At 42.1% G+C, this 472360-nt stretch overlaps 2 protein-coding genes across 2 annotated transcripts; one reads left to right on the forward strand and one right to left on the reverse strand.

Annotated features, from left to right (window-relative positions):
* The first annotated feature begins 80266 nt into the window (after window positions 1-80266).
* Window positions 80267-134309, forward strand: LOC134354788 (laminin subunit gamma-1-like). The gene is made up of 23 exons (XM_063064046.1): window positions 80267-80522; window positions 97433-97618; window positions 99372-99492; window positions 100794-100892; window positions 103061-103197; window positions 105429-105551; window positions 106615-106804; window positions 107209-107321; window positions 109285-109506; window positions 110316-110486; window positions 112724-112957; window positions 114992-115167; window positions 117496-117652; window positions 118508-118713; window positions 120106-120182; window positions 120278-120415; window positions 121088-121232; window positions 122213-122362; window positions 123361-123475; window positions 127132-127331; window positions 128116-128274; window positions 130645-130744; window positions 131278-134309. Exons 1-23 carry the CDS (start codon window positions 80423-80425, stop codon window positions 131526-131528), a joined length of 3570 nt encoding a protein of 1189 aa, XP_062920116.1. The 5' UTR covers window positions 80267-80422; the 3' UTR covers window positions 131529-134309.
* A 19440-nt stretch (window positions 134310-153749) lies between these two features.
* On the reverse strand, window positions 153750-448035 carry nmnat2 (nicotinamide nucleotide adenylyltransferase 2). The gene is made up of 11 exons (XM_063064047.1): window positions 447871-448035; window positions 368716-368804; window positions 340894-340961; window positions 267869-267947; window positions 222408-222531; window positions 184454-184534; window positions 178813-178857; window positions 171151-171227; window positions 169927-170028; window positions 166461-166528; window positions 153750-157982 (listed from the first exon to the last, which is right to left on the reverse strand). The coding sequence occupies exons 1-11, from the start codon at window positions 447953-447955 to the stop codon at window positions 157880-157882; spliced, it is 921 nt and encodes a 306-aa protein (XP_062920117.1). The 5' UTR covers window positions 447956-448035; the 3' UTR covers window positions 153750-157879.
* Window positions 448036-472360: the final 24325 nt, after the last annotated feature.

The raw sequence follows: 472360 nt of genomic DNA on the forward strand, positions 1-472360 counted from the left end.
GTTAAGAGGAAAAGGATTGTAAGGGACAAAATTGGTCCCTTGGAAGATCAGTATGGTAATCCTTGTGTGGAACCAACAGTGATGGGGAGATCTTAAGTACAATTTTTGCATCTGCATTTACTCAGGAGATTGGCAGAGTAAATGAGGCAAAGTGGCATCAACTTCATGGACCCTATACAGTTTACAGAGGAGGAGGTTTTTGCTGTCCTGAGGCAAATTAGGGTTTATAAATTCCAAGGTCTGATTAGGTGTTCCCTCAGACCCTGCGAGAGGTAAGTGCAGATATTGCCAGAGCCCCAGAAGAGATATTTAAATCATCCTTAGCGACAGGTGAAGTACCCGAGGTATGGAGGATAGCCAATGTTGTTCTGCTGTTCAAGAAAGGCTCTAGAGATAAACCAGGAAATTATAGGCCAATGGGCCTGACATTTGTAGTGGGAAAGTTATTCGAATGTATTCCAAGGGGTGAGATATATAAGTGTTTGGATAGACATGGTCTGTTTAAGGATAATCAGCATGGCTTTGTGCATGGTAGGTCATGTCTACCCAATTTTACAGAGTTTTTTGAAGAAGTTACCAGGAACGTTGCTGAAGATAAGGCAGTGGATGTTTTCTACATGGACTTTAGCAAGGCATTTGACAAGGTCCTGCATAGGGGGTTGGTTAAGAAGGTTCAGTTGCTCAGCATTCATGATAAGATAGTAAGTTGGTTTAAGCATTGGTTTTGTGGAAGAAGCAGAGAGTGGTAGCAGATGGTTGCCTCTCTGACTGGAGACCTGTGATGAGTCGAGAGCCACAGGGGTTGCCTCTGGATTCGTTGTTGTTTGTCATCAGTATCAATGATCTGGATGATAATGTGGTTAACTGGATCAACAAGTTTGTGGATGACACCAAAATTAGTGGACAGCAAGGAAGACTATCAAGCTTGCAGCAGAATCTGGACAGCTGGAAAAATGGGGTGAAAAATGGCAGATGGAATTTAATCCAGACAAGCGTGAGGTGTTGCACTTAGATAGGACTAAACAGGATAGGTCTTACACAGTGAATGGTAGGACAGAGAGGAGTGTAGCAGAACAAAGGGATCTGGGAATACAGGTTCATAATTTATTGAAAGTGGTGTCACAGGTAGATAGGGTTGTAAAGAAAGCTTTTGGCACAAATGAATGTGTTGAGTACAGGAGATGGAATGTTATGTTGTACAAGACATTGGTGAGACCTAATTTGGAGTATTATGTGCAGTTTTGGTCACCTACCTATAGGAAAGATGTAAATAAGGTTGAAAGAGTACAGAGAAAATGTACAAAGGATGTTGCCAGGTCTGGAGGACCTGGGTTAAAAGGAAAGACTGAATAGGTTTGGACTTTATTCCTTGGAATGTAGAAGATTGAGAGGAGATTTGATAGAGGTATACAAAATTATCAGTGGTATAGGTAGGGTAAATGCAAGCAGGCTTTTTCCGCTGAGGTTGTGTGGGACTACAACCAGAGATCATGGATTAAGGGTGAAAGGTGAGAAGTTTAAGGGGAATATGAGGAGAAACTTCTTCATTGAGAGGGGTGTGATGTGGTGCATGAAAGCTCGATTTCAACGTTTAATAGAAGTTTGCATAGGTACATGGATGGTAGGAGTCTAGAGGACTTTGATCCCAGTGCAGGCTGATGGGAGTAGGCAGTTTAAATGGTTGATATGGTGTAGAGAAAAGAAGTCCTTGAGTGAATTTCTTTCCCTTGAGTGAAGTATTTTCAAGATGATTGTGTGGAACATAATTAACAGCCTGGTAGGCAAGTCCAGATTTGGGTGAGCACAGAAATACAAGTTTTAAGCGGAAATAGTGGGCCATAATAGGTTGTACCTGGAAGGTTACGGTGTTACGGTTGTGGTATTGGGAAGCCAGGTAGCTGTGAGTAACACACATGACAGCCAAAGTGGTAAGGAAAAAACGTGCTGCTATTCGTCTTACTCATAATCATTTACCCACAATGCCCTCTCACATTTCATTCAGTGCGTAACACAGGGGGAAGCTTGACAGCACCCCAAAAGGTCACAATATACTCGAAAATTTAACATACAGCACGACCAATAGGGCTTTAGAATGGTTTGAGGGGCATTGGAGTCCGGTTAAATTTGAGAGTTAAGTAAACAAAAGCTCTGTGGGCAGCCATGTTAAACCCATCCAGAGAAAGATATATCATCAGGAGCAAGAACCACAAAGTTGGCATGAACTTGAGTAATTCTGGGAATGTGAAATGACAAATGTGAGAGAAATGGCAATGAATTGTAAACATTTTATAATTTTATATCTCTACTTGAGCAGCCATAAACATCGTCCAGAAGCTGGAATCAGTTGTTTCTGGTGTTTTCTCTCCTCCTCATTGAAACTGCAGCCTCTCCTGTTAATCATGTACAATTTAAGATTTTTTAAAAGAAGATATTTTCCCTTAGAATACAGGTTTATTTTAGTGACAACATTCTGTGTGGAATCTTCACTACATTCCTTGGATACATTTTGTCTGACTTAAATGTCAAATAGGCTGTATAAAAGGAAGAGGATCTTGGCAATTGTAGCAAAAAGTGGAGGTTAGTGATTCTCCATATTTGGACTCTGATTTTGATGAAATTCATAAACGGACTGACAGTTAAATGTTTCAAAGGTACACTTAATATCAGGGAAATGTATACAGTATACATCCTGAAATTCTTTTTCTTCGCAAATATCCATGAAAACAGAGGAGTGCCTCAAAGAATGAATGACAGTTAAAGTTTAGAACCCCAAAGCCTCCCCCAGCTCCCTCCCCCACTCACAAGCAGCAGCAAACTAACCATCTCCCCCCTCCCCACCAGCAAAAAAGCATCAGTGCCCTCCCTCCCCCACCAAGCACTCACGCATGCAGCAAAGCATCAATAAAGACAAAGACTTGCAGTACCTCAAAGACTACTCATTCACCCGGTAATCTGATGTACCTAATAAGGGAAAAAGAGGTGCCCTGGTTCACAGTGAGAGGGGAGACATAACAAACAACTTGCTGATTTATGATCTTAAAAATCTGTTGTGTCACTTTTTCTGAGCTCTGTGCCCAGAGAGTTGGCCCCAAAAAGGCCCAGGTCTCTGGACACACAGCCCACGGCAGCTAACCCGCTGCTCCCGATGTTCTATGTTCTCCCACGGCGCCTCAGTCAGGATCTAGAATCAGTCCATCTCCAGAGACACGAAAATCCAGCACCTTGAAGGCGCACTGGTGTTCCAGGCCGTGTCCTTGGGATATCAAAAAGTGGCCAGTCATGAGGCCCTGAGAGCGGGCCCCATTCCCACAAAGAGCGGAAGTCGGAGTGTAACTCCAGGTCAGGGTCTTCAAAAGAACCTTGAAAAAGGAAAAAAAGAGATACCAAAGATAGAAATAGACCTGTTTCCAAAAATGCAAGCAGAGGAGTCGCAGTTTAGTGGCATCATAACTTCGCTCCGCCCCCCGATGTGAGGAGGATTTTTCCTCTGACTTCAAGAGACATGGTGTAAGAATAAATGAAGGCTATTTGGGACTCAGATGAGGAGAAGTGTCTTCATTCAGAGGCTGTTGAACATTTGGAATTCTCTACCAGCAGAGAGCTGTGGAGGCTCAATGAAAACAGAGATCGGTGAATTTCTTCACATTACGGGAATAAATGAATCATCATCATCATAATGCTCTATGTCTGGATGACTTGGGTAATCATGGTCGACATAACCATGGTTATTCTTGGCAAAGTTTTCTACGGAAGTGGCTTGCCAGTGCCTTCTTCTGGGCAGTGTCTTTACAAGACAGATGACCGCAGCCATTATCAAAGCTCTTCAGAGATCATAAACACAAAATGACGGAGGAACTCAGCAGGCCAGGCAGCATCTATAGGAACGATGTTTCAGGCTGAGACCCTTCGTCAGGTTGGCCTGCTGAATTCCTCCAGACTTTTGTATGTATCATTTTCTTTTCCAGCTTCTGCAGATTTTCCTCTGTTTGTGAGTCCTGATAAAGGGTCTTAGCCTGAAACTTCGACTGTTTACTCTTTTCCATAGATGCTGCCTGGCCTGCCGAGTTCCTCCAGCATTTTGTGTGTGTGGCTTCAGTTTCCAGAATCTGCAGATTTTCTCTTGATTTTACTCTTCAGAGATTGTCTGCCTGGCTTCAGTGGTGACATAACCAGGACTGAATGATATAACCAGGGTGATACGCACCAGCTGCTCATACGATCATCCACCATCTGCTCCCATAGTTACATATAACCGTGATCGGGGCTCTAAGCAGGTGCTACACTTTTCCCAAGGGTGACCTGCAGGCCAGTGGAGGGAAGGAGTGCCTGACATCTCCTTTGGTAGAAACACATCTTCACCCCACCACCCATCTTAAGGGATATAGGAGAGCATTGGAGAATGGTGCTCAGATCGAAGATAAGCTATGATCCCAATAAAAGGTGCAGCAGACTCCAAGGGCCAGATGGCTACTCCTGCTCCCTTTTTGTTAGATTTTTATTCACCAACTTGGGAAAAAATGCATATTCAGTAGTTCTTACCTGAAATAGCAATCATAAAGTAAGGTCTGCAGCCTTTTCCACCAAATGGTTTTGTTAGACCCTGTATTTTGTTTAGATTACATAGGATGTTTCAACAGGAATCTTTTCTGTTGCTCTTGCTGGTGGAGGGATTCAGGACCGACTTCACTTAGCATTTAAAGGCCATATTTCATAGTTCTAGAGAGATAACAGAATACTCTCACTTTGTAGAAGAGGGTGATTTTCTTCCATGTATCTAAACCTTAAACATATGGCTTTAAATTGCTTGTCCAGCATGCAGTCTTCCTGTAAATAAAAATGTTGTATTTTATTTCACAGACTCTGCGCTGCACAAAACTGCTTTCCCCGCAATGTGACATGAATAGCTTCTGTTCTCATAGGAACTGAAGCTACCACACATCTGCTGCAGTGGTTTATCCAGCTGTGCTTGGGAACTGGTTCTCTGATTTGGCTACTGCCAGGAAGTGACAAAATTCAGCATATCTGAATTTTTGTATTTGCTTCAACTGTTTCCTACTCTTTTTCAGAGAGATTAACATTTAGTTCATGACAATCTTGCTGTGCTCCTCTCCCCTATACATTGCACTGGAAACCCTGACACCGTCACACTTGCAATGTAAGGAAACTAACTGCAAACAATGACATTGTAAGCTTCCGTTCTCTCTGGATATTTGCTGTGCTCTTTATCGACCTCATGAGCAATACTCACAGGACACTGAGACCAAAGAACAGTCATAACTTTGGGAAGTGAAGGAAAAAATGCACAACTCAAAAACTGCCAAAATGTAAATATAAAAATCCCAGGTGAATACTCCCCTGATAAGTAAATACAGTAATCTCACAAGCAAGCCATAGATAAATATGAGCTAGATTTTGGTCAAGATTTAATTTGTGATTTAGATTATTAATCTCATTTACAACTACCCGCACGGTGCTCTTCTTGGGGGGATATGTCATTTGTGCATATGATACACAGGACTGGAAAGTAGCAGATTTTCCCAGATCCAACGTAAGCAGTCTTTTGCACACATGCGAAACAACTTCAATCGTATGTATCATAGTCCACATAAACATTAGGTTGGCATTGATTTCTAGACCTGGGGCTCTAACAACAGAAAATAAAGGAATCCTTTGTACATTTAGGTTCATACAAAAGAAAAAAAAATGACAGAACTCAGTGAAAAGGATAAAATGAGCTTGTGACTCTTTTCCAAATGGCCTTCACACTGAGTGCAGCAGACATGAAGTTTTATGCTTAGGCCAATAACTATATTACAGCTACATGCTGTCATTGGCACAGTTTACACAACTATTAGAGAATCTTTTTACTGGTTTGTTCTTACGATGCACCCCTTTTATGTGTTCACTTAAACAGCTCTTTAAGCTAGAAAAAAATAAGGCAGCAATGAACACCTTTTGTTTAACCCCAGGACTTCGAGAAATATAGGGAGTATAATAGGCAGTTAAAAGATACGCTTCATTCATCAGGACTGGGTGCAGGAGTTGTAACACTCCATGGGCTAACATATCAGGAGAGCACATGCAAGATAGTTTTAAGGCAGATAGTAAAGTGTAGTTAAAGTCTGGTTGCCGCTTGTGGAGTAGTGAGAGTGGGAAATAGAGCCAGATCCACAGGGATGATAGCGTGAGACACAGCTGGGAACATCCTTGGATAAAGTATGACTGAAGAGAATGCACATGGAGAATGTGAAGCAAATTCTCTGAGGGACAGAAACAGCAGAAGTTGGCAAAGAAAGCTTTTAAAAAATGTACTTGAAAGAGATCCAGATTAACTGAACCTTGTGACCATGAACCACGTTATCATTTATAGTTTCTCACTTTCCAGTTCACCCTTTTAGCCTGGCAAGTCTACGTTTTTAGCAGAAATGAAATAATATCCCCTTAGAATAAAATGGTTTGGATGGGGGAGGGGGTTCACAGGATATTTTGTTTTCCCATCTTGGCATTTTGTCTGTTCGTCTGTTCACCAGATAATCAAAAATCCAGGAGCAGGGTCCTGCTTACTGTAAGACCAGATGTAAACTATATCTTTGTTTGACAATTAAGATAACTCTTTGCATAATTTCAGGTTACACCACTTTCGTCCCCTTCCCCCACAACAAACAGCCTTTCCTGATTTTCATTTGTCTTTTCTCCATGCATCAAAGGGACTTGCTTCCTTCATGGGCTAAGGCACCAAGCAAGATGGTTAGACATCTGATCACCCAAAAGACAATCCAGGCAAGGCTGGTAGCATAATTCATCACAAAGCATATTCATAACATACACATACACACAAATGGTACAATGGTCTAGAAAAGAAACCTTATCCAATGCTGTTACATTGTGTTGCCTGTAATTTATTAAAGGGTAGACTGAGATAGTTCAGAATATATGGATGTGTAAAATGACAACTGCTTCCTTAAATTCAAGTCAAAGTCAACATTTAATCTTATGCACTCAGAAGATTATTTAATGCTGATTCAGAATATCTGAGCCTCTCCCAAAATCTATGTTCATCCAGAGATGTACAATTCAACGCACTTTTTACTGGTGTCTGAAATGGCCAAGCAAATCACAAACTATTACAGAAATGGAGAACATCTGAGATTGACTGAGGTTCTGAACTGGGACATGGATGGCAAAGTCATTCCCAACCCAGTGGACCTTGTGAACTTCTTCTTATACCTCTTGAAACTGGAGAGCTATCCGAAATGCCAGTCATGTAACAGCTTGACGTGGTTGTCCTCACAGAATCAGAACTGTGACTGGTCCTGCTTGGTGATGATTTGCTTGGCCATTTCAGAGTGTATGAATTTTATAGCTCTCTATAATCATACATTTTGGGGAAAGGTTAATATATTCTTAAAACATATTGGAATTGGTTTATTACTGTCACGTGAGAAACAGTGCAAAGCTTTTCTTGCATACCGTTCATCCAGATTAGATCATTTCACAGTGCATTGAGGTAGAACAATGTAAAACACTAGCAACAGAACAAAGCGTTCAGCTACAGACAGAGAACAGTTTAGGTAAATAATAAAGTGCAAGATCACAATGAGGTAGATTGAAAGGTCAAGAGTCCAACTTCTCGTACTAGGGAACTATTTAATAAAAGAAGCAGTCCTTGAGTTGCATAGTACAGGCACCCAGGCTTTTCTACCTTCTTCCTGACAGAATAATCTTCAGAGTATATAAGGTTAAATGTCAACATTGACTTGAATTTAAGAAAGTATTTGTTATTTTGCTACAACTGTATTCCAATGGCTGGAATCCTGTGGAAGTGGCTAACTCCACTACTCCAAAACCTTTCCCAACATCCATAAGCTACAATTCAGCAGTGCAATGAAATACCTTCTCTACCTTTTGATACCTCCACCCTACTTTCAGCTTCCCCATGCCCCTGGACCCCAAGTTGAGCTGCATCCTGACTTGGTACCAGATTGCTATTTATTCATCATCACTGAGTCAGAATTTCAACTCCAATTCCAACAGCACAGTGGGAGTACTGTCACCAGAATGACTGCAGTGGTTCAAGAAGATGACTGATCACCACCTTCTCAAAGGCATTTAGAGATGGACTATAAATACTGGCTTTGTCAGTGACAATGCCAAAAAGGTTAAAAATGAATCACTTTCTAAAAATGCTTCCAATTCAAATTACTTGGATTGGAAAGCTATTTTATTGACAAAAAGGAATCATGTTTAATTTTCATGAATAGACAGACTGCAATAAACCTAGCCAGGATTGTATTGCTGAAGATGAAATTTCACACTAGCCTGCAAGGGATGTTACACTTGAATCTTCAGCATTCCTGACTATTTCACGCCGCTGAAGCAGACCTTTTTCCTTTAGCTCTTTCCTCGTTTAACAGCACAAAGATTCCAGCACCAACGTAAAACAAAATCACCAACACCGTTCTGAGATGTAGTACTTGGGAATAATCTGAAACAGATGCATCACACGCAAAACACACTCTTCAAGTTAAGTGTAAAGCAGACTTCACTACGGTTGTAAATTATGTCAACACTTCTGTTAAATACAAACACACACAGATGTAAAACACTAACACCAGGGTAGAGGAGCAATTCCACTGCAAGTATGAACAACACACATTGACACATTATAAAACACAAGCATTGCTCATTTCTAAAATGTGGCGGCACCCAAAGGGTAAATGATAGAGGTCAGAATTGGGATAAAACACTGAATGTTTCACAAACTCTTTCTCTTGAGGGGCAAAAGAGCATGAGAATGTAAGGGGTTGTTGGACATGAAAAGCATAGTTGAGTGACCATATTTCCAATCTTCAGTATTTCATTAGCACATTGACATTGCTGAGTGGACATTGAACCCGTGAACACTACATCACTACTTTTTATTTAATTTTTTTATTTCTATCTTTGCACTACTTATTTAATTTAAAGATATATATATATATATATATACACACATACATATACACACACATACTTACTGCTATTCATGTTTTTTCTATTATTATATATTGCTTTGTACTGCTGCCTCAAAGACAACAAATTTCACAACACATGCCGGTGATATTAAACCTGATTCTAATTCTGATTCTGATACATTGAGAACAGGATACATACAAGTCCACTCCTCTGTGGGCCAATTTATCATGAAAGGTGAAACACTGGGGGAGAAGAACTCCTTTATTCCAAAAATAAATTGTGATTTTTGAATCTCTTCTTTTCTTCATATTTGCCCAGCATCTTGTCTAGCTGTCTCTGTTGGTTAAACAATGGGTATGAACTTTCAAACTCTTTTAATAATTAAATGAAGTATCATTTATTACAATGCAGGCACTTCATGAGTCTGTTAGGCCTAGTGGAACTGTGGTTTAGCTGTTAAATGATAACTAAACAACTTATGTAATGCTCTTCTACCACCTGTTTTCAATCTGACATAGTATCCTCCGCACTCATATTTTCTCACGATGCTTGCATGTTTCTGGGCAAGCTTTCACATTGCCTCTTCAAGCTTATTCAGAAATAATTGAAAAGGAAATGAAATTATTTACACAGAAATGCAGCAGTAATCATCACCTGCTGGCATTCTGCTTGATTCACATGAACTGATGTCCCATATCTTCTCCATCACCAATACCCCAATTCTACCTTCACAATGTCCTTAACCCATGTTATATACACCTTTGATTGCCATTGGATTAAACAGGACTCTTTTGGCTAGTATTTCACCCTGCAACCTACATAAACCTGAAGTTGTCTAAAACTGTGCTGCTTGTCTCTTCGCTAGCACTAATTCAACATTTCTGAAGTCACAATTCTACACTGACCAGTAGACCAGCAACAGAGCTTGTCCCATGCTCTGTCAAAGACCTTTGCCAGCTCCGCAGTTCTTAATGATCTCTCTAATCATTTAATTCATGCTTTATCTTTATTGCTCCACCACTGGGCACTTACAGTTATCTACAGCATTGGCCTTAAGCTTCCAAAACAAAATCTTTGCCCCTTTATTTTCCTTTTCTTTAATGTAATTAGTGATACAACATGGTAAAAGGCCCTTCTGGCCCAATAGGCCCACCCTGCCCAATTACATCCATGTGACCTATTAGTCTACTAAACCATACATTTTTGAAATGGGGTAAGAAACGGGAACAGCCAGAGGAAATCCAGATCGTCACAGGGAGAGCATACAAACTCCTTACAGTCAGCGTGGGATTGAACCAAGTCGATTACACTGTAATAGTGTTACACTAACTGCTACGTTCCCATGCAGCCCCTTTTGATTTTAAGTTAAATTTCAACAATCAAAAGGTAAGAATTATTGCAAACTTCTTTTTCGCTAATGGTCTTGAGAAGCAGTTTTGTATATTCTGTGTGTAATACGCTGAAAGGTTTCGCTGCTAATGTAATGGTTTCTCTGTAATGTTCCACTGCTGAGGTCATCGTCGTTGTGGCTATCACTCGAGGTCGAGGATGATGGTCTTCGTTCTGTTGATCTACTTATGGGCTCTCAAGTGGCTTATGTGTCCAATCTTGGCTTTGAAAGTTCTTCCGCATTCAGGACAGGTAGTTCCAGATGGCAGATCGGGCTTTGGTTGTTGCTGCCTCTCTTTCCATTTTCTTCTCCTTTCTTCTAATTCTGCACATCTGTTGGCTTTGAAAGTTGCTGTTCCTTCTTGGATGATGGCTTGCCAGAGTTTCCTGTCCTTGGCATTGGTTTCCCAATTGTTGATGTCGATGTTACATTTCTTCATGTTGGCTTTTGAGACGTCTTTGAGTCCCTTCTGTTGTCCGCCTCTTTTATGTTTGCCTTCTTTAAGCAGGGAGTAGAAGATTTGTTTCGGCAGATGTTCATCTTTCATCCGAATAACATGACCGCTCGGTAATGGTTTCTCTGTAGCAGCAATGTTTGGGTTATGACTAGAGATAACAGGGCATGTTAGCCAATGAGCAGGATGTTGTTCTTTCTTGTGTGTCTGGGAGCTGGGAATTTGTGGGTCTTTTGCTGGGGAGAGAGGCAGAGAGAAGACAAGAATGGAGAGAGTTGGTAGGCCACCAGACAGAGTGGACTTGGAGCGAGGGTCCGAAGGTCAGTGACAATCATAGTATTTGGATCCACGTTGGAAGAACATGAAGTGAGGCTGCTGAAGGTGCTGGGTCACCTGAAAGCTGAAGGGTTAAAACTTTCCCTGGACAAGTGCCAGTTCTGCCAAACAACTGTTAGCTATGTTGGGCACATAGTCTCACGGGATAGAGTACTTACAGATCAAGCTTAGATAGAGGCGGTTACCACTTGGCCAAGACCTCAGACTGTGAGCGTTCTGTGTTCGTTCCTTGGGTTATGTGGTTACCATCAGAGGTTCGTGAAGGGTTACATGAAAGTGAGTCACTAGTTGAATCAGCTTCTGTGCAGTTACCCTCCCTTGGAGAAGAAAGGGAGGGGTAAAAAGGACAGGAGGGTGGAGAGTATCTTAGCCCATTGGAGCCCTTTGGACCAAGGTGGGATAAAAAACGTGAGGAGGCCTTTCAGTCTCTGAAGAGGCTGCTGACTCAGGCATAGGTGCTGGCTTTTGCGGACCCTTGATTGCCGTATGTACTGCACATGGATGCCAGCCGAGAGGCTTTAGGAGGCATCCTGTATCAGATTCAGAGCACCGGGTTGAGGCCTGTTGCGTTTGTCAGCCGGAGTCTGTCATCCTCCGAGAAAAACTATCCCACGCACAAGTTGGAATTCCTGGCGTTGAAATGGGCGGTGGTGGACAAGCTGAGTGACTGTCTCTACGGGGCCAAGTTTGAGGTGAGGACGGACAACAACCCCCTAACTTATATCCTGACCTCGACGAAACTGGATGCCATAGGCCGTCGGTGGTTGGTGACATTGTCTGCCTATGATTTCAGCCTGAAGTACCGGCCGGGAAGCAGAAACATTGATGTTGATGCTTTGTCCCGACAGGCGCATAAGGGACTGGTCAGGGACGAGGACTGGGAGAGTGTTCCTGCCCCAGGGGTGAAGGCCATGTGTCAGTTTGCCATCACCGTGAAGGCAGAGGGAAAGGAAGGGCAGAATCGAGCGGTGAATCAATTGGGAGCTTCTGATGACGCCATTCCCCAAGTTTACTGTAACTTGACTGCTCTGAAGACAAATCAGCTGCCAGAATTGAGTTTGGGGGAGGTGGCAGCTGCTCAGCGAGGTGATCCGGGCAGCGATTGAAAAGCTTCAGGCAGAGAAGGTGAAACATACGTCGGTGCCTCCATTACTGTGAGAATGGCCTAGGTTGGAGTTGAGGAACCAGATCTTATACCAGGTCACGTCACCCCCAGACTGACCTTGGCATTGCCAGCTGGCTCGGCCCAAGAAGATTCGGAAGATTGCGTTGAAGTCACTTCGTGATGATTCTGGAAATTTGGGGGTAGAGAAGACCTTTGGATTACTCAGAGACTGGGTTTACTGGCCCCAGATGAATCGGAGGTCGAAGAATACTGCAAGCTGCATACGGACGAAGACACTGCCTACGCGGGCAGCTCCCTTGTCCCACTTGCAGAGGGTGGGGCCTCTGGATCTGGTGTGTATGGATTTCCCGTCAATAGAACCTGATGCCAGCAACATGGCGAATGTCTTAGTCATCACGGACCACTACACCAGATATGTTCAAGCTTTTCCTACCAAGGATCAGAGGGCGTCTACGGTGGCAAAAGTGTTATGGGAGAAGTACTTCATCTATCATGGCCTTCCCAGGTGGATACATAGTGATCAGGGACAGAATTCCGAGAGCAGACTCATCCATGAGGTACTGGCCATGCTTGGAGTCGAGAAGTCGAGAACATCACCCTATCACCCGCAGGGTGATACCCAGCCAGAGAAGCTTTAATCGGACCTTGCTAGACATTCTCGGGACCCTGGAGATCAGCAAGAAGAGCAAGTGGAGTCAACATATTGGGCACCTGGTTCATTGTTACAACTGTACCCAAAATGAAGCTACTGGGTACTCGCCATATTATCTGATGTTTGGGCGCGAGGTTGAGGTTGCCCAATGACCTTTGTTTTGGGACTGACAACAGTGACTTACCACCGAAGATTTATCTGAAGTATGTTTCTGATATGAGGAGAGAGCTGAAAAGGGCTTATGAATTAGCTGGGGTCGCGGCTGCCAGGCAGAATCAAGGAAATAAGAGGAGGTACGTACAAAAGGTGAGGTTTTTCCATCTCCTGCTGGGAGACCGAGTCCTCATAAGGAATTTGGGGCTACCTGGAAAGCACAAGTTGGCAGACCGTTGGGCAACTACGCCCTATGTGGTGTAGAGTCAGATGCCAAACCTGCCAGTTTTCCAGGTGAAACCAGAGGATGGGAATGGCCTTGTCAAGATTCTCCATTGGAACCACCTGCTGCCCCTGGGACAAGAGGTGCAGGTAGACCCAGAGCCCAACTTGGAGCCTACATCTAATAAGAGGACTCTGCAGACATGCGAAGTGACTTCAGGGCCCATAGCAGGCGAAGTTAGGCTGGCCCCCACCCTGAGAGGGATACTGATTCGGAGGATGAGGACCTGGATGTGTAGTATATGCCGCCTTTCACTAACTCCCCATTGATTGAGGAAGAGACTCCCACTGAGTCAGGTGAAGTGGGGTGAGGCTATCTGTGGGCAGGTTGGGTTCAGCAGGGAGGAAGCAGGGCTTGGCCACGGGACAGAGGGGTCCAAGTTGCAGGTGGGCACGAGTGATAGGTCGGGGGAGGCCTTGCCAGGTAGACCAGAAGTATCCTCAGTAGTGTCTGATCCTGAAGAATTAGGTGAGGGGATGTGGAGATCTCAGAGAATTCGGAGACCACCGGATAGGCTGGCTTACATAGCACCAGGGGAGCAGAGTGTGATTCCTACCGTTTTGGGGAGCTATGTCACTGCCTTGTGCACGTGGATTGGACTTTGTGTTTTGCAGGAAGGGTTGGTGAATTATCTCAGCATCATGAGGACATGACTAAATTTGGTGGGGGGAGAGTGTAACACGCTGTAAGGTTTCACTGCTAATGTAATGGCTTCTCTGTAATGTTCCACACTGAGGTAATGGTTTCTCTGTAGCAGCAATGTTTGGGTTATGACTAGAGATAACGGGTATGTTAGCCAATGAGCGAGATGTTGTTCTTTCTTGTATGTCTGGGAGCTGGGAATTCGCGGTTCTTTTGCTGAGGAGAGAAGACACAAATGGAGAGAGTTGGTAGACCACTGGACGGAGTGGACTTGGAGCGAGGGTCTGAAGGTCAGCGACTATCGGAGGAGGTCGATAGTGGACGAACGGCCTTATCAGTGAGCTCCAACCTTGAGCAATAGACTGTTTGATGAGAATGGGCCCTTTGTCTTTTTTTGTTTCCTTTACTAACCATATAATCAAATTAAGAATTATAAAGCTCAATTGTTTAATGACATATTGTGTACTGTTTGGTATTTCGTGGTACTGATTTGTAACAGGGGACACATCGCATAGCATCCATCCAAACGCGATTTCTTAAGTTTGGCCAGGCCGGAGGCTATCATCCCCTATATTAAGCCGCTAGCCAAAGCGAGAGTTGCATAGGCATCACTGAATCATGGCTAAAAGAAAATTATAGCTGGGAGCTTAATGTTCAAGGGTATACATTGTATCAAAGGGATAGGCAGGAAGACAGAGGATGGTGTAGCTCTGTTGGTAAAAAGTGAAATTATATCATTAGAAAGAGGTGTCATAGGGTCAGATGGTGTTGAATCATTGTGGATAAAGCTAAGGAACTGCAAGGGTAAAAAGATCCTGAAGGGAGTTATATACAGACCCCCAAAAAGTAGTAAGGATGTGGTCTACAGGTTACAACGGGAGATAGAAAATGCATGCTAAAAGGGCAATGTTACAACAGTCATGGGGAATTTCAATATGCAGGTAGATTGGGAAAATCAGGTTGCTGTGGGATTTCAAGAGGGGGAATTTCTAGAATGCCTGTGAGATGGATTTTTAGAACAGCTCTTGGTTGAACCAATAGGGGATCAGCTATTCTGGATTGGTGTTGTGCAATGAACCAGAATTGAATAGAGAGTTTAGGGTAAAAGAACCCTTGGGGCAAGCGATCATAATATTATAATAGCTATTGCTATTATAAAGGAAAAAGTGCTAGGCAAACATTTTAAGGTGGATAAGTCACCTGGACCAGATGGACTACATCCCAAAGTCCTGAGAGGAGTTGCTGAAGAGATAACAGATGCATTCGTCATGATCTGTCAAGAATCGTTTGATTTTGGCATGGTCCTGGAGGACTGGAAGATTGCAACTGTCACTCCACTCTTTAAGAAGGGAGGAGGGCAAAGGAAAGGAAATTATAGGTCAGTTAGCCTAGCCTTAGTGGTTGGGAAAGTGTTGGAGTCTATTGTTAAGGATGAGGTTTTGAGGTACTTGGAGACTAATGATAAAATGAGTCAAAGTCAGCATGGCTTCTGTATAAAGAAATCTTACCTGACAAATCTGTTAGAGTTCTTTGAGGAAGTAATAAGCAGGGTGGACAAAGGACAGGCAGCAGATATCATTTACTTGGATTTTCAGAAGGCATTTGATAAGGTGCCAAACATGAGACTGCTCAACAAGGTAAAATCCTATGACATGGATAGAGGATCAATAGGATCAATGAAAAACCACACACAACAAAGATGGACAAACAACTGGCGTGCAAAAGACAGTGAACTGCAAATACAAAAAATAACAAACAAAATAATAACAATAAATAAATAAGCAATAAATATTGAGAACGAGAGATGAAAAGTCCTTGAAAGTGATGATCGGCCAACAGCAGTGGTGTTATCAGCAAACTTAAATTTGGCATCAGAGCTGTACTTAGCCACACAATCACAGCTATTAAGTGAGTAAAGCATTCAGCCCTGTGGTGCATCTGTGCTGATGATAATTGTAAAGGAGATATTATTGCTAATCTGCATTGACTGGTGTTTGCAAGTGCAGATGCATAGGGAGGTATCAAGCCCATATCAGGGAGCTTAGTGATGAGTTGAGGGGTTAATAGTATTGAATGCTGATCTGTAGTCAATGAAGAGTACCCTGATGTATCCATCTTCATTGTTCAGGTATTCCAGAACTGAGTGAAGGGCAATGAAATGGCATCTGCTGTTGTCCTGTTGTGACAGTACACAAATTGGAGCACATCCAGGTCAGTCCTCGGGCAGACCAGCATCTTGAAGCATTTCACAGTGGACGTGAGCACTGCTGGGTGATAAGCCACTGAGGCAGGCTACCACGTTCTTTTTTTTACATTGGAATGATTGATAGACTGGACACCAGGCTGATTTACTTTTTCAGCCGCATTATCCAAGGTCGAGTAATTCTGTAGGGACTGAGGAATACACTAAAGTAGCAAACAGTATCAGTGGTCTAACCACTGAATAATAAGGAAAGCTCTATCAATTGACTTTCAGCAGAATAATAACCTCTATCAAATTCAACTCACTTCACACATTGCTGACGCTTCTCTCTGTGAAAACCTACTGAACATTTTATTCAAGCTATTTTATTAAGATCCTACATAAAGCAGGGATTTTACATTCTCCAGTTCAAAATTATTGGTACACTTTTAAAGTGGTGGCATCAAGCACTCAAATTATAACAAGCTCTATGTGAGTATAACAACTGCAAACCAAATTATGGATTTTAAACCCTTAATGACAGAAGGAGATTTCAAAGGACCTGGGTTGCACATATTCCTCTGTGTAAAATGAAATGTGAAGAGTCAGAAAGCAGTAACCATTTTAATTCCAATGTCGTTTTTGCAAAGTGTAATTGGTGAAAAATGAAAGGTCATCTGTTTCTCTTGGTTCAAAAAGATACAATTATCTCCCTGGTTGTAGTACATGGTATACAGTAATTCCAGAGACTGGAAGACTGGTTACACAAGAGGCTTCTTCAGTGGCAATAAAGCAGTCTATTGTCCACGTTACTCTGAATTGAACCCCCTGCACTCAGATGGTGGGAAGAACTTGCCAAAAGATCTGAAGGGTATCAATGAAAAACCCCACACAACAAAGACCAACACAATGTGTGAAAAAAGAACAAACCTTGCAAGCAATAAAAAAGTGTTACACTTTGTTACTCCAGAAACTAACTGAAAGAAAAACACAGGAGCTTCGGATAACTTGTCTACGTTGTTTTACTTTAGTGAGGCACTTACATATGACATGATGATATAATGACATATGCCATTCATGTACTTTTACGTATAACCCATCATGAATTATGTAAACAAAGAAGGCTTAATCAACCAATATATTCATAGCAAATATAACTGAATATAACTCAAATATAACTGAGATATTAAATACACAACATTCCTTTCTGCTTAACTATAAACTCCAACTCAATACAGAATACATTTCGACTCAAATATGTAACGTATTGCTCTTTAGTCATCATATATATTCACTTCTGGTGAAAGCCATATTGCTTATCTATTCTTAGTGTTTTACATTATAAATCTCAAGTCTACTCAGTCCAGTGTCACTATCATCATTATCAGATTTTTCATCAACAGCATGCAGATTAAAGTTTAAAAAGCTTCATTTGTTATCAAAGCATGTATCCATATACAATTCTGAAATTTTGTCTTCTCCAGATAGCCACGAAACAAAAAGCAACTTGAAAGTTGTTCAGAGAGAAAACCAAACTTACCTCCCACCCCGCCCACATACACATAAAAAAGAACATATGGTCATCAACCTCCAAATCCTCACTCCCCCTCCACAAAATATAATAGGAACTTCAAACCTGAAAAACAATGATTTTTTAAGTTGATTTAAGCCAGCACTTAAACAAAGCCTGTAGAGGTTTGGTGTATGATGTGATTGTGGAATATCAATCCTGCTAAGATTATTGTTCAATATAATGGCCTCTTAAACAAAGATAGTATCCAGCTTTCACCTCCTTCCTTCCATTTTGATGAAGACAGCAATTTATTGGCAGGTACATTTTGTCCTGAATTTTAGCCTCAAGATTGCAGCAGTGGGAAATTATATTTGGCATCTAAAGTCACAGTCATGTGCTTCCATACCAGATGTAATGTAGATTGCAATGCGAATTATGTTCTCTCTATACATATCAACAACAAGCTTTAAGGAGCAAAGCAGTGCACAAATCATTGCTTGTTGGCTCTTAGGGTGATGTGATTGAGTTTCCTTTCTCACAAGAATTCTGGACTCCGGCATACAATAAAAATATGAAACTGGCTTGTCTCCTCTAATCAGCCCCCAACTCGAACAGCTGCAAAGGTCTAAAACTATTTACTGAATTATCAAGACTTACATGGTGCATTAATATAAGGGAAGAAGATGACCAGAGTTTGTCGATAAATCTATAAGCATGCCTCGTGCAATCTCAACTGAAACATTTCATTTTCTCACTTCTTTGTTGCTTCTGCTATCAACAAATGGGAAAGCTAACAACTGAGGATAAAATCACTAGTCCAGGTAGTAGGAAGATAAACAGAATTTGCTTTTATAGGAAAACAAATATCTCCTCTGCTCAGAAAATTGAATCCCAAATGACAAATTCTTAGTTTAGAAATCTATGCAACAAACTGTTCAAGTGTAAGAAACAGAAGTTTAGCTTTTAAAACTAAGTTCAGATGGACATTTGGAGAGGCGTATGTAAACAGGATGTTCTTTAGAGCAGGTGCACATCTGGAAGGGGACTGCAGTTCTGGCACTGATCTTGTGTCTAACAAAGCTGGCTGTGCCAAGAACATGAACTGATCAGCCTAGTTTTCACATCTGCAGTCAATAGAATGTACAACAGATGGTCTGGAAAAAATGCATCCTACATTCTCCTGCAGATAGCCTGGTGCAGTACAGAACATCCAAGAGAGCACACATTTATCAGTTTAAGTTCATTATTTCAGTCATTTGTTCATTATTGTGAAATGTAAAAATTTTGCTATCAACAATCAGCAAGATCATAAAAATATCCCCATAGAAAGCGATTCAGCACACGGTGTGTGTCTTGGCACTTTGAAAGAGCTCTCTCATTGTTCCAATCCCCGACTTACTCCATATTAACCTTTTCTGAGAGCACCTTGTGAATTGCTTTGAATATCCATTCAGGCTGTCCATTCTCGATAGTAACAGCTCGAAACGTAAAATAACCCTCTTCTTCAAGCTCTTGTTACGGGACGGTTTACATCTGAACTGGAGGGGGACAAATATTCCTGTAGAAAGGTTTGTTAGAGAGGCTCCAGCGGATTTAAACTAGATACAAGGGGGGAGGGGAACCAGAGTGTAGGAACAGATGTAGGGGAGAAGGAAGAAAAAGAAAATAGTGAAGTTGTTTGCACCGTTAGTGATAAACAGAGAGCAAGAGGTGGGAAATTTCTTAAATGCATTTATTTTAATGCGTGGGGCATTATAAGAAAGGTGGATGAGCTTAGAGCATGGATTGATACCTGGAAGTCTGATGTGGTAGCTATTAGTGAAACATGGTTGCAAGGGGGGTGTGATTGGCAACTAAATTTTCCTGGATTTCATTGCTTCAGGTGTGATAGAATCGGAGGGACAAGAGGGGGAGGTGTTGCATTGCTAGTCAGAGAAAATATTACAACGGTGCTCTGGCAGGATAGATTAGAGGGCTCGTCTAGGGAGGCTATTTGGGTAGAATTGAGGAATGGGAAATGTGTAGTAACACCTATAGGGGTATATTATAGGCTATCTAATGGGGAGCGAGAAGTGGAGGAGCAAATTTGTAAGGAGATAGCAGATATTTGTAGTAAGCACAAGGTTGTGATTGTGGGAGGTTTTAATTTTCCACATGTAGACTGGGAAGCCCATACTGTAAAAAGGCCGGATGGTTTGGAGTTTGTAAAATGTGTGCAGGATAGTTTTTTTGCAGCAATACATAGAGGTGCCAACTGGAGAAGGGGCAGTGTTGGATCTTCTGTTAGGGAATGAGATAGGTCAAGTGACGGAGGTATATGTTGGGGAGCACTTCGGCTCCAGTGATCACAATGCCATTAGTTTCAATATAATTATGGCGAAAGATAGGACTGGACCCAGGGTTGAGATTTTTGATTGGAGAAAGGCTAACTTTGAGGAGATGCAAAAGGATTTAGAAGGAGTGGATTGGGACAAATTGTTTTATGGGAAGGATGTAATAGAAAAATGGAGGTCATTTAAAGGTGAAATTTTGGGGGTACAGAATCTTTATGTTCCTGTTAGGTTGAAAGGAAAGGTTAAAAGTTTGAGAGAGCCATGGTTTTCACGGGATATTGGAAACTTGGTTTGGAAAAAGAGAGGGATCTACAATAAATATAGGCAGCATGGCATAAATGAGGTGTTCAAGGAATATGAAGAATGTAAAAAGAACCTTAAGAAAGAAATTAGAAAAGCTAAAAGAAGATACGAGGTTGCTTTGGCAAGTAAGGTGAAAATAAATCCAAAGGGTTTCTACAGTTATATTAATAGCAAAATGATAGTGAGGGATAAAATTGGTCCCTTAGAGAATCAGAGTGGACAGCGATGTGTGGAACCAAAAGAGATGGGAGAGATTTTGAACAATTTCTTTTCTTTGGTATTCACTAAGGAGAAGGATATTGAATTGTGTAAGGTAAGGAAAACAGGTAGGGAAGTTATGGAAACTATGATGATTAAAGAAGAGGAAGTACTGGTGCTTTTAAGGAATATAAAAGTGGATAAGTCTCCCGGTCCTGATAGGATATTCCCTAGGACCTTGAGGGAAGTTAGTGTAGAAATAGCAGGGGCAATTTCTACACTAACAGAAATATTTCAACAGAAATATTTCTACACTAACAGAAATATTTCAAATTTCATTAGAAACAGGGATGGTGCCGGAGGATTGGCGTATTGCTCATGTTGTTTCATTGTTTAAAAAGGGTTCTAAGAGTAAACTCAGTAATTATTGGCCTGTGAGTTTGATGTCAGTGGTGGGTAAATTGATGGAAAGTATTCTTAGGGATGGTATATATAATCATCTGGATAGACAGTGTCTGATTAGGAACAGTCAACATGGATTTGTGCGTGGAAGGTCATGTTTGACAAATCTTACAGAATTTTTTGAAGAGGTTACTAGGAAAGTTGACGAGGGTAAAGCGGTGGATGTTATTTATATGGACTTCAGTAAGGCCTTTGACAAGGATCCACACGGAAGGTTAGTTAGGAAGGTTCAATCTTTAGGTATTAATATTGAAGTAGTAAAATGAATTCAGCAGTGGCTGGATGGGAGATGCCAGAGAGTAGTGGTGGATAACTGTTTGTTAGATTGGAGGCCAGTGACTAGTGGTGTGCCTCAGGGATCTGTACTGAGTCCAATGTTGTTTGACATATACATTAATGATCTGGATGATGTGGTGGTAAATTGGGTTAGTAAGTATACAGATGATACTAAGATAGGTGGCGTTGTGGATGATGAAGGTTTTCAAAGCTTGCAGAGAGATTTAGGTCAGTTAGAAGAGTGGGCTGAAAGATGGCAGATGGAGTTTAATGCTGATAAATGTGAGGTGCCACATTTTGGTTGGACTTATCAAAATAGGACATAAATGGTAAATGGTGGGGCATTGAAGAATGCAGTAGAACAGAGGGACCTAGGCATAATGGTGCATAGTTCCCTGAAGGTGGTATCTCATGTGGATAGGGTAGTGAAGAAAGCTTTTGGTATGCTGGCCTTTATAAATCAGAGCATTGAGTATAGGAGTTGGAATGTAATGATAAATGTGTACAAGGCATTGGTAAGGCCAAATTTGGAGTATTGTGTACAGTTCTGGTCACCGAATTATAGGAAAGATGTCAACAAAATAGAGAGAGTACAGAGAAGATTTACTAGAATGTTACCTGGATTTCAGCACCTAAGTTACAGAGAAAGGTTGAACAAGTTGGGTCTTTATTCCTTGGAGTGTAGAAGGTTGAGGGGGGACTTGATAGAGGTATTTAAAATTATGAGGGAGAGAGATAGAGTTGACGTGGATAGGCTTTTTCCTTTGAGATTAGGGGAGATTCAAACAAGAGGACAAGAGTTGAGAGGGGGCAAAAGTTTAGCGGTAACATGAGGGGGAACTTCTTTACTCTGAGAGTGATAGCTGTGTGGAACGAGCTTCCAGCAGAAGTGGTAGAGGCAGGTTCAATATTGTCATTTAAAGTAAAATCAGATAGCTATATGGACAGGAACGGATTGGAGGGTTATGGGCTGAGTGCAGGTCGGTGGGACTAGGTGAGAGTAAGCATTCGGCATGGACTAGAAGGGCCGAGATGGCCTGTTTCTGTGCTGTAATTGTTATATGGTTATGCAATTGTTGAAGCTTCTTCATACTGGAGGGAGGAGAAGATGGCGGTGTGACGCAGCTCTCAGTGGCCTCTCTGGTGGTGATGTCTGTTATTTGTCAAGTAGGGTGCCATGCACAATCCTGATTTGATGGAGATGGACGTGAGAGCACAGAGGAACATCTGGTGAAACTTCTGAAATGCCAGCTTCACTGCTGCTGCTACTGCGTGGTCCAGAATCTCCGGAGGGGAGGGCCCCGAGTCCTCGGCTTTGCTTGTTGCTCGGCAGTCGGGGTGGGGTCAAAGCGCTCGGCAGAGGGTGGTGCTTGGAGAGGCTGTGTCGGAGGCCTGAAGTTTTCGGACGGACTCAGAGTCCGCTGCGGTCAGGTGCTTCCAATGGTGCTGCATCAGCAAGTTGGCGGCACTTGGAGGTTCATGGCAAGGAGAGTTTTCTCCTGCGTGAGATGATGAGTCTATCGGGACTTTGAGACTTTTTTTTTACCGTGCCCATGGTCTTGCTCTTTATCAAATTATGGTATTGATTTGCACTGTTGTAACTATATATTATAATTATGTGGTTTTGTCAGTTTTAATCTTGGTTTGTCCTGTGTTTTCTTGTGATATCATTCTGGAGGAACGTTGTATCATTTTTTAATGCATGTATTTCTAAATGACAATAAACGAGGACTGAGTGTCCTCATAATCTAATACTGACTCTAATTGAGTTTGAACACTTCAGTTAAATCTTGTACCAACCTTCCCTGCTCCAAGAATAATCCCAGATCAGAATCAGAATTAGGGTTAATATCATTGGCATACTGTATGTCGAGAAATTTGTTGTTTTTCGGCAGCAATACATAATAATCATTGTCCATTCAGAAATATGATGGCAGAAGGAAAGAAGTTGCTCCTGAAATATTGAGTGTCCCTCTTCAGGCTTCTGTAGCTCTTCCTTGATAGTAGCAATGAGGAGAGGGCATTTCCTAGGTGATGGTGGTCCTTTATGATGGATACTACCTTTCTGAGGCATCGCCTTTGGATGGTGTCCTCAAAGCTGGGGAGACTAGTAACTATGATGGAGCCAGCTGAGATTACAACTTTCTGCAGCTTTTTCCAATCCTGTACAATGGCTCCAATCCTGTACAATCCTGGACTTTTTCCAATCCTGTACAACGGCTCCTACATACCAGATGATAATGCAACCAGTAAGAATGCTCTCCATGATACATTGTAGAAATTTACAAGGGTTTTTGATGATGTATCAAGTCTTCCCAAATTCCTAATGAAATATAGTTGCTATCATGCCTTCTTTGTAATTGCATTGATATGTTGGGTCAAGTATGAAAAAGAAACAAATTCTTATGTTTAATTCAACATTCAATTTATGATTGTCAATAAACAAGCATGGAGTTAATGAATCAACTCTGTCTTGCAAAAATTCTGAATTTTTATCCTATGTGGCCACTTAATAAGAATACAGGTACATTTCTCCAGAAGTATCTAGCTTGATAAATTTCAGAATTGATATATTTCCTATTCTCTAAAAATGATCACACTTCTAAAAGATTTCACCATTTTTAAACTTTTCTACCTCTAGTACAGTTTTGTAATGGAAGCACTGAGCAGCGCAGTGGTGCTGCTGGGGGAAGATGCTCTTCGGCAGTCTAAGGAAGTTAGCGCACAGCCACTGAGCTCTGAGTGTGATTTTAGCTTTAAGAATATTTTCACTTTAGTGATCAAAGTCTGAAGGAATCTGAATACTTCAGCAATGGATCCAAACTGCTGGCCTTCACACCTTACCTCCATGCTCTCAGGTAGTCATAGAGCAGTACAGGACAGAAACAGGCCCATTAGCCCTTCTAGTCTGTGCCAAACTATTATTCTGCCAAAATTCTGACTGTTGAAAGTCCAATCCATGCATTTGAATCTTCTAGATTTGGCTTCTATTGAGCCAATACAGTTTCTCCAGTCTTCAAATTCATGTAGTTTGATTTCTCGGAAGCTCTACACACCTATTACCCTGCTGCCACTTGGCCCACTCTCTCAATCTCCCTCCTCATTGTTCTTCTCTCTTTACCTTGAATACATTTCTCCACTCAGTTCCATTCTGTCACTTCTCCTGATTCATTCACCAAAGGTCAGCACATGTTCTTTCTCCCCTGCTCAAGGGAATGATTTAATGTTAAAGACATTGCACATGTACAAGGAGCTGGTGTTCATTCAACAGCTTTTTAAAATTACTCTCTTCCTGTAACTGGCACAGAATTTCTTAAGCACTGCCAAAAAGAAGTCTACCTTCCTTTCTGACTGAAGATAATTGTAGGATCCTGTGGTACATTTGTCTTTACCTGTTTGGTCTGCAGCTGAAAAAAATATTTAAAGCCTGTTAAAATCACGAGCTCGTATTAAACTGCAAAATAAAAGTGAGTTTTGGTTAATTGGCCATCAGTATTTCCTGTAGAGATCCCATATTTCATATTAATACTAGAAAAATAAAAGCTCAATTGAGATAGTCATTGAATTTTGCTATTCATTCTATCTTCCCATTGCAAACCAATCTAAACTGATACTTTATACTTTATTGTCGCCAAACAATTGATACTAGAACGTACAATCATCACAGCGATATTTGATTCTGCGCTTCCCACTCCCTGGATTACAAATATTAAATATATAAAATATTAAAAATAGTAAAAATTAGTAAATATTAAAAATTTAAATTATAAATCATAAATAGAAAATAGAAAAATGGAAAGTAAGGCTGTGCAAAAAAACCAAGAGGCAGGTCCGGATATTTGGAGGGTACAGCCCAGATCCGGGTCAGGATCCGTTCAGCAGTCTTATCACAGTTGGAAAGAAGCTGTTCCCGAATCTGGACGTACGAGTCTTCAAGCTCCTGAGCATTCTCCCGAAGGGAAGAGGGATGAAAAGTGTGTTTGGCTGGGTGGATCGTGTCCTTAACTATCCTGGCAGCACTGCTCCGACAGCGTGCGGTGTAAAGTGAGTCCAAGGACGGAAGGACGGAAGCATCAATACAGCACATGACACAAGAACAACACACATCACTTCAGTTGCTCACCTCTCAAAGTTACTTATCTTGTAGAGGAGCAGCTTAGTATCAGTTATTGGATAGAGTGGTGCCTGAATGATTATAGTGAAGGTCAATGCAGCTGTATTGTTAAACATTACCTTTCTTTCCCCACCCACATCCCCTGAAACCGGTTTCCCTTAACTTTCGTAAAGTTTTTCTTAGAGGGATTATAAGATAAGATTTTTAAAAAATCTAAAATCCGACTTTAGACAAAACATAGATGCAGCGTAACAAAGGAATAAGACAAAGAGAGAACTTAAGTAGGAAAAGTTCAAAAGGACGATGGAGTGAGGGCTGCAGGTTTGGAGCACACAGTCCAACACACTGACTATTTGTCATTGTCTTTGATCTACTCTTTCCAAAAAAAGCTTCCTGTCAGTATGTCCCACCTGCTGCACAGTAGGTCACTATACACACCACAACATGCTTCATTTCTATCAAGACAAACTTATGTTAATGTTGATTTTGATCTGTGCGAAGATAAATATACAGTGATTGATGTTTTCAGATTTAAGCATTCTTTGAAAAGGTGGAAGAATTATGAGGATCACCCAGAAAACTAGATGAAGTTATTCAGCCCCGAGAGATCTCAGAGGAAACACGTGACCTTGAACAGAATAGAAAAGAATGCTATGGAAACAAATGCCAAGACAAGAGGACAAGAGGGCAAAAGTTTATGAAAGGCAAATTACAGAAGAATGTCAGGAATGTTTCTTTGCACTGATACTCAACAAAATCTGGAAGATTGGATTTATTAGTGATTATTGAGTGGATGCAGTGGGTAATGTAGCATTAGCATTCCAGAATGATGGAATGAATTGGCTGGAAATCACCTTCATACTTTCCCATCATATAAAATATAATTTTGATATACTATGGTTGAGAATGTGGTTTGAAACTCCTGTGCTTTCTGAGTATTCAAAATTAAATTGTTTCCTGAAGCTGGATCCTTGACTCCTTTATTGGGAGACCAGAATCCATGCAGATCGGAATAACATCTCCTCCTCCTCCTCCTCACTGACAGTCAACAGGCACTCCTCAGAGGTGCATGCTTAACCCACCGCTCTACTTCTTTCTATACTCATGACCGTGTGGCTAGCACAGCTCAAACAGTGTCCATAAATTCATCAATGACAGCACAGTCATTGCCAGAATCTCAGATGGTGACAAGGAGGCACTTAGGAGTAAGATAGCCCAGCTGACTGAGCGGTGTAACAGCACCAAGCTCACACTCAATGTCAGCAAGACCAGGGAACTGATTGCAGACTTCACTAGACAGGGATGTTGGGAGAACACATACCAGTCCTCAGGAGGAAGGGCAAGCAGCTTCAAGTTCCTGGGCATCAACACCTCAGCGAATCTTCCTTTGGCCCAATTCACGGATTCAATCATGAAGAAGGCATACGAGTGGCTCTCCTTCATTAGAAGTTTGCAGAGATATGGAATGTCACTAAAGACTCTTGCATATTTCTATAGATGTACAGCGGAGACCATTCTGACTGTTTGTATTACAGCCTGTCATGGAATCTCCAACGCAGAGGATCATCAGTGGCTGCAGAGGGTTGTAGAGTTGGCCAGTTCCATCATAGGTACAACTCTTCCCAACATCAAGGAAATGTTCAAGAAGCATCAAAGATTAGGGATCCTTACCATTTGGGACATGCCCTTTTCGCATTACTACCATCAGGGAGAAGGTATAGGCATCTGAAGACCCAGAGTCAATGGTTTGGGAACAGCTACTTCCCCTCTGTCGTCAGAATTATAAAAGGACCTTGATGAACACTACCTCAGTTTTCACCTTTTGTACTATTTACAGCCTGCAGGTCACCCTTGGATAAGGTGTAGCACCTGCTTAGCCTCCCAACCCCCACCCAGATCCCGGATCAGGGGTATGTGAAGCCATGGGAGCAGATGGTGGATGGTCGTATGAGCAGCTGGTGCTTATCACAAGACCTGGTTATGTGACCACTGATGCCAGGCAGGCAATCTCTGAAGAGAATTGATAATGGCTGGGGTCACCCATCTTGTAAAGACTCTGCCCAGAAAAAGGCGATGGCAAACCACTTCTGTAGAAAAATTTGCCAAGGACAATCACAGTCATGGAAAGACCATGATCGCTCATGTCATACAACATGGCATGTAATGGAGGAACTATTTACAGTATTCATTTATGTAATTTACAGTAATTTTGTCCTGAACTGAAAAGCTGCAAAGAAACAAACTACAAGACATACATACAGTATACGAATTGTAAATAAGACAAGTTATTATGAGCCAACCATTTCACTATTTATTCAACTAAACGTTTTAAAATTCAGAGATTTTGTAGATTTTATAAAACAATTTATATATGAAGTAAAAAATGGACAGCTACCACAAAGTATCCAAAGGTTGTTTAATATGAGAGAAAGTCAACATGATTTGAGAGGAACTTGTATATTTCAAACACAAAGGATAAGAACAAATGTAAAAAATCATTGTATTTCAGTCAGAGGGGTGAATCTATGGAACAGTTGTAGTGAGAAATTAAAAACATGCACCACACTTAACAAGTTCAAAAAATTATTTAAAAATAATTTAATGAACAAATATAGAATACATGATTTAAAATGAATGGGAGTAATGTAAATAAATCATACTTGGAATTGGATTTTGTGTTAAAAGATTATGAAATTTTTTGTTTTGATGGGATGATTGACACCAAATATGTTGTTGTATAAGTAAGAGGGGTAGGCGTAATAAGCTGTAGCTTCAGCCGACACCCTTTCGGTCTGTTTTAAAGAATATCTATGTTTTTTGTTGTAATTTTGTCCTATGAAATCATCGTTATGAAGTCATTGTTGAAAATGATGCTTTTTTTATCTTTGTACTGACCGAAATAAATTTCATTCATTCATTCATATATCAGTGATAATAATCCTGATACTGATTCTGCCTCTTAGAGATTACAGAAAAAATTACAGAAAATGATGGAAATCCAAATTAAATTGAATGAAAATTCACATCTGGAATGCTAATCTGTTACAGTATCCTCAGCTGTTAACTGACCTGTTCAGAGCTTCCAACATTCTGTGCCAAGATACTTTAAAATAAATTAAACTTTAAACCCAGAATATGCAGATCGACATCCGAATTGTCGCTGAGTTAGAAAACAAATATGTACTAGGTAAAGCAGATTTACTGCAATCTCTCCATTCCAGCTTCTCAGACCTATTTGTAGCAGACTCACATTTGAATTGGAACATTGTGGGTTCATACCACTTCTGAAGATTTAAGCTGATAAACATTGCAGTATTAAGGGTGTGCTACGCTATGAGAGGTGCTGTTCTGCAGGTGAGTAATCATACAGCTGTCCTATTTGGCAATACAGGTGAAATCCCTCACCAGCATTGAGAACATGTACAAGGAGCACTGCCACAAGAAAGCAGCATCCATCATCAAGGACCCACACCATTCATTCCATGCTCTCTTCTCACTGTTGCCATCGGGAATGAGGTACAGGGGCCTCAGGACCCACACCACCAGGTTCGGGAACAGTTCAACTATCAAGCTCCTAAACCAGCATGGATAACTTCACTCACCTCAACACTCAATTGATTCCACAACCTATGGATCTACTTTCAAGGACTTAGCAAATCATATTCTCAGTATTATTTATTTACTATTTATGTATTATTATTTGTTTTATTATATTTACACACTTTGTCTTCTTTTGCATATTGGTTGTCAGTCTTTGTGTGTAATTTTTCATTAATTCTATTGTATTTCTTTGTGCTACTATGAATGCCCACAAGAAAATAAATCTCAGCATAGCATATGGTGACATATACATACCTGATAATAACGTTTCTTTGAACTTTGAAGATCCAGTTGTGGTATTTCAAAGTGCAGCAGAGTTCTCCTGCTACCAGGGTCAATGTACGTTCTGCTGCAAACATAATTGGAAATAGATTAACTGGCCTTGATCCTTTATCTGTGGGACTTTGCTCTGCATAAACAGCACATTTTTGCGGCAGTACTAAATCTCAAATTTGCTTTATTAACCAAAAGGAGCTTTGGAATACGGAAGGTGCAGGATCAATACAAGTTCTTTCTGTCACAGCAGGAGCTCCCTCATGCACTTTTGCTGTCCTGGTCTTGAGTTACCATGTTCTTCCAAAGTGCATCGATGTTAAGGATAAGGTTTCAGGGTACTTGGAGATGTAGGATAAAGTAGACTAAAGACAGCATGGTTTCCCTGAGGGGAAATCTGGCTTGACAAATCTGTTAGAATTCTTTGAGGAAATAACAGGCAGGATAGACAAAGGAGAGTCAGTGGATGTTGTTTACTTGGATGTTCAGAAGGACTTTGACAAAGTTCCTCATATGAGGCTGCTATACAAGATAAGCTATCTTACAGGAAAGATACTAGCATGGATAGAAGATTGGCAGACTGGCAGGAGGCAAAAATATTAAGAATAAAGGGAGACTTTACTGGTTGGCTGCCGGTGGCTAGTGATGTTTTGCAGCGGTTGGGATCGGGACAGCTTCTTTTCACGTTATATCTCAATGACTGGATGATGAAATTGATGGCTTTGTGGCTAGGTTTGAAGATGATGCAAAGATAGGTGGAGAGGCAAGAAGTTTTGAGGAAGCAGGGAGTCTGCAGATTGGGAGAAGTGGCATATGGGATATAGTGTAGAGAAGTGTATGGTCATTAGCTTGGATAGAAGATTGGCAGATTGGCAGACTGGCAGGAGGCAAAGAGTGGCAATAAAGGGTGTCTTTTCCACTTGGCTGTCAGTGACTAGTGGTGTTCCACAGGATCAGTGTTGGGACCGATTCTTTTCAAGTTATATATGAAAAATGTGAAAAATAAAGACATAAACTATTTTCTAAATAGGGAGAAAATTCACAAGAGATGCAAAGGGAATTGTGAGTGCTTATGCAGGGCTCCCTAAAGGTTAACCTGTGGGTTGAATCAGTGGTAAGGAAGCCAAATGCAATGTTAGCATTCATTTCAAGAGGACTACAATATAAAACAAGGATGTAATGCTGAGGCTTTAAAGGCATTGGTCAGGTCAGAGTATGGAGTATTATGAGCAGTTTTTGCCCCCTTATCAAAGAAGAAGTGTGCTGGCATTGGAGAGGATCTGGAGGAGGTTCATGAGAGTGATTCCGGGAATGAATGGGTTAATGTCTGAGGGGTATTTGATGGCTCTGGATCTATTCTCACTGGGTTTAGAAGAATGAGTGAGGTGGGGGGGGGGGATCTCGTTGAAAACTATTGAATATTGAAAGACCTAGATAGAGTGGAGATGGAGACGGTGTTTCCGATAGTGGGGGAGTCTTGAACCAGAGGACACAGCCTCAGAGTAGAGTGACATCCATTTACAACAAAGAGGAGGAGAAATTTCTTTACCCAAAGGGTGGTGAATCTATGGAATTCATTGCAACAGATGGCTGCGGAGGCCAAGTCATTGAGTATATTTAAAGCACGAGTTGATAGTTTCTTGATTTGTAAAGACATCAAAGGTTACAGGGAGAAAACAGGAGAATGGGGTTGAGCGGGGGGATAATAAATCAGCCATGATGGAATAGCAGAGCGGACTTAGCATAGACACATAGACATAGAAACCTAGAAAACATACAGCACAATACAGGCCCTTTAGCCCACATTTACTCACTTTAGAAATTACCTAGGGTTACCCATAGCTCTCTATTTTTTTAAGCTCCATGTACCTATCCAAGAAACTCTTAAAAGACCCTATTGTATCTGCCTCCACCACTGCAGCTGGCAGCCCATTCCACACACTCACCACTCTCTGCATTAAAAACTTACCCCTGACATCTCCTTCCAAGCACCTTAAAACTGTGCCCTCTTGAATTAGCCATTTCAGCCCTGGGAAAAAGCCTCTGACTATCCACATGATCAATGCCTCTCATCATCTTATACACCTCTATCAGGTCACCTCTCATCCTCCGTCACTCCAAGGAGAAAAGGCCAAGTTCACTCAATCTATTTTCATAAGACATGCTCCCCAATCCAGGCAACATCCTTGTAAATCTCCTCTGCACCCTTTCTACAGTATCCACATCATTCCTATAGTGAGGCAACCAGAACTGAATATAATGCTCCAAGTGGGGTCTGACCAAGGTCTTATATAGCTGTAATGTCCCCTCACGGGTACAAAGGCTGTTGAAAATCTAGTCAAGAAAAAAAGAAAAGCTTACGAAAGTTTCAAAAAACTAGGTAATAATATAGATCTAGAAAATTATAAGGCTAGCAGGAAGGAACTTAAGAATGAAATTAGAAGAGCCAGAAGGGGCCATGAGAAGACCTAGGCGAGCAGGATTAAGGAAAACCCCAAGGCATTCTACAAGTATGTGAAGAGCAAGAGGATAAGATGTGAGAGAATAGGACCAATCAAGTGTGACAGTGAAGAAATGTGTATGAAACCGGAGGAGATAGCAGAGGTACTTAATGAATACTTTTCAGTATTCACCATGGAAAAGGACCTTGGTAATTGTAGGGATGACTTACAGTGGATTGAAAAGCTTGAGCATATGGACATTAAGAAAGCTGATGTGCTGGAGCTTTTGGCCCCCACCTCTTTTGCCTCCCTCCCTGTCCTTTCTGAAACACCTAAGGCCAGGCACTCAAAGTAGCCATTCCTGTCCCTGAACCATCCAAGTCTCTGAAATAGCCACAACGTCAAAGGTCCAAGTATTGATACACGCTCTAAGCTCATGCACTTTGTTCATGATACTCCTCACATTAAAATAGACACATCTCAAACCATCGGTCTGAGCGCATCCCTTCTCTATCACCTGCCTATCCTCCCTCTCACACTGTCTCCAAGCTTTCTCTATTTGTGAGCCAACCACCTGCTTCCTTTGTCTCTTCTGTTCAGTTCCAACCCCGCAGCAATTCTAGTTCAAACTCTCCCCAATGGCCTTAGCAAACCTTCCTGCCAGGATATTGGTCCTCCTCGGATTCAAGTGCAACCTGTCCTTTTTGTACAGGTCCCACCTGCCCCAAAGGAGGTCCCAATGATCCAGAAATCAGAATCCCTGCCCCCTGCTCCAATTCCTCAGCTACTCATTTATCCTCCAACTCATTCTATTCCTATACTCACTGATACATGGCACAGGCAGTAATCCCAAGATTACTGTCTTTGAGGTCCTGCTTCTCAACTTCCTTCCTAACTCTCTGTAGTCTGTTTTCAGGACCTCCTCCTTTTTTCTACCTACGTTGTTGGTACCAATATGTACCACGACCTCTGGCTGTTCTCCTTCCCACTTCAGGATATTTTGGACGCGATCAGAAACATCCCAGACCCTGGCACCTGGGATGCAAACTTCCATCCGTGCTTGTTTCCTGCATCCACAGAATCAACTGCTTGACCTCCTAACTATAGAGTCCCCTATCACTGCTGCCATGCTCTTCCTTTCCCTACCCTTCTGAGCCATAGGGCCAGACTCTGTGCCAGAGGTTTGACCACTGTTGCTTCCCCCAAGCAGTTGCCCCCCCCCAACAGAGTACTTATTGTTAAGGGGGACAGCCACAGGGGTACCCTCTAATATCTGACTCTTGCCCTTCCCTCTCCTGACTGTATCCCACTTATCTGCGTCCCAAGGCCTCAGTGTGACTACTTGCCCATAGCTCCTCTCTATCACCTCCTCACTTCCCCCTCTTGATGGGCTGAATGGCTTAATTCTGCCCCTGTGCCTTATGGTCTTACACAAATTGTGATTTGATCCAGGAGCCAAAATGTTTAAAATCACATTGAACTGGTATTTTATGGAACTTTGGAAAAAATGGAAGCAACTGACAGCTATTCAGCCCTTTGTTCCTGTTCCACCCTTTAAGATCAAAGTGGATCCTCTTCCCCATTGTCACTTTCCGTCACTAATTCCATATCAACCAAAAAACTACTTGTCACTATATCGAATGAACCCAGTGATTGAATTGCCATAAATCTGATGGGTGGAGAATTCCAAAATTCATACTCTCCTCAGAGCGAAGAAACTTCTTCTAATCCTGAGTTCAAATGGCTGACCGTTTGCTCTGAGAATGGAGCACCCCAGCCTGGAGAAACATCATCCATGTGTCTGCCCTACAGAGCCCTAAGAGAATATCGTGCACTTCAAGGACATTGGCTACATTTAGCTGTTTTAACCAAGAGGTGGCAGGCTTGTGCACTGCACAATCACATCGAGGCAGTGGAAAGGTAACTGCACCTCCTGCGTAGAATGAGAACAAATTTGGGCTGCACATTCAAAAAGCATTACCTGAACTATCAGGTTTAGGTCTGGTGCTGAAACCTTGGAGTTTTGAGGTTTGAATTCACAACCTTCTGATTCAGAGGCTCGGGTGCCATTGTCCGAGCGTAAACTCCTGTGTTAATAATCATTCATGCCTTAGCGAACAAATCAGTAAGCACAGAACCAGACTCTTCTGTACCAAACATCCAGTTATATTAACACATTTCCCTCAACGTCCCTCAGATTGTATCAGCCACTCGCACACTTCTGACCATGGACAATCAGCTTACCAATGCACAAGTCTCTGGGGTGTGGAGGAAAACCAGAGCACCAAGAAGAAATCCACACACTCATCAGGAGAGCATGCGAACTCCTCGTAGACAGCCTGAGGTCAGGTTTGAACCCAGGTCCCTGAAGCTGTGTGTGATTGTGCCACACAGCTACGCCACATGTTACGAGTTTAATGAATAAACTGATTTGTCTTCGAGAAACAGAGTGGCTAATAGAGTTAGGCGTGGGATGCGAACATATGTACTGGCATTAGCCCTTATATGGTCAGTTACTGTGCTGGAAGGTCTACATAAGTTATATTAGTTGATGTGATTGTGACCTGGATTTCAATCCCAATCATGATGTTGCACAAGCTGGGGTCTCACAATTGATGTACTTTTCTGAGTAACATTTCCAATGTAAGCTTATGTCTGACAGTCCCTGAAATTGGGCACAAGGATTTTGAAGCCTCACTGCAACTGAGGGTCTCAGTTTAACCCGCAGGAACCGTTCTGATGACGTGACTAGTCCTGGTCCAGCAGAGAAGCCAATCTGCACTCGGAGCTGTGGCTGGGACAGGTGGTGGCAGCATCATAGATGACAAATAGCACATCAGATGAACAGTGAGCTCCACGATCTAAAGCTGTACTGGAAACCAAGGTAGAACAGGTGAAAATAGGTGCAAAAATGTGAAATTAACCTGTTTACAAATTCCCTCCGATATTTTCCCATTTGTTGTGAAACTGGGGCTCAGGACATCGCAAGTTGAAGTGGATCCTCCTTCCCTGCATTGGGTTCCGTCAAAGGTGAGGGAACTTCTAGTTCCATCACATGGTGGACTTGATGACCGCGAAGTACTATGACCAAAATGGTCTTGCCAGTTTGCATGTGGCCCAGACCACTGCATGGATATTGCCGGGACTTGAGGACCAGGGTTACAGAGAAAGGTTGAAGAGAGTGGGACTTTATTCCCTGAAGCACAAAAAAATGAGGGGAGATTTTATAGAGGCATACAAAATTATGAGGGGAGAGGTTGGGAAGATTAGAACTGGAGGTCACAGATTTAGGGTGAAAGGTAAAATATTTAAGGGGAATTTGAGGTGAAGTATTTAAGGGGAATCTACTTCACTTAGAGGGTGGTGCCAATGTTGAATAAGTTGCCAGTGGAAGTGGTAGATGCGGATTCAATTGTAACATTTGAGAGCTTGGATAGGTACATGAATGAGCGAGATATGAAGGGATATGCTCTGGGTGCAGGTAGCTGGGACTAGGCAAAAAACTGGGCTAGCATGGACTGGATGGGCTGAGGAGCCTGTTTTGTGCTGTAATACCTGTGACTCGATGACTAACTGGTACAGGAGAGGTGTGATCAGAGAACTTAATGCATTCTGTTATTGCTTTTCCCTTACACTGCTTCAATCTACTGATGCAATGAAACTGTCTGTATGAATGGCATGCAAAAGAAAGTTTTTCATTATACATCGTGTCTGATGAAGTCAAACTCATTTCTCCCATACTAATCTGGTAGTTAGGAGAAATGAGTCTAATTTCATCGGAAATGGTCACAATACTGGGGAACTGTTCTGTTGAATTGGGCTTTTCTTGAATTTGGCTGGTACCGTGTCTGAGTGAATCAAATAACCAGAGGTACTGGTATGGTTTTAAATTGAATACTGTGTTGGGGGAGGTAGGAGTAAGGAGTTTTATAAAATTAAGATTTTTTTGGATCCACAGGCAGAGGCAGTAGTGAAGGAATATTTCAGACCTGCTATTTGTTAGGTGAATTGACTACGGTAAAATGATTCCCTTTGTGGACGAGTGCCAGGAGAATCAGGGTGATGTGTGAGGGCAAACACAAGCAAATCTGCAGATGCTGGAAATTCAAGCAACACACACAAAATGCTGGTGAATGCAGCAGGTCAAGCAGCATCTATAGGAAGAGGTGCAGACGACGTTTTGGGCCGAGAACCTTCGTCAGGACTAATTGAAAGAAGAGATAGTAAGAGATTTGAAAGTGGCGGGGGGGGGGAGATCTGAAATGATAGGAGAAGACAGGAGGGGGAGGGATGGAGATAAGAGCTGGACAGGTGATTGGCAAAAGGGATACAAGGCTGGAGAAGGGAGAGAATCATGGGATGGGAGGCCTAGGGAGAGAGAAAGGGGGAGGGGAGCCCAGAGGAAGATGGGGAGCAGGCAAAGAGTTATAGTGAGAAGGACAGAGAGAGAAAAAAAGGGGGAAAAAATAATAATAAACAAATAAATAAGGGATGGGGTAAGAAGGGGAGGAGGGGCATTAACGGAGGTTAGAGAAGTCAATGTTCATGTTATCAGGTTGGAGGCTACCCAGATGGAATATAAGTTGGAATTGTTCCTCCAACCTGAATGTGGCTTCATCTTGACAGTAGAGGAGGCCGTGGATAGACATATCAGAATGGGAATGGGACGTGAAATTAAAATGTGTGGCCGCTGGGAGATCCTGCTTTCTCTGGCGGACAGAGCATAGGTGTTCAGCGAAACGGTCTACCAACCTGCGTCGGGTCTCGCCAATATATAAAAGGCCGCACCGGGAGCACTGGATGCAGTATATTACCCCAGCTGACTCACAGGTGAAGTGTCGCCTCACCTGGAAGGACTATCTGGGGCCCTGAATGGTGGTGTGGGAGGAAGTGTAAGGGCATGTGTAACACTTGTTCTGCTTACAAGGATAAGTGCCGGGAGGGAGGTCGGTGGGAATAGGTTACAGAGGGCACATGGCAGAGAATGAAAGATCTTGAGCTAGCATAGACTCGATGGACTAAATGGTCTCCTTCTCTGTTGTAATATATGAAAATTCCAAGAAATTGTCTAGAGTGTGGCTAAAAGAAAGCAGTAAATCTGAAGATTAAGGAAATATCAGTATTCAGCAAAGGAGGACCCAGGAATTGATAAGGGAATAAAAAGCAGAAGAAGATGGCAGACCCAAAGACCCTAGCGTAAGAGTTTTGCACAGTACTGTAGTTGACAAGCTTCCATGAACTAAACAACTTCGTTAAAGTTGCTTGTTTTAAAACAAGCCTTTACACTGCACCTCTTAAGCAGTAATAAACCAGGATTATAGATCAATCCTGAGGAAAGGGTTCGGCTCGAAACGGTGACTGTTTGTTCTTTTCCATTGATGCTGTCTGACCTGCTGAGTTCCTCCAGTACTTTGTGTCAGTTATAATAAACCAGGTATTGAGGGTTACATCCTACTCTACAGACAGAGCATCTGCTATCTACGGAGTCTTTATACAAAGCTGCACTATGGACAATACTTTGTTTTAACTTCAAACGTGATTACTGCTTGCCATTTACATTTTAAGAACTGAAGACTGGCTCCTGTTTATGACTAGGAGCTAAAAATGTCACTTGGAAATTTACTTCTGACCTTACAAGTGATGGCTGCTGTGTTTAGAAAGTGAACTTGGCAAAACATGAGGTCCCCTGGCCCTTTGCACTGGGATCTCATAAATTGAATAAATAACACCTGCATGACTCACTATCATTATAAATTTAAATCTGGCCCAATGGATTAAAGTCCAGAGCTGATTTCACCCTCGTCTACTGCATACTTCATTTGTAATGTAATACAAATTACAGACTGGGAACTTATCGGAAGTTACACAATGTCTGCGAATTTCCTTTCATGTAATCTATCTGCTGACATGCAAGTGGACAGAGACATGCTCTGCAGATGGCACTGTCACACATTGCAGAAGACAACCTACTTCACCAGGCCCTAGGCAGTGAAATTTCACGCTGGGAACTAAATCTCACTGGAGCTCCTGTAAATAATATACTCACATGCCTCACACTCAGAGCACACATTCCACTACTGTTCATGACCCTTACCCCTGCTGTCCCTAATATCCCCCACCTGACCATGCCCCTCTCCACCACCCATCTTTTGACCTACCAATCTGCCAACTCTGTCTCCTATAACAAGCACTTCATGGCTCCTGACAGCCAACATTCAACCAAATCTAACAGATCTCACCAACCTGCCTGTCTTTCTCCCAATGTATTACCAGATTCCTTTACCAAAAATCCTGGGCTCAAACCCACCACTCATTCCAAGTTTTTTACCTTAAGCCCTAGGAACTCTCTTTCCATCAAATCACTCCACTCCTGTTCTAGAGCTATCCAACTTGCCAATTTCTTTTGCCTGTTTGACTTGGTGAAGCACACAAAGGAAGGTTGAATGTCCTTTCCTAACACAAGACATGATCAACACCACATGATAAACTGCACCTTGTATATTAATAAAATTTATTAACAACTATTGATAACTATATGACTATTGACCGAAGCCCCACTATGCACTAACACTTTAATCACATCTAAACAGAGCAATTACATTTCTGGACAACTATTACCCTGCTTGCCAACTGTTGAAGATGCCAATGGATTTTAACACAAACCACTGAATGATCTTTACAATGTTTACAGATCAGACCTGTGTGACTTCAACCCAGAGCAAAAAGGAGCCACCTATGTTGTTCGTGTTATTTTAGAGTTCAACAGTTAAACTTCTCATGTTGAAACAAAATTGAGGTTGGTTTAAACCAACACGGCACTCCTTTCTGGACAGCTGTTCAAATAGAAGCTTTTGATCTTAGGAGAGTGCATTTTAGGGGCTGCAACTGAAACAGTGAGAGGATGACACAGCTAGTTAGCACTCACTGTTTCCTGTGAACAGCTTTTTAGTTGTGTTCTATTAGGTGACCTGAAGACGTTTTTAGAAAAGCAGATACTTTTAAGTAAGGCACCTCCCAATATTTACAGCTAACCTTGAAAAGATACATGTCATCTGCGTGGGCAAGTGACAGAAAATGGAAGTTTACTTCAGACAGAAAAAATAGAGAGAGTTCATCCAAGTTCTCAGTACCCCTACCAGCCCAGCCTGTCCATCACACGTGAAGATGACAGACTGAAGAATGATTCCAATCTGCAACAAAGCATATTTACCTCATGTTTACTGCTCAGCTCTTGTTAGAGTTCCTTCAAATATCATGTGGATTATTAAAACACTGGAAATAGTTAGGCAGATTATTTCAGCCCGCATATTATCATAACTTGTATTGTGTAGATACTGTTCTCAATCTTAGTACTTTGACCGGGGCTTGAGAATACACTCACTCAGTGGACTGCATTTTGGGAGGGTGAATCAGAGGTTTATCTTAATCAAAGCTGTCAATTAGTCATGCCAGAGTTATCTGTTGCAAGATTTTTGCACTATCTATTCTGTTTTATTTCTTACATCCTACACAAACATGAGGAGTAAAAATCTTTATGTTACATAGAAACATAGAAAAACGACAGCACAATACAGGCCCTCCATCCACAATTCTGTGCCGAACATGTACTTACTTTAGAAATTACCTAAGGTTACCCATAGCCCTCTGTTTTTCTGAGCTGCATGTACCTGTCCAGGAGTCTCTTAAAAGACCCTATCGTATCCACCTCCACCACCATTGCTGGCAGCCCATTCCATGCACTCACCACTCTCTGTGTAAAAAACTTACTCCTGACATCTCGCAAACACAAGGAATTCTGCAGATGCTGGAAATTCAAGCAACACACACGTTTCGGGCCAAGACCCTTCGTCATATCCTGACGAAGGGTCTCGGCCCAAAACGTCAACTGTACCTCTTCCTAGAGATGCTGCCTGGCCTGCTGCATTCACCAGCAACCTTGATGTGTGTCCCCTGACATCTCCTCTGTACCTACTTCCAAGCACCTTAAAACTGTGTCCTCCCTTGTTAGCCATTTCAGCCATGGGAAGAAGCCTCTGACTATCCACACGATCAATGCCTCAAATGTTACGTCTCCGTCTGAACGTGCAATGTTTAATTTATAGCAATTTGTAATAAATAGTATAGACAATAAGATATAAAACAGAACAGTCAATACAACTTAGAAATACAATTGTGTCAGCATGAATTAATCAGGGGTCCAGGAGCCTGTTGGTCCTGGCTTTAATGCTGTGGTACCGTGTTCTGGATGGTAGCAGCTGGAACAGTTTATAGTTGGGGTGACTCAGGTTGCCAATGATCCTTTGGGCCTTTTTATGCACCTGTCACTGTAAATGCTCTGAATAGTGGGAAGTTCACATCCACTGATGCGCTGGGCTGTCCACACCACTCTCTGCAGAGTCCTGTGATTGAGGGAAGTACAATTCTCATACCAGGCCGTGATGCAGCCAGTCAGGATGCTCTCAATTGTGCCCCTGTAGAAAGCCCTTGGGTTTTGGGGACTCATGCCAAACTTCTTCAACCATCTGAGGTGAAAGAGGTGCTGTTGTGCTTTTCTCACCACACAGTTGGTATGTACAGACCAAATGAGGTCCTCGGTGATGTGTATGCCGAGGAACTTAAAGCTGTTCACCCTCTCAACCCCAGATCCGTTGTTATCAGTAGGGATTAGCCTGTCTCCGTTCCTCCTGTAGTCCACAACCAGCTCCTTAGTTTTTGTGACGTTGAGTGAGAGGTTGTTTTCTTGACACCACCACTGTGTCAGGGTGAAGACTTCCTCTCTGTTGGCTGCCTCGTTATTATTGGAGATAAGGCCAATCAATGTAGTATCATCTGAAAATTTAATTAGTAGATTAATTAGTAAATTGTGTAGAAAGAAACAAAGCTAATGTTATTGGTCAATGACTTTTCATGAAAACTGAGAGAAGTTAAAAACCAAATATGTTTTAAGTTTCAGTAAACGGAGAGAGGATGCAGAGAAAAGTTTAGATTTGTTCTGAAAAGAGATATTGGGCTCATTGTTAAAATCAGAGCATCTATTGATAACATGGAGTTAGCCTATTTATTGAAGGTAAGACATAACCAGCTCAGTAAAATTGTCTAAGGTACTGCGAACAAAGCCAATCGGTTCAAAGTCAGAGAATCTTTTTGACGGCATTATTGTGGATAGCAATCGCAATAACTTCTTCCAATAAAATGAAGGTAATTAGTCCAGAAAAAGAATCTTCAGTATCCTTACCAACAAACTGTAATTAGTAAGGATTTGTGATAGCACTTCTGCCACAGTTACCCTCAACACCTGCTCCCTGCAAGTTTCAATTCTTGGCCTCTGTACACTCATGGCAGTGGCCCAATTCTGCACTTAAGTTTGCAGCTGACAACCCTATAGAGGGCTGGATCTGAAACAATGACAAGATGGAATATAGGAAGATAGAGAGGCCAGTGACATGGTGCCGTGACAACAACCTTTCTCTCAATGTCAGTAAAACAAAAGAGCTGGTCATTGACTTCAGGAAGTGGGAGGGAGTATATGTCCCTGTATCAGTGGTGCTGAGTTGGAGTTGGTTGTGCTTCAAGTTTGGAGGTTAACATATTGAGCCACATTGATGCTATGACCAAGAAAGCACATTAGTGCCTCTACTTCCTCAGAAGTTCAAAAAAATTCAGTATGTCCTCGATGACTCTTACCAAGTTTTACAGATGCCCCATGGAAAGCATCTTTCCTGGATGTATCACAGCTTAGTACGTCAACTGCTCTGTGCAAGACTGCAAGAAATTGCAGAGAGTAGTGAACACTGCCCACTACAACACACAAATCAGCCTCTCTTTCATCCCTTTGATTGACTCCATTTACTTCAGGAAAGAAACCAATATAATCAAGCACTCTTCCACCCCAGTGATTCTCTCTTCTTTCATCTCCTGTAGGGTGAAAGATTCAAGAGTTTGAAAGCGCATACCACCACGCTCAAAGAAAGCTCTTATTCCACTGTTATAAAATGCTTGAATAGACCTCTGATATGGTAGAGTTGATTTTTTGATCTTCCTATCTACCTCATTGAAGACCTTGCATTTTATTTATCTACCTGCACTGTACTTTCTCTGAAGATGTTATATTATTGGCATTCTGTTTCTTCTATTTTCGCAATGTACTTACGACTGGCATGATCTTCCAGACTGGCATGACAACAAATGTTTTCCACTGTATCTCAGTACATGTGACAGTAATAACAAAGCCAAACCAAAGGATTGTTACATACAAATAATTCTCTCTTATCGCACTAGGTCCGAGTGACCAGCAACTACTCAATCATCTCCAGCCTGCAGGGAATAACAGGGTCACAACGTACTGCCTATAAAACTATGTGGGTTGGTTATTTAGCAGTTTCATTCTTCCACCAGGAAATCCTGAAATATCACCCAGTCTAATATGGGATTGGAGACTGTCCAAGAGCATTTGGGGTCTGGGTCACAGTCATATGAAGTTGCTCTTGTTATTTTTCTCTGTTCAGTAAACAGAACAATCAAGAACAAATTTTTACCTCTTTAGCTTCTTGTATGTTTGTTTTATTTTTTGTCTGCCTGGTTATTTCCCCTTTTGTCTAGGATGCATCATGTCACGGCAGTTATATCATCTCCTGTTCACCACAGTACTTCAAAGGGCATTCTGTTCAGTTTCCTGTGCGTGGTGGTTGTATGTTTTATTTCCAGTCCTTCTCCCATTCCCCTTGCTCTGGTCCTTTTTAATTGTTGTTCATCTGCAAAATCTTCCTTTTCAGAGGAAGCTTTTGAAACCAGAAATGTTGACTTATGTTCCCTTGACAGATGATGTCTGACCTGCTGAATGACTGCAGCCCATTGTTCTTTTTGTTTTTAGAAAGTGGTTTGAGTTTCACTGATGAGGGACTGTTTAAAATATCACCTTTGACTGGCAAGATCGGGAAATCTTTACTCAGCTGTGCTGTTTAGCGTGTTTCTGTGAACTCCCCCTCAGCAGTATCAGGCAGGCAAATCTTTCCCTTACCACCAGTCTGTCTCAGAGACTTTCCCATGGGCTTTACTGCCTCCATTTCCCATAACTATTCTTGTAATGGAGTAGGAGGAAGAAGAAATAAGAGCATATTTTGGATAAGGAGTGGCCAAGAGTAGCAAATCAATCATTCCTTGAGGAAGATGACTCAGTATTGCACTGTGAAAAATGTCTCTGCATCCCATTACAAATTGATAGTAAAATGCTTCCTCAAATATGAAAAAATGTATCTTTTCATATTCCCAAAGAGGAAGCTGCTGACAGCCCGGATGAGCTACAGAGATCTTTGAATTTATATGGGGCCTGTCATGTTCTCTATCAGGAGATCCCAAATCACCATAGAGACAATTAATTATTTTTAAAAATGTAATCATTGAAGTGGTATTGGAATTATTAGAAATACAAATACAGGTTAATATGTGAACAACAAATCTACGTCTCCTACATTTCCTCTTCCTCCCAAATTGCTTACAGTTATGTACAACTTGTGATTAAATGCCCAAGAAATACTGATTAACAGCGAAAGAAAACAGGCCAACACATCTCATGTTGACATCGAAAGGACAAATCAAATTGTTCTGGTTATAAAATTAATCAACAGGTGAATATTCTTCAAGTTCATTTTATCTTTTCTTAACAATTTGCAATTATTTCCCTTCTTTTGCAACAATTTGATGTTGCCATTATATAATGACATCACTCTGAATGCTTACCCCTCCTTCAGCTACCACTGGTTCAATGTGTGAATTCAGAGTTGACGTTGCATTTGTCTCCAGCCCCTCTCCTCCATCATAGACAGGACATGGTGGTGTTGGGATAGCACATTAATCGGATTTACTATGACTAAAAGTCGGATACTCTGACATGGACAGGGTAAGGCAGAGATTAGAACATTGCAACGCTGGAACACTTGCTCACGTATGAAACTCTGTGTGTATATCTGTGGGACGAGCTAAGATGACACCAGTTTCTTCGATCTCATCTGCGAAACAGCTTAATTTCCTCTCTTGAGCGTCTTTTTTTCCAAGGTGGCTGGGCTTCTTTCAGTGTCTGTGGCCTGCAGCTGCACTGAAACAATGGTTTTCCACGGCGGATGAGACCCTGCTCAGCGACCGGCCGTTTTCCGACATTCTGTAGGGATGGCCTGGAAGACATGCACCTCTGGGGTAGGGCCCTGTGTGGCCCTGTGGGTGACCAATTGCATACTGCTGTCACTGACTGAGGCATCACGGAGAAGGAACATCAGAATTCCGCACTGGTGAATGCCACTGGCCACTGACAGAGGTCTCTGAATCAGATGCCCCCCCCCCCCAATGATGGGGAGCGTTCACTGCCGATTCTCGAGTTGGAGAATCTTGGAATGACAAGTGACGCAGCAGATCAAAATGTAACATCGTAACAGAGAATGCTTGTTAGTCTCCCCTCTCACTACGAAATGGTTGACACCTTCTGTCCCTTGTAAAGAGAGAGAGAGAGAGAGAGAGCCACAAGAATTCAGAATCAGCAGAAAACTCTCCCCATCACTAAGAGAAAGAGAGAGGGGGAGTGAGTACAGAGACTTCCGTCAGTGGCACGTTGAAGTGTTGGGTAAACAATAGTTCTTCTTGACTGCAGATCATGGTCTCTCTTTGGGGTTTTGCTCTTGCTTGGTGGTTGGTGGGCTCTGACTCTATCTGCTAAGATGGGTAAGTGGGGAAGGGGGAGGTTGATGTTTTGCTGTTGCTTGTGTGTGGGAGAGGGAGAGGCAGATTTGGGATTCCAACTTCTTTTGTTGTTCATTCTTTTGAGTTCCCTTCTGTTTTTGTGGAGGTCTGTGAAGAGGAAGAATTTCTGATTGTATAATACATACATTCCCTGATACTAAAATGGGACCATTTGAACCATTTGATATTTGAGATGAAACAGTTAAAAAGCAGCTCACTGGCTGTTTTTCCCCATGTTGTGCAGCTTCCAAGCAGAAAGTAAACCTTAGGTGGTGAAATCTAAAGATTGGATCAGATGGTTTTGTACTTTCCCAAGCATAGCTTTTTCCTCCATGAAGTTGCTGATTTTAAAAAGAACAATGAGCTTATAAAATATAAATAGGAAAACTGGTGACTGATCAGCATTTGCAATAGAAAGGTCAAATTGATGATTTGGTTCGGATCTTTCATCTCACATCTCCAGCCATTCTGCCAAAACGTTTGTAGATGTTTCTGCAATTAACTCTATGGAATTTATTCCTGACTTCTTAAACTAGTTCAGCATTTGCTCAATGCTGTAAAACTGATTTTCTAAGATAATATTTTAGGTAATCTTTTCTTACAATCTAAGCAAGATGGGTAGAATTTAGGAAGTTTTAATCTGCAGTCCAAATCTGCTAAATAGCAACAACACATGGACTATATCCACAAATATCTCCTTCTTCAGAGGCAGCCCTTAACTCTTAAACCACTCCTGGTTCAGCTCTCCTTACTTGAAATCCCAGCTCCTCTTACTTCCAATCTCCTATTCTTTAAAAGAGAATCACACGTTCAGCTTTAAGAGCTATTGTTATTACAGAGCCTCTTAAAAACAAGAACTAAATAATCAAGGGTTTGGGTTAGTTATAGGTTTGGGCCAAGGAAATTGAATGGCTAACAGCATGAATAGGACTCAAGTCTAGTAACAGGTCTGAGTCTCCTGGCTATTGCCTACATACTTGCATGTAATCGTACAGTTGCAGATGTATAAAATATAGAGATGAAAACTGCATGTAAGCTCAAAGAAATGCTTCTGATAACGGATTCATTATTCATTTACTGAGGGAAGTAAAATAGCTCATACCATATTCAGTGCAGTTTTCAAGAAAGGCTCTCGAAGATTCCTGGAATAGTCCAAACTCAATTTAGAGTAATGGATCTTGAATAGGTGTTGTAACTGTGAACAAAGTCAGTGGAGAGACATTGAAGCTGGTAGATATTGAAGTCTTGATTCAGCATTTGAGATACTCTTTGAAGAAGAGGCCTGCCTGCCCCAACATTACATGACATTTTTATATGCTAAAGATCAAACGTAACAGCAGGACAAGTTTATAGTTACACTGTATCTACAATGCTTCCTTTGAATAACATACATTTTCAAATACCTCTGTCTTCACATCTACACTCCAGGCATCCAAAATGAATGTTAATTCCTACCGACTCTGGGCTGCGTTTATGCATGTGCAGGCTTCTACGACCAAATGGCGTGTTTCTTAGTTTGCAATCAACCCTCAAAATGCAGCTCCAGGAAGATCATTGTCAGAGCTGCGGTTTAAATTCAATCAACAATTCTCGTTCATGTATTCATATAAACCATAACTCCAGAACAGGTGGCATAAGAATCTCTGAAAAGGTCAGTAACCGAAGTTGATTGGGACTGTCTATAGATACTTTCTATTTGAACATCCAATTGACATATGCTATCTTTCCACACAAAATTAAGAGAAAATTGCTAAAGAGAAGGATTTGAGTCTTCAGAGGTACCACAGCCAATGGGAAGTCTCTGATGAATAGTGTTTAAGAGGCTTAGACATCACAGCTGTGCAATTCAACAAAGAAGTTTTCAGCCACACCTCTGAGTTTGGACTACTCTCTGTATGGAGGTCAAGGTCATTTGTGCACCCCAAGATATTTTCAAGCAGTTGCAGCAGATCTCTGCTGCCCCTTCCAATGTGCTGCTTACTGCTATGCCATTCAGGATTGGGCAGTGGGAGCTTCCAGAGAATAAACAGCTATGTACTGCACTCAAATGCCCACAAAATATGGATTATTTTTCACATCCGGGGTGTCACATTAATAATGAAATTCACTATCACTTCTAGAGCACAACGTGATCAATTGATGAAAAATGAATTTGTAAAACAAAATCTCAGACCTGATACCAAACTCGTTTTCCCCCATCCTGTCCAGACTCATCCTGTATCTCAGGGAAAGTCGCTTTAGCCTGTAAACGCACTGCTCAGCAGAGACGTCTAGATTGGATATGGTGCCTTCGAAAACTTGCTGGGATGTTTATGGTTGATTATGCCATTGCCTCCTTCTCAGTGGCTGATCTATCAGGTTGCCATGGTTTATGCTTTCCTATGTGCTTCTGAGACCTTGACTACTTACAACAGGTACCTCAAGACACTTCAAAGATACCACCAACACAAAATTTGGTGAACAATAAACCAAATAATATTAGTTTCCTCTCCCAGGAAAACATCCCCGACATTAAGTTCCTAATTACATTCAGTTATCTCCAATGGGTGGATCACGTCACCCAAATGCCCCACACCAGACCTCCGGGACAGACAATCTATTCAGAAAGCTGTCACAGAAAGAGATTATTCAGAAAAAGAGAAGAATCAAGGATGTTCTTGAAGCCTCCTAGAAAGATGTGCAACATTCCCACTGACTCCTGGGAACTTTTGGCCCACTGTTGCTGAAAGTAGATAAGTAGAATTCATGATGCCATTGAGAATCGAGTCTTACTACAGCTTCCACATTTCCATCTCAATCTCTCCCTTGTCTCTGTCTACTCCATGGCAGCCATGATGTCTGGCGAAATCTGGAGCGTACTTTTAAGGGTGACAAATTTTGTTGGTTGCCACTCAAAGTATTGGGAGTTGCTTGGTTAAAGGAAGTCCCATCAGGAATCATGCAGGTCCACTCTCAAATGCTTGCTTCTGAAACATGTATAATTCTGCAGGAAGACCTTCAGCCATAGTGAAATCAGGAATGCTTTGTTTGCTTCTCTAGTGCAGCTTGTAAATTACCACAATGGTGCTTCCAACAAGATTTTGGCCAAGTCCAAAATCTTCCATGAGGAGGCTGTTCAGGCATCAGTCTCAAATGTTATTATGCAACAAAAAAGCCAAAATCTAATTGCTAGGAAAATTTGATTCACTAGTGTTAGTCGAGTGATTAAATATTGTCAGGTAAACTGAGGAGTTCTCTCCTATTCTTCATCAGGTCAAAGGGAAACAAGATATTACCAAAAAGAGAAAGGAAAGCATGATGAAACATTTGCTTGACCTCAAATAATTCTGTAGCTTTGAGATTTTGGGAAAGGAATGTGTTAAAGTAAGAATCTGAGCAATGATTTGAACAGATTGATGATGTGGAGAAAAGAACAAATTGGTATTAATATAGTACTCTGTAACCTTCACATTTTAGGAAAGTTTTGACAAGTAAGTTCTCTTCAATATGTTTAAAGGAAAAGAGAGGGTAACACAATATTACACACCCCCACACACAGCTGGTTCAGATAACTGGTATTCAGCGTGGATCATCTGGTTAATAAACCGTGGAGCTTGCTGAGAATCATTGTGGGCGTTTAGGAAATAAATTACTGGGGTCATGTTTATTTTCAATTTCCTTAACAATATAACTTCTTTTCCCCCTCAAAGTTCATCCATTCCCAGGGTCCAGCCATTTTGGTATTAAATAGGAGTTTGACTGGCGAATGGGTCCCGCCTCAGAACATGACAGCAGCAGGAAGAGGAGTAGGTGCCCAAACGAGCACTCAAGCCTGTTGCTATAAACAGGTTTGATGGCATAAATGAGCTGAGGACACCATCTGGGGCTATGTCAGAGAGCTACAGTGTCTCCTCTGCAGCCAGAGATCTAGTGCTCCAATCTACTACTACCGAGCAGATCTGACGTACAAAACAGCATCTCATTGGCATCGTCACTGCGTCAAGAAGAAGATCCCTTTCCTCATCACAGCTTACTCACATGAGAGCTCCTGATGTGGCTGGGACAAGCCCCAAGATTTGCGGTGCAAAGAAGGAATTGGAGGTTCATACCCTAAATGAAAGAAAAACGAAGATTCAAACCTATAGCTAAGTTGCTTAATTAAAGCATTCTTTCCCAGGCCAATTACTAGTAGTCAATCAATTGGAAGTGAGGTGAGACTGATGACTCCCAGTAAACTGTCATATAGCACACTAAGTAAATTTAACCTGTAAACAACTTAATCTATTTAACGTATGAACATATTTTAAAAATCAGACAAGACAAACAACAGAAACTTCTCCCAATAAAAAAATATTTCATTATGATTCGCTTAAATTAATGAAATCAATCTCAGACAGGTACAGCAGTTTATTTATCAAACATGTTTGAGAGGAGAGTTACTCAGTTATTTCCAATGTGCCTGGACTTATCATTGTCACCGTACACAGCCATCTTGGTTCCTTTAATGTGGAAGATGAAGCATGTTCAATGCTAGAGAGAGTCCACACTGATGGATGGTAACTGAGTCTGCTGTAATGACAAGTATTTGGGCAAGCAAGTTGACAGAGTTCTCTGATTGAAGACAATTTACAATTAATGTGATCAGTTCTACTCACTGAGGTAAAACAGAAAATAAATAAAACAAGATGATCGATATTGCATCATAAATCAGCTAGCAATTAGGTCTACATAGTTTATGGTTGTTACTGGAGTTTGAAGGTTAAATTACTATCTTGAATTCTCGGCAGCCTTGCACTTATTTTTATGCTCTATATTACATATTTAGTACTGATAGTTTTACAGTAATAGGATAGGATTGTGTGTTTCATCATATGCTGGCTCTGTCTGGTCACATATACACTGACAGTTCTCTCAAAGTCATTATGCCTAATATCATTCAACTTGTGTGAATAACTACTTATGATAGTACTAGGAGATAAGGCTTACAGAAAAATCATTCATGGAAATAATACAACCAGAACACGTCATGTTGCAATCATTCAATGACTGGTTGTTACCACCATGTAACATTCATCTCCTAGTCAGACGGTTTTGGTTTCAAGTCTTACTCTGAAGTTGCTTAATTAAGGCAACTTGGGATTTAAGACTTCAAACCAAAATACAGTTCCTATAAAAAGTATTCACCACCCCCCCCCGCCAAAGTTTTCATGTTTTATTGTTTTACAGTGGATTTAATTTAGCTTTTTGTGACATGATCAACAGAAAAAGACTTTTGTGTAAAAGTGAAGACAAATCTCTACAAAGTGATGTAGATTAACTACAAATATAAAACACAAAATAATTGATTGCATAAGTATTCATCCCCTTCATGTTGGTGTTTAGCAGATGCACCTTTGGCAGCAATTACAGCTTTGACTCTGTGTGGATAGGTCTCTATCAGCTTTGCACATCTGGACTCTGCAATTTTTCCCCATTCTTTTTTATAAAACTACTCATGCTCTGCCAGATTGCATGGGGATCATGAGGGAACAGCTCTGTCTAAATCCAGCCACAAATTCTCAGTTGGATTGAGGTCTGGACTCTGACTTGGCCACTCCAGGACATTAACTTTGTTGTTTTTAAGCCATTTCTGTGTAGCTTTAGCTTTATGCTTGAGCTCATTGTCTTGCTGCAAAACAAACCTTCTCCCAAGTCATCGTTCTCTTGCAGATTGCATTAGGTTTTCCTCCAGGATTTCCCTGTATTTTGCAGTGAAACATCCTCACAACATGATGCAGCCACAACCATGACGCACCTTAGGGATGGTGTGTTTTTGATGATGATGAGCAGTGTTTAGTCTGATGGCCAAAAAGCTCAATGTTGGCTTCATCAGACCATAGAACCTTCTTCCAGTTGACTTCAGAATCTCCTGCATGCTTTCTGGCAAACTTTTATTGAGATTACATGAAAGTTTTTTCCAACTGTGGGTTTCTCTTTGCCACTGTCCCATAAAGTTGTGACTGGTGAAGCACCCGGACAACAATTGTTGTTTGTGCAGTCTCTGCCATCTCAGCCACTGAAGCTTGTAACTCCTCCAGAGTTGTCATAGGTCTCTTGGTGGCCTCCCTCACTAGTCCCCTTCTTGCATGGTCGCTCAGGTTTTGAGGATGGCCTGCTCTAGGCAGATTTACAGCTGTGCCATATTCTTTCCATTTCTTGATGATTGACTTAACTGTACTCCAAGGGATATTCAGTGACTTGGAAATTTTCTTGTATCCATCTCCTATATCGTGCTTTTCAATAACCGTCTCATGGAGTTGCTTGGAGTGTTCTTTCGTCTAAATGATGTTGCTTTTGCAGGATACTGACTTACCAGCAGTTGGACCTTCCTGATACAGGTGTATTTTTACTACAATCAAATGTAACACCTTCACTGCACACAGATCTCCAAAAACAGATCTTTATTTAACTAATTATGTGATTTCTAAAACCAGCTGGCTGCACCAGTGATGATTTGGTACGTCACTTCAAAGGGGTGGGGTGGGGTTGAATACTTATGCAATCAATTATTTTGTGTTTTATATTTGTAATTAATTTAGATCACTTTGTAAAGATCTGTTTCAACGTTGACACAAAAGAGTCTATTCCTGTTGATCAGTGTCAAAGAAAGCCAAGTTAAATCGACTGTAATTCAATGTTGCAAAACAATAAAACATGAAAACTTCTAAGGAGGCTGAATACTTTTTATAGGCACTGTAACATGGCCAACACTCAGTGCACTATCAAAGCTCCATCTTTAGGTGCAAAATATCTCAGAGACACACTGTTGAAGAATAGAAGGCAAGTTATCCAGAGTGTCATAAATCCATCAGCCAATATCAACCACCCGACCAACTGGTTATTATCACTGCTGTTTGTAATGCTGGGTGCAGATAAGCTGTTGTATTTTCTACAACTGTGAAATTCCTACAAATTTCATGACCTCTGCTGGTGATATTAAACCTGATTTTGATTCTGAAAACTGTGACTTCAGAAGTACTTCACTTGCTGTAAGGAGCTATGAGAAGTCCCAAACCTGTGGAAAAAGCTACAGTATATAAATGGAAGTCTTTCTCTTCAGAGATTAGATATTGTAGAAAGCTCTATTAGTTCTTGATGACTTAATTTTAAATTAATATGGCTCACTCATACATCAAAGTCAAATTCAGAGTGCTGTAAAGAATGGAGCTCACACACAAACCAGAGTAGCTCACATCATCATAAAATCTCACTGACAAAAAGCACACAATTTCCCTCAAACCAGGAACAAGGTGTCTGGGTATAATGTGGCAAAACTCAAGGAACCTAATTCAGATATTAAAACTAATTTAGTATCTGAATTAGCTTCTTTGATTAGCATACCCAAACCGAAAGCTATGGATGAACCAGGAGATCTGTGGTCTGCTGAGGGCTAGGTTTGTAGTTTTCAAGACCAGTGATCCAGAACCACACAAGAGGTCTAGGTATGACCTACGGAAGGCTATTCTAAGAGTGAAGAAACAATTCTGATTGTATTTAGAGACAGAATTGGATGCAAGTTTGCTCTGGCAGGGTTTGCAGGCCATTACTTCCTACAAGACGAAACCTAACATCATGAATGGCTGTGTTGCTTCACTCCTAAATGGGTTCAATGCCTTTTACACATACTTTGATAGGGAGAATAAAACTACAGCTGTGTGAATCCCTGCAGCATCTGGTGACCCTGTCATCTCTGTCCTAGAGGCAGGTGTCAGAACATCTTTCAAGAGGATGAATGCCAGCAAGATGCCAGCCCTGGATGATGTACCTGGTAGGGCTCTGAAAACATACAGAAACCAACCGGCGCGAGTGTTCAAGGACATCTTCAGTCAATCACTACTGCAGTCAGAGGTTCCCAATTGCTTCAAAAGGGTGTTAATCATGCCAGTGCCCAAGAAAAGCAGGGTGAGCTGCCTCAAAGTTCAAAGTTCAATGTAAATTTATTATCAAAGTACGTAGATGTCACCACATACAACCCTGAGATTCATTTTCTTGCAGGCAATCACAGTAAATACAAGCAACACAATAGAATTATTGAAAGACAACAACCAACAGGGCAGACAACAACCAATGTGCAAAAATAAAACACTATGAAAATACAAAAAGAGAGAAAAAAAAATAATGTTAATAAATAAATAAGTAATAAATATGAAGAACATGATATGGAGAGCCCTTGAAAGTGAGTCCAATTCAGTGGGAACAGCTCAGTGATGGGGCGAGTGAAGTTATCCTCTCTGGTCCCAGCGCCAGATGATTGAGGGGTAATAGCTGTTACTGAACAAGGTAGTCTAGGTCCTGAGGCTCCTGTACCTTCATCCTGGTGGCAACAGTGAGAAGAGAGCATGGCCTGGATGGTGGGTGATGTGATTTTCCGTGACAGACTGGGCCATATCCATTACTTTTTAGGTATTTTTCATACCAGGCTGAGATCCAAACAGTCAGTTTACCCTCTATCGAATCTTGCAAACTTCTAAGAAAGTAGAGGTGGCGCTGTGCTTTCTTCATAATGGCACTTATGCGCTGGGCTCAGGACAGACCCTCTGAAACGAGAAAACCGAGGAATTTGAAGTTGCTGGCCCTCTCCACCTCTGATCCCCTGATGACTGATTGACTCATGGACCACTGGTTTCCTCCTGCTATAGACAATAATCAGCTGCTTGGTCTTACTGGCATGGAATGAGAGGGTGCTGTTGTGACAGCACTCAGCCAGATTTTCAATCTCTCTCCTATATGCTAATTCATCACCACCCTTGATTCAGCCTGTGGCAGTGGTGTCGATGATTATCACCCAGTTGTGCTGACATCTACTGCAATGAAGTGCGTTGAGAAATTGGTCATGGCCGGGATCAAGCCCTGCCTGAGCAAGGATCTGGACCCACTGCATTTGCCTAGCACCACTGTAGATCTACAGTGGATGCAACTTCACTGGTTTGCCCCTCGGCCTTGGACCACTTGAACAACATCGGGCTGCATTTTATTGATTATGGCTCAGCATACAGTTCTAATCAACAAACTTCAAAGCCTGGGCCTCTGTCACTCCTTTTGACTTCCTCATTGGAAGACCACAGTCAGTCCAGATCAGAAATACATCACCACCTTGCTGACAATCAATCCGGTGCACCTCCAGGATCTGTGCTTAGCCTACTGCCCATCTCGCTCTATAATCATGACTGTGTGGGCAGGCACAGCTCAAGTGCCATCCATAAATCTGCTGGCAAGACAACTATTGTTGGCAGAATTTCAGATGGTGATAAGGAAACGTACAGGAGTGAGATCGATCAGCTGGTTGAGTGATGTCGCAACAACAACCTTGCACTCAGTTTCAGTAAGACCAAGGAATTGATTGTGGACTTCAGGAAGTGGAAGTCAAGGGAACACACACCAGTCCTTATCGGGGGATTAACAGTGGAAGGGGTTTCAAATTCACAGCTTCAAGTTCCTGGGTGTCACATCTGAAGATCTATCCTGAGCCCAACATATTGATGCAATTACAAAGAAGGCACAACAGCTGCTCCTTTATACTTGGTTAGGAATTTGAGGAGATTTGGTATGTCACTAAAGACTCTAGCAATTTTTTTGCAGATGTATTGTGGAGAGCATCCTAACAGGTTGCATCACTGTCTGGTATGGAGGGCCAGCTGCACAGGATCTGAAAAAGCTGCAGAAGGTTCAAACTCAGCCAGCTTCATCATGGGCACTGTCCACGCCCCCCCACCCCCCAGTAACTAGGAAACCTTCAAAAGGCGATGCCTCAAAAGGGTGGAATCCATCATTACAGACCTCCATCACCCTAGACATGCCTTCTTCCTCACATTGCTACCATTAGGGAGGAGGTACAGGAGCCCGAAGACACACACTCAGCATTTAGGAACAGTTTTTTCCCTTCTGCCATCAGATTTCTGAATGGACAATGAACCAGCTCATGGACACTACCTCACTGTATGTAACCCAGCCTAAACATTTTCAGAAAAAATTTTTGCACATATTTTATACCTTTTTAAGTTAATTTTCTATCCAAATCAAACCTTGCTTTGGTTCAGATTTCCCTTGATCTGAATTGCTCCTTGCGCTTTCAACTTACACTATTCTGCAGCAATATAATGACTGCAGTCCCACAGGTTGAAAAATCCTCTGTGCTTCTCTGCTGCAGGGCAGAACAGGCAGCAAATGGGGATTAGACCTCAGGCAGTGGATCTCAAGACCCCACCTTTGGGCGATGACATTTACAAGTAATTCAAAAGGATTAAAATAATTAAACAAAAAAAACTTTATATGATAAACTTACATAAGAACAAGATTGTTATCTAAAACTTTTAGATTAAGGAAAATTAAATTAACAAAGAACTGACCTGTGCTCAATATTTTAATCATGGTAATGAACTCCATCAAATGCATGGGGCCATACTCCAAAAGCTAAGGGGCAGACTGTGAATGAAGTTTGCGCAATTCTATTCTCAGTTTTTTTTCCTGTTTATTTCTCAATCCTGCATTCTCATTGTTTAAGGAGACATAAATAATTTGTCTTTGGTTGCTGATACTATATGTGTTTTGTGAGAGCATTGACTACTGGTTGTCAAAGAGATGTGGAATTGTACAACATAGAAACAGCCCCTTTGGTCCAACTATGATGACGGCGATGCATATATATACTACTTGTACTTGCCCACGTTAGGCCCATATCCCTCTACGTCTTTCCTACCCAAGTAACTGTCCAGATGCCTTTTAAACATTGTAATTGTATCAATCTTTAATGTTTCCTCAGGCAGTGTAGTCCATATAAGCATATTTCTCTGCATAAAAAACTTGCCACTTGGTTCTGAGCCCCAAGCTTTCAGTTCCCCACTGAAATACATCAAATGGCACGGCCGTGTAGTGATTAGCATAAATCTTCACAGCACTGGCAATCAGAAGATTGGGGTTCATTCACGCTGCTGTGTATAAAGAGTTTGTATGTTCTCTCTGCAACTGTGTAGATTTCCTCCAGGTGCTCCAGTTTCCTCCCACTGTCCAGCAGGTTAATTGATGATATGGGATTTTTAAAAAAGTATTAATTCACCTCTGTCAGTGTAACATTGTGGGTTGAGGGGACTGTTCCTGTGCTGTACCATGTTCTACTGTCCATTCAGAACTGATCTCCAACGGTACACTTCTTACATTTTGTTAGCCTCAGCCCCATTTCCCTGCAGAACTTATCAGCAATTTTCTTAAACTTGTACTCTTGATTTTATAAAGCCACCCATGTTATGAGGTGGCGTGCATTCCTAGAAAATGCTTTATATCACAATTTTCCTTAAAGTAAAGCCCATTGTACTGAACATGCATAAATAAATGCAAGTTGAAAACAAATAAATTTTGTGTTACTTATTTGTTTTTTTTCCAATATTCCATGTGCCATGAGAGTGTATTTTATTCTGATTCTCAATTTTTTTGAATAGTGATTTGTGGGTTTGGTAAAGGTGAATTTCCATTATCCCAATGATGGAAACGCAGGAGTTGTCTGTACTGATTTAACAGGGCAAACAGCTCAAAGTTCCATGCCAACAAGAACTGCTCCTGGGGTTTTTAACTTCTTTACCAGTTTTAAGATTATGAGTCCTGCTTATCACAGCTGCAGAGCACCATTCTTTGTTGTTTCTTCTTTGTCTGCGGATGGCTGAATATTCTTACGGTGCACTGGGAATGCTCAAGGGACATACTCTATGGAAAAATTGAGGAAGTGAGAGTTGGTATCTTATTCCACCAGGAGAGGCCTCACAGAGCCTGCCTACTCACACCTTAAAACATTTTTCAACTGGATTATGATCAGAATTACTGGTTTAAATTTTCTGTGCAGTGAGGCTAACTTCTCTTACATTTACTGCAGTCCTGTCTAAGAAACTTGAATCAGTACCTTTTGGAGGACTGAACTGAATGGATAGTTGACGCAGTCTGTGCACACATCACTATAAATGTCAAAGAAATCAAATATAGCATGTAGAAAGATTCAGAAATAGCTCTTAAATTTACAGGTTAATGATACGACAGCTCTCTTCCATCTTTACTAGATTCTTCCGAATTTGGCAGGAAAATGCATATAGAAACATAGAAACATAGAAAATAGGTGCAGGAGTAGGCCATTCGGCCCTTCGAGCCTGCACCGCCATTTATTATGATCATGGCTGATCATCCAACTCAGAACCCAGCCTTCCCTCCATACCCCCTGACCCCTGTAGCCACAAGGGCCATATCTAACTCCCTCATATGTAAAATGGTAATGTTAAGTCTGATGTTGCCTCGGTAAGGAGAGAATTGAATCTGAACAAAGTACTTAGTTACAAGTCTCCACGTGTCTCCGTTCTGTGACGTGCTCTCACTCATTTCCGTTCTGTTTAAGTTCAAAGGAAGAACGGTCGTTTAACAAAGTTAGTCATTGTTTGTACTGTCGAACACCAGTGGCCAATCATGACAAATGATTGACTAGTCTGTGATGTGGCCATGGTTTGCCACTGTCTGGCTGATTCATTTTGAGACAGACTACAAACAACAGCTGATGCTGTATCATTTCGTGGAAGGTTAAAGCTATTTAAGGTTGTTTAATATCACTTCCAGTACACAAGTCTAAAGGAGAACAAAATAATTATTACTCTGGGTCTGATGCGGCACTAAAAATACACCATAAGTTAAGGAACATAATAACAAAAAGAGTAATAAAAACACAATAAATATCAATACATAAGATAGCTTATATACATATAGTAGAACAATAATATGCCTATAAAGTGCTGCTAGGCACAGGAGCGTCTGTACATACTTTATACTTTATTGTCGCCAAACAATTGATACTAGAACGTACAATCATCACAGTGATATTTGATGCTGTGCTTCCCACTCCCTGGATTACAAATATTAAGTATTAAAACTAGTAAAAATTAGTAAATATTAAAAATTTAAATTATAAATCATAAATAGAAAATAGAAAAATGGAAAGTAAGGTAGTGCAAAAAAACCAAGAGGCAGGTCCAGATATTTGGAGGGTACGGCCCAGATCCGGGTCAGGATCATTTCAGCAGTCTTATCACAGTTGGAAAGAAGCTGACCCCAAATCTGGCCGTATGAGTCTTCAAGCTCCTACTTTATCATTTCCTGTCAGTCATCTTGTGATCCACATAAGATGACTGACAGGAAATGATAAAGTATTGGTGGTGGGGGATGTGGATGAGAGGGGTGTGTGGAGATGTTGATCAGCCTTACTGCTCGGGGAAAGTATCCGTTCTTGTGTTTGGAGGTCCTGATGTAGATGGGGACCTTGCATTCTCAATGTTAATTGTATTCTGGGCCTAGATGGCATCGCTTGACACTGCACTGTGTGGATAACAGAAACAAGCCTGCATTGTATCACAAACAACAGGAATTCTGCAGATGCTGGAAATTCAAGCAACACACATAAAAGTTGCTGGTGAACGCAGCAGGCCAGGCAGCAACTCTAGGAAGAGGTGCAGTCGACGTTTCAGGCCGAGACTCTTCGTCAGGACCAACTCAGTTAGTCCTGACGAAGGGTCTCGGCCTGAAACGTCGACTGCACCTCTTCCTAGAGATGCTGCCTGGCCTGCTGCGTTTACGAGCATCAGTTAGTCCTGACGAAGGGTCTCGGCCTGAAACGTCGACTGCACCTCTTCCTAGAGATGCTGCCTGGCCTGCTGCGTTCACGAGCATCAGTTAGTCCTGACGAAGGGTCTCGGCCTGAAACGTCGACGGCACCTCTTCCTAGAGATGCTGCCTGGCCTGCTGCGTTCACCAGCAACTTTTATGTGTGTTGCATTGTATCACAAGCTCTTTTTAATGAGTAATTTCCTAAGCTACTCTCAATTGCAATAAAACACACCCCAGGGTTCAATATGCAGCATGCATTTCATTTCTATGTGTTTCACTTTTATGCTTTAACTAACCCATTTGAAAAAGGAAAGAAATCAAATGCATTTTCAGGACCTTGTAAGGTATCGCAATTGGTGGAAACGTACAAGATTTCTAACCACCGATATTGAGTTGGGGTTCACCGTAGGAGGATGGTCAGATCTGATAACGTATTACGTGAAGTTCTGTCACCGCGATTTTTGGAGCACAATAAATGAATTGTTACCGTTTTTCTTAAGCACAGAATGCCTCACATCGTTCTTTTTGCAAAAATCTACAACCTTAGCAAAGGTGTTTTCAAATAATGAAGCATCTCTCTATTCAACTACAACAGTGTCTAATGATACTAATGACAGACTGAAACTACAGACAAATCCATTCTCATTCTAATCTTTCTCTTCACCCCCACTTCTTCCTCAGTCCACAATCCCTCCTGATATACAAGCTGCAGGTGGTTTAAATACTGTTCCTGCCTCACCTCATCACAAACCAGTTGTGTGTTAGAGATACTTGAAAGTAAAGAATATTGGGATGACAGGTATCACTTGAAGACATTCTGTCACGCAATATAACATTCAGAGACTCGTTTCCATTGCTGATACTGTATAGAATTTAGAAATTTAGAAATTACATCACTTTGCAGAGCACCTGCAGTCAGTCCACAGGAGTGACCCAAAGCTTGTAGCTTGTAGTTGCTTGTCACTTTAATTCTTCTATTCGTGTATTTTTGCACGTTTTATTCCATATCCATACTTTAACCTTTAACTTTATTTTTATGTAACTCTTTATGAATGTTGAATGTTGTTTTTTGTTGCACGTCATGTCTTGAGGAATACACCACACCAAATTCCTGATCCATATATATGGCGAAAAAGTTTGATTCTTGATTCATCATCGCACTTGGAACTCTCTGTCTGTGATCTCCTGCACTGTTACAATGGAATCCAGTGAAAAAACTTGAAGAACAACAGCTCATCTCAGGACAGGGCACCCTGTAGCCTTCGGGACTCAATGACGATTCCTTCAACTAAAGTTAACAGTCTTTTTCCCCTGACTGTCATCATTTTGGCTCAGGTTTTCTTTTGTTTTCATTTGTATAGTCTGACCTGTTGTGCAAATCCCAGAACTGTGCCAAGAACAGCAAAGAAAAAGAAACTTAATCTGATCTTCAAAACAACATAACTGCCACTTTAAATCACCCGGTCTCCCTCTATCAGGAATATTTTCTATGTTCTACCCCTCCTTCTCCCATACCTTCTCTACTACTGAAAACTAACTTGTTCTCCCTCTTTCCCAGTCCGATGAGTGCCCCAATCCTGAAAGATTAACTCAGTTTCGCTTTCCACAGGTGCTGCCTGACCTGCTCCGTTCCCAGCATTTTCTGCTGTAGTTAGAAGTTAGCTCTCAGGCAGGGTCTGCGTGCACTCAGGCAATGGGGAGAAGTAGACTGCTGCCAGGACAAGAAATGGGCATCACAAATTTACTGCTTGTGAGGGGCAGTGTGTGCAGCTGTACGGTAAGGAAGTGGAGACACGAGAGACTACAGGTGCTGGGAATCTGGAGCAACACACACATAATGTTGGAGGAACTCAGCAGATCAAGTCAGTATCTCCAAAGGGAAATGAACGGTGGAGGTTTCAGACAAAAACCCTTCATAAGGACGGGAAAGGAAGGGGACAAAAGCCAGAATGAAAGGAAGTGGAGCACAAGCTGGTGGGGGTGAAAGGTGAATCCAGATGAGTGGTAAAGCAATAGGGTGGGGGAAGGAAATAATGTAAAAGCTGGGAGGTGATTGGTAGGAAAGGCAAAGAGCTGAAGAAGGGGGAATCTGATAGGAGGGGCCAGTAGATCTGGGAATACAGATGGTAGGGAACCAGAGGGAGGAAGGTGTAGGTGATAGGCAGGGAGTGGAAAGAAAAGGGGTAATGAGTCACAGGGATAAGGGAAAATAGGGGGTGGGGGGAGGTAAGAATAACAGAGGGGAGTGATTACCAGAAGTTGATATTAATGCCATGAGGTTGGAGACTATGAGGTGTTGCTCCTCTCTCTATATCCAGTCTTAATGCGGCAGTGTCACAATCGGGCGCTGGGAACGGACCCAAATGCAAGACACAGACACTGAAGCACAAGGAACAGGACTTAACTAGAGTAGGGACGTGACAGGATACAGACAAGGAGCAGGGACAAGAACACAGACTTGGGCTAGGGCATGGACAAGACAGGGGGTCTCAAGGCTCGGGATAAGTCAGGCCGTTCTGCAGTTGCCCTGTTGGGGGGGTCCTGTCTTGTCTTGTCCTCACCTCCGTGGGGGGAGTCAGACTGTTTTGCCATTGCCCTGCGGGAGGATCTGTCTTGGCTTGTCCTCACCTCTGTTGGGTAAGTCCAGCCATTCTGCCATTACCCAACAGGTGGATTTGTCCCACCTTGATGTGGAGGTAAAGTTGAGTCCCGGCTTGTCTATGGATGGGTCCTGGCTCTTTGTCTATGTACTGTCCTGTCTCATGTTGGTGTTGTGTTAAAGATGAGTCCCGGCTTTTCGAAGGATAGTCCCAGCTCTATGTTGTTGTACAGTTCCCAGTGTGTCTCCGAGCTCTAGCCTCCAAGTTATCAGCCTCCGCATTCCGGGCCTTGAGGCCCGAACAGCCTGACTTACCCCACAGAGGCAAGGACAAGAAGAGACAAACACCAAAGAAAAACAGACAGCTCCATCTCTGCTTCAGGGTTGCTCCAAGTCACAGTTACAGCCAGCAACCTCTGCTGGCTACAGAAACAGCTGGATCCCTACCTAGCTCAGAGTGGCTGACAGCCACTCAGCAGGCCCAGGAAACAGCCAAATCCATACCGCAAAGACAGCTCTGACTACCCACAGCAAGGCTCCATGAAGCAATGGTTCTCCAACGCAGCCTAAAGATGGCAAATGGCCACACTAGCCTTCCACTGGCAGGTTGCTCCCAGGGGATCTTGACAAGACAAACCAGCAGCCCACACACAACCCCAAGGCTACTTATATTCCAAGCCCCAAGATGGGAATCACCTTATATTCCGTCTGGGTAGCCTCCAACTTGATGGCATGAACATTGACTTCTCAAACTTCTGCTAATGCCCTACCTCCCCCTCGTACCCCATGCATTATTTATTTATATACACACATTCTTTTTCTCTCACTCTCCTTTTTCTCCCTCTGTCCCTCTCACTATACTCCTTGCCCATCCTCTGGGCTTACCCCCCTCCCCTTTTCTTTCTCCCTAGGCCTCCTGTCCCATGATCCTCTCATATCCCTTTTGCCAATCATCCGTCCAGCTCTTGGCTCCATCCCTCCCCCTCCCGTCTTCTCCTATCATTTCGGATCTCCCCCTCCCCTTCCCACTTTCAAATCTCTTACTAACTCTTCCTTCAGTTAGTCCTGATGAAGGGTCTCGGCCCAAAACGTTGACTGTACCTCTTCCTAGAGATGCTGCCTGGCCTGCTGCGTTCACCAGCAACTTTTATGTGTGTTCGCTTGGAAGGACTGTTTTGGACCCTGAATAGCGGTGAGGGAGTAGGTGTGGGGGAAGATGAAACATTTGGGGAAGTAGGATCTGATTTAATTGCAGTTTATGCCAGAAGTGGCCTGCGTTGCCTGCCAGGCAAATTGCTATCAGTGACATACAGCATTCCGAAAGCAGCAATCTACACAAAGACACTCACTTCTTATGCCTATTTTCCTTCAGAAGAGAGAGTGTTAGTGATCTTCACAATGCAACCAAGAACGGTAAACAGTAAGATGTCATGAATATAATCAGCTCCAACCTGATGCATAAATATGCATCGCAGTGGGTGAGGCAAAACCACCAGCAATGCTGCTCTTGTTCTTGCCTGGGATGGTCTTTAAGTGACAATGAGGAGATCTTTTCTGAATTACACATATTTCAGATGTTCTTACTGCTTGATTGTCGACAGGAGAAATGCTCCCTATCATAAATAGGGGAAATACGTCTCCTTTCAGAGAGCCCTGGCACCCTCTTCATTTTCCCTCTTCAAGCAGGCTGTCCTGTTCAGTTTGACCTCTGCCTCTCCCAGCTACAAAAGGTGTGTCTACAGCTACTACACTCAAGCCTGACAGCATCAGATTTGTGCAGAAGCTTCAAGTTAAGACAAACTTCTTCAGCATCTGGCACATTACTCACTGCACCAAATATTACTGGCGTCATGAAATCCGCCAGAGGGAATCAGTCAGCAACTGAAAGTTAAAGGTGCCTTTAAGTAATGGTGTGTGTATGTGTGTAGCAAGAATAAAGAAGCGAATTTGCTGGAGTGTTAAATTCTATCAAGTTGGAGTTTACTCATTAACACTCACGTTGATACTCCACAATTAGGGAGTTCAAGTGAGTTTTGTACCAGTTAGGTATCTAGACAAAAATGCACATGATAACTAACTGAAAGTTCTCAGCCATGGTTTGCTGGTAATCTTAGGAACCTAATAAAAATGTTTTGAGTCCAGACTTGCAAAACTGAGTGAAACCTGTTCTTCACACAATGATGTGGCTTCATCTGTTCTACATGAGGCTCAAATTATTATGTTGACATTTCAAAACTGGAAATTTTAAATATACTAGGAATTTTAAAAGATGCAGATATTAACTTGTCCACTTTGTCACTTTAGTAGAGTGACACTGACCCTGACAACTTTATGAATTCTCTTCCATTTAACAGCTAATATTAATTTGAGAAGAAGCAAAAGTCAGATGTCTCAGTATTACAGTGCAGTAAAGGGAATTAAAGAGGCATGAGAGAGGAGTTGGCCAAAACTGATTGGAAAAGAACACTGGCAAGAGTGTCGGCAAAGCAGCAATGGCTGGAATTTCTGGGAACAATTTGGAAGTTGCAGGATACATACATGCCAAAGAGAAATATGTATTTTAAAGGCAGGATGACACAACCTTGGCTGACAAGAAAAATGATAGGCAACATCAAAGCCAATGTGAGGGCATATAATAGAGCACAAGAAGTGGGAAGTTAGAGGATTGGGAAGCTTTTAAAAACCCAACAGATGGCAACTAAAAAGTCACAAAGTAGGAAATGATGGAATATGAAGGAAAGCTAGCCAATAATATTAAAGAGGATACCAAAAGTTTCTTCAGATATATAAAGAGTAAAAGAGAGGTGAGGGTAGATATACGACCATTGGAAAATGGTGCTGGCAAGGTAGTTATGGGGACCAGGGAAATGTTGATGAACTGAATAAATATTTTGCATCAGACTTCACTGTGGAAGACATTACCAATATGTCGGAAGTTCAAGATTGGCAGAGTGTGTGGTTGCCATTACTAGAGTGAAGGTTCTTGGGAAACTGAACAGTCTAAAGGTCGATAAGCACCTGTACCAGATGGTATACAGTCCAGGGTTCTGCAAGAGGTGGCTGAAGAGATCGTGGAGGCATTAGTAATGATCTTTAAGAACCAATTGATTCTGGCATGGTTACAGAGAAATGGAAAATTTCAAATGGCTCTGCACTCTTCAAGGAGGGAGAGAGGCAGAAGAAAGGAAATTATAGTCATAGTCATACTTTATTGATCTCGGGGGAAAATGGTTTTTGTTACAGTTGCACCATAAGTAATAAATAGTAATAAAACCATAAATAGTTAAATAGTAATATGTAAATTATGCCAGGAAATACGTCCAGGACCAGCCTGTTGGCTTAGGGTGTCTGACCCTCCAAGGGAGGAGTTGTAAAGTTTGATGGCCACAGGCAGGAATGACTTCCTATGACGCTCTGTGTTGCATCTCGGTGGACAGTTAGTCTAACTTCAGTGGTTGAGAAGATGTTGGAATTGACTGTTAAGGATATGGTTTTGGTGTACTTGGAGGCACATGATAAAATAGGCTGTAGTCAGCATGGTTTCCTTAAGAGAAAATCTTGCCTAACCAATCTACTGGAATTCTTTGAAGAAATAACAAGCAGGGTAGACAAAGAAGAGTAAGTGGATGTTGTTTATTTGGGTTTTCAGAAAGCCTTTGACAAGAAGCCTCACGAGTCGCTTAACAAGTTAAGAGCCAATATTATTACAGAAAAGATGGTAGCATGGATAGAGATTTGGCTGTTAAGCACAAGGCAAAGAATGGGAATAAAGGGAGCCTCTTCTGGTTGGCTGCCCATGACTAGTGGTGTTCTTCATGGGTCTGTGTTGGGAACACTTCTTTTTATTATATTTGTCAGTGATTTGGATGATGGAATTTGTGGTCAAGTTTGCGGATAATACGAAGATAGATGGAGGTACAGGTAGTTTAAAGGAAGTAGAGAGGCTACAGAAGGACTGGCAGATTAGGATAATGGACAAAGAAGTGGCAGATGGAATACAGTTTTGGGAAGTGCATGGTCATGCACTTCGGTAGAAGAAATAAATGCATTGACTGTTCTCTAAATGGACTTGGAAGTGCTCATACAGAATTCTCTAAAGGTTCATTTGCAGATTGAGTTGGTGATCAGGAAGGCAAATGCGATGATAGTATTTATTTCAAGAGGACTAGAATATAAATGCAAGGATGTAATACTGAGGCTTTATAAAGCACTGGTGAGGCCTCACTTGGAGTATTGTGAGCAGTTTTGGGCCCCTTATCTAAGAAAGGATGTGTTGACATTGGAGAGGGTTTCAAGGAGGTTCACAAAAATAATTCTGGGATTGAAAGGCTTGTCATAAAAGGATCATTTGATGGCTCTGGGCCTGTATTCGCTGGAATTCAGAAGAATGAAGGATGACCTCATTGAAACCTATTGGTACATGGGGCTTAGCAAAATAGAGGGCTATGCACTAGGGAAATTCTGGGCAGTTTCTAGAGTAGGTTACATGGTCAGCACAGCATTGTGGGCCGAAGGGCCTGTAATGTGCTGTAGATTTCTATGTTCTATGTTCTATGAATGTTGAAAGCCTTTGATAGAGTGGATGTGGAGTGGATGTTTCCTGTGGTGGGAGAGTCTAGGACCAGAGGACACAGCCTCAGAATACAAGGGTGTCCTTTTAGAATGGAGAAGAGGAGGAATTTTGTTAGCCAGAGAGTGGGAATCTGTGGAATTCATTGCTACAGGCTGCTGTGGAGGCCAACTAATTGGGTATACTTAAGGCAGAGGTTGATAGATTCTTGATTAGTCAGGGCATGAAGGAATATAAGGAGAAGCCAGGAGATTGGGGCTAAGAGGAGAAATGGATCAGCCATGATGAAATGGTGGAGCAGACTCTATGGGCCAACTGTCCTAATTCTACTCCTATACCTTATGGTCTAATATCTATAATTGCAGGTAATTGTGGAATAGGTTGTTGCATCCAAATATAGAATAAATATAATGAAGTGATGAAGTTCCTTACATGACAAATACAAACTACTTTACTTGGGTCATAGAGCTAGTGATCAGATGTTTGTGCACAGGATTTCAGCATGAGGGAGGACTGTGTCAGGTTTTAAATGATCCATGTGATAGAGATGCAATGACATCAGTTGTCAGGATTCAAGAAACAAGTTGGTACCTGTTAACTTTCTACTAATTCCACCTACATTCTTTTTAAAGCTTGCAGACGTAACCACTGCCAGATCAGCAGCAATGACTTGAGCAGATTAAAATGAACAAAAACCACAAATTCACTTGCAATTGCTTTGACTCCTTATCCACTTTTTACTTTGCCTTGAGATTCAGCAACTCATGCAGAGGTCTAAACAATAAAGATCGCAGACAATGCCCATAGAAGACGAAGGTTCTGAAGTAGATCTTAAATAATCTGAAATCGTTTGGTCAAGGTGTATCCAGCACTGCATTGAAGTTAGCAACTGGGTGGAGCCAAGTGGGAAGGTTGCTGAGATACCAGTGATGCATTATAGGAATCACAGATGCAGGACAGACAGATACTTGACACTTAAGTTTAATGGCTTGTTTTTTCAATGCAGTGTTATGCACAACTATAATGAAAACATCAGCCCTGAAGTGAGGTGTTCACTTTTTCAAATGGCATAGAGCCAACACACCCACCTCCACACTTGTTAACTCTCTGAATCTGTGCTTGGTTAACGATTAATTCCATTATTTGGTTAAGATCAATCACCTGCCCGAAAGTCTGTTTCTTCTCACTGAGCAGCCATCTTTGAGCATGCACAAACCAGCAACATCCCCTCTAACCTTGCACCTGCTTGCAGTGTTCGGTGTTACCTGCCTTCATTCAGTGACAAAGTTTGTTGTGGCTTTGCTTGAATGTTGATTCTATCTGTTATACTTGCATTGTTGAAGTTGAACCATAGAACCCGGGGCGGAATTGGAGTTACTCAGGTTGAACGACTAAGTTAATCAACTCTTCAGTAGGTCAGATAGCACCTATGAAGGGAATGGACAGTCAACATTTTGAGTGAAAATCCTTCACCTGGACTGGAAGGGTCCAGATCAGAGGTTCCCAACTTGGGGTTCATGGACCCCTTGTCATGGTCCGGTCCATGAAGTCTGCATTCCGGTTCACGGTCCAGTCCATCGACCTTTGTTCCGAGTTTTCCTGTTTTCTCCCTTGTTCTGTTGGGTGCTTTAATTGAGGCACCTGATTCACATTTCGGTCTGGCACATAAATACCTCTGCAAACCAGGGACTGTTCCCTTCCCTTCCCCTTCCTTCTGAAGCCTTGCCTGCGTCCTCACCTGTAACGCTGTCAGGATCAACCGCCAGCGCAAGAATGGGGCCTTGCATTTCAAGATAAGGAACTGTCTGTCGTTGTTTGGAATTGTCTCTTTGTGTCTTCACCTTCGCTAGGTAGACCTGGCTGTTTGCTGCTAACTTGAGTTGGAAACTGTCTCTCTGTGTCCTCGACTCTGCTGGGTAGGTCCGGCTGTTTGCTGCTACCCTGAGTGGAGAACTGTCTCTTTGTGTTCTGTGTATAGAAAGAGCCCCGGCCCTTGGTCCTGTTCCTAAGGAGGGGGTCCTGGCTCTGTGTGTTGTGTACGAGTCCCGGCCCTACATCCTGCTCCCAAGGAGGGGTCCCGGCTCTGTGTTCCATGTTCCTGAGTTCCAAGTCCAAGGCTCTGAGGTTCCCGTCTCCCAAGACCAAGACGAGGCTCGTGGTCTCGTCCTGTCCATGTGCCTCACCCAGCCCTGTGCTGGAATTCCCTCGTCATGCCCAGGAGTCTCACGTCCAGTCCTGTAGCCATGTCTTGTCCTAGCCTAAACCCGGATTCTGGTTCTGAGTCAAGACCCAGGTTCTGGGTCCTTGTCCAGGCTCTAGTTCCGGAGTCCCGTGTCTCTAGTCCAGGCTCCTTGTTCCTCGTTCCTTGTCTGGGTTCTGTGTTTCTTGTCCATGTCCTAGCCCAGGCCCTGCATCCTAGTCTCGTCCAGGGCCTGTGTCAATGTCCAGCGTCCTTTCTTCCACATTTCCTTGGCTTTCTTCCGAGACCTGTTCCTAGTACTTCAGTGTCTGTGTCTTGCATTTGGGTCTGGTCCCAACGCCCTCTATATGACACCCCTTGGTTAAAGGTAAGGCTGCATGGCATAAAAAAGGTTGGGAACCCCTGGTCTAGATGCAGGGCCTTGACACTAAATGTGACTGTCTATTTCCCTTCACAGATACTGCCTGACTCATTGAGTTCCTCCAGCAATTTGTCTTTGCTCCAGATTCCAGCACCTGCAGTTTCATATTCTTTCCTCCTCTGGCTGTCTCCATTGTGTTTTTTTTTAATCAATATATGTTTCATTTCCTACAATAGAGAGTGAAATGGATGACTTCCTTTCTCCAGGGTCACTTACAAAACAAAAATGTTTCCATCTTCCACATATTGAATCCATAATTCAATTGTACCACTTAAAGAAACTGAAGTACCAACTGCGGCCATCTTGATTTGACTTCCCACGATGATTGATGTAGGCACTAAAGGCTAAGTGAATGCAGTTCAGATCTGTTTCATTGAACCATACTGCTTCACAGGTTGAAGGAAGGACTTCCAAAATCTTATGAAAGCTTACTTCTGAAAGCATCCAGTCCATTCTTCAATCATTCTCAAGAACTATTACTACAAGGACAACATTTGAAGTATTCAACACTGAACAGCATAATTCAGCAATTCAAACTATGTTTTCCTTTGATAAATAAAATCAGTTTTTATTTGTGCATTCATCCAAAAGAGAACGCTGATAACAATAAGATCACAACACGATGTAAAGTCAGCTTTAGTTACCACAATATGCAAATTCCTCTTATTTTACACATTCACTTTTTGTTAAAATTTTTAAAATTTTTAAATGTGCTGTCTATTGTTACTCATAAATTCAAATGCTGCTAACAAGCAGGGGGAATATAAAAACTGAGGAAGAACTCCCACTACCCTGGCATCTTAGAATCAAAAGTATCATGAGGGAGCTTTAGTGTTCTACAGTCATACTCCTCTACACCCGAGTTTAACCTTGCCAAATGTGACGTGTTGCTCTTTGGGAGATCAAACCTAAAGAGGCAGTACACTTATTGGTAAGACCCTTATCAATGTTGCTGTGCAGAGGGATCTTGGGACACAAATCCACCCCTCCTGAAAGTAGCTACGCAGGTTGATTGAGTGGTAAAGAAGGCACATGACACGCTGGCCCTAATTAATTGAGAAAATGAGTCCAAGAGTAAGGAAGTTATTTTGCGGCTTTATAAAATTTTGTTAGGCCCCGTCTGGAGTATTGCATCCAGTTCCAGTCACTCTATTATAGGAAAGATATTGAAGCTTTGGAGAAGGATGCATTAGAGCAGGGGCTCCTAACCTTTTTGTATGCCATGGACCCCTACCATTAACTGAGGGTCTGTAGACCATAGATGCCTGGTTTCGAGAATATAAGGAGAGTTGGACAAACATGGCTTGTTTTCTCTGGAGCAGTGGAGGCTGAGGAGAAGTCTGATAGAAATTTATATGATTATGAGAGGGTTAGAGTAGCTGGCCAGGATCTTTTTCCCTTGATTTCCCTTGACTTCCCATCTGTATCAAAAATGGACCAATAAAAAGTGTTGTATCTACAGGTTCAAACAAACTCACATCCATTCACCCGCTGCAAGTAAATACAAAAAAAAATCCTTAACAGACAATATGGATCAGTTTCATCAAATACAGTCTTACACCGAAACTAAACAACTGAAAATGCTGGAATCACTCAACAAGTTAGGCATTATCTGTAAAGAGAGAAAGAGAGAAAGAGAGAGAGAGAGTGAGAGAGAGGTAGGTAATGTTTCAGGTCACAGCCCTTCATCGGAATTGGGAAGTAGAGAAGGAAAAGGTGGTTTTGTACTGCAGTAAGGGAGTGGGAGGGTAAACAAGACAACAGGGACAGAAGGAGTTCCCAGAGAGAAGCAGATTTTCTTCAAGTTTGGCATTCATAGAATGTAGACTAGTACAGTAGATGCCCTTCAGCTAATTAGTCCGTGAGCCAGTTGGGTTGGTCGGTACCATCTGAGGGGAATAATGCTCATAGTGATTTTTGGCAAGGTATACATCTCTAGAGTTAGAAAATACACCATTGCACCAGTGGTAGCTTTATTACTCCAAATAAGTAATCGCTTTTTGTATATATTCCATATTAACATCAGTACAGCAGAAAATATTACCCCACCCCCCAAAAGGTAAAAAACCTCATTTGGAACGATTTCTGGAGTTTTATCAATGTCGTGATATTTTCCATATTGTTGTATCAAATCAAAACAATCTTAAGCTTTTGTCATAGCATATAGAATTACAGTACAATAATTCAAATCTGGGGTTCCACACAGCCATAACCTAGGCCCTATTTGGTTGTAAAATGAAGGTATTTAATCAAAGACTGCTTTCCATATTTTGTTTTCCATACTTTCATAACTTATTAATAATCATAATAATTTTCCAAGTCTTCCACATCTTCATCTGAACTTTCCACACTCTCTGAGGTGGATGCCTGGTTCTCACAGTCTGCCAGTCTACATATGTCAATACACCTGAGGCCATTTGCAACACATGTACATCTTGGGAATGAACATTTTTTTTGGACAGTTACAGGCCAGTAGATCCAGGAGGGCATCGGGTGCTGACTGGCCTTCCATCCAGTGCACCACCAACTGTTCAGCTTCCTCTTCTCTCTCCATCTTCCATCCTCTGCCAACAGGGCTTGGCACTTGTGGGTCCTTCTCCAAACATCTTCTCCATATACCAGCCTGGTAGTTGGCTCGCTGTGCATGTTTTGTTAAGCAGTCCTTGCATGGTGGGAGTTGATGACTTTTGGGGCATACAGGAAACAAAGGATATCCTCCATATGTAGACTGCGCCCTTATGCCATCACTATGATGCGTACAAACAAAGACCTGTCTGCTTTCAAGATGATCGCCCTCTCATTTGATTTCACTTCTCTCTTCTTACACATATCACTGAATGTTTTCAGCTTGTTGGTTTTCATTGGGTCATGGAATTTCTTTGCTGGTGTGTCTTCCTCTAGTCTCTCATCCTTGAAGGTTGCATAGCATTGCTCACCAATGTCATATGCCTTCATCAGGTCGGAGGTAATGTCCTTGGGGGCTGTGTTTGCCGTAGAGATGCTAATGAGCTCCCACTTCTCTGCAAATGGGTGGACCCATTCATGTATGAAACTGCTTCCTCATCTTTCTGGATTCTTGGTCACTGTAGCTCTGCATGACAAAGTTCTGATTTGTTGCCTTGCACCATCTCCCTTAACTGTCCCAGGAATGCACTGTGGTGCTCAGCTGTTATGTAGTAACGCTTGATAGCTCCAGCATTCAGGCTGAACTGTGATGTGCCTCCAGGAGTCTGTGTGTCTTTGTTCACTGTGGCTTCAATAGCCTGGTCCACAGGGATCTGCTCAAGGGGGTTGTTACTTGACAGCTGCGCTGAGAATTGGCCTGTCTTGAAGGCCTCATACACAGAAGGATTCTTCTCTGGGAGGTTCATCATCTGAGCAAAGTAAGGGGACAGGTACCTGACATAATTCATCTTATAATAGGCAAAGCACCATGGGATCATGGTTCTTATAGCATGGAGGTACAACTCCCGGCCCCCTCACGAGAGGCGCGCAGAAGCCCGAGTATTATGTTCTTTACGTTCTCTGTCATGTCAATGTATGATATCCAGAATGCGAATCGCTCTCCATTGTTGTGACGGAGGTGTTCCAGAAAGTCTGTCCACAGGGTTATCAGCTCAGCTAAGAGTGGACTTTGCAGCAGATTGTTCAACTTCTGTTGGTTCAAGTCATTGGCCATGTCGTTCACATGGTCTAAGAATGATTTGATCATCTCATTCCTCTCTGGAACGTTGTCCTCAACCCATGGAGTGAACTCTGCCCATGCGAGTCTCATCAGTGCTTCATAGATGTACTTGTGGACCCTGACAGCACGACTGTAGTGTTTACCATCAAGGACTCCATTGATGGACCCCTCTGTGACAATTCCAGCCTCTATGCATACATCCTTTAGACCAGCATCCCGAAATCACTTTCCTAGGATGGCTAAGGCATTACATATGGTATGGAGTGTCCCCATCCTGAGAAGAATGTTGGAGAAGCGCTCTTTATGCTTCCAGGCAATTTCAGCGGCTTTTGCATAGAGTGCTTGATCCATGACTGCCACAATTGTTTCTAGATGAAGTTCCTTCCTGATTAGCTCTGATTGGTTCAGGATTTCAGATACTGTGGTCAACTCTGTGGCTGGTGAATTGATGGTTGTCAGATACCCAACAATATCTTGGAGATTGGTTCTTGGTTTGTGGTGCTGATATTAAAACCGGTCCAGCTTGGGATTGTCTAATTCTCTGGATCTGTTTGCCTTGCAAGTGTCCACACCAGGTTCTTCTTGCAGGCAAGAAAGCTACCACCGCTGCAATGCTATCACAATTTTTCTAGCACTAGGGGTGTATACCTTGCCAAAAATCACATTCAGAATTATTCCCCCCAGATGGTACCGGTGGCCCAAATTTGGGGTCCTGGCTCATGGACTAAATGATGTTTGGTCAACCCTTTAATCTACTCCAAGATCACCCTTCCCTCCCATATAGCCCTCCCTTTTTCTTTCATCCATGTGTCTATTCTTGGAAAAAGATGTTTCTCATGGTCTAGGACAAGAGGGCACAGTCTCAAAGGGCGCCCTTTCAAAACAGAGATGTGGAGAAATTTCTTTAGCCAAAAGGTGGTAAACTTGTGGAATTTGCTGCCACATGCAGCTGTGGAGGCCAGGTCGTTGGGTGTATTTAAGGCAGAGATTGATAGGTTCTTGATTGGACATGGCATCATAGGTTATGGGGAGAAGGCCGGGAACTGGGGTTGAGGAGGAGAAAAAAAATGGATCAGCAATGATTGAATGGTGGAGCAGACTCAGTTGGGCCAGATGGCCTAATTCTGCTCAATACCTCATGGTCTAAGTCTCATTTGCCTTGTACATCCTCAGTGAATTCTTATTCATGTCTCCCCCACACTTTCAGCACTTTAAGCTACCTCAGTTTAAATTAGTTCACTTGAAGGGTCCTTGGCTCTGTTTCTCTTTCCGCAGATGCTGCCCGGCCTGCTGAGTAATTCCAGCATGTTCCAATTTTATTTATAGTATCACAGCTGTAGCAAAGGAAGATAGCATGGATGGGTAATTTACTGAGTTAATGTGGGTTGAAGTCAGAAACAGGAAGGGAACAATTACTCTGTTGGGAGTATCTAAAGCCCACCCCCCACCCCAAATTTTGGAAAAGGCGTTAATATAACAGGGTTGTTGTCATGAGTGACTTCAACTTCCCTAATATTGGTTGGCACCTCTCTTAGTATGAGAAGTTTAAGTGGGGTAGCATTTGTGAGGTGTGTCCAGGAAGGATTCCTGACACAATATACGGACAGGCCGACCACAGGAGAAGCCATGCTGGATCTGGTACCAGGCAATGAACAAGGTCAGGTACAGATCTCTCAGTGGGCAATCAGTGCTAAGACAGCGACCACAAATCCCTGACCTTCAGCATAGCCTTGGACAAGGATAGAAATAGACAGCATGAAAAATATTTCTTGGGGGCGCTAATTTGGATGCTCTTAAGCAGGAACTTGGGAGCATGATTAGGAACAGATGTTCTCAGAGAAATACATAACATAAGTATAGAGATTGATTAGGAAACACTTGGTTGGGGTTCTGGATAGGTTTGTCCCATTGAGGCAGGGAAAGGATGGCAGGGTGAAGGAACCATGGTTGACAAGAGAAATGAAACACTTAGGTTTAACTTAAGGTTCAGGAAGCAAAGACCAGACAGGGCACTTGAAAGTTATAAGGTATCCAGGAGGGGCTTAAGAAGGTCTGTAATGAATACTTTGCTTCAACATTCACCAGTGAGAGGGACCTTGACGAATATGAGGTCAGCGTAGATATGCTGGAACATGTTGAGATTAAGAAACAGGATGTTCTGGAACATTGAAAAAATGCTAGGATAGATAAATCCTCAGGGACAGATGAGATATACTCCAAGTTATTACGAGAAGCGAAGAAAGAGATTGCTGCACCTTTGGCTCAGGAATGGTACCAGGAAACTGAAGGGTGGCAAAGGTTATTCCTTTGTTCAAAAAGGTAATAGGGATAATTCTGGGAATTATAGACCAATGAGTCTTACTGGGGTGCATTCTTAGAGACAGGATTTATAAACATTTGGAGAAGCATGGAATTTCTTGCCCACAGAAAGCAGAGGAAGGTTGTAGATGGAGTGTATTCTGCCTGGAGGTTGGTGACCAGTGATGTTCTGCAGGCATCCTCTTTGGAACTCCCGCTCTTAGTGATTCTTGTAAGTTAGTAGGATGAGAGAGGGGAAGGATGGGTTAGTAAGTTTGTAGACGACATGAAGGTTGGTGGAGTTGTACATAGTATGGAGGACTTTTGTAGGTTGGAGTGGGACATTGACAGGATGCAGAGCTAGTCTGAAAAGTGGCAAATCCCAAAAACTGATACACTTTGGAAGATTGTTTTGAAGGCAGAATACAGGGTTATGGCAGGATTCATAACAGTGTGGAGGAACAGAGGGCTTTGAGGGTCCATATTCATAAATATCTCAAAATTACCACACAAGTTGATAGTTGTTCAGAAGGTATATGATGTGCTGGCCTTCATTAATTGGGGAGTTGAGTTCAAGAGCCGTGAGGTAACGTTGCAGCTCTATTAAATCCTGGTTAGATCATAATAGTAGTTAGGCCACGTCAGGTAGTATTACATTCAGTTCAGGTTGCCATTATAGGAAGGATCTATGTGCTTTGGAGATCTGGAGGCCTTGGAGAAGGCACAGAAGAGGTTCACCAGGATGCTGCCTGGATTGGAGGACATATGCTATGAGGAGAGGTTGAACAATCTTGCATTGTTTTCTCAGGAACTGCAGAGGCTTGTTAGGAGTTCATAAAATAATGAGAGGTATAGATAGATAGATGACATCTTTTTCACAGCATCAAAATATCTAATACTGGAGGGCATGCATTTGTTAGAGGGAGAAAATCTGAAGGAGATGCATGGGGCAAGGTTTCTTCCTAATTTTTTCAGTACAATCCCTGGGCGTAAACAGGTAATGCAAAAGAATTATGTATCAACCAGACCACACATGTACAGAGGCATGCAAAAGTTTGAGCACCCCTGGTCAAAATTTCTGTTACTGTGAATAGTTAAGTGAGTAGAAGATGATCTCCAAAAGTCATAAAGTTAAAGAGGAAACATTCTTTTCAACATTTTAATCAAGATTAGTGTATTATTTTTGTTTTGTACAATTTTAGAATGAAAAAAAAGGAAGGAGCACCATGCAAAAATTTGGGCACTCCAAGAGATTTGAGCTCTCGGGTAACTTTTACCAAGGTCTTAGACCTTAATTAGCTTGTTAGGGTTATGGCTTGTTCACAATCGTTAGGAAAGGCCAGGTGATGCAAATTTCAAAGCTTTATAAATACCCCAACTCCTCAAACCTTGTCCCAACAATCAGCAGCCATGGGCTCCTCTAAGCAGCTGCCTAGCACTCTGAAAATTAAAATAAATGATGCTCACAAAGCAAGAGAAGGCTATAAGAAGATAGCAAAGTGTTTTCAGGTAGCTGTTTCCTCAGTTCATAATGTAATGAAGAAATGGCAGTTTATGGGAACGGTGGAGGTCAAGTTGAGGTCTGGAAGACCAAGCAAACTTTCCGAGAGAACTGCCTGTAGGATTGCTAGAAAGGCAAATCAAAACCCCTGTTTGACTACAAAAGACCTTCAGGAAGATTTAGCAGACTCTGCAGTGGTGGTGCTCTGTTCTACTGGGCAGTGACACCTGCACAAATATGACCTTCATGGAAGAGTCATCTGAAGAAAATCTTTCCTGCGTCCTCACCACAAAATTCAGCATCAGAAGTTTGCAAAGGAACATGTAAACAAGCCTGATGTGTTTTGGAAACAAGTCCTGTGGACTGATGAAGTTAAAATTGAACTTGTTGGCTGCAATGAGCAAAGGTATGTTTGGAGAAAAAAGGGTGCAAAATTTCATGAAAAGAACACCTCTCCAACTGTTAAGCACTGGGGTGGATCGATCATGCTTTGGGCTTGTGTTGCAGCCAGTGGCATGGGGAACATTTCACTGGTAGAGGGAAGAATGAATTCAATTAAATATCAGCAAATTCTGGAAGCAAACATCACACCGTCTGTAAAAGAGCCGAAGATGAAAAGAGGATGGCTTCTATTACAGGATAATGATCCTAAACACACCTCAAAATCCACAATGGACTACCTCAAGAGGTGCAAGCTGAAGGTTTTGCCATGGCCCTCACAGTCCCCCGACCTAAACATCATCAAAAATCTGTGGATAGACGTCAAAAGAGCAGTGCATGCAAGACGGCCCAAGAATCTCACAGAACTAGAAGCCTTTTGCGAGGAAGAAAGAGTGAAAATCTCCCAAACAAGAATTGAAAGACTCTTAGCTGGCTACAGAAAGCGTTTACAAGCTGTGATACTTGCCAAAGGGGGTGTTACTGAGTACTGACCATGCAGGGTGCCCAAACTTTTGCTTCAGGCCCTTTTCCTTTTTTATTATTTTGAAACTGTAAAAGATGGAAATAAAAAAGTAATTTTGCTTAAAATATTAAAGAAATGTGTCATCTTTAACTTTATGCCTTTTGGAAATCAGGTCATCTTTTACTCGCTTAGCTATTCCCAGTTACAGAAATTTTGACTGGGGTGCCCAAACTTTTGCATGCCACTATATATGAAAGACCTCTCTTCTGATAACCCGAATTCTACTGAATTGTGATGTTTTCTGGCAACCTGCTTTAAAAAAAACAAAATATGACACCCAGAGGCAGGACCTGAACGTCATTACCTCATTGTTGAGCTGTGATCAATTGTCATTGCTTGCAGCATAGACTGCACCTCACCAAGGTGTGTTCATATGTTTTGCATGACTAACAGATAGTCAGCCAGAATAACTGGACCCACCCATGATCATATGAGAAAAAATCATTTCCAGAGGGCCTCTAGTAAGACAGCTGTGTTGTGAAAATTAAGAAATTCAGATGTTTAAAATCTGAAATAGAATATAGAAAATTTGGCTCATGATTTTGTGCCAATCTTTTAACTTACTCCAAGGTTAATCTAACCCTACTCTCCCACTTAGCCCTCCATTTTTCTTACTTCCTTGTCTCTTAAATATCCCTAAAGTATCTGACTCTACCACCACTTCCAACAGTGTTTTCCATGCCCCAACCACCCTGTGTATATATAAAAACCTCTGACATCCTTCCTATACTTCCCTCCAATCATCTTAAAAGTATGTCATTTTGTATCAACCATTGCCGTCCTGAGAAAAGCGTGCTGGCTGTCCACTCTGTCTACGCCTCCTAACTTACTCACCTCTGTCAAATTGCCTCTCATCCTCCTTCACTGCAAAGACAAAAGCCCTAGCCCACTCTACCTTTCCTCACAAGACATGCTCTATAATTCAGATACTTTCCTGAGAAATCTCCTCTGAGCTCTCTCTAAACCTTCCAGATCCTTTCTATAATGGGGCAATTGGAAGTGAATGTAATCCTCAGCATGTGGCCTAACTAAAATTTTATAAAGCCGTAATATAACTTGCTGACCTTTAAACACAGTGCCTTGACCAATAAAGGCAAGCATGCCATATGCCTTCCTTACTACTCTATCAACTTGTGAGGCCACTTTCAGCCAGCTATGCACTTGGAATCCAAGATCCTTCTGTATGTTGAAAGCAGTAAGGATCCTGCCATTAACTGTGCTTTTCCTTTACATTTGATCTCCTAACATGCAAAACATCACACTTCCCTGGATTAAACTCCATCTGCCATTTCTCCAGCCATATCTGCACCTGACCTTTTGGCAATCTTTTGCACTATCCACAATGTCACCAATTTTGTTATTGTCTGCGAAATTACTAACCCATCAATGTTTTCATCGAAGTCATTTATATATGACAAACGGCAGAGGTCCGAGAGTATCGCTAGCCTCAGATCACCAAAACAGACTAAGACCCATGGACTACTACCCTTCATAATCTAGGGACAATTCTGAATCCAAACGCAACATCACCATGGATCTCATGGATCGTAACCTACTGATTGTCTCCTTTGAGGCACATTGCTGACTAGCTTTCCACAATCCATCCACCAGTCGCCTTTGCTACTTGTAAGAAATGACCTGCTCCACACAATCTCCCTAATCAGGCCAAACATACATAAATCCTCTCCAATAGTTCACTGATGCATGGCATAAATTTATCTGCCGGAGCATTTTAAAATTCTAGACTGTTGAGAATTAGAGGCTCCAGAAAACAAAATGGTGTATTTGAAAAGTTAAAATTTTAAAGTTTAAAGCCTTTTGGCTAGCAAAAAGACATCTCATGCACACTCACTGATGAGCTGTTCCTATTACTAAGCTGACAGTGTTATGAATACACCTATATCCTGTTATCCCAACATAAAGTGGACATGACAATGTAAGTAAATAATTTGTAAATAATTACAAATACAGAACACATGAAAGCTGAAGGAACTACTTAACACAACATTCCTCCTTATATATCTAACATTTTGTTCCTATATTCTGCTCACTTAATCAAAATTATATCCAGAACTTGCTAGTTAAGGGAAATATCACAATATTTAATTAAACATGCTTTTATTAAACCTGTTGATCTCTACTGATGACAAATTTGCTTTAATAAAGCTCTTTTACTCAGAAAATGTGGGGCACCTCTGCAGCATAGTATTTAGCGTGACGCTATTACAGCTCGGGACGTCAGAGTTCAGAGTTCAATTCCAGTGCCGTCTTTACGAAGCTTGTATGTTCTTCCCGTGAGCATGTGGGTTTCCTCTGGATGCTCTACTTTCCTCCCACAATTCAAAGATATACTGGTTAGTGGGTTAATTGGTCATTGTAAATTGGCCTGTGACTGGGCTAGGGTTAAATAGGCGGGTTGCTGGGCAACGTGGCTCCAAAGGCTGGATGAGCCTGTTCCACCCTGTATCTCTAAATAAAATAAAATAAACAAAAATGGGAGAGTAGGAAATAGAATTTTATTTCTTTATTTATTCATTGATGGGATGTAACTACTAACAGTGATGCAGACTTATCATCCCACCTAAATGCCCTTAAACTGCAATGGTACTGAAGAGTCAATCATGTGCAGGATGAGCGAATGTTACGCTGGAGCAGACTTTGAAGAAACTCTGCAAATTAGGAAGAGTCAGTCAGAGTTGACCTCCTGTGCCTACTCTGCCATTTAATGATAATGGCTGATCTGACTGTATTCTTGACTCTGCCCCGGTGATCTTTTACCTCCTTTTTTATATTTAATATTGATGGTGATGAGGAAACAGATTAGAGCAAGATAGATTAGTTGATTGCGAGGTGCTGCAATAACAACCTTGCTCTCAGGGTTAATAAGACAAAAAAAATGGTTTGCAGACTTCAGGAAGAACAGGAGACCACACACAGGAGGGATCAGCAATAGAAAGGGTGGACAGCTTCCAGTTCCCGGTCATCAGCATCTTAGAGGATCTATTCTGGGTCCCACATATTGATGCAATCATGAAGGCGGTCCAATAATTAAGAGGGTGCAGGTTCAAATTTTAACATAAATTTGGCATAATAATATAATAATAAAAAGTTTTACGTTTAAGAAATGCTAGAATAAAAGTGTCCATCTGGAGAAAATAATTCTTTAGCGCACACACTTTAGAAAGTAAATTGATATTCTTTCATCCTATTTGGCCTGTATGTGACCACAGTCTCATCTATCTTCTTCAAGACCAAGTAGCCCTCTCAGCTTTATTGCAATACAATTACTTACAATTTTTCACCTCCTCAGGGCACCTGGTGTTGGGCAATTAGAGCTAGCTTTGCCAACGATGCCCACTAAATAACAACTGAAAAATTACCTTGATACCACACTTTGGGGAAAATTCCAATTCCTGATTACTATCTGATTGTCTGATAGAGCGAGTTGAATCCAGTTGTGTTAGTCCCTCTCCAGGTTCATGTTCCTTTGCTGAAGTGTTTAGTTACTACGAAATCATATTGCAATATGAATCAGTGCACAGACGATGAGAATAAATACTAGCTTCCTGAATGTATAAAAGCTCTCCTTTGTACTGCTGGAATATATACTGAAAGAGCCAACTTAGCTTGTTTACCGCTTCAAAAAAGTGAAATGAACTGGTGGGTAACAAATGCATTTTTTTTAATTGAAGGATTACCCTGATCTATAGCAATTGCTTCTACTTCTCAAAGGAACAAGAATTCCAAACCTTAGCCAGCAGGCACAGTGTTGCAAATACACTGGAAGCATTTCACCTTCTCTCAACAGGTACTTTCCAAAGGCTTGGCACTATTCCAGAAGAAGTAGTCTGGGCAGGGCAGGGCAGGGTGTAATGTTTTGTAAGGGCTGAGTTCTGTTCTGAATGATAGAGCAAAGCCACACAATGACAGAGGGCTGGGCTCCTGTACATGTCTGAATCACATTGGGAGACTCTGATCACAATTTATTGCAGGAGATTCTGAGATGTGTCAGAATTAGTCAAGCAGCGAGGCAATATAAGTTCACTTGATGAACACCTTACTATACATTTCTTCTTCTACGATAGTCAACGCCAGTTAAGTTGTATGGACTGAACTCCTTGGTTGAAAATGAATGCACTCATCTTACTGGCACTGACTGCTTACAGCTTTCTTATTATGTTATCCCATGTATCTGGCACCTATGTTTGGACTGGTAGAAGATACGTAGGTAGGTGTCTACATTTATTTTTCCATTTGTAATTACACATTAACAAGGATTTCAAAGTCTGAGTGAACTGTGGATAGTTAACTTACAAAAGTTATAGAATATTATGATGTTTCAATGCTGAACTGGTTATATATTATTGAACATGCTTTGAGTGATTTTGTGTGCTGTTGAATAGGTAAATTATAAATTGTATTATTTTTATTACTGCTTGTTATTTTAAATAATATTAAGTCCTAATGCAAAATTTCAGCTTTTATTCACAAGAGAAATACAAAGCAAGGGAAAAATCTGAAAAATCTCTTCAATATAAAGAGATGAATGTTTGCTGTACTTTCTACTGTTAATGAAAAAGGTGCAGAATTTAAAATACCGGCTCTGAAATTAGTTCAATCCACTGGTTGGAAAGTGGCAATGGATATTCATTTGCTGTTTATGTATACATTATATGTTATGATTACTTGCCTGTCCCCAGTTTAACTGTATTTCAAGATGTTCTTAGATAGGCAGAGATTTTTTCTGAATATATGTAAGTTGAGGCCATGTATATCGAGAATGGAATTCCACGCCAAAAATTACAAGTCCCATCAATCCATCGCTGGATTTCCCAGTGCACAAAGCATCAGATCCCGTTTTTAATGACATATTTACCTGCAATTAATCGCAATATATTTCTAACTTATAATGTGTATCTCCCGTCTCAGTTTTATTGCTTTATTCACCTGAGGAAGCTCCTCCTACACATCCTGGGTGATGTTATTACTCTTCTGTAAGCTCTGTCAGCAAGTTGTTATGTCTCACTTGGACAGAGGAAGCAGCTGTGACAAATGGAGTATGGAAAGTGCAGACAGCTTCCTCAAGAGGCATCAGCCAATTTGCAGGCTTCGTGGATCAAAAGTCCCTCTCTTGAATCCAATTAGTTCGTTCTACAATACTGAATCATAAGGATAAAATCAAAGTCATGAGAACTCTTTGATAGTTACTGGCATGTTAGAGCAGAGATTCGGGAAACTAGAAACAACTGGCACTCTCCAGAATGAGTCTCCGGGAGAGTTTCCAGCATCCCAGCAGTGCATGGAATCCCACTCCGCAGCAACAGCAACGGAGCATTGGACAAACATGGGCAAGGGGAAGGAGAGGATAAGACAGGGTATAGGTTAACCATTTGGAAGACGGGACCAAGTGTAGCGTATCCAAATTGCTAATGGCACTAAATTGAGTGGGAACACATGCTTTTCAACTCATTTTACGTCATCAGCAAACTTAGACATGCTACACTTGGTCCCCTCTTCCAAATATGGAGAGTCTGCAAAGAGATACAGATCGTTTAAATGAGTGGGAAGGACTTGATAGATGGAGTACAGCACTGAAAAATTTGAAGTCATCCAATTTGGAAGGAAAAATAGAAGATCAGATTTTCATTTAAGTGGTGAAAGTTTGCACTATGCTGTTGAGCAGAGGAAATTGGGAATGCTTGTGCATGATTTGCAGAAGGTTGGTTTGCAGATGCAACGAGTTATCAAGAAGGAAAATGGAATTTTGGACTTCACTGCTAGAGAGATTGAATTTAAAAGCAGGGATGTTATGCTGCAACTGTACAGGGTTCTGGTGAGGTCACATCTGGAGTACTGCATGCATTTCTGATGCTTGCCGTGTTTTGTTTGTTTTTTTTTGATGATCATGATGGCTTTCTTTTCGTCTTGATTTCATGGCTACCCGGACAAGAAGAATTTCAGAGTTGTGTACTTTGAAAATAAACGAATCTTGGAACGTTTGATTCTGGAGATGAAGGGGTTAACTATTGAGGAGAGATTAAATTGCCTGGGACGACATTTGTTGGAGTTCAGAAGAATGAGAGGGGATCTTAAAGAAATATATAAAATTATGAAAGGGATAGATACGATAGAGGCAGGAAAATTGTTTCCACTTTTAAGTGAGACTAGAATTAGGGGACATAGGCTGAAAATTCTGGGGAATAGCTTTAGGACGGGCAGAGCACCAATCTTTTTGGAAGTTACGTATCTCACCTGTTACCTCAACACCACCTCTTTAGTCAAGAAAACACACTTCCTGAGGAGATTGAGGCGAGCATGGCTCCCCACCCCTATCCTAACCGCATTCCACCAGAGCATCATTGAGAGTCTCCCACCCAGCTGTACCTACACCGGTCATGAGAAGTGCAAGGCATTTGACTGCAAGACCCTGCAACCGATTGGGGTGACTACAGAGGGAATAATCAGAGTCTGTCTTCTCCCCATCCAGGATATATACCAGAAGCACTGTGAGGGCTCTCTCAGTGCATTGTCAAGGGCTCCCTTCCCATCCATCCCACAATCTCTTTGACTTCCTATTGTCAGGCAGATGAAACTGAAGTATAAAGAACAGGGACTGCTAGGCTGGGTAAAAGCTTCTTCCCCCAATGTCCAAGAGCTCTGAGCACCCTGATACCACCCAGTGCAAATTATTTATGACAGCGCCGGTAGCATTATACTGTTGTATATTTAATTATGTGCTGTATGTGCACTTTAGGTCAACTTGTACATGGAGAGAATATCTTTTATTGTCTGTTAATATTACTTTATGTGCTGCATATGTACTGCGTTTTGCACCTTGGTGCGAGAGGAACATTGTTTCGATTAGCTGTATACATGTGTACAGTTGAATGACAATAAACTTGAACTTGAACCTGCTTTTCCCAGAGACAAATTCTGCACCCAGGGAAGCAGTAGAGGCTACCACATTAAATATATTTAAGACACAGGTAGATGGATTTTTGCATAGCAGGGAAATTTAGGATTATGGACAATATTTTCCTTTACAGCTGCACGGGCCAACCATTCTCTGAGCAGGAATTTTTTTTTTTACACGGCCTGGAAACTGTGCAGCACTTTAATATAACATTATATAAAAGAAAGCTTCAGCTGTATGGTAACGGAGGCTATGTGCCTTCTTTTCTCATCTTCTTAAGGGTGCCTTCCAAATGTTCCACAGCAAGAGATGTGAGAGATCAGCTCTCTACTGCAGGATTCTGGTGGCCTGCTCGTTCCCCTGCGCTGATAACTTAAGCATACCTCCTCTGATCAACATTCCTGTTAACAGTCCTCAGTGCCCCCTTGCTTCCACCTTGGAGCCCCGCTGACAATGTGGGAGTGCAGCAAATGAGAAAAGATGCATGGGGGTGATAGCAACTGTGATAGTTGTCTATTTTAGACACTGATCTCAAAGGGATGGGTGATTCTGATCTGTGATGTTTGATGTCAATCATTTACGCAGAATGGGTCTGGGTCAAAACAGAATCTCCAAACCACCTGTCGGCTCATTTTAAATGCATGGCTGGTGACAATCAGATGAGCATTGTTAAAATTATGGACTGCAGCAGAATGGGGGGGGGGTTCTTATCTTGGGCATCAGTTGAACAACATGGCTGGCTGCGCTTTGGGCATTGTGGGAAAAGCTAAAGATACTATCTGTGTGCTGTAATCTTGCTGCAGCCAGCATGGCACCAGACCAAATTTCAGAGCAAATGTGCCTGATATTTTGTAGAATAATTAGGATGTCAATTTTATTTGGGATAACAGAGTGGCTGTTGTCTTCTAAACCAAACAGAAAGGCCATGATTCCTATCATTGCTTCCTCCCTATGGTGTGCTTCAGAGAGGGTCAGCTACAGTATTGATCTGATAGCCTTCCCCCATTCAACGAGTCCTTTGGACCCATTGAGATGAGAACCACACAGCGGAAAAGAATCAGAGAAAACCTTCCCTAGAAAAGTTTCAATTAAGGCAACTCCCAGCTTTGTAGCAGTAATGTAACCCTTCTTTACTGGTTGGAGAATCACAGAGCTCAAAATGACAGACTGATAGTGCATAATAGGCTAAAGGACAACATGTTGGGCCAGTATATCTAACCCACTCCTCAACAGCTTCATACTTAGCAGGAAGTGTTGTAATATGCACCACAGGATAAAACTCTGTCTACCCTACTGAATTCCTGCAAACCAGTCTCTCCCTCGATCAAAACCCACACTGTATATGATTCATTGGCAATGCCTGTGTTAATAATGCTGGCATTAAAGGTACACCCCATAAAATGTGTCTTTTTCCTAACTTGGTAAGCAACCCTGACATTCAAATTTCTTTTACTACGAAAGAATGTTTGGGAACAAAATTTTCCTCACTGCAAGTTTTGACTATTGTGCATTTTACAAATGCAGCGAAGAGATTTTGAAACTACATCGTGACTCTTAATGTCTAGAATGCTATTACACATTATCAAGCTCAGTAACTTATCTTCATCAAATCCTGATGCCTCGTATGAGATAAAATACTCTTTAGATTGAAAATCAACAAGTGTGGGAGTACAGTAGTCTTTTGGCTCCCAGAATGTGTCCTCCCAACAGGGCATGAGTGGAGAAATACATAAAGCAAATCTGGTTGCAACTGTCATGGAAGATTTTAATTTACATACTGATCAGATGAACCAAACTGGCTGGGATATCAGAGAAGACAAATTTGTGGTGTGAGATAAAGACAACTTCATTCAATAGTATGATACAGAACCTACTCAGAGATAGACAATTCAGATTCATCAATAAGGATTCATAAGGCATCTTAAGGTTATAGTTCCTCTCAGTGGTAATGACCACTATGTAGAATTCCAGATGCAGTTTGAGAAACAGCAATAAAAGATCTAAACCATTGTCTTCAACTTAAATAAGGACAATTCATGGTACGAAAGTGGACTGCACAAAGTGGACCTGGAATCTAAGCTAAGAGACAGGCCAGCAGATGAACAATGGTAGATATTCAATCCGCTTGTCCTTAACACTCAGCAGGAATTTATCCCAATTAGTAAGAGAGATTCATGATAAAGTGGAATATTCTTTGATTAACAAAGGAGGTCAAAAATAATATTAAATTCTAAGTAGGGCATACAAAATGACAAGGGCTAGTGGTAGGCCTGAGGGCTAGGAAGATTTTTAGGACCCAGCAGTGAAAGACCAAAAAGCTCATAAAAATATCTTAAGAGAAAACTTGTGGGCATAAGAAATAGTAGGAATTTCTAACAATATATAAAGAGTAAGACAACAGCATTCAGGCATTTGTGCCAAGATGCCAGGCAATGACCTTCACCTACAAGAAAAAGTCCAGTCAGCTACCCTTCATATTCAATGGTATTACCATCAAAGATTTTCCCCACCATTAAACTTCTGAGATTAACACTGATCTGAAACTCGACTGAATCAGCCACAGAGGTATAGTGGCTCCAACAACAGGTTAGAGCTGCACATCATTTGATGTCTTACTCACTCCCTAACATGACAAATCTCTTCCAGTCTTCAAAAGGAATGTAATGGAATATTCCCCATTTTCCCAAGTGAGTTGCATTCTAATAACATTTACAAAGTTCAGCACCATCCAGGACAAAACAGCATATTTTTTACAGTAGTATAGCAGTTAGCTTAACACTATTACAGTGCCAGTAACATGGATTCAATTCCCACCACTGTCTGTAAGGGGTTTGTACGTTCTCCCCCTGACCACGTGGGTTTCCTGTGGGTGCTCTGGTTTTCTCCCACATTGCAAAGACGTATGGGGCAGTAAGTTAATTGGTTACATGGGTGTAATTTGGCAAAGGTCCGTTTCTATGCTGTTTCTCTAAACTAAACTAGAACTATTTGACTGGCGTTTCATCAAATAACGTGAACATCTGTCCCCTCCATCACCAATGTACAAGGCTGTAATATTTACCATCTGCAAAATGCACTGCGGTTATTTACCCAGGGAATTTGTCCCATCCTACAACTTCTACACCCTGAGAGGCACAAGGGCAGCAGGTACATCCTGCCTTGCAAATACCATCCCTTCATCATTAGGTCTAAAACCTGGCACACTCTACCCAACAAAATTGTGATGGTACCTTCATTAGAAGGACTACAGCAGCTGAAGGAGGCAATCCACTACCTCTTTCCCAGTGGCACTCTGAGATTTACAAGCCTTATCAGTGACAACTGCATGTCAAATAAAATATTCTTGTGAGTATAAATGTGCATTCTTCTTCCTTTAGTAAATGGCTATTACTAATATTGCTGTGCTGAATATAGATGCCAATTTTAAAAGGCAATGTATTGTTTAGTAATTCCCATAACTACAAATCAACATATACCATGAGAGGCCAGAAACTTCACTGCAATTGCAAAACCCTTATCGCTCTTCCCTGTCTTCCTAAATCTGTTGTGTGTGGTGACAGGCATGATGATATAGGGATCAGGTATCCAATGCACAACAGCAATTCCAAACAAGTTCAGAAACCTATTTAGTGATTTGCAACTCAATAAACAACATTTCTTTTCATTTACCTCGGCTCTGGTTATAAACCACTGTATTAATCCCACCCAGGCACACATCAGCTGAATGCTGAAGATCGATCAGTGTTCAATTAACTATAGTCTACACCTAAAAGATGTTCCGGAAGCTATCTGTCCAGCACATCAGTGGCTTTAAGGAAGCAGATCTCAAGAAAAAACACAAGATGCTGTACTTAAGTACCAGTAAAGCTAAAAACTAAAAAGATTATTGTTGTTGTTTAAAATAATCCTTTAAATATCTCATTATTTGAAGACCTTCATTGTTCCTTCCTTTTTCAGCACTTGCATACAGCATCATAGTTCAGTCTTCTCTACTCATGGCCCAATGGCATATAGGGTGTAGAACTCAACCATTTGGATAGATGGAGTTAAGATCGGATACAATCCAACTGAATAATGGGACAGACTCAAGGGGCTGCGAATAGTCCATTTGCATTTACATAGCAACTATTACATTGACTTAAAGCACAACACATCTGAAGAAAAGTTGTTACATCTGCAGCAGAGAGCATAATTGATATGCCTCTATTACCTGGAAGTTGTCCATCTCCTTGGACATCACTTCTACTGAGCACATATGATTGGTTGCAGGAGAGGGCAATCTATTCACTTTACAGGGATAAGGAATAAAGAAGGTAATTAATAACTTGTTCAATGATTTAAGTGTCTTAATATGTTTTGATGAATTTTTAGTACAAAAGATATTTCCATCAATGTTAATCAATTTAAAACGTAAACCAAACTTCGACGGGCCCATCCTCACACATGCAACTTTGCCTTTGCCAAACCCTGTGAGGGGCACTGGAATTTGAGATAGGGATAGGGTTGGCTCTAAACATTGTACCACTCAAGGACTAGTTGCCATAAGATCTCACCAATCTAGTTGAAGAGGCAAAGGTTGGGCAAGATTGCTGAGTCCAAACAGGTGGGGTTATGGTATCGGGCTATCTCATCCAGTATGATCCAACTCAGTAATGCTTCAGCATTGATAATTTCAGATTTTGCTCTACACATTTAATGCCTTCTTTTTTACATCAACTGCATTAAGCAGTGACACTGTGTTGTGCTGTCTGTAGGATATATGCAATAAATGTTAGGATATTTACAATAAATGTCAGGATATATACAATAAATGTTAGGATATTTACAATAAATGTTAGGATACATGCAATAAATGTTAAGGCACTAATGAAAACTGATGGACAAAGAGAGCTTCTGGTTCAAACTCTGTTGTTCCCTGAAAGAGGAAAAATATGCTCAGTGGCCACTTTATTAGGTACAGGAGTAGAACCCGGTCTGGTCTTCTGCTGCTGTGAACCATCCACTTCAAGGTTTGACATGTTGTGTATTCAGAGATGCTCATCTGCACATGACTGTTGTAACGCATAGTTATTTGAGTTACTGTCGCCTGCCTGTCAGCTTGAACTAGTCTGGTGATTCTCCTCCGATCTTTCTCAATAACAAGGGGCTTTTGCCCACAAAGTTGCCGCTCACTGTATGTCTTTTATTTTCTTGTTCATCTCACCTTTCTCTGTAAGCTTAAGAGAATATTGTGTGTGAAAATCCCAGGATATGAGATACTCAAACCACATCAATCATCATTCCATGGTCAAAGTCACTCAGATCACATTTCTTTCCCATTCTGATGTTTGGTCTGAGCAACAAATGAACCTCTTGACCATGTCGGCATGCTTTTATGCATTGTGTTGCAGCCACGTGATTGGCTGGTTAGATATTTGCATTAATGAGCAGATGTACCTAATAAAGTGGCCACTGAGCATATATAGATAGGGAGTAGGCATACTTATTTTCATAGGTCAAGACATAGAATATAGAAATTGGGATGTTATATGGGAACTTTACAAAACATTGACCAGGACACACAGCAATTGTGTGTACTTCTGATGGCCTCACTATAGGAAGGATGTGGTTGCAGAGGAGTTCCACCAGGATACTGCCTGAAATAAAGGACTTTAGCCTTGGGGTAAGATTGAACTGACTGGACTTGTTCTCCCTGGAGTGAAGGAGACTGAATGGTGTCCTTTACACAATATTGTAAAAGGTATAGTTTCAGTGGATAGTCAGAATCTTTTTCCAGTGTTAGGGGCATCAAAAAAACCAGAAGCCATAGGACCAAGGCGAATGGAATGAATTTTAAAGGGGACGAGGAGAAAGGTTATTTCTTGCACAAAAACTGGTTAATATCTGGAACTTGTTGTCAGAGGAGATAATGGAATCAGATATAATCACAGTTTTTAAGAGACAGTTAGTTAGACACTTGAAGAAACAAGATATTAGAGGATATGGACACAATACAGGCAAATCGTATCATGTAAATGGGTAAAAAGGTTGACATGGACATGGGAGGCCATAGGGCCTATTTCTGTGCTGTATGAATTTATTATTCCCTTTTTCCCTTTAATACAGCAAGAGGCATCAAAGTAAAAATAAAGTTGTGTCCTCTATTTTCCACCTTTGAAATACATCTTCAAGCATAAATATGTATACCTGTACAATCAGAGTCAAAAATAGACAGACACACACTCCCTCTGTGGTTTGCAGGTAATGTCTAAGATTGATAATTAACTGGCTGTAACTCAGATGACTGGCTGTTGCTTTGTGCTCCTGAGTAACCACTTGAAGCAGGGTAGGGCCTCGATCCAGCAGTCATGGCAGTAACAGAGCTGCATGCCAAAACAAGCCCGGAGATCTCCTGGGTAAAGACAAAAGGAGTGCTTGTGTAATGCAGTAAGGCCTAGCTCCGACTTGCCTTTCCAAGTACTGAGTGCTGATTCAGAGTTCAGCTCTCATTAGTTCCTGAAGAAAACAGCTTTCAGGACGTTAAACAGCCCTTTCCTGTGAAGCAAGCTGTTTGCAGCTGTGCAAAGAAGGGACAGAGGAAGAGGTATAGTTTACTGCAAAATCACTGAAGTATTTAAATTAACTCAGAAAGAACTGGTGCTATTAATTGGTTGTTGAAAATTGAAATTACTCTTGAAAACCTATGGATGGCATTGTGTGATTTGATGTCTGCTCACCACTCACCGTGCAGGTCTAACCACGGTATGAACAGACATTGCCATCCTGAGAGCGCCGTGTACCAGCTCGGTGGCACACTCCATGCCAGTTGTGGATTATTAGCATGCGGGAAGGCACTTGTACATGTGCTGGAGACCTTATTTCCCTGGCTTGGGAAACCCTTGGTGATGTTTCTCGGCTGCATCTTTTCATGAGGAGGAGCGTGGCTTCAAACTTAGCCCCTTGTCCCAAACAAGAAGACACAATTGAAAAATGTCACCATGGTTGGCATCAGGGAAGAAGCAGCAATCTGAAACACTTAGGGATATTGGGGCAAATTTCGACATTCGTTTGATTATTTTCCTAGAACATCTCTGTCTTTGTTCTTGGGCTTTTGTTGTTTATATAATTCAGACCGTCCGATTTAGACCCAGAATAAGCCAGGAATCCTAGGAATGGGTCAGGACCTCACTGGGCTAGAGGCATTTCATCCACAGCACTTGTGGTGAAAAACGCCAGTGCAGCCTGTCACTGTATACGACCAGGGATAGGGCATGCTGAAGGATGAACTTTGCCAGCAAGCTGGCTCAATGTTCGGCAATTACTCTGCTGACCTGGCCGTCTTGTTGTTGAAATGCAATAGGTCTTGAAGATTTTATCATCTTTTTGGGGAGGGGGCACTGGAATTTGAAGAGCAATCCTAATCTCAGATTCTTATACTGTTTCCATGTACCTTCTCCACCAGCATAACCCATTTTTAAATATTAACGTTGATCTGACAGAGAGAACATGACTTGATCCTGTTCCAGATATGCACTACTTGGTAACCAACATGGTCCTGACAAAGGGTCTCGGCCCGAAACGTCGATTGTACCTCTTCCTATAGATGCTGCCTGGCCTGCTGCGTTCACCAGCAATTTTGATGTGTGTTGCTTGAATTTCCAGCATCTGCAGATTTCCTCGTGTTTGTGTTTTTAAAAACCAACATGGGGTGTTCACTTTTCGCAAAAAGCAACCAGGAGTGTTTCATCGGACAGTTAGTATAACTACTGCCTGCAGCTCAATCGATTCGAGTTCAGCCCTGATCTCCAGTCCTGTCTGTGCAGAGTCTGCCCATTCTCTCAGGGACTACACAAACTTTCCCAGCTGTTACGATTCCCTCCCACATCCGAAAGATGTGTGGTTTCTAGATTAACTGGCATTAGGGTATAGTTGAGCGGTAGTTGTTGAGAATGTGCCAAACAGTTTTTTCCCTATTGACAATTGATTTGAGTCTTACAGAATTTTATGATTATTATTATTATTTATTATTAGAGATACAGTGCAGTAATAGGCCCTTCCAGCCCAAAGAAAATGCGCAACCCAATTACACCCATGTGACCAATTAATCTACTATCCTGAATGTCTTTGGAATTTTATGAATTTAGTGGCATTATAAGAATCTCCACAGGCAGGAATGAAACTTTTATTTCATTTATCAGATTTGGATATGAATCATCTCTTTCGCTTCAGTCCTGCATTAGACACAATCACATTAAATGGGCAGAGAAGACTACACTAACTGCAGCGGACTGCTGTAAAGATCAAAAATAAGGGGATTTAGATGCTGAAAAGCACTGTAAAATAACTTAAAAGAAATGAGAACAAAAGATGGATGGAATGTGGTGTTATTTTTGTGTTTCTATTACAGTGAAATACTTGAAGTGCTTGCATGCACAAGAAATACATTGAACTTTACTGAAAGATAACTTCAGTTACAATTCCAATTATATCCCAAGCCATTTGTTTGCTGGGACACTTCTATCAGATTCTTAATCTTTCACAGAGTTCTTCTATCTGTTTATTTATCACTGCACCATGCAACAATTCCTAGTTTGTGGCAGCACTTCCCTGCACAATCCTTGTCTCCAATTTCCAGCAACTGGTACCTTGCCCATGACAATTTATCTGCATTTTCGATCACTCCATCACTGATTATTGCCCATCAGTTGCTTAGCTCCCAAAACCTGGAAGATGCCTTCTGAATTTTTGCATTCCAAAAAATGTTAAATGTCGGTAATGTGTTCTGTTGTAAACCTTCTCATCTAATGAATGAATATGTAGCAACACTGAAAACCAGGTGCTTGTCTCTCTGCTCTGTTTATCATCCTGCTAGGGAGACACTGCTAGGCATTGCTGGATGAAAGATTTGCAGATTTGCAAATCCACAAAATGATGCCTGCTTATTGCTGACTCCACAGGACTCTGCTAAGCAGCCCAATAATTTTACTCTGGCTTTGGATTAAACTGTCTCTAAATTGAAATTAGCCCTAAGACATAAACTTAACTCAAAACAAGAAATTTGTAGTGACTGAACAGTAATGTGGTAAAGGGTCCAAGGAAGACTGGTGAATTGGACTGCCCAGTTGTACACCTTCACTCTTTTTGTTACAAAAGGCAGGATCTCCTGGTGGCCAACCATTTCAATTTGACTTCCCATTCCAATTCCACATGTCAATCCATGGCCTCCTCTACTGCCACGATGAAGCCACACTCAGGTTGGAGGAGCAACACTTCATATTCTGTTTGGATAGCCTTCCACCTGACGGCATGAACATCAATTCCTCCAGCATCGGGTAATCTCTCCCCCTCCTTTCTCCTCTCTTTTTCTATTCTCTATTCTGATTACTCTTTCACTCCTTCACTTCTCCTGGCTGGCCCACTATCTCCCTCTAGTTCCCATCCTCCTTCCCTTTCTCCCATGGTCCACTGTCTTTTCCTATCAAATTCCTTCTTCTTCAACACTTTTATCTCTTCCACCTATCACCTCCCAGCCTCTCGCTTCATTGCCCCTCCCACCCACACACCTTCCCATTCACCTGGTCTCACCTATCATCTGCCAGCTTGTACTCCTTCTCTTCACCCCTTCCTTATTTTGACCTCTGCCCCCTTCCTTCCCAGTGCTGACAAAGGGTCTCAGCCCGAAACAAGGATTGTCCATTCCCCTCCATAGATGCTGCCTGACTTGCTGAATTCCTCCAACATTCTGTGTGTGCTGCTCAAGTTCCAGCTTTTCTTAACTAAACTGGTAATTTAGGGGAAATTTTAAGACACTGGTTTCTGAACAACTAGACTCAAATTCATTAAGTTTATAGCGAAGAGACATACTAGGAGTTACATTCTGCAAGTCTGGGTCAAACTGCATTACACTGTTTACATGCAGCTATATCTTGAATTCCAAATAAGCAGGCAATTTGCCCAAAATATAGGCATTAATAATCTATATATGTGAAGAGTGAAACTGATCAATTAGATCACCATGAGAAATGAACGTCATTTGTGAAGGAGTGTGTGTGTGTGCATTTGATGAACTGATTTACTCAATCATGAATTTGTACTATGTGATATGATGTCCTTGTCTCATGCCTCACTGAAATAATCAGTAATCTCTGCATGGCTGAACTTCAATGAAACCTTGGATCACTGACTACAAAACAGGTTACATTCAAGTCAGTTGAAATATGATAATGTTCAGTCACTGAGTTTTGAAGGAATAATAGTGATGAACTTGAAGAATATTCAAAGCGTGAGATACATTAATTCTGTTTTAGCATTATAACACAAAACAAAGGTAACTTCTTAAGTTTAAAACAGCGCTCTGCCTAGTGCTCTAGATTTAACTATTGGAGGAACCCAGATCTGTCAATTATTAACAGATGTACTTTTGGATGCACACATCAGAGGTATGGAAATACCACAATCTGCAAGTTTCCCACCAAATCACAATGCTTTCAGACCCTGAACAATGCAAGTACCCTCAGCACAAAGACTACAGCAGTTCAAGGCAATAGCTCCTCACCAGCTTCTCAATGGCGATTTGAGATGGGAAACAAATTCTGGCCCTGCTCAAGATGCCCACAACCAAAAAAAATTTGAATTAAGGAAATAGATATTACTTGTGAACAAGTAATGAAATGAAGTGGTTGTAAAACGGTTTGGTCCTGATACTGTTTAGGAAAGGAAGGAATGAGCTATTAATGGAAATTTCCTCCCCATCCCGACCTAGGAGCGTAGTAAATTACTCTTTGATGCCAGAGATGCAGTGAAGCGTTGTTCCATTTTAAGTCACTTGCACAGCTATAACACTGGTTAACAGTTAACTAGTTGGACTAAGAGGCCTATCTTAACTGTTAAGGAATCTTAGTCGAAAGTGTAAAAGAATGTTTCAAGGTGTAACTCTTTGCTGCCTCTGCAAAGTTAATTCTAATGATTCAGGGTGTGCTCTGGGTGTGTAAGGGAGAGCACTTCATAGTATTTCTCTCCTAATTCCATGATGTGGGTTTACTTTAAAAGCTGTATTTTTTACAGCAAGTCTAAATGGAGCTCTTTAACTGATAGTAGTTAATTGCAAAATAGTCTCTCAGAAGACAATATATTATCTGAGTTACAGCCATCCACTGCAATACTTTTTGGCATTCATCACTTATACTGCGTAATGGGACTGCGTCAAGTGTGCTTTTGTGCAGAGCACCAACAGCTGAAACTGATGGCTAGCATTTAAGTTTTGAGGTGGGATCGCATAGAGCAGTGGAACTTTCAACCCACACTATCAGTATTGGACATGCACAATATAGAGTTATTGGTTTCCACAGAATGTTTAGCAACTTGGAAGGTACCAGATTTCACCGCAGACCGACTGTGTTGAACCAACAGCTCACAACAATTTCCATTCATGCTGCACTTCCATGCTGCATTACAAAATCAGAGGAAGCCACGTGGCTTACCGAGAGAGCAATTCCATCAGACCCGTTCCCCGTTCCCCCAGGTATTTTCCTGGAAACTATGAGATTCTTCCCACCCACCAACACAAGGAATAATTTTAAGTAGCCAATTAGATTAGAACATGAGGACACGCAGTCCTCTTTTATTGTCATTTAGTAATGCACGCATTAAGAAATGATACAATGTTCCTCCAGAATGATATCACAGAAACACAAGACGAACCAAGGCTAAAAAAACTGACAAAAAACACATAATTATAACATATAGTTACAACAGTGCAAAGCAATACCGTAATTTGATAAAGAACAGACCATGGGCACGGTAAAAAAAAATTATCTTAGCAACAAGCACAACTTTGGGATATGGGAAGAAAGAAGAACACCTGATCACAGGGAGAATATCCAAACTCTGCAAGGAAAGTTCCAGAGGTCAGGGTCACTGTGTCACCCAATGACCCAACATAGAGCGTAGGGAACTTCACAGCAATGTTACCAGACAAAATTTCATCTCCATTCACACAGAGAGAAGAGACCAAAAGCTCAGTTAAAGGTTTTCAAAAGCATATGAAGGGCTGAAGGGAAAGACTGAAGGGCTGGGCCAGGTGTGTGTAACACAATAAAGTTCCGACTAGAGGGATGAAACCACAAACACGAGAAAATCTGCAGATGCTGGAAATTCAAGCAACACACATCAAAGTTACTGGTGAACGCAGCAGGCCAGGCAGCATCTGTAGGAAGAGGTACAGTTGACGTTTCGAGCTGAGACTCCTTGTCCTGATGAAGGGTCTTGGTCGACTGTACCTCTTCCTAGAGATGCTGCCTGGCCTGCTGTGTTCACCAGCAACTTTGATGTGTGTTGTTGGGATGAAACCACCTTGTGTTTCTCTTCCTGAATGCAGTGTGGGAATCCCTATTGACATTTAAACTAAAGGGAAAGGCCTTGTTAATAACCTGGGGACACTTGATCCAGGCTCACTGAGTAGTGCAGCGGAATTGCCTGCAGAGCCCTGTTCTTTGGGTGTTCCTTTTATTTGCTTGTCCTATTAGGAAGTGCTTCTCCTCACCCACATGGCAGTTCTAAGCAGGATCTTTACTCAAATGCGTTTATAGATGATGGAGCATGATGATAATGACTGGTGGTTCCTGAACGACATTGAAAGATGTGAACAATTTCATTCAGCTGGGACATAAGGTCTACCTGACCATGATGGGGGTAGTGGGTGTAAATATGGGGGCAGGAAGGAGAGGTCCTCTGCGGTCACTACCCAACCCTCTCTGATAAACATGCAGCACATTTGGGACATGTGAGTTTGTGTGTTGGTGCAGAATCTGTGCGAGTGTGATATTTTTGTCTCGCTTCAAACAGGATCTAATTTACATTCCTACATCTGTATCTAACAGTAGGTGTCTACATGCTGTTGGGAGAAGGGTGGTTTCACAGAATTGGGATGGAGTGGAAGATAGTGCAGATAATATACTTCATAGGGAGAGCAGAGGATTTACCTCCAAATGGAAAAGCGAAACAGAGCCACCTTGTGGCACTTCCTTCTTTGATGGGATCAGTGAAAGTATTTTGAATGCTGCTGATGTAAATTGTATTTTTAATAATCTGTGTTAAAGAGTCCTTAACCTGAAAGGTCAGGCTAACTCATCTCATTACATTTTGTAATGGAAGCCAGTTATTTCAGGAACAAAAATAGCCCAAAGCTCCATTGCAGATGTTGTACTACTGGTCTACTAGCAACAGGCACCAAGCAAGAATGTCTAGGTAATAACTGCTGAAGGATCAGAACTAAAGTGAGCCAGAAATCATTATACAAATGTTAATAAATTCAGCTTAAAAACCAAATCTATGTCCTTCTGTTAGACACCAGGTCCATGGACAAATGCTTGCATTTGTCTTGCACCTTATCACACAGCCTTAACATACTGAGTAACATGAAATTAATGTTCAATTGCATTTCTTATGCAGGCAGTTCATTAAAAACCTGATATAAAGTTATTTTACTTTCTTTTCATACGGACTTAAGGACAGTTTTCTATAAGGAAAATGCAGGGGGGTAGTGTAAAAGAAATGGTAATTTCTAAAATTAAATTCTCTTGGTTGCAATGTTTCTATTTTAATTTAGAAGTCACCTATCATAAATAGTTCCAAGTTTGTTAGTGAGTTCTGCGGTTATTTGAGGGTTATGATACGTGAAAGTCTGGCTGGTGTGTCGCCGAGCCATTCTGACTGTGTGAGCCGGCCCTCAGCGACAATACTAAATGCCCCCCAGGAGTTCTGTGGTCATGCTGTGTTTCCCTATTGATATAATCCGTTTAAATCCATTTCCCCTGTGAATCTTCTTTGCTTGTACTTTGTTACAATTTTAACATTCTTAAACATCATGCTAAATTAAACATACAACGTAATTATTTGTCCTGGATCATTTCACAGCACAGTGAGGTTAAGGGTCTAGACAGGCAGACTACTACAGCTGTTGCTTTGTGGAGTTAAATGACTAAAATGGAGTTTGATAGGGTTGACAAGCAATTAAAACAATAAAAGGAACAATGATTAAAACAAGCCAATGAAGTACGGAATGTTTTTAATCAATCAGGTGAATTGCATTGTTAATGCAGCTATGAGCAAGTACTACTGATCGGCAGACAATTTAATGAGTCAGTGCAGCATTAAATATGAGTGAAAAATAAATTGTTTTCGAATGGTGCTGCTGGTATTGACATTAATCGGCATCTTTGGTTAAGCTATATATTGTCTTTCCACAGCCTGCAACTGTAACCGTAGGGCCAGACAATGCGTGTGGGATCCTACACTCTATCATCAGACCGGAAGTGGTACACGCTGTGTAAACTGTGTTGGTAACTTTGAGGGAATACACTGCGAGAAATGTAAGGAGAATTACTACGCAACACGAGGCAGTCACTGTCAGCCCTGCCAATGCAATTTACTGGGTAAGTTTGTGGAGTTCTGGGAGAGAGTACAGTGAAATCATTTGCCTACAGCCCAATGGATTAAGGGTCGATATTAATCAGATCAAGATGGCACCTTGAGGCTTTTTTACTTTAGATTAAATGACCATTCCAATCTTGGGTGAGTGATCTCTGCAGTGGGCTTTCCTCTTTTCATATTTGATATCAATCTCCATGGATGATTGGTGAGAATCATCTGATATAATGAGCACAGATAAACAGCACCATTTAGAAAGCTTTCTCAGGAGACCTGATGACAGATTCATGGAGCCACTTTGCTGTGGTCTGCTGTCCCCTGCTTCCTTGTTGTATGTTCCAGAGTGAAAATAATAGAAAGAACTGGGAATTTACAGTCCTCTGTGCCACTTTGTTTTAAATTAAATCATTTTGTTTCTGTGCAAGAGAAAAAAGAAATATAATTAGTCCAAAGATTTGTTATTTAGTAAATCTAAAAGTGGTAAATGTGATCTAACTTTAAGCATCTACAAATTGAAGGCTGCGGAGAGCTACCATTTAATTTTGCACACATATAAGCCAATAACAACACCAGCATAAAGAATAAGCCATACTTGCCTTAAGTAGACTCCATCTAGGGGTTGAGTGTTCAGTCTATACATTATAGACCATGCAACACAACAAAAAGGAGACAATGTTTCAATTTCATGTCAAATCTTCACATGACAAGAAAAGTTTACAAAATTGAATGCAAAAATACTTGACAAAATTGTCAGTGACTAGCAGACACTATTGCACTGTTGCCATTTGACAACGTAGGGTCTGCAGACGCTGGCACCTAGCACACAAAACACACTGCTGGAGGAAGTCAGCAGATCAGGGAACATTTGTAGAGGGTAATGGACAGTTAACTTTTCAGGTCAAGACCAGATGAAGGACCAAGACTGTCCTTTCCCCTCTGCAGATGTTCTCCGACTCTCTAAATTCCCTGCTCTTTGTTTTTTGCGCATAGTTGACTTTCACTGAAACTACTTGTGACCCGAGTAGCAAAATTTTGAGAATCTGCGTAGAATGCCACAGCCCAACACTGATGCTTCTGAAGGCTGTAATCTTTCATTTGGTAGCAAGCAGCAGGAAAGGGAAATCAGTTCCTGTACAAAGTCGATAAAATTACCTCAAAGTATGTTTAAGTCTCAGTTGCCAATGACTAAACTCTTATTTTATCTTTCATAAAGAAAGAGTAATTGATCAGGGTGGGTTCAGTAATACAACGCAATAGTTTCTTCAAGTCATCGTCAAGGACAGAAGAGAGTTTGCAAAAAACCTGAAGAAAATGAATAGATAGTAAACAATTCATCGTTGTGTGTATATACTCATATACTTGGAACTATGGTAAAGGCTCTGCCTCACAGTGTTGAGACATCTGTTAATGCTTCACAATGTGCCACGTTTTGACATGTTGCATGGAAATGCAAAGGCATCTTGTAAGTGACCAAAATATCGATATTGGTTGATCAATTGTGAACTAACTACCTTTTCCATGCTTAAGTGATTATTAAATGTCTGCATTAATATACTATCTAGACAGCATCATTCCTGCTCATGTAGCACTCAGTTTGTCTGTATTATCGGGGATGAACACCCTTTGTTTTTTTAAAATCGTGGGATGGACTTTGAACCTGAATGCTTTTAATTAGAGTTAAAAGTGCACTCAACTGAGTGAAGTTAACAAGAACTTACTGTGAAGTGGTTTTGTTTCGATGTTTTCTGTTTCTCTCAGGCTCCACTGGTAGTAGCTGTGATGAGTACGGTCGCTGCAGGTGCAAAGCAGAAGGGGTGATTGGGGACAAGTGTGACAAGTGCCAGCCTGGGTTTTACTCATTATCCAGCACTGGTTGCAGGTAGGTGAACTGTTACCTCCTCCTGCATGGCATGTCTTTTGAACTATGATGTAGTACTGCACTTTTAATGCATAACAACAAAAATAAAACAGCGAACTTAATGTTTGTACAGGCCAAAGGCAAGCCATTGTTTTAGAGGTACACCACTTATTAGTTCTATAATTGAAATATAAATCTGCCTTTCCTCTGTTCAGAGGTAAATCAGGTCTGCTGTTCGTTGATATTGTTTTCTGCCTTTTGAACAATTTGCAACATCTGGTGTTTCTTATTATTTCATCTATTGCACTTTTAACTTTCTGCAGTATGCCAGATAACTAAACCAATCCACTTCTTGCGGCAAGGTTGATCAATGTCTTTGTAACTCTCGATTCACATCCTAATCTTTTTGAATTGCTCGCACTTCCATTCCTTTGATATTCTTCCTTTATAAGCAACTGTCTAGTTCCCTTTTAAAACAATTTATGGGCTTTGCTTAAACAAAGATTTGTGGTGGAAAATCCTACATTTTAACCATAGAGTGTGCAAAGAATGCTTTTTAGCCTTTCTTCTGGTTTTTGGTGATCTTTACTTTATGCCATCATATCATCAACTCATCAATCAGTGCACACAATCCTTCAGTATTTACCATTTCCAAACCCTGCACAATTGTGCAATCCTCCATTAGCTCATCCATTAACTATGCAACCTTGATGAGAAGATTTGAATCTCCCTTTGCAATGTGAATTTTTCATCTTAATGGGTTTAGGCAACAATCTTTTCATTGTTTTTATGCCCATTTTATAACAATGTTCTCCAGACTATACATCACACCACAGGCCGAAACACCAAATAGTTGATTAACAAGTACTATCAGTCAGATGGGAAGGGGAACATGTGGGTCAACATAAGTTACCTGGGTCAGCCGGGCAAGTTAAGAGCTACATTATCCACATATTTCCATGTAACTTATATGAGAGTGGCACATGGAGTCAAAAACATTCAGTACTCTCTGGTCAGTGACGTGATCTGCTATTACTTTAACAATATACTATTTTGTGAACTCATCAAAGACCTATATAAGAGAACACACTACATCACACTGTGCACAATCACTGTGTTACACCAGCCAGATTTCTTCACAATAATAAACTGCCAGCACCTCTCTACACAGAAATATAAAGGTTTTACCATTAGCTGAGAAATAGTGCTTCCAGAGCAGGGTGGGTGGAAAGTAGCAGGACAAAACTTAGTGTTCCATTTGAGTTAATCATTGCATGACACCCAATTCTCCCAGAATTAAAAAACTGTTGTTTTGATGGCAGGCGCTGTACTTGCAATATGGCGGGTGTTACAAGAATTTGTGATGCTGAAACAGGAGAATGCAACTGTAAATATAATGTTGAAGGGTCCAACTGTAATCGGTAAGTGGTTCAAATAACCTCACCATTAGGAAGAGTTCTCTCTCATATTTCTTCTATTTTTCAGATTTCTGCTCTCACCCCAGCTTCCTCCAGATGGAACAGTGCTAAAGTGCCCCTAGTGCTCACCTATCACCCTCCTAGCCTCCAAATCCAGCGCATCATCCTTTACCATTTCCACCACCTACAGTAAGATCCCACCACCAGCCATTTCTCCACTCATTTCCACCTTCTGTAGGAACCACTCCCTCCTCGACTCCGTGGCCCACTCATCTCTCCCTGATCTCTGAGGTAAACCCCTGCATCTACCAGAGGTGTAACACTTACTCTTGCAGCTCCTCTCTCACCACCATCCATAGACCTAGATAGTTCTTCCAAATGAGGCAAAGATTCATGTGCACCTCCTCCGACTTTGCCCACTGCATTCAGTGCTCCTGACATGGGTCCAAGGGCAGATGAGGAACCTGATTTAAAGACAAAGATTAGCTTTATTTGTTATTGAGATGCGTCGTTTTGTGTCAACGGCCAACACAGTTTGAGGATTGTGCTGGGTGCAGGCTACATGTTTTACCATGCTTCAGGTGCCAGCATAGCGTGCTCACAACTCAGTAGCCCTAACCGTATGTATTTGGAATGTGGGAGGAAACCAGAGCACCTGGAGAAAACCCATGCGGTCAAAGGGAGAGCACACAAGCTCCTTACAAGCAGTGGCGGGTGTCAAACCCTCATCAGCGATTGCTGGTATAGTAAAGCTATTGCGCTAACTGCCACGAACAATTCACCGAGCGTCCATGCTCTCTCTGCAAGGGCCATCCTAAGCTTCCGTCAAGTGCAGTTTCTGTTCCCCTTCCCATTCCCACACTGACCTGTCCTCAGCTTCACCCTCCATTGTCCTTCCTCATCCATTGCCAGAGTGAGGTCATATTCCACATGGGTGGTCATAGCCCAGCGATATGAATATTGATTATTCCAAATTCAGAATAGATTCTGCTATAGTGTGCTCCTCCCTCTCCCCCAACCCCCCCCATCTGATCCTCCAGTCCTCTTATTTTCATCTTCTTTCCCATGTGCCAGCCCCTCCAGCCTCCCCTCACCCATTTTCATAGTCCTCTCAGTTCCAACCTACTACCCATACATTTCTCCCTCTGCCTCTCATCGCCCAACCTCCTCCATCTTGTTCTGGTTTCATCAGCCTTTCATCTCTCTCTTAATACTTCTTCTTATCACTCTCCTGTTATCAGATACTGAATGTATGTTCCTGTTATCACCTTTTTGTAGCTAAAACCACATTTACCCTCCCCCCCACCAGGTTTTATCAGCCCTTTCAGTCTTGCCTCCATCTAACATCCATCTCCTGCTGACTCCCAGCTTCCATGCTACCCCTTCCCTACCTGACTCGATCTGTCCGTCATCCTTCAATCACCCCAGCCCTGGTCCATCCCTCATTAACCTGGTCCCTGTCTCATCACTCCCCTCACCTCTTTATACCGGCTATCTTCCCGTTCCACTTTCAGTCCATGCCCAAAACATCATCAATTTCTCTCCTTCCACCACCCCTCATGCCAAAACCAGCTTAACCTCCAAGTTTATCCAACAAATTGATTGTTGCTCCAGGTTCCAGCATCTGCAGTCCGCTGTGTCTCCATTAGAAAATGCACGTGCAACTACATATGTTTTTACACTATAATTATGTTTAACATTGGCAAGTATAACTGTCCTTAAGTCATACTGGTAAAGTAGCAAATCTAGCATTGTTAGTTACTTCATCGGCATAATTCTTTGACAATATCTTCTGACCCTCCCTCCCTACCTACCTATGGACCTATACCTGAAGCTAATAAAATATACAAATTGCACAAAATTTTATTAAACATATTAGTTAACCTTTATAGTTACTATTTTATTGCTATTTGATTAAAACTATTAGTCTTCCATTTTATTTTTCAACAAAATATTGAGCAAAAATGCATAGTAAAAATTAATCCCTGGTCTTGGATGTTATTTTACAACAAGGGTCATTTTGCATGAATTAGGTGGATCTTTCAGCATTTGATAGGTGTCTGCCTGATTTGGAAGTACTGTTGAGCAGTGCTATATCTCAAAGGAACACCAGTATCATGTAAATAAAGCAACAAGAAACATATTCCAAATGATTTTTTTCTTCCCCAAAGTTGCAAGTTTGGCTATTACAACCTTCATCCAGAAAACCCCATGGGCTGTTCAGCATGTTTCTGCTTTGGGCATTCATCAGACTGCAAAGTGGATGATGGTTACCAGGAGGCTGACATCACATCCACCTTTGATTCAGGTACTGTGGCACCTATTGTAATGAACTGAGCTGAGGTAGCGCTCAACAACTAATCATGGTAGAAATTTAGTTAGCATTAAGAATAAAGTGAGGTCACGAGCCAGAATTTTTGGCGGACTCAAATGTAAAATCAAGCCTGTGTATGGAATCAATGGTCGAGTAGTCAAAGTGAAAAGATTGTTTGAATGATTTGTGTATTGACATTTTGGAATATGTTACCCTAGTAAGCCAAAAGCTACCGGTTTGGAGAAGCCAGCCTGGGCTTCCGGTTTTGAGAGCTATGCATCTCATCTTCACTTTCCTCAGCTGGCCTACAAACATTCATTGTCCAAGAGCAGAGTTTCTGGAATGCAGCTAGTGTCTACAGAGTCATACATCAGCATTGAGGTGACAGGAGGAGTCAGGTTGGAATGTGTCCACCTTCGGGCTGTAGGGTTGGAGAATAACTATTGGAAGTTTTGTACAAACTAAACTCTTACTTGTAGTAGTGTGAGGAAATGCAAGACAGGTAACAGTAAGATCCTTTGATAAGAAATCACAGTACAGCAGGTGTTAAAGATAATGATCCAAGTGCCCATCTGAGCCATTTAAATTCTCACCTGAAACAAAAGTTGTTTTCCATTTCAGAGGAAGTGGATTCAAAAGCTAATCTAGTAATGTTATGGAAGTTGTCAATGTATTAACATTTCACTTTGTCATAACATTGAAATGCATGTTACTCCAGCTTGAAATATTTCAGAAAAGGAGTGCACCATTGTTACGTTATACCAAAAAATTTGTGCATCAGTTTGGTAAGGAAGAAAGACGCAAATTCCAATTATGTACTTAGAACTACAAAGCTTTGTCTATTAGGACAGAATAGCAAGCATTAAGATGCTTATCTGGGTGTTCACAGGCCCCTCTCACTGCCCGACCCGTGGCACCGTACACGACCAGCTCATTGGCGAGGCCCAAGCTGCAGTATATTTATACCCAGTCCACTGATATGAAATGCTGCAGTAGGTAGGTCAATACATTAGCACAATCTCAAACCACCAAACCAGGACCACTTATCATCACTATCAACACACTTCACAACCCACAACTGTTCACCTGATTTTCATGCTCACCTGGTTGTAGATTGCATTCTGAATGTTGTATTGTAGCTCCATGGTTGCTGTGTTGTATCTCCACAGTCATAATCTAAGCTCCTGCAGCCAGTTCACATACGCCCAAGGTCACAGTAGCGAAGACGTTTGATAAGCGTAAGGATTAACCCTTTACAATACAACCACGACAAGGGGTGATAAGATACCAAAAATAATTTCTTTTTGCAAGTGGTAAAGGTTGGAAATTACTAATTATCATGTTATGTAATGTGACTAGTGAGTATACACTGCACATTCTCCATTACATAACGGAAGAGAATGGCTCCTATTATACGTCCAATGATTGTACAGTGATTGCTTGCATAATTTCTTTGTGCAGTTTAATTTTGTGATGGCATCCATTAGTCTTGCGAGACCATTGATCTGCCCCTGGAAAGTCCGTCTGTGTTGTACCGTCGCAGTGAGGCGACGCTGGAGTGTCCTCTCCAGGGTGCAGGCCTGGACAAGGTTGTATGGAAGACTGGCAGTTGCCCATGCAGCAAGTCTCCCTTCTCTATGACACTGATGTTGTCCAAGGGAAGGACAACGGCCGATACAGCTTGGCACCAGTGTCGTCACAGGAATTGCCAGAACGAGGTTGAAGGCAATGTCAGACTGCCTTAGGGACTCCAGCTCTGGATTTGTCCTCAGGGTTTACTACTGAAGCCTTCCCCATGAGTGGGTATGGCCACAAGGCAGTGGAGGTTTGAAATCAGAGTTTTCCCTCTCCTAGATGGACTGCCTTCCCAGGCTGACAAGCTCCATCTACCCGAAGCACTGGTTTTAAGGCGCCAGGACCCGCCTTCGCCCCTTCTCCTGTCAGTAGAAACAGTTCCACGGGGCTTAGAGGCTAAGCCACACGAGAAGGCCAGGAGTTGGACTTGGTTGTCAGAGGCTATTTGAGGCGCATGCAGTGAGGAGCACCTTTAGGTAGTGGGAGCTTGTCCCCACTACCACTCCTCCGCTTGACAACCTTGGAACAGTTTAATATTAGTGTTTAATTTACTGATTTCAGCTAATCTGGGATATTGCTGAAAAAGACATAATTAATTGTCATTAAAATTACAAAGAGCTTGTAATTTACTAGCCTTGGTTTGTGCACAGGTACTGAAAACTGGAAAGCACAGCATCGCTGGGGTTCTGATCTCCCTCTCATGAGATCATCATCATCTCGTGACGTTATTCTTCAGGCTGAAGATGAATACCCGGTATACTTTGTTGCTCCAGGTGAGATGAGAGCAATTACAGGCACTGCGTGCAATTTGTTAATTCTGGTTCAATTATATGATGCATGCTTTGATAAACCGCCCATCTGAAATTGCATGCAATATCTCAGCATTTAGAATGCTCTTATCATTCAACTTTGTGTTCTCTTACTCAAACACTTTTACTATTTTGATTAATTTTGAGCTCGCTTCAAGAATCAGCAACTTTCAATTTTGCAGTCACAAGTGGATTGTCAGTAACTCTAATTGTCAGTACTTTACAAAACAGGTAGAGAGGGTGGATTTCCACTTTTGCTAGAATTGTAATGTTAATCAGTATTTTGACCATGACAACTGACACAATCATTTTTGATACTGATTTTGTTTCTTACATTCTTAGCTGAAGATAAGTAACATATCTATGTGAGATTTTTATGTTAAAGGGAATAATATAGAATTAAGTTTCAGAATATTGGCTTGTCCATTTAAGACAGAAAGGCAGAGGAATTCCCTCAGAGAATTATGAATCTCTCCAATTTTCTACCCCAGAAAGCTGAACATGGAGTTGCTGACTGCATATGAAGCTGAGTTAGACAAATTATTGTACTACTGGGGAATCATGGGTTGCAAGGAATGTGGAGTTGCTGAAATTGGCACAGACATGATTTTATTGATGGATAGAGCCAGTCTGAGTGGCCATATTGAGAATTCCTACCCCTATCTCTTAGATAGCTGTGGGCTGCTGCGCATTAGCAGTAGGATGCTGTGTAGGCCTTAACAATTAGGTGGGAGCTGGTCTCCCTTTGAAAGGCTGCCCTTTGGCCTTCACAGGTAAAAACAGCATTTTCCTGATGGTGCACAACCCAGTCGTGACTTCACCAGCTGGTAATCGAAAACAGTGATCAAGTGTGGGATGGCTTGCTGTTTCTCCTGCTTCACAATAAATGCTATAAGAAAAATCATTAAACAACTGAATTTGTTATAGCTATGAACTGAAAATAGAGCCAATTTTAAGGCCTGTTTCAGCTTGCTATTATGTAGGTTGTAAAGATCGTTTCTCATTTTCCACTTCTTTCCGTCTTTAGCCAAGTTCCTTGGAAATCAAATGTTGAGTTATGGGCAAAATCTCTCCTTCACATTCTACTTGGAAAGGGATGGTGCCTACCCATCAGTGGAAGACCTAATCCTGGAAGGAGCCAGTCAGACACTAACTGCACAAGTGAACGCACAAGGCAATCCAATGCCATCCACGAACAAGCAAACATACAATTACAGGTAGACAAAGCAGATGTTTGGATAGCAAGTATTTAAAAGTTCAGTTGATGAATAATTCTGATTGAACTGTGATTAAATAAAACCAACCAGATCACCTCCACCACATTGAGCACCAACTACAATTCCCGGTGAATACCCCTGTTGTGAACTAAGGCATAGTGCTTATTGGGATTGAGTGGGAACAACTATCATTAAGTCCACAGTATGTTACCAGAAGGTAGCTCTTACAATGGCCATATAATTAACTTTGTTGTAATCTTTAAAGAATTGATAGAATAAACCATTTACTGTTTATTTGTTATTAAGAGTCATGATTGTAAAATTTTTCTGTTGGTATTTTGTTTAGTAATCAAATGATGTAAGACTATCTGACTATCTTAGATAATTTCCTTTTGTTTCTGTAGGCTCCATGAGGCTCTGGAGTATGGATGGAAGCCATTTATAACCTCTTTTGAGTTCCAGCGGGTGCTCAGTAATCTCAGGGCCATCAAAATCCGTGGTACCTACACCCAACGGAGTAAGTCCGTGTAAAGCTCCCTTGAGCTGGGGTAAATTAAATGTAGGAAGCACAATATTGCAAAGCAAATCAATTCATCAGAGAACAACCAAAATATGTTCAAAGGTTTAGGTGAATATGTGAAGCAGATGTAAAAAAGTTTGAAGCATCAATCAATATTTGTGTTCATCTGTCAACAGATTAATACAGTATCACAGCTATTACATTCAGGCAGATGGTCCCAATCAATTGTTCCCGTGCAGATACTTGGACCGGTTTGGTTACTTTCGGTGGACACTTTCTCAGCTCCTAATTAACTTCAAGCAGATGTCAAAGATATTGGAAAAGCAAAAAAAGCACTAACACAAGCCAATGTTATAGGAATTTTAGTTTATTATTATTTTTAAGCCATAGAATCATAGTTGTTTAGGCCTGCTTCTCTGCAATAACCCTACTTTATTCGTCACCACTTTCAACACATCTACTCCCAGATTTTGCCACTCCCTTTTATACCAGGGGCAGTTTATAATGGCCCATTAATCTACCATCTGCACATTCTTGAGATGTGGGAGGAAACAAGAAAATCAGGTGAAAATCAGAAAGAACATGCAATCTCCACACAGACAACACTGGACATCAGGACTGAAAGTGGGCCACTGGAGGTCTCAGGCAACTATTTACTATTTGTGTCATATGTAAAAGGCTGCAGATGCCCTAAGTCTGAAATAAAGGCAGAAACTGCAGCTCAGACAGTATCTGCAGAGAGAGAAAAATAGTTCATGTACCAGATCAATGTCCTTTCATCAAAAATGGAAGTTGCTTGTCAGCATTTTTAGTGGTTTTTTTCATATAATTCTATTCTTTTTTCCCCCTGTTTTTCAGTTTATTTATTGTATAAGCTTAGCAATCAATGAAGATTGGAATCTTTGGGCAAACTGCAAAAGCTGACAACTTCTCTAACATAGAAAAACTTATATTTTCAATGGGAATGGCAATGTTGAAAGATGATAAAGTGCAATTTTGACATAAACGTGGTGCCTCTGATTCTGATATCCTTGCTGAGCAATCCATTGCCAGATTGTATGACTAGGAACCCTTACACTAGGTTTCTGCATTTCCAGGGCACATTAATTTCAGCTGTCGGCACAAATGGCACTCGCTTTGATCCAGATTAGAAGAAAACAAAATGAGCCAGCCATTCCTGCTACTGCTCAGTAACTGGTGATTCCTGGCTTTCCTCTTCAGTGAGCCCACAGCAATGAAGAATGAGCCATGATAACGGGCCTCTCCTTTTCTACGCCGATCCACGTACTTCCCCAATAAAGGCAGAGTTGCTTTGAGTCCTTCCATTTCCCCCAAAGTACTAATGGACGTTTCTTTAGAGGAATGGATGGACTTTTCATCCAGATCTACTTTATCTGATAGACATAGGGAAGATTCAGGAACCTTTAAGGAATCTAACAAGTATTGGATTCCATCTTTTGAGAGTTGCTTAAGATTTGCAGACGCCCTACTTTCTCCCTGAGAGTTGTGGATGGCAGCCAATGACTTTCAATGCTTCTAGACCCATAGCTGACATATCGTTGTCCGGCCTCTGTGAAGGGCTTGGACAAGGATTGGGTTTAAGCCAGGTCTCTGGAAAGTTGAAATATCAACATGTTCAGGTTGTGCAGGTAAACTGCACTTAAAGATCTAAGCTTAGGAACCAAGTGGCTCAGGCTAGAACATCAGTGTTGCTCCAGGGATTCTTATTCTTTGCCTTCCTCATTTCTATTTTGTAATGTTCAATGCAGAAGGGCATTTTAGATGTACTGCTTTAGGTTGCTCAGTAAGAGCACTATTAAAGCCTGACTGAATGCACTTACAAGCAGTCAACACATAGTTGAATATAAGCATAGTACTTTCTCAGTGTTATTAAACTACTGAAACATGTAATAGTTCAGCAATATGGTACTGAGAATAAACTGAATACTTTGTATTCTAGGTCCTGGCCACATTGATAATGTAGTCCTGCACACCGCCCGAATTGGCAATGGAAAACCAGCTCAGTGGGTAGAGAAGTGTACGTGTCCAACGGGTCATGAGGGGCGATTCTGTGAGAAATGTGCAAAAGGTTACACAAGGGAAAGTCGTCATCTCGGACACTTCAGCCGTTGTGTGCCATGTAACTGTCAAAGCCCCAGTGAGACCTGCGACCCAGAAACTGGTGAGTCTGCTGATAAACTGACTCTGGAATGGGAGACTCTTATCTACGTCTCTCCTCCTAATAAACACCTGTGGGACTCTTGGTGAAAGTAGAGTACTGGGAGAGAAATTCGTATGGAATGTTACGGAAATACACAAGGACAGAAACTCATTTCCGGTTGCTTGTACTAAATACATAATAATTGTTGTGACTGCATGCTGACCTCCACTTACAAAATTCAGCTCTATCCATCAACTTCAAATGTGCTAATGTCTTGATGTTCTTGGTTTTTCTTTTTATAAAGATTACACTTATAAAACAGTAGACATTAAATAAATCTAATGTTTACCTGCAATATACACTTTTTAATGCCTGATCAATATTCCATGATATTTGATGTCAGTTTGCTTTTACTTATTCCCATTGGTCAATTTGTCAAGGACGTCAATAGAACAACTGAGTAACACCAGGTATTAGTAAGTGCTGAGTTCAACATTGAGAATACCTTTGTCACTCTATCAGAAAAAGGATGGGAAGGATCTATCCAAGATGTTTCTAGCTCTTATAGAAATGAGTTGCCAGGAAAAGAGCAAATATCTAATTTTAGCCGGAATAAGTGGGGATACAGATCAATGAAAGACTGTGTGAAATTAATTAAATATTTAACACAAACAATGAGCACTGAAGTAGATGACAACAAGGGAAGGCAGCTGCCTTGGTGTCAGATGGTTGCCTTAAACAGAAATTTGTTCAGTTCATGTTGGAAAAAGGGAAAATGCCCATTTGTCCAGTTGACAAATTCTTGAATTTTTTTTCCTGTTGCATTCTAGGCTCCTGTTACACCAGTGATCAATCCAGAAACCAATGCCCACATGGTTACTACCTTAATCCTTCTGAACCAAGTGGGTGCAGTGTCTGCCCTTGTCCTGCAGGTACAGGTTGCACTGTGGCACCAGATGCAAGGGAGGTTATATGTGTGGGCTGTCCAGATAAAACAATGGGTAAGTGTTGGCTACATCTATCAACCTTAAATGTGTTAAAGTTGCTATTTTTAAGAGCACATGAAAGAAGCACGACAAAAAGTACTTCAAACAAAGGAAATACACTGTTATATACAACTCAGGTTAGAACCATTTATCATAAGTGGCACAGCCATATAACATTATCCACCTTGTATGTGAATGCCCTAAGAAAATCTACCCATTATGCCAGGCTGTGTTGTATAACATTCTTAAAACATCATCTATATGCAAACATTTCCAGATGTAAATCAAGATGGTTTCAAAGTCCCAGCTCTTAAGTCATTGTTAACTTGTCCAAATTGGGTCTTGGTCTAAACATCCATAAACAAAGATCATCTATCTGTCTGTCCCATTGCAGAGCACTGCCCTACCCAACTCCACCCCCATCACCCCCAACAATAAAGGTCCAGAACAAGACATTGGCAAATTAAGAACACAATTAGTGATTAAATATACCAAGACCTCCAATGAGCTGGCTGTCTGAATAAATATGTGTTAGATGATCATAATATCAAACCTGGCATGTGTACTGGACTACAGAGATCATGACATGGCACCAAGAAGAACTGCAGAGATACTACCAATGATCTCTTAAAGTATTTTTCAAATCTACTGGCTGGATGACACCAGACTCCCAAAGCAGACATTGTACTCCGAACTCCATCATAGCAGGAAATTATCTGGAAACAATAAAGGAACATTCTCTGAAAAAAATTGTAAAATCTTCACCAATTCCTGACCCTTGAGTGCTGAAAACAGTAAACATGCTGGAAACATTAATTCTTCATTGTAACTACGTAAAGGGCAAGTGAGTGTGGCAGATAGTACACAACATCCCCATCAAATGCTTCATCAAGCACCTCTACATCATCTGTGGCAGACTTCATTTAGCCCAGAGATCATGCAAGCTCCATCCTGAGGGACCGTTTGTGATGAGGAAGAATTGAGATAAAACCTTATTTAAAAGATACAGTAAATTACATTGAAATGTATTTCATCGCATCCAGAAGTGAATTAACCTATGTAATACTGCATTTATAACTGTTATTGTACCTGTTTTTATAGCATCAGGCATAGCAATACAGTACAAACTTAAACAAAAAATAAGATGCTCCATATAAACTGCATTTTGATTACACTTTGGAACTCCTTTAATATCTCCCAAAATGTTGTGGCATTAATATTTTTGTTTTGCCATCAATCTTGTTCCTGAGACATTATCGTTACGTGAAGCTAGTTATTACCGTAGATCGGTTTATGTATTGAATATACTAGATCTCACTGTTAGAACATCATCATCATCATCATCAGGTGCCATGCTCAGTTTGAGCTTTGACTGGAATGGCCCACACACTCCTGTTTCGGTTCAAGTGGATCAATTCATTGGTATTCATTTCCAGTTCTCTGGCTTCTGTCTCCATCATCATTTGCCTTTGTCTTCCTTTTGCTTTCTTCCCTTCAGTCTTTCTCATAATTACCGTACATTCTAACTCCTCTTTCTTAATCACATGTCCAATGAAGTTACGTTGCCTTTTCATGATCTCATAAATTATTTCTCTTTTTGTGTTTGCTCTGTTCATGACATCCTCATTAGATATCCTCATTATAACACTCAGTCAATAATTGCATCATTTATTCAAAGTACCTCCTGGTTTACCACAAGAGAGAACTACAATGAAGCAAATAATTTCACCATCACTACACCAAAATCATACCTAACAAATCCTTTCTTAGTCACTAAATTAACATAGAATTGTGATGAGCTTAACTTTTCCCATTCATAGTTCAGTATTCAGATTACAAATGGTTAACCACTCCGCATTGATAATTTAACATAACACAACATATCTACTGTATGTGAGAAGAACACATATTAAAGTCATTGGTTGTTTCGGGAAATGATGGTTCCAGGATAACATCCCATGCACCATCAGTTTATAGGCCATACCACTCAGGGACTCAGGCTATATTTTTTGTGACTGTATGTTTCTTTGCTATCATAACTACCTGTATATACTATATATGCAATGTGCTCTGTGTTGGCCCTGAATAAACGCTGCTTTGTTTGGCTCCATACATGTGTATGGTTGATTGACAATTAAACTTGTAGTTGAACTTGCTTTGGCTAAGAATGATTAGTGTTTAGTTAACACCAAAGTTCAAGTTTCAAACACAGGCAATCTTCATTCCTTGATCTAATTGCACCATTTTCCTAGGTAAACAGTGTGAAATGTGTGAAGAAGGGTACTTTGGAAACCCACGAGCAGGTAGACGCTGCAAACCTTGTGCATGCAACAATAATGTGGATCCCAATTCAATTGGGAACTGTGACCAGTGGACGGGGGAATGTCGGAATTGTCTCTACAATACTGCGGGACATCACTGCGAGAGGTGCAAACCTGGATTCTATGGAAACGCACTTGCCTCTAATCCATCAGAAAAGTGCAAACGTAAGAACTGCTTTTAAATTTTATATGTGCTTGTCTTTGTGCAATTAATTTCATGCACTGAATCTGCAAAACTTTAGGTTAGTTTTGCATTAAAGCAAACTGTAGCCACTTCATGTTCTCATTTGATTCAATTTTTTTCTAATCAAGTCACTACATTAAGGCTGCTAAGTTAGAAGTTCTTTTTACATTGCTGGATTGTGATCCACATATGGCAGATATCCAGTGAGACATCCATTCTTCTTTCTTTTCAAATCTTTTTATTGTTATGTTATACAGGAAAAATAACATGAGTACATTGAAGTAACAACACTTACAATGCCTCAAAAAAGACATTATCTTAAAGATTGAAAAAAATTTTGTGATAACAAAAAAAACCTACTAAGCAGAAAAGTGAGAGAAAAAAGAACCCATTAGGTGTACAATCCCAGAGTCATGCATCATACAAAAAGCTTCTAAAAATAAACATCAAACCGCCAACAAGAGAAGAAAATATACTCAAAAATTTACAATTAGATCGTGGAAAAATTATATCAATTAACTCAAATGATAATAACGAGCAAATGAGCCCCATCTTTTCTCAAAATCAAATAAAGGTTCAAAGGTTCAACTTTTAATTTTCTCCAAACTAAGACATAGCATCACTTGAGAGAACCACTGTGACAAAGTGGGAGCTGATGTATCCTTCCACTTCAACAATATGGCCCTCCTAGCTATCAATGTAACAAATGCAATAACATGTATTATTACAATGGGATAAGCATCCTTTATCTAAGATTAAACAGGATTGGGAAAAGGAACTTAATTTGACTTTTATGACGGAGGATTGGATGCGGATATTGAAGTTGGTTAACTCTTCTTCAATTTGTACTAGCCATTCATTGATTCAATTTAAAATTGTACATCGTTATCATTTGACAAAGGAGAGACTTTCTAAAATCTTTTCTAATGTTGATAGTCATTGTGATAGATGTAAAACTGAGATAGCTACACTGACACATATGTTTTGGTCTTGTTCTATATTAGAACAGTTCTGGAAGTCGGTTTTTTCAACAATTTCTGAAGCACTTAAAATTAATTTACAATCTAATAAATTAACTGTGCTTTTTGGAATAATTCCTCAAAATATTCATGGTATTTCTGTGTCTGAGACATCCATTCTTACTAGTTTGGAATGAGCTCAGTTTTTCAGCGGTTAGCCATTGTAAAGGGGATAACCATCTGCGGATTTGTTGACAAGGCACAGAACTAGTCTGAGACCAAGTGTTTAAGGACCTAAATAGAGGAAAAGTTGTCTCCCTCCACAGAGCTCCTCACAAACTGTATCATCAATTCCCGTTGCCTCCTGACAACTTTCAAATGGCAACTATCAAAACCATCTCCCCCTCCCCCTTTCAAATCCCTTACTCACTCTTCCTTCAGTTAGTCCTGACGAAGGGTCTCGGCCTGAAACGTCGACTGTACCTCTTCCTAGAGATGCTGCCTGGCCTGCTGCGTTCACCAGCAACTTTCATGTGTGTTGCTTGAATTTCCAGCATCTGCAGAATTCCTCGTGGTTTATGTATCAAAAGTGATAATCATATTCTTTTAAACACAATTAAATATATTCAATTGTGACAACGGCCAAGAATTGTTTAGTGGCAATCAACGTTAAAGAGTGGTGGGGATGGTAAGTAAGGCCACGAGTGGGTGAATGACTGGTGGGAAAAATAAGTCAAACTCAAGGTAATAACTTCACAAGCAAACTTTCCCACATTTTTGTGCTCTCCCTTGCAACATTAGGCAACGTATTGTATGAAATGCAAACTCTCTTCTCCCACGGTCAATGGATTTATTAAGGTGACTGAACAGGCTGCTTGAATGTAAGATTAACTGTTTCATTAATAAAATAGTTGTTTTACAATAAAGGAGTGAGACATTTGTTATGCTTTAGTTTCCATATTCCATTACTGCAGGTTTTCTCTAAACTTTTGAGAAGTATTGTATCAAAGAAAGTGAAGGAACAGACCTTAATTAAAAATAATGTTACTTTTGCAGCATGTAACTGTGACCCAAGAGGTTCTTGGTCCTTACAGTGCAGGGGTGATGGGACATGCAGTTGTAAGCCAGGAGTTTTTGGAGATCAATGCAACCAGTGTGCAGGAAACTCTTATTACAACAGCACCACAGGCTGTGAGGTTTGCCCTGACTGTTACCTATCAGTAAAAAACAAGGTAGGTGTCTGCTTTCAAGTTCCCAAGAGCTTGAAGATACTGTTTACTGTATATTCAATACCTTGATAGTGTTGACTAAGAGCAAGGCTTATGACAAAAGTTATTACTTTCTGAAAATGCCAGCCTACATGTTGATCTTACTGGCATGTCTGCTAATATGTTCTGCTGATAAAAAGAATGAGTAAAATAGGGAAACCAATATTGAAATTTGAGTCCAAAAATGGAAAGTAAAGATTAAAGGCATCAGCCTGCTTACAGTATACATACCACATGTATTGTAAAGGACCATTCTGTAAATCTTTCAAATTTTAATGTGATAAGATTTTATTTTAATTCAGAAATAAGATTAGATTAGCTTCATTTGTCACATGTACATCAAAACATCGAAGCATATAGTTATATGCACTGTTGTGTCAATGACCAACACAGTCTGAGGATGTGCTGGGGGCAGCAAGTAAGTGTCACCATGTTTCTGGTGCCAACATATCATGCTCACAACTTAGTAACCCATTCATCTTTAGAACGTGGGAGGAAAATACAAGTGGGAGGTACTAAGTTTTCATAATCTGACATATACAGTAGGCTATAATTAATATAGAACAAACAATTTTACCATAAAGAAGCTTGTAGGGTATGATAGATTCAAGACCACTATTTAAGTGATAGTATGATCTTGGAGCATATATTAACAATCATGCACATTGGCACTGTTCCCCTCAATGTTGCTATCATGGGTAGGTGTTGACTCAATGACACCTAGCCTGTTCCATTGAGGTCAATTATCAATGTTCAATGCAGTCATGAAAATCACTTCCAGGAAATGCATTTACTCTTTAGCCAGGTGATTATAGCAACTATTATTCTGCATGAAAGTAAATTTCAACAAACATCAGTTCACTCTGATAATTAGATTCACCATCTTGTAGTTTTGGAAACTGGTCAAAGGCAGGACCACATCAGTTTCTGATGTGTCATTTTATATAGTTAGATAGATACTTTAACATAAAAAACATAGAAAACCTACAGCACAATACACGCCCTTCGGCCCACTATGCTGTGCCAAACATGTGCTTACTTTAGAAATTACCTGGGGTTACCCATAGCCCTTTATGATTTATTGATCCCAAAGGAAATTACAGTGTCACACTAGCATTACAAGTGCACAGAAATACAAATATTAGAAGAAAATTAAAAAAGAATTTTAAAAAATTTACCTTAAAAATAAGATGTATAAGGTTTCCAAGTTCACACTGATAAGATGGTAGTGCAAGAATTACTGTAATTTTATACAGTAATGGATGTACATCCACACCGTCCAGATAAGTGATGGTGGCATTGCACAGTATTGTGCAAGGTGTCCAAGATATCAGGGTGTGGTAAACAGAGATAAACAGAAGTTAATAACAGTCTAACAGGAGAGGGTCATTACTTCCCCGGCTATAGGTTATAGCCTAATAGAGCCTAATGGCTGACTCCAACTCTTATGCACAGACTCTAACTTGGTGATTTGAGCAATATGTTTCCTTGGATGTCCTGTGCTCCTGAAATCATGTTCAATTCTACGCAGGAGAATAAAGGTGAAGATTGGGAGTGGATCAGGTAAACAGGATATCTTGCAAAATAAAATGAGGCGTAAACATTGCTAACAGAAAATGTGAGGCTTGCACAGCCAGAGGCACAGCAGGTGTTCTTCAAATGAATGGAGAGAGCTATTACTATCACCACCATTAAATAAGCCTCTACCCACCTCCCCAGCCCTTCGATGCCTAATCTTTCCACCATACTGCTTAATATTTGCATTCTAAACACAAACTTTGATTATTATACAATCCTGAAGCTACATTTAGATTATATTCCTGGTTAATCCTCATTGCTGGCAGAGAACAACGTGAAGTTAATTTGTATCTAAATCATTCAAATAAAAAGTTTAGTTTTGTGCAATGTTCTACCCATGCTCTTCAAATGCTTGCGTCGAATCTCTGTTAAACTAGTTAAAAATAGAAGTTTTGAAATAAGGCATGCAGACCACTCAGGATGCTTTAAATCTATGTTACTAGTCCACAGATCAGATAAAAAGATGCCTCTGATTTGCTTGCTGGGACTGCTATGCAAATACCTATTTCATCATTCCCAACTTCACCAGTGTGAGATATTTGTCTCTCTAATTGGTCTCTGACTTCGCCCAGTTATTATCCATTCACAGATAAGATAGGTAGATTTTGGATGATTCTCATTTCACAATGTGAGCTTTTAGATAAAACAAGTACTTGCAAATGGATTGTTGGAATTTTTGGATGAATTATTTTCCCTCTCTGTTCTATCCATCAGATACTGAAACACAAGAATGTCATCAGAGATCTGGAAATTGTCATCTCAAAACTGATAACAAATGGGAGGCCAGTGAATGACAAGGACCTTGAGGCAAGAATGAGAAAAGCATCAGAAGTCCTCCACAAAATGATGACCATGGCTAAAGAGATTGAAAGTAAATACCCATTTTGACTTTGATGCATCAAATTCCTCAAACTTTATTGATTGTATTGTATGTAACAGATTCATTTCTTCCTTTTGAACTGACTACCCTAAAGTATCTCATTCACTTGGCTGCACTTAATGGTTCATCAAATTAGTCAGCTATATAAACCATCTCAACCAACAAATCCTAGTCCCCATCTATTGTAGAGTCATCAAGCCATACAGCATAGAACAGGGCCCTTCAGACCAGCAATATCCATGCTGATCTTTTTGCCCATCTGCACTAATCACATTTGCCTGCATTGTTCATATCCTTCTGTGCCATGTAACATGTATGCTGGATTTCACCATCTCTTCTGTCAGCGAACTCCAGATATCAAGTTCTCTCTGTGTAAAGAGAGTTTTCTCTTCATATCCACTTTTAAAACTCTTTCCTCTCACCTTAAGCCTATGCTCTTTAGATTTTAACAATCTTACCTCTATCAAGTCATCCCTCAACCTACCAACCTATCAAATCTATTCCCATAACTAATGTCCTCCAATCCAGGCAACACCCTGGTGCAGCTCCTCTGCACTCTCTCTTGCCTATCTCTATTATAGAGATAAAAATGAGCTCCTCCCTATGCTGGCTGAGTTTTTGATCTGTTTAATCGTTCTGTATTTTTTTTAAAAATGACTAGTCAGGTGAGATCAAGTAACTTGACATGGATTGAACTTGAAATTTTCCTTGTTGTTGTAGTGCAGTATCATACCACAATGGTGCATTAATAGAGTAGAGTTGCCATATGTAGAAGCATTCAAGAGACATAAATTTAAGAAGGTAATGTATCTAGCCCTGGCAGTAAAGAGCCGATTCTTTCTACAGATGATGATGAAAGTAATCTCGATGAACTGAAAATCTTAAACAATAAGCTGGGCACCGAGACTTATCGCCTGAACAACATTGGGAAATCTGTTGATGAGATTAGAAGGTTGATTTTAAATTATGAAGATCGAGTCCAAAACACGGATCAGCTGCTAAGTAATGTCAGGACAAAAATCCGGCAAAGCCGGACGGAAATGGACCAAATGGTGAGTCCTCATGAGATTAAAAAGGCTAAAATTTTCATTATTTTAAAATAACATCCTGTCTGTTACAAAATGGTCATTGTTGGTATCCAAGTTAGGAATGCAAACAAGGCAGCCCTGGTGTTTCAAAACCCTAAGATTCCCCAAATGTAGTACCCTGACAAATGGGAAATACACTTACTATTTCAGTCCCTAGGTACAACTGTCACTTCTACTGCTGTAACAAAATCCCATGAAATATTATTAGTCATTTACCGTAACTCGGTCACTTGTTATTTTGCAATTCCCAGGTAGTACATATTCCCCCAGGTAGAACATAACCCTTTATAATGCCACAGCTTCATGTTTCACCATTGTTTCTAGTAATGCTGCAGTATCTTGCAAAGACACTTAGAGTAGCCTTGCTGTGAAATAATCATTATTATAGCTACATGTAATAACACTGCCTACTGCTATGACAGAGTTCTTCACCAATTCGCTATTATGTCATCAGTGTGTAAGAATTTGAAGCAGAACTGGCAAAATGACACTTTAAGCATTCATTACCTTTCAGTGAGAACACAGTCCATGCAATACCTCAAGTTTACTTTGCTGACTGTTTCTGCATTCTTTAATTCCCCCAATAGAAATAAAGTCACTTTCAGGCTTGAATATCTCAGTCAATATACTGAATGACTGAATATCCCTTTGAGATAGATAATTCCAAAACATTATCTTTTCTTGAAGGAAATTTCTTTTCTACATGCTCTTAGATGGCTAATCACTAATCCTGAGGCCGTATCTCAGAATTCAGCAGCTGGAAGAGTCAGTATCTACCTCGTGGGTTCCCAAACTGGGGTCCATGGAGCCCTAGTTTAATGGTATTATCCATAGCATTAAAAAGGTTGGGAATCCCTGATCTACCTTCAGTGTCATAACTCCTTTTAATGACCAAGCCCTCATTAAAAATTATGTGATATAGTTGAACCAAAGGGCATCTGGGTGAAAATAATGTTGAACAATATAACTGCTCAAAGATTAAAGAAAGGCAGAGCTTCTCAGTAACTCAGCTGACACAGATGATAGATCACATGTATTTGGACTCCGTCCCTGATCAGCTCACAGTTGCTGCAATTACTGCTGTTGAGCTACATTAACACTGAAGCATAAGATGAAAAATCTATCCTGTAATTGTGGCTACTGCTGAAAGGGATATTGATACCAATCCAGTCTTTTACTCAGACAACATTAGTTTCTCTCCCCTAATGAATAGGCACTTGGAGAGCAAAACAGCATTTGACAGCATCGACGGGAAGCAGGATTCAAAGTTTTGAGGATGGATTGTGATTAATGCTGTAAATTCTAATAATTGGGAAAATTAGATATTGTTGACAACTGTTACATTATTTCTTACAGCCATCTTTGCCAACAAATCCTAGTGGAGGCACTGTCCCAAGTGTTTTGGCAGATGAGGCTCGTAGACTGGCAGATAAGTATGTGGTCTATTTATAAGCATTCCATTGCCAAATTCATTTCATGCCTTCAAAGAGGAATACTAGGAAATTCGATTTTGTCGTCTTTTATTCAGGCATCAGAAAGATGCAGAGGACATTGAACAGTTCAGTGGAGCTGCCAACATGTCTGCTTTCGAAGCCCTTCAAATCATTACTCAAGCAATCAAAGAAGATCAGCGAACCTCAGAGGCCATTAAACTACTAATTCAGCAGTAAGTTGAAGCAAACTTCCATCAATGATATCTGAACGCTTACTTTACACTTTGTACTTTCGCACACCTCTATCCCTCACTGTACTGACTACAACATACGATGGAAAATAACAATTCTTCTCTTTCAATTGATGTTTAGCTGAAGTGCTTAAAATGTTAAAATGGTGCTGCAAATCCCAAAAAGCAAAATGTACTCAGGTCTTGTCATGATACCTGTAACACATATAAAGCAACCAAGGAACTGTTATCTGGATAGGTTTAGAATTAAGTCATAACTGATACTCATGACCAAAACAGCAGGCGCTTGTTGGACTGCAAAATAATTTATTTTTTTAATAAAATTCCATCAGATATATAGAAATTGTATTAACTGTTGAAGGTAACTATAAGTATTCTTTATCTACAAAATAACTGAAGAGTATCGTAGAGGCGGTCACAACCCCAGCAAGATCACTTGAAGATAGTTAAGTGCAGTTTTACACGATACCATGAATATGGGAATGAACATAATTACAATGTAAAGCAAGGAAAGGAAAGAAATTATACGTAATAAATCAGTGGACCACTGTCTCATACAATGAATTAAGCAACGACAACTTGCGTTTTGAGAGTGGTATCTCGACTATGTGGGGGTATTTTAAACATGATGCTAAGAGATTTCATTCTGCTTAGATCAAAACAGAAGAGTGACATGGCAGCATATCTAGAAGAACAAGCAAACAGAATAACTACAAAAGCACGGAGAGGCAGTGAGAGGGCCAAGAAGAACTATAATGAGCTGAACAATTTGCTTACAACTGATATATCATCCCTTGAGGTAGGTTATGTTTTTGAGTCTGTTGATCAAGGGAAGGGGAAAGGAAGAAAGATCCATACCACTGATGAATTTCATTGGTGAATGGAGATAATTCATGATGGAATCCATCAGTTTATCACAGGGTGGCTTTGGAAGCAGTGAAAACAGTAAACAAAAGGTGATGCATTTGATTTCAGACTTAATGGTAATTATTCATCAACTATCAATTACGGAGAAGCTATTCAAGCCTTTTTCCTTGCTTAAATGGGAAAAGAATTGCATTCTTGACCCTCTGTAATGGCTCCAAATGGGCCATTTAATCAATGCACCACCCTCATGTGACCAACGAGGAGAGTACAGGTGAGATCCTTTGCTGCTGGTGTGTTAACTGATTTCATCTGGGATTCAGAATTGACTTTAGTGCCCCATTCCTCAGGAGGATTAGTATTAGCATTCAGATCACTTTGTAATTAATAGGTTTTGATGTTTGATTATAAACAGAGTACCAAGCCTGAAGCATTGAATTAGTGGATAACTCACTGACTCATACTCATGATCTCATTTTAGGCAGGGAAAGGAAACTATTTTGTTAACAAAAAGATACTTTAGAAATGAATATCTCAAAGAACATAATATTTCTATTATCATCAATTACTTTCTTGTATTGATTCAGGATGATGAATCTTCTAATAATTTAACCTCCTCCTGCACCTACATAGGGCACCTTCTGAATAAGAAAAGATTGTGTTTCAGAGTTCAAAGATAATTTATTTCAAATTAACTGCAATAATAGGATCAAGAAGGTTCCTCCACTTTTCCCATCTCCGTTGTCTCAGAGAGAAACCCAGATAGACCAGACAGACTATGAAAGTGGGAATAAGGAGCAAGTAGGGATACAATCGTAATGTACAACAAAGTCATCCCATGAATATAGCTGGATATTTGAGAACTTAGGGTGATGAAATCAAAATGAAAATAAAATCTTTACTTTTCCTCATCAGAATGAAGCAAATCAACTGAAAGACAAAGAAGCTGCCATGGAATCTGAACTGAACAAAAAACTTGAACTGGTTGAAACTTTGAAAAATAGTGTCAGTGATTCCCAGAGAGAAATCGCGAGAATTTTAGAGAAAGGAGAAATAGACAAAATGGTAAGTATCTAACAACTGTGAATATGGTGAAGTGGTTGTTGAGTTTTCTTGAAGATTTGCTTTGATCCATATTAATATAAGAATTATGTCATTGTAAATTTTGGCATAACAACATAATTAATTTAGCCCATAGCATAATGTAAGTCTTCAGCCCTACAGCTATAATGTACAAAAGTAATGTTATGGCTCCATTCATGGTTCCTTCACAAAATCAAACCATCTACAGTTTTAGATGAACGCTGTGGGTTTACTTGATTAGAACAACAGCTATATTCTTTGCACTAAATGTTGCTTGTATACTTCTTGCTTTCAGATGCTGATAGATATTATGAAATTCAAAGTTAATTTATTATACATCACCATGTACAACCCTGAACTTTATTTTAAAATTGCACCACTGCTTAAGACTTGGCAAATGGGAATTGATAAATAGGAAACTGAATGTGTTGGACTCCTTGGGTTTTTTTCTCTGGGATGTATTCTCCATAGGAAGAAGAGATTGAATAGCAGTTTAATGCACTACCTTTATTTGCTTCTGAAAATATAGTTTGAATATTCATCTCCAAATCTGTCATTGTTGTATTACATTGGGTGTTTATGCTCTAATGAATATGCATTTTGGGTATGGTCAGAATGTTATGATTTTTAATACTCAACATAATGCAAAACCTTTTGCACTGATGTTTAGGTCTGAAATCTGAGTGAGCGTCTTATAGATAGCGTTCTGTGATGTCAGCACATATTTGTAAAATATGTCTGGAGACTGGAAACTAGTTAAGAGAGAAAGTACGGACACAGGAAATGAGAAGCAAAACAGAGAATACTCAAAATACCCAGCTTAAGAAAGGTCTTTGACATGAAATGTTAATTCCCGTTTCTCTCCACTGATGCTGCCTGACCTTCTGAGTATTTGCAGCATTTGTTTTTTGTTTTTATTTGACTTTTTACAGTTAAGGGTTTCATTTAGTTCCTGGGTCTGACTGTTTACCTCTCCATAGACAGCTGCAACACTGCAAGCCAGAGCGAAAGCCGCTAAGTATTTGGCTGAAGAGGCTGTCAGGAAAGGGTCATACACACTGGAGCAAGTTGATCGGATCATAAGCAACTTAAGAGGTATGCAACCAACCTTTGTGAATTCAAAAATAAATAGCAAACTATCAGTTTGCAGGCTCATTATCCTCAGCTGTATTTTTTAAAAATGAAATCTGATGTGTTTTGCTTTCTCATTTACACTGGGCCCTTGGCTCACCAGCATTTCATTGTTTTTTTTTATGTGTGCCTTCTTCTGTGAAGCACACACAAAGTATTTGTTTAATTCCTGTCTCTTTTCTTTAGTCCCCATCATGAAACTTGCTGTCTTTACCTCTGAGGTCTGCATTTGAAAGTATCTTTCTTTTTTACTTACTGATGGATGCTTTTACTGTCTCTTTTTGGTGCTTCTCAATCCTTTTTTTTTTGCCTTTTTTGATGTATTCTGAAACACTCTAATTTCTCATGCCTACTGCTTCTTTTCCCCTGGAAATTTTGTCTTTTCCTTAGATTTAATTTTTCTTGTCATCTGTAGTGAAGTGATTTTTCCTGAACTTTTCCTGAAGTGATTTTTGCCGAAAATGAAAGTATATTTGTTGTAAATCATGAAATTTTCTTTAAATGCTAACCATCATCTGTAGTTTCCCCAATCTACCACAGCCAACCTGCCTCTTGTACCTTATTAATTTCCTTAGATTAGTTTGAGAACTCTGGCTTCTGATTGAGATACATCACTTAAAAGTTAACTTGACACAATCTTCCTCTTCCAAGGGATCCTTTACAACATTATTAATTAACCTATTTTTTTTGCAAAATATCAGATTTTAAATAGCCAGCTACTTGTTTCTTCAACATACAGCATGTCTAGAAATGCATCATTTCATGATTTCAGCCCTTACATTGTTAGCGCCAACTGCGTCTTTCTTGAGTGCCGTATGATTTGTGTTATGTGGACCTCTAATTTTCTCATTTATACCATGCCCTCAGTGTGACTATTTTCTCACCAGTGTCCTCTGCCTACTAATTATTAGTTCCATCTGAGTGATACCATTACTTACCCCTGGCTGGCGGAGTGAAGATCCTTCCTAAAAACTATACTGTTCTCATCGCTCATTAACAGCAGTAACCCAGCTCCTTTCCATTTTTTGCCTGTGCTTCCTAAATGTCACATATCCTGGAATATTCAATTCATAGCTTTGGTCGTCCTGCAATCACTATTGGGTGAAGGCAATTATGTACACAATGCCAACGTGCAACTATTCATACCACTAATTCATCCATATTCCTGCAAATGCAGTGTGGATTTAGGTATAGTATTTTTAACTTGACCTTTTAACATTTGCTTCTGTACATGTTAATGTGGCACTGATATTATTACTTTTACAGATCCTGCTTTTTCATCTCTTACCTAGGATCAGCTAGCAGGGCATCATCCCTTCTTCTACCCAGACCAAAAACAATTTCTGGTCCTTCACCCTCTCCCTACAGATCCCTTCAGAGACGTTCTTGATCCTGGGATCGGGAAGGCAACCAACCAACCGGTTCAAATGACTACAATCAGGAATCAATGTTGCCCTCTCACGGTCCTTCCTCTCATAGTGTGAAGGTCAGCCACTCATGGTGGCACACTCCCACATACCTCCTGAGATCCATTATGCTCCCAAGCATCCAAAAAGGAAAATCTGTTAGTAAGTGCAGAGAAACTAAGGGTGCTTGGCAGTCTATGTCGGCAATGGTGTAAATGAGTTCTCTGTTTTGTGCACCACAGGGATTTCCGTTATTGTTGCTGTTCCAAAACTTGCAGCTCGTGCTGCACACACCCTTTCACAATTTGCCACATTACACAAGATGCATGTCCCACCTCAGACCCAGATCTATTTATTTATTCATCACATGTACAGCGAAACATAGGGTGAAATTTGCAGTAACAACCCGCATACGCAAGGATGTGGCCCACAGGTTTCATCACACATCCTGGCACTAACATAGTCTGCTGACAATGCTTGGCAGAAAAAGCACAGAACACAACAAGTCCGGTGGCTAGTGATGTGCCTCAGGGATCTGTACCAATGTTGTTTGTCATATATATTAATGCTCTGGATGATGGGGTGGTAAATTGGATTAGTAAGTATGCAGATGATACTAAGATAGGTGGAGTTGTGGATAATGAAGTAGGTTTTCAAAGCTTGCAGAGAGATTTAGGCCAGTTAGAAGAGTGGGCTGAAAGATGGCAGATGGAGTTTAATGCTGATAAATGTGAGGTGCTACACTTTGGTAGGACTAATCAAATTAGGACATACATGGTAAATGGTAGGGCATTGAAGAATGCAGTAGAACAGAAGAATCTAGGAATAATGGTGCATAGTTCCCTGAAGATGGAATCTAATGGGGATAGGGTGCTGAAGAAAGCTTTTGGTTTGCTGACCTTTATAAATCAGAGCATTGAGTATAGGAGTTGGGATGTAATGTTGAAATTGTACAAGGCATTGGCGAGGCCAAATTTGGAGTATTGTGTACAGTTTTGGTCACCAAATTATCGGAAAGATGTCAACAAAATAGAGAGAGTACAGAGAAGGTTTACTAGAATGTTACCTGGGTTTCATCACCTAAGTTACAGAGAAAGGTTGAACAAGTTGGGCCTTTATTCTTTGGAAAGTAGAAGGTTGAGGGGGAACTTGATAGAGGTATTTAAGATTATGAGGGGGATAGTTAGAGTTGACGTGGATAGGCTTTTTTCCATTGAGAGTGGGGGAGATTCAAACAAGAGGACATGAGTTGAGAGTTAAAGGGCAAAAGTTTAGGTGTAACATGAGGGGGAACTTCTTTACTCAGAGAGTGGTGGCTGTGTGGAACGAGCTTCCAGCAGAAGAGGTAGAGGCAGGTTTGATATTGTCATTTAAAGTTAAATTGGACAGCTATATGGACAGGAAAGGAATGGAGGGTTATGGGCTGAGTGCAGGTCGGTGGGACTAGGTGTGAGTAAGAGTTCGGTATGGACTAGAAGGGCTGAGATGGCCTGTTTCCGTGCTGTAATTTTTATATGGTTATATGGTTATAACAAAGGAGAACATACCAAGCCACTAAACAACAAAAACAGCCAAACAAGTTCCTTTCCTACCTCGCACTAAACCACATACACGGACATTCCTCCAGTCCAGGGTTCCATGCCTCCAGTGCCCAGGCTTTGACCTCGCTGAGACACCCTACTATGCTGTGCCTTTTCCAATAAATTGTGCTATAGAAATGTGCTATCAAATATACACCGTGCTTATCAATAATCTCACTTTTGCTGGAGTTTCTTTTCAATTGTAGTATCACACTTTCATTCCTACTTATCTTGCTCCCATCACCCCTGCTTTTTGAAGGCCTCTTACCAAAAGCCTAAACTTTGTTATCCAAGCAAGGCTATGTTCAAACCACTCTCTGCTTTGGAAGCTTCAGAAACAAAAGGGATTCTCTGAATGCTGGAAATTTTGTGCAACACACACAAAATGCAAGGACTCAGCAATTCAGGTTGAGGGTCTCGGCCTCTGATGTTGATCCTCTATACGTACTGCCAGACTTACTGAATTCCTTGGCCTGTAATGTCGATCCTCTATACCTACTGCCAGGCTTACTGAATTCCTCCAGCATTTTGTGTGTGTTGGAAGCTTCAGTATTAAACACCAAAATACCAGCAGCAGAGACAGCTGACTTCAATTGATAACATAAATTATACATGGTTTTCTTTGATATTACAGACTTCAACACACGTGTGGTCATCAATAAAACAGCTGCTGAAGATGCCTTGAATAAAATACCGAATATTAAAAGGACCATTGACAGGGCCAACACACTGACTGACCAGGCTGAGAATAAACTGGGGAATGCGTTAACAACGTCCAAAGATGCCATGGGAAAAACTGAAATGGCAGATGATACTGTCAATGATATGCAGGAGGTAATTATTTAGCTAATTTCCAACTCTGTAAAAGTCAGTGAAATTAAATCTTACAGCTTTTGCAATTAACACACATCAAAGTTGCTGGTGAACACAGCAGGCCAGGCAGCATCTCTAGGAAGAGGTACAGTCAACGTTTCAGGCCGGGACCCTTCGTCAGGACTAACTGAAAGAAGAGCTAGTAAAAGATTAGAGAGGGGGAGGGGAGATCCAAAATGATAGGAGAAGACAGGAGGGGGAGGGATGGAGCCAAGAGCTGGACAGGTGATTGGCAAAAGGGATACGAGAGGATCATGGGACAGGAGGCCCAGGGAGAAAGAAAAGGGGGAGGGGGGGAAACCCAGAGGATGGGCAAGGGGTATAGTGAGAGGGAGAAAAAGGAGAGAGAGAGAATGTGTGTATATAAATAAATAACTAAACAAAATCCAGAATAGTTGTGGTGCATGGACACAATTCCAAGATTAAAACAGAGCACATCATGTTCTGTAAAATATTTGATCAATTTTGTGAGCTACATGAAGTATGGCAGAATAATTTCTGCCATGTGTTTTTCCAGTCTTTGTTTTAGAAAAATGAGTCTACATCAGAAATATGACTGACATATTAAACAAATGTGACTGGGAAAATACTCCTGCACTATAATAATTCATCAATTTTTTTTTGTAGGATACATCTTTCACCTTAGTAATTGTCAATTGCTGCAAACAGAGTCATATTCTGTTGAAAGCCATTTCTATGTTTGTTAATAAATTTCAATGTGTTACTGTTTTAATCCCATTAACAGAGGGCACTTCAATCGCTACGTGATGCAGAACTTACATTAAATGATGCCATGCTATTGAATCAAGATGTGATGGATATAAGTGGACAACTCAAACAACTAGAGACTGAACTGGCAAACAAACAGAGAGCTGTGAATGAAGATGCATTGACGGCTGAGTTGGTAAGATTATTTTTCATGCCTTCTAACTGACATTCAATTTGGACTTGTAAATGTAATTATTGAGGTTAAATTCTTTCAGAGATTTCACTACTTCTTGCCTAAGAAGAGAAGTCTGTATTTCTGGGGAAGAAAATGCAATAAGCCTTAATAGTCTAGCAGTAAACTGTTGATAGGAGATAATGAGTCCTGAAGTGTTGTAAAGTTTGCAGAAAGTAGGTTCTTCACTAATGCTTTCAGTCTGTTAACCCACTAGATTGTCTCTGAAAGCTGCAGCTCAGCAAAAATACCTAGGCAGAGCAAGGAATACCATAATTACAAATATACACCAAGAATTACAGTGGATGGAAATAATCTTTTGTTCCCATCTCCCCTTCTCCAAAGGAAGGTCTTACATGGAAAGCCTGCAACAAAAGGATTAAAGGTTCCCTGATATTTTCTCTGGAGCAGCATAACTTCCTTCCTGTACGTTATACTGCAGTGCCATTCTGTAATTGATGACATTCCTTTCAACTTTATTCTTCATCTAAGTCCCTGACAGAAAAGCACTGATGGGATATTGAAAACTGAGTAGCGTCACAGAAGGGCTTGCCTGAGGTCCTCGGCAATTTTTCAGTCAGTTTCATTGGGCATTCACAAATTTGTCTGATCTCTTCAAGAATGTAACAAGTGGAGTCAATGGAGGGGAACATGTAGCTGTAATGTGTTGTAGGTTTTCAGAAGTCATTTGACAAGGTGCCACATGGAAGGCTGGAGCTCAGGATATAAGCTTATGGTAATAGAAATACAATATGTTTACATAAAGGTCTGTTACTGTGCAGAAAATAGAGGTCAGAATATGGGTCTTTTACAAACCAAGGTCAGATCTTGATCCTCAATTGTTTATAATTCAATGAATATAAACTACATAGTGGAGGGGAAAAGAGTAAGGGATCCAAGTTTACTAATAACATGCTGATAGGAAGGCAAACAGTATTTTGATTTTCTTTAGAAAAAAGTCTGGAATTTATAAGTAGGAAAGGAATATTACAATTATTAGGAACCACAGTAGCAAAGTGGTTAGCATGGCACTATTACAGCAAGTTTACAAATTGGACATTCCTTCCCATGTGTGCTCCGGTCTCCCCCAAAGATGTATCTGTTAATAGGCTGATTGGTCATTGTAAATAGTCCCGTGAATAGGCTGGGGTTAATCGGTGGGTTGCTGGGTGGTGCGGCTCGAAGGCCCAGTTCCATGCTGTATCTCCAAATAAAATTAAACAGATAAATGAAATGGACAGGATACTGGAGAGCCTACATCTGAAGTTCTGTGCATTTTGGGTCTATCATTGAAGAAAGGATATATTGGCATTTGGGCTGTTCCAAAGAGAAAAAAGAAGAGAAGAATAGCCCTTAACACGGCAGTGGCGTTATCGGGGCACCATCATGACAGTGTTTCCGTAGCAAGATATTCTTGTTTTTACAAGGCCAAGTCGCTAGCTCAACGCTCATCCCGACTTGGATTTGAACTCGGGAACCTTCGCTCCGGAGTCCGGTGCTGATATTATTGCGCCACCAAGCGGGACTGTTCCAGAGAGATTCAGGGTTAATTGCTGGAATGAAATGGTTAGGTTATACTAGCAGTTAAGTAAATTGGATCTATATTCTTTGGAGTTTAGGAAAATGAAGGGCAATTTTCTTTCTTGAAGCATCTTAGATCTTAGGGGGAACATTACAGGGTAATTGAAGGCAGATATTCCCTCTAGAATCTCAAACATGGGGACATAGCTACAAGTTTGGGATTAATAATTTAAAACCAAGGTCCATGGACTATTATAGGGTGCATATCTCTGAAATTCTCTATCCAGGAGGGATTGTCAATGCAAGGCCAATAGAGATGCTTAAGAGGAAGTTGATATATTTTGGAAAATGAAAATATTGAGGGCTATTTGGAAACAGGCACAGAAAAGGAGATGAAGTTTGGGGCAGAGTAGTTATGATTTTGAATGGCAGGGCAGGTGTGAGAAGCCAGGTGGCCAACTTCTGAACTATCTTCTGTTTTTATGACTCTGGGAAAGAAATCACTTCCTTTATTGATTCCATCTTGTCTGAGACTATCTGCACCATTTAGATGTGCAGCCTGGGCCACAGTTGAGATATTTAGAACCATAGAACGCTACAGCACAGAAAACAGGCCATTCAGCTCTTCTAGTCTGTGCTGAAACCTTACTCCGCTAGTCCCATTAACCTGCACCCAGTCCATAACCCTCCAGACCTCTCCCATCCATGTGTCTACCCAATTTATTCTTAAAATGGATTAAACTTGTAGCCTTTCTAATCTGTGAGCAGTTAAAATTTGAAACAGCGCATTTAACTATTTGTTTATTATTTCAGACTACAGACACTGTAAATGCAGCAATAAAGAATATAGCGAATGCAAAGGATTCTGTGAATGAAATGATGAAATTGATAAGTGATTTACTACTTTCAATGGGTAAGCATGACAACTTTATAAGAGAGTTAAACCTGTATCTTTATGAATCCTAAAAAGTTAATGAAAAATACTGTCAGAAAGATATCTCTGTTTTAAGTCTCAGAAACTCTACTAGAATTGCAGTATAGTAAGTCTACAATTAGGGACTGGAAGATAATAGTACGGTCTAATGTAGAAAAAAAAGCTGGTTTTTAGGTAGCTTGGAGAGTATGGAGAAGAACTATTCGCTTTGTGGGTTATCTCTAATAAGCCAAAAATAAGAAAGACCAATGTCCTTTGGGATTTAAGACATATGAGGCAAATAGGAATAAAATATATAATGTAAGCTATTCAGAAATAACATTTTGGAACACTGAGGTAAATGTGTGGGAACCAGATCTGAAATATCTTTTGTACTCTTGTTAACTTAAATATCTGTTGCTTTTCTGGTATATTTTCTCTCCAACTGGTATCCACTTCTCCATATATACCAACAAAATTTCCTGATTTCTCAAGGAAGTATTGCTTACTCAATAATTGTGCTTCATTTATAGATAACCCAGCCAAGATTGACACTATGAAGTTGGAACGTGTAGAGAATTCACTTGAAATCTTTAACACTCAATGGATTAATGAACTACAAATACTTCAACGGATGCAGGATGTTGCTGCTCAGTGGGAGTTCGAAGTTACAGTTTTTGACCAAGACATTGGTGGCATCCTTGCGGATATCAGAAATCTTCAGCAAATCAAAGACAGTTTACCCAAAGGGTGCTTTAACACAGCAGCCGTTGAAAGGCCGTAATTGCTTTCTCTACCAAAAGTTACATTAAATCATGGAAATTTCCTGTTTTCAGAAGAAAACATCAAGAAGATCTGATAATTTATGTAATGCCCCAACCACTTGAAAGACTGACAAATGGAAAACAGAGCAACAACCTCTACAACTTTATCAAAGCATGGTTAATTCTGATATTATCTTATTTAATCACTGTTGACAATTTGGATGCTTGTTCCCAACAACCTATCCCTAGAAACCCTGTCCCCAACTTCCAGCACAAATGGGCTAAAATTAAAGATTTTGCTTCTATGGTATTTTTACAAAATTGACATTGACCTTGAACTTGAAGAGCGTAGAATATTATTGTTTACTTTTCAAATTCATAAAATCATTCAGCATTTCAAGTTACAATTTACAGTTTTAAAGTTGTCATTACCCTAAAAATATATTAAAGAGATGCAAGCTGATTTATCAATAGATTTTTTTTCATTACCAAAATGTAGAATTGCTTCTGACACAATTATTAATATTGGAAACGTTTTCATCCTTCAATGACATAAAACCAATATCTCCCACAATCATTATGGGGTGGGTCTTTTGCACACCCTTTTACAATTTAACTGACTGTTCAGATATTGCTATACCTCTGTAAATTATTAGCGTATATAGTACTAAATAGCTGACAATCCATTTCTGATTGCTACTTATATAAGTTTTCCTATGGGCTGACAACCCTAAAGACAACTTGTCATGTGAGGAAGAACTGTTGCTGAATTAGTAGAAATCTATAGGTTTCTAGGAAGCAGGACCTAACCGAGATCCCACGCCTTTGGAAAAGAATAAGGTAACATGAGTGAGGACTGGAGAAATTGCCAATGAATATGTGAAAAGGGGAGCAATGTGGCTACTGGAATGAATCTAGGTGACTGTTCCTCATTGTCAATAGGAATTAAGTTTTTAAATCAGGAAAGTTGTCTAGAAGCTGAACACTTATTAAAGGCAATGCTCCAAACATGCAAAATTCAGCTGCTGTGTCAGCTCACATCTGTTTCTTCCTAATTCATTCTTTCTTTCCTGTGTGTAAACGTGGCAAAAAGATAAATGATCAGTTTTGATCTCTACTCCTTGCACAGAATTGTATGCTGCTGTAACACCAACTCACACTTGCATAGAGTTATCAAGAGTTAATCCTTAATTATAGTATTGAGGGGAAATTAAGGACATAGAAGTCTAACCTTTTCCTCCTAAACCAACTAAAGTCTCTTTTATTATCAGTAACTCAGATTTTTGAATTCTTGGTAGATTCTTAAATGTGTAGAAACAATATTGTTAATATTACTTATGGGCAAAGCACCAAAATCACCTCAAAATGAGTAATTTGAAGCCACTTCCTTTCTGCTGTCACGTGGAGTGTACCAGGTGAATCTATATGAAAACTTTATTTAGGGGAACTAGGTTCATGAACTTGAATGTTATTTATTTTCATGTAACACCATTTGCTGATACAAGAGCACAGCCTTTGATAGTATTAACATTTTTCACAGCAGTTCTCTCAGATCCCAGACTTCCCACAGCCTTGATCACTGGGGACAGTCCTGATGTACTGCTATCCCTCAATGGCTATGGTGCAAATAAATTTAAGAACATCAATAAATGATGCTGGAAAACTGAATGAATATGGAATAACTTGAAACTAGAATGATTTTGCCTCACAGACTGCATTTCTATGAAATTGTACAATTTGATAAAAAATATTTGGCATTTTTTAACTGTTCGTGCCTTTGAATGCCCAATTGTGCTTTACAATCTAAGACTATGAAGGCAAACAAAAGAGAAACTACTCCATGTATCATCTCGGCCTGAAATGTCGAGTGTTTATTCATTTCCATAGATGCTGCCTGACCTGCTGAGTTCCTCCAGCATTTTGCGTGTGTTGCTTTGGATCTCCAGCATTTGCAGACTTTCTCGTGTTTATTTATATACTTGTTGCTTACAGACCATCGACATATACTTTGGCCTGGGAAGACTGGATTTTTTTTTTGCACCAAGTACTTTTACTGTTGCAAGTTTTGTTTTAAGGGATAATGTGATTTATCCTAGTAGAATACTCGATATAGTATCTTTGCATATTTTTTATATATTTATACATTCATTTGGTTATGTGATGCTTAGTTATCACCCTTCTAGACTGTGATTTATCTGAAGAGCTGGACACTCTTCCACTGGTTCATTTATCTTACAACAGTGTGGCCTGGGCTTCCAGTATTGGTTGCCTGCAATAGAATTTCATTTGAATCAGTCTTTAGCTGGGAGTGCAAAGGATGGTCAATACAATGGCATCATTTAGTGACAATGACCAGAAACAATCTTCTACTCACATCCTTCAGAAAAAATGTTTGGCTTATGCAAAATCACATTTATGAAATCACCATGCCAATTAGTATAAAACATGCTACTGAACAATTTTTTGTGATGCCAATCTTATGAATATGGTCTTTCTCTATCCACAACGGCAGTCCCTCTATAAGTACTCTGAGATTTTCAGAACATAATGTTAAAACACACTGGCTGTAAAACAGGTCTTTGCTCTTTTTTTGTTATTGATAGGTCATATATAATACAACCAAGCACCTATATTTGCACTTGAGTCTAACTATGTTGTGTTTTCTGCATGAAGTTTATATATTCCTTATTTAAGTGTCTCAGTATTAAAGCTGTGCTTTGAAGACACTTTTGCCTTGAAGTATTTGAAGTCATTCATATGCAATGGACTGTTCTTCCTATGTTTTGTCTGTCAATTTCATTCTACCAGTCAAATAGAATTAATAAAAATAATTGTTTCTAAAAGGCATTCTGAATTTTGATTTCAATTCTGGAACATTGAAAAAATGCAGTGCAATTGGCTTATTAAAGCTAATGCGTGATTTGGTTAATTACTGAAGCAAAGGGTTCAGGAAGATCCTTAGTTTGAGCCATATTGACACCAATATATTTCAATACATATGATACTTAACTTTTCCAGTCTTGGCTGGAGTCTCCCAGGGCAACACTAGGGAAAATTAGCCGTCTCCACTGGTCACCAATAATTTCCCCAATGAAGTGTGTGTCTTGTGCCTTCACTCTCTGTTGGGGAAATTAAAAGTGCCCATGTTATTGGTGCCCAGTGGAGGGCCCACTGGCTTTGCTAGTGGTCTATCTGGGAGATTCCATCCTAGATTGAAAAGTTAAATAACAGGTGAACTGGCATATATTGATGTCAACGTGGCTCAGATTGGGGATATTCCTGACATCCTACTCCCTGACTGCTGAGAACAGTTAAGTTCCTAGTTCATAACAATGGACCTCCATTCCGCGTGTATGGCCGCAGCTCCCGCCAAACTAGAGACACCCTCACTTGTAACATTTGCCAAGGACAGAATTGCACTGTTAGATGCCATGTGACTGTAGGCCAACTGTCATGTGATCAGACTGAGCGGGTTGGGCAGCCACGGATTGTGATTGGCTGCACTGCAGCTGGGCAATAGGGTTGGCCAGTTACTGGTCACCACTGACTGGCTAAACCAGGTCATGGGGTGTGGCCACATGGGCAGGAGTACTCCCGTGAGTAAATCTTCTCATAAGTTGGCAGGTTCGAAGAAATAAGAAATTAATGAAAAATTGAGAGCCATCATGACCCCTGGCCAAGGAAAAGTTCATTCGTCTTTCTGTAAATCACCCTGATTTTTATGTTAATATACGCTATTAACTTAAGAACAATTCCCTCAAGTGTGGAGCCTCTTTACTTTATTTTTGTAAAAGTTAATGAGATTCAGGAACATTTTATAAAGCTCTTCAAAATGAAAATATCATGAGGTTATTTATGGCCTTAGGCATTTTTATATTCATTGCTGGATCTACTTCTGTTACCATTGCAGTATAAATTCCAAACTGTCACTTTCATGGATTGGGTTAGCACAATATTGCTTCATCTCCTTCAACAAATTTGTTCAACAGTGGTAGATATCAATATAGTTTTGAACTGCTGGATTTTCTCTTCCTCTTTTTTACTGAGTTGGGGAGCAGTTCCACACAAGCAACAATAAATAGTGTTACATTCAGGGCCCCAAACAGTTCTCCGAGGTGAAGCAACACTTCACCTGCAAATCCGCTGTGGTCATCTATTGTAGCTGGTGCTCCCGACGGAGCATCTTCTACACTGGTGCAACTTGTGATAAATTGGAAAAGCAGAATTTCCCAGTGGCCAATCATTCCACGTCAGTCTATAACCACCTCTTGCACCACTCTCAGGACACTCTCAATTGAGGCCACTCTCAAGGTGGAGGAGCAACACCTCATATTCTCTCTGGGTAGCATCCAACCTGATGGCATGAACATCGATTTCTCCTTCTGGTATTTTTTTCTTTCCTCCTTCCCTCTTCTTCTATTCCCCACTTTGGCCTCTTACATCTTATCACCTGCCTGTGAACCCCCCCCCCCCTGCCGTGCCCTTCCATCTCACCTTTCCCCTATGGTCTACCCTCCTCTCTTATCAGATTTCTTCCTCTGGCCCTTTACCTTTCCCACCCACCGAGCTTCACCTATCACCATCTGGCTATCCGCTCCCCTCCCCCAATCTTTGATATTCTGTTGTCCTCCTGATTCCTTTCCAGTCCAGAAGAAGGGTCCCAAAATGTGGACTACTTATTCGTTTCCATAGATGCTGCCTGACCTGCTGAGCTCCTCCAGCATTTTCTTGTGTTGCTTTGGATTTCCAGCACTTTCAGAAACTCTTGTGTTTATGTAAATAGACACACAAACATCCCTCTAAACCTTTCCTGTCCATATATCTGTCCAAGTGTCTTCTAAAAGTTGTTAATCAAGACTTTAGTTTTAAATACAAGACTTTAATTAAAAACTCTGTCATAAGTTTCTTGTTGATAGGTACTACTGAGATCCCAAAATATCTGACATCAAACATCTGCCCAGGTTTGGCTGGAACTGTACCACCTGCCACATTTGGTAAGAACAAATTAGAAGCATCCTTAACCCAGACCTGATGCTGCTGTTGACTCCTTTGTAAAGAGTAAGATTGCTAGATTAACATAATTTTTTTTGGCTTGGTATTAATGTAATGAATGTTTCTTCATGCTCCTTCATGTTTTTTTTCTGTCAATAACCCCCTGGTAAATAAATGATTGATTAACTATCCTACCACCAAGTGTTGAATTAACTGCAAATTCCTTTCTACTTAACATTAAAGGGCAATTTTCAGATCATGCTATTGGCAGGTATACTTGCTTGTTAGGAATGTTTTCTTTCCATTATTTTGGATCTGTGTGCAAAATATATTACAAGGTTAAAAAAATATGTTCTGTAGTAAATACAAAATAGCTACAAAAACCAAAGGTGAAAACATCAGTACTTGTGAAAAACCTTGTCCCATCCATATCAGGTGTAGATACTGGTGATGTTGAAATCTGAAGTAAAAACTCAACATATTAACAAATCAGACAGCATCTGTAGAGAGGGAAAAGAATAATGGTGGGCTTTTCATCTTGGGTACTAGCTACAAAGTACACAGAACATCTTCAAGGAGCGGTGTCTCAGAAAGGCTGCATCCATTATTAAGGACCCTCAGCACCCAGGGCATGCCCTTTCCTCACTGTTACCATCAGGTAGGAGGTACAGAAGCCTGAAGGCACACACTCAGTGATTCAGTAACAGCTTCTTCACCTCTGCCATCCAATTCCTAAATGGACAATTGAACCCTTGAACACTACCTCACTTTTTTAATATATATTACAGTATTCCTGTTTCTTGCATGATTTTTAATTTAATATACGTATACTGTAATTGATGTATTTATTTATTTTTATTATTATTTTATTTATTTTTTTCTTCTCTATTATGTATTGCACTGAACTGCTGCTGCTAAGTTAGCAAATTTCACGACACATGCCAGTGATAATAAACCTGATTGTGATTCTGATTCTGATTCAGATATTGCTGGCAATGGTCTATCATCCACTGTCCAGAGCCACCCCATATCTGGTTGCCTACCTTTCAGGCTTGGTGTAGTCCAAGTGGCATTAATCTCAAGAGTGCAATGAAGAAGTCCGCCTCCAGAACAGCCGTGTAATAAAGTTCCAACTACAATATTGTCAGCTATTAGAGGTACCAGGGTTTATTAAAATATAACATATATTCTAAACAACAAACTTGCCACCTGCTTACCTGTCTATCTCCTCACCATCTCCAGCCCTGCAATGTACAAAGGGTTTCCTAATCTGGCATTAGCCCTAAACTGATGTAGAATTGGAGAGACAATTTCTAAGCATAAACGTCACGGATTCACAGCAAGACCCATTGACTGCTGTAGTACAGTGTAGCAAAATGTTCCCCATTGACTTATGCCAGAAAAATTTGGAACTGTTGCCTTAACCACCAAAATCTGAAACAATATTTCTGATAAAAAGTCATCAGGCCAGAAACTTTACTCCGTTTCTCTTCTCAAAGGTGCTAATTGATCTGCACTTTAATATGAATTTAAGATAGATTGCTTTTGTCATCTCGAGGGTAATGTTAAATATAACTGCTGTCCAGTTCAGTAATGTTTGTGTAAAATGGCATGTTACATTTATTGTCTGCGTGATGGGGAGACTTTACTTTCTGTTGAAGCAAAAATAAATTTTGCTTGCAGTTCCATGATTTTGTTGCAGCAGAATTCGGAGTACATTTAATTGACATCATTTAAACAAGGATGCCAAAAGTTTTTTTTTCAGATACATAAAGAGAAAAAGAGAGATGTGAGAGGACATGAGACCACTGGAAAATGATATAGCAGTATACCAGAAATTCAATAGTGTTCGGGGGCAAAAGTGAGTATAGCTGCTATCACTAAAGTGAAGGTGCTTGGGAAGTGGAAAGGCCTGAAAGTAGGTAAGTTTCTTGGACAAGATGGACTACAGCTCAGGGTTCTGAAAGAGGTAGCTGACTAGATTGTGTTGGCATTGGTAATGATCTTTCAAGAAACAACAGATTCTGGAATGGCTCTGAAGGACTGTAAAATTGCAAATGTCACTCCACTGTTTAAGAAGGCAGGGAGGCAGAAAGAGGGAAATTATAAGCTTATTAGTCTGACTTCAGTGTTTAGGATGATGTTAGAGTCCATTATTTGGATCGGGACTACAGAGCGGCGTGGGAGCTGAATTCTGAAGGAAGGCAGTTTTTAAAAAAAACTTCTTTGAGTGCAAGAAGGATGAGACTGTGCAGGCACGTGACGTAACAGGACAGCACGGAGAGTTTAAAAAGGAGACCACCCTATACAGCGGGCAGCTGTCGGAGCGGGCAGCAGAGTGAGTGGTAGCAGAGTGTAGGGCTTTGGTTTCAACGGGCTTCGGCGGTAAATGGGAAGAGGCAAGAGCAAAGCGCCAACTCTTTTTTTTCTCCCCCTCCCCCCCTTTCGCAAATAGGCCCGGACAGACAGAAACAGCAGGGCTCTCACAGCTAACGGTATGAGTTAATGGTTTTAAAAGTTCATCTGTTTGGCGAGGTAAGTGGGTGAGTAGACTTATTTTTCCTGTTTCATTCCTGTAGAATTAGATAGCATGCCTGCAGGGTTAGTGCTTTGTTCAGGGTGTCAGATGTGGGAATCTTGGAAGACCTCCAGCCTCCCTGATGGCCACATCTGCGCCAGGTGCACCGAGATGCAGCTCCTCAGAGACCGTGTTAGGGATCTGGAGCTGCAGCTTGATGACCTACTGCTTATCAGGAAAAGTGAAGAGGTGATAGACAGGAGCTACAGAGAGGTAGTCATCCCTACGCTACAGGGGTCAAAAAACAGGGTCACTGTCAAGCGAGGGAAGGGAAATGCCAGGATAGTGGAGAGCACACCTGTGGCTGTCCCCCTCAGCAACAAATATCTTGTTCTGGATGCTGTTGAGGGGGATGACCTGACAGGGGACGCCCACGGTGACCAGGTCTCTGGCACTGAGCCTGGCGCTGTTGTGCAGGAGGGAAGGAGGGAGAAGAGGAATGCGGTAGTCATAGGGGATTCCATAGTCAGGGGAACGGACAGGAGATTCTGTGAGCCTGATAGAGATACCCGCATGGTGTGTTGCCTCCCAGGTGCCAGGGTACGGGATGTCTTGGATCGGGTCCAGAATATTCTGAAGGGGGAGGGTGAGCAGCCAGTTGTCTTGGTACATGTTGGTACCAATGACATAGATAGGACAACGGAGGAGGTCCTGAAGAGAGATTTCTGGGAGTTAGGAAGGAAGCTGAGAAGCAGGACCTCCAGGGTAGTAATCTCGGGATTGCTACCTGTGCCACGTGCTAGCAAGGGCAAGAATGGTAGGATCAGGCAGATGAATGTGTGGCTGAGAGACTGGTGCAGGGGGCAGGGCTTCAGATTCTTGGATAATTGGGATCTCTTCTGGGGGAAGTATGACCTGTTCAAAATGGACAGGTTACACCTGAACCCGAAGGGGACCAATATCCTGGTGGGAAAGTTTAATAGAGCTGTTAAACTAATTTGGCAGGGGGATGGGAACCAGAATGATAGAGTGGAAGAAGGAGAAAACAGAAATAAATCTAAGATAGTGAGCAGTAAAGATGTCAGGAAAGACAGGCAGGTGATGGGGCAAATTTGTAGCCATTGGGATGAGTTGCAGTGCAATAAAGTTGCAGTGAAATCAAAGCAAAATGTCCCAAATACTGGTCTTAAGGTGTTATACCTAAATGCACGCAGCATAAGGAATAAAGTGGATGATCTTGTTGTACAGCTACAGATTGGCAGGTATGATATTGTGGCCATTACTGAGACGTGGCTAAAGGATGCATGTCTCTGGGAGGTGAACGTCCAAGGATACACAGTGTATCTGAAAGATAGGAAGGTACCAGAGGGGGAAGTGTGGTTTTATTGGTAAGAAATGATATTAAATCATTAGAAAGAGGTGATATAGGATTGGAAGGTGCAGAATCTTTATGGGTTGAGCTAAGAAATTGCAGGGGTAAAAGGACCCTGATGGCAGTTATTTATAGGCCTCCAAACAGCTGCAGGGATGTGGACTACAAATTACAACAGGAAATAGAAAAGACTTGTCAGAAGGGCAGTGTTATGATAATCGTGGGGGATTTTAACATGCGAGTGGATTGGGAAAATCAGGTCGGCACTGGATCTCAAGAGAGAGAATTTGTAGAATGTCTGCGAGATGGCTTTTTAGAACAGCTTGTTGTTGAGCCCACTAGGGGATCGGCTGTACTGGATTGGGTATTGTGTAATGAACCGGAGGTGATTAGAGAGATTGAGGTGAAGGAACCCTTAGGAGGCAGTGATCATAACATGATTGAGTTCACTGTGAAATTTTAAAAAGAGAAGCCGTAATCTGATGTGTCGGTATTTCAGTGGAGTAAAGGAAATTACAGTGGCATGAGAGAGGAACTGGCCAAAGTTGACTGGAAAGGGACACTGGCGGGAAAGATGGCAGAGCAGCAGTGGCTGGAGTTTATGTGAGAAGTGAGGAAGGTGCAAGACAGGTATATTCCAAAAAAAAAGAAATTTTCGAATGGAAAAAGGATGCAACCGTGGCTGACAAGAGAAGTCAAAGCCAAAGTTAAAGCAAAGGAGAGGGCATACAAGGAAGCAAAAATTAGTGAGAAGACAGAGGATTAGGAAGTTTTTAAAAGCTTACAGAAGGAAACTAAGAAGGTCATTAAGAGGGAAAAGATTAACTATTAAAGGAAGCTAGCAAATAATATCAAAGAGGATACTAAAAGCTTTTCCAAGTATATAAAGAGTAAAAGACAGGTGAGAGTAGATATAGGACCGATAGAAAATGATGCTGGAGAAATTGTAATGGGAGATAAGGAGATGGCGGAGGAACTGAACGAGTATTTTGCATCAGTCTTCACTGAGGAAGACATCAGCAGTATACCGGACACTCAAGGGTGGCAGAGAAGAGAAGTGTGTGCAGTCACAATTACGACAGAGAAAGTACTCAGGAAGCTGAATAGTCTAAAGGTAGATAAATCTCCTGGACCAGATGGAATGCACCCTCATGTTCTGAAGGAAGTAGCTGTGGAGATTGCGGAGGCATTAGCGATGATCTTTCAAAAGTCGATAGATTCTGGCATGGTTCCGGAGGACTGGAAGATTGCAAATGTCACTCCGCTATTTAAGAAGGGGGCAAGGAAGCAAAAAGGAAATTATAGACCTGTTAGCTTGACATCGGTGGTTGGGAAGTTGTTGGAGTCGATTGTCAAGGATGAGGTTACAGAGTACCCAGAGGCATATGACAAGATAGGCAGAACTCAGCATGGATTCCTTAAAGGAAAATCCTGCCTGACAAACCTATTACAACTTTTTTGAGGAAATTACAAGTAGGCTAGACAAGGGAGATGCAGTGGATGTTGTATATTTGGATTTTCAGAAGGCCTTTGACAAGGTGCCACACATGAGGCTACTTAACAAGATAAGACCCTATGGAATTGCGGGAAAGTTACCTACATGGATAGAGTGTTGGCTGATTGGCAGGAAACAGAGAGTGGGAATAAAGGGATCCTGTTCTGGTTGGCTGCCAGCTTCCAGTGGTGTTCCACAGGGGTCCGTGTTGGGGCCACTTCTTTTTACATTGTACATGAATGATTTGGATTATGGAATAGATGGCTTTGTGGCTAAGTTTGCTGATGATATGAAGATAGGTGGAGGGGCCGGTAGTGCTGAGGAAACGGAGAGTCTGCAGAGAGACTTGGATAGATTGGAAGAATGGGCAGAGAAGTGGCAAATGAAATACAATGTTGGAAAATGTATGGTTATGCACTTTGGCAGAAGAAATAAACGGGCAGACTATATTTAAATGGGGAGAGAATTCAAAGTTCTGAGATGCAATGGGACTTGGGAGTCCTCGTACAGGATACCCTTAAAGTTAACCTCCAGGTTGAGTCGGTGGTGAAGAAGGTGAATGCAATATTGGCATTCATTTCTAGAGGAATAGAGTATAGGAGCAGGGATGTGATGTTGAGGCTCTATAAGGCACTGGTGAGACCTCACTTGGAGTACTGTGGGCAGTTTTGGTCTCCTTATTTAAGAAAGGATGTGCTGACGTTGGAGAAGGTACAGAGAAAATTCACTAGAATGATTCCGGGAATGAGAGGGTTAACATATGAGGAACATTTGTCTGCTCTTGGACTGTATTCCTTGGAGTTTAGAAGAATGAGGGGAGACCTCATAGAAATGTTTTGTATTTTGAAAGGCATGGACAGAGTGGATGTGGCAAAGTGTTTCCCATGATGGGGGAGTCTAGTATGAGAGGGCATGACTTAAGGATTGAAGGACGCCCATTCAGAACAGAAATGCTAAGAAATTTTTTTTAGTCAGAGGGTGGTGAATCTATGGAATTTGTTGCCACGGGCAGCAGTGGAGGCCAAGTCATTGGGTGTATTTAAGGCAGAGATTGATAGGTATCTGAATAGCCAGGGCATCAAAGGTTATGGTGAGAAGGCGGGGGAGTGGGACTAAATGGGAGAATGGATCAGCTCATGATAAAATGGTGAAGCAGACTCGATGGGCCGAATGGCCGACTTCTACTCCTTTGTCTTATGGTCTATTATTAAGGATGAGATTTCTGGATACTTGGAGGCACATGATAATTTAGGTTAAAAACAGCATTTGTTCCTTAAGGGGAAATCTTGCCAGACGAATCTGTTGGAATTCTTTGAGGAAATATGAGACAGGATAGACAAAGGAATGTCAGTGGATGTTGTTTATTTGGATTTTCAGAAGGCATTTGACAAGGTGCTGCACATGAGACCATTTAACAAGATAAGAGCCTGTGGTATTACAGGAAAGATACTGGCATGGGTAGAAGATTGATTGTCTGCCAGATGTCAAAGAGCAGGAATAAAATGGGCCTTTTCTGGATGGCTGTAAGTGACTGGCGGTGTTCTGCAGGGTTCAGTGTTGGGCCTGCTACTTATCACGTTATATGCTCATAGTCTGAGTGATTTACTGATGATACCAACACATGTGGAGGGGTAGGTAGTGTTGAGGAAGCAGGGAATCTGCAAAAGGACTTAGATTGATTGGGAACATAGAAGTGGCAGATGATATGCAGCGTAGGGAAGTGTGTCATCATGCATTTCGGTAGAAGGAATGAAGCCGTAAGCTGTTTTCTAAATGGGGATTGAATTTAGAAATCAGAGGTGCAAAGGGATTTGGGAGTCTAGTGCAGCATTCCCTAGAGGTGACCTTGCAGGCTGAGTCGGTAGTAAGGAAAGCAAATGCAATGTTAGCATTCATTTTGAGAGGACAAGAATACAATGCAAGGATGTATTGCTAAGGCTTTATAAAGCATTGGTCAGACCACGTTTGGAGCATTGTCAGCAGGTTTGGGCCCCATATCTAAGACAGGATGTGCTGCTATTGGAAAGGGTGCAGAAGAGGTTTATGAGGATGATCCTAGGAATGAAAGGTTTAACATATCAGGAGTGTTTTATGGCTCTGGGCTTGTACTCACCAGAGCTTAGAGGAATGAGGAAGGATCTCATTGAAACCTATCAAATATTGAAAGGCTTAAATAGAGTGGATGTAGAAAGGATGTTTCCAATAGTGGGGGAGTCTAAGACCAGAGGGCACAGCCTCAGAATAGAAGGACCTCTATTTAGATCAGAGTTGAGGAGGAATTTTTTAGCTGGATGGTGATGATTCTGTAAAATTCATTGCCAAAAATGGCTGTTGAGCCATGTCTTTGGGTGTATTTAAAGTGAAAGTTGATATATTCTTGATTAGTAAGAATGTCAAAGATTACAGAGAGAAGGCAGGAAACCATGAGACATAGAAGCAGAATCAGGCCATTCAGCCCATCATTTCTGCTCTGTCATTCAAGCATGGCTGATTTATTTTCCTTTTCAATCTCATTCTCCTTCCTTCACCCCTTAGCCAGACTCGAACTGAATTGCCTAATTCTTCTCCTGTGTCTTAAAATTATAGTGTATCCCTTCTCCAGCTAACAAGTAGTTTAATTATCTTTTGTTAAACAGTAAAATATTTCTCCCTCTAAAACTTTTGTTCATGTAATTTGTATGTGGACTAGTTTTGGACACAAATTTGCATATTTCCCAAAGGCTACTAAATGCAGCTGCTTTGAGTAATTGTAACCAATTTTGATCATAAAGCTGCAGATAGTACTAGAGGAAATACAGTCTGGATTAGCAATTGGAATTACCCTGTTGGCCTTTATCAATTTTTATCAATGTACCATAGAAAGCATTCTATTTGGATGCACAACTGCTTGGTATGGTAACTTGTGATTTATTTTGCTATCCCTCAAATTAAAGGCATCAAAATATCCATACATATTCCATTTTAATTATTATTTGGCTGCCCCTAATTTTCATAGGCTGTAAAGGAAGATAATATGGCCACACCATAATTTCCATCAACTCTTTCACAACTTACAGCTTTTAAGAATTCTCAGAAGTACCCTACATAAAGTCCACTCTATGGCATCCTCAGCAAAGATTTTCAAATGGTTTTCAATTTGTTCCAAATTATCCATGAATTTTGTCTGGACGTTCCTTTCTATTGAAAGTGAACATCGATGGAGAACTTGAGCTGACTCAGAGGAAGCATTACGTTACAAAGCTCAGGTTTTTGAGTTAGATGCCATCAAAGAGAGGGAATTAGGGTGAACACCCAGTGTCAGGCTAGTGACATCCATCCCCTGGACACCCAGTTATCACTTTAAAGGTGAACTTTAAGCATGTGTTTACCATATCCACTAAAAGGGGTGAAACTGAAATTCCTCTGTATTGAGGGGAAGCTTAATGAAGGAAGTGGTTATTAAGAGCTCGAGCATCTCCCAATCCTCGCTACAAGGTAGGAATCAGCACAATGGCACTAGATTGCAACACCACAGTTGGGGCCAGGTCTAAATTCTTCTTCATCAGATCTCCTGGTTTTGATTCATGCACATTCCTACCTGGTCAGTTTTCCCTTTCCCTTTTCTCCTTACGCATTTTATTTGAAAACATATGTTATACAGATACATTTAAATCTTAAATAAATTTAAACCCCATTAATGACCTCTGTCACCCAGGACATGGTCTCTTCTCATTGCTACCATAAAGGAGCCTGAAGATACACACTCAACATTTTAGGAACAACTTCTTCCCCTCCACCATCAGATTTCTGAATGGACAATGAATCTACAGTATGTACAGTACCTACCTCACTATTTTTTCTTTTTTTGCTCCCTTTTTGCATTAAAAAATATACTTCTTATCGTAATTTATAGTTTCTTTTATTATATGTATTGTAATGTACTGCTGCCACAAAACAACAAATTTCACAATATATGCCAATGATATTAAACCTGATTCTGATTATGACTTAAAGCCACAAAATTGAAGCATTACATAGATACACTAAAATTAACGGTTGCAGAACTTGTTTATAGCAATAAAAGTTCAATTATCACAAGTTTTTAATATCATGCAATTCCTTTAGCAGGGGATTCACAATGTTTACATTTCCCAACCAGCCAGACAAAATTGATTAAAAATACGCAAACTGTGGAAATGTACGTTACAAGACAGGCGAAATCTGTGGGTAATTGATTTTCAAGTTGAAAAGTGAATCTTAAACGTAAAAGCTCTTTGAATAATAATTGGCTTGAAGTTAATAGTCAGCAAATGTAATAATGAGTAAACTTAAAAGGGCAGCATTTTTGGCTGCATCACGTTGTAAGTAGCTGTGCTAGGGACATTTGCCCTGTTCATTGCTGACACTCTACTTAATGAAAATTCCCATTGTTAAATGGGGATCCAGTATCACACTCTGAACATCCATTCAGTCGGAACCAATTTGCAGTAAATTACAAATAGCCTTGTGGGACACTTATTAGAGCATAAACCATCAAGACTACTGGAATCAAAATTGACTTAAACATAATGAAGATTATCACCAAGGCTTAAATGTATACGGTCAAGTAGGAGTAGGTAGGTTTTTTTTATATGAAGGCAAACATTGTGGGGGTAGTATTTCCATCCATTAATATTTATATTTGGCTCCGGCAGTATCATTAGAGACACTGCTGCTGTGGAGAATTTCCAACAGTGAAAGTGAGAAGCAGTCTAGACAATTCCTGTGGCCCAAACGGAGAAAGCGAGGTACCCCCCCAAATCTTCTTCCCTTTGCCAGAGGTGGCCTGTCTTTGTTGCACGATCACCCTCCTCCCATACTAGCTTTGAAGATTATGTTTCTTCCTGCCACTTTTGCAGATATCACTTCCTTCACAGCCCTCTCCTCACCTGTCTGGATGGTATTTCTCTCTACCAGAATTTCTGACGTTTCCATCCTATCCTTCATCTTCCTGACCATTTCTTGCTGAATGGTCTGCTATTTGACTGCCACTTGGGTCGAAGGAAAACTGATTTAAACAAAAGATATAGGGTCTCTACCTTAAAGTTCAGCAGAATAACTGTACTTACAATCTTTTGGGGTTCATCAGCTGTATGCTCATCCAGCTGCATTCTCCCCAATCTCTCCATGAATATTGGTGTCCTTGCCTTCATGTCTTTTGCAACTATCAGTTACTATCATTTACCATTACGAGTCCTGAGCTTACAATGGCCTAAAGCTTTCCTCATCCATTCCTCCACAAACAGCTTGGACTCCTCTTTGTCTGTCTGTCTTTATTCCCAATCTTTTAGCTTTACCTAAAATGCAAGTCTGAGCAAGACTGGAATAGCTTGGAAGAGTAGTTTAACATCTCAGACATTTGGAATGGATACAAAAAAGCACTTACAGAATATTCTCTCTCCCTTTCTTTTATTTCTGTTGAACCCTTTATTCTCTGATGAAAAGATATTGACCTGAAAATGCTGTCTGACCTGTTGAGAATTTACAACATTTTCTGTTTGGATTTCAGATTTCCAGAATGTGCAATATTTTTATTTTGTACTGCCATTCATAGAGTTATACAGCAAGAAAATACTTCTTACCTCAGACCAAGTCTTCTTCAAGTATCAACTACCCATTTACACCAATACTACACAAATTCTATCTTTCTTTACTGCACCCCCATGTCCCTTAGATTGGACCACAAACCTACAGACTAATGTGATTCATGGTGGCCTTTTAATGTCTATTTGTAATCTATAACTTTAAGTCAGCTTTCTGTTTCCCTTCTTGAGAAACAAACAATGGCAATTATACAGAAGATTTGAAGGATACTGTGTGCTTTTTGTCCAGAGACAGCAACAGTCTAGCTCATGTGTACATTTTTCTAGCTCTAGCTCCTGATTCATGGCAGTCCAAAGACACCACCAGAGAGAACAAGAAAAAATGTGTATCTGTAGGAGGAGATCGTGCGATGAGCATTCATTTGCTTCTCTGTTCCTATACTTGGTAATCTGTTCCTGAAAATTATAGTCCATATTAGTTTCAGAAACATTTACAAGACTGTACAATAAATACTAATATTTTTCTAAGTATCTTAGTGCAATATTTGTAGTGGTGTGTGTCTTATAATATATTTGATTTCAGCCACAGTCCTTTGATTTCAGACTGAGTTATGAGCCACATCTCAAATAAAATACATCCAGTTACCGAGGCTTCCACTGTTTAAAATATGGGTCTGTTCTGGTTCCAAAAACACTTGGCTTACTTCTGCTTGATATGGTATAAATAGGCCCATTCATGCCAGATATTGATGAATAGAACTTGTTCAAATTCCTTCTTTTTTACTGAAGGAAATCATAGATCAAGTTATGTACTCTTGGGATTGCCTGAAACCATGCAAAACTCGGCTCAGCACTGGTTGGCGGGTTGAACTGCAGAAGACTGCAAATCTCGGCTTGCCATCCAGAACAGAATCCCATCTCGGAAATACCCATGTAACTATGAGGGCTTGCCTTCTTACCAATGGAGGTTTTAGGCAGATCGCTTGAGAATTTTGTAGACCTACAGTACTGTGCAAAAGCCTTAGGCACATCTACGTATATAGCTAGGGTGTTGTTGTCAGTACTGTTGTAATGATCAATAAACCGATTGATTGGAATCAAATGACCTTGCCTGGTGTCTCAGGGCTGGGTGTGTCTGTACTCACCCCCTCCCCCGACACTCCTCCTCTGCCACCTGTCCCACACCCTGCCCGCAGCACTCTGCCCTCATCATTCCCAGCATCCTTTGCTTCTACCAGATTTACAGGCTCACTCTCCGCTCCACGTTGACAAATACAGTACTGTGCAAAAATCGTAGGCACCCTAGCTATATATATAGAAACATAGAAACATAGAAAATAGGTGCAGGAGTAGGCCATTCGGCCCTTCGAGCCTGCACCGCCATTTATTATGATCATGGCTGATCATCCAACTCAGAACCCAGCCTTCCCTCCATACCCCCTGACCCCTGTAGCCACAAGGGCCATATCTAACTTCCTTTTAAACATAGCTAATGAACTGGCCTCAACAGTTTGCTGTGGCAGAGAATTCCACAGATTCACCACTCTCTCTGTGAAGAAGTTTTTCCTAATCTCGGTCCTAAAAGGCTTCCCCTCTATCCTCAAACTGTGACCCCTCGTTCTGGACCTCCCCAACATCGGGAACAATCTTCCCGCATCTAGCCTGTCCAATCCCTTTAGGATCTTATACGTTTCAATCAGATCCCCCCTCAATCTTCTAAATTCCAACGAGTACAAGCCCAGTTCATCCAGTCTTTCTTCATATGAAAGACCTGCCATCCCAGGAATCAATCTGGTGAACCTTCTTTGTACTCCCTCTATGGCAAAGATGTCTTTCCTCAGATTAGGGGACCAAAACTGCACACAATACTCCAGGTGTGGTCTCACCAAGGCCTTGTACAACTGCAGTAGTACCTCCCTGCTCCTGTACTCGAATCCTCTCGCTATAAATGCCAGCATACCGTTCGCCTTTTTCACCGCCTGCTGTACCTGCATGCCCACTTTCAATGACTGGTGTATAATGACACCCAGGTCTCGTTGCACCTCCCCTTTTCCTAATCGGCCACCATTCAGATAATAATCTGTTTTCCTATTTTTGCCACCAAAGTGGATAACTTCTCATTTATCCACATTAAATTGCATCTGCCATGAGTTTGCCCACTCACCCAACCTATCCAAGTCACCCTGCATCCTCTTAGCATCCTCCTCACTGCTAACACTGCCACCCAGCTTCGTGTCATCTGCAAACTTGGAGATGCTGCATTTAATTCCCTCATCCAAGTCATTAATATATATTGTAAACAACTGGGGTCCCAGCACTGAGCCTTGCGGTACCCCACTAGTCACCGCCTGCCATTCTGAAAAGGTCCCGTTTATTCCCACTCTTTGCTTCCTGTCTGCTAACCAATTCTCCACCCACACCAATACCTTACCCCCAATACCGTGTGCTTTAAGTTTGCACACTAATCTCCTGTGTGGGACCTTGTCAAAAGCCTTTTGAAAATCCAAATATACCACATCCACTGGTTCTCCCCTATCCACTCTACTAGTTACATCCTCAAAAAATTCTATGAGATTCGTCAGACATGATTTTCCTTTCACAAATCCATGCTGTATGTCCCTAAGACTTTTGTATCTTTCTAAAATCCGGCAGAATTCTTTCACATGCACCAGCTCATTGAGGGCAGGCTTAGTCTACAGTCTCAGGTGTTATGCAAAGAAAGGATATGGAAAATGTGAAAATTTGTTGCTAAATTGAAAGTCTTGCTAATGATATGCAACAAAATCAAATTAAGTGTATAATTCCTGAAACAAGTCAATGTATCTTTAAGAAAGCTCAACGTGGAAGTACAGGAATTGTAATTTGAATCTCACCTGGGATTTAGCTAATTTGATGACATTGCTTCTGGGCGAACACTGCAAAATTAAAAGAACGCTGTCCTGATCTTCACATGTAATCTTCAACCTGGGCTGAATAGTGTATCTGTAATTGGCAGTAAGGGTGGTGGCTTAATGCTATTTGAAAAAGCAAGTAGCTAGTGCACTCTTGATCCTGTAGAAAAAGCAAGGCAGATTCCTGGGAGTTTTTGTCAACTCCATTTCCCTTGAATACCACTGCCAATTCATGCACGTAATCACAAATAGCACACCAACTAAACACCCAGTGTATTTCAGGGTTAAATGGCCTGATGGGCATTATAGCCAAAAATTCTGATGCGTATCCTAGTATTCAGAAGCTTCATTAGTGAAACTTTTACATTGATTATTACTGATTGAATGTGATTAATCATTTCTAAATCAATTCTTTAAAAAAATTAATAAGCACAAATATGTTTATTGCGTCCATCATTCATGCTTGCCAATCCAATTTCAATCTCTTAACCATGTCCTCATAGAGATTTATCTGCTATTCCTTTGCCATCTGCTATTTCTCTCCCATCTGCTTAACAATCAAAGGCATCTGGGTAAACTGGCTGTTTTCTTCACAACAGAATCCCCAAAATGTCGAATGACCCTGTCAGCATTCTTGAATGTGTTCCATTTGAACATATTGCTGCATGAATATTCAGATCTTTATTTTCTCATTTACATTGTACTTTTTAATTATCATCCCCATCAGTTCAAATGTCACATTGACACCAGATGGTAGAATTTCACCGAGCAGTGAGAAACACATGGATTTGGTTCTCATATCATAGATTGAGCTTGCAATCTGTCCTTAAATTCACCTTTGATAGTTTTCCATGGATCAGTTTGGGTGAATTTTTACAGAGTGGTGGTAACGGGTTTGCTGTTCGCAAAGTTCGGAACTCAAACAAAAATCTCAAGCCCTATCTGATATAGATAGCGATGGGTACCCTCTCTAATTAGCCAAGATGAGTAACTTCAGTAGAATTTGGAGGTGGTACACACTACTGTCACTGGAAGTTGGCGTGCCAACCAATAGGCTGCTCTATTCTGGGCAAATGCAGTGTATGCAACCATACTCTGGACTCTGCCTTCCGAATAGTGAAAAGGGCTTTGGTGGATTGGGGGAGGTGCCTTACAACCTACACTTGATGCCAGGGCTTTTATATGTCTCATCCATTGTGTTATTTGTGCTTCTGGTCGGTGGTAATCCCAAGGATGATGATGATGAAAGGCTTGGTATTCATGTTGGCATTGAATGTCATGTGTAGATGTCTGGTCTGTTATTAGAGTCGGTCATTATTATCATTTTTATGGTGCAAATGACATTTGTTACTTACTAGTCCATGTATGAATATTATCTCCGCCTTGCTGCATGCAAGCAAGACTCCTCCATTTGCTGAGGAGTTGTGGTTGGAATTAAGTACTGTACAGTCATCACCGCAGAAGGAAGGTGATTAACGCAGCAGTTGAAGATCATAAGAGCTTAAGACATAGGAGCAGAATTGGGCTATTTGCCTCATTCCATCAAGGCTGATTTATTATCTCTTGTAACCCCATTCTCCTGCCTTCTTCCTGTAACCCTTGATTCCCTTACTAAGCAGGAAACTATCAACCTCCACTTTAAATATACCCAGTGACGTGACCTCTGCGGCTGTCTGTGACAATGAAATCCTCAGATTCACCACCCTCTGGCCAAAGAAGTTCCTCCTCATCTCTGCTTGAAAGGGGCATTCTACTATTCTGAGGCTGTGCCCTCTGGTCCTAGACTCCCCCACTATAGGAAACATCCTCTGCACAATGCTGTCTGATTTCATGGCTTTGGCACATTGTGCTCTCGGCTGGAATGAATGAACTTGGCTGAAGACCAGCTTCTCTGGAAATAAGGAATTTACAGAATAACATCTGGGGTTTAGGTATGCAAGCAACACCCATATCCCTGAGGGAAGAGGCAATGAGATGGGTTAGTAAGCCAGGAGTTTGATCATGTATGATGCTTACACAGAAAGGGTGGTCCTGGCAGTGACAGTTAAAGGGATACTTCATTTATTGAGGAATATGTGATCGCAATTACGGTTCAGGTCAAGTGTGCTCAATGCTGGAACGACAGAATGCAGGTCATTATTCAGACTTGATCTTTTCTTTTCAGGCACATACTGAGTGGATTCATTTTCTACGTGAGTGTCCAGCTCCTCCACCACAAATCCAAAGCAATTTTTTTTGAAAAGCAGAGTGCCCACTCCCAAGTCTGTCCTGCTACTTTTCTGAACAGTGTAACCCCAAGTTACATTAAACATTAACACCACAGGCAACTGCTTCAAGTCGTCCAGGTTTTAAAAGATCATAACAAACAGGGGCAGAGTTAGACCATTCAGCCCATCAAGTCTGCCCTGTCATTTGAGCATGGCTGATTTATTTTCCCTCTGAACCCCATTCTCCAGCCTTCTTCCCATAACCTTTGACACCCTTATTAAGGAAGAACATTTGTTAACATATGAGGAACATTTGATGGCACAGAACTTATAATCACTCATGTTTAGAAGAATGGGAGGGGTGGGGTAATACCATTAAAACCTACAGAAAATATTGAAAGACATAGAGAGAACATGTTTCCAATAGTGTGAAAGTCTAGGACTCAGGGCACAGCCTCAGAATAAAAGGAACAGGGTGGATTTTAGAACAGGAGGGATTTGTTTAACCAGAAGGTGGTGAATCTGTGGTATTCATTGCCTTGATCAGAGTAATTTTTGCTCTAATAGCATTGGAATAATATTCCATGCTCATAGGTTCACCACCCCATCCATCACAAAACCACTTTAGACTATATATATATATATCTGTCTGTCTGCCTGACTGTGTGATTGAATTTTGGTCCTAATATTCATGATGCATTGATTAATAGGCAAGAGTAGATAAACAATAAATTTGAGGGGGGATCTGATTGAAATGTATAAAATCCTAAAGGGATTGGACAGGCTAGATGTTGCCCGATGTTGGGGAAGTCCAGAACGAGGGGTCACAGTTTGAGGATAAAGGCGAAGCCTTTCTGGACTGAGATTAGGAAAAACTTCTTCACACAGAGAGTGGTGAGTCTGTGGAATTCTCTGCCACAGGAAACAGTTGAGGGCAGTTCATTGGCTATATTTAAGAGGGAGTTAGATATGGCCCTTGTGGCTACGGGGATCAGGGGGTATGGAGGGAAGGCTGGTGCAGGGTTCTGAGTTGGATGATCAGCCATGATCATAATAAATGGCGGTGCAGGCTCGAAGGGCCGAATGGCCTACTCCTGCACCTATTTTCTATGTTTTCTATGTTTTTCTAATTTTCTAATAATCTAATTTTCTGTCAATGCACCAAAGAACAATGTTTTAAAATGACCAATAATCAGTTCTTTCAGCAAGGAATTTTATTAGCAATTTAAGAAATAATTTGAAAGTTTATGATACACAAAACAGAATATTTGATTTCTGATTATTAAATCCATCATCACATCATCTTCAGTATCAATAATTAAAGATAATACACAGGAAATGTTCTATAATTAATCATATTTTAAGATATGTGAGATTACTAAGGGGTCACTTAGTGGTTAATGCATATCCTCTCACCAAAAACGTCTAGACAACAATGTGCAGACGACCCAATCGGTGATCAGACACAAGTAAGTGGCATGCTGTGAACAGTGCAAAATTTAATGGGTTCCACATCAAATAGGAAAGGAAAACAAAACACCAACTGTTTTAATTCAATTACAGCTCACCAGCTCAGCGCACAACCACACGCTTAATCATGTAGAATAAATACCACCCTCAGCTACTCCTGGCTTGTTTAGTTAAAGATATTACACCTACACAACAGTCTCAATCTTATATGCTTTGAGGCCATTACCATATCACTTTTGCCTGCCAACAATTTAAAGTGGGTCAGTGGATTTGCTTTCATAACAATGATAGAAGCAATAGTGAAATTCCTGAAGCAAAATGTCAGAGTGTGATGGACAGGTGAGAGCCAATAACCATGCCTTATTATGACAATGTGGCATATAACATAAAAGTTACAGATACAGCTGATTTGGCCCATCTTAATTCAAAAAGGTGTCCGAAGGTATCTCGCTCATTGAGCTCATTTTGTCAAACAAGCATCCTTTCTAAATGCTCTGAAACATTAAATAACAGTCAACAGCTTATTCCTATGCAGCATGCCCTTTTGTTTCTTGAATGCACTCTGCATAAAAGTTTATACACATCTGATTGCATTATGCATGCATTTGTGCCATCCAGAACCAGACCCAAGGAAACTGTTAGCTTTTAGCTAGTGAATACTGTATTCAAAAACTCCTTTAAATGTTGGAGTGATAGAGAAAGGTTGTTGTTAATTAAGAAATTTAATGATATATTGAATATTACACTGGATGCATTTTTTCCACATTGATTCACACCTACACATATTTCAATCAAGTCATTACATCAAGGAGAATGTCACAAATATCAGTAGCACAATAAAAATATGTTATCGACTAAATCTGACTCATTTGCACTGTATATTTAAAGAAAGGGGTAACTAATACAGATGTACACACTGACCTCTGAATGACCACCAGAACAGGGGAGGAGGTTGGGTTTACACGTGTGGTGGCTACAAGGGTTTTTTTGGAATCACTTAATTAATCTGTAGAAATTCCTTGATTCATTTTGCAGAACATCACTGGCTGAGTGTTGCCAAACAATATAGTTAAATTATCCCACGCCAGGGTGTAACAGCATCTCATTAGGTTATAATTTTACTTAACAAATTCCATTGTGCATTATTTACTAACAGCATACATTTTCCAGGTCCAAATAATACTGCTAATCATTCAAATTAGTTTAGTAAAAAGAATTCTAACTTCTAGATTATTATATCAGGCTTGTATAGAAAAAAAGATTATAAAAGTGGAGTCTGTTTTCTAAAACAGTGCAATTTAGAAACAGAAATACATTTCAAGCGCTTGGGAAAGAATTGCCATACATGAAACTATTTACTTTTTGTTTGCATTTCATTTGTGAACAAAGACTGTAATGTTGGTCAGGAGAAATGGTATTTTGATAACTTTTTACAGAAAAGTGTTATTACATTGAGATTTCAGATTGAGGAATTAGAATTTGTTTCTTAAAAGATATGGGATTCATATAGATCTCAGCCAGCATTATGCCAGCAAGAAACTATTTTGTTTAATTTTTTTCATAAAAATGGCATCTAGCTGGAGAATCTTGAAAGCATGCACTTGGATAATTTACAGCTCGTAAATTGAGCACACATCACTTTAGTATTATACTTGAATGACAGTAAAATGAAAGCATCATGGAAATGATATAGAATCCTTTCATTACATGTGCCTAGTATCTGAGCATCAGAGACAATCGTGCAACATTAAAGGTTAAACTACTAGTGGAGATGGACACTAGACAATGCTGAACGAGATCAGTCACACACACCGTACATTAAAGGATACATCTGACAGTTTTGTGCAATTATTAACAGAAGGTGGGTACTTTCGACAAGAATCTGCATCAATTCAAATCTGTAAAGTTTTTATAGCACGACATTTCAGAGACGACTGAATGAGCAGGCTCATTGCTAATGTAAGCTGATCCTGTAATAAAATGATAGGGTGTGTTTAACACAATGGTGGTCAGAATAATAAAAACATTTGTTAAAGAGGTTCTCCGTTGTCAGTTGAAGATATTGCTAAGATAAAATAATTAAATATAGCAAGATCCAGTAATCAGCTAGAGACACAAGAGACAGCAGATGCTGAAATCTGGAGCAACAGGCAATCTGCTGGAGGAACTCAGTAGGTCAAATAGCATCGGTGAGGAGGACAAGGAATTGTTGATGTTCCTTTCTTCCCACTGAAAGTGTTCAACTTACTGAGTATAATAACTCATTCTTGTATTATTTTAATTTTAATTTCAGTACTTTGTTCAAAATTTTTATCATAAGATTCACAACATCTTCAGAAGTGACACACTTCCAAAACTGATCATTGTTTCAAATTGGGCTAAACCTAGCCAAAATAAATTTGAACTAGAACCCGAGACGTTTACAGTCTTATAAAATCATAAAGAGCTTGGATCAAAAACAATTAAAAATTCCCTACAATACTAAGATGAACTGGTCTTAAAAAAAAATCACCTTTTGGATCTCTTGCAATATGCAATGCTCTGAGAATATCAGTTAACATGAATATGTCCACAGCAGAATTGGACAAAAGAGTAATAAAATAAATCTCAATTTACAATGACATTTTACAAAATTAAATTTATTACATGTTAAAGAGGCATTACATCTGAAAGATTTGGATCCAGGGAGTAAAGTAGATGTCAACTCTCAATGTTACTGATGTTGTATGTTTGGATTACTTAGGCAATGGAGGGAACCACAACAGCTGGAAGATAATCCTAACTCACTCATAAAGTAAGTAAATGAAATAAGTTAAGCAAAAAAGAACACAGACTTCTTTGCTTCAACTTCTAACTACCAAGGGTGAAAGTATTGCTGTGGCTTACCAGGCAGATAATTTTAATGATTATGATTCTATTCTCAAACTTTCTTGAACATTTTGTGTTCCAACATTATAGTAGTCAATTTATTTGTAAAAAAAATGTAGCTACTTCTTTGATCATCAGCTGTTAAGCAGTGCAGAACCTACAATTTCTGATTATTTTTCTGTGTTTTCTACTTCTACATAGAAACTTAAATACATACCTAAATCTTAGTGTGATCTTAATCACACTTATTTGAATTTTACCATTAATACCTGGCAAAGTTTACTGATAATAGACTGATGAAGCATGGACAAAGTATTGCTTTAATTTTGAATATTGAGGGAGGTTCTACTTATTTTGCTTTTATGCCTATTTTACCACAGCAACTAAAATATAATTCTGAGATGGAGACTAATATTATTGTCAATTTGTTTTTTCTCCAAACATTGATGGATTTTTTTTTAAGTTTTCCTTTTTGTGATATGAAGAATACCTGCAATATTGTCCAGGTAATTATTTTGTTCCAAAGGAAAACAATTGATTGCTTGAACATATAACATTTATTAAACACAGAAGCAGTTCTTTGAAATAGACATGCTACTAACTGCAAGTCCTTGATCACAAACCCAGAAGGCACACAACCAGGTTGCGTTGAAGTTGAAAACAGCACAGAGAGGGTAGGAACTTGCTGCAAAGAAACATACATAAATCTACTGTAGTGAAAAAAGAGGGAATAGTTATACTGATGTTTGGTAACCTGGAATAATAGGAAGATTAGCACAAGAATCAAAACTGGGCAGCACAGAGGAAGAGACACGGGTAGACATTGATAAGTCGTATGCAGTTCACACAGTGCATTCTGTCAATAGTGCTTCTACTTTGATTGTACAGTGGAAACGGCAGACACGAGAAGCTCTGTACATGTAAGCAGAAGAGCAGTGGTACAGTTTTACTGAGAGGGAGACTGTAAGCTGTGCTTTCTGGTCTTCACAGCAGAACTTTATCCAGATGTCTTGATGTAGAGCTGATTCTGCAGGATGTAATCAATAACTGGCTGGCTCAAATATTCCACCACATGTCCATCACCATGTTGCAAAGCAAGTCTATCAGATACAAATAAAAATAATTTAGTCATAATCTAATTTTGCAATCTAAGCATGTCCACCTACTTTACTGTTGTTTTTTTCCAGTTGTAATTGAGGGTAAAAGAAAGAAGGTTTGAAATGAAGTTACCATTAGCTATTCAATTGCAAACCTTTCCAGTTCAAGATTGGGGTTTTCATCCAGCATATGCAACAGATGATTGAGGTTCTAAATTGGCTATTCTGTTATTAGTTTGTTATTGTTATCACCACACGTACTGAGGTACAGTGAGAAACTTGTCTTGCATGCCATCCTTACAGATTTCTTCATTACAACAGTGCCTTGAGGTAGTACAAGCATAAAGTGTTGCAGAAAAGTTGCAGAAGAGTACAGAAAAAGTGTACAGCAAGTAAACAATAAAGTGGAAGGTCACAATGAGGTAGATTGTGAAGTCAAGAGTCCATCTTATTGCATTGGGGCAACATTAACTGGTTTTATAGTAGAGGGACAGAACCTATTCTTGAGACCAGCGGGACATGCTTTCATATCTTCTGCCCAATGTAATGCGGCAGAAGAGAAAGTATACAAGATTGGTGGGATCTTTGATAATGCTGGCTGCTTTACTGAGGCAGTGAAAAGTGTAGGCAGAATTGATGTGTGGGAGGCTAGTTTCCGTGATATGTTGAGCTGTGTCTACAACTTTCTGCAGTGCATTGCGGTCATGTGCAGACCAAGCCATGATGCGTCCGGATCGGATACTTTCTATGGTGCTTTGATGAAATTGTTGAAAGTCAAAGAGGTCATATCAAATTTCTTTAGTAGAGGTGCTGGTGAGCTTTCTTGACTGTGGCATCAAAGTGGTTGGCTAGGGCAGTTGATTGGTGATGTTCATTCCTGGGAATTTAAAACTCTCAAACCTCTGATGTCAGCAGTGTTGATGCAAACAGGAATGTGTGCATTGCCCCCACTTTCTGAAGAAAATTACCAGCTCTTTTGATTTGCTGACATCGAGGGAAAGGTTGTTGTGATGACACCATGTCACTAGGCTCTTATCTCCTTCCTGTACTCCGACACAATGTTCTTTGAGTTACAGCTCAAGGTTCAACGTTCATACTGATACTGTACCATAATGATATCAGCATAAAAGATTAGAAAATTCCACTGATATGCTTTATGAATAGCTTATCAGTGCTCTTATGACTCATTAGAAAGGGTGAGTCAAAACAAGGCAGGAAAAAGTGGAATGGCCATTCGTGGAGTGGCATTGTTGTAAGTGGGACAGTGTTGGAGTGGCTTTGGCTCACCAGGCTTGGGCGAAGTAAGTATCTGGTAAGTTTTACTTTTTCTTTCTTCTTTATTCTCTTTTCTTATCTGTTAGGGCACAATTAGTGCAGTGAGAATGGCTCCAGGGGCAGTGTTTTGTTCTGTGTGTGAGATGTGGGAATTCTGGGAGGCTTCCAGCCTCTTGGATAACCACATCTGCGCCACATGCACCAAGCTGCAGATGTTCAGAGAACACATTATGGAACTGGAACTGCAGCTTGATGACCTTCGGTGAGGAGTTACAGGGAGGTTGCTCAAGGCAGGTGACTGGGTGACTCTCAGGAGAAGGAAGGTAAATGGGAAGCCAGTGCAGAATGCCCCGTGGCCGTTTCCCTCAATAATAAGTATACCACTTGACAACTTACCAGGGCAGAGCCGCAGTGTCCAGGTCTCTGGCACTCACTGGCTCAGAAGAGAAGAGGGGTGAAGAGAACTGCAGTAGTGATAGGAGATTCCATAGTCAGAGGAACAGAGGAGACTCTGTGGGCACAATGGAGACAGGAGGATGGTATGTTGCCTCCCAGGTGCAGGGATCAGGGATGTCTCGGGTTGGGTACACAGCATTCGAAAGGAGGTGGGGAAGCAGTCAGATCTTGCTACATATCAGTACCAATGACACAGGCAGGAAAGCAGATGAGGGCCTGAAGAGAGATTTTAGGAAGCTAGGTGGAAAGCTAAAAGCATTACCTCTAAGGTAGTGATCTCCGGATTGCTGCTTGTGCCACGTGCCAGTGACGGTAAGAATAGGATAACTTGTCAGATGAATGCAGGGCTGAGGAACAGGGGTTAAGATTTATGGATCATTGGGATTTCTTCTGGGGGAAGAACAATGTATACAAAAGGGAAGGGAACCTAGGGGGACCAATACCCTTGCAGGTAGGTTTGCTAGAGCTGCTTGGGAGGGTTTAAACTAATTTGGCAGGGTGATAGGGCTGAGGATGGGGCAGTTGCTTTACAAACAGAGGCAGTGCATAGTGAGACTGCTAGCAAAGACAAGCCGATGACAGGGCACAAGTGCAGTCAACAGGATGAGCTGCAATGTAAAAGGGGGACAAAATCAGTAAGGGTGATGAATACAGTACTGAAGGTGTTATATTTGAATGCACACAGTATACGAAATAAGGTAGATGAACTTGCACAGTTAGAGATTGACATGTAAGATGTTGTGGGCATCAGTGAGTCGTGGCTGAAAGAAGATTATAGCTGGGAACTTAATGTCCAAGGAGGCATATTGTATTGAAAGGACAGGCAGGTAGTCAAGAGAGGGTGGGATGGCTCTGTTGTTAAAAAAATGAAATCAAATCATTAGAAGAAATAATGTAGGATTGGAAGGCGTAGAATAATTTTGGGTTGAGCTAAGAAACTGCAAAAGGTAAATAAACGTTGATAAGAGTGATATACAGACCTCCAAACTGTAGCAAAGATGTGGTTTACAAATTACAATGAGAGATAGAAAATGCATGTCAAAAGGATAACATTATGATAATCATGGGGGATTTCAACATGCAGGTAGATTGGGAAAATCAGGTTGGTGCTGGATCCCAAGACGGGGAATTTATAGAATGCCAATGAGATGTTTTTTTAGAGCAGCTTGTGGTAGAGCCTCAGCTATTCTGGATTGGCTATTGTGCAATGAAGCAGAATTGATTAGAGAGCTGAAGGTGAAGGAAGCATTAGGAGACAGTGATCATAATATAACAACAGGAATTCTGCAGCTGCTGGAAATTCAAGCAACATACATCAAAGTTGCTGGTGAACGCAGCAGGCCAAGTAGCATCTATGGGAAGAGGTGCAGTCGACGTTTCAGGCCGAGACCCTTCGTCAGGACTAACTGAAGGAAGAGTGAGTAAGGGATTTGAAAGCTGGAGGGGAAGGGGAGATGCAAAATGATAGGAGAAGACAGGAGGGGGAGGGATAGAGCCGAGAGCTGGACAGGTGATAGGCAAAAGGGGATACGAGAGGATCATGGGACAGGAGGTCCGGGAAGAAAGACAAGGGGGGGGCGGTGACCCAGAGGATGGGCAAGAGGTATATTCAGAGGGACAGAGGGAGAAAAATGAGAGTGAGAGAAAGAATGTGTGCATAAAAATGAGTAACAGATGGGGTACGAGGGGGAGGTGGGGCCTTAGCAGAAGTTAGAGAAGTCAATGTTCATGCCATCAGGTTGGAGGCTACCCAGACGGAATATAAGGTGTTGTTCCTCCAACCTGAGTGTGGCTTCATCTTTACAGTAGAGGAGGCCGTGGATAGACATGTCAGAATGGGAATGGGATGTGGAATTAAAATGTGTGGCCATTGGGAGATCCTGCTTTCTCTGGCGGACAGAGCGTAGATGTTCAGCAAAGCGGTCTCCCAGTCTGCGTCGGGTCTCACCAATATATAAAAGGCCACATCGGGAGCACTGGACGCAGTACATCACCCCAGTCGACTCACAGGTGAAGTGATGCCTCACCTGGAAGGACGGTTTGGGGCCCTGAATGGTGGTAAGGGAGGAAGTGTAAGGGCATGTGTAGCACTTGTTCCGCTTACACGGATAAGTGCCAGGAGGGAGATCAGTGGGGAGGGATGGGGGGGACAAATGGACAAGGGAGTTGTGTAGGGAGCGATCCCTGCGGAATGCAGAGAGGGGGGGAGGGAAAGATGTGCTTAGTGGTGGGATCCCGTTGGAGGTGGCGGAAGTTATGGAGAATAATATGTTGGACCCGGAGGCTGGTGAGGTGGTAGGTGAGGACCAGGGGAACCCTATTCCTAGTGGGGTGGTGGGAGGATGGAGTGAGAGCAGATGTACGTGAAATGAGGGAGATGCGTTTAAGAGCAGAGTTGATAGTGGAGGAAGGGAAGCCCCTTTCTTTAAAAAATGAAGACATCTCCCTCGTCCTAGAATGAAAAGCCTCATCCTGAGAGCAGATGCGGCTGAGATGGAGGAATTGCGAGAAGGGGATGGCATTTTTGCAAGAGACAGGGTGAGAAGAGGAATAGTCCAGATAGCTGTGAGAATCAGTAGGCTTATAGTAGACATCAGTGGATAAGCTGTCTCCAGAGACAGAGACAGAAAGATCTAGAAAGGGGAGGGAGGTGTCGGAAATGGACCAGGTAAACTTGAGGGCAGGGTGAAAGTTGGAGGCAAAGTTAATAAAGTCAACGAGTTCTGCATGCGTGCAGGAAGCAGCGCCAATGCAGTCGTCGATGTAGCGAAGGAAAAGTGGGGAACAGATACCAGAATAGGCACGGAACATAGATTGTGATCATAATATGATAGAATTCACCCCTCAATTTGAGAAGGAGAAGCTAAAGTCAGATGTATCAATATTACAATAGAGTAAAGAGAATTGCAGAGGTACGAGGGAGAAGCTGACCAAAACTGATTGGAAGAGAACCCTAGCACGGATGACAGCAGAGCAGCAATGGCTGTAATTTCTGGGAGCAATCGGAAGACACACAATAGATACATCCCAAATAAGAAGAGGTATTCTGACGGCAGGATGACTCAGCTGTGGCTGACAAGAGAAGTCAAATCCAACATAAAGCCAAAACGAGGGCAAATAACAGAGCAAAAATGAGTGGGAAGTTAGAGGATTGGGAGGCTTTTAAAAATCAGCAGAAGACGACTAAAGAGTCATAAAGAAGGAAAAGATGGAATATGAAGGAAAGCTGGCCAATAATATTAAAGAGGATACCAAAAGTCTCTTCAGATATATAAAGACTAAAAGAGAGGTGAGAGTAGATATTGGACGCTGGAAAGGTAGTAATAGGGGAAAAGGAAATTGCGGACGAACTGAATAAGTATTTTGCATCAGCCTTTACTGTAGAAGACACTTGCAGTACGACGGAGGTTCAAGAGTGTCGGGGGCAGAAGTGAGTGCAGTAGCCATTACTAGGGAGAAGGTACTTGAGAAACTGAAAGATCTGAAGATAGTTAAGTCACCTGGACCAAGATTTCTGAAAGAGGTGGCTAAAGAGATTGTGGAGGTATTATTAATGATCTTTCAAGAATCAGTAGATTCTGGCACAGTTCCAGAGGATTGGAGAATTGCAAATGACACTCCACTCTTCAAGAATGGAGACAGGCAGAAGAAAGGAAATTACAGGCCAGTTAGTCTGACCTCAGTGGTTGGAAAGATGTTTGAGTCGATTGATAAAGATGTGGTTTTAGGGTACTAGGAGTCACATGATAAAATAGGCCAAATTCAGCATGGTTTTCCTATAGGAAAATCTAGCATGACAAATCTGTTAGAATTATTTGAAGAAATAACAAGCAGGAGAATCGGATGTTGTGTACCTGGGTTTTCAGAAGGCCTTTGACAAGGTGCCACACGTAAGGCTGCTTAACAAGTTAAGCTATTACAGAAAAGATACTAGCATGGATAGTGCATTGGCTGATTGACAGGAGGCAAGGAGTGGGAATAAAGGGAGCCTTTTCTGGTTGGCTGCCAGTGACAAATGGTATTCACTTCTTTTTAGCAACACACATCAAAGTTGCTGGTGAACGCAGCAGGCCAGGCAGCATCGATAGGAAGAGGTACAGTCAACGTTTCGGGCTGAGACCCTTCATCAGGTTAGTCCTGACGAGGGGTCTCAGCCCGAAACGTCGACTGTACCTCTTCCTATCGATGCTGCCTGGCCTGCTGCGTTCACCAGCGTTTTTTGGTGTGTGTTGCTTGAATTCCCAGCATCTGCGGATTTCCTCGAGTACACTTCTTTTTACATTGTATGTCAAAGATTTGGATGAAGGAATAGATGGCTTTGTAGCCAACTTTGTGGATGATATGAAGATAGGTGGATGAGCAGGTAGTGTTGAGGATGCAGAGTGACTACCGAAGGACTTAGACAGATTAGGAGAATGGGCAAAGATGCGGCAGATGGAATACAGTGTCAGGAAGTGTATGGTTATGCACTTTGGTAGAAAAAATAAGCATAGACTATTTTCTAACTGGAGAGAGAATTCACAAATCTGAGGTGTAAAGGGACTTGGGAGTCCTCGTGCAGGATTTCCTAAAGGTTAATTTGCAGGTTGAGTCAATGGAGAGGAAGGCAAATGCAATGAAATGAAATGTACTCATTTCAAGAAGATTAGAATATAAATGCAATGCTAAGGCTTTATAATGCACTGGTGAAGCTTCATTTGGAGTATTATGAGTAGTTTTGGGCCCCTTATCTAAGGAAGGATGTGCTTACATTGAACAGTGTTCAAAGGAGGTTCATGAAAATGATTCTGGGATTGAAAGGCTTGTCATATGAGAAACTTTTGATGGTTCTGAGCCTGTACTCACTGGAATTCAGAAAAGTGAGGGGGGATCTCATTGAAAGCTATCGAATGTTGAAAGGCCTTGATAGAGTAAATTTGGAGAGGATGCTCCCTTTCGTAGGGGAGTCTAAGGCTAGAGCACACAGCCTCAGAATAGAGGGATGTCCATTTAGAAAGGTGATGAGAGGAATTTTTTTTAAGCTAGAGAGTGGTGAATCTGTCAAATTAGTTGCCACAGATGGCTGTGGAGGCCAAGTCATTGGGCTTATTTAATGCACAGGTTGACAAATTTTTATTAGTCAGGGCAAGAAGCGATACAGGGAGAAAGTGGAAGACTGGAGCTGAGAGGGAAATGGATCAGCCATGATGAAATAACGGAGCCAAGTGGTCAAATTCTGCTCCTATATCCTGTTGTCTTAAGGAATAAGACACCAGAACTAATTCAACCTGCTGATTTCTATCCCATCAGTCTACTGACAACTATCAAATCAATAGATGTTACTGCTATCATGTCAAATTTCCTTAAGACCATAAGAAGTAGGAGCAGAATTAGGCCATTCAGCCCATCAAGTCTGCTCTGCCATTTATCATGGCTGATCCTGGATCCCACTCAACCCCATTCACTTGCCTTCCCACTGTATCCTTTGATGCCCTGACCAAGCAGGAAACAATCAATTCCGCCTTAAATATACCCACGGACTTGACCTCCACCGCAGTCTGTGGCAGAACATTTCACAGACCCACTACTCTCTGGCTAAAAAAAAATTCCTTCTTACCTCTGTTCTAGAAGGTTTTGAGGCTGTGCCCTCTAGTCTTGGATACACCCACCACAGGAAACATCCTCTCCACATCCACCCTATCTAGTCCTTTCAACATTCGGTAGATTCCAATGAGATCACCATGCATTCTTCTAAATTCCAGTGAGTACAGGTTCAAAGCTGCCAAGCGCTCCTCGTATGTTGATCCTTTCATTCCCAGTGAACTTCCCCTGGACTCTCCAATTACAACACATCCTTTCTGAGATATGGGGCCCAAAACTGTTGACGTTACTCCAAATGCAGCCTGACTAGTGTCTTATAAAGGGTCACCATTCTTTCCTTGTTTTTATATTCGATTCCCCTTGAAATAAATGCCAACATTGCATTTGCCTCCTTTACCACAGACTCAACCTTTAAATTAACCTCCTGGGAGTCTTGCACAAGGACTCCCAAGTCCCTCTGCACCTCTCATGTTTGACCCTTCTCCCCATTTAGATAACAGTCTGCACTACTGTTCCTTTTACCAAAATGCATTATCATACATTTCCCAATATTGTATTCCATCTGCCACTTTTTTGCCCATTCTTCCAATTTGTCTGTCCTGCTGCAATCGCATTGCCTCCTCAGCACTATCTACACCCCACTTTTCTTCGTATCATCCACAAACTTTGCCACAAGGCCATCAATTCCATTATCAAAATCAATGACAAACAATGTGAAAAGTAGCGGTCCCAATACTGACCCCTGAGGAACACCACAAGATATCGGCAGCCAACTAGAAAAGGCCCCTTTTAAACCCAGTCGCTGTCTCCTGCCTGTCAGTCCATCCTCTATCCATGCCAGTATCCTTCCTGTAACGCCATAGGATTTTACCTTGTTAAGTAGCCTCATGGGTGCCACCTTATCAAATGCCTTCTGAAAATCCAAGTAAATGATGTTCTCCTCCCTTCCTCACTGGGCTATGTTTATATCAATACAATATGCTTGACCTTTATACTACAAACAGAATGGACAAACATGCTGCTCTAACCAATAATACTCACATCCTGACAAAAGTATAAATATAATAGCATCCTCATAGAAAATGCAGGTGATTTGAAAGATCCATTACATTTATTAAACCCACATTAAAATAGGCCAGTTGCTATCTAAATGTAAAGAATGTTGCATACCTGCTTTTGGTAGAACTCACAACAGACATTGGGTGATTAGTATCATCCTTTACTGCCAGTATATTATCCTGTTTAAGAACAGAAAAGATGAATGCTTTTTACCAGTACAGCATCTAATAAGAAGGTACAAATGCCATACAAATGTATAATCTAAGCAAAACTGCAAAACGAGTTTGTTACCACTATTACTAAAGATCATTGGGAATACAGAATTAACAGGCTTGTTCCCTCTCTCTCATCTCAAGGACCTGGATGTGAAGTGACTTTGTGTCCTTTTCTCTCAGTCTTTAAAGGCTTGGTAAGAATCTGCAATTGAATGTAACCCAGAAGCACTAAGCTCCTTTAGTTTGACTCTATTTTAACTCAGTATGATAAAAACTAATTGGAAAATGCAAAGGTTCATGTGATTCCATAGTCTAGACTCTTATGAAGTGTCAATTTATAGCACTTTGTTTAGACAAAGTAGCTGGAGCACAACATTTCCCCTTTCACTGAGTGATCTTTGCTGGCAAAATGTGTCCACCTACTTCACAGTTGCTTTGGTTTTTCTTGTGACTGGGGATAAAAGGGAAGGGAAAGGAAATGAGATGGTATCATCCTCAGGCATTTAATTGCCAACAATTCCATTGCAAGGCTGGGAATTTCTGCCAGCATGAACAGGTGATTGATCTCTCTGTGAAGGAGGGGAGGGTAGAATAACAAACCTTAGCTGGGCAACTTTCCTCCAATTTGGTATCCTGCTATTAAAGGGAGAGTGTTACAGCAATTTCCTGTACTAATCCTTAGAGATTTTGTGACTGTTATTTCTTTTGGGGAATACTTTTTACAACAAAATACTGTATCAATATAGAAGACACACAGAAACTGTAGAATTTAAGAGTTTTTACCGTTTATTCCTTGTAACTATACAAATTTGGTTCTGTTTCCCCTCAGCATCTATAACGGCTGTTGAAAACATACTATACTAAAAATTGTATTAAAAATTTTCCAGATGCCGTGTCCATAATGAGAGAACAGAGGAGTGATCCGTCTGAGACGTTATGTTCTACCTAACTTAGAACCCTGCATCAGATATTGACTGCTGGCAACAGATCCTGGACAGAGTTAGTTGATTTTTATTCCATTACACTATTGTTCATTGTATCTGGGTGTTGTGGTGCAGATGTAAATGTATAAAAAATTCTGATTAATTGGCATTGGTTAGCAGTGTATGATGCACGTATTGTGACTTTGGGACTGTTAATAGCACCAAACTGTTTGGGGAACATTCATGGCTATGCATTCACCTTAAATATTTCACCTGTTGCACAAATTAACATATGAAATAACAAAAGGCGCACGACCCCATCTGATCTGTTCAACAGTGCATCATATAACAGACACAGTTCAAAGTAAATTTTATTATCAAAGTACGTACTGTATATATCACTTTATACCAACCTAAGATTAATTTTCTTATGGCATACTCGAAAAATCTGTAAAATAATATTTATAACAGGATCAATGAAAGATCAACCAGTGCAGAAGACAGCAAACTGCGCAAGTATAAATAAATTGCAATAGATAACATGAACGTGAGATGACGAGTCCTTGAAAGTGAGTTCAATGGTTATGGGAACATTTCAATGATGGGACAAATGGAGTTGGGTGTAGTTATCTCCTTTTGTTCAAGCCAGATGGTTGAGGGGTGGCAACTGTTCTTGAACCTGGTGATGTGAGTCCTGAGGCTCTTGTACCTTCTACCTGATGGCAGCAGCAAGAAGAGAGCATGACCTGGGAGGTGAGGGTCTTTGATGATTGATGCTGCTTTCCTACGACAGCGTTGCATTTAGACGTGCTCAATGGTTGGGAGAGCTCTAACCATGATGTACTGGGCTAAATCCACTACTTTTTGTAGGATTTTTCATTCATAGGCATTGGTGTTTCCATACCAGGCCACGATGCATCCAGTCAATACAGTCTCCACTGCTGATCTATAGAAGCTTGTCAAAGTTTTCGGTGGCATGCTGAATCTCTGCAAATTCCTGAGGAGATAGAAGTGCTGCCGTGCTTTCTCTGCAATTGCACTAACGTGCTGGGCCCAGGACAGATCCTTTGAAATGGTAACACCTGGGAATTTAAAGCTGTTAACCGTCTCTACCTCTGATTCTCCAATGAGGACTGGCTCATGGACCTCTGGTTCCCTCTCCTGAAGCCTATAATGAGTTTCTTGGTCCTGCTGACATTGAGTGAGATCTCAGTGAGCACACCAGCCAGTTGGTCAGCACAGTTCTTTAGTATGTGGCCAGGTACCTCATCTGGTCCGTATAATCTCCATGGATTCACCTTACTGAAGTCAGACGACATTGTGCAGTGTTGTGAGCACTTGATTAGAGTTGGCTGTTGGTGGTATGTAAACTGTGGTTCAGATTATAGATGAGAACTCCAGAGACAGATAGAACAGGAAACCTTTGATCATTAGGTGCTCAAGTTTGGGGGAACCCGAGTTCATCAGAATTGCCATGTCAGAGCACCTACGAGAGTTAACCACAAAACACACACCTCCTCCTTTTGCCTTTCCCGAGTCAGCAGTTTGGTCCATTCTGTGAATGAAGAATCCTGGTTTGACTGCGACACCTGGTGTGCCCGGAAAAAGCCACGTTTCAATAATGCATACAATTGAGTCTCTGATACAGCAGTCTTGCCCTCAATTCCTCACTTTTGCTCTCCAGCGACTGCACATTTGCTGACAAGATGCTGGGTTGAGGAGGCCTCATCCTTCTGCATTTCAGCTTGCCTTAGAGTCCCCCTCTCCTTTCTCGCTTTCAGTCATGGTGATGAACCTTAGAGTGCCATGCCTGACTGGTCCGGGTTCTTCACTCCATCTTGAGATATGAAGATCAATGAGTTGATTTCAAAGTCCAATACTTGAACAGAAGTCATGTGCTGCAGAGTGCAGTGAAAGTAATCCAAAAGAAATATATTTAAGAGAAACTTTGGATCAATTTTCTGCAGCCCATAGAACGTCACCGAAGATCATTGACGTCATCTTGAAAGAGTGGAATTGTTGGATATTCATTAATTACTTATTGGAATTTCAGAGATTCACCTTATCTCTTAATGACCAGTTCATATTGTTGAGACATTGTTGGCAATGGTCTCCAAGTACACCAAATTACATCATTTGATAGGCTAATAAAGATTAAATATCCCAAGTTTAATAAATTATATAATCTTTGGACAAGCAAACAGAACCTGCTCACTGAAGCATTAACGGAGTTTCCCTTAGTTATTGTCTATTTCTAATTGGTTTGAACTCAATGCAACCAACAATGGTTTTGTCGTTTGAATATTTGTTATCAAAATAACAAGTCATACTACAAGTCATACAGTAGCACTTTATTGTAAAATCAATTTCTGCATCCAAACCAGCCGGGCAAATAATTTTAGGGGAAAAAACTCTCAGAATTAAATAGCTAAGACTTACCTTGTACTTGCGAAGTATTGAGGAATGATTGAGGATCCTGTCTGTGTCTACACTGTCACGTGGGACGACCACTATTCCAAAATCACCCACTATAACTTCCACCTAGGGAAGGAATTTTCAAGATACAATAGTAATCACAATGATATAGCCATGATTTGTGAATTCAGATGGATGATTTCTTTTCCCCAAGCTGCTATAATGTGTGAGTCACCTGTGTTAAGGACTGGATGCATGAGGAACAGAAGGAAGCTAATGGCCAAAATAATTCACAACTTTTAATGAATTCCCATTTTTTGTCTTGTACTTATATAAGTGGATAAACCCCAAATTAAACAAGTGCATCATGAAGAATCTCTGAATGAACTCAGTGACTGATGAAAGTAGCTTGAAAGAGAAGCGCAAAATGGGTTCTTACAGTTATATGAGACCTTGGTCGGACCCCACTTGGAGTACTGTGTTCAGTTCTGGTCACCTCACTACAGGAAGGATGTGGACTGTATAAAGAGAGTGCAGGGGAGATTCACAAGGATGTTGCCTGGATTGGGGAGCATGCCAAATGAGAATAGGTTGAGTGAACTTGGCCTTTTCTCCTTGGAGTGACAGAGGATGAGAGGTGATTTAATAGAGGTGTAGTAGATGATGAGAGGCAATGATAGTGTGGATAGCCAGAGGCTTTTTCCCAGGGCTGAAATGACTAACACAAGGGGGCATAGTTTTAAGGTGCTTGGAAGTAGGTACAGAGGGGATGTCTGTTTTTCACTCAGAGTGCTGGGTGCGTGGAATGCACTGCCGGCGACAGTGGTAGAGGTGGATACAATAGGGTCTTTTAAGAGACTCTTAAATAGGTACATGGAGCTTAGAAAAATAGAGGGCAATGCGGTAGGGAGATTCTAGGCAGTTTCTAGAGTAAATTACATGGTCAGCACAACATTGTGGGCCGAAGGGCCTGTAATGTGCTGCAGATTTCTATGTTCTATGTTCATACCTCAGATGCTTCTCATCTTGTCTCATCCAAGGAAAGCCAGACAACTTGCAGGCAGGAAGCATTTTTATACACTTCATTTTGTTTTCAGTACAATACTTACAGTTTTATTTCTAAACTCATTCTTTTAACATGAACTGCCAAAGTTATAAAAACATCTCTACAGTAAAGTCAACCATTATTAGCCGTGAACTCCGCAAATATAAACAGCAAAATAAGTTATAGCAGGAAGATATACTTACATCTTCCTCATTCCATAGGCCAGGGATACAAAAGGATTCCAGCAAATCACTGCCACACAGCAACAAGATCCGGAGCTCTGAATGGGTGGAAGATGAACAATATTTTACACTGAGAAAGGTGTCCTTCCAAACACAGGGGGTTTACATTGAATTAAGAACTATCACACAATATGTGGAGCAGAAGTTCTACTTGGGACAGAGAAGATAAAGGAATTTTAGCCAATACTTTCACTGAATACACAATATCCTTTCTGCCACATTTACTTCTCTTTCTCTTTTGTGCACTAAATGAAATTGGAGAACAGTGAAATGGCAGCTAACAATACAAAGAATATACTTGTTTCAACGATGAGACTATTGTTTTCTGTATGGCAAAGTGGAAGCTGGAATAGGCAAGGGTTAAAGATACACACATCAAAGTTGCTGGTGAACGCAGCAGGCCAAGCAGCATCTATAGGAAGAGGCGCAGTCGACGTTTCAGGCTGAGACCCTTCGTCAGGACTAACTGAAGGAAGAGTGAGTAAGGGATTTGAAAGCTGGAGGGGGAGGGGGAGATGCAAAATGATAGGAGAAGACAGGAGGGGGAGGGATAGAGCCGAGAGCTGGACAGGTGATAGGCAAAAGGGGATACGAGAGGATCATGGGACAGGAGGTCCGGGAAGAAAGACGGGGGCGGGGGGTGACCCAGAGGATGGGCAAGAGGTATATTCAGAGGGACAGAGGGAGAAAAATGAGAGTGAGAGAAAGAATGTGTGCATAAAAATGAGTAACAGATGGGGTACGAGGGGGAGGTGGGGCCTAGCGTTCTCGGCTCTATCCCTCCCCCTCCTGTCTTCTCCTATCATTTTGCATCTCCCCCTCCCCCTCCAGCTTTCAAATCCCTTACTCACTCTTCCTTCAGTTAGTCCTGACGAAGGGTCTCGGCCTGAAACGTCGACTGCGCCTCTTCCTATAGATGCTGCTTGGCCTGCTGCGTTCACCAGCAACTTTGATGTGTGTTGCTTGAATTTCCAGCATCTGCAGAATTCCTGTTGTAAGGGTTAAAGATATGCAGGCCAGATTGACTGTGGCAGTATGCAGTCAAACTCAGACAAGGGAGGTCATTGAAGGGAGACTGCCAGAGCCAATCTACTGCAGACAGACAGGTGAGAATCACTGGCAGTGTGTAATCAACCAGGAAGAACATAGCTTCCCATTGCACAGTAGGGGGTGCCGGAGACAGACAATATAGGAATACCGGAAGGGTGTGAACTACACCCAACAAGTAAGGGACAATTGATTCACAAACTTCAAAGTACCACCCGTTGTCAGCTTGTAGTTCCTTTTGAGTTTGAGCATCTCCATTGTGAAAGGCGGTTGATCTTGCAAGTAAGGAATTCAAACTACGCAATTTACCACATGGCCAACATCTGTAACTGATAAGCCAATTCCGTATAAAAACAACAGTTTTCTGTTCAGACTTCAGAACAGTGTGAGTGACAGGGGCCACGCTGTTCTCCTTGTGCACGAGGAAAATAAAGTGTGCGTGTTCAGGGCCCAGCTATTCTATTTTATTTTTGGCGATAACAGTTACTTGGGGGTTCTGTCAAGGTGCCTAACACTTGGCTCCATTATATGGCAGAAAGGAATTCAGCCCTGGTAACCGATCAGTCCTAAATCCTAGGCTGCTCATACTTGAGAAAGGGACTGAGTCTGCTGTTGGAATGCAAATTCCCTCCTGTGTGGAGTGGTCAAGGTATGCCGACACCTAGTCAGGGTCATTGACAAAGGACTCGCATTGTGTGGGAGTTGTGAGAGTGCCTGTGTTCTGGGCCCAGTTACTTTATATTATTATCCATCACAACATGACATTGAGTTCTTTAGTTAAGTTCATCATTGTCTAAACCAGCACTTGATGCTCCTCCTGCACGCCCTGATGCTTTACCAAATTGCTGCAGTCCTTGTGGTGTTTGTTTTGCCATTGGAAACGACACTAATGAATGGCATCCTTAACCATTTTAGAATCAAAGTTTTTAAAAGCAGCTTTAGTTTACAAACAAAAAAAAAATCATTACTCTCATTTTCTAGCCCTATCCTCCCTTACCTGGCATAAATGTAACTGTGAAGAGGGACAAACAGTCAGGTTGTTCAATCCAGGACCAAAATGCCACCATGGCTTAGCCCAAAGTAATTGGGCATGAAAATTTTCTGTGGATTTGGAATCACTTATTGACTGGACAAGCTGAGGGCATCAGAGTTTATCCCTAACTGACATAGATGAACTAGAACAACAAACAACAGGAATTCTGCAGATGCTGGAAATTCAAGCAACACACATCAAAGTTGCTGGTGAACGCAGCAGGCCAGGCAGCATCTCTAGGAAGAGGTACAGTCGACATTTCAGGCAGAGACCCTTCGTCCTGACTAAGGATCTCGGCCTGAAACGTCGACTGTACCTCTTCCTAGAGATGCTGCCTGGCCTGCTGCGTTCACAAGCAACTTTGATAGATGAACTAGATTGATTTTGATTTCCCATGGTCACAGCATAGGTAACAAATCTATATTTTAAAATTCTGGGATATTTAAATAACTAAATTTAAAATTATGTCTCCAGTTAGACCTGGACTTATCTATATAACCACAATCCTTAAACATAATACATTCAAGGCCATCTCCACTGCATTCATGATTAATGTTTAGAGGAGTCAAATACTTGTACAAAACTGAGTACAAAGTTTGTGTATATGCATGGCTGTTTAAATTTGATGGTTCAATCTCACTGGCTCTCCACATGGCTTTAGACCACCTGGACAACACAAACACCGATGTCAGGATGCTGTTCATCGACTATAGCTGAGTATTTAATACCGTCATTCCCACAATCCTGATTGAGAAGTTGCAGAACCTGGACCTCTGTACCTCCCTCTGCAATTGAATCCTCAACTTCCTAACCGGAAGACCACAATCTGTGCGGATTGGTGATAACATCTCCTCCTTGCTGACTATCAACACTGGCGCACCTCAGGGGTGTGTGCTTCGCCCACTGCTCTACTCTCCGTATACACATGACTGTGTGGCTAGGTATAGCTCAAATACCATCTATAAATTTGCTGATGATACATCCATTGTTGTCAGGTGGCGATGAGAGGGCGTACAGGAGTGAGACCTGCCAACTAGTGGAGTGGTGCCACAGCAGCAACCTGGCACTCAACGTCAGTAAGACGAAAGAACTGATTGTGGACTTCAGGAAGGGTAAGACAAAGGAACACATACCAATCCTCATAGAGGGATCAGAAGTGGAGAGAGTGTACAGTTTCAAGTTCCTGGGTGGCAAGATCTCTGAGGATCTAACCTGGTCCCAACATATCGATGAAGTTATAAAGAAGGCAAGACAGCGACTGTACTTAATTAGGAGTTTGAAGAGATATGGCATGTCAACAAATACACCCGAAAACCTCCATAGATGTATCGTGGAGAGCATTCTGATAGACTGCATCACTGTCTGGTATTGGGGGGGGGGCAGGGTGCGTACGCACAGGACTGAAAGGAGCTGCAGAGGGTTGTAAATCTAGTCAGTTCCATCTTGGGTACTAACCTACACTAACCTTCAGGGAGCGGTGTCTCAGAAAGGCAGCGCCCATTATTAAGGACTTCCAGCACCCAGGGCATGCCCTTTTCTCACTGTTACCATCAGGTAGGAGATACAGAAGCCTGAAGACACACACTCAGTGATTCAGGAACAGCTTCTTCCCCTCTGCCATCCGATTCCTAAATGCATTGAACCCTTAGACAGTACCTCACTTTTTTTTATATACAGTATTTCCGTTTTTTGCAAGTTTTTAATCAATTCAATATACATATACTGTAATTGGTTTACTTACAGTATTTATTTATTATTATTTTATTTTATTTTTTTCCTCTTCTCTATTATGTATTGCATTGAACTGCTGCTGCTGAGTTAACAAACTTCACGCCACATGCCGGTGATAATAAACCTGATTCTGATTCGCATTCGCATTCTCATTCAGCATGTTAACTGGGGTTCCATGCTCAGAGACCAAAGCTCGGCAGACCAAACTGCAATCAGCCCCAAATCATCCAACTCTCACTGAAGGCAACTTTCCTCTTGTTGCAGATGAAGGAATTAATCTTTTGAAATCAGTGAGAGCCAGGATCAACAAGCCACAAAGATGGTGATCTCGATGTGCAATTAATGTGTGCTTGTTTAACATGCTGATTACATTCAACGTTGTGATGTTCGCCAAGCCTGGCAATTAACTCGCAGGCATTTCATCATCAGTTGAGGTGACATTGATGCTGAAAGTGCCGCCCCCGCATTCTCCCTGACAACTGAATATCCTCTGTTAGGTTTTTTTAATGTAGCATTGCTGTCAACCTACAACTTTCCTATGCAGGTTGTTGTAAAGACCTCATCAGAAACCTCTGCGGGAGAATACCCGCACAATTTCTCCCTCTGGCAGTCTGGCAACACCCTGTCCTACTTGCAGGCCACATAGGCCCAATGTTTCTACATACATGGGGCCTATTTCTATGCTGTTCATTCCCTCACCATGTGCTCATGGTTGTGATGGTGAGAAAGAGAAATAGGTTTGAGATTTAGCTTCAGCCTCTCTACTGGCCACATCTGAGGTACCATCTTCTCCATGGAAATTGTATCTGCAGCTGTTCCTGCCCGTTATGGGCCAATATTTTGTCAGTAAGTTCCTGCAGTGTGTTGGGTGACATGGTTGTCAGGTGTGTGCAAATGATGGGATGAAGGCAAGGTGTTGTACATTGTTATGAATGAATGAGACCTAATTGAGATTGCTGATGGAGTATGGTACTGTCTCTATATTCAGCAAGAAGTTTGAGTGTGGCTGGTTGGATATGGCATTTGAAGATAGAGCTATCTGTGTGTAATGATGTGTGCTGACTTAAATTTAGTGGGTTGTCACTGTGTTACACAGCTATAGTTGCAAAACTGTACCAAGCCTGCTGATTGACTGAAGACCAACTGCTTCAAATAATTTTTTTGTGTGTACGTAATCTTCTCAGTCATGCTGACTTTGTCTGAATCATGAACACAGGGACCTCTTGAAGCATTATATCCAGGATGTTGCCTTGAAAGCTGGCATTGACATCCATAGCAACCAGCTCCTGTGTCAGTACAAAGCTTGTCTCCTCCCATGCATCTTCTCTTATAAGGGCTCAGGTGCTGTGTACATAAACCTTGCTGAATCCCATGTACTGTATAACATGATTACGCATTCCCCAGGGACTGTTAGCTACTGCTCCAATGACCTGCTCCTGGAAGAGATGTAGACTGATTTTAGGCGCTATAGACTAACTTAAGCCAAACACAAAAACTCTGTCATTGACCCCTTTGATGCATCCAATGATCACATTTCTCTCGTTGGCACTATCTAAATGCAGCAACCCTTGGCATGAACAAGCAAGGTGAGATCAGTTGGTGAATATTGGTAGCTAGGTTTGAGGCATTTGATGTTGCGGTGTTAACTACAGAACTGAGAGCCCACTCTTTCCTCTGTGGAAGTGGGGACCAAATCTCCTCTCAAACTGAGGACAGAGCAGTACTTAATGCTGTCATTACCATTCCAACAAAAGCAGCAGTTTCCCTGCTGTCTGGCTACTGCAGTACAAGTTCAGACAGTTGCCATCATGGATTACCGTGTGTGAAATAACATGCAGGGAATCAGAGAAATCCAGCCAACGTCTGAGGCTGAGCTGAGTCATCCTCCTGGCGAAGCATGAACTTGGTGCCCCTCCACAAGGCACTATTAACAGTCTACCAGAGGATTTGCTATTGCCAGCACAGACCTCTGCCGCCTGGCTAGACAATGTATAATCCACTGCTCATTCTTCCGGGCCTGCAGCAGCTTGATGTCATCCCTCGGGGCTATCAGCAGTCTGCTCTACCAGACATGCTCCAACCATACAAGGAGAATCACTGAGACAGGCAGAAGTGCATCGATTGTGTGATACTTTGACAGTGTACAGTGGAAAGAAATTTCATTTACCAACGTTGCTTAGGATATTGATTTTGTGTTTGTTTTTAAGTCCAAAAGTGATGAAGCAGATGCTATAAAAGGTCAATAACTCTGATAAGAAGTACTTAAACAAAAATAGTTCCCTTTGAATTGAGAGCTTCCATTACAGACAAGCAAGTGGCAAACACATAGGTGCTGAAGCATCTCCAGCTCCAGCATAGAAGGTGAAGCCACTTACATCATCTAGCAGACTTTAGGGATGCCTTCCTTACAAAAGTTATGCCACACATTGAGTTTCCTACCTGACGAACAATCTCTCAAATTCCTGGCCTTCAGGCTGAAGGCCTTCCTCCGTTTTGTGCCCAATGTGCCTTCTGCTCATGCTAGATTCCAAGGAGAATGAGGACTAATATATACAGGTGTGGTGCCAACAATCAAGTTGGCAATATGTGCATTTGCACCATTCACATATCACAGGATTGAAAGTTAAACCATTTCTAGAAAGTAGAAAATACTTGGGACTGTAGCAAATGCAAGCAGGAATGAAACAGCAGATAAATTATGAGTGATGGATCATCCCTTTAAGTAACACTGATATGAGGTTCTTCCTGCAGCTGAAACCATGTTGAGCCATTCGAAGAGGATTACAGTTGTCCCCCGCTTTCTGAACGTTCTCTTTACGACATTTCGCTTTTACGAAAGACCTACATTAGTACCTGTTTTCGTTAACCGAAAGAGGATTTCCGCTTTTACGAAAAAAGACGCTCGCTTTAAACTCGTGTTTACCCTGAGAAAGAGTACCATGACCATGAAGCCTTACGCAGGCAGGTGTGTGCACATGCATGACGTGCAAATGCGTGTACGTGTCAATTTTTTCAACAAATCGATTTTGGCTCAAATTTCCCGATTCTGTTAAGTGAATACTACACTGTACATACATTATTTCTGCTTTATATAGGCTGTGTTTATCATATCATTCCTGCTTTCACTATATGTTAGTGTTATTTTAGGTTTTATGTGCTATTTGGTATGATTTGGTAGGTTATTTTTTGGGTCCATATAAATTAATGGTAATTGCTTCTTCACTTTACGCCATTTTGGCTTACGAATGGTTTCATAGGAACGCTCTACATTCGCATAGCGGGGGAAACCTGTAGACATCAAAAATGGTGTTGTCTCAAATCATTGTTCCTCTTCTCTCTTCAGTATTAGATCCCTAATACCCTTCCCCATTACAACATCTGATTCATCCAAAAACATGAATTGGAACCTCTAAGTCTAGATGAAATGAAGTATCTAATCATTGGGCATTAGACACTCCAGAGTTCTGAGAGTTTGCAACTTATTTACTTAGTGGAAGTAGCTTTCTCAGCATTGGGGTCATTTAGAACGCAAGGCTTGACAAACTACATTAACAGCCTATGGCAAGCAGGTGTATGTTTTTTAATAATCATTCATTCTGCACATAGCCTGAACGTAGGACCTCAACAATATGTGAAACTGTTTCGTCCACAGTGCTATCTCGCAGTCTGAGGACATCCAATGGGAAATCATGTCGAGGATCCTGGTATTGAGTCAGTGTTTTTATAGACACCATTCTCATAATTACAATATTTCTTAAAAGTAAAATTGAGAAATTTAACACAAAAGGTCAGATGGAAATTATTACACTCACCAATCTCTTCATATCTCATTGCTGTACCCAGGTTCGCATTTTCATCTGAAGCAGAGATACAATCAATGAAAGACTGATTTGAAAGATTGTTTGCATTAAAAATAATGATCCTTCTGCAATCTATTGCCTATGGACAAATGCCTCAGATAATGTATGGGTAATGCAGATTTATCCATTCTTCTTGTACTCCCAACAAGAGAAATGTGTAGTAGGGAACTGGCCTCAGTGCTTTAAAGTTACATTCTCAAACAAGTGTTCATTGGTCTCAAGGGCTCACCCACCTATAGTCAGCTCCCTCTGTTTTTACTGATCACATACTTTTCCTCGCATCCCTTGGCTTCCCGGACTTCACTAATCTTGGTTCTCAGAGTTTAAACTCCTAATCCTCATTACTCACATACTGCTGATTTCAGACACAACTCCTGTCCATCTAGTTTTGAATCAAACTTTGCCAGCTTGGTTTTCAACTGCATTGATTATCGGCAGCTGGGTATGTGACTTCTTGATAAATTGGTGAATATTTTGAAAGCATGGTACTTTGTAAGGCAAGACTGAAATCAATCAAACCTCCGGTGCAGAATCAAATATGTAGGTAGGAGTTTCAGTAAACTTCTAGAAAGTTGTTTATAAGGCTTATTGGAGGAGGTGTGAATAAATAATATTGATTAAGTGCAAATCTACATAAGTACATCGGCTGCAGAAAGTAATAATGCAGGTGTAGGAAATGGTATGTTGGTTGTCGGAGAGATACTCTAGGTTGTAATTATGGAAGCAAGGATGACTTGCTATAATTATGCTGACCTTGGTGAAATCATGCCAGCAGAATTATCTGTAGATTTGGTCTCTAACAGTCGATACGGTGTACTTGCCTTAGACAGAATGTAACAAAGGTTCATCAGATTTATTTCCAGGATAACATCACCGTATGAGAAGCGATTATGGGATTAGGTTTGTATTCATTTGAGTTTAGAAGAATGAGAGGGGATCTAACTAAAATTTACAACATTCTGACAAGGCTGGACTGATGCAAGACAATTTTTCTCCTGACTGGAATGTCTAGAAGTGAGGGGGCAGGGGAAGAGTGTTAACTATCTCAGATTACCAGACATGAGATTTAGTACTCAGACCTGGAGGAAGTGATGAACCTATGGAATCCACTGTCACAGGGGGCAGTAGAGGCCAAGTAGTTGAATATATTTAAGGATACAGATAAATTTCCTTGGACCAAAAGGCATTAAGAAACATTGGGAAGTACGAGCAATGTGTTGAGGTTGACGATCAGCCTTGATTGTATTGAATGACCTCAACACCTCTTTCCTATCAGCTAAAATGAATGTCAGAGCAATTTCCCATTCTGCATTACTGGCAAATACTATTATAATACTGGCCATATTACTTGCCAAGGGAAATCTCGCATGCAATTGTGGTTGTTGTGTACATCCCTCCCTCTGCCAACCCGACGTCAGCGTGTAACATCATTTACACCATCATAGCCAGATTACAAACCCAGCACCCGAGTGTCCTCATTACCATCTCGGGTGACTTCAACCATGTTACCATGGTTAGAACACTGCCCAACTTCACGCAGTATGTGAGCTGTACAACCAGAGGGGGGAGGACTCTGGATTTGATGTACGCTAATGTTAAGGATGCATAAAGCTCCTCTCCCCTCCCCCCACTGGGAAGGTCAGATCACAACCTGGTGCATCTAAAACCCTGCTACGTGCCTCTGGTGAAGAGTAAACCTGCAACCTCGAGGACAGTGAGAAAATGGTCGGAGGAGGCTTATGAGGCGCTCCAGGGTTGCTTTGAGGTGACAGACTGGCAGGCACTCTGTGAGCCACATGGAGAGGATATTGATGGGCTCACAGAGTGCATCACCGATTACATCAACTTCTGTGTGGACTGCAATGTTCCGACAAGAACTGTCTTTTGTTATTCAAATAATAAGCCATGGGTGACAAAGGACATTAAGGACATCAAGGACATCCTGAACACCAAAAAGAGGGTGTTAAGAGATGGAAATAGGGAGGAGCTGAGGGCAATACAGAGGGAACTGAAAGCCAGGTTCAGGGAGGCTTGAGTGGAAACTCCAGCAGAACAACATGAGAGAGGTCTGGAGGGGGATGAGGACCATCACTGGGTTCCGGCAAACTAGCAACAGAGGAGCGGAAGGCAGTGTGGACAGGGCCAATGAACTTAACCTGTTCTTTAACAGATTTGACATTGAAGCCCCTGCCCATCGCCCACATGAGTCATCTGTTGTCGGCCCCCAACCAACACATATTCCACTCTCCCCTCCTACCCCTCCTCACAGTCCCTGACCCTGCTCTTATGACTATACCCCTTCCCCACACGAAACCACCATGGTGGGCTTCACAGCTGAACAGGTGAGAAGACAGCTGAAACGTCTCAACCCAAGCAAGGCTGCAGGACCGGATGGTGTCAGTACCAGGGTGCTCAAAGCCTGTGCCCCTCAGCTATGTGGAGTACTTCGCCATGTCTTCAACCTGAGCCTGAGGCTCCAGAGGGTTCCTGTGCTGTGGAAGACATCCTGCCTCGTCCCTGTGCCGAAGACGCCGCGCCCCAGCGGCCTCAATGACTACAGACCGGTGGCATTGACCTCCCACATCTTGAAGACCCTGGAGAGACTTGTTCTGGAGCTGCTCCGGCCTATTGTTAGGCCACACTTAGATCCCCTCCAGTTCGCCTACCAGCCCCGACTAGGAGTTGAGGATGCCATCGTCTACCTGCTGAACCGTGTCTATGCCCACCTGGACAAGCCAGCAAGCACTGTGAGGGTCATGTTTTTTGACTTCTCCAGTGCGTTCAACACCATCCGCCCTGCTCTGCTGCGGGAGAAGCTGACAGCGATGCAGGTGGATGCTTTCCTGGTGTCATGGATTCTTGATTACCTGACTGGCAGACCACAGTACGTGTGCTTGCAAGACTGTGTGTCCGACAGAGTGATCAGCAGCACTGGGGCTCCACAGGGGACTGTCTTGTCTCCCTTTTTCTTCACCATTTACATCTTGAACTTCAACTACTGCATAGAGTCTTGTCATCTTCAGAAGTTTTCGGATGACTCTGCCATAGCTGGATGCATCAGCAAGGGAGATGAGGCTGAGTACAGGGCTACGGTAGGAAACTTTGTCACATGGTCTGAGTAGAATTATCTGCAGCTTAATGTGAAAAAGACTAAGGAGCTGGTGGTAGACCTGAGGAGAGCTAAGGTACCAGTGACCCCTGTTTCCATCCAGGGGGTCAGGGTGGACATAGTGGAGGATTACAAATACCTGGGGATACAAATTGACAATAAACTGGACTGGTCAAAGAACACTGAGGCTGTCTACAAGAAGGGTCAGAGCCGTCTCTATTTCCTGAGGAGACTGAGGACCTTTAACATCCGCCGGACGATGCTGATGATGTTCTATGGGTCTGTGGTGGCCAGTGCTATCATGTTTGCTGTTGTGTGCTGGGGCAGCAGGCTGAGGGTAGCAGACACCAACAGAATCAACAAACTCATTCGTAAGGCCAGTGATGTTGTGGGGATGGAACTGGACTCTCTGATGGTGGTGTCTGAAAAGAGGATGCCGTCCAAGTTGCATGCCATCTTGGACAATGTCTCCCATCCACTACATAATGTACTGGCTGGGCACAGGAGTACATTCAGCCAGAGACTCATTCCACTGAGATGCAGCACAGAGCGTCATAGGAAGTCATTCCTGCCAGTGGCCATCAAACTTTACAACTCCTCCCTTGGAGGGTTAGACACCCTGAGCCAATAGGCTGGTCCTGGACTTATTTCCAGCATAAATAATTTACATATTACTACTTAACTATTTATGGTTTTATTACTACTTATTATTTATGGTGCAACTGTAATGAAAACCAATTTCCCCCGGGATCAATAAAGTATGACTATGACTACTAAAGCACAAAAACTCCCCGTTTATGTTTATGATAGAACAAAAGGGTGGTTTTGTTGTTATGATTATTATGAGATTTTTCAAATACTTTCTGATCCCTACATCCAGTGTGAAAATGAATATTGTAACTGAGTTTAGACATGGATATCACTGCAGCATCGTTTGACCTACACCACAGTTTTTCTTGTTACAGTTCAGTCTAATCTGTCAGTGTCTGTTGCATCAGAGGGAGAAAAGAATCTGCTCTGCTTCAGTATTGTGAGTGTGATGGGAAATTCATCACTTCTTATTAGACACGCTGGATCAAATCAGTTTTCTTCCTAGGTTCCAGAGCGCACATTTCGCAGCCAAACACAGCCTGTGCTTCAGCTGCTTCTGAACCTATTACACTTTTATCATCCAGTGTACCTTACAGGAGTGAACCTGATGTTTAACATCATTTCGCAGGACGGCTCCTGCAGCTCTCTGAGGTGTATTCCTATAGCTCGATAACATTTGTGAGAAATTTAAACTCTTACTATCAGGCTGCTAGAATTGGCCTTTAATTTGATAATGCTCCATTGTGACGTCACTGGGACTATGCTACAAATTCTAAAAATGCGAAAATAAACCACCCCCCAAAGGCCTGTCTTATAAAACTTGAACAAATCCAGAAATTTTACAATGGCATCAAATGATATCAAGATATAATTTTTATGATGCTTCTGTGAGCTTGACTTCCATAAAACCAGCAGCCAAAAGCTAATGCAATTTAATGCCCTGCTTTCAGTATTATATTAGACTGCAAAACCAAAACCAAAGCAATAAAAGGCTTTCCTTTGTTTGATAAATAGCATGGAAATGCTATTTAGGAATTTCACTTGGTGACCTAATCACAAGAAATCAGTACATTGATTGTGGATTGGCCAACTGCTTGCACTTTGGTTGAGATTTCAGTCAAAAGGCCGATAATATTTCTCTGAGGCTTATTGTCAGTCCTTAACTCACAACTGTCTGTTCTCCAAAATGCCTCCTTGTATATCACTGACTCGTCTCCATGGCAATAGTTAAGCAAATCAACAGCACACATTTCCTATTTTGTGTGGAATATTTTCTGAATATGTTGCTAATCTCAGTGGAATTGCTGAGTGAGTCAGAGGATGTGTTTCTTATATTAATAGGGACATTATGTTATGCTACTGCTTTCTCTTTCTCTGTTCTGGATATTCCTTCTACCTTGAGTTCTTATTGATTGTAGTTCTAAAAATGATAAATAAATTTAGACTGTTAAAATACAGAATTGGGGGAACAGCTGGGATCATTTGGCAGAGTTGGGTAGGGAGAGGCAGATTTGGAGCACTAGGAAAATTATGGTAGATTATCAGTGAACCATGAGCAGGTTAATAGTACCTGTTCTGGCAGAATTTAGTTCAACATTCTGCATGCCAACCATGCTCCAGGAAACTATTTATTTTCCTTTTCTAATTATCAAACCAATGATCTTTAACCATAATCACAAGACTTCATGTGCAATAAAATCTCAAGAGCTAATTAAAAACACAGACAGCTTGGCAAAACACATTTCAGAATGAGTTTTTCATGATCTTGGAACTTTCAACTTGGCTCTGATTGTGTTTGGTGTTACTAGCACTGTAAGGTAATTTTGCATGCTGAAGTGCATATATGTTTGTCTGATGAGGAGTGTGACTTTATGCCAAAAAAGATGCACATACCCACAAAGGTGAAGTGTTCAACGTGTGGGCGGACACAGCAGATTCTCCCAAGACTTTCGCTCACCTTCCCCAGGATTCGAACTGTAAAGCAAATCCAATAGAAAACCGGTAAGTGAAAGGCAACTATAGACGTAGCTCAGTGGCAAACACAACATAGAAACAACAGCTTCATAGAAGAATCAGAATCAGGTTTAATATCCCGGCATGTGTCGTCAAATTTGTTAACTTAGCAGCAGTTCAATGCAATACATTATATACAAAAAAGTAAAAATAAATTAGTAAATCAATTACAGTATATTATGTATATTGAACAGATTAAAATCGTGCAAAAACATAAATAATAAATATTAAGAAAGTTAAGTAGCATTCATGGGTTCAATGTCCATTTAGGAATTGGATGGCGGAGGGGAAGAAGCTGTTCCTGAATCGCTGAGTGTTTGCCTTCAGGCTTCTGTACCTCCTACCTGATGGTACCAGTGAGAAAAGGGCATGCTCTGGGTGCTGGAGGTCCTTAATAACGGAAAGGGAATTCCAGAGGCAGGAGAGAGGTACCGGTCAAAGATGATTGTAAGGGGACCCTAGCAGGGATGACATCAGAACAGCAATGGCTGATGCTTTAGGGAGCAGGTCATAAGACGCAGGAGAGGTACATCCCAAGGATGAAGGAGTATTCTAAAAGGAAGATGATGCAACTACAGCTGACAAGGGAAGTGAAGGACAGCATAAAAGCAAAAGAGAGGGCATATAATATGGCAAGATTAAGTGGGGAATTAGAGCATTAAGAAGCTTTTAAAAACCAACAGTTGGTAACTGCAACAGCCGTAAGGAGAGAAGAGGTGAAATGTGAAGGTAGGCTAGCCAATAACAGAAAGGAGGATACCAAATTTTTTTTCTGAAATATAACATAGAAGAGAGGTCAGAGTGTCTATTGGATCACTGGAATATGACACTGGAGAGGTAATAATGGGGACAAAGAAATGGCGGACGAACGTACTAAGTATTTTATGTCAGTCTTCACTGTGGAAGGTAGTAGCAGTATGCCAGAAATTTGAGAGTGTCAGGGGACAGCAGTGAGTGTAGTTGCTATTACTTCAGAGAAGGTGCTTGGGAAGCTGAAAGGTTTGAAGGAAGATAATGACCTGGACTTGATTGACTACATGTATCTGAAAGAGTTAGCTGAAGAGATTGTGGAGACATTAGCAACGATCTTTCAAGAATCACTAGATTCTGGAATGGTTCTGCAGGACTGGAAAATGGTAAATGTCACTCCATTCTTCAAAAAGGAAGGAGACAGAAGAAAGGAAATTATAGGCCAGTTAGCCTGATTTCAGCGGTAGGGAGGATGATAAGGTCCATTACAAAGGATGAAATTTTGGAGTACTGTACTTGGAGTCATGTGGAGTCATAGGCCAAGTGCTGCACGTGAAGACATGAAGGTAGAGCCCATGGTATCACAGAAAAGTTACAATCACAGATAAGAGATTGGCTGACTGGCAGGAGGCAAAGAGTAGGAATAAAGGGAACCATTTCTGCTTGGCTGCCAGTGACAAGTGGTGGTCTGCAGGGTCCAATGTTGAGACCACTTCTTTTCGCATTATATGTCAATGTTTGAGTGCCAGAATTGATGGTCTGCTAATGATATGAAGAAAGGAGAGGGGTAAGCAGTGTTGAAGAAGCAGGAAGCCTGCAGAAGGACTTAGGCAGTTTGGGAGAATGGACAAAGAAGTGGCAGATGGAATATAGAGGAGGGAAGTGTATGGTCCTGCACTTTAGTAGAAGAAATATTGGTGTATACTATTTTCTAAAAGGGGAGAAAATTCTAAAATCAGATGTGCTTGCATTTTAATGGGTCCAGAGGAGGTTCACAAGAATGATTCCAGGAATTAAAGTGTTAATGTATGAGGAGCAATTGGTGGCTTTGGGCCTGTATTCACTGGGGTTTAGAAGAACGATGGGGATCTCACTGAAACCTATTGAATATTACAAAGGCCTAGATACAGTGGATGTGGAGAGGATATTTCCTATAGTGTGAGAGTCTATGACCAGAGGGCACAACCTCAGAATGGAGGGTTGTCCATTTAGAACAAAGTTGAGGAGGAATTTCTTTAGCCAGAGGGTAGTGAATCTGTGGAATTCATTGCTACAGACAGCTGTGGAGACCAAGTCATTATGTATACTTAAAGCAGAGGTTGATAGGTTCTTGATTAGTCAGAGCATCAAAGGTTACGGGGAGAAGGCAGCAGAAAAGCGTCGAGAGGGATAATAAATCAGCCATGATTGAATGACAGAGCAAACTCGATGAACTGAATGGCCTAATTCTGTTTAATATCTTATGGTGTATCTTAATCTGCATTCAATCAACAATAAAACAATCTTTACATGAATTGTTTTAGTGGATGGTAAATGTGGTCAGGTTGTAAAGAGCTTTTTATTTCCCAATTAACACTATGTCAATATCTTTTAGAAATTATTCTGCTCCCTAAATTGAACAGAAGTTGAAACTGTTCTTAATAAAACAATGGAACTTTGACAGAAAAAAAGGACTTTGAAAGACTGATTGGGAGAAGTTGTTTTCAGGTAAAGGGATTTCTGGCAAGTGTGAAGCTTTTAAAAGTGAGAAAATGAGAAGTCAGGGATGAGAAGGTTAGAAAAATGAATGAAGCAGAAATGTCAGTGACGGGTAGCTGGGATTGAGCAAGTACCTTGGAGAGTGTAAGTGATGTAGGAGCGCACTCAAGAGGGAAATGTGGAGGACAGGAGACAGCTTTGGCAGAAAAGGCAAAGGAGAATCACAAAATATTTTATCAGAGCAAAAGGCCTGATCCAGCACTGATCCCTGCACCATACTGCTAATCACAGACCTCCAGTCCAGATGAGAATGGAGTTGCATGGCTGCTAAGTTTGCAGACAACACCAAAATTGGCAGTACACTGGGCAGTGAAGTTTACCATAGACAAGCGCAAAGTGTTGCATTTTAGGAATAACTCAGGAAGTTAAGCCAGAGCACAAGTTGCACAGTAAAAGGCAGGACCCTGAAGTGTATTGTAGATTAGGAAGACCTAGGTGTAAAGGGGTGTATAGGTAGAAAGTTCCCTGTAAGTGGTGACACAGATTAGATTGGGTAGTGTGGAAGGTGTTGGGGCATTTGTCTTGCTCCGTCTGTTAGGGCATTGAATAGAAGGGCTGGGATGTCATGTTACAGTTGTACAAAGCACAGGGGAGAATGCACTTGTGCAGTTCCCATCACCTAACTATTTGAAGGACGCCATGAAGCTAGAAAAGGAGCAGAGAACTTCACAAGGATGTTACTAGGACTGGAGGGCTAGAGTTATCAGTAGAAACGGCACAGCCTAGGGCTTTTTTCCTGGAGTGTAGGAAGTGTAACCTTACAGATATATATAAAACATTCAGGGGCTATCAAAAACAGAATAAACCTTGGAATTCCACAGTGCATGTGACACAGAACTGTGTGGGGCACAAATTAATCTTCAGATAGTGAAACAAAACTGATTGTTCTTTTGGCACTCTGAGAAATAAAATCAAGTGGTTTAATGAGCTGCTGACTGACCACTAGCTGGTACACACAACCACTTAAATTGAATTTATATCCCAGTATTTGATTGGACCACAGAGGAAAGTTTCGTTATATGCATGATGAGTCTTTAGCTTGTGAGTTGAGTTTCTAACCTTTAGACTGGTTTTGGCTCTCAATCATCTTTCCGTGTATGTGGTTCACTTTGTCCTAACAGCTATATACAGCCATTGTTCAGTAGCAGAATACAATTACACCCGAAAGGGGGTAAAGAGGTGAATTGCCAGGATGCTCCTTGGATTAGAGAATATGTCTTATAGGGAAAGTTGTGAAAGCTAGTTTCCTTTGGAGTGGAGGAGGATGAGAGGCAACTTGATAGAGGTGTACAAATTTATGAGAGGCAGAGATAGGGTAGATAGCCAGCGCCTTTTTTTAATGCCAGGGCAGCACTGGCTAATACCAGAAGACATTTGTTTTAGGTGAGTGGAGGAAAATTTAGGGGAAGTGTCATAGGTAGGTTTTTTTGTTACACAGAGTGGTGGGTGCCTGGTACACACTGCCGGAGCTGGGATGTGATGGAGGTTGATACAATAGGACTCTTCAGCAGGCACATGGATGTACAAAATACGGAAGGTTATGGACGCGTAGGGGGAAAGGATTAAATTGATCGGGGAGTAAGTTTATATAGGATGGCACCACATCATGGGCCATAGGGTGTATACTGTTCTGTATTGTTCAGTGGAGGGAGCCAAAAATAGCACCTGATCATTCTACACACAAATGCCTATGTTATCAATAATCCACATACACTTTTCACAAAGTGGAATGTGCTCCAGTGACAGGAATACAAATTCAGTATTAGTTAAAATTATGGAATAGAATCAGAATCAGATTTAATATCACCAGTCTACTTCATGTTCTGCAGCAGCAGGACATAATAATTAAAACTACAAATTACTGTGAGAAGTGTATATTTTAAAAGAAATTAAATTACATAAGTAATGCAAAAAGACAGCAATAAAAAAAATAGTGAGGTAGTGTTCTTGGGTTTATTGTCCATCCAGAAATCTGATGGCAGAGGGGAAGAGCTGTTCCTGAAACACTGAATGTCTGTCTTCAGGCTCCTGTGACTCCACCTTGATGGTAGCAATGTCCTGGGTAACTGGGTCCTGAATGATGGATGAAGAGTACTTACCGTAGAATTTTACTGTGATTTGGCTTGCTGAAGCCACATCATTGTTATCCTTGCTGACAAATCCTTGCCAAAGTATCACTTCTCAAAGATTAACTGATTACTGTTATATATATTAGGAATAGGAAGCAGGAAGTTGTCTTGGGCTCTGTCTTTGCAGTGTTACAGCCCAGTTATCAGTGGGCATTGTGAGTAAATGTGCAGCGTTGTTACCCTCAGCGGTTTAAATCCCACTACCTAAGGTTGCAGCCCTACCCAAATTCAGCAGTTAGAGCATTTTCTCCAGTGGGTGACCATATCTTTTATGTTAGGCCTTAATATGGCTGAACAACTTCACCAATCTTTGTATTAGAATTTGTTCCTGCCACCATCCCCAGAACCACACCACCCACTAAACAGTGTGGATACTCTCTCTAAAGAAACACCTCGGGCCAAGAATGCAAGGTTATGAACGGTTTGCCTGGAGCTGCAGAATTGACTGTAAATGATTAACCATGTGTCTTCTGCAGTTTCCTACCCAGGAGCTATTGGCTTCTACTCAACATTATACACAATAATTTAGCTCTAAGGATGGGTATGGCATTAATAACACTAATTGTGGGCTTCTTATGTAAACATAGAACAGTACAGCACAGTACAGGCCCTTCAGCACCTGTTACGCCGACTTTTTAATGTACTCTAAGATCTGTCCAATACCCCCCTCCCATATACTGTAGCATTCCACTTTCCCATCATCCATGTGCCTATCTAAGAGCTTCTTAAATGTCCTTAATGTATCTCCTCTACCACTACTCCTGGCAGGCTGTTTCATGTGCCCACCACTCAGTGTAAAATTCCTAGCTCTAACACCCCCCCCATACTTTCCTCAAATCACCTTCAGATAATGCCTCCTCGTGTTAGCCACTTCAACCCTGGGAACAAGTCTCTGTTTGTCCACTTGATCTATGCCTCTTTAAATATTTAACATACTCTTACTAGGAGCCCATATGCGGTATTTTTCAGTTACTATAAATCCTTTTAAAGTTATTGAATTAATCTGTATCAAAATAGGACAGCAGGAATATCATTAGAGCATTTTAAACATTCCTGCTTGAAGGTCACAGTGGTGATTTATAACCTCAAGTGAATTAGCCTTGGGCAATTTGGACGTTGTACAAACCTTTACTTTGGCACAGGACTGAACTTGCAGAAATAGAATAAAGTTCAGGTCAATGCAGAAAACAACTAAGAATAAAAGATGAACGTATCTAACAATAACACATCACAAATGAGGTACTGATTTTATTTAGTTTTCACTGAACAATACAAAATTGCCTCTGATGTTGGAACTAATTTGGTTGTGAAAGGTGTTTGGAGAAGGTTAGAGCGCCACCTAGGGTACGTCACCAGCTTGCACATGAATAAATATTTGCTGCTCCGCACTATGAATATGCAAGCAGGACATAATTATGGTAAAACAGAGGGACTGCAGAGTCAATCATAAACAAGGACACATTTTCACTGATGGAATGAAATGTCTGTGTCCGGCCCCAGAATTCTGTGACTGGGAGCCACTGACTGATTATTCGGGGAGAGGGAATCCTCCAGCACAGAAATGGGCCATTCAGCCCTTCACATTTATGCTGGTGTCATCCTTCACATCAACAACCTGGTCTAATCCCATTCGCTTATTGGACTCCCTCTCTTTACAACGTTCTGCTCTGAAGCAAAGATCTAAGGCATTATCTGAAGATTTCAATGGCCTCTGATTCACCTCCATTTCATGACTAATAATACCATATTGAACCGCTGACGCAAAACCATTTCTTTTTTCAGTATTCCCCTTGACTCTTTTTATAAGCACCCAAAGATTGTGCCCTCTCACCAATCATCACAACAGACCACCACCAGCTCATCAAAGTTCTTCAGAGTGGGATCTGCTGCCACATATTTATTGTAATTAACTCTTGCTCCATGTAGGCAGTGTCAGAGCCAAACGATGAGACTGACTACCAACAAAGTTCCTGGCATAAAAACTATCTGGAGGCCTTTGGCAGAATACTGTGGTCCATCTAGACTGCTGGATCAGCTGTTAATATATGTTACAAAGTCTCTTCAGAATACTTAAATAATTAAAGTGATAACAGAAAAAAATTAAACAATTTAAAACATTTCAAACATTAAAATATAAACAATTAAGACAAACTACTTAGTTATTTTTTGCAGATCTCAATACCCATTCAGATCAATGAATACACAGCAATTGTTAGGATCCCCAATATACACACTGGAGATTCCTACAGAAATCCTGCTGGGTTATTGATTCCATAGAGATTCAAGTATCAGCAAGCAGATCGAAATGGTCAATGCAAAGCCATTTCTCATTGAAATGATCAATAAGTTTGGAACATTTTTGTTCACACAGGAGTCACAGAACTTGTAACTACTTGTGCTGTGAAATGACTTGTAAACTCCAAACCTGTAAATTAGGTCAGGCATAACCAGAGCTTTGGAAGCCCATGTTAATTAATCTCACCAAGTGCTTAGAAATCCTGTTACAGAGGAGAGGAGTTGAAGATCTACTTGTTTGGCTAATTTTGCCTTGGACAACTATAGTGTCTTAAAACTGGGCCCTGTACACTGTTGGCTTTCATAGAACATAAAGCTCGGGAATAGATCCTTTGGCCTACGATGATTGTGCTGACCACGATGCTGATTTAAACTAATCCCATCTGCCTGCACATGGTCCATACCCTTCGATCGCATCTGCTCATGTGCCTGCCTAACCGCCTCTTAAATGTTCCTGTTGAATCTGCTTCCACCTCCTCCCCTGCATTGTATTCCCCTGCATCGTATTCCCAGCACCTCTGTGTAAAAAACTGATCTTCTCTCCACTGCAGTCAGAGTGGTGAGTTTACTAGAATACTCACCTGCATGTGATAAGTACCTCACTCTGAAAACTCGCCTATTTCAGACTTTTCAGACTGTCTGAGTCTGAGCGCGCCAAACCATTACTGTCCTTGCCTGGCTTGGGTGATGCTAGGCCTTCAGAACTAATGGACCACATGCTCGGTTCAGCATCCTATCTAATATTCTTCTGACTGCGGTCCCCAAATCACATCAGACTGCTGGGCCATAATGATCTAGAACCCTGGTGTTAAATTCTTCTCACCTGCAGTCTAATGGCCTGTGCGACCAGTTTCACCGTTCCTTAAAGTCTGCTCATGATGGATGAGTGTCGGCACAATCGTCTCCCATGGGTCCTGCTGGGGCTCTGAAGAGCTCGAAAAGAGGACCTGCAGTCCTCCGCAGCTGAGTTGGAGTAGGGTGCAGGGGTGATTTTTTGCTTGGTCGGCACCGCAGCAGCATTGCATGCTCCTCAGTAAACTCTGACATTATTCCTACTTCCCGGAATGATGTACAGCACTCTTGGTTCCAGCTGACCTAGGTTCTACCGCATTTGTTTTTGTCCGCCATGATGCACATCAACACCCCCTTAAGCACCCTTACGATGGCCTGTTCTGCATCTTGGAATGGGGTGAAAAGACTTTTACTGTAGATAGGGAAGGTAAAGCTGAATATATTTCTGTATATCGCTATAAACCGGCCCACCAAGACCTGGATGATTCCACTACCAGACTCCTTGCATCACAGCATGACAATGTGTGTGCCAGTACCCCCTGGACGAGACAGAGGCACCTGCTGTTGATCCAGTGAAGGGACACAGGATCCAAGCTGAGAGGCTCGAACGAGCTCCAGACAGATTCGGTTTGGGTGAATTCTGGGTGGGGATGGCCTGTGTAGAGTAGTGTAATGGGTGACAGATGACACATATTGTTCATAATGGAAACTGTTTTACATAATTCACAAACACTGTCATTGAATTACCGGTTCAATTTAAGAGACGGTGTCTGACATAATGACGTCAGTGTATGGCGACTGCTTTTAGTTTTGTTTGTAATGGAAGTAAAGGGCTGCGGCTTTGGTTAAGCAAATAAAACAACTTGCATGCTTTATTCACAAAATCCTACAACAATATGAATACAAACTCAGCCATGTCACAGAAATTATTGGGGGTCTGGGAACCTTTAAGTATGTTCCAAGTCACTGCAAGTGAAATCTAAAAACAATGCTGATGTATAAAATCAGAATTAAAAACAGAAAATGCTGGAAACACTCATTAGATTAGGCAGCACCTGTGGAGTGAGAAACAGGATTGGTGTTTCAGGTCAAAGACTCCAGTCAGAACTGGAGAGGAGAGAAGATAAGTTAATTTTACGGTGCAGAGAAGGCAGGGAAAATATCAGACAAAGTGAATCTCTCTCATAGTGTGAGAGCAGGAATGCTTTGGGGGGATAAGCTGTACAGGGTATGCCAGTCATTGGGTAGAAAGTGACAAATAAGTGAAAGTTATGAAATTATGGTCATTAGAGAATGTGCATACTAACAAAGGAATATAAAAAATTGTGAAACGCAGGACATACCCAGTCTCTCAGCTCTGTTAATGGACAGAGGGAAAGCTGAAACAATATCACGAATGACAACTTCCAACAGAAAGAGCCAGTTTTCATACCAACAGAGCAAGTGACCCAAAGTTGTAGAATTCAATATTTCATTTTGAAGGGACTGTTCTCTTTGCTATCCTCTCCATCTCCACCAACTCCTCTTCTGGTGGCACTTTCCCACATACAGGGAATTTATCTCTTGCTCTCTTCTTCAAAAACTCCTGTTCTTCAGCCTCAAACATTGAACCTGTAGGCTTCAACATGCCCCAAACAACAAGTTGCTATTCCTCAGGCTCATGTTGAACCTTGCTAAACAGTGCAGACAGATACTGTAGGTCAGAGTGGAATGGTGTGGAAAATTGAAGAGGCAAGCAACTGGGAACTCTGAGCCACCTCTGCAGATTGATTACCAACTAATTGACATTCAATCTAATTTTTTTCTGATCACATTAAGTACAACAAATATAGTCATGTAGGGAACACTTTGCATTTAGTTATCATAATGCCATCAGTTTCAAGGTAATTATGGGAAAGGATGGATCTGGTCCTCAGGTTGAGATACTAAATTGAAAGGCCAATTTTGACGGTATCAGGAAGGATCTGGCAAATGTGGATTGGGACAGGTTGTTTTCTGGCAAAGGTGTACTTGGTAAATGCGAGGCCTTCAAAAGTGAAATTTTGAGAGTACAGAGTTCGTACGTTCCTGTCAGAACAAAAAGCAAGGAGAACAGGTTTACAGAACCTTGGTTTTCAAGATATTGAAGCCCTGGTTAAGAAAAAGGAGGAGGTGCATAGCAGGTATAGTCAGACAGGAACAAATAAGATACTTGAGGAGCATAAGAAATGCAAGAGAACACTTAAGAAGGAAATCAGGAAGGCTAAAAGAAGACACGAGGTTGCTCTACCACTCGAGATGAGAGAGAATCCTAAGGGCTCCTGCAGATATTAAGAGCAAAAGGACAGCAAGGGACAAAATTGATCCTCGAGAAGATCAGAGTGGCAATCTATGTGTGGAGCTGAAAGAGATGGAGAAGATCTTAAATGGAATTTTTGTCTCTGTATTTATTTGGGAGATGGACACAGAGTCTACAGATGTGTGGCAAAGCAGCAGTGATGTCATGAAGCCAATGCAATTTAGAGAGGAGCAGGTGCTTTCTGACGAGGCTAATTAGGGTGCACAAATCATCAGGGCCCGACAATGTGTTCCCTCAGACTCTGTGTGAGGCTCGTGCAGAAATTGCAGGGGCCCTAGCAGAGATATTTAAAATATCCTAAGCCACGGATGAAGTGTTGGAGGTTTGGAGGAGAGTTAATATTATCCGTTATTTCAGAAAGACTCTAAGAATAAATCAGGAAACTAAAGGCCAGTAAGCCTGACATCAGTTGTGAGAAGGTTATTGGACAGTATTCTAAGGGATAGATATACAAGTATTTTGATAGAAAGGGACTGATTATGTATAGTCAACATGGCTCTGTGCATGGTAAGTCACATCTAACAAACCTTATAGAATTTTTCAAGGAGATAACCAGGAAAGGTGATATAGGTAAGGCAGTGGATGGAGTCTACATGGACTTTAGCAAGGCCTTTGACAAGGTCCCACATGGGAGGTTGGTCAAGAAGGTTCAGTTGCTTGACAATGAAGATGTGGTAGTAGATTAGATTAGACATTAGTTTCACCAAAATAGCCAAAGAGTGATTGTATATTGGAGACCTGTGACTGGTGCTGCGCTGCAGGGATCTATGTTGGGTCCATCATCATTTGTCATCTATATCAATGATCTGAATAATAATATGAAAACTTTATCAGCAAATTTATGAATGGCACGAAGATAGGTGGTGTAATGGACAGCAAGGAAGACTATCAAAGCTTGCAGTGGGATCTGGACCATTTGGTTAAATGGGCTGAAAAAGTGCAGATAGAAGGAATTTAATGCAGACAAGCCTCAGGTGGACCAACCAGGGTAGGTCTTACACAGTGAACAGTAGGGCACTGAGGAGTGTGGTAGAGTAGAGGGATCTGGGATATGTTGAAATTGTTTAAGACATTGGTGAGGCCTAATTTGGATTACTGTGTCTGGTTTTGGTCATCTACCTACCGGAAAGATATAAATAAGATTGAAAGAATGCACAGAAATTTACAAGGATGTTGCTGGGACTTGAGGACCTGAGTTATAAGGAAAGGTTGAATACTGAGGGGAAATTTGAATGAGGTTTACAAGATTATGAGGTGTATAGGTAGGGTATGTGCAAACAGGCTTTTCCCACTGAGGTTAGGTGAGACTAGAACTAGAGGTCATGGGTTAAGGATGAAATTTAAGGGGAACCTGAAGGGGAACTTCTTCACTCAGAGGGTGGTCAGTGCAAGTGGAGGATGCTCCCGGTGCAGCCTCCTCTACATCAGTGAAACCCGACGCAGATTGGGGGACCGCTTCATCGAGCACCTCCGCTCCATCCGCCACAACAGACAGGATCTCCCAGTAGCCACCCACTTCAACTCTGCTTCCCACTCCCATTCAGATATGTCTATACATGGCCTCCTCTACTGCCATGATGAGGCTAAACTCAGGTTGGAGGAGCAACACCTCATATACCGTCTAGGTAGTCTCCAGCCCCTTGGTATGAACATAGAATTTTCCAACTTCCGGTAATTCCTCCCCCCCGCTCACTTCTCCTATCCCTATGTCACTCTGCCCCCTCCCCCAGCTGCCTATCACCTCCCTCATGGTTCCGCCTCCTTCTACTACCCATTGTGTTTTCCCCTATTTCTTCTTCACCTTTCCTGCCTATCACCTCCCTGCCTCCCCTCCCCCACCCCTTTATCTTTCCCTTTACTGGTTTTTCACCTGGAACCTACCAGCCTTCTCCTTCCAACCCTCCCCCACCTTCTTTATAGGGCCTCTGCCCCTTCCCTCTTCAGTCCTGACGAAGGGTTCCGGCCCAAAACGTTGACTGATCTTTTCCACGGATGCAGCCGACCTGCTGAGTTCCTCCAGCATGTTGTGAGTGTCACTGTCCCAGTGACTGTGGTGGCTGGGTATTCATTAGCCTCACTGCCTGGGGGAAGAAGCTTTTACTGGCAGTTCTAATCCTAATGCTCCTGCACCTCGTTCCTGATGGCAGTGGCTCAAAGAGTTTGTGGGACGGGTGGTAGGGATCCTCAGCAATGAGTGTTGCTTTGATGCTAGCATCTGCAGATTATTTTGTGTTCACTGGGACAGTGAGCTGTTTAATGTTTACCTGTGCTGTGCACTTCACATGCATTTTGAATTATATTTTATTAACTTACAATACTAGAAACATAGAACATAGAGAACCTACAGCACAATACAGGCCCCTCGACCCACAGAGTTGTGCCGAACATGTCCCTACCTTAGAAATTACTAGGCTTACTTATAGCCCTCTGTTTTTCTAAGCTCCATGTACCTATCCAAAAGTCTCTTAAAGACCCTATCGTATCCGCCTCCACCACCGTTGCTGGCAGTATTTGTGGTAATATTTTGTTTTATGTACTGTGTGTGATATATGCATTGTGGGTGCAACATGATCTGGAGGAACGTTGTTTCATTTGGTTGTAGCCATGTACAACAAAATTGACCTGGAAGTGGTTAAAGAGCAAGGGAAGCATCTCCTGAATATGGATACGTGCCACATGAAGATAAGTTGGTGGAGATGGAAAAATCAACCAGGGAATGGCAAAGAAAATGGTCTTTTCAAAATGTGCAATTGTGGGGAGGGCTTTACCTGTGATGACGGACTGGGCTGTATTTTACCCGTGACGACGGACTGGACTGCATTTTACCCGTGACGACGGACTGGGCTGTATCCATTACATTTTACCCGTGACGATGGACTAGGCTGCATTTTACCCGTGACGACGGACTGGACTGTATCCATTACATTTTACCTGTGACGACGGACTGGGCTGTATCCATTACATTTTACCCGTGACGATGGACTAGGCTGCATTTTACCCATGACAACGGGCTGGACTGTATCCATTACATTTTACCTGTGACGACGGACTGGGCTGTATTTTACCCGTGACGATGGACTGGGCTGTATTTTACCCATGACGATGGACTGGACTGCATTTTACCTGTGACGACGGACTGGGCTGTATCCATAACATTTTACCCGTGACGATGGACTGGGCTGTATTTTACCCATGACGACGGACTGGGCTGCATCCATTACATTTTACCCGTGACGACGGACTGGGCTGCATTTTACCTGTGACGATGGACTGGGCTGTATTTTACCCATGACGACGGACTGGGCTGTATCCATTACATTTTACCCGTGACGATGGACTGGGCTGCATTTTACCCGTGACGACAGACTGGGCTGTATCCATTACGTTTTACCCGTGACGACGGACTGGGCTGTATCCATTACGTTTTACCCGTGACGATGGACTGGGCTGTATCCATTACATTTTACCCATGACGATGGACTGGGCTGTATCCATTACATTTTACCCATGACGATGGACTGGGCTGCATTTTACCCATGACGACGGACTAGGCTGCATCCATTACATTTTACCTGTGACGACGGACTGGGCTGCATTTTACCCGTGACGATGGACTGGGCTGTATTTTACCCGTGACGATGGACTGGGCTGTATCCATTACATTTTACCCGTGACGACGGACTGGGCTGTATCCATTACATTTTATCCGTGACGACGGACTGGGCTGCATTTTACCCGTGACGATGGACTGGGCTGTATTTTACCCGTGATGATGGACTGGGCTGTATTTTACCCGTGACGATGGACTGGGCTGTATCCATTACATTTTACCCGTGACGACGGACTGGGCTGTATCCATTACATTTTATCCGTGACGACGGACTGGGCTGCATTTTACCCGTGACGATGGACTGGGCTGTATTTTACCCGTTACGATGGACTGGGCTGTATCCATTACATTTTACCCGTGACGATGGACTGGGCTGTATCCATTACATTTTAACCGTGACGACGGACTGGGCTGTATCCATTACATTTTACCCATGACGACGGACTGGGCTGTATTTTACCCGTGATGACGGACTGGACTGTATCCATTACATTTTATCCGTGATGACGGACTGGGCTGTATTTTACCCATGACAACGGACTGGGCTGTATTTTACCCATGACGATGGACTGGACTGCATTTTACCCGTGACGACGGACTGGACTGTATCCATTACATTTTACCCGTGATGACGGACTGGGCTGTATTTTACCCATGACAACGGGCTGGACTGTATCCATTACATTTTACCTGTGACGACGGACTGGGCTGTATTTTACCCGTGACGACGGACTGGGCTGTATTTTACCCATGACGATGGACTGGACTGCATTTTACCTGTGACGACGGACTGGGCTGTATCCATTACATTTTACCCGTGACGATGGACTGGGCTGCATTTTACCCGTGACGACAGACTGGGCTGTATCCATTACGTTTTACCCGTGACGACGGACTGGGCTGTATCCATTACGTTTTACCCGTGACGATGGACTGGGCTGTATCCATTACATTTTACCCATGACGATGGACTGGGCTGTATCCATTACATTTTACCCATGACGATGGACTGGGCTGCATTTTACCCATGACGACGGACTAGGCTGCATCCATTACATTTTACCTGTGACGACGGACTGGGCTGCATTTTACATGTGACGATGGACTGGGCTGTATTTTACCCGTGACGATGGACTGGGCTGTATCCATTACATTTTACCCGTGACGACGGACTGGGCTGTATCCATTACATTTTATCCATGACGACGGACTGGGCTGCATTTTACCCGTGACGATGGACTGGGCTGTATTTTACCCGTGATGATGGACTGGGCTGTATTTTACCCGTGACGACGGACTGGGCTGTATCCATTACATTTTACCCGTGACGACGGACTGGGCTGTATCCATTACATTTTATCCGTGACGACGGACTGGGCTGCATTTTACCCGTGACGATGGACTGGGCTGTATTTTACCCGTTACGATGGACTGGGCTGTATCCATTACATTTTACCCGTGACGATGGACTGGGCTGTATCCATTACATTTTAACCGTGACGACGGACTGGGCTGTATCCATTACATTTTACCCATGACGACGGACTGGGCTGTATGTTACCCGTGATGACGGACTGGACTGTATCCATTACATTTTACCCGTGATGACGGACTGGGCTGTATTTTACCCATGACAACGGACTGGGCTGTATTTTACCCATGACGATGGACTGGACTGCATTTTACCCGTGACGACGGACTGGACTGTATCCATTACATTTTACCCGTGATGACGGACTGGGCTGTATTTTACCCATGACAACGGGCTGGACTGTATCCATTACATTTTACCTGTGACGACGGACTGGGCTGTATTTTACCCGTGACGACGGACTGGGCTGTATTTTACCCATGACGATGGACTGGACTGCATTTTACCTGTGACGACGGACTGGGCTGTATCCATAACATTTTACCCGTGACGATGGACTGGGCTGTATTTTACCCATGACGACGGACTGGGCTGCATCCATTACATTTTACCCGTGACGACGGACTGGGCTGCATTTTACCTGTGACGATGGACTGGGCTGTATTTTACCCATGACGACGGACTGGGCTGTATCCATTACATTTTACCCGTGACGATGGACTGGGCTGCATTTTACCCGTGACGACAGACTGGGCTGTATCCATTACGTTTTACCCGTGACGACGGACTGGGCTGTATCCATTACGTTTTACCCGTGACGATGGACTGGGCTGTATCCATTACATTTTACCCATGACGATGGACTGGGCTGTATCCATTACATTTTACCCATGACGATGGACTGGGCTGCATTTTACCCATGACGACGGACTAGGCTGCATCCATTACATTTTACCTGTGACGACGGACTGGGCTGCATTTTACCCGTGACGATGGACTGGGCTGTATTTTACCCGTGACGATGGACTGGGCTGTATCCATTACATTTTACCCGTGACGACGGACTGGGCTGTATCCATTACATTTTACCCGTGACGACGGACTGGGCTGCATTTTACCCGTGACGATGGACTGGGCTGTATTTTACCCGTGATGATGGACTGGGCTGTATTTTACCCGTGACGATGGACTGGGCTGTATCCATTACATTTTACCCGTGACGACGGACTGGGCTGTATCCATTACATTTTATCCGTGACGACGGACTGGGCTGCATTTTACCCGTGACGATGGACTGGGCTGTATTTTACCCGTTACGATGGACTGGGCTGTATCCATTACATTTTACCCGTGACGATGGACTGGGCTGTATCCATTACATTTTAACCGTGACGACGGACTGGGCTGTATCCATTACATTTTACCCATGACGATGGACTGGGCTGTATCCATTACATTTTACCCGTGACGATGGACTAGGCTGCATTTTACCCGTGACGACGGACTGGGCTGTATCCATTATGTTTTACACGTGACGACGGACTGGGCTGCATTTTACCCATGACGACGGACTGGGCTGTATCCATTACATTTTACCCGTGACGATGGACTAGGCTGCATTTTACCCATGACGATGGACTGGGCTGTATCCATTACATTTTACCCATGATGACGGACTGGGCTGCATTTTACCCGTGACGACGGACTGGGCTGCATTTTACCCGTGACAACGGACTGGGCTGCATTTTACCTGTGACGACGGACTGGGCTGCATTTTACCTGTGACGACGGACTGGGCTGTATCCATAACATTTTACCCGTGACGATGGACTGGGCTGCATTTTACCCATGACGACGGACTGGGCTGTATTCATTACATTTTACCCATGACGACGGACTGGGCTGTATTCTACCCGTGACGACGGACTGGGCTGTATCCATTACATTTTACCCGTGACGACGGACTGCGCTGTATTTTACTCGTGATGATGGACTGGGCTGCATTTTACCTGTGATGACGGACTGGGCTGTATCCATAACATTTTACCCATGACGATGGACCGGGCTGCATTTTACCCATGACGATGGACTGGGCTGTATCCATTACATTTTACCCGTGACGATGGACTGGGCTGCATTTTACCCGTGACGAAGGACTGGGCTGTATTTTACCCGTGACGACGGACTGGGCTGTATCCATTACGTTTTACCCGTGACGACGGACTGGGCTGCATTTTACCCGTGACGACGGACTGGGCTGTATCCATTACATTTTACCCCTGACGACGGACTGGGCTGTATTTTACCCGTGATGACGGACTGGGCTGTATCCATTACATTTTACCCGTGACGACAGACTGGGCTGTATTTTACCCGTGACGACGGACTGGGCTGTATACATTACGTTTTACCCGTGACGACGGACTGGGCTGCATTTTACCCGTGACGACGGACTGGGCTGTATCCATTACGTTTTGCCCGTGACGACGGACTGGGCTGTATTTTACCCATGACGATGGACTGGACTGCATTTTACCTGTGACGACGGACTGGGCTGTATCCAAAACATTTTACCCGTGACGATGGACTGGGCTGTATTTTACCCGTGATGACGGACTGGGCTGTATCCATAACATTTTACCCATGACGATGGACCGGGCTGCATTTTACCCATGACGATGGACTGGGCTGTATCCATTACATTTTACCCGTGACGATGGACTGGGCTGCATTTTACCCGTGACGAAGGACTGGGCTGTATTTTACCCGTGACGACGGACTGGGCTGCATCCATTACGTTTTACCCGTGACGACGGACTGGGCTGTATCCATTACATTTTACCCATGACGACGGACTGGGCTGTATACATTACGTTTTACCCGTGACGACGGACTGGGCTGCATTTTACCCATGACGACGGACTGGGCTGCATTTTACCCGTGACGACGGACTGGGCTGCATTTTACCCATGACGACGGACTGGGCTGTATCCATTACATTTTACCCGTGACGACGGACTGGGCTGTATTTTACCTGTGACGACGGACTGGGACTGGGCTGTATCCATTACGTTTTACCCGTGACGATGGACTGGGCTGTATCCATTACATTTTGTAGGCTTTTCCATTCAAAGACATTGGTGTTTCAGAGAGACGGGGAGAGAGACTTGGACCATATGGAAGTGTTGGCTGTGTGGAAGTGATAAAATTGGAGCTCTATATGAGTGCTGGAAGCAATAAAGATGTTTATATACCACTCAAAGAGTTGAGGATTGGGCCCTAAGTAGGACTGAAACAGACTGCTCTAAGTATTTCGCAAAAAGGCAATTGAGGATTGGGCCCATCGAGTTCCCATAGTTCTACCTTTGATCTGGAGAAACTGACTGGATGCTGTTCTGTTTCCTGTCATCCGAAAAGGTCCACCATTCTGAAGGTGAAATGGACCTGCACCTAACAGGAGATTACGGTGTGAACGGTCTATTGGTCAATCAGCTGCTCTCATTTCCAGGGAGGTTATTACTGTTCTCGGCCCTCTTCATTTCCCACTGATGGGCATTTGTTATCACTGTGCAATTAAAGCCATCATATGTTTGTAATGAGAAACTCCAAATGAGTCTACTTTCAAAGAAATGGATTTTTTTTTAGTTTGCCAGAGATTTCAGCTAGATAAAGTTGCTCAATAAACATTCTTCACTATCAAATTAATGGGCTGCTAACATTTCACATTACATCTAAACCAGAGTTTACACACAGAAACAAATTTCATCACCGCAGTAATTAATAGTTACTTAATTGCACCGCTGTCACCTTACTACCAGTTATAGAAGAAGTCAAGCTCAAGTGGACCCAGGGGGAAAAGATTTAGTGGACCATGTACGATGATCTCTTCCAGAGAAAAAAATTAAAAAGGAGTTTAGTAAAGTAGAGGGCTATGCAGTAGGGCAATTCTAGGCAGTTTCTAGTGTAGGTTACATGGTCAGCACAACATTGTGGGTCGAAGGGCTTGTAATGTGCTGTCGATGTCTATGGTCTATGTCCTAAATCAGGAGCAGGGATGGACAGAGCTAAGGTATCAGAGTAAAGGGCCTGAGGGTGCAGCAGGGAGAGTAGGCTGATTTGGAAGTGGACTGGAAGCAATGAGAAGAGACACAAGGTGATGAGCCTGCACACCAAGTAACGTGAAGCCTGAACAGGCTAAAAGGCAGAGCGAAGCAAGACAAAGCCACACATGGCAAAGAGGTAGCAGATGGTCAGGAGAAGCACAGGGACAGCAGGGTGACCCTGAGAGCATGGAGCAAACTAGTCCTCCCTCCACTGACTCTGTCCATATTTCCTGCTGCCTTGAGAAAGCAGTCAACATTCGACCTCTTCACCCAGGCAATTCTCTCTTCCTTCGCTTACTAACAGGCAAAAAATGCTAAAGCTGGAGAATGTGTACCATCAGTTTCAGGGACAGTTTCTGTCCCACTATTATAAGACTTCCAAATAGACCTCTGTGATGATAAGGATGAATTCTTGATCTCTCAGTCTACCACATCAAGGTCATTGCACCCTTGTAGTCTGCGTGCATTGCAGTTTCTTTGTAACTGTAACGTGTACTCTGCATTCTGCTTTTCTTTCTCCATTTGTATTGCCTTATACTTATACATGAAATGATCTGTCTGGGTAGCATGCAAACAAAAGCTTTTCACTGTATCTCAGTACATGTGACAACAAGAACGCAATTACCAAAGTGGGTATGGACCTGGTGGAGTGAAGCTTAGGACAATACAAAAGGGATGAGAGACCAACTAACGTGCAGCAGAAAAGGAGGTGGCTTAGAGGACTGCACACAGTGAACCCAGAAGCAGGAATGAACGGTGCAAAGAGCCAACCAAGGGCTTCTGGGTAAAGCAAGTATTTGTAAGTGGACCAGGCAGCAGAATGATAGAGTACAGCACATAAACAAATCTTTCCACCCAGTTCATTGTGTAGACTAAATTGCCTACCTGACTTGCTTGCTCCCATTTGCCTATTTTCTAAACTTTCCTATTCACACTTTTAAATGTTGGAATAGCACCTGCCTCAACCAGGTGTATAACCAGCCTTGCTGCAGACTCACTGTCTGAAGAAGTTTCTCTTTGGGTATCTTTTAAACCAATGGTTTCTAAAGTGGGTGATATTGTCTTCTTGGGGCAGTGGGAATTTCTAAAGCAGCGATAAAGATGAAATTGTCGACTGGAAGGGGAGTGCTCAGTAGCGCGGTGGGAGGGAGCAACAGTGGAATTACAGGCTTAATTTAAGAAATGAATTACTTATCATAAGCATTTGACCCTCAGTGCTTCATAATTGATTATAATAATCATGTAATCACCTCATCTCTTGTTAATGTACCATTCTCTTAGACTTTGCTCAAAGCACATTATATTGTTGAAAAGCAATGTGACTCTTCTGTATTCGCCATATCTCGAGAAATCTGGACTGAAGAAATCCGAGCCCTGCCCATCTATTATTGCCATTCACAACTGTAATACCCTATTAGCTGGTATGATTCTCATACTCTAATCAAACAGTGACAAAATTCCTGTGAATTAGGGTGTGGCATTCAATGGGGTAAAGTTCAGCATCTGCCCTTTTGAATGGTCTTGACTGCATTTCTCTGGCCCAACCGATATATCACTGCACCATTTTATGTACCTTAGACAGACAGTAGGGTTTGGCCTGAGCTATGATGATGTTATAACTTTCCCCTTTATTGATCGCAATGATTGAGGTTGGACTTCAACAAAAGGCGATTGACCATGATCATTAATCCATAATGAAAACGGTAGAAGCAGAACTAATGAAAATGAAGTACAGACGATATAGTCTGGAGCATCAGAAATAGGATTTATACCAGCATCAAGCAACCAGCAGTAGCCAATGTGTCTGTTGTGTGAAAAAGCTTTTTTTTTCAAATGAGGCAATAAAACCATCCAGGCTCCTTGAACACTTGGAGAACACACTCTGATAAAGCAAACAAGAAATTAACTTACTTTCAGTCACTTCATGAAAACTTTCAGAAATGGAAAACACTTCAAAGCATGTTGTCTAGCACTTCACAGCATCAGTAGTAGTTTGTATGTTTCATACAACATTTCATTGCTCATTGCTAAAACTGGAGAGCCCTATACAATTGGAGAAGAACTGATTCTTCCAGCAGTAAGGGAGGTTCTGAGTATCATTTTACATGTCACCAGACTAAATAAATAAAGCAATTCTGCTCAGCGACAACTCTGTTCAAAGATGACTAGATGAAATATCTGAGAACGTGGAAGACACAACAGAATTTGCTTTGCAATTGGATGCGTCAACTGTGCTAGAAAACAAATCTTTATTTCTTGGTTACGTTTGCTTCATAAAAGATGAAAGCATAATTCAAGAGTTATTTGCAAGGGGACTAGAAACAGACATGAAGGGGGAGTCAATTTCAGGACATTGTGCAATTTTTCAAAGAGAAAGATGTTCCTCTCACCAACATTCTTGCTTGTACAACAGATGGGGAAACCACAATGACAGAATGCCACCATTGGGTTATTACTTTCTTGAAAAGAGGTGTACTGAACATATTTACCATTCTCTGTATAATTCACAGACAACATATTGTCACAAAAAACCCAAGTGATCAGCTGCACAAATCATTAAATATTGTTATCCCAGTGGTAAATAAAATCAAGTCACATGCTCTCAATTCTGAAACATCTTGAGAGCTCTGTATTGAGAATAATGAACAGTTTGAACACTTGCTGTTGCACAGAGATCAGATGGCTCTCAAAAGGAAACTGCCTGAAAAACTATGTACTTTCTAAAACTACAATAAAATTCTTTGAAGACACAAATGCTTCATTCAGTAATCAACTCAAGAATATTAGATATGACGTTGCTTATTTGTCAGAATTATTCACTAAGTTTAATGTAATCTATCTTCAATTGCAAGGAAATGATGTGAATCAATCGTCTCCACATTTCTATCCAAGTTAACCTTATTTAAGTACAACATCATCCATCGCGACCTTTGCTAATTTCTGAGCCTCTTTGAGTTGCAAGAGAAAGAAAGAATTCAAAATTCAATATTGTTTAATGTCATTTCCTGTACACAAGTGTAAAGGAGAACAAAATAATCGTTACTCCAGATCTGACAAAAACATAAAAGATAAAGAACACAATAATAAAAAGCACAATAAATATAAATACACAAGATAGTTGACATACATATAATGAATGAATGACTATAAAGTGACACTAGAGTGTACATAATGTGAATGACAGGAAGTGATAAAGGTGTGATGGAATTAATGGGTGGAGGTGTTGATCAGCCTTACTGCTGGCAGAAAGTAACTGCTTTTCAGTTTGATGGTCTTGGTGTGGGTGCTAGGGAGTGAACAATCCATGAGCAGGGTAGGTGGATCCTTCAAGATGTTACTAGCCATTTCTAGCACCTTTCTGTATATATGCCCTCAATGGCGGGTAGACTGGTGCCCATGATGCATTGGGCAGTTCTGACTACCCATTGTAGAGCTTTCCCATCTGCCGCAGGTGCAGTTTCTGTACCAAGCCGTGACCTAGCTTATCAGGATATTCGCTATGGCGCAGTTGTAGAATGAAGCGAGAATGGATGTGCAAAGGCCAGCTCTCTTCAGAAAGCAGAGGTGTTGGTGGGCTTTCTTGACTGTGTAGGATATGTTCTGCCATCATGAGGGGTTGTGTGTGATCTGCGCTCCCAGATGTTAATGAGGGTGTGAGTGGACGGAGTTCTCCTGAAGTTGATAGCCAACTCCTTTGAATTGCTGACATTAAGGAAGAAGTTAGTTGCTTAGCACCAGTCCTTGAGCTCTTCCACCTCCCGTAGGCTGTCTCATCATTGTTGGTGATGAGCCCCACCACTGTCGTGTCATCAGTGGACTTGACAAAATGATTGCTCAGGTGCTTTGGCCGTACAGTCATGTGTGGGCAGAGTATACAGCAATGGGCTCAGCACACAGCCTGGGGGGTGGGGGTGGGGAAAGGGGTACCCATATTGAGGATGATGATGAGGGAGCAGTAGTTGTGCATCCTGACTATCTGAGGTCTGTTGGTTAGGATACCAGGTGATGATCTTCAAGTATACTGTACCCACCTGGGCGAGGTTTGCTGCATTCAAATGTGTTCAAAGCTCAAAGTAAATGTTATTATCAGAGTACATAAATGTCACCACATACAGTCCTGAGATTCTTTATCCAATGGGCATACTCAGCGAATCCATAGAATGAACAGGATCAATGAAATATCAAGTCGAGCAAATATAAATAATGAGAGCATGAAATAACAGGATAAAGAGGTAAACAGAAAGAGATAAAGATTAACATGTCAGAGAGATTACAGGATCTTCTCTCAATCCAAGTTCAAGATTGGGTAACAAATCCATTCCTGCACATTTGTACTGAGGAGTTAACAGGAAGGATGGAGGAAGGACTAAACTCACCACAAAGTGAATTTGAGGATATGGTCTGAGAGTCAAGGAGGAGCTAACCCAAAAAAGTCTGGGAACGCTCAGCTCGAACCTAACCCTCTGGGAGAGGTCCAGAAGTAATAGGCACCATCTCACTGTCTCAAAATAGAGACACCAAGGATGCATACAGGATAGGATAAAGCAAGAAGAGGAAACTTACGATGGACAGCATTATACCTTAGAGAGCCGAAAGGATTATAGAAAATGCAGATACGAAATTAAAAATGGAAAATCAGATGACAAGCCAGTCTGTGGAAAATTACTGACATATAAAACTCAAGAAAATGGTCAGATGTTTTATAAATAGTTTGCCTGAACTACAATTGTGCATAAACTAAGATTGCCTGTTATGAGGTCTATACTGCCATTTTGTTTGGTCTGTCTTATCAGTGTTGATGCCCCACGGCCTCCTACATTAACCATGTATATTCTGGATGCCAGTTCAAAAAAGGAGATAGAAAGACATGGTAGAGATAGCAACAACAATGCAAAGGGAACAGGGGAGGGGAGTGTGCAAATGAATGGGTGTGCGTAGATCTGTATCTGTCAGAGTGCTAGAAAATGGTGGATGTGACAAGAATCACTGTAGAGCTTTGGAGAAGTCTGTCAGTGAGAAGCAGTTGGTGAGTGAGTGGGACCCGAGACTGATGGTGGGAGGAGTGAGCTGCCTTCATTAGTTAGGGTGTGAGTGGGAGGGGAGCAGTCCCACCCTCTGAGCCATCTGTGTTCAATGTCATTCTGTTCACTCCCTCGTTCTTGCCGAAGGATAATGTCTAATGGAGAGGGAGCACTGCAGCTGGTTCTCAGCAGGAACCAACAGATAGCAAGAGAAAATGATAAATTATTTCACATTTATATAATCTGAGCTGATTTTCCTCCGTGAAACAAATCTAGTTCCTGGTATTTACAAATTACTGCTGTTAAACTTAAAATAAACCAATATTTCTGACAATTTTCCCCAGCTTTGTCCAGAACTCAGCTCAAGGTTTTAAAAAAAAATTTCTTACAAATTAGAGCCTTATTTAAGGACACATAAAGGGAAAAGGATGACAAAGGAAAAAGCTGTGGGTTATTTAATATTAAAAGGCAAGCCAAGCCTTAATGCAAAGCATGCAACTGAAGCCTGAGAGTGAGCTGTACATTAATCTTCTGCATTATCTTCACAAAAGAGGGACAATACTGACAAAGTGGTTAAAGTGAAACAGTATGAAAGAAAGGATATACTGAACAGTGAGGTACAACATATTGATGGATAAGTCAGCAGGGTCAGATAAAGCGTAACAATTTTTTTTTAAATGAAAAGACACAGAAGTCGCAAAAGCTATGACTTTTCTTTTCCAACTCTCTTTACCCCAGATGTTTTGCTGGAGGTTTGAAGGCCACTAATGTGCTTTAATTGTTTTAAAAGGTATGGACAGGATAATTACAGATGAATCGACCTACAGAATAAATTATTGAAAAAGGTTCTGGGGAACTGTATAAATTATCACTGATAAATCTACAGGTTAACCAAGGATGACTAACATGCATTTCTTAAGGTCACATATGACCAACCTGATTGACCAGCTTGCAGGGTAAAGAAACATTATCAGTGAGGGTAGCACACTTGATGTTTACACATGAATTTTAGCAAAGAGCTCATCAAGGTAGACAGCTAAGAAAATCTTCAGTCCATTGAATCCAGAGGAAATGGTTTGGGATCTAAAACTGGAAAGTGGCAGAAAGTTAAGTGCAATGGTTACCACAAGGTTTTGTTTTGACTGTATCAATGAGATTCTGCATGGCTCAGTGCTAAGTTCTCCATTTTTCAAGCTCAGTGTTAATAATCAGAAATTCACTTTAATTAAGCTACCAAATGGGAATCTTTGGAGATAACAAATTGTCCATGTGAGGAGGAAGGTTGCAGTACGTCGATGAACAGATGCAATGGGCAAAGTGTTGCAAATCAAACCCAGTCTGGAGAAGTGCACAGTTTACATTTGCGGAGAGCAAAAAGACAACAAGTGGATAAACAGTGGGATACAAAGGAAAGCAAAGGAATGAAAGAAACTCTTGATGTTCAACTACAGAATGCATACAGCATACTTGCCTAGTGGCATGGAATATAGAAGAACAAGAAGATCATGCTAGAATTGTAAATCCTAATTAAGTCACAATTACAGAATTCCACCCTGGTCTAATCACCACATTACAGGCAGTGGTAGAACAAATTTCAACTAAGCTTTAAATCTAAAACCATAACAAAATATAAGTAGCTGCCAATACCAGTAGGTTAGTTACTTGTAGGAATATTTGAATTGCTGGTATAGTTTTCTGAAAATAAAATCGCAGATGTCTATTCCTATAACTTAGCTCACAAGTGTTCCTTTGATTCCTTTGATCCATGGCAGTCTGATTTCTGATACAGACACGCAGGTGCTCTTATCTTCCAGATTATATACAATAACTTTGTATTGAGTCATTTATTCTTTGGCTAAATTGTATATACACATGAAGTTATGGGGTTGTCTGAGAATCTCCACGTGGCATAAACATTAAAGACTGATGTTAATTCTGAGTAAATTTACAGGACTTTGGACAGCCTCTGAAATCTAATACTTAGTAAAATTTAAAAACGAAAGCTCAGTATCATTTCCTGTTTGGTACAGAAGGTTTGTGAACACATGGTTATGGTCCTCAATTGGAACCTTGCTAATCATCGGAGGATCCTAATGTGGAATTTAGTTGTTTGTATAAAGCGGGTAGCACAGTAGCATGGCGCTTAACATAACCCGCTTTCAATTCCCGCTGCTGTCTGTAAGGAATGTGTACATTCTCCCCGTGACCACATGAGTTTTCTCCAGGAGCTCTGCTTCTCTCCATATTCTCCAGGTGCCGAAGGTTTGTAGGTTAATTGGTCACATGGTGTAATTCGGTGGCGCAGGCTCCTTGGGCCAGAAGGGCCCATTATTAAAAAACATAGAACATAGAATAGTACAGCACAGTACAGGCCCTCCGGCCCACAATGTTGTGCCGACCCTCAAACCCTGCCTCCATATAACCCCCCACCTTAAATTCCTCCATATACCTGTCTCCATATAGTCTCTTAAACTTCACTAGTGTATCTGCCTCCACCACTGATTCAGGCAGTGCATTCCACGCACCAACCACTCTGGATAAAAATCCTCTAATATCTCCCTTGAACTTCCAACCCCTTATCTTAAAGCCATGTTCTCTTGTATTGAGCAGTGGTGCCCTGGGGAAGAGGCGCTGGCTATCCACTCTATCTATTCCTCTTAATACCTTGTACATCTCTCCAAAGAGTAAAACATTAGCTCCCTTAATCTCTGATCATAATGCATACTCCCTAAACCACGCAGCATCCTGGTAAATCTCCTCTGTACCTTTTCCAATGCTTCTACAACCTTCCTACAGTGAGGCAACCAGAACTGGACTCAGCACTCCAAGTGTGACCTAACCAGAGTTTTATAGAGCTGCATCATTACATCGCGAGTCTTAAACTCTATTCCTCGACTTATGAAAGCTAACACCCCATAAGCTTTCTTAACTACCCTATCTACCTGTGAGGCAACTTTCAGTGATCTGTAGACATGTACTCCCAGATCCCTCTGCTCCTCCACTCTACCAAGTATCCTGCCATTTACTTTGTACTCTGCCTTGGAGTTTGTCCTTCCAAAGTGTACCACCTCACACTTCTCTAGGTTGAACTCCATCTGCCACTTCTCAGCCCACTTCTGCATCCTATCAATGTCTCTCTGCAATCTTTGACAACCCTCTACACTGTCTACAACACCACCAACCTTTGTGTCCTCTGCAAACTTGCCAACCCACCCTTCAACCCCCACATCCAGGTTGTTAATAAAAATCACGAAAAGTAGAGGTCCCAGAACAGATCCTTGTGGGAGACCACTAGTCACATCCCTCCAATCTGAACGTACTCCCTCCACCACGACCCTCTGCCTTCTGCAGGCAAGCCAATTCTGAAACCACCTGGCCAAACTTCCCTGGATCCCATGCCTTCTGACTTTCTGAATAAGCCTACCACGTGGAACCTTGTCAAATGCCTTACTAAAATCCATGTAGATCACATACACTGCACTACCCTCATCTATATGCCTGGTCACCTCCTCAAAGAACTCTATCAGGCTTGTTAGACACGATCTGCCCTTCAACAAAGCCATGCTGACTGTACCTGATCAGACCATGATTCTCTAAATGCCCATAGATCCTATCTCTAAGAATCTTTTCCAACAGCTTTCCCACCACAGACGTAAGGCTCACTGGTCTATAATTACCCAGACTATCCCTACTACCTTTTTTGAACAAGGGGACAACATTCGTCGCTCTCCAATCTTCCGGGACAACGAGGACATAAAGATCCTAGCCATTCCCGTGGACAACGAGGACATAAAGATCCTAGCCAGAGGCTCAGCAATCTCTTTCCTCGCCTTGTGGAGCAGCCTGGGGAATATTCTGTCACACCCCGGGGACTTATCCGTCCTAATGTATTTTAACAACTCCAACACCTCCTCTCCCTTAATATCTACATGCTCCAGAACATCAACCTCACTCATATTGTCCTCACCGTCATCAAATTCCCTCTCATTGGTGAATACTGAAGAAAAGTATTCATTGAGGACCTCACTAACTTCCACAGCCTGCAGGCATTATCTTCCCACCTTTATCTCTAATCGGTCCTACCTTCACTCCTGTCGTCCTTTTGTTCTTCACATAATTGAAGAATGCCTTGGGATTTTACTTTACCCTACTCACCAAGGCCTTCTCATGCCCCCTTCTTGCTCTTCTCAGCCCCTTCTTAAGCTCCTTTCTTGCTACCCTATATTCTTCAATAGACCTATCTGATCTTTGCTTCCTAAACCTCATGTATGCTGCCTTCTTCCACCTGACTAGATTTTCCACCTCACTTGTCACCCATGGTTCCTTCACCCTACCATTCTTTATCTTCCTCACCGGGACAAATTTATCCCTAAACATCGACCACATGTCCATAGTACATTTCCCTGCAAAAGCATCATCCCAGTTCACACCCGCAAGTTCTAGCTTTATAGCCTCATAATTTGCCCTTCTCCAATTAAAAATTTTCCTGTCCTCTCTGATTCTATCCTTTTCCATGATAATGCTAAAGGCCAGGGAGCGGTGGTCACTGTCCCCCAGATGCTCACCCACTGAGAGATCTGTGACCTGACCCGGTTCATTACCTAGTACTAGATCTAGTATGGTATTCCTCCTAGTCGGTCTGTCAACATACTGTGACAGGAATCCGTCCTGGACACACTTAACAAATTCTGCCCCATCTAAATCCTTGGAACTAATCAGGTGCCAATCAATATTAGGGAAGTTAAAGTCACCCATGATAACAACCCTGTTATTTTTGCACCTTTCCAAAATCTGCCTCCCAATCTGCTCCTCTGTATCTCTGCTGCTACCAGGGGGCCTATAGAATACTCCCAATAGAGTATCTGCTCCCCTCCTGTTCCTGACTTCCACCCATACTGACTCAAAGGAGGATACTGCTACATTACCCACCCTTTCTGTAGCTGTAATAGTATCCCTGACCAGTAATGCCACCCACCCACCTCCCCCTTTTCCCCCCCTCTCTATCCCTTTTAAAGTACTGAAATCCAGGAATATTGAGAATCCATTCCTGCCCTGGTGCCAGCCAAGTCTCTGTAATGGCCACTACATCATAATTCCATGTATGTATCCAAGCTCTCAGTTCATCACCTTTGTTCCTGATGCTTCTTGCATTGAAGTACACGCACTTTAGCCCTTCTACCTTACTACCTTTACACCCTTTATTCTGCTTCTCTTTCCTCAAAGCCTCTCTATATGTTACATCAGGCTTTACTCTACGCACTTCTTTCACTGCTCTATCGCTCCGGGTCCCATCCCCCTTGCAAATTAGTTTAAACCCTCCCAAACCATGCTAGCAAACCTACCTGCAAGGAACACACATCAAAGTTGCTGGTGAACACAGCAGGCCAAGCAGCATCTATAGGAAGAGGCGCAGTCGACGTTTCAGGCTGAGACCCTTCGTCAGGACTAACTGAAGGAAGAGTGAGTAAGGGATTTGAAAGCTGGAGGGGGAGGGGGAGATGCAAAATGATAGGAGAAGACAGGAGGGGGAGGGATAGAGCCGAGAGCTGGACAGGTGATAGGCAAAAGGGGATACGAGAGGATCATGGGACAGGAGGTCCGGGAAGAAAGACGGGGGGGGGGGGTGACCCAGAGGATGGGCAAGAGGTATATTCAGAGGGACAGAGGGAGAAAAAGGAGAGTGAGAGAAAGAATGTGTGTATTAAAATAAATAACGGATGGGGTACGAGGGGGAGGTGGGGCCTAGCGGAAGTTAGAGAAGTCGATGTTCATGCCATCAGGTTGGAGGCTACCCAGACGGAATATAAGGTGTTGTTCCTCCAACCTGAGTGTGGCTTTATCTTTACAGTAGAGGAGGCCGTGGATAGACATGTCAGAATGGGAATGGGATGTGGAATTAAAATGTGTGGCCACTGGGAGATCCTGCTTTCTCTGGCGGACAGAGCGTAGATGTTCAGCAAAGCGGTCTCCCAGTCTGCGTCGGGTCTCACCAATATATAAAAGGCCACATCGGGAGCACCGGACGCAGTATATCACCCCAGTCGACTCACAGGTGAAGTGATGCCTCACCTGGAAGGACTGTTTGGGGCCCTGAATGGTGGTAAGGGAGGAAGTGTAAGGGCATGTGTAGCACTTGTTCCGCTTACACGGATAAGTGCCAGGAGGGAGATCAGTGGGGAGGAATGGGGGGGACGAATGGACAAGGGAGTTGTGTAGGGAGCGATCCCTGCGGAATGCAGAGAGGGGGGGGAGGGAAAGATGTGCTTAGTGGTGGGATCCCGTTGGAGGTGGCGGAAGTTACGGAGAATAATATGTTGGACCCGGAGGCTGGTGGGGTGGTAGGTGAGGACCAGGGGAACCCTATTCCTAGTGGGGTGGTGGGAGGATGGAGTGAGAGCAGATGTACGTGAAATGGGGGAGATGCGCTTAAGAGCAGAGTTGATAGTGGAGGAAGGGAAGCCCCTTTCTTTAAAAAATGAAGACATCTCCCTCGTCCTAGAATGAAAAGCCTCATTCTGAGAGCAGATGCGGCGGAGACGGAGGAATTGCGAGAAGGGGATGGCGTTTTTGCAAGAGACAGGGTGAGAAGAGGAATAGTCCAGATAGCTGTGAGAGTCAGTAGGCTTATAGTAGACATCAGTGGATAAGCTGTCTCCAGAGACAGAGACAGAAAGATCTAGAAAGGGGAGGGAGGTGTCGGAAATGGACCAGGTAAACTTGAGGGCAGGGTGAAAGTTGGAGGCAAAGTTAATAAAGTCAACGAGTTCTGCATGCGTGCAGGAAGCAGCGCCAATGCAGTCGTCGATGTAGCGAAGGAAAAGTGGGGGACAGATACCAGAATAGGCACGGAACATAGATTGTTCCACAAATCCAACAAAAAGGCAGGCATAGCTAGGACCCATACGGGTGCCCATAGCTACACCTTTAGTTTGGAGGAAATGGGAGGAGCAAAAGGAGAAATTATTAAGAGTGAGGACTAATTCCGCTAGACGGAGCAGAGTGGTGGTATAGGGGAACTGATTAGGTCTGGAATCCAAAAAGAAGCGTAGAGCTTTGAGACCTTCCTGATGGGGGATGGAAGGATATTGCTCCCCCTCGAGTTCAGGTGCAACCCATCCAATCTGTACAGGTCCCATCTTCCCCAGAGGAGATCCCAATGATCCAAAAACCTAAAACCCTGCTCCCTACACCAACTCCTCAGCCACGCATTCAACTGCCATCTCCTCCAATTCTTACCATCACTATCACGTAGCAATCCTGAGAACGCCACCCTTGAAGTCCTGATCATCAGCCTTTTGCCTAGTTCCCGAAACTCACACTTTAGGACCTCATCCCTCTTCCTGCCTATGTCGTTGGTACCAACATGTATCACAACTTCTGGTTGCTTTCCCTCTCGTACCAAGATTATTGTGCTGCATCTCTGAATAAATAAATAAAATTGTACTTTTTCTACTTGCTGATCTCTTCAAAAGCTTTGCAATTGAGTTCTAAAATTCCACTACAATGCAGTAAAGTGACATTACCTCTCGTCAGTGTCAAGTACCTACATCCTACTTCTTCTTCACACTTACCATGTATTCTTAGATTTTAGGGATACGAGTTAAATATACTCACTGATCTTCCACAAAATTACATGAATTGTCCAGTAGAAGAGCACGATTCAGGTCAAGTGAGCACAATGCTGTAATTGAACCAGGATAGGGGTAGGGATAGGGATATGGTGGAGGAAGGAAGATGGGGGCTTGAGGAGGAAGGAACAGTATAGAGAGGTTCATAGTTTGGGATAGTAGTGTTAGTTTATGAGGGCCCAAGGAATTGGCACTGTTTCACTGTGAAGCACATTAGAGAGTCCAACAAAGGACTGCATATAAAGAAATCATGATCTAAGATCCTGCCCATGGAAGCTGTTTTCTGGACTGGTCACAGTAAAAATGGCTCGGGCCGAAGCCAGTGCATAAATGTTAAGGCATGATACAACGCTTAGACAGTGTTATATAGTGTGATTACTGACAGCAAGATTAGATAAATTTCCAAGGCAATAAAAGTCATAATACCCAGTCCTTGAAACTGCAGTGTGGCATATTGGATAGAGTACTAGGTTGTCAGGGGTCATGAAGACTTGACTTGGTCAGGATCTGCTGCTACCACCACCAGTAACACTGCATTGACAGCAACTGGAGCTCAACAAAACTCTGCCTAGACCCTCAGTTGGTTTTAGCCCCAAATCCTGACCTCCCTGATTAGCTCAGGCCTGACATCTGCCCCCCACTCCCTGACCCTGCACTGAGAGCTTCAGATACTCCAAGACACATGTCACCAGAAAGCCAACCCCCCAAGGCCTGTTGGGACTCCAATGGCAAAATAGCTCATTTAATCCCATGGAAATAAAACCACCTTCATTCTGGGTGGCATACTTATTAAGGAAGATGGATGTTGGTATTGTATCTACAAATGATTCCTTTGCAAATGTAAACCCACTTCTCTCGCACTGTCACCTGTGGTGGAAGGGGTTCATTATTCAACGACTGCTTGACAAAAACTATTTTCATTACAAATGTAGGCACAGGAATTTGTAATAGAATATAATTAAGGATGGAATGTACATTAAAATGGGAACAGCATTACATTTGTGAGCCTTGCCACAATTGACAATGATCCCAACCACTGGACCACACAAATTGAAAAAAAAATACATTTGAACTTGACTGCCCCATTACATTTCCAAGAGATGATACTAGTGTGTTTAAAGGGGCCACTCAGTTATAATATTCACAAAAATCTGAAACTGGAGTTAATAAAGCAGGAAAAATACCAAAGTATCATTTCAGAAAAAGTGTTTTTTACCATCATTCAGTCAATAGTTTAGATATTCTCTCCCATGTGATTTTGTAATGTCTGTTAGTCTAGTAACTTAATTGGAGTCGCTGCCCTACAGATCCAGAGTCATAGGTTTGAATCCTACCATGATAGCTGGGGGATTTAAATTCAAGTCATGAAATTGATCTGGAATAAAAACTCATCTCTCAATAATGGAAGCTACGAAACGATCAGATTGCTGTAAAAACCTAGTTGATTCATGTTTATCCTCGGGGATGGAAAAATTACGGAATAATGGAGATACAGAGCATGAACACAGACCTCCAAGTTTTCTCCCCCAGGCAGTTAATCGAGTTAGCCACCCCCTCTATCTATTACCTCAGTCACTTCACTGTGCTGCAAACACTAAACCACTTCTTACAGTGCTGTTTACATTGTAAATACAGACTGATATTTATTTATCACATTATTACATAGCCGTACTTTAACCTCTAACTTTATTTTTATATAATTCTTTATTGTTTATATTAGTTGAATGTTGTTTTTTTTGTTGCATGCCACACCTAACCAACATACCACAGCAAATTCCTAATACATGTAAATATATATGGTGAATAGAAGGAAAATTTTCAGAGTACTGAGTTTTGATGTTCCTGTGAGAATAAAAGGCAAGGATGACAGATTTAGAGAACCATGGTTTCCAAGAAATATTGCGGCCTTCGTTAAGAAAATCAAGGAGGTGCATAACTGGTACAGGTAGGCAGGAATAAATGAGGTACTTGAGGAGTGTAAGAAATGCAAGAGAACACTTAAGAAGGCATTAATTTGCTCTAGCAGACAAGGTGAAGCCTAAGGGCTTTGATAAATATAATAAGAACAAAAGGATAGCAAGCAATAAAATTGATCCTCCAGAAGATAAGAATGGCATTTTATGCAAGGAGCTAAAAGAGATGGGGGAGGTCTTAAATGTGTTTTTACATATAGATGAGGCAAAGTAGCAGCAAGGCCATGTACCCTATGCAGGTTACAGAAGAGGACAAAGTCTATAGATGTGAGACAATAAAGCAATGAGGTCATGGGCCCTATACAGATTGCCGAGATATTTACTGCCTTCAGGCAAACCAGAGTGGATAAATCCACAGAGCCCAACGATATGTTTCCTTGGACCCTGTGGGAGGCTAGTGCAGAAATTGTGGGGGCCCTAGCAGAGATATTTAAAATATCCTTAGCCACAGGTGAGGTGCCAGAAGATTGGAGGACAGCTAATGTTGTTCCGTTGATTAAGAAAGGCTCTAAGGATAAGCCAGGAAATTACAGGCTGGTAAGCCTGATATCAGTAGTGGGAAAGCTATTGGAAGATATCCCAAGGAACTGGCGGAGCAGACTCAACGGGCCGAATGGCTGACTTCTGCTCCTTTGTCTTATGGTCTTATGTCTTATGGAACTGGAAATATAAGTGTTTGGATAGACAGGGACTGATTAGGGGTAGTCAACATGGCTTTGTGTGTGACAAGTTGTGTCTAACCAATCTCATTGAGCTTTTTGAGGAAGTTCCCAGGAAAGTTGGTGAAGGCAAGACAATGGATATTGTCTACTGGTCCCACATGGAAGGCTGTTCAAGAATGGTCAGTCGTTTGGCATTTAAGATAAAGTAGTAAACTGGATTAGACATTAGTTTTGCAGAAGAAGCCAAAGGTTAGCTGCAGATAGTTGCCTCCCTGACTGGAGGTTTGTGATTAGTGGTGTGCCATAGCGATTAGTGTTGGGTCTCTTGTTGTTTGTCATCTGTATCAATAATCTGGATGATAATGTGGTAAATGGGATCAGCAAATTTGCAGATGGCACTAAGACGGAGGTCTAGTAGACAGCAAGGAAGACTAGCAAAACTTGCAGTAGGATCTGGACCAGCTGGCGAAATGGGCTATAAAATGGCAGATGGAACTTAATGGATGCAAATGTGAGGTGTTGCACTTTGGGAGGACCTACCAGGGTAGATTTAAAACATGGCGAATGGTAAGGCACTGAAGAAGTGTGGTAGAACAAAGGGATTTGGGAATACTTATCCATAATTCCTTGAAAGTGGTGTCACAGTTAGGTAGGGACACAAAGAGAGCTTTTGGAACATTGACCTTCATAAATCAATATATTGAGTACAGTAGCTGAGATGTTATGTTGAAATTGCAGATATCCCACCCTGCAAAAACTCATTTCACGGAGATAGCACCACCATTTCAGGGAGGTAGCACACAACCCCCCCCGCCCCCCGTCGGCCTCCAAGGGCGCATGTATACGGGACATATGATTATGAAAGAACACAACAATTTGTTTGACACATATTGAAACTATTTACGTACATGTGTGTGTATATATATATATATATATATATATATATATATATATATACACACACACACACACACACACACACACATGTATATATATACATATATATATATATATATACACACACACACACACACATATACATATATATATTCCTTGTTGAGTATGTTGTTGGCAATCTCAATGCTAATGCAAATAGCTTTTCTATTTCTTTTGCATACTTTCCTTGTACTGTGATATGGCTCTGCTGAAATGAACTGTGAAATACTTGAGTAGCCTTCCCTGCGATAGCCTCACTAATATGTTCTGGTCCCTAAAAGAAATAAAAGCATGAATAAGGTGTATCCTTATTATATTGTCTTATGTAATAGTTTGTTTAGTGATTTTGTCTAATCTGTAATCTGGGTATATGCAGAAAATGTGACATTAAAATACAGTATGTACTTATATATTATCATGGAGTCGTTTTTTAATTCTATTACAACTTTAAGCACACCTACAGGGAGTTTAGCCTCATCACGTAGGATGTCAATAGAATAGCTCCTTAGCAGCTGGCCAGCTAGTTTAAATAACGTTAGCTATGCTAATGAATGAATGACACCTGTTAAACTCACCTCAACATGTCTTTTACAGTCTTAACCCACCATGGGCAATAGAAAAGTCACTGTTGCAAACAGTGCAGCGAGCAACACTGTCATTATTTTTGACCCCTATTAGGCAGGGGTACACTTTAGTGTAGTCTGCGCTGGAGTGCGTTTTATATTTTCTTTTTTTGAAACACTTTGCCATGGCGGTGCAGGACATGAAACTGAACTGATGGAGACACAGAGGTCGACTGTAAAGCCCGCCCACAGAGAAAACTGATAGGTCTACTTAGCACAAAGAGGGACCAATCAGGATGTTCGCTCTTGCTCCCACTCTCGAACTCACTCCCACTCCCGCTCTCCCACTCCCTCTCCCTCTCATTTCTGGGATATTGTATATAATTTGCGGGCATCAGGGAGCTGCTATTAATACGCGGGAGACTCCCGGAACTTCTGGGAGAGCTGGGATGTCTGAAATTGTATGAGATGTTGGTGGGGCCTAATTTGAAGTATTGTGTCCAGTTTTGTTCACGTACCTACAAGAAAGATGTAAATAAGATTGAAAGAGTACAGAGAAAATTTACAAGGATGTTGCCAGGAATTGAATATCTGAATATTCGGGAAAGTTTGAACAGGTTAGGACTTTATAACCGAGAATGTAGAAGATTGAGGGGAGGTTTGATAGAGGTATACAAATTTATGAGGGTATAGATTGAGTAAAAGCAAGCAGGGTTTTCCTCTGAGGTTGGGTGAGATTACAACAGTAGGTTATGGGTTAAGGGTGAAGGGTGAAATGTTTAACGAGAACATAAGGGGGAACTTCTTCACTCAGATGTGGAAGGTCAAGGACAAACAGCTCAGAGTATAAATGAAGAATGCATTTGATCTGAATGCCCAAGGAATTAGACCAATATAACTTAACAAAGAATTACTCGTGCTTCGTTCTTCCAGATTTCCAGCTCTTGCAGTTTTCTGACTTTTCTTTTAAAAAAACACCACTTTCAAATACCATCCAAGTCACACACTGTCCTGAATTAGAAATGTATCATCACGTCCTCATCATTGCTGCATAAATCCTGGAGTGTGATCCCCAGCAATAAAGAGCAGTATGCTTCAGGAAAACAGCTCACTACAAATTACTGGAGGGGAACTAGGGACAAGCCGAAAATGTGCCTTTGGTCAATGACACCCTTATCCAACAAACAAATAGCATGCTTAGTATTTTTTCCTACTGGTTCCCTCTCTGGCGATGCTCCCTCATGCCTGGAATGTTCCAGGAGATACCAGCATTCAAGCAAGGGGTCATACATCAATTTATATGTAAATGTTGAATGGGGAAAAGAAATGGCCATTGTGGCCAAATGTTGTCATTCCTCCATCTCTTAGCCAAGAACAGCTAACTTTAAACAAACTGGGACCTTGAGCTTTTTTCCGATTGCCTGGAAGGACACAGGCATCTTCTGTCAGCATTAAGAGTCCATTCCAAATTTTCCTTTCTGGGTCGTTTCAGAAGAAAATTGAAAGTCAACTACTTCGTTCTGGCTCTGGAGCCTTATATTAGCCAGAACAGGTAAAGAATGAGTCACCCTGCTGGAATTTTATGAGAATCTAGCCTCTGTTATTTATAATGATAATATTTAAATTTCATCTTTATTTACCAGGCTGAAGTTAAGTTCTCCAGCTGTAACAGGAAGAATTTGAAATCATATTTCTACAATGGTTAATGAATATACAAGATGTTGTATTCAGGCAACCAACCAGTAATGAGGTTTAAAATGCAAATCCTTGGGTTTGGTTTCGTTACACAAAAATAGCTCTTTGGTGTACTAAAACACAGACCCTGAATCAAGATTCGATACGCCTCCCTCTGTTTTTTCCACCCTCGCCCATGACGCATCCACCAGGTCACAGATGAGACTTGCCTGCAGTGGGTTTGTTGCTTGTGATTGTGGTGTTCTGGTAGATGGTGCGCCTTCCATTCTGTGGCTGTCCAATGATAGGTGTAGCCGGAGAGTTTACATTGGACAGAATGCAGCCAGTCACTCTCTAGGAGAAAATTTAGAAAAGCACAGTTAAAGCCTCACTGCTTCCGTCAGCCATGAACATCTGGCAAATTCACAGTGGCACTGAATAGCTTCTTAGCACAGAGCAATTAGTAACAGCTCTCACCCAGTGAGCAGAGGGGCTTGTCTTTATTATTACCAATTAGCACCTTACTTAAAAGTGAAATCCCTTTATTTCATGCCTATTGTTAATTGGTGTTTAATTACTAAAGAGCAGAATTTCTCAGGAAAGGCTGCAGAAGATCAACTCATGGTCTTAAATATGGCATTTACTTGACACCTTGTAAAACCACTGGTACAGGCTTAGCACGTTGTGTTGGCACCAAGTATCTATTGTTACATTAATAAACGTTGCACCATTTTTCACCAGCAACATCTCACAACTGGTAAAGAAATTATTAGCTTGATCAGTTACCTCGCTCACTGAAGAAGCAGATTGAGTTTGGAAAGTTTAAAAGCAGGTAGACAAGCCATTTGCATTGCTCTGCCCTCAATCCCAATACATCACTTCCTGCTTCTGCAGTCATCCCAGGGATCTGACCATGTCCACTCTTGGACTCTGTGGAATGCCAGAAGGAATTGGTGGAGACCCTCGCTTCACGGTTTTCCTGATGGTCACTTCATGGTTAGCCACCGATGAAATGACCAAATACTGGAACGTAACTAATAAGAGTTACAGAGTCATAGCGTCCTCGAGCACAGAAACAGGCCCTTTTACCCACTTGGTCCATGCCAACCTGATCTCCTGCCTAGTTCCATTTACCTGCACCTGGACAATATCCCTCAAAACCCTCTCATCCATGTACCTATTCAAACTTCTCTTAAATGTCACAACTGAACCTGCATATATGACTTCCACTGCCAGCTTATTCCATGTTTGCATGACCCTCAGAGTGAAGAGGTTTCCCTTCAGATTCTGCTTAAATATTTCACCTTTCACCCTGTTCTTATGACCTCTAGTTCTAGTCTTGCACAACATGAGGGAAAAATACCTGCATGCATTTACCCTATCTATTCCCCTCATAATTTTGTACACCTCTATCAAGTTCCCCTCATTTCTTACACTCTAGGCAATAAAGTCCTATCCTATTTAGCCTTTCCTTTTAACTTGGGTCCTCAAGTTCTGGCAACATCCTTGTAAATTTTCTCCTATTGATATCTTTCCTGTAGGAAGGTAACCAGAACTGTACACAACATTCTAAATTTGGTCTCACAAAAGTCTTGTACAATTTCAACTCCTGTACTCAGTGGCCAGTTTCAAGGAATTATGGATCTGTATAGCCAGGTCCCTCTCCTCTATGGCACTCCTCAAAGCCCTACCATTCATAGTATAAATCCTACCTCCTTTATGTTGTTCTCCTCTTTCAGAAGGGTAGCAAGGACAAATCAGGAAACTATTCTGCAGCTTAATGTGAAAAAGACTAAGGAGCTGGTGGTGGACCTGAGGAGGGCTAAGGTACCGGTGACCCCTGTTTCCATCCAGGGGGTCAGGGTGGACATGGTGGAGGATTACAAATACCTGGGGATACGAATTGACAATAAACTGGACAGGTCAAAGAACACTGAGGCTGTCTACAAGAAGGGTCAGAGCCATCTCTATTTCCTGAGGAGACTGAGGTCCTTTAACATCTGCTGGACGACGCTGAGGATGTTCTACGAGTCTGTGGTGGCCAGTGCTATCATGTTTGCTGTTGTGTGCTGGGGCGGCAGGCTGAGGGTAGTAGACACCAACAGAATCAACAAACTCATTCGTAAGACCAGTGATGTTGTGGGGATGGAACTAGACTCTCTGACGGTGGTGTCTGAAAAGAGGATGCTGTCCAAGTTGCATGCCATCTTGGACAATGTCTCCCATCCACTACATAATGTACTGGGTGGGCACAGGAGTACATTCAGCCAGAGACTCATTCCACTGAGATGCAACACTGAGCATCATAGGAAGTTATTCCTGTCTGTGGCCATCAAACTTTACAACTCCTCCCTTGGAGGGTCAGACACCCTGAGCCAAAAGGCTGGTCCTGGACTTATTTCCTGGCATAATTTACATATTACTATTTAATTATTTATGGTTTTATATTGCTATATTTATACTCTATTCTTGGTTGGGGCAACTGTAATGAAAATCAATTTTCCTTGGGATCAATAAAGTATGACTATGACTACTATGACTATAGGCTAGTCAGCCTGATATCAGTATTTTATTATATTTTACAGTAATTGTATTTAGAGATACAGTGATAAACAGGCCTTTCCTGTCCAATGAGCCGTGCCACTCAGCAAAACATCTTTTTATTACTAGCCTGATCACAGGACAATTTACAACAACCAATTAACCTACTAGCCCATACGTCTTTGGACTGTGGGAGGGAACTGGAGCATCTGGAGGAAGCCCATGCAGTCACGGAGAGAACGTACAAACTTTTAACAGACGGTGCCAGAACTGAACTCTGAACTCTGACACCATGAGCTGTGATAGCCTTGCATGAACCACTACACTACCATGGTGCCCTCAAGTAGTGGGGATGTAACTGGAGGGAATTCTAAGGGACAGGATCTACTGCCAGCATTTTGATAGACATGGTCAGATGATGAGAAGTCAGCATAGCTTTGAGCACTGGAAGTCATGCTTGACAAACCTTTTAAAGTTTTCTGAGGATTAACCAAACAGATAGATGAGGGTAAGGCAGAGGATGTTGTCTATTTGGATTTTAGCAAGGCCATCAACAAGGTCCAGCATGGTAGGCTGATCTGAAAGGTTAGTTCCATGGAATCCAGGAAGAGTTGTTAGATGCTTTCAAAACTGGCCCAGATGAAGTAAGCAGAGGGGGATGATTGAAGGTTGTTGGAGGCCAGTGAAGAGTGGAGTGCCACAAAGGTTGGTGCCAGGATCTTAGTTATTCATTATTTGTAAAATTGCTCTAAACTACCCACTTATCCAGGCAGCATCCTGGTAAACCTCTTCTGTACCCTCTCCAAAGTCCTGACATTCTTCCTGTAATGGGGTGACAAGAATTGAATGCAATACTCCAGAAACAGCTAACTGAAGTTTTATAAAACTGCAACTTAACTTCCCAGCTCTTGAACTCAATTCCTTGACTAATACAGGAAAGCATGTTGTTTGTCTTCCTTACCACCCCATCAACCTGTGGTGGTGTTCTGGACCAGAGTTGTTTAGACTAGGTTTCTCACTTCAAATAAATATACAACAAACATGAAGAACCGACAAGAGAGTAATTAAGAAAAAACTTTTTGCTTTCTGAAGCATGGACTCCTACGATTCTATTCTGAGAATTAAATATTACCAATGGATTTGATGCAATGTTATGCATTAAAACAATTCAAATTAATTTAGCTCATAATCCAGAGAAGAATGGCTGCTTATTCTGCAGACAATTTCAAAACAGCAACCCATTTCTCCATGGCATATATCATAACCTCAATCTAGAGATGACTGTAAAAGTTTTAAGGAAAAAAATAAACAGAAATCAATAACTGGTGTCTCTTCATAAACAAGGTAAAAAATTCATTCAAGTGCTTTCATATGGCAAATAAGATCAGCTAATAAAGCTTTTCTGAGACCTTGTCTGCCTATGAGTACAATAACATTAGTGAGAGCAACTGGTAGATTTCAAACTGTTTCCCTTTTACAACAGCAAACTGATGGCCTACTCCTGGGCCTCAAAGACGTTTCATCATAACTGAAACACCTTATTATGAGTGAAAATGACCAGAGTTGACTGGATAATGGTAGACTTCCTGAGACAGATTACATTTTCCATATTCTGCTAAATTTAGCTGAAGTGACTGAACTCCCTAAGACCTGCTATTTATTTGCAGGCTAGATTCAGATTGGCCCATTTGGCAAACGGACTAGATAACACTGTAAACAATGTCTGGTTGATGGCTCAAAAGCTGCCCTTTGACAACAGCATCACAAAAAGACCCTGGTTTGAGCATTAAGTCAGGGTTTCAAATTAAGATTAAGGACAGTGCTAGACTGGGATAGGAGGAAGGTGCGGTGATGAGTTCTTGTACGGGGCTTGGAAATCTGAAGGATCACGGATCAAGGATCAACTTTATTCACCATATACTGAACATTTATAGACATTACCAATTTGCTATGATGTGTTGGTCAGGGTGCAACATGCAACTAAAAACAACAACATTCAATAATTATAAAGAATATAGGATTACATTAAAAAAGACCATTAGATATAGGAGCAGAATAAGGCCATTCAGCCCATTGAGTCTGCTCTGCCATTTATCATGGCTGATTTATTAACCCTCTCAACCCTATTCTCCAGCTTTGTCCTATATTCTTTGACGCCTAACTAATCGAGAACCTATCAAGCTCCGCTTTAAATATACCCAATTAACTTGACCTCCTCAGCCATCTGTGGCAATAAAATCCACGGATTCACCACCCACAGTTAAAAAAAAATTCTCCTCACCTCTGTTCTAAATGGGTGTCCCTCTATTCTAAGTCTGGTCCTAGACTTATCCACTATAGGAAATACCCTCTCCACATCTACTCTATCTAGGCCATTCAATATAGTATCAGTAAAATACCTCCTCATTTTTCTAAACCATCAACAGCAGCAGCCAACCAGAAAAGGCCCCCTTTATTCCCACTCTTTGCTTCCTGGCAGTCAGACAATCTTCTATCCATGGTAGAATCTTTCCTATAATACAAAGGACTCTTATCTTATTAAGCAGCCCCATGTGCGACACCTTGTGAAAGGACTTCTGAAAATCCAGGTAAACAACATCCACTGACTCTCCTTTGTCTATCTTGCTTGTTACTTCTTCAATTAATTCCAACAGATTTGTCAGGCAATATTTCCGTTAAAGGAACCATGTAAACTTTGGCCTATTTTATCACATGCTTCCAACTACCCTGAAACTTCATCCTTAATAATGAACTCCAATATCTTCCCAACCACTGAAGTCTGGCTAAGTGGCCTATAATTTCCTTGCTCCCTTCTTAAAGAGTGGAGTGATAGTTGCAATCCTCCAGAACCATTACAGATTCTAGTGATTCTTGAAAAATTATTACTAATGCCGCCACAATCTCTTCAGCTACTTCTTTCAGAATGATGTTGTCCATCTGGTTCAGCTTACTTCAGACCTTTCAGTTTCACTTCGACTCATTCCAGTGACTGAAATTTTGCCCTACCATCTGTCTCCTTTTCCACAGTCTCATTACATACTGCATCTACTTGTATATCATCCTCAGCCCTTTCACTCTGGTTCTCCTCACTCTCCCCAACAGATCATGAAGGGATATTGGTTCCTCTCGGGTTCAGGTTTAAAGTTAGAGGTACGGATATGCAATAAAATGCGCATAAATACCAGCATGAATTTATGAAGTAAATATAAAATATGGCTTGAAGTATTTAGAGTGATTATTGTGAAGGGGGTAATAGTTAGAGGTGTTATCATTTTAATACCCTGTTTTTATTTTTTCTGCTGGGTTCCTGACTGCCTGATTGACATGTTGGTGGACATTCAAGTTGGATGCCCAATTCACAAGACTAAATTCTGTCTGAGAAGTGAATGCACTGGAGGGGCTGAGTGAGAATTGTTGCGGAAGAGAGCTGGTGGCCAGGGGTGGAAAAATCCAAGGGCAGTGGGGTCTCCAATAAGTTCTGTAGTTGGATGGGATAGAAAAGAGGGATTATTGGCCATAGAGTCATACTCATAGAAAACTACAGCACAGAAACAGGACCTTCAGCTCATCCAGACAATGTCTAACTATTATTCTGCCTAGCTGCATCTACCTGCACTCGACCCTCTCTGTACCTATCCAAATTCCTCATATATGTTGAAATTGAACCCACATCCACAACTTCCACTGGCAGTTCATTTCACACTTCAATCACCCTCTAGGTAAAGAAGTACCCCCTCATGTTCTCTTTAAACATGTCAACATTCACCCTTAAACCATCACTTCTTGTTCCAGTTTCAGCCAACCTCTGTGCAAAAAATTTGCTTGCATTTACCCCATCTATACCCTTCATAATTTTATATACCTCTATCAACTCTCCCCTCATTCTCCTATGCTCTAGAAGAGAATAAAGTCCCAATCTATTCAATCTTTCTCTATAACTCAGGCCCTCAAGGTCTGGCAACATCCTTGTAAATTTTCTCCGCACTCTTTCAATCTTAGTGATATCTTCCCTGTTGGTGGGTGACCTGAACTGCACACAATACTCCAAATTAGGCCTCACCAACATCTTATACAACATCAATATAACATCCGAACTCCTGTACTCAATACCTTGATTAATGAAGGCCAATGTCCCATAAGCTCTCTTTATGACCCTATCTACCTGTGATACCACTTTCAAGGAATTGTGGATATGAATTATCCATTTTATCCTGGTGCAGGGGACAGAGTTTCATTGGAATCCTTTCTGGGAAGGTATGTCCTAAACAAGGGGGACAGATTTCACCTGAACCCAAGGGGAACCAATATCCTTGCAGGCAAGTTTGCTAGAACTATTGGGGAGGGTTTAAACTAATTTGGCAAGTGGATGGGAGCCAGAGTGATAGGGCTGAGGATGGTTCTTGATTAGCCAGAGGGTGGTGAATCTGTGGAATTCATTGCCACTGGCAGCTATGGAGGCCCGATCATTGAGTGTATTTAAGATGGAGGTTCATAGATTCTTGGTAAGTCAGGGTGTGAAAGGTTACAGGGAGAAGGCAGGAAAATGGGGTTGAGAGAGAAATGGATCCGCCAGATCAAATGGCAGAAGAGATTCAATGGGCTGAATGGCCCAACTCTGCTCCTGTGTCTCCTATGCTCATAACCCTTATGGTATTCATAGATCCCTCTGTTACTCTCCACAGTGCCCTACCACTCACCATTAAGTCTTTTCCCGATTTGTCTTCCAAAGTGCAACTTGTCACACTTGTCTGCATTAAATTCCACCTGCCATTTTCAGCCCCCTTTTCCCAGTTAGTCCAGATTCCACTGCAAGCTTTGATTGTCTTCTTCACTGTTCACTGTATCCCAAACCTTGGTAGCATCCACAAATGTCCTGATCAAATTTACCACATTATCATCATGTTGGGAGTAGACTGGGGAGCAGGGGCAGAGAACAAACAATGGAGGTTGGTGGTAAGCATTAGACAGTTGATGAGCAGACTGATGATAGGGGCAGGGCAGAGTTGGGCTAGGGTGTTCAGATGGAAAAGTGCTCTTCATTCCACTTATGTATAAGTAGGATAGACATTCATCTGTGGATTCAACACATCACACTCCTCAGTCCTTCCGAAGGGTCTCAGCCTGATGTGTTGACTGTGCTCTTTTCCACAGTATCTACCTGGCCTGCTTGGTTCCTCCAGCATTTTGTGTGTGTTGCTTACACTCCCTTGGTTTCCCAAGGCCTGGAAGTATTTAAAAGCAGAACAGTCCAAGAAGTCTTCAATAGTCAATGCCAAGAGTTAATGACGTTGCGCATAGCAGCACAAATACATCAATGGCAGCGGAATTCCAAAGATTGAGGTCCAAAGTTTATGGAGTTGTATGGGGGAAATCAAGCAGGCTGCAGATCATGAGTTGGGGGTGTTTTAAGAAAAACCATAGGAGGAACAAGCCTGGAGTGAAGGGGAGGTGCATTGGTGTTGGAAGAGGGTCAAGAGGTGGTTGAAATCTGGAATGTACCACCGAAGCGGGTAGTGGAGGAAGGTATTCTCACACTTAAGGCATATATGGATGAGCTCCTGAAACCTCAGGACATAGCAGATAATGGGACAGGTGCTGTAAAATGGGATCAGTATAGAGAGGTACTTGATAGCTGGCTCAGCATGATAGGCCAAAGGGCCTGCATTCATGCAATATGATGCTACGATCGATGGCCTAGGGAACAGTGAGCATTGTCTAGACAGAGTTAAGTGGTTGGTGGAGTGTTTTGCAAATGGATTAGACACATCATCTGTCCAGTCTAGCAGAGGAGAGGAAGTGTTGATGAGAGAGAACACTAAGTAAACTACTTAACTGCCTTGGATTTCTTGAAAGTGGAGCAGTCAAGCATGACCTGCATTAACCAATGGCCAAACAGGCTTGAGCAAACCATGGATCTATACCTTCAATGAATCTCAAATGCAAAAAAAGAATTTTGCATGTGACATTCAGGTGTGTGGGCACTCACTGCTCAAGCTATTTTCTCATAAAGGTCTAAAAACATGCTTTGGGATGTGGATCAAATATCTTGAAGAAGACAATCTTGAAACAGTCATGATTGCATTTTTTTGCTTTCTCCTGTTCACTCACTACCACCCACTCTTTAAAAAGGGAGGGAGACAAAAGACAGGAAATTAGAGGTCAGCTAGCCTGACTTAAGTGGTTAGCAAGATATTGGAGGCCATTATTAAGGATGGTGTTTCGAGGCACAGTACTTGGAGGCATATGATCAAATAGGCAGAAGTCAGCATGATTTCCTTCAGGGGAATCTTGCCTGACAAACCTGTTTAAATTCTTTGAAGAAATAACTGATGGGATAGATCAGGGGTCCCCAACCTTTTTTGCACTGTGGACTGGTTTCATATTGACAATATTCTTGTGGACCAGCCGACCCGGGGGGGGGGGGGGGTAGGGTTGCCAACGGACAAGAGTAGAGCCAAATACGTTGTTTACACCAAGAGACTACAATGACCATGAAGCCTTGCGTGGTGCACAAGCGTGTACGTGCCGATTTTTTCTACAATTCGTTTTTGGCGATTCTGTTGGGGGGGGTGTTAATCACGACTGGAATATAGGTGATAAGTGGCTAATACACTGAATTTAGTTTCTAAAAGGGTTTATCTAACGAATTTAATATTAAACACACAGCGCATATTTTCCTCGCATGAATATAGTGATAAGTCAATTATCAGGGAAGGACAGGGCAGCTTTAAGTAAGTGTTGAATGAACTTCCAGTAGAAGTGGTAGAGGCAGGTTTGATATTATCATTTAAAGAAACATTGGATAAGTATATGGACAGGAAAGGAATGGAGGGGTATGGGCTGAGTGCAGGTCGGTGGGACTAGGTGAGAGTAGTTTTCGGCACGGACTAGAAGGGCAGAGATGGCCTGTTTCTGTGTTGTAATTGTTATATGGTTATATAAGTAAGTCAATTGCATCATGAGATTTTAAGTAACGTTTGGATATTAAACACACAGCACATATTTTCCCCGTATGAACATATAAAATCATTGCAACACACCAATATCGCTGAATCAGTGGGAGCCCTGGGCTGAATGCTTGTTTCCCTGAAACAAGATGGTCCCATCAAGGGGTGATGGGAGACAGCGATACTCGAACCGGGTTCCTTATGTCCAGTCTATTCCGCAATTTGGTTTTCGTTGCATTCATTGCCGAAATATGTTGGAAATGGAAGCAACGTTTTCAGTGCTTTCGTGGCTATCTCAGGATATTTAGCCTTGTCTTTGAGGTCCAGAATGCCAGCAGAGATGTTATGCCAAACATACTTTTCAGCCTGCCGTTATTTGCAAGCTCGAGGAGTTGATCTTCTTCCCGCGCTGACATGGAAGATGCGCGGGTAATGACCTCGTATGCGTAATGGCTCAACAGTGGGCATGATAAGGAATGAGGAAAGGTGCAGTTGACACCTATCACCAAATCATATAGTTTCCTCATGGACCAGTGGCGCATGCTTTGCGGCCCGGTACCGGTCCGCGGCCCGGTGGTTGGGGACCGCTAAGATAGACAAAGAAGAGTCAGTGGATGTTACTTAACCTGAATTTTCAGAAGGCCTTTGACAAGGTGCCACACATAAGGCTGCTAACCAAGATAGGAACCCATGGTATTACAGGAAAGGTGGCAGCATGGGCAGAAGATTGGCTGATAGCAGAAGGCAAAGAGTGGTAATAAAGGGAGTCTTTTCTGGTTGGCTGCCAGTTGTGTTCCACCGGAAAAGCATTGGGTCCACTACTTGTCATATTATTACGTATGTCAATGATCTAGATGATGGAATTGATGGCATTGTGGCCACGTTTATGAATGATACAAAGATAGATTGAAGGGCAGGTAATGCTGAGGAAGCAGGGAGTTTGGAGAAGGTCTTGGCCAGAGTCGGAAAATGGGCAAAGAAGTGGCTTATGCCTGTGCACTTTGGTAGGAGGATTAAAGGCATAGACTACTTTCTGAATGGGGTGTGAATTCAGGAGCTGGAAGTGCAAAATGACTTGGTAGTCATAGTGTAGGATTCTCTAAAGGCTAACCTGCAGGTTCTGTTGATAGTATGGAAGGCAAATGCAATATTAGTATTCATTTGAGAGGTCTGGAATATAAAAGCAAGTATGAAATGCTGAAGCTTTATAAGGCATTCTTCAGACCATATTTGCATCACAACCACCGACTCTGCCTCAGAGTCAGTGTGCCCTTGCAGGCCGCAGCTGGAAGACAGCAATCATGCATGTGATAATGCACAGTCCAGCCAATTAGGGTTTCTTCTTAAATGTACAGTATTTAACTCCTTTCCTTTTGTTTCAGACTTGTCTGGTCTTGACCAAAGCATGGCAACATCACGCTCCCTGCGTCTCAGGAACAAAGACTAGCACTTTAGACAGACACTTTTAAGGAGATGTATAAACTCAGTTCATGATTACTGTTTTTGAGCAGTGAAGACGATGTGAATTTTTAGTTAATTTGAGAGCTTTTTTTAGTTAGTGGCCTCGTTGGCCTAGTGTTTAGTATTTTCTTTTGTTCTGTACAATCTTAATTATAACTATGAGTCACTCTGAGTCCACATCTCTCCCTCTGCATTTGGGGTATCACCAAGCTTGCACCAGCAGGACATGACCACAAAAATGGACACAAAAAGAACAGTGGAAATTGGCCCTGAATGTTGTTGGTCAGGTACAAAAGAAGCTAAAGTCGGTGGAGGCAGGGTTGACAGAAGTGGCTCAGGCAGTACGACAACTACTCTCAGAGTGTCAAGCCCAGTCAAAACCAAATTTCATTGGTCATGTGGAGGAGAAGTTAAAATCAGTGGAGCTAGGTTGGCAGAAATGGCTCCCACACTGCAACATCAACTCTCAGAGCAGCAAGCATTGTCAAAGCAGGAAGAACAGTTGTCAGCACTCATAGTGACACCTGGCTGTCCAAAGTGAGTTCAGCAACTCACTACAAACAGCCAGACTCAGGTGGCAGCCATTACTACTCTCATTACTGCTGTTCAGCAGCTCTCTGCCCGAACTGTCTCACTTCCAGCACTGGTACCTCTCACATCCTCCTCTGCGGCAGTCTCATCAACATCAGTCATAAATGCTCCGATTTCCTTAGCTACTTCTGGACCTGAACCAAGCATTCCTCCACTAGACAGATACTACAATGTCCCCAGTGGCTGCGGGAACTTACTACCCAGTGTAAACTGACTTTCCAAGCCCAGCCAGGTCAGTTCAATGATAATGCACATTAACTGGCTTACGTGGTGAATCTCATAGACAGACGCCCATTCAGCCTGTTCAAAGCCCTACAAGAACAAGATTTCCCTGCAGCACAGTCTTTCCAGCAATTTGTAGTTAAATTCAGGAGAGTGTTTGATCTTCCAGTACAGGGTCAGGAGGCTGTCCACCAACTACTAGACTTGTAGCAAGGGAGAGGGACAGTGAGGGACTATGCAGTAAATTTCCGCACTCTTGTTGCTGAGACGGGGTAGAGTGAGAGATCCATCATCACTGGTTTCTAGCATGGGCTAAGCAGAGGGGTCCAGCATGTGATCACAGTGCATGATGAACAGGACAGCCTAGATGAACTAATAAATCTGGCCATTCGAACAGACAGTTGGGCAGCTGAGTGGCACAGAAGGTGAATGCCCAAGCCTCCTACTCTTTAGATCATTGCATTTCTTCACCCTCCCCCTTGTTACCCAGTACACAGACCATGGAGAGCCCATGCAGGTGGGGGGCCTGCACCTATTTCAGGAGGAATGAGATCTGTGTTAAGGGAACAGGTTTCTGCCACCACTGTGGCTGTCCAGGACACTTCCCAAGTGCCTAGTAAAAGAGGATATCGATCAGCAAGAAGGGAAATTCTTACAGGTCAATTCTCTCTGCAAGCACCTTCCTCTAATTAAGTAGTGCTCCCAGCTTCCCTGCCATGGGACACCTAGAGTGATGAGCTTCAGGCATTATTGACTCTGGGGCTGCTGGGAACCTCATGGATATCTGTCAGCCTCAAAGATGGGGAGCTCCCACTCAACAATTGAGAGAGAATATTTATGTCAAGGCTCTGGATCGTGGGCCTCTGGGCTCTGGCAGGATCTACCTTCCCACAATACTCCTCCAGCTTGTGCTAGAAGGCAACCATAGGGAACAGCTCTCCTTCTCTCCTTCTATCTTATTGATTGATCTGAACTGCCGCTGGTGCTTGGCCTTCCTCGGATATCTTGACAAACCCCATGGATCACTTGGTCCCCAAAGGAGCTCCAAGAGTGAGGACTGGCATGCCTGTTTACCTGTACTGGTTCCCTCCAGAGCCAACAGCTAGTGTGGACCTGTCTGGTGTGCCAGCTCAATATGCTGACCTTCTTGAGGTCTTCAGTAAGGAGAATGGTAGCTCCCTACCTCAACACTGGCATAAGACTGCGTCATTGACCTCCTGCCAGGTTCTATCATCCTCAAACAGTGGCCATGGAACAATACATCAAGAAGGCATTAGCTTTCTTGTCCAGTTCCCTCACCAGCAGGGGCAGGCTTCCATTTTGTCAAGAAGAAGCCTCCTTCCCTACATTGATTATCCCTACATCAATTGAACCATTGAACTATTTAACTATTATCAGCCCCTCAGCAACATCATGGCAAGAAACCACTGCTCTTTACCCCTGCTTGCCTCTGCACTTGAACATCTCCATGCAGAAACTACAGCATATTCTCTAAGACAGATCTGTGCACCACTTACAACATGGTTCGCATCTGAGAAGGGGACAAGTGGAAGACCACATTCAACACCTCCACCGGCTAGTAGGAGTATCTCGTGATGCCATTTGGTCTGGCCAACATTCTGCTGTTTTTCAGATCCTGGTCAACAATGTGCTCTGGGACACTTTGAATCAGTTTGTTTTTGTGTATTGGAACTAAACACTTTCTATTCCAACTCTCGCCAGAAACTCATCCAGCATGTCCGGAGGGTTCTCAGGCAGCTCCTCGAGAACAACCTTTATGCCAAGCCAGAGAAGTTTGGGTTTCACAAAGAGCAGGTGTCATTCCTCAACCCTTCCAGTCTTCAAATGGACACATATAAAGTTCAGGCAATCACAGAATGGCCCAAACCATCTACGGTCAAACAGGTGAAGGGCTTCATTGGGTTTGCAAACCTTTATCACTGCTTCATCTGAAACCTCAGTTCCATCGCAGCTCCCATAAATGCACTCCCCAATAAGACCTCTGCAGGATCTCTTTGTACAAATGAAACAGACTAAGCATTCTCAGAGCTAAGGTGATGCTTGACTACTGGCCCAGTGCTGCAACATTCAAGATATCCATGACTTAGTCAGTGCCTGTTCCATTTGTGCACAGATTAAGATGTCACGTCAATGCCAAAATGGCTGCCCTCTGATCAGTGATTCCCATAGCTACTGACCCACATCAGATGATCAGCCCATAGTTTCGTGCTAGCAAGTCCCAGTATAGAATAGGATTGAATCATCACAGCAGCTGGCAGCCACTCTGCATCTGGTGAAATCTATAATTCCATACGCAGATAAAGAATAGATGATGGATAAAATTGTAAGACCTTCCAGTGAGTTGCAAATGAATATGGAAGTTGTAGATGGTTCCTTTCAGCTTACTTGACTTGATAAGATTACTTAGTTTTATTGTTGTTATGTATGGTGTTGAGGATGGCATGGACTGGCTTGACCACATAAAGGGTCTGAACAGATTTTTTTTTACTCCACAGAATAATTTATCGCCTACCCATCAGATAGTCTGAAGAGGTAGCTTTCTGCCCTGAAGTGTCCTGAATAGGGTAAATAGAAAGGACCCATTTTATTTAGTAAAGGGAATGAAAATCTGGAATGCCTAAACTCTAAGAAAAGTGTGGAAGAATTAGGAAGAGAGGTAGGGATCTGGACAAGTGAGAGTGTAGAAACCCTTGTTACATTTACAAAGTACCCGTGACCTACAAGACTGCAGGCTCAGTACTGCATAGTGAGATGGAACTGGAGAGCTCTTTTACAACATGAATATGATGGACTAAATGGCCTCCTGCAACAGAAACTTTCCTCAATTCTATGATTCTAAAGCCTTAGATTTTTTAGAGCAATAAATTTTATAGCTGAAGCAGGAACAACAGAGATGCTGATTCACTCAGTTGCAATGAACTATAAAACTCTACAGCATGTTATTTGCCTCCTTCCTCTCCTTAAAAGGCAAACATAATTAGTGGGATTTATAATATCTACAGTTTATCCAAATGAGAAAAAGGATACTGGCCCCAGAGATGTTTACAGAGTCATTACTCATTAAGCACGGCAAGCATGAATCATGCAATGTACATTTTCCACTTGGGTTTATGCCTAATCAGAAAACTGAGGGTATGTATTCAAAAGTATGATAAAGTCCCAGCTACAGGAAGGTTAACCATTATCTTATGCAAGTTCGCAATGGGGACATTACAGCATTTCACTGTGCTTCACAATGGTTGTACAGTTCAGCACAGTGCAGATGGTTTCCCTGGAGATGAGATGGTTCATCAGAACTGAAAGGATCATTGTCAGGCTTTGGAAAGAATTACTGCACAATTTTAGGAAGCAGAAAGCAATGACATTTTAACTCATTCCACCTCAAAGCAGAATGCCAAAGATCAAGTTTCAAAAGACAGCAGATCCCGGGTCATTTGGTAACTCTGAATCCAAGATAGTTAATCAAAAGTAAAAAGGGCAAAGACAGGTATATGCAGCCAGCTCACAGGTCACTCAGAACCTCATTAAATGCACATCAGATTCCCAAGGGCTAAATGATCTGCTCAGGACTTCATGATTCAAAGTCAGCTCCCCTCAGGACACTGAAAGCAGGTTAAGGCTTAAACGTCGTTTGAGTTTTGGAGCATCTTCCAGTCAGAGAGACAAAGATTCAGATAGTAGCATTGCAAAGGTCATCCAGCCCAGGGAAGTTCATGGAGTTAGAGAGAGCATCTCAGGGGGAGGAGGAGAAAACAAAGCAGGTTACACATTTGACTAGTGGGACAACAGGATGTCATTTTTCGAAGGTGGGTGAGCATTAATGCTCCTCCTGGCTCCACTGGATTTGGTTTATTTGTTTTGAGCATCTGCAGCAAAGCCTTTCAGGACTGTTAGATTGATCTTTAATAGGAGTCAAATAATATTGTGTTTATTCAGTGGTTATTAAAATTCTCTCAGCTGGAATACCATGTAAAACGTCATTCCAGATGCTTTCCTATATACTCACTAATGTGACAGACAATAATCCAAATCCCAGAGTTTGATACAGTTAATAGTTTACATGTACGGCATTGTAATATTATAGTCTGATAAAGGAAACACAATTCAATAGGCAACTCTGTCTGAGTTACACAGTTAAGTATCTCAAAAAAATTACAGTCCTGATCAGAAGGGTGGCCACTTAAGGAGTAACGAACCGACAGGTTGCAAGAAGTTGTAGATAAAATATGATTTGGATTTTATGATTTGCACCCATAAAATAAAGAACCAACTAACAGCTTATACTTGTGACTAAAGCTCTCTGTTCAATAAATAGAAAGCACAGCCAAATAGACATAGGCATAGACATACTTTATTGATCCCGAGGGAAATTGAGTTTCGTTACGGCTGCACCAACCAAGAATAGAGCATAAATACAGAAATACAAAACCATCAACCAAACTGGCACAAAGGATCATGAAGTTTTGAGCAAAAATTACAACCGCTACAAATTATGTTTTATGTTGTAATTTAAAATACTGTGTTAGAACCACCAATTAATAAGATCTTATTTCAGCATCACTTCCCTGTATCCTCCACTTTCTTCTTGCAGGCTTGTGGATTTTCTCCAGATGCTCCACTTTCCTCCTGTACCCTTAAGATGTTCTGATTGAGAGGTTAATGGGTCGCTGTAAGTTAACCACGTGCGCTGTAGGTGGGTAGCAAGTGAATCAGGACACGTGAGAGAAAATTGCTTCCAGGGAGAATGGGGTTGACTAAGTCGATCTGAGACTCTACATGAATTCGATGGGCTGAATGGTCTACTTTGGAGCAATGCAATGAAAATGGAATTGTTTGATTTCTCAGATGAGGTAGAATTTGTTAGATACATCTAGGAGGGTTTCTTGACATGGTATGTAGATACAGACATCCCACTCATTTCAGGGAGGTAGCACCATCAATTTGCAGGAGACTCCCGGAACTTCCAGGATAGGTGGGATGTCTGCAATGGCTCCTTAGCAGCTAGCCAGCTAGCTTAAATAATGTTAGATATGCTAATGAATGAATGACACCTGTTAAACTCACCTCAACATGTCTTTTACAGTCTTAACCCACCATGGGCAATAGAAAAGTCACTGTTACAAACAGTGCAACGAGCAACACTGTCATTATTTTTAACCGCTATTAGGCAGGGGTACACTTCAGTGTAGCCTGGGGTGATGTATGTTTTATATTTTCTTTTTTTGGACCACTCCGCCATGGCGCTCTTTCTTTCTCTCTCTCTATCGTGCGCACTCTCACGCTCTCTCGCGCTTTCTCTAGCTTCTCTCTCTCACTCTCGCATACTCTCTCTTGCTCTCTCTCTCTCCTCCCCTCCCCACCGCTTGCTCGCTCTCAAAAAAATTGATTTCCGGGATATTGCATATAATTTGCAGGGATCAGGGAGCCGCTATCAATATGCAGGAGACTCCCGGAACTTCTGGGAGAGGTGGGATGTCTGAAGATAATGCAACCACAAAAAGGGGTCATTCTGGAACTTATCTTGGCACGTGTACCTTGTCAGATGATCAGAGTTTCAATGGGAGAGCATTTTCAAAACCGTGATAACGGTAGAGTACTGTACAAAAGTCTTAGGCACATATCTTATAGCTAGGGTGCCTAAGACTTTTGCACAGTACTGTAGTAATGTTATGTATTGCTCTGCACTGCTGCTGCTGCAAAAAATCATAACACATGTGAATGATGATAAACCTGATTCTGATATGGGTCTCTGTTATGGTCTGAGAGTAAGAAGGGGGCAGGGAGAGGGAATAATGTTTGGGTATAGGGGAAGGGAGAAGGAAAAGAGTGGGAGGCACCAGAGAGACATTCTGTAATGATCAATAAACCAATTGTTTGGAATCAAATGACTTTGTCTAGTGTGTCAGGGCCAGGTGTCTCTGCACCCGCACCACCCCCCACCCCTGACAAAGTGTCACCTGTCCCACACTCCTCCCGTGGCGCTCCATCCTCACCATTCCCAACATCTTCTGCTCCTGCCAGATTTACAAAGTCGCTCTCTGCTCCAATTGACAAATATAGTACTGTCTAAGGCACACACACATACATATCTATCTATATATATCTAAGACTTTGCACAATACTGTAAGTCATTGGATATTTATGGATAAAGATAAGACTAGACTTAGGGAGAAAGTGCAAAATTGGAGAAAGGCTTATTACAACATTAGACAAACACTGGGGAGAATAGATTAGGAGTGGTTATTATTAGGCAAGTCCATATTAACATGTCACTTAAAGGCAGCTGGTTAGAATTCAGGACCTGTGTGTTCCTCTGAGAAAGAAAGACAAGATAGCAAGGTTCAAGAACTTTGGATAGCAAGAAATGTAAATTTAGTTTCAAAAGACAAAGAAGTTTATGTAATGTTTAAGAAACTGAAATTAGACAAGGCTTTTGAGGAAGGCCTTAAAGGAAGCAAGAGAGAATTTAAAAGAATCAGAAGGGCTAAACGTTTCCATGAAATGCCCTTGGCAAGTGGGATTTAGGGAATCCCAAGGTATTATTTTACACATATTCAAACAAAGGGGCAATTAAGGAGAGGGTAGGACCACTCAAGGACAAAGGAAGGAATTTATGCCAGGAGCCACAGGAAATAGGCAGGATACTAATTAAGTACTTAATTAGTTTTCACCAAGGAGGATTACATGGAGAATATAGAGAGCAGGAAAGGGTATGCTGATATTCTAGGGTACGCTGATATCAAGAAGAAGGAGGTGTTGGGGCTCATTAAAAGCATTAAGGTGGCTCTACAGGGCTTGAAGGAATCTATCTTGCAGAGCTATTGAGAGAGGCAAGAGAGGATATTGCTAGGGCTTGACAGAGATCTTTGTATCCTCTCTAGCACACTTGAGGTTCCAGAGGACCAGACAATAGCCAATGTTGTTGGCTACAGAGATGATCTAGTCCAAAGTTCTAAGTAAAATTTATTATCAGAGTACCTACATGTAACCACATATGACCCTGAGATTCTTTTTCTGCAAGCATGCTTAGCAGATCTACAGAGTAGTAACTGTAAACATCAGGAACTGTTAACTGTAAACAAATACAGAGACAAATAAATAGCAATAAATAGTGAGCATGAAATAGCAATATAACAGAGCCTCGGTGGTGAGGATCTTTGATGATGGACGCTGCTTTTCGATGACATTCCAAACTTCCACCGGCTCCTGAGGACACGGAGACGCTGTTACGCTTTCTTTTCAAAAATATTTATATGATGGGTCCAGAACGGGTCCTCTGAGATAATGACACCCAGGAATTTAAAGTTACTGACCCTCTCCAGCTCTGATCCTCCGATGATTACTGGCTCATGGACCCCTGGCTTCCCCCTGCTGAAGTCTACAATCAGTTCCTTGCTTTTGTTCACATTGAGTGAGAGGTTATTGTTATGACATCACTCAATCAAATTTTCAATGTCCCTCTTGTATGCTGCTCCATCACCCCCTTTGAAACAGCCCGCAACAGTGGAGTCGTCAACGAACTTGAATATGGAGTTGGAGCTGTTCTTAGCCACACAGTCAATGGTGTAAAGTGAGTAGACCAGTAGGGTCAAATCAGGGAATTAAAGGTCAGTAAGTCTCATATTAGCGGAAGGAAAGTTATTTCCCAAGATTCTTAAGGATAAGATCTATTTGAGCTTACAAAAGCACAGACTTATTAGAAAAATAGCTTTGTGTAGGGATTGAGTGCTTCGAAGAGTTGACAAAGATAACTGATTAGGGGAGGGCAATGGATGTTGTACACATGGACTTTTGTAAACCTTTTGACAGCACCAACCTAATTTTCATATACAAATTGTGTAGATTATTCTTTACTTACTAGCTCTTGGCAATAGGAGTTAATTGTTGAATTCACCAGAAAAGTAGACCATTACAAAATATGTCTATTACCCCAACATTTCAGTCATGGTGCCAACTTGGTATAAATATAAATCTTCCTTATGTGCCTGTTTTAAGAATTTTAGGTTTGGACTCTTCCTGTACATGGGACAAGTTAGGTTCTCCTGAGGTACCTGACAATTCCTTGTACAGTGTGGGAGGTATCTTTTCAGAGCTTTTTTTATTACTTGCCAACAGACTGATTCTGCTGTGCTGGCTGAAGATACTGCAACACGCATTTCATCAGCATCCAGCCACTTCCCATACTCAAAACAATCCAAATCAGAGGGCAGACACCCACTACACCCTACCTGAATATTCACAATTCAGGTAAACCTTCCAAGTTCAGCAGGATCCAAATAAATACTTCAAATGCCAAATTTCTGGAGTGAAATCTCTCATAAAATGAAAATCTAGTCCACTGCCTGCTAATCTCAATCATTAACATTACATAAATAATTACTAACAGTAAACACAAATAACTTCATGAGTCACATGTTTATTAAAACATCAAAGAAGAACTGATCACAGCAAAAGGAAATAAAGTCTAATTAACCTTTGTTGTTCAATCAATGAAATGCATTTTTTGCAATTTCTTTTCCTCAAGGAATTGCATAACAATAAGGAGACTTTACAAGCAAAACAAGCCAGGTGATCTCTTTGAACACAAAGAAATCAGTTGATAAATCAAATCTAAGATTACTGAGGATATTGCCTTTATCATACACAACGTTTATCTATGCACCACTTAATGGATCACTGAGCTCCACGACCTGTTTGATCAGTATCTTTTGTATTCAATTTTGAAAACAATGTAATTCAGTTTTGTCAGGATCAAATATTGAATAAGGTGAAATTTGTCATTTTTACACCCATATCCTCTTGTTCAAAAATCACATTTAAAACTTTATAGTCTGGTTTTATCCAAGTTATTCAGGTCAACATCTTAGGCACATAGGCTTTGATCCATCTCAGTCCTCTCTTCTGCAGTAAAAACCCAGATTAGTGGATCATGCAAAATTTAGCTATGATATAGAATCAATGTAATTGTTCTCGTTCAAAGGCTTTACCTTCTGTTTAATTTCCCACATCTTGAAGGGTGAGGAAATAATCATATCTTTAGTCTTTATCATGCAAGTTGCTTCTTATTCAGCCATGCAACACACTTCCATGAGAATGAAACTTGTTTAACATGAAGGCCTTTGTATCTGAGGGCAAAGCATCATGGGGGCCTCAGACTAAAACCAACGAGAACTTAAGGGCAGATTGAAAAGTCAGATGGCTAGTTCTAAATTTAGCTGCAGCAAGATTATGAGTAAATACTTTATTCACTTTGTTCTCATCTTCACTGATAAAAAAAATCGTGTTGAGATCTCAATTTAATCTATACTTCTCATGTTCTATGAGACAAAGGTTCTATGAGACATTTATTTCTCATCCTCCAGTGGTAATAAGTGTGTTTCTGGGACTCTTGTCGTTAATGATATCTTATTTTGGCACTGGGCTTCTTTAGTATTGTCTTTTCACCCTCTGGGTGAGTAATGAACACTTGTGAATGGTGGACAGAGTCAGCAGGAGTGTCACACTGTCCCCAGTTCTCATAGCCATGGTATCACGCAGCTCCAATTAGTTTTGCGGTCAATTGCCTGGACGATAATATTGGAGCTCTTGGCAAAGCCAATAACTAAGGCTAGGAAGAGGTGGTTGGGGTTTAATTGTCACAGACATTACTTGCCATCTCAACCCTACCCAATTATTGCCCAAACCCTGATGTACAGTAGGTGATTGTAAACTGATTCATTAGCATTGGAATCAGACTCTGCAGCAGTTAATGAACAACTTGAAAGGAGCAGCTTATAAAGGAGCATCCCTCCCATCTTCTTAGTTTGACCCTCCCCTCACCTGATCTCACCCCACCAACTTTTACTCCATCCCATCCCCACCCACACCTTCTTGTTTCTGCCCCATCCTTTGGCCTGAAACATTGACTGATTAGTCCTGCCCGTACTGCTTACCTTGCTGAATTCCTCTGGAATTGTGTGTGTTGCTCTGGATTTGCAGCATTTGCGAAATCTCTTGTGTTTGCAGCTGGGTTGGAAACACAGCGTTGAGAAACTCTTACAGCAATACATGGGGGCTGTGCTGACAAAAACCAACTTCCTATGACACCAGCCACTGGAAGGTTGCTCTTTGGACTCCCATGTAGAATAGACTTCTTCCAGTCTGCAATGTGGTTCTGAACTAACTAAAAAGATAATCAAATGCCCAACTAAACTATTCCCTTCTGCCTGTACAATATCCCATATCCTTCCATTCCTGCACATTCACATGCCTTAGAGAGTCTTGAACCTCATTTGCCTCCACCACCACCCCAGGCACCCAGCACTCACTGTGTAAAAAAAAACTTGACCACGGTACATTTCTTTTGAACATACTTTAAATAAAGGGAAAAAGATACTCCCTGTCTAATCTAACTATACCTCTCATCATCTTAAAAACCTCTATCAGATCTCCCCTCTGTCTCCACTGCTCCAGAGAAAACAACCTAAGCTTGTCCAACCTCTTATCATGGCACATACCCTCTAATCCAAGCAGCATTCTGGGAAGTCTCTTCTGCAACCCCCCCCCCCCAAGTCTCAACCTCCTCCCTATAAAGGGACAACTTGTAGTGAATACAATATTCCATCTGCAGCCTAGCTAAGCTTTATATAGCTGCAATCTTGGCCCAAAACATTGACTGTTTACTCTTTTCCACAGATGTTGCCTGGCCTGCTGAGTTCCTCCAGCATTTTGTGTGTGTTCCTGACTCTTATACTCAGCTCCTCCAGTACTGAAGCCAAACATGCCTTATGCCTTCTCTACCACTCTATACCATGTGTAGCCACTTTCAGAGAGCTATGGACCCCAAGATCCCTCTGTACATCAACACTGTTAAGGGTCTTACTATTGATCTACTTCCCACTCTGTCCTTTGCCAGTCCTTTATGTTACCTAAAACACAACTAATGTTTGTATCATACCATTTATTTCAGTCTTTTTATTTTCCCAGCCTTGTACGGCAAGGCTCTTCACCTTTAATCGGAGAACAGTGCTCACTCGGAAGCTCCAAGAATGAATGTATTCCCCAAGCTTTTATTGGCTTAACAGGTGGATGTTTTCACTGCATAGCTTGTCAGAAGCAATCGATTATCTAAGTAAGTAAGACAGATTTCAAATTTTAGGTGATCATAAATGCCTAGTACAAAAGCAAACGTGTTGAATTTTTTGACTCTGCCAATCTCTCAAAATCTCCCTTTGCATTACGTGCACCTTCAGAGCAATCAGACTTGGGTTCAATTCACTCTATTTGAAAGTCTGGCAATGTTCTTGGAAGGTAATGTGGTAACTCACAGCACTACACAATGGCAAATTTAAAGGCTACAATTTCACGCGTATTATGTTATTTCTCAGTTTTATTTCCTGAAATATGCCACCTATTCTTTGATCTATGAACATGACTAGATTTCTGCTCTCTTGATAAGGGTAGAGGCAAAAAAGAGAAATTATAAGCATTTTAAAGCATGTTTCTACTTAGATTAAATAATTTCCAGAATACCTTAGGGTGCTGGGGAGGGGAAAAAAGGGTTTAGATAGATTGCCAGGATACATTGGCAACATTACTCTGCTGACGTGTTGCCAGACACTCAAACACTGGATAAGCAACCAGCCAGCAAATGCATTACTTCAAAGGTATGTTCATTCATTATGAAGGGAACATCCCAAAGCAATAACAGCAGTGGCAAGTTAGCAGAGACAAAACTGTTGATAATACCTAACTCCAACCCCTGTGGTCATCCTGTGAGTATCCAGAGGGACAGGTTAAATTAAAATAATTAATCAATCTGCCAGTGACGGCAAAAGAAATTTTTAGCCATAGTGTCCCATTTGAGGTGGGTTGGTGTTCACTTGAATAACCATGTGGTTTAGAACTCAGGAGGAAAGATTGTTGGAACAGATGACATAGTGGATGAAAGCAGAGAGAAAGCACGATCTATTAACTGACAGACCCATGCAGCCAAACAGATGGATCACCATACTGGAAAATACTTGTATTATCTACCCAACTAGCCTAGCATATATCTTAAGGCTGATTTATACTTGTGCATACTAGCTTACGACGTAGCCTATGCAAGTGGGCTACGCCATTGTGAGCATTTATACTTGTGTGTTGGTGCGTCGCTCTGCAATTCACCGCCAAAACGCTAGTTGGTGGTGGGGTTTCTATGCCACTATGTTGAGCTCCTTCATGTTGAGACTCAACACGAAGAAACTCAAACTTCAAACAATGGCGACTGAAACTGAAGGAGGGTGAATTTTCTGTGCTTGTCCGGCCACTGAAAGACATGGACGAGGAAATGCATTTCAAATATTTTCGGATGTCGGCAGGTAGATTTGACGATTTGGTTCATCGTCTCCAACTATTTATTTTGTATCAGTATACTCAGATACTGGCAATCACCATTCAAGTTTTAGCTTCAGGTGGGAGTCAACAGGCTATAGCAGCTAGCTACAAACTGGCGTCAAGCACAAGGTCCTCCATAATTTCGGAGGTCTGTAAAACTTTATGGAAAGCATTGCAGCCAGAGTTCCTTCCCTGCCCTTCAGTCACCCAATGAGAAGCTATTGCAGCATAGGAGGAAATGTGATACGACCAAGCGAGACCAATCACAGTTGTTTTGGTCTGCGTTGCTGCGATGCACAGTTATGTTTTGGGAGAGGTGCACGTTAGGCTACGGCGTAGGGTTCAGCGTAGATACGGCGTAGGGTACATGGCTACGCTGTACCTACAGCGTACGTTTGACGTACAAGTATAAATCAGCCTTCACAGTGTATCATAAAGGCACAGAGAAATCAAAATAGAGCAATTTTTGTAAATGGGTTACTGAACAATGAGAGAAAGGAGGTGTCATTAGGGACTAATTATTCAACAACATTGAGTAGGATCTCAACTCAGACAGTTCATCAACCAGAAATGTTTTTATACTCTACGAATTGACTGATTTCCCAGAAGGAGCAACAAGACAGCAATGTATGTGGAGGGGTAAAAGGGAAAGCTGCGGGTAAGGCAAAAGAAGATTCAAGGATCTCAAAGGTCTTGTTGGATTTTACATCAGCATTCTCATTTCAGCTTTTCCATTCCCATCTCCTGCCGGACAACAAGTCCTGTCAGGTTGTGGCGCCGCTATGCCAGTGGCAGAAGAATGCAGCTGGAGACTGTTATCTGCACATGTAGTTTGAGGAGGGTAAAGGAGGCATTTGTCTTACTAGCAATTGGGACTGAGGGGCTTTTGGAGAGGTGGAGACAGTGGAGCAGAGAATGGAAAGGTTATCGTCTTTGAAGGACAGAAAACAGGTTTTCCTTTTCCATGAACATTTCCAGGAACCAAACCAGCTATTGATATTTCCTCACAAACAAGAGAAAATCTGCAGGTGCTGGAAATCCAAGCAACTCACACAAAATGCTGGAGGAACTCAGCAGGCCAGGCAGCACCTACGGAAAAAAGTGCAGCCGATATTTCAGTCCGAGACCCTTCATCAAGACTGGAGGAAAAAATATGAGTCGGAGTTAGAAGCTGGGGGAGGAGAGGAAGAAACACAAGGCGATAGGTGAAAGTGGGAGGGGGTTGCAGTAAAGAGCTTGGAAGTTGATTGGTGAAAGAGAAACAGGGCTGGAGAAGGGGGAATCTAATAGGAGAGGACAGAAGGCCATGGAAGAAAGAAAAGGGGGAAGGAGCAGCAGAGGGAGTTGATGGGCAGACAAAGAGATAAGAAGAGAGAGGGAAATAGGAATGGGGAACGGTGAAGGGGGAGTGGGGGGATTACCAGAAGTTCGAGAGATTGATGTTCATGCCATCAGGTTGGAGGCTGCCCAGATGGAATATAAGGTGTTGCTCCTCCAACCTGAGTGTGGCCTCATCGCGGCAGTAGAGGAGGTCATGGACTGACATATTGGAATGGAAATGGGAAGTGAAATTTAAATGGTTGGCCACAGGGAGATCACACTTTTTCTAGCAGATGGAGCATAGGTGCCTGACAAAGTGGTCTCCCAATCTACGTTGAGTCTCACTGATATACAGGAGGCCACACTGGGAGCACCAGACACAGTATATGAGCCCAAAAGACTCACAGGTGAAATGTCATCTCAGCTGGAAGGAGTGTTTAGGGCCCTGAATTATAGTGAGGGAGGAGGTGTAGGGGCAGATGTAGCATTTGCTCCGCTTGCAAGGATAAGTGCCAGGAGGGAGATCAGTGGGGAGGGATGAATGGACAAGTGTAGAGAGCAATCCCTGTGGGAAGCAGAAAGTCGAGGGGCAGGGAAAGATGTGCTTGATGGTGGGATCCCATTGGAAATGCTCTGTCTCTATCTCTAGAGACAGCTTATCTACTGATGTCTATTATAAACCCACTGACTCTCACAACTTCTGGATTATATCTCTTCCCACCCAGTCACCTGAAAAAACACCACCCCCTTCTCTCAATTCCTCTGTCTCCACTGCTTCTGCTCTCCATATGATGCTTTTCAGTCCAAACGAAGGAGATGTCCTCCTTCTTCAAAGGAAGGGCCTTCCCTTCCTCACCTATCAACCGCATCTCTTCCATTTCACACACATCTACCCTCATTCCATCCTCCCGCCACACTACCAGGGATAGAGTTCCTCTTGTCCTCACCTACCACCCTACCAGCCTCTGCATCCGGCACATAACTTGCTGTAACTTCCGCCATCTCCAACGGGATCCCACCACCAAGCACATCTTTCCCTTCCTCCCACTTCCCGCTTTCTGCTTTCCGCAGGGATCGCTCCCTATACGACTCACTTATCCATTCATCCCTCCCCACTGATCTCCCTCTTGGCACTTATCCTTGTAAGTAGAACAAGTACTACACCTGCCCTTATACCTCCTCCCTCACTACCATTCAGAGCCCCAAACTCCCACTTCCACTCTTACAAACAGACTTGGCAACATTTTGGCATCAGGATCAATGATATCCTGTTGGACTTTTCATCATAAATAACCTTCATACTTGAAGAATGACCATTATAGCCAAGTCCAGAGGTGACAAATTTTTGAGAGTGTGTCTAAATTGGAGATAATCTTCTAAAAAAGATCTCTCAGATGCTTGGTAAGTTTGAACAGAGATGATCACTGATCAATGAATCAGTAATAATAACAGACCTTAATTATATACAACTCAAGTTTTGCAGAAATAATAGCCAATCGGTATTCCAATATCATCACCACACTCAAAGGGTAATGAAGGGTACACCAGGCAAACTGTACATCACTTTTCAATTTAGAAACAAGAATATGCCAATAATTTTGGCAGCACACTATGGTGTTCGGTCTAACGACACTAAGATGACATTTAGCATCTTGTATTTAGCTACAAGATTATCCTCCAATGAAATCAATGGAAGCAATTCTGGACATTCCTGCACCATGAGATTAGCAGATGCAGAGGATGAATTTCTACTGATCTCCTTGTACTGCAGCCTTCCTGACAGCAGTACAAATTTGAAATTGTGGGTGCCTAATATTTTTAAGCTATGACAAACTGATGTCTAATTACACTGTCACTCACAGTGAACAAAAACATAATCATCCCATGGACATTTAAGCACCTTGGAGATACATTGCTCTTGCCAGAATGGTCATCAACACAGTTGAAAATTCAGAGACGTTTCTTCTTTTTTAAAAAGATATGTCACACTTTTGACAGCTATTATTAGTTTCTAATGTTTGTATAAGACACAAACTGAATGAATCCCTTCTGGCAACACGACTGTAGCATTTACACGAGGTCTCTGATTTACACTTTCATTAAATTGCCTTTTTTCTCTACTTGCTGCACTAAGAAAATAGATAATGTCAAGAAGGTCTTTTAATTCATGACTCCAATTCTTTAACCAAAGCCTAGAAATTAGATTGTGTAATGATTTTATTTCATCATTATGCAATGAAGGCTCTTTTAGTTCAAAGATGAGATGTAATAATCATCGTTCAATCTGCAACTGCTGGCCATGTCTTTGCATTGGGCACCCATGGATACCTCTGTTCCTCTTGCATTCCATTTATGATATCAGATGGCCCTCTTCCAGAACTGACTACCATTGGACAGTCTTACACAGTACTCGTTTGGGCTTGTGTCCCTATTTACTCTGAAGCTCTGCTGTCACCTTTCTGACAACCACATGACACAACTCTATTGCTCTTCCCACAAAGGGCCAAGCCTCTACCTAGCCTCAGTGGAAAACCTGAATTCCATATCTCTCCTTTGGCCACATTCCACCACTCCACCTCAACCTTGCCCATCTAGCTGATTGCTATCTCATTTACAAGGACTGATCTTGCTTTGCTTATCTTGCATTGTTCCTCATTCCCAACGTTGCCCTTTGGCTTAGAGTTGTTGTCCTCTCACCCTTGCCCCAGACTTGGATACAGGGAATACATTTTGGACAATGGAAATGTGCAATGTTCTTTCAGTAAGAGGCCAGACCTTGAGTACCACTGAAATCTGTAGACGGGGTCCATGACAGAATCCTTCATGAGTGCTTTGTATAATGACTGTCCAGCCCTCCTAGAATTTCTAGGCATATTATTTCCAGCAGTTGTCATTGGATGATCAGGTGGGGAGCTTGGACAGTTCCCGTTCTGCAGCACAGGGGTGTGAAAGGAAATTACAACTCTGTATCACCTATTGGTCGAGCTCAGAGCAAAACAGATGTCTGTGGTTTTGTTTGCACATATTTTTTCCAAAGTACATGGACTTGGACTAGGATGGTAAAACTGGCTTTAAGGGGCCAAATAACTACTTGTGTTGCAATATTCTTCCAGCCCTCAACAAGTCTCACTCTCACCTTATTGTTCTGCCTCAGCACTTCAGCAGTCCTTGCATTTAGCTCTGAACAAAATACAACATGGATAGGAGGATATGGGATAGTCTGCACGCAGTATGTCTCTCTTTAGTGGAGAGAGTGTTGAAAGCCGCTCTCACGGAAGAGGATGAAAGTACAGGCTGAAGCTTCTCTCTCTCTCACGTAGCAAGTTCACACACAGCATTTTATATCCTGCTCGGCAATGGGGCAGAGTGCCAGGAGGCCCAGAAAGGGAGGAAGCTCAATATGATTCCGAACAAATTATTCCTGACGAAGGGTCTCGGCCTGAAACGTCTCGACTGCACCTCTTCCTACAGATGCTGCCTGGCCTGCTGCGTTCACCAGCAACTTTGATGTGTGTCGCTTCAATTAAAAATGGATTGTTTTTAAAAATGGATTTACTTTCTCAGCAGAAATCTGCATTACACAAACTCTTGTTCTCAATGTGCAGTCCAGATGTAAAATAGGGAAGCTAGATGTTTTGAGTAAAAGGTTCATGCCGTAAGCTCTGATAACCTCTGACAATTCTCATGACAAGCCACTGGAAGAAAAATAAAAACTACACCACCACCATTTGCACAGCCTACTCTGCCCCGAAGTCTCACTGTGATGAAAATACAACATGACCTACAAAGTTTGTATTTAATTAAAGCCTGGGCACCTCATTGACCTATTTCAGCAATTCAATATTGTCTAGTGAAGTCAAGTTTATTGTCATTTAACTATATACATGCAAACCATCAAACAAGACATCATTTCTCTGGACATAAAGCACCAAAGTACACATAACACACATATCACACACAATAACTTTGGAAAGTAAGAATTAAATCTACATACGAATTACGCATAGATAAGCAAAGTCAGAAAGGCCTGGCAATCTTCTTCCAGATCTTGCCACACAAACCCTATGGACAATATACACTTTCAATAGGGTCGCCATGAGCCGACGATGACTCAGCTGCATTCAACAACAAAACAAAGTAAAGTTCATGAATTCAATATTGTAGGCTACAGTACAAGTTATCTGGTGACACTTCAAATGTGATTTGGTATGGAGTTCAGAAGACTAATGGCCTGAGGGAAGAAACTGTTTCTCATCCTGACCATTCTTGTCTTTATGCATCGTGGTCTCCTGCCTAATGGTAGAAAGTTAAAGAGGACGCTGGATGGATAGGTGGGGATCCTTAATAATACTAAAGGACGTGCGTATGCAATGATCCAGATAAATGTCCCCAATGGATGGTAGGGAGACCCCTATGATCCTCTCAGCTGTTCTCACAGTCCTTTGTAGGGACTTCTGGTCGATGCTTGGCTGCTCCTATACCAGATGGAGATGCACCTTGTCAGGTCACTCTCAGTGGTGCTCCTGTAAAACACAGTTAAGATGGGAGGTGGGAGCCCTGCTTGCCTCAATCTTCTTTGGAAGTGGAGGTGCTGCTGTGCCTTCTTGTTCAGACAGGTGATATTGAGGGATCAGGTGACGTCATCCATGAAATGAACTCCCGGGAACTTGATGCCCTTAACTCTCTCTACAGAAGAGCCATGTGTACGCAGAGGGGGATGGTTCATCTGCACCTTCCTAAAATCCACAATCATTTCCTTGGTCTTCTCCATGTTTAGATTTGGGTTGTTGTCCTCACACCAGTCCACCAGCCGCTCCACTTCCTCTTTGTATTCATTGCCGTTATCAATGAGGCCAACCTCTGTTGTGTCATCCACAAACCTGATGACAAGATTTGGGCTGGATCCTGCGACACAGTCATGCGTCAGCAGTGTGAACAGCAACGGCTGAACATATAGCCATGGGGAGCACCAGTGCTCAACATAACGGGACGAGAGATGTTGCGGCCCACATGGACTGGACTCTGGCCTTTCTGTTAAGAAGTCCAGGATCCAGTTAGAGAGGCAGGCTTCGAGACCTAGCGAGAACAGTTTCCTCACCATCTGGGGTATGATGGTGTTAACAGCAGTCTATAAAGAGCAGCTTGACATGTGAGAGCCCATTTTCCGGTTGGGACAGGACAGAGGAGAGGTCAAAGGCTATTGTATAATCAGTGGATTGATTTGAATGATAAGCGAATTGGAAAGGGTTCAGTGTAGTCGGGAGAAAGGCTTTACTGTGCTCCATGGCCAGCCGCTCAAAGCATTTCATAATGGTTGATGTTAATGCCACTGGCCGACAGTCATTTAGGTAGGTGGCTGTCGCCCTCTTTGGCACTGGATGATGGTTGCCACCTTGAAGACCAAAGGGACAATGGATTGTTCCAGAGAGATGAGATGTTGACTATATCCGTCAGCACCTCAGTTATCTAGGCTGCGCAGTCCTTCAGAAACCAACCTGACACATTAACAGGCCCCACAGCTTGGCATGGGTTGACCTTGGCCAGGGTTTTCCTCACCTCAGCTTCAGCCAGACAAAATGTCTACTCCCCTGGGAGAGGGGGTGCCTTCCTCACCAATATTTTGTTCTGTGCATCAAAGAGGGCATAAAAGACTTTCTGCCTGTCAGAGAATGAGGCGTCCTGGTCACTGATGCACAGGGTAGACTTGTAGTCTGTAATCCTCTGAATTCCCTGCCCCACATGCGCCTCGTGTCTCTGGTATCATAGAAGCAGCTGTAAATTTGCTGAGAATGCTCCTGTTTCACCTTCCTGATAGAGTGAGAAAGCACAGTTCTTGCATCCCTGAAAGCTGCCACATGCTCCAAAGGCAGCACCATGGTCCTCTGGCCACACACGGACTTCTGCAGTAAACCATGGCTTCTGATTTGCCCTCACCTGGATGTGTTTCGTGATGGTAACATCCTCAGTACACTTCTCTATGTAGCTGGTCACAGAATCCACTTATTCCTCGATGTTAACATGTTTGCCATTGGTAGCAGCCTCCATTCTCCAGTTCGTGTTTTGAAAGCAGTCCTGCAATGCTGAGATTACCCCCTCAAGCCAGGTTTTCACCACCTTTAGAACCAGTATGGCCTGTTTAATCAGTAGTTTGTAAACTGGAATTAGCATAACAGGTAAGTGATTTGAGAGCCCAACGTGGGTCTGGGGAACTGCTTTATATGCACCTGGTAAACCAGTTCTAGTGTACTTTCACCTCTGGTAGCATGAGTGAATGATCAACTATTTTTTGAAAGATTGCTTTTCATTATTTGAATAACCCCATATTTCTATAATATTGCTTAAGTAATTACCATACTGAAAGTAATTTTAACTTCCGGAAAAAAGATTTTGCTTTCTCATTTATCAGTGTGTGAAAAGTTTTGGATAGGAAGATTTATGTGCTTTTTATTTACAATTTATTGAAGAATCTGTCAAGACATGCAGAGAAGGTTTGACCCAAAGGCAGAGCAACAGAAATGATTTTGCAGTGAAAGATAACTTATTAATAAACTGCAAAACAACAAGCCTTGAAGGGTCACAAAATGAGAGAGATGGGTTTGTCTCTCGGGATCCCAGGAAGACTAAACATTGTGCAGTCATCTGTGGATACGCAGTTGGCTTCGGAGGCCCAAGGCCGAAGCACACATGCGGTTGCAGGTTGGACATGGAATGGCGGTTGTTAGAACAGGTGCGTACACAGCTATGTGGCGTTCGTCTCGTGCTGCTGCAAGGCACTGATTTTAGTCATCCTCAAAGTCAGATGCAGCTTTTCTGGTCAGGGCGCGCCATGCAGCCCTGTCGGCTGCGAACTCCTCAAGTTGTCGAGGCCGGAGGTCTGCCCATTTGATGTACGATTTCAGATTGTCTTCGAATCTTTTTTTTGGGGTGGCCTTGATTGCGACTGCCATGCTCAAGCTCGCGGTAGAGCAGCTGCCTGGGGATTCTTGTTTCACCCATGCGGATTACATGGCCAGTCCAGCGTAGCTGGGCCTGGAGGATCCTTGCCTCAATGCTTGTGCTATTGGCTCTGTCAAGGACTTCCTGGCTGGTGATACGGTCCTGCCATCAAATCCTCATGATCGACCGCAGAGAGCGCATGTGAAACTGCTCCAGCTGTTTGATGTGCCTGCGGTACAGGATCCAGGTTTTGCAGCCGTACAGGAGAGGGGTGAGGACCACAGCCTTGTACACCTTGAGCTTGGTTGAAAGCTGAATGGCCTTGGGCTCCAGAACATTGACACTGAGTTTCCTGAGTGCCCGGCTGGCTTTCTGGATCCTTGCTATGATCTCTTTGTCAAGGGATCCGTCACTGGAGATGGTGCTTCCTAGATACTTGAAGCTCTCCACATTCTTCAGGACAGTGCCGTCAATGGTGATGCATGGCTGAGGAGGGTGACTGTTTAGTACAGGTTGTAGGAGAACTTCTGTCTTACCAAGGCTGACTGTCAGGCCGAACAGCTTTGAGGCTGCGGAGAACTTGTCGACAAACAGATATTTAAACATGACACAGCAACAAAGTAACAGAAAGCTGGGAGCAACTGATTGTGGTCAGCTGGTTCAAGAAGTGAACAAGGATTGTGGATGTGAGCTGGGTTAAAATAGGCTGCAGGCGATGAGTCAGAAACAAGTGGCGGGTGACTCCTGTTAGCTGGGTGGGGACGAGGAAGTGCCTGACTGTGTAGGCTTGATCGGTCCCCTTCTCCTCCGGCCAGGGTGATCTGGATGGGCCTGCTGGAACTCCTCGATGAGCAATGGATCCAAAATAAAACTGGATGGCAGCAAGACCTCTCCTCTGGACTGTACCCTTCCCAGTCAATCAGGTACTGCACACCTCATCCATGACGATGAATCCATCATCCAGCAAACTGTACACGTTAGACCACCTTCCACCATCCTAGGTTCCGGAGGTGGTGGCTCTGGTGGGTTGAATGGTCCACGGACAACAGGCTTGAGGCGGGATATGTGGAAGGTAGGTGGAATCCTGTATGATGGTGGCAGCTGGAGACAATAAGTGACTGGATTGATGTGACAGACAATCTCGAAGGGGCCAACGAACCGGGGTGAGAGCTTGCGGGAGATGGTGCACGGGGGCGGATCTCAGGTGAACAACCAGACACAATTCCCAGGCTGGCGTAATCTGGATGGATGCTGCCAGCAGTTGGCCTGGCAGTAGTAGGCACAGTTGGCAGAAAAGATGGTCTTCTTCCAAGCAATTTTAGCCACAGTGAAACAGGAGCCTGGCAGACAGGAACTCTGCTGGTGGCTCCTCCACAGGGAACAACAGGAGTTGGTAGCCATGAAGCACTTCAGAGGTGATGTACCTGTGGTAGAGGAGATGTGTGGATTGTGGGACAGAGTAGATGGTTCTTCTATGTGGAAGGGTTTGAGGTGGGGAAGCTTTGCGGAAACTTCTCCACTTGCTCATTGGCTTTTTCTGAATGACCTTTGGTCTGCGGATGATAGCCAGAGGACAAACTCACTGAGGTAGGGAGGAAGGAGCAGAGGGCTCGCCAGAAGTGGGAGACAAATTGTGCAGCCCAGTCCAACATAATGTCCTGAAGGAAACTGTGGAGAAAAACTACATGTTGGAGGACCAGGTCTGCTGTTTCATTGACTGATAGAAATCGGGGGAGAACAATGAAGTGGGCCACCTTGGAGAACCAGTCCACCACTGTCCACGTCAGAAGGTGGCAAGCCTGTGATGAAATCCATGGCAATGTGGGACCATGGGCATTGAGGAACTGGTAGAGAGCACAGGAGCCCAGAGGGCTGCTGGTTGAAGAACTGGATAGGGCACATTGAGGACAGGGAGCGATGAACTGACATACATCAGCGAGGGGTGAGGAGTGGGCACATTGGAGTACCTCAGAGAACATGGCCATGGCATGTACATGCGGTTGTCAGGTGTGTTGGCAGACCAGGCTCGTGCTGTAGGGCCTGACGGATCTGGTTCTCAAGGTCCCAGATGATCGGGGTGAGGATCTGTGTGGATGGAATGATGGGCTGAGGGCTGACCCTCATTTCAATGGTGTTGAACTGTTGAGACAGGGTGTCCACCTTAGTGCTCTTGGAGCTGGGCTGGTAGGAGATGGAGAAGTTGAATTGCTTGAAGAAGAGGGCCCAGTGAGTCTGATGTGGGTTGAGTTGGCAGTTCTGCAGTATGGATATGAGCTTCTGGTGGTCAGTCCAGAACAGGAAGGGCATGGTGTTTCCCATCAGCCAATTTCTCCGTGCCTTTGAGCTGCACTTAATGACAAGTAGCTTCCTGTTTCATACAACGTAACAGTGCTGTGTAGAGTTGAACTTGTGCAAGAAGAAGGCACAAGGGTGTCCGGTCCTCCCTGGAGTGGATGGCCACGGTGCCCACGTCAAGTGCATCCACCTCTGCCACAAAAGTTCTGGCGGGGTTCAGATGGCAGAGTGTGGTAGTGAAGCATCTGTTGAGCTCTTCGATAGCAAGGTCCACAGCAGCAGACCAGGTTATCTGTGAGGTAGATGAGAGGAGCAGTGATTTCCCTGTAGTTCCTGATGAAATGGCGGTGACATTGGAGAAGTTCAAGAAGCACTGTAGCTGTTGGAGGGAGCACGGTCGGGGCCAGTCAACGACGGCGTGCACTTCCTTTGGTTATGCTTTGGGGTGAACGGCTGTAACCCAGGAAAGAAATGACTGGGGTGTGGAACTGGCATGTTTTTAACTTGCAGTACAGTGGGTCTTTGAGAAAATGCTGAAGGACTGAACAGACACCTCAGACATGGTCTTCGGGGTCCTTGGAGAAGATGAGATATTGTCGTGGTAGATGAACACATACCTGTGGGGCATGTCTTCAAGAATCTGACTGAAGAAGGCTTGGAAAACTGCTGCACTGTCCTGAAGTCCAAAAGGCATCACCAAGTATTGGTAGTGGCCAGAGGGTTTTATGAATGCCGTCTTCCTCTTACCTCCATGGCAGATGCAAATCAGGTTGAACACACCCTGTAGATCCAGTTTGGTGAAGATCTGAGTCCTATTGAGTGTTTTGAATGCATTATCCATCAAGGGAAGAGGGCAGTGGTTTTTAATGCTGATTTCATTGAGTCCATGGTAATCAATGCAGGGATGAAGACCCCATCTTTCTTTTTGACAAAGAAGAATCCTGCACTAGCTGGGGACTGGGATGGCCAAATGAAGCCATGTGCTTTGGCAATGTGGTCATTCATGGCTTTGGTCTCAGGAGGGGATAGGCTAAACAGACAATCTCAGGGAAGGGTGGTGCCCGGGAGGAGGTTTGTTGCACAGTGGGATGGTTTGTGAGGTGGCGGGGTGTTGGCTTTTCTTTTACTGAGGGAGATGGCTGAGCCATGGTATTCCTGTGGGCGTAAGGTGAGGTTGAGAATTTCCTCCAACTCCAAGGATTTACGGGGTTAAGTCAACTGTGGTTGTAGGCGAGTGGGTCCCCAACATGGTGGTGATGAAGCAAAGAGAGGGAGAGTCAGGGGTAACCCGAGATGAGAAGAGTGTTGGGTGATTGGAAGAGCAGAAATTGGATCTACTCGTGGTGCTCTCTGATGCTTATGTGCACAGGCCACGTGCGCGCTCTGACCATCCCAAACCCCAAGGAGTGTCTGTCAGTGGAAGTTATGCTCAGTAGGGAGTGCAAGCTGCGCACACACACAGTCAGACCCACAATGTTACCTGCCGCACCAGGACATACTGTGTGCATAAAGCTGTCGAGGTCTGGAGGAGCACAGGGAGAGTGAGCCAGGATATGATGTTGGAAAAAGAGGACGGGGGAGAAAGCGCCTCGGCACTACCTGATGGTGCTGTTTTCCAGTCGCAATGGGCACTTGTTGCGTGGGTTATTTGGTAGCTCTGCTGTAAGTGCACAAGTTGTTTCTCCACTGATGCTCATGCTCTTGGGGGGGGGGGTGTGGTTTAAGAGAGCTCTCTCTAACTTCATAGGTTCTGGAGGAATTGATGATGAAGGTCCTGCAGCCTGAAATGGTTTTAGGAACAGAACTAGGGTTCTGACTGACAATATGGAGAGTCATTCTGTAAGACTCTTGTCCATTCAGACAGCCTGAGTGATGAGGCTCTCAAGGTCGGTGGGCATCTTTCAGGTAGACAGCTTGTCTTTCAAGCACTCTGCAAGGATGTGATGGTAATGGGCCAGCAGCACCTCCGCATTCTAGCTGCCCTACGCAGTGAGGGTCCTGAATTCCATGGATTCGAGTGGTAGTTGACTCCTGTTAGCTGGGTGGAGCCTCTGAAGTGTCTGTCTGTGCAGGCCTGACAGAGTCTGAAGATAATATCTAAATTAACACACTTAATGTGACAATGTGAAACTGTTTCATAAAATTAAATGTTGCATAATCAGGCTTACAGCAGTGAGCAACTTGAAGATTAGCACTTAAATCTTCTGATTTTCACTGGCACATAACTTGCCCCCGATGAATAAGGCAGAGCACGAGAGATAAGCAAGATGAAAATGAAGGAGATAAAGAAAAATGTCAGATTTAAATGTTATTTATTCTAGTCAATAAGTAACATACTTCCCTCTATTTTTTTTACTTCCCTGAAGGGATTTTAGAATAGAGTTTTTGCTGGGATGGTTTACACGAGTGTGGTGGGAACCTGAGCACCGGCTCAACAGGTAGAGGGGTTGAAGAAAGAGGTTCTGACAAGGAAGAAGAGACAGGGACAGATTAAAAAAGCACAGGGGGGTTGATCCACTGAGGTCAAATAGGTAGAGCTCAAAAAATAAGGAAGGGACAATCACAGATGTGGTTATACCATAAACCTTCCAACAGCCAGCCAGCAGAAGATAGAGGAAAAGATACATAGTCAGATTCTAGAAAGCAACAGGGCTGTCAGAGGGGTGACTTTATCTTTCCCAATATTAACTGGATTTCCTTAATGTCAGAGACTTAGATAGGGCAGAATTTGTTAGGTGCTTCCAAGAGGGTTTCATGAAACAGTATATGAATAGTCCAACCATAGGATCAACTCTACTGGGGAAACAAGCCTGGTCCGGTGTCTGGAGTTTCAGTGGGAGAGCATTTTGAGAACAATGATTTAAGTTTTAGGGTAGTTATGAAGAAGGATAAGGCTGGACTTTGGCCAGAAAACACTAAATTGAGGGAGGGAAAATTACATTATTACTAGGAAGGAACTGGGGAACAAATTGGGAACAGCTGTCACTGGGCAAGTCCACATTTGACATGTGGTAGTTGTTTAAAGAGCAGCTGGTCAGAGGTCAGGAGTGGCATGTTTCACTAAGGAAGAAGGACAAGGATGGCACAGTAGGGAACTATGAGAGAGTCTGTAAATTTATTCAAAAAGGAAAAGGAAGCATCTGTAATGTCTAGGAGATTGAAATCAGACAAGGCCTTTGAGGAATATAAAGAATGCAGAAAAGAACTCAAGCGGAGAATTAAGATAGTGAAATGGGGCCATGAAGTGCCCAAGACAAATTGGATTGAGGTAGAATCCCAGGTATTTTGTACATACATTCAAAACAAGAGGACAGCTAGGGAAGGGTTAGGACTACTCAAGGACAAATATGTGGGCAAGATACTAAACGTGTACTTTGCACCAGTACTCATCAAAGAGAAAATCGTATAGGCTAAGGAGATGAATGTGAGATATAGTTATACACTAAGACATTTTGAGGAGATACTGTTGTGTCTCATAAAGAGTATTAAGGTGCACAGTCCTCGGTACCTCATGAGATCTATCATGAGGTAAGTACAGGCCAGTGAGCCTTACATCAGTGGGTGGGAAGCTACTGGAGAGGATTCTTAGGGTCAGTATTTAGTCATGTTGAGAAAATCATGGACAGTCAGCATGACTTTGTCCAGCGCAACTCTTGTTTACAAACAACTGAGTTTTTCGCAGAGGTGACAAAGATACTGAATGAGGGTAGGTCAGTGGATGCTGTTTACATGGACTTTAGTAAGGTATTTGTTAAGGCCGCTCATGGTAGGCTAAACCAGAAGATTAAGATGCATGAGATCCAAAGGGTAGAGCTGAAAGGGTGTTATTCTGACTGATGGTCTGTGGCAGAGGTATTTCACATGAATCAGTGCTGGAACCTTTGTTTGTAATATATGATGACTTGAATGAAAATGTAGATGAGTTGGTTAGTAGGTTTGCAGATGAATCAAAGATTCATGGTTCGCAGATGTTCTCAAAGGTTGGTGGGCTGTAGATATGTAGGATACTAGGATACTAATATGCATGGAGAAATAGCAGATGGAGTTTAATCTGAACAGGTTTGAGCTGCTGCAGTTTTGGAGGTCCAATGTAGGGGAAAGTATACAGCTAAAGGCGGGACCCTTAACTGCATTGATATATTGTACAGAGGAATCTTGGGGTCCAAATCCATAGATTCCTGAAAGTGGCAACAAAAAGTAATCAAACAGTATTGAAGGCATATGGCATGACTGTTTTCATCAACTGGGGTATTAAGTACGAGTCAGTAAGTCATGTTGTAGCTATGCAAAAGTGTTGGGCCACACTTCTGGACACTTGTTAGAGCAGGGGTCCCCAACCTTTCTTGCACTGTGGACCGGTTTAATATTGACAATATTCTTGCGGACTGGCTGACCAGGGTGGGGGTTGGGGGGTGTCAATCATGACCGGAATATAGGTGAAACTATAAGTCACTTATAAGTGGCTAATAATACACTCAATTTCGTTTCTAAAAGGGTGATGGGAAACAGCGATACTCGAAGATGGTTCCTTATGTCCAGTCTATTCCGCAATTTAGTTTTCATTGCATTCGTTGCAGAAAATCTTGCTTCACAGAGATATGATGTTGGAAATGGAAGCAATGTTTTCAGTGCTTTCATGGCTATCTCAGGATATTCAGCCTTGACTTTGATCCAGAATGCCTGCAGAGATGTTATGTCAAACAGACTTTTCAGCCCACCGTCATTTGCAAGCTCGAGGAGTTGATCCTCTTCCTGCACTGACATGGATGATTCACTGGAGACATTCACAAATCGGTCACGGACCCATTCCTTTGCATGTCTTGGGTCATCTGCGGTTGGGAAGTAACGCTCGAATTCTGCCGACAGCGAAGTTAGGTGATCACGCAACAACTGTGAGAAAGATGGTGCAGCCTCAGTCTCTCCCAAATTCCCAGTTATTGTTGGGAACATGTCAAATATGCCCCTGTCTACTCGCTGATCCCCGCAGTTCCAGTTTGGCTTTGAAAGCAGACACTTTATCTGCCAACTTGAAGACAGTTGTCATTCTCCCCTGAAGTGACAAACTGAGTTCATTGAGCAGGTTGAAGATGTCACACAGCTAGCCACTAAGTACGACGCTCTCAGAGCAGCGGCATTTGTGGGGGTGGTGGCTCTCAGCACTTGCTTCTGTTCCACTTGCTCACGTTTTTTTCCGCTCAAAAAACTCAACAGGTTTGTCTTTAAGTTCAGGGTGCTTGGACTCAAGGTGCTGAAGCAGTTTTGAGGGCTTCACTGCCTCATTAGACCGCTTGTCTCCACATATCACACACAGGGGGCTTGGAGCGTGCGAGTCACTGGTCACAATAAAGCCATATTTTATGTACAACTCGTTGTATTTTCTGTTGAAGGAAGCTTTCTTTTTTTTTGCAGTCTCTGCCTCAGCTGTCTCTGCGTTATCATCATCGTTAGGCCTTTTATGTCCTCTTCCAAAGAAACTCTCAATCGACGTTTATTTTTTACTCATACTGACTAATGACCTCGCGTATTCAACAGTGGCCGTGACAGGGAATGAGGAAAGGTGCAGCTAACTCATATTGCTTCTTACCGCCAAATCATATCGTTTCCTTGCGGCCCGGTAGCACTTGCTTTGCGGCCTGGTGGCTGGGGACCACTGTGTTAGAGTAACGACATGGAAGCTTTAGAAGGAACGCAGAAGAGATTTACCAGGATGATACCTCGATTAGAAGGTATTATCGATAAGGAGAGATTATTAAACTGGGATGTTGGAGGCTGAAGGGAGACCTGAGAAAGGTTTATAAAATTATGACAGGCATAGTTAGGGTAGAGATTCTTTGTTGCTTACTCAGGGTAGAATTCTCAGATGCTGGAGAGCATAGCGTTAAAGTGAGAGGGGGAATGTTTAAAGGCGATATGCCAGGCAGGATTTTTTTTACACGGAATTGTAGATGCCTGGAATAGGCTGCCATGAGTAACGGTGGAAGCAGATATTACAGAGGTGTTTAAGAGACTGTTAGACAGGCACATAAATATGCAGGAAATGGAGGGATACTGATAATGTGCAGGCTGAAGGGATTAATTCAGCATCATGTTCAGAACAGACATTGTCGGCTAAGGGGCCTGTTCCTGTGCTGTTCTTTTCTAGGTTCTACATTAATAGCAGGTCCTGGCACAACTGGGCGTGAGAACTCACTCCTGAGTCACAATACTAGAGAAGGGAGAGTAAGTAGCTACAGAGGATCTCCCACAGGCAGCTTCGCAGAAAGGCAACATCAGGAGAGGGATGTCCTGTGATGTGGAGGGTGGGAGAGGGGAATGTCCTGTGATGTGGTGTGGTGTGATGGATGACTGTGATACCCATGGAATTAGGATTGGCATCTCTCCAGCCACCAATACTCACAGAGCTCAATCCTGTAGATTCTTCAACAGATGTTAGGCACTAAACCAACATATTCAAATTTAAATATCTGTCTTGGTTGTCCAGTAGGATACAGGCTCAAGTCCGGTCCTGCTTCTGTACAACATGCATAAGTAATATTTTATAAGTGCGCCTATGGATATATTGAACTATGGGAAGTGGGACATTAAATATAAGCTCGACCTCATCTTCATCAGAGAGCTACACTTTCCAGCAAGGCTCAATGGATAATGATTGAAGCTAATAATATTTACCTTTTCCCTTACTTGGTCAAACAAGATCAAGAACCTGGAACCAGCTGAGTCCAGATCAGTGGTTAAAAGCGGAACATTAAGCAGCTCGAGTCCACAGCCAAAATTTACCAATTTTGGTGAATATGCTAAATGACATTGCACAGGTACAATAGTAAAAGCTGCTCATTGTACAGAACAGTCGAAGCACGGGTGGTGTGTGAGCACATAAGTGCAATTGCAGCAAACTATAAGCAGTTCCAATCAACCGACTCCGACAAAATTAAACCTGCGGGAAAATGGATTGTGCGGAAAGAGCACACATCTTTCAGTTATGCTAATGCCATGAAGGAGTCTTAAACACAAGGGATTCTGTAGGTGCCGGCAATCTTGAGCAACACACAAAAAATGCTGGAAGATCACGGCAATTTAAGCAGCGTCTACGGAGGTGAATAAGCGGCCGATGATTTGGCCTGAGACCCTTCATTAGGTATGAAAAGGAAGGGAACAGAATCTGTAAGGGTAGAAGATGTTGTCTTCTCTATCTTGCCAGCAGGTAAGTACATAAGTTAAGGTCTATACAGGTGGGCAGGGAAACAAGATGGATCTTCAGCATTCAGTGAGGCAATTTCAACCTCAAGGTTTAATAGTTTGAAGATTGCAGAAGGAAGGATAGAAAGATGATGAGAATTAAGGAGTTTGGTGGTTGAGATGCAAACAAAAAACAAGATAGAGAATTCAGATAACACACAACATTCTGGAGGAACCCAGCAGGCTGGAAAAGAATACAGTTGACGTTTTGGGCCAGAACCCTTCAGACAGGACTGAAATGTCGACTAAACTCTTTTCCATAGATGCTGCCTGGCCTGCTGAGTTCCTCAAGCATTTTGTGTGTGTTACTTGGATTTCCAGCATCTGCAGATTTTCTCTTACTTGTGAGAGAATTCAGATAACCAAGTTCTGCAATAAAACAAACTCAACCTCCGTAACACTAATGAAGATGGAGAAACTCAGTAGGTTCTGCCCTTTTTGGGAGCAAAATGGCTTCTTATCGTGCAGTACAATTCCATGACTACAGGCTGAGAATTCAACTCAAGCTATTACATTCAGGAGAAATCAGTAGAAAAGGACGAGGAAAAACATGAGCACACATTCCCACCTAGAGGAAACTGAGGATGAAGTGTTCACTCTGAAGGTGAAGTGTAAACCTTTCTGACCATGAGCTAAAGGCACATTTATCTTTACTCAAGAAATTTCCTTTAAAATAAAAGGATTTTATTTTAAAATCTTTGCATCGAGAGAACGTGACTCACACATTTATCATGTAAAAGGCCATGAATTACTTTACATACTATTATATACTGTACAGTATGTATTTACCCCTTTTAAATCAAACTATTAATTCCTTTGGGGTTCAGGCCTTAGTCTGACAGAATTTAATATTTGAGCAGTTGAAAAGATTTATGCTATATGCTACAGGTTACAAAAATTGAGTCTTTGTTCTGGTTCTTCTGATTTGTGATTATTCAAACTGTTAACACGTTAAATTTGAAGTTACAATGGGACAAAATATCATCTAATAGGAAAGTTGACTTTTCTACATTGAGGAAAACATCTGGTGTAAAGAACTAAAATTGTGACAAATGAAAATAATGTTGACAAAGCAAGTCGGTAAACAGGTTTCAAAAGCTACGTTATTTATAGATTAGGTACAAATTGCCACTCCCTCTTATTTCACATGCTTGTTTAACAAATAACTTACTCTGGCCTGCTTTTGTAAAAACTCTGTGCATTGCCTAAGGGACTAATGAAGACATTTTGTACTTGGCAGCAATTTGTCTATATGTAATTAAAATAAATAGAACCAGAATATCTTTGACACTATTTTCCACTGACCAGAAGCAAAATACTACAGAAATTTACTATAAGCCAAATAAATGCATATGTTGGAAAGTTGAAATTTTAAAAAAGAAAATGCTGGATGTCAGCCTGCAGCAATAACTCTTTTTTCTCAGTCAACACTTCCTTCTGCGACTGGATCCTCGAATTACTGACCAACAGAACCCAATAAGTAACGGTAAGCAGCAACACCTCCACCAAGATTATCCGCAACACTGGCGCTGCACCAAGTTGCATCCTCAGCCCCTTACTCTACCCCCTGTACACTCATGATTACATGACCAGATTCGGTTCCAAATCCAGCTACAAGTTTGCAATTGATATCCAAACAGTGGGCTGTATCTCAAATGATGATGGGTCTGAGTACTGGAAAGAGATAGACATCTTAGTAACATGATGTCACAACAACAACCTTTTCCTCAGTGTCGGCAAAACAGAAGAACTGGTTCCTTTCTTCAGGAAGTGGAGCTGTACACGTGCTCCTATCTACATCAATGGCACCAAGGAGGGGAATTTCAAGGTCCTCGGAGAGATCATAAATAGCCTGTCCTTGTTCAATCACCTAGGTGCAACGATCAAGAAAGCTCATCAAAGGGCCGGCTGGTGGCACAACGACATCAGCGCCGGACCTGGGAGCGGAGGTTCCCGAGTTTGAAACTAGTCGGGTCCGCCCCTGAGTACGCTTTCATCCGTGCCGGGTTGAGTGTCGAGATCGCAACTCGACCTCGTAAAACAAAGGGAAAGTACTGCGAAAATGTCTGTGTGAGGAGTGGCCCGCCATACAGTCTCTCTCTCGCTCCGCGCCTTGTAAAAAAAAAGTCATGAAAAATCCATCGTCACAGACGCACGCACACGCACAGACTCGCACGCACGCAGGCACACGCCAAAAAAAAGCTCATCAAAACCTCTGCTTTCTGAGAGAAATTTGGCATATCCCCAGCGACCCTTTCCAATTTGTTTCAATGCGCCATGGAAAGCATCCTATTCAAATGCGTCATGGCTTGGTGTGGCAACCACTCTGCCTGTGACCACAAGAAACTGCAGAACTTTGTGGACTCAGCTCAGCACATCACGGACACCAGCCTCTCCTCCACGGACTCTGTCTGCACTTCCTGCTGCCTCAGTAAAGCAGCCAGTGTAATCAAAGACCCCATCCACCCAGTCTGGGCATTCTGTCTTCTCCCCTCCCCCATTCGGCAGAAGGTACAGAAGTCTGAAAACACATATTTGCAGGCTCAGAAGGAGCTTCTACCCCACTGTTATAAGACTATTTAATGGTTGCCTTGTACAACAAGATGGTCTCTTGAGCTCACAGTCTTAATGTCTACTTGCACTGCATTTTCTCTGTAGCTCTAACTCTTTAGTCTGCATTCTGTGATCACTTTACCTTGTACTCTCTCAATGCCTGTGTAATGAATTCATCTGTATGCACCACAGGCTTTTCACTGCACCTTTCTACACAAGACATTCATAAACCAATGCCAATTCCAAAATTCTAATGTCTGATATGTCAATAATTTACAGCATTTTCTGTTTTTACTGGAGAATACAGCTTCAGGAGGTTTACTACTATTTTACCTCTTCACCTCTTCCTTTTCTCTGCCCATGACTCCAAACTCTCCTGGCAATTGAACCAAGTACTTACTTGTGAATCTTCCAATTTATCTATTATTTCTTTTCACTGGCCGATTTGATTTTCTATTTCACTTCCATTCTGGCCTCTCTGCCTTTTGCCTCCTGCAAGCTCAACGTAATTTTAAGAAACAGCACCATAATGTTCAACTGGACACATGACCAGCATTCCAATGTCAATTCAGGATTCAACCAATTTCAGATAAGCGATAAATGAATTTATTATCTCAAGCAATCTCCATGTTATGTTCCTGTTTACATCTTCCTTGGCCTTCCTTTACCACCCTCTTTTGCCTCACTTTAAATTTTTTCTGCCTTCCACCTTTCATGAACCTTCCTTTGTTTTCTCCCCTCTTCCATTTTCTCTGAACCTTCAAGCCCATTTATTTCTAACTTTTTCCAATTCAGACAAATGGCTTCTGGTGGGGGGGGGCACTTAATGAATTGCAGCTGTAGTTCTGAGTTCTGAGTAGCAATGTCTGCCACTGCAGTAGCTTCAGTCCTGATGTCCTGATTAAACTCACAGTCCAGATCAGTGAATTTGGACCTCCTGCTGTCCCACCACATCACACAACCTGCTTCAGGTGATGTGCTCTGCTCTACATTGACACACTTGTCTCTATTTGCAACTCAACAACTCCTCCTGTCATTTGTTTATCTCTAGATTAAGTTGGAAACATTAACTTCCTTCTCTTGGTTGTCTCTCACTCGCTCTGCACCAGCTCTAGCTATGGCAGCAGTAGTACAGATTCCAACAGGAAGAAGATATCACCAGCCATTTTATATTATAATTAACTTTGGCCAACTGAATCTTGTCTTCTTACCTTCATTAGGTCCCGGTGGTGCTCCAGCACACTGCAGGTTGTTTGCCAAGTATCCTGATAACACTCCCATGGATCCACCCTGTGAAAACATCATAAATAGGGTCAATCACTATGTTAACAACTAATCATAATGAACACTGCTCATAGCAGCTTAATTTTTAAATGCATATCTGTCTAGCAGTTCCAATATTTCTATATTACTGTTTGAATTTCTTTTCCTACTCAAACAAAATATTGGTTCATACTTAAATCATAAGGTGCAGTTTTGTAATAATGAGCACTCTAGCCATATGGACTATACTGCATATGTTCACCGAAATGATAACAGGGATGGGAAACATATTTGTCATTGGGAACACAAGAGATTGCAGGTGCTGGAATCTGGAACACAAAAATTTAACATGTCTAGCAGCATCTGTGGAGACATAAAGGTGTAAAGGGTTGGGTAGGACAGAGGTTGGTAAGCAACAGGCAGAATCAGGTGAGGTGGGAGATGATGGGCAGATGGAGACAGGAATTGGGTCGGTGATGAGGGGCAGGGAAGAAGGAGGTGAGAGAAAGATGGAGACAGGGAGACAGAGTTGCAGGGTGGTAAGTGGAACCAACTAAGGGCAGGAAACAGGAAAGATAGGCCCACATGAATAGGTTTGTGGGTGAGAAACAGATGGAACCAGGAGAGGGATGGTAATAGGTTTCAGTGGAAAGGTGAACAATAGGACACAGAACCTATGTGCACTGGTGGGTGTGGGAAAGAAACATGGAGGGAGTGTGTTACCGGAAATTGCAAAGTTCAATATTCATACTATTCTGCTGTAGGTTACATAAGTGGAATATGAGATGAAGTTTGTGTTTGGCCTCACTGTGGCAGTGGAAAAGGCCAAAGACAGACAGGCTAGTGTGGGAAGGGCAAGGGCTGGTGTAAGTTGAAATGATATGTAACTGGAAGCACAAGATGGCCCTAATGGTATTTACCTCCATGTTGAGAATTTATATTCCTGCACTAGATGTTTCATCATATTATGTCAATTACTTTAATTTTGAAAAAAAAGTTTATATCGTCACATTTTTTGGTACTGAATTTTAGTTGCCTAAAATATTTTTGAAATCCTGTGTAGACTTTATTTTCACAGCCTACAATAAAGTTCTGACATAACTTACCCTTAAAAGGTGCCAGCAGTGCCATCTCGTAAACACAAGTATGAAATGTTTTAACAGTTGAAAGGAAATATTAGGCTTAATGATCCGCAGGAGGAAATTTTTTAAATGTCACCCACAAAGTGAAGTACCTAGTAGAACCTGTAACTAAGAGGTCTCTCATTGTCTGCCTGTTATGAAACAAAGCCTTTAAATTCTACTTATGGACTAGTATTGGTGTGTGAATTTTGGTTTCTATTCAAACTCACTGACTGCAATCAAAAACAGATCCAGATACTTTGGCTTCTAGGTCACTCCCTACTATAACCACACATGAATTTTCCATCCAATTTTCTGTCCTGCTGATAAATAAACCCAGTTCTGTAAAGTATTTCCAAAAGCTCAGTCATGGCCAAGTACAGTGTGAATGTACTTTGATCTTCAAAATCCAGCTGCTGGAGTGTTGGCAGAACTGAGGGATAAAAGCAGACACAGTACATAGTGTCCATTAGGCTTATATTCACTGGGGCTTGGGAGAAAGAGAGGGCATCTCATAGTGACCTACAAAATACTCACAGTAGTGGACAGATTGGATATAGTAAAGATATTCCTGAAGGTACAAGAGGTAAGGACTATGGTTTATTGTCTAAGGAAAAAGATAAGCCATTTTCAAATGAAATGAGGATTTTTTTTTGTCCCAGAGAGTGAGGAACCTGTGGAATTCTCAACCACAAATGGCAACTGAAGCCAAAATCATTTAAGATATTCAAAGAGGAGTTGGATATTTTTGAAGGCTAGAGATCAAGGATTGGGATGGGGGAGGAGTGGGTTGTTGGGACTGGGACACGGTACTGAATTTGGAAAAACAGCCATGATAGCATTGAATGGTGCAAGCAGGCTTGAAGGACTGAATGGCCTATTTCCATTTTCTATTCCAAACAAGAATGAGAGTTTTAAAGCAGGGGATTTTCTTTTCATACAAGGAGTAATGTTGGTTATACGTGACACCTGCCAAGGAGCTTCACTACCTAAGGTTGCCAACTGTCCTGTATTTGCTGGGACATCCCGCATATTGGGCTAAATTGGTTTGTCCCATAAGGGACCACCCTTGTCCCGTATTTCCCCCACTAAGGTAGAGCGTTCCTATGAAACCTTTCGTGCCGAAATGGCATAAAGTGAAGAAGCAATTACCATTAATTTAAATAGGGAAGATTTTTGAGCGTTCCCAGACCCAAAAAAAACCTACCAAATCATACCAAATAACACATAAAACCTAAAATAACACTAACATATAGTAAAAGCAGGAATGATATGATAAATACACAGCCTATATAAAGTAGAAATAATGTATGTACAGTGTAGTTTCACAACAGAATCGGGAAGATTAAACCAAAACCGATTTGCACGTACAGGGATGAGCACACAGGTGCCCACGCAAAGCTTCATGGTCATGGTAGTCTTTCTCGGGGTAAACACAAGTGTGTCGTATTTGACTGCTACTTTTGTCCCTTATTTGGGAGTGAGAAAGTTGGCAACCCTATCACCACCATAGCTGACAGTGTGGAAGAATTAGGTTCTAACCTGCTTGGTGTCAGCTGGCAGGATGTCAGCACATGAGACTGAAGATTTCCAGAAATCAGCAAATTTGAAGATGCTCACAACCACAGTGCTTTTTTTTTAATGGAGGGGGAGTTCAGAGAGAAGCTGATGTAATGTAGCTTCCTGAGCCAGCAGGAAGAAAGACCATGGGCAATGAGTGTCCTCCCGTGGGGATACTCGGCAAAACTCAAGAAAGCAGGTCTTGTCTTACAGATTTTATTGACTACTAACAGCCCCAGCTGTTGTTGCCTGACTATTTAAAGCAGTAAAGGGAAAAGTTGCCATTGATTGGTGGACAGAAAATGATGTGGGAGAGGACAGAGAATCACAGTGGCTGGCTGGTATCTTAGACCTTCCATAAGGTGCACCCCTTACAACTGTACACAAATCCTAGTGGTCAAAGAAGTGACAACCAGGGAGTTTCCAGTTATGTCACTCAGTGAAGGCAAAGTCAATGAGTTTTATTGAGTGTGTTTTCCACTGAGTGAGAAATAACTAAAAGTTGGCAGGTTTTTGGCAAGATCAGAGGTATACCACACCCTCAGTACTAAACCCTCTAGATGACATGCTCAAGACTGTTGTGTGACCTAACAAAGAACCATGGAGATAAGAGTACAACTGGAAACATTGCAGACCACAATATTATATTTCATATTTAGTAATGTTCCTCCATTGTCTGCTAGTTTATGCCCCATCTCATGCTGGTTTCCCTTAATCACTAGGTCCTGTTCCATTTTATAAGGCATAGCATACCTCCCTGGGCTTCTTTTTAGTGGTCGTTTCTACTGGAGGCTAATGTGAGAACTCTTGGGACCCCTGAATAACATTCAGCAAATTGCAACTTTAACAGTGACCCTTTATCGATTTTGTTCTGCCCTTTGATGTGTATGTTGATAAAATGGAAGTATAGGCAGTAAGCTGAACCAAGCTGAAAGCTGAAAATCTGCTCGATCTAGTTAAACAGATTCATGCAAGAATCAATTAGTTTTGCGCTTCAACAGTCTTTTTCTGCGAGTCTTACTCCTTCCCCTCCTCCTTCAACTTGTAGCATCCTCTTCTGCATGATATTATTAATTTCTAAGCTTATCTGTGAGTTTCAGGTATTAGTTGACTGTCTTACTAGACATACACATTCCAATGGGTTATGCGTCTGGGGCTGGAAGTGTCATTGGTTTCAAGCTCCCTCACCCAGGACACGCAGTTCATTTTAAGTATCCCAAACTCACCTGGGCAGAAATCAACTAACTCAGAAAACAGTTTGGATAATGAATCACTTTGGGTAATGGAGAATTTTTATGGTTATGCATTTTATAGTCCTGATTAAATTAAAAGTACCTACTGAAGGAGTGTATTGTTTTGCTGCTAATTAGATACGCAGTACCAAAGATTCCACTTCCAAGCAGAAAATGAACCCATACAAATCATTCAGAGCTGAATGAGATATCACACAAAGCATTTTCCCAGCAACTGCATGTTATTATTTGCCACATTTATCAAAAGATTATCTTCAGACTTATGGAAAAATAAAGTATTATTGTAGTCAAAAAGTCATTTTTAAAATGACCCAAAAAGAGGGTATCACATTTATAAATAACAAATGTGAAACAGGGACACCTCTTTTTCCCTTATTAGGGAGAGAGAGAGCCTGTGGTATATCAAATTACCAGGTGAATGAGCAGTCTTTGGGATGTTGTAAGTCTATGTCTTTATTGATGCTTTGCTGCACACTTGAGTGCTCGGTGGAGGGGGCGGGGGCACCGATGCTTTTTTGCTGGTGGGGAGGGGTCATTACCTTGCTGCTGCTTGTGCCTGGGAGCAGGGAGCTGGTGGGGGGCTTTGGGGTTCTAACATTTAACTGTCATTCATTCTTTGGGGCACTGTTTTCGTGGATGTTTGCAAAGAAAAAGCATTTGAGGATGTATATTGCGTACATTTCTCTGACATTAAATGCACCTATTGAAACCTATTGAAACATAGCGAATGAAACCAGACAAACACTGTATCTAAAATGGCAATGGGGTCGCTTTCATTAACATTCATTCACAGAAATATATTGCCTATTCTTGTTCTTAAAAAGTAGAAAACAATGTTAGCAGCTGATTGTCTACTCAGAAAAAAAGCACTTAAGACCATAAGATATAGGAGCAGAATTAGGCCATTTGGCCCATCAGGTCTGCTTCGTCGTTTCATCATGGCTGGTTGTAGATTACAGGAGGAATGGAGACGGGCTAACCCCTATTGACATCAATGGATCTGGGGTTGAGAGGGTGAACAGCTTCAAGCTCCTCGGCATACACATCACCGAGGACCTCACGTGGTCTGTACACACCAGGTGTGTGGTGAAAAAGGCACAACAGCGCCTCTTTCACCTCAGACTGTTGAAGAAGTTTGGTATGGGTCCCCAAATCCTAAGAACTTTCTACAGGGGCACAATTGAGAGCATCCTGACTGGCTGCATCACTGCCTGGTATGAGAACTGTACTTCCCTCAATCGCAGGACTCTGCAGACAGTGGTGCGGACAGCCCAGCGTATCTGTAGATGTGAACTTCCCATGATTCAGGATATTTACAAAGACCCGTGTGTAAAAAGGACCCATAGGATCATTGGGGACCCAAGCCATCCCAACCACAATCCATTCCAGCTGCTACCATCTGGGAAGCGGTACTGCAGCATAAAAGCCAGGACCAACTGGGGCAGCTTCTTCCACCAGGCCATCAGACTGATGGACTCATGCTGATTTGAGTGTAATCTATATTACATTGACTGTTTTATTTATTATAAATTACTATGATTGCACATTGCACATTTAGATGGAGTCATAACGTAAAGATTTTTACTCCTCATGTATGTGAAGGATGTAAGAAATAAAGTCAATTCATTGAAAGCCATTTTTCCTCTCAGCCTCAATATTCCTTCATGCCCTGACTAATCAAGAATCTATCAACTTCTGCCTTAAATATACCCAATGAATTGGCATTCACAGCCACATGTAGCAGCGAATTCCACAGATTTACCACTCTTCTGCTAAAGAAATTCCTCCTCATCTCCATTCTAAAAGGATGCCATTCTATTCTGAGGCTGGGTCCTCTGGTCTTAGACTCTCCCACCATAGGAAACATCCTCTCCACATCCACTCTATCAAGGCCTTCCACTATTCGATAGGTTTCAATGAGGTCACTTTTCATTTTCTGAATTCCAGTGAGTAGAGGCCCAGCGCCATCAAATGTTCCTCGTATGACAAGTTTTTCATGAACCTTCTTTGAACCCTCTCCAATGTCAGCACAACCCTTCATAGATAAGGGGCCCAAAACCGCTCACAATACTTCAAGAGAGGCCTCACCTGTGCTTTATAAAACCTTAGTATTACATCCTTGCTCTTATATTCTAGTCCTCTCAAAATGAATGCTAACTTCACATTTGCCTTCCTCACCACCAACTCAACCTGAAAACTAATCTTAGGGAATCCTGCATTAGGACTGTCAACTTCCTCTGCACCTCAGATTTTAGAATTTTCTCCCCATTTAGAAAATAGTCTATGCTTTTATTTCTTCTAGCAAAGTGCATGACCATACACTTCCTAACACTATATTCCTTCTGCCACTTCAAATAGAATATACTCTAATATTAATAACATCACTCTGCTGCGGGAATATTGTGCCTGGGCTGTTGCTTTAGACTGAAAGCAAACAAAAGCTGCCAGACCCCTCTAATATTTAATGAACTTGGTCTGTGGGAGCTACTCCATGCCAGCTGCCTTGCTGGGAGATGAATTTCATAATCTCTCATCTTTCCGGATAGGCCTTGCCAGAGAAACCACATCCCTTAAAGGAATTTAAAGAAAACACAATGGTCTATAAATATTATTGTTCACTGCAAATTGATGGATCTGTCTTTTCATAATGATAAAGATGTAAGACTTGTTAATGCGTTCTGCATCACTGTAGAGTATGCAAAGTATGTTTATCTCTCAGCTTTATCCGGATGATGATAAGGAGGATTCACTGAGGAAAAGATGCCTGTGGCTAGGGAAGAGGTGTATTTATCTGGCCAAACCCTTTGAGGCTATCAAACCTAAATGGGCCAAAAATAAGCATGATCAACAGCTCCCTGCGGGAGAGTAACATAAATAAGCATGCCCTAAAGCCAATCAGAAGCTAATTTCTGTTCATCAGCTTTACCTATGAACATTTCTCAATTGTTCTGCACCCATTAGGTTTATATGCAATTTATTTCACCTCGGTTTTGGTTAAATTAGATGCAAAGGGAAATATATTTCACATAAAACATGCTGACTGAGTGAATTTAAAATAAACATAATCCCAACAAATTGCCCATCGCATTGTTGATGGTGACTAGCTAACACCTGAGTCTTAATGCCATTTTTTCACATTTAAAAATTTTTTATGTGTTTTAGGTTCCGGCAATTTAAAACTTATCTTGTCAGACTCCATAGAGTATATGGGGCAAATGATTCCTTGCTTTTCTAATTTAAAAGCAAATGTTTCCTATGAGCTAATTCCAGATTGTATCATGTTATAAACAAAACTATCAGTCTTCTGTTAATAAAAAAAAATTCAGTTATTTTTCATAACTTGAAGTAAACCTCTGAGATTGGGGACAGATTTTAAAAAATTGTGCCTCTTTTTTGGATATTAAAAGTATTATGTATTTTCAGCAGGGTGATAAAGGGAAGGCCTCCTGTTTTTTGGATAGTAGAAGTATTATGTATTTTCATCAAGATGACAACAGGAATGCCTCCTGTTTTTTGGATAGTAGAGGTATTATGTATTTTCATCAAGGTGACAACAGGAATGCCTCCTGTTTTTTGGATAGTAGAGGTATTATGTATTTTCATCAGGGTGATAAAGGGAATGCCTCCTGTTTTTTGGATAGTAGAGGTATTATGTATTTTCATCAGGGTGATAAAGGGAATGCCTCCTGTTTTTTTCGCATTGTGCCGAAAGCAATCAGACCAAGAATTCAGTGGGTTATCGGGATGGCAACTTCTTTTACTCTACTTCTATGAGCTTAGTATTATCTTCTCTCTACTCAAACAATGCAACGCTTTCAGCTCCATCCACAATTATCCTTGGGAACCTCACTGGGTGGCTAAGAAGAAATATGGTATGTTGGCCTTCATTAGTCAGAGTATTGAGTTCAAGAACTGCGAGGCAATGTTACATTAAAACTCTGGTGAGACCACAGTGGGTATATCATGTTCAGTTCTAGTTGCCTTATTATAGGATGGATGTAGAAACTTTAGAAAGGGTGCTGAGGAGATTTACCAGAATGCTCTCTGGATTGGAGAGCATCTTGTGAGAAAAGGTTGAGCAAGCAAGGACTTTTCTCTTTGGAGTGAGGGGGAATGAGTGGTGATTTGATGGAGGTCAAGTCATAGATAAGGTGAACAACCAGAGACTTTTTCCCAGGGTGGCAATGGCTAATTTGAGCGGACATACTTTTAAGGTGATTGGAGGAAAATACGGCGGGGGTGGGGGGGATGTCAGAGGTAGTTCTTTTTTTTTACACAGAGAGTGCTGAGTTCATGGAATGAACTGCTGGGTGTAGTGGTAAAGGCAGATACATTAGGGACATTTAGAAGACTTTTAGATAGGCGCATGAATGAAAGAAAACTGGAGGGCTATGTGTTAGATTGATCTTGAAGTTGATTAAGAGGTCTGCACAACATTAAGGGTGAAAGGGCCTATATTGTGATGAACTATTCTATGTTTTATGTACATCAGAAATAAGGAGATAGTGGAATCAGTGTGCTAATGACAAAAATCTTGGCCAAAATGGGGAGGGGGGAGGGGGAAGAGAGAGTGAGAGAGAGAGAGAGAGAGAGAGCGAGTATGAGAGTGAGAGTGAGAGTGAGAGAAAGTGAGTGTGAGAGAGAGAGAGAGAGATGCTATAAGTTGTAGTTCTTGATGGAGAATTTATGGAGTAAAGAGTTAAGTTTAGCGTAGATGTAGAATGAAGTCTGTGAAGTCTTCAGAAGAATGAATGTGGCTGCAGCAGATGACCAAAGACAATGGACTTATGTTTATCAATATTTAGGGAGGATGTATAGGTGTGGGCACCTGGCCAAGTGGTTAAGGTATTGGATTAGCGACCTGAAGGTCGTGAGTTCGAGCCCCAGCCGAGGCAGCGTTTTGTGTCCTTGAGCAAGCCACTTAATCACACATTGCTCTGCAATGACATTGGTGCCAAGCTGTATGGGTCCTAATGCCCTTCCCTTGGACAACATCAATGGTGTGGAGAGGGGAGACTTGCAGCATGGGCAACTGCTGGTCTTCCATACAACCTTGCCCAGGCCTGCGCCCTGGAGAGTGAAGACTTTCTAGGTGCAGATCCATGGTCTCGCAAGACTAACAGGTGCCTTTAAATGGGTGTTGATGAGCACCCGATGATGTAATGGTTTCAGAGAGGAAACAATTTGTTCTGGCTTTCACCTGATTGATAAAAAGCTGGAGAGCAGAGAAAATGCTGAAGATTGTGTGGTGAATTCTGTCAGGAAGATGATGCCAGGCAAATAAATGCAGTTCCATAGTAAAATCTATCATTGATATAAATAAATGGACCTGATCCCCTCCTTCCAAGCTACAACATTTGTGTTATCTCCTGTATTATGCACAGCATGCTAAAGACCCACATTATATGTAACCCTATAGAGACAAACAAAGACTAGTATAAGGTAAGACAGATCCAGGTGCCTGGTTTGAAATAGCTGCAGGTTTCTGCGTACTGTTTGTCCAGGTAGACCACCGTTCCTTTTCAACACTACTCTAACCTATAATAACAGGCTAAATCAAAACTTTTTCAAGAGATAAGATCAAAGTTTCATTGAACAGAGCAGAGTGGAAATAATATGCAGGTATAAAGTCTTGAGATGCGGAACATTTCAATTGTCACACAGGCCCTACAATTGAACAACTGGATGTTAGACTCAGTAGTTAAATTGCTCCCTGAAGGGATGCTATTCTGATGTGCAGTGGAGAACAAGCTTTCTTTAATGCTTGACTGACAAATCACAATGCAAAGACTTCAGAGAATGAATTACTGTACAAAATCTGTACTGATTCATAATTACATGCCAATCTATTTTCAGTTCCAAGTCATTTGCAATCAGCAGTCAGCACATCCGAGGTCAATCTGCAACATTTCAAAACCATGAATTAAAGGAGAGGACCAATAGATTAAAAAACACAGAAAACAATCCAAGCATTTTATAGGAAAAAAATTTGAAAATTTCATTCCAAGCAAGGTCAAGGAGGTAGCAAGATTTACATTGGAGCTTGTACCATTTTGATCTGGAAAATGGACTAGAGGCACTAAACACTGAAGGAAATAAATTAGCAAATCTTTTATACAGCCAGCAAGGAGATAAAACCCCACCAGATTAATTTGGAAAATGGTGGCTGTAAATATGAGCTTTTGGCATATCAGCATCCAGTGCACATCAGCAACATGTGAACAGGTTGGTGTATTTTTGCTTGATTTGCCGTTTACAAAAGGAAAATTGGCCCGGAGCAGATTGCAAGGATGAGGTTTTCAATGGCAGAAGGACTAACAAAGGAATGGTAGTGAGTTCTGTTAAAAATGAAATTAGGTGCCTCCCCACCACCCAGACCATTCTCTGTTCTCACTGCTGCCACCAGGAAGAAGATACAGGAGCCTCAGGACCCACCCTACCAGGTTCAGGAACATTCTTTACCCCTCAACCTTCAGGCTCCTGAACCAGTGGGGATAATTTCACTAAACTTCACTGCCCATCACTGAACTGTTCCTACAACCTATGGATTCGGTTTCAAGGACTCTTCATCTCATGTTCTTGATATTTATTACTTTTTTTTCCTTTTGTATTTGCACAGTTTGTTGTCTTCTGCACACTGGTTGTTTGTCCATCCTGTTACGTGTGGACTTCCATTGATTTTATTATTGGATTTACTGAGTATGCTGCAAGAAAACAAATCTTCGGGTTGTATATGGTGACATATATGTACTTTGATAATAAATTTACTTTGAACTACGAACTCTCATGTTGAAGCTTAATTCGGGTTGATTTGAATATGGGATCTGCAAACATTCTTATTTTGCTTAGTCTAACTGTTTGTTAGGGAGCTGGAGTCAGTGACAAGAATGCAGAATTGTGGAGTTAAAGTCGATGGCTCTGGTCCTCCTGGTTTTTAGCTAGAGGAAACTGCAGTATATCAGAAAAGCAATGGAGTTGCAGGAGGGGTAGAGAGACAGGCAGTCAATTTCTAAGTATCAGGACATCAGAGCAAAGCTGATTCGATCACCGCCTCCTTCCCCATCCCCTCTCCCATCCATTCTTTTAACCTTTTGGTTGCAGCCTTCTCTGCAATCAACTTGCTCTATTCAGATCAGAGAATGAATTCTTTACCCTCCCACCTCAATGCCATCTTCCACCTCATGCAGATTGTGCTCATGCCATCTGCCTGGCCAGATGGTTCTGGCCTTGGGCTGCAAATAACTAGAAGTACCAGTGAGTTAAAAAATAGGCATGATAATATTCTGCAATTACCGTGTAGCAAGGCTAGGTTAAAGGTCTCAGGTTTAACATTTTATGTTAATATGTCCTGATGAAGAGTCTCGGCCCAACAAGTCGACTGTTTATTCCTCTCCAAAGATGCTTCCTGAGTTGCTGAGCCCCCCAGCATTTGGTGTGTGTTTCTCTGAATTTTCATCATCTGCAGAATCTCTGTGTGTTTCATGCTGCTTGGAACATTATTACCATCTAGTGACGGAGAACCAGAATTGCAACAGGCATGCTTGATTTGTGGTGAACAAGCTTGCGAATGATTGACTTTGATATACTTTAGTTCTCCCTGAACCTAGCACATCAACACTAGAGTCTTACAAACTGCAGTCATGTATACTAATTATTGAATGAAAATATGACACTTTCACAAAAATGAAGGAAATGAGCACATATTTTTAAACTGGGTGAATTAACACTCAGTATATAGGAGGGAAATTGAAAATCTGGCTGAGTGGTGCCACAATAGCCACCTTTTACTCAATGTTAGCAACAACAAGGAGTGATTATTGACTTCAGGAGGAGAAAGCCAGAAGTCCCTGAGCCAGTCTTCATCAATGACTTCTGTGTTACCATTTCAAAGAACCTGTCAATGCCAAGCACATAAGTGCAATTACAAAGAAAGCAAGGCAGCACCTCTATTTCCTTAGGAGTTTGCAAAGATTCAGAATGATATTTATGGCTTTAACTAACTTCTACAGATGTGTGATGGAACGTATATTGACTGGCTGCATCACAGCCTGGTATGGAAACATCAATGCCATTGAATGGAAAATCCCAGAAAAAGTAGTGGACACAGCCCACTCCATCGCAGGTAAAGCCTTCCCCACCAATTAGCACATCTACATGGAGTGTTGTCGCAGGAAAGCAGCACCCATAATCAGGCCCCCTCCCCCCCTACTACCTACAGTAGGTCATATTCCTTCTTGCTGCTACTATCAGGAAGAAGATAGTGGAACTCAGGGCTCCCACCACCAGGTTCAGGAACAGTTATTACCCCTCAACCATCAGGCTTGAAACAGAGGGGATAACTTCACTCAATTTTTCTTGCCCCATCACTGAACTGTTGCCACAACCTACGGACTCACTTTCTAGGACTTTTCATTTCATGTTCTCGATACTTATTGCTTATTTTTAAATTTATTATTATTATTAACATTCATTCTTTCTTTTTTTTTCTTTTCTATTTGCACAGTTTGTTGTTTTTGCACACTGGTTGTCCATTCTGTTGGTGCAGTCTTCCATTGATTCTATTATGGTTATTGGATTTGAGTATGCCCGTAAGAAAATGAATTTCAGGGTTGTATATGGTGACACATATGTACTTTGATAATAAGTTTATTTTGAACTTTATCAGCATCTGAAGCACATAATCTGAAAGGTAAATGAAAGTAAACACAATAGCAACTTTCCATAAGAAACTGGATAACCTTGCAACTCTTGAACTCAGTTCCCTGATTAATGAAGGCCAACACACCCTTCTTAACAACCCTTTCAAACTGCAGCACAACTTTGAGGGATCTGCCGATATGAACACCAAGATCTCTCTGTTCCTGCACACTGCTAAGAATCATGCCCTTAACCCTATGCTCTGCCTTCAGGTTTGGCCTTCAGTTCACACTTCTCCAGAATGATCTTCATCTGCCACTTCTCAGCCCAGTTCTGCATCCTATCAAGGTCTCATTGTAACCTACAACCATCTTCTACACTATCCATAACACCACCAATTTTTCTCTTATCTGCAAACTTACTAACCCACCCTTCCAGTTCCTCATGCAAGTCATTTATTAAAATTACAAAGAGCAAGGGCTCCAGAACAGTTCCCTGCAGTACATCACTGGTCACTAACCTTCATGCAGAATATGCTTCATCTTCTACCACCCTCTGCCTTTTGTGGTCAGGCCTATTCTGAATCCAAGCAGCCAAGTTTCCCTCAATCCTATGCCTCATTACTTCCTGAATAAGTCTACTATGCAGAACTTTGTCAAACACCTTACTAAAATCCAAATACACCACACTCCCTGCTCTATCTTCATCAATTTGTTTTGTTACATCCTCAAAGAATTCAATTAGACCATGAGATATGAGCTGCCCCTCACAAAGCCATGCTGACTATCCCTAATGAGACTAATACTTCTCCAAATGTTTGTAAATTCTGTCTATAAGAATCCTCTCCAATAGTTTGCCCACCACTGATTTAAGACGTATAGGTCCATAATTCCCAGGATTATCCATAATACCTTTCTTCTGATAAAGGAAATTATGGAATTTGGAAACAAAGCTAAAATGCTGTGATAGGTTTTCCAATACAAAAATTCTTCTCTACGACACAAGAAAATTATATGGTGCTATAGAATTTTTTGGCCCATGTACTCAGTTATTAGATAAACATATTAACCATATCAGTATAGTTAATTTACAAATCTGCTGAATTGTAATTGGAGTGGACAAGCCTTGGTGTGTTCTAAGCAAATGCTCTTTTATTTTGGAACTACATCTATGCAAGTACTCCTTCTGTAATGCACCGAATTGTCTGCCTATATTTATGTGTTCAAGTCTTTGGAGTGTGTCTTGAACCCATTATCCCTTGTCTCTTGACTCAGGCAAGGCTTTCTGTGTTCAATATCAAATTTAACTACTGCAGTTCACAACTATTACTAAATTTTGGCTCTGAAGTAATAATAATTGCTGGAAAGCTCTTCCTTTGTTTCTTTCCCATTAAGATCATCTTTGTGTTGCACTCTTGTGATATTTAATACCTTAAGCCAAATTATTGATATCGATATTGAGGCACTGAGGACCATTAATCACAGTCTGCAAAACTGAGAATGATCTGCTAATTGCAAGTACTTAACTTTCTACCTGATAGTCAATTCTCAATCCATTTTGGTCTATTATGTCATTCTTGCTAGACCATTGATTCTTTAATATATTTGCTTCCATGAAAATATTTGCATTGTAATTGTTTAATTCGTCTGCAGCCGGGCGTCAAGGTCCGAGGCAAGGTACGGTCTGGTTCAGATCGCTGCTTGAAGTGGCAGAACCTGTTGTTCGGATGGAGAGTTAAGCGCCGGGCGAGAATGAAAATATCAGGGTGTCAAGCCAGTTTGGATTACTGTTCCACAATGATTACTCGGCTCTACGCGGAACTATGGGACTCTCTTTATGGACTGCAGTTCAGAAACATTATTTGCTTGCAACTACTGTTTACATGATGTTTTTTTCTCAGTGCACATTGGGTGTTTGAAGTCTTCTGTCTCATGGGTCATTTTATTCTCTTTTATAGGCATGATGTGGATTTTATTCTCTGCACATTGGGTCTTTTTATATATTGCGTTTGTTTTTGGGCTTCTTTGTTTCATGGCTGCCTGTCAGGAGACAAATCTGAAGGTTGTATAAGGTATACATACTTCGATAATAAATGCACTTTGAACATTGATTTCAATATTTGCAATACTGTAATTAATTATTATTTCAATTATACTGTTCACCTCTAAGGTGCTTAAATTTACCCTCACTAGTCTTGTCCCTTTTCAATATTTATAGAGGCTCTAACATTAATAGTATATCTTTGCTGGTCTACTCCCTTATTCTTTCTTGTCTTGCTTTAACAATATTTTGGGGTACTTTGAGTCCCAGAATGCACCCAATGCTGAGGCTGACTCCTGTTTTTGGCAAATCTAAAAGCCTCTCCCATGTTTTTAATGCTGCGTTTAGTTTCCTGTATCGTAAGTTATGGAGGAATCGTGTATGGAACTTAAGCACTGGCAGGCTGATTGGGCCCATCGGCCACTATCATTTCAAGGAAATTTTAAATATACGAGGCCCTCCGTTGGTCAGGATCGACCATCGATATTGTTTTCTAGCTGTCTACCTGATACGCAAGCCAGGCCAGTACAATATGCAGAGCAAGCTGGTGTCCAAGCAGCAGGTTCCCCCTCTCCACAATGCTGATGTATCCAAAAGAACGGCAGAAACCGATGCAGTTTGGCACCAGCTGTGTCGCAGGAGTTGCCAGTCAACACTGAACTCAACGCAGGACTACCTTAGGGACTCCAACTCCCGAATTCTCGTTGGAGTTTACTTCCGAAGCCTTCCCCATGAGTGGGTATAGCCGCAAGACAGCAGAGGTTTGAGATCAGAGTTATCCTTCTCCTAGATGAGCTGCCAACCATGGTTGATGAGGCCCATCTGCCCAAAGTGCCCGCTTATAAGGTGCCAGCAACGTGTCTTTGCCCCTTCTCCTGTCAGTGAAAGAGTTGTGCTGCGCTCAGCAGCTAAGCTGCCCGTGAAGGCCAGGAGCTGGGTTTAGTTGTCAGAAGCTATTTGAGATGTATGGCATTGAGAACAGGTAATTGGTAGTGGGAGCTTATCCCCACTACATTTCACCCCCCCCACCCGCTGAAAAGTCAATCTTAAGAAACCTCTAAAACAAATATAAAAACATTTGCTCCTCTCAATGGGTTGGTACATCATCTCTTCTCTGGAATCTAGGTTGATATCCTGTATGGATGAAATAATGAATTTGAGGCTACACTCTTACGAAGGGCCAACTGGAATATAAATTATTAGTGTCTTTTTAGTTTATATTATACACTAAACCATCATAAAAACTAATTAAAAATCAATTGAATGCTTATTAGTGGTATTCCTTATAAACTATATTTGAATACAAATTAATTTATTAAAAATAATGAATGTTTAATTTTATATCTTTTGTTCCTTTCTTCATTTAATGATGATGTTCCAAATCAAATTCAACTTACACAACTCTTTAAGGAGAGAGATTGAGCTTGATAATTCTATTTGCCTAGGATTAAGTGAAAGAGACACTGGTTTTCAGTCTGGCTATAAGGTGGTTTCCATTTACTTCCTCATTATCTCTTTTAAAATCCTAGGGGTGTCTAAATACCTAGGTATTGATTTTCCCAAACAGCATTCATGTTGAGTGATTAAACATGGATGCAAGAATCAGTGCAGCAAATGACAGCACTGAAAATCAACATCGATGTAGTACTAGAAAAGCTAATATTTCAATGAATGGCAAATATATTGGAAATTTCCCCCTCCACTCTCCCAAGTACAGTCATGTAAATGTAGTCCACTCTGTATCCTTTTTTTCTGGATACTGGTTAACCGCCTTGAGTTATGCTACATTGTGTAACAACTCAAATGTCAAAATGAGGCATCCGTATTGTACTGTCTCAGTACTTTTATATTTCTGTGCTGTAGCACTTTTTTTATTTGCAGTTATTTTGTAAATAACACTATCTTTGCATTTCTGGTCAGATGCTAAATGCATTTCATTGGCTCTGTATCTGTACTCGGCATAATGACAATAAAGTTGAATCTAATCTAATCTAATCTAATCTAAATTACATACAAGAAGCTGAACACTGTCCTGGACTCAAACTCTGGAAGCTAAAGGAAAAAGCAGATGTATCTGGTGAGATATAGCAAGATCAGTACACATGTTCTTTGGTATATTGTGCACAATTTCCAAATTTGCAGATGACACAACTTTGAGGCATGGTGATCTTTGATGTAGAGTTCAAGGAGCTAAAGGTAGACTGCATTATGGAGAAGAAATTTAATACTGGAAGAAGTGAAGTGTTACATTTTGGTAGGAAGAATAAGAAGGGGCAATTCTTAAAGGTGTTCAATAACAGAGAGAGATCCCAGTGTCCATGTACATATTCACTTTTACATTCCCTTTTCTCTGTTCCTTCGTCTCCGCTGCATTTGTTCCCCAAATAAGGCTTTCCTTTCCAGGACATCAGAGATGTCCTCTTACTTCAAAAAACCACCACCATTGATGTTACCCTCACCAGCATCTCCTGTTTCCTGGACATCCACACTCAGCCCATCTGCCATCTCTTTAACAGGGATAGAGATTATCCCTGTTAAAAAACTATCAACCTCCACTTTATATATACCCAATAGCTTGGCCTCCACAGCCGTCAGTGGCACTAAATTCCACAATTCACTAACCTCAGGCTAAAGAAATTCCTCCTCATCTCTGTTCCAAATGAATGTCCCTCTATTCTGAGGCTGCGCCCTCTGGTCCTAGACTCTCCACTATAGGCCACATTCTCTCCACGTTCACTCTATCTAGGCCTTTTAATATTCAATAGGTTTCAATGGCATCCCCCACTATTCTTCTAAACTCCAGCGAGCACGGGCCCAAAGTCATCAAATGCTCCTTGTACATTAACCCTTAATGTACTGGAATCAGTCTTGTGAACCTGCTCTGGACCCTCTCCATTGCCAGCATGTCTTTTCTTAGATAAGGGACCCAAAACTGCTCACAATGCTCCATGTGGTCTGACGAATGCCTCATAAAATCTTAGCACTATCTACTTCCTTTTATATTCTAGTCCTCTCAAAATGAATGCTAACATTGCATTTGCCTTCCTTAGCACAGACTCAGCCTGCAAGTTGACCTCTAAGAAATCCTGCACAAGGACTCTCAACTCCCCTTGTACTGTTGATTTTGAATTAAATAGTCTATGCCTTCGTATCTAAGTCCTTCTGCAGACTCCCCGCTTCTTCAACACTACCTGCCCCTCCATCTATCTTTGAATTGTTTGCCAACTAGGCAACAAAGCCATCAATACAATCATCCTGGCCAGGCAGCATCTATGAAAAAGAGGACAGTCAACATTTCGGGCCGAGACTCCTCAGCAGGACTGGAGAAATAAAGATGAGGAGGAGAGTTAAAAGGTGGGGGGAGGAGGGAAGGAAGAAACACAAGATGATAGGTGAAACCGGGAGGGGGAGGGGTGAAGTAAAGAGCTGGGAAGTTGATTGGTTAAAGAGATACAAGGCTGGAGAAGGGGGAATCTGATTGACGAAGATGGAAGGCCATGGAAGAAATAGAAGGGGGAAGAAGCACCAGAGGGAGGCGATGGGCCGGCACGGAGACAAGGTTAGAGAGGGGAAAAGGGGATGGGAAATGGTGAAGGGGGGGTGGGGGGCATTACCAGAAGTTTGAGAAATCAATACTCATGCCATCAGGTTGGAGGCTACCCAGACGGGTGTTGTTCCTTCAACCTGAGTGTCGCCTCATTGCAACAGTAGAAGAGGCCTTGGATAACCAGAAGTTTGAGAAATTGATGTCCATGCTATCAGGTTGGAAGATACCACTCCCCCCCCCTCACTTCACCATTCTCCATCCCCTTTTCAATCTCTTCACCTTATCTTCTTGCCTGCCCATTACCTTCCTCTGGTGCTCCTCCCCACTTTTCTTTCTTTCATGACCTTCTATCCTCTCTTATTAGATTCCCCCTTCCTGTCCTCTCCTATTGGATTCCCCCTTCTCCAGCCTTGTATCTCTTTCACCAATCAACTTCCCAGCTCTTTACTTCACCCCTCCCCCTCCCAGTTTCACCTATCACCTTGTGTTTCCCCCTCCGCTCCCTGCACCATTTAACTCTACTCCTTTTCTTTCTTTCTGCAGTCCTGCTGAAGGGTCTCAGCCCAAAACGTCGACAGTCCTCTTTTCCATAGATGGGGCCTGGCCTGCTGAGTTCCTCCAGCATTTTGTGTGTATTTCTTGGATTTCCAGCATCTGCAGATTTTCTCTTGTTTGTGATTGGATACCATATTCCTAATCATTGATATATAACCATGAAAAGAAACAATCCTAACACTAACACCTGCAGAACACCACTAGTTACCAGCAGTCAACCAGGAAAAGCTCCTTTATTCCCACTCTTTTCCTGCTGCCAGTAAGCCAATCTTCTAACCATGCTAACAACAGGAATTCTGCAGATGCTGGAAATTCAAGCAACATACATCAAAGTTGCTGGTGAACGCAGCAGGCCAAGCAGCATCTATAGGAAGAGGTGCAGTCGACGTTTCAGGCCGAGACCTTTCGTCAGGACTGCACCTCTTCCTATAGACGCTGCTTGGCCTGCTGCGTTCACCAGCAACTTTGATGTATATTGCTTCTAACCATGCTGGTATCTTTTCTATAATACCACGGGCACTTATCTTGTTAAGCAGCCTCATTGTCAAAGGCCTTCTGAAAATCCAAATATACAACATCCACTGATTCTCCTTTGTCTATTCTGCTTGTTATTTCCTCAAAGAATTCCACAGATTTCTTAGGTAAGATTTCCTCTTAAGGAAACCATATTGATTGAGTGATATTTGCAATTTTCCAGTCTTCCAGAACCATTCCAGAATCTAGTGATACTTTAAAGATTGTTACTAATGCCTCCGAAATCTCTTCAGCTACCCTCTTTCAGAACCCTGGGGTGTAGTCCATCTGGTCCTGGTGACGAATCTACTTTCAGACTTTTCAGCTTCCCAAGCATTTTTTCCTTAGTAATAGCAACAACACTCACTTCTATCCCCTGCGTCAATCTCTCTAATATTAAAGAAGGATAAAGATCTTGCTCAATGTGCATCTTATAGACCAATATCTTTATTAAATGTTGATTCTAAATTTTTTTCTAAGTTATTAGCAAACAGATTAGAAAAAGTACAAACAACAGGAATTCTGCAGATGCTGGAAATTCAAGCAACATACATCAAAGTTGCTGGTGAACGCAGCAGGCCAAGCAGCATCTATAGGAAGAGGCGCAGTCGACGTTTCAGGCCGAGACCCTTTGTCAGGACCTTTTGTCTTGACGAAGGGTCTCGGCCTGAAACGTCGACTGCGCCTCTTCCTATAGATGCTGCTTGGCCTGCTGCGTTCACCAGCAACTTTGATGTATGTTGCTAGCAAAAGTACTTCCTTCTATTATTTCAGAAGACCAAACGGGTTTTGTTAAAGGTCGTTACTCTTTTTATAATATTCGCACACTGTTAAATATTGTTTATACCCCCTCACAAAATGTTCCTGAGTGTGTTATCTCTTTAGATGCTGAGAAAGCTTTTGATAGAGTAGAATGGCCTTACTTATTTAAGGTGCTTGAAATGTTTAATTTTAGCTCGAAATTTATATCCTGGATCAAACTGTTATATCATTCTCCTGTGGCCTCGGTCCGTACTAACTCTCTAAGCTCACCCTTTTTCCCTCTTTTTCGAGGTACTCGACAAGGTTGTCCTCTTAGTCCTTTATTATTTGATATTGCATTAGAACCTCTTGCAATTGCCATTCGAGAATCTCCAAATATTACTGGGATAACTCGGGGCTTAAAGTCCCATAAAATATCACTCTATGCTGATGACTTACTTTTATATATTCCTAATCCTCAAAAATCCATCCCTGCTGTTTTAGAGTTATTAGCACCATTTAGTCTCTTTTCAGGGTATAAATTAAATCTTAGTAAGAGTGAAATTTTCCCGATTAATAAACAACTTCCCTTATATCATAACTTCCTGTTTAAATTGATTAATAATTATTTTTCATATCTTGGGATTAAAATTACTTGTAAATACAAAGATTTATTTAAGATTAACTTTTTACCCTTAATTGACCATATTATTCAACTTTCATCTAAATAGTTTCCTTTATATTTAACTTTGATTGGTCGTATTAATGCGGTTAAGATGTTTTTTCTGCCAAAATTTCTATATATATTTCAGGCATTACCGATTTTTGTTCCAAAATCTTTTTTTGATAAAGTTGACTCAAAAATTTCTTCATTTATTTGGCAAAATAAAAACCCGAGACTGGGTAAAATACATTTACAGAAAGCTAAGAGAGATGGAGGTTTAGCATTACCTAACTTTAGATCCTATTATTGGACAATTAATATTCGACATATGAAATTTTGGTTACTTGACCAGGATATACTATCCATTCCTAAATGGGTAGCATTGGAATTACAATCTGTTCAGGGCTATACACTTGGCTCTATTTTAGGTTCCTCTCTTCCTTTTGATTTGAAACGCTTCAAACAGATATCTAACCCGATAGTTAAATATACCTTACGTATTTGGTTTCAATTCAGAAGATTTTTTGATCTTAACCAATTTGGGCTAGCGATTCCTATTTTAGGTAACATATTTCTTCATCCCTCTTTTACGGATCGTGCTTTTCAAATTTGGAAGACTAAGGGTATTTCACGGTTTTTGGATTTATTTTTAGATGGTTCCCTTATGTCTTTTGAACAATTATCTAATAAATATAATTTATCAAGAATAAATTTTTTTAGATATCTACAAGTTAGAAATTTCCTAAGTACTGTACTTTCTTCTTTTCCAATGCTTCCTCCTACATACATTTTAGATACTATAATCAACCTTAATCCATGTCAGAAAGGTGTATCGGCTATGATTTCTAATATTATTATGAAACTTAGGAAAGCTCCATTTGATAAGATTAGGGTAGATTGGGAACAGGAATTGGGGCCTATCATTTCCGTGGATGACTGGGGGCAGATTTTACAATTAGTCAATACTTCCTCTATCTGTGCTAAACATTCCCTAATTCAATTTAAAGTTGTTCATAGAGCACATATGTCCAAAGATAAATTAGCTCGCTTTTATTCTCATATTAATCCTTTTTGTGATAGATGTCTGGGGCAGATAGCCTCTTTAACTCATATGTTTTGGTCTTGTCCTACTCTGGAAACATTTTGGAGAGACATTTTTAATATTATCTCAAAGGTATTGAATATAGATATCTCTCCTCATCCTATTACTGCTATCTTTGGACTACCTAAAATTTCCAGTAATCTTTCTCCTTCAGCCCGTAGAATGATTGCATTTCTTACTTTAATGGCGAAAAGATGTATCTTACAACATTGGAAAGAGCTTAATGCTCCAACCACCTTTTTTTGGTTTTCTCAGACGATATTATACTTGAATTTGGAGAAAATTAGAAGCAATCTTTATGATTCCTCACTTAAATTTGAACAGACCTGGAGATCTTTTATTCAATATTTTCATTTAATGTAATTTTTTTTCTTCTCTTTTTTGCTCCATATTTATATACTCTTCCTGTTTTTTTTTTCTGTTTTTAATGAGGTCGGGTTTGAGGACGTAATTTTAAGTTCTTTAACTCTACTTGTTTCTAAGTTAGCCCATTGCTTTGCTTTGCTTTCAGTTAGTTGCACGGTGGATTTTTTGGGGGGTTTTTTTTTCCTTTTCTCTATTGGTATATATATATATATATATATAAAATTAGTATACTATTATGTTACCTTAGTATGTTATGTTTAAATTACATTGTTTGTATCACTTTTTTTTCTGTATTAATATCTCCTGTAATTTTATTATATTCTAACAGTGTATTAGTGCCTATATGGCTTAGCTTTTTGTATACTTATTCAATAAAAAGATTTAAAAAGAAAGAAAGTCTATTTCAGTATACAATACCCAATCCAGAATAGCCTTTCCCCTAGTGGATTCAACCACAAGCTGCTCAAAAAGTCACCTCGTTTGTATTCTACAAATACTCTTTCTTGGGAATCAGTACAAACCTGACTTTTGCAAATTACCCGCATATTGAAATCCCCCATGACTATTGTATTAGGAGGCGGAGTTTAGGAGGAATAATGGTGCCTACGGCGACTCCTTTGCTTGCATCTTCGGAATCAGCTCTATTTTTACCTCTAATATCTTTATTTTTCCCTTTCAGCGTTCTTTTGAAGACCCTGACCTGGAGTTACATGCAGGCTTCAGTTCTTAGCAGGAATAGGACCCATTCTCGGGGTTGCATGACTGGCTGTTATTCAACATGCCAAGGGTTTTGGATTGGGACAAAAGAGCAGTGTGGGAGCTGAATTCTGAAGGAAGGCAGTTTTTTAAAAAAAACCTCGAGTGCAAGAAAGACGAGACTGCGCAGGCGCGTGACGTAACAGGACAGCGCAGAGAGTTTTAAAAAGGAAGGTTACTTCCAACAGCTTTCTTAGCTTCCGAGTCGATTTGGACTTTGATCTTCGGTGGCTGAGTTGGCTCGACTGGAAGCTGGCTGTGTTTTGCTTGATGCGTGAATGTGGTTTGGAACCTGTTGAGGGAAAGAGAGTGGGGAAGGAACGGAAATTGCTGGGAGGGGGTTGTGTGGGTCCGGTAATGGTGGACAAGATAAGAGGCGGGGTTGAGGGAAAGAAAGTGGAGAAGGAGAGGGATAGAGGCTTGGGACCAGAGGTGGGCAGCTGGGGAGAGGTGGATTATTGTGAAGGGAGAAATAAAGGGAATGAGGAGGTAATAAGGGGTCGGATGAATAAAAACCAAGACAAAGGGAATAAAAGAATAAGAAATGATAGTGGAGAAAGCTCTGAAAGTGAGGAAGATGAACAAGCTCAGAGAGGAGGTGTTGTCATAATTAGGTTTAATGAGAAGGCTCAGGGACATATGAAGAAAATTAACCCGTTTGTGCTAACAACAATTCTGACAAATAAGATAGGGGAAATAGTATTTGCAAAAGTCCTTAATGATGGCAACTTATTGGTAAGATGTGCGAATGAGGAACAACTTGAGAAAGCACTCAAGCTAAAAGAGATAGGAAAATGCAAGGTGGAATACACTGGGAGGGTGGGAGCACAAAACAGTGGATGTAAAGGAGTGATCACGGGGATACCAATGAGTATAAATATGGAGGAGATAAAGAGGAATATCAAAGGAGGGAAAGTAATGAATGTTCAAAGACTGAAAACAACAAAGGAGGGAGTGAAAAAGGAAAGAATCTGTATTGATTGAATTTGAAGAAGAAAGAGTGCCAAGGAAGGTGTTCCTGGGTTTCATGAGTTACCCAGTAAGGGTATATGTGCCAAAGCCATTGAGGTGCTATAATTGTCAAAGGTTTGGACACGTGGCTAAAAACTGTAAAAGGCAGAGGAGATGTGCTAGATGTGGGGGTGATCATGAATATGGAAAGTGCGGAACAGGAGTTCAACCAAAATGCTGCAATTGTGGAGGAGCTCATAATGTTGCATATAGTGGGTGTGAGGTTGTGAGACGGGAGACTAAAATTCAAGAAATAAGAGTGAAAAGAAAGATCACTTATGCAGAAGCTGTAAGAATGTCAAGAGAACAGAATAATGCTCCTAATAAACAGGGAGTAATAGGGATATGAGAGATGCAACAAAGAACAAATGACAGGATTTATGTAGACAAAAAGGCTCTAGTAACATTCATTGCAGGAGTGATTAATAGTATGGCTGAGGTAAAGTCAAAAAGTGACAAAATTCAGCTGGTGGTAAAAGCAGCAGTAAACCATTTAGGGTTAGTAGGACTGACATGGGAGGAAGTGAGGGAGAACCTCAGTAATCAGTCAAGCCAGGAAGTGTCATGTGTTGGTTAATACTAATTATGGTGATTCTTTTACAATGGAATGCAAGGAGCTTACTGGCCAATAGCCAGGAATTCAAGCACTTTGTTAAAGAAATGGTTGTAAAACCGGATGTAGTGTGTATTCAGGAAACTTGGTTGAAACCAACTTTAGACTTTGTGGTATATGGGTATACAATGATAAGGAAAGATAGAAATCTAGGGGGAGGAGGGGGTTGTGCTATGTTAATCAAGCAAGGTATACCATATAGGGTACTGGAAAAAGGAGATGATCAGGAATACATAGTGGTGGAAGTGTGGGAGAGAGGGGAGGGAGTGGATATAATTAACTACTACAATCCATGTAAAAGGTTGGATTTGGACAGCCTATTAAAGATACAAGGACAAAACAGACATAAAGTAGTGGGGTGTGCAGATTTCAATGCTCATAGCACAATATGGGGGGATCAGATTACAGATCCAAATGGAAAGGTAATTGAAGATTTGATGGAAGAAAGGGATTTGGTGTGTATGAATGATGGTAGCGGCACAAGGATAGATATAACAACAGGAACTGAGTCAGTGTTAGATATTACGTTAGTGTCTAATACCTTGGCTGGCATTAGTAACTGGGGAGTTTGGACTGCTTCAACAGTAGGCAGTGATCACTACCCAGTTTTGTGTTCAGTGGGTGAAAGAGTTGAAGTAAGACCAGGTGGTGGAACCCCAAAGTGGGTGTTTGAAAAAACTGATTGGGGTAAGTTCCAGAAGTTGAGTGAAGAAGGGTTGACAAAGATTGATATTTCTTGAAATGTAGATGAATTAAACAGTCAGGTGATTTCAGCAATTATCATGGCAGCAGAAGGATCTATACCTAGGAGTAAAAATAGGATGAATAGAAAACTAGTACCATGGTGGACAGAGGAATGTTGTCAGGCTGTAAAAAACAGAAATAGAGCATTCAGGCTAGTTAAAAGAACCCATAATATGCAGCATTTGGTTCAATATAAGAAAGCACAGGCAGTGGTGAGAAGAACTATACGTCAAGCTAAAAGGGCAAGTTGAAGGAGTTTTTGCAACAAGGTAGGAAGAACAACACCTGTGGGAGAGATATGGGGAATAATTAAGAGGATGGGAGGAGATAGAAGGGAATGGGAATATCCAGTAATGATATCTGAGGAGGAAACTGCAGTCTACAGTAGGGATAAGGCTGAGGTCATGGCCAAGTCATTTGTTCTGATACACAGTTCAGAAAATTTGTCTGAAGAAGGGAGAAGAAGAAGGGAAAGAATAATGAGCCAACACCCAGGTGTGTTAAGCAGGAGGGAAGGAACAGATGATATAATTGATGATCCATTTACATTAGCAGAAATGGTGAGAGCAATAAAGAGATCGAGACCAACCTCCCCAGGGAAAGATCTGATATGCTCTGTGGTGCTAAAAAATCTAGGAGAAGGAGCGCTCTTGAAGTTGCTGCATTTTTATAACAGAGTGTGGGAGGAGGGAAGATTACCAAGTGCATGGAAAGAAGCAGTAGTAATTCCAATAAGGAAGCCTGGCAAGGATCTGTCAAAACCCACTAGCTACAGACCAATTGCATTAACATCAAGTATATGTAAGATAATGGAAAGGATGATAACAGAAAGGTTATCATATGAGCTTGAGAAAAGGGGAATGCTGGCAAGTTATCAGAGTGGTTTTAGAAAGGGAAGGAATTCCATGGACTCAGTGATTATGTTAAGAGACTGAAATAAGGAAGGCCCAGGCAAATAGAGAGTCAGTAGTGGCAGTGGTCTTTGACATTGAAAAAGCCTATGATATGATGTGGAAGGAAGGATTATTAATTAAAGTGCACAAGATGGGGGTTGGTGGGAGAGTTTTTAATTGGATTAAAGATTTTTTGTTTGGTAGAAAAATTCAAGTTCGGATTGGATCAGAATTATCAAAACAGTACATAGTGGAAAATGGCACACCTCAAGGTAGTGTGATTAGCCTGTTACTTTTCATCATTATGATCCATGATGTCTTCACAAAGGTACCAGTGGATATAGGTAGGTCACTGTTTGTGGAAAAGGGGCAGGAACATGGACCATATAATCAGGAAACTACAAGAAGCAATTGATGAAGTGGTGGAGTGGGGTTATGGTTGGGGATGTAGATTTTCAGTAGATAAAACTCAAACTGTATTTTTTACCAGGAAAAGGGTTGAGGTAGGGAAGAAGTTAAGAATGTATGGGGTTGAATTAGAAAGGGTTGCATCATTTAAATTTCTGGGAGTTATATTTGATTCACGATTAACATGGGCAGACCATATCAGGAAAGTTGAGGAGAAATGTAAAAAAGTAATAAATGTGATGAGATGTTTGATTGGTAGAGAATGGGGAGCAAGTTGTTCAGCTTTGAAGAGAATGTATGTGGCTTTAGTGAGATCTGTATTGGATTATGGAAATATAGTATATGGATCAGCAGCTAGGTCTCTTATAAGGAAACTGGATGTGATTCAGGCTCAGGCCTTGAGAGTGTGCAGTGGGGCTTTTAAAATGTCACCAGTGTCAGCCCTACAGGTAGAAATGGGAATAATGCCTTTGGAATTAAGAAGGATGCAACTGATGGCAAACTACCGGGCTAACTTGCAGGGGCACAATGATTCTCACCCTACTAAAGGAGTGTTGCAGGAGCGCTGGGAAAATGGGAGGTTTCAGAGGGATAACTTTAGTCGGGTAGGGAATGATATTGCTAAAGAATGTGGAGTATTTGATCTGAGGATAAGTCCTTCAGTAGTTTATCCGGTTGTAGCTCCATGGAAGCTTGTGTGGCCTGACATAGACTGGCATTTGTTAGAGGTAAAAAGGAAAGAAAGATATAAAACAGATTTGGTAAATGCATTTAACTGTCATGTGATGGAAAAGTATAGTGATTACACTCACATTTATACGGATGGTGTGAAGGAACCTGAAACAGGAGTGACAGGGTTTGGGGTGGTAATACCAGCAAAAGAAATTGGAATCAGCAGAAGAACATCTAATAAGTTAGGGGTGTTTACAGTGGAGATGCTGGCAGTGTTGGTTGCGTTGCAATGGGTGCAGAAAGCCAGACAAGCCAAAGCATTGATATGTTCAGATTCATCCTCAGTTCTAGCAAGTTTAAGGTCTTTTCACACAAACAGTCGGCAAGATGTACTTTATGAAGTCCTTCAGTTAGTTACAAGAATTGCAAATCAGGGAGGTCAGGTAAAATTTCTATGGGTTCCAGCACATGTAGGGGTGAAGGGGAATGAGAGGGTGGATGAGTTGGCAAAGAGGGTGTTAAAGAAAGAAAATGTGGAAATGCACATTAGTATCAGTAAAGTAGAGGTTAAGTGTGTAATCTGGGAAAAAGTCAACCAAATGTGGCAAGAAAGATGGGACAGGGAGGGGAAAGGGAGGCATTTATATCAAATACAAAAGAGTGTTGCAGTTACTAGGGTAGGTAATGGAAACAGAAGAGAGGAAATTGTGTGGACTAGGTTAAGGCTGGGGCATTGTGCATTAAATAAATAAAACATTGAAAATGATAGGGAAACGCCAGACAGGATTGTGTGAGGAATGTCAGGAAGAAGAGTCAGTAGAACATGTAGTTCTGAATTGCAGGCAGTATGGGATACAGAGAGAGAGGATGAGAAATAAATTAAGGGAGTTGGGGATGCAAGAATTCACATTAAAAGGGTTGCTGGGCATGCGTGAGAGAGCACAAGTCCGGGTATTTTTAGCGTTTTTACAAGGGTTTTTTATAGAATATGACGAATAAACAGGAATAGGATACTAGGATGGTCAAAGATGGGAGGGTGAAGTGTAGGTTTGTATATATATATATATGTGTGTGTGTGTGTGTGCGCGCACGCGCGCGTGCGATTGAGTGCAAGGATTTAGAATGTATGTCTAGTGCACATTCTGGAGCAGAGGGTGGCGGTAATGCACCATTAAGCTGGATGCCAACCGCCGTAAAAACAAGATACAGACAGACAGAACAGCTTTCTTTTGGATCGGGACAACAGAGCGGTGTGGGAGCTGAATTCTGAAGGAAAGCAGTTTTTTTAAAAAACTTCCAGTGCAATAGGGACAAGACTGCGCAGGCACGTGACGTAACAGGACAGCGCGGAGAGTTTAAAAAGGAGACCACCCGATACAGCGGGCAGCTGTCGGAGCGGGCAGTGGAGTGAGTGGTAGCAGAGTGTAGGGTTTTGGCTTTAACGGGCTTCGGCAGTAAACAGGAAGAGGTGAGAACAAAGCACCAACTCTTTTTTTTTCTTCCCCCACCTTCGCGAATCGGCCCAGACAGACAGGATCAGCAGGGCTCTCACAGATAACAGTACGAGCTAACGGTTAAAAAGTTTGTGTGCTTGGCGAGGTAAGTGGGTGAGTAGACTTATTTTTCCTGTTTCATTCCTGTAGAATTAGATAGCATACCTGCAGGGTTAGTGCTTTGTTCAGGGTGTCAGATGTGGGAATCCTGGAAAACCTCCAGCCTCCCTGATGGCCACATCTGCGCCAGGTGCACCGAGATGCAGCTCCTCAGAGACCGTGTTAGGGATCTGGAGCTGCAGCTTGATGACCTACTGCTTATCAGGGAAAGTGAAGAGGTGATAGACAGGAGCTACAGGGAGGTAGTCATCCCTAGGCTACAGGGGTCAGAAAACTGGGTCAGGAGAGGGAAGGAAAATGCCAGGATAGTGGAGAGCACACCTGTGGCTGTCCCCCTCAGCAACAAATATCTTGTTCTGGATGCTGTTGAGGGGGATGACCTGACAGGGGACAGCTATCAACAGGAATTCTGCAGATGTTGGAAATTCATGCAACACACATCAAAGTTGCTGGTGAATACAGCAGGCCAGGCAGCTTCTCTAGGAAGAGGTACAGTCGACGTTTCAGGCCGAGACCCTTCATCAGGACGAAGGGTCTCGGCCTGAAACGTTAACTGTACCTCTTCTTAGAGATGCTGCCTGGCCTGCTGCGTTCACCAGCAACTTTGATGTGTGTTGCTTGAGGGGACAGCTATGGTGACCGGGTCTCTGGCACTGAGCCTGGCGCTGTTGTGCAGGAGGGAAGGAGGGAGAAGAAGAATGCGGTAGTCATAGGGGATTCCATAGTCAGGGGAACGGACAGGAGATTCTGTGAGCCTGATAGAGATACCCGTATGGTGTGTTGCCTCCCAGGTGCCAGGGTACGGGATGTCACGGATCGGGTCCTGAATATTCTAAAGGGGGAGGGTGAGCAGCCAGTTGTCTTGGTACATGTTGGTACCAATGACATAGATAGGACAAAGGAGGAGGTCCTGAAGAGAGATTTCCAGGAATTAGGAAGGAAGCTGAGAAGCAGGACCTCCAGGGTAGTAATCTCGGGATTGCTACCTGTGCCACATGCTAGTGAGGGCAAGAATAGTCAGATCAGGCAGATGAATGCGTGGCTGAGAGACTGGTGCAGGGGGCAGGGCTTCAGATTCTTGGATCATTGGGATCTCTTCTGGGGGAAGTATGACCTGTTCAAAATGGACAGGTTACACCCGAACCCGAAGGGGACCAATATCCTTGCGGGAAGGTTTAATAGAGCTGTTAGGGAGGGTTTAAACTCATTTGGCAGGGGGATGGGAACCGGAATGATAGAGAGGAGGAAGGGGCAAACAGAAATAAATCTAAGATAGTGAGCAGTAAAGATGTCAGGAAAGACAGGCAGGTGTTGGGGCAAATTTGTAGCCATTGGGATGAGTTGCAGTGCAATAAAGTTGCAGTGAAATCAAAGCGAAAAGTACCAAATACTGGTCGTAAGGTGTTATACTTAAATGCATGCAGCATAAGGAGTAAGGCGGATGATTTTGTCGTACAGCTACAGATTGGCAGGTATGATATTGTGGCCATCACTGAGACGTGGCTAAAGGATGCATGTCTCTGGGAGCTGAACGTCCAAGGATACACGGTGTATCGGAAGGATAGGAAGGTACCAGAGGGGGAGGCGTGGCTTTATTGGTAAGAAATGATATTAAATCATTAGAAAGAGGTGATATAGGATCGGAAGGTGCAGAATCTTTATGGGTTAAGCTAAGAAATCGCAGGGGTAAAAGGACCCTGATGGCAGTTATTTATAGGCCTCCAAACAGCTGCAGTGATGTGGACTACAAATTACAACAGGAATTAGAAAAGGCTTGTCAGAAGGGCAGTGTTATGATAATTGTGGGGGATTTTAACATGCGAGTGAATTGGGAAAATCAGGTCGGCACTGGATCTCAAGAAAGAGAATTTGTAGAATGTCTGCGAGATGGGTTTTTAGAACAGCTTGTTGTTGAGCTAACTAGGGGATCGGCTGCACTGGATTGGGTATTGTGTAATGAACTGGAGGTGATTAGAGAGATTGAGGTGAAGGAACCCTCAGGAGGCAGTGATCATAACATGATTGAGTTCACTATGAAATTTGAAAAAGAGAAGCCGAAATCTGATGTGTCGGTATTTCAGTGGAGTAAAGGAAACTACAGTGGCATGAGAGAGGAACTGGCCAAAGTTGACTGGAAAAGGACACTGGCGGGAAGGACGGCAGAGCAGCAGTGGCTGGAGTTTATGCGAGAAGTGAGGAAGGTGCAAGACAGGTATACAGGTGTCCCCCGTTTTTCGAACATTCGCTTTACGAAACCTCACTGTTACAAAAGACCTACATTGGTACCCTAGTTTCGCTTTCAGAAGGTGTTTTCACTGTTGCAAAAAAAAATTCAGCGTGCAATAAAAAATCAGCGCGTGATAAAAGGCAGCACGCCCCGAGCAGCCACTCTCCTCCGGATTCGGAACAGCATTGCTTAAACACGTTCCTGTGAGCAGCCGTTTGCAAGATGAGTTCTATGGTATCAGAAAAGCCTGAAAGAGCTCATAAGAGTGTTACACTTAGAGTAAAACTAGACATAATTAAGCGTTTTGATCGTGGTGAACGAAGTAAGGACAACGTGAGTTTGGCTTGTGGAAGCTGACAAACATGATGTTGAAGAGGTTTTGGCATCCCATCACCAAGAACTGACAGATGAAGAGCTGATGCAATTGGAAGAAAAAAGGATAACAATCGAGGCCGAATGAGTAATGATTAAGTACGACTTTAATTTTGAAAGGGTACGTTGGTTTAGGGGATATTTGCAGGATGGTTTGAGCCCTTATTAAAGAACTATGTGATAGAAAAATGCGCGAGGCTCAGCAGTCAAGCAAGCCTTCCACATCAGCTACAGCAGACGACGAACCTCGACCTTCGACATCGAGGTGGGCAGAAATAGAAGAAGATGAGCTGCCTGCTCTAATGGAAACAGGCGACGAGATGACACCCCAGTGTCTCACCACCCCAACCCCCAGGCCACGGACAGATACCGATTCGCGGAGAATGCAAAGGTAGCCGGGAGGCACACAGCACATCTTTAAGAAAAAAGCCGAAATAAACATGCTAATTTATTAGGTGCCGCCGACACGTAATTGTTGGCCCAGATCAGAGACGACGCAATTGGAAATCGGTACTGATCTGGGCCGACAATTACGGGCAGCATCTAATTAATTAGCATGTTTGTTACGGCTTTTTTCTTAAAGATGTGCTGTGTACCTCCTGGCTACTGCCGGACCCTTGTGTTCTTCGCGGCAATGTATCGCTCAGCGGCCTGGAGGGTGGGGGGGGCTACTGCACCACGCCAGCCTGCGACGACTCAGTCTAACACACCATCATCAGTGTGCTAGCCGTTTTCCCGATTCCTGTAAGTGATACTACACTGTACATACATTATTTCTACTTTATATAGGCTATGTATTTTTACGTGATATTTGGTATGATTTGGCAGCTTCATAGTTTAGAGGTTACTGGAGAGCGCTTGCGCCATGTTTTTGCCAACAGCGCTTGCGTGAGATTTTCTGCCGATGGCGCTTGCGTGAGATTTTCGCTACGGAGATCTGTGCCAGCAATGATTGTGGAAAAGTATTTCTACTTTATATAGGCTGTGTATTTATCATATCATTTCTGCTTTTACTATATGTTACTGTTATTTTAGGTTTTATGTGTTATTTGGCATGATTTGGTAGGTTATTTTTGGGTCTGTGAACGCTCACAAAATTTTCCCATATAAATAAATGATAATTGCTTCTTCACTTTACGACATTTCGGCTCACAAACTGTTTCATAGGAACGCTCTACCTTTGGATGGCGGGGAAAATCTGTATTCCAAAAAAGAAGAAATTTTCGAATGGAAGAAGGATGCAACCGTGGCTGACAAGAGAAGTCAAAGCCAAAGTTAAAGCAAAGGAGAGGGCATACAAGGAAGCAAAAATTAGTGGGAAGACAGAGAATTGGGAAGTTTTTAAAAGCTTACAAAAGGAAACTAAGCAGGTCACTAAGAGGGAAAAGATTAACTATGAAAGGAAGCTAGCAAATAATATCAAAGAGGATACTAAAAGCTTTTTCAAGTATATAAAGAGTAAAAGACAGGTGAGAGTAGATAAAGGACCGATAGAAAATGATGCTGGAGAAATTGTAATGGGAGATAAGGAGATGGCAGAGGAACTGAACGAGTCTTTTGCATCAGTCTTCACTGAGGAAGACATCAGCAGTATACCGGACACTCAAGGGTGGCAGGGAAGAGGAGTGTGCGCAGTCACAATTACGACAGAGAAAGTACTCAGGAAGCTGAATAGTCTAAAGGTAGATAAATCTCCCGGACCAGATGGAATGCACCCTCGTGTTCTGAAGGAAGTAGCTGTGGAGATTGCGGAGGCATTAGCGATGATCTTTCAAAAGTCAATAGATTCTGGCATGGTTCTGGAGGACTGGAAGATTGCAAATGTCACTCCACTATTTAACAAGGGGGCAAGGAAGCAAAAAGGAAATTATAGACCTGTCAGCTTGACATCGGTGGTTGGAAGTTGTTGGAGTCGATTGTCAAGGATGAGGTTACAGAGTACCTGGAGGCATATGACAAGATAGGCAGAACTCAGCATGGATTCCTTCAAGGAAAATCCTGCCTGACAAACCTATTACAATTTTTTGAGGAAATTACAAGTAGGCTAGACAAGGGAGATGCAGTGGATGTTGTACATTTGGATTTTCAGAAGACCTTTGACAAGGTGCCACACATGAGGCTGCTTAACAAGATAAGAGCCCATGGAATTACGGGAAAGTTACATACGTGGATAGAGTGTTGGCTGATTGGCAGGAAACAGAGAGTGGGAATAAAGGGATCCTATTCTGGTTGGCTGCCAGTTACCAGTGGTGTTCCACAGGGGTCCGTGTTGGGGCCACTTCTTTTTACATTGTACATCAACGATTTGGATTATGGAATAGATGGCTTTGTGGCTAAGTTTGCTGACGATATGAAGATAGGTGGAGGGGCCGGTAGTGCTGAGGAAACGGAGAGTCTGCAGAGAGACTTGGATAGATTGGAAGAATGGGCAAAGAAGTGGCAAATGAAATACAATGTTGGAAAGTGTATGGTTATGCACTTTGGCAGAAGAAATAAACAGGCAGACTATTATTTAAATGGGGAGAGAATTCAAAGTTCTGAGATGTAACAGGACTTGGGAGTCCTCGTACAGGATACCCTTAAGGTTAACCTCCAGGTTGAGTCGGTGGTAAAGAAGGCAAATGCAATACTGGCATTCATTTCTAGAGGAATAGAGTATAGGAGCAGGGATGTGATGTTGAGGCTCTGTAAGGCGCTGGTGAGACCTCACTTGGAGTACTGTGGGCAGTTTTGGTCTCCTTACTGAAGAAAGGATGTGCTGACATTGGAGAGGGTACAGAGAAGATTCACTAGAATGATTCCGAGAATGAGAGGGTTAACATATGAGGAACGTTTGTCCGCTCTTGGACTGTATTCCTTGGAGTTTAGAAGAATGAGGGGAGACCTCATAGAAACATCTCAAATGTTGAGACGCATGGACAGAGTGGACGTGGCAAAGTTGTCTCCCATGATGGGGGAGCCTAGTACGAGAGGGCATGACTTAAGGATTGAAGGGCGCCCATTCAGAACAGAAATGCGAATAAATTTTTTTAGCCAGAGGGTGGTGAATCTATGGAACTTGTTGCCACGGGCGGCAGTGGAGGCCAAGTCACTGGGTGTATTTAAGGCAGAGATTGATAGGTATCTGATTACCAGGGCATCAAAGGTTATGGTGAGAAGGCAGGGTAGTGGGACTAAATGGGAGAATGGATCAGCTCATGATAAAATGGCGGAGCAGACTCGACGGGCCAAATGACCGACTTCTGCTCCTTTGTCTTATGGTCTGGCCTGAGAATCTCGATCATGTTCGGAAGCCTAAGATCTCATTGCTCTGGAGACGGGCGGATCGAGGATCGGTGTCACAGCAGGGGACTCATGTGTCGCCAGGGAAGCTGGAAAATCTTTTGCTGTGGGCCCGAAGACCCAAGGTCTTTGCAATCTTTGGACACAGAGCTCGAAAAAAACGACAAAACAGACTTTTAACATCATAAAACAACATACATCAAAGTTGCTGGTGAACGCAGCAGGCCAAGCAGCATCTCTAGGAAGAGGCGCAGTCGACGTTTCAGGCCGAGACCCTTCGTCAGGACTAACTGAAGGAAGAGTGAGTAAGGGATTTGAAAGCTGGAGGGGGAGGGGGAGATGCAAAATGATAGGAGAAGACAGGAGGGGGAGGGATAGAGCCGAGAGCTGGACAGGTGATAGGCAAAAGGGGATACGAGAGGATCATGGGACAGGAGGCCTAGGGAGAAAGACGGGGGGGGGGTGACCCAGAGGATGGGCAAGAGGTATATTCAGAGGGACAGAGGGAGAAAAAGGAGAGTGAGAGAAAGAATGTGTGCATAAAAAGGAGTAACAGCTGGGGTACGAGGGGGAGGTGGGGCCTAGCGGAAGTTAGAGAAGTCAATGTTCATGCCATCAGGTTGGAGGCTACCCAGACGGAATATAAGGTGTTGTTCCTCCAACCTGAGTGTGGCTTCATCTTTACAGTAGAGGAGGCCGTGGATAGACATGTCAGAATGGGAATGGGATGTGGAATTAAAATGTGTGGCCACTGGGAGATCCTGCTTTCTCTGGCGGACAGAGCGTAGATGTTCAGCAAAGCGGTCTCCCAGTCTGCGTCGGGTCTCACCAATATATAAAAGGCCACATCGGGAGCACCGGACGCAGTATATCACCCCAGTCGACTCACAGGTGAAGTGATGCCTCACCTGGAAGGACTGTTTGGGGCCCTGAATGGTGGTAAGGGAGGAAGTGTAAGGGCATGTGTAGCACTTGTTCCGCTTACACGGATAAGTGCCAGGAGGGAGATCAGTGGGGAGGGATGGGGGGGACGAATGGACAAGGGAGTTGTGTAGGGAGCGATCCCTGCGGAATGCAGAGAGAGGGGGGGAGGGAAAGATGTGCTTAGTGGTGGGATCCCGTTGGAGGTGGCGGAAGTTACGGAGAATAATATGTTGGACCCGGAGGCTGGTGGGGTGGTAGGTGTGGACCAGGGGAACCCTATTCCTAGTGGGGTGGTGGGAGGATGGAGTGAGAGCAGATGTACGTGAAATGGAGGAGATGCGTTTAAGAGCAGAGTTGATAGTGGAGGAAGGGAAGCCCCTTTCTTTAAAAAATGAAGACATCTCCCTCGTCCTAGAATGAAAAGCCTCATCCTGAGAGCAGATGCGGCGGAGACGGAGGAATTGCGAGAAGGGGATGGCGTTTTTGCAAGAGACAGGGTGAGAAGAGGAATAGTCCAGATAGCTGTGAGAGTCAGTAGGCTTATAGTAGATATCAGTGGATAAGCTGTCTCCAGAGACAGACAGAAAGATCTAGAAAGGGGAGGGAGGTGTCGGAAATAGACCAGGTAAACTTGAGGGCAGGGTGAAAGTTGGAGGCAAAGTTAATAAAGTCAACGAGCTTAGCATGCGTGCAGGAAGCAGCGCCAATGCAGTCGTCGATATAGCGAAGGAAAAGTGGGGGACAGATACCAGAATAGGCACGGAACATAGATTGTTCCACAAACCCAACAAAAAGGCAGGCATAGCTAGGACCCATACGGGTGCCCATAGCTACACCTTTAGTTTGGAGGAAATGGGAGGAGCAAAAGGAGAAATTATTAAGAGTAAGGACTAAGGTTGTTGTTATGTCTCCTGCTCGCTGTGAAAATGGCGTACAACTTCCTCTCTCTTTCCAGGGAGAGAGAGAACCTATGGTTTGTCAAATTTCAGATGAAATGCGGAGCCTTTGGGGTAACTTTGGTCTGTGTCTTTGCTATCGCTTAGCACATGCTTGGCTCGGTGATGGTGCCAATGCACTTTTGTTTTGCTGGTGGGGGGAGTGGGGATCGTTGCTTGCTGCCGCTTACACCAGGGAGGGGGGACTTTGGGGTTCTCATGTTTAACTGTTGTTCATTCTTTGGGGTTATTGTTTCTCTGACATTAAATTTGACCTTTGAACCTTTGAACATTGACCTTTTTACATGCCTTTTCTATATCCCATTGTAATTGGTACCGCTGAACTCTCTTGTCTCACTGAACTTATGTTGGGCTTTGCCAGGGCACAGATGCAGCACCAGCCTCTGGGGAGGGACAGCTTGATTGTGCAAAGCGCGAGGTTCGTGCCGAACCAGTGATCTGCCTACCCCTACCTATCAACCTGCATCCAGACCATAACCCTCCATACCCCTCCCGTCCATGTAACTATCTAAATTTCTGTAAATATTGAAATTGCACAGCATCCATCACTTCCACTAGCAGCTCGTTCCACACTCCCAGCACACTTTGCATGAAGATGTTTCCCACATATTTCCCTTAAACATTTCACCTTTTACCCTTAACCCATGACCTTTAGTTCTAGTCTCACCCAACCTCAGTGGAAGAAGCCTGCTTGCATTTATTCTATCTATATCCCTCATAATTTTGAATACCTCTATCAAATCTCCCCTCATTCTGCTACACTGCAGGGAGTAAAGTCCCTGGAGCCTCAATACCTCCCTGTGCAAATGGATCCTGGATTTCCTCACTAGCAGACCCCAGCCCGTTCGGATTGGCAACAACATCTCCTCCGTGATGTTTCTATCCCCGAAAGGACAGGTGCACCATAAGACTGTGTGCTTAGCCCCTGCTCTACTCACTTTACACTTAGGACCGTGTGGCTGAGCACAGCTCCAAAGCCATATTCCAGTTCGCTGACGACACCGCTGTCATAGGCTGAATCAAAGGTGGTAATGAATCAGCACTTAGGAGTGAGGTTGAAAATTTGGCTGAATGGTGCCATAACAACAACCTCTTACTGAATGTCAGCAAGAGCAAGGAGCTGATTATTGACTTCAGGAGGAGGAAACCAGTCCTAGTCGGAGGATCAGAGGTGGAGGGGGCCAGCATCTTTAAATTCCTCAGTGTTAGTATTTCAGAGGATCTGTCCAGTCCCAGCACATAAGTACACTTACGAAGGAACTACAGTAGTGCATCTACTTCCTTTGAAGTTTGTTAAGATTCAGCTTGACAAACTTCTATAGATGTGTAGTGGAGAGTATATTGATTGGTTGCATCACGGCCTGGTTTAAAAACAGCAATTCCATTGAAAATCCTATAAAATGTAGTTGATACATCCCAGTCCATCACAGGTAAAGCACTCCCTTCCACTGAGCACATCTACATGAAATATTGTTGCAGGAAAGCAGCATCCATCATCAGGGACCGCCACACCGGCCGGATGACATGCTCTCTTCTCACTCCTGCCATCAAGAAGTACAGGAGCCTCAGTACTCTCACCACCAGGTTCAGGAACTGCTATTACCCCTCAACCATCAGGCTTTTGAACCAAGGGGGATAATTTCTCTCAACTTCATTTGCTTCTTCATTGAAATGTTTCCACTACCTATGAACCCACTTTCAAGGACTCTTCATCTCATGGTTTTGATATTTATTGTTCATTTATTTATTAATATTATTTCTTTTTTTTGTATTTGCACATTTTCTTGTCTTTTGCACATAGGTTGAATGCACAAGCAGCTACTCAGTACGTTTGCCCATTGTTTATCTAAGTGCATATACGTTACCATATACTACCCTGAGATTCATTTTCTTGCAGGAATTCACATTAGATACAAAGCAATACAACAGTTTCAATGAAAAACTGCACACAAAGGTGGACAATCAACCAACATGCAAAAGACAAACTCTGCAAATACAAAAAAAAAACAAAAGAATAATACTAAATAAATGAGCAATAAATATTGAGAACATGAGTTGTAGAGTTCTTGAAAGTGAGACAATAGGTTGTGGAATCAGTTCAAAGTTAGGGTGAGTGCAACTATCCTCTCTGTTCAGGAGCCTGATGGTTGGGGAGTGCTAACTGTTCCTGAATCTGGTGGTGTGGTGTGGAACGTAAGGTCCTGATAGCAGCAGTAAGAAGAGAGGATGGTGGGGGTCCTTGTGGATGCTTGTTCGGCTGAGGTGGCACTAGGTTTAAAGAAGGAGCTCCTGGCCTTTTGGGACTTTTCGGCGGACTGCAATCAAGCACTCGACAAAGGTCAATAAAAAGAACTGAGATGTAACGGAGTGGCTATTGTAGGCGTGGCAATTGTTGGAGTGGACAGTGTTAGAGTTGTCAGGCTTTGGCTCAAAGACTTGGGTGAAAATAGGCTGAGGTGAACAGGCAGAGGCTCTAAGTAAGTTTCTAGTAACTATTTTTTTCTCTTTCTTTTCCTTTTGGTACATAGCTAGCGCATTGAAAATGGATCCAGGGTTAGTGGTATGTTCTTCACGTGAGATGTGGGAACTCTGGGAGACTTCCAGCGTCCCTGATAACTACATTTGCATGAAGTGCATCAAGCTGCAGGTTCTCTGAGAAGTTGGATGACCTTCGGCTCATACGGGAGAATGATGAAGTGATAGATAGGAACTACATGGAGGTAGTCACCCCTAAGTTGCAGGAAGCAGGTACCTGGGTGACTATAAGGAGAAGGAAAGGGAATAGGCAGCCGGTACAGAGCACACTTGTAGCTGTTCCCCTCAATAATAATTATACTTCTTTGGATGCTGTTGGGGGTTGACCTACTGGGGAAGCCGCAGTGACTGGGTTGCTGGCACTGTGTCTGGCTCTATGGCTCAGAGGGGAAGTGGGAAGAAGAGGAGTGCCATAGTGATAGGGGATTTCATAGTTTGAGGAGCAGACAGGAGATTCTGTGGACGTAAAAGAGACACCTGGATGGTTAGTTGCCTCCCAGGTGACAGGGTCAGGGATGACTCTGAACAGATTCACACATTCTAAAGAGGGAGGGTGAGCAACTTGAAGACCTGGTACATATTGGCACTAATGACATAGGAAAATGGAGGAGGGTGCTGAGGAGAGAATATGGGGAGTTAGGTAGAAACATGAAAGGCAGGACCTCCAGGATAGCAGTCTCTGGATTGCTCCCTGTGCCACACACACCAGTGAGGGTAAGAATAGGATGGTTTGACAAATGAATGCGTGGTGCAGGGGGCAGGGTTTCAGATTTCTGGAGTATTAGGAAAGGAGAGGAATGACCCGCACAAAAAGAGCGGGTTACACCTGAATTTGAAGGAGACCAATATTCCTGTGGGCAAGGTTGCTACAGCTGTGGGGGTGGGGGGGGGGGTTAAACTAATTTGGTAGGGCGATGGGAACCGGAGTGACAAGGCTGAGGATGGGGCAGTAGTTGTACAAGTAGATGCAGTGTGTAGTGAGACTGTGAGGAAGGACAGGTTTTTATCTGGCAACCCAACTGAATCAGGAGTGAGAGAGGAGGCAACTCACAGGTCCGTGAGTGAGATTTATACAAAGGAGCATTTGTGGGCTTTTGCTGTTTTTCCAGCAGCCCAATTGAATTGGGAGCAAGAGAGGAGCAACTCTCGGATCAGTAATATTTTAAAAAGGAGTATTCGCAGGCTTACGCCACCTTCCAGTGGCCCAACAGAATTGGGAGAGAGGAGACAACTCACAGGTCCATGAGTGAGATTTAAAAAATGAGCGTTCAAGGGCTTTCACCGTTTCCTGGCAGCCCAGTCGAACAGTGATTCATTAGCAAGGGCAAATAGAAATAAGGTAGGGGACAAGTGGAGTGCCCATTGTTGGAGTGGACCAGTGTTAGAGTGGAGAGGCTTGGCGAGGTATGTGTCTGGTAACTTTCTTCTTCATTCCTTGTCTGTTAGTACATAGTTAGAGCACTGAGGATGGATCCTCGGTGTTATGTTCATTGTTTGAGATGTGAGAATTCTGGGAGACCTGGAGCCTGCCGGATAATCACATCTGCACCAGGTGCACCAAGCCGCATCTCCTCAGAGAATGTGTCAGAGAACTGGAGCTGTGGCTCATACGGGAAACTGAGGAGGTGATAGATTGGAGCTACAGGAGCTAGGTTGCAGGAGGCAGGTACCTGGGTCACTGTCAGGAGAGGGAAGGGAAATGCAGAGCACCCCTGTGGCAGTTCCCTTCAATAATAGTTATTAAGCATATCACTTGAGATTCGATTGGTGGGGGGCGGGGGGGGGAATCTATCGGGGGAGCCACAGCGACCAGGTCTCTGGCACTGTCTGGCTTTGTGGCTTAAAAGGGAAGGGGAGGAGAGGACTTCAGTAGTGATGGGGGATTCCATAGGTAGTGGAGCTAACATGAGATTCTATGAATACGATAGACACCTGGATGATATATTGCCTCCCAGATGCCAGGGTCAGGGACATCTTATATCAGGTCCACAGAATTCTAAAAGGGGACAGTGAGCAGCCAGAAGTTTTGTTACATATTGGCACAAATCATAAAAGTAGGAAAAGGGAGGTGATCTTGACGAGAGAGTTTCGGAAACAAGGTAGAAAGATGAAAAGCAGGACCTCCAGTATAGTAACCTTTAGATTGTTTCCTGTGTCATGTGCCAGTGATGGTAAAAATAGGATGATTTGACACATCAATGCATGGCTGAGGAATCGGTGCAGGGGATAGTGTTTCAGATTTCTGGATCATTATGATCTCCTCAGGGGAAGGTATGACCTGTTCAAAAGGGGCAGGTGAAACTAAGGGAGTCCAATATCCTTGCAGGCAGGTTTACTAGAACTCTTGGGGAGGGTTTAAACTAATTTGGCTGGGGAATGGGAAACTGAGTGGAAGGACTGAGGACGCGGCAATTGGTACCCAAGTAGAGGCAGTGTGCAGTGAGATTGTCAGGAAGGACAGGTTGATGATAGGGCAAAATTGCAGTCAGTGGGATGAGTTACAGTGTAACAAGGGGACAAAACTGAAAAGGGTGACAAACAAAGAACTTCAGATGTTATATCTGAATATATGCAGTATATGGAATAAGGTAGATGATCACGTAGCACAGTTAGAGATTGGCAGGCATGACATTGTGGGCATCAATGTCGGAGGTAGGAGAAGATGGCAGCGCGACGCAGCACGCACGGCTGTTCCGAATGAATATCGATATGTGTTAACTAGGGGGCCGTGCACAATCCAGATTTCATGGAGACAGCCGTGAGAAGCACTTAGGAACACCTGGAGTAACTTCTGAAATGCCCGCTTCGCTGCCGCTGCTACTGTGTGATCGACAATCTCCGGAGGGGAAGGCCCCAAATCCTTGGCTTTGCCTATTGCCTGTTGCTGGGGCCGGGGTCAAAGCGCTCGGCAGAGATAGTGCTCGGTGGTCAGTGTTGGAGAGCTGGTCGGAGGCTCGGAGTTTTCGGATGGACTTGGGAGTTGGACTGTAGTTGGGTGCTTCCAGGATGCTGCATTAGCAAGTTGGCGGCACTGGAGGTTTACCGTCTGCTTGAGATGATGGGACTTTCGAGAGACTTTGAGACTTTTACCGCACCATGGTCTGCTCTACGGTATTGCTTTGCACTGTTGTAACTATATGTTATAATTATGTGGTTTTTGTTAGTTTTTAAGTCGGTTTGTCGTGTCTTTCTGTGATATCATTCTGGAAAAACATTATATCATTTCTTAATGCATGCATTACTAAATGACAATAAAAGAGGACTGCGTGTCCTCATAATCTAATCTAATCTAGTCTAATCTAATCACTGAGTTGTGGCTGAAAGAAGATCATGGTTGGAGTTTAACAAGCAAGGATACATATTATATTGAAAGGACAGAGGGATAAGCAGAGGAATTGGGGTAGCTCTGTTGGTAAAAAATCAAATCAAATCCATAGAAAGAGTTTACATAGAATCAGAAAATTTAGAATCCTTATGGGTGGATTTAAGGAATTGCAAGGGCAAAAAAGACCCTGATGAGTGTTATATATAAGCCTCTGAACAGTAGACAGGATGTGGTCTACAAACTACAACAGGAAATAGAAAATGCATGTCAAAAGGACAGTGCTACAATAGTCCTGGAGGATTTCATGGCAGATTGGTAAAATCAGGTTGTTGCTGATTATGGATTCTGAGAGAGAGAGATTTTGTAGAATGCCTACAAGATGGCTTTTTTGAGCAGCTTGTGGTTGAGCCCACTAGGAATCAGTTATTCTAGTTCGGGAGATGTGTAATAAACTGGATTTAATTAGGGAGCTTAAGGTAAAGGAACCGTAAGAAGACAGAGATCATAATATGGTAGAATTCACCCAGCAAATTGAGAAGGAGAAACTAAAGTCAAATATATCAGTAGTACAGAGGAGTAAAAGAAATTACAGAGGCATGAGCGAGGAGATGTCCAAAGTTGCTTGGAAGTGGACACTAGCAGGAATGATGGCAGAGCAGCAAGTGGCTGGAGTTTTCGGGAGCATTCAGGAGGTGCAGGATAGTTTCATCTCAAACAAAAAGAAATATTCTAAAGGCAGGATGACACAACCATGCCTGACAAGGGAAGTCAAAGCCAACATAAACACAAAAGAGGGGGCATATATAGAGCAACAATTCGTGGGAAGTTAGCGGATTGGGAAGCTTTTAAAAACTAACTGAAGGCAACTAAAAAAGGAATAAGAAAATTTGCATATATCATCCCACTCTTCAAGAAAGGAAGGAGGCAGAAGAAAGGAGATTATATTATAGGCCAACTAACCTGACCTCCATGGTTTGGAAGATGTTGGAGTCCATTGTTAAGGATGAGGTCTCAGAGTACTTGGAGGCACATGGTAAAACAGACCAAAGTCAGCATAGTTTTCGTAAGGGAAAATCTTGTCTGACAAATCTGTTGGAATTCTTTGAGGAATTAACAAACAGGATAGACAAAGGAGAATCGGTGGATGTTGTGTACTTGAATTTTCAGAAGGTGTTTGCCAAGGTACTGTACATGAGGCTACCTAGCAACATAACAGCCCATGGTATTACAGGAAAGATACAAGCAATGACAGAGTGTTGGCTGATTGGCAGAAGGCAATGTGTGGGAATAAAGGGAACCTTTTCTGATTGGCTTCTGGTGACTGGTGGTGGTCCGCAGGGACTGGTGTTGGGACGGCTTCTTTTTACATTGTATGTCAATGATTTGAATTACAGAATTGATGGCTTTGTCTAAGAAAGAATGTATTGACATTGGAGAGGGTTCAAAGGAGGTGCATGAAAATGATTCCGGGAATGAAAGGCTTATCATATGAGGAGTGTTTGACGGCTCTGGGCCTGTACTCGATGGAATTTCGAACAATGAAGGGAGATCCCATTAAAACCTGTCGGATGTTGAAAGGCCTAGATATAGTGCATGTGGAGGGGATATTTCCTATAGGGGGGATGTCTAGAACCAGTGGGGAAAAACTCAAAATAGAGGGACATCTGTTTAGAATGGAGACTATGAGGAATTTCTTTAGCCAGATGTGGTGAATCTGTGGTATTTGTTACCACATGCGGCTGTGGAGGTCAGGTCACTGGATATATTTCAGACGCAGGTTGATAGATTTTTGATAAGTCAGGGCATAGAAGGAGATAAGTTATTAGCTTCAAACTTTCTGCATAATCACTCAAAGAGATGAACTGCATGTGCATGTAACGAGAGCTGTATAACTCATCTCTTTCCCCCTTAGGCTACGAACTTATCAATCACCCCTGCTGTGGAGCACTTTCTGGAGGTCCAAGACACCGACTTCTACAAAGAAGGGATCCGTATGCTCCACGACCGCTGGACTAAGTGTGTAAATGTAGGAGGGGACTATGTTGAAAAATAAATGTGCTAGGTTTTTAAAAATTGACTCCTTCTACCTTAGGCCACAAACTTATCAATCACCCATCGTACTTGCCTGAATTTCTTGCTGTGTGTTTGCTCCTAACAACTCAGACATTTCTTTCCATGTTGTTTGTCTAAATATAACGGGAAATCATTAGTATTGATCTGAATATATAATGTTTTCTGAGGGCATTGCCTTCATGTGCTGTGAGTCTTGTATGCGTGACAGGGAGAAACATGGAGATGTACAGCATAGACGGAGACCATTTGTCCCTTCCTGTCAATGCTCATGGACTTGAGCTTCAAGAGACAAAAGTTATAAGTGGGAAAATGAGAAAGAATCAAGTGATTTTTTCACTGATTTTTTTTTAATGTTGTCTGTCCTCACCTTCTGATGTGTGTAGGTGCATTTATCTAATTTCTCTATTACATGAGTAACCAGCAGGAAATATATTCTATTGCAAAATTTTCCTTACTTCACAGATTAGGTAGTTAATCAAGATTCTGTCTGTTGCTTTTTAACAATTTCAAAGCGAAGCCTTCAGTATCCTTCTTCAAACAAAATCATCGGAAAAGATCTGCAGACTGGTTACGTTGAATTACATAACAATAATGACTGTGAACCATCAGAAACCATAGCTTATAACTCTCCCTGCAGACTTCAAAGCAGTCACCATCATTCCAGTGCCCAGGAGAGTAACGATAACTGGCCTAAACGATTAGTGTTCAGTGGCACTGAATGCTTTGAGCAGCTGATAATGGATAACACAAAATACCACCTTCCAGCTACAGTACATTAGACCTTTCCAGTTTGTTTACCACTCAAAATGGTCCATTGATGACCATGGAGAGCCTTGGCTCTCCACTCTGTCCTGTCTCACCTAGAAAACGATGCCTCATACACCAGGATGCTGTTCATCGGCTTCAGGCCAATGTTTAACATGATCATCCCTCAGAAGCAGGTGAGTAAACTGTCCTCATTGGGACATAACACCCCTCTCTGCAACTGGATTTTGGACTTCTTAATGGAACAACCCCATCAGTCCAAGTTGGCAGCAACATCTCAAGCTCCACTGATGAAGTTTTAAGGGTATTGGGGAAGTAAGAAATAATTCTTGGACTCTTATAAATAATAGGCTAAAATTGCATACAAAATTCTGTTTATTCTGCTCTGAGTAATCCACCTGAGGCAAGTTTCAGACTAATGACCTTGCAGATATCTCCTGACTATGCTGTGTTCTGGGGGTTAGGTTCTGCTTATCGGTTGCACACATCCTGTCTTATGGTTTCACAAGAAATGAGCTAAGTACCCCCGTTTGTTTAGGGCAAGGGAGGACTCACTGACAAGGATGGGAATGAACATGTCTGTAATTAAGTCAGGGCCTACCAAAGGGAATAACTGATAAGGACTGGACAGTACATCCATCTGTAATTAAAACCTTGATTTAGTAGACTCTCTTATCTAAGTAATTAAGTTTTGCTCCAGCAGACTTGGTGGGAATACCAGTTGAACTAAGTGCTCTTTGTCTCGCTAGTTCTATAAATTGTAATGTTTCTGTATGTTAGACAGAGTTCTGATATGAGCCCCCAGAGCGAGAGGAGCTCTGTCCCTCTGGTGTTTGGCTCTGCACCTCTTGCTGGCTGAGTTTGAACAAATAAACTGGTGAAAAGGATAAAGTAAAGAACTGTTTGTGGTGTGGTTATTGGTCTGGCGAATTTAAGTTTACACCACCACACTGAGCACTAGTGTCCCTCAGGGCCATGTGCTCAGCCTGCGGCTGTTCACGCTGCTGACTCACAACTGCACTGCCAGATTCAACTCAGAACGCATCATCAAGTTCATTGATACTACAGTGGTTGCCCTCATCAGCAACAATGATGAGTCATACAGAGAGGAGGTTGACAGACTGGTCAAATGGTGCAAGTACAACAACCTAAGACAAAAGACATGATTGTAGCCTTCAGGAAGGCACAGGTCGACCACTCCCCATTGCACATCTATGGCTCTGCTGTGGAGAGACTGAACGGCGCTAAGTTCCTTGGTGTGCACATAACAGATGATCTAACCTGGACCAACAACTCTTCTTCACTGGTCAAGAAGGCACAGCAATGTCTACACTTTCTGAGGAGACTGAGGTGTGCAAGCCTCCCTGCCCCATTCTAACAACTTTCTACAGGAGCACTATCGAGAGTGTACTGTCTGGCTGCATCACTGTGTGGTAAGGAGGCTGCAAGACACTAGAGCAGACAGTTAAAACCACCAAGAGGATCACCAGGGTCTACCTCCCCCCAGTTGTGAAATTTACTGGGAGAGTTGCAGATGCAGGGCTCAAAGCATTGTTGATGATCCCCACCACCTGTCCCACAATCTCTCTGACCCACTATCAGGAGGAGGTAGAGAAGCATCAGGACTAGAACTGCCAAACTGTGTAACAGCTTTTTCCCTCAGGCTGTGAGGCTAATGAATACCCAGCCACCACCGTGGTCTTGTCACTAGGTCAGCGTGCTTTGTTACTGTATACTGTACTGTTTACTGTTTTGCTGTTAACTTGTGCTGCGTGCATTTTGAATTATATTTTATTAGCTTATTTATGGTAATATTTTGGTTTTGGTGCTGTGGTGTTCTATGCTTTATGAGTGCACCATGATCCAGAGGAATATTGCTTCATTTGGTTGTGTATCTGTACAGTCAGATGGCAGTAAATTTGAACCTTCAGATTTGATGTGATTAGCAACAAATTTTACACAGATGAGTTATTGCATCCTTGATTATGCTATCTGAAACAGTGGCAGAAACAAGTTCAATCATTACACTCAAAATGGAATTGGATAATTCATTGAAAGATAAAAATCCATTGAGCCACAGAGAAGTAACAGCCCAGTGGGATTAAACAAAACACTGCAACACAATCATAAGGGGTTGATGTACTTCTATGACACACTCTGAAGTCATGAAAGATGCTACATATAATCCTTTCTCCAACTGGATGCATTAGGCACAATTATTTTGTAATATTAATTTTACATTGTCTGTTCATTCACATATCCTATTTGCATTGAAGGGATGCAGTTTTAGAAAATATTACAAAATCTTTCCAGTCGGACTTAACATCACATTTCATTCAGATACTCTTGTAGACTTGCAAATCTTTGTTTGAAAGATTATTCCTAATCACAATACCTTTAAGTCAATAATCACACAGTTCTCTGCCGTCGTTCCTCTGCAACCTGCTGACATTTTAAAGCCAGATTACAGAACTATAGCAGTATTAGTGAGAGCTTTAGAAAATGTCTACCTTAACTGAAATGCTGTCACCAGTAAGTCAACAGGATTGATTTAGACTCTAGGTTTTTCAATTAAAGATGTGTGAGCATCGCACCACAATTAATGCTGAGTTGGTTCTTATTCCAGACTGTCTCTCTTAAGAATTATAGCAGCCAATCAAATCAGTTAGTCAATGTTTTAGAGTAACAGTTACACATGAACAAGACAATATTTTCACACAGGTGGAAGAATACAAAAACAAAATAAAAGAGGAGCAGGAGTAGGTCTGTAGTCCCTGAATCTTGTCCTGCCATTCTATATAATCATGGCTGACCTACCCTGGACCTCAACTCCAACACAACCATTCCCTCAGTTCTCATTGGCAAGCTCTGAAACACGAGTCTCTGTACCTTGATCTGCATATGGATCATTGACTTCCTCACCGAGGTAACACAGTCTGTGTGGATTGGTCCTATCGAGGATCTATCCTGGGCCCAACATATTGATGCAATTACAAAGAAGGCACGAGGACAGCTATATTTCATTAGGAAGTTGAGGAGAACTGGTATATCACCAAAGGTACAGACAAATTTCTACAGATGTACCATGAAGAGCATTCTAACTGTTCGCATCACTGTCTGGTATGGAGGGGCCAGTGCACAGGATTGGAAAAAGCTGCAGAAAGTTGCAAACGCAGCCAGCTCCATCATGGGCACCAGCCTCCCCAGCATCCAGGCCACCTTCAAAAGGTGATGCCTCAAAAAGGCAGCATCCATTATGAGGGACCCCTTCACACAGGATATGCCCTCTTCTCATTGCTACTATCATAGGAGGTGGTACAGGAGCCTGAAGACAAACACTCAATTTTTCTGGAACAGCTTCTTACCCTCCTCCATCAGGCTACTGTCTGGACAGCGAACCCATGAAAATAACTTCAGTATTTTTTCCTCTCTTTTTGCACTACTTATTTAATTTAGATGTGTGTAATCCCCGATTAAAATGTCTACAGCTATGCTGTAAGTATTTCATTTTAGCAGTTTTCTGCAAAAGCAGTGTGTCCTGCTTGTAGAATGTATTGCTTTCAGCTAAAGATACGAAGCCCTGTTGTTCAACTTAGGAATGTTGTATCAGCCAGTCAGGATGGTGGGGTCTGGAGGAGGTTCCAGAGAGAGCGCGCAGAGAGAGATTTGTGACGGACAGTCGTCTGGTTTGGGGTCTTCTGGTGAGAGCTGTGGTGCGGGACAGAAGGGAAAATGCTGCAGGATGCCATGGAAGGAGATTCCCCATTGCAAGAAGTGCCTTGTGCAGAAAGAGTGGCTCCAAAGAGTAAGGGCCAATTCTCCTGAGAGAGAGCAAGTTCGTTCAAGTTGGACTTTGAGGGAAGTTCAGACTGTGGTGGGCGCTTTCACGCAGACCGTGGGTTTGGCACTGGGAGTAACATTTATACCCAGCTTTTAGAAGAGATAAGCTTCAGCGTTGATGTGCACATTTAGACTGGTCAAACTGTAATGGACCCTTATATTTTTTCCTTCTTTCTTTTAATAACTGTTTGATAAAGCTGAAATTGGTAAATATACTTTCTTCATAATTTTATGTGGTGTTCGAAGTTATTTCTTGCTGACTGATAACAGTGTACAGGCCATATTTACATAGCACTCACTCAAATTGACGTTTCTTTAATCGGAACACCATGACATTCCTGTTTGGTAGAACCCAAGTCATACCGACCCTGGATGTTTATTGTTTATGAAAGGTGGCCTTCTCACTGCTGAGTCACATGGCTGTTAGCAAAGTTAGCTAATGATTCGAGTTTGTACATGAGCCTGGTGAGAGGGTTACATTTGTGAGGAATGTCGTCTGGGTTCCGAATACTATGTGAATACTGTTTAAGAACTGACTGCGCTGTCTGTGTGTTTAAGGCTGTAATTAAACTAGTATCAGGGAAAGAGATTAAGGTACTTTATAATGAATGCCACAGGGATTAAAGTTTGGTGCAATCCAAAGAGGTTATCCACAAATAATGCTTGTGTTCTGAGTGGGGTGGAGATCTGAAGCCCTAATGAACTGTTACTCAGAGTACTGAGTTCTGTAAAAGTGTTGGGGAAACTTACCCTGACTGATCGTCGTTTTGACCAATCAGCTGGTAAGGATGTCATGTTAGTCCAGACTATCAGTGACGTGACTGAACTCGTGCTGCCCAATACCTTAGGAGGCTCTGGAGAGGTGGGGCCATGGGCAGTCCATATTTTCAGAGAAGGGGGGAAGGTAGCTGAGGCGAAGACTTAAAAAACAAGTTGTTCCTGTTTCTGCTAAGTGAGGGAAAAGAGTTGTCTGATGTAAAATGTCCAATGGGTTCTTCAGTGGTTGATTTAAATTCCGAGCTGGGTTTGGCTATTGCATCACTGGCTGATAAATGCAGAAGTGTATCTGCGGACAGCTAAGGTTATTGTAGGCTGGGAGTGTTCTCTGCAGTCAAATCCACACCTGATGGGGAATAAGAATATAAGGCTTGGGCTGAGCAGGCATCTTAGTTACTGGATGAATGGCCGTGCTCATATAGTAGGGAAAAACAGAGATTGGTAGAGAGTTTAAAGATTCTGGCGGCTGATATAGTGAAGTTCTTAAAGGCAGAAAACCCATTGGCCATATCAGCTAATCACTTGCAAGCTCTGGAAGATGCTTTTGGCATTGCTGGAAGTGCAGCCGATCTTACGATGAAGTTCAGGTACACATTCCATCAGGAAGAGAGGAGCTGTCAGCCTAGCTCTTTAGGTTGGAGAAACTGCAGCATTGTTTGTGCCAGAAAGGGGGCATTCAATCGTCTGATTGAAATTGCTTGAGGATGAAGCAAGTTATGATGGGCACATGACATGATTGTTCTACATATTCGAATGATGCACAAGATACACCTTCCTCCATCCTTTACCGAGTTTTTCAGAGAAGTTAGAGAGCTAGAGAACATGATTGAGAAGCGGAACATTTCCTAAAGCCGAGTAATGTCTTCAATGGTAGCCTCTGCTGCTAAAGTGACTCCTGATGCCACGGAGATAGAGCTTTTGAGGAATAAGGTGGAAAACCTTTGGGCTGAGTTGATTCAATGGCTGTCTGTTAATGTTTCAACTAAGCATGATATGTCCGATGGGAAACCTGACCCACCTATAGGACTTAGAGCACAGAGGAAAGCTGCTAAAAAGGGTCTCTTGACTAGAGAGGCAACTGGTATTTTCTGATACAATTGTGGAGAAGATGGACATTTCAAGTGAGACTGAGGGACAGGAAAATCCTCAAAAAGCAATTCAGTGGTTAATCAAACAGAGAAAAAGCAAAACTATGGAGGGATCCAGTGAAGCACCAGGTTGGCATCTCAGAGAGAAAATGTTCCAATCAGTGTATCAAGGAGAATACTAAGGTACCAAACAGTATTCCTGAAGGTTTAGCAAGACCAAGCTCCGATGTGTCCATACAGATTGAAGGTGTTTATGCTGGAACCATACTTGACACAGGTTCTCAACTTACTTTGCTTTATAGATCCTTTTACCACTGTTATTTGACTCATTTACCATTGATGCCACCTAGTGCCCTTGAGAACTGGGAGCTTAGTAATGATGAGTACCTGTATTATGGTTACTTGTAATTGTACTGCTGTCATAAAACAACAAATTTCACGACATATGCCCATGATATTACACCTGATTCGGGTTCCTCTTCTGTACCAGATCCTTAAAGCTCTCTTATAGTTCTCAATAAGTTTGCTATTCATTCCTCTAAACCCAAAAGAATACAGATCCCCAACTATTTAGCCTCCCTTGATTGTATAGATTCTACGTCTTCTACAGATGCACAGTAGAGAGCTTCTTAACAAGCTGCATCACTGCATGGTACGGACACCGTACTGAGACAGACAGGAAGGGCCCACAACAGGTAGTCAAAACTACCCAGCGTATCAGCAGCACCAGTTTACCTGCTATCAAGGACATATGTATAAAAAGGTGCCAAAAAAGGGCCAGTAAGGATCTCACCCAGCCTGCCCTGTTTGTTCCATACCCATCAGGGAGTGGGCTACAAGGCATCCACACCAGAATCACCAGATTCAAAAATCCCAAGCATAAATGCTGATCAACACTTGCACCCACGAGCCCATTCTGCTACGCCCTTAACCACCACAACTTTATCATTTCCTCTCAGTCACCTTATGAACACACTCCTATATCTAGCATCACTTTATGAACATACAATCAATCTATATATATCAGCTGTAATGCATTTATCTTTATTGTGCTTTTCTTCGTTATTATTGTGTTCTTGACCTTATTGTGCATTTTTTTCTGTGCTGCCTCGTATCCGGAGTAGCAATTATTTTGTTCTCCTTTACACCATGGAAGGAAATGACAGTCAACATTTCAGGTCAAGACCCTTCATCTGGACTGAAAGAGTGGAAGGAAGATAGCCAGTATAGAGGTGAGGGGAAGGGGTGGAGCAAGAGCTGGCAGGCAATAGGTGAATAGGGGTGACAGGCAGATGAAGGCGGGGCAACTGGAAATAGTAACAGAGACTGGGAGGTGGTAGGTGGAAGTAAGAAAGGGCTCTAGGTGCAGGAATATGTTGGTGATGGAGGGTGAAATATGGAACCAAATATGGAAGGTACGGTGGGCATATGGGTTCAGTAGGGGAAGGGGACCCAGTCAGAAGAGTGTGGATGATGGCCAGAAGGAGAAGGTGGAAGATGGGTCGGAAACAGAAGAAGGGGGGAAAGGAAAGCAGTCATTGGATCCATGTAGAAGGAAGTGGATAGATCAGCAGCAGAGAAAAACAGGACAGCAGGGGAGCAGCTTACCTGAAAGTGGACAGTTTTCCCCACACACACCCAACCGCTCTCCCCAAAATCCCAATCCCCCAATTTCTTTCTTCCCCCCTCTTCCACCTACTCCATCGGCCTGTCACTCACTTGGTCCAATTATCCTACTACCTCCCCCATTATATGGCAGAATGTTGTGGCATCTGTTGGCTCAGTAAAACAAGCAATATTGATGAGCTTGGGGTGTATGGGGTGTCCATGGAGGGGTAGCACCTCTGGTGACAGGGTTTGTCATGTCCATTCCAGGGCAGCTCACTCTTCTTTGGTCCTCACTGGACACTCAACTCTCACCTCGGCTCCAAATAGCTGACTGCATGCAACAGTGGTCACTCCCCGGTACAATGCTTCGACAGACAAGCTAAAGTAGGTGAGGGTAGCTGGCGGCCTCATACACCAGTGAGGTAGGGGCATGCCTGTCCTGGCATGCGAAGTCACCTCTGGCAGACTGGGTGGATGAGAGCTACAGCAAGATCCAAGGGCCAGGAAGGCAGTTCTGCAACACTTCATGAAGAGTGAAGGGCATGACAAAGCATAGAAGATGTCATGGTCATCCACTGCAACCAAGGAAGGCCCCAGTTTGTGAATCTTGTTCATATCACTGGACCTAGACTTCTGGGGTCAAGAGAGTGGAAATGCCCTCGTGCTGCGGCTTTTCCACTTTAGAAGCTCTCCCGCAGAGGATTCCTGTCATCGTCGCACATGAGAGACAACCACCACTGATGAGCTTAAGGTAGTGAGCTTTGCTATAGAGGCCAGCTTCCAACCTATGGCACTTAAATTAATCAATTATTTCTTAAAATCTTTCCTTCAAATGGGAATTCAGCAATTTTTTTGTCATTAAATAGCACACATTCAGCCTGAGGCTTCATACATTGACCTAGTCTGAAGTATTTTCCATCTTTTCCCTATTGTGGAGAAAGTGCCACGGGTGGTTTTCATAATCTTTGCAGAATGAGCTAAAATGCTTCAGTTGATCTTAGAAGTCCTTCATATTGCATCAGAGATGATGTTGCCATGGTAACCCATCATCAGCCTTATGCAAAAGCCAACTTGTGTGTCAAGAATGAAGGATTTTTTGCCGGAATAAGAACATGGCATTTCAAGTATAGAAGTCTCCCTTTTTTGGCACAAATATCAGAAAACAAAAATGAATACACAAGGAACCATGGATAACCTTGACCTCCTTCAACCCTTCCTTGACCTTCTCAACACCATACACAGTCTTTAATACCTTGCCATCCAATGTTAAATTATTGCTTTCTAAATTGGCTACGCGGTTGCTAGTACAACTTCCCTGAAGTGGCAGGTCAAATGAAACTACGGAATGTCTGCGGAATGTCAGTGATGTTTCAAAGCAGTGCACAGCAAAGAATTATTATATCCTGTATAATATTAACAAAATAGGCTACTCACAATATATCCATGGGTACAATTTGCTCTTTTTTGGTACTAACATGCACATTTTACCACCTAAATACTTTAGTTTCTAAATAATTGCCATTGAATTTTTTTGTGTCCAATGTTTTGCAATCTCAAACCAGAATAGCAAAAGCTATCAATGGACTCAAACCTAATAAGTTGCCTCTGGAACTACTCGGGAAACAAATGTTTAAGTGTGACTATTCTTTTGTACATTACTGTAAATAAAACAATAAAGTTAGAGTATTTGCCCGAGCCAGTTCTCATATTTCATATTCTTTCTCAAAGATAGTGGTTCCTGTTGGCATTTCCAGGAACAATAGATCAATCAACAGGAATTCTGCAGATGCTGGAAATTCAAGCAACACACATCAAAGTTGCTGGTTAGTCCTGACGAAAGGTCTCGGCCTGAAACTTCGACTGTACCTCTTCTTAGAGATGCTGCCTGGCCTGCTGCGTTCACCAGCAACTTTGATGACAATAGATCAATCAGTCCTTTTGGCCTCTCTTGTCATTAAGTTCACCAGTGACCCTGACCTTCATTCTAAACAAATACCCTTTTCCCATATCTCTTGACATCTTTACCAAAAAAAAACCCATTGCTACACCTTCAGTTGTTTCATTGAAATCTGGAGTCCAGTAAATAATTAAATAGAGAAAGAGAAAATATTCAAAATATTCAGTGGATCAGGCAGCAAGATGGAAAGTGAAACAAGGTTAACATTTCAGATTGAAAGCAGAACTGAAAAGAGAGTAAACAAATTAGTTTTAAGTTACAGGGAGAGTGTGATGAGGAGAAACAGGACAGAGGGAATTTTCCAACAGGGTAAGGCCAATGTTTGTCATGGTTGTTATGACTGTTGAAGCACTTGCTTCAAGCAGGCTGCAATCATACCAGTGCCCAAGAAGAGCATGGTGACTTGTCTAAACGACTATCGCCCAGTGCCACTTACATCCACAGTGATGATGTGTTTGAGAGGCTGGTGTTGAAGCATATCAGTTCCTGTCTGAGCGGTGACTTGGAAATGCTCCAATTCGCCTACTGAAGTAACATGTCTACAGCAGATGCTATCTTGTTGGCTCTTCACACAACTCTAAATATCTGGTCAGCAAAGATATTGTTTAATCAATTACAATTCGGCATTTAACAGTATTATCCCCTCAAAACTCATCAGTAAATTCCAAGACCTGGCTCTCAATACCTCCTTGTGCAATTCCTCACTTGTACTGGATTTCCTCACTTGTCGACCCTAGTCAGTTCGGATTGGCAAAAACATCTCCTCCACAATCTTCATCAGCACAGGAGCACCACAAGGATGTGTACTTAGCCCCCTGTTCTACTTGTTTTACACCTATGACTGTGTGGCTAAGTACAGCTCCAACACCATGTACAAGTTTGCTGAAGACTCCGCTGCTATTGTGGGCCGTATCAGAGGGGGTGATTAAACAGCATACAGGAGGGAGATTGAACATTTGGCTGAGTGGTGTAATAACAACAACCTCTCACTCAATGTCAATAATACCAAAGAAATGATGGTAGAATTGGGAAACCAATGAGCCAGTAATCATCAGAGGATCAGAGGTGGAGAGGGTCAGTAACTTTAAATTCCTGGGTGTCACTATCTCAGAGGACCTATTCTGGACCTATCATATAAACGTAATTGCAAGAAAGCATGGCAGCACTTCTACTTCCTCGGGAGTCTGCAGAATTACAGCATGTCATCAAAAACCTTGGCAAACTTCTATAGATGTGTGGTGGAAATTGTGCTGACTGGCTTCATTACGGCCTGGTATGGGAACACCAATGCCTTTGAGTGGAAAATCCTACAGAAGGTAGTGGAAAAACCGGGTAAAAGCCTCCCAACCATTGAGCACATCTGCATGAAACACTGCTGTAGAAAAGCAGCAACCAACGTCAAAGATCCTCACCACCCAGGCCACACTCTTTTTTCATTGCTGCCATCAGGTAGAAGGTGCAAGTGCCTCAGGACTCACACCACCAGGTTCAAGAACAGTTACTACCCCTCAATCATCAGGCTCTTAAGCAAAGGGGATAACTACACTCATTTAAGGACTCTTTTATCTTTTTTTTTCATGCTCGTTATTTATTGCTATTTATTTATTATCTGCATTTGCACAGTGTGTTTAGTTTACTGTTCCTGATGTTTACAGTTTACAGTTACTGTTCTACAGATTTGCTAAGTATGCCCACAGAAAAAGAATCTCAGGGTGTATGTGGTGACATGTTTGCATTCTGATAATAAACTTTACTTTGAACTTTGACTGTGATCAAAGTCACTGAGAGACACAGAAGCTGGTGGTACAGAAGTCTTTATTCATCACAACACGCAGGCATCATTCTGGAGACACTCTCAGTAGAGGCTCACAAACTGAAAAGTACAACATATTTTTATACCCTTAAGATCAAAGGGAACAGTTAGAATGACATTATTTAACTTCAATACTTTGGGTTGGCAAATAGTTCTTTTGAGATTTATAGTGGAAGCACATTGCAATTGATAGGACACCATTGAAGGTCAAAACACCTTTGGGAGAAATTAATTAACACAAATATTCTAAAATCTTCTGATGACCAAAAGTCAGGCACCAAAAATTAATGACTGTCTCTGAATATACAAATATCCTAATTACACAAGAACTCTTGATTACCTGTGGTACATCTGTGACCATGTTTGACATACTAGTGATGACATCCATCTGGTCCGCCAGCTTGAACTCAAACCAGAATGGTGCAAAGGACTTGGCCATGTTGCTCGGCTTGATGCAAGCCAATTAACACTACCTTCTTGTCTTAATGTTTGGCTGTTGCATATGAAATCTCTTAGTCTGTGGGCCTATTTAACTTCAATTTACTGCTTGCAATTTACAATAAGAACTGAAGGCTAACTGCAAGCTTCCTGAAGTGATATACATTAGCAAGTAGAACTGAAGACTGGTTCTGCTATATTCACATACCTCTAAGAGGATCACAACTTTATCGTAGGGTTTGGAGGCTTGCGTGCCTCAATGAGCCAGAGACAGGATTGCCAACTTTCTCACTCCCAAATAAGGGACAAAAGTAGCAGTCAAATACGGGACACTTGTGTTTACCCCGAGAAAGACTACCATGACCATGAAGCCTTGCACGGGCACCTGTGTGCGCATGCGTGACGTGCGCATACATGACGTGAGCATGCGTGTACTTGCTGATTTTTTTTCTACAAATCAGTTTTGGCGATTCTGTTCCGTGAAACCACACTGTACATACATTATTTCTACTTTATATAAGCTGTGTATTTATCATATCATTCCTGCTTTTACTATATGTTAGTGTTATTTTAGGTTTTATGTGTTATTTGGTATGATTTGGTAGGTTATTTTTTGAGTCTGGGAACGCTCAAAAATTTTTCCCATATAAATAATGGTAATTGTTTCTCCGCTTTACACCATTTCAGCACGTAAGGTTTCATAGGAACGCTCTACCTTAGCGGGGGAAATACGGGACAAGGGTAGTACCATATGGGACAAACCAATTTAGCCCAATATATGGGATGTCCCGGCTAATACAGGATAGTTGGCAACCCTACCCAGAGAGTTATGTTGCCTGGAGTTGAGGCCTTGTGCTTTGACTCTTGGTAGGATCACCCATCCCAAACAAGTCAAAGGGTAGAGGTCAGACTAAGAGTGGTCCATGGTCCTCCAGATTTGGCGATTCAACTCGGGGCTAATAACTCTGATTGTGAAAAAAATTGTTATGGAAACAGTAATGAAGAATTCTTCTATATCTGTGTACAATGGTATTCCTGAGTCTCCAGCCAGGAATTGTATGACTGACACTAGTGAAGACTGAGAGGAAACTAATGGCGTGATGAAGGAAGCCCTGGACACTGCCAAGAGCAAGGACAGAGATGGGGGACCTTCATTGCTGCCCTCTAGTTGATATAGAGAAAGTTGTAGAAATGGAGAAAACAGTGACAGTAAAAGCAGCGGAATTCATGTCAAAACTGTAAGAAATGTCCAGCAGATTAGTCAGTACTACTGCTGTGAGAAAACCTGAGTTAATATTACACATAGACAACCTAAAGATCTGGTCATTTCTGATTTTAAAAAGAGTAAGTGAGTTAACCTGAAATTGTTGTATAGAATGTCAGCACTGGAAAGTTACAACATGCCTATATGGAAGATGAAGTGTTGTTCCTGAAGCTCACACCGGCCTCAATGGGACAGTGCAGGTGAGCACAGCCAAAGAGGTCAGACCAGGAATGGGTTGGATAATTAATGTGAAAGGCAAATGGAAGCTGAGAGTAGAGTCACTGCTGAGGACTGGGAAAAATTGCTCTGCAGAGGAGTCACCCAATCTAACCTTGGTTGCTCTAAAATAGAGAAGATCACACCATGAGCAGCAAATGCAGAACATGAGACTGAAAGAGGGCCAACTGAACAGCTGCTCCACGTGAAAGGACAATTTGGGTCTCTAAATGGTGCAGTAAGGAAGTAAACTATCAGGCATTGAATCCCAGAGAGCTGCATGGACAAACATTAGGAAAAGAAGAGTGGTTTCCCTCACATTTTTGTGTGAAAAAGTGATTTCTTAAATCTTTTCAAAATGGCCTAACTCTAACTTGAATAGCCTGGTTTATTCTTTCCTGATTATTCCAGACTTTTCCTCCAGAGGAAAGAGTTTATTCTTCACAGGATCTCATCTGTCATTGTAAAAGTTCAAGTGTCCAAGTGAGTCTGATTTTGTGCAACTCTCTGCATGAGAAATGCATGCATGACAAGTTATCCCCATGATACATTACTTTGGACACTGATTCTTCACTACTGGCACTTTATTCCTCCTTTTTAAGCTTTAATATTATATATTTTGAAAATTTCTAAATCACAAATTAATTATGATTCTTGGTCTAATGTGGATGATGAGATTTGAGACAAATAATTATTGTATCAAAAGGGGCTGTGCAATCTCTGACCTACAGCTCTTCCGATGAAAGTGTGCTGGGAATAATTGTGCCCTTCCTACATGTTGCTACTCCAAGGTGCTGCACCAGAACAAACAAAATTCTGAAATAGATGAAGGAGAGTTGGGATAAAACAATAATCACCAGTCACTGATCAAATTCTCGACAGCGCTAATCTTTACTCCGCAGCCATTAATGTTCCATCTGCTTTAACATGTAGGTGTGGATGCCTGAACTAACTTGGGAAAATAATTTGAACACCCTTCTTAAGAGGCAAGTTTGTAACATTAGTAAAGTAGTGGTATTGCTTCAGCAAGCAAGTTATACCACTGGAGAAAGAGGCAATCACTTACTAATGTTGATCTGCTGAGTTTTCTTATTTATGTGGTCTCACACCCACTGACCTCACTAGTATTTCAGCTTTTGGGAGGAAGACGGGATGCTCAGTAAAGAGTTTTACTGTATACCTTAAGAATAGATACAGTTTAAAGAACAATACAGATATAGTTTAAAGAACAACTTTAAAGAACGATAACTTATACTCTCTAAAAATTACCAAAGAAACACGGTTCACTGCCATCTAGGGATAGCTATGGAGGATAGAAATCTAATGGCATCTAACTGAGAACTCCCCTTTTTCAATGAGAGTTCTCTAATTTATTTTTTATTTTCAATGAGTTTGGAGGGCTATTTTGCATTGGCCATATTTTAAATATTGTGCCACCTATAGGAAGAAAGCATTGGACTTTGAATGTTGAATTCAAATCATGAACCAGAAATTCTGCTCGGCAATGAACCAGTTAAATCTGCCAATAATTTCTGAATAAAGTTCAGTTAGCTGATCCCTCATAGTGAATGCTGGAAAATCCTTCTGTATTATGAATTAGTAAGACCAAAGAGCTGAGTGTGGACTTCAGGAAGGGTGAAATGAAGGAACACATACCAATCCTCATAGAGAGATCAGAAGTGGAAAGAGCGAGCAGTTTCAAGTTCCTTGGGTGTCAAGCTCTCTGAGGACCTAACCTGGTCCCAACATATCGATGCAGTTATAAAGAAGGCAAGACAGCAACTATACTTCATTAGGAGTTTGAAGAGATTTAGTATGTCAACAAATACACTCAAAAACTTCTACAGATGTACCGTGCAGAGCTTTCTGACAGGCTGCATCACCGTCTGGTATGGGGGGGTAGGGGGCTATTGCACAGGACCGAAAGAAGTTGTAGAGGGTTGTAAATTTAGTCGGCTCCATCTTGGGTACCAGCCTACAAAGTTCCCAGGACATCTTCAAGAAGTGGTGTCTCAGAAAGGCAGCATCCATTATTAAGGACCTCCAGCATCCACAGCATGCCCTTTTCCATTGTTACCATCAGGTAGGAGGTACAGCAGCCTGTAGGTACACACTCAGTGATTCAGGAACAGCTTCTTCCCCTCTGCCATTTGATTCCTAATTGGACATTGAACCCATGAACAGTACCTCACTTTTAAAATATACATTATTTGTTTTTTTGCATGATTTTAATCTATTCAATATACATATACTGTAATTGATTTACTCATTTATTATTATTATTATGATTTTATTTTTTTCTTTTTCTATATTATGTATTGCATTGAACTGCTGCTGCTAAGTTAACAAATTTCACAACACACGCCGGTGATAATAAACGCAAACAACAGGAATTCTGCAGATGCTGGAAATTCAAACAACACACATCAAAGTTGCTGGTGAACGCAGCAGGCCAGGCAGCATCTATAGGAAGAGGCGCAGTCGACGTTTCAGGCCGAGACCCTTCGTCTGACGAAGGGTCTCGGCCTGAAACGTCGACTGCGCCTCTTCCTATAGATGCTGCCTGGCCTGCTGCGTTCACCAGCAACTTTGATGTGTGTTGCCAGTGATAATAAACCTGATTCTGATTCTGATTCTAAAGTGATCACGCAAAGTGTTATGGTGTGTCATGTTTTGGAAGGTTTTTGGAAAACAAGCTAATCTGGGAGAGTTCTTGGTGGAACTTACAATAGGAATGTTGAACCTGAATAAACCTCAAGGGGTTAACATTCACACAACAAAGTGGATGGAATTCCCATTGAAGTGCAAGCAGTATTGGAATAAGATTCAACGACGAATCCTTGACTACTTCCGCTGTTCAGTTTTATAAGAAATGCTGATTGGTATTCAAGAATTTTTTTTACATTCTTTCCACCCCATTGCAAACTCACTTTTGGGGAGTAGTAGAATTAAAATCCACATGTTTCAATGCACACAAAGTCACAAGCGCGCGCATACACATAGGAGTACATACACAATACCCAACACTAATTGTCCACTTCGCGAATACAACAGCATTTGCTCAAAGGAGACAAATTAAGATTTTTTACTGTCTTTATTCTTGCACTAAGATATTTGACCCGTTACTTTAATACACAATATTTCACTAAACGATAATTAGACCATATCAGTACACTCTTAACAACTATTTTAGTCACGGATGCAGTAATTATTCTGTTAAAGAAAACTGTACACCGACACCAAAGACCATATGGCAAAGTGCATATTAATACGTTTGGAATGAGGACAAATGTTTAGTGCTTTGTTTTTAAATCTTTCCCATTTGATAACATTAATGCCAGATGGGGCATTCTCAGAATTCTTGTTCTTTTGTCTTATTATCATAGCCTGTTTTGAAGTCGGAGAAGGAAAACTCTGATTTTAAACCTCCACTGCCCTGTGGCCATACCCACCCATGGGAAAGGCTTCAGGAGTAAACCCCGAGGAAGAAATCCAGAGCCGGGTCCCTAAGCCAGCTTGATGTTGTTTACAACTTCACTCTGGCAATCTCTGCGATGACACTGGTGCCAAGCTGTATCGGCGCTTGCCCTTCCCTTTGACTACATCAGTGATGTGGAGAGAGGGAACCAGCTGCATGGGCAACAGCCGGTCCTTCAAATCTTCTTGCCCAGGCTTACGCCCTGGAGAGGGGACAGTCCACCAGAGGTGTAAACCCATGATCCCCTGGGATCGACGGCTGCCTTATACGACGTTTTGATGTCATAGTTTTGAAGATTAGGATCAATTTGGGCATTCACTTTCATCTTATTTATTATTCGCCTGTTCACCTGACTAGAGGCTGAAGCTGGTTTACTGGTCACTTCCTGGTTAATGGAAATACAATCTCATCTGGCACAATCATTAACCAAAACGGTTCTGACTTCAGCTGTGTGAACATTCATTTCATTTATTCACAATGTCAAAATCCACAGTTCCTCAATACCACACACACTATCCCACATCATTAGTGTTACCTAAGCTACACTAATTAAAGAGGAGAGACATGTTAAACTGCATGGGCTCATCAAGCACATAAATAGATCAGAATGGAGAGGTAGTGCAGAGAGGGCGGTTTGAACATGGAGAGAGGCAGAGAAAAATGGCCATGAGGCACTTGCTTCTCATGCATTAATGCTATTGCCAATCCTTAAAAAAAATGGAAAAAACACTGACTTATTTCGAGTTGTATGCATGCAGCCCTACTGGTATAGGCAAAATTCAGACCCAGATCCCATGCTCTGAACAAGATCCCGATGAAAAGTCTCAGCTCAAAACGCCGACTGTTCACTCTTTTCCATTGATGCTGCCTGGCCTGCTGAGTTCCTACAGCATTTTGTGTGTGTTGCTTTGGATTTTCAGCACCTGCAGATTTTCTGGTGTCTCCGAACAAGATGTTTACTATGTATTTTGATCAACATTGCCATCACATGCACAACTGGAAAGTACTTTACCTTCCTATACAACTCATTGTGTGTATAAACATGTCTGTCTCCCAAATACAGATCACCAGTGACATACCCAGAGTTATACAATACAAATTATAAAGATAGCATTAGTGAATACTAAACACGTCTTTTCCTTCTTGCAGATTTTGTCAGGAAATATATAAAAATTATATATTTTTGAACTTAAAACCAAAATGGGTGCCTGAGGAAAGGAAGCTACCATCATTACCAATTCTTTCAAAATATCTTCAAACTCTTTGTGAGTCATTACATAACTGTGCATAAACTCTTGTCTCCATGCCAGGCATTACTGACTTGTAGCCTTATTTATCACCTAATTTCTGTGCAAAGGTCAGCTCTTGTAACAAGTTTTCAAGGTTGATGAAAAATTGGAAAATTATTCAGCCCTTATCACTGAACAAGTATTGAAAGAAGTGCTGGCTTCTCCGCTGGTTTAGATGTGAAATATATACCTGTCAGACTGCGAAGCAAATTACACCCATCGCCCACTGGCCGAGACCTTGTGAAATTGCTGATCTAACACCAATAGACCTGAAGCAAAGGGCAGCTTTGTATCACCTATCTTCTGGGGTCAATCACTTTATTAAAGAGTGACAGCCACTCTGTGACAACCATAATCTGCGAATCCAGCCTTATTGCAAATCTAAATTTATTTCTATGTTGCTAAAGGTTAAAAAAAGAATGCACACAGTTAAATAGTCTTTGAGCTGCAACTGATACACTCTCTCCTGGACACTGAAACAATGTGCATTTTAAATCAATGATATTCCGCCTAAGCATAACATTAAGTTTGCTGGAAATTCTCTAATAATTCAATAGGCATCAGATCCTTTAGAAATAAATAATGCTTAGAACAGTAACTTCGTCTCTTGAAACACTCAGTGTTATTTACTATTTCAACATGTCTCTGTTAAAGACCTTAAAAGAATCTCATTACCAAGGAAAATACTCAGTTGAAACCAGGGCAGCCATTTGGTAGAGATAAGTTGCTTGGATGCCCATGGTACAGAGGGCAACACAAATCTGCTTCAATACACAGTATCTTATTGTAGTGTAGTCATATCAACCACTGGACATGTAGAAATGATATTCATTTTTGTCATCTATGCACCAAAGTTGATTGATAGGACTGCATTATGTATCAACAGCCTTAACTGGATCAGTGTTTATAACATCCAGTTAACAACACTAAGACATTAATGCTCATGGTGCTCAGCTGATTCAAGTAGGAAAGGTCCACTGTACCACCAGGTGCTGGGACTCTTCGTGGAATTCCCTAGACATTGGTTTTGGTGATAGCATCAAGTGTAGCTGACAAATGAAACCAGGAATTCCCCCAGTAGAAAAGGAAGCCATGAATCTGCTTCAGTTGCCTTTTTCCTGTGTTAAATAGAGGCAAGAAGAGCTCTTATTTGGCAAATTCAGATGAAATCATCGCTTGAAGTCTCGACATCTTGGTGTGAGTTCGGTGATGGTCTTTTGACCACCCACCTTACAATGGAGGCTTAAAGAAAATAAGTACTCATTAATTTCTTTTTGACCCTGAAATTACACAGAAAATGAAGAGCACATTTACTATTTCCACTATGCAAAATTATTTGATGCAGTTATTGAATTTAAACACTGTGTTTAAAAGTGTGAACACTTCCATCACACTTACCTTTTATAATCTTCCACTAAAACATTACTTCAAATAATGTCCTAAATATCTGGGAATGAAATATCTGTCTCCCAATATACATCTGGCTTGCAAATGATTTATGGGCAAAATGGTTCTCTTCGCTATTCCTATCAAGAGTCCATCTATTAAATTCTACAATATTAAAAACTGAAACAGTTCTTCATACTTGCTATGAGGAATCCTGACAATTAGCATATTAAAAATTCTTATATTATTACAAACATGAGAAAATATTATGTTGTTTTAATTTATAATCCATCTGACTTTTAAATAGTTCTTGATAGAAGAGAATATGAATTTCTGGTTGGACACAAAAATACTTAAAAAGAACCATGTATTTTGGAAGGTTTACTTTTTGTATCTATCTCATTGAGAATAAAGGCTCTGAATGAAATCCTTTTAATGCATATTGGCCTTATTTTTGCTATTCTTGAGACTGACTAATACATTGAGATGTTATTCACTAATGTTAACAGAAACTGACAAGAACACAGCCCAGCTAGCATTGCCTCGCATTGACATAATGAACAAAGACATGATGAACCTGACTAATTGTCTGGAGTCACCACCCATAGACCCTGCCGACCTGCACTCTCATTTGAGGGAAGAGCCCAACAAGTTAACTCTTCAGATTAAAAAGCACCACAAGGCACAGCAGTATCTGAGTGCTAAGTAGCCCTAATATTGCATCTTACGGCCTAGCCTATCTCCCCTCACCGGCTGAAGCTTGATGCTGTTAGTCCTGGCCAATTTAGACATGGCCTTGCCTGCAAGGCTTCCCCAGCATTATCTTTTATTTCAGATTTCAAACAACTTTTATTTTCTGTATCTCAGAGTTCACAGCTCTAGCAGGACTTGTATCCCCCTTCTCTGTTCCCTCCTGACTTACACCTCTCTCAGACAAACCATGTGCTTTTCTCCAATAAGCCTTTGGAACCACTTCCTGCTCTTCTAGATGACACCAACCTGCAGGTTCACAACCAACACTCACAACACGCTGGAGGAACTCAGCAGGTCGGGGCAGCATACGTGGAAAAGATCGGTCGACGTTCCGGGCCCGAACCCTTCGTCACGTCTTCGTCACGCCTGAGTTCCTCCAGCGTGTTGTGAGTGTTGCTTTGACCCCAGCATCTGCAGATTATTTTGTGTTTGCAGGCTCACAACCTCCAGCTGGTCCAGGCATCCACTTACCTAACTCCATCCCTCCCTTTGACTGTAAAGTTAAACATGCCTTGAGTTCAAGAGTCAAAAGCACAGTACACTGTTAATACAAAGATCCTTAACAGTGTTATGCATAGGGATTGTGGCTCCAAGTCTATGGTTTCCTGAAAGCAGCTTCACAGGTTGATGGGCTGGTAAAGAAAGCAAATGGCATTGAGTTTCAGAGTCAGGAAACTACATATATTACAACTTTCAGGCCTCTCTAGAGTACTGTATTCATATCTGGGCATCCCAATATAAGAAGGATGTGGAGACTTTGGAGAGGGTGCAAAAGAGGTCTACCAGGGTGCTGCCTGGAATAGTGGGCATGTACTAAAAGGAGTAGTTGGACAAACTAGGGTTGTCTTCTCCAAAATGAAGAGATTGAGGAGGTACTTGATAGAAGCTTATTAAATTATAACAGGCATAGACAGAGGGGACAACCAATATCTCAACGTTGAAGTGTCTAATACCAGAGGGAATGCATTTAAGGTGAAAGGAGAAAGAGTTCAAAGGAGAAAAGGAGATGTGCAAGTTTTTTTTATATATACCGAGTGGTGGTGGGACTTGAATTCGCTGTCAGGCGTGGTAGTGGAGGGAGATATGATAGAGATGCTTAAGATGCTTTTGGATAGGCGCATTAACATGGAAGGATATAGACCATGTTTAGGCAGAAGTGATTATTGTAATTAGGCATCATTAGCTTAATTAGTTTGGCACAACATCATGTACTGTTCTATGTTCTATTATACATGTCTGTTTTCTAAAATTTCCCAGCTCTAAGATCATATCACTGGGCTGAAATGTAAATTCTGTTTGACCCTCCATAGTTTCTGCTTAAACTGTATCTGCTGGGTTTATTGCACATTTCCATCATCTGTTTTTTTTTGGCTTTTTGTTCTGTAACTTTCTTTCTCATGTAGCAGTGCAACTTAAAAGTTTTGCAAACAGAATTAAATTAAAAATAAATAAGTGTAATTAAAATACATTAATACAAAGAAAAACAACTCAGGCTCTTAACATTTACCACAGGGTCAAATGCTTTATCTAGATAGAAGTGGTCTTTATTCACATGCCCTTGGAGCAAAGCTGAGAGTCAATGTGAAGTGCATCCAGTCACCTTCAACATGACAACGTGCTGCTGCTGAGTCCAGTGAGAGTCCAGCAAGGGAGAAGACTATTGATAGTCATCTTTTGTCACATGCACATGAAGTGCTGAGTTCTGAGTGCCTGGAACCATTGGCCATCGATCAGCTCCTCATTTCACCCACATTATACTCTCTCCTACAGTCTCTTCCTGCTTTAACAAGAACCACAGATATCACTGTGCTCCAAACCTATTCTGGTACTGCTCCCCAACTTTTCCTTCGGTATATTGACAACTACATTGGTGCTGCTTCCTGCACCCATGCTGAGCTCGTCAATTTCATCGACTTTACTTCTAACTTCCACCCAGCCCTCAAATTCACTTGGTCTATCTCGGACACTTCTCTCCCCTTTCTCGATCTCTCGGTCTCCATCTCTGGAGACAGACTGTCCACTGACATCTTCTACAAGCCCACTGAGTCTCATAACTACCTCGACTATACCTCTTCCCACCCCGCCACATGCAAAAATGCCATTCCCTATTCCCAGTTCCTCCATCTCCGCCACATCTGCTCCGAGGATGAGGTTTTTCATTCCAGGACATCTCAAATGTCCTCTTTCTTTAAGGATCGTGGTTTCCCTTCTGCTGTCATTAATGATGCCCTCACCTGCATCTCCTCCATTTCCCGCACTTCGGCTCTCACCCCATCCTCCTGCCACCACAACAGGGACAGAGTTCCCCTTGTCCTCACCTACCACCCCACCAGCCTCCGGATCCAGCACATTATCCTCTGCAACTTCCGCCACCTTCAACAGGACCCCACCACAAAGCACATCTTTCCCTCTCCACCCCTCTCTGCTTTCCACAGGGATCGGTCCCTCCGTGACTCCCTGGTCCACACGTCCAACCCCACGGATCTCCCACCCGGCACTTATCCCTGTAAGCATAAGTGCTACACCTGTCCCTACACCTCCTCTCTTGCCAACATTCAGGGCCCCAAACAGTCCTTCCAAGTGAGGCAACACTTCATTTGTGAGTCTGTTGGGGTCATCTATTGCCTCCGGTGCTCCCGGTGCAGCCTCCTCTACATCGGTGAAACCCGACGCAGATTGGGGGACCGCTTCATCGAGCACCTCCGCTCTGTTCGCCAAAACAGACGGGATCTCCCAGTAGCCACCCACTTCAACTCTGCTTCCCACTCCTATTCAGATATGTCCATACATGGCCTCCTCTACTGCAATGATGAGGCTAAACTCAGGTTGGAGGAGCAACACCTCATATACCGTCTAGGTAGTCTCCAGCCCCTTGGTATGAACATAGAATTCTCCAACTTCCAGTAATTCCCTCACCCTCCCTTCCCCTGTCCCTATGTCACTCTGCCCCCTCCCCCAGCTGCCTATCACCTCCCTCATGGTTCCGCCTCCTTCGACTACCCATTGTGTTTTCCCCTATTCTTTCTTCACCTTTCCTGCCTATCACCTCCTTGCCTGCCTCCCCCACCCCTTTATCTTTCCCTTTACTGGTTTTTCACCTGGAACCTACCAGCCTTCTCCTTCCCACCCTCCCCCCATCTTCTTTATAGGGCCTCTGCCCCTTCCCTCTACAGTCCTGATGAAGGGATCCGGCCCGAAACGTCAACCGATCTTTTCCACGGATGCTGCCCGACCTGCTGAATTCCTCCAGCATGTTGTGAGTGTTGCTTTGACCCCAGCATCTGCAGATTATTTTGTGCTTGTGACCACAGATATCTCAATGTTCCCATCATTTCTATTGCTCAACAAAATGAGCCTAATTATGGATGGTTTCACACTGTGAATCAGTTTTCACTGTGAAGCGTGACTGTGCATGTAAACAGGCACCTTAGAAGATTTTAACAGTGACCCGACAGCCACAAAATTCAATGCAATTTAAGCTCCACCCTGAGTTAAAGAAAGCATATTTATGTGTACTTATCTCAACTACTAGTTGTCTGAAAGGAACTTACACCCAGTCAAGTAACCTTCAAGTTGCTGGAAAGTGCAAAGTTCCACAAACCAAGTCGAGTTTATTGTCATATGCACAAGGGCACGTATGCACAGGTGCAATGAAGTCAACCAGTGATCTGTTGTATGGAAATTATCATGGCATCACTGGTGGCCAAGGATTGATCAGTTGATTATCTAACCAGCTCAGTATTTATCACATAAAGGTCAATGGATGTGGCACAACCAGTAGAACTGACTTTCCTCCAGGTGGGTGGGGCTGCTTGACTGAACGGTGATCACATCTGAGTGGTTGTGGGCAGTGAACCACCAGTACAGATTTCTCATCCTGTCTCTGCCTCTTTACCTTAGGAGTCATCAGGTATCTAAACTTGGCTTCTCCTGCCTCTCATCCAAATGCCGTCCCTCAGCAACATCATTTGAAATTTTTCAAAACTACAATTTCTCCACTGCATCTAAATTGTCAAGACTGCTTTCTCACTTCCAGCACTCTCGGAGCTGAACTGAGTCCTTGGCCTGGATCTGTTCCATTTCTACCAACTCCATGGGTTCCCTTGTTTAGTCTGAGATCAGATTAGATAGTGTACAACCTTTGATCCCAAGTAACAGTGCCCCTTCTCCAGCCTCGGTTTGTTTACTGCAGAAAATCTCTAGAGTCAGCCAACTGAATGAACTCCTGGCAAGTCTCCTTTGCTCATCTTTCTATAAAATAAAAGTTATCTAAAACATTACTTCTGACTTAACCCACACCGAATGCAATTCATCAATAATCCCTGCTTACCAGCTAAGTATTGTCCCAATTGGCCCTTCTCTATCTATATCATTTCCTCTATTCTTAGAAACATCTGAGGTTCCTACATTCTGTCCATGAGCAACCCAGAAAGGTTAGCATTCCACCACTGATGACTGTGGTTTCAGCCAACAAGGCCCAGGAATTCAATCCTCAAACACCCTCTACTTCTCCTTTCTCTGTTCCTCCCTGTATCTTCTGGCATCTGATTCTAATTCTAGACAGCAACTATTTTAGTAATTCCCCTGAGACACTCTGGGGCATTTTTGCTGCATTATGAATGTTATGTAAATGGAGTTCTCATGGTGATTGCACCCCATGAGTCAGTATTCAGTCAGGAGATTACTAATCTAGTGACTCTTTTTATCTACCCAGAAAATAACAGATTCAAATCACACAGGTAGACCGTATATAGCTGTTAAGATTCAATGACTATTTTGATTCATTTATTAACTTTTGACATATCCCTTGCCAAACCCTGTATTTAACATGAGTTGAATAACAACATTTTCAACAGGTTTTCCAGTTGCTGCCTAGTTCAGTTCAAAGACTAACATGAATCTCTGGGATCTGCTATCCAATTAGTTTAGATTCTAAACTAAAAGCAGAAGTCAAAAGGGATGTGCATTATGCAAAGAGTTCTTCAAAATTATCTGTACAGATTTAACCCTAGGCTAAAGACTATCTACAAATATCAGTTTTATTCCTTTAAATCACATGCCCTCTAGATCTTCCAAGTCAGTTTCCATTTTGTGATATATTGAACTTTGCTGTTAAAAATTTAATAAAAAATCTTTAAACAGAAGTTAAAGTGGATGGAAATTTATATGTCGGGCTTTGATTGATTAATCAGAACTGCCAGTTAAGGGGCACGATGACTAGATGTGCCTCTCTGGCTAGGATGATCCTGCCCGATAAAAATTCAGTCCTGGTGCCCCACTATATGACTACCATCCATTGAATCACACTGATTGGAGGGAATGTGATATTAGATTAGTTGGGATTTTAAGGATTCTGGGAATAAGGAGGGACGGGCTTTGTATTGGATGGGACAGCAAAGGAACAAGGAGAGAATGGAGGGTGGAGTTGGATTGTCTAGAAGCGTAGTTAAACTGTGGAAGCCTCCATTGAAGGAAATGTGGAACCAACGTACACAGAAGGTACAAAACAGCCTTGAAGGCCATTCTCATTCTCTGTGTCAAAATCCTTCAGAATGAAGTAAGGAGTTAAAAGAAGGGAGGAAGGCAAACATACATCCCTTTTTGGTGTGGACAGTTCAGACTATGGCGTGAATCCCTGATTCTGCATTGGAAGACTGTGGGACAAAAATTCAGCCAAAGTTTAGAACTAGCAGTGGGACAGTGGAGGGAGCAGTAGATGGCAAAGCCAGTAGCTACAAAGTGTGAGGCCATAATATCCACTAAGGAACTAGATTAACTCAAACACCCATTTCTTTCTTTGACTGAGTGCCTCATCTGCTTTGATGTTGTACTTCAGTTCCAGGCAGTCGGTTGGTTAACCAATGCTGGAGAACCTACTTCATTTGCCAATGGCTGAAATCTGCTTGCTCACTACCAGCATTATGGATGAAGGCCAGGTACCACGCACCCTTCTTCTTACCCCACCAATTTTAAAGTATCATTACCTGTCGAGTCCAAAGAACTATTTAGCAGGTTACCAGAACAAAAGCCACCTCAATCCATCGCAATGAGGTCATGTACACCAACTGAGTCTCCCGCATCATAAAATGCGTGCAGGGAGCAAAGCAAGTTGTGCCCTATAAGTTTATTTTAGTGCAAGGTGACTACATTTAATGATTTAATTGATTGATCAGAAGAAGATAGCTTCACTGAGCTGGTGTGGCTTTCAGCTTCCCTCCAGCAACTGATTTCATAACCCATGCTTCTTCCATAACAAAGCTGAAGTGTTGTCTATTGCACTAGGTACTAGATAAGGCCTGGCTTTGATGGACATACAATTGTTGTGACATATTCAAAATGGAGCATGGAGATCTCCTTGTATCCCAAGTCAAAGTCAAGTTTATTATCGTCCGCACAAGTGCCTGTATGCACGGGTGCAATGAAAAGCTTACTCACAGCAGCGTCTCTGGCATATAGGATCCTATCGGCAGCATTCACAACAAAAACGCAAACCGAACATAAATTATACATGATTTTTCCAAGAAAACACAATTAGAACAAAACTAGGAATGCTGCATTGTTGAAAGTGTTACTTTAATGCAAAGAGGCTGAATTTACTATAGTGCTGCTAAACAGTGTCTATATTCATCACTACAGATAAGGATGAATTATTAGTCATTTCGTGCAATTGATGGAGCAAATTTGTTGTTTACAGAGACAATAAGTGACTGCTTCATTGGCTAAAAAGCATTTGGGCACATCCTGTGAGCAGGATGAAGCACAAAATAAGGGTAAGGTTGTTACTTTGAAACCTGTCATTAAAGTTTCTGTATGAAAATGCATACTAAAAGGCATCAATGAGCAAGGGTGCCACAAATATCTTACATAATGAGATCATAAGCATGCTATTTATGATTTCATAACATCTTCTGCACTAGGAATATCTCTGCAGCAAGTTCAGCAAAAATGATGATCCTACGGCTGAACCCCATCCACAAGTCACCAGTCTGCACAGATGCGAAGTGTACCAGGCACCAGACAACAGGTCTCTTTCAAATCAATACAATGAAATATCTGTTGCTAGGCAGAGAAAGAATCAGCATCATTGCAGTCAACATCTTGCTGAAAGCTCATTTAGACTGAAGCACTTGCTCACAACACAATGGTTTCTCCTCGGCACTTTCTCTGAAAAACATCCTACCTCTAATGTGGCAATGCGGGTGCCAAAATATTTGTCTGGTTTTGTAATTCCAAGTTAAAACAGGGATTTTGCCTTCACTGACTAGCAAAATAACAACATGATGAAATGATACCACAAAAGAGGTCTGTGTTTGACTGGCTAAAAGAAAGCAGATTTTATTTCTATCATCGTAGTATTGAACAGTAACGTCATTACCAAAGTGAAGTCTCGGTACGCTCCTTGTCTGTAAAATCCAATTAAACCACCAGCAGACATTCAATTATCTGACATACAATTATTTTCCCAAGTTGAAATGGGTGTTCCAACTATTTCAGGATGAGTGAAATAGTGACTCTATGTCATGGAAAGAAATGACAATAACTCATTAAAGCTTAGGATTTCACCTAAATTGTGGATGAATTAGGGAGATTTTGGCTTTTATTTACTACTGATCTTCCATGAGTATATTAGGCAACATTTGAGCTGAATATTCTGCATAAATAAGTGTGCTATTTGTAATCAACAATTGAAAGGTTAAGATTTTATCAATTGGAAGTTAAAATTTACCTGTGTTTTCAGGTAAACACAGAAAAACCTACACATCAAGTTCACCCTAAGAGCAAATGCAAGTCTATTTACCTGATCCAGTCAGAGGACTGAACAGCCAACTGACACATTGTGAGGCGGTGTCGACTGGAGACAAGGCCCTGCAATTAATAACAAAAGAAGTAAATATTAATAATAATGCATAATCTGAAAGTATTCTAAAACAGTTACACCTAGATTTTATGTATCAATTGTGAAGAAAAGGTAAAACTTGCCTGTCATTCAATGGCCATTTCATCAGCATTCCCACCTATCAGGAAATTAGGTTGGTGATTCACCCAAATGCAGGTTTCATTTGCCTACCACATTTCACAATGACTTCTTCAACATAATGCAGCTCCTTTTAGTCAGACCTATGCAATAGGGCTACAGCCGATGCAATTGCACTGGCTCTCCACTCGGCCTTGGGCCTCCTGGACAACAGTAATATGTACTGGGCTGCTGTTTATTGATGGCAGCTCAGTGGTCAAGATGACCATACCCTCGGTACTAATCAATTAGCTCAGAACCTGGGCCTCATCTCCTCCTCACTGACAATCAACACGGGTGCACCTCAAGGATGTGTGCTTAGCCCACAGCTCTACTCTCTCAACACCCATAACCGTGTGGCTAGGCACAGTTCAAACACCAACTATAAACACACCGATGACATAACTGTTGAAGGCAGAATCTCAGATGGCAACGAGGTGGTGTACAGGAGTGAGATCGATCAGCTGGTTGGGTGGTGACACAAAAACAACCTTACACTCAACGCCAGCAAGGAACTGATTGTGGATTTCCAGAAGGCGAAGTTGAGAAAACACACACCAGTCTGTATCGATAATTCAGCTATGGAAGGGGAGAGCGGCTTTAAGATCCTGGGTGTCAACATCTCAGAAAATCTTGGACCAACATACCTCACTATTTTTGTTCTCTTTTTGTACTACATACTTAATATTATCATTAATTATTTATATAAATTATCTTGTTGCAATTTATAGCATTGTTATGTACTTGTGCTGTAAAACAACAAATTTCATGACATATGTCAGCGATTCTTCCTCTTCTTAGTCCATCACCCTAACTGGGGCATTGCCAACGGCAGCAGCTCACCAGAGTTCATCGCACCGTCCATGGTGGAGTTATATGTCAGTGATATTAAACCAGATTCTGATTCTGACATATTGGTGTAGTTACAAAGAGGCCAGTGGCAAAACTTCGTTTGGAGTTTGAGTAGATTTGGCATGTCCGGAAAGACTCGAGAAACTTCTACAGATGTACCATGGAGAGCATTCGAATTGGTTGCATCACCGTCTGGAATGGAGGGGCCACTGCACAGTGTTGGAAAGAGCAGCAGATTTTAACCTCAGCCAACTCCATAATGGACACTAGCCTTCCTACCACTGAGGAAATCCTCAAAAGGCGATGCCTCAAAAAGGCAGTGCCCATCATTAAGGACTACAGTACCACCACTACTATATAGACAGAAAGTGTGATCAGGTTGGGGATAAGCAGCAGATTGCACTTGGTTGGAGGATGAATCAGGATCAGAATTAGGTTTATGATCACTTCCCCAACCTGATCGCACTTTCCATCACCCGCACCCCCATTCCCACTGCCAGCCCAATTCTGCCTCATTTCCAGACTCTTTGCAGCTCCTGGTATCACTCTGAGACTTACTTCCCGGTCTGATAGGCCTGCTTCATATCATTTTTGAAATTTCCCTTCTTTTTCTAACTCACACCCTCCCCAACCAATTCCTGCTCTTATTTCTCCCAACACCTGCAATTTCTCCCCTACACCACTTGGCTTCCCCAGACATTCTTTCCATCTTCCCTCAAAATAGGATCCATTCCCAAAGATCAGAGTATGCATCACCTTGTAGCTACATGCACAGGTAGCCAAAACGACCAAGGTGGAGTTTTAACTGGAACTAAACCATTTTCTTAAAATAAGTTTGGCCCTAATTTGTAATCTTATGGGTGACTTATGATCTGATGTTAGAGCACCCATTTAGCATGGCAAAAATATACCTGACACCGAATTTTTAGGATATGTGATGAGCATGAAGGCTGCAAATAACAGATTATAGACAAACAACACACATAAAAGTTGCTGGTGACTAGGAAGAGGTACAGTCGATGTTTCGGGCCAAGACCCTTCATCAGAACTAACTGAAAGAAGAGCTAGTAAGAGATTAGAAAGTGGGAGGGGGAGGGGGAGATCCGAAATGATAGGAGAAGACAGGAGGGGGAGGGATGGAGCCAAGAGCTGGACAGGTGATTGACAAAAGGGTTATGAGAGGATCATGGGACAAGAGATTGGCAAAACAGATTATAGAGCTGTTTCTTAATTTTGAATTGTATTAAACTGACTTCATGCTATTAAATGCTGGGTATGATTTTTGTTTATTGCTTAATAATCATGTTTTAGTAAGAAAATAAACACCTGGCTCATTTCCTCCCCCACAATAGCTCCCTGCAGACCAGAAAACATACAGCAGCTTTCAAACCATCTACCTGCAGACTGGAAAGAAAGGATGCTACCAATAATCCAAAGGTTTGCCCTACTACAATAGTTATGGTACAGCACAATAGTGATTATTGGTTACAGTTTCATGAATGTCATAATAACTATAGGTTACTGCAGTTATATAGTGCACAAACTTAGTGGAATATAATAGAGGATGGGGATCACTGTGACTACTAGTAGAGATTCAATCTCCAGTTTCCACTAACGTCACAGCAACATTGTCCATTCATTTTAAAACAGTCTTTCCTCGGCTCCCTCCATAGACGCTGCTTGACTTGCTGCCTGTTGCTCAAGATTTCTAGCATTTGCAGAATCTCTTATGTTTATGTTTTTATATATTATTATTTTAATCACCCCTTTCAAATCACACCTCAACCTCCTCAGTCTAATGAAAATTGATCTAAATCTTTCAAGATTCACTTCATTTATTTTTATTTTATCGCATCAGGCAATATGCCAATGAGGTGGAGCTGAGCCCTCCATTGCCTCAACAATCCAGCCATCATGTAAACCCGGAGAAACACTTTGTGCTCCCAAATGAAATCTCATTAAGCTTTTATATAGTTCACCATTACATTATTTGTTTTATATTTGTGTGCAGAAGAATCAGAAGGGGAAGGGTACATGGCCCCTTGAATCAGGTTAACTGTTGTGTACTTAATATTTAAGTAATGTTTGAGTAATCTTGTTCATTTAAATAATTAATTATGGGTTGTATGCATAAATACGTGAATTGCATACATATCATGCCGCCACATGATACATGAGTGCCTCGCACATACACGTGTGTAAACTCGAAGTTAGACCCACATTTCAGACTCGTGTCATCTTTTGAATTAGTTTAATGTTTTGAAGTTCCAAAACATAACATTGGCAGCGAAGTATTTTTAAAACAAACCCAAGACGGCTACTGACCTGTTGAAGCACAGTAAGACATTTGAATTTAAAAGAACAGTGTGGAACAGTCAAATTTTATAAACAGCACAGCACGTGTAAAGATGGGCTGAGTTTTAAAAAAAAGCAGCACAACACATTTTTTCGGAAGGGAAGACACAATCCTGTTTTTTTTAAGTGTCAGAAAGATGGCATCAGAGTGTGACTTCTCCCAGCTCATCATCAAAACAGTTAAATTCTTCCTATTCTAATGTGATAATTTTCCTTTTCCGGGTGACTGGGGTCCTATCAGGATCTTTGATCTACAGTGGCACTCAAAAACTGTGGCTCTTGGAGCTCACCGATCAGCGCATTTCAGTATGTCCAACTGCAGCCTGAATTTGCGCGACTTTGAGTCATGCACTGCCCTGTGGACACAAATTCTCGCTGGTGTCACAAACTGAAGTGTAGCAGAAGCCAGAACATTGAATACAATGACAGCGGCTGTTGGAGGGTTCTGCACTCGGGACCGATCACACACTCTCTCTCTCTCTCTCTCGATGGTGAGGGAGAGTTTGCTGCTGATTCTTGAGTCGAAAAACTCGAAGTAAAAAGCAAACAGTTCAGACTGACTGTAACATCGAAATAGTGACCGTTTCTCTCCCCTCTTGCAGTGGGTGCAACGATATCTGTCTCTCTCTTGTTAGTGCGAGAGAGAGCCTGTGGGATGTCGAAATGTTGGAAGAACAGTTACTTTTTTGATGTACTGTAGCCTATGGTCTCTCTTTGGGGGCTTTGCTGTTGCTTGCATGATGGGTGGTGGGAATGCTGATGTTTTATGCTAGAATATGTGTGGAGGAGGGGGAAGGTTGTTGCTTTTGCTGCTGGTGCGTGGGAGGGTGCTGGGGGCTTTAGGTTCTTACATTTTTTCTATCATTTATTCTTTGGGGTTTTCTTCTGCTTTGAGGATGTCTGCAGAGAATAAGAATTTCAGGTTGTAATACATTCTCTGATACTAAAAGGAACTATTGAACTATCGAAAATGGAAGAATTCATGGGTCCTTAAAAAGTGAGTACTGGATGATAATGAACATTAAAAAAAGAATAGAAATGACTGCCTACATTAGAAAAATTTACACATTTGATTACACAAAAGATAACTGGAATATGTATACTGAGCTAATTCAACAATATTTTGGCTATTTCATTTGCTTCAATGAGAAACAAGTGGCAATTTTGCTGAGTGCATTGGGTTTAAAGGCATACAGATTGCTTCAAAGTTTGACTACTCCAACCAAATCAACAGAAATAAGTTTTGCTGATATTGTCAAAGTAATGCAAAAACACTTACAACTGAAGCCATTGTTGATTGCAGAATGATTTAGGTTTCGTAAGTGAAATGAAAAGGAAGAGGAGTCCATTTCAGCATACATGGCTGAATTGAAGAGACTGTTTGAGCATTGTCCATTCAGTAATGGTCTTAATGATGCACTGAGAGATCATTTAGTTTGTGGAATCCTTCAAGTAAGCATTCAAAAATGGCTCCTAACTGAAGCACAACTTACATTTAAAAGAGCAGTTGAAATCACTATTTCAATGGAAACCGCACTCAGAGATACAATTGAGTAGCAGTTAGGAATGAAAGTGGGCCTATATAAAATTGATGCGTCTAAACAGAAAACAGCCTGGCCAAACAAATTGCGTTAATGTTGTAACAGGAACTCACATACACCAAATAACTGCAGATTTAAAGTTGAAACTTACAGGAAGTGCAACAAAGTAGATCACACACAAACAGCATGTCAGCCAGACAAAAATAAATGGACTGCACAGGGAAGAGGAAAAGATTTTTAAAAATCAAGTTTCAAAGTGCATTTATTATCAAAGAATATATAAATTATACAACCTTGAGGTTGTTTGCTTATAAGCAGTCACTAAACAAGGAGCCTGAATGAAGCAATTAAAAAACATAAGACCAACTCCTAGTGCCCACAGAGAAAGAGAAAAATAACAAATCACACAAACAAAAGAAGCAACCAACATAACAGCATTCTGAACCAAATTGAGTCCTTAGATCGAAATCCCAGGAGCAACTTGGAGTAGGCCCAAAGACTATATGTAAGTAAGGCATCCGTTAGTCTTGCGAGACCATGGATCTGCACCTGGAAAGTCTTCACTCTCCAGGGCGCAGGCCTGGGCAAGGTTGTATGGAAGACCAGCAGTTGCCTATGCTGCAAGTCTCCCCTCTCCACGACACAGATGTTGTCCAAGGGAAGGGCATTAGGACCCATACAGCTTGGCACCAGTGTCGTCGCAGAGCAATGTGTGATTAAGTGCCTTGCTCAAGGACACAACACGTTCCCTCAGCTGGGGCTCAAACTCATGACCTTCAGGTCGCTAGTCCAATGCCTTAACCACTTGGCCACGTGCTCACACAAAGGCTATATATACAGTGCCTATAAAAGTTATTCACCCCCCTCCCTTGGAAGTTTTCATGTTTTATTGTTTTATAGCATTGAATCAGAGCGGATTTGATTTGGCTTTTTGACACTGATCAACAGAAAAAGACTCTTTTGTGTAAACATGAAAACAGATCTCTACAAAGTGATCTGAATTAATTACAAATATAAAATACAAAATAATTGATTGCATAAGTGTTCACCCCTTTCAAGTTAGTATTTAGTAGATTCACCTTTGGCAGCAATTACAGCCTTGAGTCTATGTGGGTAGGTCTCTATCAGCTTTGCACATCTGGACACTGTAATTTTTCCCCATTCTTCTTTACAAAACTGCTCATGCTCTGTCAGATTGCATGGGGATCATGAGTGAACAGCTTTTTTCAAGTCCAGTCACAAATTCTCAATTGGATTGATGTCTGGACTCTGACTTGGCCACTCCAGGACACTAGCTTTGTTGTTTTTAAGCCATTCCTGTGGCTTTATGCTTGGGGCCATTGTCTTGCTAGAAAACAAATCTTCTCCCAGGTCACAGTTACCTTGCAGACTGCTTCAGGTTTCCTCCAGGATTTCCCTGTATTTTACTACATTCATTTTACCCTCTTCCTTCACAAACCTTCCAGGGCCTGCTGTAGTAATACATTCCCACAGCGTGATGCAGTCACAACCATACTTCACTGATGTGTTTTTGATGATGTGCTCTGTTTGGCTTATGCCAAACATTGTATTTAGTCTGATGGCCAAAAACCTCAATTTTGGTTTCATCAGACCATAGAACCTTCTTCCAGCTGACTTCAGAGACACCAATATGCCTTCTGGCAAACTCTAGCCAAGATTTCATGTTAATTTTTTTCAACAGTGTCCTTCTCTTTGCCACTCTCCCATACAGCTGTGACCGGTGAAGCATCCGGGCAACAGTTGTATGCGCAGTTTCTCCCATGTCAGCCACTGAAGTTTGTAACTCCTTCAGAGATGTCACATGTCTGTTGATAGCTTCCCTCAATAGTCCCCCTCTTGCTTGGTCACTCAGTTCTTGAGGACAGCCTGCTCTAGGCAGATTTACAGCTATGCCACATTCTTTCCATTTCTTGCTGATTGACTTAACTGTACTCCAAGGGATATTCAGTGACTTGCAAATGTTCTTGTATCCATTTCCTGACGTGCTTTTCAATAACTTTTTTGCAGAGTTGCTTGGAGTGTTCTTTGGTGTAGTTTTTGTCAGGATACTGACTCATCAGCAGTTGGACCTTTCAGATACAGGTGTAGTTTTACTACAATCAATTGAAACACCTTGACTACACAAGGTCTCCTAAAACAGATCTCCATTTAACTAATTACGTGACTTCTAAAATCAGTTGGCTGCACCAGTGATGATTTGGGGTGTCATATTAAAGGAGGTGAATACACTATGCAATCAATTATTTTATGTTTTATATTGTAATTGATTTAGATCACTTTGTGTAGATTTGTTTTCACTTTGACATGAAAGATTATTTATCTGTTGATCTGTGTCAAAAAAGCCAAATTAAATCCACTGTGATTCAATGTTGTAAAACAATAAAACATGAAAATTTCAAGGGGAGCTTAATACTTTTTATGGGTACTGTAGTTACTTATTTATATATGTTGATTAGGTATTCTTGTTCATTTCACTACCGGTCATATGTATAAAAACGTGAATTGCATACATCATCATGCTACCATGTGATACGTGCATGCCTTGCTTAAAGTAAACTTGAAGTTAGACTCCTGTGCCTCCCTTTAAATTAGTTTAATCTTTCAAAGTTACAAAAACATGACATTAGCAATTTTACAGATTACAACTGATCCTAAGCTTCAACTTTCCTGCCTAGGTTTTTTAGCATTCCATGAGTTTTTTTTAATATTGAAAAATCTATCAGTTTCTGTGTTGAACATACTGATTGATAACTCAGTCTTTTGGAGTATCCTAATGATTCACATGTGTTGATTAAAGAAGCCAACAAGATACCTCTTTCCAATGCAAACCACCTCTACTTTTGACCATAAAACCCAATATCCAAATTGTTTTGTTTATGATCCAGAAGTAGGAGGAAATAAAAAAAGATTAAGACCATAAGGCCATAGACCATAAGTCATAGGAGCAGAATTAGGCCATTTGGCCCATTGAGTATGCTCCACCATTGAATCATGGCTGATATTTTTCTTCCCCCACCCCACCCCATTCCCCAGACCTTCTTACTGTAACCTTTCATGCTGCGTCCAGTCAAGAATCTCTGCCTTAAATACACCCCACCCACGACCTGGCCTCTACAGCTGGGTGTGGTAACAAATTCCACCAATTCATCACCACCAGGCTAAAGAAACTTCTCCGCATCTCTGTTTTAAATGGATGCTATCCTGAGGCTGTGCCCTCTTGTCCTAGACTCCCTCACCATAGGAAACATCCCTTCCACATCTACTCTGTCTAGCCTTTCAATATTCAAAAGGTTTCAATGAGATTCCCCACTCCTTCTAAATTCCAGCGAGTACAGACCCAAATTAAGAAAGTCTTGAAGAAAAGCTGGGGCTATTTTCATTAGAGCTGAGGAGATTAAGGTCCTGATGAAGAGTCTCAGCCTGAAATGGTGACTGTTTACTCTTTTCCATTGATGCTGCCTGGCCCGCAGAGTTCCTCCAGCACTTCATGTGTATAGGGTCTGATAGAGATAATTAAAGTAATAATGCTGTGGGAAAGAGCATGTTAGATGGGTCAATAATTCTGTTTAAGATAATGATGGAAACCTGGTGATTAAGCTATAAAAACAAAATATTCTGTAGTTGCTGGAAATCCAGAGTAATATACACAAAATGCTGGTAGAACTGAGCAAGTCAGGCAGCATCTACGAAGGGGAATAAATAATCAGTGTTTTGGGCTGAGACATATCATCAGGATGGAAAAGAAGTCGGGGGGGGGGGAGTGAGGCAGAAGCCGGAATAATAAGGTGGGAGGGGAATAAGTACAAGCTGGAAAGTGATAGGGGAGGCCAGGTGAGGGAAAAGTGGGTGGGTGGGAGAATTAAGTTAGAAACTGGGAAAGATTAGGTAGAAGAGATAAAAGGTTGAGGAAGAAGAAATCTAATAGGAGAGGACAATGGACCACAGAAAAACAGAAATGAGAAGGACGAGGAGAACCAGAGGAATGTGATGGACAGGCGAGGGGTGAGAGGGTAACCAGAATGGAGAATGGAAAAAGAGAGAAGTGGGGAGGAGAGAGTAATTACCAGATGCTAGAGGGATCAATGCTTATGCTGTCAGGTTGGAGGCTACCAAGGCAGAATATGAGGTGTTGCTTCTCATATGAGGATTGTTCTTATTGTGGAGGTAGAGACAATGGACACACAAGTCAGAATGGGAATGGGAAGCTGAATTGAAATGGCAGCCACTGGCAGATCCTTTCTTTAGCAGTAGACAGCGCTCGATAAAGCAATCCCCCAATCTGTGTTGAGTCTCACAGATGTAGATGCAGCCACACTGGGAGCACCAGATACAACGGACTCACAGGCGAAGTGCTGCCTTACCGGGAAGGTCTATTTGGGGTCCTGAATGGTGATGAGGGAGGAGGTGTAGGGACAAGTGTAGCACTCGTTGTGCTTGCAACTTCCCTCGTCTGGTCTCAATGTGGAGGTAATGTCTCGAACTTACAGCAAAAGCTCATAACTTCTATCAGTGTTAGTTGTGCTTTTTGGAATTGCCAGGAAGATTCAAGATGGTTTATTTATGAAGTGATGTTATTTGCCTGGAACATAAATATTGGAACTGTTAAGCTAAAAGTCTTCTTTCTGTGTGAATTCTGTGACATTCTGTGCAAACATGGCATTGACACTTGAACTTCCAGTATATGCTATTGTGGCACCTTGCAATCTCCTTTGAAAAAATACCAGAATGTTGACCTGAAGCTCTATATGTTGGTTTCTCTCTCTAAATCATTTCAGCCAATTCATTCCAAAATATTAATTTCAATGGGCTCCTGAGCTAGTACTGGGCATTGGGGTAGGCAGCAGGTTGAAGGTGAGGGGGGCAACAGTAATTCCACTCAAAGACTTTCTAGTGTTTCATCCTTCCAAAATCTTCCACATTTCATTCTGGGACTCTTACTTTTGTGCAAAATTTAACTTTCAAATTGGACACCATATTCTGGTCCCAAGGTTGAATCCAGAGAATCCCAGAATGGTTATGGCACAGAAGAGGCCAGTTGACCTACAGAGTCTTGCTGGCCATATGCAAGAGTAATCTAACTAGTGGCACTCCCCCACACTTGGACCTGTCCTAATTTCCTTTTATTTTGTTGTGGTGTGATCATCTGTGTTTTTTGAACAACGAATATCAAAAATGCAATGCAGGTCAGCATAGATTGGTACATTGCTGAACAGATCAATGATTACAGTCTTAAGCTGATTATGCTACAATGATTATCATAGACTGCACCTCACAGAATACTGTTCTTGTCTACTGTAGCTCAGTGTATTGGACATACAACAATCTCAAAATTATTGGACATATAATAATTTGACATATAATAATCTGTTACAGTTCACAGCCTCATTAACTCAATTTGATCCTGCACTGTATGCTACGCCCATAAGGCCATTATTGATTACCCATCCCTAAGCTATCCCTGGATTGAGAGGCTTTGAGGCCATTGCTGAGAACACTTAGCCTTCAGCTACGTTGGTGGGTCAGGCAAGACTGGATAAAGAAGAGGCACCTGAACCAGGTGGGTTTCCATGACAGTAAGGTACTCTCATGGTAGTAAATTGTTTTATTTTGTAAATGCACAGTGGACCATGACCTGGACCCACCTGGATGTGAAGCATTAGGGGAATGTGTCCCTTTCATGGTGTTAGCTATCCAAACTGAATTTAAGCATAGTAAATACCTTGATGCCAAGTTAATGATGTGTCACAGCTTCCTAAGGCACTTTCACCAAACCAATATACACATCAGCTAGTATAACGTAGGACAAACTTATATACTATTAGTGAAAGCAGCCTTAAATTCCAGATTTATTTAATTTCTTCAATTTATATCCCCCAGATTTGAAATCCGGATCTACTGCAGTATTTTATATTTTCAAGTAGCTCTCAACGTTCACTGCTGGTGTTGTACTGCCATCTTTAATTCATTTACTTCAAGCTGTGAGAAGGAAAGTGCAATCTCCTGTCTGTTTGGCAACAGTTCAGTTACAAATTGCAAAAGGACCATGAAGTCAGACATCACAAGCTGTGGCAATGTTCCCACTCTGGTATTTATTTGTTTACTTTAAACTAATGAACTGGTAAGGAAATGATTTTAATGATAATTAAGATCTGCAGCTCAAAAGCTTCTGTGCAGGCTCAAAATGCATCCACATTGTTGCAAGGCAAGAGCAGCCAATCTGCCTGCTTCCCAGATTCACAGAGGGAGTCAGGCAATAGCTCAGGTTCCAAGTTGCACACCTAATTCCTGACTAATTAGATTGTGTTTTCCTTCTAATTTTCTCCTCTTTTAAGAGTGCTGACACATTGTGAGGTACCGTCTGCCTGCCACACACAACTTATGGAAAATGAACCAAGTTAGCATTCTTCTAAATGAGCCAAATCAGTGAACAGCAATAAACTTCTAATTCAGCCAACATCAGAGCCAACCCATTTCCTCCTCCAATGTTTGTAATTCAAAGCTTTAATCTTCTTGCTGTTGCAGTGGTTGAATGTGTCCAGATCAACCCAATCTGGCACTTAAATTCTGGATGTGTGTATTGTGATTAGTGAAGGATATATGCACTCCATCCAGCCAAAACCAATTATTTCAGATTAGAATCACTCACTGCTGGCATTCATTGCATTGTCTCTCCGACATTACAGCAGCAATATGGGCTCAGATCTCAGGAACAAATCCAGTGTCTAAGCAAAACGCCTCTCTAAGTAAATGACGAACTGTTTTCCGCAATTTCTGACTTAGAGATGTTTGGCAAACAAAGGATATTGGCACACTGTTTATTGGCTTACCTCGAATGGTACAATAGATCTATTGACAAAGAGTGATTGAGAATGAGAATAAGTGAAGTTTCTGCAAGCAAGCTGAATACATCTGCTTATCTGTGGACAAAAATAAATTCATAGCTCTTATTTTCCCTCAAGTCTGTCCTGTAGCATAGTGAGAACTATTTAAAGCTGCCTTTTTTCCATTTTTCCAGGGTATTAAAACCGTATGGACAGGTGAGATAGCATTAGACAAAGAGATTCCTTGAGCAGGACTGGGTGGCAATACACTGATTACATTTGATTGATGGGAGTAAAATGAAATATGACACTTCCTTAAGATTTGGTCAGAAATCTCCCATTGTGCATCTTGGACTGATTAACCGGTTCAGTGGATTCAAATGAACCCTCTTGACTAAATTGAGGTGGACTATGAGGTTTTCAGCTCAGAGTGCACATCATTGGCTTGATCTCTTTTCCCTTCAGTGCATCTCCCTAACTTTCCCATGCCAATTTGTAAATATACTGAGACGTTCAGTAGTCTTAGACATAATTTTGAACATCCACTGTCAATATAGGACAGCAGGATGAAGTTTTAAATCTTCACATAGCCATCAAAATAGCGGCCAGCCCTTTTTTTCTGAGACCTATCCCTCAGGTCAGTGCCATCCAATGAAGTTGTCAGGCAGTGCTGGCTCCATAAAGGTGAAGCATTGGAGTGAGTTCCCAGGAAACAGACAGGCAACATGAGAAATGTCTTTTTGTGACCAATAACTCCCTGGACATTGAGGAAGTAGAAAACCTTCTTGCTGATGAACTTTGGATGTCCAGTCCCTATATACCTCCATCCCCACCAGGAAGGTCTCAAAGCTCTACGCTTCTTTTTGGATTCCAAACCTAATCAGTTCCCCTCTACCACAACTCTCCTCCATCTAGTGGAATTAGTCCTTACCCTTAATAATTTCTCCTTTGGCTTCTCCCACTTCCTCCAAACTAAAGGTGTAGCTATGGGCACCCGTATGGGTCCCAGCTATGCCTGCCTTTTTGTTGGCTTTGTGGAACAATCCATGTTCCAAGCCTATACTGGCATCTGTCCCCCACTTTTCCTTCGCTACATCGACAACTGCATTGGTGCTGCTTCCTGCACGCATGCTGAGCTCATTGACTTCATTAACTTTGCCTCCAACTTTCACCCTGCCTTCAAATTTACCTGGTCCATTTCCGACACCTCCCTCCCCTTTCTTGATCTTTCTGTCTCTATCTCTGGAGACAGCTTATCTACTGATGTCCACTTTCAGCCTACGGACTCTCACAGCTACTTGGACTATTTCTCTTCCCACCCTATCTCTTGCAAAAATGCCATCCCCTTCTCGCAATTCCTCCATCTCCGCCGCATCTGCTTTCAGGATGAGGCTTTTCATTCCAGGACGAAGGAGATATTTTCCTTTTTTAAAGAAAGGGGCTTCTCTTCCTCCACCCTCAACTCTGCTCTCAAATGCATCTCTCCCATTTCACGCACATCTGCTCCCACCCCATCCTCCCGCCACCCCACTAGGGATAGGGTCTCCTTGTCCTCACCTACCACCCCACCAGCCTCCGGGTCCAACATATAATTCTCCGTAACTTCTGCCACCTCCAACGGGATCCCACCAGCAAGTACATCTTTCCCTCTCTCCCCCTCTGCTTTCTGCAGGGATTGCTCCCTACGAGACTCCCTTGTCCAATCATCCCCCCCATCCCTTCCCACAGATCTCCCTCCTGGCACTCAACCTTGTAAGCGGAACAAGTGCCCTTACATTTCCTCCCTCACCATCATTCAGGGCCCCAGACAGTCCTTCCAGGTGAGGCAACGCTTCACCTGTGAGTCGGCTGGGGTGATATGCTGCATCCGATGCTCCCAGTGTGGCCTTCTATATATTGGCAAGACCCGACGCAGACTGAGAGACCGTTTTGCTGAACACCTACGCTCTGTCCGCCAGAGAAAGCAGGATCTCCCAGTGGCTATATATTTTAATTCCACGTCCCATTCCCATTCTGATATGTCTATCCACGGCCTCCTCTACTGTCAAGATGAAGCCACACTCAGGTTGGAGGAACAACATCTTATATTCCTTCTGGGTAGCCTCCAACCTGATGGCATGAACATTGACTTCTCTAACTTCCGTTAATGCCCCTCCTCCCCTTCTGACCCCATCCCTTGATTTTTTCCCCCTTTCTTTCTCTCTCTTTTTTCTTCCTCTGTCCCTCTCACTATATCTTCTTCTGGTACTCCCCTACCCCTTTCTTTCTCCCTAGGCCTCCCGTCCCATGATCCTCCAGCCTTGTATCCCTCTTGCCAATCAACTGTCCAGCTCTTATCTCTATCCCTCCCCCTCCTGTCTTCTCCTATCATTTCAGATCTCCCCCTCCCCCTCCCACTTTCAAATCTCTTACTGTCTCTTTTTTCAGTTAGTCCTGACGAAAGGTCTCGGCCTGAAACGTCGACTGACCCTCTTCCTATAGATGCTGCCTGGCCTGCTGCGCTCCACCAGCATTTTGTGTGTGTTGCTTGAATTTCCAGCATCTGCAGATTTCCTCGTGTTTACTGATGAACTGTGCAGTTTTCTTGAAGGGAGCCCTTATGGGCCTATTAATGAACTTAATTACAGCTCAGATCGCAGGGAAGTCAACAATGCTGCCGAATCTCTCTGCACCAAGTCCTCACAAAAATCAAAAGACATGAAGTCACCTCTCAGTGAGTAAAGAACCTGGGTGACCCCTAATGTGGTGACCAAGCTGAGATATGCAGTAGAAGCAAGCAATAGCTGCTTGGAATGAACCTTAAACTAGGAGGCTGAGAGTTTTCATGAGGCTGACCTGCATTGTGAGAGCTGTCTAGGCCCATGAGCACAGTTGAACGTGATCCTGCAGAAGGTCATAGACCTGAGTGGTGTACGCCTTTGGAGATCTGCATATATCAGGTGGAATACTGTCTCAAAACACTCTGGATTGGGTCTTCATGAGTACATTCAGGCATCTGCTATCTTGATTTCTCCTTGACCCACACCAAGTTTCCAACAAGGCCTAGGACAAAGCTTCTATTCGAATAATATGACTATCCAATGCACCCACTAAATCAATTGCTCACTAGTTAAGGAACAAGCATTCCTGAGGATTTTAGAAATACTTTTGTAGACAGCTGCCAGTTCTGGTGTTGCTGGCAAAGTTTCTCAATCCTTGCAGAAAAATTCTTTTGACTGATATTTAAAGAAAGTGCATAATTCTACTTTTCCTGTGACTCTTAAACAACAGATGTTTTCTACAGCACTGAGAACCATCTTAAGGCCAAATATTTGAAATATACATTTCACAAACTTTAACTTCACCTGTTGTGTGTGACACTGAAAAAACAAGCGCACTAAGATGGATTTTGGACCAGAGACCCTGGTCCAGCTTTCCATTTGGTGTAACTTCAACCCGAAATTGTAATGTGATGTGATGTACTACATATTCAAATGACTCATGATCGCATAGTGCTGAAAACTCAAACAAGTTCAAGGCATGACATGCCCTCTTCTCATTGTTACCATCAGGAGGGAGGTGCAGGAGCCTGAAGGCACACACTCAGCGATTCAGGAACAGCTTCTTCCCCTCTGCCATATGATTCTTAAATGGACATTGAACCCATGAACACTACCTCAATACTTTTTTTATGTTTCTGCACTACCTATTTTAACTGAACTATTCAATATACAGTACATACAATTACTGTAATTAATTTTTCTATATTTATCATATATTGTATTGTATTGCTGCTGCAAAGTTAACAAATTTCACAACATATGCCAGCGATATGAAAGCTGATTTTGAAATTATGGGAAGGTGCAGAAACAAAAGTGATATCATAGTGGGAAACTTCCTTAATACAAGAAGAGTAGATGTGGTGGGAGCAACACACTGGAGGAACTCAGCAGGTCAGGCAGCATCCGTGGAAACGATGAGTCGACGTTTCGGGCCGGAACCCTTCGTCAGGACTGAAGAGGGAAGGGGCAGAGGCCCTATAAAGAAGGTGGGGGAGGGTTGGAAGTAGAAGGCTGGTAGCTTCAGTTGAAAAACCAGTAATTTGAAAGACAAAGGGGTGGGGGAGGGGAAGCAGGGAGGTGATAGGCAGGAAAACAATAAATAGTAGAAGGAGGCGGAACCATGAGGGAAGCGATAGGCAGCTGGGAGAGGGGGCAAGGTGACATAGGGATAGGGGAAGGGAGGGGGAGGGAATTACCGGAGGTTGGAGAATTCTATGTTCATACCAAGGGGCTGGAGACTACCTAGATGGCATATGAGGTGTTGCTCCTCCAATCTGAGTTTAGCCTCATCATGGCAGTAGAGGAGGCCATGTATGGACATATCTGAATGGGAAAGGGAAGCAGAGTTGAAGTGGGTGGCTACCGGGAGATCCTATCTGTTGTGGCGGAATTCTCCAACTTCCAGTAATTCTCTCCCCCTCCCTTCATCTATCCCTATTTCACTCTTCCCCCTCCCCCAGCTGCCTATCACCTCCCTCATGGTTCCACCTCCTTCTACTACTCATTGTTTTCCAGCCTATCACCTCCCTGCTTCCCCTCCCCCACCCCTTTGTCTTTCAAATTACTGGTTTTTCAACTGAAGCTACCAGCCTTCTACTTCCAACCCTCCCCCACCTTCTTTATAGGGCCTCTGCCCCTTCCCTCTTCAGTCCTGACAAAGGGTTCTGGCCCAAAACGTCGACTCATCGTTTCCACGGATGCTGCCCGACCTGCTAAGTTCCTCCAGTGTGTTGTGAGTGTTGCTTTGATCCCAGCATCTGCAGATTATTTTGTGTTTAGATGTGGTGGGGTTCCTTAGTGCATCCAAGAGGGGTTCTTGAAATAGTATGCTGAGAATCCAACTAGAGGAAAGAAAAAACTTATGTTTTCCAGAATTTAAATGAAAGAAAAACAAGGGAGCCCGGAAAACATGTATATTTTGTTTTACTTTAGTGAGGCGTGCACATATGTTGTGGTGGTATAATGGCATATACCATTCACGTACATTTACATAAAGCCCGAAATGAATTATGTCAGCAACAAAGGATGCTTAATCAAATAATATATTTACAATACTACTGAAATATTAAATACACAAAAATACATAACAAAAGCAAGGCCAGGTGATAAATGTGATAGTGGGTGAACATTCTGGGAACAGTGACCACAACTGATTATGTTTAATGATGGTTATGAGTTAAGGATATCATTGGCTCTTGCAGGAAAGTGCTAAACTGGAAGACAAATTACATCAGGATAAGGTAGCAGATATGGCACGTTGATTGGGAGCAGCTGCTGTCAGACAAGTCCCCGTCCGACATGTGGGAATTGTTTAAAGAGCAGCTGAACAGAGTTCAGGATCAGCATATTCTGGTAAGGAGCAAGGACAAGGATGGTAAGGTTAGATGGCCTGAGAGATCAGGAGAAAAATTAAGTATATGTAAGTTTTAGAAAACTAAAACCAGACTGAGCCCTTGTGGAATATAAAATAGCAGGAAAGTGCTCAAGCAAGCAATTAGGAAGGCCAAAGGGGGGCATGAAATGTCCTTTGTGAGCAGGGTCAAGGAGAATCCCAAAGAAATTTATATTTCCATAAAATGTAAGAGAAAGAGGATAACTAAGGAGAGGGTATCCTCTCACAAGGATAAAGGAGGGGATTTGAGCTTAGAGCAAGAGGTTGAGGTTCTAAATAAGTGCTTGGTGGCAATACTTATGGAGAAGGATTTGGAGGATAGTGAAAACAGAGTGGAGCATGCTAATGTTCTGGGACATTTTGAGATTAAGGAGGAGGTAGTATTGGGTCTTCTAAAAAGCAAAGAGGTGAATTAGACCCCAGGCCTGATATCATATATCCCAGAATATCAGAAAAATCAAGTGAAGAGATTGCTGAAGGTTTGACAAATATTTTTGTGTTCTGAGTAGGAACAGATAATGTCCCAAAGGACTGAAAGTGGCAAATGTTGTCCTCTTGTTCAAGGAAAATTTCTTGCTTCAAGCAAGCTTCAATCATTCCAGTGTCCAAGAAGAATGTGGTATCCTGTCTCAATGACTATCGTCCAGTAGCACTTACAACCAGTGATGAAATGCTTTGATAGGTTGGTCAGGAAGCATATCAACTCTTGCTTGACAAGTGACTTGGTTCTGCACCAATCTGCTTACACCACAGGTCAATAAAAGATGCTAATTCATTGGCGCTTCACTCACGTCTGGAACATCTGGACAATGAAGATGCATAAATCAGGATGCTTTTCACTGACTACAGCTCAGCGTTCAACACCATCATCCTCCTGGAAACTTATCACTAAGCTGCAAGACCTGGGCCTCGTTACCTTTCTTTGCAGCTGAATCTTCAACTTCCTCACTGGCAGACCCCAATTAAAATGGACTGGCGACAACATCTCCTTCACACTCACCCTCAACACAGGAGAACCACAGTCTGTACTCACTTTATACCTATGATTGTGTAGCTAAGTATAGCTCCAACGCTGTATTTAAGTTCGTTGACAAGACTGTTGTTGGCCAAATCAGAGGTGGCCAAGTGAGAAATTGGCATACGGGAGGGAGATTGAAAATCTGGTTGAATGTTGCCACAGCAACAACCTCTTACTCAACATCAGCAAAACCAAAGCGCTGATTATCAACTACAGCAGAAAGAACCTGGGAGGTCCATAAACTAGTTGTCGTTGGAGGAATGGAGGAGAAGGTGGTCAGTAGCTTTAAATTCCTTTGTGTTATCATATAAGAGGATCTATCCTGGGACCATCAGAAAACAGGCACACCGACACCTTTACTTTCTTAGAAGTTTGTATAGATTTGGCATTTCACCAAAAATTTTGACATATGTCTATAGCTGCACAGTGGAGAGTATCCTAACTGATCGCACCAGGGCCTGGTATGGAAATACCAATGGCCATGGACAGAAAAGACTACAGAAAGTGGTGGATACAGCCCAGTCCATCACAGGCGACACCCTCCCCATAAATGAATGTGTTTACATGGAGCATTGCCACAAGAAAACAGCATCCACCAGCAGAGAGATGATGGCTAATAAAACACACCAGGAGGCTAAATGAATTCCCTTCAAACCTCACTGATTTTTATTAATGCACCATAGAAAGCATCCTACATTGATACATCAGAGCAACTGTTCTGCCTGTGACCACAAGAAACTACAGAGAACTGTGGATGCAACTCAACACATCATGGAAACCAGCCTCCCTTCCATGGACTCTTGTCTATACTTCTTGCTTCCTTGGGAAAGCAGTCAGAATAATCCAGGACCCCACATCCCCCAGACATGCAGAAGATACAACAGCCTGAAAACACATACCATCAAGCTGAAAGACAACTTCTATTCTACTGTGATATATAGGCATCTGTAGTCTCATGAGACCATGGATTTGTGCCTTGGAAGGTTTCCAGGGCGCAGGTCTGGGCAAGGTTGTATGGAAGACCGGCAGTTGCCCATGCTGCAAGTCTCCCCTCTTCACGCCACCGACGTTGTCCAAGGGAAGGACACTAGGGCCAATACAGCTTTGGCACCAGTGTCGTCGCAGAGCAATGTGTGGTAAAGTGCCTTGCTCAAGGACACAACATGCTGCCTCAGCTGACGTTTGAACTAGCGACCTTCAGATCACTAGACCGACGTCGTAACCACTTAGCCATACGCCAACACTCTACTGTAATAAGACCATTGAATAGTTGCCTGGTATAATGGACACTTAACCTCGTAATCTACCTCATTGTAACCTTGCACTCTACTGTCTACCTGCACTGCACTTTCTCTGTAACTAACACTTTATTCTGCATTGTTAATATTTTACTTGTACTAGCTCAATATATTGTTGAAATGAATTGCTCTGTATGAACAATAAGCAAGACATTTTCTCACTGTGTCTCACTACATGTGACAATAATAAACCACTTTTTCAATTTAGCACTTCAGTGGAGGTGGGCCAGTGGTAGGGAAGCAGTGAGTCAGTTCAGCTCAAATAAGTGAACACTGTTCTTTGGACAACAACTCCAGGGAATCTCTACTCCCTTTGTTTCAAACTCTGGCTATGGGTATGCTTCAGATATTATACAAAAAGGTCTGGCTAGCCAATTCTATTGGTTGTTTTTATAGATCAAACCTTAGTCTATAACTTTACCCTGCAAACCTCCAGATAATCATTTGCCCAACTTCGTTTATTCTTTATGGATTGCAAAATTTTCTTAAACTTTCACATGTCTCAGTGTTGATGTGAATAACATAAGCCAACTAACAAGTTCTTAACGATATGGTATGTTGAAAAGGCAAATGTATCTCTTTTTAATAATTCGACATTCTAATCTCACTAATTGGTACGAGTTAATTTGGGGTTTCTATTTCTTTTCTAATATTACATTGCCCTTCCTTTTTGAATCCTCTCTTCACTACTCACTGATGAGCACCTGGGTGGGCAAACCCACCTTGAGCTCAGTAAATGTCTTTTCTCCAACAGCTACTTCCTTCAGTCGGGAATAGAAATCCTTGACTCCGAGTCGGAAGGCAATGAATTCAAGTCGTACTCTGGAGAGGCAGAATATAATGAAATGAGAGAGACAATGCTTTTCTGTCTTTCAAGTCAAGTGAAGTGGTTTATTGTCATGTGCACAAGTACATTAGGTACAGGTGCAATGGGAAACCTGTTTGCAGCTTGTTCAGCTCCACTGAACTGTACAGTATATAGGTTCAGCACCACTGAAGTGTACAGTATATAGGTTCAGCTCCACTGAACTGTACAGTATATAGGTTCAGCACCACTGAAGTGTACAGTATATAGGTTCAGCACCACTGAAGTGTACAGTATATAGGTTCAGCTCCACTGAACTGTACAGTATATAGGTTCAGCTCCACTGAACTGTACAGTATATAGGTTCAGCACCATTGAAAGGTACAGTATATAGGTTCAGCTCCACTGAAATGTACAGTATATAGGTTCAGCACCACTGAAGTGTACAGTATATAGGTTCAGCACCATTGAAAGGTACAGTATATAGGTTCAGCACCACTGGTGTACAGTATATAGGTTCAGCACCACTGAAAGGTACAGTATATAGGTTCAGCACCACTGAAGTGTACAGTATATAGGTTCAGCTCCACTGAACTGTACAGTATATAGGTTCAGCTCCACTGAAGTGTACAGTATATAGGTTCAGCTCCACTGAACTGTACAGTATATAGGTTCAGCACCATTGAAAGGTACAGTATATAGGTTCAGCTCCACTGAAATGTACAGTATATAGGTTCAGCACCACTGAACTGTACCGTATATAGGTTCAGCACCACTGAAAGATACAGTATATAGGTTCAGCACCACTGAACTGTACAGTATATAGGTTCAGCACCACTGAAGTGTACAGTATATAGGTTCAGCACCATTGAAAGGTACAGTATATAGGTTCAGCACCACTGAAAGATACAGTATATAGGTTCAGCACCACTGAACTGTACAGTATATAGGTTCAGCACCACTGAAGTGTACAGTATATAGGTTCAGCTCCACTGAAATGTACAGTATATAGGTTCAGCACCACTGAAGTGTACAGTATATAGGTTCAGCACCATTGAAAGGTACAGTATATAGGTTCAGCACCACTGGTGTACAGTATATAGGTTCAGCACCACTGAAAGGTACAGTATATAGGTTCAGCTCCACTGAAATGTACAATATTGTACAAAATGTACAATGTTCAGACAACACACAAAACATAAATCATACAAGACATGGAGAATAAAGAGGGTGCAAAAACAAGGCATTAGTGCAAAACAAAACACAATCAGAGAAAATCCATGAAAGTACAAAGGGTGGTCCACTGTGTTCCAAGGGTTGGGGTTGTGCAGATTAAGAACCTGATGGATGTAGGAAAGTAGCTATTCCTGAACTGGGCTTCTACACCTCCAACCTGATGGTAACAGCATGACCAGATGGTGGGAATCCTTAATGACAGATGCCGCCTTCTTGAGGGGTATATCCTACGTCAGTGATGGACTAGGTTGTGTCCTCTACTCTCTGCAGTCTCTTGTGTTTCTGTGCATTGAAAGCATTGTACCAAGCAAGGAATAATAAATACACTGACAACAATGCAATACAAATGTTACTTATCACTTTGCCACCCAAAGCCATTTCATTATATTGGACTTACTCCAGGCAGATGCCTCACTATCTATGGAGTTGTGAATGAAATAAAACACTGTTCTGTTCTCACTTTGCACTGAAGCATTCCCACTTTTCACTTTGAGGGACAGAAGGCCACCTATCCAGCATCGGAAGACAGCTGACGTAGCATGCCACCCTCAGAATCCCTGGCCACAATGTACTGGGGCTGGGCTGATTGTCTTCTGACAACTATCGCCACATTCCAGTGGCTGCTTGCTGCTACACTCAAATGCTATCTTAATGTCAATACTCTCCATTCTCACTTGTTCTTGGGATTCAGAAAAGGCTGTGAAGAAACCTAACGGGAATGTTAAACAGGAGTTATTTGTTCCATAAAACAATTGGGCATAAAATATATTCTCACACCGTTCACAATAATTCTCAGGGCATCTTTGCCAAGTTCTGTCCTCAACCAGAATCATCAGGCTTATTATCGCTGGCATGTGTCTGGAATATGTCATTGGCATTTTTCTGATCCTGTGAATTGATGCCTCCATACCAGATGGTGATGTACCTAGTCAGAATTCTCTCCACAGCACACCTGTAGAAAATTGCTATAGTCTTTGGTGACGTACCAAATCTCCTCAGACTTGTAATGGAATATAGCTGTGGGCATGCCTTCTTCATAATTGCTTCAATATGTAGAGTCTAGGATAGATCTTCTGAGATGTTGACACCGAGGATGCTGACTCTTTCCACTTCTGAGCCCTCGATGAGGACTACTGTGTGTTTTCTTGACTTCCCCTTCCTGAAGTCCACAAGTAGTTCTTTGGTCTGACTGACATGAGTGCAAGGTTGCTGCTGCAACAGCACTCAACCAGCTGATCGATCGCAGTCCTGTACACTTCCTCATCACCACCTGAAATTCTGCCAACAACAGTTGTGTCATCAGCAAATTTATAGATGGGGTTTGTGTTGTGCCTAGCCACATTGTCACAAGAGTAGAGAGAGTATAGCCCTGGGCTAAGCTCACATCCTTGAGGTGCACCAGTGTCGATCGTCAGCGAGGAGGTGCGATTTCCAATACACACTGACTGTGATCTCAATGTGGCAGTTGAGGATCCAGTTGCAGAGGGAGGGTACAGAGCCCTGGTTTTGAAGATTGTTGATTAGTACAGAGGGTATGATGGTGTTAAACGCTGAGCTGTAATCAATAAACAGCGGCCTGAAGTAGGTACTACTGTTGTCCAGGTGGTTCAAGGTATGATTGCATCCACTGTAGAAGCCAATGAGATTGCCTCCAGCGTAGACCGATTATGGTGTAGGCAATTTGCAGCGAGTCCAGGTCCTTGCTCAGGCAGGAGTTTATTCTGGCTATGACCAACCCCTCAATGCACTTGATCGTAGTAGATGTGAGTGCAACTGAGCGATAATCATTCGGGCAGCTCACCCTACTCTTCAGGGGCACTAGTACGACTGCTGCCCTTAGGAAGCAGCTGGGAATCTCCAACTGCAGCAGTGAGGAACTGAAGATGTCCTTGAACACTCCAGCCTGCTGGTTGGCACAGGTTTTGAGTGCCCTGCCAGGTATACCATTGGGGCCTGACACCTAGTGAGGGTTCACCCTCTTGAAACGTGTTTCTAAGTTAGCTTCTGAGACAGATCTCACAGGGCCACCAGATCGTGCAGGGATTCACACAGGTATAGTTTCATTCACCCTTTCAAAATGTGTGTAAAAGCTCATCAGGGAATGAAGCATCACAGCCATTTATGATATTAAGGTTTTGCCTTGTTACAGCCTGCAGATCCTGCCATAGCTGACGTGATTAACGTTTGCCTCTAACTTCACTTGGAATTGCTTTTTTGTTCTGGCACCAAGAACTTCCTCATTGCTGCTGCCTCTCAACCATAGTAACTTCAGACTTCCACTTTTGCAACATGGTGACAATGTGGGAGTAATTCCGGGAAAGTTTCCAGCTAAATCTGTTTTTTCAATTTTAGATGACTTCTTTTTTAAACACTCCAGTTTGGCATCACATCTGTATACAAATGAACCGTGAGTAAAAATCATAGGTACCACATGGGCTAAAGTGCAGATTTGGAATGCAATTTTACTGTCACGTTTATTTCTTCAGAAACGCTTGTGGGGACTTACTCTGTGCAAATTAACTGTGGTGTCTTCTTCCTTATAATAGTAACTATTCTTACTGGCAGTAAAGTTGGTATATCATCATGAAGTGATGAAAGTGTGATATAAATCTTGAGGATTGTAAAGAGAACATTTGTAACAGAATATCCTCGCTCAGCAAGTTCCTTAGCTGAAGGGATTAACACAATTTCCCAAAGAGAAAAATGGTGCTTCCTATTTCTTTGACATAAAGAATGAACTGACTACTACAAACTATTCTGTGCTGACTGCTGGGACATAATGAATGAGGTTAATTGCAAATCAGGCTATAATGCATACTGTTCCAGCAGGGTGGATATGACTGCGTAGCTTCACAATGAACAGACGCTGCAACAAACAGGTCACCTTGTCTGGCATCAAGCTTGATAACGTCGTATAAATTAGATTAACTTCCTCATCAAAATTATACTGATTTCCCAATTGGCAGCAACAGATAGTGAGAACAGCCAACAAGCAAGAAGGAAAAAAACAAAAAAAATTTCAATGATTTTACAGTGAACGTCAATGCCTAAACAGATGTTTGAAGATATGGGACAATTAAACACGCTTGCCAAGGCTACTCTGTGACCAGCTTTCAAATATGTAACACCATCAAGGACAAACAAACATACGGGAACACCATCACCTACACCTACAGGTTCCTCTCCAAGACAGACATCACACTGACTCGGAAATATATTCCTTATGGCTGGCTGTGAAATCCAGAAGCCCCTGTGTGACAATGCTGAGGAAGTACCTCATCAGAAGTCCTTCACTGCCGCCATCTTGATAATGAGGGGTAGGTATCGAACGCTGGTCTTGCCAGTGATTCCTGCATCCTGAAAATGATTTCAAAACTTTTCAACCTTCACTAACTTATTTAGCAGCTTTACCCTTTCCAAAATATTAATGGTGACATTTTAATGTTTCTGGGAATGAACCCAATATATTATAGCCCTTTAATCAGCTTCTGGTTACATTCCACATCAGGTGTATGTTCAGATTATGAATAAAACATCAGCTATGCATCTATGCCAAGCACTGGCTACAGTACACAGGTGTAATTACCTCTTCAAATGGCAGGGTAGGCCAACAAAAAGGAAACCATTATTAATTGCCAGGGTTAGAAAACATCAGATATTTTCACCGCTGTTAGTGTTTGGGATATATCACGAGCAGCATCCATAGTGTCTCCACTTTCCTGGAATTAGCACATTGTGCAGGAGACTACTTCATATTAATAATTCAGAAAGTGGACAGAATGAGGCAGAAGGGTGCACATAATTTTATTTGTAACAGAGTTCAGTGACTTTGTCCTGTTTATGTCAGTTAGCTGCTCTGTGATAATGGCTCAGTGGAGAAAATAACCCTTCTGGTTTTCACTGGTGTGTTAGGGTGTAATTAATGGGGTGAAGTGGGATCAGCCTAACAGAGACCAGAGACCAGAACAGCACTCTACAGGCCATTCAGCCCCTGTCCTGAAGTTGTTCTCATCTTTCAACCTACTCCAAGATCAACCTTATTTTTCTCTCCCGCCTACACAGCCCTGCATTTCTCTTCTACCCCTGTGCTTATCTAGGTGTCTCATAAATGCCCCGAACATATCTGCCTCTACCGTCACTCCTGGTAGCACATTCTGTGCATCTACCACTCTGTGTAAAGAAACTTACCTCTGATATCTTCCTCACTCCACTCCCCCCCTCATACTTTCCTCCAGACACTTTAAAATTATCCCCTCTCATATTAGACACTTCCACCCTGGGATAAAAGCACTGGCTGCCCACTCTATCTGAGCCTCTTATCAACTTATACACTTCTATCATACAAGGTGTATTTGTAATATTAATTGCACAAGCGACGCCTGTGGTTTCATGAATCTTATAGTCTGTTTTTACCCACAATACGAGTACAAGTTAAAATAGACACATGTTACTTCATGGAATATTACAAGGGAATGCCATGCTCCAAAATGAGAAAACATTAAAAGTTCAAGGTTCAAAGTAAATTTATATCAAAGTACATATATGTCACCATATACAATGCTGAGATTGATTTTCTTGTGGGCATACTCAATAAATCTATGATAGAACAATAACCCCAATAGAGTCAATGAAAGACCACACCAACTTGGGCATTCAACCAGTCTGCAAAAGACAACAAACTGTGCAAATACAAAAACAAATAAACAAATAAATAAATAATAAATAAGCAATAAATATCAAGAATGTAAGATGAAGGACACTTGAAAGTGAATCCATAGGTTATGGCAATATTTCAGTGATGGGGAAACTGAAGTTAAGTGAAGTTATCCCCTTTGGTTCAACAGCCTGATGATTATGGGGTAATAATTGTTCCTGAACCTGGTGCTGTGAGTCCTGAGGCTCCTGTATCTTCGTCCTGATGACAGCAGAGAGAAGAGAGCGTGTCCTGGGTGGTGGGGGTCCCTGATGGTGGGTGCTGCTTTCCCGCGACAACGTTTTGTGTAGATATGTTCAATGGTGGAAAGAGCTTTACCCTTGATGGATTAGACTGTATCTAGTACATTTTGTAGGATTTTCCATTCAAGGACACTTGTATTTCCATACAAGGCTGTGATGCAACCAGTCAATACACTCTCCACTACACATCTATGGAAGCTTGTCAAAGTTTTAGATTTCATGCTAAATTTTCACAAACTCCTAAGGAAGTAGAAGCACTGCCGTGCTTGCTTTGTAATTGCACTCATGTGCTGAGACATGACAGGTCGCCCAAGATAATAACACAGAGGACCCTCTCCACCTCTGATTACCCAATGAGGACTGGCTCATGGAACTCTGGCTTCCTTCTCCCAAAGTCAATAATCAGCTCCTTGGTCTTGCTGACATTGAGTAAGAGGTTGTTGTTATGGCAACACTCATCCAGATTTTCAGTCTCCAACCTGTCTGCTGATTCATCACCACCTTTGATTCAGCCTACAACAGTGGTGTTGTCAGCAAGCTTGAATATGGCATTGCAGCAGTGCTTAGCCACACAGTCAAAGGTGTGAAGTGAGTAGAGCAGGGGGCTCAGCACACAGCCTTGTGGTGCTCCAGTGCTGATGGAGATCGTGGAGAGATGTTCTTGCCGATCCAAACTGACTGGAGACTGCAAGTGAGGAAATCCAAGATCCAACTGCACAAAGAGGTATTGAGGCCAGTGTCCTGGAAGTTATTGATCACTCAAATATTTTTGAAAATCATTACACCACTGAATAAAAGGTTCTTTATTCTTCAGTATTTTTATGAAATTAAACCTATATTCACAGGACTAACTGCAGAAATGAAGAATACATTTGGATACCACTTCATGCACTTCGTTGTGTTATGTCATGAATAGATGTGTTCATTGACTTGTACAGAACAAAACCAAGGGAAGCGGGTAGTTGCAGACTTTTGGTTTTATTTTTCTCATTAGTTTGGGAATGATAAAAGTGAGCAGTTTTGAATGGTAAAAGGGATTGGAGAGGGTCTAGGCTGAACAAACAAAGCAGAGAAAGAAGAGCATTTCAGTTGTAATTTCCCATTTTTCAAAAATCAGGCTTATAATGAAATAAAGCATTTACTCTCATAAAATGGTGTGATGGCAGAGCGGACTCCATGGGCCATATGACCTAATTCTGTTCCTACCTCTTGTGGTCATACAGCCTAACACTGAAGGAGTTCAAGATACATTTGTCCTTTGCAGTATTACCTGTTTTCCATAGGAGTCATGAACTGGTGAGATGATTCCCCCAATCACAATGTAGCGCCCTGTCTTGTGCAGGTAATCACGGGCTCTCTCTGAAAGCAGAAACAGGAAAGGTGAATTTACAAAATGCAGAGAGTGATATACTGAACCACAGCTTGATCTCTGTGTTAGACTTCACTGAGTTAGCTGGTTCTTATTCATTTACTCTACAAACAGCTCCTGAGCAATGGAAGAAACTTAAATGCAGTTTCAGTGCTAAAATGCTGCTGCTTCACATTTTCCCAAGTATTGTCAGGTGATAGAGAAATGCGGATACTGTGATATTCAATTAGATAACCCAAAACAACTTCTCAAAAACTAGCCTCAAAGGCAAGAAATCTTTAATATACTGCAATTGTACATCCCAAAGCATTTCATGAAATAAAATTTGACAGTGATGCTGTTCAAAAAACAACATCAGGACAAAAAAAGAAGAGAGTTTTACAAACCATCTTAAAAGGGGGAGTAGAAAGGTGAAGAGCTGAGCAAAGGAATCCTGGAGGGCCGGGCCTAGGGAACTAAACACAATCCTCCAGTCTGTGCAAGATGCTAAATTCAGAGTATCGCAGGTGTAGGGGAGAGAGACATTAGAGGGATAAGGACTGGGAAGCCAGCAAAGGCGGGCTGAAACCAGGGTGAGAATTTCAAACCCGAGTGCCAAAGCTCATCTAAAACAACACAAAGGAACGGAGGAACTCAGGTCAGGCAGAGTCAATGGAAGGAAATGGGCAGTCGATGTTTCAGGTGGCATCTCTTAATCTGAACATCTCATGTATTATAAAACATCTTCCAATGAGAATAAATTTTCTGTTTTCAGAGAACATAGAACAGTATAGACCCTTTGGCCCACAATGTTGTGCCAATATTTAGACCTACTCTAAGCCTTCCCTCCTACATAGCCCTCCACTTTTCTAATATCCATGTGCCTATCTCAGAGTTTCTTAAATATCCCTGATATATCTGCCTCTACCCCTACCCCGTGCACTCACCAGTCTCTGTGTAAAGAACTTACCTCTGGCAACCCCCCTATACTTTCCTCCAATCGCCTTAAAATTGGATCCTCTTTTTCCTTCTGTACCTTCACACTTTACAACATAAGCAAGTGATGTGCTAAAAAGAAGTGTGAAAAGCTTCCTACATTTAGTTGGCACATCTTTCCATTCTAGAACTCAGGCTATGATAACAAATTATATTAAAAAAATTGTGAACCTTGGAGACATAGCTTTTGCAAGGGATCCTATTTGCCAGTTTACAAATTATATATAAAGAAGTTAATTTTCATGGTATTCTGCTGCTGTTCAACATGTTGTGTTTTCAGAGTTGCTTTTCTGCACACCACTTTTGTAAAGCATGGTTATTCGAGTTACTGTTGCCTTCCTGTCAGCTTGAACCAGTCTGGCCATTCTCCTTTGACTTCTCTCATTAACAAGGCATTTTTGCCCACAAAACAGCCACTCACTGGATTTTTTTTTTGTTAACCATTCTGTTAACTCAAGAAACTGTTGTGCATGAAATTCCTAGATTATCAGCAGTTTCTGAGATACAGAAAGCACCCCTTCTGGTATCAACAATCATTTCACAGTCAAAGTCACTGAGATCACATTTCTTCCCCGTTCTGATGTTTAGTCGTAACAACAACTGAACCACTTCTGCTTCTTCTTCTTTTGACTTTTAATAGCAGTTGGCAGTCCAACATAAAGATGCATTACCACCATCAACTGGACTGGAGTGTGGTGTAGAGAACTGGGGGGAAAACTTTACTACTTCTTTTTCAAATGAAAGCTAAATTACCCCCAAAAGCCCTGTAGACTGTGAGTAATGAAAGGTGATACTGTGAGTTACATTAAAGTCACTCCCGTAACTTAACAAGTCTGTAAATGAAAACTGTCAATCCCCAAAGATTGTAATGAGGCCTGCATTTATTTCAACCTTATATGCTTCACACTGTAATAATATGTTCAACAGTTTCATAATGATGACAAGGCCTACACAACCCAGAGTGATGTTTTCCAAAAAGATATAAGGAATAATTAAGCATAGTATGCCCAATTCTAAGTAGTGTCAAAATAATTTCTTCCCTTATTGGTTTACCCCTTTCTCCCATAACTAACTAACTCCCATAAACCCATCAGTGTGATGTATTCTATAAAGCTGGCTCCTTTTATGTCCGTTATCCCACAGGTCTTGCCATAACCCCCTAATTCTTAACCCTGCCATCCCCTTAGCCTCTGATTTGCTACGTGGAAGGTCTATATTCTCTCATGAACTTTTATAACAGCTTTCTAAGCTAAACTACCCACCCTCTCATTCCCCTCAACACCTCTATGTGGAAGGGCCCAAAAGAAGCAAACATAAACTAATACTTTGTGCATGAAATAATGTTTGATGAGTTTCCAACAGTAGATCTGACCTACTGCTAGAATCACCTGTTTTAAAACTCATCATTACTGACAAGGAATCTGAACAAATTTCAACTTTACATGGACAAATTTCCTCCACCCACTGAGAGCCTAAAATAGTGGCAACCAAGTCTGATGTATATACTGATAAATGATAGTAAGCAGTTTCTTTCTCATTACCTGTAATTCAGATACAAAAGCAGCCAACCAACATTCCCAGTTAAATTATCTTTTGATCCATCTGTAAAAATGGTTAACATACCATAATAATTTTCATTAATATATTGATGAACCAATAGGTTTTTAGGCATTACAGAATACTTAGACTTTATTAAATTGTGTAAACTAAAATCAACAAATGTGATTGGAAAAAAAAAGGTGTGGTTACTGAGAAAGCTACAGTATGACATATTGCAAAATCCAACAAATCCATATTCCTAGCATGATAAGAACTCAGCCACCCAAAACTAAAAAACACTCTTCTTATGATGTTCCCAACAGTCCTCCAACACACCTTTAACAGAATGTTAATTTCTCTGCCCCCCACCCTCAAATTAATCCAGTATGTTAACATCAACTTCCACCTCCGCAATTGTTGGGGTAATTGTCCCATTTCAAGCAGTAAAGCTGAAACGGGGTGGTGTCCTCACTGCACCACAACATCATCGTAAAGCCTGTGCTTTAAGATCAACGTTGAAGAAGCAGCTGATTCACAAGACACACAGCCATAATCAAGAACAGACCTAATTAAACAAATATAAATGGTCAACAAAAATTTGTGTGTAGCACCCCAGGAACGCCTACATAGACACCTGAGAATACTTAATGCTCCTTTACATTTACCAATGATTTTACTGATATGGTGCTTCCATGTCAGCTTATTATCCATCTACATGCCTTGAAACCTTACCACTGACTCTTCAAGAGTTTAACTGTATAATTTCAAATCAAGTACAGGTCTATCAATCTTCTTTGTAAAACATATAACTTGAGTTTTAGCTACCGTAAGTTTAAATCCTCATCTACTTGAAATTGAAATTTCTACCTCTAATCCATAAAGTTCCATGATCTGCATATAGTGATTTACCCACCCCAGTACCTATCTCAGAGAAAATATCATTAGTCATAATATTAAATAATAAAGGGCTACAAATATTACCTTGTGAGGTCCCATTCTCTATTTCACAGAAACCCAAATATACCTTGCCCACACTTACCTGCATAGACTATCCAAATAAAAAACTCAGGGAAAAAAAAATCACACGATCTCCTCCTCATTCCTAATTTCAGTAGTTTAATCAAAAAGTCCTTCCTTTCATAACATATCATATGCCTTTTCAATATAAAAGTACTGCTATTATAACTTCTTTATTTACCTGTGCTTCGCTAATATCATCTTCCAAACATAAGACTGAATCCAATGTCATTCTACCCTTCCGAGGTCCACGCTGATAAAACGCTATATCTCTGCTCTTTTCCAATATATAATTCAAACGTTCCATTGCCATATGCTCTTCAAGTTTACATAGATGAGACGTTAACAATACAGGCCTATAACCTGAAGCATCCAATGGGGTTTCCCAGCTTTTAGAACAGGTACTACTATTTTTTATGAGGAAGGAAGATGGCCTACACTCCAAAAATGATTCAAAAATTTTAATATTATCTCAAGAGAATTAGCAGCCATATGTCTGATCAACCAATAACATTTATTATCCTTTCCTGAAGACATCTGGCCTACATTAATAATAGCCTTCTTAAATTCATACAAAGAAAACTCTACATCAGTAATGCTATCATTGCTATAGCTGACTTCCAGCACATCAAGGTATTCATTTAGAACCTCATCCCTACATTGCTTAACCTCTTCACTTAAATTATCTTGACATAGTAAATAACATAGCCAGTAACTCAATCTTCTCCATCTCAGTAATAATCATTTTACCCTCATCAATCAATACTGGAATATTATTATCCCAATGAAATCCACCCCCCTCCATTTTCTTAATCTTTCCCCAAACTTCTCCAAGTTTAATATCCCTTCCAATATTATCAAATATGATCTGCAGTAAACCTTTTCCTCAATCTTCACCACTTTCCTCGCCTGGTCCGTGCTCTTTTATACAATCAATTGAACCTCTTGACTACGTCTGCATGCTTTTATTCATTGAGTTGCTGCCACTTGATTATATATTTGCATTAACAAGCAGGTGTACAGGTGTAGCTAACAAAGTGGCCACTAAGTGTAGGGCAGTAACAAGGAGTTAAATTTGCAGCAGGTTTAGCTGCGTTGGGACCTGAGATTAGAAGTGAAACCAAACTTAATGACGCTTCCCATAAGAACAGAACAGACTCGAGGGGTAAATGACCAGCTTCTTAATACTGTGTTCCAATGTACTGAAAACAAATTCACAATGCCAGGACATGTAACTGGCCTGGGGCCAAACCATTAATCTAGGTTTGCAGCATCCTTCAAACAAATACTGGGCAGTATGTTGAACCACTAACAATCTGTCCATTTCCAACCTGCACAAGCATTATCATGCAAGAGACACGAACACAAAGTTAAACCACGTCTAATTAATTTGGATTTTTGGGAAACCTTAAATCCTGTCATGGAACTGCAGAAAACACATCAGTACAAGACCATTTGGCTCATCAGGTTTGCGCCTGTCAAGAAAGAAACATCCAGCCTGATCCTACCATCTAATATTTGGTCCATATTCCTGCAGTTCACGTGCACTGTGAGTACTTCTGACATGTGATGAGGGCTTCTACCTCATTAAGGCTTTTAGTGCCAGACCCAACTACCCTCCGAGAGAACACATTTTTTTTCTTTCATTTACCATCTAACCTTTTTGTTACTGTCTTTAACTTTATATCCCCTTGTTTCAAAGGTACATTTAATGTCAGAGAAATGTATGCAATATACATCCTGAAATGCCTTTTCTTCACAAGCATCCTCGAAAACAGCGGAGTGCCCCCAAAGAATGAATGAAAGTTAAATGTTAGAACCCCAAAGTACTTCCCAGTTCCCCCTTCCCACGCATAAGCAGTAGCAAAGCAACGATTCCCCCACACCCCCCACCAGCAAAAAAAAAGCATCAGCACCCGCCACCAAGCACTCAAGCGTGCAGCAAAGCAACAGCAAAGACACAGACTTGCAGTACCCCAAAGACTACTCGTTCACCCGGTATTCGACATAACACATGCTCTCTCTCTTCTAATAAGGGAGAAGGAGGTGCCTCTATTTCACAGCAAGAGGGGAGACATAACAAACAACTCGCTGGTTTACAATGTTAAAAGTCCGTTGCATCGCTTTTTCCAAGCTCTGTGCCCAAAGATCTCAGTTCTCAGAGCACACAGCTAGAGATCTTCCAACTCCCAGCCCCTTAGTAAAGGTCATTCCTACGCATTCCACCTATTGTTTTCATAATCTTACATACCTTACTTAAATCTCTTCTCACTCCAGTTCAAACAAAACAAGCCCAAACAAGGTCGAAACTGCTAAAGATATCCAGCTGGCTAGACAGCATCCATGAAGGGAGAAACAGAGTTCTTTTTTTTTAGAGATTAAATCTTAGCATTATTTGTCATATGTGCATCGAAACATCAAACCATACAGTGAAATGCGTGTTCTGTGTCTGAGGATTGTGGTGAGATCACATCCTTCCAGCATCAATGTAGCATGCCCACAACTTGCTACACTAACCGTAGTCGTTGGAATATGGGAGGAAATCCGGAGCACCTGCAGGAACCCCATGTGGTCACAGGGAGAACATACGAACTCCTTACAGACAGTGAGGGGAATCAAATCCGGAGCACACGCAGGAACCCCACATTGTCACGGGGAGAACATACGAACTCCTTACACACAACAACGAGAAGCAAATCCGGAGCACCTGCAGGAACCCCATGTGGTCACTGGGAGAACATACAAACTTCTTACAGACAGTGACAGGAATCAAATCTGGATCACCTGCAGGAACCTCACGTGGTCACAGGAAGAACATACGAACTCCTTACAGACAGTGATGGGATTCAACACCCAACTGGTGACCACAGATAATGTAAAGCAATTGTGCTCACGGCTGCACCATCGTGCCATCCTCCTGCTTAGCTCTGAGAAGGGACCAGATCAAGAGTTTTCAGGCTAGTATGGATGCAAACCATATTTCAGATCAATGATCCCTCAGCGTTCCAGGAAAAATTAAAAATAAAAGAATATTTTGACCTGCAGAAAAGGGGAGGTGACGAGCATGGGGTAGCGGTGGTTGTTATATGTGGTAAGGTGTGGACTAAAGTTAGAGAAAATATATACTTTAAATTTCAGCATTTTGAGACAAAGGAGAACTAAAAGAAAAGTAAACTGAAACTAATCTGAACCAGAGTTTATGACTGTCTTATATGACTTTAGATTTGTTGATTTGCAGTAGCTGCATGTTGCAAAGACAAATTAATATAAATTACAAAATAAATAAATAGTGCTAAAAAGGAATAATTAGGTAGTATAAATTACTACAGAGTTAAGATCAGAGAGTTAAACACGTGATCCAAAGATTGGTATGGAAGATCTGGGTTGAATTCCAGAGACATTGACACCAGTACCGGGGAAGGAGCTGTTCCAATGGGTAGGGTACCACTCAAAACTATGCTGAGACAGGGTCCTGGCAAAATGCATAACTCGGCCTGTGGATAGGGCCTTAAACTAAATAGTAACAGGATGGGTTCAACAACTTGGAAAAGTATGAATAAAGTAAAAGGGAAGCAGAGTGCAGGAGAGGTTACTGACATCTTCAAAATAAAGAATAAGACAAGAAGTTTAGAAAGGGATAAGAATTTAACTTCAGGCAATATGGAGACAAAATTGAAAAGAAGGGTGGTGAATGCAGGACTGAAGGTCTAATGTTTGAATGCACACAGAATACGAAATAAGGTAGATGATCTTGTAGCACAGTTAGAAATTGGTAGGTATGACACTGAGAAAATCACAGAGTTGTGGCTGAAAGAAGATCACAACTGGGAGCTTAACATTCAAGGATACATATAAGATCAGAAGTGCAGGCAGGTAGGCAGAGTGGGTGGGGGTGGTTTTGCGGGTGAAAATGAAATCAAATCCTTAGAAAGAAGTCACATAAGATCAGAAGATTTAAAATGCTTGTCAGTTGACATAAAAAAAACTGAAAGGGTTATAAGACCCCGGTGGGAGTTATATATATGTCACCAAACAGTAGCCAGGATGTGGGCTATAAATTTAACAGGCAATTGAAAACTCATGTAAAAAGGGCAAAGTTACAATGGTCAAAGTTCAAAGTAAATTTATTATCAAAGCACATATATGCCACTGAAGCACCTTCAATAACTCCAAAAGACCGAGGTTTGGTAAAATACAGAAAGGCTTTTATTCGCTCTACAATACAACCTCCACAGTGAGTGTCTGCCCCCGGACTGAGGGGGAGGGGCAAGGTGAAACACCTTTATACAGGAAACTGTGGGAGGAGCCACAGGAGCAGTCAGCAGAGGGGCGTGTCCAGACAGTTAACCCAGTTACAACACATATATATGGTTTACTACAGCCACCATATACAATCCTGAGATTCATTTTCTTGTGGGCATATACAATAAATCCATAATAGAATAATGCATCTAAGCAAATAGGAAAATATATGCAAAATGGACTTCCTCCATTAACTACCAGTAAATTACATTGATGTAGACTTTAATCATCTCCACGCTCATTTGACTGTCAGTCAATGCAAATTACTGTATGTCCATTTTACAGCCATTTCCAATCTGCTTTATTCCATTTTCTTGTATATGATGTCCTCCAGATTCCGACATTTCCCTGTACATTGCATGACAGAATATGGTGTCTAACCTTTCCATTTTTCACGGAATCTTAAGGCACAGAGGCAAAGTGATCCCTTAGAAGCCGTGCTGGCTCTTTGAAAGACCTATCTGATTAGTGACACTCCCTTCCCCTTTCTTTATAGGTTAACAATGTGATTGACTTTTAGTTCAGGGCAATTAGCACCATGCAATAAATGCCTACATCAGCAAAGTTATTGTCCAACAAAATCTTTCATTTTTCAGTGTATAGTCAATATTCTTTGAAAATTAGTTTTGAATCTGTTTCCACTGCACTTACGTGGGTACATTTTGGATTATTACTTGCTTTGATCAAAAATTATCTCCATATCTTCACATGTTTCAGCCTATTTTCTCAAAATACATTTAAAGCATTGTGACATTTATTCTTTAATCTAATCTATTAACTCTGATGCTTTTGGACTTTCTGAACATTTCCAGTGTTTCCTGTTATTTGTGGTCTTAAAGGACATGTTGTCTCCAAGTGAAAACAGTTCTCTTTATTGCTTGAATCCTTCTAATAACGTCTCTCTTCACCTGCTCTACTATAATAAAATTGATAACTCCTCCAGACTGACTTCAAACTTAAAGCCATAATACATTGGAGCAGAATTAGGCCAATTGGCCCATCGAGTCTGCTCCACCATTTCATCATGCCTGATCCATTTCCCTCTCAAACCCATTCTCCTGCCTACTCCCCATAACCTTTCACGCCCTGACATATCAAGAATCTATCAACCTTTGCTTTAGATACATTCAATGATTTGACCTCCACAGCCATCTGTGGGAATGAATTTCACAGATTCACCACCCTCTGGCTGAAAAAAATTCTTCCTCATCTCCATTCTAAATGGATGTCCCTCTATTCTGAGGCTGTGTCCTCTGGTCCTAGAGACTCCCCCACTACAGGAAACATCCTCTCCTCATCCACTCTATCTAGGCCTTTCAACAGGAGATAGGTTTCAGTGGAATTCCCGTCATTCTTCTAAATTCCAGCAAGTACAGGAGCAAAGCCTTCTTGGATACGCAATTGGTGCCCCCTGTTTTGTTGAGTGTGCATATGATGTGATTGCGTTGTCAGATCACGCACCTATGAAACTAACTTTGGAATTTTCTGATAATATTTACAGACCTCAGTGGAGACTTAACATTTCATTGTTACAAGATTCAATTTTTGTAAATTTTATTAAAGAATAAATTTCTCTATTCTTTGAATTGAATACAACTGAGGGAATGTCAGATTTGGTTATTTGGGATACGATGAAATCTTTTCTTAGGGATAATTTCATATTCAGTAGGTTTAAGAAGGAAAACTAAGGCAGAACTTTTGCTGATCACTAATAGGATTAAAGAAATAGATAAACTCTATTCAGTAACGCCTAGTGAAGATCTCTTTAAGGAACGGGTGGAACTCGAAGCACAACATGATTTGCTTTTGACTTTTCCTATTGAACAGCAATTTTTTAAATCCAAAAGCCAATTTTATATACACGGAGACAAATCAGGCAAATTATTGGCTGGTCAGTTAAAAGCAAGTATGGCTAGAAGACAGATCCTGAAAATAAGAAGACCTGACAGAACTACAACGGTAGATGCTCATGAAATTAATAAGACATTTATGGATTTCTACTCTAATCTTTATGAGTCTGAATGTTCAGATAATATTACTTTTATGAATAGTTTTTTGCAAAAAGTGAATATACCTAAAATTTCTATTCAAGCTATGAATACATTAGATGCACCTATTAAACAAGAGGAAATAGCAAGGGCTATATCCTCTCTTCAATCAGCTAAAGCTCTGGGACCAGATGGATATAAAGTGGAATTTTATTTTACTGATATACTTATACCTTATTTATGTCAAATTTTCACTAACTCTATATCCTCTGGTACTCTCCCAAAAACTTTCTATGAAGCTTCAATCTCTTTAATGCCTAAAAAAGATAAAGATTTATCTGAATGCGCCTCTTATAGACCAATTTCTCTATTGAATGTGGATTTTTAAATTCTCTCCAAGATTTTGGCTAATAGACTTGAGAATATTTTACCTACTGTTATTTCCAATGACCAAACTGGATTTATTAAAAATAGATATTCACATTTTAATATTCGAAGATTATTAAATATTATTCACCATCTAAAGAATCTGAATGTGTTATTTCTCTTGATGCAGAGAAAGCCTTTGATAGGGTGGAGTGGTCTTACTTATTTGAGGTTTTGGAAAGATTCAATCTTGGCCCGGGATTTATTTCCTGGATTAAATTGATCTATCATGCTCCCATGGCTGCTGTTATAACTAATAATCAAAAATCTCCCTATTTTAGATCATATAGGGGTACTTAACAGGGATGCCCTCTTAGCCCTTTATTATTTAACCTGGCCTTAGAACCCCTTGCTATTGTTCTTAGAGATCCTAACACTTCAGGGTATTAAGAGAGGGGACAAAGTACACGAGGTTTTATTATATGCTGATGACCTGTTAGTTTACATTTTGGATCCTAGGAAATCTATTCCTTCTATGTTATCTATACTTTCTGAATTTAGCAGTTTTTCTGGCTATAAATTAAATTTACATAAAAGTGAGTTATTTCCTATTAATAATTACTCGGATCCAAATCATCAAATACCTTTTACTATTGCGAAAAATTATTTTACCTGTCTTGGTATTAAAATTACTAAAAATTTTAAGAATCTATATATATATATATATATATATATATATATATATATATATAATTTTTTTCCATTAATTGGCTACTCCAAACAAATGCTTTCTAAATGGTCTCCTATGACATTATCATTAATAGGTCAAATTAATGCCATTAAAATGATAGTTTTACCAAAATTTTTATATATATTCAGGCAGTTCCCTCTTTTGTTCCTAAAAAGTTCTTTGACAGAATAGATTCTGTAATTTCATCTTATATTTGGAAAAATAAAAATCCTAGATTGAGTAAACCCTTATTGCAGAAATTAAAAAAGGATGGTGGTATGGCTTTGCCTAACTTTAGAATGTACCATTGGGCAATCAATATTCAATATGCTAGTTTTTGGATTCACTATTTAAACATACAGGAATGTCCTTCATGGTTGGATCTAGAGGTAAACTTGGTGAAAGGTTTCTCTTTGGCCTCTTTACTGGGAGTTCCTCTTCCCTTTTTGTTTTCTAAGATTAGTAGACAAGAATTTAATCCCGTTATTAAACACACATTAAGAATTTGGTTCCAGTTTCATAGATTTTTTGAGTTTAATAATTTTATTCTTTCTAATAATATTTATCTTAATTATTTTTTAAACCATCAATTTTGGATAAGGCCTTTTTAATTTGGAAAACCAAGGGAATGATAACTTTTTCAGATTTGTTTTTAGGGGACTGTTTAATGTTTTTTTCTCAGCGGATAAATATGATGTATCGAATGTACACTTTTTTAGATATTTACAAATTAGGAATTTTTTACGTGGTTTGTTACCAAGTCACCCTTCTGCCTATCTACCTAATACGATAGATGTTCTCTTTCAGTTTAAACCATTTCAAAAAGGGTTGATAGCTATAATCTATAAACGGTTATTGAGTTTACGAATGATGTCTAACGATAAAATTAAACGCGCTGGGACTTGGAACTTCAAGAGTCATTTTCAGATAATCAAAGGAGTAAAATTTTTCATTTGGTTTCCAACTCATCTATTTGTGCCCGTCATTCCTTGATACAGTTCAAGGTAGTGAACCGGGCCCATAAGTCAAAGGATAAACTAGCACATATTTTCTCCAGTATTAATCCTATTTGTGATAGATGTAATACTGAGTTAGCCACTTTAACTCATATGTATTGGTCTTGTATAAAGCTAGATAACTTTTGGAGAGATGTTTTTAAAACACTATCAAGAGTTTTGGATTTGGATCTACAACCTCACTTGCTTACGGCAACTTTTGGGATTATCCCATTGGAAGCAGGAAATATTCCTGTTTCCGCTCAACGTATGATAACCTTTTCGACATTACTGGCTAGGAGAGCCATTTTATTGAAGTGGAAGGATTCTAATCCACTGCTCACAATATTCCCTGTGAGGCCTCACTAATGCCTTATAAAGCTTCAGCATTACATTCTTGTTTTTATATTCTCGTCCTCTTGATAAAAACATTCTTGTTTTTATATTCTCGTCCTATTGGCTCTCCTCCATCATGTCCTTAAAATAAGTCATCAGACATGTGATACATCCTTTAAATTTGAACAAATACGGTGACCTTTTATCCAATATTTTCAGTTAATTTGATTTATTACTCTTTCAAGTTTTTTTTCGAGGTTTTAGATTTGATCAGAAAGTTTTTCTCTCCTTTTTTTTGGTTGTATCCTCAAAATGGACTGCCCAGTCCCTTTTTTTTTGTTTTGTTTGTTCTGTTTTTTTAATATAGTGTAGTGGTTTCTTTTCCTCTCTATTTAAAACTTAATTTTTCTCCTTTCTCCTTTTAACTGGTAAGAGGAGAATTCTATTTTTCTTTTTTATATTATATATTTTATACTAGTTTAACAATATCTATGATTTTGACAGTGCCTATTTTAATTTTGGTTACTGATATATATACTTGAACTAATTCTCCTCTTGATTGTATTTATGTTTTTTTAAATCAATAAAAAGATTAATAAAGAAAGAAGGGACCAGAGCCATCAAACACTCCTCATATGACAAGCCTTTCAATCCTGGAATGATTTTTGTGAACCTCCTTTGAACCTCTTCAAAGTTAGCACATCCCTTCTTAAATAAGGGGCCCAAAACTGCTTACAATCCTCCATGTGAGGCCTCACTAATGCCTTATAAAGCTTCAGCATTACATTCTTGTTATTATATTCTCGTCCTCTTGATAAAAATGCTAATACTGCATTTGCCTTCCTCACTACCAACTCAATCTGCAAGTTAACTCTTAGGGAATCCTGCACGAGGACTCCTAAGTCTCTAAGTCTCTTTGCACCTCAGTTTTTTTAAATTTTCTCTCCGTTTAGAAAACAGTCTATGCTTTTATTCCTTCTACCGAAGTGCATGACCATGCACTTCCCAACACTGCATTCCATCTGCCACTTCTTTGTCCATTCTCCTCATCTGTCTGTCTTTCTGCAGTCTCTCTGCTTCCTTAACACCTCCTGCCCCTCCACCTATCTTCATATCCTCTGCAAACTTGGCTATCAATTCTGTCATGCTGACTTTTGCCTATTATAATGTGCCTCCAAGTACCCCAAAAACCTCATCCTTAATCATTGACTCCAACATCTTTCCAACCACTGAGGTCAGGTTAACTGGCCTATAATTTCCTTTCTTAGGTCTCCCTCCCTTCTTGAAGAGTGGAGTCACGTTTGCAATTTTCCAGTCCTCTGGAACCATGCCAGAATCTAGTGATTCTTGAAAGATCACTAGTAATACCTCACAATCTCTTCAGCCACCTCTTTCCAAACCCTTGGGTATAGTCCATTTGGTGCAGATAATTTATCTAGCAAACCCTTGGGTATAGTCCATTTGGTGCAGATAATTTATCTAGCGAACCCTTGGGTATAGTCCATTTGGTGCAGATAATTTATCTAGCAAACCCTTGGGTATAGTCCATTTGGTGCAGATAATTTATCTAGCAAACCCTTGGGTATAGTCCATTTGGTGCAGGTAATTTACCTAGCAAACCCTTGGGTATAGTCCATTTGGTGCAGGTAATTTACCTAGTGAACCCTTGGGTATAGTCCATTTGGTGCAGGTAATTTACCTAGCAAACCCTTGGGTATAGTCCATTTGGTGCAGATAATTTATCTAGCAAACCCTTGGGTATAGTCCATTTGGTGCAGGTAATTTACCTAGTGAACCCTTGGGTATAGTCCATTTGGTGCAGGTAATTTACCTAGCGAACCCTTGGGTATAGTCCATTTGGTGCAGGTAATTTATCTAACGTTGGACATTTCACCTTCCAAAGCACCTTCTGCCTTGTAATAGCAACTGCACTCACTTCTGCCCCCTGACTCTCTCCCACTTTCGGCATGCCGCTGGTGTCTTCCACAGTGAAGACTGATGCAAAATACCTATTCAGTTCATCTGCCATTTCCTTGTCCCCCCATTACTACCACTACAGCTTCATTTTCAGTGGTCTGATGTCTACTCTCACCTCTCTTTTACTCTTTATATAATTGAAAAATGTTTGGTATCCTCTGATATTATTTATATTTCATAGTTTCAATCATTATAGCTTTTTTAGTTGCCTTCTGTTGGATTACTTCCTGCTCAACTTTTGCTCTATTGTATGCCCTCTCTTTTGTTTTTATGGTGTCTTTGGCTTCCCTTGTCTGTCATTAGTTGTATCATCCTGCCTTTGGAGTACGACTTCTTCTTTTGGATGTATCTATCCTGTGCCTTCTGAACTGGTTCCAGAAACTCTAACCATTGCTACTCTGCCATCATCCCTGCTAGTGTCCCCTTCCAATCAGCTTTGGCCAGCTCCTCTCTCATCCCTCTGCAATTCCCTTCATTCCACTGTAATATTGATACATCTGACTTTAGCTTCTCCCTCTCAAATTGCAGGATGAATTCTACCATATTATGATAACCATCTCCTAAGGGTTCCCTTACCTTAAGCTGCCTAATCAAATCCAGTTCATTACACAACACCCGATCCAGAATAGCTGATCCCCTAATGGGTTCAACCACAAGCTGCTCTAAAAAGCCATATTGTAGGCATTCTAAAAATTTTCTCCCACTGAATCCAAAACCAGTACCAACCTGATTTTCCCGATCTACCTGCACATAGACATCTCCCCATGACTATAGTAACATTGCCCTTTCGACATGCATTTTCTATCTCCAGTTTTAATTTGTAGCCCACATCCTGTGCAGAGGCCTGTATATGACTTCCATTCGGTTCTTTTTTACCCCTGCAGTTCTTTAACTCTATCAATGATTCTACACCTTCAGATCCTGTGCCACCTCATTTTATGGAGGTTATTTCATTTTTTAACCAATGGAGACTTGCCATCCCCTCTGCCTACTTGTCTGGCCTTTCAATACAATGTGCATCCAGCCACGACTCAGTGATGCCCAGAACGTCATACCTGCCGATCCCTAACTGCACTACAAGATAATCTACCCTATTTTGTATACTGCTTGCATTCACCCCTGTATTTGTCATGCCTTTTGATTTTGTTCCCCTGTTACACTGCAGCTCATTCCACTGAAAGCAATTTTGCCCCATCACCTACCCGTCCTTCCGTCCTTCCTAACAGTCTCACACACAGCCTCTGCTTCTCATTCTTGATTTGACTGGGCTGCCAGAAAAAAAACACCAAAAGCCCACAAACACTCCTGCTTAAAATCCCACTCACAGACCCGTCTGTAGCCTCCTCTCTCACTCCCGATTCGACTGGGCTGCCAGAAAAACGCGAAAAGCCTGCAAACACTCCTTTTTAAAATCTCACTCATGGACCTGTGAGTAGCCTCCTCTTTTGTTCCCAGTTCTGCAAGTTGTGCAGCAAATCACGTCCTCCTTGGCCAAAAACGTTTCCATCTCTACAGGGAGAACTGACAACTGTAGGCACAAAAGGACATGCATGCATTGCCTTGCAGTGGCCTGCTGATCTGATTGAAATTGATATCCCCCAGACTCTGTGCAATTACTTTAGTAAACAATTATTACAAATAATTTGAATCAAATTGCTAATTATTGTAACACATTAATAACATAAATATTGAAATTCACTATTCTCCTACATCCCTCACACAACCATCAGTACTCTTCATCACTGTTCTATCAGAAGGATACACACACTAAAGTTGGTGGCACAGTGGTATACAGTCAACAAGGAGTGGCCGAGAGTCCCCAGTAAGTCCAATATCCCAGATTTGTCAGATGCTTATTTGACATTCATAAACAGCTGGGCATATGATTATCACCCTTCACAACATAAAATCACATAACATGTTGATCTGCAAATTCATTGCCCTTCCTTCATCATTACTGACACAAGAAACAGGAAACTCCTAAACTAGCTGTACTGCTTGGGTGTTGCTTTGACACAGGGGTTGTTACTATTAAGAAAGGTGCCTCCTCACTCGAAGATAATTAGCAATCAGAATGACGAGTCATTGAGTTCATAATAGTAAATGAACAAAAACATACCTTTTCCTGTCTGGGAGGCTATTTTATGAGCCTTAAAGTGTTTTTTTAGGAGCATTATGTTTTCAAATTACTCTCTAAGGAAATACTGCAGGTTTGCTCATTATAAACTCTCAGTAAAATAAATAAGATGCCACAGCCTTTATGAAACCATCCCATTTTAACTGAGTTGCAAACCTGGCTTCAGAACTCTCTCTCTCTCTCAAGCTAACCACCATTAAATCCTGTCAGAATAGAATGAAGAGATTTAATTGTATTTATATTGCTGGAATCTATATACCACCACCCCTAACCTTGCTATAATTCCATATTTCAAAACCCAAGAGTCCAGATAAACAAAGTGCTTATGTACCTTTTCAGTTCAGAGTCTTACAATAAAATGCAAGATCTTACAATATATTTTCTGATGATAGCCCCAACTGCTGCAGTAAGGATGACTAATTGTATCACTAAGTCATGGAGCAGGACAGTTTTTATTTAAATGGACCTTCACTTGGTCACATGTAGCAGAAAATTTACACTTCCATTCCTTTATGCCCTTGAGATTTCACAGAGGAAGAATTTATGAGGGATGTACCAAGCAATGAGGGTCTTGTCTTTAATATTGTTTGCTCTGTGAAAGATGGTTAGCTGCAGCTACTAAACACGTATACTGCACTGAAACAGGGACCACTGCCTCATCACAGGACAATTTACAATGACTAGTTAGCATACTAACCGGTATGCTTTTGGAATGTGGGAGGAAACCCGAGCACCCGGAGGAAACCCACACACTCCTGGGGAGAATGCATAAACTCCTTACAAACTGCACTGGAATTGAACCCTGAACAACAGTTCAATTCACTACCATGGCACTAATTATACAGTCATTAACCACTTATTAAGATATGCAGCAAACTCCATTCCACATACCTAGCCCTAGCTCAGCATCACCATCTGATCGCAGCATGTAGCTGTCACCAGATCAAGATCCCCATTCCCTATTACTGCCCTGCTACTCTCTCCAACAGCAACATCCTAAAGTTGACACCAGTATAATGTCTGAAGTCTCTTCTGCATTGCCATTTACTGAGGCAGGTAGCAAGGTTCAAACTCTACGTGCCACTGGAGTCAATACAGCATTGATTCACAAAACCGATCCTTGGGATGAGCCAATCGTCTTCTGAGCAAAGAATCCAGTTTATAATTCAACAATGTAAAGGTAAGCCAATCACAGACAAAAGATGCTGGAAATCAAAGCAAACATAGAAACATAGAAAACAGGTGCAGGAGTAGGCCATTCGGCCCTTCCAGCCTGCACCGCCATTCAGTATGATCATGGCTAATCATCCAACTCAGAACCCTGTACCAGCCTTCCCTCCATACCCCCTGATCCCTTTAGCCACAACACACACAAAATGCTGGAGGAACTCAGCGGGCCAGGCAGCATCTCTGGAAGAGAGTAAACAGTTGACGTTTGGAGCTGAGACCCTTCATCAGCACCTGAATTCAATGGGAAGTAAGTTCGTAACTATAATATCAGAAACCAAAGGTTTATAAATACAAATAATGCAGAATTGGGTTGTTAAGAATTGATATTGTAGATAAATAAAAAGATGGAGTAACCTTTTCCCAAAAGCAGTTCCTCAGAAGATGAAATGATATGTGAGGCCACACTAGCAAACAATGGAAAATGGGTTGTCATAAGGTTTTATCTCCACCACGAAGGAAATATGTAATGGTTGTCAGAAGGACGGAGGGCCTTGTGGTAATGGAGCTTTTGATCCACAAACAATATTGCCATGGTGATGCCTTATCACCAGCTGCTGCACCCACCAGGAAACATTTAAAATATATTCAAACACTCAAAATAAATTTCAGGCTTATTTTTAATCACCCAGACTGCGGCAGATTTGCAATCCATTTCATAATTCAGTTTTTATATATGTAAGTGGTTTATAATTATGTCTTGCCAACATCTGAAAGAAATCAGTCATAGAGCAATTTGTGTATTCTTTAGGTAGCAAACGTAGATCAGAAAAAGATGAGCACAATGAAAGATTGGACAAAACTTCATTAGAAAGGACCATGCTCGAAATTTAATGCTAGAACCGGCATTCTGTGCAAAGAGAAGTTAAAACATTTCAAGATCATGTCAGGGCCACAGAGGGATATAAGGTTTTTTAAGCCTGGACAGAGACAGGTACTGTAAAGGCAAACACCAGAGATTCTGGAAATCTGAAATAAAAAAGAAAATGCTGGAAATTTTCAGCAGGTCAGTTAGCATCTGTAGAGAAGCAAACAGGCAACAAGTTGATGACCTCTCACCTGAACTGCTAAAAGTTAGAAACAAAATAACAGTTTAATTTCTGTCTTCTCCTCCTTACACCTTCCCCCCTCTTTCTTTCCTTTGTCACCCTCTTCTAGATGACTCCTGGGCTGTTGTGATATATAAACTGCATGCATTGCACCCACCTCATCTCTGTTTGAAATATCCTATGTAAGCACCAGAAAGCTCAAGGTACTGGGGAGAAGAATGGCTGTCAATGTCAGTTTTCAGATCAGAAAATGAGATTGCCATCGCTGAAGATTTTATTAAAATCTCCAATACAATCTTACGCTTAGCATATTCAACTGGACCAACAGGATCTTTTCACATGCTGTCATCATCTCCTGAACTGAACGCCATTTGCATTTGAATAAGGAACACTATTGTGTAGAAGAGCTGTTGTCAACAGCCCCAGAGGATTGGTAAATGTCTAACTCAGTATCAGGTTCTCTTCAAATTTCTCTTCTCCACAATCAACCAGTAGCTTTAAAAAATAGCAGCTCCAAATAAAATAATGATTAATAAATGAGAAGAGAAAAGCTGAGCTCTGAAAAGAAATAGCCTTTTTACAAATAATACAAATTTGTAGTAGTGAATGCCACTTATTCAGTCCATTTCAGAATCTGTATCAGGTTTATTACCACTGACATATGTTGTGAAATCTCTTCTGCAGTAGTACAGTGCAAAACATTAAAAACCTTACTCTAAGTTACAATAAAAAATAAAATAAGTAAATAGCGTAAAAAAGGATTAGCGAGGTAGTGTTCATGGATTCATAGACCATTCAGAAACCTGATGGCGGAGAGGAAGAAGCTGTTCCTAAACTTTGAGTGCCTGTCCAGATGTTGCCCCTCCTCCCCGATGGTAGTAATGAGAAGAGGGCATGTCCCAGATGGTGTGGGTCCTTAATAATGGATGCCATCTTTTTGACACACTGCCTATTGAAGATATTCTCACTGGTGGGGAGGCTTGTGCCCGTGATGGAGCTGACTGAGTCTACAAACCCCTGCTGCCTCTTTCACCTTCTGTGCTTTGGAGCCTCCATGTCAGGTGGTGATGCAACCAGTCAAAATGCTCTCCATGGAATCTGTAGAAATTTGCTGGTCTTTGGCGACATGGCAAACCCCTTTAGACATAAGGCTTTGTGGCACAAATGAAGAACAGTATAATTTATTGCTGACAGAATTTAATATTTTAATCATTACCAATAGAATCTAAGAATTATTTTATTTAATTCATAGCATGAGCACATTGTTGGCAGATTCAATGCCCTTCCCTAGTACCTTGATATTTGTCCCACCAATTGGTACAACTGAGCAACTTGTAAGGCCCCTGAGGGCGAGTCAAAATCTCAGTATTGTTACTGTGGGTCAGGTGTGCATTGAGATCAGATAGCGTAGAAAGGAAGATGCCTTCATCAAAGAACATTAACCAAACAGTGGGTTTCTATTGATTTCAGTTGCGAGATCTTAGGGAAAAAAGTTCAAAATCTTTTTGATATTCCCATATATTTTGACTTATTTTTGGAACTGGAGAGACAGGGAGTAAATGTTTAGCTTTGTGGATCAGATACCAATCAAGAACTTACTCAGATTGGACCTTCTCACAGGAATGTTGATTCTATACTTCATCTGAATGGCTTTAATTAATAGTGTGCATATCTGCATGTAGCTAGAGAGAGCCAACAACCTACTTAAACAGAGGTAGCTTCGCAACTAAGGCTACATCCACACTAGACCGGATATTTTTGAAAACCCCGGTTTCACGTAAAAACAATAGACGTCCACACCAGGTGTTTTTGAGAATACCTCTGTCCACATTAAAACGGGTATTTGGGCGAATCTCCTCCTGCTGGGCATGCGCAGGACACATCTACAGAATTCACCCACTTCGACGAGTACACCCAACTCCAACAGTTTGGACCAAGCAACAGGTGATGGCTGCGACATGTTTGGTGTCAAATCTCGCTGTGAAAGACTTAGTGCGTGTTTGTCCAGTTACAGACTAGAAAAACTTAAAAAGGAAATTGCCAAACAACGGACAGCTGTTGGCTCTCACGCAGAAGAACTTAAAACTAAATAAAACAAATACTGGAACATATGGAGGCAACCGACAGGGAGTTCATAGACAGTATGACCCAGCTGACGATGAACATTGAAAAACTGACTAACTCTGCTGCAGAGGGATTTGCAGTGATGAGGAATATGATGGCTCCCCCCCCCCAGTACTTTTCACCGCCACAAAACCAGCCTCACAGCCACTACAATAGCTATACATACGGATACACAGACCCCCGGGTGGCCCCACCAACATCTTCCTCATTCCCATAGAGGGGTCAGCCTGGAAAAATTTCTTACAGCCATAGTCTCTTCACCGATGAAAGGGACAACAGCTACAGCTAAGTGCAATAAGGTTTGTTACTGGGCAAAAGTGAAATTTGCTGTTACCTCATTTGTTTGACTTGTGCAATAAAACGAGTTACTGGGCAAAAGTGATTTTATTTTTACCTGAGTAAACGTGAAACTTACAAGTTTCCTTTATTGGCCTTAACATTTTCACGTCTATGCCAAACATAAGCTACTACTTAAAAATGACATTTTGGAAGTAGTGACAATTGCATATATTGAATGTTTGCACAAGCAATACATTAATAAAGCACCTTGCTAAATGTATAAAATACGTCTGCATCAGTGTTATCTTGTATTTCCACACAATGTTACATTAGGCTGTTACACTTCTACTGTCAGAGAGGTACTTGCATAAGTAGGTAAACCACCTTCATACAAGCAAGGACAGAAAACAGGGCAAAGTGAGTATACTTATTTATTCAGTATTCAGTAAGTTATAGGTCAAAGTATTTGGTGAGTACATTTCTAACTCTTCTGGCTTCTGTCTTGCTGCCATATGTCCTGAAATTGTTAGGTTGTATGGGGGGGGGGGTTGAAATTAACATAGACAATAAAGTAAACAACACACCCATGAAGCTGTCCGCCATTGTCGTTGTGGTGTTGGAGGTTGCGTTCAAGAAAACAATGGAATACCGCGCTGCCATCACCATCTGTTCTGGCACGTCATGACAGCGTTTTTAAAGAGAGCCGGTTACACCGGCCATTAGGCGTTTTCAGATTTACTCACTCTGGAGAGCGTTTTTGAAAAGCTCTGTTTTCGGGGTAGGGAAACGCTGTTTCAGTGTGGACGGAGGGTCAAAACGAAGAGTTCCGGATTTATTCGGTCTAGCGTGGACAAAATGACCTGTCTTCGCAGATATATATTCTGCAGCGATAGTGAGGTTGGGCCATGTCTGCCTCCACATCAGAGTCTAGGGATACCATGTGAAACCTTGTCAATATTTCAGGTTGAAATGTTGACTGTACCTTTCCCCTGTACGGCCTGCTGAGTTCCTCCTGCAGTTTGTTCCTCCAGATTCAAACATCTGCAGTCTCTTGTATTTCCTGAGCTGACTCTAATTACTTCCACCAAATAAAGTCAACGATTTTAGTACGTACTGGGCTCTGAGCTTTGAACCAGCTTGACAGTATATTTACCCATGCCCAAACACAGACACCACCGGATCCCATAGCAAAGGGTGCAACTTGTCATAATTATATCCACGGTAGGCTCGCATCTCCTACTGAAACACCCTGGAGTAGTTTTCAATCACCTGGTGAAGGGTCTCAGTCCCTGGATGAAATTAAATTTGCGTCACTCTGACAACTTTGACAGTGTCTAATGCATTCTTGCTTCTCTTAGCAGGTTTGATTTGCATGTTATGCTTAGGAAAAAATAATAAGAACTGGATTTTGTGATAGGAAAGCCTGCACTTGCAGATTTCTGGTAACAATACACATCACTTTCCTTATCATTGCAAACAGCTTTGACTGAAACCTTTTTGGTCGGCTCATGGAGAAACACTATGCCCTAATGCAGGTGTAATAATATCAGAAAATGTTGGAAATATTCAGCTGGTCAAGCAGCATCTGCGGAGAAAGTTCAGGTCTGGTTAATAAATTTTCATGAGAGAATGTTAAAAAAAAATCATGTTTTAAGTTGTAGTGGAGAAGTAAGAATGGGTAAGGAAAAGATGGAATGCCTCTGGTACGATGGAAAGTGAGTAAGGCTGAGAGAGAGTGGTGAACGCTGGTCAATGGCAGTGTAGGACATGCTTAGAAAGGAATTAGTGTTGCCAGTAAAGGAGAAGATAATGCAAAAAGAAACACTGCATTTGCTGGAAAATAAAATAAAAGAGAACACTGAAAATACCCAGCAGGCGAGGCGATAGCAGGTTGCTTCTCTGACAACCTGCCAGCAAGCATTATTTCCCTCTAATGAACACGGATATTTGAAAGCACCAGAAAGGCTGTGCAGGCTCCTGTCACTGGGACTCCTTTATCTCACAGCGTTCTTCATTTCAACCGCATTGGATGAAATGCAGGAAATGAGCTGCTGATTTCAGTTCAGCTGAGCTCAGGGCACTTTCCCTGCTCCATCGATTCCTGCTCTAGCGGAGATCGTTCAATCTTTATATCATTAAAAACCAACACAGAACCAGCTGCAGTATTAGCAATTTTAATCAGTGTGACAAAGAATTTTTTTTGTAGTGGGGTCTACTTTTGAAAAAAAACCAAGGTCAAATGCCTTCTTGTGAGGTGGCAGCACGTTCAGGGGCCAACCAAAGCTGTTTTTGTCTTTTTTAAAGACAGTAATTGTCTTGGACTTTTCTTTTGCTATCATAAGACCCCATTGATAATGTAAACTACCTCGAGTTTGCTTCCTTTGTTTATTGGTGAGCTGACAGCAGGGGAACGACGTGGCCTCGGTTGTAGTGAGGACTACAACTCAAGCTGCCAGCTTGCCTGCTGCAGCATCCCAGGAGAGGAAGCAGTGTAGGGTGTGTAACGTGGCACCCATGCTGAGCTGGGGCCGAGCCTCTCCCATCAGTGTTTCCCCGCTGGAAGTCAAGCTTGACTGCATGTGCACGTGCTACATTCATCCGTAGACTGCTGAGAACCGCTCATTCTTAGCGATAACACCTACGCATCATCAATTTACTTGATGCGTCAGTCAGGGGCTTAGGCTATATGTTTTTTTTGTGTTGCTGTATGTTTACTGTTATCTTATATGTACTATATGTACCTAGTGCTGTGTCTGAATTTTGGTACTGTGTTTTGCACCTTGGCCCAGAGGAATGCTGTTTCATTTGGCTGTATTCATGAGTATTCATGTATGGTTGAATGAATCTGAACTTGAAATGTTTATTGTGTTATGTGCAGAACAGTTCCCACTTTCTGGCTTCCAGCCAAACTTTTCAACAGACCAGTGTCAAACCAAAGTCCTTTATCCATTGTCTCCTACTGACAATCATGCCTCCAAATGCTATTTGCACCAGAACTGCCCAGCACAGAGTAATCCTTTTAGTTCTTGACCTTCAGAACAAGGTGAGCATTATTGATATCTCTTTCATGCTCTCACTGAATGACCATGGACATGAGCTTCAGACAGGGGTCAGAATAAAATTTTTAGGGGGTGCTAGAGAATAGAAATTCTTATTGAAAGCAGAAGTGCACAGCCAAAATGAAAACTCTGGTTTATAATTCAGCGCTGTTGGTTTCTAACTTGCTCTAATAAAGCAGGGCTGAATGTCAAATGATCTCCTGCCAGACAAGTTTAAATGGTGCAAGCAAACGCAGCCTAATATCACTTGACTATCATTGATATTCCGAAAACAACTTCAGAAATTGAAATGTGTCAGTTGTAAAGTGTTATAGATGGTGCCCAATGAGAACATGTTAAAGGTGCCAATCGTGGCTCAGGGATAACACAAAATCTCAAAGATGCCAGCTTTAGATTACACATTTGAATGCAGACACTCTGAAACAGATGTAAAAGATGGCTTGGCATAATGTTGAACCTTATCCTGCCTAAAGTGTAGCCTTCACCAACATCACTAAAGAACAATGATTTGGTTATTGTTTTATTACTTTATGTAGGACCTTACTGTGAAAACTGGCTGCTACGTTTCCTATGCTAAACAGTGACGACAATTCAAAAGAATTAAATCAGTTGCAAAACACTGAGGTTGTAAGAAGTTTTGGCTTTTCAGTACAAAGTTGTGTACATGCCCGAGTTATTCAATAGTCTAAATTGCTGATCTTACAGAAAAGGTTTTCAACTGAGATTTCACTTAACATTCGGCATGAAAATAAATCACCTTTTAAAAGGTTTGTCATTGTTAGGAACATAGTGAAAAAAATTATGGTAGGAAGTAACAGTGAAAGGGAGTATAATTCCAAGTGTCTTGCAAATAAGATTGAACAAGCTTATTCTCTATAGACCAAAGAGTAAATGGCCAAAAAAGAACAATATAAAATATGCCTTCAACCAGACAGCATGAAACACTGCTCTAACTTCCGGTAATTTCTCCCCCTTCTCCCTTCTGCCCCCCCCCCACTCTTTCTTTTCTCCTCACCTGCCCATCACTTCTCTCTGGTGTCCCTCCTCATTCCCTTTTTCCCACACTCCTGTCCTATCAGGTTTCTCCTTCATCAGCCCTTTACCTTTTCCACCTATCACCTCCCAGCTTCTTATTTCATTTCCCTTCCCCCGCCCACCTACTTTTCCTCTCACCCGGCTTTGCCTATCACTTGCCAGCTTGTACTCCCTCCCCTTCCTCATTCTGGCTCCCCCTCCCCCCCACTCCTTTCCAGTCCTGATGAAGGGTCTCAACCCGAGATGTCGACTGCTTATTCCCCTCCATAGATTCTGCCTGACCTGCTGAGGTCTTCCATCATTTTATATGTTACCATAAAATATTAGGGAGTAGCAATACTCTGATTGTTTTTTCAGACCTGGCACATGAGCAGGACTAATGAACATAGCAGGCAGAAAAATATTTGAGGAAGAAACGAGGATGAAAGTTAAATAACAGTTGATATTACCATTGTGACTTATTCATAATTAATGCTTTTATTGTGATGTACTTATTTTAGGAACTCAATGAATATTGAGTAGTAGTCAATTGTAAGCAATTCCAAAATTATGCTGTTGGCAGCCTGTGAATAGATGGCTGTAAGATTTTGAACATTTTTAAGGTTTATTGAAATAATTTTTAAACTGCTTTTTTGCTAGAATTTTGTCCCATCAAACACAATTTGTGTGAAACATGTTACTATAGCCGTTCATATTGTGAAAATAATGTTCCCTTTAAAATTATTCAGACTTTCAGAAGCATCTATATCTAACAGTGCAAAGTGAAATGATTACAATTTTTTTCTAAATTACACTTCAGTGACCTAAATTAGGCGATATTAAACTATGCTCCAGATTTGGTGTTTACAACCTCATTAATGTGCAGGGCAAAGCTCTGCTGTTACTGACTGTTGTGTCAAAGTAACCATGGTATTTTAATACACAAATGACATTCCAATGTCTGCAATAATGATCAAAACAATTTATTTAAAATCTGGCATAGAGAAATTATGGATATATCAAACTTGGCAATCCTAAATAGGTCAGAAGGCAAAAAAAAAATTGGCTCCTCCCACTTTCTCCAGACTGGAGGGGTTGCTATGGGGACCTGCTTGGGCCCCAGCTATGCCTGCCTCTTCATTGGCTATATAGAACAGTCCATAGTCAAAGCTCCCTTCCTTTCTAGTCCTGAAGAAGGTTCTCGGCCTGAAACGTGGACTGTTTATTCATTTCCATAGATGCTGCCTGACCTGCAGAGTTCCTCCAGCATTTTGTGTGTGTTGCTTTGGATTTCAAGCATCTGCAGAATTTCTTGTGTTTCTCACTCCTAAGCCCATTTTCAAAGGCTATTTTACTTGGCCATCATTGATTCAATATAAGGTGTGGGGAGATGGGAAACAAAACATTTGTTAAATGTAATAGTTTAGAAGGATCAAAAAATTAAAGTTCACAGCAACAGCAATCCTAGTGCCTTTGGTGAAAATAGACATGAAGAAACATAACTTCGACTACATTTCTTCTTATTCCACCTCCTTTCAATATGCCTTCCTCATCACCTTCTCTGCTGCATTTGCTTTTCAAGTTGAGGCTTTCCACACAGGACTTGTGAAATGTCTTCAATGAATGTGGCTTCTCCTACCATAGTTGATGGAACTTCCAGTTTTACCCTATTGAGACATCCCCTCCCCCACCCTATCTGCAGCTTTAAAAGCATCTTTTTTAAAAAAATCTTTTTTTCCCCAATTGTGATGAAGGGTCTCTAACCTGAAATGTTGAGTCTACTTCTCTTCCCATGAATGCAGTCTCACCTGATCAGTATTTCCAGCATTTTCTGTTTCAGTTTTGGCTCTGCATCACCTGATGATATTCTTAGTATCAACTGCATCAGATGACAATACTTTTACATTGTGTTATGTTTTGTAACTGCAGAAACTAATCAAAAGGAAAGCACAGGAGTTGGGACACTTTGCTTTCTTGTGAGGCGCTCACATACGGCGTGGTGGCGTAATAACCTATGCCATTCACCTACTTCTTGTATATTCTTGATTAACAATGCTTAATCAAACAATACGTTTACCAAATTACTCAAATATTACTAAAATATTGAATACGCTACACAGGGATTCTTCTAAAGCTTTTCAGGGATGAGACAAATCAGAACAATGATGGAGATTGTGGCAGAAATATGTGATTGCTTAGTTTATGAGGGAGTTGTGAAGGGCAGTTGAATGAAAGAAAGGTCTCAGGGAGGGGGACGGGAATCAAAGGACCCTAAGGTTCCACAAAGCCTTTCTAACCCAAGGTTTATACACAATGCTACAAATGATAAATAATTAATCATATCAGTGGTTGTGTTGCATTAATTTCCAATTAGCGGCAAGCCCATTTTCAGGCTCCATCTGCCTCTGAAACCAGCTGTGCACTGGAAGTATCTTTCATTAAAACAGACTGGAGGGTAGATTTTCACCTTAGCGTTAATCGGTCGGGCAGATTGTTTATTAATTTGAATGGAATGAAAATCATGAGCGGTCTATCAGAGATGCATCAATCTGTCCACTAGATTTCATCCAGCTAGTAAGGATGAGACTTGGCCTCATTCTGATTCTGCAGCATCCAAATAACGATGAATATTACCTGTATATCCATATAGAACTTAATCAGCCAAAATAACAACATAGAATATCCAACTGGAGGATTAATCTTAAAGTAATTACTAAATCTCTCTACTCTGAAATGCTGTGGATACTGATTCACACTGTACGGTATTTACTACAGAAGACATGAAAATGAGTCTGGGGAACTAATAATGGAATATAAACAGATGGCAAATGAATTGAACTGGTATTTTGCATTACTGCAGAGGATGCACATCACAACCAGAAATAGCTGTAAATTGGGAATTGAAAACAAGGGATAAACTTATATTCACCAGGGCAGAGGCACTGAACAAATTGTTGAATATGAAGACTAACAAATCTTCATGTCCTGATAGACTTCATCCTAATAGCTTAAAAAAAAACAGCCTGTGAGATGGTTAATTGTTTTTAAATTGTCCTAAATTTTGTAGATGCCAGGAAGGTTTTATTCAGTTAGAAAACAGCAAAAGAAAAGATGCAGAGAGCAGGAAACCGCAGGCCAATTATCTTAACATCTGTCACAGGAAAAAATGTGAAAAAATTATTATTAAGGACATTATACCAGGACATTCAGAGAAATTCAGCATAGTTTTCTGAAAGGGAAATTACGTCTGACCAATATATTGCAGTTTGTGAAAGTACATGATATTCTGCGGATAATAGAGTACAAGTGAATGTCTATACTCAGATTTTCAGAAGGTATTTGATGAGCTACCACATCAAAGGTTATTGTGTAAAATAAATGTTCATGGTGTAATAAGTACCTTACTGGAACAAAAAGATTATCTAGATAACAGGAATCAGAGAATAAGCATTTATGAGTCTTTTACTGATTAGCAAGTTGCAATGAACGAAGTGTCAGAGGGAATAGTGCTGGGACCTCAATTTTTTCAATTCATATATTATTGACATATGAAGGATCCAAAGGCAAGATTGCTTACTTTGCTTGTGACACAGGGCTAGCTAAAGAGTAAGCTGTATAGAAGACATAAGGAAACTACAAAGGGATATACAGTTACAGAGGGATTTTATAGACCATAAGACAAAGGAGCAGAATTAGGCCACTTGGTCAATGAGTCTGCTCCATCATTCCATCATAACCAATTTATTATCCCTCTCAACCCCATTCTCCTGCCTTCTCCCCATAAACTTGATGTCCCAACGAATCAAGAACCTGCCAACCTCTGTTTTAAATAAATCCAATGACTTGGCCTCCACAGCTGTCTGTGACAATGAATTCTACGGATTCACCACCCTCTGGCTAAAGAAATCCCCCTTCATCTCTATTCTAAAGGGGTGGCCTTGTACTCTGTGGCTGTGCCCTCTGGTACTAGATCCCCCCACCATAGGAAACATTTTCTCATTATCCACTCCATCAAGGCCTCTCAACTTTCAATAGGTTTCAGTGAGGTCCCCTTATTCATCGAAATCCCATTGAGTAAATGCACAGAGCCATCAATCGCACCTCCTACGATAAGCCTTTCATTCCCTGAATCATTCTCATGAATTTCCTCTGAACCCTCTCTATGTCAGAACATCCTTTCTTAAATAAGGGACACAAAACTGCTCACAATACTCCAAGTGAGGCCTCACCAGTGCCTTATAAAGCCTTAGCATTATATCCTTGCTTTAATGTTCTAGTCCTTGTGAAATGAATGCTAAAACTGCATTTGCCTTCTACACCACCAAGTCAAAATGGAAGTTAACCTTTAGGGAATCCTGTATGAAGACTCCCAAGTCCCCTTACACCCTAGATTCTTGAATTTCCTCCCCGTTTAGAAAACAGTCTATGTTTTCATTCCTTCTACCAGGGGCATGACCATACACTTCCTGCAACTCTATTCTATTTGTCCATTTTCCTAATCTGTCCTTCTGCAGCTCCCTGCTTCCTCAACATTACCTGCCCCTCCACCTAGCTTTGTGTAGTCCACAAATTTGGCCACAAAACCATCGACTTCATCATCCAAATCATTGATATACATTGTAAAAAGAAGCAGTCCTGATACCAACTCCTGCAGAACACTATAGTCACCAGCAGTGAATCAGGAAGTGCTCCCTATATTCCCACTCTTTGCCTCCTGACAATCAGCCAATGTTTGATCCATGCTAATATCTTTCCAGTAAGATACCAAGCGCTCTTATCTTGTTAAGCAGCCTCATTTGTGGCACATGGTCAAAGGACTTCTGAAAATCCAAGTGCACAAGATCTACTGATTCTCTTTTGTCTACCCTGCTTGTTATTCCTTCAAAGAATTCTAACAGATTTGTCAGGCAAGATTTTCCTTTAATGAAACCATCTGACTTTGGCCTATTTTATCATGGGCCTCAAGTACCCTGAGACTTCATCCTTAATAATCGACTCTAACATCTTCCCAATGACTGAGGTCAGGCTAACTGGCTCATAATTTCCATTCTTCTGCCTCCCTATCTTCTTGAAGAATAGAGTGACATATGCAATTTTCCAGTTCTCTGGAACCATACCAGACTCGAGTCATATTTGAAAGATCATTACTAATGCTCCCACAATCTCTTTCAGAACTCTGTGGTGTAGTCCATCCGGTCCAGATGATGTATCTACTTTCAGACCTTTTGGTTTCCCAAGCACCTTCTCCCGAGTAATAGCAACTGCATTCACTTCTGCCCCCTGACTCTCTCGAACTTCCGGTGTACTGCTGGTGTCTTCCACAGTGACGACTGATGCAAAATACTTACTCAGTTCATCCACCATTTCCTTGTCCCCCTTACTATCTCTCCAGTGTAATTTTCCAGCATTCTAATATCTACTGTCACCTCTCTTTTACTTTTTATATATCGGAAAAAACGGTATCCTCTTTGATATTGTTAGCTAGCTCTCTTCTGTACATCTATTCCCTCCTCATGGCTTTTTGTTGCCTTCTGTTCTTTTTAAAAATTTTCCTAATGGTCTAAATGTTTGCTCTGTTATACCCTTCCCTTTGCTTTTATGTTGGCTTTGATTTCTCTTGTCAGCCATGGTTTGTTATCCTGCCTTTTGAATACTTCTTCTTTGGAATATATCTATCCTGAATTGTTTCCAGAAACTCCAGCCATTACTAGTCTGCCGTCATCCCTGCTAGTGCCCCCTTCCAATCAACGTCGGCCAGCTCCTCTCTGTAATTCCCTTTACTCCATTGTAATACTGATACATCTGACTTTAGCTTCTCCTCTCGAATTGCAGGGGGATTTCTATAATATTATGATCACTATTGCCTAAGGATTCCTTTACCTCAAATTCTCTAATCAAATCCCATTCGTTACACAATGCCCAATCCAGAATAATGGTAATGCATCGGGGAGGACAAGCAAGGCAAAGGATTCATAAGATACAAAGGAAAATAAAGGAATGGAGGTGTCCACAGATCCCTGAAGATATCAGGTTAAGTTATTCATGGGACAAAATAAATTTGCTTGGCTGGGGTTAATTTCTTTCAGGGAAAATTTAATTGCAATGTTTAAAATTAAGGAAAGCCAAGTCAACGTACACTGGAAGGATCTGTTCCCACTAGCGAAGAAACTAATAATGTGGAATTAGATTTAAATTAATTGGCTTGGAGGAGGTAGGTACCCAGAGAATCATAACCCATAAGACAAGAAATTAGTATCTTAAAAATGAGATTAACATAAATATTTCCATTTTAGCCAGAATGATTATGATGTGCTGATTAGCCTCCTTTCTGTGATTAAAATCTTAAATATACATAACAATTTAACTTGAATCAAACAGGTTTCACCAAATAAAAGTCAATTAAGAGTATGTTAAGACAAACACCATATAACATGTGCTGATCCTTATGAAAAGTAACAATGGATATATAATTAACTCCCAGATATTCATCTCTGCATGCCCCACTACATGTTATTCAGGTCTGTGTGGGCACTGCTGAACTGCTTGGAAATGATGGTTGATTTGTGTGTATCTACTTACACCCTAAGATACAGGAGCAGAATTAGGCCATTCAGCCCATTGTGTCTGCACCACCATTTGATCATTTCTGATTTATTTTCCCTCTCAAACCCACTCTCCTGCTTTTCCCATTAACCTTTAATGCCCTTACTAATCAAGAACCTATCAACCTTGGCATTAAATAGACCTAATGACAGCATCCACGGCAGCCTGTGGCAATGAATTCCACAGATTCACCATCCTCTGGCTTAAGATACTCCCCTTGACTTCTGTTCTAAAGAGATATCCCTCTATTCTGAGGCTTTGCCCTCTGGTCCTAGACTCTCCCACTATTGGAAACATCTTCTCCATTTCCATTCTATTTAGGCCTTTCAATATTTGGAGCTTTTAAAGAGATTCCCACTCATTCTTCTAAACCATGCTGACTTTGGCCTATTTTATCATATGCTCCACGTACCCCAAAATCTCATCCTTAATAATGGACTCTAACATCTTGCCAACAATTGAAGACAGGCTGTCTGGCCTATAATTATCTTTCTTCTGCCTCCCTCACTTCTTGAAGAATGGAGAGACATTTGCAATTTTCCAGTCCTCTAGAATCATGCCAGCCACTAGTGATTCATGAAAGATCATTACTAATGGCTCTGCAATCACTTCAGCTATCTCTTGCACAGCCAGGGCGTATAGTCCATCTGGTCCAGGTGACTAATCTACATTCAGACATTTCAGATTCACAAGCACCTTCAGTTTCTGCTCCTGACTCTCTCGAATTTCTGGCATGTTGCTGTTGCCTTCCACAGTGAAGACTGACACAAAATATTTATTCAGTTCAACCGCCATTTCTTTGTTCCCCATTTCTACCTCTCCAGCATCATTTTCCAGTTGTCCAATGTACACTCTTGCCTTTCTTTTACTATATATATATATATATATACACACACACATACATTTAGCATCCTATTTTATATTAATTTATGAATATTAATATTTTTCTCTCCTTGTTGCTTTTTTAATTGCCTTCTGCTGGATTTTAAAAGCTTCCCATTCCTCTAGCTTTCCACTTATTTTTGCTATATTGTATGCCCTTTCTTTTTGCTTTCATGCTGTCCTGGACTTCCCCTGACAGCCACAGTTGCCTCATACTCCCTGTAGAATGCTGCTCCTTATTTGGGGTGAACCAATCCTGCTTCTTATGAATTACTCCCAGATATTCCAGTCAGACCCATGTTTCTGCAAGATTAAGTACGCTCAGTGTCTCAACTCACACTGGATCAGCGCCAGATGAATACAAATCAGCTTGTCTCATGCTGGGTCATCCACAGACGATGCCAGTCCAGGGAGAGAACAATGGAGAGCAGGCCCCGACGGGAGAGCTGGCCTAGGGGAGCCAGCCACCAAACCAGTATGGATTCCAGCGGACACATCGCTTCTCTATTCTTTCCAACAGTGTTTCCAGCGCTGTAACAGGCAATTCTGTGGCATGAGGGCCTGGTCCACACAACATCCTAGCCAATGCAGCACCCCCCACCCCCTGCCAGCAGATTCACCAACGAACCAGTGAACTGGACTTACACTGCTTTATATTACCAATGTCCAACAGGGTCTTGTAATCACAAGAAAAACATTTAAGAGACACATTTCATCATGTGTTGGACCTAGAGAGGTGGCAGCACTGCACGTAAATGTACTCAGTGGTGGGGAACGCGTTGCCTGTGATGGACCAGGCTGTGTCCACCACTTTCTGTAGCCTTGTCCATTCCTAGGCATTGCTGTTTCCATATCATGCCTTGTACTCTTGCAGTTTCTTAACTCTACCCACGAGGACTCTACATCTACTGATCCTATGTCAGTTTTTTCTAAGGATTTCATTTCACTTTTTACCATCAGAACCACCCCACCTTATCTGCTGTCCTTTCATAGGATGTATATCTTTGGATGTTATACTCCCAGATGTGACCATCTTTCAACCTTAACTCTGATGCCCACAACGTCATACCTGCCAATTTCTAATTGCATTACAAGATCATCTGCATTATTTCATATATTACTGCATTCAAATATAGCAACTTCACCACTCTTCTTTTCAATTTTATCTGTTTCCTGAAGTTAAATTCTTATCCTTTTCTAAACTTCCTTATTCTTTATTCTGTTAGACTTCAATAACCTCTCTTGCATTATCCTTCCCTTTTACTGTATCCATTCTTCTCCATGCTACTGAACCCATCCCCTTACTACTTAGTGCCTTATGCATAGCCTGAATTATGGAATTACTCAGGAGCTGGTCTTAGCATGGTTTAAATGGAACCTGCCCGATCAGAATAGATCCCTCCTCTCCAAATACTGGTCCCAGTTTCCCATGAATACAAATCCATTCAAAAGCAAATTCAATCAATTTCAAAAAATTAGTTGACACTTGTCAAATAGGTGTAATATGTGATGTTGCAGTCGCTGAGAGATAGACCTCTGGCATTCTAGATCGATGATCCAGAACTCCGGGTACAACCTACAGAAGGCTATCTTACGAGTGAAAGATAGAGTGAAGTCAGAGACAGAATTAGATGCTTGTCAGCTCTGGCAGGGTTTGCAGTATATTAACTGCTGCAAGACAAAAATTAAAATCATAAATGGCTATGATGCTTCACTCCCATACGAGCTCAACACCTTTTACAGTATGCACGCTTTGAAAGGGAGAATAAAACTACACTTGTGCGAATCCCTGCAGCATCTGGTGAACCTGTGATCTCTGTCTCAGAGGCCGATATGGAACACCTTTCAAGAAGGTGAACCCTTGTAAAGCATTAGGCCCTGATGGTGTACCTTGTAGGGCACTGAAAACCTGTGCAACCAATTGGCTGGAATGTTAAAGGACTTCTTCAGTCTCTCATGACTGCAGTCGGAGGTTCCCACCTGCTTCAAAGGTGCACCAGTCATACTGGTACCCAAGACCAGCAGGGTGGGGCAGCTGCCTCAAAGACTATTGTCAAGTTGAACTCATATCTGTGATGAAGAAACTTTGGGAGATTGATTGTGGCTATAATTTATCCTGTGTAAGAACATGGATGCAATGCAATTTGCCTACTGCTGCAATAGGTTTGTAGCAGATGCAACCTCACAGGCTCTTCATTCAGCCTTGGACTGCCTGACCAGCAGCAATAACTACATCAGGCTGCTCTTTATTGATTACAGCTCAGCATTCAACACCATCATCCACTCAGTACTAACCAACAAGCTTCAAAACCTCCCTCAGCTACTGGATCCTTAACTTTCTCACTGGGAAGCCACCATTAGTGTGGATCAGAAATAACATTTTCCCCTCGCTGACAACCACACCGCACCTCAAGGAGGCATACAAGAGTGAGACAGATTGGCTGGCTGAGAGGTGTTGCAACAACAATTTTGTACTCAGCTTCAGTAAGATCAAGGAACTGATCGTGGACTTTCAAAGGGAACACACACCAGTTCTCATTGAAGGATCAGCAGTAGAAAGGTTGAGCAGATACAAGTTCCTGGGCATCAACATCTCTGAAGATCTATACTGGCCCCAACATATTGATGCAATCACAAAGAAGGCATGCCAGCGACTATATTTCATTAGGATCACAGGAAGATTGGGTATGTCACCACAGACTCAAGCGAATTTCTGCAGATGTACTGTGGAGAGTATTCAAACAGGTTGCATCACTGTCTGGTATGGAGTGGTCACTGCACAGGATCGGAAAACCTGCAGAGGGCTGTAAACTCAGCCAGCTCCATCATGGGCACCAGCCTCCACACCATCGTGGACTTATCTTCAAAAGGCAATGCCTCAATAATGCAGCAGCCATCATTAAGGACCCCACCAACCAAGACATGCCCTCTTCTTATTACTACCTCCAGAGGGAAGGCAGAGGAGCCCGAGGACACACACTCAACAGATTAGGAATAGCTTTTTCCCCTCCACCATCAGATTTCTGAACAGAAATAGTTTCAAAACCTTAACATTTCAGTCCATGAATCAAAACATGTAGATGCCAAACAAATGCACAGACTTCAGTGGCACAGATATTTCAAATGTATGATCCTCGATTTAAAGAAAAAACAATCTGTAACATCATTTCAATGTGCTCTACTTTTTCCCCACACCATTGCAAAGAATTTAGCTCAAATTGTAAGAAAATCCTTCACTCTGGAATTGCATTTCATAAAGTGTCTGCAAAGCAAGTAAAATAATATGTATAAGATTAATATTTCCAATTGTACATATTTAATGTGGAAGGTTGAGGCACTAAATATTTGGGTTCTCAAAATGCAATTGACCCACTTCAGTGTCATTGCAACACTTCGCTTTATCACACCTTTGTGAATCAATAACACTGCCAAACTCTGCATCACAGGAAGCAACAAATTAGTGAAAAGCATAATTAAGGGAGAGAGTAAACCTTCCAAATGTATTCTCCAGCATTACAACATACATCAAATAAGTTCTGGCAGAAAAAAATGCAGCCTCTATTATTGCTGTCTAGTTTACACGTAGGAGAAACTACACTGGACATGAAAACCAAGATTCTGTCTGATCTCACGCAACAAAACTCTCAAGTTACACATTCTACAGCCACACTGCACAATGCCTTATTCTAGAGCCTCATTAACTGGAAAACAGTTATGAATGCTCGTCTCATAATGACCTGAAAGGATATCCTTCCAGACAATAAGCTGCCTAACTCAGTTAGATCACTTTCAGATAAAGCAAAGCAGCAGTGACAGATAGACCCTATGACATTAAGGGAAATAAAATAACCTTCTGAAAGTTAAAATTCAGTGTTTTTGAATGACCATAACAATTTGTAGCTGCAAACACACATACCCATGGCATTGCAGCCAGCATTTGGGATGCCCAGACATCTCACTTGGGCAACGAAAGTGGTCGTTGTAGCACGGGTACCTGCTGCAAAGCCCGAGGCAAGGAGAAAGGGAGGAGGGGGTGGGAGGAGTGGGGGAAGGAGTGAGAGTGAAGAAAAGAAATGGGAGAATGAGAGAAAGAAAGAGAGATAGAGAGATGGGAAAGGGAAAACAGAGAGAAAACAAAAAGGTAGAAGCTGGTAGGTGGGAAGGAAAGCAAATAAGGAATTGATATGTACTTGATTGGATCAACATTACAAAAGTACTTCAGCTGAATGTTTTCAAGGATAAGTTACTGCTCCAGAGTGACGAGAAGAGTTAATTGCTCCAGAAAAACGAGTACAAGAAACAAAGATTATTTTTGTGGCATTTTTGACAGTGAAATGATTATCATTAATGCACTTGCTTAACAAAAGAGAAATCTGGCCTGATTAGGAGGTAAATACATTCAGGCAGCTGGACCTCCTCTTGCTCTATTTGCAGCACTTGCATCACGTTCACAGGGTGAAGATGCAGTGGGAACAGCACGATGGTAGTATAGGGAAAAGTGAAGACTAATCTGTAGCACGAGTCAGGCTTTAAGCAATTGGATCATTGCTATTTTTCTTTTGTTCATAACCAGGATAAAAGTTAAAGTATCTCATTTCTGTCAGCCTTTCTAATTAAATGGATGAGAAACAGAATCATTCTTAGATTGAGTTCTGCTTTCATCCTGACATTTTCAGAACAGACGACAGAGTCCTTGGTTTCATTATCAAAACAAACAAGTTACACACCAGATCTCTGTTTAGATATTTATTATAGCAAACAGGAAGACATTTATGTTGTAGCAAGGTGATGTGACGCAGGTAGCGGGAAAATTAAACAAGCTATAGTCCAATTGTCTCAGAGCTACAATTTGTAATGTGATTTCCACTAATAGAAACATAGAAAACTACAGCCCACAATGTTGTGCCGACCATGTAACCTACTCTAGAAACTGCCTAGAATTTCCCTGCCACATAGCCTCTATTTTTCTAAGCTCCATGTACCTATCTGAGCCTATTATATCTGCCTCAACCACCTTCACAACGCACCCACTACTCTCTGTGTGAAAAACTTACTCTGACATCCTCCTTGGACCTGCTTCCGAGCACCTTAAAACTATGCCCCCTTATGATATGGTTATTATTCTATAGATTCATTGAGTATGTCCACAAGAAAATGAATCTCAGGGTTATATATCATGACATCTAGGTACCTTGATAATAAATTAACTTCGAACTTGAACTTTTACTGTTTTTATGCTGGGCTAGATTATTCAAAGGATGGCCTAATGTCTTTGTTGGCTGTCTACCCAACTGCAACAGGTGCTTCTGAATGTAACTGGCTGCATGAAGTTATCTCTTAATCAGAGGCATCTGGTTGGATGGGACATTACATTATTACATCATTATTGGCTCTCAAAGACTGATAACCAGTTTTTAAATATCTTTGACTTAGTCACTGTTATTTGGATCTCCTTTCAAAACTATAAGATTAGATCCAAATAACTCTACAATTAAGAAACTAAAATATTATGTTAATTTTTTTCCTAATTGAATTAATGCAGAGTCTTACAGCCTGGAAATAGGTCCTTTGGTCCAATTGGTTCATGTCAAACAAGATTCCCATCTAAGCAAGACCTTATTCATTGAACACTTAAGATGTGGGTGTCACAAAGGTAATCTCTGGGGTAATGGTGTTCACTGGAGGTGAAGTGTTTCCAGCTCCTCACCTCAACAAATCCCTGCTCCATTATCATGGCCAACGGTGAATGCAACAATGGAGCAGATAGGCAGATATACTGGTGACTGTCATCTGCCCTCTAGTGTATTGTCAGACAGCAGAAGTGCAGACACCAGGGGCATGAGTGGCTCATAGCAGATGCTTCCTTGTGGAACTGTTCAGTCCACTCCAGTTTTGTTCTTCCATTCCATGTCACCTCTGATCTAAGTCTGAATGTGGAGAAGATGAAGAAAATGATTGTGAACTCTCCTCCATAGAGAAAGTTAAGGGTGCCAAGTACCTGGGAGTTCACATCTTCTCCTGTTCCCTCAATATCACTTCCCTGAATAAGAAGGCACAACAATACCTCCACTTCCTAAGGAGATTGCAGCAAGCAATGATCCCCTAACCATCTTAACTGAATTTTCCCTTCTGGTATGGGAGCAGCAGAGTATCTGACCGGGAGTCTCTACAAAGGGCTGTGAGAACGGCTGAGATGATCAAAGGGGTGTCCCTACTATCCATCGGGGACATTTAACAGGAGCGCTGCATACACAGGATGCACTCTTCTTCAACTGTATGCATTAGAGTCCAGGACGGTTTATTCATCACTAAGTATAAAGGACAGGCTCATCCATCCATCCAAATCTCCGATTCCTCATTGCACACAAAAGTAAACTATTGTAATTGAAAGCCATTATTTTGATTAAATGACCATAAAGATTAGCAATAATTTCCACCCACTATCCAGTGCAGTAGAACACTAAAGTCCACTGTCTGACTGCCAATGTTCAAAGTTCAAAGTAAATTCATTATCAAAATGCATATATGTCACCATATACAACCCTGAGATTAATTTTCTTGCAGGCATACTCAATAAATCCATAAAAGAACAATAATCATAATAAAATCAATGAAAGATTGCACCAACTGGGCATTCAAACAGTGTGCAAAAAACAAAAAAAACTGTGCAAATGCAAAAAGAAAGAAATAATAATTATCAATAAATAACAATAAATATCGACAACATGAGATGAAGAGTCATTGAAAGTGAGTCCTTAAGTTGTGGAAACATTTCATTGATGGGACAAAGGAAGTTGCATGAAATTATCCCCTTTGGTTCAAGAGCCTGATGGGTAGTAACTGTTCTTGAACTTGGTGGTGAAAGTCCTGAGGCTCCTGTACCTACTTCCTGATGGCAACAGCAAGAAGAGAGCATGACCTGGGTGGTGGGGGTCCCTGATGATGGATGCTTCTTTCCTGTGACAGCACTCCATATGTGCTCCATGGCAGGGAGTGCTTTAGTGTGATTGACTGAGCTGTATCCACTATATTTTGTAGGATTTTTCATTCAAGGGCATTAGTATTTCCAAACCTGTCTGTGATGCAGCCAGTTAATATACTCTCCACTACACTTCTTGTCAAAGTTCTAGATGTCATGCTGAATCTTCACAAACTCCTAAGGAAGTGTTGATGCTGCCGTGCTTTCTCGTAATTGCTGGGTCCAGGAAGAGGTCCTCTGAAATGACAACACCAAGGAATTTCAAGTTGATGACCTTCTCCACCTCTAATGCTCTGAAGAGGACTGGCTCAGGGACCTCTGGTTTCCTCCTCCTGAAGCTAATATTCAGCTCCTTTGTCTTGCTGACGTTGAGTAAAACATTTTTGTTGTAGCACCGCTCAGCCAGATTTCAATCTCCCTCCTATATGCTGATTCATCACCACCTTTGGTTCGGTCTATGACAGTAGTGTTGTCAGCAAACCTGAATATGGCATTGAAGCAGTGTTTAACCTCACAGTCATAATTGTAAAAGTAAGCAGAGCAGGAGGCTAAGCACACAGTCTCGTGGCGCACCTTTGCTGAAGGAGATTGCGGAGGAGATGCTGCTGCCAATCTGAAATGACTGGTTCTTGAAGTGAGGAAATCAAGGATCCAATTGCACAAGGAGGTGTTGAGGCCAAATTCTTGAAGCTTATTGATTAGCCATCACCCCAGCTGAAATCAGCCACCTCCAGTTCTGAACCAAATTATATCAAACTCTGGCTAATGCATTTGACAGGTGACTCAGCAGGATATCTATGTGCCTAAGTTTCAGTTAAAACCGATATGTGAGCAACTTGTTGCAAGAGATAATAATCACAACCACACATCTTTCCAGCAATACATACAAAAAATGAATAAATATAATCAGAGATGTACTAAATTGATACCCCATGAGAAGCAGAGATAGTTTTGCGTTAGACCTCAGCACTAAAATTCTACCGTGCACAAGGCCCAGGGAGCTCTGTACTACAGGGCCACCCTTGCACAGAACACCGTGTACAGAGGACTTTCCTTTGTGAACAGTGGAAATCATAGGGGTGGAGATACCAGGATAGTTGAAAGGAAAAAATTTAATGTGCTTCATAAAGGTTTTGTCATTGGCCCCATTAAATCTATGCAGCTAGTTAAGGAATAACACTTAACTTCAGATCCTCCAGTGCCTAAATAACACCAAATGCTGATGGTGTATCTTGCTGTGGTAACTGCTCTGCTTGTGACTGCAAGCAACTTCAGAAAGTTGTGGACACAGCTCAGCACATCATGAAAAGCTGCCTCCCCTCCATGGACTCTGTCTATACTTCTCACTGCCTTGGTAAAGCAGCCAGAATAATCAAATACTCCATTCACCCTGGTCATTCTCCTTTCTACACCTTTCCATTGGGAAGAAGGTGCAAAAGCCTGAAAACACATATCACCAAGTTCAAAAATGGCTTCTTCCCCACTGTCATAAGATTATTGAATTCTTTCCTAGTACGGTACATTGGACTCTTAACTTCACAATCTACCTCATTACGTTCTTGCACCTTATTGCCCACCTGCACTATACATTCTCTGCAGCAGTCACACTTTATTCTGCACTCTTATTCTTTTACCTTGTACTACGTTGATACATTGCTGTAATGATTTCAACTGCACAAACAGCGTGCAAGATAATGTTTTTCATAGTGCCTTGGTACATGTGACAATAATAAGCCAATTCCAGTTCCAATATTCACAATCTCATCAGTTAAAACGTTGCTAAAGTCAGTATGGAATAGATCTTTAATACACTCTCTTACTACAATGAAGGACCAAAAAGCCAAAGTAGAGCAGCATTAACGCCTGATCCACTGTCAACAGCTCCATCCATCCCCTCATCCAACATGACAAATGTGAATTAGTGCCAGTTGCCTGAGGGCCTCCTAGTTCCTAGATCCTCAGAAATGAAGCACAAAGCTTTGGTTGAATGCGCAATTTTAAAAAAGAGCTCAAAGAAATAGCTTGGACAAACAACTGTGAGGCATTGAATGTTGGACTGAGGAATCTTTCAAAATCTTCACATCTTTAAGTCTTAGGAATTTCACTGCAAGGTAGTACCCAGACAATTTCCTAGGAGCAGGTTCACACAGACTCAAAGTGTGCTCTAACAGCAGACACCAAGAGAAAGTCGTTTTAGAAAAGAAAAATAGGTTTCAAAACTGCAGTTAATAATTCTCCAACAAACCTTATCCATCCTAGCAGCTAGTTTTTAAAAAAATCATAGAGTTCACTAGGGAAACAAATCTGTGCCTTCTGCTGTTGAAAGGGGCAAGACCATCTGGTACATGGAACACCAGCACCTGTGGGTTCAGCCCAACTTGAAAATCATCCTGACTTGGGGTAATTTATACTCTTTCATTGTTTCTGGGTCTATCTCCAGGAACTCCCTGTCCACCAGCCCCGTTGGTGTACTTCCACCAGAAGGAATGCAGCAGTTCAAGGCGCAGCCTCTCCACCACTTTCTCAAAGGCAATTAGAGACGAGCAATAAATATTGGCTCTCCTGCTGACACCCACATCCTGTTCATAAATAAAACACAAACTCACTGAAAATTTACAACACGGAACAGGCCATTCAGCCCATCATACCTGTATCAATCGTAAAATAAAACTACCCAGTCTAAACCCATTTCCTGTCAGTTTAGGCTACACATGGCTCTTTAAGTGCACATCAAAAGATTTTTTTAAAAATATGACGAGAGTACCTGACCACTATTGCTTTCCTCATTGCCATTCTAATCCTTTAACAATTACCTAAATCTGTTCCCCCCGCCCCCGGGGTCTGTGACCACTCTGCTAAAAAAAAAAGCAGGTCCTTCCTAATTAGTCTACCTTGACCTTTCATAATGTAATATGCTGCAATTAAGATTTCAGCTTTCACTGTGCCAGAAAAAACAACCACAGCTTATCCAGTCTGTCCTCATAGCAGCAAATTTCCAGTTTAGGTAACATATTTGCAAATTGCCATTACACCATCTCCGGAACATCACATTTTTATGTAATGTGGTGACCAGAGCTGTACACAAAATACAAACTGCGACCTAACTAGTGTTCTACACAGTTCTAGTATAACCTCCCTGTCCTTATCTCCTTTGCCTTAGCTAATAGCGTTCATATTTAATCATGTTATTGGCTGTTCTGCTCTGGGAGCAGGCATTCTGAAGCCCTCTGTTCCTCCATGCCATTCAATATTCCTCCAGTTATTGTTTGTCTAGTCTTTTGCTTTGTTGCATTTTGCCAAATGCATTACCTCACACGGCTCTAGACTGAGTTCAGCTCGTCACTTTTTGTTGATGAGACCAGCCTCTGTGTCTCTGGTTAATCCATGGGTTTCTAAATGACGCAAATACCATCCCTCAAAAATTGATTCCATTAAGTTTCCCTTTACTGGAGTTCAACTAACTGACTTATACTTACCCCTTCTTTTTCTTGCTTCATTCCTTTGCCTCATTTTAAACAATACTAGCAATCCCTCAATCTTCTGGCACAACTCCATTATACAAGGATGATTAAAAAAAAACACAATCTGAGCCTCTGCAATTTCCTATGGCGCTTTTTGATAGGCATGAGTTATATTTTATCTGGGCCTGCCTGATTATTAATTTTCAAAGATCCTAACCGAAATAGGGAAGAAGAAATCCTGTCTTGGTAGGACCTTGCAAGGTTACTCACGAAACAGAATTGGCCATCACCACAAGTAAGTCAGAAAAACCAGTGCCAGGAAAAATTTAACTTGTAAAACAGTAGCAACCATGTGGCCACCAGCCATAAAATATACCCTATCCAAAAGTAAGGTCATCCTATTTGACAGGCTAAAGAGGTGATGTATTTCGTGCTGACAGCCAATCAGGAGACCCGCTATACCCCTCCTCCACACCAAATGTGGGAAAATATGCTTTCTTAAAGAAATGTCAGTGTGCCTTTTGATCTCTATGTTAAAACATGACCTGTATAGTTCCTGACTGCAGCTACCTCTGAATATTTCAGCTGCCATTGTGTTTGTTGGTGAGTTTTATGGGAAGTGGACTTCAGCTTTAAAGAATGCTCTCTATAGCAGCCACAGGTCAGTAAGATAAAAGTAGGTAAATGTGAGAGAAAACTCAGTGGGTTTGGAGGGGCGGGGAGAAGCACATTATTCCATATCCAATCCTTGAGATCCCTGGTGTAGATCAAGTCCTACTGTGAAGCACAAGCTCACTGCCCTGTGCAAACCACAACGAGTATCTGCTATGTCCACCTACAGTGAGTACGGTTAGACTCAGCAATAGTCTGTGAAAAGTGTGCAGCAGAAACGGCTGAGGTGGCACACTGATACTCAGATCTCCCAGTCAACTTGTTGCAGGGTTTGCTCCTGTTTTTAAAGAGTTCAAAGTGAAGGTTGAAGGTTTTACATTACTTCTCCAGCATACGTAGGTACACTAGAGATAGCAATGTGTATCATGATCACTTTATTATGTATGAAAAAGCAAATTTTACCTGGAAGTGCACTGTCCAGTTTCATAGAAGATGGATTTTCAGCAAGAAATCACCACAATTACATTAAAATTGTAGAAAATGGGTTTAATGTGTTCATTGTTCATGAAAGTGGAGCAAGCAAATACAATTTTTATCCTTGAATACATTCAGTGGAGGGTGGAATTACAAAAATTAGCCTCCATCTTAAATAGTCATCCCCCTATTCTGAAACAATGTCCTCTCATTTGTGATTCTCTCAGCATCAATCTTGAGAAAACTCTCAGAATCTTATTTGTCTTGTTGGTCACTTCATACTTCTAAGTTCCATTAAGTGTGCACCCAAATTGTTCAGCATATTTATAAGTCAACTCCTTCATCCAGGAAGGGATTAGTTAACCTTCTCTGAACCGTGTCCAGTGAAAGTACATAAGAAAGCCAGAACTACATGCAACACACACAAGATGCTGGTGGAACGCAGCAGGCCAGGCAGCATCTTTCGGAAGAGGTACAGTCGACGTTTCGGGTCGAGGGGGTGTGTGTGTGTGTTCCTTGAATTTCCAGCATCTGCAGATTTTCTTGTGTTTGCCAAAACTACATGCATGTGTTACATCATCCATTCCCTGAACAGTTGTACCAAGATTTCATGTATATGCTTAGCCAGAATTCTTCATACAGCAATATTCTGTGGACTTTTTCTATTTGTTCCTTTTATATTCTTCCTACTAAAGTGGATAAATTCACATCACCACACTTATATTCCACATATCACAACTGTGCGCACTTGTTTCACCTATTGCCCTTTAACGGACTCTTCACAACTTGCTTTCTTGTCTAGCTTTTGTATCATTAGTAAATTTGGCAACAATGTACCCAAAACCTTCATTAAATCATGAATACAGGTTGTAAATAGTTGAGTCTTCAACAATAAGACCTTTGGCTTCCCGCTAACTCTTGCTTGTATACTAAAAATAACCAGTGTGTCTGAACTCACATCGCTGCAGGTTATCCAAAGCTTTTTCCATGTCAATATATTATACCAAAACATATCCCCAAGCCACGAGCTCACACTTTGTGCAGCAAACTTTCATATGGCTTTTGGTAACCCAAGCACACATTTACTGGTTTTGCTTTGTCAATGATTCTTTTTCCTCAAAGAACACTAATAAATCTGTTAAACATTATTTCCCTTTCCTAGAACCACATTATTGGCTTGATTAGCTTGTACTATTCCAAATGTCCTGCCACCACTGCCTTAATACTGTAATGGATTCTCACATTTTCTCAATGCTAGAAGTCAGCCAATTGGGCTGACAGTTTCCTGACTGTTGTTTTCCTCTCCTACTCAGTAGAGCTATGTTATTTATGGCAGTCCAAATCCACTGGACCTTTCCAGCAGTCACTTCACTTGACACCATCGATTGCAGGCTCTCAGGTCCAGTTGTGTTGCTAGCATCAGTATTGTCAGTGTGCCTAGTATCCTTCCTTTAGTTTTAAGTTACTCCTTCCCTTTTCCACCAAGATTGGAATATTTCAGTGTCTTCTACCATCACAACATATACAAAATATCTGCTCCAAGTCTGAAATTTCCCTACTTCCCATTATTAATCACCCAATCTCATCCCAAAGGCCCACATTATCTTCGATATTATCTTCTTATACCATTGTAGAATAACTTAATTCTTGTTTTTATATTTCTTCTTCATATTTTCTCATGAACTGCCTTCTTTAGGTCATCATTTACCAATTTCTAAATGTTCTCTCTCTTCTGCCCTTTGATTAAACTTTGCAACATTAAATGCCCTTTCTTTCAATTTGTTACCATCCTTAACATTATTATTTCAGTAGTTTATTAGAAGAATCTCCTTCCTCTTTGAACTTTATTTCTCTGTGGAATGTATCTTTGTTCAGAGTTATGTAAATCTCTTGAAATGTCTCCAACTGTTTACCTTTGAGTGTAACTATTAATCCCAGTCTGCTTTCAACAGTCCAATTGACTCAGTCGTGTAAGGAATATAGAGAGACACAGACCAGCCAAAATGACAAGCTTTGTTCAGATATTAGAGGGTCAACAGGCAACACAAAAAAATCCTCCAGCATTATAAGATGCAATTAAGACAAAATCCTCTGGTCACAGAATAGCAACAATCACAGCCTACTGTGGTTGCTTGGTGATACCTTGATCCCTGTACATAACAGCAATCCTGTTCTTAATGATGTACTCATTCAGGTTTTTGTGTTTTGAAAGGAATTGATAATATATATATTTTTTAATTGAGATACAGTGTGGAATAGGCTCTTCTGGACCTTTGAGTCACGCCAACCAGCAAACACCTGATTTAATACCAGGCTAATCACAGGACTATACAATAACCAACTAACCTACCAACCGTTATGTCTTTGGACTGTGGGAGGAAACTGGAGCACCCAGGGAAACCCATGCAGTCACGGGGAAAAGGTACAAACTCCTTACAAGCAGTGGTGGGATCAGCAGCTAAAAGATTGCCTCAAGACATTTCAAATAGTTCAATTTAATATCAGAGGATGTATACAGTGTGCGACCTGAATACCTACCTGGATTTTTTTTGGCGCCAGCATGTGTGCTGTTAATTGTGATTTATGAGAAAAAGCAGGGAATAAAATAATTACGATTTATATTTAACCACCAGCTTACAAATCTTGTTTCCATTACTTGCATTCAAAATTAATACAGCAGAGCATTTTTACTAAACTTATAGCATCACACCATAAGATATTTAAAGTCTTACTCTCTTCCCCAACCTCACAAACTTATTTGCTTCATCTGAAATTCTCGGAAAATACTGAAAAAAAATTAACAGACTCAATTTATGTCATATTGCCCAAATCATCTCCTTGAGGAAAAAATATTTTTAAAATCATTTAAGTTATCTGTCACCAAAGTTGCTGATGAACGCAGCAGGCCAGGCAGCATCTCTAGGAAGAGGTACAGTTGACGTTTCAGGCCGAGACCCTTCGTCAGGACTAGTCCAAAACGTTGACTGTACCTCTTCCTAGAGATGCTGCCTGGCCTGCTGAGTTCACCAGCAACTTTGATGTGTGTTGCTTGAATTTCCAGCATCTGCAGAATTCCTGTTGTTTAAGTTATCTGTCATGTGTTTTGTTAAATGCAATTACCTGTATTCCAGTTAGTAATTCTTCAACATTTGGAACTATCTGGAAGTTTCAGTTAGATACTAAGTGGTCATGGTATAGCTTACTGTTCCTTAGGAAGACCATATTGAGGGGAAATTTGAGCATAACAAAGCCAAAGACCAGCAGTTGGAAGAGCAGTGCCAGAGACAGGGACGGAGGGCACGATGTGAGCCTTTAGAGGTTTTGCTGGTTGCTTGCCGTGCAGAACTTATTCTCTCCTTGGCATTACGGGGTAGGGCGGGTAGGATGCTGCAAAGAAAAGCACTACCAGGACCGTCATTGAGCCTGCTGAGAAAGCCTCCAAATGGTTATGGGTCAGGAGGTGTGACCTGTGGACCAAGCTGCTGGGACATAAGCCAGGGCCTGATCAACCCTGGCTGGGCCCCCTGGGTGAGGGTGCCTGATGTTGAAAGACCCAAAACACCCGATGCCCCCAGGTTACATCACCTGGGATGATGTGTCCCAACGCATCCTAGGATGCATCCCAGCATCAAGTGATTACTTTGTAGAATCCAAACACTGCAGTTTCAAGTTGAAGACTGACACGTTGTTTTAATCATTCCTAGTGGAAATTATTTTTATGAATCCATAAAGCTTGAAATGGTTGACACGGAATCTGTACAAAGGAGTGTTCTATGTCTAATGCACTTTTCCAAGCATATACCTTAAAGATACGTAGCAATCAGAAAAAGCGAAAGGTGAATAGGAAAAACAGAAATGAAATAACCAACTGTTCATAGGTAGTGGCCCAGACTGAGGGGGAGGGGGATCTTTTCAATATGTCCCTTCCCTTCCCTTCCCAAGTCCTTTGAGGAATACAATTTTATTTTAAAGATTGAGAACATAAGAGTTTAATATGTCTATAAAACATCTTTCAATCCAAGATCTGATCCAGTAGTGAGGTGAGTGTAGCAAGTGTAAGTTTTACTCTGTTAGTATTAGATGTACTGTTCTCCATTTCCTTTAATTACACAATTCATCTGATTACTGATATCGTGTTATTATTAAAAGTGTGCATATCCTTCTCTTTCCAACAAAAGAAAAAAATTACTTATTTATTTTACTTATATCTGTCAGTAATCCTTCAGTTCACTATCAGTCATTGGATCTCACTACCTTTCAGTACATTTGTCACTAACATACAAAAGAATTCACCACAGAAAGCGCTCCAAGACAATCATGGAGAAAATGGCAATGATGTGATTTAGATAGTGCCCTGACGAAGGGTCTTGGTCCAAATCATTTTCTGTTCATTTGCTGCCTGACCCACTGAGCTTCTTCTGCAGGGTCTGTGTGTTGATTTCACTGGGAAACTTTCCTCTCTTAAGAGAGCAGACACTTCTTTTTTCCAACCTATTTATGTTCATGAGTGACATACAAACCAGGGACACTTGCTGGTTTTAGTCACTCTACTCTGATATTGAATGTGAAGTTGCTCTTCCAATTGGAAGTTGAAAAGTTCAAAAATATTGAGTTACCTTCCTAAGAAGCCAAAATATACTATCTTTGTGCAAATGTGAAATTTCAGCCGAATTTGTATCTATGCCAAATGTGTTCACACATAGCAAAAGGTTTGCCTTTGGCTCAACCCCCCCCCCCCCCCACCCAGCTTGTCCACCCTGATTACTAAGGGCAAGTGTAAGCAGGGCAAGGTGCTGTTCTTCTCAAATAAACACAAAATGTATGTTCACTGGGAGATTATAGAAGAGTATGTATGGCTCACTCTGTGACATTAAGGATACGTACATGCCTCCAAAGTCAGCAAATTTAAAGTCCTCTGCATAGCATTGCCTTTAAAGCAGATACAGTAAGCAGAGATTAATCATTAACTGCATGGCTTCCTATTACAGAACTGTCAGCTAAACAGCAGGATAACTGTGTGAAGCACTTTGCATTTTTTTAAACTTTTAGTTTGGATTAAAGAAAATGTTGTGAAGGAGATAATTGTTGTAATTCAGTGGAATAGCAAAAATGAAAAACGGTTTGAAAGAGAGAACAAAATCTTGAATAATTTCTTATGCACAGCCGACGTGATGGAGGAACTGCACACAGCTCTGAAAATGGGGCTGGGTTTTTAGCATTATCTATAGTTTATCCAGGAATGCATACTCATCTTACGCAGCTTGTGATCAACTCCTTTCAAAATAAAAAGCACGAATATCAGAGCATCATTAAAAAAAAACAACACATTTCCCAAGGAGTGGGTTTTAAATTTGTGATCATACCTTGTCTCAATTTTCAACTGGAATTTTTATGTGGTGAACTGAACCTAACGGCTTTCATCAAAACCAGTGAGTAGCAGATGTGGTCTCTCTATATCTGAAGATTTTTGAAACCTAATTTAGCCCATGAAACCTGATCATACATGTTCACAATATGCACACAAATTAGGAATTTTTCATATTTACAAAGTTAATGAAAGACTCTTTATAAGAACACAAGGACTGAAGAAATAAGAAGCAGGACGCAGCCTTTTAGCCCTTTATTTCCGTTCCACAATTGAATGAAATGATGGCTAATGTTTTATCTCAGTGCCACCTTCCAGAAATAGCCTCATATCTCTTCATTCCTTTAACATCTAGACATTTCTACCTTGAATAAACTCAGTGCCTAAGGCCGTTTAGATAGGGAATTCCAAAGGTTTGCAACCCTATGGTTGAAGAAATGTTTCCATATCCAGGTTATGAATAATGATCCATTATGTTGAGACTGTGAGCCCTGTTTCCAGACGTCCCAGCCAGGGAAAATATTATTGTGGCATTTCTGTAAGAATATATATATTTCAATCAGATACCATTTCATTCTCAATGCAGAAATATGGGCACGGTCTGTCTGAACTCTCCTCACAGAACAAACACCACAACCCAGGAACTTTCATTGCACTCACTATCACAAGTCATGTCCTCACTTAGAAAGATCAGACCCATACCCAATATTGCAGGTGCAGTGCTCTATATAATTGCAGTCTGACATGTTATCTCCCCATTTCTCCTTCCTAATTGCTTGCTGTACCTGCATGTTAGTTGTTGGTAAATTAACAACTCTTCAGCAAGTGAATTTCCTTTAATTTAAATACAGCAGAATAACATTCATAACATATTTATTAGAATCACATAATTTTCATACAACTTGGGAGCTCTGCAGCAGCATTGATTATTTAAAAAGTGACTCCTGTTTAAAATGACATCAAATCACAATTAACATTATTGTCATGGTTATATTTTTCTCTCAAGAAAATTTCTTTACTGAAATTGCAAACAGACTTTGCTTAACGGATTTCCTTTTCAAGATTGTACGCTTTAGAGCAATTGAAGCAAATGAGTTCAAGAGCCCTGTTTCCAATGAATACACAAGGCAGAAAAACAACATTGAATGACGACTACACTGTAATGCCAGCAAGAGTTTTAAAAACTGTAAACTATCCTTTAATGGTGAAAGGATTGTTTAAAATAAAAAAGAAAAAGAAAAAAGCCATCCTGGTGATGCCCGCATATAACGATGAAAGAAATCAATGTGTGTGAAAATCATTGAGGGCCTGCAGTGTTGGCTTTACGATATTACACTCAGGTTTTCAATAACAAAGCGAAACAAAGGTCTTTATAAATGCAAAACAATGATTGAAGCATAAATAGGGGTCTCACTTCACCACTTTCAATTTGTTACGTGCAAGACCCCAGATGGAGACAAGATTTTGGGAAAAGGCATTACTGTGTTTTGTGCCATATGTGCCAGATGACTAAAAGCCTTCTTGTGGGTGGTGGCATTTACCAAGGTGAAAAGTGGGTGTTGGTTGAAGAATGTTTTATATACATGTCAATTTCCCATGATTGATGAACATTATTCTCATTAAAGATAAATGGAAAGGATCTCTTGGTATAATACAGAATAAAATATAAATGAAACCACAGTAATGCTAAATACCAAACCAGCTCAATAATTTTTAGGGCAGAGAAACTGCTAGATGCTATTCTAGTCCTACAATATATGATTGATTCTTAATACCACCAAGGCAAGAATAGCATAAAAGTAAATGTAGTCTTGCCTCATTTCTTACATTCTTGGAATATATAAAGAATGATATATAAATTTTCTTTTGCTTATATACATCAAAGCAAATGGGGTTTGAGTAGAGTGGCCATTGTGTGAGAGGACAGTGTTAGAGTGGTCAGGCTTTGGCAAGAACAGGTGCCGGCTAGAACTTAAGTTTGAGAAGTCAGAGGCATAACAAGTGTAGGCAGGGTGGTAGTTCGGGCATTGGAATGCTCCTCCTGTGAGATATGGGATTTCCTGCTACCTAATGGTCTCCCTGATGACCACAACTGAAGGAAATACAACCAATTTCAGCTCCTGACTGACAAGGTCAAGGAAATGGAGCAGGAGCTGAATGCACCAAGGACCATTAAAGAGGCTGAAAACTTCATACATGAGTCTTTTACTGAGGTGGTCACACTCAGAGTGCAGGCTTCAGATAGGAGATGGGCCATCACCAGGAGAGGTAATGGGAATAAGCAGACAGTGCAGGGTTCCGCTGTGGCCATTCCCCTCAGCAACAAGTATAACCCTTTGGATACTGCTGGGCGGGATGATCTATCAGGGCACAGCAGCAGCAGCCAGGCCAGTGGCACTGTGGCCAGTTCAGAGGGTCAGCAGGGAAGGGTAAAGTCAGGCAGAACGGTAGTGATAGGAAACTCCATACTTAGGGGGACAGACAGTGGATTCTGTGGCCGTGAAAGAAAAGCCAGGATGGTGTGTTGCCTCCCAGGGGCTAGGGTCCAGGATGTCTTACAACAGCTGAAGAAGATTTTCAAGAAGGAGGGTGAAAAGCCAAAGGTCATGGGGGCATATTGGCACCAATAACATAGGTAGACAGGGAGAACAAGGTCCAGGCAATTAGTATGGGGAGCTAGGAAAAAGGCTGAAGAGCAGGAACTGAAAGGTGGTAATCTCAGGATTGCTGCTAGAGAGGACAGGAACAGCATGTTAGAACTGATGAATGAGTGGCTGAGAAAGTGGTGCAGGGGGCAGGGTTTCAGTTTTATGCATTATTGGGATTTCTTCTGGGGAAAGTATGACCAGAACAAAAAGGATGGGTTAGACCTGAACCCAAGGCCACCCAATATACTTGTGGGAACATTTGCTAGAACTATTGGGGAGGGTTTAAACTAAGTTAGCATGGGGAAGGGAATCAGAGTGATAGATGAGGCAGTTGGTATACAAGTCGCTGCAGTGTATAGTGAGGATGGGCATGCAGATGATAGGGCAAAATTACAGCTGGTAGTATGAGTTGAAGTGTAACATTGGGGAAAAATTGAAAATGGCGATGAATACAGGACATATTTGAATGCACGCAGTGTACAGAATAAGGTAGATAATTTTGCAATGCAGTTAGAGATTTGCAAGTATGACATTGTAGGCATCACTGATGTGTGGCTGAAGGCTGAAAGAAGATCATTGTTGGGAGTTTTAACATCCAAAGAAACCCCTTGTATTGAAAGGACAGGCAGGCAGGCAGAGGGGGTGGGGTGGCTCTGTAGGTAAAATATCAATCAAATCATTAGAAAGAGGTGGCATAGGATCAGAAGATGTAGAATCCTTGTGGGTAGAGTTAAGAAACTGCAAGGTTAAAAGACCCTGATGAGAGTTATATACAAGCTTCTGAACAGTAGCCAGGATGAGGGATACAAGTTTCAATGGGAAATAGAAAAGGCATATAATAAGGGCAATGAAACGATAGTCATGAAGGATTTCAAAATGCAGGTAGATTGGGAAAATCAAGTTGGTGCTTGATCCCAAAAGAGGAAATTTATAGAATACCTACGAGATAGCTTTTTAGAGCAGCTTGTAGTTCAGCCCTCTCGGAAAAAGTCATTTCTGGATTGAGTGCTGTGTAAAGAACCAGATTTGATTAGGAAATTTAAGGTAAAGAAATACTTGGGAGGCACTGATTATAATATGATAGAATTCACACAGCAGTTTAAAAGAAAGAAAACAAAAGTCAGATGTATCAGTACAAAATGGAACAAACAAAATTACAGAGGTATTATAGAGGAGCTGCCTAAAGTTGATTAGAAGGGCTCACTAGCAGATCCAGAAACACAGGAGCTGGGATGTGTGTGTTTAATTCCTTTTATTTATTGAAGCACTCACATATGAGTGCAGGAGGCGAGACGAAGATGGTGGCGCGACGCAGCGCACGCAGCCGCTCCGGAATGATATCGGTATTTGTTAAGTAGGTACCGTGCACAATTCTGAATTGATGGAGACAGACGTGGGAAGCACGGAGGAACATCTGGAGAAACCTCTGAAATGCCCGCTTCGCTGCCGCTGCTACTGTGCAGTTGAGAATCTCTGGAGGGGAAGGCCCCAAATCCTCGGCTTTGCCTATTGCTTGGCGGCCGGGGACGGGGTCAGAGCGCTCGACAGAGATGGTACTCGGTGCTCGGTGTTGGAGGGCTGGTCAGAGGCTCAAAGTTTTCAGATGGACTCAAGAGTCAGCTGTGGTCGGGTGCTTCCAGGGTGCGGCATCGGCAAGTTTGCAGCACTGGAGGTTCATGGCAGGAAGAGTTTTCTTCCTTCTACTGTCTGCGTGAGATGATGGGACTTCCGAGAGACTTTGAGACTTTTTTTTTACCGTGTCCATGGTCTGTTCTTTATCAAATTACAGTATTGCTTTGCACTGTTGTAACTATATGTTATAATTATGTGGTTTTTGTCAGTTTTTCAGTCTTGGTTTGTCTCGTGTTTCTGTGATATCATACTGGAGGAACATTGTATCATTTCTTAATGCATGCATGTCCTCATAATCTAATCTAATATGACATGGTAGCATTATGACGTACACTATCACATACTTCTTACATACAAACCGAAATAAATTATGTAAACAAAGAATGCTTAATCAAACGATATATTTACAATATTACTCAAATGCTACTGAAATATTGAGTACACTACCCTGCTTAGCTATAAACTCCAAATCAATATAGACTGCATCTCTACTCAAATAAATAATGTATTGCTCTCTTGTCACCATATATATATAGTGGATGTTGAATGTTAGCAGGTTCCTCGGTTGTGAAGTGCAAACTTGAGCAAATCCCTAACCTTTCCTCATCGCCTGTACTGTAAGGGATTACTTCATGGCAGAAAATAGCCAGAGCCATCATTGAGTCACAGAGCGATACACCACAGGAGGAAGCTCTTTGGCCATAAAACACCATTTACACCAAACCTACTCTTACTTATTTTATTTTCCCAAATTGCCATCAGCCAGCTCCGGATTCTACAAGTCACCAACACACTCGAGGATATTTATGGTAGGCAATTAACCTACCATGCTGCACAGCTCTGTGACGTGAGAGGAAACCTATGCAGGCACAGAGAGAATGTGCCTGCATTCTACATAGACAGTATTGAATCTCAGGACTGAACGCCAGTCTCTGAGGCTGTACCAACTGGACCACCATGCCATTGCCATACACAAACAGTAACATATACTGTATAGGCCAAGTAGTATCATCCACCTGCTCAAAAGGTTTGCCTTCAAGTTACACACAGCAGCTAGACGCCAATTTGTGATGGGATGCTGAGGCTTCGTAAGGCACAGGTGAGGCCTCACCTTGAGTATTGTGAACAGTTTTGGGCTCCTCATCTTAGAAGAGATGTGCTGGCATTGGAGAGGGTTCAGAGGAGATTCACAAGGATGATTCCAGGAATAAAAGGGTTATCATACGAGGAACTTTTGATGGCTCTGGGTCTGTACTCACTGGAATTTAGAAGGAAGAGGGGGGGGATCTCATTGAAACCTTTTGAATGTTGAAAGGCCTGGACAGAGTAGATATTGAAAGGATGTTTCCCCATGGTGGGAGAGTCTAGGACAAGAAGGCACAGCCTCAGGATAGAGGGCTGTCCATTCAAAACAGAGATGTGGAGAAATTTCTTTAGTCAGAGGGTGGTGAATTTGTGGAATTTGTTGCCACATGCAGCTGTGGAGGCCAGGTTGTTGAGCGTATTTAATGCAGAGATTGATAGGTTCCTGATTGGACATAGCATCAAAGGTTACGGGGAGAAGGCCGAGAAATGGGGTTGAGGAGAAGAAAAAAAGTATCAGCCATGATTAAATGGTGAAACAGACTCGATGGGCCAAATGGCCTAATTCTGCTCCTATATCCTATGGTCTAATTGTCTAATGGTTTAATTTTTCTTGCCTTTTGAAAACTGGGGAAACACATGGGAAAAGTTACCTGCTCTCAATCATATACAGGGTAGCCTGGGACTCCGTTTCTCATATAACTGTAGCTCACTAAATGGAACACAGGCCAACATCAGACTTCCATTAATATTGCCTTTTAATAACAAAGTTCTTGAATGTTTTTTGCTTGGGGTGATGGGTGCTGACTCCTTCCAAACGGAGCCAGAAGGGGTTCTGAATGTACATAAAGATAAACTTTATTTTTCACAGATATATCGAAACATACAGAGAAACGCATCCGTTGCATCAACAACTGACACAGTTCTGGGATGTGCTAGTCTCCATGTGTTGCCATGTTTCTGATACCAACATGTGTCACTTAGAATTTAGGTGTCATACAGATATTCTGGGTCCCTGGGTCCACATAATTAATTGGCCTTAATAATCTGAAGTTTGCTTCCTTCAGAATCAAGCAAGAGGCAAGCCCACAACTGTTGTTTAGCTAGAGAATTAAGTGAATCAGAGCAGCTAGGAATCTCACCGAGATCCTTTCAGTCAATCCATTTTCTGAGTATTTCTTAGGTGTTGCTGCAATCACTTTTCACTCAGACTGGGAAGAGCTAACAACAAAGCATGATTATTGAAGATAGAAAATATACCATGGCACTTCTGCCAAAGAAACACAAAGAAATCACTAATATGCAATAAATTATACCATCAGTTAGCTACTCACCCATAGGCAATCTCAAGATTTATGCTATAAATTAACCAGATGTAAATTTATTCAGTCTTTTAGTCTCCTTGACTACAGAACCTTAAGACTGAAGTAATATACATTCGATTCTGGTTAATTTGGACACATCGGAACCATACATTTTGGCCCAATTAAGCAGCTGTTCCATTTACATTTACATTTAAGGTTTCATGGAAGCCTTAAAAAGTTAAGAAGGTATTAAAAGACAAACTACCATTTAGCTGAGTAACACATTATGTATTTAAATGAAATACAGTGCAAATTAGGACACCAGCAATATGACTACAGTACTATTAAACTGAGCATTGGTTACTAATCATTATCGACAGAGGAATTCATGCAGTGTACACTGCCATGTTCTTTTGATTGTCTGTAAATAAACAAAATCAGCGCAGACACCCAGTACAGATAATGGACTGCATTCATACAATGCTTTCAATGATTGCATCCTCCAAATCTTCATTTTCATTGCAACATTCAAGATTATTGTCAATACCTTTAAATTCTTCCTAGCTGAAGTAATGAAATTATTGTTATTGTTATTTCTGGCATCTCCATGCTTGAAACTGCAGTGAACAAAATGGTTCTGAACTGTCTTGCTGCTTACTTCTCATCAACTATCAGTGACAAAAATTAATGCTTATTGAATACAAAAACATGCAACTGATGCTATTTAAAAACTGCTTGCCCTAAGCAAGGTGTACTGTCTAATGGCCATGCTAGCACATGTGACTGACACTAGTTAGAAACTCTTCAGCAACAGTCTCCTGTTTCAATTAAGTGGCACTGTGTCCCAAATAAACAAATGGAATCCTGGCTACTTTATCGATTGGTTTTTGTTCTTTAAAATTTGTCCCAAATAAGCGACTGCCCTGATTAACTGATTGTCCAATTAACCAGAATCCACTGTATTTAGCTAATCATTATATAGTATAGTATATATTCTTCCTCCTATATTACTATACAAATGCCTCTCTAACTAAACATAACTATAAATACTTGGTATTACATATTTTCTGAATAACAACAATTTTCATCAAACTTAACACTATTTAATGCATTACTAAATATCATAACAATATCTACTTTGGCTGCCTTTCAGTATTCCCTCCTCTTCCCTTTGTTTTTAAAGTTGTCTTATAGCACGATGTCTAGCTCATAAACAGTGCTTCTCCCTTGTACTTCTTTTCCTTCCTATTTTTGCAGTGTGGATCCAGTCACTGCTTTCCATTCGGTGGCATGTCCCTCAGCCAGGTCACGGCCCCTCCAGTCCTGCTCTGTGAGAGCACCCAAGATGCACTGTTTGCCTAGGACTTGACCTTCCAGTGCAAAGATGAAGCTGCTTGACTTGTTCTTTCTTTTGTGGATTAGATGGTCACAATCTGAAGTGCCCTGATCAACACAGTTCAGACATAGTACTGGCAGGTAAAGTCATTGTCCTCTTTAAAATTCCATTATTTTCCCTTTGCCAGCTCTATGCTTCCACTGGCCTTTTTATCATTCTCCTTCATAACCAGGCTGCAGAGCTTGGTGCAGAGTGAGAAGGCTGTGAGGATTTTGAATTTCCACATAGCACAGGGAATTTTTTAAAGAATGCCCATACTAACCACAGTCTAGCTTGGGCAGAAGAGGGTTCACCCAGGTCTGGTTTGCAGGGACAGAAATACAATGTAGAAGACACTGAGGCTTTGGCAGCAACAGCAGCAAAATGGTATCGATAAAGTCATTTTCCAAACCAGTATTTTATTGGTCTTATTCTGTGAATAGGTTTCATTTCCAATGTAGAAAAAATAGAAAAAAGATGAATGGGGAAAATGGACCCAAAAGCTTACTTCAGTTCAAAAAAAAATTAACAAGACATTTAAAAATGTACAGTTGAACTGACAAGCCACAGATAATTAGACAATTCTGAAACCTCACCATTAGATTCCTGATTGACAAAGACAAGTTGTATAAACTAGAAGCAAAGTTGACGAATACCCCAGCATTCCAGGCACTAGAAAAATTACTGCTGGTGAATATGTAAACAGGAGATATAGGGGCCTTCACAACACTACCACTTTAAGCATCATGTTTCAAATGTGGCTAACAGTTTTTAATTTTTTCAGATGAACAAGTTATCCCGCAATTAATGATCTTAGTGCTCAGGATCCCTTCAGCAGTATTAACAATGTTGGTTTGCTAACATCCTTACTGAAAGAATACAATGGTTATTCTGAGATGTTCCAGATACCTTTAAAATTACTTCTTTCCTTGAATAAAATTGGGTCCAGAGAGGCAGTGTTTGCAAATGTTTGGGATGATGCATGAGCAATTCCATACTGGGTGTTTCCAAAAACTCAAATGGTTTATTTTAAGATTTTTTTAAAATTGAAAGCAAACTTGTTTTCTTTCACCAATCCATTTCTCAACAATGTGACTGGGTACTATATCCACAAAATCATTACAAATTCATTTTGAAGTTCCCAAGGCATTTTCTATCCCGTAATAAATGAATTGCATCTCCAGGGCAGTTAGAATGTGCTGGACTTTAATATACCGCTTTGCCTGACTGAAAATGGTAACTTAAGAAAAACATAAATAAATGAAAATATACAGGGGATATAGGCCCCAAGAGTCAAAACACAGAGCTACTGGAGTTAGAGGACATTTACAAACAGAACAGCCAAGAATGCTCAAGCATCATATAATTAATAAAGAGAATCAGCAAGAGTTTTAGAAAACATTATATGAATTTATCTATTTGATCACCAAACAATGGTGGCCTGGGAAGGAGATAATAGAAATAAAAAGTTCTGCAATTTGAGGTTCATGGATCAGACAGTGTTCTAACATTTGTAGTACTTTTCAGTAAATAAGAGATGACTGGAATCCAAGATGGTGGTCTGGCAAAGAAGTAATTATCTCCTTCACCACATTTTAAGAACGGAAGTACAACTTACTGCATAGTCAGATTAGTTGGACTTCCTAATGAGTGGATCCCAGACAGTCAGGATACACAAACGCTCCTTCCTCCCCGTCATCCTCAACATAGGTGCCCCCCAGGACAGAGTGCTGAGCCCATTGCTGTATACTTTGCTTACATATGACTGCAACAGCCTATCACCCAAGCAATGACATTGTCCAGTTCGTCGATGACACGACAGTGGTGGGGCTCATCAACAATGATGAGACAACTTACAGAGAGGAGGCGGAGGAGCTAAAGGCCTGGTGCCAGGCAAATAACCTCTTCCTTAATATCAACTGGACAAAGGAGATGGTTACCAACTTCAGGAAAACTCATACCACTCACACCCTTGCTTACATCAGGAGCACAGTAGTGGAAACTGCAGGCAGTTTCAAACTCCAGGGCATGCAGATTACACACAGCCTCTCATGATCCTAGAACACATCCCACACAGTCAAGAAAGCTCACCAATGCCTCTAATTTCTGAGGAGTCTGAAGAGACCTCAACTTTGCACATCTATACTCATGTCATTCTACAGCTGCACGATAGAGAGCATCCTAACATGCTGCATCATTGTTTGGTATGGAAACTGCACTACACTGCACAGGACGGCTCTACAACGGGTAGTCAGAACTGCCCAATGCATCACTGGCACCAGCTTACCTGCCATCAAGGACATATATGCAGAAAAGGGGTAGTAACATCCACACACCTTGCTCATGGACTGTTTGTCCCACTGCCATAAGGGAGAAGGCTACGCAGCATTCTCAACAGGACCACCAGATTGAAGAACGGTTACTTTCCCCAAGCAGTGAGGCTGATCAACACCTCCACCACTACTTTATTTCCCATCAGTCACCTTATCACTTTATAACACGGGCTTCCAACATTTTTCTATGCCACGGACTTTAAGAAACTGAAAGCATGATTGAAAATTGTAGCTTATATGAAGTGTAAACACCACTTTTATTATTATTATTATTATTATTATTATTATTACTACTACTCATTCATGCATGGACATGAGTGTCACTGTTGAGGGAGGCAAATACTGGCCTTCTTTAGTTGCCTGAGAAGGAGGCAGGCCACCTTCCTGCAATAATTTAATGCAGCAGAAAGGATTGCCAAGTCATTTCCTGGACACTCAAGGCCCAACAGCACCTTTCTTATTCTAAAAACAATTTGCAAAAAGTATTTGCATTCTCATCACCTGCTACTGAGATTTGTGCTCTTCATGTTGTGTTTTATATCACAAAATCCATGCCAACTGAGCCATCACATACAGGCAAACATATCCAATTTTTGTCTGTATAATTTCCTGCCAGAACCCCCATATACCTTAAGGACTTGTGGAAACGTGGAAATGATATTTTCCCAAATACATTCTATTCGTGAAGATCTCCATTAAAACTTAAAGAAAATTTTCCTCTCTGCAAATCAGATTTTATTAGTGTTGTGTATTTAGTATTTCAGTAGCATTTGAGTAATATTGTAAATATTAAGCAGCCTTGTTTGTTTGAATAATTCATTACAGGTTATATGATAAAATAAGTGAATTGCTCATGTCATGACACTACCACGTGAACAAACTAAGACCTGCATCTCTCGGCTCTGTCATTTTTCTTTGTATTAGTTTAATGTTTTGGAGTTCCAAAACGTAACAGTTGCGATAAGGAAGTTTTAAACAAACCCACAACAGCTACCTGTCTGTTGAAGTGCAGTGAGATGTTTGAGTTTTAAAAAAAAGCACAGTGAGGAATGGGTAAGTAAAAAATAATCACAGCACGTGTTCTTCAGAAGGGGAGAACACACTCAAGTTTAAAAAAGGCAGAAAACAGACAAAGTCACAGGTTCATAAACAGTAAGTAGTGGATGGTAATAACCATAAAAAGAGAGCAGAAACAGTTGGCCACATCGGAAATATTGACAAGTTTGATTACACAACAGATAACTGGATTTTGTATACTGAATGAATTGAGCAGTATTTTAAAGCAAATGGAATAGCCAATGAGGAGTGAGGGCCAATTTTGCTGAGTACATTGGATTTAAAGGTATAGTTTGCTTGGGAGTTTGAGTGCTCCAACCAAAGCAGCAGAAATGATCTTTGCTGATATTGTGAAGGTACTGTAGGAGCAATTAGAACCAAAACCATTGTTCTTTACAGACCACATTAGGTTTCATGATCAGAATCAAAAAGAAGTGGTGTTCATTTCAGCATACATGACTGAACTGAAGAGATTATCCAAGCATTGTCAATTCAATGATGGGCTTAATGATGCACTAAGAGATCATTTAGTTTGTGGAATCTTACAAGAAAGCATTCAAAGACAGCTCCCAACTGAAGCACAACTTATTCAGGTTTCCACCGCCATCCGAAGGTAGAGTGTTCCTATGAAACAGATCATAAGCCAGAATGTCGTAAAGTGAAGAAGCAATTACCATTTATTTATATGGGAAAAATTTGTGAGCGTTCGCAGACCCAAAAAATAACCTACGAAATCATGCCAAATAACACATAAAACCAAAAGTAACAGTAACATGTAGTAAAAGCAGCAATGATATGATAAATACACAGCCTATACTGTTTAAAGTAGAAATACTTTTCTACAATCATTGCTGCACTGTTCTCCGTAGCGAAAATCTCATGCAAGCACTCTCAGCAGAAACACACTCTCCAGTAACCTTTAAGCTATGAAGCTGCCACATCATACCAAATAACGCATAAAAATACACAACTTACATAAAGTAAAAATAACGTATTTACAGTGTAGTATCACTTACCATAATCGGGAAGACAGCGCCGAGCACACTGATGATGGTGTGTTAGGCTAAGTCGTCGGAGATTGGGGTGGTGCAGTGGTCCCCAACCTCCAGGCAGCGAACCAATACAGATCCGTGGAGAATACAGCGAAGCACATCTTTAAGAAAAAAGCTGAAATAAACAAGCTAATTAATTAGGTGCCACTCAACACATAAATGTCGGCCCAGATCAGAGGTGACACACCGACATTTACGTGCCGGGCGGCACCTAATTAATTAGCTTGTTTATTTCAGCTTTTTTCTTAAAGATGTGTTGGGTGCATCCCGGCTACCACTGCATTCTCCGCGGCAATGTATTGGTCCGCGGCCCGGGGGTTGGGGTGGTGGGACACTGGGGTGTCATCTCATCGTCGTCTGTTTCCATCAGGGCAGGGAGGTCATCTTCTTCTATATCTGCCTGCCTCGATGTTGAAGGTCGAGGTTCATCGTCTGCTGTGGCTGATGTGGAAGGCTTGAAAACGACAGTATGCTTGACTGCTTAGCCTCGCGCATTTTTCTATCATACAGTTCTTTGTAAGCACTCAAACCATCCTGCAAATATGCCCTAAAGCTACGTATCCTTTCAAAATTAAAGTCGTACTTTTCTACAATCATTGCAGAGAAAATCTCATGCAGTTGCTTCACGTTCAGTTCCTGGATGACTTCACCTTTGGTCCGTTCGCTACTGCATTCGGTTTCCATTTTTATCCTTTCCTCTCCCAATTTCCTCAGCTCTTCATCTATCGGTTCTTAGTCATGGGATGCCAAAACCTCTTCAACATCATCTCCGTCAACTTCCACAAGCCAAACTCACTTTGTCTTTACTTCGTTCACCACGATCGAACTGCTTAATTACGTCTAGTTTTACGCAAAGTGTAACACCCTTATGAGCTCTTTTAGGCTTTTCCGATACCTTAGAACTCATCTTGCTAACGGCTGCTCACAGGCATATGTTTAAGCAATGCCGGCTAGAATGCAGTTCCGAATCTGGGGAGGAGCTTGGCTGCTCGGGGTGCACGGTGCTTTTTTCGCACGCTGCCTTTTTTTGTAACAGTGAAAACATCTTCTGTTAGCGAAAACAGGTAACTAATGTAGGTCTTTCGTAACAGTGAGGTTTCATAAAGCGAACGCTCGAAAAGTGGGGATCAGCTGTATTTAAAAGAGGTGTTAAAATTGCTGTATCAATGGAAACAGCAGAGGCTCAAATGGGTTGTAGTCAGGAATGAAAGTGAGGATAAACAAAATTGCAACATCTAAACAGAAACCAGCCTGGCCAAACAAATTGTGTTGTTACCATTGTGGTGTCAGCTCACATACACCAGCCTAATGCAGATTTAAAGTCAAAACTTGCAAAAAATGCAACAAAGTAGGACACATACAAAGAGAACGTCGGGTAGACAAAAATAAATGGACTGAACAGGGAGGAGAAAAAGATAAAAAGTCAAAGTGCAGTGTCAAAAAGAGCACAAATCTGTATACTGTTGATGAAAATACTGATAATGACGACAGTGACACAGGACTGGCTAACATTAAGGTTGTCAATGTGAAAACTAACAATGGACAAGCAACATGGCTTACACTAGAGGTGAACGGCAAGTTAATTAAAATGGAATTGACCTCTGGCTCGGCTGTTTCAGTCATTCAACAAAATGAGTTCGAACCGCATTTCAAAGATACAGAAATTGAAACCTGGAGGTATCCATCTAAGAACTTACACTGGAGAAAAGATAACTCCTGTGGGAATGACATTCATAACAGTGAAATCCAACAACCAACAAGCCACATTGAGCTTGTATGTGATTAAAAACAAGAGGGCCATCACTGTGGGGGTGTGATTGACTGAAACAACTATAACTTGATTGTTGATTCATCCACTATTTATATGCCACACCCCTTGCAATAGAGTCATCTAAAAGTGAATTAAGAAAGATACTGGATGATGCCACAACTGTCTCTGTGCTATACATCATGAACCTTTGTCCAAGAGAGTAAACAGGTGTTGGAGCCGACCTCTCTGTTTCTCTGATTGGAAAGCACTGGACCTGGAAGGACCATGCTGCTCAGAGAAATCGTGAAAGTAACAAAAGCAGTGGTCCAAAGGCAACAGTTTTAGTAGGCAACATATCTGACAAAGCTTCTGGTATGATAACCAGGCAGTTACTTGCAAAATGTGTCTTGGTTTTAAACTGGGAGAGAATTCAAGGAGCTTCAGGAAAGTTGCAAGCATTTAGCTTTTGTGAGTATAAAGAAACCAGAATCTACTCTGTTTGCATTAAGGTTATTGCATGAACTTCAAGTGGGAGACAAAAAGCTGTTTATAGAAGTAGATGCAAGGACCAAAGCCCAGCTGGATGAATGGAAGGCAAAAAAGAGAGGAGTCAATGGAGATACGAAAACAGAGAATTCGTCAGATGATGTTGTGGTTGAGGAAACAAAAAGGAGAGATCAGATCGTAAAGGCAGCAATAGAAGGATTAGTAAGAGAATACTCCAGTGAACTAAATACACTTCTCAAGATCAAGATGCACAAACTAGGAGAAAAAGAAAGGTGTTCAGAGCTGTCAGAACCACTTCCTGCAGTCTCAGAGTCAACTCCCAAAACCACCACGGAGGAGACTCCGGAACCTGAGGTTGTTTTCATGGCCATAAGTCTCACCTGGCAAGCAGAGTGACCCCCTTGTCAGGAAAGACGTTATCCCACAAGAGTAAGAAATCCTCCACAGCAATTAAATCTTTTAGCCTGAATGGGACAATTTAAAATTTACTCTGCTGCGGGCGCACTTATGTGGTAAGTTGTATTTTATTTAATATTATGTGTATATAATTGATCAATTCTCTATTGCAGGGTTTCTCAGCTGGGACTCCAAGGGTGCCGGGGGTTCTGCAAGAGATCATGATTTAAAAAAATAAACATCGTTTTTTGAATTTCACATGATACGCAATGCGAGTGCTTGCAGTGGTGGGCAGTGACCGAGCGACCCCCTTTAGTAATTTCATTAGAGATTTAGTCGAGTCCATTCTCAGTCTTTGACGTGAGATGGGGAGGCCGTTGATAATCGGTGAGGGGAGGGGAGGACGGTAGGCTGATAAGGAGTATGAAGTGCGTTTTCCAAGCATTGAATGGACTTGCCCAACTTGGGCTGTGACATCAGTTCTCCCTCCCAAATTACCTCCCCCAACTTCCCCTTAAGCACCGTCATATCCAGAAACAAAAGGCCTGTTTTGGAGGAACTGTATTGGCACCTGTACTGATGGTGCCCCTTCAGTGGCTGACTCCATGCAAGGTTTTGTTTCTCTTGTAAAAAAAAAGAAAATCCTGACATTGTCAAAATAACTAAACCACAAAACATGCAGCAGTCATTCCTGCCCTTATGACAGCCCATCTACTTCACACTGTAGTCCTGGAACCAAGGGCGTGACAGAGAATATTCTAGAAAATGCACCAATTATTTGCATGTGAAGAACTGTAGATTAGATGCAGCATCAAGATCGTGTTACTGAACCATAACCCACAGCCCAAATTTGGAGTAATGAATATATGAGTGATGTATTACACATTTTAGTTTTTCCCTCTGATCTGAAAGAATTGATCAAAAATAATCATAATGATATTTATAGATAACCAAAGACCTAAGATGGTAAAATAAAAGCATTTTTTAAAATTAGAGCATGATTTCAAGATCATCCCCATATGATTCCAAGCATGGATCAACGGCCATTCCATTGAGAAATCAAAATGTAGAGCCTTACATAATAAACTGGTCTGCAGTTTGATTTCTAAATGGACTGCCTTAAACTACAATTCCAATCTAAGGCATTGGCTTCAACATCATGGTTGATTTTCAGGCCATGCCATCAGTCTGTCTTCCCATGTAGTGCCAAATTATTGAGGAGTTTCTCCAAACCTAAAAGCTAAAATGTAGCATGTGTGAAGAATCTTGGGTGGAAAGTATTTTTCCATCTGTTCTAAACTTCACTTCAGACATAGAGAGCAGGATTCTCCTTTGGTTTTCTACACATTGCCCTTCCTTTCTGAGTCTTGACATCAGACAAACGCCTTTCAGAACAAAATCTAAAAAACTTCAGAACAAGTATTCCCGAACTTTACAACATTGTTTAACTTTTTATAAAATTCAGCTATAATTCTTATAGAAGATGTCTTTCATTTATTGAGAAAGTTTTCAAACAGTTTCAGTTTCATGTCAGTGGTATGGTACAAACATAGATGCGATGTGTAGGAAGTCTGTGAGGAAGGATATGCAGTTGACAGAGCAAAATTTCAGTCAGTGGGATTGGTTAAAATGTGTCTATTTTAATGCAAGATATATCAGGTGATGCACTTAGAGCATGGGTCAGTTCCTGGAACTAACAATGTTGTGCCCATTACAGAGACTTGGCTGTCATAAGGGCAGGAATGACTGCTGCATGTTTTGTGGTTTAGTTGTTTCAAACAGGACAGGGAGAGAGGTGAAAGAAGTGGGGGAGTGGCATTGCTAATCAGGGCTAGTATCACAGCTGCAGAAAGGGAGGATGTCAAGGACGGATTATCTGCTGAGTCAGTGTGGACGTAAGTCAGAAATGGGGAATAGAACAGCAGCAATCACTCCATTAGGAGTATTCTATAACATCAGAGACACTAAAGAACAGATCAGGAGGCATTTTTTGGAAAAGTGCAGATATAAAAGGTTTGTTGCTATGGCGGGGGGTCTTCTATTTTCCTAACTTTGATTGGCGCCTCCTTAGTGCAAAGGTGTATATGGGGTCAGAATTTGTTAGGTGTGCCCGGTAAGGATTACTGACTCAATATGTGGACAGGCCAACTAGGCGAGAGGCCATATTGGATTTAGTATTAGACAATGAACCAGATCAGATGTCAGATCTCTCAGTGGGAAAGCATTTCAGAGACAGTGACTACAAATCACTAACCTTTACCATAGCCTTGGAGAGGATATGGGAAAGTATTTAATTGGGGAGGGAGACTTGTAATGCTATTAGGTAGGAACTGGGGAACATAAATTGATTGGGAACAGATGTACACAGGGAAATGCACAACAGAAATGCGGGGGTTGTTTAGGGAGCACTTACTGAGAGTTCTGGATAGGTTTGTCCCAATGAGGCAGGAAAAGGATAGTAGGCTGAAGAAACAATGGTTGACAAGACAATGTGGAACATCTAGTCAAGAAGAAGAAAGCAGCTTAAGAAGCAAGGGCTAGATAGGGCTCTAGAGAGATACAAGCTAGCCAGGAAGGAGCTGAAGAGCTAGAAGGGGGCATGAGAAGATCTTGGTGAGTAGGATTAAGGAAAGTCCCAAGGTGTTCTACACATACATGAAGAACAGGAGGAAAGCCAGAGAGAGAATAGGGCTGATTAGAAAATAGAGGAAGCATGCAATCAGAGTCAGTAGGGTGAGATCCTTAATGAATACTTTGCTTCAGTAGTCACCAGTGAGAGAGACTTTGATGTTCGTGAGGACAGTGCAAACTGGCTGAAATACTTAAACAGCATCCTGATGTTTGAGGGGGAAAGGGGGACCTTCCTCGACAGTATGTTGTTCCATGTACCAAACCATAAGTAAAAGAGACGTCGCTGTTGTTGATGCGTAGGGTGGATTTGTATTTCATTACGGTCTGAATATCCACCACATGTGCCCCGTGTCTCTACTCTCATAGTAATGGCTGTATATTCTCTGCGAATAATCTTGTTTTGTCTTCCTGATGGTGCCAGAAAGCGCATCTCTTGCTGACCTGAGAGCTGTGTTATTGCCCAATCTGATAGCAGTAACCCGATGTTTCAGCCATGCCCGGGCCTCGGCTGCCAGCCATGGCTTCTGATTTGCCCTCACGAAGATGCATCTAATAATGGTGATGTCCTCAAGGCACTTCTCTATATAGCCAGTCACAGATCCTGCATATTCACCAGTGTTAATACGATGGTTACAGGTAGCTGCCTTCCCACGCTCCTGTGCATGTTTTCAAAACAGTCCCGCAATACTGCAGTTGCTCCTTCTGGCCAGGGAGTTGGTACAAACTAGGTCTAATGTGTTCTCACCTATGGTAGCAAAGTCCACATTCTGATAGGATTTAGGTGGGACTGTTTTTTTAAGTTTGCATGGTTGAAGTTGCCAGCAACAATTATAAAACCACTGAAGTATGTGACGTGGAGGATACTGATGGCATCGTATGGCCCAATGTGCTTCCCCAGCATTAGCCCATGGGGGGGGGGGTGGTATAGACAGCCACAATCACAACAGCATTGAACTCCCTCCGTAAATAGAAAGGCCTGAAGCTCACTGTTAAAAACTCTACCAGAGGCGAACACTACCGAGGCGCTCACACACCAGTTCTTTTTAACGTAGATACATTAACCTCCCTGCAGGTCACGGGATTTCTGTCTGCCCAAAAGCTGATGGAACCCTCTAGATGGCCGCTTTAGGGATGGTTTCCTGGAGCCTTGTTTCTGTCAGAATGCTTCATCACTCGGCGATTCAGTTACAGACACAGATAATCTGGTTTATTTTCCAGTAATTTTTGTGTAGTAGGAGAATTAAGGGTTATGGAGAAAGGGCAGGTAGGCGGAAATGAGCCATATCAGCCATGATCTTATTGAATAGCAGAGCAGGCTGGACTGGCCAGATGGCCAACTCCTGCTCATATTTCTTAGACTTTTATGTAATCAAACACTGGAGAAGCATAGTCTGATGAGGGGTGGTCAGTATGGCTTTGTGAGGGACAGGTCACGCCTGATGAGCCTGACTAAATTCTTTGAGAATGTGACAAAGCACATTGATGAAGGTAGAACAGTGGACGTGGTATTCACGGATTTTATTAATGTGTTTTATAGGAATTCCTCATGGCCGGCTCATTCAGAAAGTCAGGAGGCATGGGATCCAGGGAAACTAGGCTGTGCGGATACAGAATTGGGTTGCCTATAGAAGACAGAAGGTGGTAGTGGGTGGTGCATGGTCTGCCCGGAGGCCAGTGACCAGTGGTGTTCTACAGAGATCTGTTCTGAGACCCCTGCTCTTTGTGAAGTTTATAAATAATTTGGATGAGGAAGTGGAAGTATGGGTTAATAAGTTTGCAGATGATACAAAGATCAGTGGAATTGTGGATAGTGTGGAGTGTTGCTGTAGGTTGCAATGAGACATTGGCAGGATGCCGAGCAATGTTCCCTCTAATTTTTAGTAGTCAGTCTGTGCAAAAATCTTACGTTGTGCAATTTTTTTTCCTGTGACAGAAGTATGTGCGCACTGAATGCACACATGGCACAGTTTATGTAGGTTTACAAAATACTTGACATAAAACTGCACAGAATAACAACAAAATAACATACATATTTAAGTCACTCAGTTATTTTTTCTTTCTCCTGTCTTTGGTATTTACCCATTCTTTGTAAACTCTATCTATTCTAGACTAACAGAACTTCCATCCAATTGATAGCTTTTGATTCTCATTAACATATCCAAATGACATTCACCTAAATGGATTCTCAGCTTGTTTTTGAGTTGACTCATTAGGCTAAAATATAGCTGAAAGTTCATGACCTCATGAGCTTTTGGTGTAGCAGTTTCTACTATTTTGTTAAGCCATTCAACTTTAAACAAATTTTGCAGTTCTTTTGCGCTTCATGCCCTTCGCTTCTTTTGAATTCGACATAGTTAATCAATATTTTTTCAATAAAAACTTAGTAAGCTATCTACAGGATTTGAAACAGATCTTTGTAAACTTTATGATATGAACACTGTCCGCCAAAGATGGCTGCCGTCGTGATGCAGCTGCACAAACCGGAACAGGAAAGGCGAGGTGACATACATTAGTGACGTGCATTGTGGTATTTGAAAAACCAACTAGTTAACAGAAACATTTAGCTAAAAGATTATTTTCAATAAGTATAATTATTAATTACTACATTATTTTAGGTAACTAACCTTTTGTGGGCACATTAATTTCCTTTGTGTGCCAGTTGAAAAATATGTGCATGCACACACGCGCACAGCTTAGAGGGAACATAGACTGAGAAGTGGCAGACGGAGTTCAACATGAAAAAGTAGGAAGTGATTCATTTTGGAAAGTCAAATTTGAAGGCAGAATACAAGGTAAATGGCAGGATTATTGGCAGAGTGGAGAAATAGAGGGATCTTAGGTTCTATGTCTATAGGTCCTTCAAAGTTGCCACACAAATTGATGGTGTTGTTAAAAAGGTGTATTGTGTGTTGGCCTTCATTAATTGGGGGACTGAGTTCAAGAGCTGTAACATAATGTTGCAGTCTATAAAACCCAGGTTAGACCACTCTTGGAATATTGTGTTCAGTTCTGGTTGCCTCATTATAGGAAGGATGTGGAAGCTTAAGAGAAGGTACAGAGCAGGTTTACGTGGAGTTGTCTGAACTAGAGGGCATGTCTTGAGAGGATACGCTAAAAGAGTTTGGGCTTTTTTCTCTGCAGTGGAGAACAAAAGGTGACTTGATAGAGGTGTACAAGATGATAAGAGGCATTGACAGAATAATCAGATTTTTTCCCCCAGGGTATAAATGACATTATTTTAAGATGATTGGAGGAAAGTGTCGGGGGGGTGTCAGAGGTAAGTTCTTTACACAGAGTGTGGGTGCATGGAATCCCCTGCCAGGGGTACTGGTAGAGGCAGATGCATTAGGTGCATTTAAGAAACTCTTAGATAAGCACGTGGATGATACAAAAATGGGGAATTATGTAGGAGGGAAGGGTTAGATTCATCTTGGAGTCAGTTAAAGGGTTGGCACAACATTGTGAGCCTAAGGGATTGTACTGTGCCATTATGTTCTATGTTTAATGATAATATATTTATCAGTACCGTATGACAGCCTAAAAAGGCTGCCCTCTATTTATGTCATTACATTACTGGGATATCCCAAAACTTTTAACAATGAGTTACATTTATTCAATCATTCTTGGTGAGTAGGTAAGTATAGCAGCCAATTTGTGGACCTCAAGGTATTACAAACAGAAGATAAAATGAGCAAATAATCTGATATTCTGGTGCTATCATTTTCAAAAGGAATGCTGACCAGGATATTCAGAAATCACTCTGCACATAAGCAACATGAGATCTTTTACATCCATTGGCACTGAAACTTTCGAAAATGTGTAGAACATTTTAAAGCCTTGGAAAGCTTTAAGGAACTATTAATTAAATACAGAGAAGGAAGTTACTTTTGCTGATCTATCAGAACATAATACCAAAAATTCACATTCCATTTGTTAGTTGAGGGAAATGCACTCAAGATTGCTTGTCTGAAAATTCTACTTTCACACATGACTTGATTGGATCAAAGTTGATAATGCTTTCAATGGAGTTTGATACAGCATGAATGTTGACAGGCTGCTTTGCCACAGTACTGACTCTGGCAAGGCACAAAACCAAAGCAACAATGAAGCATGTTGCAACTGTTCAGATCTCTGCATATAAATACATGAATAGAATAGTAAATAGTCTGTGTTTCTATTGCACCTTTCACAAACTCAAGATAACCCCAAGTATTCTACAGCTAATGAAATACACACAGAAAAGGCATTGTTTTACTATTGTCATGTGTACCAAGATGCAGAGAAAGTATTTTTGCAAGTCATCCATACAGATCATTTCAAAATATATTTCTATCCAGATGGTACAAGAGAGAGTAGGAATGCAGAACATGGTGTTACAATTATAGAGAAAGTGCAGAGCAGGTAGGTGATAAGGGTGATGACAAGGCAGATTTAAGAGATCAGGAATTCATCTTTAATGTTCAAGAGTCTTATAACAGCAGGATGGAAGCCTACTGCTGTGTGTTCTCCAGCTTTGTATCTTCTGCCTGATGGGGGTGGGAGTGGTGTGGTGAAGAGAGAATGTCCGGGAAGAGTGGGGTCTTTGAATATATTAGTAATTTTTCAGAAGTGAGAAGTGTATACAAAGCTGGGAAGTGTGGATAGTTTTCTAATGAACTCTCTCTCTCTCTGTAATTTCTTGTGGTCTTTGGCAGAGCGGTTGCCATACCAAGCTGTGGTGCATCTGGATAGGATGCTTTCTGTAGTGAGAGTCAACAGGGACATGCTGAATTTCCTTAGCATTCTGAAGAAGCAGAGACGCTGGAGTGTTTTCATGGCCATTGCACCTATTTGGCTGGACGTGGACAAGCTACTGGTGAACTTTACACCTAGGAACTTGAAGCTCTAATCATCTTCACCTCAGCATTGATAGTGACATGTGCTCTACCCCACTTCCTGAATTTCATTTTGCTGATGCTGAGGGAAAGGCTGTTGTCATAACACCATACTGATAGGCTCTTTGTCTCCTTCCTGGACTCCATCACATCATTATTTGAGATCTGGCCCACAATGATAGTGTGACCTGTGAATTTGTAGATGGTGTTTGAGCAGAATCTGGCCAAGCAGTTGTGAGCCTGCAGGGGGTAAAATAAGGGGCTAAGAACACAGCCTTAGGGGACATCACTATGGAAGATGATTCTTCTATAATGATGCTTGGGAGTTGGGACTTGAGAGTCATGTAGGATTTCCTAAAGGTTAACTTGCATATTGAGTTGGTGGTGAGGAAGGCATATGCAATGTTAGCATTCATTTCCAGAGGATTAGATAATAAAAGCAAGAATGTAATGTTGATGCTTTATAAGGCACTGGTGAGGCCTCACTTGAAGTATTGAGAGCCGTTTTGGACCTCTTATCTAAAAAAGGATATGTTGACATTGGAGAGGTTTCCAAGAAGGTTCACAAAAATGATTCTAGAATTGAAATGCTTAAGATATGAGGAGTGTTAGATGGCTCTGGCTCTGTACTCACTGGAATTTAAAAGAATGGGGATGGGAGTTCTCATTGAAATCTTTTGAATGTTGAAAGGCTTAGATAGAGCGGATGTGGTGAGGATGTTTCCTATAGTGGGGGGGGGGTCTAGTACCAGAGGGCAAAATCTCAGAAAAGGGGGACATCCATTTAGAATGGAGATGAAGGAATTTCTTTAACTAGGTGGTGAATTTGTGGAACTTGTTTCCACAGGTGGCTGTGAGGACAGGTCATTGAGTGTATTTACGGTGGAGGTTGATGGATTCTTGCTAAGTTAGTGTGAAAGGTTACGGTGAGAAGGCAGGAGAATAGGGCTGAGAGGGAAATGGATCAGCCACAATCAAACAGTGGAGCAGATTCGATGGACCAAATGGCCTAATTCTGCTCAAATGTCTTATGGTCTTATAGTTTTTATAATTGTGGTAGAGGTGTTGCTATCTAGCCTTACTGATTGTGGTGTGTTGGTCAAATCACATTTCAAGTGTATTTCTTCTATATTCACATTTTTTTCTTGCCTTTAGCAATGTTTATAGCCCAGACCAACAGAAGGAACCAGTGCACTAACCTCTAAAGCGACTTTTCCTTATTTTCAGCTCCTTGAGTGCAATGAAATGGCCTTACTTCCAAACATTACTTGGACCAGCTCTAATGTGTACTACTTCTCTTGGGTGGTCAAATTTGTTTTATTTGTTGAAATGCTATGATTTTTCTACCTTACACCAAAAGTGCTATTCACTGTGAATTACTGAGAGATCACGAGGAAGATGTCAGTATGCTGCCAAGCCCAATATGTGGACTGATCTTATAATGTTTGCACAATACATTATGATTATGATTATGGTAAATGTTTACAGGCCCTTATTATTTTCATAGTAATCTAATTATTTGTTCAAGAAAGCTCACAAAGAAACAATGGAAATTTGTTCGAAGATTTCATGGATAAAATGCTGTTGCAACTTTTCAAAGCTCCTTTGTGTTCAGAGTTGGGTCCAACTCAAAGGATTCTCACAAAATTAGTACTGAATCATTACTCAACATGCTTGCCAAATTAATGAGTTGTAATTATCAGTGGCTTCAATCCATTATTTTCTCAGACACTGTACTACTTTCTGCTTCAGTTGTCTAAGTCTATTCTGAATTTAGAATTCTTCCTTGCTTCACACAAAACAAACAAAGTCTAGTTAATAATCAGGGTAAAATAACAAGTTAATTAACTCCATTACCGGTGATGTGGATTAAATTACTACCTAACAAAATGGACACCATAGAAGGCAGCTAAGTGTAAATAGTTTGCTGTCATTTGTTTTATATATACTGTATGTCCATGAAATCACTGAGAAATCAATCAAGTTCTTACAGTATGGTATCAAACCTCTAACAAATCAAGTCTTCCTATAATTTTATTTTCATTTTAATGGATCAATACATGATGGAGACTCTAACAGCAACCTGTTAATCATAAGACATTTGATCATCTGCCTTAATTAGGAAGAAACCTGTTTCTCATTTCAAATTACTCACTGTCATGAAATCTGCAATCTGAAAAGGACCAGAACTAAAAAAAATCAAGTTCTAATGAAAGACCATGACCCAATATGTTAGCTGTTTTCCCTTCTCCAGAGATGCCATCTAACCTGTTGATATTTTCTAGTATTTTCTGCTTTGATTTCCAGTATATGCAGTATTTTTGATTTTCAATTATTGAAAATAACCAGTCATATAAGACCAATAACTCAGTAGTTTTATTATCTACCTTTTCTTTTTCCTCTATATTTTGAATATGAGTTGTAATATTTCTTCTAATGGTTGGAATCTTGTTCATTGTTGCCAATAGAGGCAAATTATTTCAGACAGGCAGTTTACCCAATGGACACTATGTAGGAAATGTGCCTGTGTTTGTGTCTTTCCAGCAATGCCAAATGTTTTCCGAATTTCATTTGTATCAACAGAAAATAATTGCAAAATTGTGCAAGTCAGAGAGAAAAAAAAAAACAAGCTTCTGAAACCCAAGAAATATCAAGCCTGGTAGAATATTATTCTTTAAGGGCCAATTTATTTTCATTAATTCATCATTCATGTTTGCAAATCCACAGTAGCAATATTTTTCATTCATTTTTTGAAGTGCAATATTCAGTTCATAAATAATCACTTCAAAATGAAAAAAGATACAAATCCAAACTCAATTAGAATAAGCATCTCAATAAAAGATTATGATGCTGAAATTGAGAAATAGAAACAGGAAATTCTGGAAAAATTCAGTAGGAAAGACATTTGTGGAAAGAGAAATTGTTGACATTTCTGGTCTGTTCTATCTCTGCTACAGTACTGACAACCATTTGTCAGAATACTGAAAATTCTAGCTCCAATGTTGATATCTCTAAATAAATGCGATTTGAGGATACCTGTAAGGTAGGGATCAATTTTGTGGGCAAGATTTGCATGTGAAAGACAACTGTACCCTGGGTGTGTTGTGCTTAATTGTTTTACCTCACTAAAATTACAGATTACAAATTCTTAAAGATAAATGTTTGTGCACCTCTATCAAAGATTTTCATAGCACAAATGCGGAGGCACTTCAAGCCAGTGTGTACGTAAAGGAAAACCAGCAGCAGTTGACATTTTGATTTCTTCAGATCCTTGCAACAATAGCACACGCATATTGAATTATTCCATTCAGTGTATCAGAATTATTTTAAACCACAACCTAGATGATATTCCTTCTGCAATACATCCTGTTTCTCTGCCCTCCCACATCTAACATTTCAAATTATGAAAGCTGGACAAACAATTCTACCACTGAAGGAAACTATAGAAGAAAAGGGAGATAGAGGGGAATTGCTGTCAATGTAGGAAGGTGCTCCTTTTTTAAATCAAAGAATGAATAGATTTAGTTTTCTTCCAAATTCTAATAGCAATGATATTCAGTTGTCGTGCTTTGGTAATTTTCAACAAAACATTTTCCATTAACACGTGGTCTATTTAATCCAATTAATCAAATTAGCTAAAGCAGGTCTCTTTCAAAGAATCTTAGTTGTCTAAAATGCAATGAAGTAATAGTTAGTGGTATCACATCCAATCATGAACTTGTAATCTGTTTTCCCAGGCTCTGTACTTAAACCTGCATTTACTATTGTGATAAAAACAAACTTAACAAAAATTCATAAAATTAAAATGTTGGCAGAAGGTAACTTCTCGAGAATTGTGCAAACCACAAAATTCCAGTGTTTTGTGCCAGCCTGTTCTATAACAAATTTTGTCTGAAGAAGGCACAGCTTTGTAGGCTGAAGGACCTGTATTGTGTTGAACGTTTCCTATGTTAAGAACAAAAAGAACTGCAAACAACAAGAAATATATTATCATACACAAAGTGCTGGAGGAACTGAGCAGGCCAGGTAACATCTATGGGGAAAAAAGTACAGTCGACGTTTCGGGCCGGAACCCTTCGGTAGACTGAAGAAAAAAAGTTGAGGAGTAGATTCGTAAAGTGAGGGTATGGGAAAGAGAAACGCCAGGCGATAAGTGATACTTGGAGGGGGAGGGATGAAGCAAAGCGCTAGGAAGTTGATTGGTGGAAGAGATAGAAGGCCATGGAAGGAAGACGGGGGGGGGGTTGGAGGAGCGCCGGAGGGAGGCGATGGGTGGGCAAGGAGATAACACGAGAGGGGGACAAGGGGATGGGAAATGGTGAATGGGGGGGGGACATTACTGGAAGTTTGAGAGTTCGATGTGCATGCCACCAGGTTGGAGGCTACCCTAACAGAATAGAAGGTGTTGTTCCTCCAATCCAAGTGTGGCCTTATCCCGACAGCGGAGGGGGCCAAGAATGGACATATCGGAATGGAAATGGGAAGTGGAATTAAGATGGGTGGCCACCGGGAGATCCCGCTTGTTCTGACGGACGGAGCGTAGATGCTCGGCGAAGCGGTCTCCCAACTTACGTCGGGTCTCACCGTTATACAGGAGGCCAAACCGGGAGCACCGAACACAATCCTGCCGAAGGGTTTCGGCCCAAAACGTCAACTGTACTTTTTCCCATAGAAGCTGCCTGGCCTGCTGAGTTCCTCCAGCATTTTGTGTGTGTTGCTCAGATTTCCAGCATCTGCAGATTTTCTCTTGTCTGTGAATATATTATCATATACTAGTTACAGTACCAACAAGTCTATTCATCCCAGGTTTATATTAGGACACAACCGTCGAGAGAGACTTCGACGTTAGGCCGCAGGACATGAGAGACAGATCAGTGAATGATATGAATTAGCTCAAGGCTCTGAAATTCACTTTTCTCGACAAATTGTTACAGTTTTCGGCCCTTTTACCTTTACCACTGCTAAATCATGCTTACTTCTACCTGGCACTGAAAAAATACCAGACCCAGCTACTCGTAAACAACTTAATTGTAATAACAAATAAATTCTGCATCAATGCACACTTCAGCTCTTGCAGGTACTGTGCCGCACCTCGTCAGCCATTCCATCTTTCTTTCCTCTTCCTAAGCTTGATCTCAACACTTCTTTCTGCAGCTCGTCCACAGTAATTGAATTGTCGTCGCAGCTCTAGTAGAGATGCAGATGCTCTTCCCAGATTCAAGATTACCGCTTTCATTGCTCATCAACGAAGTCTACATTATCATCTAATTTCCAAGAAGGTCGTAGCAATAATATGCAAACCATTTTCATCGTGGTCATTCTCCCGTCCCCCTACTAGTTTCCAAACTCCTTCCAGCACATTCCTACCCACCATTGCATTGTAATAACTACAAGCCTGTTTCAAAGCAGCCATTTTTTTTATTTGCTATGGTTCTCCTGAACCAGACTTTTAATGCCCCGCCTCCTCAACATTAAAGGAACCCTGAACACAATATCAGTTTTCGTCTGGTCTGCGATGTTGCGCAGACACAGCTCTGGAATAATACGACAGAAAAATTGTACACCAAAATGTGCTCTCCTGTGATTTTAGATGGCAGCCAAACAGTTCAATTCCCAAGTCAAGAAAGACACTGCTTGGTCGAAGGTAGGAACAGATACATCCAGCACAATGCATTTACAGAAACTGCCTTCAATTTTGACGTCTTACAAAAGCATAACAAACGACTCTGCAGCCACCGCTATTCAGGTCACTGAGTTAGCGAGTATCTGTGTTGCAACCTGCCAATCCCGCCATTCAGTGGAAATTTCCACTTCTCAGGGATATCAAGCGCATCATCTGAATGATCAAGAAGGCTCGTCCGCCTCTCGCATCGCGGTTACTTAGTCCACCGCCGCAACACCGGTATTTACAGATGCATTGGCAGCATTCCAGCCGCCGTGTCTAACTTATTTATCTTTGTCTTCAACGGTTCACAATCAAACTTTCGCATTTAACCAAAAAGGGGCAATTGCCCCATCATACACATAAAAAAAGCAAAACAAAAAAAACCCTTGATGTTTTCTATCCAGATACGAACTGAAAGTAATGAGCGCCAGGTCTAAGCACAGTCGGGCCCAAGCCCATTCAGCCAAACTGAAGAGATTATAAACAATCAAGTTTGGAGGTCGCCCTCCTCCACAGACAGAACTGTTCGACAACTGCAGCGGTCACGGGCCTGCTCACTGCGGCCCCATCCAACCTTGTGCCTTTACCCGTTTCGCAGCACTTGGAGCCCCGGGCGGAGCGACTGCTCAAAATAATAAAATTTCACAACAGATGTGATTGAACACGCACGCAAATAACTTTTCATAAAATAAACCCTGCAAAACACAGAGGGCAAGAATTTGCATCGTTTGCCCATACAGAGTATACACTCTTATAATAAATGAATACAAATAAAATAATGAAATGGAAAATACGTCAAACATTGCACAAATTCTTCTGCATAAAAAGACACGTGGATGCTGCTGCTCTCTCCCTGTTTACGATCGATACATTCTCCTTGGGCGTGAGCAACGTCTCTGACATTTAGCAGAAAAACTAATTAAAAGATGGATATTAATAATATTTTGACCGCTATGTAAACAGTACAATGCTGAAGTTGGCTTTTTTCCCCCGTCGGACAGAAGTGGGTCGAGCTAGTGTTCGTCGCCCGTATGTTTCAGTACCACAGCCTTGGACAGCGAACAAAGGAAGGCAGCCGGTCTAAAGGGACTAACTCTTTATAAATAATACTTTAATTGAAATATTATTTCTTTAGACACAACACGATATCAATAAATTACTGAGGAATGTGTTAATTCGTCTGGAGCAGCATTCAGAGTCAGAACGTTCCTATAAATAAACACTAGCTGCGATGAAAATGTGAAGACTGGAAATGCTCACCGAACATCTGAATGTGCCCTTTCGTGATGGGGTTGAAGCTGCCGCATGCCAGCAAGATAACGTGTGTCTTGGTCGGCTCTGCCATGCCGAGCTGCTGGGCCGTGCTCCTCGCTGCCTTTCCCGTGTTCACTGCAGGGCGAGGCGAGCTTCAGATCGTTTTACAGCCTCGGCTGGCTCGCTGTTCGCACATAGTGCGTCATCCATTGATTATTCAGTTCTTTATTTTTTGTTTGGTGTCCCCGTTTGCATCTTGCGCCAGATGCTAGCGAATTTAAGCGGCAAATCGAAAAAAGGCACTAACCTCTTAGAATGCATTCTCACTTTTTCAATCTCGGAGCCTTTTTGCCATAAAATGCATCAAAAATAAGGGATTTACCTGAACACGGAGTTTAGCCCGGAACGCAGACTGCTCTGAGAGATGTATTTTCACTAAGCGGATCTTCGTCTATCACCGCTAGTAAGGAACTACAAGCCCCAGATAGCATTCCTCACTTCAGCGAGAGTTCAACAGTAAATAATAAACAAAAACAAGAGCGCAAATTTTCGAAGTGCAATTTTAAAGAAGCGACGTCTTGGACATTAAATGTTTATATGGACCCTTGTCTTTTTTGATCGTTACTGTTGGGTGACATTTTTATTGATATGGTTCCCCCCATTTCGATTTTGCAACCCTCACTCTTGAGTGAAATACTCTCCGGGCTTTTGTTTTAGTCTGTATCTGCATTCACCCACCTTCTGTAAGAGTGAATTAACTTCGACGCACTATCTAATTAACTGGAATGGTATCTGGGAGAATGGAGTTTTGCTTTAGGAAGGAAACAGAGGAGGTTGTGTAGGGGATTACTTACAATTTTGAAGGATAGGATCTTATAGGGTTTAATTGAAATGAACTATTTCATGTGGAGGCTACCGGAGGACACAGATGGATGACATGGGGGACCGCAGACGCTGACATCTGGAGCAACAAACATTCTGTTGGAGGACGGGGCCAGGGGATTCGGCGTGAGACCCAGCATCAGAGTGGAGCGGGGCGATGGCCAGTACAGAGAAAGCGGGAGAGTTGAAATAGGGGTTGGCAGGGAGTTCACTGCTCTTCGACCACATTCGTTATCACCTACCGGTTCCTGTCAAATGCCAAGTACAATCATGGTAAGGGATAAGACCATGTTTGCCTACGTCATACCACAGGCACATAATGATGGTGACAATGATTTTCTCGCTACCGATTCAGGCTCTCGATCTAAAACGTCGACAATTTCATTTCCCGCTGATTTCCTCCAGCAGTGTTTTTCTCACAGATAGATAGGTCACTAAAGAACGCGGGGAGTTGAAGGGATGGGTGTGGAGCGTTCAGAGATGAGGAAGAAGTTAGTTCTACAACATTGTAATGATTTGGTTCGCCACTTGAAATGGCGACGGAAGCTGATTCAGTTAGACTTTACAAAGAGAATTGAATACGTATTTGAAAAGGAATTTAAGAAACATACGATTGACAAGATACCAAGGAGTGACGTTAATTGGAGTGATTTTCGCTTAAAGTGCTGGTTTTGGCCTGGTGGCTTTCTGTATCATTTGATTCTATTCATGTATGTTAGATGAAAGGTCGTCGACCTGAAACTTTTCTGAACATTTGCTGCTTGAATTCCCGCGCCACTCCAGTAGTTTCTGATTTTGTTTCAGGTTTCCAGTATCTATAGCGTTTTATTTTTGGCTACCCGCATTAAATAACAGGAATAATTGAACTCGAGAATAATTTTTCCCATTCACGCACAGATTAGATCGAATGCATCTGCGCACCAGTACTTTCAGGGTGATTACCAATATCTGGCATAAACTGAATGGCAATGCCTCAATTCACATTGACAGGAGAACCCGAAATATATACAACTGGTAAAATAGGATTACATTACTGAATGTTTTGGGCATTGAATTTAATCAATGGCTCTGGGACGTTTAAAAAGTGAAATCCATTTTTTCAATGTAGGAAATATGGTTATTGATATTTCTCAGGCCGGAGTTCCATAAGGAAAGAACACTATACCGGACTAACAGAGGACATTACTGTGAAGTGGAGCTGGGTTCTCATCGCAGCTGTAGAAAGGAATTGATCAGTTCAGACCCATGTCGGACCTGATATTTCAGCATATCGTCATGAGTTGTGCTTAAAGTTTGGTAAAACTATGGACTGACAACTGCGTGACAAAAACAGTGTGTGGTGCTTTACTTCTATATTCGAACAAGGAGAACAGAACATGTTAATTTAAACTCGGGAATGTTAACGGACCCGGAAAGAACGAGGTTAAAGCTGCATATTTGGAATAGCTGCAACACCATGCAGAATCAGCGAGCAGATCTCAAGAAAGTGCAGATGCTTTTAACTTATTTGCATTTGCACTCTGCTTTTTTGGGTCTGGTCGGGCTTTATCTTGGATCTTTATGCAGTTTCTGGATGCTTCAAGCAAACGCAAACAAACACACTTTCCAGGCAGAAAGCTTCCCGTCGGATGTGATTTAAAATATAACCCACAATTCCTTGCAGTTGAAGTTGCTTCTATGTTAATTTTATGTTTGACATCTAGAATAAATTTTAATTTATAGAAAGAGACCCTTTTAAAACAAAATTCTCAAGTAACATATGCTCTGTAATATTCAGTACCCATTAATGGCAAAATGGAAGAGAACTGCAGATTTGACACATATGTGGCACATTCCTCCTGTTCTGACCACAAAACTGAGTTCACTGTGATCAGCAGAGAGCAAAGGTTGGAATAGCAACTTGTCATGGCGATGAGGACTTGCAGGGGGATGACATTTGGCCACAGAATGTGCCACAGGATTCTCAGAGTCTGTGAAATTTATGTAGAGATACTGTGGCCACTCCAAGTGTGATTTATTATATGTGTTCCGTGCAAGCACATTCTCCCCGCCCCCCCCCGCCAAAAAAAAGGCATACATTTTTTTCTGAAGATATATTCTTCTCAGTTTGTCAAGCTGGGAATGGGGGGAATCTTGCAGGGAATGGTTCCAGGACCACATTCTATATGGTGGGGGGATGCCAATCTGAATGAATGGGCAAGAATCTGGCAGATTGAATGTAAAACCATCTACTTTGATTAATGGAATGACATGGAGTATTTGTTAATTGGTGAGATCTTGGGGACTATGCTATCTAAAGGGATCCTGGTGTGCTTGCATAGTAGTTGCTGCATGCCAACTTGCAGGTATGGCAAATAAAGAGGGCAAGTAATAAGTTAGCATTGGAATATAGGAATAGGTGTTTTATGGAATTGTATAAGCCCATAGTGAGGCTTCCTCTGGAATACTGTGTACAGTTTTGGTCTTAGCAAAAAACTGACACACTTGCCATAGAAGGGGTGCAGCAAATATTCACCAGACTGATTCTGGGACTGGGAGTTTGTTATTTGAGAAGGGATTGGGCAGACTAGGTTTATATATCCTGGAGTTTGGGGGCATAAGGAGATAGCTTAATGCATGCAAATTTTGACAATGCCTTACATGTGAGCTGCAGGGGAATATGTTAGTCCAAGTAAGGAGTCTACGAATAGGACAAAAGTTCCAGAATAACAAGTACTTTAGCCCATTTAGGATTGAGAATATCAAACATTTCTTCCCTCTGAGAATGGTGAACTTTCAAAATTCACCTGGAGGGCTCTGAAATCAGTCATTCAGAGGAGAGATCAATAGTTTTCTGGACAGATGCAAAGGGTTATGGATAGTGCTGGTGAGCATCTCTGAGTAGAATATCAGTTATGATCTTAAAGAAAGGCAGAGTCATCTTAAAGGGCCAAATGACTCTTCTGCTCGGACTTCTAATTTACTTACGTTCAATCAAATGCCTCATATAAATGTAGAACCATAGCTTACACAGTACCTTATATACACTCAGTGACTACTTTACTAGATCCATATGTACACCTGCTTGTTAATCCAAATGTCTAATCAGCCATGCAGCAGCATATGGCTGCAATTCAATTCATAAAAGCATGCAGACAAGGGCAAGAGGTTCGGTTATTGTTCGGACCAAACATTTGAATGAGTAACAAGTCTGACTGAAGTGACTTTGATCATGGAATGTATATTGGTGGCAAAATGGGGTGGTTTGAGTATCTCAAAAACTGCTAGTCTCCTGGGATTTTCATGCACAGTAGTCTCTAGAGTTTACAGAGATGGCATGAAAACAAAAACATCCAGTGAGTGGCAGTTCTGTGGGGAAAAGACTTTTTAATTGAGAGAGTTCAGAGGAGAATAGCCAGATTGATTCAAGCTGACAGAAAGGCGACAGTAACTTAATTAACTACACTTTACAACACATGTTCAGAAGAGCATCTCTGGATGCACAGCACATTGAACCTTGAAGTGGATGGGCTACAGCAGGAGAAGACCATGAATATACATAACACCATAAGATATAGGAGCAGACTTAGGCCTTTTGGCCCATCGAGTCCGTTCTGCCATTTCATCATGGCTGATCCAATTTTCTTCTCAGCCCCAATCTCTGCCTTCTCCCAGCATCCCTTCATGCCCTGACCAGTCAAGAATCTATCAACCTCTGCTTTAAATTTACCTAAAAACTTGGACTCCACAGCTACCAGTGGCAACACATTCCACAGATACACCACTCTCTGGCTAAAGAAGTTACTCCTCATCTCCATTCTAAAAGGATGACCCTCTATTCTGAGGCTGTGTTCTCTGGTCTTAGACTCTCCCACCATAGAAAACATTCTCTCCACATCCACTCAATCAAGGCCTTCCATCATTTGATAGGTTTCAATGAGGTCACCCCTCATTCTTCTTAATTGTAATGAATAAAGGCCTGGAGCTATCAAAAGCTCTTCATATGACAAGCCATTCAAACCTGGAATCATTTTCGTAAACCTCCTCTGAACCTTCTCCCATCTAAGGTACGGGGCCCAAATCTGCTCACAATATTCCAGGTGATGCACTCAGTATAGGAGGTAACCTAATAAGGTGGCCACTAAAGATTTAAAAATGTAGCTTTCCCAGTTATTGAGTGCTTCTTTATCAGGCAACTTCACCGTAATCTAATTGGTTTATGCATCTGTGATTTCATCCCTTTCCCAGTCTAATGTAAATAGGGGAGGCAGGATAGATATTACTACCTCAAGATCTGCATTGAACAATTCCACATTAGAGTTCTTTGTACCATAACCTTTCCTCCTTTCTGAGGCCTGGATGACTTATTCACCTGTGTGATTGTCAGTGTTCACTTCCAACACCACCTTCCTCCATTCCGACCAGTTCCCTTCCAGCACCACCTTCCTCCATTCCGACCAGTTCCCTTCCAAAACCACCTTCCTCCATTCTGACCAGTTCCCTCCCAACACCACCTTCCTCCATTCCGACCAGTTCCCTCCCAACACCACCTTCCTCCATTCCGACCAGTTCCCTTCCAACACCACCTTCGTCCACTCTGACCAGTTCACCTTCACCACCACCTTCCTCCATTCCAACCAGTTCCCTCCCAACACCACCTTCCTCCATTCCAACCAGTTCCCTTCCAACACCACCTTCCTCCATTCAGACCAGTTCCCATCCAACACCACCTTCCTCCATTCCAACCAGTTCCTTCCCAACACCACCTTCCTCCATTCCGACCAGTTCCCATCCAACACCACTTTCCTCCATTCCGACCAGTTCACCTTCACCACCACCTTCCTGCATTCCAACCAGTTCCCTCCCAACACCACCTTCCTCCATTCCAACCAGTTCCCTCCCAACACAACCTTCCTCCATTCCGACCAGTTCACCTTCACCACCACCTTCCTCCATTCCAACCAGTTCCCTCCCAACACCTTTCCTCCATTCCAACTAGTTCCCTTCCAACACCACCTTCCTCCATTCCGACCAGTTCCCATCCAACACCACCTTCCTCCATTCCGACCAGTTCACCTTCACCACCACCCTCCTCCATTCCGACCAGTTCACCTTCACCACCACCTTCCTCTATTCCGACCAGTTCCCTCCCAACACCACCTTCCTCCATTCCGACCAGTTCCCATCCAACACCACCTTCCTCAATTCCCACCAGTTCACCTTCACCACCACCTTCTTCCATTCCGACCAGTTCCCTCCCAACACCACCTTCCTCCATTCCGACTAGTTCCCTACCAACACCACCTTCCTTCATTCCGACCAGTTTACTTCCAACACCACCTTCCTCCATTCCGACCAGTTCCCTTCCAACACCACCTTCCTCCATTCCGACCAGTTCCCACCAACACCACCTTCCTCCATTCCGACCAGTTCCCATCCAACACCACCTTCCTCTATTCCGACCAGTTCCCTCCCAACACCACCTTCCTCCATTCCGACCAGTTCACCTTCACCACCACCTTCCTCTATTCCGACCAGTTCCCTCCCAACACCACCTTCCTCCATTCCGACCAGTTCCCATCCAACACCACCTTCCTCAATTCCCACCAGTTCACCTTCACCACCACCTTCTTCCATTCCGACCAGTTCCCTCCCAACACCACCTTCCTCCATTCCGACCAGTTCCCTTCCAACACCACCTTCCTCCATTCCGACCAGTTCACTTCCAACACCACCTTCCTCTATTCCGACCAGTTCCCTTCCAACACCACCTTCCTCCATTCCGACCAGTTCCCACCAACACCACCTTCCTCCATTCCAACCAGTTCCCATCCAACACCACCTTCCTCCATTCCGACCAGTTCCCTCCCAACACCACCTTCCTCCATTCCGACCAGTTCCCATCCAACACCACCTTCCTCCATTCCGACCAGTTCCCTTCCAACACCACCTTCCTCCATTCCGACCAGTTCCCTTCCAACACCACCTTCCTCCATTCCGACCAGTTCCCATCCAACACCACCTTCCTCCATTCCGACCAGTTCCCATCCAACACCACATTCCTCCATTCCAACCAGTTCCCTCCCAACACCACCTTCCTCCATTCCGACCAGTTCACCTTCACCACCACCTTCCTCTATTCCGACCAGTTCCCTCCCAACACCACCTTCCTCCATTTCAACCAGTTCCCATCCAACACCACCTTCCTCCATTCCGACCAGTTCCCTCCCAATACCACCTTCCTCCATTCCGACCAGTTCACTTCCAACACCACCTTCCTCCATTCCGACCAGTTCACTTTCACCACCACCTTCCTCCATTCCGACCAGTTCACTTTCACCACCACCTTCCTCCATTCCGACCAGTTCCCTTCCAACACCACCTTCCTCCATTCCGACCAGTTCCCATCCAACACCACCTTCCTCCATTCCGACCAGTTCACCTTCACCACCACCTTCCTGCATTCCAACCAGTTCCCTCCCAACACCACCTTCCTCCATTCCAACCAGTTCCCTCCCAACACAACCTTCCTCCATTCCGACCAGTTCACCTTCACCACCACCTTCCTCCATTCCGACCAGTTCCCTGCCAACACCACCTTCCTCCATTCCGACCAGTTCACCTTCACCACCACCTTCCTCCATTCCGACCAGTTCCCTCCCAACACCACCTTCCTCCATTCCAACTAGTTCCCTCCCAACACCACCTTCCTCCATTCCGATCAGTTCCCTTCCAACACCACCTTCCTCCATTCTGACCAGTTCCCATCCAACACCACCTTCCTCCATTCCGAACAGTTCCCATCCAACACTACCTTCCTGCATTCCGACCAGTTCCCTTCCAACACCACCTTCCTCCATTCCGACCAGTTCCCATCCAACACCACCTTCCTCCATTCCGACCAGCTCCCATCCAACACCACCTTCCTCCATTCCGACCAGTTCCCTTCCCACACCACCTTACTCCATTCCAACCAGTTCACTTTCACCACCACCTTCCTCCATTCCTACCAGTTCACTTTCACCACCACCTTCCTCCATTCCAACCAGTTCCCTCCCAACACCCCCTTCCTCCATTCCAACCAGTTCCCTCCTAACACCACCTTCCTCCATTCTGACCAGTTCCCTCCCAACACCACCTTCCTCCATTCCAACCAGTTCACTTTCACCACCACCTTCCTCCATTCCTACCAGTTCACTTTCACCACCACCTTCCTCCATTCCAACCAGTTCCCTCCCAACACCACCTTCCTCCATTCCAACCAGTTCCCTCCTAACACCACCTTCCTCCATTCTGACCAGTTCCCTCCCAACACCACCTTCCTCCATTCCAACTAGATCCCATCCAACACCACCTTCCTCCATTCCGACCAGTTCCCTTCCAACACCACCTTCCTCCATTCCAACTAGATCCCATCCAACACCACCTTCCTCCATTCCGACCAGTTCCCTCCAACACCACCTTCCTCCATTCAGACCAGTTCCCTCTCAACACCGCCTTCCTCCATTCCAACCAGTTCCTTCCCAACACCACCTTCCTCCATTCCGACCAGTTTCCTTCCAACACCACCTTCCTCCATTCCGACCAGTTCCCATCCAACACCACCTTCCTCCATTCCGACCAGTTCCCTTCCAACACCACCTTCCTCCATTCCGACCAGTTCCCTTCCAACACTACCTTCCTCCATTCCGACCAGTTCCCTTCCAACACCACCTTCCTCCATTCCGACCAGTTCCCTTCCAACACCACCTTCCTCCATTCTGACCAGTTCCCTCCCAACACTACCTTCCTCCATTCCGACCAGTTCCCTCTCAACACCGCCTTCCTCCATTCCAACCAGTTCCTTCCCAAAACCACCTTCCTCCATTCCGACCAGTTCCCTCCCAACACCACCTTCCTCCATTCCGACCAGTTCCCTTCCAACACCACCTTCCTCCATTCTGACCAGTTCCCTCCCAACACTACCTTCCTCCATTCCGACCAGTTCCCTCTCAACACCGCCTTCCTCCATTCCAACCAGTTCCTTCCCAAAACCACCTTCCTCCATTCCGACCAGTTCCCTCCCAACACCACCTTCCTCCATTCCGACCAGTTCCCATCCAACACCACCTTCCTCCATTCCGACCAGTTCCCTTCCAACACCACCTTCCTCCATTCTGACCAGTTCCCATCCAACACCACCTTCCTGCATTCCGACCAGTTCCCATCCAACACCACCTTCCTGCATTCCGACCAGTTCCCTTCCAACACCACCTTCCTCCATTCCGACCAGTTCACTTTCACCACCACCTTCCTCCATTCCGACCAGTTCCCTCCCAACACCACCTTCCTCCATTCCAATCAGTTCCCTCCCAACACCACCTTCCTCCATTCCGACCAGTTCACCTTCACCACCACCTTCCTCCATTCCAACCAGTTCCCTCCCAACACCACCTTCCTCCATTCCAATCAGTTCCCTCCCAACACCACCTTCCTCCATTCCGACCAGTTCACCTTCACCACCACCTTCCTCCATTCCAACCAGTTCCCTCCCAACACCACTTTCCTCTATTCCAACCAGTTCCCTTCCAACACCACCTTCCTCCATTCCGACCAGTTCCCATCCAACACCACCTTCCTCCATTCCGACCAGTTCCCTCCCAACACCACCTTCCTCCATTCCGACCAGTTCCCTCCCAACACTATCTTCCTCCATTCCGACCAGTTCCCTCTCAACACCGCCTTCCTCCATTCCAACCAGTTCCTACCCAACACCACCTTCCTCCATTCCGACCAGTTCCCTTCCAACACCACCTTCCTCCATTCCGACCAGTTCACCTTCACCACCACCTTCCTCCATTCCAACCAGTTCCCTCCCAACACCACCTTTCTCCATTCCGACCAGTTCCCTTCCAACACCACCTTCCTCCATTCCGACCAGTTCCCTTCTAACACCACCTTCCTCCATTCCGACCAGTTCCCTTCCAACACCACCTTCCTCCATTCCGACCAGTTTCCTCCCAACACTACCTTCCTCCATTCCGACCAGTTCCCTCTCAACACCGCCTTCCTCCATTCCAACCAGTTCCTTCCCAACACCACCTTCCTCCATTCCAACTTGTTCCCTTCCAACACCACCTTCCTCCATTCCGACCAGTTCCCATCCAACACCACCTTCCTCCATTCCGACCAGTTCCCTTCCAACACCACCTTCCTCCATTCCGACCAGTTCCCTCCCAATACCACCTTCCTCCATTCCGACCAGTTCACTTCCAACACCACCTTCCTCCATTCCGACCAGTTCATCTTTCACCACCACCTTCCTCCATTCCGACCAGTTCACTTTCACCACCACCTTCCTCCATTCCGACCAGTTCCCTTCCAACACCACCTTCCTCCATTCCGACCAGTTCCCATCCAACACCACCTTCCTCCATTCCGACCAGTTCACCTTCACCACCACCTTCCTGCATTCCAACCAGTTCCCTCCCAACACCACCTTCCTCCATTCCAACCAGTTCCCTCCCAACACAACCTTCCTCCATTCCGACCAGTTCACCTTCACCACCACCTTCCTCCATTCCGACCAGTTCCCTGCCAACACCACCTTCCTCCATTCCGACCAGTTCACCTTCACCACCACCTTCCTCCATTCCGACCAGTTCCCTCCCAACACCACCTTCCTCCATTCCAACTAGTTCCCTCCCAACACCACCTTCCTCCATTCCGATCAGTTCCCTTCCAACACCACCTTCCTCCATTCTGACCAGTTCCCATCCAACACCACCTTCCTCCATTCCGAACAGTTCCCATCCAACACTACCTTCCTGCATTCCGACCAGTTCCCTTCCAACACCACCTTCCTCCATTCCGACCAGTTCCCATCCAACACCACCTTCCTCCATTCCGACCAGCTCCCATCCAACACCACCTTCCTCCATTCCGACCAGTTCCCTTCCCACACCACCTTACTCCATTCCAACCAGTTCACTTTCACCACCACCTTCCTCCATTCCTACCAGTTCACTTTCACCACCACCTTCCTCCATTCCAACCAGTTCCCTCCCAAAACCACCTTCCTCCATTCCAACCAGTTCCCTCCTAACACCACCTTCCTCCATTCTGACCAGTTCCCTCCCAACACCACCTTCCTCCATTCCAACCAGTTCACCTTCACCACCACCTTCCTCCATTCCAACCAGTTCCCTCCCAACACCACCTTCCTCCATTCCAACTAGATCCCATCCAACACCACCTTCCTCCATTCCGACCAGTTCCCTCCAACACCACCTTCCTCCATTCAGACCAGTTCCCTCTCAACACCGCCTTCCTCCATTCCAACCAGTTCCTTCCCAACACCACCTTCCTCCATTCCGACCAGTTTCCTTCCAACACCACCTTCCTCCATTCCGACCAGTTCCCATCCAACACCACCTTCCTCCATTCCGACCAGTTCCCTTCCAACACCACCTTCCTCCATTCCGACCAGTTCCCTTCCAACACTACCTTCCTCCATTCCGACCAGTTCCCTTCCAACACCACCTTCCTCCATTCCGACCAGTTCCCTTCCAACACCACCTTCCTCCATTCTGACCAGTTCCCTCCCAACACTACCTTCCTCCATTCCGACCAGTTCCCTCTCAACACCGCCTTCCTCCATTCCAACCAGTTCCTTCCCAAAACCACCTTCCTCCATTCCGACCAGTTCCCTCCCAACACCACCTTCCTCCATTCCGACCAGTTCCCTTCCAACACCACCTTCCTCCATTCCGACCAGTTCCCATCCAACACCACCTTCCTCCATTCCGACCAGTTCCCTTCCAACACCACCTTCCTCCATTCCAACCAGTTCCCTCCCAACACCACCTTCCTCCATTCCAACCAGTTCCCTTCCAACACCACCTTCCTCCATTCCGACCAATTCACCTTCACCACCACCTTCCTCCATTCCGACCAGTTCACTTTCACCACCACCTTCCTCCGTTCCGACCAGTTCCCTTCCAACACCACCTTCCTCCATTCCGACCAGTTCCCATCCAACACCACCTTCCTCCATTCCGACCAGTTCACCTTCACCACCACCTTCCTGCATTCCAACCAGTTCCCTCCCAACACCACCTTCCTCCATTCCAACCAGTTCCCTCCAAACACAACCTTCCTCCATTCCGAGCAGTTCACCTTCACCACCACCTTCCTCCATTCCGACCAGTTCCCTCCCAACACCACCTTCCTCCATTCCGACCAGTTCCCATCCAACACCACCTTCCTCCATTCCGACCAGTTCCCTTCCAACACCACCTTCCTCCATTCCTACCAGTTCCCTTCCAACACCACCTTCCTCCATTCCGACCAGTTCCCTTCCAACACCACCTTCCTCCATTCCGACCAGTTCCCATCCAACACCACCTTCCTCCATTCCGACCAGTTCCCATCCAACACCACATTCCTCCATTCCAACCAGTTCCCTCCCAACACCACCTTCCTCCATTCCGACCAGTTCACCTTCACCACCACCTTCCTCTATTCCGACCAGTTCCCTCCCAACACCACCTTCCTCCATTTCAACCAGTTCCCATCCAACACCACCTTCCTCCATTCCGACCAGTTCCCTCCCAACACCACCTTCCTCCATTCCGACCAGTTCACTTCCAACACCACCTTCCTCCATTCCGACCAGTTCACTTTCACCACCACCTTCCTCCATTCCGACCAGTTCACTTTCACCACCACCTTCCTCCATTCCGACCAGTTCCCTTCCAACACCACCTTCCTCCATTCCGACCAGTTCCCATCCAACACCACCTTCCTCCATTCCGACCAGTTCACCTTCACCACCACCTTCCTGCATTCCAACCTGTTCCCTCCCAACACCACCTTCCTCCATTCCAACCAGTTCCCTCCCAACACAACCTTCCTCCATTCCGACCAGTTCACCTTCACCACCACCTTCCTCCATTCCGACCAGTTCCCTGCCAACACCACCTTCCTCCATTCCGACCAGTTCACCTTCACCACCACCTTCCTCCATTCCGACCAGTTCCCTCCCAACACCACCTTCCTCCATTCCAACTAGTTCCCTCCCAACACCACCTTCTTCCATTCCGACCAGTTCCCTTCCAACACCACCTTCCTCCATTCTGACCAGTTCCCATCCAACACCACCTTCCTCCATTCCGAACAGTTCCCATCCAACACTACCTTCCTGCATTCCGACCAGTTCCCTTCCAACACCACCTTCCTCCATTCCGACCAGTTCCCATCCAACACCACCTTCCTCCATTCCGACCAGCTCCCATCCAACACCACCTTCCTCCATTCCGACCAGTTCCCTTCCCACACCACCTTACTCCATTCCAACCAGTTCACTTTCACCACCACCTTCCTCCATTCCTACCAGTTCACTTTCACCACCACCTTCCTCCATTCCAACCAGTTCCCTCCCAACACCACCTTCCTCCATTCCAACCAGTTCCCTCCTAACACCACCTTCCTCCATTCTGACCAGTTCCCTCCCAACACCACCTTCCTCCATTCCGACCAGTTCACCTTCACCACCACCTTCCTCCATTCCTACCAGTTCACTTTCACCACCACCTTCCTCCATTCCAACCAGTTCCCTCCCAACACCACCTTCCTCCATTCCAACCAGTTCCCTCCTAACACCACCTTCCTCCATTCTGACCAGTTCCCTCCCAACACCACCTTCCTCCATTCCAACTAGATCCCATCCAACACCACCTTCCACCACCTCCATTCCGACCAGTTCCCTTCTTCCTCCATTCCAACACCACCTTCCTCCATTCCGACCAGTTCCCTCCAACACCACCTTCCTCCATTCAGACCAGTTCCCTCTCAACACCGCCTTCCTCCATTCCAACCAGTTCCTTCCCAACACCACCTTCCTCCATTCCGACCAGTTCCCTTCCAACACCACCTTCCTCCATTCCGACCAGTTCCCATCCAACACCACCTTCCTCCATTCCGACCAGTTCCCTTCCAACACCACCTTCCTCCATTCCGACCAGTTCCCTTCCAACACTACCTTCCTCCATTCCGACCAGTTCCCTTCCAACACCACCTTCCTCCATTCCGACCAGTTCCCTTCCAACACCACCTTCCTCCATTCTGACCAGTTCCCTCCCAACACTACCTTCCTCCATTCCGACCAGTTCCCTCTCAACACCGCCTTCCTCCATTCCAACCAGTTCCTTCCCAACACCACCTTCCTCCATTCCGACCAGTTCCCTCCCAACACCACCTTCCTCCATTCCGACCAGTTCCCTTCCAACACCACCTTCCTCCATTCTGACCAGTTCCCTCCCAACACTACCTTCCTCCATTCCGACCAGTTCCCTCTCAGCACCTCCTTCCTCCATTCCAACCAGTTCCTTCCCAAAACCACCTTCCTCCATTCCGACCAGTTCCCTCCCAACACCACCTTCCTCCATTCCGACCAGTTCCCATCCAACACCACCTTCCTCCATTCCGACCAGTTCCCTTCCAACACCACCTTCCTCCATTCTGACCAGTTCCCATCCAACACCACCTTCCTGCATTCCGACCAGTTCCCATCCAACACCACCTTCCTGCATTCCGACCAGTTCCCTTCCAACACCACCTTCCTCCATTCCGACCAGTTCACTTTCACCACCACCTTCCTCCATTCCGACCAGTTCCCTCCCAACACCACCTTCCTCCATTCCAATCAGTTCCCTCCCAACACCACCTTCCTCCATTCCGACCAGTTCACCTTCACCACCACCTTCCTCCATTCCAACCAGTTCCCTCCCAACACCACCTTCCTCCATTCCAATCAGTTCCCTCCCAACACCACCTTCCTCCATTCCGACCAGTTCACCTTCACCACCACCTTCCTCCATTCCAACCAGTTCCCTCCCAACACCACTTTCCTCTATTCCAACCAGTTCCCTTCCAACACCACCTTCCTCCATTCCGACCAGTTCCCATCCAACACCACCTTCCTCCATTCCGACCAGTTCCCTCCCAACACCACCTTCCTCCATTCCGACCAGTTCCCTCCCAACACTATCTTCCTCCATTCCGACCAGTTCCCTCTCAACACCGCCTTCCTCCATTCCAACCAGTTCCTACCCAACACCACCTTCCTCCATTCCGACCAGTTCCCTTCCAACACCACCTTCCTCCATTCCGACCAGTTCACCTTCACCACCACCTTCCTCCATTCCAACCAGTTCCCTCCCAACACCACCTTTCTCCATTCCGACCAGTTCCCTTCCAACACCACCTTCCTCCATTCCGACCAGTTCCCTTCTAACACCACCTTCCTCCATTCCGACCAGTTCCCTTCCAACACCACCTTCCTCCATTCCGACCAGTTTCCTCCCAACACTACCTTCCTCCATTCCGACCAGTTCCCTCTCAACACCGCCTTCCTCCATTCCAACCAGTTCCTTCCCAACACCACCTTCCTCCATTCCAACTTGTTCCCTTCCAACACCACCTTCCTCCATTCCGACCAGTTCCCATCCAACACCACCTTCCTCCATTCCGACCAGTTCCCTTCCAACACCACCTTCCTCCATTCCGACCAGTTCCCTCCCAATACCACCTTCCTCCATTCCGACCAGTTCACTTCCAACACCACCTTCCTCCATTCCGACCAGTTCACTTTCACCACCACCTTCCTCCATTCCGACCAGTTCACTTTCACCACCACCTTCCTCCATTCCGACCAGTTCCCTTCCAACACCACCTTCCTCCATTCCGACCAGTTCCCATCCAACACCACCTTCCTCCATTCCGACCAGTTCACCTTCACCACCACCTTCCTGCATTCCAACCAGTTCCCTCCCAACACCACCTTCCTCCATTCCAACCAGTTCCCTCCCAACACAACCTTCCTCCATTCCGACCAGTTCACCTTCACCACCACCTTCCTCCATTCCGACCAGTTCCCTGCCAACACCACCTTCCTCCATTCCGACCAGTTCACCTTCACCACCACCTTCCTCCATTCCAACCAGTTCCCTCCCAACACCACCTTCCTCCATTCCAACTAGTTCCCTCCCAACACCACCTTCCTCCATTCCGACCAGTTCCCTTCCAACACCACCTTCCTCCATTCTGACCAGTTCCCATCCAACACCACCTTCCTCCATTCCGAACAGTTCCCATCCAACACAACCTTCCTGCATTCCGACCAGTTCCCTTCCAACACCACCTTCCTCCATTCCGACCAGTTCCCATCCAACACCACCTTCCTCCATTCCGACCAGCTCCCATCCAACACCACCTTCCTCCATTCCGACCAGTTCCCTTCCCACACCACCTTACTCCATTCCAACCAGTTCACTTTCACCACCACCTTCCTCCATTCCTACCAGTTCACTTTCACCACCACCTTCCTCCATTCCAACCAGTTCCCTCCCAACACCACCTTCCTCCATTCCAACCAGTTCCCTCCTAACACCACCTTCCTCCATTCTGACCAGTTCCCTCCCAACACCACCTTCCTCCATTCCAACCAGTTCACCTTCACCACCACCTTCCTCCATTCCAACCAGTTCCCTCCCAACACCACCTTCCTCCATTCCAACTAGATCCCATCCAACACCACCTTCCTCCATTCCGACCAGTTCCCTCCAACACCACCTTCCTCCATTCAGACCAGTTCCCTCTCAACACCGCCTTCCTCCATTCCAACCAGTTCCTTCCCAACACCACCTTCCTCCATTCCGACCAGTTTCCTTCCAACACCACCTTCCTCCATTCCGACCAGTTCCCATCCAACACCACCTTCCTCCATTCCGACCAGTTCCCTTCCAACACCACCTTCCTCCATTCCGACCAGTTCCCTTCCAACACTACCTTCCTCCATTCCGACCAGTTCCCTTCCAACACCACCTTCCTCCATTCCGACCAGTTCCCTTCCAACACCACCTTCCTCCATTCTGACCAGTTCCCTCCCAACACTACCTTCCTCCATTCCGACCAGTTCCCTCTCAACACCGCCTTCCTCCATTCCAACCAGTTCCTTCCCAACACCACCTTCCTCCATTCCGACCAGTTCCCTCCCAACACCACCTTCCTCCATTCCGACCAGTTCCCTTCCAACACCACCTTCCTCCATTCCGACCAGTTCCCATCCAACACCACCTTCCTCCATTCCGACCAGTTCCCTTCCAACACCACCTTCCTCCATTCTGACCAGTTCCCATCCAACACCACCTTCCTGCATTCCGACCAGTTCCCATCCAACACCACCTTCCTGCATTCCGACCAGTTCCCTTCCAACACCACCTTCCTCCATTCCGACCAGTTCACTTTCACCACCACCTTCCTCCATTCCGACCAGTTCCCTCCCAACACCACCTTCCTCCATTCCAATCAGTTCCCTCCCAACACCACCTTCCTCCATTCCGACCAGTTCACCTTCACCACCACCTTCCTCCATTCCAACCAGTTCCCTCCCAACACCACCTTCCTCCATTCCAATCAGTTCCCTCCCAACACCACCTTCCTCCATTCCGACCAGTTCACCTTCACCACCACCTTCCTCCATTCCAACCAGTTCCCTCCCAACACCACTTTCCTCCATTCCAACTAGTTCCCTTCCAACACCACCTTCCTCCATTCCAACCAGTTCCTTCCCAACACCACCTTCCTCCATTCCGACCAGTTCCCTTCCAACACCACCTTCCTCCATTCCGACCAGTTCCCTCCCAACACTATCTTCCTCCATTCCGACCAGTTCCCTCTCAACACCGCCTTCCTCCATTCCAACCAGTTCCTACCCAACACCACCTTCCTCCATTCCGACCAGTTCCCTTCCAACACCACCTTCCTCCATTCCGACCAGTTCACCTTCACCACCACCTTCCTCCATTCCAACCAGTTCCCTCCCAACACCACCTTTCTCCATTCCGACCAGTTCCCTTCCAACACCACCTTCCTCCATTCCGACCAGTTCCCTTCTAACACCACCTTCCTCCATTCCGACCAGTTCCCTTCCAACACCACCTTCCTCCATTCCGACCAGTTTCCTCCCAACACTACCTTCCTCCATTCCGACCAGTTCCCTCTCAACACCGCCTTCCTCCATTCCAACCAGTTCCTTCCCAACACCACCTTCCTCCATTCCAACTAGTTCCCTTCCAACACCACCTTCCTCCATTCCGACCAGTTCCCATCCAACACCACCTTCCTCCATTCCGACCAGTTCCCTTCCAACACCACCTTCCTCCATTCCGACCAGTTCACCTTCACCACCACCTTCCTCCATTCCAAGCAGTTCCCTCCCAACACCACCTTCCTCCATTCCAACCAGTTCCCTCCCAACACCACCTTCCTCCATTCCAACCAGTTCCCTCCCAACACCACCTTCCTCCATTCCAACCAGTTCCCTTCCAACACCACCTTCCTCCATTCCGACCAATTCACCTTCACCACCACCTTCCTCCATTCCGACCAGTTCACTTTCACCACCACCTTCCTCCGTTCCGACCAGTTCCCTTCCAACACCACCTTCCTCCATTCCGACCAGTTCCCATCCAACACCACCTTCCTCCATTCCGACCAGTTCACCTTCACCACCACCTTCCTGCATTCCAACCAGTTCCCTCCCAACACCACCTTCCTCCATTCCAACCAGTTCCCTCCCAACACAACCTTCCTCCATTCCGAGCAGTTCACCTTCACCACCACCTTCCTCCATTCCGACCAGTTCCCTCCCAACACCACCTTCCTCCATTCCGACCAGTTCCCATCCAACACCACCTTCCTCCATTCCGACCAGTTCCCTTCCAACACCACCTTCCTCCATTCCGACCAGTTCCCTTCCAACACCACCTTCCTCCATTCCGACCAGTTCCCTTCCAACACCACCTTCCTCCATTCCGACCAGTTCCCATCCAACACCACCTTCCTCCATTCCGACCAGTTCCCATCCAACACCACATTCCTCCATTCCAACCAGTTCCCTCCCAACACCACCTTCCTCCATTCCGACCAGTTCACCTTCACCACCACCTTCCTCTATTCCGACCAGTTCCCTCCCAACACCACCTTCCTCCATTTCAACCAGTTCCCATCCAACACCACCTTCCTCCATTCCGACCAGTTCCCTCCCAATACCACCTTCCTCCATTCCGACCAGTTCACTTCCAACACCACCTTCCTCCATTCCGACCAGTTCACTTTCACCACCACCTTCCTCCATTCCGACCAGTTCACCTTCACCACCACCTTCTTCCATTTCAACCAGTTCCCATCCAACACCACCTTCCTGCATTCCAACCAGTTCCCTTCCAACACCACCTTCCTGCATTCCAATCAGTTCCCTTCCAACACCACCTTCCTCCATTCCGACCAGTTCCCATCCAACACCACCTTCCTCCATTCCGACCAGTTCCCATCCAACACCACCTTCCTCCATTCCGACCAGTTCCCTTCCAACACCACCTTCCTTCATTCCGACCAGTTCCCATCCAACACCACCTTCCTCCATTCCGACCAGTTCCCATCCAACACCACCTTCCTCCATTCCGACCAGTTCCCTTCCAACACCACCTTCCTCCATTCTGACCAGTTCACGTTCACCACCACCTTCCTCCATTCCGACCAATTCACCTTCACCACCACCTTCCTCCATTCCGACCAGTTCACTTTCACCACCACCTTCCTCCATTCCGACCAGTTCCCTTCCAACACCACCTTCCTCCATTCCGACCAGTTCCCATCCAACACCACCTTCCTCCATTCCGACCAGTTCCCTCCCAACACCACCTTCCTCCATTCCAACCAGTTCCCTCCCAACACAACCTTCCTCCATTCCGACCAGTTCACCTTCACCACCACCTTCCTCCATTCCGACCAGTTCCCTGCCAACACCACCTTCCTCCATTCCGACCAGTTCACCTTCACCACCACCTTCCTCCATTCCGACCAGTTCCCTCCCAACACCACCTTCCTCCATTCCAACTAGTTCCCTCCCAACACCACCTTCCTCCATTCCGACCAGTTCCCTTCCAACACCACCTTCCTCCATTCTGACCAGTTCCCATCCAACACCACCTTCCTCCATTCCGACCAGTTCCCATCCAACACCACCTTCCTCCATTCCGACCAGTTCCCTTCCAACACCACCTTCCTCCATTCCGACCAGTTCCCATCCAACACCACCTTCCTCCATTCCGACCAGCTCCCATCCAACACCACCTTCCTCCATTCCGACCAGTTCCCTTCCAACACCACCTTCCTCCATTCCGACCAGTTCCCTTCCAACACCACCTTCCTCCATTCCGACCAGTTCACTTTCACCACCACCTTCCTCCATTCCAACCAGTTCCCTCCCAACACCACCTTCCTCCATTCCAACCAGTTCCCTCCCAACACCACCTTCCTCCATTCCAACCAGTTCACCTTCACCACCACCTTCCTCCATTCCAACCAGTTCCCTCCCAACACCACCTTCCTCCATTCCGACCAGTTCCCATCCAACACCACCTTCCTCCATTCCAACCAGTTCCCTCCCAACACCACCTTCCTCCATTCAGACCAGTTCCCTCTCAACACCACCTTCCTCCATTCCAACCAGTTCCTTCCCAACACCACCTTCCTCCATTCCGACCAGTTCCCATCCAACACCACCTTCCTCCATTCCGACCAGTTCCCTTCCAACACCACCTTCCTCCATTCCGACCAGTTCCCTTCCAACACCACCTTCCTCCATTCCGACCAGTTCCCTTCCAACACCACCTTCCTCCATTCCGACCAGTTCCCTTCCAACACCACCTTCCTCCATTCCGACCAGTTCCCTTCCAACACCACCTTCCTCCATTCTGACCAGTTCCCTCCCAACACTACCTTCCTCCATTCCGACCAGTTCCCTCTCAACACCGCCTTCCTCCATTCCAACCAGTTCCTTCCCAACACCACCTTCCTCCATTCCGACCAGTTCCCTCCCAACACCACCTTCCTCCATTCCGACCAGTTCCCTTCCAACACCACCTTCCTCCATTCCGACCAGTTCCCATCCAACACCACCTTCCTCCATTCCGACCAGTTCCCTTCCAACACCACCTTCCTCCATTCTGACCAGTTCCCATCCAACACCACCTTCCTGCATTCCGACCAGTTCCCATCCAACACCACCTTCCTGCATTCCGACCAGTTCCCTTCCAACACCACCTTCCTCCATTCCGACCAGTTCACTTTCACCACCACCTTCCTCCATTCCGACCAGTTCCCTCCCAACACCACCTTCCTCCATTCCAATCAGTTCCCTCCCAACACCACCTTCCTCCATTCCGACCAGTTCACCTTCACCACCACCTTCCTCCATTCCAACCAGTTCCCTCCCAACACCACCTTCCTCCATTCCAAACAGTTCCCTCCCAACACCACCTTCCTCCATTCCGACCAGTTCACCTTCACCACCACCTTCCTCCATTCCAACCAGTTCCCTCCCAACACCACTTTCCTCCATTCCAACTCGTTCCCTTCCAACACCACCTTCCTCCATTCCGACCAGTTCCCATCCAACACCACCTTCCTCCATTCCGACCAGTTCCCTCCCAACACCACCTTCCTCCATTCCGACCAGTTCCCTCCCAACACTACCTTCCTCCATTCCGACCAGTTCCCTCTCAACACCGCCTTCCTCCATTCCAACCAGTTCCTTCCCAACACCACCTTCCTCCATTCCGACCAGTTCCCTTCCAACACCACCTTCCTCCATTCCGACCAGTTCACCTTCACCACCACCTTCCTCCATTCCAACCAGTTCCCTCCCAACACCACCTTTCTCCATTCCGACCAGTTCCCTTCCAACACCACCTTCCTCCATTCCGACCAGTTCCCTTCTAACACCACCTTCCTCCATTCCGACCAGTTCCCTTCCAACACCACCTTCCTCCATTCCGACCAGTTTCCTCCCAACACTACCTTCCTCCATTCCGACCAGTTCCCTCTCAACACCGCCTTCCTCCATTCCAACCAGTTCCTTCCCAACACCACCTTCCTCCATTCCAACTAGTTCCCTTCCAACACCACCTTCCTCCATTCCGACCAGTTCCCATCCAACACCACCTTCCTCCATTCCGACCAGTTCCCTTCCAACACCACCTTCCTCCATTCCGACCAATTCACCTTCACCACCACCTTCCTCCATTCCGACCAGTTCACTTTCACCACCACCTTCCTCCATTCCGACCAGTTCCCTTCCAACACCACCTTCCTCCATTCCGACCAGTTCCCTTCCAACACCACCTTCCTCCATTCCGACCAGTTCACCTTCAACACCACCTTCCTCCATTCCAACCAGTTCCCTCCCAACACCACCTTCCTCCATTCCAACCAGTTCCCTCCCAACACAACCTTCCTCCATTCCGACCAGTTCACCTTCACCACCACCTTCCTCCATTCCGACCAGTTCCCTTCCAACACCACCTTCCTCCATTCCGACCAGTTCACCTTAACCACCACCTTCCTCCATTCCGACCAGTTCCCTCCCAACACCACCTTCCTCCATTCCGACCAGTTCCCATCCAACACCACCTTCCTCCATTCCGACCAGTTCCCTTCCAACACCACCTTCCTCCATTCCGACCAGTTCCCATCCAACACCACCTTCCTCCATTCCGACCAGTTCCCATCCAACACCACCTTCCTCCATTCCGACCAGTTCCCTTCCAACACCACCTTCCTCCATTCCGACCAGTTCACTTTCACCACCACCTTCCTCCATTCCGACCAGTTCCCTCCCAACACCACCTTCCTCCATTCCGACCAGTTCCCTCCCAACACCACCTTCCTCCATTCCGACCAGTTCACCTTCACCACCACCTTCCTCCATTCCGACCAGTTCACTTTCACCACCACCTTCCTCCATTCCGACCAGTTCCCTTCCAACACCACCTTCCTCCATTCCAACCAGTTCCCTCCCAACACCACCTTCCTCCATTCCGACCAGTTCACCTTCACCACCACCTTCCTCCATTCCAACCAGTTCCCTCCCAACACCACCTTCCTCCATTCCAACCAGTTCCCTCCCAACACCACCTTCCTCCATTCCGACCAGTTCCATTCCAACACCACCTTCCTCCATTCTGACCAGTTCCCATCCAACACCACCTTCCTCCATTCCGAACAGTTCCCATCCAACACTACCTTCCTGCATTCCGACCAGTTCCCTTCCAACACCACCTTCCTCCATTCCGACCAGTTCCCATCCAACACCACCTTCCTCCATTCCGACCAGCTCCCATCCAACACCACCTTCCTCCATTCCAACCAGTTCCCTCCCAACACCACCTTCCTCCATTCCAACCAGTTCCCTCCCAACACCACCTTCCTCCATTCCGACCAGTTCCCTTCCAACACCACCTTCCTCCATTCCAACCAGTTCCCATCCAACACCACCTTCCTCCATTCCGACCAGTTCCCTTCCAACACCACCTTCCTCCATTCTGACCAGTTCCCTCCCAACACCACCTTCCTCCAGTTCCTCACCACCACCTTCCTCCATTCCAACCAGTTCCCTCCCAACACCACCTTCCTCCATTCCAACTAGATCCCCCAACACCACCTTCCTCCATCCACCAGTTCCCTCCAACACCACCTTCCTCCCAACCAGTTCCCTCTCAACACCGCCTTCCTCCATTCCAACCAGTTCCTTCCCAACACCACCTTCCTCCATTCCGACCAGTTCCCTTCCAACACCACCTTCCTCCATTCCGACCAGTTCCCCATCAAACACCACCTTCCTCCATTCCGACCAGTTCCCTCTCAACACCACCTTCCTCCATTCCAACCAGTTCCCTCCCAACACCACCTTCCTCCATTCCGACCAGTTCCCATCCAACACCACCTTCCTCCATTCCGACCAGTTCCCTTCCAACACCACCTTCCTCCATTCCGACCAGTTCCCTTCCAACACCACCTTCCTCCATTCCGACCAGTTCCCTTCCAACACCACCTTCCTCCATTCCGACCAGTTCCCTTCCAACACCACCTTCCTCCATTCCGACCACCTTTCCATTCACCAGTTCCCTCCAACACCACCTTCCTCCATTCCGACCAGTTCCCTCCCAACACCACCTTCCTCCATTCCGACCAGTTCCCCCATTCCAACACCACCTTCCTCCATTCCAACCAGTTCCCTCCCAACACCACCTTCCTCCATTCCGACCAGTTCCCTTCCAACACCACCTTCCTCCATTCCGACCAGTTCCCTCCCAACACCACCTTCCTCCATTCCAACCAGTTCCCTCCCAACACCACCTTCCTCCATTCCGACCAGTTCCCTTCCAACACCACCTTCCTCCATTCCGACCAGTTCCCTTCCAACACCACCTTCCTCCATTCCGACCAGTTCCCTTCCAACACCACCTTCCTCCATTCCGACCAGTTCCCTCCCAACACCACCTTCCTCCATTCCGACCAGTTCCCTCCCAACACCACCTTCCTCCATTCCAACCAGTTCCTTCCAACACCACCTTCCTCCATTCCGACCAGTTTCCTCCCAACACCACCTTCCTCCATTCCGACCAGTTCCCTCCAACACCACCTTCCTCCATTCCGACCAGTTCCCTTCCCAACACCACCTTCCTCCATTCCGACCAGTTCCCTTCCAACACCACCTTCCTCCATTCCAACCAGTTCCCATCCAACACCA

The sequence above is a fragment of the Mobula hypostoma genome, chromosome 12 (assembly GCF_963921235.1).
Source record: "Mobula hypostoma chromosome 12, sMobHyp1.1, whole genome shotgun sequence".
Classification (NCBI taxonomy): domain Eukaryota; kingdom Metazoa; phylum Chordata; class Chondrichthyes; order Myliobatiformes; family Myliobatidae; genus Mobula; species Mobula hypostoma.

Bases quoted from the DNA above. Each gene is read 5' to 3' on its own strand.
- LOC134354788 (XM_063064046.1), top strand. From the start codon at position 80,423: ATGAATGCACTCATCTTACTGGCACTGACTGCTTACAGCTTTCTTATT. The intron at 107,322-109,284 runs GTAAGTCCGTGT...TTTGTATTCTAG, and splicing joins TGGTACCTACACCCAACGGA to GTCCTGGCCACATTGATAAT. The intron at 110,487-112,723 runs GTAAGTGTTGGC...CCATTTTCCTAG, and splicing joins CTGTCCAGATAAAACAATGG to GTAAACAGTGTGAAATGTGT.
- nmnat2 (XM_063064047.1), bottom strand. From the start codon at position 447,955: ATGGCAGAGCCGACCAAGACACACGTTATCTTGCTGGCATGCGGCAGC. The intron at 340,962-368,715 runs GTAATACTGCAA...TATTAATTGCAG, and splicing joins ATGACTCCTATGGAAAACAG to GGCCTTGTCTCCAGTCGACA. The intron at 267,948-340,893 runs GTAAATAGACTT...ATGTTTTCACAG, and splicing joins CAGTCCTCTGACTGGATCAG to GGTGGATCCATGGGAGTGTT.